At 46.7% G+C, this 576716-nt stretch overlaps 1 protein-coding gene across 2 annotated transcripts; it reads left to right on the forward strand.

The window, feature by feature from the left end:
- Positions 1-143437: 143437 nt before the first annotated feature.
- On the forward strand, positions 143438-408267 carry PTBP2 (polypyrimidine tract binding protein 2). Of its 2 annotated transcripts, none has more exons than XM_069641530.1 (14): positions 143438-143539; positions 187357-187387; positions 199176-199248; positions 202413-202585; positions 223032-223175; positions 253680-253841; positions 253923-254033; positions 283679-283874; positions 327604-327749; positions 329073-329106; positions 329502-329594; positions 361347-361563; positions 370466-370543; positions 406783-408267. In XM_069641530.1, exons 1-14 carry the CDS (start codon positions 143532-143534, stop codon positions 406910-406912), a joined length of 1596 nt encoding a protein of 531 aa, XP_069497631.1. In that variant the 5' UTR covers positions 143438-143531; the 3' UTR covers positions 406913-408267. The 2 variants fall into 2 exon arrangements, with proteins under 2 accessions (XP_069497631.1, XP_069497630.1); XM_069641529.1 differs by having other exon boundaries at positions 406780-407050.
- The last annotated feature ends 168449 nt before the right edge of the window (positions 408268-576716 follow it).

Consider the following 576716-nt stretch of genomic DNA (forward strand, 5'->3'; position numbering starts at 1 on the left):
TGCTCAACAATATATGGACTGGGCTTGTTAATTTGCTTTATTTACAGGTTGCCCGGTGTGTCTAGTGCTAGGGACCAAGTATTCTGCCAATTGTTTAACCCAACTTGTTTTCCTCTCATATCTGGTGTTGCTTCATTTTGCTATTAGTCTTGTATGTCATTCACAACTATCAGCAGTTGGTGCATTTTAAAAGAGTCAAGAGTCAACGGTGGTATCACATAGATATTGTACATATTTATCATTATGGAATTGCTAGAATACAAAGTGTGTTATTGATTGTGTATATATTCTTAACCTTATTTATATGAAGAACTGCGTTATCACTAACATAGTGTGTGGATATTCCTTTGTGGGGCCTTGGGGACTACACTGTACTTATGAACCAGCCTGAATCACCTCCTGAGAGCTTAAGCCTTGATTGCTCAACCTTCTCTACCATATAGAGAATCTTGGCTGGGGTGCTCTGTGCTTCTACTCTGCCATATAGAAGGCAGGAGTACAGAAACCCTCCTCCAGTCTTTACAGACTATTAGCATGGACGTTTGTCCCTTTAGAAATGGGAATAAGAGAGAGTGATCAGAAGTAAGAAGGGTGCATAATGCTGCATGATTTATGAAATAATGTCTGTGGCTTTGAAACCCGAGGGAGATGTGTTAGACTACATTAATCTGCTTGATTAATATAACTAAGATGTGCAGCTCTGAAAATTAACCTTCAAATATGTATATATTTAGTAACACTTAGTTTCACATCAGCCACACTCCTGCCATGTGCGCAGTGAGAGTTCAGGAATCAAAAGGATAAAAAGACAGAAAATGTGGCTTTAATACTTTCCAAAATGAATACCAAAAAAGAGGACTGTATACTAATAAAATTACTAAAATGGATGACACATTTTCACTACAACCTATCACAGAGAGCTACACAAATAGAACAGTAACAACCAATAACAAACAATCATACACACAGAAATCTTTTTTTCCACACCCAGCATCTTTCATAGCCGCAGCTATTAGACGCAGCTGCAGATCTTGCTACGTAGCCGCGGCTTCACGTAAATATTTTTGCAAACTCAAAAACAAACTAAGCCAACCTTCAAAACTTCAAATAAAACAAGGGAACACCTAAGCACAGAAAATAACACACACAAATGAAATTCTGTGCTGTATCATCCACATAACAATATGATTATTGCACAGAAAATATATGGTTTAAAAGAGACAGCTATAAGCATAACCGCGCCTACAGGTACAACTAATAAAATTACAAAATGCATTGACGCAGCTACGCACATGCTTTTTCATAGACAAGGTTATAGAAAAGCCCCTTCATGGCCATTTGCTGTTAGCAATATGTATAAAACTACAAATAATAAAATGTATTTCCACTCCCCTAAACTCCAAACTAGTGTCCCTAACATGCCTACAAGCCTCCCCCCTTCCACTCCCCATGGTCCTCCTCCACTCCCCTGGTCTCTCCCATACCCCAAAACACTCAATGCATCTATGATGCTACTCCACAAGTCCATAAACACATGACGTGCCATTTGCCAGTATAAAGCCGCGGCTCAACAGGGCGCCAACTCTACTCACGGGTAGTAAAGCAGCGCACTAGGTGGGTGTGGGAGAGCCATGGGTGCACACCCCCCAGCCATTGCTGTTGCTAGGCACAATCCTCAATTCACCAATCACTCTCCTTTTTTGTATAGCCGCGGCTATAAGAATTCTTTTTTTTATCTGAGTATGAAATATAAATGACAAAAGAGGCAGTAGTGATACAATGGTACTTAAAAGGTGTCAATACAATAAATGACTCCTCATGGAGTTTTTTCTAAAGTGGATGATGATAAAGTATACAAAGTAGTTAGTATATAGAAGATTGGGGTTAGGTAGGGTGGATAAGGTTCAATAACAGAGGATTGGTTGGACACAAACAATAAGAGTATAGTGCATAGAGAGTTCTAAAATCAGAAGGACAAAACTGCATAAAATGATAGCTTTTATACTTTCCAAAATCAAAACCACAAAAGGAGGACTATATTTACTAACTAAAATGGCTGACATAATTTGAGAGTAACTTACCACAGACAAACACAATATTACAACAGTAACATCAACCAATTACAAAGACCAAAAAACACACATCATGCATACCCTACTCATACAAACGACTAGAAATGCAAACTAGGAATCATTTTCCTTGAAAAAGTGAAAGACTGCAGATATCACGGCTGGTTTGAAAATTGTGTGGATGATCGGATACAGTTGGCTGTTTTGGTTACTGGCTTTTTGTGAGAAACTGAATATTAACATGGACCTAGGTTCGAGAGGTTTTACAATTAAATGGTTTGGATTGCAGGAAATGCATTGGTTACAAGTTTTTCCGAAATTGTTCCGTCTGAGAAGTACAAGGCAGCTAGACGTCATACCAATTAATTGTTGAGGCAGTGTTGTGGGGAATGTACGAGTTGTGTCCCTTACTTTAATGGTGAAACAAGACATGGGAAAACTAATGGAACTTTTTCCTCACACCATCTTTATCTTTCCCAATCTAACTCAGAGGAAAAAATGGAAATCGGTCACCAGATTTAATGGTAATAAAGTAGTTTCAGCTTTCCTGGGAGACTACAACCAATTATAGATTTCAAACAACAACATACAGTTCTACATGGCCAATTTCTATAGACATGATGCAGTACACCTAACCGATGAAGGAAATGTGGTGTTCCTTCATAACATAAAATACTACACTCAGAGTACCCCAAAACAGTCCTTTCAAGGAATACCTATCACATATAAATACACAAATACAATAAAATAATACCCCAAAAATGTTTTTTTAGTATAACTGCGGCTAGAGCTCATTGGCTTTTTTATAACAGCGGTTACAAATTGTTAGTTAGTTAAAGGGACAGCTCACATAGGGTTTTATACATATATACATATTTATGTACTAGATAGTTCTTAAAAAGGCCTTTTTCAGTGTATTGAGCCCTAACAGCTGCAGGTAAGGTCCATTGAACCCGCGGTATGACCTCCAGTCATTGCTGAGATTACCCTTGATTCAAAATTCCGGCATCACGTTGGACGATACGGTAGCCACGGGTATGGACCTATGTTTAAAAAAAAATGCATATATGTGTTATGTCAATCAGAATAAAGAGGTTGGAGTATAGTTAATCTCTAAGGTGCAAAAGCTGTGGATAGATTCACTACATATAGAAAGGGATGATACCATAATATCCTTCTATCTGTAAAAAAAAGAAAATGTAATTAGTTAGATAACACACACACTTTAAGAAACACAATTTAATGCTCACGTTTTTATGACCCTCATATCTTATAAGTAGTGCATCACATGCACTATATGCACCATATATGATAGAACATTTGTGCATAAAACACTGTTGTTCTCTTCACAGATAGTAATCATTGAATCATTGGGAAGAAAAATCCAAGGTGGATTAAAAAAAACATAGTGGCAATACACCATTAAATTCCACTTCTGCCACCATAGTCCCTTCCTCCCAACCTCATCCCATCTTGTCTACACCCGATCTATAAGACTACCAAGAACATGACAAAAAAGAACCATTTGGTTATTGGGAAAAAAACATGATAGATTGAAAAAAACAACTACATAAAAGCATGGTGTGGGTATGTTCTGCTTTACCTCCACTTAAATAATAATCCAAATGCTCGGAAAACTGTTACTGATTAATCACATTATTTTCAGATCAAGGAGCAACACAGTAAAAAGGACATTCAGGAATTTAAGTGTACGTTTTGTACAATAAACCATCTCAAAGTTTGAGAACCTCAACTGCCATCCGCCACCTTGTTCAGGTCCATTCACACGACAAGGAAGAACCCTGTAGGAAGGCTTTTGTTCAACACCGTTTCAGCACATACCTTCAAAAACCTGCATACAAAAAAGAACTAGATTAATACAGATACTATTGAATTTAAGCAGCATATTAGTAAAGGTTAAAAACATCAAACATTAACTGCCATTAAATCTAAGTATATGAAAAATAGTACCAAAGTATACCATCTGACAATAGTAGTAAACATAACTGACACACATTGTATTAAGCAGAATTAAAGTAAAAGGTACAAACATAAATGACAAATAAACTACCACTTAATCTAAATAGGCCCAATATAGTGCCAATATATACCATCTGATAGCAGAGGAAATGTACCTGACACGTAACACCCCAAATAAATATTTAAATATGTAAATCTTTACTGGTAACAACAGTAACATCAACCAATTACAAACACCCCAAAACATTTTTTCACAATGCTTCACTTCCACAACAGCCACACACTCAGCATACTGTACCGTGAAGTTCTGAAATCAAAATATGAATACTGCACAAAATGATGGCTTTTATACTTTCCAAAATAAATACCACAAAAAGAGGACTATATTAAAATAAAAATACTAAAATGGATGACAGATTTTCACTACAACCATTCACAGACAGCTACACAAATAAAACAATACCAACAACCAATAACAAACAATTAAACTCACAGAAAACTATTTTATACCTTCCCAGCACCTCTCATAGCTCTGGCTATTTGACGCAGCTATACACCTTACCTTGTAACCGTGGATAGGTCTACATTTATTTTTGAAAGCTCAAAATGAAACTTACCAGGCCTTCAAAACTTAAATTGAAACAAGGGAACGCCTTAGCACATAAAATGATAAACAGAAATGAAATACTGTGCTGTATCAGCCGCATCACAATTAAATTATTGCACAAAAACAGTATGGTTCAGTATACACGGCTATAACCATAGCCGCATGTACAAGAACAGCCATTAAAATAATGTCCAGCCGGCCACAAACACACAACGTTCCATTTGCCAGCGTATACGCGTGGCTGCACATGGAGAGGATGTTGGATGGCCGCAGGTAAAGACTCCAGTCATTTCTGTTGCTAGACGTGATCCTCAATACACCAATCACTCACCTTTTTGCATAGCCACGGACATAACATTAAAAAAATATATTTTTTAAAAGTATGGAAGATGAATGACGAAAGAGACATTAGTAATATAATGAAAGTTAAAAGATCAATACAGTAAATGACTGCTCATGGGGTTATGTGAGGTAGATGATGATAAAGAGATCTGAGTATACATGACAGTAAACTAGGTGGGTATACATTTAATGGGTACAATTACACAAGTTATAATAGGATGGGTGAGAATACACAGGCTAAAATACAGTGGATGGGGCATCTAAAACTAGAGTACGGTGGCTCCTTTTTGTATTTTTTTCTGCACAGTCTCACATGTAAGAAAGTCTGAAAACACACAGCCAAAATAGATAAGACTCTCAAATACATACTGTGTCACTAACCATGGCCTTTGGCCTTGGCCAGTGAATTATCACCCCCAATGTCACTATACCTATAAACATAATTTTTAAAAGGAAATAAAACACAAACATGTCAAAATCTATAGCAGCAGGCACAGAACTACTCATTCCTCTATCGTCAACCTGGCCATGCTACAGACACAGACATCCCCCGCCTCCTGACTCCACTCATCAACCCCAAAACCAAACTACTACTCCTCAGAGACCTCACCCTTAGTCTCCATGATCCAACCGACACCAAAGTCACTGCCCTCGCTACCTCTCTACAAGAGATGAACTTTACACAAGCCATTAGCTCTCCCATCCACATCAAGGGCTGGACCCTGGACTGGGTCACACACCTTACACTGTCCATCTCAGTCTCAGTCATTGACCCTATCCCTTGGACCAGCTACTCCCTGATCCTCTTACCTCTGGGGCACTCCAATGCCTGTAACAACCTCACAGGCATCCCTATAACCTCCCGACACACACGCAAACTCATTGCTGAGTTGCTCGAACCTACCATCTCATCTTTCCTCACCACCTTACCTGCCCAAAATTACCCCGACTCCATCCTCACTGCTTCCGATACCCTGATACTCCACACACTTGACTCTCATGCACCTATCAAAACTACCATCTAAAAGAAACCTTGCACCCACAATTGGTTCTCCTATGAACTTATCTCCCTACGCAAATACAACCGGGCCTTGGAACACTTCTGGAGAAAAAGCCCCTCTATCGACAACTAAGAAGCCTTTCACACTGCAGCCAAAACATACAAAGCTGCCGTCATCTCCACCAACTCATCGATCTATAATTCTATAATTTGCAAGGCCAGCTCAAACACAAAATAGCTCTTTAAAATCTTCAAAGAATTGAAGCCCATGCACCCCCTATCACCAACTTTCCCAAGGACAAAGCCTGGTGCACTATTATTCAAGCAGCTCTATCTGACAAAGCAACCAAACTAAGAAAAAAAACTATTCTCAAGAAAACATTTCTCACTGCCAAAGACACCTCCCTCTCCATCCCTCAAGAACCTCCACCCCCCACCCTTCCCCCATTCCAGTTCTCCCCTGTTTCCCCCTCAGATGTCCTCGACATCATCCAACACCTTAAACCCTCTAACTGCAAGGGTGACCTCTGCCCTGCCCATGTCATCTAAATGTGTGCCGAGCACCTGGCACCCAGCATCTCTAATTTCAAAAAAGCTATGTCCTAGCTTCTATCAAGGAAGCCTGGGTCACCCCCTCATCAAAAAACCCAGTCTCAATCCCACACTCCCTACCAATTAACGCCCCATTACTACCACTCCTTACCTACTCAAAATCCTAGACTCCACTGCACACATCCAACTCCAAGACTACCTAGAATCAAACAACCTATTGGGCACCAGCCAATCCGCCAATCTGGCTTCTCAAGCCATGTGAAAACACTAGGTGTTGACTTAAATGCAGAATTATCTATGCACAAAAATGTCAAGGCCCTCACCTCCTCAGTGGCCTACACCACTAGACTCATCAACCTCAGCAGAAAATTCCTATCCACTAACAATTGCCTCACCCTTCCGAGAGCTATTACAGGCAGTAAATTGGACTACTGCAACACCATCCTTGCATGCACCTCCTCATAAAATCTGGTTAAACTTCAGCTGATCCAAAACAATGCCCTCCGGGCTGTCTGGGGACTCAAGCGCTCAGACCACATCTCTCATGCCAGATGTGATACTCAATGGTTGCCAATGAAAGCATGTATTTATTTCAAGATTCTCTCCCTAACACACAGATACATCCACGATACAGCACCCTCCTTCCTCACCTAACGCCTCTCCAAAAGAACCATACTCACCTGCCTACGCTCCTCATCCACTTTGTCATTAGCCATCCCCAGATTCTCGAGAAAAAGAGCTGGGGGCACTTGCTTCACAGTCGTTTCCCCCACCCTGTGGAATGCCCTACCTCTCCACATCCACGAACAGGCATCCTACCTCATCCTCAGAAACCTGCTTAAAACCTGGATGTTTGACAAATCCGACTAACCTGAAAGCGGGGTATCCCCCTAGCTGACAATCTGCAGCATTTACTATCATGCTTATGTACCTTATTTATCTTCTGTACTGTTCCCTAAGGTTATCAACGCTGTGATACTTACGTGTTTGGGCGCTGCCAACAAATGCAATAAATAAATTAATAAATTCCTGCCGCTATCCGTCATCCTGTATAGCCTGGAATATAGCTGCAATTATCAGAAAATGTTCTGACAAAAAATGCTTTCCTGCCCCCCCAGGCCCTCACCAAATGCCCCCCTCATATGTACCAGCACCCCCACTCCCCAGATGGCCTCCTCACCTCCCCTGCCATCTGCGTTTCCCCACACAATACATGCTGTTTCTATGACGCAGTTTGCTTTGAGATGTTGGCTATTCAAGGCCATAGCCGTGGCTACACAGACCTTTGTTTTGCAAACTCAGTCCCATGACCTCCTGTAACTCCCATATTTCACTTGGTGTCCTACAGCAACCTACCCACCTCTAGACTAAAGTCATTTGCAACTATTTCATCCTGCAAATAGCTTTTTAACTACTTTTAATTTCCCATTATCCTCGGCTATAGCCGTGGTTATCTCTCGCATCGAGGGAAACACAAGATGGCAGTTGTTTCATTTCTAAAAAACTGGTTTTGGGCAAACCCCTGAGATATAGCTGACTATTTTTGAGAAGGCGGCACCCCCCTTCTCCGTCAAATATTTATATAACAATTGCACAGAATAACCCCAAACCACAAAAAGGCCTCTTTTAAACGGTTTGTGCTCAAATTGTTTTGGACTTGGTCCACTTTGGCAAATATTGACCTTGTTTGTCTATGGGTACATCAATGGGAAGTAGGCCGCAACTTTGTAAAAAAAATGTTTTGTCTTCTTAATAACTTAGGTATTTTTTGACATATCTTAACAAAAATATGCAGTCTGGGGGGCCCGTGAATACCCAATCACGTTCAAAATATCGGTCTAATCTGTTACTCAAGTTATTAATAATAGAATTTTAAGGATTTCCTATGGTAGACCGACTCACCTTAACTATAGGGCGGCTATAATATCACAGGGTCGGCGATAACAACCCTATAGTTATGGCTAAAATGGCTTACCATAGGAACAGCAGTTTTTAGGTGGCTTATGACTTTGGTGCCGTTCGAAGAATCTAAACAAATCTCTCCAAATAATAAAGACTGTACTGAATTATTTGGGGTCACTTGATGTCTATTTGTCAAGGGTGGGAGAAGTTTTAGGGAGTCAGTCCCAAAAGCTTTGAAATCTGGATTGACTTAAATGAGAAATAAATTCTGTCACATCTACAGCTCTGCTGGATAGATTTTCACCAAAGTTGAGCAAAGAGCAGCAGCCTGTTCCTGAAAGTATTCTTTTGTAAATCTGGAGTTAATCCGTCCAGCGGGTGACTTTAACATGGTCATAAATGAGGTAAAAAAAAGTGTGATATATCAGTTCAGTCTGTGGACTTATTTCTTGATTTGGTCCATGAAAATCCTTAGGGCAATGAGGCAGGCGTGTAACATTTTTTCATATGTCGCGCAAAGACGCCGATTGGTCAGTAAAAAACGTGATCAACATCAAACATTTTGGAACAGATATGTTGGTTTTGGGACCGTATTCTGCTAAGGGCGTTAGGAACATATACAAAAACACAACATTACACTTGTCTTACATATGAAACAACCTCTGGGGAGTTGTGGGGTGGTGAGGATGGGGTGGAATATATGTTTCAAAGGTCAAATTGAAGGCATTGTTGGTTTTCCAATGTTTGTTTACACCCAAATGTTCAAGGGCTCACTGTGAGGTTCGCCAAAACTCAAATGCTAGGAACCTCACAGAACACATCATTACACTTGTCTTAGATATAAAACATTTACAGCCGTAGGTGGCCCCAAGATAGCCAGGGCAGAGCCCCCTTAGTCAAAACTCTTAATAAGATGGGGTGCTGTGAGCCTATTTCAGTCAAGCATGAGCAGCACCTGCCCTGATTTTAGTTAAGAGCACTCTAGTCAGTGTGGCAGGGACACTGGACGCTCTGAAAAGAAAGAATGCAGGGAAGCTGTCTTCCTGGTAAAGCAAGACATCCAGGACCTGACTTCCAAAGGATAATTCTTCCAAATGTGTATTTATAATTCGTAGTTTGCTGCACCTTAACTGGTAGGGTGTTACCATTATGCACACTGGACTTATTGCTTATTTCATTCATGTGACAGAGGGGGCGCACTCTTGAAGCTATGTCAAGCATATACAAATGTGTATTCGTTCTCATATTCCTTAAGCGCTTTTTGATTTCATGCAAAGCATCAAGTAGTTTGCATTGGCCATCCACCCCTTTCACACAGGTGTTCTAGCAGGTGATTACATGTTTTGCCGAAGATGTCAGAAATAAGTGAGGACTAACTTTGGATAGCAACGGCGCTTTTAAAGTGGCACAGTCGTTATTTTGAGAAATCCGGTGCCTCTCTAGGGACTATGTGCCTACTATTAGCCTTTCCTTGGAGGGGATTAATAGCTATTGATTATAGCAGAAGAGGTAGACAGCAGGGGAGTTCAAACCCTAAATGAGCACTTAACAGCTATCAAGCACACTGGGCCGGGGTCATTCATTTAGAGAATGAAGGTTATTTACTCAATGATTGTTTTTGCAATATTATAGATAGACAAATGTTTGGGGATTTGTAAAACACAACATTCCACTTTTCCCTGGTTATGTTTATGTAGTGGGTTTTGCTATCATCAGGCCCAGGGAAAAGAGGGCCGAGGGGCTTTGTCTACTAGGATCTGGCCCTTTTAATCCATTGTGTACTGTGAAAGAACATTTCAAAAGTATGCCTGCTTTAGTGGAAAAGGCGCAGTGCTACAGTCACAATACAATACACGGACACTTGTATTTATATTAGGTCTGTCTTCATGAATTTGTGGGACAACGTCTTGCCATATTTTCCAGACTTGTCTTAGAGTAATTCTGAGAGACTTTAGAGCTCGAAAATATATTTCATGGCAAATTGCAAAGATTCCAGTAACATTTCATAAACTATTACTATGAATAATAATTATATGTGGGTGTTTGCAAATCAAATCATCAAGCACTAACATATTGGTAAAACAGGATTACACTTCATTGCATAAAGTACATACCACAACAGCACCAAATTATTTAAAAAACTCAAGGTCATATGAGGTACGAAGGATCTTTACATATATGTCTAACAAATGAACCCTTGACTCTCCAGTCACCCACACAGTATTCTTGTTCGGGCCCATGTTTTTAGCAATAGAATTAAGCATGGATGGCATAGTGTGAAAAGTCTGTGTACCACTAAATGTGGCCGGGACATTGGGCAAGGGGCGCACAGGGTCCCTTCATCTCTTTCTACCCATGTATCTCCAGTTCAGTGTTATTGGCTACATTCAAGCAGCTATAGAGCTGTCCACCAGTCAGATCCACAAAGGCTAAATCTAATCCAGTAATTTCCACTAAACATTTCAGATATATTTTACATCTCTGAGAGTGTTTTTGTGCTGTGAATAGGAGCCTGCTCTATCTCAAGTTGCCATTGGAAACCTTTACATCTTTACTCCTTTAGGCTCTACAGCTATCACATGTAAGTAGACATTCTGCAGGTATGTTTTAATAAACCATTTAGAAAAATGGTTATGTTTGTTAAACTAGCACATCAGACGACAATAGATAAATGTAAAAATGTAAAATATACCAACACCGTGCATTTCTACTGTATGCCAAATGGGTTGTAATGGGTTGTAAATCCTTAGCAATCTTGGAGATGGCTTGGGTTTATGTGACTAGAAGCAGCACCTGGGTGTGGACCTCTTTTTCTCTTTAGTCTCAGAGGTTGCCCTCAGGGATCCATGTTGCCCTATGAATCTTGCTGTAAACTATTCTGTGGGTTTTTCATGGTTTAGGAAGTCCGATCTCAAAGCTTGTGTGTTTTTATCCTGGTCACTTGTGGCTGAGCATATTTGCTTGTATCTTAATGCTTGGCTGAATTTTGTAGCATGCTTTATGTGCACTAGGTGAAAGCTGTCACTCTTTAGTTTTAAACAGTTTATTCAGATCAAAGTCCATAAACCAAAGCTCACATACAAATATGCGCAGTCCAATGTAAAAACACAGTATACATAATTGATTTTACAATGCACACATTTAAAAAATACAGTCCATATTGGTAGCTCGCAATATACAAAGGCATTAAAAAATGGACAGCCATGTAGCGTCTGGCATCTAGATTGGAGGGAAAACACTAACCTTAGCGAGGCGGCAATTTATATTAAAATGTTTGCAACGCGCTGTCCCTCTTCAAATAGTTGGCCTGGTTGGTTGGTTTGGCATATACTGTGATCAGTGGCTGGTCATTTTCTATTCTTATGGTAGTCTCGAAAGAATGTACCTTTTCAGGAGAGTAGGAGAGTTTGAGGTGTTAGGATTAAATCTTCAGTAGAAGCTTAGGTGGTCCTGTTCCCCAGCAGTCCAAATAAGGAGGATAATATCATAGTAGTGCAGATATCTCAATGCTCTGGAGTGACAGGTGACAAGGAAATTTGTGTCTTATCATTTCATGATTAAATGTACATACTGAGGCAACATATGAAAATCCATTGCCAACCCTATCATTTGGAGATAACTATCAGTACTAAATGTGAAATAGTTGTGAACCAAGATTGATTCTATGCACTTGATGCCATTAATGTGGGAATTTGTGTGCAGAGGGACTCCAAGTCCATGGTTGGTAGTTATTTGCCCCTTGGGAGAGTGCCCATATCATCCATTTTGTTAAGTAGACCAGTTGTGTCCAGGATGGAGATGGGTGTCTCTCTTAAAAGTGGCTTCAAGATGTTTACAAGCCAGCCAGAGATATTCTCAGTCAGAGTGTCTGATCTAGAGATAATTGGGTGGCCAGTGCGGTGTTAATTGTTATCAGGGGAGCATGTAGAAAGTATTAGTTGTATTCTATCAATCAGCTGCCAAATTAACATACTCCTGCCCTTCATGCAATTTAGAGCCCACATTTTCTCAAGTTATTTTTGGCAAATGTCAACCATGGGGTTTTAGCTACATTAGGCTTACCCCCTGAAAATCAACCAAAAATGGTGTTAGAGCAGCCCAAGGATTAGAAAGAACTTTCATTAACATGAGAACAGGTTTTGATATGCAAACATCATCAAAATCATGAATTCCAAGATTTGCACGGACTTCATAAGTAGGAGCTGCAGCAGGGAACAAGACAATTTCTTTGAATATTCTTTTGTCTGACTTTTGTAGTATTGTGGTAGGTCAGAAGAAGGAGAAAGAGTCACTGATGGCATTTTCGCAATCAGGTTTCTTTAAATAATAAAGGAAAAGGCCTTTCTGTCCCTAATCATATGTTGTTTGCCCTACTTAATGCAAATCTAATTAGGGTGCTTATCGTCAGTGAGATTGTACAAAGTAATAAACTGTCATCCATCCCAAACTACACTATTCAGTCCCTAACACTGTTGAAAAAAGCTCAAAGAAAGAGGAATGACTAATTTCTCCTGGACAGGCTTTTATAGCCTCGGCAAGACTTTCTTGAGGTGGCTTATGGTGATTCTCTGAACAAGTTTCTTTATTTCTTCAAAGGGGCTCTTATCCCTCTAGGGCTTCCCCGTTTCTACTACAGGCAAAGGTCCTGGTTCAAGTCCAAGTTTTTTAACCAATAACCCTGGTCTTGGCTTTCCTCCAAACTGGTAAATGTCTCTCCATTCCTTGTCAACTTTAGAAGTCTTTGGGCTCCTCCCCTATAATGTGGGTTTAGTGTCACACACAATTCTTCCAGTATCTGGTGCCTTTTCACTCCTCTCTCTCTCTCTCTCTCTCGCTCTCTCTCTCTCTCTCTCTCTCTCTCCCTATCTCTATCTCTCTCTTTCTCTTTCTTTCTCTCTCTTTCTCTCTCTCTCTCTCTCTGTGTTTCATGTATGTTATGCCTTGCAACACTGTCCTCTTGATAGTTTAATTTCTCTTCCCAACATTGACTGGGACTGGGATGGGTTTGGTCACTCCCTTCATAGCCTTTGTTATCTTTTCAACATTCACTTATACTGGGACGAGTATGAATGGTCCCTTGATAATCTCTATTAACTTTACACCAATCACTGTTACTGAGAAGAGAATGATTGGTCCCTTAGTAATCCTTATTCATTTCATGCCATTTCCCAAACCCGGGTCTCCCACTGTTCCCTTTACCTCTGTCATACAGGATAGGCGTCACTGGTTCTTCCTGCAGGGTCAGGTTTGCCAGTTTGACATAACCTGCTTTGACTTCCTCTTCTTCCTTCCTCCTTATGAGGCCCCGTTGAGCCGTTCCTCGTATGGCCTCAGTGTTGTTCATGGGCCTCTCGACCCACCCGGTCTGGGTCACGCCACAGCCTCCAGACGTTCCGTTTATGCTTGTGCTTCCTGAATGTTTCTCTCTTCCCTTGGTTTGGGTCTCCCACTCCACAATAGGCAGCTTTGCCTTCACCAAGGGTGCATGTGGTCTCGTGCAGAAGGGATGTGATCAATCAGTTTGGGCTGAACTGCCCCTTGTGGGGTTAGACAAAGCTTGATTTGCATATGGGCTTTCCCCTTTTGGAATGGCTTGGCAGTTGAAAACAATGGTCTGGAAGGCTGCCTACAGCACTACCAGAGGTTAGGATTAATTCCAAACCTTCCAGCTATCACCTCTTTTGTTTTGCTTAAGTCACCCCAAGTGGGATGTTTGTGCCCAGACGTGGGTCCTGTGCCTGCTGGGCCTAGATACCCAAGCTATTCCTCACTGATGAGGCCCAACAAGGCCGAAACATGTTGGGGATGCTTGTGGTCTCATTCAGAGGGATGTGATCAAGCAGTTTGGGCTGGACTGCCACTTTTGGGGTAGGGCCATCCTGATTGGCAAATTATCTTTCCCCTTTTGTAATGGCTTGGCAGGCAAAGAACGGTGGTTTGTAGGGTTCCTAGAACAATGTGAGAGGATAGGATTAATTCCAATCCTTCTAGGCATCATCTCTTTTGTTTTGCGTAAGTCACCCTGAGTGAGACGGGTATGCCCAGACATGGATCTTTGCTTGCTGGGCCTAGGGACCCACACTACTCCTCACTGATGAAGCTCAACAAGGCCAAAACATGTTTGGGAATGCTTGTGTCTCGTGTAGAAGGCATGTGATCAAGCAGTTAAGCTGGTCTGCCCCCTTTTGGGGTGGGAGCAAGCCTGATTTGCATATGGTCTTTCCCCTTTTATAATGGCTTGACAGGTGAAGAACGATGATCTGGAGGGTTGCCCAGAGCAATGCCAGAGGTTAGAATTCATTCCAAACCTTCCAGCCATCACCTCTTTTGTTTTGCGTAGGCTTTGCCTTTGCCAACTGCCTTCTCAGTTCAGATTCCAGTCTCCCGTGCTCTGGGAACGAGATTTCTTTCCATTGGTTCTTCCTTGGTTTTTATGAGGACGTGTTTCTCTCGTTCCATGGTGCATTCATCATGCTTCACCCAATCTTCTTCATCTAAGTGTGGTTGGCTGCCAACTACTTATTACTCTTCATGGTTCTACCATTCTTCTTCTTCTTCTTCTTCTTCTTCTTCTTCTTCTTCTTCTTCTTCTTCTTCTTCTTCTTCTTCTTCTTCTTCTTCTTCACTGTATGAGTGGTTGGCCAAGGTTGATTACTGATAACATCACAGTAACAAATAGTGACTGTTGGAGGGAATGTTTTGATGCCTTGATGTCAACAGAAGTTATAAGAAGTTCCTGGATGGAACGCGAGTCCTTCTCCGCAAGAGGAGAGTCTCTCCCTGTGAAGTCCCGCTGACTGCCACCTCTATGAGGACTGTTGCGTAGTGGGTTCACTTCCCTAGCCCCAATGGAGAGAAATAATCAGATCCTGTGAATCGTCACGGTATGCCTCGGTCCAAGAGACCCCATTCCTCCACTGCATATAGGGTGTTTGCCACATCATTAATAGGGACAAGAACACACCCCAGTTTTACACCAGTAGAAATCTTAATTGGGAACTTGTTAGACTATTTGTGATGTACTTTACAACTGCTGCGTCGTCTTGATGTAGAAACATAATGGCTTCAAGGAGGGTGCGTGGAAAACTCATGTTAATAATAACCTCCCAGAGTTTAGAAGAAAACAAAATGTCAAATTCTATGGCAAGTTCATTTAAAGGCAGCAGAATTTTCCCCTGTGCTAGAAACTAGAGTGTTTGCTATTATTAGATCAAGATTAAAGACGAGATGGACGGTCACAACCCCTCACTAAACCCCAACTGTATCTGTGTTGGGATACTACAATCATCCTGCCAGTCATGGAGTCTTCCCAATATTACCTACGCAAAAATGTTCCCCAATCAGTCTGAAAGCCATATTGTTCTATAATTAGTGTAAGGGATCAATCTGCCTTCTTAAAAATGACTATGATAACAGGGCAACGCGATCGGTTTAACTTAACAAAGCTCATGGAAGGGACGTTATAGTTGAGTTGGCATGACAACTACTTAGAAATGCAGTAAGCAAGCACAAAACAACAAAACTCCCAAAATTAGCAAGTTATGGCTCGTAAGTGAACCATAACATGGACATAGTGCTGCAATGCTCACGACACCACCCATGATATCAAAGATGACGTCACACATAGTGTCATTTATTAAAATAACTGATAGCATCTCAAATGAAGTCATCCATGACATCACGTATGGCATTACATATGACATAACTGATGGGTGCACACGTTGCAATAAACACTTTAAGATGATTTAGTGTGTTCTATATACATAGTAATATTGCATTTGTCATGACAGGAGCTCTCAAATTGTGATGCATGCACAGTGGGAGGCCATAAGAATTAAAACTGATGGATTATGCCATTCTTCTGGTCTGAGAGTACAGGTAAGAATATAATGAAATGTGTACCCCTAGTCCAATGTTCACAGTTTCACTAATAAGTGGTCAAGGAATGTATTCATACCAAAATGTGGTCATTACACATGCAAAGTAGCAAAGTTAAAAGATGCAAAGTATTTTATTTGTATCAATAGCACACTACACACGTACTGCAGACAGACATTATTTCAAACTGCTAGAAATACCATTGCATGTGTTTTTACGCAGGATGTGCACACGTAGGATATTGCAAGTGATACAAAGACGCTCCTCATGTGATTGACAGTAATCAGGCTGGCAATTCACACGGGCAGAGCACAGCGTGTGTTATTGAATTGAATAGCATAGGAACCATTAGGTAACAAGTGTGTATGTGAAGAGTGCCAACATAGTTTTTAAGGGCATACTGCTGTCTAACTGAACTTGCTTGCGCCACACAGAAATGTTTGTAGGGTTCTTCCTAGGAAGTGGATATCGAGTGTTTTTCGACATGGTGCATGGCACCCCAGGGTTGTAGCGCTTGGAAATTCCATGTGGGTTTTACAAGTATTGGAATGTTCAAGACCCCATGGAGTGTCCAAGGTATCACGTCTGTAAATGTGGCGACTGCTAAATAAAGTGTTTATGCAATGCACTCAACAGTTGAGAATGTAGTTTATGACCAGTCTCGGTTTCTAACTTGTATGGACAAATTAATTTCCCTCATCTAAATGGGAAATTTCACTGCATTGCTACTTGTTGAATATTTGCAGCAGCCATCTGGTAATTTCTTTTTGGAGACAGATCACGGGCATTGTGCCAAACATGTCCAGAATTATATCTTTAATGAAGTAGAGGTCGTGTTGTAAGGCGAAAAAGTTGTCATGCTCAGTAGACAAAACGTTATAGTATGATATTTTATACATGCAGTGCTTGGACTGCGTCTTGCCATGATGGTAATGACTTTGTTTCATGAAATGCTTCTGTACACTATTCCCTAGCCATGCATTGTTTGTGTGATTGCAGTTCAATTAGCGGATGAGCCTCTGGTGTCTATATCATGAATGACAGACCATAACTTTCAATGCTTGGTCATTCATTTGCCAGCAACGATTGCAAGTGTTCTTTAATGGTAGGCATGGCAAAGGCTCAATAAAGAGCTATACTGGGACTAACAAATATGTTGTTCCATTCATTGGACTGTGTTGTCGATGAAGCAGATATACCCGAATCATATGTTATGAGACTGCTACCAATAAGTATAGCTCTACTCCTTCTTTCTTCTCACAGAACATTTCCTTTTGGCCTTAGAGGTTGTCTGAAATTGGGTACATTAACAAATGCATGAGATATGGAAACCGACATGCTAACTTTAAAGTCTTATCTCCATGTACTTGCAGATTATCACACCTAACCCACTGAGGTGTTTCAAGAACCACATTTCTTGACAGGACCTTTCTGACGTGTCAGTATAAAATATTCTACCAAATACTATAGTGTTTGTAGATCAGCAGAAACTATTATCTAGGGCGCGAGATGGGCTACTGCTGACCAGATCACTGCATAATGTGTTTTACAGTTTTTAGAGGCTCCCTGTGCCTTGGACCACATGATGAAAACTGATTTGGCAAAGGCAGGCCCCAGCACATGGCTTGCTAGTGGCTGCGGCTGATATGAACTCATCTGCTGACTTCTACCATTGGAGTTGCTCAACAGTCAATCTTTGGAAAGGCACTGTAACATTGCACTTTTAAAGAAGAGGTCAGATGCCGGCTGGACTCCGCATGCTTGCACATGCCCCTGTTCTATGGAGAACATGCTTACTGGGAATAAGATGCAGAATTTGGGCAGAGGTGCACCTGCTTTTCAGAGGTTGAGCGGGAACGGCTGAATTGGCATCTCTTTCTCTACTCACATCTATCACGCTTGTGACAACGCCCCTGGAACCTTGGACTCAATCACTCTTGTCTGTGAGGAGAAAACAGTTTTGGAGTGCATGCGGTCTATGAGACACTTGGCAAATCTATAAGAGGTGTTTCGGCTTGATCCCTTTAATATATTGTTTTCAACAGGGCTGGCCCTCATATTTATCTCTTGGGTTAGAAGGTCACTGACCTGAGTCTGCCCTTCACAATAAAATTTGAATTGTGTATTGGTCAACTAGCTGCTTTCATCAGCTTGGTCAGGGAAGGCATCCTCTTTCAAAAGGCATACATTATCGTCCAAATGAAAACCTCTGCGAGCATAACCTTGTATTTATATAGCACTAAGAAGCACCGTTTTTCATAGCACTACAAATAAATTGGCAACGGGTATAGACCTCAAAAGATTGAAAAGATGAACAAACATTGTAGAGATGTGACTGTGTGAGCTGCGGGAGTCACACAACAGCAGCAAGTATCGCTCACTGAGTTTTTTCACCTGAATGTGAATTGTTATTGTGATTGGTTAATTATAACGCGCTTAATACCGAGAATATAAAACGTGCAGATTAGGCTGATGAATCTGTGTGTTCATAATGTGACTGTGGGACGGTGGGCGTCACACTGATCACATTTAGACATGCAGATAACAATGCTGTCTCTGCTGAAGAAGCTATTCACTTGATGAGGATGGGAGGAAAAGTAGGTGATCTCATGCGCCCCTAAATCGTCACTCCATTGGCCCCAAGAGCTTGTTGGCAATCAACTTGTATCAAGCAAATCCAAACAGAGAACTTGCCAATGAGGAGTTAATAATTTCACGTTCGGTCTTTTATTTATCACATCTTTCTTGAAGTTGTACTTATTCCCGTCTTTAGCTGTTAGAAGTTAAAACGGATTGCTTAGTGATTAGATTCATTTTTACTTGAGGAATATATTACCGCTGTTGCCTCCATGTCCCCTTCACTGGAAAGCACAAATGCAGGGTTTTTAACTATACCCTTGTGAGGGGGGTGCAGCCTATCAAATCTTCACATTCTAAGACTTGAAGGACAGCAGGTGAAATGGAAACGTCCCAGAATGCAAAGAGAAAAACAGGACCCGATGACCTGTTCCAGGTTGACCAGAACCAAGTATAATACTTCATGTATGTTGATTTCAACAACGTTGTCTGCAGGTGCGTGACATGAGATTGCATGTGAAAGATGGCCGTTGCCTTGTTGTGTTCACCTACCATCCTCCTAACTTGAATTTTCTCAACTTGATTGCTCCGTGAATATCTCCATATGCAGCTCCCCTCTTCCTTTGGTGAAATAGCGCTGATATATCTTATAACTAGAAACATTCTATTCTGCACCTTTTGCTATAACCTGTATGGACATAATCTGCATTCGACGGTGTGTCAGTTGAAGTGATGAAATACCTCCAGCAAACGGAAATCTTGAACTTGATATCTCTGAGACAAATCCCACCAACCCAAAGTCCCAAAGTGGTCTCATTTCCTGGGACATGGTGCACCTCCAAGCCATCCAAAGTGGCTTTCGGCCCTGCCCCCGTTATCATCAATTCACCCAGAGTATTGCCATTGCCAGAGCACTACAGACCCGCAATGGATGTAAAGTGGCTACTGGGCCAGGCTGCAGACCCAGCAGCCATGCATGGTGCGTGCATGTGTGCGTGCATATGGTGCTCCTTTATTTGACTGGTGGCTCGGGGGTGTTAAGCTAGAACAGGTCTGTGAATATAAATATTTGGGTATTTCCATCAGACGTGCTATGTCATCACACTATTTGGCTGACGTCACGTATATCACATAAAGCCTGGTCTAAGTGGCTCTCACTTAGAAGAATAATTGACATACATGCTGGATGCTCTATAGATGCAAAAATTATAGCTTACTGGTCCTCAATTATACCGATAATATTATATGCCCTAGAGGTGTTTCCAAATAAGGCGGTCGCTTGGCTGCCTAAGTTAGAGGGAAAATAATTACGGTCCCTTCTCAATCTTACTTCTGGAGTCCCGGTGTAGGCAATCAGGCTTATTCTGGGTCTCCTCGCTTTTAGGTCATTATGGTATCTTGTGGCATGTGCGTTTTGGGCTAAAATCCATTATGGATCCGTGGATGTGGACTCCTTGCTGGGCCGGATTACCAAACACTTTATGATGTTTTCTAAGAGTGTGTGGAATACAGACCTGGAGAAAACGGTGAAGTCCTATCTGATGGATATAGGGGTGTTCCTGAATCTTGGCTGGATTTCCAGCTCGCCAGGATACAGGAGAAGTCTAGGTTTCATGATGCGGGACAATCCTTGACTCATTTATCAGGCCATCGGAAGTTTGTGACCTACTCACACCAATCATTTTCTCTGGGCTGTCCGAAGTCTAATCTGGTATAATTCTGCTCACCAGCCTTATGCAGATTTGTATTAGCTGTCAATTTACAGACTCTGCCGGTCTTAGAGAACACGGGGGCTTGGGTAGATATCCCCCGTGGAGCCAGATTATGCAGACTTTGTGCCAAGGAGGTTGAAACTGCACAACATATTTAGACACAGTGTGAGGCACTTAGCACGGCCTATGGTAAAGCATACAGAAAATGTGTACTTACTACTTCTGGAATTTAATATTTGGGGCTGAGTCATTGGTGATAACGGCAGCGGCTTTTTCATGTCTGGCAATTGATTGCCAGCAGATTACCACTTCCATTAAGGAAGTATTTTATTTTATTTGAAATAGTATGGATTTTAATGAAATTCATGGTTTTATATAGAATGTATCTATGTATTTATACATTGTTTAATGTTTTATTATCTGTTTTATTGTAGATTGTAAAAGGTCACTATCGTAACCAAATACACTTAATACAAATAAAAAATAAAAATAAAAAAAAGATGAAACTGTCCATCATTTCAAAAATTACTCAAATTCTGTGAAAAGCGCTATGGTTAAAAATCATGGTATGGTCAAGTGCCTTATTAAAAAACCTATGACATTCATTGAAAACACTTTCTTAGAGGGATGTTGAGGTCGAAACTCAAAAGCACAAAATCCAAATAATTTGCCAGTTAGAGAAGCTTTCTACTAGGTTGGTGCTTGTAAAAGCTGGTAGGGCTGGGAATAGTCAATTATTCACCTGTAAATGAAGGCAAATTGTCCCAGCCTTAAGGGTGCTTCAGAGCCACCGGTCTGTTAGTGACCCTCGCGATTTATACATGGGTCATTTCCGCTCTCCATTCTCTATGCCATTAAAAGCCAATTCCGAGATCAGCATGAATGCAATGCACTCTGCTGCACTGGAACTGAACATTTCAAATGCACAACTGAAAAAGAGAATAGGAACATACTGTTCATCACTGCAAAGCTCTTATCGGGATATGTGGAAGGGCTACGTTTGGAAGAATTATTTGAGCAACACCTGGAGTTCATTGGTTGACTGGGATTTTTAGACAGAATGTGGATTGATATCTATCACACATATGTTTAATAAGAAGGATGTCCACACAGAAAAGGCCAGCCAATGCAAGAAATGTTGTTTTTTATAACGTTTCCAAACATTTGTATCATTCGTAAAAGCAGAGGTCTATTACACACCTGGGTTTAAGGTTAGAAGGGGCTATGGCAGTGATGTATGTGGCCTATTTTGGCTAGCACAGTAAATGAAACTGAGCTCTGCTTCTCTGAAGAAACTACTAGTTGACTCTTACAATGATCTGCAGGGAGCAGGAAGCAGGAAACAGAAGGTGACAGTGGCAGAGTCACAGATGGGCCATGGTCATCTGACTGATAACTCATTTCACAATCTGAAAATGTATTATCACTCAACAACAGTTGTATTCTATGCTGCGTGCAATCCAATCAGTAAAAAACAAGTTATTAGTTTCAGTTAACAGAATGTGCATTTTTTTTTTCATTTTATGATAAATATAATTCAATCAAATAAAAATCTGTTGTATCTTTAATTGCCAGAAAGTCCATTTCATTTACTTGCACTTAAATTAATATTTACAAAATGTTTTGCACAAATAGCATACCATTTTCAATAAACGTCATATTGTTTTCAGTAGCATGCATAAATATCTCAAAATGTGAAATAACACGTACAGGTGGTATATTTATTTTCATGTTATCATCTGTAGGAATGTTTCAGACTATGCGATCAGGATGTCTCCATGCAATTCCACTGTTAGGTTACACAATAGATACATTTAATACTACAATATAATAATATGGTATATTATTCATTATATAATGTATACCTTTTAGTATGCTACGCATTGTTTTTCTAATAGAAATATGTGTTGGAAATTCTGAATTATGTCTCCAATTGACCAATGTATCAACATTACTAAATTAATAGAATTAAAAGCTGTACATCCTCGTATATTTAAAATTGTAAACATGTGGGTGCTGAACCCACTGGTGTAACACGAAATGTGGGCCCGCCCCCCACACAAGCCTTTCTGAGGGTTCCCCCAGCTCCCTAACAAAGCACTGGCCATGCCACAGACTCCCTGGTCACCATGGACCACAAAGCATTCATAATGCACCTGATGTTCATGCTGCTGCCCGGCCCGCCAAAAACACTGCACCAGGTGAAAGATGTAAGTATGTTTTTTAATTAAACCTTAAATCTTTCACCTACCGCAGAACAAGGAGTTGGTGCCTGGTGCTGAAATGCACCAGCAACCTTTGTGCATGACCACCTCTGTGCATTATGCATAGTAATGATAGCATAAGAAAACGTGCCTGCTGGCTCTGCCTATATAAGCCAGTATCGCCATATAATGACATAAACCTGTTGGCTTTGCCTTTAATTCCATAAAAAATGTCATGCCACAGGAAGAAGACTTGTTATTGCTTGCTGCACAAATTAATCCCCCACTGTATAAGAACGTTGTTCCTATTGACTTTGACTTTGCTTTTACCGCCAGTAAAAAGAGCAATGCCACAAAAAGGACACATTTCCTTGCTGGCTGCACAAGTGCCCCTCATCTGATGTAATAACACTCATGTCAACTTTGCCCTTAGGCCAGTGAAAAAAAGACATGCATCATCTCCTTGCAGGCTGCATTAATACTCCCCCAGCCTTCCATGTAAGAACACTCATCTTTTGACTTGACCCGTAATGCTAGTACAAAATGCAATGTATCAATAAGGAAGTGTTACCACCCCGTGAACCAACGTCTCATCCACATAATAACACCCACCATGTTGACTTTGTCCAATATTGCCAGTAAAAAAATGCCATAAAACTGTAAGAAGATGCCCATGTTCCAGGACCCCTGAGCCACAGCCTCACATGGACACCTTGTTGCCCCTTCACCCACCAGTCACTCTCCCATACAGCTTCTCTCTCAATCATCAGCACGTGTTAGGGAGAATTCTCAAGAATGTGCTAATTTCCCTTACCTTTTGAGACCCCCAGCAACTTTTCTGGATTTCCAGGATTTAAATTTTTACCTGGAAAGAGTGAGCCTTTTTTCCCACTCTTTCATGTATTTTGATGTGTGTTTTACTTTTGTGTTCTTTGAATATGGAGTTTAAAAACAACTCCATAGGCATCATCCTTTTCTTGTGTGTCACACAGCACATTCAGTGCAGTGGCACAGGGATGTCTTGCAGACTTCCCAAGGTTTAAATACCTTCTCTGGGACTGACTACCATCTTCCAGAGCATGTAAAGTTAAATTGACTTTACTAGTCTTTTGAAATGTACAGACCCAGCACACACTATCTTCCTACAGAGTGCTGGAGGGGTTGCCTAGCATCCCCTGAGTCTAAACACTCGTTTAACCGTCAAATGTTACCCTTTTCTACTTGAAATGTCTGGTGGCAGTGTTTTTTAACAAACTACCATGATTTTTCCCGACCGCGAACACCGGTAGATAAAAATCAGGTCAGTCATGTTTTCCAATATGGCGCCCAAGGCCTATCTGTAAAAACAGACTCTGGTCGACATTTTTTGCCATTTCTTTTAGAAAAGGTCCTTCTTGTGTTTATCTCTGCGCACCAAACCAGGTTTGGTCCCTTTGTTCATTGGCCTTTGGCGGGCTTCAGTTTAGAAGCCTTCCTATGGTGCCTGAGTGTCTGGGGTGGACACAATGTGAGGGAGGTGCCCGAAACTGCCTGTGCTTAGTCTCCTAGGAGGCCTGAATGCACTGTGGTGTGATTAGCCGGCTGGCTGTCCCGCAAGGACAGCCACCCTGCTGTGTGAATGACAGCCAGGCTGCAATGAAAGGGGGAAAACTGTTTAAAAGCAGGCCTCTGGGACTTGCAAAGCAGAGTCGACTACTGGAATGAAAGAACCGAAGACGAGCTGAAGGAAGACGACTGCTGCAACTCCTGGTCCACCGCTGAAGCCCTGCTGCAGGTCCGAATTGCTTGAAACTCCATCAACAGAGAACCCCTTCAAGGTTAACTTCTTCCCTTCAGTTAGGTCGGAACAACCAACTCGCAAGTCACCTGGACACCGTCCCTATACTGGTTGAATTTTCTTCAGAGTGCTTTTGAAAACCGGATAGCCAGTGGGAAGGATACCAGTTTGTGGTCTTGAAGGCACTCACACCTTAAAACCGACATTTTGCCAAGCTTGTGGCCTCTTCCCTGGGTAGTGCAGGAACCTCCCGATGTCCTCGTTCTTGTCCCCATGACTGAAGCTCAGGAACAGCGAGATCTGCAGGAACTGCCAGGAACAACTGCCTCAGCTACAGCTCTTCTTCATTTAAAAGGTACTGTGCAAGTGCGGTCCAGAACTCTGTTCGGCCGCAGTGAAAGTTTGTGAAACTTTCCCAACTTTGAAGGCTTGTACTTCCCTAAACCAACATCTAACATTTCGTCTGACCAACTACTTCTAAACATCGTGGCAAAGACTTAACCGTTTACTACCAGAACTCTGCTATCCAATCCATGACTCTGAACCATTAACTTTGGCCCAGGACTATTGAATTGAATTGTTGGTTGTAGTGAACTGAAACTATTTGCCCTATCTCTGAAAGTATTTGTGCTGTTGATTTTTATAACCTTGTCTTTTTGCCCCTTTTTAAAGTAACTGAAGTGCCATTTTGCTCCCACTTCAGGGGAGCTGAACTTGTTCAGAAACTGATTGGTTGTACATTGTAATATATTAGATTACGATATTGAGCTCCCCTTGCTAGGGGAATGTTTGCCAACTGACTGTCTAAATAAATGTATATTCTTTTACCAAGAAAGCTTGAGCAAGTCTTTGTTTGAATCACTGTGATTGCTAGTCTTTTGTGTAACCTCTTGTACTGCTCACTTTACTCTTGAGATAGGTCTGGCTGCTTAGCCACTGCTACTACATTACTGTGTAGTACAGGCTTGTACCAAAGGTGAAATTGTACTGACACTTGTAGTCTTAATTGTGTGTAGTGTTCCCAAAGGGTACTGCATGTGATTCTGCCTAACAGCACGCACACCCAGAACATTTATATTGCATTCTCATTCACACGCATGCGTGGAATATCATACTGCATTTTCATTAACACATGCACTCACACCCAAACACACACACCATCCACACTGCAATCTCATTCATAGGTGCACTTACACAGACAGAAACTGACATGCATGCATGCATACATACATAAACGTTCAACGTCCTCCCACACAAGCACACACACATGCAAAAAGTCAATTTTTCATACCTGTTTCCCGACCAGCTCTGGACTCGATACTCCTCTCCAGGCGTCCATCTCCCGAGCTCTATGCATACAGGAACAACGAAGCATGGATAGCTTCCTGGCTGTTGACATACACGTTGGAGTCAGAGAACCTGCATCTTGCCACCACAAGTGCTGCTCTGCTTGAGCATTTGATACATTCTGAATTAAAAAATAAGTTTTTTCTATTTAAAGTCGGAGTGCTGAGGGCCTCCTTCCTCCCTCTGGGACATGGGGTGGCGGGCCCCTCATATCTCAGGGACAACCTGGGATACCGGTACACCAGTGACTGAACATCTTCCTTAACTTCTTTACAATGAGGTCTGCTGGCTGTTCGAAGAAAAGTTTTATCAAGAATTTCTAAACTTGTTAGGGAAACTACAGAACTCTTAATCATTTGAAATCGATGACATTACATACAATTGTTTCTTGATAAACTCTGTTTTGCTATCTCATTTATATGGCAGATTGTCCCAAAAAAATCAATAAATTAACATTATAGGTGCAAGATCGCAATGAAAGGCCCCAATAAAACCGTACGTATACATTTACAAGCCTGATTGGACAAATTAAATGAATTTAAAATAAATGTACAGGTATGGCATGTGGACGTAAAGTGTGGATCCCTCTAAATGCTGGAGTGCACACGAGAGGTGGAAAGAAATGTGGGGGTGTCATGACATTTTTAGTCTTCAAGTGTTCTACGAGTTATAAATGTTTGCAGAGCACTGGTTTAAGCAACACAGCATTGAATGATAGCTCACAAAACCTTATTTGTTTTAGTCTTCACCCTGAAACTGAAGTGCTGCTTTGGAACACTTATGTGTGTGAGAGGTTGCTCACTAATACATACATATGAAAAATATGTCAGTAGATGAGACAGCTGGATGATATGGTATTCAGAATGGAGAATACTGTTTAGTCAAACATTCAAAAGTGTGTTTGATTGACCAATTGACAAACTGCAGCCCGAAAAACAGCTTTATTAGAGAGCGCTTCTGCAAATATCCAAACCGTGTTGAAGAGAGGAAGACTTTATAGGAGAGTGCATGCTTTCTAGGCTGTTTTTGAAACAGGCGAAACAGCTAACCACTGTGATAATTGTGAACGTCTCAAGCAGATGTTAGATGATGAACCCTGTCAAGAGGAACAGATAGCTGTCCGAATTGCCCATGACATTTTCGAAGGGGGTCAGGTTTTAGTTCAAGGAAGCCAGGGGCCACTCGGAGAACCGCTTACTCAGAATGAAGCTTAAATAGCAGGGAACAATGTCAAAAATGGTATTCTATAAGTCAGGGAGGCAGAGGGTGATATGGCAGCTCTCGTTCCTCAATTCAAGAAAAGAAAAATTGACTTTCTTGAAGTGCCCAGCGATATACAACATGGATTATTCCATGACAAAAATAAAGCACGTAAATAGAGCACAGACATATTCTATTGTACAATAGAAGCGAGGCTGTTTTTCTAAACAAAGTCATTTGTACACACTTACACCAGAAGACAGGTTGAAGACTTTCTTGTTTTGTTAAAGACCTCACAGGTTTGGTAACATTGGTGGCATACCTGCAAGACACACCCTGGTACTACCAGGTGAACACCAAAACAAATGAGAGTGCATGACGTTATATGTGGAAGCAGCACATGAAGGTGGCAAAAATCATGTCAAATCAAGACAGTTCTTGTGTCTAATCTAACGCTAGCGTTCATTCATTTAAGAATGAAGACTGAGTGCCAACTCTTGCTTGCAAGGAAGCATGCTTTTTGGCTTGTTGACCACTCAAGTACTGACATAAAATATTTGAAATCATTGGAAACATTTTGCAGAACCTTCAGTGCAGAGAACTAGTTCAAAATATGTGTCAGGTGGGGGGAGTGGGGGTCGCGGGGCACTCGAGAACCAGGTGGATATTGAAGCCTCGAATGGGAGACGCATCTCACATTATTATAACCGTCAGATGCTGAAACAGTCATACACCATGGGGGAGACTACACCTGTAGATCTCATGCACCGATAGAAAACATCAGAGACCGACTTATGCGGCCCGGGTCTGATTGCAGTAGTGAAGAGGGAGACCAGTGTTACCAAACTGTGCATGCCTGGTCGATAGGTGAGAGATGCGAATGGGAGCCACTACTCATTATCTGCTCAACAACTCCAACATTTCACTGAGCCGGCTGAGTCCCATGTGTAGACGAGCCTGAAGCAGAAGCTGGTGCCAACTTCGGCAGGGAATAGGAAAAGTCCAGGCACGGCCTGAAAAGGCCACATACCTGCTGTGCGGAAGAAGCAGCCAACCATCCTATGCAATGAAGCAATTCCGAAATGGAGTGAAATGGGGCAAACCACACTCCACAGGATAACAGAGAACGTTTGCAGCAATGCCTGATGCCACACAATGACAAACGAACATAAACATGATCACACACCGACCTTACCATTCACGATGCAGTCTTTAACATTGAATTATTAATGCAAGACAGAGGAATGGGAAGAATCCAGAACTCTGCCTGGAGGTCACCCTGATTTGCTGTAGCACGCATTCAATTGATAGGCATAACAGAGCAACAAAACGGTTCAATTAGCTAACATCTTTTCACAAGACTATAATGGGACACCCCAACAACCACAAAAATTCAACACAGGATACAAAATGCCTTAGCAATATTTACATTGCTGGATAGCGTGGGCTACCAATGCCTTATCTGACATACCGCTGTTTGTAACCTAAATGATTTGCTCAGACTGATTCTATATGGAGGCGCGACTGAAGCTTTATTGAATACCCTACATGCTTGGTCTCCTCCCCGAGTATGACCAGCCACTCCTCAAACTCTGACTCGGGCAGTATGAATAAAGGCAACAAAATGAACACGCAAACCTCAAATATATCCATATAAAATAGACATCCAAGCAAAATGGATACATCCGCGCAATTACAAGCAACCCTACTCGAAATGAAGACGTTGAATCAGAACACTCATGAAACCAATGCAACGGTGCACAATGTTATGAAAGAAATGCAGAGAATCAATAATGAATAAGCATGATTGAAGACAATCACAAAGCCAAAGCCACTCAACTAGACTTGGCGATCAAGGAAATTCTGCAATTAATTATTGGCCAAATCTAAGATCAAGAGAATCGCTCTTCAAAAATAATATTCACATGTTTGGGGTGCCGGAAAACTTGGAAGGCAATGACTTGGATGGATTCCTATACAAGCTACTGAAAGAGGACCTATAATTATTCAATACAAGGAATTCATAAACAAAAGAGCACACAGAGCACCAATCCCTAAGCCGAACAAAGGAGAACGGCCAAGGATAATGACAATTTGGTTTTTGAACTTTCAACACACGCTGTCCGTAATTAAGTTCTTTTGCACAAAGGGTGTAATTCTCAAGGATGTATCAAATGTGAACCTATTGAATGGCTTTTTCGAAGAGGTATCGAGAAGGTGCAGAGAATACAATCCCCTGTTCGAGACTCTCAAGACAACAGATTATCGATAATACCTTATGTTCTCAGTGACCTGGTGCTTCCAAAACCAGTGACAATGGCCTTCATTTGAGACTCAAGAGGAAGTATGACAATTGTTATGGCAAAATGGCATGTGGCTTATGTCTTGATCCCAGATCTGGACGATCGCGCCACCATCACAAACAACATACAGGAGTTGCAGTGCCCTGAGGGCTCTCAGAATCAATTGAAGAAATCTGTGCTCAAACCCAAAAGTGTGCCCCACAGCATGGGAAAGAGTTCCAAAAGGAACACAAAACAGCGCAATCAACGAAGATCTGACCATGCCAGGACATGTTTGGATATGTGAATCAGCTCCCATTGTGCAATAACCAACTATATCTGGTAAAAGATATCAAAAGCGGCAAAGAACACACAGTACAGTTACAATATCAGACACCCAATCTACCTATAAATGACTGACCAGGATAGCTGGATAGCCAGGTCAGCTCAAGATCGCTGCCGACACTCTCAACCCAAGACACCCATATGAGCCCACATAACTTTAACTGGGTCTGCCAAGGGAGGAGACTATACTGAAACTACCTGACTAAAGATTAATCTTATTTCCCACAGCAACACAAATAGCACTATCAAAAGGTCTGTTTTATGTTAAATGGCAGACAATGGATCTGGAGTTACCGAGGTCTAGACATTAGCATATTTACATTGGTAGAGGTTTGCTCCTATTGGGACCCTACTATATGACTTTTACTTGTTGCTAACTATGTTTCTTTATTATTTAACTCATACACAAAGCAGGTCAAGGCTTCCATAATAAGGTTGTTAACCTACTGGTGGGTCAATGAATGAGAGGGCTGCCATCTCAATCAGGCTGTGTTGTTGTATCTTTCCCACCCTGCATTATTACTCACTGTTCTTCCCAACCCCTTAGTATTGAGCTAGTCCCATGGGTGGTGCTGGAGTGGGTGCTTGGGGTGTCTTTAATTATTGGATTGTGGGCCCTTAGCTTCGGTGACAAACCATTTATCTTATTGGATCCACTCCTCGATGATGAAGTTCCGCTACCGGTCCTGAGGTACAACTTGGTAGTGTGGCCACCATCTCACCTGTCTCCGGCAGGTGACCCATCATTCTCAAATGTTTTTTGCTGCACTTATCACCCGGGAGGTGACCCATCGCTCTAAAAAAAATGTTGCTACACTTGTCCTCGGCAGGTGACCCATCGCTCTCAAAGGTTCTTGCTACACCTGTCTCTGGCAGGTGACCCATTGCTCTCAAAACCTTTTTCAGCTCCATGCATCTGTCAGCATCATCCTCACGGGAATCCTGAAATGTTGCATCATCATCTCTCCTGCCTACCGGGTCCGGTGACTCTTTGGAACTTTTGGCCATAAGGCCCGAATCTCTGAAGGGTTGGAGTGCTAAAGCTAGGACTATTACTGCTATTACATTAGTTTATGTGGAGTATTTGCACCATGTTGATGTTTCTTACCATCATATTTGCTCTACACCTCCATACATTTCCCATCTCACACCAAGACACCAACACCTTCCTCAACTTCTCTTGGGCCTACGCTGACCTAATGAATGCTCCTAATTACTATATATGCTCCCACACTCCTATGTACGCCAGTGAGGGGATTCCCTTCATCCCTGTCCCGTTAAATATTGCTGAATGGTATTATGTCCTCCGGATAAATGACTCTTCTTGTGCCAATATTACACATCCCTTTCCCTGGGAACTCTTCTACCTCAGCTACGCCAATACTTTACCACCCAGGATGCCGACCACCTTTGTTCCACATGCTCTGATCACTTTCAGCATGTTAGGCATGCTGGCTTCTATGAGTATGATGCCGGCAACCCATGTGCTTAACAAGAAGTGCTACTACAACCACTAGTAACAACATCGCTGTCGGTAAAATAGGACAATTTCATAGTAATAGCACCAACATAGCTCTCTACACCCACAGGGGATTATATTTCCTTTGTGGGGCTAGCGCATACCAATGGTTCCCAGCTAACTGGACTGGTCAGTGCACTATTGGGTTCATTCGCCCAGCAATCCGCCATGTGTCCCTTTTCCAACAAGGTCACTGCACACCTCGCTGCAGCAAATGCAACATCTGGACATGGTTCAAAAGCCTTGTAGGGTTCCTGATCCCGAGCATTGGCACTACAACTAACAGTGCCGATCTTCATGACCTATCACTTCTCCTCAAACAGGTAGCTAACAACACTGCCAAGTAGCACTTGGAACAGTGGTCCGCCAGAATAGAATGGTGCTTGATTATTTGCTGGCTGCCCAAGGGGGTACCTGTAAAATTATAGGACAAGAATGCTGCACATGGGTACCTGATAACTCCTCCCAGGTTGAGGACATCATAAAACCCCTCCAAGGGGTTGGTACCAACTTACACAGTATAAACGATGGTTATAGCAGCTCATTGTTAACTTGGATTCAAACAACGCTTGGTTCACTAGATTCTTCAATTCTACATGTTATTTTAATAATTAAAGTTATAATTGCTGCCGTCCTAATGATAATTTTTCTTATTTGCTCGCTTCTATCATGCTGTGCCAAACAGGTGTCTCACTTGTCCACTGAAGCTAGACTGCTGACAATTGAAATAGAGAAGTTTCACATTACGAAGGACACCTCAAAAGACGCTTCCAATGAACAGGAGATAGTAGATGTTTTAGGTCACATGTCCAGCACCGAACGGCTGAATTTTTGAATTAGTAATCCTGCTCCCTTTGGTCTACGCCTGTCTCAGGATTGACCAAAGTGGGGGTTGATGTGGTAGGATTGTTATGCAATGCTATGCTATGGTATGCTACCTTAGGCTCTCAGATCCTCCATGTCACCTCCCTCTGCTTCCCTCTGCACACAGCACCCCAGACAGGCCCAATCACGTCCTGCTTATCCATAATACAACATGATGTCCCTGCAAGACTCTATCACAAGGTCACAATTGAGATGTCGGCAGTTGTTGCTAAAGGTCTGCAAGATCGTGGCAAGTTATGTTACGTTAGGCATACTTGTTAAGTGCACATTCGCCATAGGCATCATGGCGCTGAAAAGGAGAGAGGTCAGTGTACCCGACAACCATAATCCTAAAACAGATACGTTTTTAATGATTTTCTAAAGGCAAGGTGGTTTCCACATTTTTCAAATACAGCAAGGCAAGGTGGTTTCCAAATTTTTCAAATACAGCAGCAGGCCATTCTAAAGCCAGGATGCGGCAACAGAAAAAGCATGGCCACCACTGCGCGAACGCTGAAACAAGGGAACGGCAAGTAAGCCAGCTGTTGCTGAACACAGAGACCGCGTCGGGAGGTAGCGTTTAAACCTAGCGTACAAATATTCAGCCCCTTGGGCATGCAGAGCACAATGTACCAGGCATAAAGTTTTAAAACCAATGCGCTGGTTAACCGGTAACCAGTGCAAGGAACGCAGAACCGGGGATATGTGAGCACCATAAGGAGAACGAGTGACGACCCAAGCAGCCATGTTCTGTAACAGTTGAAGCAGCTGAATGAGCCCCTTTGGTTGGGACAAGGAAAGGGAATTACAATAGTCTAAATGGCTAAGCACAAGGGCAGCTACAACAGGACAGTGGAGATGAGAAGGAATTAGTGGAAGGAACTTCCTGAGAATTCTTAGATAAAAATGCCCTGCTTTACAAACCACGACAACCTGGGACTCCATAGAAAGAGAGGCCCAAGTAACACCCCCTTTGTGAAAGTGCTAGAACATATTAGTGGTTGCCTAGGATATGGTATATAATTGGCACTCTAGGGGGGCCCTAGAGAGCTCCTTGTGCCAACTGCCCAAACACTTGCATGCTGTTTTCCCTGCTGATAACTCTGTAAGCTGTGTATTTGTGATATAAATACATGAAGCTTGATTTACCACCCGGCTGTCTGATCTCCTTATTTGCTGCAAACTGAAGCTAGCTGAGGGGGCCTTATCTTGGCCACCACACACTGGAGCAAGTGTTTTTGATGGGAAACCTTTCCCGCTCCCTGATGCTAATATGTACCGGGATTAGGACAACCCACAGGGATCTCTGATGTGTCCAGTCATGACTGTTGCCACTGATCCAAAAGAGGAACCCTGGATAGGTGCGCTGGTAGGTGACCGAATGTTTTCATTCATGGTCGATACAGGGCTACAAAATCTTGCATCAAGAAAGGTGAGTTCCCCCTGTTAGGCAAAACAAGGGACACATAGGGATTCTATGGGTCTATTCTGTCAGTTCTATATAGTGAATATCTACGTATTAAGGTAGGTACACAAAATATATCTGTTCCTTTGTTGTATTGCAAATCTCCTGGCCAAAGATCTCCTCAGTTGACTCCACATGTCGATTGCTTTCACAGAGGAAGGTATTGTATGTTCGACTCCAGGTTTGTATCCAGTAAGAGAAGTGGCACATTTGCATGCATACTGTAGCGACAGCCAAATAAGGGGGGTACTTTGTTTCTTTATGCGGTAATGGTTTTGTTGAGTTGTGTTTCGGGAATCAGAGATGAGACATGGCGGTTACCGATTTAATTTTTCTTTCGGGCTAGTGTGCAGCAGGGGGTAAGACCAGGCACCATTGTTATAGTTCTCCTAGAAGCAGTAGGTATCAAGAAGAACAGGGTGGTTCTCTCAGGCAATGATAAAGAAGTCAGAGAGTGGTACACAGTTCTGTGCATCGATCCGACCTTATCGCTAATGGACGAGTCGGACAAGCAATTGTTTGAAGACACTGAAGACACAGTAGAGATGGTTTTTCAGATTGAGGTGCCCTGCCAGATAGAGATAGAGCAAAGGGAAGTACCAAAGTCCTGCTCATCATTAGAAATACATTGCCATATTGAAAGCAGGATTTGTAGAAAGTGTCAGACCATTTATAGACCAACAATCCTCATGATGTGGGGCTATTAAAGAGCGTTTTAGCAGTGTGGATCAAATTGAAACCTGGTGCGATGTTACCACGGGTTAAGCAGTACCACATGTCTAGAGTAGATGACAAAGGGATTCATGAGATGATTATGGCGTTGTTGAAGCAAGGCATAATGCAACCTTCTATGTCCCCGTGTAGCACGGCCATCTACCCTGTGAAGACAGCAAAGGGCTCGAGTTGGAGAATGATCTAGAATTTGCAGCCTCTCAATAATATCCGAATCCTGCTACAATTCTCTGTAATATCCCTACTGGGCCGACCCACTTCACAGTGATTGATTTGAAGAATGCATTTTTCTCGGTTCCCTTATACCCTGATTTTCAGTACCTCACTGCGTTTATGTATCGTGGTGAGAGATTCGAGCATACAAGGTTGCCCCAGGGTTACTTTGAATCTTCGAGTGTTTTCAACAGAGTGGTTCAAACGGATCTGGGTATTTGCATGTGTCCGGTAAAGTACATGAATGACTTACTAGTATGTACCCCTTCAGAGGAGCAGTGTAGAGGAGTTCAATAACACTCCTCACCCTTCTTGCAGACAAGGGATAGAGAGAGGACAAAGTGCCAGACAGAGGTAGTATATTTAGATCAAGTGATATCATATGCAGGAAGGAAGGTAATGCCATAGAGAGACACCTCAGTTCATAATAATCCCCAGCCAGTTACGGTGAAACAAATGCAGCAGTTTTTGGGACTCTGTAACTATTGTAGATCATGGATTATTGACTACTATACTTACACAAGGCCCTTACTGCAGGGCGTTAAGGGAGCAGAAAAGGTAAAGGGTCGGATAGAATGGTCTGAGGAGATGGTGACCTGCTTTCTGGTACTCAAGGCCGTGATCAGCAATGCTCCGGTCTTGGTGACCGCAAATTACAAGAAACCATTTTATTTGTTTTCTCACTCAAATGGGCAAGTAATGACAGCGGCCCTGGTACAGCAAACACTGCTGGGCCATAAACCTTCAGCAATTCAAAAGTCTTCGACCATTGCTATGGGTTGCCCGGTCGCATTGTAAATGGAGCATGCAGTCTTTGAGATCTTGGAAAAATCCAAATTGACTTTGACGACCCAAAGAGTCTCTGGGTATGAGGTTATTCTATCAAATGCATCCATATATACGGTCACCTAGTCAATCCTGTGACATGTGTAGCCAAGCCAATGAAACCTGATGATATTGTCCATGATTGTGTAAGGTATGACGGAGAGGAGAAAGAGAGGATCTTAAGAATGCCTTGGAGGGAGATGAGGTGCTTTTTGTTGACAGGTCCTCGACAATCAATCAGGACACTCTTGATAGAGATGCGGGTGCAGCTGCTGTGGGACTTGTGGATAGGCAATACCAGGTCAGACAGAAGAAACGGTTACCTTTGCATTACTCAGCACAAGTGGTGGAACTAGTGGCACTTATAGAGGCACTAGAAATGTGTAAGGGGAAGGCAGTCGCTATTTGTTCTAATTCTGCATATATAACCTCCACTGTGCATTCAGGCTTGTCAAGGAGGCAGAGAAGAAGGTTTAGGAGATCCGACAGGACCCCTGTCCAGCATGCTGTGCTACTGTCCAGATTAATCAAAGCGCTAACATTGGCCACAGAGGTAGGGCTTGTTACGTCCACTGTGCATACTAATCATACCAACTCAAAAGCACTTGGAAATGATGCCACAGACAGGGCTGTGAAAGAGGACGCATATTTGCCATTCACAGATCCCCAGAAAATGGAAACTGTGTCCCAGCAGGTACAGTTACCTGCTCTGTACACTGCAGTCCCTTTGCTTCAAATTATAGAAATGCAGGAGAGAGGATGTGCCCTCTTGACCACGGATATGCTGTGGAGACTGGAGCTTACGGGGAAGGTGGTAATGCCAGCAGAACTGCTTTTTGTGTCTCCAGAGCAACTACATTACCCATTGCACACTTGTCAGTGGAAAATCGTGGCAGAGCTCCTGGAGGAATGGTTCATACTAAACCTCCAAGAACAGGTAAGTAGATTTGGAAGGAATTGGAAGGAATTGGAAGGAATTGTATAGTTTGCAGAGAATGATAAGAGGAAAGTAAGAGGAGTTTGGCCCAGGCCCTTGAGTTATTCCAAGAGCTCCACATAGAGTTTGTGGACATGATCAAGAAATGCAATCATTTCCATTACCTAACTGTTGTAGTCTGGCCATTTTCTCATTGGCTTGTGGCTGGTCCCTGTGTTCACCCTGATGCGAAGTCTGCAGCAATCTTTTTGGTGAGAGAGGTATTTCCTGGGTAGTGAGGACAATGTAAATATTGACCGAACAGTAGATAATGTACGGTATAGCCAATGAGGAAAGTTTGGAACGAGAGTTCTGTAGGATTTTGCTACATCTGTTCTCTCATCCCCCATGCTTCTGATGTCCCTAGAGTGTTTATCCTGGATGAAATAGAGTTAGCAGAGGTACTGTGTCTAGTGCACCTAACTTTGTGCAGGGTCTGAGAACAGTTTCAAGGGCAATCAGTAACAGCATCTATTTTGCCTACTGATGAAGAATGTTCAGCTACATATCGTAAAGAGCAGAAGAATGTTCATTGTACGCAGAGTCCAGTTGAGCTTGAAATGGGCCATTATCATTAAAAACCGATGGATGCAAGGGGCTAAGAGTTGCAGAGCTGAAAATATGGGGTTTCTCAGAAGAAGGGATGGCATGTGCAAACCAAGAATGTGTGGCAGAAATATTTAAAGTATCTGACATGGCTCAAGGAGCCGGAAAAACCTGTTAAGATACAGACACTTACCCATTTTTCTCTGTGTTTTAAGGGCAATAGCACAGAGCCTGTTGGCAAAAAATGGAACTGCAAAAAAGGGGGATGCTTCACATCGCTGATCTGACTGGAGGTACAGCTAAGCTGCGTGATGTGTTATGATATGATATGGCATTTATAACGCGCCTATGCACAAGTACTTCAAGGCGCTTATTCCAGAGGACCACTTGATACTTGCCCGCCCGATGTTCAAAACCACATCTGTGCCCCCTTTGTCCCCTGTGCCCTTTGCGTCCCCTGTATTATCACACATGGACACCTCAATGACATTGCCTGATCTTGGAAAGGAGGGACTATTGTGACAGACGAAGCAGTCGAACTACCTCTCGACGGCATCTTCAAAATCTCTGATGACATTCCCAAACAATATTGTTAATTTCTTGTTAATTGAGAAATGTTTCTCTTCCCTCCTGACACCTAGGGTTCAAGATGCAGAGTACACAAAGTGGCTCCAGATCACCTGCTGCTAAACATTTGTTATTTATGAACTCATTGCCTAGCAGAATAAGTACATCCTCAACCTGCTAACAGCTATAGAGGGAGGGGTCTTTCAGAAGATAGGGAGTACCTGCTGTATATGTGTGCCTCCTAATGATTCAGTGAATGGGACTCTGACACAAACAATAGCCGCCTTGCATATGCATAGGGGGGTTCATGGAGAACGAGGCATCAATCACAATGACCCTTAGTTGGACTCTCTTTTTTCTTGGGTGCCATCTTGAATGACCCTAGCTGTCAAGATTATAATGCCAATTTGTGTCTTCTTCCTTGTTATCTTTTGCTCTTGCGAAATGCTCTTACAATGTTGTTCTGCCCAGATACCAAAAGCAGCTGCCATGATGACTGTGATCCTGTCCAAAGCTAGAACCACTGACATTTTATATCACCTGGGTACTCAGACTGAAGCTGTCTTGTGTCCTCCACCAAGTTGGGATGAATGGGGTGGAGCAGCAGGTAGATTGCGGAAATGGTGGGGGACAAGCTGGGCTTGTTCCTCGGAGGAGTATGCCCACGTTTGTACCAATGAGAGAGATGACTGTAGGGTTATTCCTCAAGAAGATGGTTTTAAAGAACAAGAACTTGGTTTATTAGTTAAAGTATTAATTAAAGGGGGGAATGTTGGGGTGGTCAGGAAAAGTTCCAGTGTGAAAGAGGGGTTTATGTTGCACACACCATATGGGTGACTGAGGGAACTGCAATGTTGGTGCGATGTTGCAGTTTTATGTGTATCTAGCTAGCACAGTTATTTACAGTGGGATATGTGTTACTTTTAGTGTTTCCTTGTTAAGTTGATACATTTAGATTTGCACACGCGCAGTAAGATAAATGTCAAAATCGTAGATGAAATGTAAATACAATATGGGTATGCTTTGCCACAAAGCTGGTCATTGAGGAGCTTCATAATGCACATGTGAGAAAGGGAATTTGTCATGAAGAAACCACTGTAAAGAGGACGCGGTAGTCTTAAAACATGCATGCACTGACATACATACATGGGTCTCAAGGTACATATGTTTGTGGTTCATGGTGGGAATGTGCAAACCTGTATGCCGTGAGCTTTTTCTCAATGGGCAGCCTCCACCTTTGAGGCTAGGGAGGTGACCCCGCTTCGCAAGAGGGGACAAAGACTCCCTTTCCAGTGAGGAACTCCCTAAGCCATTTCCCATAGTGACATATGTGGGACTGTGTGAGGGGTCAGAAATGTAAGGCTGACAACTTGATCAAAGTTTTTCAACAAATGCCATTTTATTAAATCGAAAGGTTGGATGGATGCCTCACCATCCCTGGCCCGATGAGGATTTCACTGTCTATAATAGACTAAATGAAAACACTCTAACAAAAGGTTTCTGTACCTCACACTTGTATACATACACAATACATGGCCATTTAACAACAATAAATAAAATGATATAGGTCACCACACAATAGCTGTTTCCTCTAATAACCTGGGTGAATCCTCTTCCCCATATTAAAGCGAGTCTTTCTTTAAATGTTCAAAAAGCGTAAGCACATCCTGTATCATAATGAAATGTTTCACTTTGAACCGTTAGGTCCTTTTAAATGAGGAAGTGCATCATTACATGGATGGGGATGTAGAATAACTATTAAACAAATAATCAGACCGACTCAGGAAGTTGGCAAACAAACTCTGCTTTATTATCAATTGTGTAAAGCCGGGAGTACAACGGACATCAACGGATGTCTCAAAGCATGATCTCACCATATCACATAAAAAATAATACATTTATAGTGAAAACCCATCATTCGTGATGTCATACTATGTGGCAAACTAGGAAACCCTAATTGGGATTGTGATAGGTCTACGGGGAACATCTAGGTATACATTCTGTAGGGGATAGGATTGAGATTGGACTCTATAATTAGGTGGACAAATCATGCCCACCGCTTGTGCAAGTCAACCTCAATATGGATAAACGACACACCATTGGATCTTAAACTATAGGGCTCTTTAATACATGGCCCTCTATAATTGGTTGGCAGGCTTGTACCCTTCTGGAACATTCGACTCACTGGTAGAATGCAAGCTGGTGCCCCAGGTGCTTGTGGGTGGACTTGACCATGCCTCCCCACCCAATTATCCCATCATCCATCATCACTCATGCCATCTGCCTTTCCAATTGTCTTTGAACTTGGCCTTGCAAAGTATCACTGTACCTGAGAATAGAAGGGAGTGCGAGCACGTTCTTATCTTCAAGTCTCGATGCAGCTGACCATTTTCTATTTCCATCCATACCACATGACAGGAGACCGTGTTTGAGCTCCTTTCTTCGTATTTAATGATATTAAATTAATACATCTCATAATGTTTCCATTGTACGTTAACAGGAGCTTGTCTCGCTTCTCACGTTCTTTGTATCTCCTTGAACAGATAACCAGTTCTTGGCTGCCCCAACCCTTGACACTGGGCCAAACAGCCTTCTTCATCCTTCCTTGATTTTCAGCTGTTTTTCTCTACTGCACCACACTTTCAGCCCTTCTGTTTCATGGGTCCTTGCTTACTAAAGTTGTGACATCCAATATCCAGACTCTATGCATATATATATATATATATATATATATATATATATATATATATATATATATATATATATATATATATATATTACATGGCCACGATAGTGGCCATGTAGTTATGGTTAAGTTGCTGTTTCCATAGGAAGAGCACTTTTTGGGCGGCTTATAACTTTGCTCTCCCTGGACGGATCATCACCAAACTTTGCAAAATAAGTATTTGGGTCACTCTGTATTTTCTTGCAAAGTTTGGTGAGGATTCGTCCAGGAGAGGCAAAGTTATAGTGGGGGTCCCAAAACTTTTTTTTTCCCATAGACTGAATGGGAAAATTTTTTTGCTCACGTCTACAACCCAAACCGCTGGACGGATTTTCACCAAATTTGGACCAGGAGCAGCGGCTTGGTCCCGAAAGCGTGCTTCTGCAGATTTGGTGAACATCCGTCCAGTAGTTATTTTTAAAATTACCAAAAAGTAGGTAAAAAACAATTTGTGATATCTGTGTTCGGTCCGCGGACACACTTCCCTGTTCGCTCCGCGGACAGTGTCCTGATTGGCCAATCGGCTTGCGTGATGTTCGCAGACATGCAACGTGTTTGCTGATTGGACGGCGTGGAGCGTGAAGCACGTCAGATTTTCGGTAGCACCCGCCATCTTGGATTTGCGGTGAAACTTTGTTCAAAATTTGTATTTAGTAGAGTGTGTTGGTGTGTAGGAGTGTTTGGGGAGGGTGGGAGTGTATGAGATAGGATGAAAGTTGTGTTTTTTATGTGTTAGACGTTCTTTTTGTGTTCGATTTGTCTGCGGACATCATGGGTGTTCTGAAATGTTCTAAATAAACTGAATGGGGGTGTTCTGAGGACTCAATATGTGTCCGTTTTGTTCGCAAGCAAACTGAAACTGTTCTAAGAACACTCGGAGTGTCCTGAAATGTTCGCAAATAAACAAAATGGGGGTGTCCTGAGGACGCTGTCCGTATTGTTCGTTGTCAAGTTGAATATGTTCTAAGAATACTCGCTGTGTCCTGAAATGTTCGCAAATATGAATGGGGGTTGTGGCTGACAAGTTGAATGTGTTCTAAGAACACGCGCGGTGTCCTGAAATGTTCACAAATAAACAAAATGGGGTGTCCTGAGGACGCTGTCCGTACTGTTCTCTGTCAAGTTGAATGTGTTCTAAGAACACTCGCGGTGTCCTGAAATGTTCGCAAATAAACAAGATGGTGGCGTTCTGAAGACGGTTCTAAGAACACTTGCAGTGTCGGGGAATGTTCAAGGGTGGTGTCCTGAAGACACTGTCCGTATTGTTCTCTGTCAAGTTGAATGTGTTCTAAGAACACTCGCGGTGTCCTGAAATGTTCGCAAATAAACGAAATGGGGGTGTTCTGAGGACACTGTCGGTATTGTTCGTTGTCATGTTGAATGTGTTCTAAGAACACTCGCGGTGTCCTGAAATGTTCGCAAATAAACAAGATGGTGGTGTTCTGAAGACGCTTCTAAGAACACTCACGGTGTCCCGGGAATGTTTGTAGGGGGTGTCCTGAGGACGCTGTCCGTATTGTTCTCTGTCAAGTTGAATGTGTTCTAAGAACACTCGCGGTGTACTGAAATGTTCGCAAATAAACAAAATGGGGGTGTTCTGAAGACGTTTCTAAGAACACTCCCGCTGTCCTGGAATGTTCGTAGGGGGTGTCTTGAAGGCATAGTCCGTATTGTTCTCTGGCAAGTTGAATGTGTTCTAAGAACACTCGCAGTGTCCTGAAATGTTCGCAAATGAACAAAATGGGGGTGTCCTGAGGACGCTGTCCGTATTGTTCTCTGTCAGGTTAAATGTGTTCTTAGAACACTCATGGTGTCCTGAAATGTTCGCAAATAAATGAAATGGGTGTGATCTGAGGACACAGTCCGTATTGTTCGTTGTCAAGTTGAATGTTTTCTAAGAACACTCGCGGTGTCCTGAAATGTTCGCAAATAAACAAAATGGGGGTGTTCTGAAGACATTTCTGAGAACACTCGCGGTGTCCTGGAATGTTCGTAGGGGGTGTCCTGAAGTCGTAGTCCGTATTGTTCACTGGCAAGTTGAATGTGTTCTAAGAACACTCGCAGTGTCCTGAAATGTTCGCAAATAAACAAAATGGGGGTGTCCTGAGGACACTGTCCGTATTGTTCGTTGTCAAGTTGAAAGTGTTCTAAGAACTATCGCGTTGTTCTGAAATGTTCGTAGGGGGTGTCCTGAAAAAACTGTCTGTATTGTTCGCTGGCAAGATGAAAGTGTTCTAAGAATACTCATAATGTCCGCGGACATTAAAAGTTTCCATAGACCATAGTTGAAATGTTTGACTCTATGGATGTGATATGCTGCGGTGGTTGTTGCCAGGGCATAGAGTCTTTGGCCATGCACCCAAGACTGTATGCCTTGGCAACAACCACTGCAGCATATCACATTTATATTTGCTTATAACTTTGGGTGAAAAACAAATGTATAAGGAACAAAGGTATTCGAGGCTATGGATGTGATATGCTGCTATGGTTCTACTTATTATTGTATACTTACTGTTTGGTCTAGTAATGGGAGTCCATGTTTTTCTTGTTAATTTCTGTGGTAAAAGAAAATAGCATGTTAGTATTAGTATTTTGTAATGACTTATTACATTGTATAATCAATATACTTTTTTTTGGACCCTCATATTTAGTAGATTACAAATCAGAGTACTGTGCAATTTGCTCAGTTTCTGTGTTTGTTGCTAAAATCATTGGGTCTGTGGGAGGAAAAAAAATCCATGTTGGATTAAAAAAAAAACTTTTTCTGTTATGCTACAGTTTATTTGTTTGTTTGTTTTCAGTGTTCACTTGTTTCTGGCTAATGCTTTATACTTTGGCTTGTTGTATTTTTTTGGAGCAGTAACATATTATTTATTTGTTTTGATATTATAAAATTTTGGAGCAGTTAGATACCAATTGGCGTATTCTAACTATCTATTTTTTTAATATATTTTAGTGTTATTGATTTATCTATTTGGATATTGTTAAATTTTGGGACAGTTAGATACCAATTGGCGTATTCTAACTGTATTTTTTGGTCTAATTTAGTGGTATTCATTTATCTGATTAGTTGTTGTAGAATCTTTGAGAAGTTAGATAGCTTTTGGAGTATTCTGACAGTTTATATTTTTTTAACACAAGTTTACTTAGGGTTTAAATACAGTTTAGTTATCAAATTTTGGTTTTAAGAACATCAAATAAGCGTTTGTAAGATTTCCTGGTAATCTCTGCTTTAGAGTAATGGTACTATCATTACATTCAAACACCCACATTTCTTTTTTATATATGCAGTGTAGTGCCCTGAATTGGTTGTCGCTCCTGCGTGGTAGATTATACCTATTGTTGTGAAGGTTTTCTTACCAAGTGATATTTGACCATGTGTGAATCCAGTCAGCTTGCAGTTGTTTCTGGTATCATCTCCATTGTAACGTAGAAGCATTAGTATTATGTATTTACTATTTGTTTGTATTACTAACGTGGAGCGATTATCTGAATTGCAGGTAGAGCATAATCTACCATGGTTTGCATTTTGTACTAGTCGCTGAAATGGAATGGATTCACAATTTGGTATTGATATATATATGAAGCGTTCATTGGGGATTTCTTCTTGTGTCACATTGTTGCAGAGAGTGCATGTATGTTTCCACATGTATGAAATCTGAAAGATTTCATTTATAGGTATGTTTTTGTTTTCCAGTACTTGTAGTAAGTACACTAGAAATTCTTGTGGATCTTCCTGTGAATTTATAGTGAATTTCACCATTCCAGCACAGTAGTCCAATTGTTGTCTTATTCCAAAAACACTATACGTGTTGTCAGGATTGTTTGCTGCATTTCTGTGAAGTACTAACATTTGCAAACACAATGGGTCTGTACTGTGTAAGTAAATGTTGTCAACAATTGGTGGTAATTGAAATAGAATATTCATTGCTACAATTGCGTGGCAAGTTATACCAACAGCTAGCTCTGTATCTAACTGCTTTTTTGGAGATTGTCTTCCTTCTTTAAAGAAGTACTTGGTTTACTTTCCATAATTGATTCTTTTTTGCTTGTGGTACTTGATGAAGTATTAGTTTCTTTTACTCTCTTAGGAGGATTTGCAGTGACATCCTGTTGCATTTCTGTTTGATTTATTTTTCTTTTATAACGTTTTACTTTTTGTGGAACAGAATATGTGTTTAGGTGGGGGGTGTATAGTGAGCGAAGTCTATTGTATTCTAAAATGCAAGGAATATCAGTGTTTATTTTACTTGCATCAAAGTTGATTAGAAATAGACCGTCAAGTGTACGGAAGCGTGATAGTGCTACATAGTTCATGCCTTCTTTAAAGACTGTGTTACCAATATCTATCATTGCTTTGTCTAGGGTAAGACCTTGTGATTTATGAATCGTGACTGTGTATGCAAGAGTTAGAGAAAATTGTTCTCTGCGTACATACATATCTTTGAAGAGAAGGAATCTAGCTGTTGAGCGTCCTATCCTTTTTACTTCTGAAGTTTGTCAAAGAGTATATTGCCAAACTGAATTTTGTTGTCGCGTGGGTATGTTTGAAAGCCAACAACTGTAACCAGTGCTCCATTAACTAGTCCTTGGTCCACGTCAAGGTTACGTTTAAGCATTACTCTGCAATTTAAGGATAATTTTCATATCTTTTCTAAGCCTGCTGTGTTTGAGATTGATTTTTCTAAACTATTTAGTCTTGTTGTGGCTTGGTCACACATGGGTATTGTCATACCATGTACATCTAGTTTGTCTGTGGCGCTAATTTCCATGATTGGTTGCATTTCTTTACTTAGCATGATTTCATTGAATTTGAAACAGCTTGCAAGAGTTGGCATTAAGGCCATAAAATTGACATTTTGTGGGCTAATTGTTCCATAACATCTGTAGCACATGCATTATCGCCATAAAGTGCATGAATGTGCCGGGTTTTCAATATTGCTTCTGCTTCTTTAGAAAGTATACCAACTCTGATACTTTTTAAAAAGTTGGCATGAGTGAGATCTGCAGATTGCCGCATGTTTTCTGTTAATTCTCTGTATTGGAAATGTTGCCAAAGGTTGACATGTCCAATGCTGCCAACAGTTTTAAGGCAGAGTTTGTGTCCTAATGTTTTAAAAATAGGCTCAACTTTTACTTGGTGTTAATTGAAGCAGATCTCCAAAAACAATAATGTGTTTTCCTGCAAAGAGCTCTTCATAGTCTGTTTTGCATACTTCTTGTAATCTGAGGTGAATCAAAACTAACATCAGGTTGGAGACCCTGCTCACTTCATCTATTAGTAGCATTTTCATTTGTTTCAATACTCTGCGTAGTTCCATTGCAGCTTCTGCAGAAAGTTTGTAATAGTTTAATTTGTTCTGGTGTTCTACTGGTAATAGTAGTAATTGGTGTAATGTAACACCACCTATGTTGTAGGCAGCTAAACCTGTGGGGGCAGTGACAACAGTTGACAGTTTGTTGTTTGTCAATTGTTGAAGGAACTTACTAATGATTTTGATTAGGAATGTTTTGCCAGAACCAGCTTCACTACTGACGTACAGTAGTATAGGTTTATAATTATGGCAGGAACATTCTTTATTTTCATGTTTTACACCATGTGCAATTTGTTTTGTTACTTCCTGAAAAATGCTACTTTGCTCATTGTTTAGTTTTGATTGTAGTATAGTTAAGTCTTCCTTATCTTCATACTGACACATGGTGTTTTCTACTTCTATCATAGCTAATTCTGCCTCATGTATTATTAGTGGTTCTCCCAGTGGTTCGTGGCTTCCTGTTACAGAAGGTTGACTACTGTCAGGAGTGTCCTTATCTAGTTGGGCTTGGAGTTCTTCGTGTTGCTGTTCATTGTGCAACATTGTTTTGTACTGTGTAAAGTTTACATCAGTTATAGTGCTTTCATTTGCTTTGAAAGCATTCTCATAGGAGTCATAGTTATCTAGTAATTGTTCTTCTTTTCTCCATGGTTTGAAGAGTTGTAGCGTCTTTAATGACAATTTGATATGATTAATTAAATTTGGTTTAGTGAGTTTAACTAAGCTGCCTTCACAGTTTGTTACTCTATATTTACCTTTTTTTTCATCAGGTTTCATATTATTTGTGTATGTTTAGTTTTGGGTTATGTGGTATAGACACGTGTTTTCCAAAGTATTACTTCTGTTTGGGTAGTATGTGTCCAATAAATAGTTTTTTAAAATGTCTTGGCTGTTGGGATCATGTTTAGCTATTGTTTCTATATCTTCATATGATTTTACAACTCTTTTTCTAGATTTAGCTGGACCAAGACTTAGCCATACTATATTTTCAGATTTACCATACAATGCAGTACCAGTTAAACGATCAGCTGCTTCATATGATCCACATTCTCTATGGGTGAGCATTTCTATGCACAAGCTGTATAATTTCTGAGATACTGGGCCTCATTACAACCCAGGTGTTAAGGGTTAACGCCGTCGTTAACCCTTAACGCCTGATTCCAATTTTAACGGCTGCTTTTAGCAGCCGTTAAAATCCATGGCGCTAACCCGCCATGATGCTAATTATGCCACCGTAATTTACGGTGGCGTAATTAGCGCCTTCCCCACTCCCATTATGCCCTATGGGGCAAAAATGGGAATGGGGAAGGGAAAATGGGAAATGGGGATTTACCGCCCCACTCACCTTGGAATGGGGCGGTAAATCCGCCATCCACCATGGTGTAAACATAGTTTACACCATGGTGGTAAAGTTGGCATACTTACCGCCTGGGTCGTAATGACCCCCACTGTTTTATCTGATGACAGGTCATTCCAGAGGTCTTGGAGCTCTGTCTTTTCTGCTTTAGTTATGTATGCTGTGACATATCATGCAACTGCAGTAGAATTGTCTGCAATGTACTGCACATCTATGTTTGCATTCCATAAGTGGGCAATGATTGCATTATAATCATTGATATATTTTTCTTCTTCTTTTCTTTTTATGTAATATGTATTTTTAGGTGACTTACCTTTAACACTATGTCTAACTGAAGACATGAGGTTGTTCACTTGACCTGCATTTGTAACTGGTCTAGGGAAAACAAATCGGCATTTGGTGTAGTATTTCCCTTTGTTTTTGTATTTGCGATGACAATATTTTCCACATTTGTGTCTTTGAAATTGTAAAATGTGTGCATGAAGATCTCTATTTGTGGCTTCTGATGGAATTTCACAAGTGACATATTTTTCAATAAATTGTAAAACAGTGGCATCACTGTCTTGACCAAATTTAGGAGCATCTTTAATCCATAAAAGCATGTGGACATGTGGTGCTCCTCTGGCTTGGTATTCTTTTCTCCAAAAGAAGTGTTGCACTTCTCCAAGGGGAGGAGCAGTTTTATTACAAATAAAATGTAGCATAGCAATGAAGCGAAGGTGAAAATATCTTGAAACATTAACAGGATCCAAAGAACAAAGTTCTCCAGGTGTTAGTATATCTATATTTGTTTTGTTTTTATTTGATATGCGTAGGGAATCATGTAAATCTTCCCATGCATATTCTGCACAACTTAATGTAACAAACCAAGTGGGTGGGCCAAGGTTTCTGATCATACAACGTACATCTCCATGACGTTGAAACCAGTACTCTTTAGTACCATGCATATTTGCTAATAGATTTGTAATATTTGATTGTAAAACCTCATCCTTTTGTTGCACGTTTTCTAATAATTGTGTAGCTGTCATATTTTGAAAGTGTGATCCTGATTTTAATATGTGTGCAACTCCGTAACATAAAGTTGCTAGTTCACTTTCAAAGAGTAGGTGGAATATGTATTCCACATTTTGTCTAAATCTGGGATCTTCAGAATACATCCGTAATGAGCAGTATTCTGAAGCTGATATTTGAATAGGTCTATCATCATATCTTTCTCCTTTGCCAGTAGGAAAGAGTAGAGGAAAACCATGTGCTTCTATAATTTTTTCCCATATGCTGATTGGCGATCCTTTTGTTTGACGCATTTGGTAAGTTTCCAGTACATCTTCTACGGTGTCATTACAGTGCAAAGGATGAATTGTATAATGGTCTAAAGTATTTGATATTGTAGCAGGATCTAGTAGCTCAAATTGAACAGCTTCTTGTGTTTCTTGAATTATTTCAGTTGTATCTTTCAAGTTTTCTTCAATATTAATTTCTTTTTAATATTCATTATTCTCTTTAAGATATTGGAAGGCTTGTGTAACTTTATATAAATCTACCAGCTGTTGCCATTTTTTTGTCTTTTGTAGGTACTCCATTTACTAAGATAATTAAAGATTGCTGCATTGGACGTTGCACTCCTAGAGTATGCACATTTTCTTTTAGATCTAGTGGTAAATAAACTACTTTTCCACAAATGCTTTTTACCAATTCAGAGGGAGGTAATTTTGCTGTTTTTGGTTGAAGGCGTATTGTTGCTTGAAATGGGTGTACTGTTTGAATTATGATGGTCTCATATAAATTAAGTTGTTGTAGGGGTTTTGGTACTGGGTATAATTCCAAATTATTTGTGATAGCACGTGAAGGAGTTTGGTTGTTGTCAAGTTTTGTAGGGCAGTAACTGCAAAGTATTAAGGGCTCAGTTATTTCGTATTTGTTTTCTGCTACAAGGTAGAGAGCTAATTCAAACCATTTAGAATCTTCATTGTCTTCTATTTTGTATGATAGGGCTATAGTTTTTGTGTTACTTTCATAAAAAGTTCTACAGCAACATACACATACATGGTTTGGTACTTCAGCGGATGTACTTTTAAATTTTAGTATTTCTTTTTTGTATGTGTTTAGCAAAAAGTTGCCATGTGTAGAATTGTTGCTTAATTGGTTTAAAGCTATTTCATTCTGTAAATGGCTTTCACTTCCAAAATATTTTTTCTGGATATAGTGAATTTCTTCAAGTAGGTCTTTTGCTGTACCATTTAGAAGGATGTTATTTAACTTTGCTGGTGCTAAAACAGGACTTTTATCATAGTACAGTTTATAGACTAGATTTCTTATAGTTGAATGATGTGTTGATATCCTTTTGATATCATGGAAAGTGGTTTTACAAGTAGGTCCTGTAATGCAAGCCAATGAATGTCCTTGTAGTCCTGTGTACTTGCGCACTGGACAGGTATCCATATTTTGCAGTAATTTAATTTTGATTTTGTCTTTGCTTTTTACATATTTATTGAGGAATTGGCCTAAAGATTTGAAACATTGTTTGGGAATGTTACACATTGACGTGCATGGCCATTTGTACACTAGACGTTCTGATTCAGTTGAATGGAGGGGTAATTCTAGGTTTTCAGGGCAATTTTTTATAAGGAGTACTTCTTGTTCCATTATGGTATTATTCACTTTTTCATAACCTCGACCACTGCTATGTATGGCAATTGTATTTGTTTGCTTTTGTTTGTACGCTTCTTCATTAAAATATGGTTCTGTGCTCGTAGTGTGATTCCATTCACCTCCTCAGATACTTAAGAAGTTCTTTCTGTTGACATTTCACTTATTGAGAAGTCTTTTTTGTAATTTAGTTATTAGTTTTGTTAGTGGTTTCATTTTGTTTAACAGTAAAATAAATAACTTTCTTTTCAGAAGAATTGTACTGTCCATCAACGCTTCTAAGATTAATTTCCTACGATAGGTTTTAAACATTGAACCTGATTTCTCTCCTGTTTTTATAAGATTTTGAATGACTTTGTGATGGTACATTTTGGCTATAATACTTTTCTTGGTATGCTTACTTTGCACTATATTAAAATTTGAAGAAGTAGTTTTATCTGTAGTGATAGCTGATTTTCTGTTAATAGTTTTTTGGTTTGTTTTACATTTTGATAGAGGAGGCAAAGTTTTTGTACTTGAAACTTCTTGTGTTTCACTAAATTACTGTATTAGCTGTTTTGTTTAAACTTTTTTTTACACATTCTGCTAGAGATGGATGCTTATGTTGGACACTTTTATTTTCATTTGCTCTACTTTTGCGTTGCTTTCTACGGACTTGACTTTTGGTAGGCATTCTTTAGGGTCTGTTGAAAAAAATAAAGAAGATATGGGTTGGGGTGTTCTGGAATGTATGTGTGCTATGTGCATGAGTGTTTGAGTAAGGTGATAAAGATGTATGTAATGGTGTGTGATTGTGCATTGGGAACTACAACTAGTAGGGATAGGTATTCTTGAATTTATGTGTTACTAAACTGGGGTTCAGATGACAAAACAAAAGTAAGCTAGTGGTGTGGAAAAGTACAAATAGTAAATCTAATGTATACAAATAAAACAGTTGTTTGTTCCATAACACGAAAATTGTAGCGGTTCAGTTGGGTAAGACATGGAGATTTTTGGACAAAATGGTACACAATCTCTATTTTTAGGCACAGGAATAGCTTGTATTAACGTTATAGTATGTTTGAGTAATAATACAAATATTATGGTGATATTCTACTTACTTTTTTTCTTAAATTAACAGGTAACTTCTTAGTTCTTCTTTGTTCTTCGAATTCGGCTGCTTCTTTTCAGGAGACTGGTCTTCACTGCAATTGTAAAAGCTTCAAATTAGTAACTTTGTTTGTATATAGCGCTGTTCTTAATTTAGATATTGATTTTTTTAATTGAAATCCTCAGTGCCTTCTTTAAAACCATTAAACTAATTTATTTACATACGATACATTGCATCAGTTCAGTACATATGATATGTTCTTAATGAACAAATTAGATTGAATGACTAACTGTAGCAAAAAAAATATCTTTACTATGTCTTGTGAAATTTATAATATACCAGTGAATACCACTATTTCTGTAAGTAAGCTGTTCTAGGTAATCGCGTCTCAATGTCATGTCTAAATTAAAGTAATTAAGTAAATAAATAAATAAAAACAAAAAAATATGAAATTGTATAAGTATTTTTTTAAAGATTTAAACATAGATTGTGCTTGCATGCAATTTTGTTTGAATATATGAAGTCTATATATTTCATTAAAAACATGTTAGTTTAACATGATTTGAGTGTGTGTGTATAAAGAAAGTAAATAGTATAAAGGTTTATAAGTGATAGTTGATTTTAGGATATTGAAAAAAAACAGTAAATTCATTTTACAGATTACACAAGCTAAAAGTCTGTTTTAAAATGTGTTCATCTACTGTACAGAAAATATGCATACCTGAAGTTTGTGTTCATGCATATGGATATGCATGGAGCTGCAAGTAGAAATCTTGGAGACTTGTACAGTATTTCTGGTAGATGGTGCTTGCCAATGATATGACACTTGTACTCACAGAGATTCAGAGTACATTTGCAGTGCTGATCTATGATGATGCAGTTAGATCTAGAGGTCTTGAATGTGATTAGTGCATGGTCATGTGATTTTTTAGCTACATCCAATGAGTTAATGGCAGAGAGAGTGAAGTGGAAATGGTAGAAGGGCTGTTCATGTTACGATATGTCCGCGGACATGGCAGTAGTTCGCGGACATCAGGAGTTACATCTGGCGATTTTTGGGTTCAGAAGTCATGCACATGAGAATAAGCACTGAAAGGGATTGGTCAGGAAAGTTTAGTGGGTGTGTTGTGCCAGGAGAGAGTTTCTCAGATACTCTTTTTGCTGAGAGAACAAAAGATAGCTATGGCTGTGTGCTTCAGAAAACAGATTGTTTGGATTTTGGGAGATTCGTGGATACATTGGTTGAAGGTGCATGCAGAAAGATGTGGAGTAGCTGTAGATCTTAGATTTCCACATGTGGAAGTACACTGGCATGGAGTACGTGGATTGAAGTGGTTGGACTTGCTACCTCTCTGTGCTACTTTGGAGACAGAGCAACATCCAGACATAATTGTAATTCATTGTGGAGGGAACAGTTTAGGACATGTGACTGGAATTGTTTTGCAATTTGCTATGAAAGAAGGACTTGGGAAGGTTATGGACATGTTTCCTAATTCTCAAGTGATATTTTCATGGATTGCGCAGAGACAAATGTGGCTTCGTTCTTCTTCATTTGGTCCACAAATGGAAAAAGCAAGGCGCAATGTTAATAAGGCTGTTTGTGCCTTTCTAAGAGATTTTGGCATATCCTCTTTTCACAAAGAAAATATTATGTTTCGTAGTACATACATTTTTTGCAGAGATGGAGTCCATCTTACTTATGCTGGCAATCAGATTTTTCTGAGAAATGTACAAAATGCATTGCGACCTTTTTTGGAATTACAACAACCATTTTGAAGTAGGTGTTAAGCATTTATAATTTTTGACTTACAAACACCGCCCAAAGGCTCTTTTCAGAGCCACCACTTCTTCCCAGAGAAAATTGCAATGGTTGTGATAGGGTAGCAACCCAATTTTTTAAATGTTCGTGAAATGTCCGTGGACTTCTAAAAAATACAAAGGGCCCTGCTTCATTTATTTTCACTTCTATTTTTTAACTGTGAAAGGCGGCTCTGAAAAGAGCCTTATTTTTTTGGGATTTTTGATATTTTGTATTTTTTTTTGGTTTTTTATACACGACACACTAGGAGAGGAGGGGAAAGGAAGGTAAAGGGGGGACACCAACCACAGGGATAAGAAAGGGTGAGCTGAGAGAGGAAGATGTAGAGTGGGTTTTATTTGGGTAGTGAGCAGATCTTCTCGTGCTCTGAGACGATAGTCTCAAAAGCACTACGAAGTCGCTCCCCCCTGCAGAGTACTGTGTCACAGTACATACATACAACTGTGACCCTCGAAAGGTAAGGGTCATCAGCATTCTGTATGGCCTGTGAGGCAGCTTGAGGAAGACGCTGTCCCACAGAGGTGGTCCTTGTGGTGACAGGATCAGAAACAGAGGATGAAGTAGAGGAAATCAACCTGCTACATTCTTCGCAAGGTACAACCCTGCGAATAGCCCCAGAGTGAAATGACCTCAGGTGTCGCTTCATAGTAGTGGTCCCAAAGCTGTACTTACCGTGCTTCCTGCGACTGAGTATCATGTTGCACTCATTGCAGCTAACACGGTTCGCACGAGCCTTAGGAACATTACCATGAATGGGAAATAACCGCCACACCCAAGTCTCACGCCTAGTGCGGGTAGTAGGGTTTTCCTCTACCTCATTCTCATCATCCTCTTCTTCCTCCTCTGCATCCTCACTCCTGTTCCCCTCTTCAGGCCCTTGGGGAGGTGGTGGTGGTGGAGGGGGCGGGGGTGGTGCTGAAGCAGGTGCAGCACCAGGTGGCAGTTCTGCAGCCAGGGATGCAATCTAGATGGTGTAATCAGCAAGTTGCTGGAGAAATAGCTGTGCTCTGAAGAATAGCCAGAAATACAATGAGAATAAGCTCTAGGGCGTGGTCTTTTATAGGGGTGCTTGTGCATGGTTCGCGGACATGCACGCTGTCCGCGGACAGATCGAACACAAAAAAAAGTTAGAAAAGTTTCAAAAGTTATGTAGAAACTCAGGATTACTTTGTGGTACTTGTGCCATGATGAGATTTTATTGACAAATATTATGGATTAATTGAAAATGTACTTTTAATTTGTTCGGGGACCCGAACAGTGTCCTCACTCAGAACACGCGATCAGCGTGGTCGCGGTCATATGATCCGTTCGCGAACAAGTCCGCGAAGGAAGCGCATGTCCGCAGGACACCATATGCACGGAGATTGGCTAGCGCATGCGCGTTGATGTTCTACGGACACTGTTAGGGTCCTGAACTAATTAAAATTGCGTCACACATGAAACGAACATTTCAGGACACTGCGTGTGTTCTTAGAACAGTTTAAATTTGCCAGCGAACAGTAAGGACATATATACTGTTCTTCAGGACACGTTCAATTTCATTTATGTACAAACATTTCAGGACACCAATTGTGTTCTTAGAACATTTTCAAGTTGCTAGCGAACAGTGCGGACAGGTATAGTGTTCTTTAAGACACCTCCATTTTCGTTTAATTACGAACAATTCAGGACACCGCGTGTGTTCTTAGAACAGTTTGAACTTGCTAGCGAACACTACGGACAGATATAGTGTTCTTTAGGACACTTTAATTTTTTTTTTTTACGAACATTTCAGGACACCGCGTGTGTTCTTAGAATAGTTTCATCTTGCTAGCGAACAGTACGAACAGGTATAGTGTTCTTCAGGACACCTCCATTTTCATTTATTTACAAACATTTCAGAACACCTGCACTGTCCGCGCACACCTACATTGTTTTAAAAAACAGAATAACGAAACTATTCACAACACAATATAAAAATTAAACTTTATTTAACATATATTAATAATTTATGACAGAGAAGGTGAGGCAGAAACAGAAACAAAAACAGGAGAATTAGGGGTTTCATCATGATTGTTATTAGGTGAAGAAGGGATGGAAGTCTCATCAAAACGTTTTGGGTTATGGAGAGGGTTTGGGGATAATTGACTGGGATAAGGTGAGGAGGGACAAGTACATGTGGCGCAATTGTACAAGGTTTTTGGTTTAAAATGATCTTCCACAAAAGTTTTCAAATTATTAAAATTAGTCAACAATAAATCCATTTTTTCTTCTATACTGTGAAAAGTGTTATCCATAACAGGTTTTTCTGAAGCATTTTCTATTTTGGTATGCTCTGTACAAAAAAATATATATATATGTTAAATGTATACAAAATAATAATAATTAAATTGTTCATATTATAAAGTGCTTACCATTAGTTTCATCTTGTGACATTTCTTCATGTGGGAAATGTTCCTCTAGCCATTCCAGAGTACTAGACATTTCTGTGAGAGAAAAAAAAAGATAATATATTTTTTTATCTAATACAGAAAGTTTATAAATATATGAATAAAATTAAGTACACTTACTATTTCAGGTAAGATATGTCCTATGTACTCAGTGGGTCTGCTCTTGTTCTCAGTTCTGTTGTGTTTGTGAGGTAATTATGTTGGAAGCCAATTTATTTTCGTGTGTTATATTCCATTTTAGAACATAGTGCATTTAAATGAATGGTTAGTGTGTTGTATATATGGGTTACATTTCTTATGTATTAGTACCTATAATGTGTTTGTGTGCTTTTTTTTGAAATTGTTAAATGTTTCTATGTTATGATATAACAATCAAACATACCCACCCAGAGTTTTTTAGTTAGTGGTACTTTTCTTCGAACATGTCCGCGAACATTAAATGAGTTTTCGGACATCAAGTACAGTAGAAGAGATTCAGTCAGTTCCATATGATATGTATATAAAGTGAAAGTCATTATTGTTAACTTGCACTACTAAAAACCTATGAAATTCAATGAAAAAACGTTGTTAAAGGGATGTTATGGTTAAGTTGCGCTACTAAAAACCTATGAAATTCAGTGAAAAAACTTTGTTAAAGGGATGTTATGGTTAAGTTGCGCTACTAAAAACCTATGAAATTCAGTGAAAAAACTTTGTTAAAGGGACGTTATGGTTAAGTTGCGCTAAAAACCTGTGAAATTCAGTGAAAAAACTTTGTCAAAGGGACTTTATGGTTCCAAGTAAAACCGAAAAACCCTTGAAATTCGCCAGTTATGGTAAACTAAGCAACCATAACTCGCGCCACCACCGTGCACTGCTAAGACTAACACCCAGGACATCAAAGATGACATCACAAATGTCCTTGATGACATCACTGATGACATCACATGTGTATGTACTTTTCATGAAATATGTGTACAAGGGATGCTTATTATAATGTTGCGAAACAAGTGTCAAGGATCATTGCAATACATATCATGCCCTAATTAGTGCATTGAACGATGCATTGATATAAATAGCATTCTATTATGGGGTTCTATCTGGTATACTAAACTACTCATACAGAAACATAACATTGTGTGCAGCGTACAAGATGAAGGTATAATATTTGTAATGTTAATATGTTGAATAATGAAATGATAATTGTTTTCTTAATAGATGTTTGTGTACTGTGAAATTAGTAATATGTAGCTAATAAAACACATGTATTACATAATTGCATTACTATAGACAAAACACAAAGACACAAGAACACATACCAATATGGGTATATACAGGGAAAGTGAAGTTAGCAAAAAAGCACAAGTACTAGCAGAAACAATTCATAACTTAACTGATTATTTTCATGCAAATAAATGATTGCTCTGTTTCAAAGCTGCTATTTATCCTATGTATATGTATCACTTGATGTGATTGGACCCACAGGGAAAGTACAGCCATAATAAAAAAACAGAACTATTAGGAAGTGCTCATAGGTCTATTGATTATCTTTATGCACAAAAAGGATTGCTGTCTTTCAAGCTTGTGTCTTCCCGTATGTATATGTTTCATATGATGTGACTGGACTCTAAGGGAATTACTGTAGGAACCTACTTGAAGGATACGTCTACAAATAAAATAACATTTTTAGTTTCTGACTGTTACTGAAGAAAACCATGTGGCCTAGACATGTCAGCAAAAGAAAAAAGAGCGAGCCAGACATGTGATGTCATCAGTGATGCCATAAATGACATTTGTGATGTCATCTCTGATGTCCTGGGTGTTAGTCTTAGCAGTGCACGGTGGTGGCACGAGTTATGGTCACTTAGCTTACCATAACTGGCGAATTTCAAGGGTTTTTCAGTTTTACTTGGAACCATAACGTCCCTTTGACAAAGTTTTTTCACTGAATTTCATAGGTTTTTAGTAGCGCAACATAACCATAACGTCCCTTTAACATATATATATATATATATATATATTTTGGCGGCACTGCCTGTAGTCTATTCACTACGTATCTACGTATAGCCAGCCTTCATGATTACTTAGTCTACTTGCGTTGCAGCATCTGTGCAGTTATAAAATGACATATTTTCTTCAGTGTTTTTTGCACGTGCAATCTTCATTTTGCACATGAAAGGTTACTCCATTCCTTATTTTGTCATCAGATCCCATAAGGTCTATGCATTACCTTCTCTGATGATCCTTCTTAGTGCGTCACACTCATCTCTTGCAACGTCACCAACCTCTTTTGTTCACTGCTTCAGACTTCTTCAGGGATCTCCCCTAAGAGACTGTCATATCTTCGTGGGTACATCTTATAGGGCTTTCTCAATGGATACCTTGTTTCGAAGATCTTTAACGCTATAGTTATCATTATTGGCGTTGTGCATGCCCGGCTTCTAACATATAGGTAGAATAGGGGCGGGACTTCTGGTAGATGCATTTGGCTTCTCCCCTACACTCCCCGTTCTGGTTGATTCATCGACCACTGTCCCATCAGTCTTCACATCTACACATCTTCGTCTGAAAAAGTGCTTCTTTGGAGTCCATATCTCCATTTATCCTTTCAGAGATCCTGCTGATTTTACATAGTCATCAACACTCCAGGTCATGTAACTACACTGTCCATTCGGGCTGCAGTAAATCATCCCACATACTTCTTGTGGTTTCTCGGATACAGGAACTTCGTTCCCTCTGGTGCTAGAATGCTTGCTTCTATATATTGTCTGATCTCTTCATCTGTCAGCTCTTTGCTTCCAAACTCAGATTCAACCTCAATCATGACGTTCATTCCTACTGCTTTCTTTGCTGTCTTCTTACACTGCGATTATTATCCTGATCACACAGAATCCGAACATGATCATCACCATTAATGCTCCAAGAAATTCGAAAATGTTTGCCATCTGTTGTGGAACCCATGAGAAGATCGGTCCAAACCAGCTGTCATCTGCAATATCTTCTGTCTCATCTTCCATCATGATGTGCAAGTTCGTTAGCAACGTTATGGCCTCTGTCAAGGTCCCATTCTCGTCATCGTGAGAAGGTATGGATGTGCAACATGATTCCTTGATTTTGGCACAAACACCTCCACCCACTGGGGCAATCATGTCCAGGACATACATATTCTGGCGAGTCATCAGTCTCATGACTCTCAACTCTTCTTTGATTGCGTTGAATCCCTTTATGGTAGTGTTGATCATCTGCAGGAGTTCCCAGCAAGTGATTTGCAAACACTTTGCATTTGTCATCGTCTGGATCACTGGCATAAAGATAGTTGTAAATGCTGCAGCAGTCTGACTGAACAACCTGTGTTCATACGGGGTAGAATCAAAGGCTTATATCGATTTAGCTGAAAAGTAATTCTCCCTTTTTGACCTATTGAGAAATCCAAATGATCTCCTCTTCCTCATATGAGCATTTGCTTTTGGTAACTCTCCAATGTTCAGGTCACTCTTTGGAATCACTAATGCTGGAACAGGAATAAGTACTATGAACACAGCCCCCCGAATCGTTGGGCAACTTCTTATAAGCTCTGGATCCACAGGCCCAGTAGTGGTCAATTAACACTACTGTTCCATCCTTCATGCCTGGTACATCGAAAATTCAGCCACACTGCTGATTCATTCCAACCTTTCTCGTGCCATTTGTTTCTGAAACATAGAGATGCATTTGTTAGAGGTACTATCTGCAACAGTCCTCCTTTATCATCGACCTACGGCAGCAATGTCACAATGTGCGGTCAATGATGCGTGCATTCATTCTCTGTGTGCCACACAATTGCTTCAGGTCATCTGGTTAGTGCTGGCACCTTGCACACAACCAGGCCTTCTGCCCATCCTTCTGGAGTGAGCACTGTTCCTTTGATTTGCAGCTGACCTCTCTCCTTGCATCTTCGTATTTCTTTGTGGTTCTTTCCTTGACAATTGAGCATTTTGTTTTCTTCTCTTCTGATTCCTGCTCCATTCATTCTAGGCTGTTCATAACTTATCACTTGATTATTTGTCTCTTATCTCTAACGTGTCTTTAAATCTTGCACATAGTCATCTTCTCTTGGAGATGTCTTCTCACTCACCCACACCAAGGATGCTGTTCGACCCTGGAACTGACCTCTCATCTGGCAGAGTGCAAGGTGTGTCAGGCAAGAGCTTTCTGGACTGCTATTTCTATAGCTATGACTATCTTGTAAGTCCCCATAGCATAAGGTATGAGAGCACAAACATAGCAACTCTCTATGGATGTTCTCTCTCCTACCTTTTTTTATGTGCTGATACCACATGTTATTACCTAACTGTGCTGTACTATCTATATAATTATTTAATTCATTATCATCTTCCCTTGTGCTTCTCTTGTGACTCCCTTTTGCAAAGTAAGTGCTTGCATAATACTCAAGAAGCATATCAGTAATGGTGCTCCCTACAGGGGGAACCATAGGAACATTTGTCTTAACAATAGGCAATTCCACGCAAGCTACTGGAGTCAGGAAAATCACAAAAGTTATTGGTATTTCAGTAATAGACAACTCTATGTGAGTCACTGGAGTGGGAGGAATCATAGTACTCTCTATCTCAACAGGAGCATCAAGATAATAAGGAAGGCTAAACCAGAGAAACAAAAAGACACAAAGAGCCTCATTACGAGTAGCGCAGTAAAAATGGGGCCATTACCGGCATGGAGGAACAAGTGGGTTTGAGGCCGCTAATAGCAGGTGATTACGAGTGCATGAGTATGCGCGAACCCCCATGCCGGTAATGGCCATACCTGCATGCCGCTAAAGGCCCTCAAACCCCCCAATAGCGCCATCGCGGGACCCACCGATACCACCACCGCCTAGGAGGAACCCCTAAATACGGACGCAGTATAACCAACATGCTAATACCAGGCTCGTAATACCGGACCCGGAAATGACATCATCGCGTCGGAACGGGAAATGGACCGGTGGCCATCTTTAAAAACACAATCCATTGTAATCCTCCCAAACCACCAGTTGTTTCCTGGATAACTCTGTGGCAATACTTCGAGAATATCAAAGGCAACCTGGAAGACCCCCCCCCGGTTGCGGAAACAACGCTTTTACGATGCTGAATTAAATATGCTAGTGGACACCCTTGCTGCACATGCTGATGTCATCAAATCCCAGAACCTGAAGCGCGAGGTGCAGCAGCAGAAGAAGGACATCTGGCAGGAGGTAGCCCGCAAGGTGTCTGCTGTGGGAACGACCCCACGTAGTGTCAAGGATTGCAGGAAGAGGCAGGACGACCTCTGCCTGAGGGTGCGTAACATCATTGCAAGCAACAGGAGGGAGGCCATAGCCACAGGCGGGGTCCCCACTCTCCTGCAAAAATGACCACCTGGAAGGAGACCGCAAGCACCTTCATAAATCCAGAGTCCATCGAGGGATATGGGGAGAAGGATGCGGGTGTGGCATCATCACCAGAAGGAGATGAGTGACCCTGCAGATCCCTGTAGGGGAAACCATGACGTAGCACAAGTGATGTGGAAGAGAGTCTAGGCAAGGCAATGCATGTCCCAACACCCACATGAACATATACAAGTGCAGATGGCAGGCCAAACCCTGCCAGACAGAAATGCATGCTGAGTGCCAATCCCATAACCAACACACAGCCAACACACATGGACCGTGTCCATGTAATACATCACACAAACCCCAAATCAACGGCATGCCACCTGCTATGCATTAAATGCCAAAATGCCCCCTCAGACTACCCTGTGTGACACACATGTAAGACATGAATGCATGATTAAATGAATAATGCACAGCACCATAGTATGCTTCTGGCATGTAACACCATCACTGATGCTCTGCATCTCCTCTACCCCCCAGGCACCAATGGAGAAGATGCCAGCCAAGTCACCACCGCGAGGGCATCAACGGCATGCCCAAAGAAAAGGGCTACCGGCACAACCACCTCCGGGGCAGCCACACAGCCCACCCCCACAGCCAGTGTGCCTGACACAGTCGAGTCCCAGCTGCCCACACCCAAACCAGTGGAAGGGGAGTCCCTAAAAGCACTGGCCATCACTGAAGATGACTTGGAGTAGAATGTGGACCAGGAGGGAGTCACTGAAGTGACATGTCGACCCACCCCAAGCCCCGTGAACACCCCTGCCCCAAACTCAGCACACACCCACCTACAGCAGTGCTGATCCCTGCCTCCATGATTCGGACCTGAGCCCCTTCCTGGAGGACAGCACTGAAACACCCACCACTCCTGCTCCCACCAACACCCTTGAGTCACGTCTGGCGAGGGTGGAGGCCCAACAGGAGTCCATGTTGGAGCTCCTGTGGCAATACATAGCAGATGGCGAGGACACCAGGTGGGGAATAGCCACTGCCATAGCGGGGACCACTGCCGCTATTATAGCCAACACAGTCGCAGTGAATGCGTCGGCAGTGCTGATGAGGGACTGTCTGGGGGCAATAACATAGGTACTAACATCCATCCTGCTCCACATGCAGCGGCCACGCCTTGCAGCAGGTGTGGAACCTGCCACCGACTCCTCATCAGCCACCACACCTGCTTCCTCAGTCCCCACCAGCCCTATGCGTCCTTCCAGAAGGAGTGCAAGGCACACCAAAATGCTGCCCCCGGACAGCAAAAAGTCCCGCAAGTAGTGTGGGCAGACAATGGGAGTGGGACACATGGTTGGGGGTGAATGGGAGCATTTGGTGGAGTTTATTGGGGGGGTTGGGAGTTAACTGGGGGTTTGGGAGTTAACTGGGGGGTTTGGGAGTTCACTGGGGGGTTTGGGAGTTCACTGGGGGAGTTTGGGAGTTCACTGGTGGGGTTTGGGAGTTCATTGGGGGGTTTGGGGGTTCACATTTTTGCTGTTTGATCCAATACACCCGTTGTGAGAAAAAACATAATGGCTGGACATTGGTGATTTGGTGCGTATCCATTTATTGTATGACGGTGTTCAGTGCCCAAACCCCAACATTCCCTGTGTGCATGTCCACATGGACCCCGTGTGTCACTGACACATGTCTGTCAAAGTCCCTGTGGTTCAGAGGTATTTGTGAATAAGTGATTGGCATACTGCATGGCTATTCTGTGCATCACGTACTGGCAGGGATGCTGCTTCACCTCTGTCTCCATCCTCATCATCCTCACCCGGTGCATGCATGTCAATGTCAGGTGGCAGTGGTACATTTCTCCGGACAAACATGTTGTGCAGCATGGCACAGGCCATGGTGATCTTTGCCACCTTTTCTGGCCTATAAAGGAGTGCTCCACCAGACCTGGTTAGGCAGCGGAACCGCACCTTTAACAGGCCAAAGGTCTGCTCAATCACAACACGGGTACGGGTGTGCACCCGATTGTACTCCTCTTCATGGCTTTTCTGCGGGTTCCGCACAGGGGTAAGTAGCCACGGCCTCAAGGGATATCCTCCATCACCTGCAAGCAAATACAAATAGGTCTGTGTCACTCTGAGCTGCCACCTTCAGGAATCACAGTTATGGCCGCAGCTATTTGGTGTGGACATGCACATGTCCCTGTACGTATGCACGAATGTCATCTAGATGCATACTATAATGCTATGAGGTGTGGTAGTCTGGATGGCGTTCAATAGATGATGCAGGGTGAAATGATGCATGCTAAGGGGGATGTACTGTGGTTGTACGACAATGTTTAGCCTCCCATTTATGCTGTGTGTACTACACTGTGCATGGACACAGCAGCCACATTGGCACAGTTACAATCTTGTTTAGTCATGCATTGCTTGACATACACATGGTGGTCAGGTTGTGCGTCTTACATGTGGTCTTTGATATGCATTAATGATCAGATGGGTGCCAATGATGTGTCCTGTTGGGGTTGTGGGGTTCAGGTCAGGTGTCATTAGTTCTGCGTGCATTCTCCACTCACCGTCCATTCCCACCCAGGTGAGGTATGCATTCCCCCATTCCCACACAGGTGGGGTATACATTCCCCCCATTCCCACCCAGGTGGGGTATGCATTCCCCCCATTCCCACCAAGGTGGGATATGCATTCCCCCCCATTCCCACCCAGGTGGGGTATGCATCGCAACACATCCCTACCCCAATGCACTGCCATGGCCCACTCACGCAACTCACCAAGCAGCCAGGCACGTGGTCCAGCATGTCACTCCATGTGACAGGGTAGCGTGGAGTTCCGCAGCACCATGGCATCATGTGTTGATCCAGGAAATCGAGCACAGCAATCAATATGTGATGATCTTGCTGGAGTCACTTGCCATCTGGACATTGATGGGGTGGTATTGCTTGTGATTGCGGTACACCGCCTGTACGGCATGGGGGACAACCAATTCGACATAGGTGTAGTCCAGGGCACCAACACAATTGGGCATGCCTGCCAGTGCATGGAAGCCTACTTTGGTGTCGGCTATCTCCTGGGCAGTCCGTGGTAGGGATATGTGTGTGCTAGCGTGCTTCAGGAGGGCATCCAGCACTTGGGTCAGCATGCATGAAAATAGTGGTTGTGAAATGCCATGCAGCTGGCCCGCTGTGTGCTGGTAGGTGCCTGTGGCCAGGAAGTGGAGCACAGACACAACCTTTAGTAGCAGGGCAATGGCAGTACGTATTTCTATGAGACTGGCAATGTGATTGCCTATCACGTCTATCTTGGTGGTGATGGAGTCCCGGTCCAACCGGTACAGGGTGTGGATCTGCTCAGAGGTTAGATAGAATGGAGTGGGTCTGATGCGAGGGATTGGCGGCTGCCTACGAGGGACTACTGGCTGCACTGGTGGTAATTGCTGGGCCTGTCTCACCCTCCTTCTCCTCCCACGTCTCGTCTGTACTGCCAGTTGTTGCTGCTGCTGTTGTTGTTGTTGCTGTTGCTGCTGTAGTTGTAGCAGTATAGGCATGTCCTCCAGCGCCATGACTGCAACAGCTTGTGGTAGCATTTTGATGTAGGAAGGGGTGTGGTGTGTGGGTGTACTCCTTTTATACTGGGCCAGACTCCATTGAGTCCACCTGTGGTGATTGTGTGCACCTGTGGCAGTTGGCTTGATTGCTGATTGCTGTTTGCGGGTGGTCCGCGATGCCTGTATGGGCAGTATCATGCAGCCCTTGATTATTGCCTTCGGGATGCCGGTATTTGCATGTCCGCGTGGGTTGTGATGTCCTCCTATTACTGGCACGGCAGTATTTGCTCCCCGAAGGGGTGGGTGTACGCGCACATGCCGCTATGAGGGGGCACGGTACGGGTGGTGCCGGTATTGGCGGGTTGTCGGGTCAGAATGCCCCGGACCGGTTAACGATGCCGCTATTACCATTCCGCCTTCCTTTTTCATTACCTCCATTCTCGTAATGAGGCCCAAAGTATGGTAGCACATATATATATGACAAACCAACATGCTAATCCCAGCCATTTACACCATTCTCAATTTCGTTGGGCTTGCTCACTTTCAAAAACTGTACCATTTTCAAAGTTTCTCATTGTGCCTGTATACTGCTTTAAGGACGGAAAAAACCTTTTTAATCAGGCAATTCCGGTAAATCAGGTAGCTGCAGGATCTGTTCAACTATCGCCACAAGTAGCCTCCTTATCGCAGGGCCATTTTTAGGATCATGCAGAAAAGTAGGTATGTTGACACTAGGCCCAACAAGAGCAGGATAAGCTCTAAGAGTAAATATGAAAAAAGCGATAAGGATCCAATGGGCATCGTCATTTGTGAAAACCATAGACTCAACCAAATGAGTGCGTTGTATGATAAGCGTATTGTTTGCTCTTCCAAGCTCTTATCAGATGTTGCTGCTGAAATATATCCACAACATGTCACCACTTTTTCTCCTACTATAATATCTATAAAGAGTGTCCAGGGTGAGCCACAGTCCAAATGCACACTTGCATTTATTTAATCAGCAACCTTTGCGTCCTTCTTCCCCCTCATTGATTGGGTCTGCACGTGCTGAACTTCTCCTTGTCTTGCTTCCAAATCGATCATTAGGGGTGTGTTGGCCTCACCGGTATATAGCTTAACATCATTCAAATGGATCCACGCACGCCTTCCTTGAACTTTGACTGCTGAGGGAGTAACATACTCCACTAGGTAAGGTCCACTAAATTGCGGCTCGTGGCATTTTCTGGTGAAGTTCCCAATTAATACTGTGTCTCCAATTAAAAAGTCTAGGTACTAGTAGAAGTTCAGAAATTCGGGTTGCTGAATGTTCTTCATCTGTGTTCTGAAACCAACCGCCCTGGCGCTTGAGTTGATCTGAAATGACAGAGATAATAGCGGTCATACATGTCAATTATACACATAACTAATTTCCTAACATTTCTACAGTCTTCTGGGCATCACTTCTGCTCCTCGATGGAGGACACAAAGGCATTCTCATTCACCTCCCTGTCACTAACTCGTGGGGTGTGAGGTGGTGGTCTGACCCAGGTTGATTCCTTAATGCATATAAGGCTAGGGGTAGGCAATATAGCCATTGCTTCTTCAGTGTCAATTTAAGCATTGCAATCCTCTCCTTAAAGAGACCATTGAGTCTCTCACATATTCCATTCGTTAGCAGGTGATAAGCAGAAGAAAACTTGTGCTTAATAATCAATAATAGTCTAATCTGTTCAAATACTTAATTAACAAAATGGGGACCATTATCGGATCTCAGCACCTCAGATACTCCCCATCTTGGGGACACTTCTCATACTAAAAACTTTGCTCTGCAAGTGGCATCAGGGTGTGTACAAGGATACAGAGGGTGTGTACATCCACTTGCAGAAGGGACACACCACCAGTATCATATACCTGTATCCACTACATACTTGCAGCATATCAACATAGTTAATATGTAAATGCTGAAAAGGACCATTTGGTTGAGAAATCACTCCTCTAATCATTTGCAGTGTATGCCCAGCTGTACATTTTTGACACACAATGTCATTTCCTACATAAAATGCAACGTGTTCTAACAGGTTTGGTACGAACCAGTCCTGCGCAATAGTTGCTGGGAGGCTTTCTCTAGTTATATGCGCAGGGTAGTGCAGCTGTTCGAGAGCTACCCTTAACAATGCTACTGGCATCACCGGCTTTACAGTGCTGTTTTGCTGCCATAATGCCTCAGTGGGGGATAAAGAACACCCCCTTTGTTTCCATAATGTTTGCTCTTCCTGTAGTGCCCTGCCGTGAATTTCCATCAACTGTGTTCTTGGTAAATGATTAAACCCTTCATTTACTATCATAATCGTGACTACTTTCTCCTTTACATCTGGAGTATCAAAACTTGAAATATCTGATGAATATGCAACATTTTGGCCTCTACGTCCGTGGCTTAGTTCCCGCGAGAAATAAAGTCAATTTGCTTGGTATGTGCTGCGTATTTAACTATTGCTATGGCTACTGGGAGTTGTAGTGCCATAATAAGCCTGTCCAATAATGCTGCATGCTGCAGTGGAGTGCCATCCACTCTAAGGTAGTGCCTCCTTTTCCAATGGACTAATCCTGCGTGCACGGTTGATGTCACATAAGCGGAGTCACTGTAGACCATGACTTCCTGCCCTGCATGATTTGCGAGCATGACAATATGCTCCACCCATTCTGCTTCTTGCACTGATATGTGAGACGATAGTCTTGCACTTTTGCGCCAACCTCAAATTCACCACTTGCTCTTTGTCTCACCACAGCTGCGCCGGAATGCCTTTCCCCACTAGTTTGATATATTTTCAAAGAACCATCAATAAAGAGAATCTCCCACCTCTGCTAATGCATTCACCTTTACGCATGCAATGTCGTCATAGAATTCCTCATAGTTCACGCAATCACCCTCTGCCGCAGGCTCAGCTACAAACGTGGCAGGTTTCACTATTTTACATCTTACTATTTTAATCGCTGGAATTGATATGATCACCTCATATGCAGAAGCTCTCTGAGATATCAATGTACCCTTAGGTTTCTCCAAAATGGCAAACAAAGCATGCTCCACAAAGAGCATCATAAGACACCCCATTACAATACTGGTAGACTTCCCAATTGTGAACGCAGCTGCCACCAGCGACTGTTCAGAAGGAAAGTGCCCTTTCATAACTGGATCCAGAGTCCCACTTTAATATTCCTAAATGGGAGTTGTGCAAATGGCTTTCTTCAATTCTTCAAACCCTCCCTCCATTTTCTAAGACCATTCTATTTTCTCATTGTTTACCTGTGCTTCCTTTAGAGCTTGCAAAATAGGTCTTGTGTATGAACTATAATCAAACACCAATGCTCTAACATAATTACATATTCCCAAAAACTACTGCATTAGCTTCACCGTGTTCGATTTTGCTGTTTTCATGATCGCCTCAGCTCTTTCAGGTGTGACCGTCTTACCCTCATGTGAGATTTGCTGGCCAATGTACAGCACCTCTTCTTGACAATACTGTTACTTCTCTTCATCTACAAAGAACAAAAAGGTGTTCACAGTCTGTGGAACACTTGCGTCCCCTGCACACTCAATATTTTGTACAATGACAAACAATAATTAGAAGATATATCAACGTTATTTTAGAGATATGACTTATACAGGAAAACTTTGTTTGTTAGAAATAAAAATAAGGATTGTGAATAAATTACTTATAAATGTTGAATACAAAAATGGTCAAGATACTACATGGTGAGTCAATCATTAGACATGTAATTCTTTTAGTCTTTTTAGTGTAATTCAACAATGAGGAGCAAAAAGAAAAAGTCCAACTGAAGAATACAGCATTACAATATTAGATCCATATTGCTATCTTATTGTCAGGGATAGTCTTAATAGATATAATAAAGGGTAATAAAAACTCAACGCGTTTCGGAAAAAAATGCCTTCATCAGGTGTGGTTATTTGTAGCTCTAATCAATAGAAATTCTTTGATACAGACTTCTGTTATCTGCAAATTATGAAAACAAATAATTGTCTCTTAGAATGATTATTCTAATACTGAACATGTTGTTACACGTTACGTACATTATTTATTTCAGAGATTCCGACGCTCCCTATCTTGCATGAGTGCCCCACTGTGAAACCATGTAGAGATCACGTTTTCCAAATCTCATGAAGAAGGACTACCTAAGGACATATCAAGTGTTCCTGAGTCACCAGGTTTCTGGGCTATTATGCACTAAACAAAATACGGTAAATAATGGGAGGAGGAAGTCATACCTCAAATACTGAAACGCGCTGAGTTTTTATTACCCTTGATTATATGTATTAAGACTATCCCTGACAATAAGATTGCAATATGGATCTAATATTGTAATGCTGTATTCTTCAGTTGGACTTTTTTTTTTGCTTTTCATTGTTGAATTACACTAAAAAGACTAAAAGAATGAAATGTCTAATGATTGACTCACCATCTAGTATCTTGACCATTTTTGTATTCAATATTTATAAGTAATTTATTCACAATCCTTTTTTTTACTTGAATTTCTAACAAACAAGGTTTTCCTGTATAAGTCACATCTCTAAAATTACGTTGATATATCCTCTAATTATTGTTTGTCATTGTACAATACATTGAGTGTGCATGGGACACGAGTGTTCCACAGACCGTGGACACCTTTTTGTTCTTTGTACTTTGTTCTCCACAACACAGTGCCAGTGCTGTGTCACTCTCCTCTGCACCTCACTAAACTCTGTAACATCCAGCAAATTACCAATTACGAATGAGTGCACTCGTCATCTTTCTTACTTCTCTTCATCTACCTTGTATCCCTTGTCTGCTAGGATAATCATTAACTGGATCGGGTCTTGCCTGCACTCATGTTCTGTAGTGCTACAAATCAGAATGTCATCTACGTAATGTATCGCAATGCTCTTCAAATCAATATTGCTTAGGTCCATCTGGAGGACCCTATTAAAGATAGACGGAGACTCACAGTACCCTTGAGGCAACCGAGTATGTTTCAGACGAGTCTGGCAAAACAAAAAGGAAGTCAGGTCTTGTGAATCCCTGTGAAATGGGATTAAGAAAAACACATTTTTCAAGTCAATGAAGTAAAATATTGTGCCTCTACTGGGATGCTACATAGTATTGTCACTGGATTAGGGACTAAAGGAAACTCTGCCTCTACAATCTGGTCAATCAGTCTCATGTCTTGTATGAATCTCCATGACCCTGCCCCGTTGATTTCTTGACAGGGTACACTGTGGTATTGCACAATTATTCTGATGGTACCAGAATACCTTGTTCCATCAATGCTGAAATAGTCTTAAAATCCCTTCATCCACCTCTCGAGACATGGGGTACTGTCTTGCTCGAGGTACAATTGCTCTTGGCTCCAACTTTATCTTAATCTGCCTCAATAGGACTATGTCATAGGGGCCTATAGTGTATAAGGCACTTGGCACCTTTTCCAAGTCTTCATCAAAAAATGCTGGACGCTGCCGCACTATCGCCATTCACGGTGGGATCTCTCTTTTCTGTATTCTAATCCAATATGTAATACTCATCTCTAATATTACTTCAGCATCTGTTGGATCTTCTCTAAACATGTCATTGTCAGTGATGTCAGTCAGTCTACACCCTTCCCCAATGGCAATCACTGTTCTCCTTGGCCTGCCCTCATCATCTGTTCTTTCTAGCATTGACATTTCCCCTCGTACTATGGCTGCATTTAACTCTAGGGGAATAAACTGTCCCCCCTGTCATTGGGTATTCTCATAATATGTCCCACTAAGCCGGGTAGCCATTTAAACAGAATACGTACCCCATAAATAAAAAGTCTGGCTCTAGTGGATTCCTCGCAGAGCCAATTGCCCTGTAAATACCAATAGAAACTCGCCAAGTTCATATAATGTATCCCTGGAGTAGAGCACACTATGCCTTAATCAGTGAAAGAAATCACCATGTTAAGCTTCGTCATTAAATCTCGCCCTAGAATTTTAACTGGTGTCTGCCTTGAATACAATAATGGAACAGACATTCACACTCTCCTATGGAGACTGATAATTCGTCAATAAAAGGAACTTGACTCGTAGCTCCAGAGAATACCTGATCATTCATGGCAATTCCTGACATTGGGTATTTTCCCTCTCGTATACATGAACGAGTAGCCCCAGTGTCTACTAGAAAAGAAAAAGATTTGCCTGCTATCGTCACATCAACCATTGGTACCTCTTGGGGGTCTGGTGTCACTGATAGTACTAAACACATCGTCGCCCTATGAGCTATCCTATTGTGGATACATGCATACCCCTGTACGTGTGAAAGGATTTCCCCCACCACAGTGCACCCCTATTCTAGGTGTCAATAATTTTCCTGTGTTTGCATTCTGTTGTATCTGCATGGGTGCATGCTGTGACTGCCCTTGCAGTGGATTCAATGTTGCTTGTGAGCTGTACGCTGGAGGATAAGCTGTCCCACCTCATGAGACTTGCCTATTCTGTATATACCCTTGGCTCCCACATACATGCGAAATGTACCCTGTCATCCCACATGTCCAACATACAGGAGGAACCCTTCTGACTAGCCCCCCTATGTCAAATCCTCCTTGCACATTATGATTATCATTCTGCATATTCTGAAAACCGCTTTCATTATTCTGAAAACCACCCCTTCTTCTGTAGCCCATTTCTCTGCCTCACGGCACAAATCCATTCCCCCCTTGGCCATCTGGCACTGATTATTTGGATGTGATGTGCCCACTGTTTGCTGTATTCCCAGTACTTCTTCACTTGTCAATACTGCCCCTTCTATGGCATAGTATGGCAATTCTTTCTGAACTAACTTGGCTTCCTCAAGTTTTCTAGCATCTTCCTTCTTCCTATTTTTCTCCTGTAACAGCCGACCGTGATGCACTATAGTCAACTGTGTCTCTGCCCATGGCTTCGATTCCATTCCCACTAATTTCTTTGAGTTGCCTATGTACCTGATCGGGCAACCCATTACATAAAATGTGGTAAAATACTGCAACTGTTTTCCCAACAGCCATCGAGTTTCAAGAGTCCAGCGTTCCTGAATGACCTGAATGTAAGCAAGGGGATCCTCGTCTTCTTTCATTTTATGTGTCATAATTTCACTTATGTCTGGCGTGTCAGGGTTCTATACCGTGAGAGCTCTCCAAACATCTGCTCTACACTTATTAAATGGTGCTCCATCCTGTGCTGTGTTCTGTGCCGTGACACTTGATTAGCCTGCTCTCATCCAAATGTCATCAGCTCTTTCCCCAAGAATGGTTACTAGGAGAAACGTAATGTCCCCTATGGCCAGAGTATTTCCCCTGTCATTTTCTATAATTCATAAATCCATTTTCCCGCCCCGGCCGTTAAACTAGGAAGTTTGCATCTTAACTTATCCTTATCCATTTGTGGCCATGGAATATATTGCAGTCTGGTCCCTCCTTTCTCCAATAAAGGGAACTACATGAATCCTAACCCACAATCAGCTCCCATCGTCTGCCCAGCCATAGTGGGAACAATGGTCCCTGCTTCCCTTATACATGGCAATGACCTCAGTCTGCTCACATATGGCAGAGACTCTCCTTTTTCGCTATACGATCGTCCTCTAAGACACTCTGGATATGCTACAGAATCTGGCGTCCTATCCTTAGGTTGCTCTAAATCAGACCATCTTACTTCCTTCTCTGTCTGCAGGCATCCCTCAAGGCTGCATGCACTTCCTCCCTCCTCCCCACTGAAGGGTTCTCTCTCTTCATTTGACATATCTAGCCCCCAGCTAGTATAGCTCTCATCCCCTTACCCTTATCTAAATTCAGCCTGTCTAACGACAACGCTCTATGCTCGTGACTGAACGGGTCTTTTTCTTCGCTTCACAATTGGAAGACCAGGGATCGTTCTCCCTTCCCTCAGCTTCCCGATTTGCTACCTTCTCTCAAGTCTTGATAGGCTTTATTGATCCTATCTCTGATGCACCCTGTGAGGTGGTCAAAGAGGTATCAGAGCTAAATGAGAAACCTATGTTAATATGTAGACTCAGCGAACAAAAGGTTAAAACAGCAGCTAGTTGGTAGGGGGAAAGAAACTGCACTGCAGGTGTGGGAAGTGGGCAGGAAGGATGTGTGGAAGCTGAATGGAAGGGAGGAGCAGGGGATGGGTTAAAGTCAGCAGCCAAGGTCTCACCAGGTGTTTCTGATTACAGCCTGGAGCTGAGACGGAGACCAGAGCGGACTGGGAAGAATCCACAAGTGATTTACATTGGGTGTATTAAAAGGTTCATGGAGAGGCACAGCAAAGACCTTTCTCAGAGGCGGATTCACTGAGGAACAACGCTGGCCGTAAGTCGATAACAGAGGACGGGGCATTCCGTGTGTTTTCATTTCTTTTTGGTTTATTTGCAACCCAGTTGAAAGGCGAACGGATGGACTGAAAGCTAAGCGTCTGTGAAAAGAATAAAGTGGACATTATTATTTACTCATTTAAACAGGGCAAGAAGCTGAGAGGAGACTTCTTTTTTGGAACTCTGAATGTGCTTAACCCTTTCACGGAAACCAGAGTCAAGTAAAACAAAGCAAGTGTTGCTGTTTAAATTGAGGGGCTGTTGGAAAGTTTATCACTGCAATAAAACTTGAATTGTTAACCCTGCATCAGACTACAGTCCACTCTTTTACAGTGGTGGCAGCGGAGGGATTCAAGAGAACGCCCCAGCAGAAAAATGGAAGCTATGGTAAAGGCACTTGCAGAAGGGCAGCCGCAGCTGCAACAACTTATTCAAGTGCAAGGTCATCAGGCGCAGGCAGACAGACAATTACTCCAACAGGCAATACAAGTGCAAAGTGCTGCCCAAGAGCAAGGATGGGAAGCTTTAAGAACACTGGGAGAAGCAGTGCCAACGACCCGGACGCATCCAGTAATACCACCTACGGCAGTGGTCTTCAAACTTTTTTGGCCTGGGCCCCCCCTGAGCAAAGATTGGCCAGGCCAGGCCCCCCCAAAAGTGCCAGATGGACAGTATGTAGAAATTGCTATGAACTTTTGTATGCCGTCACTGCACCCTACTCCCAGTACAGACCCTGGACTCTCCCCATCCTACTCCCACCACTAACCCAGTGCTGCCGCCCATCCTGCTCCCACCACAGTCCCATAACACAAGCATACACATATCCCTGCACATTTAAATAAAAAATAAATCACCATAAACGTACCTCGTGTGGTTGCTAAAATGCCCCGCTCCAGGTTGCTCTGCCCCTATGTGCGTAGAGGCACAGGAGCACCCCCTCGCACATACTTAAAGGAAAGTGCCCCAGCCAGCATTTCCAATGAGCTATGTAAGGCTAGCAAAGCTAAACACCCCCTGCGTTGCATGGCTCAGCAATCATGTGCGGCTGGGGAAATGAACTGTCAAAGGCAAACAGAGTTTCCCTTTGACAGTTCAGCCAGCCCAGGAGCAGTCCCTCAGCTGGAAAAAGCAGCTGAGGGAGTGCTCAGTGTTTCACTGGGCTGGCTCCTCGGCTCCTCCATAATGGGTGAGGTGACCAGTGGGTGGACGCCCCCTCACTCATTATGGATGAGCCGGCAGACTTGGACTGGCCTATAGGGCAATAGGGTGATGACCGTACCAAAAATGCAAAATGCTAGTGTAGGCCAGTAAAAATGTGCCAATTTTTGTTGGCCAATGTGGGCCAGTTTGAGGAGTTACTTCACTATACAGCTAGTAGTTTTGACCATTGTTGCAGAATAAATATTCTTTAAATATCACCATTTGTTTACATTTGAACAACAAAACAACCCTTGGGTACTATTCAAACAGTCTGTGACTAAACACTGAATATCCATTTGCAACTGCTGGCCATTTTTTCATTGGTGCCTAAGACCGTTTTATGGCCCATTCTGACAATGTGAGCTGCCCCTTCCCATTTCCTCCAAACTAAAAAAAAAATGCATTTTTTTTTTACATTTCATGCTGGGCTCTGGCGCCCCCCCCCCCCCCGGGATGCAGCCATGCCCCCTGGGGGCATGCCCCACAGTTTGAAGACATCTGGCCTATGGTATTACATAAATACCAAGTAGCAGAAGACCCCAGGTTTTTCTACATACATTTTGAGAGGTTAGCCAGAGCAGGCCAATGGCCACAGGACAGATGGGCCTTCTATCTAGCACCCCTGCTCATGCGGGTAATGCAGGGGGCATACCAAGCGGCCAACCCCACTGGAGACAATCCTTATGCCGAGATTAAAAAAACTGTGTTGGAAAGACTCGGTATGGATGAAGAATCTTACAGACTCAAGTTTCGAGAAACCCGCTTGAAACCCAGCGAAAGCCCCAGACAATTGTTCTACAGAGTGTAGGATTTGGCAGAAAAATGGCTGCAACCCGACACAGCCACAATAAGACAGATTAAGGATATAGTAATGATGGAACAATTCATTGAACATGCCCGAACGGCCTGGTTCCCTGGGGTGGGGGGGTTTGTGAGGTGGTCAAAGAGGCAGCAGAGCCAAAGGAGAACCCTATGTTAATATGTAGACCCTGCCAACAAAAGATTAAAACAGCAGTTATAAGTAAAGCTACATGTCCCATAAACCACCACGAGAAATGGAACCCAGGAGAGGGCAGGGACAGGAATAACAAGGGAAAATGGTATAGGTACAGTCTAGTCGTGCCATACAAAGATAGGTACACACAGAAACGTACAGGGTGGGAAGGTCCAACAGTGCATGAAACTAGGTGGCAGGGGGAAAGAAAACGCACTGCAGGTGTGGGAAGTGGGCGGGAAAGATGTGTGGAAGCTGAATGGAAGGGAGGAGCAGGGGATGGGTTAAAGTCGGCAGCCTTTTGGAACTCTGAATTTGCTTAACCCTTTCACAGAAACCTGAGACAAGTAAAACAAAGCGTTGCTGTTTAAATTAAGGAGCTGTTTGTAACGCTCACCTGGTATCCACGGGGATGTCACTCAGCCTGTTCTGACCTCTTACGACCTCAAACCCTTCCCTGGAGACTACTCGTCTGGAGACTGGGCCTGAAACACAGGATTGGTAGAGTTTAACTCCCTATTGTCTCTGTGTGCTTGAACCCCTTCTTCCCCGAGGTCCAACCCTTCCCTTTGATCAACAGCTCACCTTGTTTTCTTGGAAAGTGTGCTCTCCGTCCTGCTTTCAGTGCAGGGGCGCGTTGATTGATGCAGGCTCGTTGCTGCCTAGTTAATTCACTGGCAAGAGTCCGACAGGTAAGTATAATGAGTCTTTTGAACAGTTCTCTAACTTTGTTCCTTTCCTTCCTTAGATGATGGCCGGCGTCCGGGGTTGGTGACGTGCTGCTGAGATGAGTAGCGCTCAAGGTGAGTGAGAGCACGATGCACGAGGCGACCCTTTCCTATTTGTATTGAACTGAGTTCATTTTCTGTGTCTTTTGCCGTGACGTTTTCAGTGTGGATGCTGGTTATGAAGAAGAAATGCAGTGAGTAAGCATGGTATGCAGTGCCTCTAGATGTTTCCACGCTAACCTGGAGTGTCTTTTCCCTCTTGCAGATGGATGAGAGGTTCCGGAGACAGAGTTCCCCCAGAGCGGCGGGGATTCAGGTAAGCGTTTGAAGTTCGTACAGACTTTAAAAATAAGCGAAGATTTGCTGAATGCTTACTAATGCCTGTTTTCTGTTCTTTTCCCTTTTCCTTAGGAAGCGGCGTGCAGGGATGGCAATGACACTGCCGAAGATGCCCACAGAACAGAAGGAGCGATGAACGATGGGCAGGAGCGCCGTACGGTAAGGCTGTTCCTAACGGTGTTCTTGTTCTTGCAGGAGCTGAGCGCAGAAGAAAGATGCAGGCCTACTGGAGACTGATCCGAACACGGTGAGTGTCAGGCTGCAGGTGCAGAAAACGCAAAGTATGTTTCTCAGCCTGGGCGTGGCCTAACTAGTCTCTAGGTATCCCAAGTGTCTCTGGGCTGAACCACACCCAAAAGACTAGACTGCACATGCAGTTCTGGGAACCGAAATATGTGGGGAAATCCATCTTGTCCCCATCAATGCACTACAAGTCCAATCTCCAATGTTATCCTATGGGAGTGAGTGAGTCTGGTGCCACAAGCGCCAAGTCTGACTCCAAGTGGGTCTTTGGAGGGATGGAGAGGCCCTTGAAGGCCATGTAGGTGACCGTGGCCTGGCTCCAGCCTGACATTTTGGAGGGCTGGGGACATGAGGGATAGGAATCATGACACTGTTGGAAAGTTTATCACTGCAATAAAACTTGAATTGTTACCCCTGCATCAGACTACTGTCCACTATTTTACAGTGGTGGCAGCGGTGGGATTCAAGAGAACGCCCCAGCAGAAAAATGGAAGCTGTGGTAAAGGCACTCGCAGAAGGGCAGCAGCAGCTGCAACAACTTATACAAGTGCAAGGTCATCAGGCGCAGGCAGACAGTCAAGCACTCCAACAGGCAATACAAGTGCAAAGCACTGCCCAAGAGCAAGGACGGGAAGCTTTAAGAATACTGGGAGAAGCAGTGGCCACAACCCGGACGCATCCAGTAATACCGCCTACGGTATTACAAAAATACTAAGTAGGAGAAGACACCAGTTTTTTCTTCGTAAATTTTGAGAGGATAGCCAGAGCAGCCCAATGGCCACAGGACAGATGGGCCTTCTATCTAGCACCCCTGCTCACGGAGGTAATGCAGGGGGCATACCAAGCGGCCAACCCACTGGAGACATTACTTATGCCGAGATTTAAAAAACTGTATTGGAAACACTCGGTATGGATGAAGAATCTTACAGACTCAAGTTTCGCGAAGCCCGCTTAAAACCCAGCGAAAGCCCAAGACAATTGTTCTACAGAGTGCAGGATTTGGTGGAAAAACAGCTGCAACCCGGCACAGCCACAATAGGACAGATTAAGGATAAAGTAATGATGGAACAATTCATTGATTCCTTACCCGGCCCCATACAGAGCTGCATTAGGCAGCATCACCATCTGTCATTGGCCGAAGCAATCGATGTGGCAACAGCATATCAGAAGACAGGAAACACCAAACCTTTACCCACCACCCAATTGAGACCAAGTATGGAAGCTTCCACCTTCCGCAGCGGAACCTATAAAGTGCCAGGAAACGAACCCACGAACAAAGCAGATCCCCGACCCACTAATGGGGCTGGCTTAAGCAAAAGAAAGGCACCCCAGTGTTTTGAATGTGAAGAATGGGGTCATATTGCACGATATGTTCCAGAAAAGCGAAACCCGAATCAATGGAAATCGGGTCCATGCAAACGCAGGAATACAGAAGGAAACGATTACCGTATGTGATAGAGGTCACAGTGGATGGACATCCCCGTCAAGCAATGATGGACAGCGGAAGCCGGCAGACGGCCAGCGAGCAAGATTGCAACCAGGTGAGAACCATTGGCATAAAATGCGTGCATGGGGATGTAAAAGGGTATCCAGCCAAAGACATTGTGTTGGGGTTACAGGGGCATGAGATACCAATCAAAGCAGCCATTATTCCTACCCTGCGCACCCCGGTGCTAATAGGAACAGATCTACCTGAATTCAATAGATGGTTAAGAGAAGCCCCGTTTTCAAAAACAGAACTGTTGGGGGCCGACAGTAGAGAAAAATTATCCAAAACCCAGAAAAGGAGAAACCGAGGGAATCAGGAAGAGTATAAAGATATTTACATCATAGACTGGAACGTGGGGGATCATATGCCTTCATTTCGAGCAGAGACAGGGCTGGATGAAACACTAAAAAAGGACCAAAGAACAAGAGGTAGAAACTAACGGGATCATTCCGACTACTCCCGACTTTAAAGAGAAACATGGTTTAATATATCGAGTAACCAAAGGCTTGAATAACAAAGAGAGGGAGAAACTGTTGGTTCCCCAGTCTTACAGGAAAAGGTTGATTCAGCTGGCTTATGACCATACCACAGGGGGACACCTAGCAGAGAACATGACTATAAAAAGGGTGTTGCAAAGTTTCTACTGGCCCGGAGTCTACGCTGAGGTAACAAGTTATTGCCAAGAGTATGCTACATGTCAGAAAACAAGCCGCCTTATACCGGCACAAGCACCATTACAAAGGATGCCCTTGATCAAAGAGCCATTTCAGAGAATAGGGCTAGACATTGTGGGTCCAATGGAACCTACCAGCCGAGGATACCGGTTCATTCTAGTGGTAGTGGACTATGCCACTAGATACCCCTAAGCTTTTCCCTTAAGGGGAAAGTCTGCAAAACAAGTATGTGATGTACATTTGCCATGCTTTGCTAGAGTGGGAATTCCCCTAGAGATTTTGACAGACCAAGGACGTAATTTTATTTCAAGCGTCATGAAGGACGTATGCAAGACCCTGGGCATCCACCATTTAAGGACCTCTGTGTACCATCCCCAGACGGGTGGGCTAGTGGAAAGATATAATAAAGCCATCAAACAAATGATAAAAAGAACAACCAGCCCCACTGGTCTGGGGTGGGAGAAAGTATGGCCATGGGTGTTGATGGTTCTACGGGATAGTCCGCAATCCTCAACGGGGTGTTCTCAATTTGAATTATTATTTGGGAGACAGCCAAAATCTATTTTGCGATTACTGACGGACACTTGGGAACAACAGTAAGAAACAACCCTAACTGAGTATGTTCATGAATTAAGAGACCACCTGGTGAAACTGCGGGACTATGATCAAGAAAACCTGGTGTGGGCTCAAGAAAAGCAAGAAAAATATTATGATAAAGGCAGCAGACCTAGGACGCTTAAAATTGGAGACAAAGTGCTGGTGTTATTGCCCACTCACACAAACAAAATGTTCACCCAATGGAAAGGCCCATACAGTGTCACAAAGGTATTGGGTCCAGTTAACTATGAGGTAGAGCAACCTGACAGACAAAACAAACATCAGAACTATCACATTAATCTCCTTAAGTTATGGAAAGAGGGGGACTCGACAATATTGTGTACACCTCTTGCAGAGATGTCTGTCCGAGAACAAATGGTCACAAACTCGACTGGTAGCATACAAGATGTGGGATTGGGGGAACAATTGAGTGACGGCCAAAAAGCTGAGTTATTTTCCACCTTAGGCCCTGTAGCGGAGGCGTTCTCTGGTCTACCTGGAAGGACCCATATGGCTACCCACTCCATATCAACCGAGGCTGGCAAGATTGTACACCTCAGGCCCTATAGAATCCCCGAAGCAAAAAGGGGGGAAATAGAACAAGAAATAGATAGCATGCTGAAACTAGGTACCATTATTCCCTTCAAGAGCGCATGGTGTTCGCCTGTGGTACTAGTACCCATACCAGATGGTACCACCCGGTTCTGTATGGACTTTAGGCAACTAAATGCCATTTCCAGGTATAAAGCCTACCCAATGCCCAGGATAGATGAACTAATAGAGAAACTGGGAGCAGCATTCTTTTTGAGTACCTTGGACTTAACCAAAGGATATTGGCAGAGACATCTCAATCCACCAGATCAGGAGAAAACAGCCTTCTCCACACCTCAGGGACTATTTCAGTTTACGGTGTTACCATTTGGTTTACACAGGGCTCTTGCCACTTTTCAGGCCTTAATGGACAAGATCCTAAAACCACATGAACCATACGCAGCCACCTATTTGGATGACATAGTGATTTTCAGTAAAACCTGGAAGGAACACTTAACACATCTAACCAAAGTAATTCAATCCTTACAAGAGGCAGGACTGCACATCAACCCCAAGAAAACCAAGCTGGCAGCTAAAACAACCAAGTATCTGGGGTATTCTGTGGGAGGCGGGGTGATCACACCATTGGTGGACAAAATATAGGCCTTGAAAAAATTGAAAATACCAGAAACCCGGAAGGAGATCCAAGCCTTTCTAGGGTTTGTGGGGTATTACAGAAGATTCATACCGCATATTTCTACAATAGCAGCCCCGCTGACGGACGCCTTAAAAACCAACCTGCCACTTCAAATCACTCCAGAAGCTGTGCAAGCTTTTCACCGAATGATACAGCTAATATCAACCCAACCAGTCCTAAATTGCCCCAGACTTCTCCAAGGACTTCTATTTACAGGCAGATGCGCCAGGATGTGGTCTAGGTGCCGTGCTATCCCAGGGAACAGAACAAGACCTGTTCCCTATAGCCTTCATCAGTAGAAAACTCCTCCCTCATGAGATTCCATACTCCACCTTAGGAAAGGAATGTCTGGCCATAAAGTGGGCAGTTGAATCCCTTTGTTATTACTTACTAGGACGTAAATTCACCATTTTTACAGATCATGCCCCTCTCTGCTTGCTCGCCACACAGAAAGCCTCAAACCATAGGGTCCTTAGGTTGTTCTTAACAGTTCAGCCCTATCAATTTGTTCCAGTACATAAACCTGGAAAATATCAGCTAGTCGCTGATTACTTGTCCAGGGCCTTGAACATGCCCGAACGGCCTGGCTCCCTGGGGGGAGTATGTAAGGTGGTCAAAGAGGCAGCAGAGCCAAAGGAGAACCCTATGTTAATATGTAGACACAGCCAACAAAAGGTTAAAACAGCAGTTATGAGTAAAACTACATGTCCCATAAACCACCATGAGAAACGGAACCCAGGAGGGGGCAGGGACAGGAATAACAAGGGAAAATGGTATAGGTACAGTCCAGTCATGCAATACAAAGATAGGTACACACAGAAACGTACAGGGTGGGAAGATCCAACAGTGCATGAACCTAGGTGGCAGGGGGAAAGAAAACGCACTGCAGGTGTGGGAAGTGGGTGGGAAAGATGTGTGGGAGCTGAATAGGAGGGAGGAGCAGGGGATGGGTTAAAGGCGGCAGCTGAGGTCTCACCAGGTGTTTCTGATTACAGCCTGGAGCTGAGACGGAGACCAGAGCAGACTGGGAAGAATCCACAAGTGATTTACACTGGGCATATTAAAAGGCTCACGGAGAGGCACAGCAAAGATCCTTATCAGATGTGGATTCACTCAGGAACAACGCTGGCCATAAGCCATCAACAGAGGACAGGGCATTCCTTGTGTTTTCATTTCTTTTTGGTTTATTTACAACCCAGTTGAAAGGTGGATGGACGGACTGAAAGCTAAGCGTCCGTGAAAAGAATAAAGTGGACATTATTATTTACTCATTTAAACAGGGCAAGAAGTTGAGAGGAGACTTCTTTTGGAACTCTGAATTTGCTTAACCCTTTCACGGAAACCCGAGCCAAGTAAAACAAAGCAAGTGTTGCTGTTTGAATAGAGGGGCTGTTGGAAAGTTTATCACTGCAATAAAACTTGAATTGTTAACCTTGCATCAGACTACAGTCCACTATTTTACACTCCCTATGTCAGAATTATCTTCTAGGGCTTCTCTTGTGACAGAAGAAACTCCTCTATATTGTCCCATGCTATTACTGGACTCGGTTCCATTAACTCCTTCTAAATGCGATCAATATTACGTTCCTGCTATCTCCTTTTTCTTTCCAATTCTTCATCTAATTCTCATTGCTTTCGTGCTTCCTAACTAACTCTTGCCTCTTCTTGTCTTTTCTCCTCTCTTCTTTTGTTCGCTCTATGCTCTTCCTCTCCCCTCATCTTTGTATCCTTTTTACCCCTTAATTTCTGCGTTTCTTCCTCTTCTCTTTTCTTTTCTCGCTCTTTGATTGCTCTCTGCCTGTTGTCATACCTTCTTTGCTCCTCCGCCCTTTTTCCTTCTTTTGCTGCTCTCCTGATACATCTGTTCTCACCTTTGCCTGCTCTTTCTCTTGTGTTCATCCTCTTTCAATCTCTTCTCTCATTCACTGTCTTTCCTGTCCTGTTCGTCTTGATCTTCCCCTTGCCTGACCTCCTTGATATTTTTCCCATCGAGCTTAAGCAATATCTGCCCTCCCATCCATTTGTTCTGTAGGGGTGTTACTTCATCAGTTTTATCCTTCTCTCCTTTCCACCTCTTAATCTCCTGTTCTACATTTGTTATCATATTCGATCGCTCACTTTTCTTCTTTTTGTTCTGCACGATCTTAAAGATCTACTCCTTTCTTTTGGTTTCTTCTGGACTATCGTCACTGCTATAAGCAGGCGGTTCATATATAGGATTACTACACCCTGTCGCCGCCTTCAGTTCCTTTAACGGATACAGTCTTAAATCTTCAATACTATCGCCATTCACTTCTGGTGAGATAATGAGAGCAGACGGCTCAACACCTTCCTCCCTACATTGAGTAAGCATCCACTCCTCAGGCAATGGATCCTCTCTCTCCTCTTCGTACATCTTCCAGAGCTCTAAAATAGCTAACCACTTTTCCAATTTTTTCCCTGTGTGTTCAGTGTGCAAGTATGTGGTCATGTGCTCTAATACCACTTTTGACAGCGATCCCCATTGCAGCCATGGCATGAACATTTTATCTGCTGCGCCCTTTACCCACTCCGCACTATACTGTTTGTGCTTAGGCATGTGCTTTGGCAACGTTTTTCACAAGTGCATCAGTGGAGTGATATCTCCCATTGTGACGAATCTCAATTGACTGTCAATACTTATACAGATACATTTATAAATACGACAAATATGAGACCGCTCCAACACTCACAACCTCTGTTTCCCAATAACCTCAACCTACTTTTTGGTCGGTGCCGACAATGACCTTAAGTAGGCAATCACTTTTTGTCTCTACTTCAACTTTACACAACTTATTCTTGTTGCTCTTCAACACCTTTTTAAAGCAGACACATAGACAGATGGACAGACTCGTCGACTCTTTTACATTTACAACATAGTACTCCTTTTCCTCATCTCACTCCTAAAATACTCTGACTAGAGATTAACTTGTCTCCTACCATAGACCTGTTTATGCGCAGCCTAATTTCCCCCGATCGGGATGTCAGATGACTTCTTCTAAAAATCCCTGAGTTAGGAATCTCAGGCCTTTATCTCTTACAACGCTCTTCATTTACACTTTAAAACGCTCTTCATTTATACTTTAAAATCAACTCTGTTACTTTAATAACTACTCTGTTGCTTTTCTAAACTACCACAATCACATCCCCACAGTTTGCCATTCTCCTCAGTCTACTCACAATTCACTCATTCTTGTCGAGGCGTCGGCATGGGCTCCCCTCTCCAATCGACCACTTTCGCCTTCTGTCCACGAAGAGCCTGTGGAAACCAGGAGGGATTTCGTCAAAGAGGGACCCATCCCACCTGTATCGATTTGTCTTCCAAGAATTCCATATTGGCCGCTCTCCACAGGAAAACCTGCGATCTTCCGGCTAGATGGCGAAGGGTGCTCGATTGTCCCAAACACTTGACCAATGGGTCTGTAATCATTTGACATGCTACCACATGAACCGTTAGGCCCTTTTAAATGAGGAAGCACCTCATTACATGGATGGGGTTGCAGAATAACTCTTGCACCAATAATCAGACCGACTCAGGAAGTTGCCAAACAAACTCTGCTTTATTATCAATTGTCTAAAGCAGCGAGTACAATGGACATCAACAGACATCTCACAGCATAATCTCAACATATCACATAAAACATAATGCTTTTATAAAATTTGTGATGTCATACTACGTGGCAAACTAAGAAAACGTACTTGGGATTGTGACAGGTCTGCAGGGAACATCTAGGTATACTTTCTGCAGGGGATTGGATTGTGAGTGGACTCTACAATCAGGTGGAATATTAGGCCCACCCCTTGTGCAAGTCATCCAAACTATAGGGCTCTTCAATACATGGCCCTCTGTAATTGGCTGGCATGCCTGTACCCTTCTGGAACATTCGACTCACTAGCAGCACGCAAGCTTATACCGCAGGTGCTTGTGGGCGGACTTGACCATGCCTCACCACCCATTTAGCCAATCTTCCATCATCACTCATGCCATCTGCCATTCAAATTGTCTTTGAACTTGGCCTTGCAAAGAATCACTGCCCCTGAGAATAGAAGGGAATGCGAGCACGTTCTTATCTTCAAGTCTCGATGCAGCATGCCCATTTTCTATTTCCATCCATCCCACGTGACAGGAGACTGTGTTTGAGCTTCTTTCTTTGCATTTAATGGTACAAAATCAATAAAACTTGGCACTCATGATGTTTCCGTCACACCTTAACAGGAGCTTGCCTCGCTTGTCATGTTCTTTGTATTTCCTTGAACAGATTACCAGTTCTTGGCTGCCCCAACCCTTGACACTGGGTCAGACAGCCTTCTCTATCCTTCCTTGATTTTCAGCTGTTTTTCTCTACTGCATCACACTTTCAGCCCTTCTCTTTCACGGGTCCTGGGTTACTAAAGTTGCAACATCGAATATCCAGACTCATTGGCGCACCACCTGCAGTCTGTTCACTATGTATAGCCAGCCTTCATGATCACTTAGTCTACTTGCATTGCAGCATCTGTACATTTATAAAAACGGCTTATATTTTCTTCAGTGTTCTTCGCACGTGCAATCTTCATTTGGCACATGAAAGGTTACTCTATTCCTTATTTTGTCATCAGATCTATGTATTCCCTTCTCTGATTATCCTTCTCAGTGTGTCACTCTCATCTCCTGAAACGTCACCAGTCTCTTTTGTTCACTGCTTCACACTTCTTCAGGGATCTCCCCTAAGAGACTGTCATCTGTCTGCGGATACATCTTATAGGGCTTTCTCAATGGATACCTTGTTTCGAAGCTCTTTTGCGGCATAGGAATCATTATCGGCGTTGTGCATGTCGCAATGTCTGGCTTCAAACATATAGGTAGAATAGGGGCAGGACTTCTGTTAGAGGCATTTGGCTCCTCCTCTACAACTTCAGTTCTTTTCCTAATCGAGCTTGACAACACAAAGTTCCAACTTGGATTCCAAGGATAGTTCAAAATTTGTATTCAAAGTCTTGAGACATCTTATTGTCATCAACAAGAAATAGTGACTTCTTTAACTTCAAAACCAATGTCTTTGTCAGGATGTTTAAGGCACCACTTCAACTTCAGTTCTGATTTATCAAAACAGGCATCAATTAGGAATATTTCAAAACGTCATTAGCTTCAAAACAAATATTATTGTCAGGATATTTTAGCACCACTTCAACATAAGCTTTACCCCGCCACAGCACATTATGACCTTTTACCTGATTTACTTCATGCCAGGTTTACCACTTCGACAACACTTTGTTCCAGTGTATTCTTGCCAGAACAGAACCAATGGTTACCAATGTTCTCGGTCTGGTATACTCCACTGCCAGCCATGATAAACCGATGGAGTTCACTGAACGGGTATACCCTCGTGCCCAAACAGAAACAATGTTCACAAAGTTCCAAGACCTGGTATACTACCTTGCCAGGTTCAACAGCTACCTCCAAGTACTTCTGTGTTAAGGATCAACTTTAAATGGCTTTAATAATATCTTTGTTTCACACCATTAGATTTAGGATTCTCTTCAGGTGACACAAGAATCACAGTGATGTTATTTGTTACACCTAAGTGTTTACCACATGCAAGACTGGCAATGCTTTCTTCGTCCTGGACCTCTTGTATCAGAAGGGCAGCCGCCTGCCAATCTTGATTCCAATTTTTATTGATAACCCACTGCTGATTATAACTCTTGCTCTTATCCCCACTTGTTTGGCTTTGGCACTGTGGCATTAGAACATTCTCTACATTTGAGCAATCTTCCTCATACAATTTGTTATGTTCAGTTATCTTCTCTTGATTTAGGCAACCCTTGTTGTTTGTCAATTGCCTTAGGGTATGTCCTGTTTGACTTTGACAATTATGGTTTGGGTTCCCTTCTTTATGTACTGCCCTTTTGTATGGTTGGTTGGTTTATTTATTTATTTATTGAGTATTTATAATGCACTTATACAGCAAATGGTGTTTCAAGGCACAACAAGACAAAAGAGGAAGGGTGAACAGGGATGAAGAGTAACAAAAAACGGTCCTTCTAGACCATGTGTCATTCATACCGTGCAAGTGCAGTAACAAGAAGTGCAGGAAAGTGGGGGAAGTGCCGGTCAGAGCTGAATGCGCTAATGCTAAGGAGGGAAAGGAAGTGCAGTTCGTAGTGAAGAGCGCACAAGTGCTGGGGGGAGTAGGAAGGGGAGGAAGATGGCCCTGGACTAGGTGAGTGCTAAGGGTAGGCCAGGTGGACAAGTGCCAGGGGAATGCAAAGAGTGCAGGGAAATGAAGGTCCACGTGCTAAGTGCTAGAACGGGCTGGATGGGCTCAATAGGGGTGCAGACCGAGCCAGGCTAGTGCATGGTGAGGGAGGACGGAAGTGCTGGTTGGGGGAGGTCAGGGGAGACTGAGGTGCTGAGGTAGATTGGGTGAGGAGGGCCTGGTGCCCTATATAAATCAGAAGGAACCAGGCAGCCAGTCAAATGAGGAAGGGGGATATTGGCAGGGGATGGGGAGCGGGAAGGAAGAAGAGATAAGGAGGGTCTTGAGAAGCTTCCAGAACTTAAACAGATCTGGCTCAACTCTATGAGGGGGGCAAGGAGGCCATTCCAGAGGGAGGCTCCTGTGGAACAGAGAGATCTACCCCCCACTCTCTGCTTGGAAAAGCATCTGATCTGCAGAGAGTTGGAGCTAGAGGAATAGCTAGCAGGGAGGTACTTAGGAAGAGATGTGGATATATCAGGCTCCCAGGCCCCAAAAAGCCTTCTGAAAAATGCAGAGGGTCTTGCACTTGATCCTCACACAATCCGGGAGCCAGTGGAGAGATTTTAGGGTTGGGGGATGTGGTCCCTGGGCTTGAGGCCAAGGATAAGTATTGCAGTCCTATTCTGGATTAGTTGAAGTGGGAAAGGGAGGATTTAGACATATTGAGGAAGAGGCTGTTGCACTAGTCCAGACTAGAGAGGTCCAGAGCTCTGGAGACATTGGGCCTCATTACTAGGTTGGAGGAAAGGGAAAAACGATGCCGGTAAAGGATTACCGGCATTGCTTACCGGTCCGGTGTATTATGACCCGCCAACCCGCTATTAGCGGCACCCTAAATAACGCTGCCTCTAACAGCGGCATGGGCGCGTACACGCGCCCCTTCGGGTAGCAAATACCGGCATGCTGGTAATAGGACGACATCACAACCCACGCAGAGATGCAAATACAGGCACCCTGAAGCTGGTAATCAGGGGCTGCACGATGCCGGCCATACAGGCATCGCGGACCACCCGCAAAGAGCAATCAGCAATCAATCCAACTGCCACAGGTGCACACAATCACCACAGGCGGAGTCAATGGAGCCTGTCCCAGTATAAAATGAGTACACCCACACACCACACCCCTTCCTTCACCAAAATGCTACCACTAGCTGTTGCAATCATGGCGCTGGAGGATATGCCTACACTGCTACAACTACAGCAACAACACCAACTCAACAACTACAGCAGCAACCACATGCAGCACAGAGGAGACGCAGGAGGAGAAGGAGGGCGAGACAGGGCCAGCAATTACCACCAGCACAGCCATCAGTGCCTCGTAGGCAGCCACCAATCCCTCGCATCAGACCCAGTCCATTCAATCTAACCCCTGAGCAGATCCACATCCTGTACCGGTTGGACAGGGACACCATCACCACCATAGTGGACATGATACACAACGACATTGGCAGCCTCATAGAAATATGCACTGCTACTATAGGTGGTGTCTGTGCTCCACTTCCTGGCCACAGGCACCCATCAACACACAGTGGGGCAGCTGCATGGCATTTAGCAACCACTATTATCACGAATGCAGAACCAAGTGCCGGATTCCCTCCTGAAGCACGCAGGCATCCACATATCCCTACCATGGACTGCCCAGGAGATAGCCACCACCAAAGTAGCTTTCCATGCACTGGCAGGCATGTCCAGTTGTGTTGGTGCCCTGGACTGCAGCCATGTGGAATTGGTAGTCCCCCATGCCATAGAGGTGGTGAACCACAATTGCAACCAATACCATTCCATCAATGTACAAATGGCATGTGACTCCGGGAAGATCATCACACAATGCTGTGCCCGATTTCCCGGATCAACACAAGATGCCATGGTGCTGCGTAACTCCACACTACCCCATCACATGGAGTGACATGCTGGACCACGTGCCTGGCTGCTTGGTGAGTTGCCTGAGTGGGCCATAGCAGTGCAATGGGCTACTGATGTGTAGGGATGCATACTCCACCTGGGTGGGAAAGGGTGGGGGTGCATAAACCACCTGGGTGGGAAAGGGGGGGATGCATACTCCACCTGGGTGTGAAAGGGGGGTACGCATACTTCACCTGGGTGGGAAAGGGGGGTGGATGCATACTCCACCTGGGTGGCAATTGACAGTGATTGGAGAATGCATGCAGAGCTATACACTCATGACCTGAATCTCCCAAACCCAAAATGACACATCACTTGAAAACATTTTACCAATTATGCATATTGATGACAACAAGTAAGAGGCACAACCACGCCACCATGGGTATGTCGAGCAATGCATGACTGAACAGGATTGCAACTGTGGCAATGTGGTTGGTGTGACCATGCACAGTGTATAATACACTGCATAAATGGGAGGCTAAACATTGTTGTACAACCACAGTACATCCGTCTCAGCATGCATTATTTCACCCTTCATCGTCTATTGAATGCCATCCGGACTACCACACCTCATAGCAGTATGGTATGCATCTAGTGAACATTCTTGCATACGTACAGGGACATGTGCATGTCCACACCAAATAGCTGCGGCCATGACTGTGCCCCCTGAAGGTGGCAGCTCAGAGTGACACACACCTATTTGTATTCGCTTGCAGGTGATGGAGGATATTCCTTGAGGCCGTGGCTACTTAGCCCTGTGCGGAACCCGCAGAAAGCCATGAGGAGGAGTACAATCGTGTTCACACCAGTACCCGTGTTGTGATTGAGCAGACCTTTGGCCTGTTGAAGGCGCATTTCCGCTGCCTAAGCAGGTCTGGTGGGGCACACGTTGATAGGCCTGAGAAGGTCACAAAGATCACCATGTCCTGTGCCATGCGGCACAACATGTGCGTCCAGAGAGATGTACCACTGTCACCTGACATTGACATGCATGCACCGGGTGAGGATGATGAGGATGGAGATGGAGGTGAAGTAGCCCCCCTGCCAGTACGTGATGCACGGGATGGTCATGCAGTATGCCAAGCACTGACTCACAAATACTTCTGAACCACAGGGACTATGATAGACATGTGTCAGTGACACACTGGGTCCATGTGGACATGCACACAGGGATTGTTGGGAGTTGGCCCCTGAACACCGTCACACATTAAATGGATACACACAAAATTAACAATGTCCAGCAATTGAATGTTTTTTCACACAACTGGTGTATTAGTTCAAACAGTAAAAATGTGACCACTCCCCCCCAACTCCCAGTGACCCAACAAACCCCCAAATACCCCCAGTGAACTCCCTAACCCACTCAACAAACCACAAAAACACTCCAATGTACTCCATAAATTGCTCGCCTTCACCCCCAACCATGTGTCCTACCCCCATTGTCTGGCCACACTACTTCCGGGACTTTTTGCTTTCGGGGGGTGGCATCTCAGAGTGCCGTGCACTCCTTCGGGTCTGGCGCACAGGGCTGGTGGGGACTGAGGATGCAGGTGTGGTGGCTGTGGATGAGTCGGATGCAGGTTCCATGCCTGCTCCAAGGCGTAGCCGCTGCATGTGGAGCAGGATTGACGTGAGTACTTGTGTCACTGCCCCAGACAGTCCCTCATGAGCACAGCTGACGCATTAACAGTGGCTGTGTTCGCTGCAATGGCCGCTGTGGTCCCCTCAATGGAACTGGCGATTCCCCACCTGGTCTCCTCTCCATCGGCAATGTACTGCCGCAGGAGGTCCAACATGGCCTCCTGTCGGGCCTCCACTCTCAACAGACGTGTCTCGAGGGTGTTGGTGGGAGCTGGAGTGGTGGGTGGTGCACTGACGGGCCTGCATTCTGGGTGCTGTCCTCCTCGATGGTGCTCAGGTCTGAGTCATGGAGGCAGGGATCACCACTGCTGTAGGTGGGTGAGGGCTCAATATGGGGCTGGGGGGTGGACTGGGGGCTTGGGCTGGGCGGACATGTCACTTCTGTGATTCCCTCCTGGTCCACATTGCCATCCAAGTCCTCCTCGGTGGTGGCCAGCACATGTGGGTTCTCCCCTCCAACTAGTGTGGGTGTGGGCTGCTGGGTCTGAAGTCTGTCCATCACACTGGCAGCAGGTGATTCTGCTCGGTCAGGCACACTGCCTGTGGGTGTGGCCTGCTTGTCTGCCATGGAGGTGGTGGTGGCGGTAGCCCTTTTGGTGGGATGTGGATGCCCTTGCGGTGTTCTCTTGCCTGGCATCTTCCTCATCGGTGCCTGGGGGATAAAAGAGATGCAGGGCATCAGTGATGGTGTTACATGCCAGAGGCATTCAATTGTGCTGTTCAATATTCATTCATTCATGCATTCATGTCTTACAGGTGTGTCACACAGGGTGTTCTGAGGGGGCATCTTTGCATTCACTGAATGGCAGGTGGCATGCTGTTGATTTGGGGTTTGTGTGATGTATTACATGGGCGCGGTCCAGGTGTGTTGGCCGTGTGTTGGTTATGGGATTGGCACTCAGCATGCATATCTGTGTGGCAGGGTTTGGCCCGCAATCTGGACTTGGATATGTTAATGTGGGTGTAGGGACGTGCATTGCATTGCCTAGACTCTCTTCCACATCACTTGTGCTAGGACATCAATTTTGCAGGAGAGTGGAGACCCCCACCTGTGGCTGCCATGGCCGCCCTCCTGTTTCTTGTCATTATGTTGCAGACCCTGAAGCGGGGATTGTCCAACCTCTTACAGCAGTCCCTGACAGTACGTGGTGTGGTCCCCACATCCGACACCTTGCGAGCTACCTCCTGCCAGATGTCCTTTTCCTTCTGCTGGACCTCACACTTCATGTCATGGGATTTTATTAAGTCTGCATGTGCAGCAAGAGTGTCCACTAACATGTTTAATTCAGCGTCAGAGAAACGCTGTTTCCGCAGCCGGGGGGTGGTCTTCCGGGTAGCCTTGGACATCCTCAGAGTATTGCCACAGAGCTCAACAGGTATCGACTGGTGGTTAGGGAGGATGGCAATAGATTGTGTTTTTAAAGATGGCTGCTGGCCCATTTCCCGTTCCAACGCGATTATGTTATTTCCGGGTCCGGTTGTACGAACTCGGTATTAGCATGTTGGTATCACCGGGTCGGTATTTTGGGGTTCCTCCTAGACATGAGGGTTCACGCGTGCTCGCGCACTCATAATCACCCGCTATTAGCGGGGTCATATGAGCACGGACCCGCTCGTTCCGCCAGGCCGGTAATGACCCCGTTTTTACCGCGCTACTCGTAATGAGGCCCATTGAGTTTCTGGGGGAAAGTGAGGAATGCCTCTGAAGAGGTGCAGCTGAAAGTGGGCTTTCTTGGCAATGTCCGTGATGTGAGGAGAGAAGGAGAGGGATGAGTTGAAGATGACACAGAGGTTTTTTCCTCACAAGGGGGTGAGGGCAGGGGGGCCTTGGAGGGCAGTCAGAGAGTAGGAGGGAAGGAGTGAGCTGGTGCCCAAAGAGAAGGATCTTAGTCTTACTGGTATTAAGGCAGAGACCGTTAGCAACACACCATGCCGGAATAGCAGTCAGACAGTCAGGAATGAGTGAGGAAGAAGAGGAGGCAGTGGAGGGAAGCATGAAGGAGAGCTAAGTGTCATCCGGATAGCACTGGAAGGAGCACTGGAAGGAGAGAAGGCAGAGATAATTTGTTTTTATCACCCACTATATGGCATTGACCTCCTCCAGATGGGATATTTGGAGTCTCTGTCTGCCAACTGCTTTGGGTTATATTAGCTTGACATATGGTATAGTCAGTAATCTGTTTTACATTAGGTCTGTATTGAAATGTGGCCCTGAGTTCATGCAATGAGTAACTGCAGAGTGCTCCAGGGTTACAACTCGACAGTGAATTTACCAGTGGTGTGAGCATCTATGTACCTCGCGACTCCAAGTTCGTGTCTTTCACTTCTATTACACGGCCCTGCAACTTCTTTTGCAAAGCCTCCTGTGTCTCTGAGCCCGTGCAGGCTCCCTAGCACTCTGGTGCTTACCTGCCACCACTGAATGCTGCACATTAGGGAAAGTCACAATCAGGTGCACTTTTTTCGCTGCACGACCTCTGCAGCCAAAGTCTCCCCAGCGTCACGGTGCTTCCCTGCCACTGCTGAACACTTCACGTTGGGCAAAATCATAAGCAAGTACGCTTTCCGCTGTGCAACCTCTGCAGCCAAAATCTCAAAACCACACGCCTCTCTCAAGACCAGCATCAGCTTCTCTCGCCGCTCTACTCCCGGAATACTGGTTCTTCCACGATTTCTTCTGCTGCTTCATGGAGAGTGTAAAACTCCTCCACCTACAAATGCTACTACTGCTCTCCTGCTGCTGCTTTGCCTTCTTCCACCTTGACCAAATGGCCCTTCACATGAGGGGGCTTTTTATTCCTCTCAGGTCTCAGCCATCCTGAGGTGTGTGCCATTAAGCCCAATAGGTTGCATTCTGCAACCCTATGCCTCTCCAGCCCTCTTCTTCGTCCTAGTTCTATGGGAATTCTGGGCCTTAAAGTCCCTATCACAAAAGTTAGTTATTTTATTAATCTTTTCCCACAACAAGTTCGTTTTTCTCCTTAAGCATATTGCTCAAAGGAGTATCACAAGGATAAAGAGATATATTTGATTTTACAGTGGATTTAGACTTTTCCAGTTTCCGATTGATCATTTTTAACGACTTCTCTGCAAGCTTTTCCTGAGACTTATACAATTTCCTATTTCTGGGAGTGTTATAATTCTGGTAAGAGCTTTTCTCACCCTCAATACATGCCCAGTGACAATTGTCTTCTCTCATGATGTTATAATTAACTTTAGAGTCTTTTTGGCAACATGACATTACATGTACTAGCATTAATGATATCACCTTCCGTGAAGTAGACAAATATTTTGTCTCATCCCAGGAAGTACTCTGATTTCCCTGGGGCCCTTCTCCTCTCAAGTGATCCTACTCGCTAATACCGCCCGCAGGGTCAGGATCAGAAAGTGTATGCCTTTCCTTCGCCACCTGAGAGTAGACTTTAGGTAGGTTTTCCGTGAGGGCTCCATAGGATTCATCACATATCCTTCCCCTAAAGACCTGACATCTCGTTCAAGGTTCTTTTTCCTCTTCTACATCATCAGCCCCTTGCGCATTTTTAGTAGATTCATCATTCAGGATCTTCTGAACCCAAGAATTATTAGGGAAATATAAAAAAGGATGTTTTCTCTATTTCATTAACAAAAGATGTCATAGACTTCAATTTTGTCTGTACTACTGGAAAAATCCATTTAGCAAAATGGGGAACTTCACTACCCAAGATCATGGTTGTAGGAAGATTAGGTCTTACTGGCAGCAATACCGACATAGTTTTCCCTAGAAAGCTATTGTCAGGTTTAGCAAAAGCATGTCCTTCTTTTTGACCATGAAAACAGACTATATTCTTTTGGCCTACGGGTTCCCAATCGAATGGAAGGATGTTAGCCTGGACTGTGGAACCTTTACTCCCTGTGTCTAACTGGGCCTAGAGTGTTTTCCCTTGCAGTACTACAGGGACTCAATAATTATTATTCTCCCTGGAACAAGCAATAACATCAGATTTCTGAACAGTGATAGTTCTTTTAAACTGTAAAGAAATGGTGCTTTCCCTAGGATTGGTACATAAAATGCTGGCACAGAAAAACTTGGTGTTTGATTTTCCCCTTTCTTCTAATTTCTGTTTTGAGGGAAAATTTGAACTTTCCAGTTTATTAGAAGGACAATGGGGGTCATTATGAAGTGGGCGGTAAGGGATTACTGGCACCGGTAAGGAGACCGGTGCTGGTAATCCCTTCCCACCCAATTCTGAGGTCCCTTAACGGGAACCGTAAGGAACGTGTGGTCTGACCACGCGTCCATTACGGGTCCCGCTAAGGGACCAGGGTGCTAAAAACAGACTTGCTAGTCGCGAGCCCGTTATTAGCAACCTCCCCATTACCATTGAGCCCTATGGCGGCTCAAATGGGAATGGGGAATGGTTTGTTCAATGGGGACTTACCAGTCCCTCCAGTGTCGGAATGCACCGGTAAATAGCGCCATGGCTACCTCCAATCTCGGAATGAGGCCCAATGTTTGGTGAGTTGACCCAGTTTCCAACAAGCAAACCACTCCGTTCTGGATGGTATCCATCAGGGAATCCAAATTCCTGCCATGAAGGATCAAGTTCATCCTCACATTCATCTGTCAAGGACATCTTTATCTCTTCTAATTTTACTTCACGGGTCTCCTTGTCGTCAGAGGAAGTTGATGGCTTTGATAGAGTATCTTCCTCAGACACCGTGGAAATATCGTCCAACGGGGAGTTTTCCGTTTCTAAGGTATAAGAAATGTTTCTAGGTAGTGGGAAATCGTAAAGGTTATTATTTTCCTTATCAGGTATCTCTGCTAAGGAAACCTGTATTAACTGTTCACATGTTTTATCATTCTCTAAAACATCAACTGGAACAACCGTAGTTTTACGAGTATTACAATTTCCTGTTTTCCCCGGAAGAGGAATCTCCTGCATTAGTGGGGTATCCAGAACTTTGCTTTCCTCCCTTAGTATTCTTGACTCGGATCTCCATCCATAAAAAAGTGACCATATCTTTGATTGTTCCTGGAATTTATTATCATAGGCTTTCAATTATCTGTTTCTTATAGAGTTTAGACTTGTGCAATTACCAAATAAGAGGCTGATTCATGGAAAATGTGCTCCGCAAATCCCTGTTTACAAATGGGGATTTGCGGGCAGAATGGCGCACAAATCGCTGTTTTTCGGCGCACAAATTACATCAATCAGCCTGCATCTGTTTTAATGTGTCCAACTGGTTTTCACCACATAGGCGGCACTAACGCTCTGAACGTGATATATCTAGTAGCGCATCATTTCTCTCAAGTGTGTCACCACAGTTACATTTCATGAGCATGTATTGTCGAATGATTTTTGGACATGGATATGCCATAACATGATCTGGTATATTATTCCGTCTCATTCACTATTTTACATATTTTCTACTGTTGTTTAGCATGGCTAATTGCACAATGTTTGTTTCAGTACTATACTCTTTACATGACATTTTCAACTAAGATTTAAAACTCCTATTTCTTAGCTCTGGTAAAGAGGCTTCATATAAAACACGCTATGCCCAGAAAACCCATTGTTAAACAATTATCAATGTTTTTGAAGGCTTTTATGAATTGTACTGCAAATCTTCTCAAATAAGGATTTTTTCTTTTCTTTACCATAGATTGTTCTCTCCATCTCAGCTAGTTTGAATATTTCATCCATCCCATCCTTCACACCTGGGGATACTCTTGATTTCCATCCTCTCAAAATAATTGTCTTCCCAATTCAAGCACCCCTAAATAACCATTTATTTTAGCAGGTGTTCAAGTCTTCCAGTAGCTCACCATCCCCCAAGATCAGGGTTTGGGTTTAAAGTCATAAACAATCGTCTCACCTAGGACCTCATCTAATATTTCACAAATTTTCATACAGAAATTACGCACTCTCACACTTTCCCATAAAATATGTTCTAATGTTCCAATCCGATATATACACCCCCAGCAAACATTCGAGTCTGAAATACCCTTTTTGTGTAACCGCTCCGGGGTCCAGTAGACTCTATTTAGAAATGTTATTTGATGTGACCATTCACTCAAACTAATCGAGCACAAGATGACATTCTTACACATAGTCAACCACTGTTCTTTAGATATTTCATATTGGAGCCTTCTACTCCAGTCCTCTTTCAATGACTCATTCATCTTATATTTTGAAGCAATTTGTTTATAGAAGCGACTTGCCAATGCCACTGCTTATTGCAGGTACTGTCAATGGCACAACCTCTGACTTTGTCCAATTACCTTTACATCCAGAACATGTATTGAAATTTGAAAGAATTTTCATCAAGGTCGGTAGTGAATGTTCCAAATCCTTCACGACCAACAGTAGGTCGTCAGCATAAAAAATAGCTTTTGTTCCACTCCCCAGCAAGTTACCCCACTGATTATTGTCTCATGCTTGATTGCAAAAGCCAATGGTTCTACTGCAATCACAAACAAAAGAGGGGATAAAGGGAACCCATGCCTAGTTCCTGTTTCTTGTTCAAATTTGCCCGACCTCAAGCATTAGTAGTTACATCAGCAGTCGGCATGGATTACAATAACTTAATCCAGGATGTACATCCCTCACCTAGGCCCATTTTGTATAGCACTGTATATAGATAATTCCAATTAACACGATCAAACGCTTTTTCAGCATCCAATGACATTACCGCAATATCATCACATGAGTCTGAGGCTTGTGACATTGTTTTAATAAGCCTTTGAATGTTACTTGAAGCATGTCTTTTTTGGACACGTCTTAATCCATGGGCCCCGAATAAAGGAAGAAGAAATGTCTTCCATAATGCCATAAAGGCAGGACAAAACAATATAAAATGTTGGAGATCATCTGCATCACCCCAGGTAAAAGGATATTTACGCTTGCTAACATTACCACCCTGAAATGCTGGCAGCACATCATTTATGAGCAATAGATTTGTTCTAAAGCCAAATAGTATTGCTCTTTTGCTTAGGTTTGTAAACCGGTTTATAGTGATAATTCCGAATAACAATGTCGAAAGTCAAAATGTGGAAAAAAAATGGGCGAAAAAAATAATTTCGAATGTCTTTTTTTTCGAAATGGGAGGTTCCCCCAACCCCCTTTTTAAAAAATGTTTTTAACCCTTTTTTTAACGCACGAAAGCAACAAAAAAAACATGTAAATTAAAAAATGACATATTCGAAATAAAAAGATGTTCCCAATTTTCTTCTACATTTTTGTCATTCGACATTATGGATTAGACATTTTAACTGGACACCTTGTAAACCACTGCACATAGACTATTTTGTCATGAAAAAGAGAAATGTTTTCATGATAAAATTGAACACTTTTCTTTTTGCATTCTTGCTTCTGTCTGATATCTGCGCTCTAAGAGAGGAAACCACACATCAATGTACCTCTATCAAAATCACTGACGAGCGGTTCCTCTACATAAAAATGTTGAAAGCCAAGAATATAGATTTGATATAATTTAACCAAAGGGATGAGCTGCTAAATGTTTAGGACATTACATCCCTCACCAAGTTTCTAGTAAGTAAAAGATGGGTATTTCCCCATAAACGCAGCCAGTAAGATAACGGTTGTAATAATATGCAATCTTCAATATAGGTCACTTTACATTCCCTATGTAACAAATACCTTGGGTGACCTTGCAAAGCTCCCATGGCTTCCCTTAAAAAATGTGTTTTCACTGACTTTCTTGGTCTTTACTTAGTGGTACCCCCAGACAGCAGCACCATAGGTCAGCAGGGGTGCCGATTGGCCTGATAGATCTTAACGCTATGCTCCAGTGGTTGTCCACCTAAGTTCCAGCTATACACCAGAATTGAGCCATTCATTTGTAAGGCCTTCACCACTTGCTGGTCTATATGTGCAAACCATCTCAGGTTATGTGAAATCATTACATCTAAGTAACAAAAAGTGGTTACCCAATCCAAATAGTTATTGGGTTCCCCAGGGTAGGCTGTTACCAATGCACATTACCTTAGACTTCCCTATATTAACTTTTAAATCTGTTTGTCCCATGTAATCATTAAATCCGTTGACCAGGGTTGGAAGTGGATGCTGCGTTGAGGCTATCAGAACTGCATCTTCAGTGTAAAGAAAAACACTTATCTTTTGGCCAGCCATCCCAAGGACATCACTTGTTAAGTCAAATAGGTCAATCGACAATGAATTATATAAAGTTAGAAAAGCAGTGGCGCTATAACGCACCCCTCTCTTACTCCTCGGGAAATCCTAAAGGATTGTGTTGTTTTACCTTGGATTCCCATTCTAGCTTGACGCGTTAAATTTGCATGCATACTTACTAAAACTTGCAAAATCTCCCCTGGCATACCTAATTTCTATGTATTTAGCTATGACTGGGTTCAGATTTAATATTTGGTCTACTGTGCCTATATCCTCCTGTAAGTCATACTGGTATTCTGAGAGGATTTGATTCCCTGTTACCCACTCCATGATCTTACCATATGAGACCCGGCCAAACCATTTTGCTGAGGTGCCAATTAGAGAGATTGGCCAATAACATGCAGGGTCATATTTATTGTCCTTCTTAAAAATTGGTAGTATAATTGAATCCTTGTAGGAGGCAGGTACATCCCTCTGTTAGGCAGAGTTTGTATGCAGTACCCTTTGGGTGCACTACAACAACCCTGACCTCCTGGCAATAGGGACCCAACCTTTGGTATAAGCTTGTACTACACAGGTTGGTAGAGTGTTGAGCAGCCAAGCTTATCTCAAGAGGGGTCAATGTGAGCTGTAGGGGAGTTACACAGAGATTCAAAGTGACAAGTATTCAAATAAACTCTTACACACACAGTTTATTGAGTAAACAATTATTAATTTATTTATCAGTCAGTTATAGTAAGCCTTCTTCAGAAGAGAGCAATATAAAACCACACACAAATACACTTCATAAATACACACTCTTGGTTATCTAAATAAGCAGATACCCATTTGGGATGACACATAGGCACTACCTACACCCTCCGGTGACTTCAATACCTAGGGTGATGTTGGCATTAATACATCACTGTTGCATTTAGAATATTCTTGGGAGTAGTGTCGAAGACCAGACAGTTTGGAATAAAACAAGTATTCATAATGTTATTCTTAAGTAGGTAAGTACTTTCAAAACAACCCCTCAATGCAAAGTTAGTTAACCCTTTCCTGGAAGGAAGGCAACAAACATAAGCAAAAGAGAAAAAGAGTCATTCAGGGAGCCAATGTTAAGTTAGCAAAAAGTCACGGTGAACTGAATGTCTTCTTGCAGGTAAGTAGAAAGTATTTTCCAATGTTTAAAAAGTCTTTGTAGAATAGAAGCAATCAAAGTAGGGCCACAAGCTGATACGGCTTGTGAAGTAAAGAAGCAGCAGGCAAATGTACACATGCAACCAAGCAAGCCTCCAACGAGGACAAGTGGTTACACAACAAGAGGTAAGTTCTCTTAGACTTTACAGTAGCTTTAGTTTGAAGAAAAAGTGCAGCAGATGACTTCTGTGCCTGTGCAGCTCTGCAGATCTCGCTGTTCCTTGGCGTCAGTCGTGGGGACAAGAGGGAGGACTTCTGGTGACTCCTGCACTGCAATGGGACGGTCACCGCTCGCAACTGGCAAACTTCGAACAAGTGGCTGTTCGGTGTTTCAGCTCCTCGTGTCTACCGCAAATAGCAACACTCTGGTTCCTGGTTGTCGAGATGGGCTTTCCTTGCATCTGGGGTCCTGCACTCTGTTGAGGGGGCTCAGGCTCGGTCAGTCCTGCTTCCTGGGAGTCCGGGGGATCTTCCTGGAGCTCTTGGCCAGCTTAAAAGCAATGCACACAATCTGGTGTTACTTTCCCTGGCATTTTGGTTTCCAGCAGCCACTCTGTGGAAATTCAACCAGCTCTGAGAGGATGTCCAGGTGGCTTACTGTGGAGTTGATTGGTCCCACCAACTCAAGGGGAGAAGTCGTCCTTGCAGGGGCTTCTCTGGCGATACGAATTTGGAATTTCAGCACAGCAGCAGGGATTCGCTGGGCAAACCAACGGTCCAGGACTCTGCCTTCCAAGCCAAAAAGCCTCACCTTTTATGCAAGTTTCTCCCATTTATTCCAGCCTAGCTGTCAGTCACCCACCAGGGTGTCTGTCCTTGCCGGACAGTCAGCCGGCCAATCACCACAGAGTGTATGTGGGTCTCCTAGGAGACTAACCACTGGGAGTTTCAGGCACCACCCTCACTTCCTTCCCCCACTAGACACCCTGGAGCCAGAGCCAGGCTTCACTTGTGAATCCCACCAAAGGCAAAGTGAACAAAGGGATCAAACCTGGTTTGGGCACGCAGAGAAAATCTCAAGAAGGACCTTTCCACAAAGAAATGGTGAAAAAGAAGACCAGGGCCATTTTGACAAAAAGGGCACCCTTGGATGGTTTAGTGCAGCTGCGAACGCAGGCCGTGGTAAATGCACACCACAGTAGTTAAAAGTAAACCACTGCCACCAGCCATTCAGTGAGGAAAGGGTAACATAACAATGTTACATGAGAAGCTAGACACAGGGGATAGTAAGTAAGCCCTCCAGCACCCTATTGTAAGATTATGTGTGCTGGGTCTAGAAAGTTACAATTGTAAGTAAAGTCAATTTCACTTTACTGCTCTTGGAAACAGTAGTTTATCCAAGAAAAGGTATTTAAACCTTTGGGAAAACTGAAAGACTTCCCTGTGCCACTGTACTGAAGGTGCTGTGTGACACAATGTAAAAGATGATGCCTATGGAGTTTGTCAGACTCCACAACCAAAAGAAACACAGAGTTCAAAATCACATTAAAATACATGAGAGATTGGGAAACAAAGTTCTCACTCTCTCCAGGTAAAAAAAAATTCAAGTGTGGAGAGACCATCAGCATTTTGATGATTACACCCTGACCTCTGCTCTATAGTAAAATAAAGCCCCTGTAGGCTGATTAACCATCTTAATAATTTAGGATTCTGCCCCTCCATCTGCATTAACTATCTCACGGGTTGGTGGTCTGTTTGAATCACAAAAGTAGATCTTTACAAGAAGGGTATAAACTTCTTCAAAGACCACAAAATGGCAAAACATTCACGTTCTATGGTTGCCTACCTTGTTTCGGGTTCCTTCAGTTTTCTACTGATGAAGCAGATTGGGTGTTCCCTGCCTTTCTCATCCAGCTGACTCAGAACTGCACCTATACCTGTATTGGAAGTATCTGTCTGTACAATAAAGGATTGGTTGTAGTCAGGAGCTCTTTAAACTGGAGCTTCACAAAGGGCTTGCTTAAGTCCTTCAAATGCTTGAGTGTACTCGTCATTCCACCTGACCTTTTTGGGGAATTTGGGTGAGGTGACCACATTCAAGGGAGAAGCTATGGTCACATAGTTTTCTATGAAGTTCCTATAGTAGCCAGTAAGACCTAGGAAGGCTCTCCTGGGTGAAGAATGCAGTTTTCTCCTTGGCACGGTCTGTCAGGGCTATTTGCCAATAACCTGACGTGAGATCAAATGTACTGAGGTACTGGCTGAACCAAGTTTGTCCACCAGTTCATCTGTCCTTGGTAAAGGATGGGCATCAGTCTTTGTGACTGCATTAAGAGCTCTATAGTCCACACGGAATCTCAACTCTTTGGATCCTGCCTTTGGCACTAGTACAACTGGACTAGACCATGGACTGGTAGATGGCTCTATTACCCCGAGATCAAGCATCTTGTTGACCTCTTCCTTTATGGGGGTTCTTACATGATCGGACATCCTGTAACCTCTGCTTTTAACAGGTAAACCGTCACCAATGAGAATATCATGCTGGCCCCAAGGGGTCAAGCCTGGTGATAGTTAAAACAGGGAGGTAGACTGATTTAACAGAAACATGCACTCCTGTTGTTCCAGTGTCAGATTAGAAGAGAGATTGACTCCTTCTATCTTCTCATCTAAAGGCTGTCCTCTGAGTAGAGTAGGTCAGGTAGAGGTTCACTCTCCTCCTCCTCTTGAGCTGAAGCTAGAAGCAAAGCTCCTACTTCTGGTCTTGAGACATAAGCTTTTAGCGGTTGGTGTGAAAGACTATGGGAGCCTCCTTAGGATTGCCTAAGTCCACCACATAGTTGACCTCTCCAAGTTTCCCCACAACCTCGAAGGGTCCTATGCATTTGTCCTGTAAATCCCTCTGCCTTGTAGGTACCATAACTAAAACTTGCTGATCTTGAGTAAACTCAACCATGTTGGCCTTCTAGTCATGCCAGTGCTTCACCAGAGCCTGGCCTGCTTTTAAGTTATAAAATGCTTCTGCCATCATGCATGACATTCTCCTCCAGAGACCTATCACATAGTCAGTGACTCTCACTGGCTTGGGGGAAGGAGCACTCTCCAACCGCTTCTTAATTAGGGCCAAGGGACCTGTAACTGGAAGTCCATAGAGAAGCTCAAAGGGACTGAATTGAACTCCATCCTGAGGGACTTCTCTATAAGCAAATAGAAGGCATGGCAGTAGAAGGTCCCACTTTCTTCTAAGGGGTTCCTCTAAAGCACCTATCATGCTCTTCATAGTTCAGTTAAACCTCTCTACCAATCCATTTGTCTGGGGATGGTAGACAGTTGAGAACTTGTAAGTCACTCCACGTTTTTTCCATATGGCCTACATGTAGTGGGACATAAAATTAGATCCCCTGTCAGAGATGACTTCCTTAGGAAAACCTACCCTGGTAAAAATACCAAGTAGGGCCTTAGCAACAGCCTGAGCTGTAACAGTCCTCATAGGTATTGCTTCAGTGTATCTAGTAGCATTGTCTACTACAACCAGGATAAAACTGTTGCCTGAAGAGGTTGGAGGGTCTCAGGGACCAACAATGTTGATTCCTGCCCTCTCAAAAGGGACTCCCGCCACTGGGAGAGGCATCAAGGGTGCCATATTATTGGTTCCACTCTTGCCAGATGTCTGACAAGTAGGACAGCTCCTACAGAACGTATCTACATCACACCCCACTTATGCCAGTAGAAATAAAGAGAAAGCATTTCCTTAGTCTTCTTGAAACTCAAGTGATCAGCCAAAGGAATCTCGTGGGCTAACTGTAGGAACTGATGTCTCGTCTCTAGAAGCACAACAAGTCCCCTGTAGTCCCCTGGGATAGACTAGGTTGGTTCACTGTAGAAGAGGTCATCTTCCCAGTGTAACCTATGCTTCCCTGGCTCTTGCCCTTCGAGCTTGAAAGCTGCCTGTTGGTGAAGGCCTTCAAGAGTAAGACACTCTCTTTGACCTCTGCTGAAGTCTGCCCTACAGGGGCCACCTTCTGCCAGCAAAGACTGCAGCTCAGGATGGTCTGTAGGATCCATATCCCAGGGGAAAGGTCTTCTTCCAGCTCTGAATCTTCAGCAGCTGATTCAACCAGTCCTGGTTGTTCCTCACACTCAGCTTCAGTTAGTGGAGCAGTCTCAAGTGTGACTTTGGACAGTCCTCTCGGGGATGTACTTGTAGGTAGCAAAAGAGTGCTTGCTGGCTTTTTCTTAGAGTTTTTAGGTTTCCCTTTTCATCCTTTTTCTTTGAAATTGCAGTCAGTAAGTCCTGTGGACTGGGGGTTATAGTTTCCTCTATAATTTCCCCTAGAGATCCTTTTAAGGTACTCTCTCTGGCCTTCCTTGTCTGCTCCTGTTTCCTTTTGCTGGGAGGCCTGGGGGTGCTTGATACAACTCCAAGAGTTTTTAAGTCATTCCCCAACATGACTCTCCCAGGTACTTCACTCTGCACACTAACAGGTATCTTGACAGTCATGGTATTGCACTGGATGAGAGCTGGTGACTGTGGCAGCATTTGGACAGGGCCTCCAGCAAGTTTAGTGTGGTATTTGGGTGCCTTAGCAACATCCTCAACCTTGAAAAAAGATTCATCCACTACATTAATGCCGGCCCCAGTGCCTCTGATGGCAGGGGTTTCCTGACCATTCACAAGAACACTGTCTTTGTAATATTCTTTGGTATTGTCTTGTAAGGGATTTCAATCAGGCACTCACCCAGGACTCGCCCAGCATGTAGCAGGCGATAAAACCCTTAATTATTTTTGTTTATAAGTTCAATATTCTGAATGATATACCACCACTCATATCACTCCCGTCTCAAAATACCCCCCCAGCTCACACTGAACCAGGACTCAGGCTAGTTTGTCAAGGTAAAGATTTATTTATTTATTTAATATTCAAATCATACATAAGTTTAATATATATATATATATATATATATACATATATATATATATATATATATATGGGGCACCAATCACCCAAAGGTGACAATACAATACAAAAATAAGCAAAGCCATTGAATTGCAAGTTTCAGTGGACAAACCTTAATGGTAGCAAGCCAAGCTGAATCAAAATTATTCTTTTAAGTTCTGGAGGATTGCAATTGGGTCAAGCTAGCAAGAGTTCTGCAATGCTAAAGTCTGGATTCTGCAAAGAAATCTGGATCTTCAGAGATTCTGGAGTCAGCTACAAGATGAAGAGTTCTAGAATAAGGTGCTGCGCGGACATCTGGATGGGTTCTGGAAGCAGTGTGTTTATGTGTAGTGAAACTCCTATATTTATCCATTGCAAAGTTTATGGTGTGGGCAGAACTTCAAGAACACACCCCCGTGTCTGTGAGTGGCTACAGGCATGTGCTTTGTCCTGGTTGGTGGTCTGGACAGAGCTGTTATCCTTATGACAGAATTTAGGAACCCCCACCTTGATTTTTACTAAAACATACTTTTGCACAAATGTACATTTCTAACATTATGTACCCTAATAAAATTGGACACATATATTTTATATTCTATTTCCTACATTCACATTCACTCCACACCCTTTTGCGAGCTGTCTTGGTCATTTTAAGGATTGTTTTATCATTTTCAGCTATAACGGTTTGGATTGATCATTTCTAATTCGGTACATCTCTGGGCGCTGATCAGTGGGTCATGTACATACAATTTTAGATTTGCAACATTGATTGTTCTGCTACAATAAGACATTTTTCATAACTTTGGTTCCATAAATGGTACAAGTTTCATCAATGTCTTCAAATCACAAGGCTGAAATTAGTCAATGCTCAGCCTGTCCTTTGTTATTGGGCTCAGCCCCAGACGAAAGTCTACTGAGGTCCCATTGTACTGCTTGCTGTCATTATGCGGGAACCATTAGCATCACTTAAGCCTTCCTGTAGCAATGGAGTGTCAAGCTGAGATGTCAACTTTCCCAGGCCGGGCACTGTCAGATCAGAATTAATAGTTGATTAACTCCAGGCTGGGTTCCTGTAAAATTCACCTACAATCTTTTATTTAAAAGATATAAAAATGAACAGAGTTTATAATGGATTTTGACATTTTAAAGTAATTAAGCCCTTCGCAGACAAATGCTTTAACGGGTGGATTTTTCACTTCCTCAGGAAAAAGAAAACACATTTAAACTTAGTTTGACTGCCAATTTCCTTAGGCAGCTGCCAGGCAGTGATGCCTGGATTCCTCTGACTGCCAGAAGAATCCATGATTTCAGCATACTTTCCTTTCCATAATTCTCTGGGAAAATGACTGAATTTTTAAGGGCATTTTCAGATTTTGCCCTTCTGTGGACTTGTTTCAGGTGACAGATGACAGATGACAGGTGACAGCAGTGATTCCTGTTTTTACACCAACATTTCCTGTGTGTGTGGCAGGGTGTGCAGCTCTTTTGCGGGTTATGAACCATGCACAATTTTTCTGATTTTAGTGCGCACGGGGGTTAGCGCCTCCATTTCTGGCAGTTTTCTTTCCCCATTGGCAAAGGGGTGCAGTGTGGTGCATATTATGAATCCAGGCAGTGATGCCTGGATTCCTCTGTCTGCCTGGAGAATCCATGATTTCAGCACACTTTCCGTTCCATAATTCTCTGGGAAAATTACTGAATTTTTAAGGGCATTTTCAGATTTTGCCCTACTGTGGACTTGTTTCAGATGACAGGTGACAGCAGTGATTCCTGTTTGTACACCAACATTGCCTGTGTGTGTGGCAGGGTGTGCAGCTCTTTTGCGGGTTATGAACCATGCACAATTTTTCAGATTTTAGTGCGCACGGGGGTTAGCGCCTCCATTTTTGGCAGTTTTCTTTCCCCATTGGCAAAGGGGTGCAGTGTGGTGCATATTATGTGGATAAAAATATTCCACATATCCCCCCATCGACTCCATCGTGATGTCCAGTCGTGGGGGAGTTGGGCACGTGGTATTATTTTTCCTTCGGTCCATGTGACAAAAAAATCTGGTTGCTTCTCCCATCAGCGATGGATGCAACACGCTCTCCTTGCTGGTTCTGGTTGGGAGTGTGGAGCGACACTCTGGGCTCTTGGTTCTTTTTTTTGGTCCTCCTTGGTGATTACGTGGTTCTTAATTCCAGTGCTAGAAAACAGAACATAGCACGGTTATAGAAATGTCCCCACTACTGTTCCCCGAGGGGTGTAGTGGGGCAGATGCATGCGTTGAATACAATTTACAATATTCCCCACCTATATTTAATAATGGTCTTAACCCACTTTCCTTGAAAGTACTCAATGAACATTTAATAATTCTTTTTATGTCTCCGGATTTTCCCCTCGTGGGTTTCCGGTTGGCTCCTCTATTTGCCGCAAAGCATGCCTGGGATGGCAACTCTTTAGCTGGTTTATGTGGACCCACTTGTCTTTCCCATCTGTCAAATTGCCCTTGGGGATGTGGATTTTGTAGGCGACTGGTGAGATTCTGTCCACAATTTCAAAAGGACCCCGCCAACTTGGGAGGAATTTGCGCTCTTTGGCTTGGTTCCTTTGGAAATTGTAGTAGTAGACCCGGTCTCCTACTTGATATTCCTTTTTAGTTGTCCTAAGGTCATAGTGGGTCTTCATACTGTCTGCAGATCTTTCTAGATTCCTCTGAGCATACGCAAAAGCATGTTGAAGGTGTTTTTTCAGATTCTCAACATACTCATGAGTTGTGGAGGTATTTATCAAGGTTTGCTCTTGGGTTCTGTAGAGCAGATGCTAGGGTAGCACCATCCTTCATCAAGTCATCAGCTCAAATTGTGACATTTTTGTTGCAGAAGAAGGGGAAGATCTGATGGCCATCAGGACAAGGGGTAATTGAATATCCCAACTTGGCCCAGAATCTGCCACAAAACTTTTTAATATGCTCACAATAGTTTTATTGTACCTCTCAATAGAGGACAGCGGTATGCAATATGTAATTTCCTTTTTACCCCAAGTACCTCCTATATCTTTGTCATCACTTCGCTAGTGAAGTGACTACCTCTGTCTGACTCAATCCTTTGGGGTAGTCCGAAACGCGAGAAGTTGTGATTGATCATCAGGGCAGCTGCTGTTTCTGCCTTGCAATTTGGGGCCAGGAGACATTCCACCCATTTAGTAAACAAACATGTTACGGTTAACATGCACTTGTTCCCCCTAGAGGAGCGAATCACAGACCCGAGGAAATCGACTTGTAAATCTGACCAAGTGAGTGTCATCCCCCTCTTTTGGAGGTGTGTGAGTGATGTTGGCTGAAATTGTGCACACACAAGACACCCCTTCAAGTATTGGTCGAGGTCCTGACCCATGTGTGGCCAGTATACAACCTCTCGTAAGATTTCTAATGTAATATGAAACCCCCGATGACCGGCTGTGGCCGCATCATGGGCGTGACTTAGCATCAGGCTTCGCAATGAGGCAGTGACTCGTGTCTACCGCAAATAGCAACACTCTGGTTCCTGGTTGTCGAGATGGGCTTTCCTTGCATCTGGGGTCCTGCACTCTGTTGAGGGGGCTCAGGCTCGGTCAGTCCTGCTTCCTGGGAGTCCGGGGGATCTTCCTGGAGCTCTTGGCCAGCTTAAAAGCAATGCACACAATCTGGTGTTACTTTCCCTGGCATTTTGGTTTCCAGCAGCCACTCTGTGGAAATTCAACCAGCTCTGAGAGGATGTCCAGGTGGCTTACTGTGGAGTTGATTGGTCCCACCAACTCAAGGGGAGAAGTCGTCCTTGCAGGGGCTTCTCTGGCGATACGAATTTGGAATTTCAGCACAGCAGCAGGGATTCGCTGGGCAAACCAACGGTCCAGGACTCTGCCTTCCAAGCCAAAAAGCCTCACCTTTTATGCAAGTTTCTCCCATTTATTCCAGCCTAGCTGTCAGTCACCCACCAGGGTGTCTGTCCTTGCCGGACAGTCAGCCGGCCAATCACCACAGAGTGTATGTGGGTCTCCTAGGAGACTAACCACTGGGAGTTTCAGGCACCACCCTCACTTCCTTCCCCCACTAGACACCCTGGAGCCAGAGCCAGGCTTCACTTGTGAATCCCACCAAAGGCAAAGTGAACAAAGGGATCAAACCTGGTTTGGGCACGCAGAGAAAATCTCAAGAAGGACCTTTCCACAAAGAAATGGTGAAAAAGAAGACCAGGGCCATTTTGACAAAAAGGGCACCCTTGGATGGTTTAGTGCAGCTGCGAACGCAGGCCGTGGTAAATGCACACCACAGTAGTTAAAAGTAAACCACTGCCACCAGCCATTCAGTGAGGAAAGGGTAACATAACAATGTTACATGAGAAGCTAGACACAGGGGATAGTAAGTAAGCCCTCCAGCACCCTATTGTAAGATTATGTGTGCTGGGTCTAGAAAGTTACAATTGTAAGTAAAGTCAATTTCACTTTACTGCTCTTGGAAACAGTAGTTTATCCAAGAAAAGGTATTTAAACCTTTGGGAAAACTGAAAGACTTCCCTGTGCCACTGTACTGAAGGTGCTGTGTGACACAATGTAAAAGATGATGCCTATGGAGTTTGTCAGACTCCACAACCAAAAGAAACACAGAGTTCAAAATCACATTAAAATACATGAGAGATTGGGAAACAAAGTTCTCACTCTCTCCAGGTAAAAAAAAATTCAAGTGTGGAGAGACCATCAGCATTTTGATGATTACACCCTGACCTCTGCTCTATGGTAAAATAAAGCCCCTGTAGGCTGATTAACCATCTTAATAATTTAGGATTCTGCCCCTCCATCTGCATTAACTATCTCACGGGTTGGTGGTCTGTTTGAATCACAAAAGTAGATCTTTACAAGAAGGGTATAAACTTCTTCAAAGACCACAAAATGGCAAAACATTCACGTTCTATGGTTGCCTACCTTGTTTCGGGTTCCTTCAGTTTTCTACTGATGAAGCAGATTGGGTGTTCCCTGCCTTTCTCATCCAGCTGACTCAGAACTGCACCTATACCTGTATTGGAAGTATCTGTCTGTACAATAAAGGATTGGTTGTAGTCAGGAGCTCTTTAAACTGGAGCTTCACAAAGGGCTTGCTTAAGTCCTTCAAATGCTTGAGTGTACTCGTCATTCCACCTGACCTTTTTGGGGAATTTGGGTGAGGTGACCACATTCAAGGGAGAAGCTATGGTCACATAGTTTTCTATGAAGTTCCTATAGTAGCCAGTAAGACCTAGGAAGGCTCTCCTGGGTGAAGAATGCAGTTTTCTCCTTGGCACGGTCTGTCAGGGCTATTTGCCAATAACCTGACGTGAGATCAAATGTACTGAGGTACTGGCTGAACCAAGTTTGTCCACCAGTTCATCTGTCCTTGGTAAAGGATGGGCATCAGTCTTTGTGACTGCATTAAGAGCTCTATAGTCCACACGGAATCTCAACTCTTTGGATCCTGCCTTTGGCACTAGTACAACTGGACTAGACCATGGACTGGTAGATGGCTCTATTACCCCGAGATCAAGCATCTTGTTGACCTCTTCCTTTATGGGGGTTCTTACATGATCGGACATCCTGTAACCTCTGCTTTTAACAGGTAAACCGTCACCAATGAGAATATCATGCTGGCCCCAAGGGGTCAAGCCTGGTGATAGTTAAAACAGGGAGGTAGACTGATTTAACAGAAACATGCACTCCTGTTGTTCCAGTGTCAGATTAGAAGAGAGATTGACTCCTTCTATCTTCTCATCTAAAGGCTGTCCTCTGAGTAGAGTAGGTCAGGTAGAGGTTCACTCTCCTCCTCCTCTTGAGCTGAAGCTAGAAGCAAAGCTCCTACTTCTGGTCTTGAGACATAAGCTTTTAGCGGTTGGTGTGAAAGACTATGGGAGCCTCCTTAGGATTGCCTAAGTCCACCACATAGTTGACCTCTCCAAGTTTCCCCACAACCTCGAAGGGTCCTATGCATTTGTCCTGTAAATCCCTCTGCCTTGTAGGTACCATAACTAAAACTTGCTGATCTTGAGTAAACTCAACCATGTTGGCCTTCTAGTCATGCCAGTGCTTCACCAGAGCCTGGCCTGCTTTTAAGTTATAAAATGCTTCTGCCATCATGCATGACATTCTCCTCCAGAGACCTATCACATAGTCAGTGACTCTCACTGGCTTGGGGGAAGGAGCACTCTCCAACCGCTTCTTAATTAGGGCCAAGGGACCTGTAACTGGAAGTCCATAGAGAAGCTCAAAGGGACTGAATTGAACTCCATCCTGAGGGACTTCTCTATAAGCAAATAGAAGGCATGGCAGTAGAAGGTCCCACTTTCTTCTAAGGGGTTCCTCTAAAGCACCTATCATGCTCTTCATAGTTCAGTTAAACCTCTCTACCAATCCATTTGTCTGGGGATGGTAGACAGTTGAGAACTTGTAAGTCACTCCACGTTTTTTCCATATGGCCTACATGTAGTGGGACATAAAATTAGATCCCCTGTCAGAGATGACTTCCTTAGGAAAACCTACCCTGGTAAAAATACCAAGTAGGGCCTTAGCAACAGCCTGAGCTGTAACAGTCCTCATAGGTATTGCTTCAGTGTATCTAGTAGCATTGTCTACTACAACCAGGATAAAACTGTTGCCTGAAGAGGTTGGAGGGTCTCAGGGACCAACAATGTTGATTCCTGCCCTCTCAAAAGGGACTCCCGCCACTGGGAGAGGCATCAAGGGTGCCATATTATTGGTTCCACTCTTGCCAGATGTCTGACAAGTAGGACAGCTCCTACAGAACGTATCTACATCACACCCCACTTATGCCAGTAGAAATAAAGAGAAAGCATTTCCTTAGTCTTCTTGAAACTCAAGTGATCAGCCAAAGGAATCTCGTGGGCTAACTGTAGGAACTGATGTCTCGTCTCTAGAAGCACAACAAGTCCCCTGTAGTCCCCTGGGATAGACTAGGTTGGTTCACTGTAGAAGAGGTCATCTTCCCAGTGTAACCTATGCTTCCCTGGCTCTTGCCCTTCGAGCTTGAAAGCTGCCTGTTGGTGAAGGCCTTCAAGAGTAAGACACTCTCTTTGACCTCTGCTGAAGTCTGCCCTACAGGGGCCACCTTCTGCCAGCAAAGACTGCAGCTCAGGATGGTCTGTAGGATCCATATACCAGGGGAAAGGTCTTCTTCCAGCTCTGAATCTTCAGCAGCTGATTCAACCAGTCCTGGTTGTTCCTCACACTCAGCTTCAGTTAGTGGAGCAGTCTCAAGTGTGACTTTGGACAGTCCTCTCGGGGATGTACTTGTAGGTAGCAAAAGAGTGCTTGCTGGCTTTTTCTTAGAGTTTTTAGGTTTCCCTTTTCATCCTTTTTCTTTGAAATTGCAGTCAGTAAGTCCTGTGGACTGGGGGTTATAGTTTCCTCTATAATTTCCCCTAGAGATCCTTTTAAGGTACTCTCTCTGGCCTTCCTTGTCTGCTCCTGTTTCCTTTTGCTGGGAGGCCTGGGGGTGCTTGATACAACTCCAAGAGTTTTTAAGTCATTCCCCAACATGACTCTCCCAGGTACTTCACTCTGCACACTAACAGGTATCTTGACAGTCATGGCATTGCACTGGATGAGAGCTGGTGACTGTGGCAGCATTTGGACAGGGCCTCCAGCAAGTTTAGTGTGGTATTTGGGTGCCTTAGCAACATCCTCAACCTTGAAAAAAGATTCATCCACTACATTAATGCCGGCCCCAGTGCCTCTGATGGCAGGGGTTTCCTGACCATTCACAAGAACACTGTCTTTGTAATATTCTTTGGTATTGTCTTGTAAGGGATTTCAATCAGGCACTCACCCAGGACTCGCCCAGCATGTAGCAGGCGATAAAACCCTTAATTATTTTTGTTTATAAGTTCAATATTCTGAATGATATACCACCACTCATATCACTCCCGTCTCAAAATACCCCCCCAGCTCACACTGAACCAGGACTCAGGCTAGTTTGTCAAGGTAAAGATTTATTTATTTATTTAATATTCAAATCATACATAAGTTTAATATATATATATATATATATATATATATATATATATATATATATATATATATGGGGCACCAATCACCCAAAGGTGACAATACAATACAAAAATAAGCAAAGCCATTGAATTGCAAGTTTCAGTGGACAAACCTTAATGGTAGCAAGCCAAGCTGAATCAAAATTATTCTTTTAAGTTCTGGAGGATTGCAATTGGGTCAAGCTAGCAAGAGTTCTGCAATGCTAAAGTCTGGATTCTGCAAAGAAATCTGGATCTTCAGAGATTCTGGAGTCAGCTACAAGATGAAGAGTTCTAGAATAAGGTGCTGCGCGGACATCTGGATGGGTTCTGGAAGCAGTGTGTTTATGTGTAGTGAAACTCCTATATTTATCCATTGCAAAGTTTATGGTGTGGGCAGAACTTCAAGAACACACCCCCGTGTCTGTGAGTGGCTACAGGCATGTGCTTTGTCCTGGTTGGTGGTCTGGACAGAGCTGTCATCCTTATGACAGAATTTAGGAACCCCCACCTTGATTTTTACTAAAACATACTTTTGCACAAATGTACATTTCTAACATTATGTACCCTAATAAAATTGGACACATATATTTTATATTCTATTTCCTACATTCACATTCACTCCCCACCCTTTTGCGAGCTGTCTTGGTCATTTTAAGGATTGTTTTATCATTTTCAGCTATAACGGTTTGGATTGATCATTTCTAATTCGGTACATCTCTGGGCGCTGATCAGTGGGTCATGTACATACAATTTTAGATTTGCAACATTGATTGTTCTGCTACAATAAGACATTTTTCATAACTTTGGTTCCATAAATGGTACAAGTTTCATCAATGTCTTCAAATCACAAGGCTGAAATTAGTCAATGCTCAGCCTGTCCTTTGTTATTGGGCTCAGCCCCAGACGAAAGTCTACTGAGGTCCCATTGTACTGCTTGCTGTCATTATGCGGGAACCATTAGCATCACTTAAGCCTTCCTGTAGCAATGGAGTGTCAAGCTGAGATGTCAACTTTCCCAGGCCGGGCACTGTCAGATCAGAATTAATAGTTGATTAACTCCAGGCTGGGTTCCTGTAAAATTCACCTACAATCTTTTATTTAAAAGATATAAAAATGAACAGAGTTTATAATGGATTTTGACATTTTAAAGTAATTAAGCCCTTCGCAGACAAATGCTTTAACGGGTGGATTTTTCACTTCCTCAGGAAAAAGAAAACACATTTAAACTTAGTTTGACTGCCAATTTCCTTAGGCAGCTGCCAGGCAGTGATGCCTGGATTCCTCTGACTGCCTGAAGAATCCATGATTTCAGCATACTTTCCTTTCCATAATTCTCTGGGAAAATGACTGAATTTTTAAGGGCATTTTCAGATTTTGCCCTTCTGTGGACTTGTTTCAGGTGACAGATGACAGATGACAGGTGACAGCAGTGATTCCTGTTTTTACACCAACATTTCCTGTGTGTGTGGCAGGGTGTGCAGCTCTTTTGCGGGTTATGAACCATGCACAATTTTTCTGATTTTAGTGCGCACGGGGGTTAGCGCCTCCATTTCTGGCAGTTTTCTTTCCCCATTGGCAAAGGGGTGCAGTGTGGTGCATATTATGAATCCAGGCAGTGATGCCTGGATTCCTCTGTCTGCCTGGAGAATCCATGATTTCAGCACACTTTCCGTTCCATAATTCTCTGGGAAAATTACTGAATTTTTAAGGGCATTTTCAGATTTTGCCCTACTGTGGACTTGTTTCAGATGACAGGTGACAGCAGTGATTCCTGTTTGTACACCAACATTGCCTGTGTGTGTGGCAGGGTGTGCAGCTCTTTTGCGGGTTATGAACCATGCACAATTTTTCAGATTTTAGTGCGCACGGGGGTTAGCGCCTCCATTTTTGGCAGTTTTCTTTCCCCATTGGCAAAGGGGTGCAGTGTGGTGCATATTATGTGGATAAAAATATTCCACATATCCCCCCATCGACTCCATCGTGATGTCCAGTCGTGGGGGAGTTGGGCACGTGGTATTATTTTTCCTTCGGTCCATGTGACAAAAAAATCTGGTTGCTTCTCCCATCAGCGATGGATGCAACACGCTCTCCTTGCTGGTTCTGGTTGGGAGTGTGGAGCGACACTCTGGGCTCTTGGTTCTTTTTTTTGGTCCTCCTTGGTGATTACGTGGTTCTTAATTCCAGTGCTAGAAAACAGAACATAGCACGGTTATAGAAATGTCCCCACTACTGTTCCCCGAGGGGTGTAGTGGGGCAGATGCATGCGTTGAATACAATTTACAATATTCCCCACCTATATTTAATAATGGTCTTAACCCACTTTCCTTGAAAGTACTCAATGAACATTTAATAATTCTTTTTATGTCTCCGGATTTTCCCCTCGTGGGTTTCCGGTTGGCTCCTCTATTTGCCGCAAAGCATGCCTGGGATGGCAACTCTTTAGCTGGTTTATGTGGACCCACTTGTCTTTCCCATCTGTCAAATTGCCCTTGGGGATGTGGATTTTGTAGGCGACTGGTGAGATTCTGTCCAAAATTTCAAAAGGACCCCGCCAACTTGGGAGGAATTTGCGCTCTTTGGCTTGGTTCCTTTGGAAATTGTAGTAGTAGACCCGGTCTCCTACTTGATATTCCTTTTTAGTTGTCCTAAGGTCATAGTGGGTCTTCATACTGTCTGCAGATCTTTCTAGATTCCTCTGAGCATACGCAAAAGCATGTTGAAGGTGTTTTTTCAGATTCTCAACATACTCATGAGTTGTGGAGGTATTTATCAAGGTTTGCTCTTGGGTTCTGTAGAGCAGATGCTAGGGTAGCACCATCCTTCATCAAGTCATCAGCTCAAATTGTGACATTTTTGTTGCAGAAGAAGGGGAAGATCTGATGGCCATCAGGACAAGGGGTAATTGAATATCCCAACTTGGCCCAGAATCTGCCACAAAACTTTTTAATATGCTCACAATAGTTTTATTGTACCTCTCAATAGAGGACAGCGGTATGCAATATGTAATTTCCTTTTTACCCCAAGTACCTCCTATATCTTTGTCATCACTTCGCTAGTGAAGTGACTACCTCTGTCTGACTCAATCCTTTGGGGTAGTCCGAAACGCGAGAAGTTGTGATTGATCATCAGGGCAGCTGCTGTTTCTGCCTTGCAATTTGGGGCCAGGAGACATTCCACCCATTTAGTAAACAAACATGTTACGGTTAACATGCACTTGTTCCCCCTAGAGGAGCGAATCACAGACCCGAGGAAATCGACTTGTAAATCTGACCAAGTGAGTGTCATCCCCCTCTTTTGGAGGTGTGTGAGTGATGTTGGCTGAAATTGTGCACACACAAGACACCCCTTCAAGTATTGGTCGAGGTCCTGACCCATGTGTGGCCAGTATACAACCTCTCGTAAGATTTCTAATGTAATATGAAACCCCCGATGACCGGCTGTGGCCGCATCATGGGCGTGACTTAGCATCAGGCTTCGCAATGAGGCAGTGACCACCCACTGGTCATGGCCAGATATGGATCTCCTCACCAACAAACCGTCTTGGATTCAGAACATTTTTGGACATTTCATCAACACTCTGAGGTCCTCTTTCCCAATGCATATGGTATCTGTCAGGGGAAAGTTCTCAGGGTCCTCAATGTGTTGATAAAACCTACCAATTATTGGATCCCCTTTTTGAGCCGCAATGAAATCAGCATCTGGGGTCTCCTTACTCCATTGGGCAGTTGAGAGTTCATTGTGAGCATTTGTCTGGGACCTAGTGATAGCAGTGACCTCGACTTCCCCCAAACAGGGACTCGATCTCAAGTAGATCCCCTTGGATGGCTCCGGTTTTGGCCAGCTAATCAGATAAGTCATTTCCAGTTTTGTCTGGTCCCTCTACTTTAGAATGACCCTTGATCTTTTTCCAGTAGATGGTCATCCCGCTAGAGAGGACCAGATCATCAATATTCTGAATTAATTTCCCATGTTTTAGTGGTTTATTGTTAGTACATAGCATGCCTCTGGTTTTCCAATTAACCAGGTGCTCCACAAACCCGTTCCGTACATAATCTGAATCAGTGATTATGACCAGTTCGGGGAGTTGGTGTTGGACAGCAGTGAGGATGGCTTGATGCACAGCCATCAGCACTGCCACTTGACTACTACGGGAACCGATTCTGTACCCAGCGGAGGGTTCTGGGGCATCATTCACCCATGCATTCCCCACGCCGGCCACAAGTTCCTTCTCCCTGTTGTTGTCAACATGGTAGGAGCACCCATCCACATAGACAGTGGGCATTCCCTCACACTTGTCTTCTTCGTAGACTTTGTGTGGGGAATTAAGGTGTGCCTCCATGTTGTCCTTGATTTTAAGACTTTCGTCCTTGAGACAGTTTTCTCTGGCACAATCATGCAAGTCAGCCAGACCTTGCGCGAGGGGACTCTTCTTGTTTTGGCCATATCTGACCTCCACAGGAAAGCCTTACATTGACAGAATCCAGGAAGTAATTTGGGAATTACTCACATTCGAAGCCCGGATTCTGTCGCTTTGAAGATATTGCACAGGCTGGTGCGAAGTCTCCACTATGATGTGTTCCCCCTGGATGAACGGGCAGTAATTCTTCAATGCCCACACCGTTGCCAGGAGTGCCTTCTCACAATCATTGAATTTTTCCTCCACAGAGGATAAAGTCTTACTCGCATAGGAGATGACTTTATTGACCTTGTCATGCTTTTGGTATAATACTACAGTCAAGCATATATTTGAGAACCCTGTCTCCAAGAAGAACTCCTTGTTTTTGACAGGGTAAGCTAGGGAAGGCGCTTCTGAGAGGCTTCTTTTGAGTTATCTTACTGCCTCGGCTTGTTCTGGACCCCACTCCCACTTGACCCCCTTCAACAGATGGATCAGGGGTCTTGTGATCTCTGTGTAATCCTCAATTAACTTTCTTCTGTAATTAGTCAGTCCGAGGAGGCTCCTTAGCTCCCGCAGAGTTGTGGTGGCTTTTAGTTTCTGGAGTGCTTCTAATTTCTTTTCCTGGGGACAGAGACCCTCATGAGTTATCTCATGCCCCAAGAAGTTGACACAGGTCCTGCACCACTGTGCCTTGTGGAAAGATAGTTTTGCACCGGCAGCCCTCAACTGTTTCAGAACATAATGGATCTCCACTATGTGTTCTTCCACAGTTGAGCTTTTGATTAGAACATTCTCTACATAGGTCAGGTTACCCCTTTCACCCAAGTCAGGCATGGCCTTATGCAAAAAGATATTCAATTAATTGCCGGAGTTGATGTATCTGAAGAGAGTCCGGGTCCAAGTGTACTGCTGCCCCCCGAAGGTAAAGGCCAGCTTGTATTGGTCCTCCCTACTGACAGGTACAGTCCAGTACCCATTGGTCAGGTCAATGGTGGTGTATACCTTTGACCCCTGGATCTGAGCCAGCCCTTGGTCAATGTTGGCAAGAGGCCATCAGGAAGTGTTGACCTGTTTGTTTAGCTCCCTTAGGTCAGCACAGAGTCTCCACTGGACGTTTGGCTTCAAAATCCCCAGCACCGGATTATTGAAGGTGCTGTGGACTGGAGTCTGTAAAGGACTCCATGGATATGAGAGGCAAGCGATATTGCTTCACAAACACTGGGGTCATGCCTGGGTCCGTGGAAATTCTTGTTGTATGGATTTCGGTGCAACCACAGTCATATGTGTCAACTGCAAAGAGATCTTGAAAATGTAAGAAAACTTCTTTCAATGTTTGCTTTTGCTTGAGTCTTACAGGCATCAGCTAGGTTGACTCTCTCTTCAACCATCTGCCTGAAGCACGGAAAGACTTCTGGTTTGGCTATCTCAGCGGCCTCCTCCAGCTGGGTGGAGAGGTCCCTGGTTAAAGTATTGACTTGGACTGATGGCTTCAGGAGGGGAAGGCAGTCCTAGTGGACTTGAAAGATCACCTCATCCCTCCTGAAGTCACAGGTCACCTCTTCCTTACCATAATGGCAGGAAGAGTACACAAGGAAGTGCCCCCCATGCTGGGTGAAGATCCTATCTGGTGTTGTGTCGTTGTCGCTATCGCCGTCAAGAGAGTCATTGGGGATTGGTCCTATTAGTTCATTACCTAAATCTTTGGAAAATGTCGGTCATAAACCACCATTCCAATAATGGTCCCTGCGCCCAGAGTGATAGTCCTAAGGTCGCTGTTATCCACCACTATTGGAATGGTGTTGTGTTCTGTATTGACTAGTGGTGTTGGGTTTAACCCCAACCTTTGCTGTTGGAAATGGGCATTGAGGTGAACATATGCATCAGGAGTTTGCAGTCCTCTTTTTATTTTTACTTTAAGTGTGAATTGTCGGGTCCGTTCTGGGATGGTGACTTCCTCTCCAATCTGAACTTCAGCTGCATACGGCAGCAATTGAGCTGACCGAAATGCTTTCTCGGGATCATCAAAGTCCCTTGGATTACCCGCTAATCGGGACTAGGCTTTGATGTTTATTAGGTCCAAACTAATGGCAAAGCGATTGGGAATGTCACCGCCTAAATAAAATGCAGCAGGGACCTCTCGCACGTCCCAACAATTATGGACTATGCTCTTGTTGCCTGTGGAAATTTTGAGCATACACCTGCTAGACAGGAAATGTTTGGAATTGGGTGTTTCCAGGTCCATTTGCCATTTGTCTATCAATTTAAAGGTGGGAATGGCTGGATCTTTTGGGAGTTTTCAGAACATGGCTTCACTGATGAAGCTCTTACCGTTGTTCACACACACTCGGGCAAGAACAGAGTCCTTCCCATCATTTAACTGAACAGGGATGAACAACTGTTCTCCAATTTTCTGAATGTCAGCCAAGCTTTGAGCTGGATTCTCATCATTTTGGACTATAGAGGTGGGATTTTCTGATTGGGAATCGGTATAGAATTTCAGAGTATTTCCTTCCATTGTGGAATGCCACTTTAGACTGGATGGAAGGTTGATTTTCAGAAATAGAGAGGACTTCCCATCACCAGTTTGTTGTCCTACTTCAATTACTGTCACAACAGAGATTTGGTTGTTTTGAAAATGGAATTCAATTTGGTCAGGTTTTTGTTCAACCATGTGGCATGTGCCATTTAAACTAACATGGTTGACACTATGTTTTAATTTTATTGGTCCGTTAGTCTGGGTCCAGAGGACCTTGTTTACACAATCTATTAGGGGAGACAATCTATGCAGAATGTCATTCCCTAGTAAGCATGGTGTACCCTCTGGAGTCAAAACTATGACCGGGTGTTTCACCTTGTGTCACCCAATTTTAATGTCTAAATCTGCAGTCCTCTAGACAGGAATTTCATTCCCATCGAAGTTCTGAAGTTGTCCAGAAAGAGGGGTGAGGGGGATCTGGTATCTGTCCCCCTTCCTGAATTCAGCTGATAAAAAGGCCCTTTTTGACAGAAGGGTGGCTTGGGATCCAGTGTCCCCCAGTGCCGAAAATGTACATTGCCCCTGTATTTGGACAAGGGCATAAAATCTTCCCTCCTTTTCATCAAGGGGGCAAAGATAATGCGCATTTTGGGCCAATTGGTGGGTTAATTTATTTACTCTTGATTCTGACAGAGGGGTAGTTTGGGCAGGATTCTGTTTGGGATCTGGGGAATCTGTAAGAAAAAGGTGACAGTTGGATATTGGGGAAGTTTTGGGCTCCCCTGGTTCTGATTCAGGGCTGCCCCCCCCTTTTTGGGGGAAGTCACCAGATTTGGTTTGGGCAAGGTGTTTTTCTGGCTTGTCATTCTGGGGTTCAATGATGGGCAGTTTTAACTCAGTCCCCACATTTACCCAGTCTTAATTAGGATCTCTCTGGACCCATTTTTCTTTGGGAGGAGTTCCCCCATCCCTGAAGGAGAAAATCCTTTTATCAGAATCCTCTGAGGACCCCTCTCCTTCAAATTGGAAGACTCTAACCTCCTCCACACAATGGGTCTTTTTAGGCCCTTTATTTCTCCTACCCGCCCTCTGTTCCTTAGGTTGCAGACTTTCAGGGGCAGGAGATTTTGTTTCCGGTTCCTGGGTTTCCAGGGGTGTTTTACAAGTGGGGAAGGAAGCTTCCTCTAAGGCTTTACACCCCTCTTCACCCTGTGCCTCCTCCCTTGGAACCGGTGGGTTGTCAGGGTTCTCTCCCCGTCATTGCTCTGGAGTACCAGTCCTTTGGTTTGAGGGGTTCTAGGCTGCCATGTTCATCTGAGGGTTCTGCTGAGCCCTCAATATGTGACCTATATCCTGTGACAAGTTCTGGACCTGGCGCTCCAGTTGGGACCCCCGCCCTGGCTGGTACGGGGGTCTCTGTTCCATCCTAGATGGATCACAGGAAGGGTAACTGTCCCTTCTCCCATAATACCCCTGGTTGGGATAGTTCTGGTAACCCTTCACCCTTGGTCTCCCCTCTCCCGGATTGGGCTGTCTGGACTCAGGAAAGTGGATGAAGAAAGAAGGGTTGTTTTGGGGGTTGAGGATTGGGGGGTACCAGGGAAAGAAGCTCAACCCGGCATTTGGGGGATTACTGCCCTCCTGGGGAAAGTTAGGAGGGAAGTTTCCTGGGTTGGCAGCTACCTGGCTGGATGACCCCCCCCCCTTGGGCTGGGGGACTCCACACATGCCCCAGGATGGGCCTGTTGCCCTTGTAACAGGGGCTTATATAATCAGGGGATTTAGGGGACCCATTTGTGGGGTTACCTTCCTGACTACCTTTCTGAGATTTACCCGATGGCCTTCTGGGCCTTTGGTTAGGAGGATTTTGCACAGGAATATTTTTCGGCCCCCCATCTCCAGATCTAAACTGGGGGCAACCTTCACCTCCGCCACCTTAGCACTAGCAGGTATGTTGGCTGGTTTGGGGGTTTTATTTGTATTTTTATTCTCTACCGGTTTCTGCACTTCATAAATACGAGCTGCCTGTTCAATTACCCAGTCTAGTGATCTCTTCTCGTGAAAGTCCCTCACCAGCTGGGTCATGATGTATTTAGGGAGTGCATGAAAAAAGGTATTAATGAACTCCCTAGTGTCAGTGCGCACCATCCTTGTGGTCTGCGCAAAGGCAAGTTTAATTCTTGCACAAATTCTTGTGGGGCCTGGTCTTCCACACATTGCAGGTTGTAGGCTGCCTTGCTGGCCTCCTGGGGGTTCCGATATACAGAAAAATGTTTTAAGATGGCCATCCTATAGGTGGACCATCTTGAGTGGTTCTGATCCTCCAGCTCTGCAAAGAAGCTGGAGTATTCAGGGTAACATGTCCATCATTTACTCGTATAACTGGAGGTGCTTCCAAACTGAATACTTGGCATTTTTATGATAGGGAGTCATGACGCTCCTAATGGCCGTGATCTGTTTCAGGGGATCTTTCAGTGGGGCCCTCTTCATTTTGTTGGCCTTTTTAGGCTTAGTCACTCGTGTCCACTCATCCTCTGACTAAGAGTCCCTGCTACAGGAGGTGGCTATCTGATCCTCTAGTCTCTCCCGGATTCTGCAAGTTTGGAAATGGCTTGCAGAATGTGGGGCCTAGTTTCTTGAGACCTGTGGCTCTCAGAAGAGTCTTCTGACTCTCCCTGTATTGGCTGAGTACCCCCCGACTGCCCGAGCTGGGAAGAGGTCTTTGAGATACTCTTTGTGGGCCTAGTTTCATGGAGTTCCCCACCAAATTTTACAGACTGATCCTTTGGTAGGTGGTATTTCTGAGGATCCAGTGCCCTGATTCTCCCCTCACTGGAGTCTTCCTGATCAGAGAGGGTAGCCCTAACATTTGGGAATCTGTAGAGCGATGCCCGCCCATCCATTTCTGGGAGGCGCTGATCTGTCAGTCCCATGTTACCTGTTCTACTGAAGTCTACCATCCCTGTGGCCCTTGGTTCATATGAGCCAGTGGACATGAGTGGCAGAGTCCATGGTACTGAAGGGTTAAAGTCCCTGATGACAGGGGTCCTGATGTTATGCTCAGGGGTTTCTCTGTCCCTTACTGGTCTCAATGATTTGCTCTTGCATGGCTATCTGTTTGTGGAGCCTATCATTCTTTTCACAGAGAGCCTTATTGTCTCGCTGTGCTTCCTGCATGGATTGGAAATACTGGGCCAATTTTTGCTGCAGGAGACTCACCTCCAGAGTTTTGTCAATATTGGTCTAAGTGTTCTTTGCCAGAGCATCCTCCACCCGCCTGGTGTGCTCTAGTAGCTTCTCATATTCAGTTTTAACTTCACTAACACTAAACTCCTGAAGGGCCAGCTTTCTTTCCTCTAACTTAGTTTTTAATTGGCTGACTTCGTGGCCAAGGACGTACCTCTCCTGCCCCTCTGTTCAGCCAGGTCATCGCTCTGTTTTTTAAATGCACTAGATTTCTGGCGCTCCTCATCAAATTGCTCTTGAGAGTGAATGCCTTTAATAATTAATATATTATTTTCCTCTTTTAATTGGTCTATCTGGTCTTGTAAGACGATCATCTGTTCTGCACAGACTCTATTGAAAGTTAATTGTTGCGCCAGTTTCTATTGACCCTTTTGTAAAGAGTCAAGCCTTTCCTGAAATTCTTTTTGCAGTGTCTGTACTTGGGTATTTTGCTCTGCCATCTCTTGCTGTAAGAGAGCCAGATCTTCTTTTAGTTTGGCCACATACTGCCTAGCCTCTGTTTCTGATTCTTGGCTCTTCTGGAGTTTTCGCTCTGCAGAGTCCAGATTAGTCTGGATTTTCTGAAGTGTTTCCCCTTGCTTCTTTGCCAGAACTATATTGTCTGCATGCTTTTCCTGTATTATTCCTATGTGGAGGTACAGGTAGGCCGCTATTTTGGCAATTTTACACTGCTCCTCTTTTATTTTTGGGGCCATGTACAGTTCACTAAGTGTTTGGTGTGATGGACCCTTGTTCTGCCATGTATCTAGGTCTATTGCAGTGGCTTGTTATTTTATTTCCTGTAGCCATACCTGTTCATCCTGTTCGGGCCACTCACCCCTGACAAACAGTTTGTGCAGGAAGTGTTCCCTAGCAATATTAATTTCTACTGGGGTCGCCATTTCAAAAATATCAGTTTCCTTCTGACTTATTTCAGGGTTAATTTACTTTTGCAAACAGGCCTGAATTTCTTTGGAGTATTTATTTTGAGAGGTGCTTCTACAGTGTATCACAGTACGCCAACCCAGCAAGTTGTCTGTACCCTTCAGGCTAGTATGCTGTGCTAGACTGTCACGGGTGGTATTTCAGATTCAGAATTACTGCACGAGCCCCCAAGTTGCAAGGGATTTCAATCAGGCACTCACCCAGGTCTCGCCCAGCATGTAGCGTGCGATGAAACCCTTATTTAGTTTTGTCTATAAGTTCAATATTCTGAATGATATACCACTAATATCACACCCATCTCAAGATACCCCCACCCCCAGGTCACACTGAACCAGGAATCAGGCTAGTTTGTCAAGGTAAAGATTTATTTATTTAACATTCAAATCACACATAAGTTTAATATAAATATGCAATCACCCAAAGGTGACAATACAATTCAAAAATAAGCAAAGCAATTGAATTCGCTTATACTAATGCAGAATAGAAACACAGGAAAACGAACAGTTTTGTTTTGTGCACAGATAGCGTTTAGGTTAAGCTTCCCATTGCAAAGTTTTGTTTAAATACAAATGAGCAATCCTACACCAATGTGAGTAGCCAGCAGATATTCAGGGATGAAAGACAAGTTATAGAGTTTACAGGCAATCTTCCCTCCCCAAACAAGAGAGGAAATCCATTTTTGGCAAATGACACTTTTAAACTGACAGGTGAAAAATGGCTTTTTGAAATACTGCAAAATGGTCAAAAATGCTTAAATGGAGAAAAATTCTAAAGAAGCAGCACTAAACAAGTCCTAACACACATGAGCTATAATATCAACAACAGTACACACTTTAAATCAGAATGGGATGGAAGAAGCACTTTGAAATGGGCAAAAGACACATGTAACTTTGGCTAAAATTGCAAATTCGCAGCAAACTTTTACTATGCGATATTGGAGAAAGAAGAAGTTAGAGAGGTTTTAGTGAGAGGCATTTTTGCAAAATAGGCGTGGAAATGGAAACAGAATTCGGTTTTAAAATGACAGGTTTAATTATACTATATTAATGACTATGAAAAAGAGGATGCCACACATGAAACTTCACAGCTATGTGGCCAGCACAACCACTCTGTGGTGGATACTCGATTTCTGGGATTTACTTTAGTTATTCAAAATCACTAAGAAATGATGGTTTTGTAACACAGGTGAGACAATCAGCGCAAGAAGGATTCAAATAATACTAGGATTCTGAATTTAAAGATGGGATGGGTTGACTTTGGGATAACACAATGCAGATATACTGTCATGATGCCTGCTCCCGAGGAGGCAGGTCAGGCCCAGCGTCCCCGGAAGCAGACTTCATACTCACCAAGCAGGACCCAGCAAACCCCTATAGGGGCTGTTTGGACCTTGTCCTGGCGCCTTTGGCGCCAGGCTCATAAAAGGCATCTGTCCTGGCGCCATAGGCGCCAGGCTCATCATGGCAGAACATATGGTGATGCTTGGGTGAACTCACCTGAGGCAGACCATGCTGAATACTCACCCGAGGCAGACCATGCTGTCTGAAGCTCCAAGCCAACTAAGGCTGGGGAGGAACTATTTTCTTTCAGGAACTCTTTTCTTACTCGGGTGGGGCCAGTGGAAGAACACTCACCTGAAGCTCTTCCAAGGCTATTTAAACCACGCCCGGAGGGCCACACGTGCTTCGCGTTACCTCACCGAGTCGGCTCCTGCATCCTGCTCCTGCCACACCCGCCAGCACCTGGAACACCTGCAAGGAGAGAAAGCCAAGCATTAGGACATTACCTACCTTCATCCAGCATCCGGATTCTTCACTCCATCGATCCTGCAAAAGAAAGTCAAGGGTTAGAAATGCATCTCATCGCTTGCTGCAGCTCCGCTTCCACTTACCTTCACGTGGCGCTGTCTAGCTCGTCAGCGGTCCATAGGCGACATCGGCCGCATCCCAGCACCTACGGAAAAGAAAGACAATAGTTAGAAGCGCTCCGCTTCTCACACTGCTGCGCCGCTTCCACTTACCTTCACGTGGCGCCGGCAACCTTTTCAGCGCCCATAGGCGACATGGGTCGCATTCAAGACCTACGGAGAAAAAGGACAAAACAAGGTGAGCAACAAACTAATTGCAAAAGGGCAGATTACTCACCTTAAGTCTTACCTGAATTTTGTTGGGACCCCAGTTCCCTTTTCGGGTCGGAGTGGCTTTTCTGGCTTTTCTGTACCCCGGCCCCTATGGGGAAATAAGACACACTCATTAAGGTGTCGGAGCAAACCACTACGGCACACCTTCATTAAAAGTACTCACCTGAGCTTACCTCGGCAAATCCATTCCTCCACACGGATTCCTTACCTAGTCCCTGAAAATTAAACAAAGGCCAAGGGACAAATAAGACTTGATCTTTTGAACTATATACTTACGGCAGCATTTTGGTAAAGGCAAGCAGACATCGAACCCTCGCCAAATCCGAGATCCAGTGAAGTAACTGGAAATCTACGTGCCCCTGCGTCAGAAGCAGGATGGAGAGCTTGTCCATACAGAAATTAAGGTGAGAGTCTGCGGAAGGCACAGCTAGGGTTCGAGGAGGGTGAGAAGGGGAAAAAGGGGTGAATCTCACACACAATCTAGCAGACAGTTAACTCCCTTTTCCCATCTACAGAAGGATTATTCTATGGGCCAGACAGACGAGGTTTGGGGGTCCAGTCCAGTCCATCTTCCAAGCACTACGCTTTACCGTGGAAGAAGTTGTAGCAGTCCAGAAAGAGTCGGCGCCTCCGTGGGAATCAGGTGAGCATTACATATACTATGGGTCACTGTTCTTCCTATTATACTTACAGTCCTTTGAAATAAATTGGACCGTCAGCTCAGGTCAATGAATCGGGTCAGGTCTGGTCTACCGGCAGCAAGGCACCTCGGGAGGGATCAGATCAGCGGCGCGGTACTGGTCACTTTTGGACTGTGCCTCAGGCTGGATTAGGATGGGCCCTTCTGGTTACTGGACACGGCAGATAGCAGGATGCAGTTTCAGCGGGCAAGCCTTAATGGTAGCAAGCCAAGCTGAATCAGAATTATTCTTTTAAGTTCTGGAGGTTTCCAATTGGGTCAAGTTAGCAAGAGTTCTGCGAAGCTAAAGTCTGGATTCTGCAAAGAAATCTGAATCTTCAGAGATTCTGGAGTCAGCTACAAGATGAGGAGTTCTGGAATAAGGTGCTGCGCGGACATCTAGATGGGTTCTGGAAGCAGTGTGTCTATGTGTAGCGAAACTCCTATATTTATCCATTGTAAAGTTTATGGTGTGGGCAGAACTTCAAAAACACACCCCCATGTCTGTGAGTGGCTACAGGCATGTGCTTTGTCCTGGTTGGCGGTCTGAACAGAGCTGTCATCCTTATGACAGGATTTAGGACCTCCCACCTTGATTTTTACCAAAACATACTTTTCCCCATCCTTGTGCAAGCTGTCTTGGTAAAAAAAAAAAAGTAATTAAGTCCTTCACAGAAAAATGCTTTAACAGGCAGATTTTTCACTTCCTCAGGAAAAAGAAAAACACATTTAAAAAAGAAAACAAATCCATCCTGAAAATGCCAGACTTCAATAATGAGTTCCTATAACAAACCAATGCATCAAAGGTGGGCTTGGGAGCAGTACTCTCTCAAGAATACGATGGAGTTGAGCACCGAGTTTTATATACCAGCAGGAGGCTCTTTCCAAGGGAGAAATCCTATGCTATGGTGGACCTTGAAACACTTGAAACACTTGTGTACAGGCGCATGATAAATTCCATATCATAACTTTAGGCCTTTGCCATAACATGGGATATCATGAATCTGAGATATAACTTGACTGGAAGATAATTCAGGTTAATTATGGACCACTCACCATTCACCTGGATGAACGTGACAAAGGACACTAATGTACGAGTGATGAGGTAGTTTTTGGACTTACAAACTTTCTGTTTCACCGCAGAACATTGAAAGGGAAAGAGAAGGGAAATATCAACTTTATAAGTCGGTTTCCTGTCAATCGACATGGGGCAGCCACAACCATAAGGGCAAAGGTATGTGATAAATCAAGGGAAATCAATACTACTTCCCAAGGAGGAGCCTAACCATGTGAGGCGTGGGAGGTGAACCTACTTCGCAAGATTCTCCCTAGGTGTCTGGGCAAGTGGAACGTCACTGGGAGAGACTCCCCCTTTAGGGGCAAGGACTCTCATTCCAGTGACAAACTCCCTATGCCATTTCCCTATATGGGACTGTCAGACGTGATGAACACTATCGAAACCAGGAACTTGGCAGAAGACAACACTAAAATATACATTTGCGAACAGGAAAAAGGATCTGTCTCTTTAATAGGAGACCTCCATAAAACTGTGACGAGTATACTGAAGCATAAGCATCACATGCCGAGGAGAGGCAATGTCCAGAGAGAGAGTAGAGAGCATAATCAGGGGAAGCCCCTGATGGTGCGACACCTGTGAGAGATGGAGCTGAGGTGAGCATCAGAGTCTGTGACTTTCCGAAGTGGACTGAACGCAAGAATGAAATGCTGGAGGCTCAGCCTTTACTCGCAATAAGAAGCCGAGGAGATGGGAATCCAAATCCCTGTGGTGGCCTGACCATGTCCCTTTTGTGGTGAGCAGAACACCTGTCCATCAACGCCAAAACCACAGCACATATCTCTGATCACAGGGAGAGAGAAGATCAAGAGTGGGTGCCAGCTGAGTCGATAAGTGGGAGCAAATGAAGAGAATCCGAGCCAGTACAAGCCCTGGTTACATTCCCTTGCAGAATCAAAGGTAACAGGGAGAATGGGAGAACTGGGAGGCTGTCTGCAAATCGTTATGAAGTGTAAGGAACTCATGGTGACAACAGTAAAGACAGACAAAAGTGATCACAGTTCAAGGGTGTTTATTACACTGTATGTGCAGGTTGGTAAAACGCCTCATCTAAACCTAAATCTAAGATGGGATCAAGCTATGACCATCAAATAATAATAAGGCAGTCCTGCAAAATCAGCTCTGATTGCCTAATAGTGCACAGACTACTGCCAACGCTCCCTGTAAGTCAATCTCACAGAACATAACACATCACAAATTTGACACAAACACAGCTGGATGCGTACACGATGAATGCGCAACTAGACGTCAGTACACACCATGTAACATTTTGAAGATGACACCCACACCATTAGTCCATGGCACAGGCCACATTGAGGGCATGAAAATTGGGTGCATACATCCAGGGACATGTGGTTGTGACCAACGATAATCTGCAGGCATGTGTGACTAGTACAGCTGTCCATCATGATACGACTGATATGTACTTTTTGTTGCCTCCCATGCAGGTGACAGTGGCTATCCCTTGAAGCTGTGGCTCCTCACCCCTGTCCGAAACCCACAGAACAAGCATGAGTAGGTCTACAATCGTTCCCACACCCGTACCCGTGTCGTCATTGAGCAGACCTTTGGCTTGTTGAAGGCACGATTTCACTGCCTTACCCGGTCGGGTGGGGCACTCCTCTACAGGCATGAGAAGGTGGCCAAGATCATCATGGTATGTGTCATGCTGCACAATATGTGTATCTGCCGGAATGTGCCCCTGCCCCTGACATTAAACTGCTACCACCTGGTGATGATGAAGGGGATGAAGAAGATGTGGCTGGACATCATTGTGGTGCCGATGCACAGAAGGGACGTGCTGTGCGCCAGTCAGTGATTGCAGAATATTTCTGACACACATGGCTGCAGAGAGTGACATGATAGTTGGACAGAGGGCACTGGGTGTGGGGGTAAATGTACACTATGCAATGTATATGAATAAATGACACATGCGCAATGATGAATGTCCACTCAAGTATTTCTTTTCACACAATGGGTGTTTTAAATGTAACAATGATAACAAAAGTGCAAAAACAATCACCACCCTCACCCCTCTCCTCCTTCCCCCACAAACCCTCACCCTCTCCCCCTCCACCCACAACTCCCCCACACATGTCCCATCAAGACTCCAATGCCTACATGAAGCTGCCCTGACTATCAATTCGCACTCCCTGGTCCAGGTGGCGGCATGTCTTGCCGGCGCAGGGTATGTGCTGACCTGCGGAGCGGGCTCATCTGGGTCGAGCTAGATGATGATGGAGTGGCCGCCTGCTCGGATTGGGTAGCCAGATGCCCTGCCTCCATGGCATCGGCTATGCGGCCTAGTACCTGGCAGAGGGCGGAGACCTCCTCACAGAGGCGGCTGGTGTTATCGGCAAATATTTTGGCCATGGAGGTGGTGTTCTCCGTGATGGACCTGCTTAGAGAGGCGAAGTTCTTCCGCCACTCCTGTCTAGCCAATGTGTTGTCCTCGACAAACTGCCGCACAAGGGCAATCAGCTGTTCAGACCGCTGCGGCCCTGCGGGTGCTCCTGTGGACGTTGATGGCCCATGGCTGTCTTGCTCAGCCTCAATGCTCGGCAATATGGGACTGAAGTGCCCTTACATCTGCTCCTGCCCAGAATGCTCCGGGGTGGTGGCGTGGTCAGTTTCGAGGGATGATATTTGGGGGGATGCCGGTGGACTGGGCGTGCGGACCACTTTAGATGCATCGTCCTCAATGGGCACCCAAATGTAATACTTTTGGGTCCTCCACAGCCTGGGGTGCTGTGGCTGCGGCCTCCCCAACCAAACTGGACTCCTCAGACGGTGGTGCCTCACCTTATTCCTCAGGATGGCCAATGGGTGGTGGTGCCTCGGCCTCTATGGCCCTTGGCAACACCGGTGTACTTCCAACCTGGGGTGTCTTGCTTGGTGGTGCACGGTGGCCCCTGGGTTGTCCCTTCGAGGTCGAAGGGTGGTTGGCATCATCCCGGGACCTCTTCCGGGGTGTGGTCTTTGCGGGGGTTTTGTCCTGCCCATCGCTGTCATGGTCAGAGCCTGTGGGGGTCGAAGAGAGGGATGGCATGAGTGACGTTTTGATAGGCATCATACATACATTTGGACAATTGATCATACACACAATTGAGGGTAATGGGTATTTGAGTTTGGATGAGCACGTTGTTTGATGCATGGGTTGGTTATGCAGGCATACGTCGGCGTCATTCATGTTGGCCAAGAGCTATGCTATCTCACATGCATTTTTGTTCGGGCCTGCATGCTGTGTGCCTCATGGCATTTACATCTTTGTGTGGTATGTGTCAGGTATGTCATTGCCTTGCTGCAGGCATCTGCATGTGTCTGTGATGCGTCCGCCTACTTTGCTGGGAGTGTGTGTGTGTTGGACCATGGCTTGACTCTTTGGACTGACATATTGGTTGACTTTCATCAGACTCGGCATTACAGTATTTTCTTAGGACACTCGCCTCCATCGGCCGATGTTGTGGCGCCACACTCCATCTCACCAACACCTTCTATCACCTCCATTCCGATCATGCTGGCGCAGATGTCCTCCCATGGGGCCAGATTGATGGGTGAGCTGGGTCCTCCTCCTGTTGCCATTGCCTGGCTCCTGTTGACTGAGAGAATATTTCTCACTCTGAGTCGCAAGTCGTCCCAGCGCTTACGGCCGTCTTTGGTGGTTCGTGGGGTGTTTCCCACAGCACTGACACTCTGTGCCACTAGTGCACAGATCTCCTTTTTTTTAGTATGGCCTCCCTCTTCATGCTGTTTGCAAAGACAATACCAGCATGCTCCTGCAGTGTCCCGGCCAGCATCTCCAGCTCATCCTCGTTAAATCTCTCCTTGCGCAGGTGGGCAGCTCCGTTCTTAAGGACCTTGGGCATAGTGGTGTGTATGTAGAATGTTTCCTGAACAACAGCAGAGTCCCACATGTCCTGTGTGGTGAGGATGGCAATGGATTGTGTTTTTAAAGATGGCTGCCATGCTCTTTCCCGAAGCTACTTCCAGTTCCGCTTATTTACTGTGACCATTAATAACGGTGACCGCTATTGCCTCATTGGTTCATGACGGTAGTGCCATCTGCAATATGCATGATGCCGCTAAGGGAATATTTTGTGCCTTTAATGGCATGGTGGTAATGCCCTTACCGGCATGGCGCAAAGCTCGTGCCCGCAAAGACGTAATAGTCCTCTATTAGCAGACTAATGACTGCACGGATGAGCTATTTACACCATGCCGGTAAGGACCGTTACTTACCTCCAAACTCGGAATGACCCCCATTGAGTTTAAAGTCGATAAAGTGACACTGTATTAATGTGGAAAGAGAGATCTCTACCTTTGGGGTATTTGAGGGGTGAGAAATGCAGGGCAGACCGCTTGATGAACGTTATTCAACAAATGCCATTTTATTTCAATCAAAACAGTAAGATAAATGCCTCACTATCCCTACCCTGACACAGATTTCCCTGCCTAAGGTAAATTAAAGGAAAACACTCTAACAAAAGGTTTCTATGCCTCACACTTGTATACACACCAAATCAAAAAGAGATTACATGGCGGTCTAGCAACAACAAACAGAGCAATATAGTTCAAAACACAATAACTGCTTTTTTGAGAACCTGGGTGAATTCCTCATTTCCCATATTTAAGCAGGTCTTTCTTTAAATGTTCAAAAAAGATAAGGAAATCCTTTATCATAACAAAAAGGTTCTAGTTCTTTTCCTATTTCAATTGACAATACAAAGTTCCAGCTTGGATTCCAAGGATAGTTCACAATTGTTTAACAACGCTTTTCTCCATCTACTTGCAGTCAAGTTCTAGAGACAGCTCCTTCTCATCAACAATGAAGAGTTTGTAACTTCTTTAACTTTAAAGAATATGTCTTTATCAGGATGTTTAGTCCACCTCAACTTCTGTACTGCTTTATCAAAACAGACATCCATCAAGCACATTTCAAAACTCCATCAGCTACAAAATAAATGCTATTGTCAAGATATTTTGGCACCACTTCAACCTTGTCATAAATTTTATCCCACCACAGTATTTTACACGCTTTACCTAGCTTACTCTCATGACATATTTACCACTTCCACAATAATGGTTACACAAGCTCTCATCTGGTATAATTTCCTGCCAGCCAAGACAGACCACTGCAGTTCACTGTATGGGTATTCTCTTCTGCCTGCACAAAACCAATTGGCACAAAGTCCTAAGACCTGGTATACTCCCTTGCCAGGTCAAACTACAACTAGACGGTACCGGTATTGGAGGTAGTCATGGCGCTAATAGCGCCATGACTAACTCCAACCTCGTAATGAGGCCCAATATCTTCTGCTTCTGCTCCACAACTTTAGATTTAGAATTCTCTTTAGGGGACAAAAGAATCACACTGATGCTATGTGTCGCACTTGTGTGTTTGCCACATGCACGACACGCTATGCTTCCTTCCTCCTGATCCTTGTGTAACAGAAGGTCATCCCTCCTGCCAATCGTGTTCCACCTTTGTATGATTGACCAAATGTGTATTACAACTCTTCCTCACACTACTTTGTCAATGTGGGTTTAAGACATTCTCTACATCTGGCAAATTTTCCTCATACACTTTGTTTAGATTTCTTCCCTTGACTTAGGTAACCCAGGGTATTTGTCAAGTGTCTTAGTGTATGTACCGCTTTGCTTTGGCAATGATGGTTTGAGTTCCCTTCTTTATATATTGTTCCTTTGTATGGTTGGTTGTTTTTAAGCCCCACCACATAGCAACCACCTCCTTCAGATGAAATCTTTGGGGCTTCTGTTTGTCAAATGCTTTTGTTTACCTCAGCTTTGTATTGATTAAAGTCAGTCATTAGTTTTACATCAGGTCGGTATTCAATGATGTGACTGGGTCTGTGCAACGAGTAACCACGAAGTGCTCCAGGGCCACAATTCGACAGTGATGTGTGCATCCATGTACTTTGCTGCTCCCAGTCTATCTCAATCTCTTCTTCGATGTGGCCTGGAAACTTCTGCTGCACGGCCTGCTGCGTCAGAGTCATCGCAGCTTCCCAAGCGTTCTGGTGCACGCCTGCCACCATTGAACACTGCACATTGGGAAAGTCACAGGAGGGTGCGCATTCCACTGCGTGGCTTATGCAGCTGGAGTGCCCCCGGCGTCTCAGTGCTCGCCTGTCACCGCTGAAAGCTGCTTGTTGGGCAAATTAGAAACCGGTGCGCTTTCTGCTGTACGACCTATGCAACTGAAATCTCGAAACCACACACCTCTCTCAGGACCGGCATAAGCTTCTCTCGCCACTCTCGTCCCGACATCCCAGTTCATCCAATCATTTCTTCTGCTGCTTCATGAAGAGTGAAAAACTCCACCCACTGCTGCTTCTACTGCTCTCCTGCTGCTGGCTCAGTCCCCTCGCCTTCTTCCACCTCGATCTCGCTCTGGATGTTGTTCCTAATCTATCAGCCTGCACAGAAGGGGGCCTTTTATGCCTCCCCACCATTCTCAGGTGTGGGTCATTAATCCCATTGGGCAGCACTCTGCAACCCTGTGCCTCTGCAGCGTTCTTCCTCATCCCAGTACTCTGGGAATTCTGGGACTTGAAGTCTCTGTCACAAAAGCTAGTTCTTTTAATGAGATTTTCCCCACCAAGTTCCCATATTTCTAAAAGGAGTATCACAAGGATAAAACTGTATATTTGGTTTCACAGAGGATTGAGAGTTTTCCAGTTTCAGATTGGTAGTTTTAAAAGACCTCTCTGCAAGCTTTTCCTGAGACTCATGGAATTTCCTATTTCTGGATGTGTTACCATTTTGGTAAGAGCTTTTCTTACACTTAAGACATGACTGGTTACAATTGATCTCACTCATATTGTTATAATTAACTTTCGGGAACACCTGGTCTCTTTGGCAACATGCCATTATATGTACTGGCATTCATGATATCCCTTTCCTGGAGGTAGACAAATACTGTGCCTCATCCCATGAAGTACTTCTATTTCTGGGATCCTTCTCCTACCAGGGGATCCTCCCGGCTAACCCCACCCCCAGGGTCAGGATTAGGAAGCGTCTGCCTTTCCCTGGCCATCTCAGAGAAGAATTTAGGTAGGGTTTTTGTGAGGGGTCTATGGGATTCATCACAGGTACGAATACACTGGGAATAGGGAAAATAGCCTATAAGTTAAAAAGTAAAGAGTGGAGAATATCAGAGAGAGAATTCTGTGAATGGGAAGAAAAGCCGAGTGAACCACTTAAGGAAAGAGACAATTAGAGTAAACCACCCAAGCAGGGGGGAAACCATAAGAGCCAATAAAGAATTTCACGGCTAAGAAGTTATATAGTACTGAATTCAAAATGGTATAGCAACCTGAATCAGAAAAGATACCAAAACGGGATTATTGGAGAACTATCCTAAAAGGGGAAGAACAACCCATAGACATTTTAAAAATGTGGCAAGAACTGATCCAAGAAGTAACAAGATGTTTTAAGACTAGCCTACCGAAAAGGAATCAAGAAGAGATATTGCCATAATACAATCAGGAGAAGATAGAGATTATCCTGATTGTATTTAAACTGGTTAAGGTTTAGGTATGTTAGACCGAAAAATAATTGGTTGCGGGAATGAAATTGAAAAAAAAGCTGACTGCATGTAACAGCTGATTGCATGATATTCGGCATGGCTTTTAGAATCAATATGTTGCATTGCGTCTTTAAAAGAAAGGAATAATGACGCTTAAAGGTTCACTTACTTTGTTTGACATCAGGGTTTTGTGTTTCTTGTATAAGCGATCCGCTGTACAAATGAGGTAATGTAAGTGATACTGTTAGCAAAGCAGGAAGCAAAAAAGAGATTATAGGAAAAGCCATAGCAACTAATTCTCGTGAGATTTGCACAGAAATCGTTACAATCAGTGTTATGAGGAGAAATCAAACGAAAACATTGTCTGGGGTGTAATGAAAGCGCGCAGATACCAAAATATTATTGTTTTTAAACATCGATCGTTTTTTGATGTGGATAATTAAACTATTAACAAAGAACAAAGAAAGGTAAGTGTGATTCTTAACAGCATTTATAACATTGGCCTTACTTTTCCTGAAATGAGTGTAAAAAATGAGAAAACAGTATGTGGTCAACGGATTTGAGAAGTTGCTTATTACTACTGTTTATATTGGTGGTCCATTGAAAGAACCCCCCCCTGCTAACCCTAAAAAAAGGTGTTGTTTGTTTTTTTTTAAGTCGAGAATTACAACTCATTATTTGATTGTAAAACAGATTAACATGTATTATGCATGTGAAAATAGAGACACAGAGATAACGATTTTTGAAGCGTTTTACTGTATATATAAGCATGTGCAAACTAGAACTCGTGTCTTAAAGTGATAAAAATTAAAGAAAGGTAAAAAAATGAACTGCAAATATACCTCTTGACTAAAGATTATATATTTATTTATTTAGGTAAAATAGGTTATGGGAAAGGCAGTTTACCTTGTGTCTACCAGAGGAAAAGACCAGTTGAAAAGAAATGACTATAGTTACAATATGGAAAGGTTTAAAGGTGAAAAGAAATGGGGGAAATGCATAGAATAAAGGAGAATGAATTGTAAAGGAAGAGCAGTAACAAATGGGGAAAGTATTTAAAAAACAAAAGAACATAATGCACCAAACACTGCTAAAAATTGAAGTAAAAGAAAAGATACTTGAGTTAAAAAGAAAAGCAAAATCGGCAGAATGTACAAGTGGACAATTAGTTAGACGGGTATTAGGGGAGATCCCACCACATTTGGGTTCTATGTCATTTCATCGTCAGGCATTTCAAAGCCTGCAATTTAAACGGGTTTGACAGTTCATTTAATATTTTTTTTTGGGTGGTCCCACCCACCAATCCTATCCTCCAGCACCTATTTTTACCTATACCCAACCCCCCAACCACTTATCTGCCCTTTCCCACGCCTCCACCCCCAAAAAATTTGATAAACTGTCAAACACGTTTAAACTGCAGGCTTTGAAATGCCTGATGGTGAAAGAACGTCATACCCACATTTGGCTGGCGAGATGCCCTGTAAGAACTTATTAAAAGAAATGAATACTGTACCAGAGGAATTTAGAATCTAGATTACGAATCATCTCGAAAAAAGTGGGAGGTGTGGAAATACCAGAAAGCTTACAGAGAACTATAAAGGATGAAAGGCTAATGCATTATGATAGCAAAACAATGGATACCCGATACATTATTTTTGCAACAAATCAAAACTTAACTTGTTTACAAATAAGCAAAAACTGGATGCTAGACAGAACATTCAAATGTTGTCCTAAACTGTTAATACAGTTGTACAGGGTGCATGGAGAAATTGATAATTCATTTTTTCCACAAGTTTACATATTAATGAAAGAAAAAGGGTGAAAAAACTACAGAGAAGTGTTAACCAAAGTGAAAGAAAGTATGCCCAACGCAGGAAAAGAGGGGAAAATATGCTCAATGGACTACGAATTGGCGGCAATTAAAGCAATGAAACAAACATTCCCTATGAATTTTATACAAGGCTGCTATTTTCACTATAGCCAAGCCCTGTGGCGCAACCTACAGAAACATGGACTTCAAACGAAATAAGGTGAGGATAGTGAATTTCAACATTACATCAAAAAACTGCGCATTAGCCTTCATACTGAAAGAGAATGTAGTGGAAGCATATATGCCAATAATTAAAGAACCATATTATATAACAAATGAGAATTAAATGAGAGAATGTTTAAATTACTATGAAGAAACATGGACTAGTGGAGAAACCCGTTTTGGACCAAAACTTCCAAAGATTAAAATTGACTATTGGAATTGATTTTCAGCAATAATAAATGGATCATCAAGAACTAATAATAGATTGAGGGCTGGTAGCATGGCCTAATTTTGGCCATGAATCATGCAAAACCTATATTGTGGACATTTTTGAGCGTGTTGTAAACAGAGCAAGGGTTGCACGAAAACTCAATAATTCTAAAAATGAGTGGTCACGATTTGCAGAAAAATAAAACCAAAAGCGTGCAAAACATTAAAAAAAACTGAAAGGTATAGATGAAAAGTAAGAGACATTAACAATTTCTGATTACTTATCAGACATGCTGCCTCATTACGAAGCTGGCGCTCCCGTAATGAAGGGTGCCGGTGCAGGACCGGCACCGTTCATTACGGATGCCTTATTACGAGGTCCCCTAGTGGGACCCGCACAGAACATCTGGTCAGACCAGACGTCCTTAGCGGGTCCCGCAAGGGGACCAAGGAGCTAATAACGGGCCCGTTATTAACGTGCCCGTTATTAGCTCCATCCCCATTCCCATTTGAGCCCTATAGGGGCTCAAATGGATATGGGGATTGGTTTTGTGAATGAGGAATTACCGGGTCCTCCAAAGTTGGAATGACCCGGTATTTCCTCATTTACAGACCCCAGAGCTGGAACCCGGTATGGAGGCAGCCATGCCCTTAAAAAGGGCATGGCTGCCTCCATACTCGTAATGAGGCCCATGGCCTTCTCAGTGAACTTTATTCCAATGTAAATAAACTAAGACAGATTTCAGACAATAACAAAGAAAAAAGCGATTGTTAATGAAGAATTGTATTTTGAATTTAATTTAAAGGTTATAAACTGAATTGTTAAAAAGAAAAACAGATACAATTTTAAAAAATGTATTTTGCTCCATGGAGCATCCCTTTCAATTGAAGCAAGGTAAGTGGCAGTCAGACAAAAAAAGGTTCAATTTGGAACACACAAAAAAGGTCAGTTTGCTCATTGGGTCAAATGATTTAGGTCAAATAGGCTAATACCGTAGTGGACTGATTTATTTGAGACTTTCTGACAACTGACAAGCACCTTAGTTATTTACATAGACAGGGAACACCCACATAGCAATAGGGACAGTAGGGGTGTCACTGTATTTTCTGACTGTCTGATAACCTTCATGACAAATTATGGTATATCGTGGTTATCACGGTATAGCATGCGCATTTGACCGTGATCTTAAATAATAATATTGTTCTTAGAATTGTGGAAAATTGTACGAATGATTTGCATCACTAACAAGACTGCACCAAGATGCTATCTTTTTATATCTGTTTTTTCTACTTCAACCAAGCTGAGCCAAACATGGACGAGTCTGGTGTACCATCCTTGTATGACTTTTAGTGGCCCCTGTCGTGGGGGCAGTGAGCAACCCTTGGGGATTAGTGAAGCACATAATGGGGTCATATTATATAATTTCGATGATAAAACCAGCAAAATACGGCTTGTAATATGCATTAGGAAACATTCCCTAATATAATCTATGGACCACACAGCTGCCTCCTCAAAAAGGATGGCCTTTACTTACCTATGTTGCAGTGAATTCATTCTTCATATTTCTTCTAATATATTGATTGTTTGAGGTGATCAGATCCGCGTGGTTTGGGGAATGGGGTTACAAAGTGCTCCAACTGAAACATTTCCCCAAAAACATACATTTGGGCATTTTTCCATTGCCTTTTTGTATTTCAATACCTTAAATTACACCACCACATCAAAAGAAATGTTTGTTAAGATATGATTATGCAGGAACGTTTTTTACCAGCTGCTGGGACAGTGAGATAGTGAACCTGCATGCTAAATCAGAGACCATTGGCCTCATTACGACTTTGGAGGTAGCCATGCCCTTAATAAGGGCTAACTTCCCTTACCCTTGACAATGTGTTCTATTTGGTGACTTTCACCTTGGATTTCTTTTGGACCTTGGAACATCATGTAACTACATTATTCAGGTTAGTGGGTAATTAACTAGTGAGATACCTATGTCTGATTTATTGGGTTGAATGCTTACCTGATTATTTCTATCATACAGATTGGAGCTTGTGTTCTTACTTCACCCTTTCAATTGATTCCTCGTTCTGGCTGTATTTCATATCGGACAGTGGGTGGAATCAATGGAAAGGTTTTCACCCTGAGGATTCGACATTGAAGTTAGAAGACCTCATCAGGATACTGTATCCTTTTATGTTACACCTGTATCCTTTGTTGGTAATTTCATAGATTCTGAGGGCGGCATGTCACTCGGCTAGCACCACTTAAATCAATGTATCATTCCTCTATCTGCTCGCTTTGCTTATTATCTTATCCTGACTCTATTTCTTCTTCTCTTGACTCCCTTGCCTGGATTTCTTTTCATTCTCAGTTGAAATTCAACTTCCTTTGTCTAGTATTCAAATCTTTATATGGTCTTGCTCCTGATTATCTTGCTTCTCTTCTTCCATCTCGTTCTCTCCGCACTGCTGGAATTTTTCTACTTACTGTTCCATGTGTCACTTGTGCACATTCTCGTTTTTGATCTTTCCAGTTGTTGGCCCCTCTCCACTGGAATCTCCTCCCTTTTTCTCTTTGATCTATTACATCTTACTCACTATTTCGCACATCTCTAAAAACGAATCTACTTCAGTCTCCTGCCTGATTCCTACCGGCTATTGTGAAAACTATTGATTACACTGATTTTATGTGCTGTTGATGTTCTTTTGTGCAGCGCTTTGGAAAACAAATGCTATATAAATATCAATAAAATACAAATACAAAATACCCATGTGTACCCTCGACATGAGCCCTGCCACTACTAAAGAACGTCCTTAAACACATTATAAATTACTTCATTAAACAAACACTTTTACAAGTTTCACAAAACTGCATTTAATGTACAGTTCATGACGTTTATTTATTTATTTGCATTTATTTCAGCTCACAAAACACAGAGGCATCTAGGCACTAGTTACAGAAAGTGCATAGTACATTTAGAGACGCACACAAAGGATACAGATAATATGGCGTGTGAATGCAGACTGGCAAAACCTCACCTCATGGTGCAAGGGGGTGCATCATGCGTGCAGACAATCATGGTGGACAAAATAGGTGCAAATGCAGACTGGCAAAGCCTCACCTCACATTGTATGTAGTGTCAGTTATATTGTGTGATCGGTCACAATAAACATTTGAGTTAAGGGTAAAAGGTGTAGCATGGGCATATAAAATATTCCCACACAGGCAAGGACTTCCAGTCTCTCAGTGTTGAGGAGCTTCATTAACGCAGGACGCCATAGCCTGCTGAAATGGAATCGTGCACTCCCTTCACAAACATGAACTCTCACCTCGAAAAATGACGACAGGGTTTCAAGCCTCACCCCAGCAATCTGAGAAAATATGACATGTCAAAGAAAAGGACACTTTAGCAATAACTGCAGCTGTAGACAAATGCCAGCGGCTACAGAGGAAATGATTTCAACCATTGCATAAGTTGTAGACTGGTTACCAAAACTGGAATTGCCAAAAGCAACAAATATGCCACTTGGAAGCAAGACGACGCAGAGCAACACATGTTTGAATCCTGGGTCCGCTCTTAGAAATCCTGGCTCAATAAGTGATTGCTGGTTTTAAAGCCACTGATGAGAATGAGGGGTGTAAACAGAGGACATGCAATGTGTATTCGGCAAGAAAGAAATATGAGACTCCTGCATATCTTTTAGATAAAATGGCATTTTGATCAAAGAAAGTCCTAATGTTTCTACCATGAGATCTGGAGTTTTGTTATGTCAGAAGAAGGAGTGAGAAATGTACAATAGCCACGAGCAAAACCAATCCCACAAGAACTACATTCACAGCGATTTCCAGTGTTTTCCATTTGACTCAATGCCAACGCGGATTGTCCAGGTCTGGTGAAGGGAAGGAAGAACACTTCTTGGATTGTCGGCAGCGGATGCTACAACCGGTCTACCAATCTGCATCAGTGCAGGCCAGGGAGCACTTTACTTACTACTAGGCACTGGCAGGCACAGACATGCCAACATTCTGAAGCCCCTGAGAGGGAGATTTCAGCACCGAAAACGGGAGAATGCATTTTCCCCATAGGAATGCATTGGGGATATTGTTATTTTAGGCGGGAGGCAGTATAAAATAGCACTGTTTTTAATGAAAAAATCAGGAGTCTCCCGCCTAAGTTGGGAGCTTTGGCATGTACGCAGGCATGCTGTTAGAGAAGGCCCTGTGTCCATGCTCTCAGTACCTTAGACAGTGATGATTTGACACTGACTGCACTGGCCAGCTTTCCCAGGTAGTGCAGCCAATCAATGCAACTCAGACCCACCTTTGCTCGAGGAGAACTCTTGCGAAAGGGGCTCATTGTTTTAGGACCTGTACTAATGTGCACGTTTTCTGCTTGGATGATTATGCAACAGGCTTGCTAGCTCCTGGCAGCTCTCTCAACTGATCACATAGCATTTTATTTATTTATTTATTGTTTGCTTGTGAGGCGCTTATACAATAAGAACACACTGCTTCAAAGCGCCCACAGTGCAGGAAATACATTACACAACACAATATTAAGAGCAGAGGGGGAAGAGGGAGCAGGACAAACCTACTCTGCCTTGTGAGTATTCAGAACATGCAAGTGCAGAAAGGAAGAGGGGGTAAGTGCTGGGGAGTCCGAGCTCGAGCCATTATGCTTAATTATGTGAACAAGAGCAAATCCATAAAAGTACGAAGCACTCTGCCCACCTCCTCGTGATGACCCTGGGGTCTCGCAAAGTAGAATAGAAAAGACTGGATGTGTGGTGCTGTAGAGAGATTGTGCTGAGCAAATATCTTTATTAACTATGAGCGGGGAGTTTGTGGAAGTAAAAGCAGCGTTATTCTTTCCAATTAAAGCTAAACTTAAACAAAATACCTCAGACTGCCCGTCCAATTCCAGTGGAGCGCTGACTCAAATGCACTGGCAGTTTGGGCAGCTGTGAGAAAAATGGGCCTCATTATAAGTCGGCCTCATTATAAGTGCTGGTATTAGCATATACCGGCCCTTTACCGGACAAGCTGACTACAGGTTTACTGGTAGTGCCGGTAATAAAGGAAACCCCACACCTCCACAGAGTCCTATGGGACTCCATGAATGGGGATTTACACTGTCACCCCGGCACTCATAATCCAGAGGTAATACCACTGGCCCGAGTGGCAGAGACAGTAATAGCATTGCCGGTATCCTGGTGGATTTACCACCAGGAGACCGGCATCCTTATAATGAGGCCCAATGTCGGAAAAACATCAAAATGGGTTGATGTTTGCCTCTGCAATGAACAGATTCTGAGCACTGTGACTCACTCTCTACACATGTGTCTGCCAAACAAGAAAGCCTGGTCAGACTGCTACTGTCATGTTGCAAGTGAAGCCATGCTTTTTGGTGCAGCCAGTCTAGCCATTTCTTATTGCGGCACACTATTTTTACTCTCAAAATTGAGAACCAAAGGCGAAAACCTTAAATACTGCGTGCTCATTCAGAGAACAAATAGATTTGTAAAATTAGTGAAAATTCCTCATGAAATATAACCAATTATGAATGTTCATGCGTAATATCATTTATTCTTCTTGTGCCGAAACTGTCACAGAAGCAGATGTTGAAAAGCAGGCCAATGCATTTCGGAACTACATCCTTCTTCAGGGCCAATCTATGTAGTAAAGAAAGAAACAAAAAGAAACACAAAAAGAAATAAAAACTATTATCAGATCTCTCTTTGTGCATAATGACAACTTATTGGTGTGTAACGCTAAACAACCTAAAACATACCTGTCCCCAATGGACAACAACTCAGTTTATATAACAAAGAGAAAAAATTCTTGTAACATCCCAGATGTCAGGTAAACAGAAACACTAGTACCCAAAGAAAAAGAAAGGACAACGTACTGGACATCTATGATAAAGCAAGCATGATAGGTGTTATTATGGGGCTATACTGGCATTTTGGTGCAGCCAGTCTATACTTTTCTTACTGTGGCCTGACATTTTTACTGGGCATCTTTGATAAAGCAAGCATAATAAGTGTTTTTACATCTCTAGACTTGCCTACATTGCACCAGCCAATTTAGACATGCTTTGTTATTGTGACTTGGCTTTTTTTATGACTAAGCCAACAAGAGCATGTACTTACATGTGTATACTGGCATTTGGTGGCAGAGCCAGCTAGGACATGTTTTCCTATTGTATAGTATAATTATTGGCATTATGTGTAAAGTAAACATGAATATGTTTTTAAATGGGAATACTAACATGTATTGGTGAATTCCAGTGTGGAAACGCATGAGTACTGCTAGTGTGAACGTTTTTTTTTATACTAGCATATATTGTAGGGAAAGGCATCATGAAAATGCATTAGGAGGGAGACTCTCGGTTTTTCAATTAAAAATAATGTTTTTGTTTACTGTCTCCAGCCTAAGATAATTACATCCTATGGGAAAATTACATCGTCCCAAGAATGTTGGCATGTCTGCTGTTGGATATTTATAGTTGTTACCCTTCAAAACCAATTGCAAACAGTCTGGATTTTTACCCAATTGTTCATAGAAAGTGTGCACAATAATACACCATTTTAACCCATTATTGAAAAATATGTTCTTGCGGGTGGTGGAGGGAATAGTCCCTCCATGCTCCCCCAGCCCGCCTCTGATGGTTAGGCTACGTTTGGTTGCTGCGCTTCCTTATGAATGGCAAAAATATACATCCCACCAATTCAAAAATCCACAAGTTAATTATAGCATTCCATTTGGTTCTGTTTGTAATACACTCCAGAGCCAGATTGGGGTTCCAGAACAGATCCAGCCAGTTTTGATTCACAACATACCCAATGATGTTCATTATTCAAATGTGTGGTACGTTTAACGCATGCAGGGGTCGGCATATCAATAGTATTGCTTTCCAGGGATCATTAACCGTTTATTATTTGTATACATTTGAGGGAAATCCGTTATTACGCTCTTTTGCTCTGAGACTCTCCGAAATACAGTCACGCCCACTAACTAGAAGTTCATGTCTGCTGTAGCTGTGGCTCTGTTAAGTGTTCGGCTATCTCCGTCATACCTCGGGTTTCCCCTTCGGCTGTTTTCGGATAGCCAGAGACGCCATTTTGTCGCTCAGTCCTGGGTATCGGAGAAGGCAGCACTGTTTTACTTGCCTTCTTAGCGGCGATCTGTTCTGCAATGGACGGGTAGGTGGCTGCGCGTTTCCACCGCGCCTTAAGATGCTGAGGGTGGGAGCTTGGAGGCAGGGAAGGCAACGAGTGCCATGGGGCTGGGCTCTTACCAACCAAGCTGCGAACGAGGGTAGTGGACTGTGTGATGCAGTAGTTTCAGGCCCGACGTGCTGAGGGGTCGCAGAAGGCTAGTGACGCGCGCCGGACAGCGCCTCTTGGTAGTAGGAAGATCCATCCGAGCTCTCACTGGAGGCCCCTGTTCTACTAGGGGTTATGGGGGAGGGGTCAAGGATACAACCGTTAACCACAGCCCATTGCTTTGTGGGCAATGTTTGTAGTGCTTGTCAGACACTGGCCCCTAGAGTAAGTGCCTCCCGGTTTAAAAATGCCCCTCCCCAGGGTGCTGGTGGCGGCCTTTGTTCACGGCAGACGTATGGACGCCGTAAGGTGCCTTTATGGTTCACCGGGACACAGATTATCTCATTTTGTTGTGGGCTGTTTAGGCTAACAAAAATAGGGATACAGCCTTTCATTTCCAGAGGAATCAACGTTACAAGCAACGATGGTTATTGGACAGTTTTACCTGACCAATTTACTTTAACCGGTGCCGTGACTGGGACAAACACGTTTAAAGCGTCAGATCGTGCTCCAACATCTCCAGTTGCTCCTATAGTGACCCCTCGTATCTTGGACTGTATGTTGCTGAACCCAGTATCAGCCAACGTCCCATGGTGTGGTGGCGCTGGCCGCCAATTTGTTCTGCTTTTCTGTACTCGCGTAATCCCCGATGGCTGGCTAGCACCGTGGTGCAACAGTTCTCGCATAGGTGCTAATAGCTATTTTCCAGTTTCTGTGTTCTCTCCACCCTGACACTACAGCCCATCGTGTTTCAAAATATTTTCTATGTATGCACGCCTCTTCGTTCACACTTAGGAGTTTTTGTTGGGCCGTTCTATATTTTTTTAATGCGCTCATCACTACTCTGGTGGTCTTGCGCCACCTAGTCGTGTCTGATATGGGCGTATTGCGAGCCCCAACAGGGTGTGTCCAGACGATAGTCTGGTGGTAGTGTAGAACACATGACACTGAGAGAAAAAAAACACGTGACAGCAAGCAGTTTAATGAGAAGGGTGGGTCGGTAAGGGATTGTGGTAGTATGGTTGTACGTCTATAGTCTCCAATAGTTTATAAAATAGTTTGAAAGCAACTACACAGAATGTCTAGCTTGTAGTAAAATATAACTTTTACATGAGCAATTAATATTTAGGCCTAGAGCTGTATGGTCCTATAAATACGCATTGTATGGTTTGAGTGATGGGCTTGAGATGTGCTCATGTGGGCTCTTGATAGGTTGTGATCAATACCGCACACCACTGCCATTTTCATGGTCTCCAGGTGCTCTGGTGAATCTGAAATCAAAGGGGAGCGAGGGGTTAGTGGTATAGAGAGGAAAAGTGCTAAAGAGCTTTGATGTGCTGTTGGGGGGGAAATGGTGATTATGCTGGGTTTGTTTTTATTTGGTAAGGGCGCTGTGGGGGAGGGTTTATGTGTAATTGGTTTAGGTGGGTGTGTGGCATTTGTGATGGTTTTATGATTTTGCTGCTTTTGAGGTATATGTGTGTTTTGTTAGGTGTTTGAGAGTGAGTCTACAGGATATCAGAAGCCTATTTAGTAGGGTTAGTTAGCAATGCCCTTAAGTGCAATGCTTATGTTGGTCTGGTGATTTCACATTTTTCTATAGTGGTGTATGTTGAGTTGCTTTGTTTCGTTGGGTGTTCATGGTTAGGTTTCAGTTGTGTGCGTTTATCTTGTTTTGTTGACTGTTGCTGTTTCCTTCAATGGTGTTTCTTGTTTAGCTCAGTGAGTTAAATCGCCATGTTTTTTTAGCAATTTTCTGAATTTTAAGTGGTCTAATGTTAGTTTCCTTCGGGAGTCAATTCCAAAGTTTTTCCAAGATGCAGGGGAATGCTGATCGACCAAATTTCTGCTTTGAGTATTGTTGGATGTCATTGCTGGATCTTGATGTTTGGTTTGCAGATGGAGATTTTTCCTTGTATGAATTCTGCTCCTTGGGCATGGATTGCTCTGTGGATTAAGCAGTGTTTTGAAGATCCTTTTTTTGACTGGTAGCCAATGCAGGCTTCAGTGCTGGTGTGCTGTGTTCTCTCCTTGGTGAATCTGAAGAGAAGTCTTGCTGCTACATGCTGTAAACGTTATACTTCTTTGGTAAGGTAGTCAGCATTCTGAGAGAGATGTTGTTGGCGTAGTCTATTCGCATAAAACAATGGCAGTGAGTGTTTTATGTGGGAAGGTGTAGAAAGGTAGTATCCGCTCAATGGTGTGTAGTTGGAAGAAACACTTTTTTATTACTGCATTGCCTTGTGTCCATTACTGTGGTAAGAGGTTTTTAACCACTTTAGAAGGTTGCATTGGTTTCCCATTTTGGTAGGCCATGGTATGTGGTGTTGGTTCGACGGGTCGTTGGGCGTGATCATGATTTCTGTTTTTATACGTTTTTAGCTTAAGGTTATTTTTGCTCATCCAATGGTTTATTTCTATGAGGCAGTTGATAAGGGTTGGGTCTTGGTCTCAGTGGATGTTGACCTTGAAGATGATTTGTGTGTGTGCGTAGTTGTAGCAAATGTCTTTTGGTGGGGTAGATGAGAGGGGTCATGCAGAGCTGTTGAAAAGCAGTGGTGAGAGTGATGAGCCTTGTGTGACTTGGCAGGCGGTTGTGCGGGGGGCTGAGTGTAAGGGGTTTGGCCACTTTGTTTCTGTTACTTTCTTCAATTAAGAAGGATTTTAATTATAGTAACGTTTGTTGCCGATTCCTATTACTTCAAGTCTTTTGATGAGTGTTTCATGGTGAACTGTGTCAAAGGTTGCTGATAGATCAAGTAAGTCTCATCCCGTAAAGATGGTAATGCTGTTTTCGTTCTTCTCATGGGTCTGAAGCTGACTTGTACCTGGTCTAGTATTTGATTGTTTTCTACAAGTCTAGGATTTGTCCGTAAACGTAGCTTTCAAGCTGTTTTCCCGGATACAGATGTTTGGTATTGGTTGGTAGTTGATTAGGTCTTTGATGTTTCCCTATAGGTGTTTGAGGAGTGACTTGATGTATGCTGATTTTTTTTATATAGTCTCTGAGCATCTTTACTGTTGCTAGTGAATGGTTGAAGAGGTTGCGGGTGTTCTGCAGGTGTTTTTTGGGTGAGGAGTCTTGTGCATGTCTGGTGGGGAGGATCTGCTGGGAAGCCGGCTCTTGCTTTTGTTCACTAGGCTGGTGAATTGTTCTGTAGAAATTGGTGAGTAGTTGGTTAGTCTAGTAGTTGTGTCCAGCATTGGGGAGTTGTTGGTGTTTTTCAGGCATGCTCTTGATAGTTTGCTGGATGTCTGTGATTTTGTTTGTGGTCTGCCAGGTCACCGTTAGTCTTTGTGAGGGTGCAGGTGTGTTGTTGGGTTTCTTAGTTCGTTGATGATTTTGAACATCTCCTTCCGGGTGTTGCTTGCATTTGTAATAACGTTCTTTGTAGTATTTATTTTTTTTTCTTCCTCCTGAGTATTTCTGCCTAGTATAGTCGTATGTCTTTGATATGCAATTTTTCTTGTTCTGTTGACCATGGTTTTTCCTCCATTCTTGTTCCAGTTTCCTGTTAGTTCACGCTCCACTCGAAGCACTGAGGGAAACAATCTTGCCATTGTTTTCTTTAGTGATGGGGTGAATGTTTTTTCCGGTGTCATGTCATTGCTGTTTTTGTGTTAATTTTTTTTTTATTATCTTAGTTCCTTCTTTGATTTCTGGATGAATCAAGACGTTGGTTGGTGGATTCCAGCCAGGTGTTCAGTTCCGCACTGTGAATGGATTTCTAGTTTCTTTTCTGAATTGGAGGAGTTTTTGGGAAGTTACTTAATATTTATGTGTGTATTAAGAAGGGTATTATGGTGTGGTTGCTCCAGAGGCTCTGCATCTGGGTGCAGTTGGTACCTGTTTTTTTTTTACAGAAGCTTGCCTCTGGGGTGTGTCCGCTGTGTGTTGCTTCCTTGACCAGTGGCTGTAAATGCATAGTTGCTAACTGATTTGTTGGCGTTTTATAGGTGAGTTGATGTGTTCTTCCATCGAACCAGATGTTGACATTTCCTAGTATGATCAGGTGGTCATATTTTATGGTGATGTGTGTCCACAAGTTTGTCCGTGGAGGTAGCATTGTATGTTGGTGGTCTGTAGATGAGTAGAAATGGTTGGTTTGGTGGTCGAAAGGATAGGTGCTGTTGTGATCTTTGTATGCAATGGTGAGGCTGCCTCTTTTCCCTTCTCTGTTGGTTTGTTTCAATTTGAAGTTGTTGGGTAGGGATTTGTGTGCTACTACTTTTGGCCAGGTTTCGGTGAGAAATAGTATGTCTGTTCCTCCATCACTTAGGAGTTTGTGTATCTCTCGTATGTTTTGACATTGATCTGGCGCTGCTTAGGTTGCAGTGAATATTTTCTGGGTCTTGTTTGTCTTTTGCAGGTGCCGCTGGTAGTTTGACTTTGTATTGATGTTTATTTACATTCTGTTTTCGGTTTTGCTGCTTCAGTTTCTTGAGTATATCTAGAAGGTTGCGTTTTGAGTGGATGTTTTCCTCTGTTTCATCTGCCTAATCATGATGATTCTATTGTGATGACTAGTGTGCAGAGTTCATTTAGCTCGGTTGTGCTTCTGGTTTCTTGTCTGTCTGTCATGTTTATGGTTTCCTTCTTATGTGATTGGGGTGTTTGTGGGCAGTTGGGTGTGGTAGCGCAATGTGAATATTTTATTTTTATTTTTGTCTTCCAGTGGGTGGTTGGAAGTTCTATATTGGTGTTGGTCGGTTGTTAGGTGAGGTGGTTTGAGATGGTTGGTGCTCTTCTGTTGATTTTGTTCTAATTTGACTATTTGTTGTGCATCAGTCTCGATGCATTTTGTGTTGTGGGTTTGTTTGTTAGGAGTTATGTTTCTTGATTGGTTCTGTCTGGTAGTCCTCCAGGTTTTCACACCCAAACCCCCTTTATTTGTGTGTATATATATTGTCCTCCACCTTGGTGTCCAGTCACACACATTTGGGTATTGACTACTTTCCTTGGTCAATGTTCGTTGTTTTGTTTAGTGTTTCAGTGGTAAATATTTCCTTGTGCTCTGCTTATTTGTTTATTCCAGCATGGGGTGGTGTGTAGGGTGATATTAGAGGTTCAAGCTATCCCAGGAGCTGATCTCTCTCTGGGAGAGGGCAGGGGGTGTGTTTAAACTATTCCAGGGTTAATGGCCCAGGAATCAACTAGCCTAGGATGAGATCTATTCTGGGGAAGGGCTATGCTATCCCCAGGGGTCGGGGGGGGGGGGTGCTAGTGGGTGTAGGGACTATCTTGGGGTGAATTATTCCATGGCAAACCTATCTCTTATTCCAGAGGATTGTATTTTATTGTGGTTTTTCTGTGGCCGATGCCTCGTAGTGCTACAAGTTTGTGATGGCGAGGTCTAGCAATGGCAGTCTCTTAGTGACGATGGTGCCTGGCAGTGGCTTGGTGTGGTGGAGTCTTGCTGATGGTTGGGACCCACTTTGCGGTGACGAAAGCCTCTCTGTGGTGGTTGTCTTAGTGACAACGTCTTGTGGTGTGGGAACCCCCTTTTCACAGTGGTAAGAGTTCGAAGATGCAAGTTAAAAGTGGCTAGAATTGTTGGTGGGAAGTTCGTGGTGGAAAAGCAAGTTCAGGGGAGGTGAACTCAAGGTGATGTGCTGTAAAAGGTGGCAAAGTATCACAGTGGCCTATTTTAGATGGCAGCTTCCGCCCGTTGCACAAATACCTGAGCATCAAGCCTTGCAGCAGCAGGATTAAAAGACACCAAGTCCACAGTGGCAAAAATCAGTGAGAAAGAACCACTGTGGTAAATTCTAAGTTGAAAAACTCTCAGCGACAGCATTTTGAGTGATTGAAGCTTGCAGTGGTGTAATTCAAGGTTCTAATTCACATCAGCTAATTTCAAGAAATGACAATCTCACTGTGGCAAAATTCAAAGATACGGATGCGCACAGTGGGAGAATTCCAACAGTGGCAATATCCCAAACTAGAAGTTAGTTTGACGTGACCAAATCCCACAGTGGTAGAAAATCAAAGTAAATGATGTCCCATTTTGGTAGTATTCAATATTAATGCTGCAGCAGAATACTTGCAGCAGCTACATAAAAGTTAAAAAAAACATGCATCATCTAAGTTTGAAGTAACAGACTCTGAGTGTCAGATTTCAGCTTTGGGTGAGTCCCAAAATTAAAACTTCACAGCTTCAAGACTCAAATTGATTAAAACTCATAGCATCTAAGTTCAGTGACTGACTCTTATTTGGAAAAAAGAAAGACAGTAAGTTAGGAAGTCCCACTATTAGGGAGAATTCTAAAAAAATGTGCTGATTCCCTCTACCTTGGAGACCCCCAGAAACTTTGCTGGATTTTGAGCACTTGATTTTTTTACCTGGAGAGAGTGTGTGATCCTTTTTCCCACATATGTGTTTTACCTTTGTGTTTCCTTTGGTTATGGAGTCTAACCAACTCCCTAGGCATCAGCTTTTACAATTTTGTCACAAAGCACCTTCAGTGCAGTGACACAGGGAAGTCTTTCAGATTTCCGAAGGTTAAAATGCCTTCATTCTGATCAACTACTGTTTCCCAGAACAGTGGAGTGAAATGGACTTCACTTAGCCCTGTAAATTCCTAGACCCAGCACACCCTCTTTTACAATAGAGTGCTCGAGGGGTTACTTAGTATCCTCTGTGTCTAGCTGCTCATGTAGCATTCAAATGTTACCCTTTCCTCTCAGAATGGCTGGTGGCAGTGGTTTTACAACGAACTACCATGATTTCTCCAGACCGCAAACTATTAGTTGCCCCAGTAATGTTAAATCGCGGGAGCCATGTTTTTCAAGATGGCACCCAGCCATCGTTGCTAAAATGGTTCCCGGTCTTCTTTTTTTGCCATGTTTTTGTGGAAAGGTCCTTTTGGAGTTTCTCTGCGCGCCAAACCAGGTTTGGTCTCTTTGTTCATTCGCCTTCAGGAGTGAAACCCGCCTCTGGCTCCAGAGTGTCGGCAGGAAGTGAGGGAGGTGCCCAAAACTCCCTGTGCTTAGTCTCATAGGAGACCCAAATGCACTCTGTTATGATTGGCTGGCTGACTCTCCGGCAAGGACAGCCACCCTGATGTATGAGTTGCAGCTAAGCTGGAATGAATGGGAGAGAACTTAAGGTGAGACTCTTGGCTTGGAAGGCAGAGTCGACCACTGGACGAAGGAACCGAAGAAGAGCTTGAAGAGGACGGCTGCTGCAACTTCTGGACCGTTTGTCCAGTGAAGCCCTGCTGCAGGTCCGAATCACCCTGCATAGGACGCCCTTTGAGTTGGTAGGACCAATCAACTCCCAAGTAATCCACCTGGACACCTATCTCGGATCTGGCTGCATTTCCTCAGAGTGCTGCAGGAAACTGTAGAGCCAGGGAGAGGGATTGTGTGTTACTTGTGAGCTGGCCAAAAGCGTTTGGAAGATCCTCCGTACTCCCACGACGTCGGACCGACTGAGCCTGACCCCCCTCAGCTGAGTGCGCGAACACAGAAGCAAGGACAGTCCTCTTTGACAGCCAGGACCAGCGTTGTTACTAGTGCGGTAGCTGGAACACGAAACTGACACTGAAATTGAAGTTTGCCAGTTGCAAGCTTTTGACCAGTGCAGTGCAGGAGTCCCCTGACGTCCTCCCTCTTGTCCCCACGACTGAGGCCCAGGAACAGTGAAATCTGCAGGAACTGTCAGGAACAGAAATCATCAGCTCTATCTTTTTTTCTTCATTGTGTGGAACTGTAAAACAAGACTGAGCGAACTTACCTCTCACGGCGAAAGTGCTTGAAACTTTTGCAACTAATAGGCCTGATCAGCTTGTGACCCAACAGGATTCTTTTTTTACAAAGAACTTGTGCAGAGACTTTTTCGTTTACTTAACAGAACCGCTTTATCCTATCAAAGACTTTAGCCCTTTGTCTTTGGCCTAGCCTATTGAATTGAGTTGACTCCTCTGGTGACCTCAAAGTATTTACATTGTCTAAGAATAATTGTATTTCAGGTTCTGATAACCTTTGCCTTTTACTCCTCTTGAAAGGTATTCTGAATGCCAACGGTAAGATAATAATGTCCCCAGCACCCTTGTTACTAAAGTCACCTGTGGGTGTAGGTTGTGTCTGGGCCGTCCCAAAAGGGTCTTGTCTGATTCAGAAACTTAGATTTTACAGCATTGAAGTATATTTGTGTTACTATATACTTGTGGAACGGACTATACTATAGTGTTGTGGAACGGACGAGTACCTAGAATGGACGAATACGTGGAGCGTACGAATGTGCGGAGCGGATGAGTAGGTGGAGCCGATGATTGTACGGAAAAGATGAGGCTGGTGCGGATGAATGTTGGAGCGGACGAGAGTGTGGAGCGGACGAGTGTATGAGGTACGGACGAGTGTGTGGAGCTGATGCACGCATTGAACGAATGAGTGTATGGAACGGATGGGTACGTAGAGCGGATGAGTACATAGACCGGATGAATAGTGTGTGGACCGGACGAGCGTACAGAACAAATGTGTATACAGAGCAGTTGAGTGCGTAGGTAGACTGGAGTACATGCGCGGGGTAGACTGGAGTGCATGCGCGAAGAGGACTTGAGTGCATGCGTGGGGCACACTTGAGATTGAAGGATCGACTAGAACACGCAAGGTGAACCAGCGTGCGTGAGAGTGTCGAGCAGGCATGGGTGTGTAGGACAATCTTGAACGCCTGAAATGAACAAAAATGCATAGAACGGACCTAACCGCACATAATTGCGTGACGTACATAATATGCTTTTGAATCACAGGGAACATCTGAAAGAGCATACAGCATACCACACCCCACGCTTACTCTCCTTTACACCACCACTCAACTAGAACACAGATATTCTATGACACCATTCGGTATAACTGTTCTCATATCAACATCTGCCGCTCACTCCCCATCACTCTAAGTAAACATTGCTGGTTTCACACCCCCCAGCCAGGGGTTCTCCTCAGGCCTAACGCAGCCACACTCGGTCTGGATAACTCCGGCCAGAGCAAACACATACTCCTGATCTCTCAACTGCCACACCTACCGCTAAGAAGCAGCTACCACATGAACTCTGCACCAGCTGCACACATACCTGGTGCGCACACGCACCTTTGAACTCGCTCTACCCTCTCTACTGATCTGAACTTCGGTTCCCAAGGGAGTTCAACCTACCATCGCCTTCAGACCATACCAGCGCTATATAAATGCAAAATAACATAACATATGATTGCCTCTTTCCAATCAAGTTTTAGAACTGACTGAGAAATTATTTATTGTTTATACAAGAAACATTGCGTGTAAGAGTTTATTTGAATATCTCTAAGTGTAACTCCACTACAGCTCACATTTCTCCTCTTCAGATGAGCCTGGCTGCTCAACACGCTACCAAAACTGTGTAGTACAAGCTTATACCAAAGGTTGGGTTGCTTGTACCTGTAGTGAGTTGTTTGTAGTGTTCCCAGGATACTACTGCATTCAAACTTTGCCTAATACCCACCATGGCAGGATTACAAATTAAACTCGCAGCAACTAAATTCCAAGTCAAGAACTCATAGCAGCAAAGTTCAAAGTGACAAGCTCACGTTGGCAGAGATCACAGTTAAGTAAAAGGAGGCACTGCCGTGGCAGTGTCCAAAACCCAGCAGCTAAATTTTAAGTTGCCCACTGAACGGCATCCAAGTTCTGAAGGGAAATCTCACAGTGGCAAACTTAGTGGCAAACCTCAGAGGTAGCGAAGTTCCAACATGGCAAATTAGTGTTGAGTGAATTCGAACTTAACATCAGCAGCAAAGTTTAAAGTGACAGAATTTCACAGTGGCATATTGAAAGTTGAGAAAGTCCCAAAGCAAAATGCAATGCCGAAGTATCAGAGCAGCAAGGTTCCAGTCAATTGAGACTCGCTGTGGCAGAAAAAAAGGACAGTTAAGTTAAGGAAGTCCCACTGTGGCAGGATTCACAATTAAAATTCACAGCATCCAAGTTCCAAGTGATACTAACCCACAGTGGCAAACTTCAGAGTTAAGAAAGAACCAGAGTAGTAATGTTCAGTGGCAAAGTTCCAATTTAAAAAGTCAGATCAGCAAAGTTAAAATGACAGAAACCCACAGTGGCATCGTCACTTGCCTTCTTTCTGCTGATTCCCTGGGCGGGTGGAAGGGGTGCAGTGCAGCCAGCGAACAGGAAAATGGGGAAATTGCACGCTGGCTGCACTGCTCGCAAGTCATCCCTGGGGTTCCTGGTTATGACTGTTTCTTCTGGGTGTGGTGACCCTTCCTTAGCCAATCCAAGGTGGGGAGGTGGTGCAGGAAAGGCTGTTGTGAGGCAGGCTGGTTGAAAAGCAATGATTCAGCTTTTAAAGAGGTTTAACCTTTTTAAAAATGCAGATCAAAAATGCAAACAATTGGCAGCTAAGGTGCAGAACGGGTCAGGGTTTGGCTGATCTAGTGCCTTACCTTCCTCTTTTTTGCTGCACTGGAGGCTTTTGCTCTACGATATGAAACCATTTTTGTAAACCGGATCTGACTTTTGCAGCGAGCTGTCAAGATGCGTCTGCCCCAAGATTTGGACGTGTGAAGAAGCGTGCATTGGGAATGGTGGCTTAAAGGGTGAACAGCTGGAAATGGAGAAAACATGAAAATGGCATTCGTTCTCTTACTCTCTCACAGTGGTTCCCTGGCTGAGATCTAAAGTGGTGCTATAGGGTGATGACTTTTTAGTTCTTAACAGTTTAGGCAGAGTGATGAGCAGAAGTTATGATTCATGGAATACTGTTTTGGGGCTTTGCAGTTCATTACAACGCCCAGGAAAGAAAATGAATGTAAAGCTGCATCAAACTTAAAGGATTTAGCGCACCACTGGACTGTGCCTGGACAGTTTGCACCCCACAACTTTTTTTGTGTGTACAGTTTACCATTGTTTCATAGTTTGTTCTGTTGTATAAAGTCACTTATTTCCGGTTATGCATTGCATGTAATAAGAATTAGTGATTTCGACATGGAAAATGGATGCCCGAAACGTCGAATAAAGCTTGGCTGTTAAAATTAAGTGTGTAAACCATTGAGAGAAATGTTTTATTATTTGCATTTTTTTATGTATCTATAGTATGTATGTATGTATGTGTATATATATATATATATATATATATATATATATATATATATATATATATATATATATATATAGAGAAAGAGAATGAATGGTGGTAGGTATTTGGATATCCATGTCAACAATATTTTGTCCTACCGAAGATGGCTGGCTGTGCAATACATCACCATATCGATTTCCTGAAGTACCCGACAGACCGGTTTGAGATTACTTATTTGGTGACTAGCAGGAGTATGGTGGGGTTTGAATGGTGCTTTGAACTAGCACCATAGGCTTGTCAGTGTGGATAGTTCGTTCTGAGTTAGGATGTGATAACGTGGGGCAGGCCCACTTGGTTGCCTTATTTGCGTTGGGCAGTATGCGTTCAGTGGGTTTGAAGTACATGTTGGGTGTATCTTTGGTTTGTGCCTGGGATGGCTGATGCTGGAGATTTTGTGGTGGTCATTGCAGCCCATTAGTTTGAACTGTCTTTTCCTAGCCTGATGAAATAACAAAAAAAGTATCTCGAATAAAAACGTTTTTGCGGTTAGAAATAAATACAGCCCTAACACACACATCCCTGTGGAATTTTTGGGAGGTAGGCTTGTATTTTTTTTATCCCTAAAATGGAAGTTTTTCTTTTTGTTTAAATTAAAAAAAAAAAAAATCTACAAATCTCTTCTTCTTATTTGATGTAGTGTGGACCTAGCTCAAAGGACCAACATGATTGATGGTATTCAGTAGCCTTAAATGCATATCTAGGACAGCATAGGCTGCAGTTACCTTTGCATGATTACTAGAGGTGGTTCTAATCTGCGGTGCAGATTTCTTAGACTTTCAAAATATTCTGCAGGTTTTAGAGATCACCGCAAGGTTTTGAAATATTTGCACAGTTCCTCTAGACTCCTCCCTCGAGCGATGGAATTTTGGACTCGGCAGAAGTATCATTAGTTCTGCAGATTTTCATTTTGTAGACTTGGGCTGACTCTAAAAATGGATTGCACTTACAATTGCAGGCACATAAAACAGATAAAGCCACTGGTTATGTGCTTGCTTCAGTGTCGAGCCAGTCCGCACAATCATGGTCTCCTTATTGTGGTAAATTAATGAAGCTATAGAAGTACACATCTTGAAAACATTTGAGGCAGAATGGATATGGCATGAGTGCTGGATGAAAACCTGATTAATATTTTTTTTTTAAATTCTTTTTATTAGGCAGCGTGGCAGCAAAACAGGCGAACAGCGCCCAGCAGATACAGGCTGACAATACAGTTCATGGTACATTCATATGGAGAGTGTTCACAAAATGATTCAAAAACAGACTTACAAGCGACATGCGGAGAGGGGTGGCTGAGCAAAATAATATGGGAGGAGCTCCCACACTAGTGAGAAGGAGCAGGTGGAGGGGAAGCAACCGGAGACATGTCAAGGTCAGACAAGTAGGAGCGGAACCTAAGCCAGATGTCCCTAGGCTTGGAGTGGGTAGGTTGCATGAGAGACCAAGTTTCCTCGGTGTCAGAGGCCCAAGTAACCGCTTTTAGCCATTGGGCATGTGTGGGAGGAAAGGGGCGAAGCCAGCAGAGCAGGATGGATCGGACTGCTAAGAGCATGCAGAGGCCAGTCAGTTTTTTGGAGTTTCGAGGGAGGCCAGGGTGGTCGTGGAAGAGACACAATGCTGGGGAAGGATCAATGGGGCGATCAAGCATAGCAGATACCATAAGCAAACCGCTCCCCAGAACTGTGAGAGGCGGGGGCAGGACCAGATCATGTGGATGGAGTCCGCGTCATCATGCCCGCATCGAGGGCAACTAGATGGATGCTCACTGGACATGCGATGTAATCTGACCGGAGTATAGTGGAACCTATGCAGCACTTTTAACTGGATAAGTTTATATCGGGAATTAAAGGACACCTGGTGAGTGCGGTCGCATAAATGTGCCCAGCGGTCGTGGTCCCTCTCCCAAGACCCCCTGAGCTTAGAAAATGCAGGGAAGGATCTAGACTGCAGCATGGAGTATAACCTGGAGAATTTACCTTTCATGGGTGAGGGGGAAGTGAGTTCCTCAATGGCCGGATCGTCTGGTGGTAACGCCGGGAATGTTGGATAATTACGCTTAAGGGTCATACGGAGAGACACGAGTATTGAAGCCAGACACTCCGGTCACTCCTCAAGGGTAGGGGAAGATCAGTCCACTCAATGAATATGCCCTGGTCAAACACATCCCGCAACAGCTCATAGCCCGCTTCGGCCCAGCGACGAACAGTAATTGGTGGTACCTGGGGAACCCCCGGGAGGAAGTTCCAGAGGGGAAGGTTGCCATGGAAGGCACGGGCTATTCCAAGCAACTTCCATGTTTTGGCTAATGCAAGGGATGTGCAGGCGACCGGACTCTGTGAATGCAATACCAGAGGCGCGGGTTGTATAACCAAAGAGCGGATTTCGCGGTCACAGACCGCAAGTTTCTCGAGCCGGATATGAGGGGGGGGGGGTCAGTTGTGTTAAACCAATGGGAGATATATTGGATCTGGGATACTAGCCAATACTTAAGAAAATCAGGGGCACCAAAGCCCCCCCCCCTGGTCATGGGGGTGGACAAGGTCTCATACTTAAGCCGGACCGCTCCTGAGTGCCAAAGGAAGGAGTCAATTGTACGAGTCAAGTCGCGAAAGAAGTCCGTGCCTGGCCACAAGGGTACCTTTGCGAACTTGTAGAGCAGCTGAGGTAACACCACCATTTTCAATAGACCCATTCTGCCCGCGAGAGAAATCGGGAGCTTGTCCCAGGCTAAAACCTTAACGGACAGATGGGTAAGGTACTTCCGAAAGTTCTCTTCGAAGGTCAGTGCCCGTTGGCGCGTTACTGCTATTCCCAGGTAAGTGAATGTGGATTGAGCCCATGTGAATCCCAGAGTGTCAGGGGGAGGGAGAGTGCATTCTGTGAGTGGGAAAAGGGTGGATTTCGAGCAGTTCACCCTAAGGCCCGAGACCCGGCCAAAATTAATATCCTCCAGCACTGGAGGCAAGTTGAGGGATGGAGAGCGAATGAACAACAACGCGTCATCCGCATATAGGGAAACTATGTCCGCCCCCCCGGCAGTACGGAGGCCTCTGTGGGCATGGCGGTGACGAAGCATGTCCGCGAGGGGCTCAATGGCAATTGCAAAAACCAAGGGAGAGAATGGGCACCCCTGCCTCGTCCCCCTGGCGATCCCAAAGGAAGGAGAGCAGTGGTCACCTGTACGGACCCTATCCACGGGGGATGAATAAAGTAGCTTGACCCAAGAGAGAAAGGAGGGGCCGAATTTACAGCTCTCGAGAACCCGCCAAAGGAATTGCCATGATACCAAATCAAAGGCCTTTTGCATGTCCAGCGTGGCCGCTACAGCCTGAGTCTCTGGGCTAATCCTGTCAATTATATTAAATATACGTCTTAAGTTCAGGGAGGTGGACCGCCCCGGGACAAAGCCCGCTTGATCTGAATGAATGAATGATGGATGGTTGGATGGGGGCCAACCTGAGAGCCAGGGCCTTTGCGTATATTTTGGCGTCGCAATTTATAAGGGAAAGCGGACGATACGATCCGCAATGCGAGGGAGGTTTGCCAGCCTTTAGCAATACTGTAATCGTGGCCTCACGTAGTGAAGGGGGAACACACCTGTCTCAACCGACAAGTGGGGAAGGAGAAGTGACTTATAGGACTTGTAAAATTCAACTGGGATACCATCTGAGCCGGGGGCCCTCCCCGAGGATAGGGAATCAATAGCGTTGGAGAGTTCCTCCAGTGTAAGTGGGGAGTCAAGAGAGTCCGCGGCCTCGGGGGATAAAGTTGACAAGGGAAGGGAATTGAGAAAGGAGTCTATTTCTTCCACTGATACTTCGTCCGAATTGGAGTATAGGGATTCGTAAAAATTAAAGAATTCCGTGTTGACGTCCCGGGAGGAGACGGCCAAGGAGCCGTCCAGTCTCTCAATCCCGAGAATGTGTGGGGAACCTGTCTCATGTCGGATCAACCTCGCAAGGAAGCGGCCAGGGCGCTCGCCCTCCCCGTATTTCCGCGCGATGCCTGGGTTGTCCAGAAACCTTTGTTCACGATCAGCCAGGGAGCGAAACGTGTCCAATTCCACCCCGATGGCCGCTAGGTTACCCGGAGAAGAATGAAGCGAGCACGCAGCCTCCAGGGTCGACAACCTGGATTCACTCTTGGCTAGATCTCTCCGGATCAATTTGAGGACTCTGTTCTCTTTAGAAAGTGCAATCCCTCTAACATAGGCCTTGAAAGACTCCCATAGTGTGGCTAGTGATGGTACCGAGCCTGCGTTTAATTCAAAGAACTCTGCAATAGAGTCCTCGAGCTCGGAATGAAACTCTGGATCGAGTAGGGCGAGGGGTTTCAGTCTCCAACAGCGGGACCGGTCAGGATCAGGGGCCCAACTCACGGTGATGGTCACTGGAGAGTGGTCGGACAAGGTTCTGGGTAAAATCATTAACTGTTTCACGTCTTTAACCAAGACATTGGAGATCACCCAGCGGTCAATTCGGGAGTATGAGTCGTGGACTGAAGAGTAGAATGAATAGATGCGAGAATCGGGGTAAAAGAACTTCCATGCGTCCACCATGGCCAAACGGGGTAGGGATGATAATGCAGCATAGGCCGCCCTGGAGAGATGCCGGGGCTTGGACCCAGATCTATCAAGGGCAACATCGAAGATAGTGTTAAAGTCACCCCCCCAGAGAATTGGAACAAGGGGGAAGCCATCTAGAAGGGACGTGACCTGTCTGTAGAACTCAGGGTCATCGAGGTTGGGGCCATAAATGTTCAGCAAAACCACTTCTTTCCCTTGAAGCGTGGCGTGTAACAGGACATACCTGCCCAGGGGGTCAATATGTGAAGAGATGAGGGTGAACCGGAGACTCTTGTGAATAAGGGTCATGACCCCACGACTTTGAGTAGAGAAGTCGGTAAAAAATCTGTGAGGGCCCCAGGTTTTGGCGAAACGCACGCATTGTGCCATGCAAGCATGTGTCTCCTGCAAAAAGAGAATCTTGGACCCGTGGCGCTCAGCCTGCAGCTGGAGCTGCCTCATCTTTCTGTAGTTCCCCAACCCCCGAACGTTCCAACTCATAAAGGTTAAGTCCCCCTCAGCCATAGATGTGGTAGTGGTAGAGTCAAAAAAGGTGTCCAAGACCAATGGGTGAGTGCTGCACCACGGTCCGCCTTCGCTGCCAGCGCCAATTTTCTGGTAATAAAACCCCAAACATGTCCCACCCCCACCCACATCCCCCTCCCAAACAGAGGAATGACAATCCCAAACCCCTTCAACCAGAGGCATCAGCGCCTGGGGGCCTGTAGGCCGGGCTGGCCGCAGCGCTCCGGGTCGCAGCAGAACCAGTAAAGCATAAGGTGCAACTACAAACATCATATGTAACTTAGACAGGGTGTCTTGCACTTAGCGGTATGGTACGTCATTGAAATAAAAGGAGAAACATAAACAAGCCGAATCCGGGAGAGAGGATCAATGCGGCACTTGGTGACGGGGAAAGGCCGGACCCGGCCACCCCGTGCAGGGCCCAAGGGGGAAGCTGCAGAGCTGTGGACAGAAGAAGGAAGTCAACCTGGGAAGTGTTTGTCCATAAACTTGGAGGCCTCCTCCGGTATCGTGAAGAAGAACACCTGATTAGCATGTTCTATGCGCAGTTTGGCGGGGTAGAGCATGGCATATTTTATGGAGTGATCTCGCAGCCTCCGCTTCACAGCTTGGAAAGTCTTGCGTTCACGTTGGACAGCAATCGAGAAGTCGGGGTAAAGATGAATCCTCGCGCCCCCCAATAACAGCTCGCCCTAGATCCTTGCGGCTCTGAGTAGAGTATCACGATCCCGGTAATTCAGGTCCCGGGCGATGATGGGACGAGGCGGAGCCCCGGGTTTGGGTTTAGCGGAAAGGGCACGGTGCGCCCGCTCAATAGCGAAGTGAGGGGAGAGCTTGGGTGAGTCCAGAAGTGACATTAATGTGTGCTCAACGAAGTCCTCCATTGGCTCGTGTACTTCGTTCTCAGGGACCCCAATAATGCGAAGGTTATTGTGCCTTGAGCGTGATTCCAAGTCCTCGTTCCTCCTCTCCACCTCGAGGACTCGGCCCGAGAGGGCGACAACCTCGGAGCGCAGTGCACCCAGTGCATCCTCGGCGGAGCCGACCCGTGTCTCGACCTCAGACACGCGACTATCGGTCCTCTCGATGTGGGCCTTGATCGAAGATATTGTGCCGTTCATATCATCCAGTTTTGAGTGTAGGGCAGTGAAGCCCTCCCTGATAAAGTCCATCATGTTTTGGGATTCCGGTGCCACTGCGGGCGATGAGGCAGCAGGGGTCTGCTCAATGGAGTCCTCCGGGGATTTCGCAGCTGCCTTCGCAAACATGTTGATGGAGCTCTGTTTCCTTGCACCCCCCTTGGTCATTTTGACAAGGGTGATGGTTGAGTGGGGTAAAGGGGGAGCCACCAGCAGCCCCGAGAGGGAGACGGGGGGGATCCCAGGCCGTGCCAGCCGATAATCCAGATAGGGTGCTTAACAAGAGAGAGAAGCAGGGAGTGTCGTGGCCACGAGACTGTGCCGGAGAAGTGTGCAAGAGCTGGGCCTCAAAGCTGGAGAGCTAGGAAGGTCGGGGCTCACCAGGCGGAGCCGGTAGTCACTGCTTGTGGGCCTCCGGCACCCCTCACCGCAGAGGGGAAGGCCCGCCAAAGAGGGGCGACCCCAGAGTCCCGAGGTAGGGAAGCAGTAGTTCAGACGCAAAAAGTCAATGGGGCCTCCCCAGCACGTACCTGGAGGCCACGCCGCTCCAGCAGCGCAGCGTGTGCCGTCGGGGGGAGAGGCTCCAGCGACCTACCCACAGGCCACGGAGACCCCCCGGAGAGGGCAAGGAGGCCCCGAGATGAAGTATGCTGCAGGGGGGAGAGAGCGGGGCGGCAGAAGCAACAGCTCGGCCGGCGGGTCACAATCCCAGGTCTCCGTCGACCCCGCCGCCGGGTAGGATGAGGCACGCCAGCCCCCACCGATGACTGGCATATGTGGGAGTAGTGCGGTAGGGCCCCAGGCGGGTACGTCCACTCTCCGCTGGGGCTGGGTTTTAGGCGCGCAGGAGCGCTGCAGGCGGGGGGATGGGCACTACGGAGTCGGGGAAGGCCCCTTCCCGGCTCCGGTTCGCAGCAGGACCGGGTCCACAAGATCTCTGAAGTAGTGGCAATAAAGTCGTGTGCCCCGTACATGGCAGCAGTCAGAAAAAGCACCAAAAAACAGGGTCATGAGGTCCGCTCGCCACGGAGCTCACGCATCAGGCAGCCATCTTGCTCGGCGCACAACAGCGCCCCCCGAAAACCTGATTAATATTAAGTGACTTGAATAGTATTACACAATATTTGGTCAAATGCTGGAGCATTTGAAATCAGCCACCAGACCAGTCGTTTCTGAACTTCGTCCCGTGACTCCCTGCTTCCATATGCCAGAACTGTTTAGGTTTTCTATCAAACACTGTGGTGATTCAAGAGACATCGGGCCTCATTACACGGAAGGTGGTAATGGTTAACGGCCACCGTTAATGGTAACGGCGACCGTTAACCATTACCGCCTTACTACGAGGTCCCTTAGCGGGTTGGTGCTTTAACGCCTGCTTTTTGCAGGCGTTCAAAACCAAACTGCTAAGGGACCTCGGAGCTAATTACGGCACTGCAAAATTGCGGTGCCGTAATTAGCGCCTTCCCCATTCCCATAGAGCCCTATGGGGCAGAAATGGGAATGGGGAAGGGCAATGGCGAAAGGGGGATTTACCGCCCCACCAACCTTGGAATGGGGCGGTAAATCCCCTTTCCGCCAAGGCGGTGCCGGAATTTTACCGGCATGAGCCATGGCGCTAATAGCGCCATGGCTCACCGTCTTCCGTGTAATGAGGCCCATCATCTTGAACCCTCTGTCCGTCCCTACCAGGGCACACAGTTTGCAGATCATTGTGTTAGGCCATGGGTACACAATTTGTTTCTCTAGAGGGTTGAATGAGCCACACAAGTTTCATGCAGCGGGCTGAACTATCCATGGGAATGAGCAGATGGTATGGGCATCGGAGTGCGACTTGGAGTTAACGTGTTTTAAAGTGTACTTTTATTGTTTATTTTTTTACTGTCGCATGAGATACATTGCCTTTTTAATGGTATAACCTCTTTTGATTTATATTATGGGACGGAAAATAGTTTTTTCATTGAAGTAAAACTGCATGTATCATGATGCAAAGACTGGACCACAGGGGCTTCACACAATTGGCATGACAGACTTGGTGACTGATGGGCTGACTGCCAGGCAACACTTCATTATTAAACTCCTATATCTTGGAGTGCCAAAAATAATGCCTGAAGGGCCGCATGTTGTGCACCATTGTGATAGACCGTGTTTTCTAATACTCTTAAAAGAAGGGGTGGAACATTTGCTCCCTGTGAAACGGGATCTCGGAGATCATGGTTTGTATCCGCTTTTAATTTTCTATTGAATCGGGAATCGGGACTTTGAAAAATCTTTAAAATCCCGCCAGACCAGCTGGTCGAGTAACTTCGTTTATCTACTGGCCCGAAGAAAACGTGCTTGGCCAATGGACTGGAAGACATAACTTATTTTTTTGAAAATACCAGTGACTAATGAAGGAACATTAACAGCACTGTCAATGTGTTTGATATCCATCAGGCGCAGCATTATAGCACCGGCTCTACGAGTCTTTATTTCTTTCCCTGACACAATATCAAGCTTACTAGCAAGACAGACATTAATTTTCAAAAAGCGATTAGCTGTTGGCTAATTAACATTTTCTTCATTAGCAAACCAGCTTTATTAATGCTATTTTATACCAATCGTTTTAATTCACCAGAGTTGTTTTGTACCCAAGACATAAATGAGCAACCATACAACATTTGTGTGCACTTCCTGAAGAGAAAACAAATTCTGAGAGTAGTGTCTGCAAAATGTAACGCTAAGCTGCATGAATGGGCAGCCATGAATAAATAGATATGATTAAAAAAAAGGCCCTGAAAAGAGTTTTCAGGGCAAGGCTCTGTACATCTGCGTGTTGTTGCACAGGTCAGTGCCTGCCCCACCATGTGCTATGTAAGGATAAGTTTCATAAATCAAAAAGTTCCTAATGTTAAAGGACAGTCCTAGCCAGACTTGGGGTAATTGTCAACTTCAGGTAGCCAAGTTGACAGTTGCCAATCTTCGATCTCAATTGTTATAGAAATAGCATTAAATACCACTTTTGGGGGAGGACAGGGTTGGTAACTGAACTCAAGCCAAGTAAACTCAAATTGCAAAATTCCAGCCCTGCAAGCTGCAAGAGCAGTTTTTATCGTTATTAAGGCTCTGGGCCGCCATTTGGCTTGCTGAGACTTTTTTTGTTTGGTTTTTATTTATTTTATTTTTTTTGGTGAGTGGGCTATGCTTTGTGCAATTCATGCTTCCATTAAAAAGAAATTACACAGATGACATGGATTGGAAATTTCCTTGAACTAGGCCTGGATGTGCGCATGTGAGTGGGCAGTGGGGCCGGCTGGAAGCCTCTGCTGTGGCAATGGGGGTCGAGGTGAGGCACACCAGTGTAAACTCGGCCTGGGGCACTGCCTCCAAGGAGAGGGGAGAGGTGCTGTGGGCCGGCATGAAATGTGGGCAGCTACTTGCAGATTCTGCTTGCGTTCCGTGCCTCCTGATTGGCTAGCTCTCTCCTCCAGTTGCTAAATATAATGCATTGTAACAATAGAGCAGAGCACTGGAGACTAACTACAGTGTATGGTATTGCAGTATGTCTGTAGATCCGCAGACCGGATGGAACTACGAATTGCCACTTTGTGTAACATCTTAGCTTTGTGTATGCATTCTATAAGAGGAAAGAAAGTAAGCGACTAAGCAGAGTGGATGGCAGAGTAAGCCGAGAACTGGGAACCTATTGTAGTTTGGGGACATCTCACTTTTGGGTTAGCTGTGTAACGATGTCTATTGAGGACCACTACTAACACGGGAAGGACCCGCAACAGTTGAAGCCACACAACAAATATTTCTGTAATATTGAGTTTGCTTAGCCCTGCCTGAACAATATATAATATTTCTCCCCGTGTGCCACATAAGCCAAGAACCAGGCCGGGTTATTGAGATAATAGATAACATTTCTATTTATTTGATTATTTATTTGAATTGGATGTTACGAAACTCACTGAAATGTTAAACACTTTATTCGTGGCACAACACAAACTTCTCTGAACATAAGTAAATCACAGTTGAAAAAAGAACACGGATCCCAATTCTTTACATTCAAATTTCACTTCAAGAAATAATTGGCACTGGTCAGTGAACACAATTTACAAATGTAAATGTAGTGCTGTGCAATTTCGATTTTCCTGCGCGCTTAAAAGGCCAGCAGTTTGGTTTTTCAGATTTGGACAAATGCATATGGCCATTTTGATTTCAGCCACACTTTTGGTTTAAAAAAAACTCGGGGTGAATTTAACAAATTAGGATGATTGAAGAATTTTGTATCCCCCCCCTTGCTTAAAGGCCTGTGGTAGGGGACGGTTAGACAACTAGATTGGACTGATTTGGAATAAAGACAACCCTCTTCCTTAAAGTCTGGGTCAACAGAACAAAAATCTTACCCAAGTTCTAGGCTATATTTTTTTCAGCGCACACTGGGAAGTGAGCACAAAATCGCCCCATAGTGTTCTGCCAAAGGGAATTAATATTTCTTTTAGTTAAATAGACTAAGGATCTACACAGTCTACCCCACCCACTATAAGGGCAAGGGTTTAAGGCCCGCAGATTCCCCCATCTTTTGGTTACAAAGGGCTCAATTCTATTTACATTGAAGATCTCTGTTTCAAGTTCAGGACAGTCGGCTGCATGTTAGGACCTACTGGAAAGATAGGGCAGGGTTCTGGTCACTCCACCACTCTCAAGGATGACCTTCTGCTCTCCACCATAGGACACAGTCAGCTTTTAGGCCTTCCTAGAAATAGAAAGCCCCACCAAGATGAACTCTCCGCAATCTCCTCTAGTGTTACCTTGCAGTTTTCAGAGGGTAAGTTTCAGCAGCTCTCTCCCTTGTATAGCAGTGATGGCACCATCACGTTTACAATCCTGGGGGAGTCCTCTGCAAGAGTTATTGCGACTAGGATTGGACAGTTAGCCTTCTCTCTCCTCCCTACTCCATCCCAGTGCTATGGATTGGTTTAGACGTTTAGAGCAGACATATGGCATTTGTTCGCATGTATTTTTGACAAAAACTAGTTATGTAGCAAATCTTCATAATTTTACATATATTCGGATTCAGGTAATTATGAGCCATTAATAAGGCAGCCAGGCCTGCACTATGTTGCACGGCCTTATGACAATTTTCACTGAATGCATAACAGTTATGAACATGACATTTATTCCCCATATTCTTAATTGCACCCTCCATCAACTCCCAAATTTGGAACACTTTCAGATCAGCCAGAAACCCATTTTAGATGGCCATTATAGTTCCTGAGTTGTAGGTAGATGCATTTTATATCGCCAAAATCTCCTGGATATTACCTTTTTTAAAAATAAATTATACATACATGAAATCAGTACAACTTATGGTTGCTGAGAAAAAGACGTAAATGTTTACAGTCCTTTTAAACAAATGGAATCTTCATATGTGCAAATATGAGCTTCCCTTCCACCCCGCCATCTGCTATTTGCCACTCTGTGCCAGCCTGTGATCAGGGTTGTTTTATTAGTCTCTTTGAAGTTTCAGCCTCCCTTAATTGTAGCCCCCGTTTTCACACCCCTCCTTTTAGTCATGCATCAACCAGGCGTAATTGTCCTGCAGAGATAGCAAGTCTAAAGGACACTTGGTTTCCACACCTTCAGGCAAGCCACTTTTTATTGTTGTAAAATAGCTGGGCGGTGATAAACCAGGCCTTCCGTGTGGTTGTGGGGTCCTTTGTGACACTTGTCCCACAGCTAGTAAAGTGTTTGCTTTGGGCCTACAGAAAAGTTTTCATGGAAACAAAATGGTTCTTTTCCTTTCATATGTCTGCTGGTATTTTGCATACAAAACATAATATACATTACTTTTTGTCAACACCCGCCATGTCTTTTTCCCTGACAATTTTGTGCATTTATCACATTTAAACTGCTTTAACTTGCAAACAAACACGCAAAACTGTTGTGGTGTCAGGTTTTTGAAAATCCTGTATTTTTCATGTGGAAGGGACCTTTGAATTTCTTCTTGCTTTGTTAATTAACATGCTGCTTTTTGTTTGGTAATGACCTGTAGGCCTTTTCCACATGGACCTTCAGTTTGGGGCCTTTGATTACACCCCGCAACTTGTATAAAACAGCAATGGGATGAGATAGAATGTCAAGGAGTTTAGGATCCACTCGTGGTTTTAGCACCAGTTGCACAGATGGATGCAACAAGCTGGTCTCTGAACTATGTTTTCCATCAAAAGCATATGCCATGTAATCATGTAATTTTCAAAAGGGTTCACTCCTCAAAATGATGCACTTTCCCCACAAAACCAGTATGTAGATGGCACTATGAGACTTGGATACACTTACCTTAACTTTTCTGAAAAACATGGAGACAAGTAGAAATACTTGTATTATGTAGCGACTAGAATGTCGGCTGGAAGATTTTTGAAACCACGCCCTACGAATACTAAAATTACAGCCTGCTATCTGGTTGTAGTCCCTAATACACTATTGGTTGGGGAGAATAGATCCATGGACAGTAAGTTAAAATATATTTTAATGCAGCCATGATCAGGAAAGATACTATATAGAAAAGTCACAATTCATATACTTTTAGCACATAGCATACATTTTATAAATATAATCTACACATTAGAACAGCAGTTAGAAGTGGAGAATGGATTAAAATAATCACATCTAAACCCAGAGCGTCACCAAAATGTAGGATTAGGTACGATTTAACCCATAAACTCATATTACACTCCTAAAACACAGATCTAGCAGTAACTGGTTTAACAGAACATTTTCAGTATACAAGAGTGTAATATAAAGACTTTAAAACTGATATAGGAGTGCATACTAACATTCCAATCCTTTGCGAGAAAGTCCTGGGGGTGCGCTAGAAAAAAATGCAATTATACCCGTAAAAAGTAATTGAAGCAGAGCTTTCCAAGGTATTGAAAGTGCCCATAGATGAGAATGGTGTCACAATCCAAGGAGGCAAATCAACACCCTCTGCCGAACCACAGAAGCTGAATGGGACAACCCCTTCCCTCCTTGGTTGGCACAGGTTCCTGATTTCCAGAGTTGCAGGGGACCACGAGGCAGCCAATGAGGGGAAGAGGGATTAGGGAGAGGCTATGGATCGGTATGTGGTTTTAGGGGAAACTGGGAAGAGGGTTGGAGTACGTATTTTGGATGGGGTCAAGGGAGTTTAGACATGCCTGTAAAATTCTGGAGTAACCCATCCTGTTTCACCTATAGCCCGTTTCCCCTGTAACCTGTTGACTCTACCTACTCGCATCCTGCCCTAAGCATTTCAAAGTGTGAGGAGTCTCAAACTCCAAACTGAACTATGGCAAATTGACCCAAACAAACATGACATGAAACATGGATTTTTGAGTACATGCAACATGACAAACACATGAAGCAACATGAAAATGACAAAACATGAAACGGTAAGCACACATGTCAACATGAAATGAAGGCAACAGAATATGAGCACAATGACAGCCAGTGCAAGCTATGTGACCAAATGTTCTGTAAGTGCAATCCCAACTTGAGAGGTTTGTTATGTTACTTAGCATTTATATAGTGCCTTCTGCATCATTGGTATGACCTCAAAGCGCTGGTAGGTTGAACGACCTCGGGAACCGCAGTTCAAGTCGGTAGACAGTGTCCTAAGGTGCGTGGGTGACCGGACGTGTGCAGCTGGTTTGGTTGTTGCACGATAGCTGCTTCTTAGCAGAAGGTGTGGTGCTGAGGAAATCAGTTGGATGTGTTCAGTCTGGAGAGTGGACACTCAGGCTGAGTTCTGGCTGCGTTAGGCCGGATGAGACGCCTAAGCTAGCAGTAATCTGCTCGGCTAGCTGTGTTTTATTAGGATGATGAGGAATTAGAATGAGAACAGCTAGACCGAATGTGTCATAGTATAGCTGTGATCTAGATGAATGATGTTGTATAGGAGAGAGTAGGTGTAGTAGTGTGATATGGTGGTTATCAGTAAAGTGCTTGCGACTAAGCACGGGAGCAAGGACAGGGGGCGTACATAGCGGCATACGTATATAAAGCGACGGAATGGATAGGGTAAACATGATACAGATAACATATGGATACAGGTACTTAGCATAAATAGGAGATGCAGAGAGATATCTACTCCATCCATTCTGTCCTTTGTATCCAATCAGTTCCATCCACTCCGTCCGTTCTATTCTCTTCATGCGTTCTATTCTCTTCATCCGTTCTATTCTCTTCATCCGTTCCATGAGAGTATGAATGTGGTTTCAAGTGAAAGAATGTGGTGGTATATGAATGGGAAGAAAGGTGTTATAGGCAAGGAGTGTGGGACACAGGTAGGAATGTCAATGGTAAAGCTCAGGTGCAAGTTATACATGGGCAAATCTCAGGTATGATGGATAATACGGCTAATACTGAAGCTCTTATGATGTAGTCCCTCGCGTTTAGTTAAAAAAAAAGGCATAAGGCATCTTGCGGTTGTTGGGGGCATCTTCATCTTCCTATTGCAGCACTTTCTCAGCAGTGTTGCTGGGGTGCCCCTTGGGCTACCGTTTTATTTTCTCTTGAGTTCCTTGTGTGAACTACTGTCCCCAAGGGTAGAAGTATACTTTTTATCCCTTCTACAATCCCCATATTTAGATCAGCACGCCCCACCTTGTGTGAAGTGTTGAGGAGATACACAGTATCCCCTTTCTCACTGCTCCTGTAACATTTCTGTTAGTGACTAGCTTATAATTATGGCTGGCGGCATTTGATGTTTTCTACTGACTGATATGTATTTTTTTTCTTTTCTTTTAGTATTCACTTCCTGGCTTCTTTCTTTTTTTAGCATGCTTCTTCCACCCGGGGTGTCTTGGTTTTGTTTTTTTGTCTACCGCAGGAACCCTTAGTGTAGCCCACAGAGGCTCCAGAGTGTCTGTGAAGACTGGAAACTAGGCAGGAGACAAACTCCACAGCCCTTTGTAATTGATTATTTCTAACGCGCTTAATACCCAGAGGTTACTAAGTGCGGACCCGGGGATTGAACCTGTGTAGCTAGCTCCACGTCGTCTTGTTTCCAAGGCGAGTGTGTTGCCCCTGAGCTATCCTCCCGAGACAAGCCTGCCTGGAACCAGTCCTAACTGGGAGGCTGCCTGTCCTAAAAGCACAGCCACCCACCAGCACAGCCACTCCCCAAAGTTTGAATGTAGTATGTGTGCTGATCGGCTGAGTTCTTGGATAAATGTCAGCTATCTGGTAGCTGAAGATAAGTCGACCACTGGAGCTGAATCTGATGAAGAAGAAAAGATGACTGTAGGTGATTCCGGAGATTGCTGGTGTGCAACTTGCCTTTGCTGTCCCCTTTTTCCATGTGGCCTGGGAGTCCAGAAGAGTCCAACTCTTGGGCTGGTGGGGACCAATCTGTCTTAAGAAGACCTGCATTTTCTAGCCATCGCACGATAAGCTGCAACCTTCCTGGGCTGCAAACTGCCAATACTTAGGACCTCGATGCTGAATGCTGTGCAATGTCTTTCTGTGAACATAGAGTGCTGTACTGAGTTAGCGAGGCAAATCGATCATATGGCAACCGTTCACACCTGGTGCCTTGAAAGGGTGCAAAATCCAGAGCCGTGAGAAGCCCTGAAGAATCCTTTCTTCGGAGCCTTTTCTGTTGACTGCTGCTGCTGCAAGTTCCCATCCAGTGTCCTGTCTTTCATCACCATGAGCAAGAATCTGCTGCTGCATCGTGAAGGCGTCCGTCTGCAAGCTCTCTTGAGGTAACGTGTGACCGAGGGTGATACTTACCTTAAGTCTTGTGTCGCTACTCTATGGCTAGGATGGTGAGTTTACCCAGGCTGTATCTTAGAGCACATCTAGGGAGCCTTCTACGAAGTGCCTGAAAACCTTCTACAAACTCTAAAGTCTGTACTTGTTGGACGTGAAATCCTCTGGAACACTGACTTTCTAGCATCTGTGCCTTATCCTGACCTGCTTGTTTGCCACTAGACCACCAGTGTCCCTCCTTTTGCCTCGCTCACTCATGCCTTAGAATAGGGAAGTAGTTTTAAAGTATAAGGCCTTTGACTCGAAAATAGAACAAGTGTTGGAAAGTACTTACTTGCTATGTGGTGTTATTGTAATTATTATTAAGGAATATACCAATACAGATACATAGCTGAGCGTTTTACAGAGGTGTACAACATTACAGATGCATAATGCAGCGCTTTTCAGTTGTAGCAACAGAACAGATATACAGCGGGGGGTAGGATACAGAGGGGAACAGAGGAAGGGTACAGCTGGGTTGCGGGGAGCAGAGGGGTGGGTGGCACGAGGGGGCGACGTGATGACCTAGGTGTTGAGGAGGAGAGACTCCTTGATGATGTGGGTCTTGAGTTCTTGTCTGAATTGTGGGGCGAGTCTGATGCCGATGGGAGGAGGTTTCATAGTCTTGGGGCATAGGCAGAGTGGGCTTGTTTTCTGGCCCTTTCCTTTTTGCAGTGGTTTATTTCAAGTCTGCATGTGTTGTCTTCTGGTGGTGCTATGCCTGCCGGAGATAGTTTCTTTGTGAGGTAACTGGGTGACTGCCTTATAAATGATGGAGCAAGACTTGATGGCGATTTGTGCGTGCCAGTGAAGGTCGATGAGGGCTGCGTTGATGTTCATCTGAGCAAACTGCTTACGGGTGGTAAGGTAGGACTTGAACCAGCATAGGACAAAGTTGCTGATCCCCAAGTGCTGATGTAGTGTCCGTAAGCGCCTGGTGGTCGACTGTGTTGAAAGTGGCAGAGAGGTCGAGTAGAAGCAAGAGACAGGGGTTTTCTCAGAAAAAAGAATAAGTTACAAGTTCTTACCTGTGAATTGCATACTGCCGTTCTGAAAGTTATTTACTTACTTTATAGAAGAGTGGAACACAATTTAAAAAGGTAACGGAGTTGGAATTACTGGATTCTATGAAACTAAATAAGTGTAACCATGTATTACCAATATGGCTTTACTCATTATGAATAGCATACTGCCATTCCAAATGTGTAATGCTAAGCTCTTCTCTTTGAAGTGCCTACTGCCATTCTGACAAGTAATTCTCAAGTTATTGCTTACCTTTGAGTTGTGTTACACTATTCTAAAAAGTAATATGGGTGTAACTGTATCTTTCCTGTAAGAAGAATAAGTTACATATGTTGCAGGGTACTTACTTGTAAAATTGTTGGAATAGCTATATTATTCTTGAAACTGAATAAGCGATATAGTTTACAGCCAAGAGGCCGCCTTACCTTGAATTACATGCAGTCGTACTAAAAGTCTACTAATGTGGTTTTACTCCCCTCGAACTCCATACTGCTATTCTAAATAAGGTTTATACTTTCATATACATACCATAAGTATTGTGTTGGTTTTTGTAATTGTTTGACTTATAATCGTACTTAACTTTCTAAAGAATTATCTTCGACTGTTTATAAATAAGCTACACTGATGTATTGTAAAAATAATGGTTTACCAGTGTTTCTTTTAACCCTATGTATGCTACAATTTCTTTGTACCTTTCTACAGCCCTCTCTCCGAGCGAAGCGAGGGCCTTACCTAAGGCCCTGGGCCATTACCTGAGTCGGTAATGCCCCCGCCGCCAGGGTTATATTGCTTTTAGTACCCCGGCCCAGGCCCACATTATGTGTGTGACCGGGGCACTAAAAGCATTTTTTTCTGTCCCGAAACAGCTGTGTTTCGGGACACAAAAAAAAAAAAAGACCAAGAAAATGACCGCCATGGAAAGGGAAAACTAGGTCTGTTTTCCCTTTCATGGCAGCCATCGGGTGCGGACGCGCTGGGAACACAAAAAAAAAAACATACCCGAGTCCCCGGCGGGGGGCGAAGGCAGCCTCTCAGCCGTGGGGAGGCTCGGAGCAGGGATGGCCCTGCTTCGAGCTCCTCATTGGCTGAGGGGCTGCCAAGCTCCCCGCCGGGGACAAAGGCTGTGGAATCCCGACGGAGGGATTCCGGCCTGGTAATGACTCGTCGAGGGCCAATCAGAATGGCTCTTTCATTCTGATTGCGCCCTCGCCGGGTACTAATTGTGCATAGCCTTGAGGGTGGTGTGATGGTATTATCTGTTCTGATGGTAATACTCGCTGTTGGAGATTTTCCATAACACCTGTAGTCCAGGTGTTTGACGTATGTCTTCCTTGCTTGGGTATCAGGGCTTTCTTAAGCTTCACAATACGCTCTGTAGTGTGGCAGGGCAGCCCAGGTCTAACTCTAAGAAGATGGGAATGGTGGGGTACATTATGTACTTAGTACAGATACTGAAAGATAAAAAATAAAAAATATTATATTCTGAAATGCAATTGCAGGGAAGTAAAATGCTTTCCCTATCTGGTGCAGTAAAGTTTTTAAAGAGACCTAAGGCATTGCATTTTTGTTGATTTGAGCAGGCTTTTGCTGAAGCTACTTTTTTGCAAAAATGTCAAACGGAGCCCATTAAACTGTTCCTTTGTGGTTTAGGCCCCCAAAGACACTTGTTGTGAAAGTGGTAGGAAAATCCAGCTGAAGAAAATGCTCTACAGCAGTGCTGGACAGATGAGAACCATACCCTTCCAGAAGTGGTCACTGTACTCTTGGTTTGGTGGCCATTGAGGGTTCCAACAGCAACCCACTATTGCGGGTGACCTTTAGGAAGAATAAAGATTCAGCGCCTCCCAGGCCAAGGTTATGAGTCCTAGGAGCAGAAATACTAAGAAGCTGGGGTTGGTTGCAGTGAGCAATGCTGGATCACTTCATCACGATGGGAGGAGCCCCGGCCCACCGCAGACACATAGCCACACATGTATGCGACCCGTTCAAAAAGTTGTCAGGCACTGGGGGGGGGTCATTTCAAGGCCACTGCGCCCCAGAGAGTAGCTCTCTGGTGCCACCCTCTTTTCTTGTTTCTTTTTGTCCTTAGTCTTCTACATTCCAGGTAAAAACTGTGGGAGGGATGAGGGAGGAGGGGGTTGGTGAACACACAAAACAAAATATTGTGCTCTACGCCTGTTTTTATTTCTAAATTTCCATCAGTGGACAAGCATGTAGCCCATAATGGGCGTGACCAAATTGGGCCATGGGCTGGACACATCAGGTAAAAAGTAGGATTTTCCCATCTACTACCTGGCAAATTCTATGAATATTGGAGGACATTATACTGATGCCTGATAGTTGTATGATCATACTCTTTGGGTGGTTCTTGTGCTGGGAGGATAGTTCAGGACAACGTGTTTGTATTGAAAGCAAGATAACGCAGACAGGGGTCGAAATTAGATTTATGGACCAAGAGCAAAAAGCAGGTCCTGTATGTTAGGCAGGAGCTACACCTGGGGAACCCAGAGCTAGTACATAATGCACAACAATTCTAACTTGTGCTTAAGAGGCAAACTCTAACCTTTTGTCCATTTATATATTATCCAATATGCTTTAAATGTTTGTCCTTTTAGTCTCTTGTATACACATTCCCAAGCCTACACAGTTAATACATAGCTGTGTTTGTGTGGCACCATTTTTCTTGGGGAGTCGCAAGTAGCTCCTGGCAGCTTTGTTTCAAGCTAAGCAGGCTCCCCAAGGCTATTAACAGGAGCAAAATGGCTCCCAGCAACTTTGAACCCTGGCAAAGCAACACAGGTTCGAATCCCATGCTGCGCTAGGAGACTGGTCTGGCATTAAGCGCATTACAAATGATTGATTTAATTGTGTGGGGTTTTTATTTTACAGATGCCACAAAATTGTTTTATATAATTCAAGCATCCCAATTTATTTATTTCCTGAAGGGGTTGCATTGAACTTTGCCACATGTGTGCCCCTCCACCAGCATTAACCATGCATCAAAGATTTTTAACGTAATGCAGTCTTGGTTCTTACCAGTCGCCACTTGGGTACAATATTTTGCAAGATTATCAGAGTGTACATATATAGTGGGTTCTCTACCCCGGATTACTAATATATCCCATCCTCCACACAGCTGATCTTTGAAATATTTTCAACCATCAGGGGCACAACGTGTCCTGCTACAGACATGAAGTTAGGGCCAGTATATATGAGGTGGCGTGCTTTTTTGAGAGCACATATACTCTTTATGATAATGAATCATGCTCTTTACTCTCCCATGCACTTGCGCGTTCTCAATGTCACGGGGCCTAGTAAGATTGTTGTTTTTGTACTCCCTTGTTCCCCTCTCTTGCCTCGTTGCGCTCTGAATTACACATGTACGAGCGCAATATAAATAAAATATCAATATCTTTGAAGGATTGGGCTTGGCAACAACATTTCAAAGGCCTTTGTGTTCAAGCTCTGTGGATTGCAGCAGACAGATGTTGGTGTCTGATCTGCACAGGATGTCTTTTTAATGCCTGTGTGAAGATCATGACACCAAAGGCTGCGTATCGTGCCAGTCCATGCACCCGAAGGCTCACTTGTAAAAGGCATCAAAGATCTTCACTTACATTCACAAGAGATAGAAAGGTGAAGATGTGCTGCCAAGTAACGCTGATCCGAAGAGAGGTTGCCCCCATGCAAGGAGGACAAGAAGCGCCACAGCGAAAGGCATATTTTCAAACCAGCATTTTTCTTTATCTAAGAAACTGAGTCACCACACTGTGGTTAGCATGGGGCTAGAATACATTTTTCCTTAACGGTACTTTTGCAGGATTCAGTAATCGTCCCAAATAAAGGGTGGACATGTTGAACTGATTTGTTTCAGTGATCATTGTGGGGGATTTTAAAATCTTTGAGAAGATTTTAAACTGCCTTTCATTCCTGTCATGCTCAAGGAAGGTCGCAGTATCCAGAGCTCCAGTATATAACTAAAGAGAGAAAAACAGTAAAGAAGATAATCTAGGAAAGCAGAAGTTTTCAGAGTGAGATTCCTTACTAGAGAAGAAGTAAAGAAACTCTGTTAAGTGCTGTGAACAATTTGAGAACCAACATTCAATAAAGCCAAGTGTTAACGTTTTATTTGTACATAGTTTTCAACTTTGCAAGTTAAGAAGTCTTTTTGCAGAACTGTTTTTTTAAAGCGTTGCGGTTTAGAGAGGCACATGTTTGAGCAGTTAATATTTTGCAGTAGAAATATTGAAAAACAAATGCAGTGCGGCCTCTAAAGTTGGTAGCGAGCGTTTAGAAGAAGGAACCTTGATTGCGTACAAACGTCACATGAGCATATTGGGAGATGCCCGTTTTCATTGTGGATGCGGTGGGACTGCGCTGTGAGCAGTTGAGGGAATACAGAGTGCGTTTGAGCAGTGTAAAGTTCTTTGTTCCCCACACATGACCATGACCTCAGGTGAAGTCCCAGTAACTTCTATATTTAGTTCCAGTACATTATGATAGTCATATAAGGTCAAGTACATCTGGGTTCAGGGCAACATACACCTGCATCCTCCCAGGTAGGCTTACATATCCCAACTGACTCACATAGAACCCCAGTCACACATAAACATTCTAACCCTTAACACTCCATTGTCAATCAAGACACTGACTAAAGGTTCCATTAGGATGCAGGATAATACCAAATCCCTACAAGCAGCTATGAGAAGCCCTGTAGAGGCAGAATGTGTTCCACAGCATTTCGCACTAGCGCAGAGCTGCAGGAGAAGTGATCTACTTTGCATATAGCTGCTAGTGTGGAAAAAGCAGCTTGTGATTTGATGTACAGTAAAGTAAGTGTTCAGGTGATCAACCACTATAAATATCGAGGCAAAATCTGTAAAGGCAGTTAGCAACACAAAACCAATTAAATATATTCAGAAATTATCTGCAATACCTGAGAAGATAAAAGAACCTTTTAAAAGTAAAATGGGAAAGGCAAGAACAAGGTGTTGGTAAGGACAGCTTAAGGCATGGCAAGGATAATGCACAGATGAAAAGGAAAGCTACCTGAGGTATTTATCTGGATAAAACTCCAGGCTGTTTGCTGAAGTAAGTTTTTGTGATAAAACCAGAGTGAGAGCCATATGCCAAGGAAGTTTTCAGTCGAGATGTTCCACTATACAACACTGTCTTTTTGGCCAGGGTCCAAGCCGGCAGAGAGGCCTCTGACCAGATCCTGAAGGAAGGATTAAACACTGCCGATTGTGTTGGTCGCTCCATGGACAGGATTACAATGGTTAGGCGTCACTCCTTGATGAGGATTTTGGGCTTTGCACATGATTTGCAGGCAAAGCTTTTAGACATGCCCTTTGATGGGCAGAACCTGTTGGGGGCTCAAGTGACAGCAAAATCCTTAGTTTTTGCAGTCCAGCAACCCTTGCATCTGCATGGGGTTCTCTACCTCCTACGCAGTTTGTCCCTACACACCATGTGGGTGAGGCAAGCAAGGCGGCCTCAGCAGACTACAAGCCAGGTGCTTCCAGAAGAAGAGGTAGAGGTGCCTCTATGGGAGGACTGGCTACACCACCATCCCCTTGGCCACCTAGAGTGCGAAACCTCTGCGAACGGTCTATGTCCAATGTTTGGTTCTTGCAGGTCATTCAACAGGGGTACTGCCTCCCTTTTATTCTATCTAGCCTGCACCATTTCCTCCACCACCCTCCCTCTGGAAACCATCCTCTTGGAGCAAGTCAGTCCGCTTCTTTCAGAACGTGTGATATAACTTCTGCCATGCTCCGATGGAAAGGGTTGGTATTCTATTTTCTGGTTCTGAAGAAAGACTTGCGTTCGATACTGAATCAGAGACTTTTGAATTTATACATACAAAGGGACAAATTCACAGGGGTGACTTGCTTAGATCCGTCAGGCCCTTAAGATGCAGGACTGGTGGGTATCACTGGACCTTCAAGATGCATAGTTCCAGATGCCCATTCGTTAAAGGCACAGGAAGTACCTGAGGGTCATTGTAGGCCATCATCCCCGAACGGGCAGAAAAATCCATTTAAAGACATATGGCACTTGTGATAGTGCCAATATTATTTATGGAATAAAATGTCCTTGTGGCAAATATTATGTGGGCGAATCCACTAGGAGTGCCAAAACACACTGGAATGAACATCGCTCCTGCATCCGCAACAATAACTTGAATTCTGCTGTAGCACGTCATTGGGTAAACGAGGGCCACAACTTAAGCCAAATAAGATTCTTTACTCTTGAAGTCTTGACTAAAATTAATGCACATGAAGATCTAGGACAGCGACTGAATAAAAGGGAAACATTTTGGATTGACAAACTTGGAAGTTTGTTTCCTAATGGTCTCAATGAGTAGATCAACTTCCATTGTTTTATTTAGACACAACGGTTAAGGATCTTGTTTTATAACATATGTGCCATTGACTAAATGCAACTTGTGTGAACAATGTTACAGATTTATTTGCTTTCACAACTAAAAATATCAGACACTCCTTCCCGGACCTAGGTCTGGGACCCAAGGTGCCGCCATGGGCGTCACCACATGTGTTCTGTGATTTACTAACAGACATACTCCTTATTTACTGTTTACCGTCTTACATTTGATTTACAAGTGCACTATGAATTTCATGTTTTCTGTTTTCCTTTGAACATCAGTCTAGTTTATGTTCTTTTGGTTATTTTCATTCTTCCGTTTGTTCATAGTAAAGTTTGTTCTGTTATTTTCCTTCACATTGTTTACAGTGCATTTCATCCAATCTATACATTTTTCATCCAATACGCCCTTGCCGCCTGGCACGCTGCATTTATACATTTTGTCACTTTCAATGTGTGCAAGCAAACAGGTGCCGTGGCTCCTGTTAGCCTCAGGACACCATTGCTTAGCAACGCATCAACAAAGGGAGCCATTTTGCTCCCGGCTCTCAATTAGCCGAGTCACATTTCCTCTCTGCGCGGCAAGGTTTAAAATAGTTCCGTTGCCTGGCAACGTCCACAAACGGGAGCGGTTGGCTCCTCATACGCGCCAGACCTCTGCAGCACGGAGACTGTTGATCTGTGTCTCAGCGAACCACAGGTACATTCCATTGAGCAGTTCATTCCTTTCCTTCTGATTTAATATAGCGGCACGCATTTTGACACTTACGTTTCAATTTACAGACGTTGCCTTGCTGCAACAGAATGCCCCAGACGGTAGATTTTTCTACCGCCCTCCTTATACAGGACTCGTCCTGTTTTTTGTCATGTCACTCCACATTCAGGTAATTCACTGTTCCTTTCTCTTGGGAACTATACCGTTACTCATTTCTTGCAATTGACTAATTTAGCTTTTCATTTCTTTTATGCTATTCTCACCTGACTGCAACCGCAACAATTTTTCGATGGGCATGTTTACATTTTGCTATGCTTATTTTTTGCACTTTGTTTCACATATTAAAGGTTTATGTATGGATTTTGATTAAATATTTCCATGTAGCATTTGACTTGCCCTGATGAAGGAGTTTCACTCCGAAATGTATTGGCATGCTAAGTCAACAATTTTGGATGCTGTGACATATTTGCTTCCTCACTAAGAAATTATTAGTGACCTTTTCATCTGAAACAAATTTACCTTTTGGATATAAAATGGTAATTATAAAACCACAAACAGTGTCATTAATGATTTACTACATTTATAATTGTGTGAATTACACCCAATAGAGAACTATTCGTAATTTAAGAGTCAGTGTTTTTCAACGTATTTTTTAATTTCAGACCCCATTTTGGGACCAAAAGAAGAGCGACTACGTGGCTGGGCTTACTACCTATGCTTTGTAAGGTCCCATTTAACAAGTGATTCAAATCAAGTCCTTTTTATTTTCAATTGAACTTATTATACCCTTGCTGTCACTTCTTTCTGAAAAACATTGTCCCATTGTGGTAGCTACTCTTACAAGCTCTAAACTGGACTACTGCAATACCCTTTGATTGGGCATACCAAAATATCAACTTCAATGCCTAGAGGTGGCCCGGAATTCAGCCTTACATATCATTTCACTGTGAAAGGTAGCCCAATTTACAGGGTTACCCCTTAAGTATGCGGGTACCCCTAATCACACTCACACCAGATTAAAATTCAACCCTTTAGGGAATTAAGGCCAAGAGTCTTTTATCTTGCAGGGATAACACGTTTAATCTGTACAGAAATGAGGATGGGGTGGGGGTTGAGGGCAAAGAACTCTGTTCCCTGACCGGCATTCTGTCCCTCTTCCGTGGCTGGCTCCTGCAGACTGGTGCCAAAGAGGAGCCTTATATACTGTTTAACCTGGTTACTGGATCCTGGCATTGCTCATCCAAAACTGTCCTCCTTCCCTTACAAGGGATGCTGCAGTCTTCCTGCCTGCATGGCCGGGTTTCAATTTAGGATAAACTACTTAGCATATTGCTAGCTATGCAAGAATACATGGTAGCTCTTGTTTATCATCATTTTATTATAAACATTTATATTTAAACACATTTTCCCCTCATACTCTCGATACTTCACTCAATATACTCCTATTTTATCTGGTCCAGTTATTCCCCTTAAAACCTTATTTTCACATAATGTTGCATTGTGTGCATGACCATGTACACTCCCCTATTCTTTGTCTGCATGGGCTTTTGGTGGACAGGAAACGGCTGCTTAGCCACTTTGTGTGCTCTGCCAGAGCCAGCGAACACCAGGCAATGCCTGTAGTCTATTTTTTTAGCACAGACTGCATTCCTTTTGGCACAGAGAATTCTGCTCTTTATTATGCTTTGAGATAAACTAAATACCATCTTTAACATTTTTACAACTGTATTCAGCTAATAGGTATTTACACCTTATTTAAATTATGAACTATCTTCATTTAGTGCCTGGCCACCTCTGTGTCCGATTATTTTTGCATGAAAAAAGCTTTCTCAGTTCTCTACTGCTTAGAAAACAGTCAACAGAAGTCTTGCCTAATTGTAAAGTGCGTGGGGATGCAGGAAGCAGCAAGCTCCGTACCCCCCCCCCCCCCCAAACGCCTGCCACGGAAAATATCTATCTCAGAGTTCCGGAGAGGCCTCCATTGGCTGCCAGTAGAACGGCGAATACAGTAAACGATTTTATGACTTTGCTTCAAATATATCCTAGATCGTACCCCACTATTCCTTTTCACTCTACCATCTAATGAACAAGGTTGGTAATCCCCCCCCCCCCGGCCACCCCTCGAATATCTGCCTAGGGAGATGGATGGTTCTCCTTTGTGGGCTCCTGTGCTTGGAATTCTCTTACTGAATGTCTGCAGCAAATCCCTATCTAGTTTTCGGAAGCAATTGAAAACACCTGTTTAAATAAAATCCCTGGCTACCTTAATGCTATTTATGTTTAATCAAATCATACAGCACTACACCACAGACAGACAAACAATCCTATACAGACCTAGATACCAAACAAAGTGTTAGGTATTTTTCTACAAAAGTTACTGCCTTAAGCAGAATTTGGGAACTCCCACCTTGGGTGACCGGTGTTACACTTCTCGGGTTTGGCCTGAACGAACTACCCAAAGTATGGCAGCAATCGGCGAGCAGCCAGGCTTAGTCTAAGGAGGGAGGAGGGCTGCAGTAGGTACTCCGAACTCTAGAACACTGAAGAGTTATATAACGCATAGATATTTATTATTTATACTAGGGCACAGTGGTGTACTTCTAAGTTCAGTTAAGTGGAAAACATTGTAGGTATAAGATCACTTGCATTATTCATAAATCAGTCACAGGTAAGTGTATTCAGAATTTAAAAAAAAAATAACTTGGTCAACTAAATTGAAACATATATGCACACTTTTAAAACTTTGTTACTTTGACCCAAGCCTGTCTTAATAGTCCAACCCTATCTGTTAAGAGTCACTCAAAGTTCAGATGGGTCACTGGGCCCCCAGTGACCAGGCAGAAGAAAGGCAGGAAGGCAAAGTACAGCAGCTTCCAGCAGGATTCACTACTGTTGCAAGTAAGTAAAAGCAGGGTTGAAAGAGAAGCCCAGGGTGGTTTGGGTGGTGGGGAGCCTGAAGGTTTGCCCCAAGGACCAGTGTCCTAGGGCAGGTGGTTTTACCACAAGAGCAGAGGGAGTTGTTCACCCCAATATAAATCTATGTGGGACCTGGGTGGGTGAAAGATGCAAGTTATCTGCAGATCCCAGAGTCACCGAATCAAGCATATACCAGTAGTCGGATAGTATCTTTTTAAAGCGATTGCAGCCGGACGGTCCTGTCGGTGTGGCGACAGCAGACCCAGTCACAGGTTTCTTGGTCTTGGCGCCAAGAGAAGTGGCCTTCGGTGGATCTGACGACCACTCTCGGGCAGGTCGGACTCCCAGCAAAGGATCTTCGCGGTTATGGCTTGTTGGCACCCTTTTAATGCTCGGTTGAGCAACAATTGTCGCAATATTTCTCGGTCCTCAACTGGTGAATAAAATACATAAGACATAAAGTGTTCACTTACCCCGGTGGTGGTCAAAAAGGTGCCATACACCAGAGTAAAAAGGAGAGGGAGTGGGGGCAAGGAGAAATTGGCAAAAAATCCAGGGTTCCAGTAAAACAGTGCTGGGGGGACTCGCAGAGAGTGGAGATTTCACACAAGAAAATAAATCTATTCTAACACATACCATCTAGCAGCAAACCCAAAACACAGTGACTGTTTTTTTCCTCACTGAAGCAACCAACAGCACAGCAAAAGCGCTCTTAAGCTATCCCTCTCCTGTCCCATTAACCTGCCTTCCTTTTATGATCCACCTGAGCGCCTCCATACCATGAAAATGACAGCGGTGCGCCCTATAAATCTCAGTAACATAACAATAAGGCTGTCCCAGATGACCTTCATCTCTGTAAAGGGCAAGATTGTGTGATGCCAGACAAAACAGTAGTCATGCACTACTGCCACAAACAAGGTGGCGTGGGGTTGTTGCTGCTATGCGGCGAAGTAAAGGGCTGTGGAGAGCAGTATCTTTCTGACTTCTGCCCAAGCTGCCGGATGAGAAAATGTCATCTTGTATGCTTTGAGCAGACACTTTGTTCTTCCGCTAGTGGGAGCTCTGAAAGTTCTGGAAAAGGAGCTCTTTTTTTTCCAGCGTTAACTCGAAGTGAGAGTTCTGCTCCAGGGAATTTATTTGATGGAGTGCTCTGGGTGGGGCACTGACAATGGTGGACTTTCGACCTCCTTTATGTGCTCCAGACGATCCCTGTAATTCTGCTGGTTTCTGGTCCACTTTGATTCTGATTGCTTTGGACTGGGCCAAAGCCAAGACGGTAGATACACTGCTCGGAGCACCAAAGAATCCCCCTCGAGGAGATCGCCATTCTTCTTGCAAAGGACTCGATAGAGCTTGTCCCGGGCAAGCCGGTAAACAAGGGTATTAAACTTACTTGCTTGTGCCAAAAAAAAATCTAACGATGCGCCCAGTATTAGACTTGCGCCCTGCAAACAAGTATGTCAAGCCACAAAAATTTCGAATGAATACACTCCAGGAAGTAATCCCCCTACTAAAAAGAGGAGATTACATGGCAACATTGTATATGAACGATGCCTATTTTCATATTTCCATGCTCCCAGCGCACAGAAGATTCTTGCACTTCAAGGTAAACAGCCAGCACTACCAGTTCAAGGTGCCGCCCTTCGGGATAGCTTCGGCTCCAAGGGTATTCACCAAGGTACTGGCGGTGGTGGCGGCGCACCTACGCAGGGAGGCAATCCCAGTGTACCCCTACCTGGACGACTGGCTCATCACAGGGGAAACTCCTGTAATTTGCAGATCAAACATTCAAAGAACAATTGACCTCCTCTTCCATTTGGGCTTCTCAATCAACGAGAAAAAAATCAAGCCTGGTGCCAAGCACCTCCAAACAGTTCCTAGGAGCTGTCTTAGACACCCAAGAGGGGTTGGCCTTTCCATCTGAGGAAAGAATTCAGAATCTTACTGCAAATTCCTCAATATCAGTCCAGTCGCCAGATAAGGGTGCGCAAAGCGATGTTTACTAGGCATGATGGCATCATGCATTTACCTGGTTCCCCACGCGCGCCTGTGCATGCGACCCATGCAGGAATGGTTGGCGAAACGGTGGTCTCAAGCAAGTGGTCAGTGGGACGATCTAGTGGTTGTTTTGCCAACACTAGTACAGAGTCTTCGCTGGTGGACAAGAGAGAATCTTGCAAAGGGGAACCCCTTTTAAGATCCAGAAATACAGGCTGTAGTCACAACAGACGCGTCCCTGTCAGGGTGGGGAGCACACCTCCTTCACCACACAGCTCAGGGTCTCTGGTCACACACAGTGGCTCAGAATCACATCAACGTGCTAGAACACCTGGCAGTCTTCAGAGCGTTTTGGGCGTTCGAACCACACCTATGCAACCTGTCAGTGCAGATCCTAACAGACAGCATGACTGCAATGTTTTACATGAACAAACAAGGGGGCACTCGTTCGCCAAATCTGTCCAGGCTTGCCCAGAATATGTGTATGGGCACGCAGACGGATCATTTACCTGTCGTCTCAACATGTTCCAGGGGATCTCAATTCACTAGCAACGTTTTGAGCAGAAATCCCCTCCCAGAAGAACACGAATGGCGTCTACACGAAGCAGTCGTAGAAGATCTCTTCTCTGTGTGGTTTCCCCACTATACACCTATTCACCACAAGCGAAAACAGACTGCCGGTGTGCGACCCCATCAGACTCACGTGCTGGTACAACCTACTCTCCCAGCACGAAGGACAAACCGTGCATCCTCAACCGAACTCGTTGAACTTGGCAGCATGGCTCCTAAAGTCATAGAGTTCGGCTATCTCAATTTACCCCAGAGATGTATGGATATCGTAAAAGAATCCAGAAAACCTAACACAAGGCACTGTTACTTTGATAAGTGGAAAAGATTTGTTATTTGGTGCCAGAATAAACAAATCAACCCACTTGATTGCACTTCTTCAAATATTGTTACCTACGTGTTCCACTTACTGGACGCAGGGTTGGTATTTAATTCACTCAAGGTACACCTGGCGGCGCTGTCAGCCTACGCCACCTCCCATAACAAGGTATCATGGTGGAAGGTACCAGTTGTCAAAGCCTTTATGGAAGGGGTGAAGAGACTCCACCCTCCAATTTCTAACCCACCACCAGGGTGGGACCTCAATGTGGTGCTTGCTAAACTCATAGGACCCCCCACCCCCTTTGAACCCATGCATAAAGCTAGTCTCAAATACCTGACTTATAAAACTGCATTCTTAGTAGCCATTACATCCATAAGAAGGGTCTGTGAAATTCAAGCTGTGTCAGTGCAGGATCCCTTATTTACTGTCCAGGATAAACTGGTTCTACGTACTCACCTTAGGTTTTCACCTAAGTTTATTTCTAAATTCCATGTTAACCAGTCAATTGAGCTACCAGCCTTTTTCCAATAACCCAAAAGCTCTGCTGAGGTGAAACTACACGCACTAGATGTGAGAAGAGCGGTCCTCTACTATGTAGACAAGACCAGATTGCTAAGAAAGACAGATCAACTGTTCATCTCCGTAGCTGCAGGCAGAGAAGGAGATTGCGTCTCTAAAGGTGCCACCTCTAAATGGATAGTCAAATGTATCCAGCTGTGTTACTCCCTCTCAGAAAAAACACTGCCTCTTACGCCAAGGGCCCACTCTACAAGAAGTACTGGGGCCACTCTGGCTTTCATTGCAAATGTACCTCTTGACACCATTTGCAAAGCAGCTACATGGAGCTCTGTGCACACTTTTACTCAGCACTACTGCATTGATGCTCATTCCAAGACAGATACTCAAGTGGGACAAGCGGTTCTAAGACATTTGTTTGCTCATGACCCTTCTCACATCCCACCTCCTTCTTCTAACACTGCTCGTAAATCTATGCATAGCATGTGATCTAAGCAGATTCCACAAGCCTCAGAAGGGATACATTACTGTAGTCGTATTTCTGATGCTTGTATCTGCTTAGATTCACATGCGCCCACCCTTCCTCCCCTCTGAGAGAAGGCGCATGGATGCATGTAGTCTTATCTATCTATCTGCTTGGATACTCTGTACTCGTGCTACTCCTCATGCTACCTCATGTCAGAAAAAATACAATCTGAGGGTCCTATACGCGTGAGGGATCATGGGTACAGTGGATGTCACACTACGGATAGTATTACTGGCACGCCGTAGTCCGACGCCCCTTTTCGAGTTTCGAAAAACAAATTGTAATACTCCGCAGCTTCCACTAGATGTCGGCCTATGCCCAGCATGTGAATCTAAGCAGATACAAGTATCAGAAATACGATTACGGTGAGTAATGTATCCCATATTTTATGCAAGGCCCCAGAACAGAATTCATTCTTCACAATCCCCACAATTTTATGCAGGGTTTGTGTAACTGGTTTCTTCCACCAACGTTTGTGGTTCTGACTTTAGATTTGAATGTGGTTTTTGCATTCCTTATGGGGGCTCAGTTTGAGCCCCTCCTTCTTCTATTAGGTTGTTCACCCTTGTAATTGTCCTGGTAGGCACCACCACTATACTGTTGAGTGAACTCCAAGCGTTAACTGTTAAACCTCCTTATTCTCCATAGAGAAGGTGACCTTGAGAGTGAGGCCCTCCTTCCTAAAGTGTTTTTTGTTTTCCATCTCTTAAAAGATCGATCTCCCTGCTTTTTCCTTTCAAGGCAGAGGTATGGTTCCATCGACTGGATCTTTGCCGGCTCGATTACCATATCTCGGGCAAGGAACGTCTGGAAAGAAAAGCAGCTTTTTGTGGGATATGCTGGGGCATGTGCTGGCAGGTCTGTGACTAAAAGATCCTGTCATGGTGGATCATGAATGCTGTCATATAGGGGGGGCCAAAGGGTCTCGCAGCTTATGCCATCTCTGACCTGCAGAGGGGAGTCCCTGTCCTGGACCTCTACCAGGCAGCAATGTGGGCTTCTCTGTACATGTTTGCTAAGCATTACTGCTTGCATTCCCTTTCAGGACAAGACACATGATTCAGCAGAGCAGTGCTCCAGAGTTCTTTGGTATATGTTGTTTCCTTGGCCTCCTCCATAATCTGTGTACTGATATGTAAGTGTGTCATAGATGAGGGATCTGTTGTTGGAAGGAATTAATTAGAATTACAAATTACTTAAGTGATGTTCTTTTTGATGGATGTTCATGCGATGGATTCATCATGCCCTTCTGCTTGATAACTAGTACACTTCTTAGTTCTGCGGCCCCTCCGCCTCAGAGTGCTAGGGAAAAAAAAGGGTGTGGCGTCTCATACTGGCTCAGGCGTTCCAGAGCGGGGCACATAGAGGTGTCAGGTGGGGCAGATGTGGAGCCACGCTGCGCCCCCTGGTGGTGGAAAAGGTTATGAAGATCAGCTGTGCGGCAGATGGGATATCGTACATGAGGAAAATCCACCGGAAAGAACATTACCGGCAAGTAAGTAATTTTGTTATTTTCCTTAGGATGTGGTGCACTATGTTTCAGTTATTTTCAGAGAATCAGTCTAAGGTTGGATTCATCGAATAACTTTTGTCTTTTCCAGCGTTGTCTCCGATGTTGCAGTTGGCGTGAAGGTAGGACTTAAATATTTTCTGTTTTTGTTTTGGGGGGTTATTTGGACCTTGGCAAATTTATTTTTCTCAGTATGGTGGGTTCCATGTCTTAAAATCACGGCAAAAATGGGCGTGAGTACAAAATATTGGGGCAAAAATGCTGTGGTTTTTTGCGCCACAATCATGTAAAGGATGCAGGGAACACCCCCGCAACCCCCAGACCCATTATAACATTTAAGGGGAGCGGGGGACACCCCTGCAACCCCCATCCCCTTAAATGGTATAATGGGGTACACCTTTACCAGGTCAAACCACAGCATTGTTTTTTTTTATTTTATCCAATACCGTATGGTGTACTCTGACCCATACACCCATACAAAAAAAAAAAAAAACTATACTGGGTTGTGTGTAAAATGCGCATTATTTTCTCCAGTCAAGTGTACAAATGCTCTTTCCCCCCTCCCCCCAAATAAATCGATTGGCAACCTGATTTTCTGGTCTGTTTAATTTGTGGGTGATCTTGTATTATTCCCAGCATAGTCTTGCTCCTGTTCATTGCAGCCAACAACAGAGAGTTAGGGGCAGCTAGAAACACTTGTTTGTATCTAGATTGAGGCTTGAGCGTTCAGTCTGCCTTTTACTTCTGAAAATGTTAACATCTGTTTTCAGTATTTCCACTTTACTGCTAGACCGAGGTCAGAATGAAACAACATGAAAACATAACAGATAGACTTAAGAGGGGTTTCGGTTTCAATTGGATTCTCTTAATCATAAAGGTTCAAAATGCTTGGTTGATGCTGTTCCAGATTACTTATAATTTAAAACGTAGACTGGAAGTTTTATGTAGAGGCTGTTTGCATATTGTTAGCGTAATGATCTCTTATCTGCCTGCTATCTCACCCCTCATGGTCGCATCCCAAGCACAGCTGGCTGTACCGCCTACCTGCGTTTAACAAATTGGTTGTCCTTAATCGATGTTTGCCCACTTATGTATTGGGTCTGGTGACTGTTAGTTTATTCCCCTTCACAGCCTGGTCAAAATGTCGCTCAAACGCACCCCATTGCAAGATGCTCACTGCTTCCAGTTAAATCTGAATAGTTATCTATTGTATGTTCTTTTGTGATCAAAACAGAATTGTTCCTCCTGTATATAAGTTTCTGATGCTTGTTAATCTGCTTAGAATCACATGCTGTGCATAGGTCCGACATCCAGTGGTCACTGCGGAGTATTGCATTTTGTTTTTCGTAGTCGAAAAGGGACGTCGACAAGGCGTGTCTGAAATACTATCCCTATAGTGACGTGTGTTGTACCCACAATCCCTCACGCGTCGAGGTCCCTCAGATTGTTTTTTTCCGCCCAGCTACTGGTCGCCTTTACGCGGAGCACCTCGAGAGACATTGCAGATTCCATCTCCTCGACCTTTGGTCGTTTTTTCCTGTTTAAAGATTTAATATATCGATCCCTCCCTCGACGCAGTTGTGAAGCTGTCTCCGCCGAGCAAGATCTTCGACGGAGGGGTCGAGCGGAGGAGATCCTTCGGCGTTGCCGAACACGTGGCCTGGCCTCGCAGGCCAAATACAGTAGGGAGAGTGGGGTCATGGGACATCTCTGATTCTTTTTCTGAGAATGCCTTTCCTTTTCCCCTTCCTTTCCCTTGGGGTAGTTATCACGGTTTATTGCCTCGGCTATGGAGAGGACACCCTTTAGGTGTTGCCCACTTTGTAAGGGCAAGTTTACTTGGAAGGACAAGCATTCACGGTGTAACCGCTGCTTGCCCCTCGATCACGTAGAGGAGGGTTCCTCGGCTTGTCGGCTTCTAAAGCCAAAGACTCTAAAAGACCGTAGGGTCAAGAGGTGGGCGGCCTACGCTATGTCGAAGGCCGGGTCTTCACCCGCCGCTGCTACCACCGACAGTGACGAGGAACGTGATAACACGACCTCCGCTACGGAAGTCGTACACCCCTCTAAAGAGCGCTCGCGCTCTTCGTCGTCTGTCCCCGGCCCCGATGGGCTCGGCTCACGCCCTGCTTATGGGGATGAACACCCCGGCGACACTGACGCACACGATACAACACATAAACACACAACCAATAGCTCTTCTTCGTGGAAGACGAAGAAAGCATCAGCGCCCAAGGAGAACGCAGGTTACACCGGCGGCCTCCTCGGACCGTTCGGGTTCGAAGCCCCTCTCGCAACCACAGCCGCGACCAGCGACTGGGCTTTCGGCAAACAAGGGCGCCGCCCCCAAACCATTGGCCGGCGCACACCAGCAGAGACCGCACGCCGCCGTAGAACGTTCGACACCCGTAACGTCGAAACCACAGCCCGCTGACAAATGAGTCACAGAGAGCTTGGCGAGGATCGTTGTGGCCGACGCCCAGAAGCGTACGCCGAAAGACACATCGAGCGCTACGCAAAGGACGAAAGACACGCCGAAAAAGCCCGAAGAAAAACAGGGACTACCCCCTTCAGTCGGGGGGGACCCCCAGCATACCGGAAGGCTTTTCGGAGGGCGACGGGACACTTGCCTCGACGTTGTGGGAGAGGTCGAGCCGTTTTCAGCAAGATACCACTAATTTTCCCCCGCTAGACAGCTCAGGGGTACCCCATGAAACCATGGAAAGGCTCCATCTCTGCATGGAGAGAATGGAGAGGTTTATGAACACCCAGAACCCTCCCACTCCCAAGAGAACAAGAGAAGGGCCTCAGGAGGACCCCAGGGCCAAATACCCGAGGCAGGACACACCCTTAGACTTCCATAATGTGTATGACCTCACTGGTGAGGAACAATACTTAGAAGAGGAGGATGATTTTGTGGACAATGAAGGAGGACAGAACCAAGAAGAAGGTCTGGAAGACAGCCCAGACATGGTAGGAGAAGGCTTCGGAGAAAATCCAGAAGAAGGACCTTCTCATCCCTGGCAATCCCCATCAGTATATTCGGACACTGATGTCCTGAACCTAAATCCTCCTGAAAATTCACCTGTTAGAAACACGTCTCCCATTGATGATCAGCCCACATTCAATGCCCTGTTGCGCAGAGCAGCAGCGCATTTCGAACTGGACACAGGGGAGATCTCTCCGGAAATAGACTTTGTGGAAAGAGTAATTAAGGAGAAACCCCCAGTCAGCCAGACCATTCCCCTCCTCGCTTCAGTGAAGAGAAGAATCATCCCTTCGCTATCCACACCCGCACTAATCAGAGGAGTCAATCCAAGGATTGAAAAACTTTTCACTCCTTCACCCTCAGACCCGCTGTACATCAGGGGACATTCCATTCCGGATTCCCTTGTAGTAACTAATACAAGGAAGAGGGCAGGGGTGCCGCTGTCCACCAGTGAGGCACCACCTGACAAGGAGGGCAAGAGGTTATATGCCCTTGCTAAAAGAGTCACATCCTCGGCTGCCTTTTCGGCAAGAATTGCGAACAACAATTCTTTGTTAGCTAGCTACGCGGACGCGCAGTGGGCCAAACTGCGCAAGGACGCCGAAGAAGCGCCGGAACCATTACGTACACGCCTGCTTTCAACTATTGGCGAAGGAACCCAGGTCAACCAGAGTATTGTAAAGAACTCTCTGGATGCTGCTGAGACAGCGGGACGTTCCCTGGTTCAGGGAATACTCCTAAAACGCCATGTATGGCTGCGCAACTCGGGGTTCAAACCGGAGACACAGGCGTCTTTAATAAATAAACCTATTGAAGACTCAAACCTCTTTGGGAAGGCGGTGGATGAGGCTCTGGAAATGGCTGAAAAAAGAGTTCGATACTATCAAGACTCTTGACCAGATCTCTAAGCCCACTACCAGACGCGGCTATGGCAACAAACGCTTTTTTCGTGGCCAACGCCAACAGCAGAATCAGCAGCAACAGTACCCTGCCACCAGTTACCAGACCAATAGTGGCCAGTACAGCCAAAGAGGACAGCGCTGGGGCAAAGGGAGAGGGCGGGGGTCCCCCCCAGAGGCTCCCAAGCCCCCAACAACACCAAGTGACGCGAAGATTCGCGTCCCCTCCCATGCAACACCGGTCGGGGGCCGGATAACATCCTTTCTTCCAGCATGGGAGGGAATAACGTCAGACCGCTGGGTACTTTCCACCGGAGCCCACGGATACTGCATCGAATTCCAACAGTTCCCCAACATACAGACCCCCGAGGGGACGACGCATGACACCGGAACACCTTGCCATCCTTCTCCAAGAAGTACAACAACTGCTGGAAAAAGGAGCCATAGAGGTCGTGCCTCTATATCAGGTAACGGAAGGTATTTATTCAGTGTACTTCCTTGTACCCAAAAAGGATCTAACCATGTGCCCTGTATTAGATCTGCGCCCAGCGAACAAGTTTATCAAACCCCAGAAGTTTCGTATGGTGACCTTACAGGAAGTGATCCCACTGCTATCACAGGGAGATTACATGACAACATTGGACATGAAAGATGCATACTTTCATATTTTAATGTTGCCAGCGCACAGAAGATACCTCAGGTTTATGATAGAGGGCAAACACTATCAGTTCAGAGTGCTACCCTTAGGCATAGCATCAGCACCAAGGGTATTCACGAAGGTACTGGCAGTGGCAGCGGCCCACCTGCGCACGTTGTCCATCCCAGTTTACCCTTACCTCGACGACTGGCTCATAACAGGGGATTCTTACGAAACATGCTTCTCCAATACCCAAAAGACTGTAGACCTTTTGTTCCAGTTGGGCTTCTCCATCAACGAAAAGAAGTCCAGGCTAGACCCCAGCCAAATCAAACAATTCCTAGGGGCTCTAATTCAAACAAAGGACAGCCTCGTCTTCCCCTCCAACGAGAGGGTCCAAAACATGCTGTTTCAGATCCCTCAATATGTGACCGGTCGAGAGGTGACGGTACGCAAAGCAATGCGCTTGCTAGGCATGATGGCGTTGTGTATTTATTTGGTACCTCACACGCGCCTGCGCATGCGCCCTATGCAAGAGTGGCTCAACAGCCAGTGGTGTCAGGCCAGCGGATTATGGGACGATCCAGTGGTGGTCTCGCAGGCCTTGGTTCTCTCGCTACAATGGTGGACAAAGGAAAACCTGGAAAAAGGGAAACCCTTTGCCACACCCGCGGCGGAAGCCACTCTAACCACAGACGCATCCCTAACAGGATGGGGGGCTCACCTATCCCATCAGACTGCTCACGGAGAGTGGACTCCGAAAGTAGCATCCAAACGCACAAATCTACTGGAGCTACTAGCTGCGTTCAAGGCGCTAAAAGCCTTCCAGGAACACCTACAAGGCAAAACTGTGTTGGTCCTTACAGACAGCACCACAGCCATGTACTACATCAACAAGCAGGGGGGCACCCACTCTCCAGGACTGTCCAAACTGGCCCAAAATATATGGAAGTGGGCTCTCAAACAAAACATGTTCCTACTGTCACATGTACGAGGGGAACTCAATCTGCTGGCAGACAAACTCAGCAGAGATTTCCCCCTGCCCGAAGAGTACGAATGGCGACTGCACGAAGACATCGTCTTCGACGTCTTCACACATTGGGGATTCCCAGAAATAGACCTGTTCGCAACCCTGGAGAACTCACAATGCCCAAGTTGCGCCTCCAGGTACCCCCAGAACCAATCCAAGGGGAACGGTCTGTCGATGCAATGGTCAGGGAAATTTGTTCACGCTTTTCCCCCTGACTCCCCTTCTCAACAAGGTGGTGCACAAGATGCACCAGGAACAAGTAACCATGATACTGGTGGCCCCAATGTGGGCCCGACAGCCATGGTTCGCTCACTTGATGGAGATGTCTCTATCTCCCCAGTGAAACTCCCCTGCCCGTACAACATGCTGTCACAAGACAAGGGCAGGACTCTGCATCCATGCCCCCAGAACATGAACTTAGCAGCTTGGCTCCTGAGATCATAGAATTCGGACATCTACAGCTCCCGCAGAGATGCATGGACATCCTCAGCAAGAGGAAAGCCAGAAAAACCTAACACTCGCCACTGCTACTCTAGCAAATGGAGGAGATTTGTCATCTGGTGCAGAGGAAAAAGCATCAACCCGATTGACTGCTCTCCCACACATATTCTATACCTGACCCACTTGTTGGATTCAGGTCTAGTGTTCAATTCCATTAAAGTCCACCTAGCGGCACTTTCTGCATACACCACTTCCCAACTCAAGGTGTCGTGGTGGAAGATCCCTGTTATAAAGGCCTTCATGGAGGGAATAAAGAGAATACACCCCCCGATAGCTGACCCAGCTCCCGGATGGGACCTTAGCGTGGTACTTACCAGACTCATGGGCTCACCTTTCGAACTCCTGCACAAAGCATCTCTTAAAGACCTCACTCTTAAGACTGCTTTTTTAATAGCTATCACCTCCATCAGGAGGGTAAGTGAACTACAGGCTCTTTCTGTTCTAGACCCCTTCGTTACAGTTCAGAGATAAGGTGGTTCTACGCATGCACCCAAGGTTTGCTCCGAAGTTCATATCGAAATTCCACGTAAACCAGTCTATAGAACTGCCAACGTTCTTTCAAAATCCTTCCAACTTGGGAGAAAAAACTCTACACACACTAGATGTGCTCAGAGCGGTCATGTTCTAGATGGAAAGAACGAGACCACTGAGGAAGACTAATCAGTTCTTCGTCTCGGTGGCAGCAGGAAGAGAAGGGGATGCAGTTTCAAAGTCCACTATTTCTAGATGGATTGTTCAATGCATCACTCTCTGCTATACTCTTGCTAAGAGAGAACTGCCCTTTAAGCCTAGAGCACACTTTACTCGAGGCACAGGGGCGTCCATAGCATTCATTGCAAATATTCCCCTTGATTCCATCTGCAAAGCGGCTACCTGGAGTTCTGTGCACACCTATACAAAACACTACTGTCTAGATCAGGCTTGTCCAACCTTTTTGAATGTGGGGCCGAAGCATTCACTTTTTGTCACCCGGAGGGCCTGGGAGCCAAAAGTGAACACCCTGACCCAAAGCAGTATATTCAAAAGCGATGGTGTGTGACCTTTCACACAATAGCATCAAAGGCATAGCCATGCAGTCCCAAAGATAGCTTTTGGTGTCGGGAGCAGTGATGAAAGGTTAGTTTCTTGTGATTTCTTCCAGTGTGTATGTGTTGATATTTCTCGGAAATAGTGGGGGTGACCGAGCGTAGCGAGGGAGCTATAACAATATAGGGAGGGTTTGGGGGGGTGTCCCCCCCCCCAAGATTTTTTTTCCAAATATGGGGCTGAAATTGTGCATTTTACAGAAGGAAAAGTGACCAAAAAGCCATACGTTTACAATCAGTTCTAAAGGGGAACATGTACATTCCATGTCACTAACAGCAGACAAGAACATTGTAGAACACAACACATTTTAATGATCAATGTGTCCACAGTGTAAGACAGCACTGTCACTGATGTAACACATTGACATGCTGGTTGTGCCCAAAATATGCCTCTGTAGCAACATGTCTGTGCTGGCTGTTACCAATTTAGACCAGCATTGTCCTCTACAAAGCATGATTGATGCTGCCTGAGCATGTGCAATGTGCCCAATACATATGCCAGCTTATCTCTGTAATACACATTCATTACTTCTGTGGTAATGAAAGAAGCATAATCCAATTCCAGGGGGCACCTGAGGCAGTAAAAGTCCTCTGCCACGCCCCGGTTTATTGGTCGGACCCAACATTGCAGAAATCAATTAAATAATCGTGTCCACGGACCCGACAAACATTGAATAAATAAATCGGACAGGGGAGCCGACTTATGAATTTCCCGGGTGGTGCCCAAATATAGGAAGTGACATAACCAGCACTTATATGACCGCATTTGCACATAGTCGCCAACTTGGTGCGAGGGGCACCGGGGGGTGCAGACCAGTGGAAACATTGGCTAGCATGTATTGCATATACTAAAGGCAATTAAGAAGGAGGTTTAAGCCTTCCAGTTGCATCCCAGTAGGCCAATACTGCCCCTACTCCACCCCTCTATAATCATCCAGGTTGTAGTAGCCCTCAAAAGGCAGAGCAACACAACTAGGATAGGAGAACGAAATGCCATCCCATCCTGTGAGTGTGTCAAACCTCAGAGCAAAGACTGTGCGTGTGCCTTGGAGCACAATCTCACTAATTTGGTGCAATTCGCGCAAGTGGGTGCATGGGAATGCCATGCGTGTGTGTGGGCTGCAGACCCCGGATCACTTGCTCACTTCTTCACTGTGAAACTCTGTCCAAGGCAGTACTGTCCCAATGGTGAGAAGTGTCATATTTTCACATAAACGATGCTTAAGCACTTTGGGTTATTGAATAGTGCTGCTACATTCGGAGTAATTCCATCCTTTTAAATATATTAGCTCTTGTATAACCACAACAGTGATGATTTATTCTGATGATGATGTTAGACTTGCTCAAAAGTTCTGGTTCTGTATCATTAAATGTACTTCAGATCTTCGGAGTCTCGGGAGGATAGCTCAGGAGCAACACAGGTTTGATCCCGCTGGGTACATTATACCTCTACATCGGTGCACCCCTCTTACCAAGAGGGGTGCACAGATGTACAAATACACCCAACCCAAAACGATTTTTTAGAAATTGGGGGACAGACTTGCTTTGCATCTGTGCCTCCATTTCTAAAAATCGTTTTGGGTTGGGTGTACCTCTACATCCGTGGACCCCCCTTGCCAAGAGGGGTGCACAGATGTACAACTACACCCAACCCAAAACGATTTTTTAGAAATTGGGGGACAGACTTGCTTTGCATCTGTGCCTCCATTTGTAAAAATCGTTTTGGGTTGGGTTACTTCTACATCCGTGCACCCCTCTTGCCAAGCGGGGTGCACAGATGTACAAATACACCCAACCCAAAACGATTTTTTAGAAATTGGGGGACAGACTTAATTTGCATCTGTGCTTCCATTTCTAAAAATCGTTTTGGGTTGGGTGTACTTCTACATCCGTGCACACAGATGTAGAAGTATACCCGAACCAAAACGATTTTTAGAAATTGAGGGACAGATGCAAAACAAGAGCATCTTGCTTTGCATCCGTCCCACAGTTTTTAAACATTGTTTTTTACCCGGCTTTTACCCGGGCCGCGAGAGAGAGACACAGTATGGATGGAGCAACGGACCATCCATACTGCGTCTCTTCTCTCCGGCCTGGGGGGCCGGAGCACCCGCATACTCTGCGCCCCTGAAACTGGGCCGTGGCCTGTAACTGCCTCTGGTGCTGGGGGCACCAGAGGCAGTTACAGACCACAGCCCGGTTTATTTATTTATTTGTTCAATGTTTGTTGGGTCCGTGGACCCGATTATTTTGGGTCCACGGACCCGACAAACATTGAACAAATAAATAAACCGGGCTGTGGTCTGTAACTGCCTCTGGTGCCCCCAGCACCAGAGGCAGTTACAGGCCACGGCCCAGTTTCAGGGGCAGAGGCAGTAACAGTCCTCCGCCACGGCCTGGTTTATTTATTTGTTCAATGTTTGTCGGGTCCTTGGACCCGATTAATTTATTTATTTGCAGAAATAAATAAATTAATTGGGTCCTTGGACCCGACAAACTTTGAACAAATAAATAAATAAACCGGGCCGTGGCAGAGGCAGTAACAGTCCTCCGCCACGGCCCGGTTTATTTATTTATTTGTTCAATGTTTGCCGGGTCCGTGGACCCGATTAATTTATTTATTTCTGCAATGTTGGGTCCGCCCAACATTGCAGAAATAAATAAATTAATCGGGTCCACGGACCCAACAAACATTGAACAAATAAATAAATAAACCGGGCCGTGGCCTGTTACTGCCTCTGGTGCCCCCCCCCTTTTAGGGGGCACCAGAGGCAGTAACAGTCCTCCACCACGGCCCGGTGTATTTCTTTATTTGTTCAATGTTGTCTGTACAGCCTCGCGGGCCACATGAAATGGCTTGGAGGGCCGCATTGTGGCCCGCGGGCCGTATGTTGGACAACCTTGGTCTAGATGCACACTCGAGATCTGACTCCCAGGTGGGTCAGGCAGTATTAAGACATCTTTTCTCTACTGTTCCTTCTCATAACCCACCACCAACTCCGGGTACTGCTCGCTAGTCTATGCACAGCATGTGATTCTAAGCAGATTAACAAGCATCAGAAGACCATGCATTACTTACCGTAAAAGCATTTCTGATGGTTGTATCTGCTTAGATTCACATGCGCCCACCCTTCCTCCCCGCTCGGATGGAAGGAACATAGACTTCCTTTTATATCTCTCTTTTCTGTACTCACTCACGTCTAGAAGGCTCCCTCAGGGCACAAAAATACAAACAGAGGGACCTTGACGCGTGAGGGATTGTGGGTACAACACACGTCACTATAGGGATAGTATTTCAGACACGCCTTGTCGACGTCCCTTTTCGACTACGATAAACAAAATGCAATACTCCGCAGTGACCACTGGATGTCGGACCTATGCACAGCATGTGAATCTAAGCAGATACAACCATCAGAAATGCTTTTACGGTAAGTAATGCATTGTCATATAGAGTAATGACCAGCATGGCTTGATGTATCGAATCAATCTTGGAGGTGGGGAAAAGGGTAGTATCTGAGGGGTTTTGACTTGGGCTTCCAAGAGAAGTTGTTTCAAGCTGCATTTTTGTTTGTGTTTTGGGAGGGACTACCGGAGGACGGTAGTCTCCTCTGGCCAAGTAGTTTGGCAGATTAACTTCAGTTTCTCTCGTTTTAACTTTTAGTCTGTTATGGCATCCTGGATGTTTTGGTTGATAAACCTGTGGGTAGGTCGAAGGAACGTTTTTTATTTTTTTGACCGTGTTTTGACTATTTCAGTGTCCTCTGCATAGTGCAGCAGAAACATTAGTGTTTGCTTGTGATGTCCATCTGTGATGCCACGCATGCTTGAGGGATGGGAGGCTGGACTCCTGTGGGAGACTCAATTTGATGTTGCGCCGGATGGAATTGAGGGATGGCTTATGGTTGGTCTCTGTAATGTTGGAGTTATCCAGCATGATTTGGCTCGCTCCAGCTTTCAAATGTTTTGGATGAGTAGTGGTTGAAAGAGTGTTTGGGACTGATTTTATCAAAGGCTGCTGAGATGTCCAGGAGGAGCGAGGGTGCTTTCAATGTTGATAAATGCATTGTTTTCCCAGGTAAGCATCCATGTTATGTGGTCCAGAAGCTGCTGATTTGTCAACGTGTTTTTATTCAGGGTACGTTGGAGATTTAGGCATTCGTATTGGGATTAACCGTTTATTTTTTTGGCAGGGCCTTGAAGTGTACAGACTTTCAGGCTTGTGGGATGCTTCCTTGCTCGATAACACAATTAAGGGTGGCCCTGCAAAGGTAGACTCATTCACGTTGTCATCAAAATCCTTTGAGTGTCTGGTGTACAGGGGTCTTCCAGAGATCCTGCTTGGTTGATGAATCAGACTAATGCTGAATTTCTATTCTGTATCGGGACAAAATGCTCTTAAGATGTAGGGGTCCACAGTTGTTGGAATGAGTCTGTTCTCGTGGTCTAAAGTTGTGTACTCATTGTCCAAGTGATCAGTTTCATAACGGGATTTTTAGCATTCTAGAGTTGTTTTGATAATAACTGATTTGTTTCCATAGGTTGGGAGTTCTGAGGGGATGTTATTGTTAATCTTTCACATTAAAACCGCAGAATGTTAGGAACTGTTAGAGAATGTTGACTAAACTTATTTACATGTTTTTTCTTTGTAACATACCCAAGCAAGTACTTAAACTTTGGTTTGCAGTTGGCTGTTATTGATGATGTGGTCTTAATTTTCTGAGGAATAAAGTACATTGCTTTGCATGATATAATCTTGTCTGTTTTCTTAGAGAGGATCGGACGAACTTCTTCCAGGAGGTGTGCTTAACGGACCAAATTCGAATATGAGCAGTATAGTTACAGGTAAGTACAGCACACTCCTTCTGTTCCCTCCTACACAAAGTGTAGCAATGGCACCCGTTTAGTTTCTGGCATTGAAAATGTCAGCTATTGTAATTGTATCAACAAATGTAGTCTGGCTAGTCTCATCAGATCCTTCCTTCTGTGCTTCACAGCTCTCTACCATGTTTACAAGAACAGAGCAGACTTGTACAGTACCATTTCCAGACCATGATGCTTGGTGCAAACGTAAAAATATTTTAACACTTTCTCCTGTTGTAGAACGTAAATCGGCAGTCCCTTTATGGCATTTGTGCCTAGTTCTTAGACGAAAAAGGTATAAACTAAACCATGGGTGTTCTTTTATGCATAATTTCACACATGGAGATTACTCATCTTTTATACTGCACCAAATACTCCACCCTAGTAATTTTAAAGCGCTGGTTCTTATCTGCATCCTATTGTACCCCCTCCTCCAGATGACCAGACCATAGTCTGCTGGAGGGAGCAACAGTGAGAACACAATGGGGAAAACTGGAAGAGATGAGGGATCAGTTGGGCAAGGGGCAACCGTTTTGTGCTCATTTGCTTGTTATGAAGGATGTGTGTTGGTCCATCTTAAATGAATTGCATTATGGAGAACGTTGGCGAAGAGATCCTGTGTTCAGTTGGCATAAGCATTTCTTCCATGACCGTGTTGGAGAATAATAATTTTAAGTTTTAGTAATGTCTGTGAGGGTCTTGACTGTGATCAACAAACCCTGGTAGATGTTGGTTTAGAATATCTGCAGAATCGGTGTACTTTAACAGACCTTTCCTAAATTGATTGTTCTGGGACTGCCAAACCACTTTCAAACTCTAGCATAGTCAAAAGAGAGCAGTTGGCGATCTGAATGTTGTGGGTAACCAGGAGAGGGCAAGGACAGGCAGAGATAAAAGATGGATAGAGTTATTCCCTGATTTAAATGTGATCTAAAATGTCATACGCTTGCTGTTGGGACTGATTTTCTATACTCTGGCCTGGGGGACAGATATATAGAAGGCCAACCTATATTGTGACAGCGATAGCTCTATAGCCAGACCACTTCAAGGTAGCAGTGACGAGAGGTCTAGGCTAAGTCTCAAGAGGTGGTGAGCTTGTAATGGGTCCACAAGGAGTACACACACGTGGCACTTCGACCGTATGTATAAAAATAGTTATAGCCAAAAACACTATGAAAAAAGTATCACACAACACTAATAATAGAATACATATATACAGTCACTAGAGTAGGGCATAATACAGATCAAACTCCTGGTAGACCCATTGTTACACTATGTGGAGCCATACTTGAAAATAGTTCGAAATTGGTGGATGAAACCTTAGTTTCTTTTGTGACTTGATTACCCTTATATTTGAGGAATACTAAGGATTTCTTAAACAAAATTGATGGTATACCATGGGAATCTACTTTTTTATGGCCACGTTGTATGTGTTGTCCCTTTTTATATGTACATCAAACATGTTGACTGCTTACAAGCTTGCAAGTGTTTTCTACACACAAGATCCATGAAATATTTGCAACATCGAAGTTTTTTTGTCTTGCCAACAGTACCTTTTTATTCAACAAGTAGTTTTATATCAAACTCCAGGGAACGGCCATGGGTACCACATTCACCCCCTCGTATGCAAACTTGACCATGGGTTGGTGGGAAAAATGTGTGGTATGGAACCCCGATAACAGGAAATACACAGGAAAAATAGCTCTTTGGCTGCGTTATATTGATGATTTATTCATCATCGGGACGGCACCTTTTATAGAATTTGAAGGTGAAACAGCTAAATTTAAGATTCGCCATAACAATACTATCATTTTCCTGGATATTCATGTTACGGTGGCACAAGGTGAACTCACTACAGAACTCCAAAAAAGGTAGCAGACGCCCATCTCTAGAAAGAACATGGCATGATAACCTGTTCTGTGTTTTTTTTTTTTTTTTTTCTCTTCTCCCCACTTCGAGAGTCCTCAGCCATCACTTTTTGCTCACTGTACTTTTCACAAAGCAGGAATATACATTTGCATATCAGTCTTGCATGACTTTTCAAAACTCGAAAAGGGACGTCGACTGGGCGGGTTTGTAATATTATCCCTAGTGTGACGTCTATTGTACCCATGGTCCTTCACGCATCAAGGTCACTGTTTATTCTTTTTTCTTTCTTTTCACCATCGTGGTCGGTCGCTAGTTGCAGAGTTCCTTTCTGGCTAACGTCTTTGATTTATTTTAGACTTTCTTTCTATCCTTCTCAAAACTGCCCATTGCCCTGCTGCACTAATAACTGCTTCGGTGGCTTTCGACAGAAGGCTCCATCGTCGACTATGTTCAACTGTCTCAATAAAAGACTGCGGCCTACACATCACCGGTCCTCAGCTCTTTACAGTAGGGAGAGTGGGGGGAGGCCATATACTTTGTACCCTTTAAGAATAACCCCAGACCTCTCCCGAAAATCAGCAACGCTTCATGCGCAATTTGTTTCCTACCTGCTCCAGTTCAGTCCATCGGTTTTTGCTGTGTGCTGCGCAGACATTTTGATTATGGGGAAATGAAGGAGTAGACCGAAAGGCTTTTTTATATTTTTTATTTTTTAACTAATCTTACACCATATTACCAGTATGGGGGTGGTGGGAGAGCTGTTGACAATAAATATGTTAACAAAATATCAGTCAAATTGGTCATGCAAGTCAAAAGTTATTGCAATTCAATTTTCATGTTTCCAATGGACACTGATACTGCACTATAATGCAGCGATATATAGATTTAACTTGCCAGTAGTGTTTTTCCTTTTTTCTGTGTAAATAAATGGTATATTTTTGCTCTTACTTGTGTGTTCTATTTCTTCACACAAGTTCTTGTTTTTCCACCAAGCCTACCTCTACCAAAATCTACCTTTGCGTGTGGTCGAAGTCTTGCATGTGAAACCTGTTGCACCTTTGCTTCTTGGACCCCTTCACCCCAGAGTAGGTTATGAAAAACTGTGTAATAATTTGCACTCCCATTAGATCATGACATTCTACTTGAGTAAAACATGGTGTGCTCTGTACATGTGGGCAATTGGCATTCATGACAGGTAGTGAGGGACTTGTATGTCTGAATAGTAGCTTGCGACTTGACATTTTTAACCTTAACATCATTTGGATTTTTTTTTTCAGCCAACGGTAACGATAGTAAGAAATTTAAAGGTGATGATAAAATGGATGCTGCACCTTCTCGTGTCCTGCACATTCGGAAGTTACCCAGTGAAGTAACAGAGACTGAAGTTATTGCGCTAGGTTTGCCATTTGGCAAAGTTACAAATATCCTCATGCTGAAGGGAAAAAATCAGGTACCTTTATCAAAGTTTATAGTCCAGTTATTTCTAATTGTTAATTTGAATACTGGATTTGTTAACTTGAAATACTAAAGTGGTAGAAATATGTTGTAAAGGATCATGAAAGTGACCATTGATGTACACGCTGTAATGCAACACAGATAATGCTTTGAATTTCCTTGTCATGTATAGCACTTTTGTTTGCTAACGTAGACACAAAGTACTTGCTTATGTAAGGCGTGTTACCCCGAGAGCAGGTCTTGTGCTGCATGTTAAAATCTGTGCTCCTGCACCAGATTGTGACTTAGACTTTCAAAACTCTATTTTAGTATTTAACAAACATCATTTTTTTTTTGGGTTGTTGCAATGACTAAGTCCCTCCCTCTCTTCCCTCCCTCCCTCTTTCCCCCCTCTCTCCCTCAAAATTACACACCACACAAAGTAAATCTGATGAACCCACATATAGGGGTTTACAGGTTGCCTTAATGCTTGCATGGATACCAAATTTTTTAACCCTCCCTTGGGGCGCACCCTCGCAGATCTCACTGCTAAGTAGAAAGTCAGGTAATTGGGCATCTGAACCTGTGAAAGAGACCATGTCTCCTGCAAGCAGATCACCTTGTAATCATTGACCAGGGCTACCCAGTCGGGATCTAATACTTTGCCAGCAAGCCCATTAATGTTCCATGATAGAACTGTGATCTCATCAGCCCCTCTCCCACCCTAGGGCTTTCCACAGGGGGGCTGTAGGGAGCCTGCACCTCCACTGATGCTGGGCCTACAATAGGATTTCAAAGTAACGCCCGCCAAGGCTCAAAGCCAATTACCAGGTCCTCCCATATGGTGTCTGCCAGAGAAGCAGGAAGCTTGCAGCTGTCAACCAGCAGCGACAGACAAAGTTAGCGTGCCCAGGCCCCTGTTCAAGACCCTCAAGGGGAGAAATAATGGGGGGGTGCCACGAGGTCCCGAAACAGCACTCCCTGGCTGTCGCCCAAACCATGGAGGTCTCGTCCATGGACAACGAAGATCAGGAGTCCATGCTTCCAATGGACATTTTTCTCTGCAGATTGCCCTGCTCGATGGCATCGAGTCGATGTCCCTCGAAGGCCTTCATCGAGGGTGACGTACTCTGAGAACATATCTAGCACGCACGGAGCCTGTTGGCCTCAGTTCCGTTTTTCTGGAATCTACGAGAATCGGCATGTCTCATTGTCTAATGACTTTTCGAGAAATTCTTCGGAAAATCCTTCGATATGTCTTCATCTTCGACACCATCAACACTGAAGAGCGGTTTAAAAAAATGCCGGGACTGCGGGTCCAAGATGTTCCTTACCAACCTGCACCGTGTCTGCTTGTGGTGCCTCACGGAGGACCACGACATGGCCAGTTGTTCCAAGTGTCAGTCCATGACTGGAAAGGCCTTGAAGTGGAAGGGGAAACTCCAGGTAGGAAGAATACCCAAACCCGCCAAGCCTTCGACCGAAGAGTCGAGAGGAGACTCCTCGGATGAAGAAGGCGAAGCGCTGTAGGTCTAGGAGTGGCTCCCATCACTCTTCGTCGTCGGCAAAAAAAGTCAGGAAAGGCACCAGTGGTTGCCTTAGTAGACGTCTTCGTCCGACGACTCACCCAAAATGGTTGCATGTCCCACAAAAAAATCTACCCTAGCCGAATGGGAAGCTTTCCAAAAGGAAACGTTAAAATTCTTTGAAAGGCAAGGTCCTTCTCCTACCGAGCCTTCAAAGCAAGCCGGTAAGGATAGGTCTCACTCAAATTCCTGCGCGCTCTTGAGCCCTGGAAAATGGCCTGACAAACATCGGGAGCCCTCGATGCTGCCTTCTGATGAAATGCACAAAGAGAAGTTGAGGTCTTAAGTCCTCGACACCATCGAGACCTTCGACGCCAGTGGTGTCTTCGACGCCCGCGAGGCTCTTGACATCAACGTCAAACTTCAAAAACAGCTACGCAACATACGCTGGCTGTTCTATCGAAGCCAAGCACCCCTTAATTGGCGCCAATAAAGCTTTTGACGCCATCAAAGCTTATATTAACTTTACCTGAAAAAGGTTATACTCCTGTACCCAGCAAGGAGTTTTTCATGTCACTCTCTTCAATCTATGAAGATGAGGAACGCTCTTATGAGGAAGATTCTCCTCTTGGGTTGCAAAATGGGACACCCAATGTTCCATAGTGTCTGATATCAGAGGAGTCCAGAATTAAAGATCTATATGACAATTTACAGTCTGCGAGTGGAGTTGATACTTCACCCGAACTGGACTTTCGTAGGCCTGAGCCTGGCGAACATGCCGACGCTCCATACAGACAACTCATGTCCAGAGTTGTAGAGTACCTAGGATGGAGCAGACCACCACTCCTTTATGAGCAGGACGATCTAACCGATAACTTTGGATAAAGCTCCTCAGACAGACCCTATTTTGCGCTTTCATGTGGCATTACAAAAGAGTGTGGCTTCAAGTTGGGAAACTGTGGCGACCAATCCGACAGTTAATAAGAATCTGACAAAAGAATACCGCCCCTCCAGTAGTGACCCCGCCTACCTGTCGAAACACCCCAGTCCGGAGAGTCTGGTGCGACAGGCGGCTACAGCGGCTTCAAAACAGGCAGCATACCCTACCTTTCCTCCTGATAGGGACGATAAGCGTTTAGATGGACGGGCGAGAAAGGTATTTTCAGCAGGGACATGGCACTGAAATAACTCTACCTGTCCCCTGGCAACATTTTCGTATACCCTGTGGGATTGCATATCTATGGCGGCAAAGCATATTCCCGAAGGGGAAGAAATGGATGGCTTCTTGGCTATTCTTAAGGACGGCAAAGAAGCTAATTGTGAAGCCCATCAGTCGGGATTGGATACAGTGGATAGTGTAAGCAGACCCATGGCTACCGCAACCGTAATGCGCAGATATGCGTAGTTGAGGAAGTCCTTCCCCCCACACCCCACCGCCACACCCGCCGAAAGTGACGGGGGCACCTCCGATGACCAAACATCCGTAGCGGATGTTATAGACCTAGAGGCGGACACTTCTAGGTCAACCACGCCTGTCCCCGAACCTTGGTCTGGCTTCAGGGACAACACCCGGCGACAGGGGCGTACAAAGACCACATCGCACTAAACACGCAACCCCACTACTGATTTCGACGGGTACGTCAAAAAGGTGAAAGTGCCAACAGGAGTTTCAAATTTTGGCGGATTCCGTGCAGATCAGCAGCCTTCCCCGCATCCGCTGCAGCGTCTTGCGACTGGGCTTTCCAAAAACAAGGGCGCTGTCCCTAAATTTGGTTTACACGCCGAATCACGGGCATTCGACGCACCGGCAGTCCATAAAGTCCCGGTAAGCCCAAAACCCACTACTAGGCCTCCAGCCGAAAAATCTACCGCTAGGACCTCTAGCGCCACGGTAGATGGTAAATCTACTGATAGACCTTCGGACTCGTTAACTCATGCCGAATCGGCGGATATTGAAGACCGTATTGAAGAGAATTACTTCGGCGGTTGGCCTGGTACCTACCCCGTCGAAACACATGGGGCAGGCCGCAGACAAGTAAAAAGATGCTCTACGGTGCTGCCGATTCTTGCGAAACCTACGAGGACAGTCGGGAGCCTCTTTTCAACACCCTTGGAGACAAATTTCAAAGCCAAGGGAAGACGTTTTTCGGCCCTTCTGGTTCCTCAAGTGGACAAGGGAGAAATTTGAAGGGTGTATGGATAGTCTTTAAATTATGATTTCTTTTTCTGAACATCCTTCCCCTAAGAGATCTCATGGAGAAACTATTTTTAAATAGACTTCACGTATCCAAGAAAATCTGGACTCCGCCCTCGGTCCCTGTCCGTCATGAGGACGTCGTCTAGATGGACACTTATCAGGACATCTACACCGAAGAAGGCCCTTCATTCCTGCAGGACTACAATGAGGACCAGGCGGAAGCCATGACCAATTGGGAGGAAACCCAGCAAGTGGAAACAGAGCCATGGACACTCCCCACGCAAGATCAGGACACTGATGTTCTATTCCTGGATTCTCCTCCATCCACCCCGGCTCGCCATGTCTTGCCTGTAGACGACCAAATGGCCTTCAATGCCATCTTAAGGAAGGCAGCAGATTAATTTCAGATCACTACTCCAGAGGCGGTACCCGAGCAAGACTTTGTGGAGGACATTCTCAAGGAGAAACTGCCCTCAAGCCAAGCCATTCCCCTCCTCAATTCTGTTAAAAGAAGGTTGGCCCCCTCCCTCGTGTCGCCACCTCAAACCATGGCAGTGAACACAAGAATGGAAAAGCTATTTTGCCCTGTCCTTTCGGGCCTTCAACATATTAAAGGCCACGCCACCCCCGACTCCCTGGTAGTGACTCCGGGCAGGGGTACCTCTTGCTGTGGGGGAGGCACCTCCGGATAAGGAATCCAAGAGGTTGTATGCCCTAGGTAAGCGTGTTACCTCGCAGCTGCATACACCACACGCATAGGGAATAACACCACGCTGCTGGCGAGTTATGCAGACGCTCAATGGAACCTGGTACAGGAAGGTCTCCAGGAGGTTCCTGAACCCGTCGGGTCCAGGCTTCTCACCATTGTGGGCGAAGGTAGGCAGGTAAACCAGATACTCCTACGTCCCGTCCCCTTTCCTCCATACTTATGGGACATTCCTCCGTCCTGTGGGACGGGACCGGAGCACTGGTAAAGCATCAAAAATGTACAAACAATATTTGTCCCTCCTCCCTTTCTACGCGGGCCACGGCACGCGGCCGTAGCTCCGCCCATCTCGGCTCTGCATCGCCCATCAGTCCTTTTCTCTGCTCGTTTGGGACTGGACGCACTTGCATCTGCGTAAGAATTTCTTCCTTTTTTTCCCCTCTTGCTCTCGCTAGCGATTGTGTACTAGTCTGTCTATGTCGTTCAAACTACAATTTCCAGATTGTTCATTGTGTCATCGGTGCTTCGCGAGGGCGGATCCCCATCCTCTTTGTTTAGAGTGTTTGGGTCCGGATCACTGTTGGGACTCCTGATTCTATTGTGACTCCCTTTCGGTCCGGGCACTTCAACGTTAGAGCGCTGGGAGGACGTGTTCCAGCATACTCCTCCTTCGCATTTTCAATATTTCATAGACGAAAAGAAGAAATGCCTGGTAAGTACTTTACTTTTCAGAGCACCCCGGTCGGGAGAGACCTTCCCGGGTTCTTCCCGGTCCGGGAGGAGCGCCGACCGCTCTATCACCGGGGCTTGCCTCGAGGTGCCATTCGGGGCCTAATAAGTACCAGAGTTTTCTCAGAGGGTCTCCGTAAGGGGCCTGTGGATACCGGAGCACGCTCCAAGGCTCCTCCTGTGGGGGCTGCTTGTAGACCTAGTTCTGAGTCGCTCTGAGGCCTCTTTATCAGCTTCCCTAAAAGTACCAGGGTGCGCCCTGAGGCCTCGGCTGGGCTTGGTGTTACCGAACGCATGTTTGAGGCCCGCAGTGGAAAGGCTGTGACCGGACTTGGGTCCGAGGTCCCTTGTACAGAGGCTAAGGAAACCAACATTTCTGAGAGGCCTGAGAAGGCCTCATCGGTGAAAGCTGTTTCTCATCGTTCCCGCTCTTGTGGTGACCCCAGAACTGTTGAGGGGGCAAGGAGTGGAAGTGCCTCCTTTACCGGCAGTGCCGAGGTCCTTCCTGTGAAAGCGGCTAATTTGGCTATTGGTAGGTTGCAGAAACATTCCAGGCCACATAGTACCGGCTCAGCCGAGGTTCCTTGTGCAAAGGCTAAAATAAAGACCCCTGATCCACCGTCGGGGACCCCTGCCTCACTTCCACACGTGCCGTAGTTCCCCTAAGGTGATGGCAAAATGGTGGCCGTTCCCGCCACAACCACGGCGGCCATTTTGGGCACTTCTCCCACAACTACGCCATCAGCCTCAGGTGTGGGGAGCGGTTCTATAGGTGAACATAAGGTTCCTTTTGTGCACCCGTTCCATCCAGTTTACGACTGGAATGCGCAGTTGCCCCTTCCGCATAATATCCCGCTGCCTGTGGGTTCGGGACCCTTGATTTATGTGGACACCTCAGGGGATGTGCCGGCTTGGCAACCCTCCCCTCTGCATCCGTGGAATTATCCCCCTTATGAGAGGCCTTCTCCGCCAGCTCCAAAGCTTTCTCCGGAGGACGCCTTTTTCGGCAAATTTCAGGTGCTCATATGTACTGACCCTATGAGGGAGTATTTCAAGGGTCTTTTTCGGGGGATATGCCTGCCTGAGCCTCTGGCTCCACCCACGCTTCCGGTGGTTGGGCTGGCACTGCCGTGCCTGTGGTGCCTCCACCGACCCTTCCGCCCTTGCCCCCGTTGTCCACCGTGGACAAGGCGGTGCCTGACACGGTTCAGCAGGACCCTGACCTGTCGGATGATGTGCAGGGCGATCAGGACAGGGAAGACCAGTCCGCTCTATTAGAGCTTTTCACGACCGGGTACTGGACATGATGTGCCTGTTGGATGTTCCAGTACCTGAGGCACCCGCTCCGCCAGAGGGAGTGCTTTCGGGGGCGTTCAACTTGTCTCTGTTGGAGCGTACCGGCCTGTTCTTGCAGAACAACGTTTTGGCCAAGGTCCGTAGAATCTGGGAAAAACCACACTCTGGACTTTGCGTCAATAAGAAAATTGATGCGTGATACAGCCTGCATTCTTCGGAAGAGGTGGCCCCAGCATCTTGTCCGCCCACCTCCTCCACGGTGGTGGCTGCGGCCACTTTACAGTCCAGCCCTGCAGCAGCATCCTCTTCTACGACGGCTACTCGGGTCCTGTGGAAAGAGGACAAGCTCCTCGACTCCCTTGGGAGGAAGATCTTTGCTAACTCGGCCCTGCAGCTCCTGTGTAGGCCAATGCGGAACTGGTGTTAGCAGGGGCGAATATGAAGATGTGGAAAGGTCTGTCAGAGTTCGAGGAGTTCATTCCGGTCGAGAAGCTAGAAGACTTTATGGCGGGATTGTCCGATGCCAGGGTCTTGGCCCAGGATCTGCTGGAGGCTGTGGCTCATCACGTCGACACTTCGGCTCAGGGCCTTATGCTGGGAGTTGATACCTCTAGACAGGCTTGGTTGCATGCCACCAAGTTCTCAAAGGAGGTGCAGGATAAGGTGTTGGACCTGCCGTTTGACGGTAAGGAGCTTTTCCATTCCACAATGGATGTGGAGCTGACCAAAACGAAGGACAGCATCCATACAGCTAAATCCTTGTCCGTCCTTGTTAAAACTCCTTTTAGACCCCAGAGACCGTTGTCGCAAAGCCGGCCCTCCTCGGGTTTTAGAGGTTTGCTAGATCGGAAATCCTGCAGAATGGATATTCCTTAGTCTGTTGCTGCCTCCGGCGGGAATTACCCTGTTTTTCTCATGCTCCTCAGCTTCCTCCTCCGGTTCAGGTGGTAACACCACTGAAAAGCCTGCCAAATGAGGGTTCTCCGCGCTCGCACGAGACCCCGGTGGGAGGACGCATTGCGTCTCATTGGGAGGTGTGGCAGACCATCACCAAGGACCTGTGGGTCTCATCAGTCACTTGGGCAGGCTTCTGCATACCCTTACCCCCTACCCCACCCTTCAACCCTCCTTTCCAGCAGTCGGAGTTGCCCTCCCTCAAGGCTGAGGTTCAGAAGTTGCTGGACCTCAGAGCTGTGGAACCCGTTCCCCTAGGGGAGCGAGGGGAGGGCTTCTACTTCCGACTGTTTACGGTGCCCAAAACCAACCAGGCTGGCCTGCGCACCATCCTAGACCTTTCCCAGTTCAATTTTCTCCTACCCCAAGAGAAATTCAAGATGATCACGCCTGGCCAGATAAGGTCCTCTTTGCAGATGTGCGATTGGCTCAGTGTGGTGGACCTTCAGGATGCGTGCATGCGTATTCTGATCTGAAATCCACACAGGAGATATCTCAGTTTCTCTGTGGGAGAGGAGCACTTCCAGTTTCGGGTGCTTCCTTTTGGCCTCAGCTCGGCGCTGCTTGTCTTTACGAAAATGTCAGTGGTTGCGGCCTGTCTTCGTCTGCAGGGTATCCATGTGTATCCGTATTTGGACGACTGGCTCTTGCGCAGCCCTTGCCCGTTGAAAGCTGCATGCAATGTTCAGTCTCTTCTCCAGCTCTTGTTCAACCTTGAGCTGGCGGAAATCTTCCATGACGGTCTCACAGGACTTTTTTTCCTGGGTTTTCGCTGGAACACGATCGACAGCAGAGTTTACCTGACCAGGGACAGAATGGCGGATCTGTTGGCCACTTGTCAGATGTTTGCGCAGTCGGAGAGCATGTCAGCCTGGTGGTTCCAGAGGCTTCTGGGCCTCATGGCCTTGTGTGTTTTGGCTCTACCTCTCGCTCGTCTCAAGATGAGGTGGACTCTGATGCCTCTGCGGAGTTCTTGGCGTCAAGCCGTGGATCCTTACTCCACGTTGATATTGATTCTGATTTCCATGAGAGCTGACCTGGAGTGCTGGTCGTCCATCCAGATTTGGGAGTGGGCAGTTCATCAAGGTGTCTGGCTAGTGGCGGTACACGTTCTGGGCCAGCTGAACGTCACGGCAGATGCCCCGAGTCGGCGGACGATGGTCCGCTACGAGTGGGAACTGAAGGCAGAGATCCTCTCAGGGATTTTCCTGCGTTGGGGCACCCCGGAGGTGGGCCTCTTCGCAACAGCGGCAAACAAGAAACTTCCTCTATATGCCTCCAGAAATGGTCTGGAGCCTCCTCGCTGGGGGATGTGCTCGAGATTCCGTGGCACAACATGAGGGCCTATGCTTTCACGCCTCTGCCTTTGATTCATCGGACGATTTGCAAGCTGAAGAACATTGTGAACTGATCTCTTCTGCTTATAGCCCTGTGGTGGCCGGCCAAGCTCTAGTTCTCAGAACTTCGGTGTGCACCGATCAGACTGCCGGTGACTCCCGATCTTCTTCACCAGGGGGATCAGCAGCTGTGGCACCCCTCCCCACAATCGTTCAGCTTGGCGGCATGGTCCCGGAGTTCAGGTCCTTAGAACATCTCAAGGTCTCAGTATAGAAGCAAATGGCTTAGGTTCTGTCATTGGTGCTTAGACAAATAGCTGGACCCGAGGGCGGCTAAGATTGATACTGTGCTGTCCTTCGTATCCCACCTAACAGAGTCGGGCATTCACGTTCTTTCATGTAGAACTTATCTTTCGGCGGTATCCGCCTACCTATCTACGGACCAATGCTCTTACTCCCTGTCCAATCCAGTGGTTAAGAGACCTTTGGCAGGTTTGATGCGCCTTTGTCCCCCAGTTCGAAACCGCACCCGGCATGGGATCTCAGTGTGGTTCTTGCGGCGTTGTGCCATAAACCCTTCGAACCAATGGCCACGGTGGACCTTTTAAACACCTGTCATGGAAGGTGTCCTTTTTGGTTGCCGTTACTTCAGCAAGGCGTGCGAGTGAGCTCCAGGCTTAGTCGGTGGAACATCCCTTCTTTTTTTTACACAAGGATAAGGTGGTCCTACGGACAAACCCTGCTTCCCTGCCAAAGGTGGTCTCCAATTTCCATCTGAACCAGGCAATCTTCCTTGCCGATCTTTTTTCCGAACCCCGCTTCAGAGGCGGAAAGGGTTCTGCATTGCTTGGATGTTAGAGTTCTATCTGGACAGAACATCCGAATTTAGGAGCTCTTCTCAACTGTTGGTGACCTTTGGTAATCCACAAGGTAAGCAGGCCTCTAAAGCGATTATCTGCAGATGGTTCGCTGCCTGCATTACGGAGTCTTACACCGTCCAAGGACTGCAGCCTCCTAAAGGTATTCATGAACACCTGGTGCGGGGCAACGCAGCTGCAGTTGCCTTTCAGAAATATGTCCCCTGGGAGACCATCGCAAAGGCAGCTACTTGGGCCTTCCCATCGGCTTTTTGTAAACATTATTGTCTAGCTCAAGATCTGATGCTCTGTTTGGTCAGGCTGTGCTGAAGAACCTTTTTCAGTAAGGGGTTTTCCATCCACCCATAGTTCCTGTAAGGAGTGCTTGGGAATCTCCCATAAGTATGGAGGAAAGGGGACGGGACGTAGGAGTATAACCAGGTTACTCACCATAGTGACCACCTTACTACTAGTCCCCTTTCCTCCATATGCCCGCCCGCTGTCCGCTCTAATAAGGTTCCTCTGTATTACTTAAAGGTCTCTGACCTGTCGATAGAAAAGGACTGATGGGCGATGCGTGGGGCGGAGTCGAGATGGGCGGGGCTACGGCTAAGTGTTGTGCCCCGCATAGAAAGCGAGGAGGGACAAAAATGTTTTGTACATTTTTGATGCTTTACAAAGTACTCCGGTCCTGTCCCACAGGACGGAGGAATGTCCACTACGTATGGAGGAAAGGGGACTATGGACTAGGAGTAAGGTGGTCACTACGGTGAGTAACCTGGTTAATATCGTCAAGAACACTCTGGACACTGCTGAGACAGCAGGCAGGTCTCTTGTCGAGGGCACTTTACTCAAGCGGCACGCTTGGCTTTGTAATTCAGGGTTCAAGCCTGAAACACAGACCACGCTTATCAACAAACCCATCGAAGAGACCAATCTCTTCGGGAAAGCAGTCGATGATGTCCTGAAGACGGCCAAGAAAGAGCATGATACTCTTAAGTCATTGCAACGGATAACTCAAAAACCTTCAGCCCAATGGCGAGGTGGTTCTCGTCGGTCCTTTGGAGGGCAGCCCTGTGCAAATCAGAACAACTACAGCACAGGGAACTCTAACTCTGGACAAACATCAGGAAGTCCTGCCTACTACCCACCAATGTGTAAGCAACAAGGCAGAGCTACAGGCCCCAATCCCAGAGGAGCCGCAGCCTCTCGTCAGAAATGACCATCAGATCCAGGTCCCCTCCCATGTCACCCTGGGCGTTTAACATCTTTCCTCATGGCATGGTAGGGGATAACCTCAGACCAGTTGGTTATAAAGACGGTCGCCCACGGGTACTGCGTGGAATCCGCCCGACAACCACAGTTCAGACCACCACGCTCACAGCGCCTCTCAACGGACCATCTGCAGATCATGAATCAAGAGGTCGAAGCGCTGCTGGGAAAGGACGCCATAGAAGCTGCCACTATTCTTCAGGTAAACAAGGGTATATTCAGTGTACTTCCTTGTACCCAAAAAGGACCTCGACCATGCACCCTGTTCTAGACTGTGCGCAGCAAACAAATTTACGTAACTGGTAACGCTACAGGAGGTCATCCCACTGTTGAAACAGGGGGACCACATGGCAACATTGGACATGAAAGATGCATACTTTCATATTTGCCAGCACATAGGAAATATCAAAGGTTCATGATAGAGGACAGGCATTACCAATTCAAAGTGCTCCCCTTCGGCATCGCCTCGGCGCCAAAGAATGGTTACATAGGTCTTGGCAGTAGTGGCAGCACACCTGCGCAGACTGTCCGTCCCAGTTTACCCTTACCTCGACGACTGGCTCATAACAGAGGATTCTTACGGCACATGCTTTTTGAACACACAGAAGACTGTGGACCTTCTGTTCAGTCTGGGATTCTCCATCAACGAGAAAAAATCCAGTCTAGTCCCCAGTCAAGTAAAACAATTTCTGGGAGCTCTTATCCGGCTAAGGGACGGGCTTGTCTTCTCCAACGAGAGGGTTCAGGTATGCTTTTTCAGATCCCTCAATATGTAGCCATTCGGGAGGTGACGGTACGCAAAGCCATGCATTTGTTAGGGATGGTCCCGTCATGCATATACGTGGTTCCCCGCGCGCGGCTGCGCATGCGTCCCATGCATGAGTGACTCAACAGTCAGTGGTGTCAGTCCAGCGGACAATGGGAGGATCTGGTAGTTGTCTCGCCAGCCCTCATTCTCTCTCTGCAGTGGTGGCCAAGGGAAAACCTCTTGAAGGGAAAAACCTTCAACACCCCTGCACTGGAAGCCACTCACGACAGACACATCTCTCACGTGGTGCGGTGCTCACCTGCTTCAGCATACAGTGCATGGAGTGTGATCCCCACAGGTAGCATCCAACCATATAAATCTAATGGAGCTATTAGCAGTGTTCAAGGGATTGAAAGCCTTTCAAAGGCAACTAAAAGGGAAGGCAGTGCTGGTTCTAACAGACGGCACCACAGCCATGTATAACCTGAACAAACAAGGGGGCACACACTCTCCAGGGCTATCCAAGTTGTCCCAGAACATTTGGATGTGGGCTCTCAAACACAAGATGTTCCTACTGTCACAAGACGTTCCAGGAGAACTCAATCTTCTAGCGGACGTGCTCAGCAGAGATTTCCCACTGCCCTTAGAATACGAATGACGTCGTACAAAGACCTTATGTCCAACGTCTTCGCAGAATGGGACTTCTCAGAGATAGACCTGTTCGCTACTCAGGAGAACACCCAATGCCAAGACTACGCTTCCAGGTGCCCCCAGAACCACTCCAAGCGGAAAGGTCTCTGGATAACATGGTTAGGGAAATTTGTTTAAGCTTTTCCATGACTCCACTACTCCACAAGATGCACCAGTCACTATGATATTGGTAGCCCCCATGTGGGCCCGCCAATCTTGGTTCGCTCATCTAATGGAAATGTACTTCTCCCCACCAGTAAAACTACCATGCCCGTAAAACCTGATTGTCTCAGGACAGGGGGGAGACCCTACACCCATGCCCACAAACTCTGAATTTAGCAGCCTGGCTCCTGAGGTCATAGAGTTTGGACACCTTCAGCTCCCTCAGAGATGCATGGATATTCTCAGGGAAGCTAGTAAACCTAACACCCGCTTCTGCTATGCCAGCAAATGGAAACGGTTTGTCATCTGGTGTAATACCAGGGGCGTCAATCCCATCGATTGGTCACCCACACACATTGTGCTGTACCTAACCCATTTGTTAGACACAGGGTTGGTCTTCAATTCCCTAAAGGTTTATCTTGCTGCTCTTTCAGCATACACCACGTCACAACAAAGGGTGTTGTGGTGGAAAATACCGGTGATTAAAGCTTTTATGAAAGGGGTTAAGAGATTTATCCTCCCATTTCTCACCCGGCTCCTGGATGGGATCTAAATGTGGTTTTAACCAGACTCATGGGAGCTCCCTCTGAGCCAATGCATAAGGCAAATTACTTACAAGACAGCCTTCCTAGTGGCTATCACTTCTATTAGAAGGGTTGGTGAACTACAGGCCTGTTTGGTTCTAGCCCCCTTTTGTGATGGTCCACAGGGATAAGGTAGTTCTGCGCTCTCACCCCAGGTTTGTGCCTAAATTCATCTCGACGTTCCATGTGACCCAATCGATCATGCTACCTACCTTTTTCCAGAATCCCCACTAGCATGGCCGAAAGAAGCCTACACCCACTAGATGTGCGCAGGGCAGTCATGTCTACCTACAAAGAACTAAACCACTGAGGGGAACAAATCAATTTTTGTTTCAGTGGGAAATGGGAGAGAAGGGGATCCTGTCTCTAAATCAACTATCTAAAGGTGAATTGTCACATGCATCACACTAAGTTACGCTCTTGCTAAGAGAGCCTTTCAACCCTAGAGCACACTCTACTCCTGGCACTGGGGCTTCTATGGCATTTGTTGCAAATGGTTCCCCTAGAGTCCATTTGCAAAGCGGCAACCTGGAGTTCTGTACACACCTTTACTAAACACCATTGCCTAGACTCTCATTCGCGGTCTGATTCTCAGGTGGGACAAGCAGTACTAAGACATCTTTTCTCTACTGTTCCTTCTCACAACCCACCTCCAACTCTAGTCTATGCACAGCATGTGATTCTAAGCAGATTAACAAGCATCAGAAGACATACATTACTAACCGTAACAGCGATGGTCCCAGGCTTGGGGGCTTGCGGGTGGACCAATCGGAATACAAGGGGCTCACCATTGACGCCATTTTAGTGTAGCCAATCACTAATTGTCCCCTTGTAGCAATTATTAGGGACGACCTAAGCGTACCACCGGACCCTTCCTCCAGCACTAATAATCTTCCCTATATGTATCTATACTCACCCTAGCACTTGGGGAGCCTATCCGAGATGGCGTTAGGTTTTGGGGCTAGTTTCCCAGGTGACGCACATAGCCGAGTCATACAGCTAGAAAAAGGGCCGGCGAGCCCACCATGAGCGAGTTGTCTCCCAGATGCCTGTGACCTGAGAGCTCGTCCCTGTCCGTTTTGTGCAATAAACAGCAGTAACTCTTTGCTTTGTGTGTCTCATACTCCTTTGGGACGCGGGAGGAGTTGCAGCCTCCCCTACCCCCGAGGTCCGCAGACAGCCCTGCCGGCCCCTGGGAAATTACCCCGACCAACTATTGGTATTGAGATGGCTTCTGGGGCTCCGAAGAAGTCTCTGTTCCGGCCCTGTGCGACTTGTGGGCTGATGGTGTATGAGGGTGACGGCATATGGATTGACTCTATTGCCTTTACTCCCATCATTCGATAGACTCTTGCGAGAATTGTCGAGGTTTTTCGCAAAAGATGCTTAAGGACCACAATCGGGGGGGGGGGGGTTGGTTTGCTGGCTTAATGAGGGCACCCCGCCTCTGAGGTGGGGTCGGTCCGGGGCCTGCCCTCGGAGAGGCCTGTACAGGCGGTGGAACATCGCCGGGCAGTGTCGGCTGAGCCTCCAGCTAAAAAATCTCGTCCTGCTCCTGGGTCGGAGGTCGGGAAGAGTGGTAGATCCTCTTCGAGTAAGCAACCGTCAAAGGGTTCTGTTTCGTCCAAGCATAGTCGATCAGACCATTCCCGAGGGTCTGGAGGTAGGCCTGTGACGTCGGCGTCTGAGGAGAAGGCCAAGAAAGACTCATCGTCGAAGCGCTCCTCTTCAGGGGACCATCACAGGTCGTCCTCTAAGCACCGGTCCAGCGCTGCCAAGCAGGCCGGTCCGCCTGGGAAATCTACACCGCAGTGGCAGTTCCGATGACGTTCTCGTCGCGGGGAGTCCTGTCATCGACGGTTGCTATGCCATCCACGCGGCCGTCATCGACGGTTGTTGCTCCGGCGACAGCGGTTGATAAGGCCCGATGCTTTTCTCCTCGTCGAGGATGGATATGGACGGCCTGATGCCGACGAGTGGCGTGTGGCAGTCTTCCGCCTTTGACTCGCTTAAGCCTAACACCGTTCTACATCAAGAGGCGCATGCTTTTTCGGTGTCCTCGGAGGTGGATGACGACCAGGAGCCTGTGTTGGGCCTGTCAGCCTTGGGGCTGCAGTGTGTTGGACCTTTCACGTCGGGGGCTGTTGGTGCTGGTCCAGCTAGTTACCAGCTGGTGAACCCGCAGGCTATGTTGTTGCTCCAGGTTCTGTCCACGCTACAATCCCTATTGGGCCAGCTGGATGCGAGGTTACCTCCCTCTGCATGTGGTCCCGGTGGGGCCTGTCATGGATACTGCTGGTATTCCTCCGCGTTCGTTGGCTACAGCTGGGTTGCTGGTGCCTCTACAGGTGAATGAAGATTGTCCACGTTCCTACCCTGAGGAGGGTGAACTGTCAGAGTCGGACAGTGTGCCTCGGAACACCATGTCTACTGGTTCTTTGTTGCCGACGAGGGACGCGGCGTGGGATACGGACGGAGAGGTGGATGAACAGTCTCTTAGTCCAGAGCAACCATCCCCTTCTGCTGATGTTGGGGTGTTCCACGCCATGATGGCTAAGGCGTGTGTGGAATTTGGGTGGACTCCTGAGGAAGAGCAGAAGGAGTGCTTCCTGTTAGATAACATTGGGAAGAGACGGAAAGCTGCATTCTCTGTGCCTATTCTGGACCACTTGTGGCAGGAGCGCCTGCGCACAATGCAACATTCCTTTTCAGAACTGGCTGTCAAAATGAGGCTGGAGAAAATGTTTAAGGCCCCAGACTGTACCCCAAAGTGCTTAGTGTCGCAGCCCACTCCTGAGTCTGTGGTGGTGGTGGTGGTGGTGGTGTTGGTGGCCAGCCGTAAAGCCCAAACTCAGCGAAAGTGTGTTACTCTTCCGGACAGTGAAGCCAGGAGACAGGATGCCTTCGGGAAGAAGGTTTTGACTGTTTGGGCGATGACGGTGAAAGTAGCCAATTCCTTAGCTATCATGGCACGCTATGATCTTGAGGAGCACTGCAAGACCCCAATGCTTTTTGTGTGTGAAGGGGAGGAAGCCTCCAATCATAGTATTAATATTGCCGTTGACCTAGTGGAGTCCGGCTTTAAGCAGATTAACAAAGGCGTAGTGCTGCGTCGCCAAGCCTGGCTTAAATGTACAGGGAGGTGCATTATAAGGTTCTGGACATGCCCTGTGAGGGGAGCAGTTGTTTGGCGAGAACATTGATGAGGCCCTCAAGGGAATGAAGGAAGACACTGAGACTACTAAATCATTGGGAGCTTTGCAGAGTGGGTGCTCTTTTCACTCCTTTATTTGTTCCGAGGGACTAATGCCCGGTTTACTTCCACCAGAGACTGGGGTTACGGTTGGTCTGGTTATTCCTCTCGGGGGGGGTATCTGGAGATCGGCGCAGAAGAGTCAGGACTTTAAGGCCTCCAGGAAAAGAGGTGCGCAGCCCTCCTCCTCTAAGAGGAGACAGGCTAAGCCACAACAATGACTGTCTTCAGGGCAATCTGTTGGGGGGGCAGGGTGGCAATGCACATGGACGAGTGGTGCAAGATTACGTCAGACCGTTGGGTGTTGGACACAGTGCATCTGGGCCACTCGCTGGAGTTCAAGTGTTCCCCGGTTTCCATTCCTCCAGTGTATGCCGTGCAACCTCGCATTCACATCCTGCGGCAGGAGGTTGTACTTATGCTACAGAAAGGGGCTATAGAATTGGTTCCGGTCGCCGAGAAAAGGCAAGGGGTTTATTCACGCTACTTTGTGGTGAAGAAACCCAACGGCAAGTGGTGGCCTATTCTGGATCTTCGTGCCTTGAACAAGACTCTGCAACGCCTGAAGTTCAAGATGCTCACTCTTCAGGAAGTCATTCGGTCAGTACAGCCGAACAAGTTTCTGGCGTCGTTTGATTTGCAAGACAAATACTTCCACATTCCCATGCTTCGACGGCACCGCAAGTTTCTGCGATTTGCCGTAGGAAAAGATCATTACCAGTTTCGGGTACTCCCGTTTGGTTTAAAGTCATCCCCCAGGACTTTTAAAAAATGTTTGGTGTGGCTCCAACAGGAGGGTCAGCACGTATATCCGTACCTGGATGACTGGCTGGTTTGGGGTTCTTCGCCAGGGGATGGCCAGGAAAGTCTTGGCGTTACCATGCAGCTGTTGCAACAGCTAGACTTTGCCATAAACTTTGAGAAGTCCTTTGTCGCCTTCCAAGGACTTGGTGTTTCTGGGGGCAGAGTTTCAGACTCATCTGGGAATTAGGAAGCCCTCGGGCGAGAGGGTAATGAAGCTCTGGCAAAGGGCGGCAGAGTGGAAGATTGGTGCAAGGGTGTCGGTTCAGACCTACATGCCACTGCTGGTGGCCATGGCGTCATGCATTCCGCTGTTGCTAAACTTTTGTCTCTTCATGAGGCCGGTGCAGGAGTTCCTCGCGGACCGGTGGGCTCAGTCGCGGCTTGTGGTCTGACAAGGTGGTGATCGACGGCAGTCTGGTGGAAGCTCGTTGCTGGTGGCAGGGCTCTGACAATCTGGTTCGGGGCATGCCGTTGCTGGAACCGGAGATCCAATTTACAATTGTGGTGGATGCCCTCAGACGGGATGAGGGGTGCATCTTGGTGGCTCACAGGTTCAAGGCCTTTGGTCTCGGGTGGAGTCTCGCTTCCACATCAATGTTTGAGAGCCGTATATTGGTCCTTAAAATCATTTCTGCCGCGCATACGCGGTTCGGTGGTGAGGGTGTTGACAGACAATACCACCACAATGTTTGATCTCAGGAAACTGGACCATGCATTCCAGGGTGCTGTCGAAAGAAGTACAGGAACTTGCATTGGGCTCTGTTGCACGACATTGTGGCGTTTCATCTGCCGGGAGTGTTGAATGTGGAGGCAGACCTGCTCAGCAGAGATGTAGGCCAGATCCACGAATGGCAGCTGAAGGAGCAACAGTGTCCATGATCTTCCAGAAATCGGGCCAACTACCGTTGGATCTCTTCGCAAAGAGGGGGAACAAACAGCGCAGGGAGTTTGCCAGCAGGTGGGCTCGCCCAGAGTCTCTAGGGGATGCGTCCCCGTGGACAAGCCGGTTCGCTTATGCATTTCCTCTGTTTCCGCTCATTCGACTGACCCTCCAGTGGATTCAGAGATACCCATGCCGTGCAAATCTGGTGGCTCCGTTCTGGGGCAGGCAGCTGTGGTTCTCGGATCTTCTTAATCTGTGGCGGAGCCAATTGGGTTGGAAGCGACCCCAGACCTTCTGTCTCAGGACAAGGGTGCTGTATGGCACCACAGTCCGGGATCTCTCAGACTGACGGCTTGGCTCCTGACTACTCCCGAGTTTGGCCTGCTGAGGCTTTCCCGTGCCTGTCGGCGAATTTTGCAGGCGGCAAGGGCACCATCCACGAATGTCTCCTATGCGTGTAAATGGAAAAGGTTTTGTGTGTGGTGTAAGGGTCAGCTGGGGGGTGGACCCTTTCAACATTTCACCGTAGCAAGTTCTTCCCTACCTATTGCAGTTGGCGCTATCCTCCATAAAGGTATACTTGGCAGCGATTTCTAGATGTACTCTGAGGCGACATGCAGCGTCTCTGTTTAGTGATTGTCTAATCAAGCATTTTTTGAAGGGGTTGTTTCGTAATTTTCCTCCAGTCAAGAAGTTTCCGCTGGTGTGGAGCCTTAATGTGGTTCTGTCGGGTCTGATGAGACCGCCGTTTGAACCGATGTCAATGGCTCCTTTGCAGTTTTTGTCATGGAAGAGTGCTTTTCTGGTGGCCATTACTTCGGCCGGAAGGATATCGGAGTTGCAAGCATTGGCTGTGGACCTTCCATACTTGAGGTTCTTGAAGGACAAGGTAGTGTTGGCTACCAATCCGCACTTTATCCCAAAAGTACCAACAGCATTTCACAAGCTTTACATTCGATGGGTGTGAGGAGGGAGTTAAAGTTTTATTTGAATCATACTCAAGATTTCAGAATATCTAAACAGCTGTTTGTGGCTTATGGGCCGTCTGTCAAAGGACAGGCAATCTCCAAACAAGGACTTTCTCGTTGGGTGTCCTCTGCTATTTTGTTCTGCCACACTAAAGCTGGAAAGCCTTTGGGAAGGACTCCGAGGGCACACTCAAAGAGGTCTACGGCTTCGTCGGCAGTATTATGGTCGGGGATTCTGCTGGTGGACATTTGCCAGGCGGCCTCCTGGCCGGTGCGCATACCTTTACCCGGGATTACTGTCTGGAGCAGCAGCATGGTGAGGATGTGCAGGTGGGACGGGCGGTCCTGAAACGCCTGTTTCAATAAAGTAAGCCTTTCAGCTTCGGGCTATTTGTTTTGAACTTGATCACTGGATGGGTTTCTTTGTCTCATGTATGTGATTCTGATCTATGTTGCTTTGCCTTTGCACTCCGCTTTGCATGTTTGGTACTGCTATGTAATCTATTCACAGCATGTGAATCCATGAAAGATCAAATGCTGGAGAAGGGAGTAGTTTCTTACCTGTAACTCCATTTCTCCAGCGTTGGTATCTTTCATGGATTCACATGCGCCCTCTGGCCGCTCCTGCAGGCAAACCTGGTTCGGGTTCCCTCTACTTTGGAGGTTAAAATCTGAAGGGAAGCCGCAGGGGCGGGGCTATTTATACCCTACGTCCTATTGGTGGGGACTAAAGCACCCAAAAAGGACGTTGATAGGACACCGAAGTGTCAAAGTTTTCCATAGGAAATCGCTAGGTTAAAATGACCCAGGTTCCCAGCCTGACAACGGGGAATATTCACAGCATGTGAATCCATAAAGGATACCAACGCTGGAGATATGGAGTTCCAGGTAAGAAAATGCTCCCTTCTACTGCGTCAAACGGGATTCCAGGAAGGAGTCCAGAGTCGGCCAAGCAGAGCTGTGCAGCTTGTTCGCCCTAGGTGAGTGTTCCAGAGGTAAGAGTTGATTGCGTCTGTTCTGTTGAACCTTGCCACCCCTCGTAGTTGTGTAATTCTGTACTGCTGTGTATTTGTTATTCATGGGCATGTGAGTCCATGCCAGACCCCATGCTGGAGAAGGAACAAGTTACTTACCTGTAACGCAGATCTTTCTATTATTAGTGTTGTGTGATACTTCTATCTGTTTTTTCATTGTGTCGTTTGGCCATAAATGACTGTACTTTTATACATACTCACCACCTTTCGAGACTTACCCTAGACCACTCGTTACTGCTACCTTGAACTGGTTTGGCTACAGCTCCTAGAGTTGTCCCTGTCACAATATAGGTTGGCCTTCTATACATCTGACCAGAGTATAGAAAGTCAGTCCTAACAACGGGCACTTTGTTTTTTAGGCGCTTGTCTTTGGAAATTGTTGCTCTTTCCACTGCTGCACATACTTTTTTCCAATATTGTATATTTAGTTCCTCAAATGCTTTTTTAACTTTTATCTTGCAGGCGTTTTTGGAGTTGGGTAGTGAGGAATCTGCGATAACAATGGTGAATTACTACTCTACAATGACGCCCAATCTTCGTAACCAGCCTGTTTATATCCAGTACTCTAATCATAAAGAGCTCAAAACTGATATTACATTAAACCAGGTAGGTATTTACATCTTTTTTTAAAGTGTGTTTACTCATTATTAGTATAATGGCAAAATAGCGAAAACATTTGAGCCATCCTGTTTGCCATTAAGTAAATTTGTTGAAGTAGCAGATTCTGCAGAATGGCATGTTTCCAAGACACCTAACTTTTTTGAAAGCAGATACAAATAATCATTTTGTAACAGGACATCTCGCTCTTGTCTGCTTTGACAAGTTATTGGGGGCGCTAATGGCCAGCAGTTTATCTTCACCATGTTTTTTTGCAATTGTCCCTTAATCCAGTACTTTGCAAGCTGTTTTGATGTGTGATTCACTGGGGGACTCATAATTTTGCTGCACACCCAGGGGTTATAAGTAATGAAGGCCAACAGTTTAATATGTATTTATTTTATTTTAGAAAGATGTACAGTAAATAGAAAAGTTATTGTTATACACTTTTCTCAATAGACAAAATATATGTTCTCCAGCATGGGGTCTGGCATGGATTCACATGCTCATGAATATTCCACGTCGTCAGGCTGGGAATCCTCGGTAAAGAAAAATCAGTATCAGTTTCGTTTCTGATCTGTCTTTCGTAGTAGTAACCAATCACTGATCTCTGTGTCATACTGACCACAGCCAATGACTGCCCTCTCCCTACGCCCCGCCTCTGGCAGCCATCTTCAGATTTTTACTGCACGTTCAAGTGTTGGGATCCTCGTGCTATTGCTCTCGAGCGTTAGTGCTTTTTTCACGCTTTTTCTTAGGAAAATTTCCTCTTTTCCGGTCAAAAGAGCCTCAAGCTCCACCGTTTCTTTATCCGTTCAACGGGGACCCGTGTCGGATTCTTCTACGCTCCTCAAGGGTGAAGATTTCGTCGAGCCACACTTTTGGAGGACTCCAGAAGTTTCTCAGGCCCTTCTCGAGCATGGCCCAGGAGAAGGGAAGCTCGACGCCCGGAAAGCTGTTCAGGGTCTACCCTGGATGCCAGCTTCAGAATGTCTTTAAGGAGGACGAACACTCCCTTTGCCTTTACTGCCTGCATGAAGACAAGACGCACGTGGAAAAGGACTGTGCGTTTTGCGGCAATATGTCGGAGCGGACCATGAAGGACCGCCATCAGCGTCTCGCCAACTGGCTGGAAGGAAAGAGCCCGTCAGGTGAGAAGAAGAAGTCCGAGCGGTCTTCTAAGACCTTTGAGGGCGCCCCGGCGACGGGGGTCCAACAGAAGGCCAAGCACCGCGAGTCCGCTGGCACTGGTTAGCGCCGAACGGTCGGGCTCTATGGGCGCCAGGCAGGGCGCATCCTCCCCGGCGCCATCAACCACGAGCCAACGCTCTGGCTCAGGTAAGAGGGAGGCCGAGCACCCGGCGAAGCTCCTGGAGAGACCCCGGTCGTGCTCGAAGGCCCCATCGGAGGGGGAGCGAGGTGGTGCCCCCCCCCCCCAAGGAGAAGGCGGTGAGCGCAACTAAGGTGGTGAAAGCCTTGATCCATCCGGCCAAGGCCTCTATCGAGACAGTCGCGGCGGCCCTGGCTCAGCCTGTGGAGGCTACACCAGTGGTGGCGACCTCGGGGCCCAGAATCTCCCTGCCACCGCGGAGGGAGTCCTCTTTCACGCCCATCGACAGGACCCCTGTGAAACCTCCGACGGAGAAGAAAAAGGGGGGGCAGGAGGTCGTTGTGGATTCGGCCTCAACCTCTGAGGAGGAGCTGATCGAAGTCTTGGGCCTCGGCCCTGGCGTGGAAGAAGACCATCCTGTCGGGAGGGACCTCGACGTGGGAGACGTCGAGGGTGCCGATGGGGCTCCTGATCGCCCGTCGGAACCCCCTCAACCAGTGCCGCAAGACAACTCGGCGGCCATTTTGTTGGCTATACAGTCCTTATGCTCGGAGATAAGGACGAGACTGCCGTTACCACCAACGGGGGACCTGGTGCCAGGCCCTTCTGGGAGCCCTCCTCTTAAGAGAAGGATTCACCCCCCCCCTCCTTTTCAACCTTCGCGCCCTGCTCAGCTCTCCTCCCCGTCCACGACACGCGGGGACTGACACGGCCCCGACGGGTACTGACGACGAGATTTACGACGAGGATCTCCCGTCGTCACCTCCCACTCGGGCTTCCCCGCCCGACGAGATTGGATCGTTTCACACCATGATCGCCAGGGCATCCGAGCTTTTCCAGCTCTGCCCGGAAGAGAAGAAGGAAGGTTTCCTTTATCAACGGCGCGAGAGGAAGACGGTCCTCGCTGTACCTCTACTGGACGATATCTGGGATGAGGGTCTCGCCCTCCTCAAGAACCCATCCACAACGCCGGCTAGAACGAGAAGAAGTACCGGGTCCTGGACGCGGCCCCCTTGTGCCTTCGGGCACAGCCGACCCCGGACTCGGTCGTCTCCGCGGCGGCCAGGAAGAAAGCGGGGGGGGGTTGTGCGGCCTCTACGTCAACCTCCCCGCCGGACAGCGAGGGAAAGAAATTGGACACAATGTCATCGGCAGCGACGACGATTAAGGCTGCCAACGCCTTGGGGCTATCTTAGCCCGCTACGACAGGGAGTTGTGGTACAAACTCGCCCCCCTGCTGGACTTCCTACCAGACGACAAGAGGGCTGAGGCCCTAGAGATCTTGCAGGAAGGAGAAGTGACGTCGGACCACGCCATTACGATAGCGACGGACATCACGGACACTGCATTTCGCCAGTTGGGCAACGGCGTGTGCCTTAGGCAGCGTGGATGGCTCAAGGCTACTGACTTCCGTCAGAACGTGCAGACCAGAGTCTTGGATATGCCGTTCGACGGGAGCAACCTGTTTGGGAAAACAGTGGACGATTCCCTACAAGCCATCAAGGCGGACACGGAGACGGCCCGGGCTCTTGGTGTTCTCCAGCAACGACGGCTGCCCTTTCGGAGCGGCGGAGGCAAACCGGGTGCCTCCAAAGGTTCCAGCGGCGGATTTTCCACCTATCGTCAAGCGGCCCGTTCGTCGTCACAGGAAGCCTACAGGGGGCGAGGCAAGTCGGTCGGACCCCGCCGTCGTCGCCAAAGAGGACAAGGCGGCAAAGCCTTGTCGAAGCAGGACTGAACCGGCTGTGGGGTCGGGCCCCCACCAAAGCACCGCGGTGGGAGGCCGGCTGGCGAGCTTCGTTAGCGTGTGGGAGTCCATTTCCACCGACCGTTGGGTGCTGGACGCCCTGGCTCAGGGTCACGCGCTCGAGTTTCTAAAGAGGTGCCCGCGCGTCCCATCTGTGGCCAGGACGGAACCTCACGTCCCTCAACTTCTCTTGGAGGTAAGGGCGATGCTCAGGAAGGGCGCCAGCGAGCTCGTCCCAAAGAGGCTTCGGGGCTCCGGAGTTTCCTTAAGATACTTCCTCGTGAAGAAGAAGACGGGAGGATGGCGTCCCATCCTGGACCTACGACGACTGAACAAATTCATCAAGGCACAGAAGTTCAAGATGGTCATCCTCCAACACGTCCTGGGTCAACTGGAGGAGGGCGATTTCCTGTTGTCGTTGGATTTGGAGGATGCCTACTTCCATATCCCCAGATATCTCAGATTCATGGTCCAAGGGCGTCACTACCAGTTCAGAGCCCTTCCCTTCGGATTGAGGTTGGCACCCAGGGTGTTCACCAAGTGCCTTGCACCGGTGGCGGCGTGGCTGCGCCTAGAGGGGATCCACGTCTACACCTACCTGGACGACTGGCTCATCCGAGCGAAGACTAAGGAGCTCGCTGTGGAGCACACGGCAAGGACCGTCCAACTACTCACGGACCTGGGATTCTCCATAAACTACGCCAAGTCCCACCTGGAGCCCGCGCAAGACGCACTGTTTCTGGGAGCGAAGCTCGACACAGTGTCGCTTCTGGCCTCTCCGTCGGAGGAAAGGACGAGAGCCATCTTGGGCAAGTTGCAGCGGATGCTGGTTGCGGACGCGGCCAGGGTGAGGTCCATCAAGTCCCTCCTCGGAATGATGTCTTCTTGCATTTATCTCATCCGCCTGTGCAGGCTCCGGATGCGCCCGTTGCAGGAGTTCCTGGACGCGCGCTGGATCCAGACGACGGGCAGCTTCGAGGAGAGGATCACACTCGACGAGAGTTTCCGACGAGCGATCCGGTGGTGGGGCACCCGCGCACATCTGACGGGAGGCATGGACTTCCAGACCCCCGGCCACCAGAAGACAGTGACCACGGATGCCTCCCTGGAAGGGTGGGGAGCGCACACCAAAAATCTGCACGCGAGAGGCCTTTGGCTTCCGACGGAGAAGTCCCTCCATATCAACGTCCTGGAGCTCCGTGCAGTGTTTTGGGCCCTCGGGTCCTTTCTTCCGTCCCTCAAGGGGAAGGTGGTGAGGATCTTCACCGACAACACCACCACCATGTTCTACATCAGGAAGCAGGGCGGTACCAGATCCCCAGCCCTGTCCAAGGAGGTGCAGGATCTGTGGCATTGGGCCGTCTCCCAAGGGATGCTTCTGGGGCCGTTTCATCTGGCAGGAATAGAAAACACCATCGCCGACTCGCTCAGCAGAGAGCTGCGCTCGTGCCACGAGTGAGAACTACGACAGGATCTAGTGGACCGCCTCTTCCGATGGTGGGGCACACCCCAGATCGATCTGTTCGCGACGGCGACAAACACCAAGTGCCGGAGGTTCGCCAGCAGGTTTCCCCAGCCGAGGAACATGGGCGATGCTTTCTCGTTCCCCTGGGAGGGCCTGTTTCTATACGCGTTCCCTCCATTGCCGTTGCTGATCTGGCTCATAAACCAGCTCGAGGTCACGGTGCAGGATGATCCTCGTCGTACCTGCGTGGCCGAGGCAGATATGGTTCCCGGACCTTCTGGACTTGTCAGCGTCCCCGTCAATCAAGCTGCCAGTGGATGCGGATCTTCTCTCCAGGGAAGGAGGCGCCATCCTCCACCACGACCCGAAGTCGCTGAACTTGCAGGCCTGGCTCCTGCAGCGTTAGAGTTTGGAGGCTACGACATACCAGCTGACTGCAGAGAGGTTCTTGCAAAGGCCAGGCTGTCCTCAACTCTTAAATGCTATGGACACAAATGGAAGAGGTTCTCTGTCTGGTGCCATGCACAGAAGATTAACCCTCTACGGATTACGGCTCCCCAAGTACTGCCGTACCTACTGACGCTGGCCAAGGCTGGACTGGCGCACGCGTCCATCAAGATTCATCTTGCTGCGATCTCCCGATACACCAGAACCACGGGACGGACGTCTTTGTGGTCTCATCGTCTGGTGAAAGAATTCATGAAGGGACTGTTCAGATCGTTCCCGCCGGTGAAGGCTCCGGCCCCGTTGAAGTTCTTGTCGTGGAAAACAGCGTTTTTTGTGGCCATCACCTCCGCACGACGGGTGGGAGAGATCCAGGCCCTTTCCTGCAAGCCCCCGTACTTGACTTTTCACGACACGAGGGTAGTGCTCAGGATGCACCCCTCCTTCATGCCCAAGGTGCCGTCGGACTTCCACCTCAACGAAACCATGGTGTTGCCTGTTTTCTTCCCGTCGCCTTCGTCGCCGGCTGAAAGAACTTTGCACTCGCTGGATGTGGCAAGAGCGCTGAAGTTCTACGTGGACCGCACAAAGTGTTTTCGGAAGACGTCACAACTGTTTGTGAACTTTGGACCTGTCAATCAGGGGAAGGCTCTCTCGAAGGCCTCCATTTCCAGATGGCTCTCCGGCTGTATCATGTACTGTCATCGGTTGGCAAACCGACCACTGCCTGGCCGTCCGAGAGCCCATTCCACCAGAGCGATCGCAGCTACCACGGCGTTCCTATCTGGTGTGCCCTTGCTGGACATCTGCAGGGCTGCTACGTGGAGGTCGACGCACACCTTCACAAAATTCTACTGCGTCGATCGGGATTCCAGGGAGGAGTCCAGGGTCGGCCAAGCAGTGCTGCGCAACCTGTTCGCCTAGGGTGAGCCTGGTGAGGAGGTAAGAATTGCTTAATGTTGAGTTTTGGATATAATGCTTAATGTTGAGCCTTTGCCACCTCCCGTGGTTGTGCATGTGTGTACTGCTATGTATTCTTTATTCATGAGCATGTGAATCCATGCCAGACCCCATGCTGGAGAAGGAACAAGTTACTTACCTGTAACTGTTGTTCTCCAGCATGGGTCTGGCATGGATTCACATGCGAACCCTCCCGCCTACCCCTCTGCGGCTCTTCACTTGGTCATACTGCCACTTCACGTGCTACCAAATCTGAAGATGGCTGCCAGAGGCGGGGGCTTAGGGAGAGGGCAGTCATTGGCTGTGGTCAGTATGACACAGAGATCAGTGATTGGTTACTACTACGAAAGACAGATCAGAAACGAAACTGATACTGATTTTTCTTTACCGAGGATTCCCAACCTGACGGGGAATATTCATGAGCATGTGAATCCATGCCAGACCCATGCTGGAGAACAACAGTTACAGGTAAGTAATTTGTTCCTTCTGAAGCAATACTACATTAAGGCTCACTTAAGATTTTATAAGGCAAGTAAAAATACATTAGAACATATATACAACTCTGGTCACCCCTTTGGGGTTACAATATTTTAAATTACTTTTAGCCTGGACACATTGTTAGGTATGTTTAAAGTCCAACTGGGGTTAGACTTCATACGACTTATCTCTTGGTTTTAGGGCCTCTACTTCTAATATAGGCCTGTACTAACCAAGTCGGTAGAGTGGCAGAGAAGTCGGGCCTATTTTGGGAGGGAGGAATGCGAACGGTAGAGCAGAACAAAGAAATGAGCTTGTGCACAGATCCAAGGAAACGCTCACTTAAAGTTATATCAGAATAATTATTTGTACCTAAGGCACACAATCCATTCTAAAATGCATTCTCCAGCATGGGGTCTGGCATGGATTCACATACTCATGAATATTCCCTGTCCCTGTGTTCCGGATGGAGACAATGGAGGCACTGAAAGTGTTTGTCCTCTACAAACACATTCCGCAACTGGAGCAGAACTTGAAAAGGGAGCTTCCCTCCTTCTCCTCCGAGATAGTCCGGAGTGCAGAGTAGGCCTGATGGCCTTCTGGATTCTTCGACCATTCCTGCCCTTGAGGGGCGTGGAAATGCATCAAATGCATTGCCTCTTGTCGGCCAATGTAGAGAAAGAGCACACAGGCTCTGGTTGACAAAAATTGAACATTTTACTGAAAAAGCACGAAAAAACATAGACCAGCTCACAGAGCAAAACATGAGTACTCCCAACACTTGAATGTGTGTTTAAAAATCTGGCTGCCAGACGAGGGGCTTAGGGAGAGGGCAGTCATTGACGGGTGGCAGTATGAACCAGATCTCTGCGATTGGTTTATGGTACAACGACCGCTTGAAAGTGAAACTGTTTGTTTTTTCTTCTGATGACTGGGAATATTCATGAGCATGTGAATCCATGGCAGACCCATGCTAGAAATCAATAGTTCCAGGTAAGTAACTCGTTCCTTGCCAGACCAGAACTTGGAGCTTTGCTTCTAGCCCGTGATCAAGAGGAGGAGAGTGAGCCTCTGCCTGATCTCAGGGAACAACCCTCAGATGAGACAATTGAATGAGTAGAGCTCTCTTCAGATTTGACTCGGCAACAACAGAAGGAGTGCAAGGCTCTGTTGAATCAGTTTGCCTCCCTGTTCTCACTGACACCAGGCTTGACCCCTCGGGCCAGCATGATGGTCTCAATGGTGGCAGTCTCCCTGTCTAAAGCAGGGGCTACAGAATGTCAGAACCCACATAAAAGAAGTCGAGAAGATGCTTGCTCTTGGGGTTTTTGAGCCATCTACCAGTCCATGGGCTAGTCTAGTTGTATTAGTGGCAAAAGCAGGAACCAAAGAGTTGAGATTCTTTGTGGACTATAGGGCTCTGAATGCAGTCTCAAAGACGAATGCCCATCCTTTACCAAGGACAGATTAGGTGGTGGATAAACCTGGAGCTGCCAAGTTCCTCAGTACATTTGACTTGACCTCCGGCTATTGGAAAATAGCACTGACGGACCATGCAAACTGCATTTTCCACCCCAGGAGGAAAAACAAACAAAAGGGTTAAACCTGGTTTGATGCACAGAGTATAACCCAAGAAAGATCTCACAGACAAATAATGGTGAAAAAATAAGACTAGGGCCATTTTGACACAATGGTCACCCAGTGGTGCTACACTGTAGCTGAGGATTCAGCCTGTGCTAGAAAAGTAAAATGGTAGGACAATTAAACCACTGCCACCTGCCATTTAAAGTAGTGAGGGTAACCTAAAAATGTTAGTAAGTAGGAAAACGGGCTACTAAGTAACCCCCCAGCACTCCACATAAGATGGGGCGTGCTGGACCTACGTAGGAAAAAGGGAAATAAAGTCAAATTAACTTTACTACTGTTGTGAACAGTAGTTCACCCAAGAGAAGGTATTTAAACCTTAAGAGAAATCTAAAGGATTTCTCATTGACACTGCACTGAAGGTGCTGTGTGTCACCATCCAAAAAGTAGATGCCTATGCAGTTTGTTGGACTCCAAAAACAAATAAATACAGAATCCAAATCAGATTAAAATACATGAATGAGAAAAAGGTCTCTCACTCCAGGATAAAAATGAAAAAAAAGTAAACTAAAGGCTGTAACGAGGGGGGGGGGCGGGGGGGGGAGGGGGTGTGTGTGTGTGTGTGTGTGTGTGTGTGTGTGTGTGTATACAAGCGTATACTACCATCAGCCTCCATTGAGCTGTGGCATGCATGTTATCAAGATGGCAACATGTTCATCTTCACCAGTAGCCAGTGGGGGAGCTAATGTCACGCTCACCTGATTCCCACGGAGGCGCAGGTCTGGCTTCAAGTGCTGATGCTCCTTCAATGCTGAAGCGCAGGACTCTGAAGATGGACAGGTAGGGCCCCTCTACTCTGGCTCGTAGGAATATTCCCCTGTGCGTGAAAAGCGAGTATTACCTACTGACGGAATAATGCTCAAGCCTCCCACTTCCTTCCAGCCCTCCACGATACCCTTCCACGATTCCCCGTGAAGTCTCACCTTAGGGTCTGGAAGGATGAGTTCTCCATCCTGCTTCTGATGCAGGGGCACGTTGAAACAGTTACTTCACTGGATTGAGGTTTGATGGAAGTTCAAATAAGCTTGACTATTCAGGTAAGGCGCTGTAAGAGTTCTGTTGCAAGTTCAAAAGTTCAAGCTTAATAATAATGTTCATTGTCTTATTGCAGCAAGCGCTAACGCTTATGTCTTTTTCCCCTTAGGGGCCGGGGGCCGGAATGCCAGGAAGTGGGAATGACCCAACTGGTAAGTCTTAGAAGGAAACTGAGCTTTTCCTATTCCCTTCCTTCTCTCACCTTCTGTTCTTGTCTTTTTCTCTCTAGGCACTGGGAAGTGGCTGCGGATCCGGATGATCGCTGCTGAAGATGGAGGTGCCCAGGAAAGGTGAATGAAATGCAGCGATCGAAACGAAATGCTTTTAAAAATGATGTCTTCCCTTTCAGGATCGTCGGTGTGATGTCTCTGTGATACAGCTTTAGCAGGTAAGGTCTTTTGTCTCCCTTTGCAGGTGACCCAGGATGCTGACAGGCGTGGCTGAAGTCCAGATGCAGGAGCTGACACGGTGAGCGTCCAGCTGCGAGGAGCAGAACAACGCGAAGCAAGAGTTGCTGATTGGGCGTGGTTTAAATAGCTTTGGAAGAAGTTCCAGGTATGTATCCTTCCACCGATCAGGTATGTATCCTTACCCGACCACACCCAGGTGGAAAGTAGTCCCACAGGTAAAGTAGTTCCATTCAGGCCTCAAGAGGGCCTGGATGTAGCAGCATGGTCTGCATCAGGTAAGTGCACATTGAAACACTAGAACACATGTCTAGCTTTATGAGCCTGGCGCCTAAGGCGCCAGGACAGGGGTCCAACATGAGCCTGGCGCCTAAGGCGCCAGTACTGTGTCCAAAGGGCCCCAGCTTGGGCCCGCTGGCACTTCCCTGGGGGGAATGATGCCTGCCTCTGGGGTTGCTGGGTCAGACTCGGCTCCTTGGAGGTAGGCATCATGACAGTACCCCCCCCTCAAGGCCCCTCCCAAGGTTGTTCCCTCCGGGGGTCTTGGCTTGTTCGGAAATCTACAGTGGAACCTTTGTATTAATCGAGGTGCGTGAACATGGTTACTAGGCTCCCACGTTCTCTCCTGAGGTCCATATCCCTTCCAGTCAACAAGATAGAAGAGTTTTGACTTTAACACCTTGGAGTCTAAAATATCTTTAACTTCGAATTCTAATTCCCCTCCAATTTGAACTGGGTCTGGAGGCTTGGACAGTCGGGTCCCTGGTTGTACTGGCTTCAAAAGTGATGCATGAAAAACTGGATGAATACGCATGTTGGACGGTAGATCCAGTTTAAAGGCCACGGGATTGATTATATCCTTGATGGGATAAGGTCCTATGAATCTGGGATTGAAGGTTTGCGGGCCATTGAGGGGTAAATGTTTCGTTGCTAGCCATACCGGGTCTCCTACTTGGTAAGGAGGAGTTTTACTTCGGTGCAAATCAGCGTTTTCTTTATACTTTTTCTTGGCTTGCTGTAAATGAGTTGCAGCTTCTTTGAAGGCTCGGGTTATTGTGGAATGCAAATGATTTACTGCGAGCATTTCCAGGGTCAGAGGTGGATCTAGGTCAGAGGTCCGAGGATGGTGACCATACAAAGTATAAAAAGGAGTTCGTCCGGTTCCAGAATGCACTGAATTGTTGTATGCATATTCTGCGATCCAAAGGATGTCTTTCCAATTTAACTCGGATTGGTGTAACATGCACCGAAGATATTGCTCGAGAGTCTGATTGGTTCTCTCGGTTTGTCCGTCGGTCTGGGGGTGGTGGCTGGTGGATAACCGCACATCTATTTGTGCTAGTTGGCAACACTTCTTCCAAAAATGGGAGATAAATTGACTTCCACGATCCGAGACTAATATGGAAGGGAAACCATGTATGCAAACTATATTCTCCAGAAATTCCTTGGCCAAGGTGGAAGCTGAAGGCAAACCTTTTAAAGGGATAAAGTGGGCCATTTTGGAGAATAGATCCACAATTACAAGAATAGTGTTGTAACCAGCACAAGGAGGCAGGTCAGTTATAAAGTCCATTGACAAGGTATGCCATGGTGCCGGTGGAATATCCAAGGGTTGAAGTAGGCCGGCTGGCCTTTTCTTTTGACCCTTGTTTTGGGTGCAAATTCCGCAAGACAATACAAAAGACTGTCTTTTCTCCAAGAAGGCCACCAGAAGTGGCGTTTGATTTTTTCCTCCGTTTTAGCGATACCAGGGTGTCCTTCCATTAATGATTCATGATGATGGGCAATAACAAGTTCTTGCAATTCTTTACTTGGCAGAAACAACTGCTCCTGGAAGTAGGGTAAATCATCCTTAACGGTGTAATGAGGACCCTTTTGACTCCATTCCAGTAAGGCTGAAGAGTCTAGAAGTTGTTTTACTTGCGTTTGGATGTCCTCAATAGTTTGCAATGAAGTTAGGCCTAAGATTCTTTGTTCAGGTATGATTGGCACAGGTTCTAAACTCGAATTGGGTTCTTGCATGCCAATCCGGGATAAGGCGTCCGCTTTACCATTCTTGCAGCCAGGGCGATAGGTAATTACAAAATCAAATTCCGCAAAGAATAGAGCCCATCGGAGTTATCGTGAAGATTGAGCTTTGGCCGTCTTTAAATACTGTAAATGTCTGTGGTCTGTAATTACGGTGATGGTGTGTCTTGCCCCGAGAAGGTAGTGACGCCAAGCCTTGAAAGCAGATTTAATAGCCAGTAACTCTTTGTCGATAATTGCGTAGTTGATTTCAGGAGGAGAACATTTCCTGGACCAAAAGGCCACTGGGTGTAGTTGGTTAGTTTCTGGGTCTCTTTGCGACAGGACAGCTCCCATGGGCGAACTGGATGCGCCGGTTTGCACAATATAAGGGGGATCTGGGTGCGGCTGCTTTAATACAGGTGCAGAGGTGAATTTGGTTTTCAGGTCCTGAAAGGCTTGTTCGGCCTCAAGAGTCCATTCAAAGCGTTTGTTTTTCTTTAGGAGAGCTGTGATGGGTTGGACTGTTCGGGAAAATTCCGGGATGAATCTTCGATAGAAATTGGCGAAGCCGAGCATGCTCTGAACTCCCTTCACCGAGCTAGGAGATGGCCATTTGAGGATGGCGTCCACCTTTCGCGAGTCCATTCAGACTCCTTGTGGTGTCAGGATGAATCCGAGAAACTCAACTTCTGTGGTATGAAAAACGCATTTTTCGAGCTTTGCAAATAGTCTGTGCTGGCGCAATTTCTCAAGAACTGCCCTAACATGTTTTCTGTGATCGGATTCTGAAGAAGAGTACACCAGGATGTCGTCAATATAAACAATGACACAGACATCGATAAGTTCCCGAAGAACATCATTCATAAAGTACTGAAAGGCGGCAGGTGCATTGCACAAACCGAAGGGCATCACCTGATATTCGAAGAGCCCAAATTTGGTGCGGAATGCAGTCTTCCATTCGTCGCCTTCTTTTATACGTACCGGGTGATAAGCTCCTCGAAGATCTAACTTGGTGTACACACAAGCGTCTTTCACCTGGTCGATAAGCTCAGGGATCAAGGGCAGAGGATAACGATTCTTAATCGTTATTTGATTTAGGGCGCGGTAGTCTATACATGTTCTAAGGTCGCCCTCTTTTTTTCGGCGCAAAGAACAAAGCTGAGGAGACAGGAGACTTGGACGGGCAAATAAAACCATTGGCTAGGTACTGATCTAAATACTGACGCAAATGCAGGTTCTCAGGTTCCGTAAGAGCATAAATCCTACTACAAGGTAGTTGAGCATTGGGTACCAGATCGATTTGGCAATCATAAGACCGATGGGGAGGTAACGTGTTAGCCTGTTCCTTCTGAAAAACGTCTTGGAATTCTTGGTATTCTGACGGTAGCTGTACAGGGGTGGAAGTTGCTGAGGCTAGACCCATAACTGGATTTCTTGGGTAACAAGTTGGTTCACAATCAGGAAAACTTATCTTCTTTGCTCGCCAGTCAGTTCTGGGATTATGTGTTTCTAACCAAGGAATTCCAAGAATTACTTGAAATTGTGGGGCCTTGATCACATCAAACACGATTGTTTCCCTATGTCTATCCTGACCCACCAGTGTCATTTCAACAGTGGAATGCGTTACAGGCCCTGTGGCTATTTCGGTTCCATCTACTGTAGTAATGACATCTTGGGTTACTTTCGGGCGGAGAGGGAGCTTAATCCTGGAAGCCAATTCACGGTCTATGTAATTTCCAATAGCTCCACTGTCGATGTATGCTTTTATAGCATGCAACTGCTGAGGCTGTTTTGGGTCCACGAGCACCATTGGCATGACAAAACGCGAGGTCAAAGAATCTGTTTTCAAGCTCGGCAAGTGGACCCCTACGCTTGTCGGACTAGGTCGTTTCTCGAATCAGGTGTCAATAAATCGTTATCAGTGGCTCCAACCACCTTCTTAGGTGGTTTAACCGGACAATTTCGAAGATAGTGACCGGACGTCCCGCAATACAGACAAAGTTGCATTTGCCGTCTTCTCTCTCGTTCCTTCTGCGTTAATGGTCCTTTAACACTGCCGATTTGCATAGTTTCGGATACGTCGGTACTCTTGAAGTTGGCATGGGTTTTGATCAGTACTTGGGTTTCGTACTTGAACCGATCTGCTTTTCTATTTTGAAGTCTGTGATCAAGTTGAACCACCAAGTCTATGTAGTCTGCGCAGACCTGGGGTGGATCTACTATCTGAGCTAGAACATCTTAAGCTCTCCGCGCAGGCCTCGATGAAACAATGTGATCCTTTTGTTTTCTGGCCATCCAGTTTCCACAACCAGTCTATTAAAGGTGGCAACGTAGGACAGGAGATCCTGATTACCTTGTCGTAAGGATAGCAGTTCGTTATCAAGGGCCTGTCCTTGAGAGTGTCGAGCAAACAATCTTTCCATGCTGGCCTGGAAACCCTGAAAATTCTGGAGAATGGGATCATCCTGATTTACCATTGGAATAGACCAATCGGCAGCACTGCCACTGAGGTAAGATAGTATAAAGGCTACCTTGGTCTGGTCGTTAGGGAAGGCCCCAGGTCTGCATAGAAAGTGTAAACGACATTGGTTCATAAAGACGGCATATTTCTTGGGATCCCCCGCAAAACGTTCAAGCGGGGCCAAAGGCATGTGTCCAGGTAGATTGATTTGTACCGGGTTATTCAAACCCATTGATGTGGAAGTACCTCCGGAATTAGGTAAAGGAGTGTGCCCTGCCTGGGCCTGCAATAACCTTTTGGCCAGGTCATCTGTTCTTTCCTTGGATAGGATCAGTTCTCTTTTGAGAGCGTTAGTGCACTTCTGCCCGTAATTCTCCCAAAAGCTGTGCCAGCTGATCTGTCTCGGAAGTCTCCATAGCGCCCGGGTGGGAAATTGTGGGTAGGCTTTGCGTTCTGTCACGCTCACCTGATTCCCACAGAGGCACAGGTCTGGCTTTGAGTGCTGATGCTTCTTCAATGGTGAAGCGCAGGACTCTGAAGATGGACAGGTAGGGCCCCTCTACTCTGGCTTCTCTGGCTCGTAGGAATATTCCCCTGTGCGTGAAATGGCAGTATTACCTACTGACGGAATAATGCTCAAGCCTCCCACTTCCTTCCAACCCTCCACGATACCCTTCCACTATTCCCCGTGAAGTCTCACCTTAGGGTCTGGAAGGATGAGTTCTCCATCCTGCTTCTGATGCAGGGGCGCGTTGAAACCCAGTTACTTCACTGGATTGAGGTTTGATGGAAGTTCAAATAAGCTTGACTATTCAGGTAAGGCGCTGTAAGAGTTCTGTTGCAAGTTCAAAAGTTCAAGCTTAATAATAATGTTCATTGTCTTATTGCAGCAAGTGCTAACGCTTATGTCTTTTTCCCCTTAGGGGCCGGGGTCCGGAATGCCAGAAAGCGGCAGGACCCGAAATGAAATGGGAATGACCCAACTGGTAAGTCTTAGAACGAAACTGAGCTTTTCCTATTCCCTTCCTTCTCTCACCTTGTGTTCTTGTCTTTTTCTCTCTAGGCACTGGGAAGTGGCTGCGGATCCGGATGATCGCTGCTGAAGATGGAGGTGCCCAGGAAAGGTGAGTGAAATGCAGCGCTGCAGCGATCGAAACGAAATGCTTTTAAAAATGATGTCTTCCCTTTCAGGATCGTCGGTGTGATGTCTCCGTGATACAGCTTTAGCAGGTAAGGTCTTCTTTCTCTCCAATTCTCTCTTATCTCCCTTTGCAGGTGACCCAGGATGCTGACAGGCGTGGCTGAAGTCCAGATGCAGGAGCTGACACGGTGAGCGTCCAGCTGCGAGGAGCAGAACAACGCGAAGCAAGAGTTGCTGATTGGGCGTGGTTTAAATAGCTTTGGAAGAAGTTCCAGGTATGTATCTTTCCACCGATCAGGTATGTATTCTTACCCGACCACACCCAGGTGGAAAGTAGTCCCACAGGTAAAGTAGTTCCATTCAGGCCTCAAGAGGGCCTGGATGTAGCAGCATGGTCTGCATCAGGTAAGTGCACATTGAAACACTCTAACACATGTCTAGCTTTATGAGCCTGGGTGCCTGATTTTGTTTGTGATGATAAATCTGACAATTTATGACCTTTTAGAAAATATTTGTTAAGATTAGTTAACATCACCTGCTATACCGCGATAACCATGATATACCGTCATTTGGCAAGAAGGTTATCATACCGTCATAAAACTAATACCGTGACACCCCTACTGGGTGGGGGAGGTGGGGGGCTTCGAACCTAGGTGTAAGGCCCCTTTCAAATTCCTATCATGGGAAATGCCTTTTCCTGGCCATCGCCTCTGCCAGGAGGGGTAGGTGAGATCTAGTCCCTTTCCTGCAAGCAGTCTTATCTGACTTTTCACGACACAAAGGTGGTACAGAGGAAGCACCCCTCCTTCATGCCAAAGGTTCCTTCAGAATTCCACCTCAACAAGCCTTTGGTGTTGCCTGTGTTTTTTCCAAAACCACCTTCGCCGGCTGAAAGGACTTGGCACTCGCTGGATGTGGCTTGTCTGCTGTAGTTCTATGTGGCACACAGGATGAGTTTCCGGAAGACATCTCAACTATTCATGAACTTTGGTCCTGTGAACCACAGGAAGGTCTTGTCCAAGGCTTCTATCTCCAGCTGGCTCTCTGTTAGGCAAGATTGTATGTAGTAGCCCTGTGGGAGACTACACCAGCCTTGTCCATAACCCAACTATTGGTATAGGTCTGTACTACACTAGTTCGTAGAGTGACTTTGCAGCCAGACTTATCACAAGAGGGGTAAATGTGAGCTGTAGAGATTGAACATATAACACTTAAACTTAAGGTTTTCTAGTAAAATAATGTTGGGAAGGAGCTAACGTCTTCCTTCATTCCCAAGCGCTTTAGAATAAGGCAAGAGTTCTGTTGACTGCTTCTTAGCCCTAAAAGGCATCAGGGGGAAGCGGTGCACTGGGAAAGCTCTTATGCAAATATGATCACACGCACAGACATGGGCGGGCACTAAAAGAAGACAGTTATTATTTAAATATAAGGTGCAAATAACTATTGGTTGAATGCATTTGTAAATGTCAAATTCTATGCAGTTCTTAGCAGTGTAAGAGTCAGAAATACTCTTTGATTTGAACACCGTTTCTTTTGGTTTTGGAGTCTGTCAAACACCCTAGGCATCATCTTTTTACATTATAACACAGAGCACCTTCAGTGCAGTGGCACAGGGAAGTCTTTCAGATTTCCGAAAGGTTTAAATACCTTCTCTTGGTTAAACTACTGTTTCCAGGAGCAGTAAAGTGAAATTGACTTTACTTACCTTTTTGTAACTTTGTTTCTAATGTGTGTTGATCTGCTTAGAATCACATGCTGTGCATATGGCCCGACATCCAGTGGTAACCACAGAGTATTGCACCTTGCCTTTCGGACCGAAAGGGGACGTCGGCAAAGGCGTGTATGTAACACTATCCCAATCGTGACGTGTAGTGTACCCAAAATCCCTCACACGCCGAGGTCCCTCAGATTGTTTTTTTCCACCCAGATAACTGGGCACCCTATAGCAGAGCTCTTCATAAGAGACACTGTTTATCTTTATACCGACTTTGTCGGTTATTTCTCCATAAGGCACTTCCACAGCGATTCAAGCGACATCGGCGAAGACTGCGGTAAGTTTATACGGCGGTGGATTTCGGCGCCTAAGATCCGGCGGCTGAGCCATCCATGTGGCCGGGCCCTCTGGCCGGGGAGAGTGGGGTCAGGGTGGCCATGTCTTTCGTTATGTCGCTCCTCTTTTCCCCTCTCTTTGCCTTCTAGCTTTGGTCATCTTTGTCTATACCTTTCGCTATGGAAAGGACACCATTTAGGTTCTGCCCCAGGTGTAGGGTCATGTCCCTGTGGAAAGACGAGCATAGTACGTGTAATTCTTGTCTACCCCTAGATCACAACGAGAAGCGGTGTGCGGCCTGTAGGCTCCTTCTGCCTAAGACCCTTTAGGAGCGCCGTATAAAGCGGTAGCCTGCGTACGGTATGTCGCAGGCTGAACCCCCCCTCCCCCCTATCCCCCCCCCCTGAAAGTGACAGGGGCACTGGTGATGACATCCGTGTCGGATGTCATCGATCTTGAGGCAGACTCTTCTAGGTCCGCCACGGCCGTCCCCGACCCCTCTAGGCCTGACATAAGTTTCGCTTTGGGGACAACACCTGGCGACAAGGGCGTACAGAAACCACACACTAAGCACAAAACCCCATCACCGATTTCGACGGTTCCGCCGAAAACGGTGAAAGCGCCAACAAGACTGCCAATAATTTCAACAGAATCCTCTGATCTGGTAGATCAGTAGCCCAGTAGCCTTCCCCGCATCCGCAGCAGCGTCTTGCAACTGGGTACTCCAAAGTTAAGGGCGCTAACACTAAATCGGGTTTGGAAGCTGAAGTGCGATCATCCGACGCTCCGGCACCCCCTAAGGCCCCGGTAGGTCCGAAACCTACTCCTAGGCCTCCTTTCCGCAGGCGAAAAATCTACCGCTAGGCCCTCTGGCGCCGCGGTAGGCGGTAAATCTACAGCTGATGCGTTGACTCACCCCAATTCGTCAGAGATTGAGGAAAGTCTCGCGATGATTACTTTGGCGGTTCGGCTGACGCCTAAGAAAACATCAAAACGCATGGAGCATACCACGGTCGGGTGTAAAGACCCGCCATGGCACTCCAGTACTCACGAAACCTACGAAGACAGCCATGAGCCTCTGACCAACACACTTGGACAGATTTTGATGCCAACTAGAGGAAGGTGACGTTTTTTCCACTTTTCCCCTTCTGGTTCGTCTAACTGGACCAGGGAAAAGTTTGAAGGGTGCATGGACAGCCTAGAAAGGATTGTCTCACGTTCAGGGCATCCTTCCCCTAAGAGAGCTTGTGAAGACCCTCTTTTGGTGTCGGCTTCACGTTTCCCTGAAAATCTTGTCTCTCAAGCCCCATCGGCTTCTGTCCATGAAGATGTGGTCCAGATGGACACTTACCAAGACATCTAGGATGAGGAAAACCTTTCCTTCCTACATGACTACCCTAATGACCAGAGGGATGCCATGGGCAACTGGGAGGAGACCCAGCAAGTGGAGACGGAGCCAATGGCGCTCCCTTTCCAAGATCAGGGCACTGATGTCCTATGCATGGATTTCCCTCCTTCTACTCGGCCCGTCCGGCCGCGCCTGTGGACGATCAAATCGCTTTCAATGCCATCTTAAGGAAGGCAGCAGAGCACTTTAAGATCACCACCCAGGAGGTGGTACCCGAACAAGATTTTGTGGAGGACATTCTCAAAGAGAAACCCCCCTCAAGCCAAGCCATTCCTCTCATGAACTCTGTTAACAAGAAGGCTGGTTCCCTCCCTGGTCTCACCAGCACAGACCCGGGCAGTTAATCCAAGAGTGGAAAAACTATTTCGGCCATCTTCGACTGATCCTCAATATATTAAAGGCCCCCCCACACCCGACTCCTTGGTAGTCACTACTACCCGGAAACAGGCAGGGGTACGCCTTGCTACGGGGATGGCACCTCCGGATAAGGAATCTAAAAGTTTGTACGCCTTAGGTAAACGTGTTAACTCGGCAGCTGCATTCACCACACGCATAGCAAATAACACTACGTTGCTTGCCAGTTATGCAGACGCACAATTGAACCTTTTACACAAAGGTCTCTAGGAGGTTCCTGAACCCGCTAGGTCCAGACTACTCACCATTGTGGCCGAGGGCAGGCAAGTAAATCAAAATAGAATTAAAAACACTCTGGACACTGCGGAGACGGCAGGCAGGTCCCTGGCCCAGAGCACACTACTCAAGTGGCACGCTTGGCTCCGCAACTCGGGGTTCAAGCCTGAAACACAGGCTGCTCTTATTAACAAACCCATAGAAGAGACCAATCTCTTTGGCAAAGCGGTCGACGATGCTCTGGAGACGGCCAAGAAAGAGCACAAAATACTTAGAACAAATAACACAGAAACCTCCCCCCCCAGGGGGAGGCGGTTCTCGTTGGTCCTTTTGAGGCCAATCCCGTTCAGGTCAAAATAACTACAATACGGGCAACTGGAAGTCTGGACAAGCATCCGGAAGCTCTGCCAACTACCCACCTAGGGGTCAACGATGCGGCAAAGGCAGAGGCCCCAACCCCAGAGGAGCCGCAGCCTCTGGTCAGAAATGACCACCAGATCCAGGTCCCCTCCATGTCACCCCGGTCGGGGGGTGCTTAACATCGTGGAATTCGCCCGACTGCCACGTTCACGATGCCTCATGCCAGCCCATCTGCAGATCCTGATTCAAGAGGTGGAAGAGCTTCTGGGAAAGGGCGCCCTAGAAGCCGTCCCTATTCTTCAGGTAAACGAGTAGTTATTCAGTGTATTTCCTTGTACCCAAAAAGAACCTCACCATGCGCCCTGCGAACAAATTTATAAAACCTCAAAAGTTTTGTATGGTAACCCTACAGGAAGTGATCCCACTGTTGAAACAGGGGGACCACATGGCAACACTGGACATGAAAGATGAATACTTTCATATTTCAATGTTGCCAGCGCACAGGAAATATATCTAAGGTTCATGATACAGGACAGACCCTGCCAATTCAAGGTGCTCCCCTTCGGCATTGCCTCAGCGCCAAGCCTGTTTACAAAGGTCCTGGCAGTAGTGGCAGCACACCTGCGCATACTATCCGTCACAGTTTACCCTTACCTCGACGACTGGCTCTTAAGGGGGGGACTCCTACGACAAATGCTTTTTGAACACCCAGAAGACCGTAGACCTTGAGTTCAGTCTGGGATTCTCTATCAAAGAGAAGACGTCCAGGCTAGTCCCCAGTCAAGTAAAACAATTTCTGGGGGCTCTAATCCGGATGAAGGACGGCCTCATCTTCCCCTCAAACGAGAGGGTTCAGGACATGCTTTTTCAGATCCCTCTATGTGGCCAGTCGAGAGGTGATGGTACGCAAGGTCATACGGCTGTTAAATATGATGGCTTCATGCATGTATTTGGTTCCCCACACGCGCATGAGTCCCATGCAAGAGTGGCTCAACGGCCAGTGTACAATGGGAAGATCTGGTAGTTGTCTCACCAGCCCTCATTCTCTCTCTGTAGTGTTGGTCAAGGGAAAATCTCTTCACCACCCCTGCAATGGAAGCCACTCTCAATACAGACGCATCTCTCACACAGTGTGGGGGGGGTGGGGCTCACCTGCTTCAGCAGACAGTGCATGGAGTATGGTCCCCACGAGTAGCATCCAACCATATAAATCTGCTATAGCTATTACCAGTGTTCAAGGCACTAAAAGCCTTTCAGACTCAACTAAAAGGGAAAACAGTTCTGGTTCTGACACCACCACAGCCATGTATTACCTAAACAAACACGGGGGCACACACTCTCCAGGGCTATCCAAGCTGTCCCAAAACAGTTAGATGTGGGCTCTCAAACACAAGATGTTTCTGTTGTCCCAACACATTCCGGGGGAACTCGATCTTGTGACAGACATGCTCAGCAGAGATTTCCCACTGCCAGTAGAATACGAATGGCATCTGCACAAAGACATCATCTCCAATGTCTTTGTAGAATCAGGCTTCCCAGAGATCGTCCTGTTTGCAACTCAGGAGAACGCCCAATGCCAAGACTAAACCTCCAAGATTCCCCCAGAACCGCTCCAATGGAACGGACTCTGGATAACATGGTCAGGTAAATTTTACCACGCTTCAAACCACCCCCCACCCACCTCCCCCATCCCTCAACAAGATAGTGCACAAGATGCACCAGGAACCAGTCACCGTGATTCTGTTAGCCCCCATGTGGGACTGCAAACCGTGGTTCGCTCATCTAATGGAAATGTCCCTCTCCCCACCAGTAAAACTACCCTGCCCATACAACATGTCTCAGGACAGGGGGGGGACCCGACACCCATGCCCACACATGCTGAACTTAGCAGCCTGGCTCCTGAGGGCATAGAGTTTGGACACCTACAGCTCCCTTAGAGATGCATGGACATACTCTGGGAAGCTAGGAAACCTAACATGTGCTATTGTTATTCCGGTAAATGGAAACGCTTTGTCATCTGGTGTAATACCAAGGTCGTCAATCCCATCGATTGCTCACCCACACACATTGTGCTGTACTTAACCCATTTGTTAGACACAGGGTTGGTCTTCAATTCCCTAAAGGTTCATCTTGCTGCTCTCTCGGCCTACGCCACGTCACAACAGAAAGTGTCATGGTGGAAAATACCGGTTATTAAGGCCTTTAGGGAAGGGTTTAAGAGAATCCATCCCCCCATTTCTCAGCCAGCTCCTGGATGGGATCGAAATGTGGTTTTAACCAGACTCATGGGATCTACCTTTGAGCCAATGCATAAAGCAAGTGTAAAAGACCTTACGTACAAGACAGCCTTCCTAGTGGTTATCACTTCTATTAGAAGGGTTAGCGAACAGGCCCTTTCTGTTATAGACCCCTTTGTTACAGTCCACAGCGATAAGGTGGTTCTGCGCACTCATCCCAGATTTGCGCCTAAATTCATCTCGAAGTTCCATGTGAACCAATTGATCGAACTACCCGCTTTCTTCCAGAATCCCGCTAGCATGGCCGAAAGAAGCCTACACACACTAGATGTGCGCAGGGCAGTCATGTTCTACCTGGAAAGAACAAAACCACTGAGGAAAACAACCAATTTTTCGTTTCATTGGCAGCTGACAGAGAAGTGGATCCTGTCTCTAAATCAGATATCTCAAGGTGGATTGTCAAATGCATCACACTGAGAGAACTGCCCTTCAAGCCTAGAGCGCACTCTACTCTGGGCACTGGGGCTTCTATAGCATTCATTGCAAATGTTCCCCTCAAGTCCATTTGCAAAGCGGCAACCTGGAGTTCTGTACACACCTTTACAAAACACTATTGCCTAGACACTCATTCTAGATCTGACTCTCAGGTGTGACGAGCAGTATTAAGACATCTGTTCTCTACTGTTCCTTCTCATAACCCACCTCGAACTCCGGGTACTGCTCGCTAGTCTATGCACAGCATGTGATTCTAAGCAGATTAACAAGCATCAGAAGACATGCATTACTCAACGTAATAGCATTCCTGATGATTGTATCTGCTTAGATTCACATGCACCCTCCCTGCCTCCCCGCTCAGGGTGGAAGGAACATTCTTACTACTGTCTCTATTTATGTACTCACTCACAATAGCATGGGCTCCCTCATAGCAGGAAAAAATACAATCGGAGGGTCCTCTGCGCATGATGGATTTTGGGTACACTACACGCCACGATAGGGATAGTGTTACACGCCTATGCCGACGTCCCCTTTTGGATCCCGAAAGATGAGATGTAATACTCTGCGGTTACCCTTCCACGACGCCAGCTAGAAGAGACCGGTACGAGAAGAAGTACCGGGTCCCGGACGCTGCCCCCCTGTGCCTCCGGGCGTAGCCTACCCCGGACTCCGTCGTCTCCGCGGCGGCCAGGAAGAAAGCGGGGGGTGTGCGGCCTCCACATCGACTTCCCCACTGGACGGCGAGGGAAAGAAATTGGACGCTATGGGACGCAGGGTCATCTCGTCTGCAGCGACGACGATTAAAGCGGCCAACGCCTTGGCTATCGTGGCCCGCTACGACAGGGAGCTATGGTACAAACTGGCTCCCCTGCTGGACTTCCTACCGGACGACAAGAGGGCGGATGCCCTGGAGATCCTACAGGAAGGTGAGGTGGCGTCGGACCACGCCATCACTATTGCGACGGACATCGCCGACACTGGGTTTCGCCAGTTGGGCAACGGCGTGTGCCTTAGGCGGCGTGGATGGCTCAAGGCTACGGACTTCCGTCAAGACGTACAGACCAGAGTCCTGGACATGCCGTTCGATGGGAACAACCTGTTTGGGAAAACAGTGGACGATTCCCTTCAGGCCATTAAAGCGGACACTGAGACGGCCCGGGCCCTTGGAGTTCTGCAGCAACGACGGACGCCCTTTCGGAGCAGCGGAGGCAAGGGCGCCTCCAAAGGTTCCGGCGGCGGTTTCTCCACCTACCGTCAAGCGGCCCGCTCGTTGTCTCAGGAGGCCTTCAGAGGACGAGGCAAGTCTGGCGGACCCCGCCGTCGTCGCCAAGGAGGTCAAGGCGGCAAAGCCTCGTCGAAACAGGATTGAACCGGCCGTGGGGTCGGGCCCCCACCGAAGCACCCCGGTGGGAGGCCGGCTGGCGTACTTCGTCAGCGTGTGGGAGTCCATCTCCCCCGACCGTTGGGTGCTGGACGCCTTAGCCCGGGGCCACGCGCTCGAGTTTCAAAGAAGGTGCCCGCACGTCCCCCCCGTGGCCAGGAAAGAGCTTCACGTCCCTCAGCTTCTCCTGGAGGTAAGGGCGATGCTCAGGAAGGGCGCCATCGAACTCGTCCCAAAGAGGCTTCGGGGCTCCGGAGTTTACTCAAGATACTTCCTCGTGAAGAAGAAGACGGGAGGATGGCGCCCCATCCTAGACCTGCGACGTCTGAACAAGTTCATCAAGGCGCAGAAGTTCCGGATGGTCACCCTCCAGCACGTCCTGGGTCAGCTGGAGGAAGGAGACTTCCTGTCGTCGTTGGATTTGGAGGATGCCTACTTCCATATTCCCATCCTAAAGGGGCACCGAAAATTCCTCAGGTTTGTGGTCCAAGGGCGTCACTACCAGTTCAAAGCCCTCCCCTTCGGTCTACGGTCGGCACCCAGGGTATTCACCAAGTGCCTTGCACCGGTGGCGGCGCAGCTGCGCCGCGAGGGGATCCACGTCTACCCCTACCTGGACGACTGGCTTATCCGAGCCAAGACGAGGGAGCTCGCCGTGGAGCACACGGCAAGGACCGTCCAACTTCTCACGGACCTGGGATTCTCCGTGAACTACGCCAAGTCCCACCTGGTACCCGCGCAAAACGCACTGTTTCTGGGAGCGAAGCTCGACACATTGTCCCTTCTGGCCTCCCCGTCGGAGGAAAGGACCAGGTCCATCCTGGGCAAGGTACAGCGGATGTTGGTTTCCGACGCGGCCAAGGTGAGGTCCATCAAGTCCCTCCTCGGAATGATGTCTTCTTGCATCTACCTCATTCCCATGTGCAGGCTCCGGATGCGCCCATTGCAGGAGTTCCAGGACGCGCGCTGGAGCCAAACGACGGGCGGCTTCGAGGAGAGGATCACACTCGACGAGAGTTTACGCCGAGCGGTCCGGTGGTGGGGCACCCGCACGCATCTGATGGCAGGCATGGGCTTCCAGACCCCAGACCACCAGGAGACAGTGACCACGGATGCCTCCCTGGAAGGGTGGGGAGCGCACACCAAAAATCTGCACGCGAGAGGCCTTTGGCTCCCGACAGAGAAATCCCTCCATATCAACGTCCTGGAGCTCCGTGCAGTGTTCTGGGCCCTCAGGTCCTTCCTTCCGTCCCTCAAGGGCAAGGTGGTGAGGATCTTCACCGACACCACCACCACCATGTTTTACATCAGGAAACAGGGCGGAACCAGGTCCCCAGCACTGTCCAAGGAGGCGCAGGACCTGCGGCATTGGGCCGTCGCCCAAAGGATGTTTCTGGTGCCGTTTCATCTGGCAGGGATAAAAAACACCATCACCGACTCACTCAGCAGGGAGCTGCGCTCGTGCCACGAGTGGGAACTACGGCAGGATCTAGTGGATCGCCTCTTCCGACGGTGGGGCACACCCCAGATCGACCTGTTCGCGACGGCGACGAACTCCAAGTGCCGGAGGTTCGCCAGCAGGTTTCCCCAGGCGAGGAGCATGGGCGATGCTTTCTCGTTCCCCTGGGAGGGCCTGTTCCTCTACGCGTTCCCTCCTTTGCCACTGCTAATCCGGCTCGTCAACCAGCTCAAGAGGTCACGGTGCAGGATGATCCTCGTCGCACCTGCGTGGCCGAGGCAGATCTGGTTCCTGGACCTTCTGGACTTGTCAGCGTCCCCGCCAATCAAGCTGCCGGTGGACGCGGATCTACTCTCCAGGGAAGGAGGCGCCATCCTCCACCACGACCCGAAATCGGTGAACTTGCAGGCCTGGCTCCTGCAGCGCTAGAGTTTGGAGGATACAACATACCGGCCGACTGCAGAGAGGTTCTTGCAAAGGCCAGGGCGTCCTCGACTCTTAAATGCTACGGACACAAATGGAAGAGGTTCTCTGGCTGGTGCCACGCACAGAAGATTAACCCTCTACGGATTACGGCTCCCCAGGTACTGCCGTACCTGCTGACGCTGGCCAAAGCTGGACTGTCACACGCGTCCATCAAGATTCATCTTGCTGCGATCTCCCGATACACCAGAACCACGGGGCGGAGGTCCTTGTGGTCTCATCGTCTGGTGAAAGAGTTCATGAAGGGACTGTTCAGATTGTTCCCGCCGGTGAAGGCTCTGGCCCCGGCGTGGGAACTCAACGTGGTGCTGACCAAGCTCATGGGAACTCCACGACACGAGGGTAGTGCTCAGGACGCACCCCTCCTTCATGCCCAAGGTACCGTCGGACTTCCATCTCAACGAACCCTTGGTGTTGCCTGTGTTCTTCCCGTCGCCTTCGTCGCCGGCTGAGAGGACTTTGCACTCGCTGGATGTGGCTAGAGCGCTGAAGTTCTACGTGGACCGCACAAAGTGTTTTCGGAAGACGTCACAACTCTTTGTGAACTTTGGACCTGTCAATCAGGGGAAGGCTCTCTCGAAGGCTTCCATTTCCAGATGGCTCTCCGGCTGTATCATGTACTGTCATCGGTTGGCAAACCGACCGCTGCCTGGCCGTCCGAGAGCCCATTCCACCAGAGCGATCACAGCTACCACGGCGTTCCTTTCTGGTGTGCCCCTGCTGGACATATGTAGGGCTGCTACGTGGAGGTCGACGCACACCTTCACGAAATTCTACTGCGTCGATCGGGATTCCATGGAGGAGTCCAGGGTCGGCCAAGCAGTGCTGCGCAACCTGTTCACCTGAGGTGAGCCTGGTGAGGAGGTAAGATGCTTAATGTTGAGTTTGATGTAATGCTTAATGTTGAGCCTTTGCCACCTCCCGTGGTTGTGCATGTGTACTGCTATGTATTCTTTATTCATGAGCATGTGAATCCATGCCAGACCCCATGCTGGAGAAGGAACAAGTTACTTACCTGTAACTGTTGTTCTCCAGCATGGGTCTGGCATGGATTCACATGCGAACCCTCCCGCCTACCCCTCTGCGGCTCTTCACTTGGTCATACTGCCACTTCACGTGTTTCCAAATCTGAAGATGGCTGCCAGAGGCGGTGCTTAGGTAGAGGGCAGTCATTGGCTGTGGTCAGTATGACGCAGAGACCAGTGATTGGTTACTACTACGAAAGACAGATCAGAAACGAAACTGATACTGTTTTTTTCTTTACCGAGGATTCCCAGCCTGACGACGTGGAATATTCATGAGCATGTGAATCCATGCCAGACCCATGCTGGAGAACAACAGTTACAGGTAAGTAACTTGTTCCTTATCCTTGTTCTATATATAAATACATATTATATAACTTTGTGTGTAAGAGTTTACTTGGATACCTGTATTACTGATTTCATTGTACAGCACTACAGCTCGCAATACCCCTCATAAGGTAAGCCTGGCTGCTCAGTCACACTACCAACTTGTGCAGTACAGGCCTATTTGAAAAGGTGGCTTACCCAATAGCAAGAGATTGGGCCTCATTACACGGAAGGCGGTAAGCCATGGCGCTATTAGCGCCATGGCTGCCGCCGGTACCTTACCGGGTCCGCCTTGGTGGATGGCGGAATTAGCGCCATATTCCAAGGTGTGTGGGGGCGCTAATTCCGCCATCCACCATTGCCCCTTCACCATTGCCAGTCAGCCCCATAGGGCTCCATGTTAATGGTGAAGGTGCTAATTACGGTACCGCAAATTGCGGTACCGTAATTAGCACCAAGGTCCCTTTGTGGGTCCTGTACTTAACGCCTGTAAAAACCAGGCGTTAAGGGAGGACCCGCAAAGGGACCTCATAATAAGGCGGTAAGGGTTTACCGGTATCGGTGCCCTTAACCGGTATCGGTAAACCCTTACCGCCTTCCGTGTAATGAGGCCCATTGTGTAGTCCCACACCAGTTGGACTGCATCCATTCTTACCTAACAGTGATCTCACCAGGCTACATAATCTGGTGCGTCTGCCTAGACCACATATGGTTTTAGTCGTCCTCATGCATAAATCCTTTGAGTCTGTGGCCTCAGCAAAGTTAAGGTTGGTCTCTTGGGTGACTATGCTTACTTCAGATGGACTTCTACTCAATATTCAGGCTCTTGGCTATAAGGAACCCTCCTCCATTCAGTTTATCAGATAAAAGGAAGCCTCTCAGTCTGGCTTCTGACCTAAACACTCCCCTGAAACTGCTCTCACTTATGCTCTCAACTCTCTCTTCTCTGCTCGATACTGTAAGCAATCCTCTGTCCTCATCCTCCTCAACCTCTCTACTGCCTTCGACACTTGTCGATCACCCCTTAATTCTCAACATTCTTTCTTCCTTTGGTTTCAAAGGCCCTGTTCTCAACTTTCTCTCCTCCCGCTCTTTTGCTGTCTCCTGGGGCGGTCGTACCTCATCCACTCTCCCCTTGGATTACGGCGTACCCCAAGGTTCGGTTCTTGGCCCTTTCCTATTCTCTCATTACACCGCTCTTCTTGCGCCCTCATCTCTTCCTTCGGTATCTCCCACCATTTCTATGCTGATGACACCCAGCTCTTCATTTCCTTCGCTGATGACCTTCACCTTAAACTCTCTTCCTGTCTTACTGCCATTAAAAATTGGATGTCATCCTGCTTCCTTTCTCTCAACACTGATAAGACTGAAATCTTATTCTTTCCCTCCAACACTCTTCCCCCTCCCTCTCCTCCACCTTTTATCCACTTGCCCCCTATAATCTCCCGATCTCTTCCCACGCTCGCAACCTAGGCATTCACTTTGACTCCTCCCTCTCCTTTTCCGGCCACATTTCTCTTACCTCTCGCGCCTGTCTCTACCACCTCTTCAACATTCGTAAAATCCGCTCATCTCTCACCTTCCATGCCACTAAACTTTTAATCTCCTCCCTCATCTTTTCTCGCTTCTTCTATTGCTCCTCTATCCTCGTTGGACTCCCTGCAACTCATCTTGCCCCCCTCAAATCCGTCTATCGCTCGGCCATCCGTACTCGTCTCCTTGCTCCTCACAACTCCATTTCCTCCTCGCTTTCTTACCTTGGTTGGCTTCCATTTCACTCCCAATTTAAATTTAATTCCCTCCGTCTCATCTTTAAATCTACATGACCTGCCCCCCCCTTATCTCTCTTCTTTCCTTTCTACATCCCTTCCCGCTCCCTTCGATCTGCTGATCTTGCCCTTCTCACGTCCCCCCTTCCCCATGTGCTTCTTCCCATTTCCGCTACTTTCAGCTCCTAGCCCCCCTGCACTGGAACTCCCTCCCTCCCTTCCTTCCTCCCTCCCTCTGCACCATCACCACCTTTTCCTCCTTTGTACTTCCTTGAAATCTCTCCTTCTACATCTGCCGCCCTGATACCCTTATCTCCCCTCTCACTTCTCTCTCTCCTCCCTCACACCTTCCCCTACTCGCCTTCCTTTACAGGTTAATTGCTCTACGTACTGTTTTATTGGTTTGATTCATGTCTTTTAAATTGCTTCTACTGTTATATATTTCCATGGAACTTGTTAAAATGTAAAGTGCTTTGGATCAAAGCGCTAAATAAACACAATAAATACAAATACAAAAGGTTGTGTTGCGTACCAAACCGTCGGACCAGTTTCACCTCAATCAGGGAAATATCACTGTTTTTCCCCGGACCCTGCGGACTCGAAGGTTGAATAGCTTAGATGTGAAAAGGATGCTCACCTTTGTTTGGAGTGCCCCTGTACTTTTAGAACTTCTAACAGACTCCTTTAGGGGTGCTGACCCAGGTACTCGGGCCACCATCACTCAGTGGATGGTTTCTACAACCCTTAGATCCCATAAAACTAATTCACTGTAGTTATTGCGTTGATCCTAGTCATATAACTGAAAAATGTGCCATGGGTGCATGTGCAGATGTTTAGAGTGCCTGCCTCCCACTTACATGCTACTCGGCTCACAATCGCCATTTATTAGCGGGGACGGTGGGAGGGCCTTACGTAAGAAAGTGTTACAGTAGTCACTATGTGGAGTAGGAAGCTTACTCTTAAAATCTTGTCCCCATTTCTTCCGTACCCTTCGGAGACTACCAAAGGCCTTCCCGGCAACCCGGTCTGAGCCAAACATGTTTTTCTGGAATTCCGGGGGAATCTCCATCTATAAGATGTTTGCAAGGCTGCTGCCCGGGCAACCTCTTGCATTTGTGTAAATGTGTGTACTTGCACTCTAACTCCCAGATGCCAGGTTTTGCTAAGAGATGGAGGATTCTCTTGGATGATCCTCTTAGTTGAGCAGAGAGCTGTCATTGTCATTCTGGAGTCCTTTCTATGTCATCGTATTTTTTACTTAAAAAAAAAAAAAAATTCTTTGGTAGTCTCCCAAGGGTATGGAAGAAATGGGGACAAGATTTTAGGAGTAAGCTTACTACTCCACGTAGTGACTACTGTAATACTTTCTTACGTAAGGCCCTCCCACGGTCCTGCTAATAACTGGTGATTGTAAGCCGAGTAGCATGTAAGTGGGAGGCAGGCACTCTAAACACCTGCACATGCGCCCATGGCACATTTTTCAGTTATATGACTAGGATCAACGCAATAACTACAGTGAATTACAACTTTTCCTCTGTTTTTTGGAATACATGTTTGCTATTTGGCATTAGTTTCATGTTTGGCGAAGTCACATTTTTTTTCCAAATAAGTTTCCTTTGTGGTAAGTGGTCAGATACTGTACAAAAGTAGAGATGTTCATTGTTTATGAAATTAATTACTGTCCATGATGAGCTTGAAAAATACTTATGTAAAGATTCTTTGTCCAACATTTTAATTTCTTTTTGTATACATTCTTTTCATTTTATTATAGCGTGCTCAAGCTGTCCTTCAAGTAGTAACATCTGTGCATACATCGAACTCTTCTTTAACCGGTACCGCAGGGGATAATTCAGTTTCTTCAGGCCAGAGTCCGGTTTTAAGAATAATTATTGACAACATGTACTATCCTGTGACACTAGATGTCCTTCACCAGGTATTTTTAAATTTGTGTTCTTCTAGCTTTGCCTTTTTCTTTATGAATACAGGTGTACATAAATTGTTATATTTTCCACAGATATTTTCTAAGTTTGGTGCAGTCTTAAAGATTATCACATTTACTAAGAACAACCAGTTCCAAGCTTTGCTGCAGTATGGCGATCCAGTAAATGCACAGCAAGCAAAATTAGTAAGTGAACACTATTTTGGAGATTATATCCTTTTTCTCGTATCACTTTCTCCTTTTAGTACATCTGTGCACATTTGACCTTCTCTGATGCATGTATGTGTTGCACTGGTTGTGATCTCCTTTGGTCACTCTAAATTTGGAATGGGTTTGAATGTGAGCATTGCCACAAGGCTGGCAGTTGCTTTATTTTTTGCTTCAATGTTGCATCTTTCCATTGAATTTTTTCTTTTTCTTCAAGGCTTCCCTCTGCGCACATTGTTGGCGATATAGTTTAAGTGGTGCCTAAGATGTAGAAGTCAGTTTTCGGCGGTGTTAGGAAAGATTTCTCTTTCTCCAGCATGGGGTCTAGCCTGGATTCCCAGGCTCATGAATATTCCCCAGCGTTGGGCTCGGAATCCTTAGTAAAATAAAGTTTCACTAAAATCTGTACTTCACCTCTAAACCAATCGCTGTCTCTGGGTCATACTGCCCCCATCCAATGACAGTCTTCTCCCTAAGCCCCTCCTCTGGTAGCCATCTTCAGGTTTTTACTGCATGCTTCAGTGTTGGGAGCCCCCCCCCCCCATTGGCTCTCCAAGATATTTGTATGGTTTTTGTATTTTTGATGGAAAAAATTCTATTTTTGTTTCAAATAAGCCAATGTGCTCTTTTCTTCTGCCGACAGGTGGAAACCGTTGTCGGTTAATGTTAGGGAGAATTCTCAAAAATGTGCTAATTCCCTTCTTCATTAGAGACCCCGGCTCGCTAGCTGGACTTTTAATTTTTATCCTGGAGTGTGAGACCTTTTTCTGACTCTCTAATGCATTTTTTTTTGTTTTGAACACCGTTTCTTTTGGTTTTGGAGTCTGACAAACTCCATAGGCATCATCTTTTTAAATTGTAACACAGCAACCTCAGTGCAGTGTCACAAAGAGATCCCTTGGATCTCTGCTAAGGTTTAAATACCTTCTCTTGGATAAACTAGTGTTTACAAGAGTAGTGAAGTGAAATTGACTTTACTTACATTTTTGTAGACCCAGCACAGACTATCTTACAATAGAGTGCTGGAGGGGTTACTTAGTATCCAGGTTTGGTCCCTTTATTTGTTTTGTCATTGTTGGGATTCACCATTGAAGCCCTTCTCTGGATCCAGCGTGTCTGGCAGGGCAGGAAGCAAGGGAGGTGCCCGAAACTCCCTGTGCTTAGTCTCCTTGGTTACAGGAATGCACCCAAAGGTGATTGGCTGGCTGGCTTTGAGGACAGCCCCCTGCTGTGTGAGTGACAGCCAGACTGCAAATGAATGGGAACGACTTGCATAAAAGGTGAGGTCTTTCGCGGGGAAGGCACAGTCGACCACTGGACGAAGGAACCGAAGACAGAAACTGGAAGAGATGCTTGTTACAACTCCTGGACTGTTGGTTTTCCGGGTGAAGCCCTGCTGCAGTGCTGAAGCTCCTATTTTGACAGATTAGAGAAGCCTGGAAAGGACGACTTCTCCCCTTGGGTTGGTGGGACCAATCGAACCCAAGACTAACTCGACTGAAATCCCTCTCTCTGCTGGCTGTACTTCCATTGCTGCTGCAGGACCCGAGTGCCACGGGACAGGATCACCAGAATCAAGTGCATCTTTTTTAAGCCCGAGCTTCAGGAAGATCCTCCGGACTTGCTCGAAGCAGGGCTGACCAAGCCTGAGCCATCTCAACAGTGTGTTGGACCCCCAAAGCAAGGAAAGTCCACAAGGTGTACAAGAACTGCGGTGTTGCTATTTGCAAGAAGCCGCTGATCTGAATTGCATCCATTGCTGCTGCCAACCTTCGAATAATAGTGAATGAGTCCCCAGACGTGTCCCCCCCTTGTCCCCAAAATGCATCTGTTGGAACTACAACAGGAACAAAAGCCAGCTGGAACCATTTCTTCAGACCTAAGGTACTTTGAACCAAGGGGTACTTACCTCTCGTGTGTGTGTGTGTGTGTGTGGGTGGGTGGGTGGTTGGGTGGGGTGGGTTGCTCTCACTGGGGACTTGCATTGTTTGCGCTTTGCAGAATTGCTTGCAGCTTTGCCCTCCACAATCCTCCCAACTTGTGGCCCAACAGTGATTTCTTTTTCAACAAAACTCTTAACATTGTGCAAGACTTTTACATACCTTGAAGTCCCTCAGCTCCCCTAGACTTTGCTCAAGTGACATTGGCTGTCCTGGCTCCCTGAAAAACTCCTCTAACCCTCTGACTTTTTGTTTTAACTGTCCCACCAAAAAGTCATACATACCGTATTTGTATTGTACAGCTGGCAAAGGGTTAATCTACATTGCTTTGGGGGGGTTCAAAAGTGCTTGCCTGTTTGAGAAACCTGTTAACCATTATTTCCTTCCCTAACCTTTTCCTTTTTGCCACAGCATCAGTATTAACATTTAAGTGTGGAAATTGATATATTAATATCCAATGTCCTAGCAATTGAAGTCACCTCGAGGTGTAGGAATTTCTGATGCTTGTGAATCTGCTTAGAATCACATGCTGTGCATATAGTCCGACATCTGGCAGATTATTGCATCTGGTCTTTCAAGGATCGAAAGGGGACGTCGGTATGGGCGTGCCTTTAACACTATCCCTAACGTGATGTGTAGTGTACCCAAAATCCGTTGCGCGTTGAGGTCCCTCTGTTTTTTTCCACCCAGTTAGCTGGTCGCCTTATGCGGCACTCTTAAAATTGCAAAATGTCATTCTTTCCACAACCTCTGGTCATTTATAAATTCGTCCCCTCTTCGATTACTTCTCAACCACTGCCGAAGACCGCAGAAGAACAGACTTCGACAGCTGGTGCTCCGGTCGATGATGTCGACTGCTTGGCCTGACATTCTGGCCGGCCTATACATTAGGGAGATTGGGGGTCTGGAGGTATGTATTTCTTTTTCAAGAATGTCTTTCCTTCACCACTCTCTTTGCCCCTTTGGTTTTGCTGTCATTTTAATACACCTGAGCTATAGACAGGACACCATTTAAATTTTGCCCTTCCTGTAAAGGAAAGCACCCTTGGAAGGACACACACCAGAGGTGCAATAAGTATCAACCTCGTGATCACCACAAGGCGCCCTGTCTGTCTTGTCAGCTCTTGCGTCCTAAGACGATCAAGGAGCGTTGAGTTAAACGGTGGGCGGCCTACGCCATGATGCAGGCCGAAGGTAGCTCCCCGGCTGCCACAGGTGCCGAGAGTGACGAGGAGTTAAGCAACGGCTGATATGGGGCAGGTACATCCCGGCAACAGGGACGCACCCGCTACTCATAGAAGCAATCACACAACCCCCTCTACCGCCTTGACAGATTTGTCGACTGTCCAAGGCGCCAATGGGCACGCCGAGCTCCTCAACGGTGCCCTCCGATCCGTGTGGTTGGCAGCCCTCCCCGTAACCGCATAAGCGGCATGCGTCCGGGCACTCCACTGACAAGGGCCAGCACCAAAAGTCACAAGGCCGTCGAGACGCCTCCTAAGAGCACGCCGACGTATAAGGTTCCGGCAACATCGAAATCTACGGCAAAGATGCCGAACATCCGCAAGAGTCTTGCAAAGTTCATTTCGGCGCCCAATAAGCCCAAATACACGTCCACTTGCAGAGAAAGGCAGAGGACTATTCTGAGAGCCCCCCCAGCCCTTATCTAAAACACTCTTGGATAAATCTCTACGTTCTAGGCAGGTCGATACCCAGGAGGAACCCTTTCCCCCTCTAGACCTCTCTGGTTCCTCTTTATGGACCAGGGAAAAATTTAGGCTTGCAAAGTTTGTGGACTTATCAGAAAAAATTAACCACGCCCAAAAGGCCTAGTGAAGAAGACTTTTACTCCACAGTGACCACATTCCGGAGACCCTCTTGCCCACTTTGGAGGATGATGCCTTTGAGGATGCCACTGACCAGGCCCCAGATTGAGGAGATGAGCCACTGGTAGACACACATGGTTGTCACCTACCCATACCCGGATCCTGACACCATATGCATAGATCCTGCCTCCCAACCTCTGCGTCAGGCATCTCCTATAGATGACCAGATGGCGTTTAACGCCATTTTGACAAAAGCAGCCGAACATTTCAAAATAGCCACACAAGAGGCGATAAGTTAGGCAAAGTTTGTATGCAGTACCCTCTGGGACCACTCACACAACTGTGACTACAGGTATAGGAAACCCAACCTTTGGTATAAGCTTGTACTACGCAGTTCTGGTAGTGTGTTGAGCAGCCAGGCTCATCTTAAGAGGGGTCAATGTGAGCTGTTGTGGAGTTGCACAGAGATTTACAGGTATTCAAATAAACTTACACTCAAGGTGTCTTGCATAAACAATTATTAATCAGTCATTTAGAATAAGCCTGCTTCAGAAGGGAGCAATATAGTAGTAACACACAAATACACTTCAATACTGTACACTCTTAGTGTCTAAACCAGTAAAGACCCATTTGGGATGGCCCACAGACACAACCTACACCCACAGGTGACTTCAATAACTAGGGTGCTTGGGACATTAATATCTTACTGTTGGCATTTTGAATACTTTTACCAGTTGGTAAAGGGCAAAGATTTTTAGAACAGGCCGCAAATATTCTTAAGCAGGCAAATACTTTTGGATCCTCCAAAAAGAGTCATACAATTCAATAGACGAAGCCAAAGTCCATGGGCAAAAGTCTTGTATAGGATGATGCACTTCTGGTAAGTAAATGGAAAAGTCTTTGCACAAGTTCTTGGGAGTCTTTGGTAAAAAGAAGAATCAAATGTAGGGCCACAAGCGTATTAGACTTGTGAGTTGCAGAAGTTACAAGCACTGCCACAGTAAGAGGCAAGTTCTCTTAGGCTAGTTTTACAGTACCTTAGTAAAGAAGAAAAAGATGCAGCTGAAGACTTCTGTTCCTGTACAGCTCTGCAGATTTCACTGTTCCTGGGCGTCAGTCATGGGGACAAGAGGGAGGACGTCGGAGGACTCTGCACTGTAATGGCACCGTCAAAGCTGGCAACTGGCAAGCTTTACTTTCAGTGGCTGTTTCGCATTTCAGCTCCTTGCGGTTCAGCAGATAACAATAAGCGCGGTTCCTGGCTGTCAAGGTGGACTTTCCTCACATCTGAGGTCCCGCACTCCATTGAGGGGTGGATCAGGCTTGGTCAGTCCTGCTTCGTGGGAGTCCGCAGGATCTTCCAAAACCTTTAAAAGCGTCATCTTACAAGCAACACACACAATCTGTTGTCCTCCCAGGCTCTATGGTTTCCTGCAGCAAGTCTGAGGAAATTCAACCAGCTCCGAGATCGGTGTCCAGGTGGCTTACTTGGGAGTTGATTGGTCCCACCAACTCGAAGGGAGAAGTCGTCCTTCCAGGGCTTCTCTGTCGATGCGAACTTGGCGATTCGGACCTGCAGCAGGGCTTCACCGGGCAAACCAAGGGTCCAGGAGTTGCAGCAGGCGTCCCCTTCAAGCTCTTCTTTGTTTCCTTTGTCCAGTGGTCGACTCTGCCTTCCAAACCCAGAGACTCGCCTTTTATTCAGTTCTCTCCCATTCATTCAAGCCTAGCTGCCACTCACCCAGCAGGGTGGCCGTCCTTGCCGATCAGTCAGCCAGCCAATCAGCACAGAGTGCATTTGGATCTCCTAGGAGACTAAGCACACAGAGTTTCGGGCACCTCCCTCACTTCCTGCCTACCCCAGACACTCTGGAGCTAGAGGCGAGTTTCACTCCTGAAGCCCACCAAAGGCGAATAAACAAAGAGAGAAAACTCAAAGGACCTTTCCACAAAGAAATGGCGAAAAAAGAAGACCGTGGACCATTTTAACAACGGAGGCTCTGTGCCATTTTGAAAAACATGGCTCCCGCGATTTAACAGTACTGGAGCTGCGAACAATTCGCGTTCGGGGTAAATCATGGTAGTTCATTGCAAAACCACTGCCACCAGCTGTTCTTAGAGGAAAGTGTAACATATAAGATGTTACATGAGCCTTCAGGGGATATTAAGTAACCCCTCCAGCACTCTATTGTAAGATAGGGTGTGCTGGGTCTAGCAAGTACAATGCGAAGTAAAGTCCATTTCACTCTACTGCTCTGGGAAACAGTAGTTTATCCCAGAGAAGGTATTTAAACCTTGTAAAACCTGAAAGACTTCCCTGTGTCACTGCACTGAAGGTGCTTTGTGACACAATTGTAAAAGATGATGCCTATGGAGTTTGTTAGACTCCATAACCAAAAAGAAAAAACAGAATTAAAAGTTCAAAGTTCAGCAAAAGAGCTGGGTGTCCCTAAGGTAGAGAGGAATTAGCACATTTTTGAGAATTCTCCCTAACTCTGGGATGGCCAAGACACGCAGGACAAGGGATCGGTCCTGACCATGAAGGCCCAGGTACATCCGACGAAGGCCCATCCTTCCCTTGAGGGGGTGGTGGCTTCCCTCGCGAAGCCACCGTGGCAGACCCGCAGGGCTAACCCACGAAGGCAAGAGTGTCCTTCCTGGCCGGAGGGAATCCTCTTTCCAACCCATAGAGAAGACTGCATAGAAGATGATGCCGGTCATCGCACCGAAACCGTCCCCTCTGGTCGCAAAGAGGGGGGACACGGAAGCACTCCAGGGTACGGATATCTCCTCAGAGGAAGAGCTCATCTGCCTCTGAACCATCCAGGAGGTGGAGGAGGAGGAGAACGTCAGGAGCAGGCCCTACGACGAGGGCGCAGACGAGGAGGATACGGTTGATGAAGGCGACTGGTCCAACCTATGCCCCAGGTCCCGATTCAACCTCCACCTCAGTCGCCACCTCCGCCTCAGCTAACCGAGACCTCTCAGTGGACATTCTCTTGGCATTACATCCTCTGGTCTTTGAGATTCCAACAAGGATGCCCATTCCACCGGCGGTCAACACCCACCCCTGGCAACGGGAGAGCCACTGGCCAAGAAGGTACACCCTCCACCGCCTCAGAACTCCCTCCTCCCCCTTTCCCCTCCTGAGATGAGACGGACACGGCGAATACGGGCACGGATGACGACTATGCAATGGGGGGGACCTCCTGTCGCCACCCTCCCAGGTCTTCCGCGCCGGACGATTATCTCCAGGGCTTCGGAGCTCTTCCAGCTTGCTTCAGAGGAGAAGGAGGGCTTCTTATACCGGCGCCGCGAGGCGAAGAGAAAGACCATCCTCTCTGTCCCACTCCTGGATGACATTTGGGACGAAGGCTTGGCCCTCATGAAGAACCCTTCTACGGCCCCAGCGAAGAGGGATCGCTGTGAGAAGAAGTACAGGGTGCACGACTCTGCGCCCAAGTGCTTGCAGCCCCAACTGTCGCCGGACTCTGTGGTGTCGCGCGTCTTCCTCGGAAGCCTCCACCCCTCCGGACAGCAAGGGAAAGAAGTTGGATGCCGTGGGACGACGGTTCATCTACTCTGCGGCGACTACCGTCACGGCCGTCAGCACCCTCGCCATCGTACCGCGAACGTGATTAACCAGAACTTGATTAACCGTCCTTTGGAATGTAGCAGGTGCATTTTTTTTAATCCAAAAGGCATTACCTTAAACTGGTAGAGGCCTGCTGGGGTCGAAAATACAGTTTCCGCCTTGGCATGGTCTGTCAGTCATTTGCCAATAGCCTGAGGTTAGGTCAAACTGTACTTAGGTACTTAGTTGATCCAAGTTTGTCCACCAGCTCATCCGTCCTAGGTAAAGGATGGGCATCAGTCTTTGTGACTCCATTAAGAGCACTATAGTCCACACAGACTCAACTCCTTGGATCCTGCCTTTGGTACTAGTACAACTGGACGAGACCATGGACTTGTAGATGGCTCTATTACCCCGAGATCAAGCATCTTGTTGACCTTTTCCTTTATGTGGGTTCTTGCATGGTCTGACATCCTGTAACCTCTGCTTTTAGTTAAACGGTCACCAGTGAGAATATCATGCTGGCCCCAAGGGATCAAGCCTGGTGATGGTAAAAACCAGGGAGGCAAACTGATTTTACAGAAATGTTCACTCCTCCTGTTGTTCCAGTGTCAGATTAGAAGAGGGATTAACTCCCATCTTCCCATCTAAAGGTTGTCCCCTGATGAGGTCAGGCAGAGGTTCGCTCTCCTCCTCCTCCTCCTGAGCAGAGGCTATAAGCACAGCTCCCAGCTCTGGTCTAGAGACATAAGCTTTTAGACGGTTGATGTGAAAGACCCTGGGGGCCTACTTGGGATTGCCCAAGTCCACCAGATAATTGACCTCTCCCGGTTTTCCCACAACCTTGAAGGGTCCAATCCAGCAAGTCCCTCTGCCTTGTAGGTACCTGGTCATGCCATTGCTTCACCAGAGCCTGACCAGCTTTCAAGTTATCAGAAACTTCTGTCATCGTGTGTCATTCAACTTCGGGGACCATACACATAGTCAGTGACTCTCACTGACTTGGGAGAAGTAGCAAACTCCAACCCCTCCTTAATTAGGGCAAATGGACCTCTTAACTGGATGACCGTAGAGGAGCTCAAAGGGACTAAATCCAACTCCCTTCTGAGGGACTGCTCTATAAGCAGAGAGAAGGCATGGCAGTAGAAGGTCCAACTTTCTTCTAAGGGGTTTTTCTAAAGCACCTATCATGCTCTTCATAGTGCGGTTAAACCTCTCTACCAATCAATCCATTCGTCTTGGGATGGAAGGCAGTTGCGAATTTGTAAGTTACTCCACAGTTTTTCCATATGGTGTGCATGCAGTGGGACATACAATTGGATCCCCTGTCAGAGATACCAAGTAGGGCCTTAGCTACTGCTTGAGCAGTAACAGTCCTCATAGGTATAGCTTCAGGATACCTAGTAGCATGGTCTACTACAACCAATATAAACCGATTGCCTGAAGAGGTTGGTGGATCTAAGGGACCAACAATTGTCGATTCCTACCCTCTCAAAAGGAACTCCCACCACTGGGAGAGGCACCAAAGGTGCCACATTCTTGGCTCCACTCTTGCCAGATATCTGTTAAGTGTGTGTCATGATCTCTGCTTCCAAAAGGTCAGGGTTTTCCCAACTCCCTTGGAAGCAGATCCATAACCCAGGTTCCGAGTGCCAACCAGTCCCAATTGGGACCTTTTGGACCCAGTCCTGGCGCCAGTGGCACCAGGCTCATAAATATGCCCAGTCCCAGCGCTGGAAGCGCCGGGCTCATAATGCTTGGGTGGACTTACCTGCAGCAGACCATGCTGCTTACTTGCCTGCCAGTTGAGCCTCTGATCCTCTTCTGTTTGGAACTACTTTTCCTGTTGGGTGGGGCAGGAGCCACTCCCTAGATTCAGAACACTGGAACTCTTCTGGAAAGCAGGAACTCTTTTCTTACCTAGGCGTGGCTGTGGAAGGAGACACCTAAGCACTACAGGAGGCTATTTAAACCACACCCGATGGATGAATCTTGCTTTGCGTTATTCTGCATCCTCTGCAGCAGAACGCTCATCGTGTCTTCTGCATCTGATCCTGGGCCTAAGGAAAAAGGCTTACCATCCTGAATCCAGTCTTCAGCAACACCTATAAAGACAAGAAAGAACAGGTTAGCATTACGGTCTTCAGTGACAGCTCTTCACTTACCTGGTCCATCGGCTGTCACCAACGCCTCGCGCTGCATTCCAGCATCTGAAAGACAAAATCTTACCAACTCTTCGCACGTTCCGGAGGCCTTCGGCGCTGCATCCCGCATCTGAAAGACAAAACAAGGTGCGTTTAAAGACATTGGGGACCTTTAATACTCACGTGCCATTACTCCTTTCCACATCTAACCCAGTGGGTATTCCGGCACCCTGCAACCGCTCCGAACTTGTACCTGCAAAATAAAAAGACAGTTAGAGCGCATCGTGAAGCAGACAACAAGCGCTTACTTACGTGCTTCCAGGTGCTTCTATTCATCACACGGGCTCCATCTTCAACTCACTTCAGCCCGTCATCCGCCATCGCCGGAACCCTGCAAAACAAGAAACATCATTACTAAAGACTTTAAAGACATTAGAATTACTCGAAACTTACCGTTCGTGCAGTAAACGACGGACAGCAGTCCTCTGAAGTCAAGAGGCCTGCTCCCCTTATCCAGTGAAGAAACTGGTTACAGCACCCTGCCCCGAGGCAGATGGAGAGCACGGCGTTCACTTACCTAAGGTGAGAGCGTTAACCTTTGGGGTTCTACAGGAGAAGAGAAAGGGAAGAAGAGAGAGACATTCAATAAGCCAGTTCCTTAATCCCATATTTTCTATCTGCAGACATCTTACCCTTCAAGTCAGACATACAGTGCACAGAGGTCCAGCCCAAAGAGCCAGCCGTGTGTTACACATCACCTTTGCAGATACGGTATACGCCCAGTCAAGACCGGCGCCTCTACGGGAATCAGGTGAGCGTTACAGTGTGACAGCAGCTACAGACTTAATCTGCATCAGACCCCAATTTAGGCCAGTAGAAATAACGAGAAAACCTTTCCTTGGTCTTCTTAAAGCTTAAGTGACCAGCCAAAGGAATCTCATGGGCTAACTGTAGGAACTGGTGTCTTATCTCATGAGGCAATACACGTCTCCTGCAGTCCCCTGGGATAGACTCAGTAGGTTCACTGTAGAAGAGGCCATCTTCCCAGTACAACCTGTGCTTCCCTGACTCTTGCCCTTCCAGCTGGGAAGCTGCCTGTTGGCGAAGTCCTTCAAGAGTAGGACACTCTCTTTGACCGTTGCTGAAGCCTACCCTACAGGGGCCACCTTCTGCCAGTAAGGAGTGCAGCTCAGGATGGTCTTTAGGATCCAGATCTCCAACAGGGAGAAGGTCTTCTTCCAGCTCTGAATCTTCTCCTGGTTGTCTCTCAAACTCGGCCTCAGCTGGTGGAGTAGTCACAGGTGTGACTTTGGACAATCCTCTCGGGGATGTCCTTGTTGGATGCACAGGAGTGCTATCCTTCTTGTTTCCTGAGGCCTTGAGTTTCCCCTTTGTCTCCTTTGTCTTGTAAATAGAAGTTGGCATTTCCTGTGGACTGTGTTATAGGTTTTCCTGTAAAAACCTCGAGAATCTTCTAGGTTTTGCTCTCTGGCCATCTTTGTCTGTTCCTATTTCCTTTTACTGGTAGGCCTGGGGGTGCTTGATACAACTCCAAGAGTCTTTGTCGTTCCCCCAAAAGGACTCACCCAGGCACCTCACTTTGTACACTTACAGGTATTCTGACAGTCATGTTGTTGCACTGGATGAGAGCTGGTAGTCTTGGAAGCAGTTGGACAGGGCCTCCAGCAAGCTTAGTGAGGCCTTTGGGTGCCTTAGCAACATCCTCCGGTGTCAAAAAGGTTTCAACCACCACTGTAAGGCTGCTCCCAGTGTCTCTAATGGCAGGGGCCTCCTGACCATTTACAAGTACACATTCCTTGTAATATTCTTTTGTGTTATCTGGAATTAAATTATGGACCTCTAAATTCTGCTGTTCCCACAGACCCATGGACACTAAAACACTGACAGAGACTCCAATGGGGTGTTCAGCCAATAGTTGAAAGTTTCCGCTAGCCATTTGTACTTCTTACTCTGGGGAAAAGGCTAAGGAGGCAGTGTGGATCCCTGAAGGTTTACCCTTGCATCTGGGATCCCCTTTACATGGTCAGTTGACCCACAAGCATAACATTTTCCAAATGTTTTGACAAATGGGGGCTTCTGCTGACCTCCCTCTGGTTTGGCACCAGAGGTTTCACTAGCCTGATTCGGTTTCCCTTGTGGCTTACCCTTTTTTGGATTGGAGGCATTAGAATTCTCTTTATCATCTTTCTTTTGCTGCTTCCCTTAATCCTTTTTGTGAGTTGCCCCAGTATCCTTGTGAGTAGTCCTGTTGACAACCCACAAGTCAGCAGTCTTTGCTAGCTTCTTGGGAGCAAGCTCCTTAGTCAGCCAAGTGCTTTCAGCTCAGGAGAGCAGGCATCAAAAATAGATTCCAACAAAAATAGTTTACTCATTCCTTCAAAGGTGTTAACTCTAACCCTTACCCAACCATCTAAGTTCTTAAAACGGCACGTACCCAAGTAGCACAAGGGGTACCATCATTCTTTTTAAGTTTCCTAAACCTCTTAAGGTACTGGGAAGGAGTTTTCCCAAATCTAGCTATCAAACTAGCTTCACATTTTCATACTCCAATCTTTAAAGTTCCCCCACCTCCATTACAGCATCAGTTGCAACCTGGGGTAGCCTAGACAAAAGCCAAGTAATCAACTGATTCCCTGCGACACCCTGAATCCCATAGAATCAAACGCAGCCAACCAATCCAAAATATCAAACTTCATCTCATACATACTCAGCTTTCTTAGGCATGCAAGGTCACATAGGACTGGAAGACCTAGAAGACTCTGGGATAGAAACATTTTCAAGAGACAATTCCTTCATTTCAAGAGCATGTTGCATTTCCATTTATCTTGAGTTTGATTTCTTGATGGTTACTTTCAGTTTGCATTTGGAGCCTTTTGAACTCTAACTCAATTCTCATTTTTTTCAAGAGAGACACATTCTGGACTCTGTACTGGACCTTGTAGGTCCCTGTGGCTAAAGGGTGAGGCCCAAGAGCTTGTTGAGGTAAAGAGGGGCTCACACCCTGAGACTCCTAACTCTCCCGACCCTTTAATAACATTGGAGTTAGACTCTGAATCATTATCATCCTCATCAACATTTTTCTCATTTTCTGAAAGTGTAGGGGTGGCAGCCCTACTTCTCAGACTTTGATAATTCAACAATCTTTCAATCAATTCATTTTTCTTTCCTTTAACAGGGAGATTCCTCACCTTAAACATCTTTCAGTTGCTCTGTTAGAATGATCAGGGCTTCCTGTCTGACGTTATCCATATCAGGCATGATAAAATTGCTTTTTTTTCTAGTACTGCTTAGCCTTGTGAAGGTTACTATTTGAACAAAAGTAAAGCAGAACTCTCAATGTAACAGCTCTACAATGTATGCTCCCTGCCTGCCACCAGTGTTAGGCAAAGTTTGTATGCAGTGCCCTTTGGGACCACTACACCCAACTAGGACTACAGGTGTAAGCAAAACCAACCTCTTGAGATAAGCTTGGCTGCTCATCTCCGCTACCAAAAACTGTGGAGTACAGACTTAGGTTGGTTTTGCTTACACCTGTAGTCCTAGTTGTGTGTAGTGGTCCCAAAGGGTACTGCATACAAACTTTGCCTAACACTTTTACCGTGGATTCCCAGCCTGACAAATGGGAATATTCATGAGCATGTGAATCCATGCCAGATCCACGCTGGAGAACAATAGTTGCTGCCCCCAGCCAATGACTTCTCTCTACCTAATCCCCTATGGCAGCCATATTCAGATTTTTACTGCATTTTCAAGTGTGTCCTTGTGCTATAGCTCTCAAGATTTTACTTTATTTTCCGATTATTTTTTTTATTTTTTATTATTTTTTCCGAAGAGTTTTGCTCAATTTTTCGGTCAATCGACCCTCAAGCTCCATCGGTCCATTAACCGACTAACCTGGATCCGTTTTTTGGAACTTTGTACACCCCTCCATGGTGAATTTTCATCGAGTTCACTTCTTGGAGGATTCCAGAAGATTCTCGGAGGCCTACACTGCGTGGAGATGACGGAGGATAAAGGAGACTCGACACCTCTGTTCAGGATCTGCCCAGGATGTGGGCTGCGGAACATCTTCCTGGAAGATGGGCATTCCCTGTGCCTTTATTGCCTACATTCGGATAGCTTGCACGTGGAGGAGGCCTTTCCTACATTCGGATAGCTTGCACGTGGAGGAGGCCTTGCCTACATTCGGATAGCTCGCACGTGGAGGCGGCCTGTGCGTTCTGCAAGGATATGGTGCCACACACCAAGAAGGACCGTCGTAAATGGCTCACCGAGTGGCTGCAGACGAGGATCCCGGCGGCGGGTGAGCCCCGTCAGCATGTTTCTCCCAAGAAAAAATCTGAGCGGTCTTCTAAGATCTTTTGAGGGCGCTCCGGCGACGGGGGCCCACTATAAGGCAAAGTACCGCAAGTCTGCGGCACTGGAAGCGCTGTTGGTATCGGCTCCACGGCAGCCAGGCCGGGCGCAGCATCACGACACCGTCAACCACAAGCCAACGCTCCGGCTCGGCGAAGAAAAGGAAGTCGGAGCACCCGGGTAAGCTTTGGGAGAAGGCCCGGTTGACTCCTGACGGAGAAAGCCAAGGGGGAGCAAGGCTTAGACCCTCCCCCCACAGTGAAGGCCTCAGACGCGCCCATGGTCGTGAAGGCCCAGGTTCACCCGGCTAAGGCATCTATTGAGGGAGTGGTGGCGTCCCTGGCGAAGACAGCAGATGCGGCCCCAGCGGAGACTCCCAAGCCACGAGTTTCCCTGCCCACTCGGAGGGAATCATCTATCCTGCCTGTTGAAAAGACCCCCGTGAAGGCGATGCGAATCATCTCCCCGAGGCTGTCGCCCCTGGCCGGGAAGAAGGGGGGGGGGGGGCACGATAGTCCTGCTGGACTCGGATATCTCCTCTGAGGAGAAGCTCTCGGGGCTGAAGACAGTGCTTAACAAGAAGTTTGTCGAGGCCAGGTCCTATCGGAAGGACCCAGACGAGGCAGACGTGGAAAGCGACGAGGGAACCAACGAGGGGTGGCAGGACGGTGAGGAACCGAGGACACCATGCCACTGCCCACGCTTCCGTTGCAACTGCTTCCACCACCGACAGGCAGGTTGGCAGACACCCGGCAAGCTCTGCACACTGTGTTCAGAGATCAGGACAAAGATGCCTGTACTTCTGGCGGGCGATCCAGCGGCGCCTAGACCGTCTAGCCCACCGCCTAAGCGGAGAAAAGTCCACCCGCCACCACCCTGCCACTTGTCACCTGCGTCCCCTTCGCTGAGGAACGAGACAGACAGACAGACAGACGGACGACGGCGGCTACGATGGAAAGGGCCTCCCGTAGCCGGCACCCAGGGCTTTGCCACCCGATCAGATCGGCTCTTTCCACGCCATGATCTCTAGGGCCTTGGAGCTATTTCAGCTGAATCCTGAGGAACAGAAGGAGGGATTCCTTTATCAGCGTTGAGATGCCAAGAGGAAGACTGTGCTCTCGATCCCGCTGTTGGATGACATCTGGGACGGACTGTCCCTCTTGAAGAACCCGTCCTCGGCCCCAGCAAAGGGAGACCGGTACGAGAAGAAATACAGGGTGCCAGACTCTGCACCCAAGTGTCTCAGATCGCAGCCCTCCCCGGACTCGGTGGTCTCGGCGGCGGCTAGGAAGAAATCTGCAGGGTCGGCGGCTTCAACTTCCACTTCCCCACCGGACGGCGAGGGAGAGAAGCTAGACGCCATGGGACGACTGGCGATCTCGTTGGCGGCATTGACCATTAAGGCGGCCAACGCTCTCGCCATCGTGGCCCACTACGACAGGGAGCTTTGGTTTAAAAACGCCCCTCTCCTGGACCTCCAGACAACAAGAGGATGGAGCCCCTTGAAATCCTACAAGTACAAGAAGGCGATGTGGCATCGGACCATGCCATCACAGTAGCCATGGACATCGCTGACACCGGCTTCCGCCAGATGGGCAACGGAGTGTGCCTTCGTCGGCGTGATTGCCTGAAGGTCACCAATTTCCGTCCAGACAAGGGTACTGGACATGCCCTTCGACGGGGACAATTTGTTTGGCAAGGCTGTGGATGAATCTCAGAAATGCTTAAAGAGCAAAATATGTCCTCTTTTTTTTGCTAGGGGCTCGTAGGGAGAGGACTACAGAACAATGGGAAAACGGGGAGTCCACAGCGAGCTACCTCTTGATGTCACACTACAGGTTGGAGATTCAACATCACATTGGGTGAATGCAGACTATCATCTTTTGTGAAGCAAATATCAAAAGATGAAAAAGGTCGGGGTTATAAACATATATTACATTTTATTCCATAACATATAATAAAAGTTGGACACCATCGGTCCCATTTCTAAAAACACATATAACATATAGCACAATATGACAAAGAACAAAAGCTGGTTCTGTAGCAGATATGTGCTTATTTAAGTATTTGTGTATCAATAATGTACATCAAAACTAAAGTGATGTTAGTAATTTATGGGTGACTTCAAGCAATACAATATGATTCATTTCGAAGAAGGTCCCCATATTTAATGTGTCCACAGAAATGAGTCTGTTTCCAGCCTTAGATTTAGGACACAAGTTTGAAAAGTGTCTTCTAGTTTGACCAGGCGCCTATTCATCCAACTAAGGCTTTCGTCAGGACACGTTTACCCCAGATGGAAGGGTTTGTGGATGCCGTATTCAGAGACTTATTTCATTCTATACCAGCATATCTACAATACAATCCAGATATATATTACTGACCAGTTAACCAAGTTTGCAATATTTTTAACATCACACAATGGATTAAAAAATGCTGCCAACCTGTGGGTAAATGTTAGTGCACATCAAATCCATTTCATTCTAAATCAAAAAAATACAGAAATCTATATAACTAGGTCAGAGTTATTTGCCCATGTGACGTTGTGACTAAATCCGATCACTTCATGCAATTAGCTATTACATCTTTTTTGTCCCAAAAAAATTGGACCCCTTTATCTGCGCATTTCAACAGTGTGCGTAGAACTAGGGAAAGGGGAGGGAGGTGAAGCATAGGAAAGGAAAGAAAGATGGAAAGGGGGGGAGAGAAAAGGGGGGAGAAGCAGAAGGGATTAAAGGTAGGGAATGAAATTGAATAACTCATCATTCCATCATTAAATGTGCAAAAGTATACCTCATCAGTTAAGGGGGCAGGATCCCAAGCCGTGGGTGCCTCCAAATGGTTTATGATGGTCGATACGGGATGTTTAGCACGTTCACCCCAGGTGGGCACGTTTTATCTTGTGCACATATGGCTGTGAAGTAAAGTAGGAGAAACGAACGTTCATTTATTCAGTCCGTCATGGGCATGTCTAATGTATCTAAAATGCTGTCAATAGCATGTGCTTACCTGAGAGTGAACATGTATTTTGCTGACCCAATACGACTGTTCGTCCGTATCCAGGAGAGAACACTAGAGTCCGCTATTGTCAGTGCGTCTTAGCTTTTGAGGTCTCTACAACGCAAAACGACAGAGACGAGAGGGTCAACGGCCCGGTTAGTAAAAGGTCGTACTTTGACTCAAACATTTGTTTACCCAGAGAGGCGGTGCTAAGAACTTACTCAGCAGTCCCGGCATGGGAGTGTCCGTTCACTCGTAAAGACAGCAGCTACTTGATCATGTGATCTGGCTTAAAGCCTTACTGCGTGATGACGTGTCCAGAGGCAGGACGGCGATGTTATTATGACTAGTATGTGTCGTTGTGCTGTGACAGCCATATTAGTGCTATGTTTTCACAAGCCCGTATTGTATACTTGACAATTCATATTTCGAACAAAGTGCTCTAATAATACAAAGGCTGCTTTGTCTGGTGCCATATGTGTGGGCCGCACGTGAGTGACCTAATATTTTGGTGTTTAATATTTTCAAAACCAGAAATTAACAGACCAGGATGATTTAGCTGCTCACATTTAAGTCAGAATGTGTTTGAGCTACCAAATGGTTGGTGTCATGCAGTTTGGTCTCATCAGCTACAATAAAGGATGAATTATTTTCTAATAAACAAGTTCCACTCAACGTAAAGGTTTAATCCCTGTTTTACGGAATCTGATTTATAGATCAATTTTTGCTCCAACCTTCGGAGTTTAAGATCTCTGCCCCCCCCCCCCCCCACTCCCTCTGCGAGGGTGAGGGCTCAAAGTTTGTAACACACACCAAAACAACGGATCATGAGAGCGTTTCATTTTTAGATAGTGTTCTACCAAAGGTTTGTCTGCTGTTCCATTTTTTTTTATCCAAGAACGATGTTCTACGATTCTTGTTCGGACGGCTCTTAGTTTTTCCAATGTAAAAGAGCCCACATGGGCAGCTAATACAATAAATCTCCCATTTCGTGGCACAGTTGGTAAAAGATCTGAGTTGCCAGATCCTACCTTTTAGGTCAATGGAATTCAATTTTTTGGTAAAATTGCACATCAGGCATTTACCACATTTAAAATGTCCTATGACGGGTGGAAGGTGCCATAGGGTTGATTGTTTCGAGACGTTAGATTGTTGTTGAGGGTAAGTGTGGACTAGCTTATCTACCAAGTTTTGCAATTGTTCGAAAGCAAAACGTGGGGTAGGTAGGTATGTTCAATGACTCTGTTAATCATCTTCCTCGCGGGGGGACAGAGATCTTAAACTCTGAAGGTTGGAGCAAAAATTGATCTATAAATTAGATTCCGTTAAGCAGGGATTAAATATTTACATTGAGTTGAATTTCTTTATTCGTAAATAATTTATCCTTTCTTGTAGCTGATGAGTCTAAACTACATGACACCAACCATTTGGTAGCTCGAACACATTCTGACTTAAATGTGAGCAGCTAAATCATCCTTGTCTGTTAATTTCTTGTTTTGAAAATATGAAACACCAAAATATTAGGTCGCTCAAGTGCGGCCCACACATATGGCCCTAGACAAGCAGCCCTTGTATTAATAGGGCACTTTGTTTGAAATACGAATTGTCAAGTATACAATACGGGCTTGTGAAAACATAGCCCTAATATGGCTGTCGCAGCACAACGACACGTACTAGTCAAAATAACATCGACGGGCCTGCCTCTGGACACGTCGTCACGCAGTCAGGCTATTTTAAGCCAGATCACATGATCAAGTAGCTGCCGTCTTTACGAGTGAATGGACACTCCCATGCCAGGACTGCTGAGAAGTACAAGTAAGTTCTTAGTGCCGCCTCTCTGGGTAAACCAATGTTTTCGAGTCCAAGTACGACCTTTTACTAACCGGGCCGTTGACCCTCTCGTTTATCGTTTTGCGTTGTAGGGCCCTCAAAGGCTAAGACGCACTGACAATAGCGGACTCTAGTGTTCTCTCCTGGATAAGGACGAACAGTCGTATTGGGTCAGCAAAATACACGTGCCCTCTCAAGTGGGCACATGCTACTGACAGCATTTTTAGATGCATTAGACATGCCCATGACGGACTGAATAAGTGAACGTTCGTTTCTCCTACTTTACTTCACAGCCATATGTGCACAAGATAAAACGTGTCCACCTGGGGTGAATGTGCTAAACATCCCGTATCGACCATCATAAACCATTTGGAGGCACCCATGGCTTACGATCCTGCCTCCTTAAGTGATGAGGTATACTTTTGCACATTTAATGATGGAATGAGAAGTTACTCAATTTCATTCCCTACCTTTCATCCTTTCTGCTTCCTCCCGTTTTCTCTCCCCCTTCCGTCTTTCTTTACTTTCCTATGCTTTCCCTCCCTCCCCTTTCCCTAGTTCTACGCACGCTGTTGAAATGTGTAGATAAAGGGATCCCATATTTTTGGGACAAAAAGGATGTGACTAAATCCGATCACTTCATGCAATTAGCGATCACGTCGTCACATGGGCAAATAACTCTGATCTAGTTATATAGATTTCTGTATTTTTTTTATTTAGAATGAAATAGATTTGATGTGCACAAACATTTACCCACTGATTGGCAGCATTTTTTAATCCATTGTGTGGAGGTAAAAATATTGCAAACTTCGTTAACTGGTCGGTAATATATATCTGTATTGTATTGTAGATATGCTGGTATAGAATGAAATAAGTTTCTGAATATGAAATCCACAAACACTTCCATTTGGGGTAAACGTGTCCTGACGAAAGCCTTAATTGGATGAATAGGCGTCTGGTCAAACTAGAGGACACTTTTCAAACTTGTGTCCTAAATCTAAGGCTGTAAACACTCATTTCTGTGGACACATTAAATATGGGGACCTTCTTCGAAATGAATCATATTGTATTGCTTGAAGTCACCCATAAATTACTAACATCACTTTAGTTTTGATGTACATTATTGAGACACAAATACTTAAATAAGCACATTTCTGCTACAAAACCAGCTTTTGTTTGTCATATTGTGTTGTATGTGTTTTTAGAAATGGGACTGATGGTGTCCAACTTTTATTATGTGTTAAGGGATAAAATTTAATATGTTTATAACCCTGACCTTTTTCATCTTTTGATATTTGCTTCACAAAAGAGGATAGTCTGCATTCACCAATGTGATGTTTGAATTTCCAACCTGTAGCGTGACATCAATAGGTAGCTCGCTGTGGATGAATCTCTACAGGCCATCAAGGCAGACACTGAGACGGCCCGTGCCTTGGGCACTCTCCAACGGTGACGGCCGTCCTTTCGGACCTGCGGAGGCAAGTCCCATGGTGCCTCTAAAGGATTCGATGGCAACTTCTCCTCGTACCATCAACCATCCTGCTTCTCGTCCCAGGAAACCTACAGGGACCGCAGCAAAGCCATAGGAATTCGTCGTCGTCGCCATGGCCCCCAGAGTGGATCGTCCACGACGAAGCAGGAATGAACCGGCCTGACGTCAGGCCCCCATGCGAGCACCCCGGTGGGAGGCCGGCTGGCGTACTTCGTCGGCGTGTGGAAGTCCATCTCCACTGACCGGTGGGTGCTGGACGCCCTGGCCCACGGACACACCCTGGAGTTGGCCAGGCAAGAAAACCACATCCCACAACTGCTTCTAGAGGTACGAGCAATGCTGAGAAAGGGCACAATAGAGACTCCAGGGTGTACTCACGGTACTTCCTCGTCAGGAAAAAGACTGGTCCCCTAAGTTTGGGATGGTCACCCTCCAGCACATGCTGGGACAGCTGGAAGAATGGGACTTCCTGTTGTCGTTGGACCTGGAGGACGCTTATTTCACATTCCCAAGGGGCATCGAAAGTTTCTACGCTTCGTGGTCCAGGGGCAACACTATCAAATCAAGGCCCTTCCCTTTGGGTTGAAGTCGGCGCCAAGGGTCTTCACCAAATGCCGGTCGCGGCGCAGCTGCGCCTGCAGGGCATCGACGTCTACCCTATCTGGACTACTAGCTCATCGGAGCAAAGTCAAGGGAACTCGCTGTCGAGCACACGGCGAGGACCGCCGGCCTACTTGCGGAACTGGGCTTCTCGTATGCGAAGTCCTGCTTGATGCCATTGCAGGACGCTCGGTTTCTGGGATCCAGGCTCAAAAGTGTTGCGCCCGCCTTCACCGTCGGAGGACAGGATAAAGGCCATCCTGGGCAAGGTTCAACGGCTGTTGACCATGGATGTGGCCAGGGTGAGGTCCATCAAGTCCCTACTCTTTATGATTTCATGCATCTACCTTGTTCGGCTGTGCAGGCTACGGATGCGGCCACTGCAAGAGTTCCTCGATGCCCATTGGATCCAGGTATTGGGAAGCTTCGAGGACAAGATCGCTCTCAATGAGACATCCGCCGAGGGATTCGGTGGTGGGGCGTCCGAGCGCCTCTGGCAGCGGGCACATCCGGAGACGGTGACAACGGACGCCCTCCCTGGAGGAATGGGGCGCGCACACTGGAAATCTCCATGCAAGAGGCTTTTGGCTCCTGGAGAAGTTGTTGCACATCAACGTCCTGGAGCGCTAGGCCATGTTTTCGGCCTTCAAATCATTTCTTCCGACCCTCAAGGGCAAGGTGGTAAGCGTCTTCACCGACAATACCACCAGGATGTTCTACATTCGGAAGCAGGGGGGCACCAGATCCCTGGCTCTCTCCAAGGAAGCGCAGGATCTATGGCACTGGGCCATCGCCCAGATGATGATCCTGGTACCCTTTCATCTGGCAGGAGAGAAGAACACCGTCGCCGACTCACTCAGCAGCAAGCTGCGCTCTTGCCACGAGTGGGAGTTTCGGCAGGATCAGGTGGACCTACTGTTTCGACGATGGGGCAATCCCCAGATCGATCTGTTTGCGATGACCACCAAGTGCCGGAGGTTTGCCAGCAGGTTTCCCCAGCCCGGGGATAATGGGGAGGGAGGGTTGTGGGGGGGGGGTGCGTACTCATCAGTCAACTCAGACAGTACCGGTGCAGGATGATCCTCGTCGCACTGGCGTGGCTGAGGCAGATATGGTACCCGGACCTTCTGGACATGTCAGCGTCCCCTTCAGTCAAGCTTTTGACGGACAAAGATCTTCTCGCCAAAGGAGGAGGCATGATTCTGCACCACGACCCAGGGTCGCTGAACCTGCAGGCCTGGCTCCTGCAGCACTAGAGTTCGGAGGGTACAAGATCACGGCGGACTGCAAGGAGGTACTTGCCAAGGCCCAGGGCTGGACTGCCACACCGGGACATCCCCCGGAAGGCCTCGGGTCAAAGGGCCTCTTTTCACAGAACTCGGAAGGAGACATATAAAGAATGAATAACAACGATCCGACTGGGTCGTTCGCTTGGAACTGGCTGTGGGTGCTGCGCATGTCTTTTCTTCAGCCCCCTCCAGGCTGACGATCCAGACTGCATCTGCGCATGAGGCCAGGAACTGCACGTGCCCTGCCTTGCAGCCTGTCTGCACAGTGCACACATGCGCAGCAGCCAGGCAAATGACAGGGCAAGGCTGCGAGTGACCTGGCTGGCTGGCTGCTCTGCTCCGACCAGCGAGCTAGGCAGACCACGCTGGGGAGGAATGCTGAACTGCGTCTGCGAGGGAGGTATGCTGGTGGCTACGAACATGGCGTGAGCGCGGGGAAGTTAGGGGCTGCTCTGAGCAGGGCTTTGCAAGCACGGGGCACTGAATTCACCCCTTTCTCATCTCTCCTCTCTCCCTGGTGCTAATAACATCACCCTCTCACCGCCTCCCTGGTAAGCACCACCCCGAAAATATTCATTGGGGAGAACTTGCCGTTGTCTTTGGTGTGCGGGAGTTGCTGGGCCAGGATTGGCGGCACATTGCAGGGTGCTGAGTCTATTGTTGGGAGCATCTAGAACACCCGAGTATCCGGGGTGAAGTTCCTTCCTTGCTTTCTTCCCTCCTCCCTTCCTTGCTTCCTCCCTTCCTTGCTTCCTCCCTTCCTTGCTTCCTCCCTTCCTTGCTTCCCCCTTCCTTGCTTCTTTGTTTCCTTCCTTCCCTGCTTCCTTCCTTCCTTCCTTGCTTCCCTGCTTCCTTCCTTCACTGCTTCCTTGCTTCCTCCCTTCCTTCCTTCCTTGCTCCCTTCCTTGCTCCCTTGCTTGCTTCCTTCCTTCCTTGCTTCCCTGCTTCCTTCCTCCCTTCCTCCCTTCCTCCCTTCCTCCCTTCTTTCCTTCCTTCCCTGCTTTCTTGCGTCCTCCTTTCCTTGCTTCCTTGCTCCCTTCTTCCTTACCTGCTTCCTTGCATCCTCCTTTCCTTGCTTCCCCCTTGCTTCCTTCTTTCCTTACTTCTTTCCTTGCTTCCCCCTTGCTTCCTTCTTTCCTTACTTCCTTGCTTCTTCCTTCCCCGCTTCCTTCCCCGCTTCCTTGCTTCCCTGCTCCCTTCCCTGCTCCCTTCCCTGCTCCCTTCCCTGCTCCCTTCCCTGCTCCCTTCCCTGCTCCCTTCCCTGCTTCCTTCCTTCTTTCTCTTCTTTCTCTTCTTTCTCTTCTTTCTCTTCTTTCTTTCCTTCCTTTCTTTCCTTCTTTCTTTCCTTCTCTCATTCCTGAAGTGTATTTCTCCCCTCCTTTTATTCCTTCTATAGTCCTTTGTTTGCTTGTTTTTTTCTTTCTTAGTTAATTTCTTTTTATTTTTCACACACTTCCTCTTTCTGCCTTTACTGCTTCTCCCTTCCTTTCTTTCTTGTTTCTCTCTTTTGTCTTTTTTTTCTTCCTTCCCTTCTTTCTAAATATTGGTCGGAATCCATGTGTTACTGTGTTTCTTGCACGGCATGACCTTTATATTTTACACATGTGTTTCAAATAAAAATTAATGTCATTTTTATTTAAAGTAGTATTAATCTTTGCAGGCAGTGTGTACTCCTCTGGGTGCCATTATATATCTGGGAGACTTTCATTTCAGCTTGACAATTAATTGGGGTTCAGGAATGGGGTGGAGGGCCCCTCACAATAAACCTGAGCAAACCCACCAGCAAATCTAAGTGTTGGGGGGCTTGGAGGAAGTGGGCCTTGTCTTGGCCGGGAACTCAAGCGCAATAGATTCTGGAATCCTGGAGTTTTGACATAGTGACCTAATGACATTGCTATGCAGAGCGCATCGTGTGGAAGCGTGGCCTAATGTTCACATGTACACCATGTACTTCATTGCAAGTATCTGTGGCCCACGTGGCCGGAGCAAGGTGTGACTCTGCGCCACTGGCGGATGCAGGCGCGTCAGTGAAACTGGCGTATGTTTGCACATCCACAGATTGCGCTGCTTGCAGAATACGGAGCAAGTTCAGTGTACACCGGTGCCACAGACGTGAGCAACCTTAGCACAGACAGGTGGAAAATGCGGGTACGTGGTTGCCCATATACCACATATGCATTGCAAGTGCAACATGCGTTTAACATATGCACATACTGAGTGCGCATAAAATACACACAACTGTAAATGCGCATGCTAGGTTGGAAACAAGAACAACACGCATTGGCAGAGCCAACAGTTTGGGATTTTTTAGGCTGAATCTGTTCCTTGTGCCCAGGGCTGGACTGGCCTATACGTAACTCTGGAGACTTTTTGGTAGCCCTCTGCACCCTGTGCCTCTTTTGTGTGGTATTTCCAAATGTTCCCATAGGAAAAGGGTTGGGCTTGCTGAAAATGTGTAATATGGGGCCACTTTGAAAATAATTTCCAGGGCCTCTTTTGATTACCAGTCCACCCCTGCCAAGGCCAGGGCTTCTCCGACTCTTAAGTGCTACGGACATAAATGGAATAGGTTCACTGTCTGGTGCCGTGCACAGAAGATAAACCCTCTACGGAGTACGGCCCCTCAAGTGCTGCGTATTTGCTGTCGTTGGCGTATGCGGGGCTGGCGCATGCCCCCATTAAAATTCATCTGCCGGCTCACTCCCCACTATACCAGAACTCCGGGACGGTCGTCGCTGTGGTCGCATTGCCTGGTTAAGGAGTTCATGATAGGACTTTTCTGCTCGTTCCCACTGGTGAAGTCTCCGGCCCCGGCGTAGGAGCTCAATGTGTTGCTGACTAGGCTCATGGGTCCTTCGTTCAAGCCTCTGCATTCGGCACCTCCTGAAATTCCTATCATGGAACACAGGGTTTTTTTGTGGCCATCACCTCCGACGAGTGGGAGAGATCCAGGCCCTCTCCTGTAAGCCTCCATACTTGACATTCCACGAAAAGAGGTTCTTGCTGAGAACGCACCCCTCCTTCATGCCCAAGGTGCCGTCAGACTTCCATGGCAACGAGCCCTTGGTGTTACCTGTTTTCTTCCCGTCACCTTCGTCGCCGGCTGAGAGGACTTTGCTGGATGTGGCTGGAGCGTGCAGTCCACGTAGAACTTCAGCGAAGAGTTTTCGGAAGACATCACAGCCGTTTGTGAACTTTGGCCCTGTGAACCAAGGGAAGGCTCTCTCCAAGGCTTCCATTTCCAGATGGCTCTCCGGCTGAATCACCCATTGTCATCGGTTGGCAAATCGAGCGCTGTCTGGCCGTCAGAGAGCCCATTCGACCAGAGCGATCGCTGCAACTATGGCGTTCTAGTCTGCCCCTGCTGGACATCTGCAGGGCTGCTACGTGGAGTTCGACGCACAGCTTCACGAGATTCTACTGCGTCGACCGGGATTCCAGGGAGGAGTCCAGAGTTAGCCAAGCAGTGCTGCGCATCCTGTTCGCTTGAAGGTGAGCCTGGTGAGGAGGTAAGAGATGTTTAATGTTGAGCCTTGCCACCTCCCGTGGTTGTGCATGTGTGTACTGCTATGTATTCTTTATTCATGAGCATGTGAATCCATGCCAGACCCCATGCTGGAGATGGAACAATTTACTTGCCTGTAACTGTTGTTCTCCAGCATGGGTCTGGCATGGATTCACATGCGAACCCTCCCACCTACCCCTCTGCGGCTCTTCTCTTGGTCCTACTGCCACTTTACGTGCTACCAAATCCGAAGATGACTGCCAGAGGAGGGGCTTAGGTAGAGGGCAGTCATTGGCCGAGGGCAGTATGACCCATAGACCAGTGATTGGTTATTATGAGAAAGACAGTTTAGAACCAAAACTGAAACTGATTTTTTCTTTACTGAGGATTCCCAGCCTGACGACTGGGAATATTCATGAGAATGTGAATCCATGCTAGACCCATGCTGGAGAATAACAGTTACAGGTAAGTAAATTGTTCCGACCATTGGTTTGCCCTGTGTAGCCCTGCTGCTGTGCTGATACGTATCGACGGAGAAGCCCCTGCAAGGATGACTTCTCACCTTGAGTTGGTGGGACCAATCACCTCCAAAGTAAGCCATATGTACAACCTCTCTGAGGTGGTTGAAATTCCACTGCAGTTGCTGCTGGAAACGAATAGCCAGGGAGGGGAACACCAGATCGTGTGCGTTTGATTTTAAACTGGGCAAGAGCTCCAGGAAGCAAGACGGACTCAGCATGAGCCAACACAACAGAGTGTTGGACTCCAGAGCCTACGAAAGGCCATCTCGACACCCAGGAACCGCAGTGTTGCTATTTGCGGTTGACGCAAGGAGCTGAAATACCAAAGTGCCACTTGTTTGAAGATTGCCGCCCCATTGCAGTGCAGGAGTCCCCAGATGGTGGTCCTTCTTGTCCCCACGATTGAGGCCCATGAACACCAGGATCTGCAGAGCTGCACAGGAACAGAAGTCATCTGTTCCCCTTTTTCTTCAACCTAAAGTTACTGTACAGTCTAAGAGACCTTACCTCTTTTTGTGTAACTGCAATTGTTCTCTGTTGGTGAGACCTATTGTGGTTGCTCTGTAGAGTTGCTCAAAGCTTCTTTACTTCACAAGTTTAAACTTGTGGCCATGCTTTGAATTCTTCTTTTCTGCAAAGACTTCTAAAACATTGTGTAAGACATTTACTTACCTGCAAGAAGTGCTTCAGCTCACCTAGACTTTTGCCCAATTGACTTTGACCTAGCCTGGCTCCCTGAATGACTCTTCTGCCCGCTGGCATTGTGTTTTATCTTCCTTCCAGGAAGGGGTTAACTAACTTTCTATTGGGGGTTACCAAAAGTACTTAGCTGCTTCAGAATATTTGTGTGAACTCCTTTTCTGTTATAATAACCTTTTTCTATGCCAAACTCTTAATGATAAAGTTAAAGGATATTTATACTGCGCACTATCACCACCGGAGTGGTCCCCTGGCGATCTGGCGGCTCTGAAAGAGGGAGGGGGGGGGGTAAATTAGTGGGAATGAGCTGGAAAAGTGCAAGAGAGCAGTGATTTGCTGTTGGCAGCCTTAGCCCGGTGGGTCCGTTGGCTGGGCTTGGGGTGTTTTACAGTCGGTAGTAGTCGTGTGCTGTTGTGCAAGTCTGTGCGGTTTGTTTTGTTGTTGCAGTGTAGTGAAGTTTGTGCGTATTTCTGCGTTTTAGGCTTGTGGTTGGTTTGAGTTTGAGAGGTGTATGCAGAGGGATTAAATTGTTAGTGGATTGGTTAGTTGGCATTGCTGTCCTTGCACTTAAGTCTGGGTATGATGCTTGCTACCATTCACTATTCCATCTGGGTGTGGCGCTTGCTAATTTTCAATATTCTGTCTAAATGTGAGGCAAGCTAGTGATCATGATTACATTCAGGTGTTGCACTTGACATCATTTGCAGTTTAGTTTAAGTGTTCTAACATTCACATTTCTATCTATCCAACTGGTGCAAAATAACGTCTTTAGGGCTGCCACGGGCACATCAAGGAAAGACCATATTTCCGAGGTACGGAGACGGGCTCGTTGGCTCCCGGTCAAAGAGCAAATTGTCTTAAAGACACTCTTGCTTACACACATGCCTTCATGATCTGGCACCACCCTACCTTGCCCAAGGAATCATTAATCACAACCTCCACAATACCACTCAGAAAAATTATGCCAACACTATCATCACTCCTAAATCACTGAAAGTTTGCGCCGGGGGTTCTAGCTTTCCCACACTGGCCCCCTCACCTAAGAATGATGGAGTCCCACCAAGCTTTCCAGAAAGCCATCAAAACCAAGCTTTTTGTAGAACTTCCTCCCTAACTCTTGTGCTATGTTTATTTGTGATGCATTACTGATTGTTTGCTCACTTGATCATGTTTTCAAGTCGCCTACCTGTCATTTATTAAGCCACCTATTTTATATGCACCTGTACCCAAGAGACCGACTCGGTCACCTGTAACCGACTCAATCAAACTTTCCTGAAAGACTTCATGTAGCAGTGTCTCGATGCCCCTGGGCTGTAAGTGCACTATGCAAATAAATAGATGCGATGCAGGCCAGTTTTGGAATTCGATCTAAGTGTGGCAAATGCTACCATTCACATTTCTATCTAGATGCGACGCAGGCCAAAGTTAAGAATTCCGTCTTAAGTGTGGCCCATGCTTACATTCATAATCCTGTCCAGATGGGACGCAAGCTAAGGTTAAAAAGAAGTTTTGTCTAAGTGTGGCACATGTTAACGTTAGTTACACCTGTCTTAAGGTGACGCAGGCTAATCTTGACCGTTCTCTATGGGTGTGGCACTAGCTACCATTGGCTAGTATGTTAGTGCGTAATGCAATGCAACATTTACAGTCTAGCCATCTCTCTAAGTATGCATGTTGTAATTTTATGGCAGTCTGCGTTATGGTGAGGTGAGTTAGAGTGGCAAGGGCTTCCTGGAGTAGAGTAATTGCTCTACGCCCCACCCATGCCGCACTTACAGTTTTGTTGGTGTCTGTTGGCTGCTGGCTTCCTTTGCTTCCCCTGCGGACACATCTTGGAGCCGCCAATGTAGGAGTCGCCCTTTGCCTGGAGCCCTTACCCGTAGGGGCTGCAACTGGCAGAGGGCTGCCCTGGGAAGGTCACTTATGTTCCAGAGAGTCCACCGATCGGAGGCTTGGGCCGGAGGGGGCTGGGTATAGGGGAGAGACCAGGAAGCGAGCCGCAGGGCTGGCAGGGAGTCGCAGGCACATGGCCTGAGGCCCGATTGCTCAAAAAAGTGATCAAATGGGGGTGCAACGGACGCTGCACTCACCTGCCTCCTGATGGGAAATATGGGGCAGGCAGGGAGAGTGCGAGTCGGTAGACTCAAACAGCCTCAGAGAATCCACCAATCAGAGGTGTTGGGCGGGAGGGAGGCGGCATATGGGAGAGAACAGGAAGAGAGCCGCAGGGCTGGCGGGGGTGCAGGCACATGGGCCTTAAGTCTGATTCTAAATGCAAACAGTGGTGTATAAATGTCCAGTGTCCTAGTTACTAAAGTCACTTAAGAGTGTAGGAAGTGTCTGTGTGCCATCCCAAAAGGGTACTTACTGGTTTAGAAATATGGATTTTGGAGTGTATTAGTGTGTTACTATTATATTTCCCCCTTCTGAAGAAGGCTTATTCTAACTGACAAATTCATAATACTTTAATCAAGAAACCTAGTGTGTAAGAGTTTATTTGAATACTTGTCACTGTGAATCTGTGTAACTCCCCTACAGCTCACATTGACCCCTCTTGAGATAAGCCTGGCTGCTCAACACACTAAAAACCTGTGTAGTACAGACTTATCCCAAAGGTACAGACTTATCCCAAAGGTTTGGTTCCTATTGCCAGGAAGTCTGGGTTGTTATAGTGCACCCAAAGGGTACTGAATACAATCTTGCCTAACAAAGTGGTTACTGTAATTTCCATAAAAGTAATTCTTTCCAATTGAGATTTCACTTGTGCTTGCTGTTTAACTAAACACTTTGTAGAAAATCAATGTTATAAATCTGTTTTCATTTTCAGGCCTTGGATGGACAAAATATATATAATGCTTGTTGTACCCTTCGGATTGATTTTTCTAAATTGGTAAACCTAAACGTGAAGTACAACAATGACAAAAGTAGGGACTACACTCGTCCTGATTTGCCATCTGGGGATGGACAGCCATCATTGGATCCATCTATTGCTGCAGCTTTTGCCAAGGAAACCTCTCTTTTAGGTATGTCCTATTTGCAACTCTATTCTGGGCTTACTTGTAATGCTGCCAATGAGTGCCACTGTGCCTTCCTCTACTTAGAATCCTGATGAGAACTGTTTTATGCACCTGTGTAGCTCAGTTTGGTGTGCTCTGAGATGCTGTTTATAGGTTTCTCTTGGATTGTTCGATCTGTTAGGGAGAAGTCTCATAAATGTGCTAATGCCCTTCACCTTAGCAGCAACTTTGCTGGATTTTGAGTACTTGATCTTTTTACCTGGAAAGAGTGTGAGCCTTTTTTCCCACTCTTTCATGCATTTTGGTGTGTTTTTTACTCTTGCGTTCTTTGATTATGGAGTTTTAAGACAACTGCATGGGCATCATCTTTTCATGCGTGTTACACCGCACCCTCAGTGCCTGACACAGGAAGCCTTTCCAGGCTGTCCCAAGGTTTAAATGGCTTCTCTTGGATAAACTACTGCTTCCCAGAGAATATAAAGTTAAATTGACTTTACCAGTCGTTTTAAATTCCTAGACCCAGCACACACTATCTTACCATAGAGTGCTGGAGGGGTTACCTAGGATCCCCAGAGTCTAGAAACTCTTGTAGCAATGAAATGCTACCCTTTTCTATTGAACTGGCTGGTGGCCACTACCATGATTTTTCCCTACCGCGAACGCTGGTAGCTAAAAATTGCTGGAGTCCTGTTTTTCAATATAAAGAAGGGCAGAAAGGGACTGATGAGAGCCAGCACACAGACTGTAAGAAAGTGTTGGGTTGATGGGCTGCAGGTAAGAGCAAGTTGTAGGTAGCCTGCCAAGTTACCCACAGAAGGAGGTTGTTTGCATTCACTCTGCGCACTTGAACAACAAAATAGATGCACGTTTTGCACAATTTCATTGAGAACAGGGCAGTCTGACACGTGTTTCGAGCTGTAGGGCTCTTCTCTGAGGCTGCATGTCAAATATACATTAACAGTACAAAGATTCACCCTAAGTGGTAATTCATCCAATATATCCAGAGCACAAAACACAAACTGGGCACAGTTTGTACAGACCATAAGTCAACCAATCAAAATATAAGATAGTCATCCATAAATCAATTCACATGACATTGTACCAAAAGAAACCATATAGAAAAAGGATATTTTAGACCGATCAAGATTGTTGAATTTACATTATGAGGTAGGTGCATTGACCGAAAAAGAAAAGGGGAGGGGGTGGGCGAGGGAAGAGAAAACACAATAGAGATTGCTAAATTGGCATATAATCCAATACTGGTCATGCATGTGCACTTGTACCGAACACACACACGTATATGCCAATTAATATTGTACCTAAAAATTCCTTAAACGTGCATTGCGCAGAGGAGAGACGTAATAATATTTGTCAATGGTAAGTATACGCATGTTATGCATGAGATGTGGTAAAAGCTGTGTGCCACTTAACAATAGTTGCTGTAAATACTGGTAAGTTTTTACAAATGAATGGACTACACTGTAAGCGGAAATAATATCTATTAAAGAACAGACAGTCGTTTGCCATGAATCAATACTCAGCATACATTGTAATTAATTATAATGCCATGTATATTGATTTGCACATACCTATATAGCCACAGTTGCGAGTTTGGTGCACTGTATTGAGTGTAATTCATTCTTAAGGCCAAAAGATGATTAGAGGACACATCGTAAGTGGATTGAACCAACCATTAGTACGGTCAAGGAGAGAGAAACCACTAATTAGCAAAATAAGTGATTAAAGTTGTGTAGACGGTCATGTGCGCTGCCCCAGCCCCTGATAGACTGTCAGGGGTATGCGCAAAAGACCATCACTTACCAGCGTTTCTGCTTGAATGCTACTACTGGAGCCGCGCGCGGTAAGGGTTTGCTGTTTGTTAAAGCTTCCGTGCAACGTTAGTGCCTTCATCTTAGCATGGCGTGCGCCACACTAGAGCGGCCATGTTGGATGTATGGGTAGAATTCATTGGAACCCATCAAAGTACTTCTGCACTTGGAAGATCATCTAGTATAATGATAATGAGAATTATGAACATCTTTTTTGTTTATATAAAATTTAAGCCGTTGATAATAGAAGCACTTAATACATTTCTAAGAACAATTAATCATTTAAGGAGAGGTGGGGGAAAAGATAATATGAGGATGTCAATGTCGCGAGAAAAGGCAACAGCCTCAGGGTTCATTGCAGAATTTAATACTTGGCACGTTAAGCTGAATTAATTAAGGTTAAGATTTTCTCTAATTAGCGTGATAAATCAATCCTTCTCATCACATTCCAATTACTGTGACGTTCTACGGTTGACACCTTTACGGACAACCCTCGGTTAGTCTGATCAGAGCATCATGAATGACCGGTTAATGGATAAGGTCCATTTACAATTCAATTGATGAATTTACATCCATAGATTAAGAAACAACACATATGTAACCCGTCTACTGTGTACGTGGTTTCACAAAAATACAGATAATTCATGATCTGTGTTGAGTCCATGTCATAGTGCGATATTGGCAGATTAGGCAGGCTTCCAATTTCCTAAGTTTAAGGGCATGGTTGCCTCCTTGCTGTGGTAGGGAGACTTGCCATACCCACATATGATCAGTTCTTTATTATCCATTTGATGGTCTTTTGCCAATGAGTGGCAAGCGGGTATTTAGATTCCTGATTTGAGATAGTAGATAAATGTTCATGTATTCTGATCTTTAAAGGGCGAATTGTACTGCCATTATAGCACTGTCCACATGTGCACAAAATACAGTACACACAAAATTTAGTGTTACAATTTATAAAGGAGTTGACATTATATGTGCCAAGATGGGCAAATTCAATTTTGGTGGTTTCCAACGCATAAGCGCACATTGAACAGCCCCCACACTTGTAGAAGCCGTTGTTAGTGGGCTGGTGAAGCCAAGTATGTTTAGGTTTTGGGTTGGACATGAATGAAGGGGACAGTATATTCTTGAGATGCCCTCCTTTGTTGTAAATAAAATTTGGCATGGGGTCCAGCCATGTCGTGATATCTCTAAGTGAAGTAAATTCCAGTGTCTTTTCACAAGACTGTATAGATTAGAACTATCTGCATTAAAGTGTGTAATGAATTAAGTTTGTTACTTTGTGTTGTGTTTTTACATATTTTAGGAGTGAGCAAATCCAGCCTGTTCAGCCTTGCTGATAGTGCGATTGTCATATCCTCTTGCCAGAAATCTTTGCCATATTAGATGGCATTCTTGTAAAAAAATCCTCATTATTCGAACAGTTTCTTCTAGCCCTAATAAATTCGCCTATATTGGATATAACTGCTTTTTTGTGACAGCTGGTAGCGTGTAAAACCGCATTGACTGAGGTAGATTTGCAAAAAGTACTTGTTGCAAAGCTGTTGAAATGCTGATTGTTAGGTCAAGAAAGTTAATATTGGAGTTACTATGTGCATGTGTAAATTGTATTCCCCAGTCGTTGTTGTCAATTCCTAATAGTTGATGGACCAGTTATGCCCACATCCTTTTTTTGCCGAAAATACACAAACCTTTCAATAAAATACCAGAAGGGAGACCCATTTTGAGTGGTGGTAGGGGCATAATGGAACCAATCTCGATTTATATTAATGAATGCTTAGCTGCGATGGTTAATAGCATTCCTACTTTTGTCAGAGATACCATGCATATCCTTCAAGTATTTGAACAACTTACATTTACACCAGATTTGTTGTTGGTCACACTTGATGTAAAAGCTTTGTACACCTCGATAGATCATCAGAAGGCAGTTGCAAGTGTGGATTACATCGTTCGTGAGCACTCTGCTTCATTTTTTGTGAACACATTGAAATGGTGAAAGACCTGTTATGCGCACTATCTAATGATATTTTCTTGTTTAACAATACTTACTACAAACAGCTAATTGGCATAGTAGTAGCATTCAAGCGGAAACGCTGATAAGTGATGGTCTTTCGCGCATACCCCTGACATAGTCCATCAGGGGTTGTGGCAGCGCACGTGACCGTCTAGATAACTTTAATCACTTTTATTTTGCTAATTAGTGGTTTCTCTCTCCTTCTCTCCTTGACCGTACAAATGGTTGGTTCAATCCACTTACGATGTGTCCTCTAATCATCTTTTGGCCTTAAGAATTAATTACACACAATAGAGTGCACCGAACTCGCAACTGCGGATATATAGGTATGAGCAAATCAATATACAAGGCATTATAATTAATTTGTTACAATGTATGCCGATTCATGGCAAATGGTTGTTTAATAGATATTATTTCCGCTTACAGTGGAATCCATTAATTTGTTAAAAACTTACCAGAATAGCTTTACAGCAACTATTCGTAAGTTATGTAATGTTTGTATTTATTTGGCGCCTTATGTACCATTGGTATGATCTGAAGGCACTTGTAGGTTGAACGCCCTCGGGAACCGTAGTGTGTGAGAGAGAGAGCGAGAAAACCGGATATGTGTGCAGCAGGTGTGGCACTCGTATGATAGCTGCTTCTTAGCGGTAGGTGTGGTGGTTGGGAGATCAGGAGTATGTGTTCGTTCTGGCAGGGTGATACCAGACTAATTCTGTCTGCCTGAGGAGAACATCTAGGCTGGCGGGTTTGGAGCCAGCTGTGTTTAGTTAGGATGATGGGGAGTATGTGGCAGGTGTTGGTATGAGAACAGCTATACTGAATGTGTCATAGTATCGCTGTGTTCTAGTTGAGTGGTGGTGTATAGAAGAGAGTAAGCGTGGTGATGTGATATGGTGGTTTTCAGTAGGTGCTTGAGATCGAGCGCCTTCATGCTCCATGTACTCTAACCGTTCCATGCTCATCAACTGTTCCACGCAGTCCAGCCGTTCCATGCACTCCAACCATTCTTGCACATGCCCTCTATTTGTTCCATGCATTCCATCCGTCGCATGTACTCACTCAGTTCCATGCACTCCATCTGTTCAATCAGTTCCATGCATTCCTTGTGATCCATGCACTTGGTCTGAGCCATGCATTCCATCCGTTCCACCCACTTCTTCCGCTCCGTGCACTTCCTCCTTTCCGTACACATCTGCTCTGCACACGTGGAGAGGGCACAGTATTGCCCCCTTTTTCTAAGGAGGACCCTCTGACACCCAACAGATTAATGGCAGTCATTTAACCCTTCCCCTTTAGAGGAAAACGGGAAACCTTGGCCTCACAGTTTTCAAGTCAGACCCCCACCTTTAATCCCAACAGCCACAACTCACACAACCTTCTGTTTCTAATCTTCCTTATTGTAAACATCCCGAGAAAAACCATGTAAGTAGGCCCACAGCTTTTATCACAACGTCTCGTACATAACATGCGTATACTTACCATTGACAAATATTATTATTACGTGTCTCCTCAGCGCATTGCACGTTTTCTAAGGAATTTTCAGGTACAATATTAATTGGCATATACTTTTGTGTGTTCGGTACAAGTGCACATGCATGACCAGTATTGGATTATATGCTAATTTAGTAATCTCTGTTGTGTTCTCTCTTCCCTCGCCCACCCCCACCCCTTTTCTATCTATCGGTCAATGCACCTACCTCATAATGGAAATTCGCCAATCTTGATAGGTCTACAAATATCCTTTTTGTGTATGGTTTCTTTTGGTACAATTTCATTTGAATTGATTTATGGTTGACTATCTTATATTTTGATTGGTTGACTAATGGTCTGTATAAACACTCCATTGTGCCCAGTTTGTGTTTTGTGCTCTGGATATATTGGATGAATTACCACTTAGGGTGCATCTTTGTACTGTTAATGTATATTTGACATGCAGCCTCAGAGGAGAAGAGCCTTGCAGCTCGAAACAAGTGTCGGGCTGCCCTGTTCTCAATGAAATTGTGCAAAACTTGCTTCGAGGGGATTGTGTCCTCCGACGTATTCCACATCTTTGACATTGATTACCACAGCTGTGCTGCTTCGGAAATATTTTCGGCGTAGGGGACCTGCGTCGATGATGTCGATATGCCCCTTCGAGGACCTCCTGCGATGGTCAACGTCCCCTGATGTTATATGTAGGACGCACGACGCCCGTACCCTCAGTTCCGTTTTTTCCGCAAACGTGTTTGCTTCGAAATCTCGGCATGTCTCGGTTCTCTTTTGTTGAATTGGTTCTTCTAGAAAGATGGGTTCGTCTTCTGGTACCCCGAAGACGAGCTTCAAGAAGTGTGGACACTGCGGTTCCAAGATGTCGCTTACAGACCCGCACAACGTCTGCCTCTGGTGCCTCGGCGAGAGCCATGCCACCGATGACTGTGACGAATGCCAGTCTTTGACGTCGAAGGCCTTGTGGGAGCGGAAGAAGAAGCTGTCGGTAGGTAGGGTTTCCAAACCCCGTAAGTCGAAACCCGCTGGACTTTCGACCGACGATTCGAGGGGCGACTCTCCGCGTCGGCGTAAGTCCAGGGGTTCTCGTTCTAGGAGTGGGTCCCGCCATTCCTCGGCCTCTGAGGCATTCACGGAAGTGCCGTCAGCAGTCGCCTTCCCTGTCCTCGTCAGAGGACTCCGCCAGACGGCGGGTGGCTTGTCCCACGAAACGCTTGTCGCCAGCCGAATGGGATGAATTCCGCCGGCAGATGATGCCGATTTTCGTAACGCAGGGCACCGTTCCGTCTGTGGGTGAAGCCGGCAGGGAACGCGCTAGAGCCACCGCTCGCATGCCTTCGGGCTCGGCGCGGTCATAGGGAACCATCGAGGTCCCGAGCGGACAAGGATGATGGCCACCGTGCCCGCTCCAGGTCCCGGTCCTCGAGGCCGTTGGAGCCTGTGAGGCCTTCGAAGAAGGCATCAACGCCGTTGGCGACGAGGCCGTCTAAGGACACGCTCGGGGCTCCGGCCTCAAAGCCATTGTCGATGTCGTCGGCACTTCGGTCGATGCCCCTCCCATCAGCGCCCTTGACGTCTTTTGAGGAAAATTTGCCGAAGGTGCCCAGGAGAGCTGTGGGTGCTCCGAGAAAGACGCTCAGCAAGTATGTGTGGCCTATATTTGACCCATTCTCTGTTCCTTCTCCCAGGGTGTACTTGTTCCAACCCTTGGAGTACATTTCAGAGGTAGAGGAAGGGTCTGATGAAGAGGAGGTTCTACCTCCGGAGGTTCCTGATAACCTCTTGTCTGGTCATAGCCAATTGGAAGACCTTTGTCAATCTTTACATGACGCAAGTGGTTGTGATACCTCCTGGAGGTTGAGTTTGGCAGGCCTGAGCCTGGTACACATGCTGACTCCTCGTACAGGTGCCTCATGTCGAGGGTGACGGAGTATCTGGGGTGGTCTGCTCCACCTGTGGATTTTCATACGGCCTTACAAAGAAGGGTGGTGGCGGCTTGGACTGCTCCGGAGAGTCTCCTGGCAGTGAATAAGTTGTTGCCGAAAAAATACCACCCAGCCAGTGGTGACCCCTGCTACTTGTCTACGCACCCTACTCCGGAGAGTTTGGTGGTGCAGGCGGCTATGGCCCCAGCAAAGAAGGCTGCGTACCCTACAATCCCTCCTGATAAGGACGACAAACGCTTTGCTGGTTGGGCAAAGAAGGTATTTTCTTCTGGGGGTATGGCTTTAAAGGCAGCCAACTCTGTTTGTGCTCTTGCAAGATTCACGCACACACTGTGGAATTGTGTATCGTTGGCGGCTGAACATATTCCCGAAGGGGAGGAACGGGATGGTTTTCTTGCCCTCATTCAGGTTGGCAAGGATGCCATGTGTGAAACCGTTCAGTCGGGTTTGGACGTGGCAGACTGTGTCAGCCGGTCCATGGCGACAAGCACTGATGTGCAGATTTGCGTGGTTGCGGAAATCGGGGGTTTGCTCCTGATGTACAGTCCCGGCTTCTCAACATGCCCTTTGATGGTGTGCATCTTTTTGGCAGCAAGGCTGACGAGAGTCTTTAGAGGTGTCAGACCTCCAAAGCTGCAGCAAAGTCCTTGAGCGCTGCAGTGCGTCAACCTCCACCTTTTCGTCCTAGGGGACAGCAATGGAGGGGAGGCTTCTTTCGATACTACTCTTCCTTTGATAGATCAAGGGGAGCTGCCAGTCAAAGGGGCCACCGTAGGAGTACCGGAGGTGGAAAGCAAGGTACTCGATGTGCCAAAGCCGCTCGGGCAGTTGCCTCTTTGCCCTCGGGCACTGCCGAATCAGCTCAGTCATGAGGCCATGTCCCATGGTTCGCCGGTTGGGGGAAGGCTGGCGCAGCATCTAGCAGAATGGTGTGCCATTACTTCAGATGTGTGGGTTCTGGAGATCATAGCCCACGGCTACTGTCTTCCTTTTCCGGCAGAGGCCTCACGACAATCCACCGGGGAAGCTCTTTTAAGCGTCCCGATCCGCTCCCTGCGCAGGAAATCCTATCCCTGCTGGAGAAAGGTGCCATAGAACTGGTACCTGTAGCAGAGAGGAACAAGGGATGGTATTCCCCATATTTTTTGACCCCGAAAAAAGATGGAGGATTGAGACCCAGAGACCCATCATGGAGTTGTGTGGTTTGAACAAGCTGTGGTTACTCTTTCTCAAGTCCTCCGGGCCCTTCAACTTCAGGATTGGTTGGTGTCTCTCAACCTCAAGGATGCTTACTTTCATGTGCCGATTCATCCCAAGCAGAGTAAGTACCTGAGGTTCGCGGCTGGCGACTCGCATTTTCAGTTCCAGGTCCTGCCGTTCGGATTGACCTCCGCCCAAGGGTCTTCACCAAGCTGATGGTGGTGGTGGCAGCGCATCTCAGGAAAGGGGGGGATTCACGTCTACCCCTACCTGGACGATTGGTTGATCAGGGCGCACTCTCCTGAGCAAGTCCTGGATCATCTGTACGTCACCTGCCACTCCCTTCATAAGCTGGGCTTCTCCCTCAACTTGAAGTCTCATGTGACACCTACCCAGCGGCTCCAGTATATCGGGGGCAGTGCTAGACACATCCCTGGGGCAGTGTTCGCCTCCCCAGGTGAGGACTCATCACATTCTGCAGATGGTGGACAAATTTCAACGTGCCCAGAGTCTCCCGGCGTTCAAGTTCTTGAGATTGCTCGGCCTCATGGCATCCTGCATTTTACTCGTGCCAGAGGCCAGGCTGCGGATGAGATCTCTGAAGTGGGCGGTCAAGATGAAGTGGTCGCAGTTCTCCAGCAGGATGTCGTACCCAGTTCAGATTCCGCCCTCGGTCGCCAAGGACCTTCTGTGGTGGGCCGTTGAAGGAAATCTGTTCAAAGGGGCTCCATTTTGGCAACCATGGCCAGAGGTGACTATCGTGACGGACGCATCCCTCACGGGTTGGGGAGCTCATGCCAACGAGCTGACAGCCAGCGGTCGTTGGTCTCCGTCGGAGTCCAGACTCCACATCAATCTGTTAGAGCTGCTGGCTGTCAGGCTAGCCCTGAAGGCTTTTCTGCCGTCTGTGCGGGGTAAGAATGTCCTGATTATGACGGACAACACAGTGGCCGTGCACTACCGCAACAAAAAGGGGGGGCATGATCACTCCCACTGTACAGAGAGGCGATGCAGCTCTGGTTCTGGGCCATCCAGCAGGAAATTTCGATCTCGGCAGTTCATCTGGCCGGAGACGAAAACGCGGCAGCGGACGCTCTGAGCAGGCAGAGCACGGTCTCTCACGAGTGGGAGCTGGCTCAGGAAGTTCTTTTGGAGATCATCGCCCTTTGGGAACGCCACCAGTGTCAACCGGAAGTGCGAGAGATTCTGCTCGCGGGAAGTTCCTCCAAGAGTAGCCTTAGGGGACGCGTTTGTTGCGGAATGGTCCTTCCCACTGCTGTACACGTTCCCTCCAGTCCCCGTCATTCCGCAGGTGTTGCGGAGGTTCGGTTCCCGGATGATCCTCATTGCTCCGGCATGGGCCCGGACCTTCTAGACATGTCCATCTTCCCTCCACGCCGTCTTCCCTACCGAGACGATCTGCTCTCACAGGAGGGGGGGTCCAGTTCTTCATCCAGAGGTCAAGTCTCTCAGCCTTCATGCTTGGTATCTGAAAGGCTGAGATATAAGGATTGGGACCTCCCTGAAGATGTGATGGAGGCGTTGCTTTCGACCAGAAGGCCCGCAACGAAATCCCTATACCGTTGCCGTTGGAAGAAGTTCTGTGACTGGTGCAGGGTACAGAATGTGGATCCTTCTCAATGTTCCATTCCTTTGGTTTTGTCTCTTTTGCTTTCTTTAGCCCACAAGGGCCTGCAAGTTGGTGCAAGAACACCATTGCAGGCTCTCTCAGCAGGGAGCTACGCTCTTACCACGTTTGGAGATCTTCGGCTGGACCAAGTGGACCACTTGCTCCGCAGATGGGGCAATCCCCAAATCGATATGTTTGTCACAGCGACGAACACCAAGTGCCGGAGCTTCGCCAGCAGGGTTCCCCAGCCAGGGAGCATGGGTGACTCATTCTCTTTCCCCTGGGACAGCCTGTTTCTGTATGTGTTCCCTCATTGCCGTTGCTTCTTCGACTAGTCAATCAACTCAGACTGTCCCGGTACAGGATGATCATCTGCGCACTGGCGTGGCCCAGGCAGATATGGTACCCGGACCTTCTGGACATGTCGGCGTCCCCTCCAGTCAAGCTTCCAGATGACGCAGATCTTCTTGTTGGGGAAGGAGGCACGATTCTGCACCACAACCCAGGATCACTGAACCCGTAGGCCTGGCTCCTGCAGCAGCAGAGTTTGGGGGCTACGATCTCCTGGCAGATTGTAAGGAGGTGCTCGCCAAGGCCAGAGCTTCATCTACTCTCAAATGCTACGGGCACAAGTGGAAGAGGTTTGCCGTTTGGTGCCGTAATCAGAAGATTGACGCTCTACGAGTCACTGCTCCCGTATTTGTTGTCATTGGCCAAGGCAGGACTGGCCCATGCTTCCATCAAAGTGCATCTGGCGGCTATTTCCTGCAACACCAGATCTCCTGGATGATCATCCTTATGGCTGCATCGTTTGGTCAAGGAGTTTGTCAAAGGACTATTTCGTGCATTGCTGCCAGTGAAGTCCAGAGTTGGCCAAGTAGTTCTGCGCAACCAGTTCGCTTGAAGGTGAGCCTGGTGAGGAGGTAAGAGATGCTTAATGTTGAGCCTTGCCACCTCCCGTGGTTGTGCATGTGTGTACCGCTATGCATAGGATTCACATGCGAACCCTCCCGCCTACCCCTCTGCGGCTCTTCACTTGGTCATACTGCCACTTCACGTGCTACCAAATCTGAAGATGGCTGCCAGAGGCGGGGCTTAGGTAGAGGGCAGTCATTGGCTGTGGTCAGTATGACGCAGAGATCAGTGATTGGTTACTACTACGAAAGACAGAAACGAAACGTTATACTGATTTTTTCTTTACCGAGGATTCCCAGCCTGACGACGGGGAATATTCATGAGCATGTGAATCCATGCCAGACCCATGCTGGAGAACAACAGTTACAGGTAAGTAACTTGTTCCTTCTTTAGAAAGGTGATGTGGCGTCGGACCACGCCATCACGGTGGCCATGGACATCACGGATGCTGGTTTCTGCCAGATGGGCAACAACGTTTACCTTTGCCCCTGTGGTTGGCTCAAAGCCACCAACTTTCATCCGGTCCATACCGGGGTTTTGGACATGCTTTTTCGTGGGTACAAACATTTCAGGAAAGCTTTAGAGGAGTCCCTACAGGCCAACAAAGCGGCACATAGACTGCACGTGCCCATGGTCATGCTACAGCAATGACGGCCGTCCTTTCGATCCCAAAAATAAAGGGTTTTGGCAGAGGATCATCTACTTACAGTGAACCTTCCCGTTCCTCGGCCCATGAGAACAGGGGCCACTCCAAGAACTTCGGAGGAGGATGCCGTCGTCGTCTGGGACCACAAGGCGGCCCCTCGAACTCCAAGCAGGACTAAACCGGCCATGACATCGGGCCCCCACCCGTGCACCCAGTTGGGAGGCCGGCTTGCGAACTTGAAGTCAGCGCCTGGAAGTCCATCTCCACCAACCGATGGGTGCTGGACGCTCTCGCCCATGGACACAATCTAGAATTCTAACGGAAGTGTCTGCAAATACCACCAGTGGCCCGGCAGGAAAACCACGTACCTCAGCCATGTTGAGGAAAGGAGAGAGTTGGTCTCACTATGGCTCCGGGTCTCCAGAGCGTACTCAAGGTAATTCTGTACGAAATGAGACCGGGGGCTGGAGACCCATTCTAGTTCTGCGACGGCAAATCAAATTCCTAAAGTCCCAGAAGTTCTGCATGGTCACCCTTCAGCATGTGCTCGGACAACTGGAAGAGGGAGACCTTATGTTTTCGCTGGACCTGGAGAATGTTTACTTCCACATCCCCGTCCACAAGTTCCTACTCTTCATCGTTCAAGGGGTGCATTACCAGTTCAAGGCCCTTCCCTTCAGGCTGAAGTTGGCACCCAGACTTAGGGTCTTCCCAAAGTGCCTGGCGCCGGTCGCTGCCCATCTACGACTGCAAGGGATTCATGTCTACCCTTACCTGGACGACTGGCTTATCCGGCTCAGATTGAAGGAAGTCGCCATCAACCACACAGCGAGGACCGTTTGCCTTCTGACGGATCTGGGGTTCTCGGTGAACTGTGCAAAGTCCTGCTTGATGCCATCGCAGGATGCGCTGTTCCCGGAATCCAGACTCAACAGTGTGTCGTACCTGGCATCACCGTCCGAGGAAAGGGTGGTGGCCATCTTGGGCACGGTGCACCGGCTGTTGGCACTGAATTTGGCACAGTGAGGACCATCAAGTCTCTGCCCGGCATGATGCCGTCATGCATCCATCTCATCCAGCTCTGCAGGCTACAGATGCGTCCACTACAGGAGTTCCTCGACGACTGTTGGATACAAGTGTCTGGGAGCTTCAGGACAGGATTACGCTTGACGAGAGCTTCCGTCAGGCGATAAGGTGGTGGGCATGGGCTCTAATCTGACAGGAGGTGCAGATTTCCAGTCCTCACTACACCAGGAGACGGTAACGTTGGACGCCTCCCTGGAAGGATGGGGAGCTTGCACCGGAGGTCTTCATGCCAGAGGCCTGTGGCTGCCGGAGGAGAAGACTTTGCACTTCAACATGTTGGAGCAGGGGGCAGTGTTTTGGACCCTCAAGTCCTTCCTTCCTTCCGTCCCTCAAGGGCAAGCTGGTGTGGATCTTCATGGACAATACCCCAACAATGTCTTACATCAGGAAGCGGGGGGGGGGCACCAGATCCCCAGCGCTCTTCTAAGAAGGGGAGGACCTATGGCACTGGGCCATCGGCCAGAGCATGTGCCACATTCCATTTCTTCTGGCAGGAGTAAAGAACACGTCAGACTCCCTCAGCAGGGAGCTGCGATCTTGTCACAAGTGGGAGCTTCGGCAGCACCAAGTGAACCACCTGTTCTGCAAATGGGGCAATACCCAAATTGATCTGTTTGTGACGGCGACAAACACCAGGTTTCCGCAGCCGGGGAGCATGGGGGATGCATTCTCATTCCCCTGGGACGACCTGTTTCTGTATGCGTTCCCTCCATTGCTTCTTCGACTCTTATCAAAGACAGTCCCGGTGCAGGATGATCCTCGTCGCACTAGCGTGGCAGAGGCAGATTTGGTACCCGGACCTTCTCAGTATGTTAGCGTCCCCTCCAGTCAAGCTTCCATTGGTCGCATATCTTCACGCCAGGGAAAGAGGCGCAGTTCTGCATCACGACCCAGGATCGCTGAACCCGAAGGCTTTTGCAGCGTTGGAGTTCGGGGGGGTTACGATCCCCTCACGGACTGCAAGGAGGTGCTTGCCAAGGCCAGGGCATCGCCGACTCTCATATGCTATGGACACAAATGGAAGAGGTTCACAGTTTGGTGCTGTGCAGACTATCAACCCTATACGAGTCATGGCTCCGCAGGTGCTACCATATTTGTTGTCTTTGGCCAAAGCGGGGCTGGCCCATGCCTCCATTCGACACTGTGCATCCAGTTCCACTGAAGTTCTTATCTTGGAAGACAGCGTTCCTCATGGCCATCACATCTGCACGACGGGTGGGTGAGATTCACGCCCTATCCTGTAAGCCACTCTACTTAACTTTTCAAGACACAAGGGCGGTGCTGCGGACCCACGCCTCCGTCATGCCCAAAGTGCTGTTGGACATTCGTCTAAACGAGCCTTTGGTGTTACTTGTTTTTCCAAAGCCTTCGTCGCCAGCTGAAAGGACTTTGCACTTACTGAATGTAGCTAGAGCGCTGATGTTCTGTGTGGACCGCACAGAGTTTCCTGAAGACATAGCAACTTTTTGTGAACTTTGGCCCTGTGAACCATGGGAAGGCCCTGTCCAAGGCTTCCATTTCCAGGTGGCTCTCAGGCTGCATCACTCATTGCCCATTTGACCAGAGTGATCGCTGCTACTACGGCGATCCTGTCTGGTGTGCCCCTGCTTGACATCTGCAGGGCTGCTACGTGGAGGTCAACGCACACCTTAACAAGATTCTACTGCGTCAACAGGGATTCCAGGGTAGAGTCCAGAGTCGGCCAAGCAGTGCTGCACAACCTGTTTGCTTGAAGTTGAGCATGATGAGGAGGTAAGAGATGCTTATGTTGCCTTGCCACCTCCCGTGGTTGTGCATGTGTGTACTGCTATGTATTCTTTATTCATGAGCATGTGAATCCATGCCAGACCCCATGCTGGAGAAGGAACATGTTACTTACCTGTAACTGTTGTTCTCCAGCATGGGTCTGGCATGAATTCACATGCAAACCCTCCCGCGTGCCCCTCTGCGGCTTTTCTCTTGGTCCTACTGCCACTTTACGTGCTACCAAATCTGAAGATGGCTGCCAGAGGAGGGGCTTGGGTAGATGGTAGTCATTGGCGGGGGGCAGTATGACTCAGAGCTCAGTGATTGGTTCTTGGGAAATACAGTTCAGAAATGAAACTGATTTTTTTGTTTGTTACTGAGGATACCCAGCCTGATGGGGAATATTCATGAGCATGTGAATCCATGCCAGACCCATGCTGGAGAACAAAAGTTACAGGTAAGTAACTTGTTCCTTCTCCAGCATGTAGTCTGGCATGAATTCACATGCTCCTTTATTTACCTCTACCTAAGCTCCCCCCCCCCACCCCCCTTTGGCAGCCATCTTCAGATTTTTACCACACGTTCAAGTGTTGGGAGTCCTCGTGCTTCGCTTTTTGAGGCTTAAACTCTATTTTTGATTTAAACTCTCTATTTTTAAACTCTCTATTTTTCGGTCAATCGAGCCCATGTGCTCCATTGATCCGCTTTCTGATTTAACTGAGATCAGTTTGTCAGCACGCCCTTCAAGGGCTGTTTTCGTCGAGTGTTCTTCTTGGAGGCTTCTAGAAGATTCTTCCGGCCTACGTCGCGTGGATCATGTCGGTGACTGTCCGGAGAGGACAGCCACTCTGCTGGGTGACTGACAGCTTGGCTGGAATGAATGGGAGAAACCTGCATAAAAGGTGAGGCTTTTTGGCTTGGAAGGCAGAGTCGACCACTGGACAAAGGAACCAAAGAAGAACTTGAAGAGGATTCCTGCTGCAACACCTGGACCGGTGAAGCTCTGCTGCTGTGCTGAAACTCCAAATTTGTATAGACAGAGAAGCCCTTGCAATTACGACTTCACCCTTTGAGTTGGTGGGACCAGTCAACTCCAAAGTAAGCCATATAGACATCCTCTCTGAGCTGGTTGAATTTCCACAGTTACTGCTGGAAACCGAAACGCCAGGGAGAGGAACACCAGATTGTGTGCGTCGCTTTTAAGTTGGCCAAGAGCTCCCGAAAGCGCCTTTGGACTCCCAGGAAGCAGGACTGACTGAGCCTGAGCCACCTCAACAGAGTGCTGGACCCCAGATGCAAGGAAAGTCCATCTCGACAGCCAGAAAACACAGTGTTGCTATTTGAGGTAGACGTGAGGAGCTGAATCACCGGAGTACCACTTGTTTGAAGATTGCCGGTTGCGGTCGGTGACCGTTCCATTGCAGTGCAGGAGTCCCCAGACGTCCTCCCTCTTGTTCCCATGACTGAGGCCCAGGAACATCCATGTCTGCAGATCTGCACAGGAACAGAAGTCATCTGCTTCACTTTTCTTCAACCTAAAGATTAAATCTAGGAGAACTTGCCTCTTTTCGTGTAACTGCACTTGTTCTCTGTTGGTGAGACTTGTTGTGGTTGCTCTTTAGAGTTGCTGCAAGCCTAAAGAGCTTGTGGCCCTACTTTGAATTCATCTTTTCTACAAAGACTTTGAAAAACATTTTGCAAGACTTTTACCTACCTCTCAGGAGTGTTTCAGCTTCACCTAGACGTTTGCTCAATTGACCATGGCTTAGCCTGGCTCCCTGAATGACTCTTCTTCCCTCTGTGAATGTGTTTGGTCTTCCTTCCAGGAAAAGGGTACTGTATATTAATGTCCACAGTGTCCCTAGTTACTAAAGTCACCTGAGGGTGTAGGTAGTGTCTGAGTGCCATCCCAAAAAGGTACTTACTGGTTTAGAAATATGAAGTCTATTTGAGTGTTACTATTATATTGCCCCGTCTGAAGAAGGCTAACTCTAACTGACTGATACATTAATAATTGTTTATTCAAGAAACCTTGTCTATAAGTTTGTTTGAATACTTGTCACTGTGAATCTCTGTGTAACTCCCCTACAGCTCACATTGACCCCTCTTGTGATGAGCCTGGCTGCTCAACACGCTACCAACCTGTGTAGTACAGATGGTTGTCACGACCCTCGCCCAAAACCCCCTCTGGCAAACCCATTGGCCAGGTGGAGTCGGGACTCAGACCTCTAGAGCCTGGCATCCTCTTCAAAAGCCCTCATGGGGCCAGTCCTGGCGCCTATGGCGCCAGGCTAATACACCATGAAAAATAATGCGCTTGGGAACTACTTTATTGTATTGTCAGCCAACATGGAGGCATCCACATAGCTCGGTTCCTAAGAACCAAGTTATGCGGTCTAGTGTTTTGGGTGTGGTAGCCTAGGAACTACTTTACCTGGACTATTTTGTTGGGGCTATTTAAACCACACCCGAGCAAGACAACATGCTTTGCGTTACTTTGCAGCTTGCAATGTGACGCTATTCCCTCGAACCTCGGAGAAGCAGAACCTGCAAGAAGACAAAAGGAACATCATTAGCCTTACCTACAGTCTTCATCTTTAAACACTCGCAGCTACTGAGAACAGCTTCCTCGAATCTGCACGCCTCCCGGACAGAACGACCTGAAAGAGGAAGATCGAGGCAACATTAAAGAAAGCAGTAGAGACATTTACAAATTACGAACTGCTCAAAAGGCTTACCTGGCTGGTCGCCTCTCGGCTGGCACCTATCCGGACATTCCTCTCGCGCTGAAGAACACTGCGACCTACAAGGAAAGAAAACACAGGTTAGCAAAGGCAAGATTTAGCAGCGCTGCGCAAAGCGCTTACTTAGCGCATCATAGCGCTCTTAATGCGCCATCATTTACCAGCGGGGCTCACCAAGCCAGTTTGCCGCGCTGAAGCTCCGCATACCCTAAGGGTGAAAAAAGAGACATTTTAAACAAAGAAAGGCATGCAGGATAGCAACAAAGCTAAACCGCAGCAATAAGACCTACCTGAACAATATCAAACGGGCCGGCGTCAGTGAAGTAACTGGACCGCACTCGCCCATGAAAGACAATGCTCCCATGCAAAGAAGGCAGGACGGAGAGCACGCCTAATTCAACCACAAGGTGAGAGGGCGCCAGAGGGACTGAAATCATACGGGGGTGGAGGGAGGATACTTACCCCAGTGGGTCAGTCTTGAACACAGTCGTCCTGTATTTTCAGACAGAACCTACCCCGCAGACCACATCAGGGCAAAGCTGAGAAGCATACCAGCGAGTAACCCGGCTGGGTGGCGTTCCTGTGGATACCAGGTGAGCGTAACAAGGCTGGGTTCCTATTGCCAGGAGGTCAGGGTTGTTGTAATGCACCCGAAGGGCACTGCATACAATCTTGCCTAACGGGGACAATACAAAAAGGGTCTTTTACAAAGCTAACAATATCAAGTGGCAAGTCCTGCCAAGTAGAGTACTGTAAACATATACAGAATTCTATTATCATACGTCCTGCAGAGGGGTTGGGTGCAGAGGTTGGATTGTGGGCACTCTCCCTTCCCTCTTTCCTCTGCGTTAGGGAGAATTCTCACAAATGTGTTAATTCGCTTCACCCTAGAGACCCCCCAGTAACTTTGCTGGATTTTTAGGACTTGATTTTTTTTTACTTTGAGAGTGACCCCCTTTTTCACACTCATGTATTTTGATGTGTATTTGACTCTTGTGTTTCGTTGGTTATGGAGCTTAAACAACTCCTTAGACATCATATTTTCATTTTTGTCACACAGCACCCTCAGGTCAGTGGCACAGGGAAGCCTTTCAGGCTTTCCCAAGGTTTAAATACCTTCTCTGGGATAAAATACTGTTTCCCAGAGTAAGTAAAGTGAAATTGACTATTAGTCTTTTAAATTCCTAGACCCAGCACACCCTATCTTACAATAGTGCTGGCGGGGTTACATAGTATCCCATGTGCCTAGATACTCATGTAGCAGTCAAATGCTACCCTTTCCTTTCAGCTGGTGGCAGTGGTTTTACAACAAACTACCATGATTTCTCTCGACCGCAATCTATTCGTAGCTCCGATAACGTTAAATCGTGGGAGCCATGTGTTAGGCAAAGTTTGCATGCAGTACCTCTCTGGGACCACTACACAAAGCTATGACTACAGGTGTAAGCAAAACCAACCGTTGGTATAAGTCTGTACCACACAGTTTTTGGTAGCGAGCTGAGCAGCCTGGCTTATCTCAAGAGGCAATGTGAGCTTTTAAGGGTGTTACACAGAGGTCTACAATGACGAGTATTCAGATAGACACTTATACTCAAGGTTTCCTGGTAAAAGAATTCTTAATTTATCACACAATCATTTAGAAAGCATTCACTAAAGGAGACAACCAATATTGCACAAAAGTTATACTACAATACTGATTACTACGCAGTTGAGCTCCCTTGAAGTCAGAGCAAAATGGCATTGAAGTAGGAGCAAAAAGGCATAAGGTGATGAAATTAATATTACAGTTACTTTAAAACCGTGCAAATAGTTGAGTTCACCAGAGGAGTTGATTCAATGCAATAGCTCTGCCAAAGTCAATGGGCTAGTATCTTGTTTAAGTATAAAAGTTTCAGGTTTTTAAAACGGAAAAGTCTTTGCCATGGTTCTCAGAAGTAGTTCACGGAAGAAAGGTTTGTACGTCGGGTGACAAGCTGACTAGGCCTGCAAATTGCTTAAGTTCCACAAACTTTCACGGTGAGAGGTGTTGGGGAGAATTCTCTGAAATGTCCTAATTCCCTTCACCTTAGAGACCCCCAGCAACTTTGCTGGATTTTTGAGGACGTAATTTTTTTTACCTGCAAAGAGTGTGAGCCTTTTATCCCACTCTTTCATGTGTTTTGTTATGTGTTTTACATTTGTGTTCTCTGATTATGGAGTTTTAGATAACTCCATAGGCATTCTCTTTTCACGTGTCACACAGCACCCTCAGTGCAGTGACACCGGGACGTCTTTTAGACTTCCTAAAGGTTTAAATACCTTCTCTGGGATAAACTACTGTTTCCCAGAGAATGTGAAGTGAAATTGACTTTACAAGTCTTTCCAAATTAACAGACCCAGCACACGCCATCTTAAAGTGGAGTGTTGGAGGGGTTACCTAGTATCCCCGTGTCTAAACACTCCTGTAGCAGTCAAATGTTACCCTTTCCTATTGAAAAGGCTGGTGGCAGTGGTTTTACAACAAACTACCATGATTTTTCCCGACCGCGAACACTGGTAGCTAAAAATCACGGGAGCCATTTTTTTCAAGATGGTGTCTGATTCCCCCTTTGATTAAATAGGTCCTGGTCTTCTTTTTTCGCCATTTCTTTTTGGAAAGGTCCTTCTAGTGTTTGTTTCTGCGCGCCAAACCAGGTTTATCCCTTTGTTCATGTGCCTTTGGCGGGCTTCAGGACTGAAGTCCGCCCTTGGCGTCTTGGCTGGGCAGGAAGTGAGGGAGGTGCCTGACACTCCCTGTGCTTAGTCTCCTAGGAGACCCAAATGCACTCTGCCGTGATTGGCTGGCTGGCTGGCTAACTGTCTGGCAAGGACAGCAGCCAACCCGCTGTGTGAGTGACAGCTAGGCTGGAATGAAAGGGAGAAAACTGTTTAAAAGGTGAGTCTCCAGGACTGGAAAGCAGTCAACCAATGGAACAAAAGAAGCAAAGACGAGCTGGAAGAGGACGGCTCCTGCAACTCCTGGACCATTGCCTTGCCCGGTGTAGCCTTGCTGCAGGTCCGAATTGCCAAACTCAGTTTGACAGAGCTGCTCCTTCAGGAACAGCTTCTTCCTTTGAGTTGGTGGGACCAATCAACTCATAAGACACCTGGATACCATTCTCAAGGCTGGTTAGGTTTAACCAGGGAGAGGGACACCAGTTTGTGTTCTTGAATCTACAGCTACTGGAACTGTAGTGACTCTATATTTTTTTTTTTGCTTTCTTCAACGATCCCGTGCAGTCCAGGAGTCCCCCGACGTCCTCCCTCTTGCCCCACAACTGAGGATCAGGAACAGCGAGATCTGCAGGAACTGCCAGGAACCACAATTTCAGCAACATTTGTTTTCTTCATACAAAGGTATTGTGCCAACCTGATTGAGAGAACGCCACTCTCGCGGAGACAGTTTGTGAAACTTTCCCAATTTACAGGCCTAATTAGCTTGTGACCCCACAAATGATTGTTTTTCACCTAAACTTTACCGTTTGATACCAGAACTGCTCTTTCCTATCCAAAACACTACCCATTGACTTTGGCCTGGCCAATTGACTTGAATTGAACTATTCTGGTGAACTGAAGCTATTTGCACTGCCTAGAAAGTGTATTTCTGATGTTTGTTAATCTGCTTAGAATCACATGCTGTGCATAGGTCCGACATCCAGTGGTCACTGCGGAGTATTGCATTTTGTTTTTCGTAGTCGAAAAGGGGACGTCGACAAGGCGTGTCTGTAACACTATCCCTATAGTGACGCGTGTTGTACCCACAATCCCTCACGCGTCGAGGTCCCTCAGATTGTTTTTTTCCGCCCAGATACTGGTCGCCTTTACGCAGAGCTCCTCGAGAGACATTGCAGATTTCATCTCCTCGACCTTTGGTCGTTTTCCTATATTAATATAGAACATATCGATCCTCCCCTCGACGCTGTTGTGAAGCTTCTCCGCCGAGCAAGATCTTCGACGGAGGGGACGAGCGGAGGAGATCCTTCGGCGTTGCCGAACACGTGGCCTGGCCTCGCATGCCAAATACAGTAGGGAGAGTGGGGGTAGTGGGACATCTCTAATTCTTTTCTGAGAATGCCTTTCCTTTTCCCCTTCCTTTCCCTTGGGGTGGTTATCACGTTTTATTGCCTCAGCTATGAAGAGGACACCCTTTAGGTTTTGCCCGCTTTGCAAGGGCAAGTTTACTTGGAAGGACAAGCATTCACGGTGTAACCGCTGCTTGCCCCTCGATCACAAGGAGGAGGGTTGCACGGCTTGTCGGCTTCTTAAGCCGAAGACTCTAAAAGACCGTAGGGTCAAAAGGTGGGCGGCCTACGCTATGTCGAAGGCCGACGCTCCACCCACCGTCGCTACCTCCGACAGTGACGAGGAACGTGATACCACGACCTCTGCTACGGAAGTCGTAAACCCCCCCTAGAGAGCGCACACGCGCTTCGTCGTCTGTCCCCGGCCCCGACAGGCTCGGCTCACGCCCTGCTTATGGGGATGAACACCCCGGCGACACTGACGCACACAAGACCACACATAAGCACAGAAGGCAAAGAGAGCATCAGCGCCCAAGGAGACGCAGGTTTCACCGGCGGCCTCCTCGGACAGTTCGGGTTTGAAGCCCCTCTTGCAACCGCAGCCGCGACCAGTGACTGGGCTTTCGGCAAATAAGGGCGCCGCCCCCAAATCATCGGCCGGAGCGCATCAGCAGAAAGCGAATGCCGCCGTAGAGCGTTCGACACCCATAACGTCGAAACCACAGCTCCCCGCTGACAAACGAGTCGCTGAGAGCTTGGCGAGGATCGTGGTAGCCGACGCCCAAAAGCGTACGCCGAAAGACACGTCGAGCGCTACGCAAAGGTCGAAAGACACACCTGAAGGCTTTTCGGAAGGCGACGGGACACTTTCCTCGACGTTATGGGAGAGGTCGAGCCGTGTTCAGCTACAAGACACCAATTTTCCCCCGCTAGACCGCTCAGGGGTACCCCATGAAACCATGGAAAGGCTCCATCTCTGCATGGAAAGGATGGAGAGGTTTATGAATGCCCAAAACCCTCCCACTCCAAAGAGAATAAGAGAAGGGCCTCAGGAGGACCCCAGGGCCAAAATTCCAAGATTAGTCAATCCCCACCAGGACACAGCCTCAGACTTCCACAGTGTGTATGACCTCACTGGGGAAGAACATTATTTTGAGGAAGAGGATGATTTTATGGACGAGGAAGACGGACGGAACCAGGAGGAAGGTCTGGAGGACAGCCCAGACTCGGTAGGCGAAGGCTTCGGAGAAAATCCAGAAGAAGGACCTTCTCACCCCTGGCAATCACCATCAATATATTCCGACACTGATGTCCTGAATCTAAATCCTCCTGACATTTCACCGGTTAGAAACACGTCTCCCATTGACGATCAACCCACATTTAATGCCCTGTTGCGCAGAGCAGCAGCACACTTCGAACTAGACACTGGGGAGCTCTCTCCTGAATTAGACTTTGTAGAAAGGGTAATTAAGGAGAAACCCCCGGTCAGTCAGACAATTCCTCTCCTCGCTTCGGTGAGGAGAAGAATCATCCCTTCGCTGTCCACACCCGCACTAATCAGAGGGGTCAATCCTAGAATTGAAAAACTTTTCACTCCTTCACCCTCAGACCCGCTATACATCAGGGGACATTCCATTCCGGATTCCCTGGTAGTAACCAACACAAGAAAGAGGGCAGGGGTACCACTTTCCACCAGTGAGGCACCACCTGACAAGGAGGGCAAGCGGTTATATGCCCTTGCTAAAAGAATTACATCCTCGGCCGCCTTTTCGGCAAGAATTGCCAACAACAATTCTTTGCTCGCAAGCTATGCGGACGCGCAGTGGGCTAAACTGCGCAAAGACGCCGAAGAAGCGCCGGAACCATTACGTACACGCCTGCTTTCAACTATTGGCGAAGGAACCCAGGTCAACCAGAGTATTGTGAAGAGCTCTCTGGATGCGGCAGAAACTGCGGGACGTTCCCTAGTTCAGGGAATAGTCCTTAAACGTCACGTATGGCTGCGCAACTCGGGGTTCAAACCGGAGACACAGGCGTCTTTAATAAATAAACCTGTTGAAGACTCCAACCTCTTCGGGAAGGCGGTGGATGAGGCTCTGGAGATGGCTAAAAAAGAGTTCGATACAATCAAAACTCTTGACCAAATCTCTAAGCCCGCTACCAGGCGCGGATATGGCAATAAACGCTTTTTTCGTGGCCAACGCCAACAACAAAACCAGCAGCAACAGTACCCTGCCACCAACTTCCAGACCAGTAGTGGCCAGTACAGTCAAAGAGGACAGCGTCGGGGCAAAGGAAGAGGGCGAGGGTCCACCCCCAGAGGTTCCCAAGCCCCTAACAACACCAAGTGACGCGAAGATTCGCGTCCCCTCCCATGCAACGCCGGTCGGGGGCCGGATAACATCCTTTCTTCCAGCATGGGAGGGTATAACGTCAGACCGCTGGGTACTTTCCACCGTAGCCCAAGGATACTGCATCGAATTCAACAGTTCCCCAACATACAGACCCCCGAGGGGATGACGCATGTCACCGGAACATCTTGCCATCCTTCTACAAGAAGTACAGCAACTGCTGGAAAAGGGAGCCATAGAGGTCGTGCCTCTATCTCAGGTAACGGAAGGTATTTATTCAGTGTACTTCCTTGTACCCAAAAAGGATCTAACCATGCGCCCTGTATTAGATCTGCGCCCAGCGAACAAGTTTATCAAACCCCAAAAGTTTCGTATGGTGACCCTACAGGAAGTGATCCCACTGCTATCACAGGGAGATTACATGACAACATTGGACATGAAAGATGCATACTTTCATATTTTAATGTTGCCAGCGCACAGAAAGTACCTCCGGTTCATGATAGAGGGCAAACACTACCAGTTCAGAGTGCTACCCTTCGGCATAGCATCAGCACCGAGGGTATTCACGAAGGTACTGGCAGTGGCAACGGCCCACCTGCGCAGGTTGTCCATCCCAGTTTACCCTTACCTCGACGACTGGCTCATAACAGGGGATTCTTACGAAACATGCTTCTCCAATACCCAAAAGACGGTAGACCTTTTGTTCCAGTTGGGCTTCTCCATCAACGAAAAGAAGTCCAGCCTAGACCCCAGCCAAATCAAACAATTCCTAGGGGCTCTAATTCAAACAAAGGACGGCCTCGTCTTCCCCTCCAAAGAGAGGGTTCAAAACATGTTGTTTCAGATCCCTCAATATGTGTCCGGTCGAGAGGTGACGGTACGCAAAGCAATGCGCTTGCTAGGCATGATGGCGTCGTGTATTTATTTGGTACCTCACGCGCGCCTGCGCATGCGCCCTATGCAAGAGTGGCTCAACAGCCAGTGGTGTCAGGCCAGCGGACTATGGGACGATCTATTAGTGGTCTCGCAGGCCTTAGTTCTCTCGCTACGGTGGTGGACAAAAGAAAACCTAGAAAAAGGGAAACCCTTTGCCACACCCGCGGCGGAAGCCACTCTAACCACAGACGCATCCCTCACAGGATGGGGGGCTCACCTATCCCATCAGACTGCTCACGGAGAGTGGACTCCGAGCGTAGCATCCAAACACATCAATCTTCTGGAGCTACTAGCGGTGTTCAAGGCGCTAAAAGCTTTCCAGGAACACCTACAAGGCAAGACAGTGATGGTCCTTACAGACAGCACCACAGCCATGTATTACATCAACAAGCAGGGGGGAACCCACTCTCCAGGCCTGTCCAAACTGGCCCAGAACATATGGAAGTGGGCTCTCAAACAGAATATGTTCCTCCTGTCACAACATGTACCAGGGGAACTCAATCTGCTGGCAGACAAACTCAGCAGAGATTTCCCCCTGCCCGAAGAGTACGAATGGCGACTGCACGAAGACATCGTCTTCGACGTCTTCACGCAATGGGGATTCCCAGAAATAGACCTGTTCGCAACCCTGGAGAACTCACAATGCCAAAGCTACGCCTCCAGGTACCCCCAAAACCAATCCAAGGGGGAACGGTCTGTCGATTCGATGGTCAGGGAAATTTGTTTACGCTTTTCCCCCGACTCCCCTTCTCAACAAGGTGGTGCACAAGATGCACCAGGAACAAGTAACCATGATACTGGTGGCCCCAATGTGGGCCCGACAGCCATGGTTCGCTCACTTGATGGAGATGTCTCTATCTCCCCCAGTGAAACTCCCCTGCCCGTACAACATGCTGTCACAAGACAGGGGCAGGACGCTGCATCCATGCCCCCAGAACATGAACTTAGCAGCCTGGCTCCTGAGGTCGTAGAATTTGGACACCTACAGCTCCCGCAGAGATGCATGGACATCCTCAGGGAAGCCAGAAAACCTAACACTCGCCACTGCTATTCTAGCAAATGGAAGAGATTTGTCATCTGGTGCAGAGGGAAGAGCATCAACCCAATTGACTGCTCTCCCACACATATTGTTCTATACCTGACCCATTTATTAGATTCAGGTCTAGTGTTCAATTCCATTAAAGTCCACCTAGCGGCACTTTCTGCATACACCACTTCCCAACTCAGTGTCGTGGTGGAAGATCCCTGTTATAAAGGCCTTCATGGAGGGAGTAAAAAGAATACACCCCCCGATAGCTGACCCAGCTCCCGGATGGGACCTTAACGTGGTACTTACAAAACTCATGGGATCACCTTTTGAACCCATGCACAAAGCAACTCTTAAAGACCTCACTCTCAAGACTGCTTTCCTAATAGCTATCACCTCCATCAGGAGAGTAAGTGAACTACAGGCTCTTTCTGTTCTAGACCCCTTTGTTACAGTTCACAAAGATAAAGTGGTTCTACGCACTCACCCAAGGTTTGCTCCAAAATTCATCTCAAAATTCCATGTAAACCAGTCTATAGAACTACCAGCATTCTTTCAAAATCCTTCCAACTTGGGAGAAAGGACTCTGCACACACTAGATGTGCGCAGAGCGGTCATTTTCTACATGGAAAGAACCAGATCACTGAGGAAGACTAATCAGTTCTTCGTCTCGGTGGCAGCAGGAAGAGAAGGGGATGCAGTTTCAAAGTACACTATTTCTAGATGGATTGTCCAATGCATCACTCTCTGCTATACTCTTGCTAAGAGAGAACTGCCCTTTAGGCCAAGAGCACATTCTACTCGAGGCACGGGGGCGTCCATAGCATTCATTGCAAATGTTCCCCTTGAGTCCATCTGCAAAGCGGCTACCTGGAGTTCTGTGCAAACCTTTACAAAACACTACTGTCTAGATGCACACTCTAGATCTGACTCCCAGGTGGGACAGGCAGTATTAAGACATCTTTTCTCTACTGTTCCTTCTCATAACCCACCGCCAACTCCGGGTACTGCTCGCTAGTCTATGCACAGCATGTGATTCTAAGCAGATTAACAAACATCAGAAGACAATGCATTACTTACCGTAAAAGCATTTCTGATGGTTGTATCTGCTTAGATTCACATGCGCCCACCCTTCCTCCCCGCTCGGATGGAAGGAACATAGACATCTTTCTATATTTCTCTCTTTTCTGTACTCACTCACGTCTAGAAGGCTCCCTCAGGGCAGAAAAATACAAACAGAGGGACCTCGACGCGTGAGGGATTGTGGGTACAACACACGTCACTATAGGGATAGTGTTACAGACACGCCTTGTCGACGTCCCCTTTTCGACTACGAAAAACAAAATGCAATACTCCGCAGTGACCACTGGATGTCGGACCTATGCACAGCATGTGAATCTAAGCAGATACAACATCAGAAATGCTTTTACGGTAAGTAATGCATTGTCATATAATCTATTCTACTTACTTTTGTCCTTTTTGCTCACTGCTATGTAACTGAACTGCTATTTGGCTGCTTTTTCAGGGGAGCTCAAACTGTCTCAAAAATTTGTATTCAAGTGTATTGGTCTATCATATTAAGTTGCCTTCTTCTAGTGAAATGTTTTATAAATGATTTTGTAAATAAAGTGTCTACTTGAACCACTGTGATTGAAAGTTCTTTGGTTAACTACTTGTACTGCTCACATTCACTCTTGAGATAAGCCTGGCTGCTCAGCTCTCTGCCAACAAACTGTGTGCTACAGACTTATACCAAAGGTTGGACTTGCTTACAGCTGTAGTCTTAATTGTGTGTGGTGGTCCCAGAGGGTACTGCATTCAATTCTGCCTAACAAAATTTAAGTTCTCTGAGTCTGGTTTTCACAGTACCTTTTTTATATTGAAGAAAAACATGCAGCTGAAGACTTCCGTTCCTGGCAGTTCCTGCAGATCTCGCTGTGCCTGAGCCTTAGTCGTGGGGACAAGAGGAAGGACGTCTGGGGACTCCTGCACGGGGATGGATCACAAAGCTGGCAAATTGGCAAATCTTCGATTCCTGTTGCTGTTCTTCAAGTACACACGCTGGTGTCCTTCCCCCTGGTTAATCCTAACCAGCTCCGAGAATGGTATCCAGGTGGCTTACGAGTTGGTGGTCCCACCAACTCGAAGGAAGAAGTCGTCCTTGACGGGGCTTCTCTGTTGGGGTGAACATGGCGATTCAGAAGTGCAGCAGGCCTCCACCAGGCAAACCAACGATCCAGTATTTGCAGCAGCCGTCCTCTTCCAGCTCGTCTTCTGTTCTTACGTTCCAGTGGTCGACTCTGCCTTTCAGTCCAAGAGACTCGCCTTTTAAACATTTTTCTTGCATTCATTCCAGCCTAGCTGCCACTCCCCAGCAGGGTGGCTGTCCTTGGTGTACAGTCAGCCAGCCAATCACGCCAGAGTGCATTTGGGTCTCCTAGGAGACTAAGCACAGGGAGTTTCGGGCACCTCCCTTACTTCCTGCCCACCCCAGACACTCGAGCGCCAAAGGTGGTCTTCAGTCCTGAAGCCCGCCAAAGGCATAGGAACAAAGGGACCAAACCTAGTTTGGCACGCAGAGACACGCTCTAGAAGGACCTTTCCAAAAGGAAATGGCGGAAAAAGGACTGGGACCTGTTTATTCAAAGGGGGCTCAGAAGTCATCTTGAAAATCATGGCTGCCGTGATTTTTAGCCACCGTTGTTCGCGGTCGGTAGAAATCATGGTAGTTCATTGTAAAAACACTGCCACCAGCCATTTCGATAGGAAAGGGGTAGCATTTGACTGCTACATGAGTTTCGTGACATAGGGGATACTAGGTAACCCCTCCAGCACACTTTGGTAAGATAGTGTGTGCTGGGTCTAGGAATTTAAAAAGACTGGTAAAGTCAATTTAACTTTACATTCTCTGGGAAGCAGTAGTTTATCCTAGAGAAGATATTTAAACCTTGGGACAGCCTGGAAAGGCTTCCCTGTGTCACTGCACTGAGGGTGCTGTGTAACACACCTGAAAAGATGATACCCATGGAGTTGACTTAAAACACCATAGTCAAAGAACACAAGAGTAAAACCCACATCAAAATACATTAGAGAGTGGGAAAAAAGGGTCACAAGCTCTCCAGGTAAAAAAATCAAGTCCTCAAAATCTAGCAAAGTTGCTGGGGGGGTCTCCAAGATGAAGGGAATTGGCACATTTCTGAGAATTCTCCCTAACACTCGTTCTCCTGCCCCCCTCCCCACCCCTGACTAAGGAACAGGAGGATTTAATCCATCCCTGGATGAATCTCCTTACTCCAGTCGGTCATACATTCTGGAGAGACCATCAGCATTTTGGTGATTACACCCTGACCTGTTTTCAATAAAATCAAATGCCTGTAGACTGATTGACCATCTTAACAATTTAGGATTTTACTCTGCATTAACCATCTCAAGGGCTGGTGGTCAGTCTGAATCACAAAAGTAGATCAATATAAGTATGGTCTAAACTTCTTCAGAGACCACACAATGGCAAAACACTCTTGTTCTATGGCTGCCCACCTTGCCTCAGCTTCCTGCTGATGAAGCAGATTGGGTGTTCCCTACCTTTCTCATCCAGCTGACTCAGAATTGCACCTATACCTGTATTGGAAGCATCTGTTTGCACAATGAAGGTCTGGCTGTAGTCAGGAGCGCTTAAGACTGAAGCTTGACAAAGGGCTTTCTTAAGTCCTTCAAATGCCTTGGTGCACTCCTTATTCCACCTGAGCTTTTTGGGGACTTCGGGTGAGGAGATCACATTCAAGGGAGAAGCTATGGACCCATAGTTCTCTATGAAGTTCCTATAATAACCAGTGAGACTTTAGAAGGCTCTCCCTTGGGTTTGAGTATTAGGGGTGGTCCATTCTTGTACCTTGCTAGGCAATGGCCTTATTTCAGCTCCTCCTACCTCATGTCCAAGGTAGACCACTTTGCTCTGACCAATTTGACATTTACCTGCCTTTATGGTCAGATGGGCCTGCTCAAGAGCCTGCAAAACATATCCCAAGTTGTCAACATGTTCCTTCCAAGTAGAACTTGATGAACCATCCTTTGGAATGTTGCAAGTGCATTCCTTAATGCAAAAGGCATTACCTTAAACTGTTAGAGGCCTGCTGGGTTTGAAAATCCAGTTCTCTCCTTGGCATGGTCTGTCAGAGCTATTTGCCAATAGCCTGACATTAGGTCAAATGTACTGAGGTACTTGGCTGAACCAAGTTTGTCCACTAGCTCATCTGTTTAGGGTAACGGATTGACATCAGTCAAGGACATCCTGGTCTCCAACCCAGGCCTCCCTATTGCCGACACCTACACCAGTGCCTCCTCTAAGGATACTCTCACCGACATCCTCTTTGTCGTTCCTTCGCCAGACCTATGGACCCTTCATATGGTCTCTGTGCTCTCTCTCTTCTCATCTTCACCCATTAATGGTGGCACCCGCTGGGATGTCGTCTTGACCGCCTTCTATTCCTCTAAGGTCATCATTAATGTTTACTTGAACCGGACCGTCTTGGTCCAACGCCCTCAGGCCAACCTCCATCTCTTTGACCGACGCTTCCTGTGCCTCATCAACTTCCTCCCTTCTCCAGCCATCCCCTCTCTCCCCCATTCCAGGGTTTCCTCGCCTCCACCTTCTGTCTCTTCCTTGGCTTACTTGCCTTCCCCTTCCCTCTCTGCCCCTTCCCGGGCTCCTTCTACACCACCGAAGGGCGTACCTCTGATCTGTACCCCTCCCCGGAAGTCCTTCAAGGATGGCAACCTTCTCCATATTGCCACTCTAAACTCCCACTCTGCTGTCAAGCATTCCTCTGATATATGGCGCCTTCTGGAAGAACTCCACCTCGACATCCTCGGTCTCACTGAGACATGGTTCACGGCCAGCTCTGTCACCAGCCTTGACCTGCTCCTACCTGATGGCTATGAGATCCTCTCCGTGCCCAGATCCAACCGCTCTGGAGGGGGTGTTGCCCCAATCTTCCCTGAGTAGATTCCTGCCTCTGTCATTCCTATGCAGGCCTACTCCTCTTTTGAATGCCTAGTCTGCAGGCTCTCTCTCTCACCTAGCCATTCCCTTACTGTGGCTACTATCTATCGGCCACCTGGTCAGATCTCCTCCTTCCTTTCTGAGTGGGCAGACCTCTCCTACTCTCTCCTGGCCGCAACCACTGAACTCCTCCTTCTAGGAGATTTCAATATCCACCTGGATGCCTCCTGTCCCTCCTCCGTACTCTTTCATGACCTCTGCGACTCTCACTCACCATTCGCCCCTCTGGCCCGACTCACTCTTTAGGGCACACTCTGGACACTCTGATCTCTTCAGACCTTCCCCTCTGTGATCCTCTCTCCACTCATCTCTCTTGGAGTGATCACTATCTGCTCTCCTCCCATCTCACCCTCCCTACCCCTCAGGCCAGGCCACCTCCATCTCTGCCACCTACCTTCTCAGTCATCCGACCCATGAAGTGCGTGTCAGCTGAGGCTTTCGCCACCATCTCCTCACCCCCGCCTCCCCCTTTGTCTGACTCCCACCCTGACACAGCCCTCTCCAAGCTCCACTCTATCTCTGATACTCTTGATATCCTTGCCCCTGTCATGAGTGTCCGCCTGAAGCCCAAAGCCAAGTGCAACTCCTGGTGCAACAAAGACCTCATCACCCTAAAACGAAATTGCAGGATGGCTGAGAGGAAATGGCGGGCTTCATGTACATCCTCTGACAAACTGGCCTGCTGCAAAGGCAATGCCGGCTCTCTGTCTTATCCAAGAAGAGAGCTCATGTCCAAGCCCGCGTCTCTGCGGCAAATGACCCAGCCGGACTCTTTAAAATCTGCAAGGAACTACCTCTGCTGTCCCTTCCCAGGCCCTCTGTCCGGCACTAGCCTCTCATTTTGTCTAAAAAACTCAGGACATCCTGTACGCATTCTCCTCCTATCCTCTCCCTCCCCCTACTCCCTGCTCCTCCTCTGGCCCTTCTGCAGCTACCCCTCCTCCCTTCTTCTCTTCCTTTCCCCTTTTCTCCGCTGACAAGGTTTCTAAACAAGTCCGATCTATGAAAGTCTTGCTGAAACCCCTGTTCACCCCTGTTCTTCCAAACCTATCAAGGACCACATCGACTCCTTGGCCCCTGCCCTTGCTGATCTCTGCAACCACTCCTTAGCCACTGGAGTCTTCCCATCCCCCCTGAAGTACTCCCTTGTGCACCCCCTTCTTAACAAACCCTCTGCTGACCCCACTTGCCCGGCTAACTATCGCCCAATCTCTTTCACTCCCTTCCTTGGCAAGCTCCTGGAGAAAATGACCATCTCTCAGCTGAATCTACATACTGAATCTGTTGGTTGTCTTCATGACCATCAGTCTGGCTTCAGAGCTGCCAGAAGCACGGAAACTGCTCTCCTGAACATCCGTGAAGACCTACTTTCCAACCTTGATTCTAACACCCCTTGCGTCCTCATCTTGCTTGATCGCTCTTCTGCCTTTGATACTGTCAACCATGCCATCCTGCTCAACCGTCTCCGTGATAACCTGGGTATCACTGGTCAGGCTCTGGCGTGGCTGACCTCTTTCCTCTCTGACCGACCCTCCCAGGTCCAACTTGGTCCTTCCTCTCCTCTGTCTTCTACTCTATCTTTGGTGTCCCCCAGGGGTCTAAGCTCTCTCCCTGGCTGTTCAACCAATATCTGGCACTCCTTGCCCACCGCATTGCCACTCTCTTCCCCAACTTCCAGTGCTATGCGGATGACACCCAGCTCATTTTCAGGCTACCCTCTGCCGCCTCTTCTCCGTCCTTCATCTGTCTGTCTGCTATCCAGGAGTGGTGTGCCGCCAATGACCTCTCCCTTAATGCCAGCAAGACTGAGATTCTCCTCATCGGCACACCGGCTCCCTCCTTCCCTGTTGCTCTCTGGCCGGCCTCTCTTGGCTCTCCTCCTGCTCCCACCTTTGAGGCAAAAAACCTTGGGGTCATCTTCAACTTCACACTCTCCTTCTCTCCTCACATATCTGACGTCTCTAAGAAGTCACACTACCAGCTGCACCTCTTCAGAGGTGGTATTCCTTTCCTCTCCTTCCCTTCCCCCAGAAGCTCACTGTCTCCAGAGCCCTGGTTCTTGCTAGGCCGGACTATTGTAACAGCCTCTATCTAAACCTGCCTGCTTCTACCCTCCGCCCTCTGCAACTTATCCAGAACAGGACTGCAAGACTTGTCCTTGGCCTCAAGCCCAGGGATCGTATCTCTCCAGGACTGAAATCTCTGCACTGGCTCCCAGTGGCTGCGAGGATTAAGTTCAAAACCCTCTGCATTGTCCACAAGGCCTTCTCTTCCTAAATACCTTCCTTCCTGAGCCCTTCGCTCATCCGCCTCCAACTCCCTCAGGGTCAGTCGCTTCTCCAAGCAACGAGTTGGTGGTAGATCTCTCTCTTTGGTAGGGGCCTCCCTCTGGAACAGCCTTCCTACCTCCCTGAAACTTGAGGAGAGCCATCTCCGGAAGCACCTCAAAACCCTCCTCTTTGCTTCTGCTTTCTCTCTCCCTCCCCCCTGCTGAATTCCTAGCTGAAACTGCACTGGGTACCTTGCCACCCCGCCTGAACTCGGGCCCAGGCACCGCCAGCTGCACACCTGCACTGCTTCCCTGGCAACCCCTACACCTGAGGACTGTTTTCTGTATCCCTTCAGTCCCTGTACCAGCAGTTACGTCTGCACTTACCTTGCACTTGCCACCTCTGGCTGTTTATTATTTTATTTTTCAACTACCCCTTGTACTGCACTTTCCCCTCACCCTTCCTCCTCGCACTTTTCCCTTTCCCCCCTCCCATGCACTTGCGCGATCTGAATGACCCCTGGCCTAGAAGGATAGTTTGTCTTCCCTTTGTTCTCCCTCCCTTGCCTCGTCGCGCCTCGAAACACTTGTGTATAGGCGCGTTATAAGTACCATATCATATCATTGTGACTGCGTTCAGAGCTCTATAGTCCACTCACAATCTCAACTCCTTAGATCTTGCCTTTAGCACTAGTGCAACTAGACTAGACCAGACCACACCACACCACACCATAGACTGGTAGAGTACTCTAATACCTCGAGATCAAACATCCTGTAGACCTCCTTCTTGTGGGTTCTTACATGATCTGACATCCTGTAACCTCTGCTTTTAACAGTTAAACAGTCACCAGTGAGAATATCATGATGGCCCCAAGGGGTCAAGCCTGGTGATGGTGAAAACATGGAGGCAAACTGATTTAACGGAAACTTGTACCCTTCCTGTTGTTCGTGTCAGATTAGAAGAGAGATTAACTCCTTCTACCGTCTCATCTAAAGGTTGTCCCCTGAGATCAGGTAGAGGTTCACTCGCCTCCTCCTGAGCAGAAGCTAGAAGCAAAGCTCCCACTTCTGGTCTTGAGACATAGGCTTTTAGACGGTTGGTGTGAGAGACCCTGGGGGCCTCATTAGGATTGCATAAGTCCCCCAGATAATTGACCTCCAAGTTTTCCCACAACCTTGAAGGGTCCAATCCATTTGTCCTATAAGGCCCTGTGCCTTGTAGGAACCATAACTAGAACTTGCTGTTCTTGAGTAAACTCAACCATGTTGGCCTTCTGGTCATGCCAATGCTTCACCAGAGCCTGGCCTGCTTTCAAGTTATCTGCTGCTTCTGTCATCATGTGTCATTCTCCTCCGGAGACCAATCACATAGTCAGTGACTCTCACTGGATTGGGGGGAAAGGAGCACTCTCCAACCCCTCCTTAATTAGGGCCAACAGGCCTCTAAATTGATGACCGTAGAGAAGCACAAATTGACTAAATCCAACTCCCTCCCGAGGGACATTTCTATAATCAAATAGAAGGCATGGCAGTAGAAGGTCCCACTTTCTTCTAAGAGGTTCCTCTAAAGCACCTATCGTGCTCTTCATAGTCCTATTAAACCTCTCTACCAACCCATTTGTCTGTGGATGGTAGGCAGTTGAGAACTTGTAAGTCACTCCATAGTTTTTCCACATGGCCTGCATGTAGTGGGATATAAAATTAGATCCCCTGTCAGAGATGAACTCCTTAGGAAAACCTACACTGGTAAAAATACCAAGTAGGGCCTTACCAACAGCCTGAGCTGAAACAGTCCTCATAGGTATGGCTTCAGGATACCTAGTAGCATGGTCTACTACAACCAATATAAATCTGTTGCCTGAAGAGGTTGGAGGATCTAAGGGACCAACAATGTAGAGTCTTTCCCTCTCAAAAGGGACTCCCACCACTGGGAGAGGCACCAATGGTGCTACATTCTTGGCTCCACTCTTGACAAATGTCTGACAAATGTGACGGCTCCTACGGAATGTATCTACATGAGAACCCAACTTAGGCCAGTAGAAATAAAAAGATAGCCTTTCCTTGGTCTTCTTGAAGCTCAAGTGACCAGCCAAAGGAATTTCATGGGATAACTGTAGGAACTGTTGTCTGATCTCTAGTGGCACTACAAGTCTTCTGTAGTCCCCTGGGATAGACTGTTAGTTCACTGTAGAAGAAGCCATCTTTCCAGTACAACCTGTGCTTCCCTGGCTCTTGCCGGTCCAGCTGGGAAGCTGCCTGTTGGCGATGTCCTTCAAGAGTAGGACACACTCTTTGATCTCTGCTGAAGTCTGCCCTACAGGGGCCACCTTCTGCCAGTAAGTCTGCAGCTCAGAATAGTCTTTAGAATCCAGATCTACAACAGGGGGGTGGCCTTCTTCCAGCTCTTAATCTTCAGCAGTTGATTCAACCTTTCCTGGTTGTTCCTCACACTCAGCCTCAGCTGGTGGAGTAGTCACAGGTGTGACTTTGGACAGTCCTCTCAGGGATGTCATTGTTGGAAGCACAGGCGTGCTCTCTTGCTTTTTCTTTTGAGGCTTTGGGTTTCCCCTTTGTCTCCATCTTCCTATAAATAGCAGTTAGTAGTTGCTGTGTGCTGGGTGTTATAGATTCTTCTGTAACATCCTCTGGCGAGTCAGTTAAGGTACTCTCTCTGGCCTTCCTCGTTTGTTCCTGTGTCCTTTTGCTGGGAGTCCTGGGGGTGCTTGACACAACTCCAAGAATGTGTAAGTCATTCCTCTGCAGGACTCTCCCAGGCACCTCACTCTGCACACTAACAGGTATGACAGTCATGTTGTTGCACTGGATGAGAGCTGGTAGTCTAGGAAGCATTTGGACAGGGCCTCCAGCAAGTTTAGTGAGGCCTTTGGATGCCTTAGCAACATCCTCCGGTTTGAAAAAAGATTCATCCACCACTGTAATGCTGACCCCAGTGTCTGCAATGGCAGGGGTACACTGTCCTTATAATATTCTTTTGTGTTATCTGGAATTGAATTATATACATCTAAATTCTGCTGTTCCTACAGACCCAGGGACACGAAAGAAACACTGGCAGAGACTCCAATGGGGTCTTAAGCCAATAGTGGAAGGTTTCCACGTGTCATTAGAACTTCTCCCTCAGGGATGAAGGCTAAGGAGGCAGTGTGGATCCCTGAAGGTTTAGCCTTACATCTGGGATCCCCTTTCACATGGTCAGTTGACCCACAAGCATAACATTTTCCAAATGTTCACACATGGGGGCTTTTGCTGACCTCCCTCTGGTTCAGCACCAGAGGCTTCACTAGACTGACCTGGTTTCCGAAATGGCTTACCCTTCTTATGTTTGTGGACCTCTTTTGGAGCCCTGTTGGCAACCCACAAGTCAGCAGCTTTTGCTAGCTTCTTGGGATCAATCTCTTTTGAGTCAGCCAAGTGCTGTCTCAGCTCAAGAGAGCAGGCATCATAAATAGGCTCCAACAAAAATAGATTTATTCATTCCTTCAAAATAGTTCACTTTGTAACCCTTAACCCAACCATCTACCCTTAACCCAACCATCTAAGTTTTTCAAACAATCACACACCCAGGTACCCCAAGGGGTACCATCAGTCTTTTTGAGGGTCCTAAACCTCTTAAGGTACTCAGGAGTTCTCCCAAATTTGGCTATTAAAGCTAATTTCACATTCTCACACTCCAATCTTTCAAGTTCCCCCCTCCAGTACATAATCAGTTGCAACCTGGGGGTGCCTAGACAAAAGCCAAGGAATCAACTGATTCCCTGTGAAACCCTGAATCCCATAGTTATATTCAAAGGAAGCCAACCAATCCAAAATAGCAAGTTTCACCTCATACATACTGACGGCTTCCTTGGGCATGCAAGGTCTCTTAGGACTGGAAGACCTAGAAGACTCTGGGAGAGAAACACTTTCAAGAGACCATTTCTTCATTTCAAGAGCATGATGTATTTCCATTTCTCTGAGTTTGATTTATTGATGTTTACTTTCAGTTTGCATTTGCAGCCTTTTGAGCTCTAACTCAAGTCTCATTTTTTCAAGAGACACATTCTGGATTCAGTACTGGAACTGGTAGGATCCCTGTGGCTAAAGGCTGAGGCATAAGATCAGGTAGAGGGGCAGTGGGGCTCACATCCTAAGAGTCCTCTGACTCCTCAATAACATTAGTTAGACTCTAAATCATCATTATTATCCACATTTTCTGAGAGATTAGGGGTTACAGCCCAATTTCTCAGTCTTTGATGTTCCAACAATCATTCAACCAAATCATTTTCCGTTCCATTAACTTGGAGGTTCCTATCTTTACACTATTTCCTTCAGTTGATTTACTGTTAAAATGATCAGGGTTTGTAGTTCTCCATATTAGGCATGATAAAATTGCTTTTCTAGTGCTGCCTAGCCTTGTAAAGGTTACTATCTGAACAAAAGTAAAGCAGAACTCTCAATGTATCAACTATACAATGTATCCTCACCGCTTGCCACCAGTGTTGGACAAAGTTTGTATGCAGTACCCTCTGGGGCCACTAAACGCAACTAGGACTACAGTTGTAAGCAAAACCAACCTTTGGTATGAGTCTGTACCACACAGTTTTTGGTAGCAGAGCTGATCGGCCAGGCTTCTCAAGAGGGAATGCGAGCTTGTAAGGGTGTTACACAGAGGTCTACAATTACAAGTATTCAGATAGATACTTATAGTCAAGGTTTCCTGGTAAAACAATTCTTAATTTATTACACAATCATTTAGAAAGCATTCACTAAAGGAGACCATCAATATCACGAAAAAATTATACTACAATACTGATTGAGCTCCCTTGAAGTCGGAGCAAAATAGCATTGAAGTAGCAGCAAAAAGGCATAACTTGATCAAACAAATATTACAGTTACTTTAAAACAGTGCAAATAGTTTGATTTCATCAGAGGAGTTGATTCAATGCAATAGGTAGGCCAAAGTCACTGGGCTAGTATCTTGTATAAGTAAAAACGGTTCTAGTATTTAAAACGGATAAGTCTTTGCCACGGTTCTTAGAAGTAGTTCACGGAAGAAAGTTTTGTATGTCGGGTCACAAGCTGACTAGGCCTGCAAGTTGCCAAAGTTCTACAAACTTTCACCGGAAGAGGTAATTTCTCGCGGTCGGATTTTCACAGTACCTTCTATTGAAGAAAAAGATGCAGCTGAAGACTTCCGTTCCTGGTAGTTCCTGTAGATCTCACTGTTCCTGAGCCTCAGTCGTGGGGACAAGAGGGAGGATGTTGGGGGGGGCTCCTGCACGCGGACAGATCACACAGCTGGGAAATTGGAAAGTCTTCGATTCCGGATGCTGTTCTTCAAGCACACAAGCTGGTGTCCTTCCCCCCCTGGTTAAACCTAACCAGCTCCGATAATGGTATCCAGGTGACTTACGAGTTGATTGGTCCCACCAACTCAAAGGAAGAAGTCGCCTTGAAGGGGCTTCTCTTTCGAGGTGAACTTGGTGATTCGGACCTGCAGAAAGGGTTCCACCGGGCAAACCTACGGTCCGTTAGTTGCTGCAGCCGTCCTCTTCCAGCTCGTCTTCGGTTCTTTCGTTCCAGTGGTTGACGCTGCCTTTCAGTCCAAGAGACTCGCCTTTTAAACAGTTTCCAGCCCAGCTGCCACTCGCCCATCAGGGTGGCTGTCCTTGCCGTACATCCAGCCAATCACGGAAGAGTGCATTTGGGTCTCATAGGAGACTAAGCACAGGGAGTTTCGGCACCTCCCTCACTTCCTGCCTACCCCATACACTCAGACGCCAGAGGCGGTCTTCAGTCCTGAAGCCTGCCAAAGGCATACAAACAAAGGGACGAAACCTAGTTTGGTGCGCCGAGACGAACACTAGAAGAACCTTTCCAACAAGAAATGGCGAAAAAAGACCAGGACCTGTTTCAACAAAGGGGGAATCAGACGCCATCTTGAAAAACATGGCGCCACCAGTGTTCGTGGTTGGGAAAAATTATGGTAGTTCTTTGTAAAACCAATGCCACCAGCCATTTTGATAGGAAAGGGTAGCATTTGACTGCTACATGAGTTTCTAGACATAGGGGATACTACGTAACCCCTCCAGCACTCTTTGGTAAGATAGTGTGTTCTGGGTCTAGGAATTTAAAAAGACTAGAGTCAATTTAATTTTACATTCTCTGGGAAACAGTAGTTTATCCCAGAGAAGGTATTTAAACCTTGGGGCAGCCGATAAAGGCTTCTCTGTGTGACTGCACTGAGGGTGCTGTGTGACACATGAAAAGATGATGCCCATGGAGTTGTCTTAAAATACCATAATCGGAGAACACAAGAGTAAAGCGCACATCAAAATACATTAGAGAGTGGGGAAAATAGGCTCACACTCTCCAAGAAAAAAAATCAAGTCCTCAAAATCCAGCAACGTTGCTGGGGGTCTCTAAGGTGAAGAGAATTAGCACATTTATCAGAATTCTCCCTAACAGCAGGCCATGTGGAAAAACTGTGGAGTGACTTACAAATTCTCAACTGCCTACCATCCCCAGACAAATGGGTTGGTAGAGAGGTTTAACCGTAATATGAAGAGCATGATAGGTGCTTTAGAGGAACCCCTTAGCAGTAAGTGGAACCTTCTACTGCCATGCCTTTTTAGTTGCTTATAGAGAAGTCCCTCAGGAGGGAGTTGTATTTAGTCCCTTTGAGCTCCCCTACGGTCATCCAGTTAGAGGTCTGTTGGCCCTAATTAAGGAGGGGTTGGAGAAGTGCTCCTTCCCCTAAACCAGTGAGAGTCACTGACTCTGTGTTGGGTCTCCGAAGGAGAATGGCACACATGACAGAAGCTTCTGATAGCTTGAAAACAGGTCAGGCTCTGGTGAAGCATTGGCATGACCAGAAGGCCAACATGGTTGAGTTTACTCAAGACAAGCTAGTTCTAGTTATGGTACCTACAAGGCAGAGGGCCTTACAGGACAAATGGATTGGACCCTTAAAGGTTGTGGGAAAACATGGAGAGGTCAGTTATTTGGTGGATTTTGGCAATCCTAAGGAGTCCCCCAGTGTCTCTCACACCAACCGTCTAAACACCTATGTCTCTAAACCAGAACTGGGAACTTTGCTTCTAACCTCTCCTCAGGAGGAGGAGGAGGAGGAGGAGGAGGAGGAGAGTGAAACCTCTACCTGACTTCCTCAGCGGACAACCTTTAGATTGGAAGATGGGCGTTAATCTCTCTTCTAATCTGACACTGGAACAACAGGAGGAGTGCACATCTCTGTTAAATCGGTTTGCCTCCCTGTTTCAGCATGTCATTTTCACTGGTGACTGTTTTCCTGTTACAAGCAGAGGTTACAGGATGTCGGACCATGTAAGAACCCACATAAAGGAAGAGGTCAACAAGATGCTTGATCTCGGGGTAATAGATCCATCTACAAGTCCTTGGTCTAGTCCAGTTGTGCTAGTACTAAAGGCAGTATCCAGAGAGTTGAGATTCTCTGTGGACTATAGAACCCTAAATGCAGTCACAAAGACTGATGGTCATCCTTTACCTAGGACAGATGAGCTGATGGACAAACCTGGTTCAGCCAAGTACCTCAGTACATTTGACCTAACCTTGGGCTATTGGCAAATAGCTCTGACAGACCATACCAAGGAGAAAACTGCATTTTCGACCCCAGCAGACCTCTACCAGTTTAAGGTAATGCCTTTTGGATTAAAGAATGCACCTGCTACATTCCAAAGGATAGTGAGTCAATTTCTGAATGGGATTGCAGTGTTCAGCCCTACTTGGAAAGAACATGTTGACCACTTAGGATATGTATTGCAGGCTCTTGAGCAGGCCCATATGACCATAAATGCAAGTAAATGTCAAATTGGGCAGAGCAAAGTGGTCTACCTTGGACATGAGTTAGGAGGAGGTGAAATAAGGCCATTGCCTAGCTAAGTACAAGCTGTACAGGAATGGGCCACCCCTACTACTCAAACACCCAAGTGAGAGCCTTTTTAGGTCTCACTGGTTATTATAGGAACTTAATAGAGAACTATGGGACCACAGCTTCTCACTTGAATGTGGTCTCCTCACCCAAATTCCCCACAAAGGTCAGGTGGAATGAGGAGTGCACTAAGGCATTGGAAGTACTTAAGAAAGCCCTTTGTCAAGCTCCAGTTTGAAGAGGTCCCGACTACAGCCAAACCTTCATCGTGCAGACAGATGCTTCCAATACAGGTATAGGTGCAGTTGTGAGTCAGCTGGATGAGAAAGACGGGGAACACCCAATCTGCTTCATCGGCAGGAAGCTGAAGGAACTTGAGACAAGGTGGGCAAACATTGAACAAGAGTGTTTTGCCATTGTGCGGTCTATGAAGAAGTTTAGACCATACTTGTCTGGATCAACGTTGTGATTCAGACAGACCACCAACCCTTGAGCTGGTTAATGCAGTTGAAGGGGGAAAATGCTAAATTGTTAAGATGGTTAATCGGCCTACAGGGGTTTGATTTTACAATTGAACACAGGTCAGGGTGTAATCACCAAAATGCTGTTTGTCTCTCCAGAATGTATGACCAACTGGAGTAAGGAGATCCATCCAGGGGTGGATTAAATCCTCCTGTCCCTTAGTCTGGGGGTTGGGGGGAGAGTGGGTGGGAGAATTCTCAAAAATGTGCTAATTCCCTTCACCTTAAAGACCCCCAGCAATTTTGATGGATATTGAGACCTTGTTTTCTTTTTACCTGGAGAGTATGTGACCCTTAGTCCCCACTCATTTATTTCGATGTGTATTTTACTCTGGTGTTATCTTTGGTTATGGAGCTTAAACCACTCCATATGCATATTTTTTTCATTTGTGTCACACAGCACCCTCGGTGCAGTGTTACAGAGAAGCCTTTTAGGCTTTCCCAAGGTTTAAATACCTTCTGTGGGATAAAGTACTGTTTCCCAGAGTAAGTAAAGTGAAATTGACTTCACTAGTCTTTTAAATTCCTAGACCCAGCACACACTATTTTAACAAGGGAGTGCTGGAGGGGTTACTTAGTATCCCCTGTGTCTAGATACTCGTCTGGCAGTCAAATGCTACCCTTTTCTCTCAGAATGGCTTATGGTAGTGGTTTTACGATGAACTACCATGATTTTTTCCCGACCGCAAACTATTCATAGCTCTGGTAACGTTAAATAGCGGGCGCCATGTTTTTCAAGATGGCGTCTGAGCCCCCTCTGTAAAAAAAGGTCTCGGTCTTCTTTTTTCGCCATTTCTTTGGGGAAAGGTCCTGCTATAGTTTCTCTGCGCACCAAACCTAGTTTGGTCCCTTTGTTCCATCGCCTTTGGTGGGCTTCAGGAGTGAAGACCGCCTCTGGCGCCCGAGTGTCGGGATAGGCAGGAAGTGAAGGAGGTGCCCGAAACTCCCTGTGCTTTGTCTCCTAGGAGACCCAAATGCACTCTGTGGCGATTGGCTGGCTGACTGTCCGGCAAAGACTGCCACCCTGCTGGGTGAGTGGCAGCTAGGCTGGAATGAATGGAAGAGAACTGAATAAAAGGTGAGTTTTTTGGCTTGGAAGGCAGAGTCGACCACTAGAACAAAAGAACCGAAGACTGGCTTGAAGAGGACGGCTGCTGCAACTCCTAGACCATAGGTTTGCCCGGTGAAGCCCTTTTGCAGGTCCGAATCACCAAGTTCATCTAGACAGAGAAGCCCTGCAAGGACGACTTCTCCCTTTTGAGTTGGTGGGACCAATCAACTCCACAGTAAGACACCTGGATACCAATCTCGGAGCCGGTTGTATTTTCCTCAGAGTGCTGAAGGAAACCGAATAACCAGGGAGAGGGACACCAGTCCCCCGACGTCCTCCCTCTTGTCACCATGACTGAGGCCCAGGAACAGCGACATCTGCAGGAACTGCCTGGAAGAGAAGTCATCAGCTGCATCTTTTTCTTCATTGCAAGTTGCTGTGAAATCAAACTTGAGTACTTACCTCTCGCGGTGAAAGTGCATGAAATTTTCACAACTTGCAGGCCTTATCAGCTTGTGACCCAACATATGACTCTTCTTTTACAAAGTACTTCTGAAAACTTATGCTGAGACTTTTCCGTTGAACTACCAGAACCGCTTTATCCTATCCAAGCCTTTAGCCCATTGACTTTGGCCCAGCCTATTGAATTGAATTGACTCTTCTGGTGAACTCAAAATATCTACGTTGTCTAAGAATAATTTTAACCTTTCATGTTCTAATAACCTTTGCCTTTTACTTCTCTTGAAAAGTATTCAGAAATAGTATTGAAGTATATTTGTGTGTTATATAATTGCCTCCTTATGAATGTTTTATAACTGACAGATAAATTAATAAGTATTTATCAAACAAACCTTGAGTATGAGTTTCTTTGAACACTTGTGATTGTAGGCCTCTGCGTAACATCATTACTGCTCACATTCCCCTCTTGAGATAAGCCTGGCTGCTCAGCTCCGCTACCAAAACTGTGTAGTACGAACTTCTACCAAAGGTTGGTTTGCTTACACCTGTAGTCATAGTTGTGTGTAGTGGTCCAAAAGGGTACTGCATACAAACTCTGCCTAACACTCTGTTGTCCTGCCACCAGACACTCCTGAAGTAGAGTGTGTGTGTCCGCCACAGGACACCTAGTGGGTGAACCCTGATCATTGTTATTGTTATGGAATGTTATTGAGAAAAGGGGGGAAAACTGCTTTTCTGAATTGTGGGCTATGTACTAGTAGTCACTATGGTAAGTAACCTCCTTTTTTCCCTTTTTACCTTTCCATTGATGCATTTCTGAAGTTAAAGACCTATGATTTGTAAAAAAATATATTTTATTTCAAAATTAGGGCTGCCTGTTACAGTTCCAGGAGCTCTAAGCCCTATGGGTATCCCGAATGCTGCTGCTGCAGCTCATGCTGCTGGCCGTGCGGGTATGGGTGGAATGTCATCTGGAGGATATACCGTACTCTTGGTTAGCAATTTAAATGAAGAGGTCAGTGAAACCATTTCTTTCTTTTTTTTCCTACATATTTCTGTTGATCATTTTCATTATTTCTTACTTGTTCACTTCGCCCTTGTTTTACTTTGCTACTCTGTTCAATTAATTTTTCTTTTATTTCTCAAGCCTATTTCCCCTGGTGGAGCCCAGTGTACTTTCAAATACTTGATCTGAACTTTATTTTTACAAAATTCTTACCCCACCCTATTTCAGCAGTTATTCAAGCCTAAGCAAATTGCAATAGCTGCAGGCAGTGCCCTATATGCTTTTTAGTAGGCCTTTACAGTAGTGTGATTAAACGTTTTACTCTAATTCCAGATGATTGCCTGCATTATATTTTGCACATTTATTTCCTAGGTCTGTACTCATTTCATGCTCCTGTTGATTTTAATATGCCCTCAATAGATTGAGTTTTCCAGATAGACATGATCCCTTTGAATTCAGTTTGTGGCATAAGCTCACATGCTGATTTAATACGTAGACCCACATCAGTTTCTGTTTTTAAATTCAATTAATTTGGCTTTGTTTTGGTGTATTTTGGTATGTTAATGCTGTGAAAGCTGGTATGAAATGTGAAAGCTCATTAATGCTGCCCCATCAAATCCTTTTCTCATTCTTAAGATCTCGAAGTATCAACGTTAGAATTTCTCATTTGGTTTTGTTAATGTCATGGTGTCCTGCATGTAACAAATGTGTGTATTCAGGGCCATCCGTAAATATGTTTGCATTTCATAACCAGCCATGTTTTGCAATTAAGAGTCCAAGTTAAAATTTCAGTTGCATGCCTTTCCATATACGATTAAAATGCTATATTTTTCTCTGAGGTGAATGTTCTTAGCCCAGATTTGTCTTGGGTTACCTTTACTCAGTTTTTCTTGTACAGCACATAAACCAACCATTTTCTTACCAAACTCCTGCATTTCCTATGTACTGACCTATATTTTATTTTTTGTTCCCAAATACTTATTTTTTTTCTTATGCATTGCTGTTACCCTTCTTTCCCATTTCACCCTCTTCCCTTTGTGTTCACCCCATTCCTTGTCTTTCAAAAATACCATGTCCTACCCTTCCTTGTCTTCTCCTTTTATCTTCTGTGTCTACACCTCCTGTTTTCCTACCCTATGTTCATGCTTCTGTGCTTGAACAAAATGTTCCTCGGACCAACTTGCCCCAATTAACTGCCTTGAACCATGATCCATGACCACCTCACCATTCTACGGAAACCACCCTTCGTTATGGATGATCTGTTCATCTCCGCTCTTCCTCGACTCTTCTCTCTTCTTGTCTTATGCTGCTTGCTCTTCTCTCCTTCTAAAGATGGTTTCGCCCCAAAGTCTGTTTACCCTCTTCGGTATGTTATTGTTAGCACTATACTTTTATTGTTGATTTAATTTTTATTTCACCTTAATTCTTATTTATAGCGAGCTGTTTTGCTTATTCTAATAGAATTTATTTTGTTTTGCTATTTTATTTTATAAATCTCACTATAAATAGAAGTCAATGTAATGCATGCTGTTTTATTTTGCATGACCTTTAATTTGCCATTCACATAGCTGAGGGTATACCCGTAAATTACTCTTTTCAAAAATTCACTGTTCAAAATCTTTATCTGCTCTTCATTTGGATGAATGTTGAACCAAGACGTGTGATTGTTGTTTTGTGCCTGAATGTCATTTATCGTGCATTTCATTTGACACTGGTATAAAACTGTTTTCTTTTTTGGATTGCTCCTCTGAATCTGAAAAGGTGTTTATGGGGATGTGCAGCGTGTGAAGATTTTGTACAATAAGAAAGACAGTGCTCTCATTCAGATGGCTGATGGGAACCAGTCACAACTTGGTAAGATTGCACCATTGCACCAGAGCAGATTAATTCAGTTAAAATGTATTTTGAAATCTCACAGCAAGGGTGTTGGCTTATAATGAAGCGAAGTAGGGCTCATGCTATCTTTTTTGATTGATCAAGGGAGTTATTTGAACCCCTAACTGGTCAATTGTGAATTTTAGAAATGTGACGTTCTCACAGCTTGTGTAAACCCAGATTTTGCCAATATGTGCTGTTAATTGGTGTGTTGTGTATTCTTATATTTCAGAAATCTTTCTAATTGATTTCTTCACACAGATTCCTAATCTACGATATAGAGTACATCTATCATGAGATTTTTTTTTTTGCCCACTACTATGGGGCGCAGTGCATCTCCATGTTGTCTTCCCTTCTATGATTGCACTGGACAGGGCTTTATAGGCAGTACATATTGTCGTGTTGCATGCAATGACCTAGTTGACTTTTTTTCCTTGAACTCTCTATGCGTCGGTACTGCCCTTTCTTGAACAAGGTTCTACTGCGTTATCCCCCACACTAATAAGAACTGTGTGGATTGCAGAAAACTGATTAGTCGCCGGACCCCCTCACTTCCCTGGCAGTGCTAGCAGCTCCCCTCGGATATAGAGGCAGCCATGTCTTTCCGATCTGGACGACTGGCTCAACTGAGCCTGCTCCCCAAACCAGGCACCAGCACATTTGTACTGGATGTGCAGCTGGCTGCGCTGCTTGGGCTTCTCTCTAAACTTCAAGAAGTGCCTGTTTTCACCATCCCAGTCCCTCCGGTTCATCTGGGTGGTCTTGGATCTCAGTCTCTGATAAATTGGGTGGTCTTGGAGATGCACACGGCAGGGCTTTCACGCCCAGGGATCGAAGAGTGAACATCACCAAGATGGTACGTGTCTTCCAGGTACAGGAAAGTGCTCCTACATCAGCCTTTCTGTGCTTGTTGGGTCGTTTAGCCTTGCGCATTCCTGTTGTGCCGTATGCCCGAGTATGCATGAGGTCGCTGCAGTGGTTTCTGTTGTCAGTGCACGTTGAAGGTACTCTCCTCAGATCTTCAAGACTCTGAGTGTCGAGAGACCGGAGGGGCAATCTGCTGAAGGCGACAGCCTTGACCACAACCGACTGGGGAGCTCACCTGCGATACCAGATAGCGAGCGCCATGTGTTGTCTGTTGGAATGCTGAGAACACCTCAATTTGATGTAGTTGAAAGCAATGGTGCTGGCTCTTGTCTCTTTCCTCCCTTAGGTGTGGGACAAGACTGTATTCGTTAAGGTGATTATTCATTTTTATCCCAAATCTCCTCCACCTTTTCTTGTCTGCTCTCCTGAGTGAGTGGGAGCCTTTTTCTCCCACTCACTCATTCTTTTTCTCTGACTCGGGTAACCCTTATTCATTCATTTTGTATTTTATGGAGTCATGATTTCCTCCATCTTTTCAAAGGCATCTGTAATTTACTTTTGCAACACACAGCACCTTTTGTGCTGTGTTGCTATGATTCCTTTGGGCTTCTCTTCATATTTTCCTTGTGAGAACAAATGTTTCCAAGGGTAGGGGGATACGTTTTATCCTTAGCTTTTCTTTTGTGCGATCAGCACACAGCACCTTATGTGGAGTGCTGAGGGATTACACTGTATCCTCTTTTTCACTGCTGTAACTTTGGTTACAGTAACAACCTCATCTGAATCGCTGGTGGCAGTGGATATATTCTACTTTTATGTATTTTAGTTTGTTGGTGTTTACAGCCGTGGTAATGTACAGAACGTTCACCATTGACCCAAAATGGTGGCAGTCTTTTTTTAAATTATTTGTTTTAAATTTTTTTAATTTTTTTTGGCTAATTCATGATCATGATGGCTTTTCCTTTCCTGGACCACCTTCTACCATGTTGCGTGGGGGAGATCCAGGCTTGATTTTTGTCTTTGTCGAGAATCATTTTAGAAGCCAACTGTTAGGACAGGTTTTCAAAAGACCAACTAAGGGCTTTATAAAAAACATATGAGGCATTACAAAACTCCACTCTTAGTGTAAAGCTGTACCACCTGAGTACATTTGGTTGCATAGACAGAGCAACCAGGTTTATCAGAGGAGAGAGAGGGCTGTAGCTTGGTACAAAGAAATTGTTGAATGCATATGGTCCAAAGAAGCATTGAAAGACGATGTATTATAAAACTAAATGGATTATTTAAATACAAGTGGGCCAAGACACATCTTGAGGAAGTAAGTACTATAACATAGCATATAAACACAATTATAAAAACCAACTCAATACGTATGGGATACAACCAACATATAACCTTATTAAGAATAGCAATCAGCAGTTAAAGGCGAGTCAAAGCTGTTAGTTAGAATTCTCAAAAATGTGCAAATTCCCTTCACCTTAGAGACCCCCAGCAACTTTGCTGGATTTTGAGGACTTGATTTTTTTACCTGGAAAGTGTGAGGCTTTTTCCCCCCACTCTTCCATGTATTTTGATGTTTTACTCTTGTGTTCTTGGATTATGGAGTTTTAAGATGACTTCATAGCCATCTTTTCAGGTGTGTTACATGGCACCTTCAGTGCAGTGACACAGGGATGTCTTTCTATACTTCCCAAAGTTTTAAATACCTTCTCTGGGATAAACTATGGTTTCCCAGAGAATGTAAAGTTAAATTGACTTTACTAGTTTTTTTAAATTCCTAGACCCAGCTCACACTATCTTCCTATAGAGTGCCGGAGGGGTTACCTAGTATCCCCTGTGTCTAGAAACTCATGTGGCAGTCAAATGCTACCCTTTTCTATCGAAATGGCTGGTGGCAGTGGTTTTACAACAAACTACCATGATTTTTTCTGACATCGAACACCGGTAGTGTTAAATCACGGGAGCCATATTTTTCAAGATGGCGCCTTAAGCCCCTTTGTTTAATCTGGTCCCGGTCTTCTTTTCTCCGCCATTTATTTATGTAAAGGTCCTTCTAATGTTTGTCACTGCGCGCCAAACCAGGGTTGGTCCCTTTGTTTACATGCCTTTGCCGGGCTTCAGGATTGAAGACCGCCTCTGGTGTCTTGAGTGTTAGGGGTGCGCAGGAAGTGAGGGAGGTGTCCAAAAAGCCATGTGCTTAGTCTCCTAGGAGACCCAAATGTACTCTGCCGTGATTGGCTGGCTGACTGTCAGGCAAGGACAGCCACCCTGCTGTGTGAGTGGAAGCTAGGCTGGAATGAATGGGAGGAAACTGGATAAAAGGCGAGTCTCTTGGCTTGGAAGGCAGAGTCGACCACTGGAACAAAAGAACCGAAGACGAGATTGAAGAGGACCGCTGCTGCAACTCCTGGACCGTTGCTTTGCCCGGTGAAGCCCTGCTGCAGGTCCGAATCGCAAGTTCCTTCACAGAGAAGAGCCTGCAAGGAAGACTTCTCACTTTGAGTTGGTGGGACCAAGCAACTCGTAAGCCACCTGGATCCCATTCTCAGAGCTGCTTGTATTTTCCTCAGAGTGCTGCAGGAAACCAAATAGCCAGGGAGACGGGACACCAGTTTGTGTGCTTTACTTAAAGCTACCGGAATTGAAGATTTGCCAAGTACCACCTTTGACCAGTCCCAGTGCAGGAGTCCCCCGACATCCTCTGTCTTGTCCCCACGACTGAGGCTCAGGAACAGCGAGATCTGCAGGAACTGCCAGGAACAGAAGTCTTACACTGCATCTTTTTCTTCATTGTAAGGTACTGTTAACACCCGACCGAGAGAACCTATCACTCACTGCGAAAGTGCTTGAAACATTGGCAACTTGCAGACCTAGTCAGCTTGTGACCCAATATATGAATCTTTGTTTTACAAACTACTTTCGAGAACTTTGGCAAAGACTCTTCCGTTTAACTACCAGAACTGCTTTATCCTATACAAGACTTTTAGCCCATTGACTTTGGCCTAACCTATTGCATTGAATCGGCGCCTCTGGTGAACTCAAACAATTTGCACTGTCTAACAGTAACTGTCTTCTTTTTATTAACCTATGCCTTTTTGCTCCTCCTTCAAAGCAGTTTAAATGCCTCAGAAACGTATTGTGTAAAGTACTGAAGTATATTTTTGTGTGATATAGATTGCCTCCTTCTAGTGAATGTTTTATAACTGACTGTTGAATAAATTGTGTTCAACCAAGAAACCTTGCATGTAAGAGTTTATTTGAATACTTGTGATTGTAGACCTCTGTTTAATACCCTTACAGCGCACATTCCCTCTGGAGATAAGCCTGGTTGCTCAGCCCTGCTACCAAAAACTGTAGTACAGACTTCTACCAAAGGTTGGTTTTGCTTACCCCTGTAGTCCCATTGTGTGTAGTGGTCCCAAAGGATACAGTATACAAACTCTGCCTAACGCCATTCAAAGCAAGTAAGATAACATATATACTTTTTAAAGTAGCAACCAGCCACTTAAAGGTAAGTAATAACTTTTGTAACACTTTGTAACTTATTCTTTTCCAGAGATACACTAACTCATGTATAAGTAAGTACTTTTACACGTACTATGCTTTTCAAGACAGAAGACTTATCTTTTGTAGTCCTTACCAATTCTAAGCAGGAGTGATCTCAGAGGCAGACAAGGAACCCTAGTGGTCTAGGAGCTGTAAGGTAAGATTTTAACTTTACTGCTAAATCTACATCACTTGTTAGAACCCCAGAACTTCTTGCTGGACTGGTGAATTTATTTTCCCTATACCTTGGTGAGTGGGAAGCTTTTTCCACACTCGCAGATCTTTGTACTCTTTTCATCCAGCATGGAGTCTGGCATGGATTCACATGCTCATGAATATTCTCTGTTGTCAAGCCGGGAATCCTCGGTAAAAGAAACCGTTTCACTTTCACTTACAAACTGTATTTCTCCTCTACACCAATCACTGAGCTCTGGGTCATACTGCCCCCAGCCAATGACTGTCCTTTCCCTCAGCCCCTACTCTGACAGCTATGTTCAGATTTTTACTTCACCTACAAGTGTTGAGTCCTCAAGTTTTGCTCCATGAGCTAGTCTAGGTTTTTTCATGCTTTTTCGAGAAAGTCCTATTTTTGTCAAACGGAGCCTGTGTGCTCATTTTCTACATTGACCGACAAGCAGGGATCCGTTTGTCGATGAATTTCGGCGCCCCTCAAGGGCACGGAGCGTAAGTGTTCGTCAAAAGTTCCAGAAGGCCATCGGGCCTGCTCCGGACTATGTCGGAAGAGAAGAAAGGGGGAAGCTCCCTTTTCAAACTCTGTTCCAGCTGCGACTGTGAAACGTGTTTGTAGAGGACAAACACCTTCAGTGCCTCTACTGTCTCCACCCAGACCACCGAGAAGATTGCGAGATCTGCCTCCGGTTCAGCAAGAGAACCATGAAAGAATGTCTCAGTAGACTGGCGGCGTGACTCAGCGCCATGGCCTCTGCCCTGTGCCCCACGCAGGTGCATGCCTCACCCAGGATCGGCCTGTCCGATGAGCGGGCTTCCAAGTCCTTGGATGGCACTCCATCGTGGGAGCCCAAGACCAGGCCAAGCACTGTGAGTCTGTCTCAGTTCTGGTGGGTCCTGCAATGGGCAGGGCGCTTTCAACCTCACATCTGCCTCCATCTCAGCCATCGATCCATCTCCTAAAAAAGAGGAAATCGGCCGACCCCCGCTAAGCTGCGGGAGAAGCCTGAAAAGCCTAAGATGCAAGAAAAGGCGACCAACCTGCCTAAAAAGGCCCAGGGGGTGGAGGAGAAATAGTCCTCAATCGGGTTGGTAGCGACCGTTCTTTTGAAGGCCAGCGTGGCTGACCTTTTAAAGGTAGCTTTGGCTGCGCCCAGAGTGTCCCTGCCCACAAGGCGGGAGGCCGTTAAGCCTGAATCTGACCCTTCAAGATGAAAAAAATGGGTGGTCGGGAGGGGTAGAGGGTGTCGCGGGGGGCGTGGGGCAGGATTCGAATCGTACTTTAAGGAACTGATGTTTCCTCTTCAGACAAGGTAGACCAGGAGTCCACATACACGATCCATGAGGACGTGGGGGACGACGGAAACGCTGAGACAACAGCGGAAACTGGGACGATGACAGTAAAGGCAGTGGTTCAGGCCTAGTAAGCCTGCCGACCCAGCGCCAAGAGATGTATTGCTGGACATACTCTCGACCCTGCACACGTTGGTGTCGTAAAATCAGAGGAGGATGCCCCCGGTCCCGGATCAACCTATGCCTGTACTACACAAGTTGGTAGTGTGACTGAGCAGGCAGGCTTATCTCAAGAGGGGTAAATGTGAGCTGTAGCAATGAAATCCACCAATACAAGTAGCCAAGTAACATTTGCACTCAAGGTTTTTGTTAGAAATATTTATTTACTCAACAGTAGTTTTTAAATATGCATTCTTTAAGAAAGGCGATACGTGTATCAATCAAAAATACTTTAAAATACTTTTCCCGAATCAACACAAAGCTATTAGATGATCTTTAGAGATGCTTCTTACACACTTCCTACACCCTGAGTTGACTTCACTAACTAGGACAGTCATTTTATTTATTTATTTTTGCTATTTATACAGTGCACCTAGACCCGTGGGTGGGCGCTTATCTTACAGGGGTGAAAAGTACATACAATACTTAGTTACAGTGACTTTGTTAAATGGTTACTGACCTATTGCATGGAAGTGAGGGTACATACGTAGCTTGTTTCCATGACTTAGTGCGAGGTTGTTGGCGTTTTGATCAGTAGCATAGTTGTGTCAATAAATGTATCGTAAGAAGTATTGTTGTTCACATACATACATGGCATAATTTCATAAACAGGTATCATAATAATGCTCTCGTTCTGTTCACATACATACAAGGGTAGAACTGGCAACCTGGATAGTACTGTTCAGTGATTAGGGAATCAAGCTATTCACATGTTTAACCTGTGTTAGTCAATTGTTCCCTGTGTGAAGAGGTGGGTTTTCAGAAGTTTGCGGCAAGTCCAAGAGTTTTCCTTTCTCAATTTGGCTGGTCGGGCATTCCATTGTTTCGCAGCTATTGCATCCAAGCTGCTACCTCTAGCTTTTTGCAGTTTGAATCTAGGTGTGGCTAGAAGGTTCAGATTAGCGGAGCGTGTGGGCAGGTTAGAATGGGCCCTGTTCATTTTGTCTATGTATGTAGGCGCTACTTTGAACAGACATTTGTGTTTAAGTGTCTAGGTTTTGAAGTAAATGCGTTCTTGCATTTATATATCACTAGTATACCTAGTAGATTCTGTGGTTTGTAGAAATGTTAAGGCAAGGAAAGGATTAAGCAGGTTCTCGGAGACTGTGAGCATTTAAATCTTCCTATGAAGTCTGGATAAAAGTCTTTCCCAGCAATAATAGTTAAAAACCAAGTCATCGCCTATGAGGAACAATAAGTATCAAAGTCAAATGGACTAGAAGAGTCTGCAGGGAGCCAGGACCGCCAAAGTCAATTGGAGCACAGTCTATGGAGCTGAGGCACTTATTAGATAACAAAGACTTGCACAAAGTTAGAGTTTGTTAAAGAAAAATCCCTGTAGAGTCACAAGCTAACACTTATGAAAGTTATAGCTGCAATAAACTCTAGGAAAGAAGCTACTGCAGGTCTCAACTGAAAAGCACAAAGCTACAGACAATGAGGTAAGTACCCCAAGTTAGAAAAGTACTTTAGGTTAGAAGTAGAGTGGTCCAGCTTGCAGTGATGCAGATCCTGTGTTCCTGGGCCTTTGTCGTGGGGACAAGAGGGGTGACGCCTGGAGGACTACTGCACAGCAATTCGAAGGTCGGCGTCCGCTGCAGGCTCTTTTCGGATCAGCAGCACTTTGCGGCTTCAATGCTTGGTAAACAGCACTTCCGCAGATGTTGTATATCGGTTGGGCTTCCTTCATTCCTTGAGTCATGCACTCTGGTGAGGGGACTCGAGCACTGGTCGTCCTGCTTCTGGAGGGGCCTGGAGAGACTCGTGGAGCTCCTGGCCTGATCAGACGCTGCACTAGACTACAGATTTCTCGACCTCTGGCACTCGTTTCTGCCGCAGCAAATACTTACAGCCAGTTGGCCGCAACCATGGGCACGGACGACGACAGCGGGTTGGAGGACCTCCCGTCTCCCACCTCCCAGATCTTCCCCACCTGAAGCTCGCCAGCCGGCCTACCACAGGGCTTCAGAGCTTTTCCAGCTCGTTCCTGAGTAGAAGTAGTAAGAAGGTTTCCTATATCAGCGCCGTGAGGCCAAGAGGAAACTGTCCTGTCGGTCCCACTCCTGGATGACATCTGGGATGAGGGGTTGGCCCTCGTGAACCCTTCCACGGCCCCGGCGAAGAGGGAACGGTATGAGAAGTAGTACAGGGTGCCGGACTCTGGGCCCAACTGCTTGCGGACCCAACCGTCGCTGGACTCTGTGGTGCCATTGTAGCACATTACGACCGGAAGCTGTGGTTCAAGATCGCTCTCCTCTTGGACTTCCTTCCCGACGACAAGTGGTCGGAAGCTTTAGAGATCCTGCAGGAAGGCGAGGTGGCGTCGGACCATGCCATCACGGTGGCCACTGACATTGCCGACCTATGGTTCCGCCAAATGGGCAACAGCGTTTGCCTTCGTCGACGGGGCTGGCTGAGGGCCACCAATTTTCAACTGGAAGGTCAGTCGAAGGTGTTCGACATGCCCTTCGACAGACAATTTGTTCGGGGAAGGCCGTGGATGAGTCTCTTCAGGCCATCAAGATGGACACAGACGGCTCGTGCCCTGGGCACGATTCAACAACGGCGGCCGTCCTTTTGGACCTCAATATGCAAATCCCAAGGATCCTCCAAAGGTTTCAGTGGAGGTACCTCGTCTTGCCGTCAACCCTCCCGCTCATCGACCCAGGAGAACAGGGACCATTCCAAGGCCTTCGGAGGACGACGTTGTCGTCGGCAGGGTTCCCTTGGCGGCCCTTCGACTTCAAAACAGGATTGAACCGCCGTGGCGTCGGGCCCCCACCCGTACACTGTTGGGGAGAATTCTCAAAAATGTGCTAATTCTCCAGCATATGGGGTCTGGCATGGATTCACATGCTCAAGAATATTCCCTGTCGTCGGGCTGGGAATCATCGGTAAAGAAAAAATCAGTTTTTCATTTCTGAACTGTCTTTCTCTTAACAACCAATCACTGGTCTCTGGGTCATACTGTCTCCCAGGCAATGACTGCCCTCTACCCAAGCCCCTCATCTGGCAGCCATCTTCAGATTTATACCACACGTTCAAGTGTTGGGAGTCCTCGTGCTATATCTCTATTTTTTGGTCAATCGAGCCTCAAGCTCCATCAATCCATCATGCGACTAACAGGGACCCGTTTTTCGGAACTTTTCATCACGTTCACTTCTTGAGAAGAGTCTTGGAGGCCTACACCGCGCGGACATGACCAAGGATAAAGGAGACTCAACTCCTCTGTTCAGGATCTGCCCAGGATGCGGGCTGCGGAACATCTTCCTGGACGATAGGCACTCCCTGTGCCTTTATTGCCTTCATTCAGACCGCTCACACGTGAAGGAGGCCTGTGTGTTCCGCAAGGACATGGTACCACGCACCATGAACGACCGTCGCAAGCGGTTCGCCGAGTGGCTGCAGACAAAGACCCCGGCGGCAGGTGAGCCATGGCAACAGCCATCTCCCAAGAGATAATCTGAGCGGTCTACTAAGACCTTTGAAGGCAAAGCACTGCAAGACCGCGAGCACCGGGAGCGCCGTGGGTACGGGCTCTGCGACAGCCAGGCCGGGCGCAGCGCTGACGCCATCCACCGCGAGCCAACGCTCCGGCTCGGCGAAGAAAAGGAAGTCTGACCACCCACGTAGCTTCTGGAGAAGACCCGGTCTACTCCAGCGGAGACAGCCAAGGGGAGGGGAAACGAGCCGTTGACCCTCCCCCCACAGTGAATGCCATAGACGCGCCCAAGGTCGTGAATGCCCAGGCTCACCAGGCTAAGGCATCTATTGAGGGAGTGGTGGCGTCCCTGGTGAAGGCCGCAAATTCGGCCCGAGTGGAGACGACCACCAAGATGAGTGTCCCTGACCACTCTGAGGGAATCATCTTTCCTGCCAATTGAGAAGACTCCTGTGAAGGCGATGCTGATCCTCTCCCCGAGGCCGTCGCCCTTGTCTGAAGAAGGGGGCGGGGGGCATGGTAGTCCTGCTGAGGAGCTCTCTGGCCATAAGGCATTGCTTGACAAGAAGTTCTTCGAGGCCAGGTCCTACGGAAGGGACCCAGAGGAGGCGGACTTGGAAAGCGACAAGGGGACGTTGATGAACCGGAAGACATCACGCCACTGCTGACGCTCCCGTTGCAACCGCTGCCACCACTGACGGACAAGTCGGCAGACCTGCTACAAGCTCTGCAAACCCTTTGCTCCGAGAAAAGGACAAGGATGCCCATGCCTCAGAGAGGCGATCCAGAGGCGCCTGTAACATCAGGGAACCCTCCACATAAGAGGAGACTAGTCCATCTGCCTACGCCCTACCATCGTTCACCCCATCCCCTCCACCGAGGGATGAGATGGAGACTGAGTCGGAGGCGGCAATGACTGGTACGGGTGACGGGACCCAGGGCTTCCCCACCCAATGAGATTGGCTCCTTCCATGCCATGATCTCTAGGGCCTCAGAGCTATTTCAACTGGACCCCGAGGAGAAGGAGGGATTCCTTTATCAGCGCCGAGAGGCCAAGAGGAAGACTGTGTTCTCGATCCCGCTGTTGGACGACATTTGGGACAAAGGGCTGACCCTCCAGAAGAACCCGTCCTCGGCCCCGGCAAAGAAAGACTGGTACGAGAAGAAATACAGGGTGCCAGACTCTGCACCGAAGTGTCTCAGATCTCAGCCATCCCCAGACTCGGTGGTCTCAGCCAGGAAGAAATCTGAAGGGTCGGCGGCATTGACGTCCACTTCCCCACCATACGGTGAGGGAAAGAAGCTAGGCACTATGGGATGATAGGTCATCTCGTCGGCACCAACAACCATTAAGGCGGCCAACGCTCTAGGCATCGTGGCCCTCAACAGGGAGCTTTGGTTTAAAATTGCCCCTCTCCTGACTTCCTTCCGGAGGACAAGAGGGTGGAGGCCTTTGAAATCCTACAGGAAGGCGAGGTGGCATCGGACTATGCCATCACGGTGGCCACGGACATCGCTACACCAGTTTCCCCCCAGATGGACAACAGCGTTTGCCTTCGTCGCCGTGGTTGGCTGAAGGCCACCAATTTCCATCAGGATGTCCAGGCAAGGGTATTGGACATGCCCTTCGGTGACAACTTGTTCGGCAAGACGGTGGACGAATCTCTGCAAGCGATCAAGGCAGATAACAAGACGGCTTGGGCTTTGGGCACACTGCAACAGCGACGGCCGTCCTTTCAGACCTCCGGAGGTAAGTACCATAGTGCATCCAAAGTATTCGGTGGCAACTTCTCGTCGTACCGTCAACCATCCCGTTCCTCTGCCCAGGAAGCCTACAGGTGCGGTAGCGAAGCCGGAGGAAATTGTTGTGGGTTCCCTGTGCCACTGCACTGAGGATGCCGTGTGACACACATGAAAAGATTATGCTTATGGAGTTGTCTAAAACTCCATAACCAAAGAAAACACAAGAGTAAAACGTGCAGAATTAAAAGTTCAAAGTCCCAAAGTTTAGCAAAAGAGCTGGAGGGCTCTAAGGTGGGAGGAATTGGCACCTTTATGAGAATTCTCCCTAACCCACTGGATGTCGGACCATATGCACAGCATGTGATTCTAAGCAGATACAATCATCAGAAATGCCATTATGGTAAGTAATGCATGTCATACCCAGGATGTATCTCTTAATCTTGCTGCCAATCAATTAAAGAAGTTTGACAGAGGGAGCTGTACACTTACAAACTAACTGAATCAGTTAAGCAATTATCTGACCAACAACTTTCGGTACGTTGTGAGCCAGATAATTTCACCTTTCATATGGGCTTTGAATTCCCCAAATAATCCCATTCGGAAACATCATCCAGGCCACAAACACACTTTTGATGCATTAATCTTAGATAAAAAGACAAAAACGACAAAAGGCCCAATTTAAAAAAAAAGTGGTAAATGACACAAAAGATTACAAAGATGAACTTGGAAGCCTAAATAAGTACGGAAACTGGATTCACTCGCATAGGCACATGATACTCCAGCAAGATGGAGACATTTTTTTAAGTGCGCTATGTTTGAGAAATTCCAGAACTTTCTGGGCTATGGTTGGGTCTATGAATAATTCTCATTTTACAGGGACAGATATAGATTGACCATTTCTCTGAGGTCTATGGACCATTGGTAACAGTGGACCCCAAAATAGAACTGATCTCTAAGATGTCTTTAGCCATATCCTGTGAGGATATTGAAAACTTGTTAAATAAATCATCTACCTCCAGAGTGCCGGGACCCAATGGCCTTAGTAACAGAATCCTAAAAATGAATCTGGCCATTTGGGCGAGAGTGTTAAAAACTTTGACAACATAATCCTGATGAAAAAAATATTGGAGTCCTGGAGATTGTTAATTGTAATCCCGATCCATAAAAGGGGGGTGGGAGGTCGACTAGCAGCATCAAACTATCACCCGATCTCGCTTTTAGATGCAGACAGTAAAGTTTTTGCTGGACTGATTCTGAGCGAGATGGAGACCTAGGCAAATTCAAAAGGCATTCTACCAAAACAACAAGCGGGTTTCAGAAGGGGCCTATCAACGTCTTTAAATGGGCTAGTCCTAAGCTGCATTAGTGCAGAATCCCTTGTGAAGGGCGGCACCCACCTTTTTGGAGCAGGTGTTCGATGCTGTTAATAGAAATCTTTTATGGAAAAAATTGAACGCATGGGGGTCCCGCTGAATCTGTTGTCTATCTTGATGGAACTTCACCACAATTCGACAGTGCGAGTCAGGTTCTCCAGATCAGGACTGCTGTCGGGTCCTATCAAGATTGAAAGAGGAGTGCGTCATGGGTGCTTGATTGCGCCCCTTTTTATTCTTTTCATGTCCCACTATGTCAATGGTTGCAAAAATCGGGCCCAATTAGCCCAAGACTTGGAAATTCCAAAATAAATTGATTGGCGTACGCCGGTGATGTTGTGGTACTAGACCACTCTCAAGTCGGGTTGCAACGTTTATTGTCCGCATTGGCGGATTATGCTCCAAAAATTTGTTTGACAAACCAAAAAAGTCCAATGTGTTAATCTTCATACATCCAAAGAAGACCATTAAGTCCTACAGCTGGGAATTAGAGAAACGGCCAATTGAAATAGTCACTGAGATAACCTATTTGGGTGCTGTAATTAAAGCCTTCCCGACAAAAAATCATCTTCTCTCAACCATTGACTTAAAGGTTATTAATTTGGGGTCACAAATGAAGAGAATCTGCTCTAAGTTCTGCACCACATTTTTCCATTCAACCCTTGGTGAGGTTTTACATTGGAAAAGTGGTCCCCATTATCCTATTTGGTTTAGATTCGAACCCAATATCTGCAGACATAGATTGGGACAAAATTGAGGCTAAGCTCTGGAAGAGAACATTGAACTTGCCCAATTTTGTCCCCATAGTCTGCCTAACATTTGAATTGGGATTGACCTCCCTAACTGACTGGTTGGAGTGGAAATTGATTTCTTTTTTTCAGGTTAATCATAGATCCACCAACGGGCTCCCTCTACGAAGATGTGGCTCTATTAATGCGAAGAGGTGACCGTACATTCATCAACAACTTTAGATCAAAGTGTTGTGCAATATTGGCCAACTCAGATTGTACAATTGATCTCATTATCCAAAACCCTTGTAAAGTAAAAGGATGCATGAAACAGATGGAATGGATAGGGATGATTGCCAAAATGAGGTCGTCTAAGATATCATCATCATTCACACAAATGGATAAACGTAGCTCTTTACTACCCCCTATCTAAACAAATTGTCAGATACAGTTTTAATATCTGAATTTCTGATTTAGATTAAATCTGCGTCCCAACTTTAGAGACGTTATCTATTAGTGACAATGAAGAATACCTTAACATTTGTGATAAATATAATGAAAAAGGAAGGCAGACTCTTCAACATCTATTGTCAATGTCCAGGGACCTGGAATTTGAGAGTGGCAAGACTTCAGAGGTATCTTGGTTGAACTTGGATATCTTTAGGTAAAAATAAGCATTAGGAAACAAAGCCTTCCTGACCGCTGAAGTTGCTAATCTTTTGAAATATCTGAACTTGAGGGGACGGGGGGGAAGAGGTGAAATCCAGCTCAATAAGAAGTTAATTCAAATGTATAATTGTCTTCTGTTGCCCCCAACAGCTCTCATTGTGGAGGGGGGGAAGGCTGGGCTTTTGGCTTTTTCGCACCAGACCAAATGGGTGATGTGGTGTTTAATGTGTTCTTTATTGAGAGGTTTTTTGATTTTTTTTTTATTCTTATTTTTTTATTTAGGTTTTTCTCTTTTTTATCTCGGTGCTAAAATGATTTTTCTTTTTTCTGTCTTCCTCTTCTTTTTTTTTTCTTCTATGTGAGAATAATCTGATGAGTGTATTAATATAGTGTATTAAGTATATACCTGTATGGTCTCTGTAATACCTTGGGATACTATACTATGAAGTATGTATTTATTGATTTTTTTTTGTCCGTTTTGCGAAATCAGTCTTTTTGTGTAATGTATGAGATGTGTTATGTTGTAGATGTGTTAGTCATAATTGTTTTTCCTTCTTACATGGCTAAAACAAATTATTAAAAAGGGAGAGGCTAATGAGATCATAGAGTTCTCTATCAAGGCATATATTTTGTTCAACTGTGCTCCATCAATGTCGTGATTCCAGTGATGGGGATGACACACTGCGTGTCATCAGCATAGTTTGTAAATATCACCCCCTCTTGTGCTAAAAGGACAAAGAACGAAGCTGTGTGAAGAGATGTTAGGCAGAATTGCATGCGGTACCCCCTGGGACCACCACACACAATTAGGACTACAGCTGTAAGCAAGACCAACCTTTGGTACCAGTCTGTACCATAGTTTGTTGGTAGCGAGCTGAACAGCCAGGATTATCTCAAGAATGAATGTGAGCAGTAAAAATAGTTACACAAAGGACTTTCAATCACAGGGGTTCAAGTGTAGACACTTATACTCATGGTTTCTTGGTAAAACACTTATTAATTTATCTACACAATCATTTATAAAACATTTCACTAGAAGAAGGCAACTTAATATTATAGACCAATACACTTGAATACAAAACTGAAGATTTTGAGACAGTTTGAGCTCCCTTGAAAAAGGAGCCAACCGGCAGTTCAGTTACTTTGCAGTGAGCAAAAAGGGCAAAAGTAAGTAGAATAGATTATATATACTTTCTGGGCAGTGCAAATGATTTCAGTTCACCAGAATAGTTCAATTCAAGTCAATAGGCCAGGCCAAAGTCAATGGGCTAGTGTTCTGGATAGGAAACAGCAGTTCTGGTATCAAACTGTAAAGTCTTTTCAAAAGTTCTCAGAGTAGTTTAGGCGAAAAAGAATCATTTGTGGGGTCACAAGCTGATAAGGCCTGCAAGTTGGAAAAGTTTCACAAACTTTTTCTGCGAGAGTGGTGTTCTCTCAATCGGGTTGGCACAGTACCTTTTTGTGAAGAAAACAAATGTTGCTGAAGTTGTGGTTCCTGGCAGTTCCTGCAGATCTCGCAGTTCCTGACCCTCAGTCGTGGGGACAAGAGGGAGGATGTCGGTGGACTCCTGCACTGCACGGGATTGTTGAAGAAAGCAAACAAAATGGAGTCACTTCAGTTCCAGTAGCTGTATAATCAAGAAAACAAACTGGTGTCCCTCTCCCTGGTTAAACCTAACCAGCCTTGAGAATGGCATCCAGGTGTCTGAGTTGATTGGTCCTACCAACTCAAAGGAAGATGCCGTCCTTGAAGGAGCTCCTCTGTCGAATGGAGTTTGGCAATTCGGACCTGCAGCAGGGCTTCACCAGGCAAACCATCGGTCCAGTGGTTGCAGCAGCCGTCCTCTTCCAGCTCGTCTTCGGTTCTTTCGTTCCATTGGTCGACTCTGCCTTTCAGTCCAAGAGACTCACCTTTTAAACAGTTTCTGCCATTGATTCCAGCCTAGCCGCCACTCGCCCAGCAGGGTGGCTGTCCTTGGCAGACAGTCAGCCAGCTAATGACGCCAGAGTGCATTTGGGTCTCCTAGGAGACTAAGCAAAGGGAGTTTCGGGCACCTCCCTCACTTCCTGCCCACCCCAGACACTCGGGCACCAGAGGCGGTCTTCAGTCCTGAAGCCCGCCAAAGGCATAGGAACAAAGGGGACACACCTAGTTTGGCGCGCAGAGACAAACTCTAGAAGGACCTTTCTAAAAAGAAATGGCAAAAAAAGTACTGGGACCTGTATAAATAAAGGGGGCTCAGACGCCATCTTGAAAAACATGGCTCATGTGATTTTTAGCTACCAGTGTTCACAGTCTGGGAAAAATCATGGTAGTTCGTTGTAAAACCACTGCTACCTACCATTTCGATAGGAAAGGGTAGCATTTCACTGCTACATGTGTTTTTGGACACAGGGGATACTCTGTAACCCATCCAGCACTCCATTATAAGATGATGTGTGTGCTGGGTCTGTGAATTTGGAAAAGTCCATTTCACTTTATATTCTCTGGGAAACAGTAGTGTATCCCAGAGAATGCATTTAAACCTTTGGGCAGTCTAAAAGAAATCCCTGTGTCAGTGCACTGAGGGTACTGTGTAACACACATGAAAAGATGATGCCTATGGAGTTATTGAAAATTCCATAATCGGAGAACACAAATGTAAAGCACACAAAAGAGTGGGGGGGGAAGGCTCACACTCTTTCCAGGAAACAAAATAAAGTCCTCAAAATCTAGCAAAGTTGCTGGGGTCTCTAAGGTGAATGGAGTTGGCACATTTCTGAGAATTCTCCCTAACAAGATATTGTACAAAAAGGTTGAGGTACACAAACCCTGCGGTACACCAAATCTTAATGCGATAGGTGTTGCTTTTGCCTCCTTAAAAAAAACTCTGCTTTCCTGGGTGCAGAGGAAAGATTAAATCCATTCGACTGCTGTTGGTGAGAAATTTGCAACCTCCCCCCAACCTGGCGACGATTATCCACCAGGTCGAAGGCTGCCGACAAATCCAGCAGCATGGAGGCTTTATTCTTATCCATGAGATCCAAGAGCCTTGACTTCAATTCAGGCGGAGCCGTCTCTGTGCCAAACCCTGACCTGAAACCAGATTGATGGTCATTCAGAATGGGGAAATATTTCATATGCTTGGCGATTTGCATGTAAGCCACCCGATCTAAGATTTTTAAAAGGAAAGGGGTATTCGTGATCGGCTTGTAATTATTCAGGGTATCAATCGGTAATCCAGGCTTTTTGAGGATTGGAGTCACCCAGGCTCTTTTCAGATCCTACAATTCAGAAAATTACTAAAACCATGGCTCTTCAACATCAGATTAAAACTGAAAAACGAAACTAGCGAACGGTTAACACTAAGGAATGGATGACCAATCCAGGACGACAATGACAACACCTAGAACTGAATACAGAAACTCCTACTACAACAAGAGAGACAACACGAAGTCGAATAGGGCACAAGCAACACCCATTAAGACAGAATCAGCATCCTTAGCCAACTTCCAGCAAACGACCACACCCGCTTCATAATTACTACTATAACTGTATAGAGGTGCATGAACGTCAGCACTTGCCACACTCAAATTAAGTTGTGGATATTGGGAGGGGCATTGACCGAAGATAGTTGCGAATGAACTGTCAGGCGTCACGCAAGCAATCAGTGCCAATACCTTGGCATTGTTACGAATGTGAGTGAATACCGTGTGTTAAAGGAAATGTGAATGTTGGACAGCCACAGATCTCAACAGAGACGCGCAGATGCTCACGCACCCAACCAAAAGAGAATATGGATGTTTTAGCGCCTTGCTTCCAGGCTAATTAACCAACCCACTAACAATTTCACCTCTCAAACTCTAACTAAACACAACCACAAACCTACAATACAACACAACAATCCGCACAAACTTCACTGCAACAACAAACAAGCCACACATAGACCCGCACAACAGCACACAACTGATATCGACCGTAAAACACCCCAAGCCCAGCCAACGGACTTCCAGGCCGAGGCTGCCAACAGCACATCACCGCTCTCTTGCACTTTTCCAGCTTATTCCCACTAACTCGCACTCTACCCTTTTCAGAGCCGCCAGAGCGCCAGGGTCCACTCCGGTGGTGATAGTGCGCGGTACAAATATCCTTTAACATTGACATCCTGGGGAACAGACCCCTCAGCGAAGGATAGATTAACAAACTTTAAGATTGCTTCGAGCAACATTGGTTGACAGGTTTTTATGACAGCCGCACAAGGATCACTTTTACATTTTGTAGCCTTCAATTCAACACTATCGGCCAGTTCAGCTATGGATATAGCAGTAAAGCTAAATTGCGGAATAGAAGGGAATCTAGCGTGAGCCCCAGTAGGATTTCCACCTACTGCTCCGGGTGGGCACTCTTTTAAAAAATAAAAAAAGAAAGTATCTTATTTTTTTTTAAGGCAATATCAGCCCTTATATTATTTAACATGCCCTGCATAGCAGTCTGAATCAGTGCACACCAGGCCGCATCCTTAACCAGCAATCCTGAATCTGTGGATTGCATGGTTTCTTGTTCTGGAAGAGGTTCAGGTCCTTCTAGAAAAGGGCGCCATAGAAGTCATCCCCATTCACCAGGTAAACGAGGATATTTATTCAGTGTACTTCCTTGTTCCCAAAAAGGATCTCACCATGCGCCCTGTGTTAGACATGCACCCAGCGAACATGTATGTCGAACCTCACAAATTCAGGATGACAACACTGCAGGAGGAGGTAATCCCACTTCTGCAGCAGGGAGATTACATGGCCACGTTGGACATGAAAATGCATACTTCCATATTTCAATGTTGCCAACGCACACAGTACCTCAGGCTCATGATAGAGGACACCCACTATCCGTTCAAGGTTCTCCCCCTCGGCATTGCCTTAGCGCCACGGCTATCCGCAATAGTACTGGCGGAAATAGCTGCTCACCTGCGCAGGCAGTCCATCCTAGTGTATCCTTACCTAAACGAGGGGATTTATACGGAACATGCCAAACAAATACCCAGAAGGCGGTAGACCTTCTCTTTAACCTAGTGTTAGGGAGAATTCTCATCAATGTGCTAATTCCCTCCACCTTAGAGACCCCCCAACAACTTTGCTTGATTTTGAGAACCTGGAAAGAGTGTCAGACTTTTTCCCACTCTCTATACCTCTGTGTCTTTTTTTAAAATTTATTTTTTACACTTTATTTAACCCAAGGGTTTTTAAAAGGTTTTGTGTTAAATTCCTTCAAGTTTTCGGTCTCTACTTTTCTTTATCTACAGTTGAAAGAATTGTGTCCAACATTTTTCGCTGTAGCTGTGACCCAGGTTGTACGGCCACCTCCAATTAACCTAAACCACCAGGTCTCTTCGTCAAAGATATGTGCCGCAGCTAACATCTCCTTCAAATAGGAACTTCTTATCACCTCCACTCCTGGACAAGCAGATGTTTCGTCGTTTCCACTACCGACGGATCTGTGCAAAATCTGCCTTTGTTTGTTGTGGCCAGGCCTCGTATCTTCAAGATTTCGTTGGTGTGGAGTAAATTGAGTCAGGCTCTTAAAAAGGTATTCCTCAGCTTGCGGTTAGGGTATTTTTCCACGAACGGTTGTAGTTCATGTAGTTTGTAGGTCATGAGGGGCAGGTGTGACACCAGTTTATATGAGGCGGCCTGTTCCAAGGTTTTAATCCAATCGAGCTTGTTTAGTTTTTTGGGGATTTTCATAGGATTCTCCATCAGCTCTTTTTTGGAACATTGAATTAAGTCCAGTTTCACTTCTTGATCATTGTACCATTGATTCAGGACCGCAGAGCGACCTCCTTCTGCCTCTTTGTTTATCGCTTCTAATAACATAGGTTGTTTCTCCAGCAGTAGTTTTATGAACAGCATCATGATGTTCCTTTCTACAATCGAGACCATTGAGAGCTGACTCATTTCACGTTTTATCAAGACCAATGTTGTTGAGCTTGGTAAGTTCAGAACGTCCCTCCAGTATTGACTTTCAAGTGTGGTCCAGATTTTTTTGGGTAGCCCGGGCTTGGCTTCAGCTCCATACAAGAGTGTAGGGATGACCTTTGCTTTGTAAAAGTCCACAATTGGTATAAGAGAAAAGCGACCAAATTTCTTATCTCTCGCTTTTGCCTGGGATATTAAGCTGTTCGTTTTTGCCAACAGCTGTTTTTGCTTTGCGTTTTCCTTTGGCAAGTTGTCCACCATAATGCCCAGATAGTTGAATTCTATGACCGTCTCGATGTTCTCTCCTTCCGTAGACCATGTAAAGCAGTCGCTTTTTTGTCTCCCTTTTTTTTCCCGAAGAACAGAATTTTGGTCTTGGGCTTGTTTATTTCGAGACCATTTGCAGCGATGTATTCAGCAAAGTTAGTGAGTTGTCTCTGTAGCCCTATTGCTGTTTGGTTTGCGATGATCATCTCGTCCGCATACAGAATTCTTGAAATTTTCATGTTTCCAATTTGCGGCGGAAATGATCTGACCTTGTGCTCTGTTGCTTTGTAGTCTCCAATGAAACTCAAAAAGAGCGCCCGAGCCAACAGGCATCCTTGCTTAACCCCCAGGTTTGTTAGGATCTCCTCAGAAAGTGCCCCTTGATGGTCGAGCCTCACTTGGATCCTTGTAGCCGTGTGGAGTGCTATAATGGGATGTAGTATAGCCGCTGAGCACTCCCAATACCTTAGCTTTTCCCAGAGCCTCGATCTGTTGACTTGGTCGAAGGCTTGGCTTAGATCAATAAAAGCGATATAGGTTTGTGTTCTGCCGGCAGGAGACTTGCTTTTTAGGATGTTAACCGTTACAATGTTGATCGTTGTTCCCACATTCTTTTTGAAACCAGCTTGGAGCAGGTCATTGCAAGGAGCCTCATTTGCCCAGTTTTGGAAATGTCGAAGAAGTAATGAGCCGTAAACCTTGCCGATCACATTTAGCTGGGCAATAGGCCGAAAATTCTTGGGATCATCTCTCATCCCTTTCTTATAGATGGGAACAACCACAGCGTTGATCCAAGATTCCGGTAGAACATTCGCTGATGTAACTCTTCGGAAAACTGCACTAATAAACTTAGCCCAAGCCTCTGGGTGTTCTTTTAGATGCATGTTGGTCAGGCTGTCCGGCCCTGGTGGCGAGTTTTTCAATTTTTTCAAGATATACAGTATATCTTCGGGATCGTGCCGCTCAACCCAAGATAATTAACTTTGGTCCTGTGTAGTTGTGATGTCGGCAGCAGAGTCGAAAAAGAGATTTTCAAAATGCAATGTCCAATTAGCCTCTGCAATATCATTGATTAATGCATCTGAGTTGATCCAATCGGTTGCATTAATCAGAGCCCAGAGTTTGCGAGAGTTTTTGCTGCACACACATCGCAACATATTTTCTGAGTCATTTTGGTACAAGACATGGCGATGCTCTATCAGCCAAGACTTATAGGACCTTAGCTCGCTGATCCATGCCTGTTTGTTGATGTTGGAACTAACTTTCACAAATCTTCTCTTTAGTTTCCTAAGTTGTCGTCTTCTAGTAACCAGAATTTGATCCTAGGTGTGGACTGATTTGTTCGTAGATGTTCTGTTTTTCAGTCTGTTTCTTGAGGACATTCAGCAAGGTACTGTAATCAGGTGGTATGAAGACACCGTCCGATGACTTCAACCTGGCGTAATTAGTTGTTAGGGAGATGCCATTATTTAAGCTCAGAGCGAGTCGATTTCCTTTCAAATTCGTTCAAGCTTGGGGACAGGCGCTGTTTTTTCCGTTAAGGTGACTGGCCAAGTTAGGCATAGCAAGTTGTGATCGCTCGCCTTGGTTTTAACCATGTCAAAGGATGCAATAATTGACAGTAGGGCAGACAAAGCATAAATGTAGTCTATTATTGGCAACGAACTGCGGCCTTCCAATGTTGGAAGTTGTCTATACTTGGAAATAGTGTGTCCACATTAACAAGGTTTTTGGATTTCATCAGCAGTGACCGTTTTTCCCCGCTAAGTTCCGCCTTGGTTCTGGCCTTTCCTGTCAATTTCTTAACACATACAGCGTTCAAGTCTCCACAGACTTACAGATGGACTTCAGAGTATTAGATATATGCTTTGTCAATTTCTTTTTCCACCATATCCAAAAAGTCTTGATTAGAAATGGCATCGGGATTCCAATACACGTTAATGATCATCACTGTTGTTGACGCTGATTTATGCAATGCTACATTCCAGTAGTTCCATTTTACTTGTACCGAAATCATAAAGAGTGATATTGTCAAGATTTGAATCAGTTTCATTCCTTTTCCATTCCTGATTGCAATTATCAGCCCAGAGGGAGGTCTCCCTTTCGGTCCTTTTTTAGCTGTTGCGAAAGCTATTTCAATCCACCTAAAATAGGCTTGGAGGTAAGCCAAGTCTCCTGAAGGCACAAGATGTTAAAAGAGGCCAAGTTGAGTTCACCCTGTACTGTAAGATGCATGAACCCACGGGTGTTCCACGAGTCTAGTTTGGCTTGATTGATGTCTAGGCATCGTGTAGAGTCGTCTTCAGAGATTTTACTGGACTTGAATTGCTATTTTTTTTGTGGGGCCAAGGCTTTCGGAAGCCATGCCCAGAGGTTTTGTAGAGGGTTGGATTTTTCCATATCATCTTTAGAATTTTGAGCCGTTGTAACCGTCTGCATACAAGTTCTTTTGTGTGTCTTTTTGATTATGGAGTCTAACAAAGTCCATAGGCATCATCTTTTTCAATTGTCACACAGCACCTTCAGTGCAGTGACAGAGGGTAGTCTTTTTTTTTTAGATTTCCCAAGGTTTAAATACTTTCTCTGGGATCAACTACTGTTTCCCAGAGCGGTAGAGTGAAATTGACTCTACTTAGCATTGTACTTGATAGACCCAGCCCACCATATCCTACAATAGAGTGCTGGAGGGGTTACTTGGTATCCCCTGTGTCTAAATGCTCATGCAACATCTTTTATGTTACCCTTTCCTTAATTGACTGGCTGGTGGCAGTGATTTTGTATTGAACTACCAAGGTTTGCATTTACCACAACCGTACGCAGACCCGGCAACGTTAACCACGGGAGCCATCTTTTTGAAAATGGCATCCAGCCATCCTTGTTAAAATGGTGCCCTGTCTTCTTTTTTCGCCAGGTCTTTGTGGGAAGGTCCTTCTAGAGTTTTTCTCTGCACGCCAAGCCAGGTTTTGTCTTTGTTCATTCGCCTTTGGCAGGCTTCAGGAGTGAAACTTGGCCTAAAGCTTTTGGAAGATCCTCCGGACTCCCATGAAGCAGGACTGACCAAGCCTGACATCAGATGTGAGGAAAGTCCACCTTGACAGCCAGGAACCGCGCTTATTGCCATTTGCTGTACCGCAAGGAGCTGACACGCGAAACGGCCACTGAAAGTCAAGTTTGCCGGTTGCCAGCGCTGATACAGTGCAGGAGTCCCCCGATGTCCTCCCTCTTGTCCCCCCGACTGAGGCCCAGGAACAGTGAGATCTGCAGAGCTGTACAGGAACAGTCTTCAGCTGCATCTTTTTCTTCTTTACTAAAGTACTGTAAAACTAGCCTAAGAACTTACCTCTTACTGTGGAAGTGCTTGTAACTTCTGCAACTCGCAAGTCTAATCAGCTTGTGGCCCTACATTTGATTCTTCTTTTTATCAAAGACGCCTAAGAACTTGTGCAAAGACTGTTCCATTTGCTTACAACAAGTGCTGCATTCTTTACAAAGACTTTTTTCCCATTGGCTTTGGCTTAGCCTATTGAATTGAAGGACTCTTCCATTGCTATCTGAAAGTATTTGCCCTGCTTAAGAATATTTGTAACTTCTTGTGGACTAATAACCTTTGCCTTTTACAAACTATTGAGTATTCTGTATGCCAACAGTAAGGTATTAATGTCCCCATCAGACTTGTTACTGAAGTCCCCTGAGTGTATAGGTTTTGTCTGTGGGCCATCCCAAAATGGCTTTGTCTGATCCAGAAACTCAAAGTGTACAGTATTGAAGTTTCTGATGTTTGTTAATCTGCTTAGAATCACATGCTGTGCATAGGTCCGACATCCAGTGGTCACTGCGGAGTATTGCATTTTGTTTTTCGTAGTCGAAAAGGGGACGTCGACAAGGCGTGTCTGTAACACTATCCCTATAGTGACGTGTGTTGTACCCCCAATCCCTCACGCGTCGAGGTCCCTCAGATTGTTTTTTTCCGCCCAGATACTGGTCGCCTTTACGCGGAGCTCCTCGAGAGACATTGCAGATTTCATCTCCTCGACCTTTGGTCGTTTTCCTATATTAATATAGAACATATCGATCCTCCCCTCGACGCTGTTGTGAAGCTTCTCCGCCGAGCAAGATCTTCGACGGAGGGGACGAGCGGAGGAGATCCTTCGGCGTTGCCGAACACGTGGCCTGGCCTCCCAGGCCAAATACAGTAGGGAGAGTGGGGGTAGTGGGACATCTCTAATTCTTTTCTGAGAATGCCTTTCCTTTTCCCCTTCCTTTCCCTTGGGGTGGTTATCACGTTTTATTGCCTCAGCTATGGAGAGGACACCCTTTAGGTTTTGCCCGCTTTGCAAGGGCAAGTTTACTTGGAAGGACAAGCATTCACGGTGTAACCGCTGCTTGCCCCTCGATCACAAGGAGGAGGGTTGCACGGCTTGTCGGCTTCTTAAGCCGAAGACTCTAAAAGACCGTAGGGTCAAAAGGTGGGCGGCCTACGCTATGTCGAAGGCCGACGCTCAACCGACCGTCGCTACCTCCGACAGTGACGAGGAACGTGATACCACGACCTCCGCTACGGAAGTCGTAAACCCCCCTAGAGAGCGCACACACGCTTCGTCGTCTGTCCCCGGCCCCGACGGGCTCGGCTCACGCCCTGCTTATGGGGATGAACACCCCGGCGACACTGACGCACACAAGACCACACATAAGCACACAACCCATGGCTCTTCTTTGCCGAAGGCAAAGAGAGCATCAGCGCCCAAGGAGACGCAGGTTTCACCGGCGGCCTCCTCGGACCGTTCGGGTTCGAAGCCCCTCTCGCAGCCGCGACCAGCGACTGGGCTTTCGGCAAATAAGGGCGCCGCCCCCAAATCATCGGCTGGAGCGCATCAGCAGAAAGCGCATGCCGCCGTAGAGCGTTCGACACCCATAACGTCGCAACCACAGCTCCCCGCTGACAAACGAGTCGCTGAGAGCTTGGCGAGGATCGTGGTAGCCGACGCCCAAAAGCGTACGCCGAAAGACACGTCGAGCGCTACGCAAAGGTCGAAAGACACACTTGAAGGCTTTTCGGAAGGCGACGGGACACTTTCCTCGACGTTATGGGAGAGGTCGAGCCGTGTTCAGCTACAAGACACCAATTTTCCCCCGCTAAACCGCTCAGGGGTACCCCATGAAACCATGGAAAGGCTCCATCTCTGCATGGAAAGGATGGAGAGGTTTATGAATGCCCAAAACCCTCCCACTCCAAAGAGAATAAGAGAAGGGCCTCAGGAGGACCCCAGGGCCAAAATTCCAAGATTAGTCAATCCCCACCAGGACACAGCCTCAGACTTCCACAGTGTGTATGACCTCACTGGGGAAGAACATTATTTTGAGGAAGAGGATGATTTTATGGACGAGGAAGACGTACGGAACCAGGAGGAAGGTCTGGAGGACAGCCCAGACTCGGTAGGAGAAGGCTCCGGAGAAAATCCAGAAGAAGGACCTTCTCACCCCTGGCAATCACCATCAATATATTCCGACACTGATGTCCTGAATCTAAATCCTCCTGACATTTCACCGGTTAGAAACACGTCTCCCATTGACGATCAACCCACATTTAATGCCCTGTTGCGCAGAGCAGCAGCACACTTCGAACTAGACACTGGGGAGCTCTCTCCTGAATTAGACTTTGTAGAAAGGTTAATTAAGGAGAAACCCCCGGTCAGTCAGACAATTCCCCTCCTCGCTTCGGTGAGGAGAAGAATCATCCCTTCGCTGTCCACACCCGCACTAATCAGAGGGGTCAATCCTAGAATTGAAAAACTTTTCACTCCTTCACCCTCACACCCGCTATACATCAGGGGACATTCCATTCCGGATTCCCTGGTAGTAACCAACACAAGAAAGAGGGCAGGGGTACCACTTTCCACCAGTGAGGCACCACCTGACAAGGAGGGCAAGCGGTTATATGCCCTTGCTAAAAGAATTACATCCTCGGCCGCCTTTTCGGCAAGAATTGCCAACAACAAAGACGCCGAAGAAGCGCCGGAACCATTACGTACACGCCTGCTTTCAACTATTGGCGAAGGAACCCAGGTCAACCAGAGTATTGTGAAGAGCTCTCTGGATGCGGCAGAAACTGCGCGACGTTCCCTAGTTCAGGGAATAGTCCTTAAACGTCACGTATGGCTGCGCAACTCAGGGTTCAAACCGGAGACACAGGCGTCTTTAATAAATAAACCTGTTGAAGACTCCAACCTCTTCGGGAAGGTGGTGGATGAGGCTCTGGAGATGGCTAAAAAAGAGTTTGATACAATCAAAACTCTTGACCAAATCTCTAAGTCCGCTACCAGGCGCGGATATGGCAATAAACGCTTTTTTCGTGGCCAACGCCGACAACAAAACCAGCAGCAGCAGTACCCTGCCACCAACTTCCCGACCAGTAGTGGCCAGTACAGTCAAAGAGGACAGCGTCGGGGCAAAGGAAGAGGGCGAGGGTCCACCCCCAGAGGTTCCCAAGCCCCTAATAACACCAAGTGACGCGAAGATTCACGTCCCCTCCCATGCAACGCCGGTCGGGGGCCGGATAACATCCTTTCTTCCAGCATGGGAGGGTATAACGTCAGACCGCTGGGTACTTTCCACCGTAGCCCACGGATACTGCATCGAATTCAACAGTTCCCCAACATACAGACCCCCGAGGGGACGACGCATGTCACCGGAACATCTTGCCATCCTTCTACAAGAAGTACAGCAACTGCTGGAAAAGGGAGCCATAGAGGTCGTGCCTCTATCTCAGGTAACGGAAGGTATTTATTCAGTGTACTTCCTTGTACCCAAAAAGGATCTAACCATGCGCCCTGTATTAGATCTGCGCCCAGCGAACAAGTTTATCAAACCCCAAAAGTTTCGTATGGTGACCCTACAGGAAGTGATCCCACTGCTATCACAGGGAGATTACATGACAACATTGGACATGAAAGATGCATACTTTCATATTTTAATGTTGCCAGCGCACAGAAAGTACCTCCGGTTCATGATAGAGGGCAAACACTACCAGTTCAGAGTGCTACCCTTCGGCATAGCATCAGCACAGAGGGTATTCACGAAGGTACTGGCAGTGGCAGCGGCCCACCTGCGCAGGTTGTCCATCCCAGTTTACCCTTACCTCGACGACTGGCTCATAACAGGGGATTCTTACGAAACATGCTTCTCCAATACCCAAAAGACGGTAGACCTTTTGTTCCAGTTGGGCTTCTCCATCAACGAAAAGAAGTCCAGCCTAGACCCCAGCCAAATCAAACAATTCCTAGGGGCTCTAATTCAAACAAAGGATGGCCTCGTCTTCCCCTCCAAAGAGAGGGTTCAAAACATGTTTATTCAGATCCCTCAATATGTGTCCGGTCGAGAGGTGACGGTACGCAAAGCAATGCGCTTGCTAGGCATGATGGCGTAGTGTATTTATTTGGTACCTCACGCGCGCCTGCGCATGCGCCCTATGCAACAGTGGCTCAACAGCCAGTGGTGTCAGGCCAGCGGACTATGGGACGATCTATTAGTGGTCTCGCAGGCCTTAGTTCTCTCGCTACGGTGGTGGACAAAAGAAAACCTAGAAAAAGGGAAACCCTTTGCCACACCCGCGGCGGAAGCCACTCTAACCACAGACGCATCCCTCACAGGATGGGGGGCTCACCTATCCCATCAGACTGCTCACGGAGAGTGGACTCCGAGCGTAGCATCCAAACACATCAATCTTCTGGAGCTACTAGCGGTGTTCAAGGCGCTAAAAGCCTTCCAGGAACACCTACAAGGCAAGACAGTGATGGCCCTTACAGACAGCACCACAGCCATGTATTACATCAACAAGCAGGGGGGAACCCACTCTCCAGGCCTGTCCAAACTGGCCCAGAACATATGGAAGTGGGCTCTCAAACAGAATATGTTCCTCCTGTCACAACATGTACCAGGGGAACTCAATCTGCTGGCAGACAAACTCAGCAGAGATTTCCCCCTGCCCGAAGAGTACGAATGGCGACTGCACGAAGACATCGTCTTCGACGTCTTCACGCAATGGGGATTCCCAGAAATAGACCTGTTCGCAACCCTGGAGAACTCACAATGCCAAAGCTACGCCTCCAGGTACCCCCAAAACCAATCCAAGGGGAACGGTCGATTCGATGGTCAGGAAAATTTGTTTACGCTTTTCCCCCGACTCCCCTTCTCAACAAGGTGGTGCACAAGATGCACCAGGAACAAGTAACCATGATACTGGTGGCCCCAATGTGGGCCCGACAGCCATGGTTCGCTCACTTGATGGAGATGTCTCTATCTCCCCCAGTGAAACTCCCCTGCCCGTACAACATGCTGTCACAAGACAGGGGCAGGACGCTGCATCCATGCCCCCAGAACATGAACTTAGCAGCCTGGCTCCTGAGGTCGTAGAATTTGGACACCTACAGCTCCCGCAGAGATGCATGGACATCCTCAGGGAAGCCAGAAAACCTAACACTCGCCACTGCTATTCTAGCAAATGGAAGAGATTTGTCATCTGGTGCAGAGGAAAGAGCATCAACCCAATTGACTGCTCTCCCACACATATTGTTCTATACCTGACACATTTATTAGATTCAGGTCTAGTGTTCAATTCCATTAAAGTCCACCTAGCGGCACTTTCTGCATACACCACTTCCCAACTCAAAGTGTCGTGGTGGAAGATCCCTGTTATAAAGGCCTTCATGGAGGGAGTAAAAAGAATACACCCCCCGATAGCTGACCCAGCTCCCGGATGGGACCTTAACGTGGTACTTACAAAACTCATGGGATCACCTTTTGAACCCATGCACAAAGCAACTCTTAAAGACCTCACTCTCAAGACTGCTTTCCTAATAGCTATCACCTCCATCAGGAGAGGAAGTGAACTACAGGCTCTTTCTGTTCTAGACCCCTTTGTTACAGTTCACAAAGATAAAGTGGTTCTACGCACTCACCCAAGGTTTGCTCCAAAATTCATCTCAAAATTCCATGTAAACCAGTCTATAGAACTACCAGCGTTCTTTCAAAATCCTTCCAACTTGGGAGAATGGACTCTGCACACACTAGATGTGCGCAGAGCGGTCATGTTCTACATGGAAAGAACCAGATCACTGAGGAAGACTAATCAGTTCTTCGTCTCGGTGGCAGCAGGAAGAGAAGGGGATGCAGTTTCAAAGTCCACTATTTCTAGATGGATTGTCCAATGCATCACTCTCTGCTATACTCTTGCTAAGAGAGAACTGCCCTTTAGGCCAAGAGCACATTCTACTCGAGGCACGGGGGCGTCCATAGCATTCATTGCAAATGTTCCCCTTGAGTCCATCTGCAAAGCGGCTACCTGGAGTTCTGTGCACACCTTTACAAAACACTACTGTCTAGATGCACACTCTAGATCTGACTCCCAGGTGGGACAGGCAGTATTAAGACATCTTTTCTCTACTGTTCCTTCTCATAACCCACCGCCAACTCCGGGTACTGCTCGCTAGTCTATGCACAGCATGTGATTCTAAGCAGATTAACAAACATCAGAAGACAATGCATTACTTACCGTAAAAGCATTTCTGATGGTTGTATCTGCTTAGATTCACATGCGCCCACCCTTCCTCCCCGCTCGGATGGAAGGAACATAGACATCTTTCTATATTTCTCTCTTTTCTGTACTCACTCACGTCTAGAAGGCTCCCTCAGGGCAGAAAAATACAAACAGAGGGACCTCGACGCGTGAGGGATTGTGGGTACAACACACGTCACTATAGGGATAGTGTTACAGACACGCCTTGTCGACGTCCCCTTTTCGACTACGAAAAACAAAATGCAATACTCTGCAGTGACCACTGGATGTCGGACCTATGCACAGCATGTGAATCTAAGCAGATACAACCATCAGAAATGCTTTTACGGTAAGTAATGCATTGTCATATTTGTGTGTTACTATTCTATTGCTCCCTTCTGAATAAGGTTTTATAACTGACGGATAAATAAATTGTTTATGCAAGTAACCTTGAGTGTAAGAGTTTATTTGAATACCTGTAACTGTGAATCTTTGTGTAACCCCACTACAGCTCACATTTACCCTCTTGAAATAAGCCTGGCTGCTCAACACGCTACCAAAACGGAGTAGTGCAAGCTTATACCTGTGGTCCTAGTTGTAGTGTTCCCAGAGGGTACTGTATACACACTTTGCCTAACACCTAGACTGCACCGTCTTTCCCTCCAACAAGAGGGTTCACAACATGCTGTTCCAGATACCTCACTATGTAGCCAGTCAGATGCATTGTTAAGTGATAAAAATGTACCACAGTGATAAGTTACCAAAAGTAGTAACAAAGTAACAAGGCTAAGTGAAACCGTGTTTCCCAGTACTGACCGCCTGAAGGACATGTCAGTTTCCCCATGACAAATGAGCAAAAGCCAGTCAAGTGAAGCTTAAGGCTTCACTACACGGCAATAAGAGCAGGTCAGGTTAAAAAATATAAGCAAAATGTATGGGGGTCCTTAGAAATGGAAGGAAAGATGCTCTAAAGAGAAAACTGACATCCTACCAACTTTGGGTAGTACAGGCCTATATTAGAAGTTGGTGCCTTAAAACCAATGGAGAGTCCAATCCCAATCAGACTTAAGAAAAATGTACCTAACAATGGTGGCCTCTTGCTCTTCTACCTCTCCCAGATCTGTACTGCTATGGGAGTCTATTATAGATGAGGATTCTGTGAGAGAATGGAATCCTTTAGAAGGACAAATTACTCAAGTTAATGTTCTTTGTGATGGATGTTCCTCCACAGGTTTTTCATCGCCCTTCTTACTTGCCCGATACCCAGACCCCCCCCCCCCCCCCCCCCCCCAGTTTATTTGGTGATCACTAAAGATACAGCAAAAGCTGCTATTTCTACAAATTTGCCCACTTTTGCAAAAATACCTGCATAACTGCAGTTTACAAAAAGCACAATCTGCGTTTTATAAAAACCTTAAATAATGAAACAGAGGGGCAACATTGTGACCAGATGGGGCAAAACGCAGAGGTAGAGGATTGATCAGTAGGCTGGAAAGAGGAATCAAGCTGAAGGTTCAAAGAAAGGATGGGGGGGAAGAGCTGCAGTGCAAGTTGCAGATCCCTGCCGTATGGTGATGGAATTGTTTTATTTTTTACTGCGATTCGTTTGTACTTTAATCTTTTTTTTTTCTTGGGAGACATAATGCAGCATATTTGCTGGTAATAACATAAAATGTGTTTCATAATGACTGATCTTCCATTTTGCCATGCTAAGAGTAATTAGTTGGTTTGAAAACATTTGCAAGTGCAACATGGCATGCATTTCTTTTGTGTGTAAAATAAAAAATTAACTACAGATTTTAACAGGTGCAAATTAGTTTTGGTGAAGTATTTCAGCTTTAATATGTTATAATTGCACACCTGCAAGTATGCTGACAGTTTGCTTTTTTTGTTTTGTAGCAATGAGCCATCTTAATGGTCAAAAGATGTATGGAAAGATCATTCGTGTCACCCTCTCCAAGCATCAGACAGTGCAACTTCCTCGGGAAGGTCTAGATGACCAAGGGCTCACAAAGGATTTTGGGAATTCTCCTCTCCATCGCTTCAAGAAACCTGGCTCGAAAAACTTCTTGAACATATTCCCACCATCTCCAACTCTTCATCTTTCAAATATTCCGTAAGCATCTTTCAACTTCTGGTCTTAATTATGAATAATGGCAATATTGAAGACCTTTATTTCTGAGGTCTTTGAAAAAAGGCTCTTTTAAAAAAAAAAAAAAAAAAAAAGGTAAATCCCAAGCTAATGAGCATCTTTCTATCTTGAATTTAAAGTGTTTTTCTCTAAGGTAGATTACATCAGCATAATTCAAATGACTTCTAGTACTTCAATAGGAAAGGTCTACTACAAGTATTGATACTTAGTAGTACAAAGAGAATCCATGTTTCTCCATGAAGAGATATACATCAATATTCAAAAGCGCGTACTAAATTGGAGTAAGGAACGAATCTCAGAACTCTTACAAAGATCTGTTTCTTTTGCAAAGGTAGAACTCTTTGTCTACCCTCAGCCCTCCAGTATATAAGCAAAGGCAAGCATGGTGAACTGACTTTCATTGTTAAAGAATATAACTTGTCACTTGAAGGGCAGCTCTGCTGCCGCTATATGTATTTAATTATGTACCAGTAGTTCTCCAGCATGGGGTCTGTCATGGATTAAATTTAGCTTTAACAGTTCCATAAAATGGGACAACAGATCCCCCACAAATGGAATGTCATCCCCACACTGCTGGCATTATCAGTAGTAAGGAACAAGTTACTTGCCTGTAACTGTTGTTCTCCAGCATGGGTCTGGCATGGATTCACATGCTTGTGAATATTCCCAGTCGTCAGGCTGGGAATCCTCGGTAAAGTAAAGTAAAAATCAGTTTGTTTCACTTCTGAACTGTCTTTCTCCTAACAACCAATCACTGGAGTTTGGGTCATAATGCCCCCAGCCAATATATATATATATATATATATATATATATATATATATATATATATTTTTTTTTTTTTTTGGTCGACCGAGCCTCAAGCTCCAACGATCAACCTTCTGTTAACGTGGACCCGTTTTTGGATTCTTCAGCGCCCCTGATTTTTCGTCGAGTTTCTTCTTGCAGGATTCCAGAAGCTTCTTTGAGGCCTACACCGCCGGTCATGGCGGAGGAGAAGTAGGACTCAGTGCCTCTCTTCAAGGTTTGCCCCGGCTGAAACCTATGGAACGTCTTTTTGGATGATGGACATTTCCTGTGCCTCTACTGCCTGCATTTGGAGCAGACGCATGTGGAGGACGATTGTGTGGCTTGTCAGGAGATGCGGGCCGACCGACGCAAGCTCATCGAGTGGCTGCAGGCCAAGGCCCCTGCTCTGGGTGAGTTCCGGCAGCATGCCTCCCCTGCCCAGAAGAAGAAAGCTGAGTGGTCTTCCAAGACCTTTGACGGCGCCTCTCCCGCGGGGGCTCCTCTCCTGCGGGGGCTCCGGCTAAGGGAGGCTAAGCACAGCGAGTCCACTGCCTCCGGGAGCGCCGTTGCGACTGGCTCCTCAGTGGCCAAGGCGAGTTCAGCGTCTCCACCACCTTTGACTATGAGACAATGCTCGTCGGACCATGAGGCAAAGCTTTTGGAGGGGGCCCGAACTTCCCCCTAAGGTGAAAGGCACAGTCTTGGCCAGGACCACAAAGGCTCAGGTGCATCAGACAAAGGCACCCACTTCCATCAAAGTGGTAGCTGCGTCCCTTGCAAAGGCTGCTAGGGTGGATTCGCAGGGCACGGCCCGAAGGTGAGAGTATCCCTGCCATGAGGGAGTCCTTCCATCCCATCCGGGAGACGCCAGAGAAGATGATGCCCAACATTTCACAAACCGCCCCCTTGGTCGCAGAGAAGGGAGGGAGGGGTAAGGTAGTCCTCCAGGGCACGGAAATTTCCTCAGAGGAAGATCTCACCAGCCTCCCTGTCCTCCAGGAAGGGAGACGTGTCGAGGGCAGGCCCAACGGGCGGGATCCTGACCAGGGCGATGATGAAGCTGATAAGGAGAACGACGAGGAGTAATGGGGCAGTGGCGACGGAGCGGACCAGCCTCCTGGGGATATCTGGGCAGACATTCTGATGGCTCTGCATACCCTATGCTTTGAAATCCCTCGCCTCCTACTAACCCCCCGATCCCCCCATCGAGGGATGACACCGAACCGGACACAGCGACGACTGGCACGGACGACAATGGCGGCCAGATCGTCTCCACCCGACGAGATTGGTTCGTTCCACACCATGATCTCCAGGGCCTCCGAGCTGTTCCAGCTGGTCCCGGAAGAGAAGGAAGAGGGTTTCTTTTACCAGCGCCGGGAGGCGAAGAGGAAGACTGTGCTGTCGATTCTATTATTGGATGACATTTGGGACGAGGGTTTGTCCCTCATGAAATATTCTTCGTCGGCTCTGGCGGAGAGGGATTGCTACAAGAAGAAATACAGAGTGCTGGACTCTGCGCCCAAGTGCTTACGGTCCCAGCTGTCTCCAGACTCTGTGGTTTCGGAGGCGGCCAAGAAGTCCACTGGCTCATCCTCGTCGGCGGACTCCACCCCCCGGACGGTGAGGGGAAGTAGTTGAATGCCATGGGGCGAAGAGTGATCACGTCGTCTGCGACTACCATCAAGGCCGCTAACGCCCTCGCCATTGTGGCACATTACGACAGGGAACTGTGGTTTGTAACGCTCACCTGGTATCCATGGGGACGTCACTCAGCCTGTTCTGACCTCTTACGACCTCAAACCCTTCCTTGGAGGCTATTCGACTGGAGACTGGAAACACAGGATTAGAGTTTCACTCCCTATTGTCTGTGTGTGCTTGAACCCCTTCTTCCCCGGGGTCCAACCCTTCCCTTTGATCCACAGCTCACCTTGTTTTTGGATAGTGTGCTCTCTGTCCTGCTTTCAGTGCAGGGGCTCATTGATTGATGCGGGCTCGTTGCTGCCTAGTTACTTCACTGGCAAGAGTCCGACAGGTAAGTATGAGTTTTTCCTTCCTTAGATGATGGCCGGCGTCCGGGGATGTCGGTGTGCTGCTGAGAAGAGTAGCGCTGAATGTGATTGAGAGCGCGATGCACCCCTTTCGTATTTGCATTGAGTTATTTTTCTGTGTCTTTTAGGTGCTGCAACGTTTTCAGCGTGGATGCCGGTTATGAAGAACAAATGGTGGGTAAGCGTGGTATTCAGTGCCTCTAGATGTTTCCACGCTAACCTGGAGTCTCTTTTCCCTCTTGCAGATGTATGAGAAGTTCCAGAGACAGTTCCCCCAGAGCGGCTGGGATTCAGGTAAGCGTTTGAAGATCGTACAGTATTTAAAAATAAGGGAAGATTTGCAGAATGCTTACTAATGCCTTTTTTCTGTTCTTTTCCCTTTTTCCTTAGGAAGCGGCGTGCCAGGATGGGAATGACACCGCCAAAGATGCCCGCAAAACAGAAGGAGCGATGAATGATGGGCAGAAGCGCCGCAAAGTAAGGCTGTTCCTAACAGTGTTCTTGTTCTTGCAGGAGCTGAGCGCAGAAGAAAGATGCAGGCCTACTGGAGACCGATCCAAACACGGTGAGTGTCACACTGCAGGTGCAGAAAAGGTAAAGCATGTTTCTCAGCCTGGGTGTGGCTTAAATAGTCTCTGGCTATCCCAGGTGTCTCTGGGCTGAACCACACCCAAAGACTAGACCGCACATGCAGTTCTGGGAACCGAAATATGTGGGGGGCATCCATCTTGTCCCCATCAATGCTCTACAAGTCCAATCCCCAATGTTATCCTATTGGAGTGAGTGAGTGAGTCTGGTGCCACAAGCGCCAAGTCTGACTCCAAGTGGGTCTTTGGAGGGATGGAGAGGCCCTTGAGGGCCTTGTAGGTGATCATGGCCTGGCTCCAGCCTGACATCTGGAGGGGCAGGAATCATGACATGGTTCCAGATGTCCCCCCCTCCTGGACTTCCTTCCCGAAGACGAGAGGGCTGAAGCGTTGGAGATCCTACAGGAGATCCTACAGGAAGGCGAGGTGGCTTCGAACCACGCCATTACAGTGGCCACGGACATTGCCGATACGGGATTCCGCCAAATGGGCAACAGCGTTTGCCTTCGTCAGCGAGTCTGGCTGAGGTCCACTAATTTCTGACAGTATGTTAAGTCGAGGTAGTTGGACATGCCCTTCCGGGACAATTTATCTGGAAAGAATGTGGACGAGCAGACAGCGACGGCTTGTGCTTTGGGCACACTTCAACAACGTAGGCCGCCCTTTCGGACTTCTGGAGGGAAATCCCAAGGTTCCTCTAAAGTATTCAGAGGAGGTGCCTCTTCCTACCGTCGGCCCCCACTGCTCATCGGCCCAGGAGACCTACAGGAGGCGCACCAAGTCTGGAGGTTGACGTCGTGGTCCAGGCCTCCAAAGCAGCGCTTTGACGTCGAAACAAGATTGAACCGGCCGTGGAGTCAGGCCCCCACCCGTGCACCCTGGTGGGAGGCCAGCTGGTGAATTTTGTCAGCGTGTGAAGACCATCTCCTCCGACCGTTGGGTGCTGGACGCGCTCGCCCACGGACACACCCTAGAGTTCAAACGGATACCACCAGTGGCCTGTAAGGCAGAATTGCAGGCAGTACCCTCTGGGAATACTGCACACAATTAGGACTACAGGTGTTCTCCAGCATGGGGTCTGGCATGGATTCACATGCTCATGAATATTCCCCATCGTCAGGCTGGGAATCCTCGGTAAAGAAAAAAATCAGTTTTGTTTCTGAACTCTTTCTACTAATAACTAATCACTGGTCTCTGGGTCATACTGCCCCCAGCCAAGCACTGCCCTCTACCTAAGCCCCTCCTCTGGCAGCCATCTTCAGATTTTTACCGCACTTTCAAGTGTTGGGAGTCCTTGTGCTTTATCTCTTGAGTTTTTTTCTGCGTTTTGCGATTTTTCTAAGAGTTTTGCTCTATTTTTCAGGCAATCGAGCCTCAAACTCCATCAATCCACCATCTGAGTAACGGGGACCCGTTTCGGAAACCTTCTACGCCCCTCAAGGGCAATTTTTTGTCGAGTTCCCTTCTTGGAGGATTCCGGAAGATTCTTGAGGCCTACACCTGTGGAAATGGCCGAGGATAAAGGAGACTCGACCCCTCTGTTCAGAATCTGCCCAGGATGCGGACTGCGAAACATCTTCCTGGACGATGGGCACTCCCTGTGCCTTTATTGCCTACATTCAGACCGCTCGCACGTGGAGGGGGCCTGTGCGGTCTGCAAGGACATGGTGCCACACACCATGAAGGACCATTGCAAGCGGCTCGCCGAGTGGCTGCAGACGAAGACCCCGGCGGCGGGTGAGCCCCGGCAGCATGCTTCTCCCAAGAGGAAATCTGAGTGGACTTCTAAGACCTTTGAGGGCACTCCGGCGACGGGGGTCCAACATAAGGCAAAGCAACGCAAGTCTGCGGGCTCCATGGCAGCCAGGCTGGGCGCAGCATTGCTGACTCCGTCAACCATGAGCCAACGCTCCGGCTCTGCGAAGAAAAGGAAGTTGGACCCACCCGAGTAAGCTTCTGGAGAAGGTCCAGTCGACTTTGAGAGAGAAAGCCAAGGGGGAGCAAGACATTGACCCTAAGCCCCCCCCCCACCCCCCCCCACGGTCAAGGCCGCAGACCAGCCCAAGGTCGTGAAGGCCCAGGTTCACCAGGCAAAGGCGTCTATGGAGGGAGTGGTGGCGTCCCTGGCGAAAGCCGCAATGACCAGCAGTAACACAAGTGGGCCTCTCATAATGCAATGGAGAGCAGTGACACAAATTAGTTTTTAAAATGCAGTTATCAATCAGTAACACAAGTGGGCCTTCAAAATGCGAGGGGCGCTTTTGCTAATGCGTTGTAGCCAATGTAGCCATGGACTAGCGGTCGGTTATACAACTTCAGGAGTTACAGATGGCAGTTCAACTTTAGCGAAACAGTAGTGTAAGCAGAGGGGTACATTGGTACAGTATGTGGGTGGTATGCAGAGGCTTGCATACCGTTATAAGCTGCATGTTAGAGTTAAACATTGAATAGGAGTAGCAGGTAAGATTTAAATGGTATACACAGTTTGGAATAAACAGGTAATAGAGCACAATACATTAGCGTTCGGGCTGGGTGTGAGCAACAATGCCGTGAGGCGGAGTCAAAAGTGGACAGCGGGCTCAGAATCAAGTTAGTGAAGAGACCAATTTTAGCAATGAGGTCAGCATTACAAAGGCAAAGTCACGTTGGTGAGGCAACAGGGAGCTTACCATGTAGTATGAGTCCAGGCAGCCTAATTGTAGGGATTCCGGTTAAACGCAAAGCGAACCGGCAGAAATCCTGGCCTTGGCCTCTGTCAGCTCTGGACAGGCTCGAGATAGGAACCTGTCTTGTGTTGTGTGCCTTTGGATGTGGGCCGGGGCTTGCCTGCTGGCGATCAGGGATTGGTTAAGGCTCAAGGCTAGCCAATCCAGGTGCAGCCAAAGGTTACAGGTGAGTGGTGGCAATTAGGCAAGAACAGGGGTGGCCATCTTAGCCTTTATTCCTCCTTGTGGGCATCAATGGAGAAAGTGCAGAGGGCAGGCCAAAAATGGTGAACTGATTCGATTTTCAGTGCGTAGCAACATTCAAACGACTTTGATAATTAGGGGCAGTGGGTGCATGAAGCAGCGAGGCTTCTCCGTGAAAAAAAGAAAGAGCACAGGGAACCCAGCAATGTTGCCTGGGCTTACCTAAAACACTCCAGTGCTTCCTGAGATGAGGCACTGCTGCTATTCCGACGGCGAACTTTTTGTGTTCTCTGATTATGGAGATTTAAGATCCATAGGTATCTTCATGTGTGTTACACCGCACCCTCAGTGCAGTGACACAAGGATGTCTTTGTAGACTTCCCAAAGATTTAAATACCTTCTTTGGGATAAACTGTTTCCCAGAGAATGTAAGGTTAAATTGACTTTACTAGTCTTTTTAAATTCCTAGACACAGCACACACTATCTTCCTATAGAGTGCTGGAGGGGTTACCTAGTATCCCCTATGCCTAGAAACTCATGTATCAGTGAAATGCTACCCTTTTCGGTCGAAATAGCTGGTGGCAGTGGTTTTACAACAAACTCCAATGAATTTTCCTGAGCGCGAACACCTGTAGCTAAAAATCGTGGGAGCCATGTTTTGGCGCCTTAAGCCCCTTTGTTTAAACAGGTCCCAGTCTTCTTTTTTCGCCATTTCTTTTTGGAAAGGTCCTTCGCGCCAGACCAGGTTTGGTCACTTTGTTTCTATGTCTTTTGACAGGCTTCAGGCCTGAAGACCGCCTCTGGTGTCTGAGTGTCTGGGGTGGCCAGGAAGTGAGGGAGGTGCCTATGACACCCAAATGCACTCTGGCGTGATTAACTGACTGTCCGGCGAGGACAGCCACCGTGCTGGGTGAGTGGCAGCTAGGCTGCAATGAATGGGAGAAAACTGTCTAAAATGCGAGTCTCTTGGACTGGAAAGCTGGGTCGATCACTGGAACGAAAGAACCGAAGACGCGCTGGAAGAGGACGGCTGCTGCAACTCCTGGACCGTTGGTTTGCCAAGGTGAAGCCCTACTGCAGGTCCGAATTGCCAAGTTCATCTCGCCAGAGAAGCCCCTTCAAGGACGACTTCTTCCTTTTGAGTTGGTGGGACCAATTAACTCGTAAGCTACCTGGATACCATTCTCGGAGCTTGTTAGGATTAACCAAGGGGAAGGACACCAGCTTGTGTGCTTGAAATACAGCTACTGGAACTGAAGTGACTCCATTTTGTCTGCATTTTTCGACGGTCCCGTGCAGTGCAGGAGTCCCCCGACGTCCTCCCTCTTGTCCCCACAACTGAGGCTCAGGAACATTGAGATCTGCAGGAACTGCCAGGAACCACGGTCTTCTGCTGCATCTTGTTCTTCATATTAAGGTACTTTGCCAACCCGATTGAGAGAACTTACCTCTTGCAGTGAAAGTTCGCAGAACTTTCCCAACTTGCAGGCCCAATCAGCTTGTGACCCAACATATGATTCTTTTTCATACAACCTACTTCTGAGAACTTTGGCAAAGACTTTACCTTTTACTTGAAGAACTGCTCTTTCCTATCCAAGACACTAGCCCATTGACTTTGGCCTAGGCCTATTGAACTTAATTAAGTCCTCTAGTGAACTGAAACTATTTGCACTGCCTAAGAAAGTATTTGTGATCTTTTCAGTGGTCGACTTAGCCTTCTGTCCCAAAAGCCTTGCCTTTTATGCAGGAATCCATTAATTCAGTTCTATGGATCTTCAATCACCTGGGAGTGGCCAGCCTCCCAGTTCAAACTGGTTCCATCCAGGCATACTATCAGACAAAGGTATTCAAAGTTTCGGGCTCCTCCCTCACTTCCTGCCTCAGCGGACACACTGCCACCACTGTGTTATTTTGTCTAACTAGAAAGTTACTGGAGCAGTGTGAAAGGAGTTAGTGTGTGCTGATGCCGCAAAAGAAAAGGTGAGATAAAAAATATGCTACTGCGCGTGAGAACAGTAGTCCTCAGGGAAAACCAAATAAAAAGGGAAGCCAAGGAACTCCCCAGCAACACTGCACATAGGGTGATGTTTGTTGCAAAAATTGTGGATGCATGGAGGAAAGCAGGTCTCCATTAAAGTAAAAATAAGCTGCAGTAGCAGTGAAATGGGGTTCCTGTGCCAGCGTAAAAGAATGAGAATGTGAAAAAAGGTTCCCAGTCTAGAGTGTTGGATAAAAACCCAGCAGTCCAGCAAAAACTGCTGGGGGACTCGCTGGTGGAGAGAATTTCACTTAAAAGGAGATGTACTCTAACAGCAGTGGTTTCTATTGTATAACCTCTTTGATTACTGATGCCGAATAAAAGCTTATTAAAATAATACAAATTATAAATTAACGGTTAATTTAAAATGAAAGGTTAATAGAAAATTATGAGTCAAAAACTGGTTTAACATTCAAACAAGCGTTCCCTCAATGAGTGCATTTGATACTTCTAAACAATTATATTGTTTTGTTGAGCAATATTTTTTCTTTTACAGGACGACTGTATCGGAAGACGACTTGCGCACACTTTTTACGAACACCGGTGGCACTGTGAAAGCTTTCAAATTTTTTCAGTAAGCGTGTTTTTTTATCTATTCATGGAAAAATATAAAACTGCTCTTTTAAACTCGGCAAATATTCATAGTTGTACATACTGCATTTCCAGTGCTGTCTGCTAAAGTGACAAACTGCCTACCACTAATGTCTTAAAAAAAATGGGCGTTTTCTAGATTGTAGTCCCATTTATTTTATTTATTGACCATTTGTATGGTACCTGTACAGCAGAAAGTGTTTCCAGGCGCCACAAGACTAAGGGGGAAGGGAACATGGGAGGATAAATAATAAACTATCTTGCTAGGTAGGCCTTGTCTTCTTGGGATCGTGCAAGTGCAGTAACAGGACGTGCAGCGGTGGGGATTCAGGGGGGGGTTGTGGGAGGGAAGGGCAGGCAGATGCTGGGTAAGTGCTAGTGGGGTCTGGGGAGTAAGTGATAGGTGATTTGCTAGGGAGGATTTTCATTCCTGTGCCAATTCCCTTTAATCTTGGAGACCCCCAGCTCTTTTGCTGGACTCAGGCTTTTTAATTTTTACTCAAAAGTGAGTGGGACCTTTTTCTCGTTCACTCATGTGTTTTCCTTACTATGAGTTTCTGTGTTCCTTACTGTTTTATGGAGTCTGGTGAACTCCATGTGCATCTGCTTTTGCATTGTAACACACAGCACCTTTTGTGCAGTGCCACTGAGAAGTCCGTTGGACGTCTCTTAATGTTTAACGACATTTTCTTGGGTGAACTACTGTTCCCGAGAATAATAAAATGACTCCTGTCTTAGTTATCTCTTCTTTTGTGGGTCCAGCACACACCACCCTATGTGGAGTGCTGGGGGGGGTTACACAGTAACTCCTTTATCCCACTTCTCATGTAACATTCTGTTAAACTAACTAACTTGAATGGCTTGTGGCAGTCCTTTTTTGTGCTACCTTTGTGCCATGCATCTGCAGGCTGATTCCTCAGCTGCAGTACAGCACCCAAGGGTGACCATTTTCTCAAAATTACCCCCGTATTCTTTTTGCCATTTCTTGTCAGTTGGTGCCTTCTGGGCTTTTACTCTTTTTATTTGAATCTGGTTTGAGTCCTTTGTGCATTTTGCCTTTGGCGGACTTCAGCGTGTCTGGAAAGGCAGGAAGTGAGGGATGGTCCCAAAACTTCCCTGTCCATTGTCTCTAGGTGTGCCTGAGTGAAACCAGTTCTGATTGGCCGGCTGGCTCTCCGGGAGGACAGCCACCCTGCTGGGTTACTGGGTAACTGACAGCTAGCTAGGAATGAATGGGAGAGAATTGAATAAAAGGCAAGGCTTTTGGCTTGGAAGGCAGAGTCTACCATTGGACGAAGGAACCGCAGAAGAGTTTGAAGAGGACGCCTGCTGCAACTCCTGGACCGTTGGTTTGCCTGGTGAAGCCCTGCTGCAATGCCGAAACGCCAAGTTCGTATCGACCGAGAAGCCCCTCCAAGGACGACTTCTCCCTTTTGAGTTGGTGGGACCAATCAACTCCAAGGTAAGCGACATGGACACCCATCTCGGAGCTGGATGAATTTCCCCAGAGTTGCTGCAGGAAACCGTACAGCCATGGAGAGGGACACCAGATTGTGTGCGTTACTTTTAAGCTGATCTAAAGCTTTTGGAATATTCTCCGGACTCCCACGAAGCAGGACTGACCAAGCAGCCTGAGCCCCTTCAGAGTGTGGGACCCCAGAAGCAAGTACAGTCCACCTTGACAGCCTGGAAACGCGTTGTTGCTATTTGCGGTAGCTGAAACGCAAAACAGCCACTGAAAGTAAAGTTTGCCGGTTGCAGATTTTGACAGTCCTAGTGCATTGCAGGAGTCCCCCGACGTCCTCCCTCTTGTCCCCAAAACTGAGGCCCAAGAACAGTGAAACCTGCACAGGAACAGAAGTCATCAGCTGCATCTTTTCTTCTTTACCAAGGTACTGTAAAACAAGTCTGAGAATTTGCCTCTTACTGTAGAAGTGCTTGTAACTTCCACTACTCGCAAGCCTAATCCGCTTGTGGCCCTTCATTTGATTCTTCGTTTCATCAAAGACTCCTAACAACTTGTGCAAAGACTTTTCCATTTACTTACTAGAATTGCTTTATCCTATCCAAGACATTTGCCCATTGACTTTGGCTTAGCCTATCTGCACTGCTTATGAAAATTTGTGGTCTCTTATGTTCTAATAACCTTTTGCCTTTTACCAACTTTTAAAGAGTGTTCTGAATGCCAACAGTAAGATATTAATGTCCCCAGCACCCTTGTTATTGGAGTCACCTGTGAGTGTCGGTTGTCTCTGTGGGCCATCCTAAAAGGGTGTTGTCTGATTCAGAAACTCAGTGTACAGTATTGAAGTATATTTATGTTACTGTTCTATTGCTCCCTCCTGACTCTATAACTGACTCATAAATAAATTAATAATTGTTTATGCAAGAAACCCTTTCCTCCATACTGCATGGGCGCCCCTTCCATGGGACGGGAGACTGACCCTTTTTCACCAGAAAAAAACCTTCTTCCCCTTTAAATTTAGAGGTGCGCGGGTGTGCGGCCCTGAGAGCATGCGCTTCCCTGACTCTGCCCTCCGGCGCCAAGCCTCAGTCCCCTTTTCCACGTCGACGGGAAAAGGCCGAATTCACCAGTACTCCTGGTTTGGCTTCGCCCATGTAATTCCATGCCCTGATACTGGTTCTCTTTGTCTTATTATCGTTTAGGTACTCGCTCCTCGGGTGCCACGCTCCTCCCCAGCGCATGTTGACTTCCATAGGGTTCAGCAGGTGTCCATCCTGCAACTTCAGACCCCCACGCCCTCTGCCTACGTTGCCTTGGCCCAGACCACATTTGGCAAGCTTGTACAGCGTGTGGCTCGCTGTCATCGAAATCGCTGCACAACAGACTAGCCAGGTGGAGAGAGCTCTTCCAGCAGTCACCTCCAGAGGACCTCAAGAACTTCATGAAACACCGAGCCAGGCCCAAGGTAGGGCACTATTTTCCATCACACCCTGCAAAGGAGACTCCTTCCCAAGGACTATACCGTGCGGGAGGGACCGTTGAGGTCCTTGAACCAGCATGTGCACTGAGGCTGCTGTAGTTACTGGCCTTGGGGCCAAGGGATCTGTGGATCATCCTGGTGGCAGTGTTGAGGGACCGGAAGGTTCTTGTACCTGATTATCAACCGAGGAGCTACGCCCTAGTACTGGCAATACGTCAGAGGGGGCGCCTAAACGCAGCTCTACCGACTCCCGGGCCGAGGGTGTCGCACTTACCGGGTCTGGCCCGAGGAGCAGGGTAGGCCTCGTGATCCACACGCAAGAGTCCTGCAGGAGGCTGGGCCCAGCGAGCCGAGCAGCATGTTTCAGGCACGTGGCAGGCAGCGCGACAAGATGGCCGCCGCGCCAGAAAGACACCCGTCAAAGTGTCAAGGTGGGACTAGCCTCAACCAGGTACGTGGCCTACAGCCTATCCTTATGCGCAGGGCAGCTTCCCACTGCGTCCATACGGGCAGGGTATGCAGCGGTTCCAGCAGCTCCCGACTACCCCGTCTGTACCCCTTACCACCTCTACGGCCAGTGAAGAGGGGTTCTTCGAGTGGTTCCCCGGGCTCATGAAGTACCTCGGACTCATGAAGTACCTCGGATGGGGGTTATCCTCAAGGACGCCATCAGGGAGGTCCTCCCTACGATGCTAGAAGCAACACAAGCGCCGCCACTGCCTCTGGGCCGCCCGCCCCCAGCGGATTCCTCAGGCGGCTCCATACCAGCCTCAGCCTCTGCCCACGGTCACTGTACCCCAGCCTCCGGCTCAGCTCATCCTCCACAGGATCCTCCTGATCCACAGGATACGGATGAGGAGGATCCGGACATGCCATCCTCAGCCAGGGCCTTCCAGGAACGTCTTGCAGGGCTGGCGGAGTACCTGAGCCTACCCTAACCCAAGGTTGAGTGTTAGGCAGAATTGATGCAGTACCCTCTGGGACCACCACATACTTTAGGGCTACAGGTGTAAGCAAAACAACCTTTGGTATAAGTCTGTACTACACCGTTTTTGGTAGCGAGCTGAGCAGCCAAGCTCATCTCAAGAGGGGAATGTCAGCAGTAAAAGGATGTTACAATCACATTGGTTCAAGTAGACACTTGAACTCAAGGTTTCTTGGTAAAACACTTATTAATTTATTACAAAGTCATTTAGAAAGCATTCACTAGAAGGAGGCAACTTAATATCATACACAAATATACTTCAATACCAAACCAATACGTTTCTGAGTAAATTAGGCATTTCAGTTACTTTAAATGGGAGTAAAAAGGCAGAAGTTAATAAAATGGACCACAAATACTTTCTTAGTCAGTGCAAATAGTTTCAGTTCACTAGAGGACTTGATTCAGTTCAATAGGCCTAGGCCAAAGTCAATGATCTAGTGTCTTGGATAGGAAAGAGCAGTTCTTGTAGTAAACGATGAAGTCTTTGCCAAAAATTCTCGGTAGTTTGTACGAAAAAGAATCATATGTTGGGTCACATGCTGATTAAGCCTGCAAGTTGGGAAAGTTTCACAAACTTTCACCGCGAGAGGCAAGTTCTCTCAATCGGGTTGGCACAGTACCTTAGTATGAAAAAAAGATGCAGCTGAAGACGTTGGCTCCTGGCAGTTCCTGCATAGCTCGCTGTTCCTGAACCTCTGTCGTGGGAACAAGAGGGAAGACATCGGGGGACTCCTGCACTGCACGGGGACTGGTCAAACAAGCTGGCAAAATGGAAGATCTTCGGTTCAAGTAGCTGTCGTTCAGCATACAAGCTGGTGTCCTTCCCCCTGGTGAATCCTAACCAGCCCCGAGAATGGTATCCAGGTGGCATACGAGTTGATTGGTCCCACCAACTCAAAGGAAGAAGTCGTCCTTGAAGGGGCTTCTCTGTCGAGATGAACTTGGCAATTCAGACCTGCAGCAGTGCTTCACCAGGCAAACCAACTGTCCAGGAGTTGCAGCAGCCATCCTCTTCCAGCTCTTCATTCGGTTCTTTCGTTCCAGTGGTCGACTCTGCTTTCCAGTCCAAGAGACTTGCCTTTTAAACAGTTTTTTCCCTTTCATTGCAGCCTAGCTGTCGCTCACCGAGCAGGGTGGCTGTCCTTGCCGGACAGTCAGCCAGCCAATCGCGCCAGAGTGCATTTGGGTGTCATAGAGTAAGCACAGGGAGTTTCGGGCACCTCCCTCACTTCCTGCCCACCCCAGACACCCAGGCGCCAAAGGCGTACGAACAAAGGGACCAAACCCAGTTTGGCACGCAGAGACAAACTCTAGAAGGACCTTTCCAAAAAGAAATGCCAAAAAAAGACCAGGGCCAATTTAAACAAAAAAAGGAGCTTAAGGCGCCATCTTGAAAAGCATGGCTCCCACGATTTTTAGCTACCGGTGTTCGCGGTCTGGAAAAATCATGGTAGTTTATGAAACCACTGCCACCAAACATTTCGATAGGAAAGGGTAGCATTTGACTGCTACATGAGTTTCTAGACACAGCAGATACTAGGTAACCCCTCCAGCACTCTATAGGAAGATAGTGTGTGCTGGGTCTAGGAATTTAAAAAGACTAGTAAAGTCAATTTAACCTTACATTCTCCGGGAAACAGTAGTTTATTCCAGAGAAGGTATTTAATTCTAAAAGACATCCTTGTGTCCCTGCACTGAAGGTGCTGTGTAACACACACGAAAAGATGATGCCTATGTAGTTATCTAAAACTCCATAACCAAAAGAAATGTACACCGAAAACAAACCGATTTGAAAAGTTACAAGTCCCAAAGTCCAACAAAAGAGCTTGGGGTCTCTAAGGTAGAGAGGAATTAACACATTTTGAGAAGTCTCCCTAACACTGAGCAGCTGGCAGAGGGGGGTTCTGGCTGAAGTCCTCACGGGATGCCCCTCTGCCAAAAACGGGGTTCCACTGCAAACCAATGTAGTCTCCCTGGCCAAGAAGGGTTGGCTGAAGCCCCACTCGGTCCAGCCGGTCAATCGACACCTGGGCGTCAAGTACAGGCAGATGGAAGGGTGGGGGGCTACTGGCCTATCCTCAGCCACACTCCTCAGTGATCGCTGCAGCATTACTATACTCCAAGCCTCATTCGTCAACCTCCACAGCAGCAACACTACTAAGCAAGGAGAAGATCTTGGAGGAGGCGTACGGGAAGAAGCTATATTCCAACGCGACCTTGCAGCTTAGTCAGGCCAACACCGATGCGAGCTGGTGGCGTAGGACCTCATGGAATCCACTGTGGCCCACATTGACACCTGTTAGGGAGAATTCTCAGTCTATGGCTGATTTCCCCTACCTAGTGAGTCCCTCAGCAGCCTTTCTGGATTTCTGGAGTTTGTTTCCTCTTGGTATGAGTGTGCCTCTTTTCCCCACTCTTACCTGTGTTTTGTCAGATGCATTTCTACTTGTCGTGTGGTTTTGGACTCTGGAGCACACCACTTCATGAGCCCATACTTGTGTGTGTGTTACACAGCACCTTCAGTGTGGTAACAGAGTTGTCTCTAAGACTTCCCAATGACTCCTTTTTCTGGGGCTGACTACTGTCCCCTAGAAACAGGTAAAGTTGCCATTAACTTTACATACTCACTTAAAAACTACAGACCCAGTACAACCCATCTTACATGGATTACTGGAAAGGGTTAAATCCTACCCCTTGTTGTCTGTGCCTCTCTGAGCTTTGTTTTGCTCTTTTAACATTTAGACTTGGCTGGAGGCAGTGGTATCTACCCTAACTTTTCTACCGCGATTATACTATATAAACGTGGTATTCTTTTAGGCTATTATAGTAGCCTCGAACATAAACCTGCTTGACCAAATGCACTTTCATTTTGCTCAGGTTGGGTTTAGTCACCATTTCTTTTTGTTAGTCTTTCTTGTGTTTTACTTTGCACAGCAAACCAGGTTTGTCTTCTTTGTTCAGTCTTTTTGGTGGGCATCTGCCAAGAAGCCCTCCTCTAGGCGCCTGGGTGTCTAGGTGGGCTGAATGTGAAGGAGGGGTGTAGTCGCCGCCTGCACAGGGTATCCTAGGAAACCCAAGTCACACTTTGTCATGATTGGCTGAGGTGGTTGTCAGGGTGGACAAGCCCCTGCTGCGTAATTGACAGCCAGGCTGTGTGAATGGGGGATTTTCGCATAAAAGGCAGGACTCTTGGGCTGGAAGTCAGTTGCCACTGGAACTACAAGGCACCAAAGAGAAGCGGAGAAGAAGACTGCTGCTGCACCTACCCCGTCCCGGTGAAGCCTTGCTGCAGTCCTGATTTATCTACCCTTCAACGACCAGAGAAGATCCAGTCCAAAATCTTCTTTCCTTGAGCCTGGTGGGGTTAACCAGCTCATCTTCCACAGCCAGAAGATCCTCTTCATGGTCGAAATCACTGCACCCTACTGCTGTGGTCCGGACAGCCATCTGAAGAGCCTCTCCTGCACCATTTATTCACCGTTGCTGCTGCTGGCATCATCCCAGAGTGGTGCAGACCCCTCCAGACATCCTCCTTCTCATCTCCACGACCGAAGCTCCAGGAACAGTGGGTCTGCAGTAAACTACCAGGAACAACTGCCGTGGCACCACCTTCTTCTTTGAATAAGGTACTGTGTTCTGCTTGTCTTCCTTCCCTCTTATAACTTTTGCTTCCTCTGTTGACAATATCCAAGTACTCATGGCAACGTTGAATCTTGAACTGTCTGTGTGATCCTCGACAACAGGAACCCGGTTCCACTTGACACTGGCTCCGGCCTATTGACTTTTGTATTTCTGTCAGTGAGTGTTCTGATTCTGTCTGCCTTGACAAAAGTATTGCCTATGATTTTTGCCCCAACTCTCTCTGGTTAGCCCAGGTGCTAAGTGTGTTTTGCCCCGGTAACATTTCTTGCCGCGGATATGCGTATCTTTAGTAAGACCGAACTGTCAAAAAGTGATCGCATACGTATTCGTGGTAACATCTTTTGGTTCACAACACCGGTCTGCCAAAACATAAGGTACTTACTTATCTTGAGTTGTTCTGTGCCAAGAGAATTGGTTGGTTGTTTGTAGTGTATTGTACGTGTGGTTTTGAATTCATAGAAGTGTTGTGTTTTATAACAGATAAAAATAAATATACTTTTATTTTTTACTTGAAACCTTGAGTCAGTGTTTGCTTGAGTCACAGTAATTATGGTCCCTTTGTGTAATCTCTGCTACTGCTCATATACTCTTGAGATAAGCCTGGCTGCTCAGCTACTGCTACCACTTTAACATAGTAGTACAGGCTTGTACCAAAGGTGAACTTGTATTAACACTTGTAGTCTTAATTGTGTGTAGTGGTCCCTAAGGGCACTGCACAGGATTCTGCCTAACACCACCTCTGCCCATGCCATCTGTATCGCCACAGACATGAGGACAGCCTGGCTCCGCGCAACGAAATTCAACCCGGACGTCCAGCAACACATATTAGATATACCGTTCGAGGGAGTGGGGGGGGGGGGGGGGGGGTTCTTCCACTCCACCACGGATGAAGAGCAGGACAAGAAGAAAACAAACGGCCAAGTCTTTATCCATCTTGACAACGACCACAGCCAAGTCGTACACCCAGTCACAGCAGCGCTCCGACAGTGGGGCTGTATGTTTGGAGCCTTCCACGGATTCCAGGGCCCAGTATAAAAGTAAATGGACCAGGTTCTGCCACTGGGCGAACTCCAAGGAAATCGACCCCCTGGCATGTACTTTGGACGACGTGCTCTCCTTTTCGGCACACCTCGCCCACTCTGGTGTGCTGGTGGACACCTGCCGTGCATACCTTAGACCATTGGGGCGTACAGGAACTCAGAGGAGGGGATTTTATCCTCCTCCAATCCTATCGTCAAACATTTGACGGGGCTTGCAAGGCTCTACCCACCCACCCATCAAGAGGCTGCAGACTGTGTGGGACCTTTAATATAGTCTTGGGCGCCTTTGCGCCCAAACCATTTGAGCCAATGGTGTGCGTGGACATCAGGATGGTCACCATCTTACTCCTACGTCCCGTCCCCTTTCCTCCATACTTGTGGGACATTCCGTCCTGTGGGATGGGACCGGAGCACTTTTAGTGGAACGAGGGGAGGGCTTCTACTTTTGTCTGTTTACGGTGTCAAAACCCAAACAGACTGGCCTGCGCACCATTCTAGACCTTTCCCAGTTCAACCTTTCTCTTCCCCAAGACAAATTCAAGATTACGCCCTGCCAAATAGTCATCTCTTCAGAAGGGCGACTGGCTCAGCGTTGTGGACCTTCAGGATGCTTATATGCATATCCTGATCTGGAGCCCGCATCGGAAATATCTGCGGTTCTCCGTGGGAGAGAAGCATATCTGTTCCGAGTGCTCCCTTTTGGTCTCAGCTCTTTGCTGCTTGTCTTCACAAAGATGTCAGTCATTGTGGCTTTTTTAAGGCTACAGGGTATTCATGTGTATCCATATTTGGACGACTGGCTTCTGCGGAGCCCCTGTCCGGTGAACGCCTCGAGCAATCTTCAGTCTCTCCTTCAGCTCCTGTTCAGTCTTGGGCTGTCGGTGAACTAGCGGGAATCCTCCATGACGATCTCTCAGGACCTGATGTTCCTGGGTTGCCATTGGAACACGATCGACTGCAGGGTATACTTGCCGGTGGACAGGATGGCGGATCTGTTAACCATGTGTCAAGTCTTTATTCAGTCGGAGAGCATGTCCGCTTGTTGGTTCCAGAGGCTTCTGGGCCTCACAGCCTTGTGCGTGCTTGCTCTTCCCCGGGTGCGTCTCAAGATGCAACTTACGCAGTTGCCTCTTCGGAGCTCCAGGCGGTGTTCCGGACACCAAAATGGTTTCGTTTCCACCCTACATGTCAGATCTCCTTTGGTTGTCTTCTTCCAGCAACTTGTCGGTGGGTGCGCCTTTTCAGGAACCCTCCCTTCAAGTGACCATTACGACTGACTCCTCCCTTATCGGATGGGGCGCGACAATGGATCATCAGGTTTTCGACCTGTGGTCGCAGCAGGTCATACAATTTCACATAAATTATCTGGAACTTCTGGCGATTTTCCTGGCGCTCAAAGCTCTCAAGCCAGGGATTGTGAACAAGGTGGTCTGCATCCGCATGGATAATGTGGTATCAATGTTTTACGTCAACAAGCAGGGGGGGTACCAGGTCACCTCCCCTTGTAGACCTAGCCATTCAGATTTGGGAATGGGCCATTCAGCACAGTGTTTGGCTGTTGGCGGTACACATTCCGGGCCAGCTGAATGTGACGGCAGACTCTCAGCCAGCAAGCGGTGGTCAGCTATGAGTGGGAACTGGGCACGGAGATCGTCTCTGGAGTGCCCCAATGGTGAAATAGTTCAGAAGTGGAAGGAAAAGGGGATCCAAAGTAGGAACCCTCCCGTCCCCTGCACACTATCTATAATCCACCAAAAAGGTGGTAATTAGACATAGCTATTACTTCATTCAAGTTAGCTGAATTCACTAAAAGCAGTTCACAGGAAATGGATTCACAAAGCAATAGTCTAGAAACACAGACTGTAGAAAATTATTTTAATCACATATAAACAAAGAATGTGATAGCGAGCAAAAACACATTTCACAAGTTCAATACAAGGGAGTTCCTCTTCATCAGAAGCCTACATTGAACTGTTGGTAATTGATGGTCGGTAATGGAGAAAGTAAAAGGGAAAAAGAACAATGGAACAAAAGCTCTAGATTAACAAGGGGGATATCGACTAAAGAAGCTTTTAGACAGTTAATTCCATGTGATTGTATTCAAATGTTGCAGACATGTCCAATAGGCATTAAGCTGAGAAATAGAATAAAACATAGTTCCAAAGATAAGTTTCAATTCTAGTTCTAATCGTTCTAAACGGTCTTGGATGTTATAATATACTTAAACACATAAGGCAAGATCTAGAGAGTATACATTCAATCTTTTAAAGTAGGTATAATGTGAAAATAAGTCAAAGCACTTCGAAATATACACAGAGACAGTGTCTGCACTATTCACTTTAAAAAATGAAGCCACATCATGATCCAATGTAAATAAGGTAAGGCACTAAATGGCCTAAAGGCGCAGGGAAAATTCCCAAACTTAGTTATTCTGTTCCATCTGAATCATGTTTACCAAATGCCTAGACTCCATATGAAAAATGGAGCATATATAGTTTGTGTGTCTGATTGGTGCAGTAGGACAAGGACATCAGTTGATTATGAAGCCCACAATAAGAGCCAGAGTCAGGTATCTGGAAGCATACATGATGATATAGAAGGACACTCCCCTATATAAGCAGAAATGCTTGTGTGTTTAAAAGCGGGCCGAACCCGGAAATGGCGGTCACACAACGCACTGGTGCGGGCTGATGACTCAGATGTAGAGTCCTATTAAAAAAGAGGGGAGATGTAGCCAAGCACGTGTATATGTATTCATTAATACATTTCATCTTGATATCCTCAATTCCTGGTTAAGTTAGGAGTAGTCTGCAATCGGGAAGCTATGGGTGCCCACAGTAGTTATCTGAAGAAACTAGATATATGCAGTGATGTGCAGAACACCGAAATCGCTACTTAAAAAACAGGAAAAATGGCATGGTGATGAACATGAACGGAAATAATGTGTGTTTTGGCTGAATACGGTGCATAGAAAAACTTATTTACTGAAAAACTGAATAACGCGTACCTTAAGCAGAGGACCTGCTAGGTAGGTAAAGAAATCTACATCCAAGGATGCAAACAACAATGTCTCGAATGGCGTTGCACGCTGTTAGATAAAGGTGCTGTCCTGGAATTCAGGGCTCGAAGTACATCAGTGGAACAGTCGGGGGTGCGATGCAGCAAATAAGGGTGACGTAGAAACTACAAATGTAAACAGTGAGGATCCATGTGTTAATATTGTGGAGATACTAGATCTCTCAGGACGAGAGGGGCAGTAAGTGCATCTGAAAAACTTACCTATTTGAGAGTGTATCTGGTCGCACAGCATCGGAGGAGTGTCTGCAATTGGAGCAATAAAAGGACTAGAGAAAATTACAGAGCTGGCTGGGTCGGCCATCTTAGAGTTACTAAAGAAGGGAAATAATACTCAAAACGATTGAATATATGGAATGCAATGGCCATAGTATAGACAGCAGGCATTACCGTTTAAGGGATGGAGAAGTGGTGGAGGATCATGGACGTCCTTGTGGTCTCATCGACTGGTGAAGGAATTTATGAAAGGATTGTCCCGATCATTCCCGCCGGTGAAGGCCTCTGCCCCGGCCCGGCGTGGGAGCTCAACGTGGTGCTGACCAGTCTCATGGGGCCCCCATTTGAGCCTATGCATTCGGCACCGTTGAAGTTTCTGTCGTGGAAGACAGCGTTTCTCGTGGCCATCACCTCCGCATGACGAGTGGGCGAGATCCAGGCCCTATCTTGCAAGCCGCCATACTTGACGTTTCACGACACAAGGGTGGTGCTGAGGACACACCCCTCCTTCATGCCCAAGGTGCCGTCAGACTTCCACCTCAAGGAACCCTTGGTGTTGCCAGTTTTCTTCCTGTCTCCTTCGTCGCTGGCTGAAAGGACTCTGCACTCGCTGGACGTAGCTAGAGCGCTGAAGTTCTACGTGGACCGCACAAAGAGTTTTCGGAAGACATCACAGCTGTTTGTGAACTTTGGGACTGTGAATCAAGGGAAGGCTCTCTCGAAGACTTCCATTTCCAGATGGCTCTCCGGCTGCATCATGTACTGTCACCGGTTGGCAAACTGACTACTGCCTGGCCGTCCGAGAGCCCATTCGACCAGAGCGATCGCTGCTACCACAGCGTACCTGTCTGGTGTGCCCCTGCTGGACATCTGCAGGGCTGCAATATGGAGGTCGACGCACACCTTCACAAGATTCTACTGCGTCGATCAGGACTTCATGAAGGAGTCCAGGGTCAGCCAAGCAGTGCTGCGCAACCTGTTTGCTTAAGGTGAGCCTGGTGAGGAGGTAAGAGATGCTTAATGTTGAGTTGTTGTATTGTTTAATGTTGAGCCTGTTGCTACCTCCCGTGGTTGTGCATGTGTGTACTGCTACGTATTCTCTTATTCATGAGCATGCAAATCCATGCCAGACCCCATGCTGGAGAAGGAACAAGTTACTTTCCTCTAACTGTTGTTCTCCAGCATGGGTCTGGCATGGATTCACATGCGAACCCTCCCGCCTACCCCTCTGCGGCTCTTCACGCTACCAAATCTGAGGATGGCTGCGAGAGGCGGGGCTTAGGGAGAGGGCAGTCATTGGCTGGGGGCAGTATGACCCAGAGACCAGTGATTGGTTACTACTAAGAAAGACAGATCAGAAACAAAACTGATACTGATTTTTTTTTTTCTATACCGAGTATTCATGGCCTGACGGGGAATATTCATGAGCATGTGAATCCATGCCAGACCCATGCTGGAGAACAACAGTTACAGGTAAGTAACTTGTTCCTCCTATCAAATAAAGCAACTCAGTGAGAACTCGTCGTTCAACCCTTTGGATTCCAGGGCATCCAATTGGTCAGTCCAGAACTTTTCTCTTCTTGAGAGGAGAGCCTGATGATCACCTCTTCTTTGCGTCTTTTTCACGACCTCTATGACCTGAAATTTCATCTGGGCAATAGTGTGCTGATGTTCAAGGAAGTGTTGTGCTAACAGAGAACTCTTGTTCTTGTATCTGATTGTGGATTTATGCTCCGTCCACCTGTCCTTTGCTGCTCTTATTTTTTGTCAATATACAGTTTGCCACATGGGCATTTAATTGAGTATGTCACTCCTGTTGAGAGACAGGGAATTTTAAATTTCTTCACTGTTTGTGGATGAGAGATAGTATCGCCCTTGGTTATATTATTGTAGTGTTTGCAGTATAGGCAAGGGAAGGTCTTGTCTTTTTTTTTCTTAAGCACCAGTTGTTTCTTTATCCAGTCTTTCAGCCCTGACTAATCTATCTCTCAAGTTACGACCTCTTTTGAAGGCCGTCATTGGTGCTTTTGGAAAAAGTTTCAACAATGAAGGGTCGTTCTGCAGTATGGTCCAATTTTTTCTGATAACTCTGCTTATTTGAAAGCTTTGCTGTGAAAACTTGGAGATATAGAGAAAAGGCGTGGATTTGTTTTTCACCTTAGATGTTAGTAGAAGTGGACCTCTTTGCGATGTCATCAAACAGCAAACTTCCTCTTTATGCTTCCAGGAACGGACTTGGAGATTCTTCCCTGGGGGATGCTCTCGAGATTCTGTGGCACAATAGGAGGGCCTACGGCTTGCCGCCTCTTCCTCTGATTCACCGGGCGTTATGCAAGCTCAGGAACACGTCGAATTGCACTCTCCTGTTCATAGCCCCGTGGTGACCAGCCAGATTCTTGTTTTCAGAGCTTCAGCATCTGTCAGTCTGCTCACCGATCATGCTTCAGCTGATTCCCGACCTGCTTCACCAGAGCGATAAGCAGATGTGGCATCCCTCCTCACAATCGTTCAGCTTGGCGGCCTGGTGCCTGAGTTCAAATCTTTAGAAAGCTTCAATTTGTCTGTGGATAATATGCGTATCATCCAGACGCCAAGAAAGCCTTCAATGAGGTCTCAGTACAGGATCAAATGGCTCAGTTTCTGTCACTGGTGTTTAGCGAAAAAGCTGGACCGCAAAGAAGCTGTCATCGATACGGTCCTGGATTTAATTTCTCATCTGGCAGCTTTGGGGCATGCATGTCTTGTCTTGTAGGACTTATTTGTCGGCTATTGCTGCTTACCTGTTCAGACTCTTGCTCTTTGTCTTTGACAAACCCTGTCATTAAAAGGCACTTTGCAGGTCTGTTGCATCTATATCCACCTGTATGCAACCCACATCCCAAGTGGGTTGCGTACCCACAACCCTTACTAGTTGGACCCACCTCGGCTCGTAGAGTCAGCGAAATCCAGGCTTTGGTCACCTCGGAACCATATACTAACTTTCACAGGGACAAGGTAGTCCTGCGGACCCACCCAGCATTTCTGCCCAAGGTGCTGTCGGCTTTCCACTTATGAGGAAATAGTCCTTCCTACGTTTGTTGCCGAACCTAAGGACGAAGCACAGAGTGCTGCATCGCCTGGATGTCGGGCGTGCCGTGAAATTCTACTTGGACAGGACCGAAGTCTTCTGCAAATTGGATGCCCTATTTATCACTTTTGGGGGCTATAGATCAGGCTATCAGGTCTCCAAGGCCTCCATATCCTGCTGGATGTCTCGGCCATCAAAGAAGCCTACGAGGGCTAGCACAGGCCGTTTCCGGCTAACATGCATGCCCACGCAGTCGGGGCAAAGGCAACGGCCATCGCTTTCCAGCACCATGTCTCTTGGCAAGTCATAAGCAGGGCGGTCACTTGGGCCTCTTCCTCAGCTTTCTGCAAGCATTACTGTTTGGATGCCGGCTCCAGATATGAAGCGGCTTTTGGGCAGGCGGTTCTCAGGAACCTATTTGCTTAAGGATGGTCTCCTTTCCACCCTAGGGCTACATTCATTTGTAATCTCCCATGCAGTATGGAGGAAAGTAGACGGGACGTAAGAGTAATAAGTTTCGAGGGGATTGTGTCCTCCGACGTATTCCACATCTATGACAGTAATGACCACAGCTGTGCTGCTTCGGAAAATGTTTCGGCGTAGGCGTCCTGTGTCGATGACGTTGATACTCTGTCCTTCGAAGGCCTCCGTCCAGAGTCGGGGAGTGTCATGATACCTGCCCCCGGAGCACCAGGACCGGCCCAGCACCCCCGGAAGCAGGCATCATGCCCTCGGGAGGAGTCTCAGCAGCCCCAAGTAGGGGCCCTGTGGACTCAGTCCTGGCGCCTTTGGCGCCAGGCTCATATTGGACAACAGTCCTGGCGCCGAAGGCGCCAGGCTCATAAAAGATGACTTTGTGTTTAAAGGTGCTTGGTGTAAACTTACCTGATGCAGACCATGCTGCAACAGCCGGGCCATCTTGAGGCCAGAACTACTTTTCCTGTGGGACTCTTTTACCACCGGGTGTGGTCGGGGAAGGATACATACCTGATTGGAGGAAGGACACATTCCAGGAACTTCTTCCAAGGCTATTTAAACCACACCCGATCAGCCACACGTGCTTCGCGTTGTTCTGCATCTAGCAGCTGGACGCTCACCGTGTCTGCTCCTGCATCTTGACTTCTTCCACGCCTGCCAGCATCCTGATCACCTGCAGAGGAATAGAACAAGAGAACAGAAGAAGGAAAAGACCTTACCTGTTAAATCTGCAACCTGGAGACATTTCGCCAACGATCCTGAAAAGGAAGACATTTATTTTAAAAACTCATCGCATTGACTGCTGCAGCGCTGCATTTACTCACCTTTACAGGGCGCCTCCATCAGCAGCGACCATCCGGATCCACAGTCGCTCCCCAGCACCTAGGGAGAAAAAGACAAGAACAAAGGTGAGAGAAAGAAGGGAGAAGGGAAGCTAAGACTCCATGTTAAGACTTACCTGTTGGGTCATTCCCTTTTCATTTCGGGTCCGCGCCGCATCCAGGCAGTTCCAGACCCCGGCCCCTAAGGGGAAAAAGACATCAGCGTTAATGGGCAAATGAAAAGACATTATCAAAACGCTCATTAAAGACTTACCTGATTTCCACAAGGATTTCACCTTTCATCTCGGGTCGGTGCCTGTTCCCCGGCATTCCGTACCCCGGCCCCTATGGGGAAAAAGACATTAGCGTTAGAACATTAACGCATGGACACAAGGGGAACCATTAATCAAAAAACTTACCTGGAAGCCAAGCAAGTTTGCTTCTCACCAATCCGAAAATCCAGTGAAGCAACTGGATATCTACGCGCCCCTGCATCAGAGGCAGGATGGAGAGCTCGCCCTTCCAGACCCTAAGGTGAGCTGTTGCGCTGAATCACAGAGGGGTGTCAAGGAGAGTGAGAGGGGAAAGAGGGAGACCGATTACTTACCCCGCACACCCTTAATCCCCTATTTTCGCCTACAGAAGGGTACTTCAGCGAGCCAGGCAAGCAAGAGTTGGGGGGCCTGGTCCAGTCCATCTTCCGAGTCCTGCGCACCACCCTGGAAGAGGCCACCGCAGCGCAAACCAGGCCGGCGCCTCCGTGGGAGTCAGGTGAGCGTTACAGAACGCGAAGCCTTCCTACAAAATCCCACCCAGGCGCTATGGACATGTCTGAGACTGATCAGTTGGCCCAATTACTGGGGGAATTACGGGCCGAAGTACATGCCTCTCGGCAGGAGACTAATGCCCTCAGAAGGGAACTAATAGTATCAAAAGAAAGAACTGATGACCTGGCCAGACAGCTTTTGCAGAGTCAAGCTGGACAGACTCCTCTACCCGGTTCCGGAGGGAACCCTGCTCCTGTGGTTTCCAGTAATCCTGTGCAGATAAATCTACCTGGAAACATGCCGCTGGCCCCACCCGAACGCTTTGCTGGGGACCCTAAACGATTCGCCGTATTCATGAATCAGTGTCGTTTGCACTTCCTGTGCAAACCTGGGGCCTTCCCTAATGATCAGACCAAGGTAGCCTTTGTTTTGTCATATCTCAGCGGCTGCGCTGCCGACTGGTCAGTTCCACTGGTTACTCGAGATGACCCAATTCTCTGTGATTTTCAGGGATTTCAAGCAAGCATGGAAAGGTTATTTGCTCGACACTTACAGGGGCAGGCCCTGGATGACGAACTTCTCTCCCTGCGACAGGGCAATCAGGACCTCCTATCCTATATTGCAACCTTTAATAGACTGATTGTGGAATCGGGGTGGCCCGAGGATAAAAGAGTCACGTTATTTTATCGAGGTCTACGTGGAGAACTTATTTTTATTTTTATTTATATGTTTATATAGCGCTGCAGCCCGCAGGCATCAGAGCGCTTTACATAAAGACAGACGGAGTATGAAGACGGGACAGTCAGGATCACATGTAATAGACATTTGGGGCAGAGATGTGTGTGGGAATTTTATTTAAAGAGGAATGTCTTGAGTTGCTTTCTGAAGATTAGATGGTTAGCTTCCAATCTCAGCCCCGGGGGGAGTTTATTCCATATGAGGATTGCCTTGGTCGTGAATGCCCTACCTAATCCTTTAGCTTTTTTGGTGGGGAAAACTCGTAAGAGGCCTGATTTATTGGATCTCAGGTTGCAATGTGATTCATACCATACGAATTGCTTTTTTAGGTAAGTTGGTGCTTTACCATGTAAGCATCGGTGTACCAGGGTAATGGCTTTGAATGTAATGCGATCCTCGATCGCAAGCCAATGTAGGTCCTTTCTGTTTTTTGTGATATGATCTCTCAAGGGTGTGTTGGTGATTATTCTGACTATATTGTTTTGCACCACTTGGCATTGTTTTAAGCATTTAGTGCTTGCGCCAAGGAGTAAAGAGTTTCCATAATCTAACCGGGAGAGAATTGTGGCTCTTGCTATTGTCGCACTATTTTGTAAGCTCAGCAAGGGTCTGAGTTTTTTCAATAGTTTTAAGTAATAGCGACAGTTCCTTTGGAGGTAGGCAATATGGGCTTCTGCTCCCAAAGATGCCTGAAGATAGATGCCTAGTGTTTTGACTTTTTCTGCTATAGCTATCTGTGTCTCTTTGATCTTAAAGTCGGTGTATTGTAGGCTAAGTTTTTTTCTAGCATGAGGAGAACCGAAGATCATAAGTTCCGTTTTGGAGGCATTTAAGCACATCCAATTGTCTTTCATCCAACTCTCGATAATGTTGTAGATTCTTGAGAGTTTTTCGCTGTCCTGATTGTAGTTGCCGGTAAGTTCAAACACCAATTGGGTGTCATCGGCGAAATTGGTGAAAAATATGCCTAGATGGGACAGAAGTGAGCATAGGCATCGCATGTATAAGTTAAATAGTAGCGGGGAGAAGCTGGCGCCCTGTGGAACTCCACAGTTTACTGGTTTAGCTTTAGAGGAGTGTTTGCCCCAGACGATTTTAGATTGCCTATCCTGCAGAAATGATGACACCCAATCTATGGCCTCATCAGAGCAGTTTCCCGATTGATCTAAGGCCTCTCGGAGCCTTCGGTGATCCAATAGATCGAAGGCTGCCGAGAGGTCCAGTAGGATCAGTAAACCAGATTTACCTTGATCTAGGATGCTCAGCATTTCCGTCTGCAGATCCAAAAGCGCTGATTCTGTGCTATGGGCCGTCCTAAAGCCCGATTGTTGTGGGTGTAATAGGTTGTTGTCATCTACAAATTCTTGGAGTTGTTCTGTAGCAATCCTGTCAAGTATTTTTAGTATTTTTAGTAAAACTTAAAGATGTCTTGGCCCAAGTTGTAAATCCACCTCAAGAGTGCACAGAGTATATAGACTTAGTGGTCCAATTGGATCACAGACTTCAAAACAGGAAAGCAGATCGGTCCAGGTTAGAAAACCGGGTGTTGGTCAAGACCCACGCTAACCCCAAGGGTGTTGATGTCTCTGAGCCTATGTAAATTGGAGGGGTTAAAGGACCTTTAACTCAAAAGGAACGTGAAAGGAGGCGACAGTTAAAATTATGTCTTTATTGTGGGAACTCAGAACACTTCCTACGAGACTGCCCGGCAAAACCGCCCAGAAAGGCGGTGGGAGCCGCTGATAAAAACCTCGAAGACTCTGTTTCGGGAAACGCCTCTGCCCGACAAGCGTAGGGGTCCGCTTGCCGAGCTTGAAAACTAACTCTCAGACCTCGCATTTCATCGTGCCAATGGTTCTCGTAGATCCGGAACAGCCTAAGCGCATGCATGCAATTAAGGCATACATCGATAGTGGGGCTATTGGAAACTATGTGGATCGAGAATTGGTCTCTAGGATAAACCTCCCACTCCGTCCTAAAACCAGCAAAGATGTCATCACCACAGTCGATGGAACTGAAATTGCCTCTGGACCGGTAACTCACTCCACTACTGAGGTGACTCTTATTGGTCCTGACGGCCATCGGGAGGCAGTTGTGTTTGATGTAATCAAGGCTCCACAGTTTCAGGTTATTCTTGGAATCCCTTGGTTAGAGACACATAATCCTCAAATTGATTGGCGAGCTAAGAGAATAACTTTCCCGGAGTGTGCACAAACCTGTTACCCAGAAAACCCGAAGATTCATTTAGCATCTATAACCTCTGCCTCCATGCAATTACCTCCGGAATACCAGGACTTTCAGGACGTCTTCCAAAAGGAACAGGCAAATACTTTACCTCCTCACCGATCGTACGATTGCCAAATCGATCTGGTGCCAGGTGCACAGCCCCCTTGTAGCAGGATTTATGCCCTTACCGAACCTGAGAACCTGCATTTGAGACAATATTTGGATCAATACCTAGCCAATGGTTTTATTCGCCCGTCAAAGTCCCCGGCATCCTCGTCTTTGTTCTTCGTGCCGAAAAAAGAAGGCGACCTTAGAACTTGCATCGACTACCGCGCATTAAACCAGATAACGGTCAAAAACCGTTACCCTTTGCCTCTGATCCCTGAACTCCTTGACCAAGTGAAGGACGCCTGCATATACTCCAAGTTAGATCTCCGGGGGGCTTACCATCTGGTACGAGTAAAGGAAGGCGACGAATGAAAAACCGCCTTCCGCACAAAATACGGACTATTCGAATACCAGGTGATGCCTTTCGGGTTGTGCAACGCGCCTGCAGCTTTCCAGTTCTTCATGAACGATGTCCTCCGGGAACTCATCGATGTTTGTGTTGTTGTATATATCGATGACATTCTGGTGTACTCCTCTTCGGAATCTGATCACAAAAAGCATGTCCGGGCCGTCCTTGAGAAATTACGCCAGCATAAACTGTTTGCTAAGCTGGAAAAGTGTGTTTTCCATACCACCGAGGTTGAGTTTCTCGGATTCATCCTGACGCCAAAAGGGGTCCAAATGGACTCAAGAAAGGTGGAGGCCATCCTTAAATGGCCATCTCCTAGTTCGGTGAAAGGGGTCCAAAGCATGCTTGGTTTTGCCAATTTTTATCGCAGATTTATCCCAGAATTTTCGCGTGTGGTACAACCCATCACAACACTCTTACGGAAAAATAAACGTTTCGAATGGACCAAGGAAGCGGTACAGGCCTTCCAGGAATTAAAAGCAAAATTCACCTCTGCACCTATTTTGAAGCACCCGCGTCCCGATCTCCCATACATAGTGGAAACTGATGCATCCAGTTTAGCCATGGGAGCTGTACTGTCTCAGAGAGACCCTGAAACCAACCAACTACATCCTGTAGCATTCTGGTCCAGAAAGTTCTCACCGCCTGAGGTAAATTATGCAATTACCGATAAGGAATTATTGGCCATTAAGTCCGCCTTTAAGGCTTGGCGGCATTATCTTCTTGGCGCCAGGCACACCATCACTGTGATCACTGATCACCGGAACTTACAATACTTGAAGACTGCCAAAGCACAATCGTCACGTCAGCTCCGATGGGCGTTGTTCTTTGCTGAGTTTGATTTCGTAATCACTTACCGTCCCGGCAGTAAGAATGGCAAAGCGGATGCTCTATCTCGAATTGGAATGGGAGAATTGGACACTACTTCAGAACCTGTACCAATCATTCCCGAGCAAAGAATTTTGGGATTAACCTCACTACAAACCTTCAAGGACATTCAAGCACGTGTAAAAGAACTCATGGACGCTACCGCAGTACAGGATTGGATCCAAAAGGGGTCTTACTTTTCGGTCAACAATGGCCTACCTTACTTCCAAGGACGTTTATTTCTACCAGAAAAAGAATTGCAAGACCTTGTTATTTCCCGTCACCATGATGCCCTGATGGAAGGACACCCTGGCATTGCCAAGACGGAGGAAAAAATTAAACGACAATTTTGGTGGCCTTCCTGGCGCAAGGATATTAAGTCTTTTGTGATGTCCTGTGGAGTTTGTGCCCAAAACAAAGGCCAAAAGACTAAACCCGCCGGCCTTCTTCAGCCTTTAGACATTCCACCAGCGCCTTGGCACACTTTATCACTAGATTTTATCACGGACCTGCCCCCTTGTAACGGATACAATACCATTCTGGTTGTGGTGGACCTATTTTCAAAAATGGCTCATTTTATCCCATCGAGAGGGTTACTTTCAGCTGCGGTCCTTGCCAAAGAATTCCTCGAAAATGTTATCCGTTTGCATGGATTCCCGTCCATATTAGTCTCCGACCGGGGAAGCCAGTTTATTTCCCATTTTTGGAAAAAGTGTTGTCAACTAGCACAAATCGACGTGAGACTCTCAACCAGCCACCACCCACAGACCGATGGTCAAACGGAGAGAGCGAACCAGACCCTTGAACAATACCTACGGTGTATGTTGCACCAATCAGAGGGTAACTGGAAGGATTTGTTATGGGTGGCTGAATATGCGTACAATAACTCGGTGCACTCTGGAACTGGGCAAAGCCCCTTTTACACACTATATGGACACCACCCTCGTACTTCAGACCTGGACTCTCCTTCGAGTCTTGAAATGCCTGCAGTAGACTACTTGCATTCTACTATAACTCAAGCCTTCAAGAATGCAACTGCTCATTTGCAACACGCAAAAGAGAAATACAAGAAAAATGCAGATCTGCATCGAAAAGAGGCGCCTTCATACCAAATTGGAGATCAGGCATGGTTGGCCACAAAACATTTATCGCTAAAGGGACCTCGAACTTTTAATCCAAGACACCTAGGCCCTTATTCGATCAAAGCTATCATTAATCCAGTGGCAGTCAAGCTCGAGTTACCAGCTAACATGCGGATTCATCCTGTTTTTCATGTGTCACTTTTGAAACCAGTGCAACCAGGAACCAGATTAATAAAGCCACCAGAACCAATTCAGGTAGATGGGGAGCCTGAATTCGAGATAAAGAACATTTTGGACTCCAATCTCTAAGTCAAAACTTTTCTATCTAATAGACTGGAAAGGGTATGGGCCTCAGGAAAGGTCTTGGGAACCCAGCAACCACGTTCATGCACCTCGGCTGGTGAAAAGGTTTCATCGGAATTTCCCAAATAAACCTAAGCCTCCAGAAAGAACAACCTTGGGAGGGGCCTTGGGGGGGGGAGTGCTGTCATGATACCTGCCCCCGGAGCACCAGGACCGGCCCAGCACCCCCGGAAGCAGGCATCATGCCCTCGGGAGGAGTCTCAGCAGCCCCAAGTAGGGGCCCTGTGGACTCAGTCCTGGCGCCTTTGGCGCCAGGCTCATATTGGACAACAGTCCTGGCGCCGAAGGCGCCAGGCTCATAAAAGATGACTTTGTGTTTAAAGGTGCTTGGTGTAAACTTACCTGATGCAGACCATGCTGCAACAGCCGGGCCATCTTGAGGCCAGAACTACTTTTCCTGTGGGACTCTTTTACCACCGGGTGTGGTCGGGGAAGGATACATACCTGATTGGAGGAAGGACACATTCCAGGAACTTCTTCCAAGGCTATTTAAACCACACCCGATCAGCCACACGTGCTTCGCGTTGTTCTGCATCTAGCAGCTGGACGCTCACCGTGTCTGCTCCTGCATCTTGACTTCTTCCACGCCTGCCAGCATCCTGATCACCTGCAGAGGAATAGAACAAGAGAACAGAAGAAGGAAAAGACCTTACCTGTTAAATCTGCAACCTGGAGACATTTCGCCAACGATCCTGAAAAGGAAGACATTTATTTTAAAAACTCATCGCATTGACTGCTGCAGCGCTGCATTTACTCACCTTTACAGGGCGCCTCCATCAGCAGCGACCATCCGGATCCACAGTCGCTCCCCAGCACCTAGGGAGAAAAAGACAAGAACAAAGGTGAGAGAAAGAAGGGAGAAGGGAAGCTAAGACTCCATGTTAAGACTTACCTGTTGGGTCATTCCCTTTTCATTTCGGGTCCGCGCCGCATCCAGGCAGTTCCAGACCCCGGCCCCTAAGGGGAAAAAGACATCAGCGTTAATGGGCAAATGAAAAGACATTATCAAAACGCTCATTAAAGACTTACCTGATTTCCACAAGGATTTCACCTTTCATCTCGGGTCGGTGCCTGTTCCCCGGCATTCCGTACCCCGGCCCCTATGGGGAAAAAGACATTAGCGTTAGAACATTAACGCATGGACACAAGGGGAACCATTAATCAAAAAACTTACCTGGAAGCCAAGCAAGTTTGCTTCTCACCAATCCGAAAATCCAGTGAAGCAACTGGATATCTACGCGCCCCTGCATCAGAGGCAGGATGGAGAGCTCGCCCTTCCAGACCCTAAGGTGAGCTGTTGCGCTGAATCACAGAGGGGTGTCAAGGAGAGTGAGAGGGGAAAGAGGGAGACCGATTACTTACCCCGCACACCCTTAATCCCCTATTTTCGCCTACAGAAGGGTACTTCAGCGAGCCAGGCAAGCAAGAGTTGGGGGGCCTGGTCCAGTCCATCTTCCGAGTCCTGCGCACCACCCTGGAAGAGGCCACCGCAGCGCAAACCAGGCCGGCGCCTCCGTGGGAGTCAGGTGAGCGTTACAGGGAGCGGAAGAATAAATTAACGGTAGGTAGGGTATCTAAAACCCGTAAGTCGAAATCTGCTGGGCTTTCGACCGACGACTCCAGGGGCAACTCTCTGCATCGGCGTAAGTCTAGGGGGTCTCGGTCTCGGAGTGGTTCCTGCCAATCCTCTGCCTCTTCTGGGTATACTCGGAAGTGCCGTCACCGGTCGCATTCCCAGTCCTCGTCGGAGGACTCCGCCAGAAGGTGGGTGACTTGTCCCACCAAGTATTCATTGCCGGCCGAATGGAACGCATTCAGCCAGCAGATGATGGTGATTTTCGAATCGCAAGGCACCGTTCCGCCCGCGCCTTCGAGAGAAGCCGGCAAGGAACGAGCTAGAGCTACCACTCGCACGCCTTCGGGCTTGGGTGGTCGGCGCTATCATCGGGAGCTGTCGAGGTCCCAATCAGACAAGGTTGATCGCCATAGCCATTCCAGGTCCCGGTCCTCGACGCCGTTGAGACCGTCTGAGCCAGTGAGGACTTCCAAGAAGGCATCGACTCTGTTGGCGCCGTGTACATTGAGGGTCTCTCTCGAGGCTCCGGCTTCGAAGAAGTCGTCGACCCCATCGGTGCTGAGGCCGTCATAGCACCCTCTCGGGGCTACGGCCTCGAAGCAGTTGTCTAAGCCCTTGATGGCTTTTGAGGAGAATTTGCCGGAGGTGCCCCGGAGGCCTGTTTTTCAGCCCTTCTCTGCTCCCTCATCCAGATTGGATTTATTCCAACCTTTGGATTATTTTTCAGAGGTGGAGGAAGGGTCCGATGAGGAGAGGGTTGTGCCTCCTGAGGTTCCTGGTGACCTGTTGCCTGGTTACAGTCAAATGGAAGACCTCTGTCAGTCCTTGCATGACGCCAGTGGTCTTGACACCTCTCCGGAGGTTAGTTTGGCAGGCCTGTGCCTGCTACGCATGCTGAATCCTTGTATAGGAGTCTCATGTCGAGGGTGACTGAGTACTTGGGGTGGTCTGCTCCATTTGTTGATTTTCTTCAGGATGATCTGATGGATATCCTGGACCAAGGTCTGCCCACTGACCCGGCGTTGCCATTTCATATGGCTTTGCAAAGAAGGGTGGCGGTGGCTTGGACTGCTCCAGAGAGTCTCCTGGCAGTGAATAAGTCGCTACCGTCCAGCCAGTGGTGACCCCTGCTACTTTTCAACGCACCCACTTCGGAGAGTTTGGTGGGGCAGGCGGCTACGGCCCCAGCGAAGCAGGCTGCATACCCTACCATCCCTCCTGATAGGGACGACAAGCGTTTTGATGGTTGGGCAAAGAAGGTATTTTCTTCTGGGGATATGGCTTTGAAGGCAGCCAACTCAGTTTGTGCCTTGGCAAGATTCACCCACACTCTGTGGAATTGTGCATCTTTGGCGGCTGAGCATATTCCCGAAGGGGAAGTACCGGATGGTTTTCTAGCCCTCATGCAAGACGGCAAGGATGCCATGTGTGAATCTGTTCAGTCGGGTCTGGACTTGGCAGACTGTGTCAGCCGGTCCATGGCTGTGAGCACCGTGATACGAAGGTTTGCGTGGTTGCGGAAGTCTGGGTTTGCTCCTGATGTGCAATCCCGGCTTCTCAACATGCCCTTTGATGGTGTCCATCTTTTTGGCAGAAAGGCTGATGAGAGCCTTGAGAAGTTGCAGACCTCCAAAGCTGCAGCAAGGTCTTTGAGCGCTGCAGTACGTCAACCTCTGCCTTTTCGTCCTAGGGCACAGCAATGGAGGGGAGGTCCTTTCGGTACTACTTTTCCTTTGGTAGATCGAGAGGAGCTGCCAGTCAAAGGGGCCACCCTAGGAGTACCAGAGGTGGAAAGCAAGGTACTCGAGGGGCCAAAGCCGCTCGGGCAGTTGCCTCTTTGGCCTCAGGCACTGCTGCAGCCGCTTTAGCTCAGTCATGAGGCCATGTCCCATGGTTCGCCGGTTGGGGGCAGACTTGCGCAGCAGCTTGGAGAATCGGAGCCATTACTTCAGATGTGTGGGTTCTGGAGAGCATAACCCACAGCTACGGTCTGCCTTTCCGGCAGAGGCCTCACGACAATCCACCGGGGAAGCTCTTTGAAGCGTCCGCATCCGCTCCTTGCGCAGGAAATTCTATCCCTGCTGGAGAAAGGCGCCATAGAACTGGTGCCTGTAGCGGTGAGGAACAAGGGATAGTATTCCCCTTATTTTTCTATCCCGAAAAAAGACTGGGGATTGAGACCCCTCATGGCTCTTCAGGAAGGACAAGTTCAAGATGGTAACTCTTTCGTCCTCCAGGCCCTTCAACTGCAGGATTGGTTAGTGTCTCTGGAGCTCAAGGATGCTTACTTTCATGTGCCGATTCATCCAAAGCACAGGAAGTACCTGACGTTTGCGGTTGGCAACTTGCATTTTCAGTTTCGGTTCTTGCCGTTCGGATTGACCTCCGCCCGAGGGTCTTCACCAAGCTTATGGTGGTGGTGGCAGCGCATCTCAGGAAAGGGGGATTTGAGTCTTACCCCTACCTGGACGATTGTTTGATCAGGGCGCGTTCTCCCAAGCAAGCACTGGATCATCTGTCCATCACCTGGCACTCCCTTCACAAGCTGGGCTTCTCCCTCAACTTAAAGTAGTCTCATTTGACACCTACCCAGCGGCTCCAGTACATCGGAGCAGTGCTCGACACATCCCTGGGGCTGTGTTCGCCTCCCCAGGTGAGGGCTCATCACATTCTGCAGGTGGTGGACAAGTTTCAACGTACCCAGAGTCTCCCGGCGTTCGAGTTCTTAAGGTTGCTCGGCCTCATGGCATCCTGCATTTTCCTGATGAGGCTGCGGATGAGATCTCTGCAGTGGGCTCTCAAGATGCAGTGGGCTCTCAAGATGCAGTGGTGCAGTTCTCTGGCAGGATGTCGGATCACGTTCAGATTCTGCCCTCGGTCGCACAGGAACTTCTGTGGTGGGCCGTCAAAGGCAATCTGTTGAAGGGTGCTCTATTTTGGCAACCGTGGCCAGAGGTGACGATCGTGACAGGCGCATCCGTCACGGGATGGGGAGCTCATGCCAACGAGCTGACAGCCAGCGGCCGTTGGTCCCCGTCGGAGTCCATACTCCACATCTGTGGGCTGTCAGGCTAGCCATGAGGGCTTTTCTGCCGTCTGTGCGGGGGAAGGATATCCTGATTTATGAAGGACCATACAGTGTCCATGCACTACCTCAACAAAAAGGGGGGGGCAGGGTCACTCCTGTTGTGCAAGGAGGAGATGCAGCTCTGGTTCTGGGCCATCCAGCAGGATATTACGATCTCAGCAGTTCATCTGGCCGGAGACAGAAACGTGGCACGGACACTCTGAGCAGGCAAAGCATGGTCTCACGAGTGGGAGCTGGTTTAGGAAGTTCTTTTGGAGATCTTCGCCCTTTGGGGAACCCCACAAGTGGATCTCTTCGCCACCAGTATCAACCAGAAGTGCGAGATTCTGCTTGCGGGAATTTCCTCCAAGAGGAGCCTTAGGGGACGCGTTCGTAGTGGAGGTTACGGAGATTCGGTTCCCGGATGATCCTCATTGCTCCGGCATGGGCCAGGAGAGCGTGGTACCCGGACCTTCTAGACATGTCCATCTGCCCTCCACGCTGTCTTCCCTACTGGGACGATCTGCTCTCACGGGGGTGAGGGGTCGAGTTCTCCATTCAGAGGTCAAGTCTCTCAGCCTTCATGCTTGATGTCTGAAAGGCTGAGGTATAAGGATTGGGACCTCCTCGAAGACGTGATGGAGGTGTTGCTTTCGGCTAGAAGGCCTGCAACGAAATCCCTGTACAGTTGCCATTGGAGGAAGTTCTGCGATTGGTGCAGGGTACAGAATGTGGATCCTTTCCAATGTTCCATTCCTTTGGTTTTGTCTTTTTTGCTTTCTTTAGCCCACAAGGGCCTGCAAGTAGGTACCATTAAGGGTTACCTGGCGGCGCTGTCCATATTTAATCGCTTGTCTGAGGAATGTTCTTATTTTAAGATCCCTTTGATTTCGCAGTTTCTAAAAGGGCTAACTAATGTGTTTCCACCGGCGCCTTTCCAGGTGCCGGGATGGGATTTGAATTTGGTTTTAAAATTCCTAATGGGAGCTCTGTTTGAGCCCTTACATTCTTGCCCGTTGGACTGTTGTCCTTTAAGACTGTATTTTTAGTTGCGGTTATATCCGCACGTATAGTGAGTGAGTTGCAGGCACTTTTCCGCCAACCACCTTTTACGCTGTTCCATAAGGACAGGGCTGTCCTTAGGGTTCATCCTTTTTTCTTCCGAAGGTTGTGTCGGAATTTCATTTAAGCCAGAAGGTGATTCTTCCGGCGGTTTATCCTCCTCCGTATCCTGGTAAGGAAGAGGAGAGGCTACATAGGATCCAACTTAGGAGAGCTTTGAGTTTCTATCTCTCACGGATGTCCCTGGTCAGAGTGGGCGATCAGCTCTTTGTTGGTTATGCTGGACGGCGTTTAGGTCAGGCTGTTTCCAAGCAGACCTTGTCCAGATGGATCATTTTGATGATCTGAGTGTTACCGTTTGGGGGATAAGGGCCCTCCAGTAGGCTTACGGGCTTACTCTACTAGGGGTGTGGCTGCCTCCATGGCTCTACAGAGGGGCGTTCCGATTCACAGTATTTGCGAACTATCCATGGGCAGGATTTGGCCTTTGCTAAGGCAGTCCTATATTAAGCAATTTGATTGGGCATTCTAAATTTGAAAATTCTTTTCCCACCTCCATACGTTGCTACTGCTTTGGGAGTCTGTCATAGATGTGGAATACGTCGGAGGACACAATCCCCTCGAAGAACAAGTTAATTATCATACCTGGTAATGTTCTTTCGATGGGATGTTCCTCCGACGCATTCCACATCGAACCCTCATAGCCTGCCCCTCTACAGAATTTATGTGATTACAGCTTACGGTTCCTCAAGGCTTTCGGCAGTCATACTGGCAGGAGATTGGTGCCACAAGTTCTGGGGGGGAGGAAACTACAACTGAGGCTACGGGCGCCGTGCGTCTTATATATAACATCCAGTGACGTCAGCAATCGACGGAGGCCCTCGAGGGACAGTGTATCGACGTCATCGACGCAGGACGCCTACGCCGAAAATGTTTCCGAAGCAGCACAGCTGTGGTCATTACTGTCATAGATGTGGAATACGTCGGAGGAACATCCCACCGAAAGAACATTACCAGGTAAAATAAGTAACTTGTTCTACTCACCGTAGTGACTAACTTTAGTCCCCTTTCCTCCATACGTCCCACCATCCTCCCCCCTAATAATACTCATGTCATTAGGCACTCCCACAATGTCAGACAGACCAAGCTTGACCCCCCTCAGCTGAGTACAGGACCTCAGAAGCAAGAACAGTCCACCTTGACAGCCAGGACCAGCGTTGTTACCAGTGCGGTAGCTTAAATGCGAAACAGCCACTGAAATTGAAGTTTGCCAGTTGCGAGCCTTTGACCGTCCCAGTGCAGGAGTCCCCCGACGTCCTCCCTCTTGTCCCCACGACGAGGTCCAGGAACAGAGATCTGCAGGAAAAGCGTCGGAAGTGCTTGAAACTTTTGCAAATCACAGGCCTAATCGCTAAGAATAAAAGACTGAGCACATTTCGAACATCAGGAGAGACAACCACTGGCTACCCATTAAGAGGAGAATGATATTCAAAACCTTAGGTATCGCACACAAATACATTGCTAACAAAGCTCCCAAATACATTAACAGTCACTGAAAAAGTTCCCACCAGACACCTCAGATCCAGCAACAGCACTCTCCTTGCTATCCCACGATTTAAAAGCACGAGAGCTGGCGGCAGCAGCTTTAAAGTTGTAGCCCCTAGACACTAGAATTCTCTTCCAACAAACATCAAGAACGAAGAATCCCACCAGCTATTTAAAAAAATCACTGAAAACCTGGCTATTTAACCAATTCTAAAAGACCTAGATTGCATATCGTGACTACCCACTCTTGCTGTTTGAACCTGACAATCACTATGTTGCTTCATGTGTGTTCTCTCTATACCTTCTGCTTAGAACTGTAAAGATTGTAGTACTGAACTATCTGTTACTACACTGTGATACCTCAGGTACTGGGCGTATAACAAATGTAATAAATAAAAAATAAATAATAATCCACTTGTGACCCAACATATGATTCTTCTTCTTACAAAGTACTTCTAAGAACTTGTGCAGAGACTTTTCCGTTTACTTGCCAGAACCGCTTTATCCTATCCAAGACTTTAGCCCATTGACTTTGGCCTAGCCTATTGAATTGAATTGACTCTTCTGGGGAACTCAAAGTAATTGCACTGTCTAAGAATAATTGTAGTCTTTCAGGTTCTGATAACCGTTGCCTGTTACTCCTCTTGAAAATTATTCTGAATGCCAACAGTAAGATATTAATGTCCCTAGCATTTAGAGCAATACTGAGTTTGGTGCAAAGGTTAGATATGGGAATAAAACAAAGGTTAACAAATTCATAAACGGGTAAGTTCTTTTTAAACCTTCCAATGTCCATTAAATGTAACCCTTTCCTGCGGGAAAGGTAGAGGCACAGAGTCGGAGGTAAGAAGAGTCTCTCAGTTGGCCAGGACAGCCAAAGTTAGTCTAGCGCAGCTGAAGATCATCTTTGCAGGTAAGTCTTGCAAAATGTTTTTAGAAAAGTTTATAGAAATAAGATTCACTTGAAGGGCTCCAAGCTGGGAGGCTTGTGAGTGGAAAAGCTGTAAGCAACACTGCAAGGGCAACCAAGACAAGTCTCAACACAGAGCAAGTAAGGCTACACGACAAGAGGTAAGTCCTCCTTAGGTTTACAGGACCTTTGGTTAGAAGAAATGCTTCCAGTTCGCTTCTGTTCCTGTACAGCTCTGCAGATCCTGTTGTTCCTGAACTCAGTCATGGGGACAAGAGGGAGGATGTTTGGGAACTCCTGCACTGCAATGGGAAGGTCAGCAGCAGCAATGGCAAAACTTCAATTCAGCGACACTTTGTGGTTTCAGCTCCTCTTGTCTGACAGCCAATAGCAACACTGCTGTTCTCAGATACCACTTTGAACTTTCCCATTGGGGGTCCAGCACTCTGTTGAGGTGGCTCAGGCTTGTTCAGTCCTGCTTCAGGGAAGTCTGGAGGATCTTCCTGGCGCTCGGGTCTGACTTAAAAGTGATCCACTCGGTTTGGTGTTTCTCTCCCTGGCGCTTCGGTTCCAGCAGCAGTGGAAGTACAGCCAGCTTCGAGAGGATGTCCAAACAATTTCACTTTAAGGTTGATTGGTCCCACCAACCCAAGGCGAGAAGTCGTCCTTGCAGTACTTCTAGTCGAAACGAATTTGGAGCTTCAGCACAGCAGCAGGGCTTCACCGGGCAAACCAACGGTCCAGGAGTTCCAGCAGGATTCCTTCGTCAAGGGGTCGACTCTGCCTTCCAAGCCAAAAGCCTTGCCTTTTATGCAGGCCGTTTATGCAGGTTTCTCTCATTCATTCCAGCCTAGCTGTCAATCACACAGCAGGGTGGCTGTCCTTGCCGGACAGCCAGACAGCTAATCACCTTTTGGGCGCATTCCAGTAACCAAGTGGATTAAGCACAGGGAGTTTCGGGCACCTCCCTCACTTCCTGCCCCTTCCAGACATACTTGAGCCAGAGGTGGGCTTCACTCGTGAATCCCGTCAAGGGCAAAACTAACAAAGGGACCAAACCTAATTTGGCGCGCAGAGAAAATCTCAAGAAGGCCCTTTCTGTTAAGCAAAATTTGTATGCAGTACCCTCTGGGTCCACTACACACAACTAGGACTACAGGTGTAAGCAAAACCAACCTTTGGTATCAGTCTGTACCACACAGTTTTTGGTAGCGAGCTGAACAGTTAGGCTTATCTCAAGAGGGAATGTGAGTAGTAAAAGAAGTTACACAGTGGTTCAAATAGACACACTCAAGGTTTCTTGGTAAACCACTTATTAATTTATTGCACAATCCTTTAGAAAACATTCACTAGAAGGAGGCAACTTAATATCATACACATACACTTCAATACCAAACCAATACGTTTGAGTAAATTAGGCTCCCCTGAAATAGGAGCAAAATGGCATTTGTCACTTTAAATAGGAGTATAAAGGCACAAGTTAATAAAATAGATCACAAATACTTTCTTAGGCAGTGCAAATAATTTTAGTTCACTAGAGGACCCAATTCAGTTCAATAGGCCTAGGCCAAAGTCATTTGACTAGTGTTTTGGATAGGAAAGAGTAGTTCTTGTAGTAAACAGTAAAGTCTTTGTCAAAGTTCTCAGAAGTAGTTTGTACGAAAAAGAATCGTATGTTGCGTCACAAGCTGATTAGGCCTGCGAGTTGGGAAAGTTTCAAGTACTTTCACCCGAGAGGTAAGTTCTCTCAATCGGGTTGGCACAGTACCTTAATGTGAGGAAAAGATGCAGCTGAAGGCATTGGTTCCTGGCAGTTCCTGGCAGTTCCTGCAGATCTCAATGTTCCTGAGCATCAGTCGTAGGGACAAGAGCGGGGACGTCGGGGGACTCCTGCACAGGGACTGGTCAAACAAGCTGGCAAAATGGAAGATCTTTGAGTAGCTGTAGTCTAGCACACAAGCTGGTATGCTTCCCCCTGGTTAATCCTAACCAGCTCCGAGCATGGTATCCAGGTGGCTTACGAGTTGATTGGTCCCACCAACTCGGAGGAAGAAGTCGTCCTTGAAGGGGCTTCTGTCAAGCTAAACTTGGCAATTCGGACCTGCAGCAGACCTTCACCGGGCAAACCAACGGTCAGGGAGTTGCAGCAGCCGTCCTCTTCCAGCGCGTCATCGGTTCTTTCGTTCTAGTGGTCGACTCTGCTTTCCAGTACAAGAGACTTGCCTTTTAAACCGTTTTCTCCCTTTCATTCCAGCCTAGCTGCCTCTCACCCAGCAGGGTAGCTGTCCTTGCCGGACAGCCAGCCAATCACGGCAGAGACTTTCGGGCACCTCCCTCACTTCCTGCCCACCCCAGACACTCAAGTGCCAGCAGCAGTATTCAGTCATGAAGCCCGCTAAAGGCATGGAAACAAAGGGACCAAACCTAGTTTGGCGCACACAGACGAACTCTAGAAGGACCTTTCCAAAATGAAATGGTGAAAAAAGCCGACCGGGACCCGTTTACACAAAGGGGCTTAAGGCGCCAACTTGAAAAACATGGCTCCCGTGATTTTTAGCTACCGGTGTTTGCAGTCGAGAAAAATCATGGTAGTGTGTTGTAAAACCACTGCCACCAGCCATTTCGATAGGAAAGGGTAGCATTTGACTGCTACATGAGTTTCTAGACACAAGACATGCTAGATAACCCCTCCAGCACTCATTTAAATATACTAGTAAAGTCAATTTAACTTTACATTCTCTGGGGAACAGTAGTTTATCCCAGAGAAGGTATTTAAACCTTGGGACAGCCTAACAAGCTTCCATGTGTCACTGCACTGAGGGTGCTGTGTGACACACATGAAAAGATGATACCCATGGCGTTATCTAAAACCCCATAATCAAAGAACACAAGAGTAAAACGCACATCAAAATACATGAGTGGGGGGAAAAAAGGCTCACTCTTTCCAGGTAAAAATAATCAAGTCCTCAAAATCCAGCAAAGTTGCTGGGGGTCTCTAAGGTGAAGGGAATTAGCACATTTAGGAGAATTCTCACTAAAACTTTCCAACAAGAAATGGTGAAAAAGACGACCGGACCATTTTGACAAAATGGACACCCATGGGTGCCTTGCTGCAGCTGCGAACGGAGCCCGCAATTAAAAAAAACACGATGGTAGTAAAAAGTAAACCACTGCCACCAGCCATTAATTGTAGAAAAGATAACATAAAAATGTTACATGAGAAACTAGACAAAGGGGATACTAAGTAACCCCTCCAGCACCCTGTGGTAAGATAGTGTGTGTGCTGGGTCTAGAAAGTTACAAAATGTAAGTAAAGTCCATTTCACTTCACTGCTCTTTGAAACCGTAGTTTATCCCAAGGAAGGTATTTAAACCTTGGGGAAATCTGAAAGACTTCCCTGTGCCACTGCACTGAAGGTGCTGTGTGACACAATGTAAAAGATGATGCCTATGGAGTTTGTCAAGCTCCATAACCAAAAGAAACACAAAGCTCTGAAATCACATTAAAAATACATATGAGAGTGGAAAGAAGGGTCTCACTCTCTCCAAGTTAAAAATCAAAGTCCTAGAGTGCAGCAAAAGAGCTGGGGGTCTCTAAGGTAGAGGGGAATTGGCACATCTCTGAGAATTCTCCCTAACAAGACCCACGGTTCTGGTACCGCACTGTCAGTTCAATGCCTTTATCTTTGGCCTCCGATTCTACTCCAAGGGTATAACCAAATGCCTACTGTTAGGAAAGATTTCTCTTTTGGAAACTTTCCTTCCATATTCTATGGGCCCGCAAATTATTTGCTTTTGAACCTGTCTTGACTTTTTACAGGGAAGTGAAGCCTTCAACTTCACTCCCTTGGCCTTTTGCTCATGTTCTGGGGAAACTGATCAGTCCTTCAGGCTATAAGTACTGGGAAATTGATTCCCTTTTCACTTAATACGTTTTTACCTGTTTTGGGTAGCTTTTAACATTGCACACAACATTTTACCATGCAGTGTAGTGGGCGTACAATTGTATCACCCTAGTATTTTACACACAGGATTTTGGGTTACTTTCACATGTGCCTAAAGACAAGCTGGTGGCAGCAAATCTAGTTTTCCATTTTCATTTTTTCTAGTGTGCACATTTGTGTTTAACACGTATTGCTTTTCTCTTGTTCTGTGGCCATATTGTTTGGCCCTTTTCCTGACTTCCCAGGTCAGTAAAGCCCATATTAAGGTCATGCACTTGCCCATGAAAGCTGTTGCTTTCATAGGTTATGGTCCCATTCCACATTCAAGGAGCCTAAGAGTCTAGGTGTGTGGCATGAGTGAAACCCACAGTAGTCCCCGATTTGGACCACTGCAGGCTGTTTGAATGGTACAGATCCTTACCATTTGCCAGTTTGGACTTGCTTCCATGTAAATACTTTGATAAGAAGATGACTCCTGCAACCATTTCTTCAGATCAGAGTTTTTGTTGCAAAGAAATGGATGTCGATGGAGACATAACACCCATGCAAGTCCTTTGGCCTCCTGTTCCTTTTTCTTCATATATGCAAAAAATTATCAGGACTAGTGTCAAAGTACAAACATTACAGGATTCAGTAGAAACGTAGACTAGAGATCATATGAAGATAAGCTCACATCATGTGACTATCAATACTGCATCTCCTCACACCCCATGCTTTTCAGATTTGGTATTTTTTGATTTATTGAAGAACAGTGTAGTTTTGTGTAGAAATTACTTGCAAAGTAGGCAGTAACAGAGTAGACACTTCTTGGGTGTAAGATGCCTTTATTTAAGAGCATTGTGTGATCTATACCGGGTGGTGAAGGGGATAAGATGTTGATCAGTCAAGTTAAGCCTGTGGCATGAATGATTGATTTCAAGCAATTGCCATCAGATACTCGTCTGATTAATACAGAAATGTTCCTTAAACAGGCAAGATGGTTGGACCTTCACTTTTTAGTGGCAGTGAACATAGGTTTGAATGGTAAAACATCACCATTCTTTTACCTGGACTTAGACATACATGTCGGTAAAAGGCAGGGTGCTGTGTCTTGCTTGAGTACTAGGGACATCACTTGTGTCCGAGGGTTGTTTGTTACGTGTCGGAGTATCTGTAATGCAGTGGATGAGTGTGCTCGGTTTTTTTACATAGACTTAATTAAATCGCAACAGTTAAGGGGTTAACAGGGAAATATATTGTCTGCAGAAAAAATGACTGGCCACTTTCTAATTCATGCCTTTGTTTCAGAAGAGATCACAAGATGGCTCTCCTTCAGATGTCCACAGCAGAAGAAGCAATTCAAGCCTTAATTGATCTTCATAACTACAACCTGGGAGAAAATCACCATCTGAGAGTTTCCTTCTCAAAATCAACTATTTAAATGTGCACATTACAGTATATGACCTTGTTTAGTGTTGTCACCTATTGACTGTTCAGGATTTTGAGGGGGACCAGAGGTTTTTTGTTTCCATGCTGTTATCATTCCTTGGTTAAGAACGTGATACAATTCATTACAATGAGGCAGTGGCTATATCTGCCGTTTTTTCATTTTTTTCCCCCTTTTCTTTTTCCATCTGTTTGGGAAAACCATCGGTATGTGTTAACTGTTTTAATTTCCTTCACTTTTTCAACTAAGTTGACGTGTGCCTTACAAAAGGAAAACTGGTGTTGCTAAAGTGGTAGCCTTCACTAGAAAAAAGTTGGTGTCTGGGGCACATTTAAAATTACATGTTTAAGCAGGGGTGTGTAGAAAGGTTAAGCTTTGGTTTCTCCTGTACATTGATTTTTTTTTTCTCCTTCAAATTGTGTGTCTAGCATAATAGTTATTTTTTTCTTTTGTGAAAAACTCTGGCTTTTATATTTCTTGGTTTTTTTATGTATTCAATTTCGAATGCAAGCAAGTGTTAACCTTGACAAAAATGCACAGTTAATTTATTTCAGACAAACAAGATTTTTTTTTTTAAGTTCCACCCCTAAATTAAGTGATATGCATTGAAGAATCTTAACCTTTTTGTACACTCTTGGACGTATCATACGTGTTGGCGCTATGTAATGTCTTGTTTGTGGCTGAATATTTTATGTAGGTGTATTTTGAGACATGCCATGTACATTTGAATATGTATTGCCATACATTAGTTTGTAATAACAATTGGAAATATGGTTGTGGATTTCTGAGCATGTGCAGACTGGTCTGGCTTGTACAGGAACTAGTGCATGCATTTTAAATTTTTTAAAGTGTACTGCAAGATATGCAGGGAAATTATTTTGTGGACGTTTTTGAAACTAGACTTGGTGGGACCAAAGTTTATGTGCCTTTAGTCTTAATTTACCTTGCATTGTAAAATTCATTTTTAATAACTTCAAAATATTTTGTACTTGGAAAGATTTGACTGTACAATAAACATGGCACAGAATCTGCAGGTCAAATTAATCTGTGAACAGTTTCTATTGTCACATGAAACTGTTAATTTGATTCTGTTCAAATGACCAATTTGTTTTGAAATCTACTTCGTTTCAAGGTTCATAGATTCTGTTATCTATGTGGAAAAAGCTCATGTATATTTTTTATTAGTTACATTTTTACATCTTTAGAAATGTAAAATTCAGTATAGTTTGAAAGCGGCACAATTAAAAATTAATTTTCTATCAAAGTTGGGAGGTTTGATGGTTTACTTTCATCGTGTGTATTCTGCTTACCTCTGTAGCATGCTCAATAAACACTTCTGTAGCTCTGTATTCACCTTTTCTGTCTTTCTCTGCTTCTTATTCTTTCTTCTACTTTTCTATTCCGCTGTGCTTTAAGTTGCTTATTCTCTTTCAATGCAGGAAAACCTATTTTCATAATTTGCCATGTTTTTAATAACTGTGACAAACTGTATTGTATATGTAAAAAATGTTTGTACATGAATGTTTCACTTTAGGTTGCAAATCATGTAGTTTGTCATTGCCAATAACACAAGGAGCTGCTAATCAATAGTTATTCCTCATTGGATCTTTCATAGATTAAGGTGCTGTAGCTAATCAGCCTGTCCACATTTTTCAGGTTTAACCAGACAACTAACCGATGTGTCAAGAAATCGCTCTCACTTGTTTATTCTGGAAATTGCAAACGGGTGATTTATTCATTGGTTTCGAAGTCCAGGAACGCAGAGAAGCTACCCCACCGAACAATCCAAACCTGCCTTAAATGCCCAGTATCTTTTATAGCCACATGGCTACCTTATACCAGAAGGTTTGAGAAAACCATCTCCTAAACTTTCTTGCACATTCATCCCGCCTCCCCAAGAACAAGAAAGCAATTCATAAGCCTGTGTCCATTGTAACTGTCAATGTATACGTAATGTAAAATTGGTACAATTCCGGTACGACACAGCCTACGAGTGGTTGGAGATTATTCTATAGAATGCTTTTCCGGTCCTACCATGTCCAGCCAGCCCTACAGATAAGTGGTGTATCGGCCCATTGTACTCCCTAAAAATTGGCAAATGGCTCCCAAAAAAAATGTGGGGAATAAAGATATTCCCAACAATAAATGAGAAGCTCACACATAAAGCTTGTCCCCCGGCTTTTACAGCTTCATGAATATGTTGGTACCAGTAGTCCACATAGTTCCACAGAAAGCTATTGCTATTATTGCTTGATCCGAAGATGAAAATATCTATCTTTTTAATGTGCATATATAACTAGATGCAAATAAATATTTCTTATAAAAACATTTGATTTATATTCTATTTTTACTCTTATAAAGTAGAGTTAGGGGAATTTTCCTAAAGTCCAATTGAGGTCAGACTTAATAAAACATTCCCTTGGCCTATAGGTCCCCAACTCTTAGAAGTCTTTACTACTCAAGGAAACCTGGTAGAATGGCAGAGCAGTCAGGCTTATATAAGGAAGATGTAAGCTGTAGTGAAGTACAGTGAACCCAATAAATGCAATAGTCCAAAGAAACGCTTACAATGTTATATTTATACTCCTGTGTCCCGTCCCTTTTCCTCCATACATTTGGGACATTCTGTCCTGTGGGACGGTACCGGAGCACCTTTTGTAAAAAAGCATCAAATTGAAAAATGTGTCCTCCTCTTTTTGCCCGCGGTACTCCGCTTTGCCCTGCAGTCCTTTTCTCTGCGCGGTCGGGGCTGCATACACTAGCATCACTGGGGAGACCTTTTTCTTCCCGCTGTCCTTCTCTCATGCTCCGGTTCTGCGGTCGCGTAGTCCTCCGTCTATGCCGGAGCGTCTGGAATTTGCCACTTGTTCCTCTTGCGAGCGTTGCTTCGCTAGGGCGGATCCCTGGGACCGGATTACCGTTGGGACTCGTGTTTCTTCTGTGACTCCCTTTTGGTCCGGGCACTTCAATTTCGTCTTTGGGAGGAGATCCTCCAGAAGGTTCCTCCTTCTCCAGCATGGGGTCTGGCATGGATTCACATGCTCATGAATATTCCCCGTCGTCAGGCTGGGAATCCTCGGTAAAGAAAAAACCAGTATCAGTTTCGTTTCTGATCTGTCTTTCGTAGTAATAACCAATCACTGGTCTCTGCGTCATACTGACCACAGCCAATGACTGCCCTCTACCTAAGCACCGCCTCTGGCAGCCATCTTCAGATTTTTACCGCACGTTCATGTGTTGGGATCCTCGTGCTATTGCTCTCGAGCGTTAGTGCTATTTTTTTCATGTTTTTTCTCAAAAACTTCATTTTTTCGGTCAAAAGAGCCTCAAGCTCCACCGACTCTCCATCCGATCAACGGGGACCCGTGTCAGATTCGTCTGCGCCCCTCAAGGGTGAAGATTTCGTCGAGCTACGCTTTTGGAAGACTCCAGAAGTTTCTCAGGCCCGGTCATGGCCCAGGAGAAGGGAAGCTCGATGCCCGGAAAGCTGTTCAGGGTCTGCCCTGGATGCCAGCTGCAGAACGTCTTCAAGGAGGACGAACACTCATTTTGTTTTTACTGCCTACATGAGGACAAGACGCACGTGGAGAAGGACTGTGCGTTTTGCGGCAACATGTCGGAGCGGACCATGAAGGACCGCCATCAACGTCTCGCCAACTGGCTGGAAGGGATGAGCCCGTCCGGCGAGAAGAAGAGGAAGAAATCCGAGCGGTCTTCTAAGACCTTTGAGGACGCCCCGGCACCATCAACCACGAGCCAACGCTCTGGGTCGGGTAAGAGGAAGGCCGAGCACCCGGCGAGGCTCCTAGAGAGGCCCCGGTCGAGCTCGAAGGCGGAGGGGGAGCGAGGCACTGTCCCCCCCCCCTCAAGGATAAGGCGGTGAGCGCACCTAAGGTGGTGAAGGCCTTAATCCATCCGGCCAAGCCCTCTATCGAGTCTGTCGCGGCGGCCCTGGCTCAGCCTGTGGAGGCTACGCCAGTGGTGGCGACCTCGGGGCTCAGTCTCCCTGCCACCTCGGAGGGAGTCCTCTTTTGTGCCCATCGATAGGACCCCCGTGAAATCCCCCGTGGGGAAGAAAAAGGGGGGGCAGGGCGTCGTCGTAGATTCGGCCTCAACCTCGGAGGAGGAGCTGGTCGAAGTCTTAAGCCACGGCCTCGGCGTGGAAGAAGACCGGCCCGTTCGGATGGATCCCCCTGATCGCCCGTCGGATTCCCCTCTGCCAGCGCCGCAAGACAGCTCGGCGGCCATTTTGTTGGCTATACAGTCCTTATGCTCAGAGATAAGGACGAGACTACCGTTGCCGACGGAACCTCTCCCGTCGCGGGACCCAGAACCGGGACCTTCTGGGGTTCCCCCTACCAAGAAAAGAAGGATCCACCCTCCTCCTCCTTTTCAGCCGTCGCGCCCCTTCCAGCCCTCCTCCCCGTCCACCCGAGGGGATGATACGGGGACTGACACGGCAGCGACGGGTACGGACGATGAGGTATACGACGAGGATGTACCGTCGTCGCCTCCCACCAGGGCTTCTCCGCCCGACGAGATTGGATCGTTCCACTCTATGATCGCCAGGGCATCCGAGCTTTTCCAACTCTGCCCTGAGGAGAAAAAGAAGGAAGGTTTCCTTTATCAGCGGTGCGAGGCCAAGAGGAAGACGGTCCTCGCAGTGCCTCTATTGGACGACATTTGGGACGAGGGCCTCACCCTCCTCAAGAACCCTTCCACGACGCCAGCTAGAAGAGACCGGTACGAGAAAAAGTACCGGGTCCCGGACACGGCCCCCCTGTGCCTCTGGGCGCAGCCTACCCCGGACTCCGTCGTCTCCGCGGCGGCCAGGAAAAAAGCGGGGGGGGGGGTGCGGCCTCCACATCGACTTCCCCACCGGACGGCGAGGGAAAGAAATTGGACGCTATGGGACGCAGAGTCATCTCGTCTGCAGCAACGACGATTAAAACTGCCAACGCCTTGGCTATCATGGCCCGATACGACAGGGAGCTCTGGTACAAACTGGCTCCCCTGCTGGACTTCTTGCCGGACGACAAGAGGGCAGAGGCCCTGGAGATCCTGCAGGAAGGTGAGGTGGCTTCGGACCACGCCATTACCGTTGCGACGGACATCGCCGACACTGGGTTCCGCCAGTTGGGCAACGGCGTTTGCCTTAGGCGGCGTGGATGGCTCAAGGCTACAGACTTCCGTCAAGACGTTCAGACCAGAGTCCTGGACATGCCCTTCGATGGGAACAACCTGTTTGGGAAAACAGTCGACGATTCCCTTCAGGCCATTAAAGCGGACACCGAGACGGCCCGGGCCCTTGGAGTTCTGCAACAACGACGGACGCCCTTTCGGAGCAGCGGAGGCAAGGGCGCCTCCAAAGGTTCCGGCGGCAGTTTCTCCTCCTACCGTCAAGCGGCCCGCTTGTCGTCTCAGGAGGCCTACAGAGGACGAGGCAAGTCTGGCGGACCCCGCCGTCGTCGCCAAGGACAAGGCGGCAAAGCCTCGTCGAAGCAGGATTGAACCGGCCGTGGGGTCAGGCCCCCACCGAAGCACCCCGGTGGGAGGCCGGCTGGCGAGCTTCGTCAGCGTGTGGGAGTCCATCTCCACCGACCGTTGGGTGCTGGACGCCTTGGCCCGGGGCCACGCGCTCGAGTTTCAAAGAAAGTGTCCGCGCGTCCCCCCCGTGGCCAGGAAAGAACTTCACGTCCCTCAACTTCTCCTGGAGGTAAAGGCGATGCTCAGGAAGGGCGCCATCGAACTCGTCCCAAAGAGGCTTCGGGGATCCGGAGTTTACTCGAGATACTTCCTCGTGAAGAAGAAGACCGGGGGATGGTGCCCCATCCTGGACCTGCGACGTCTGAACAAGTTCATCAAGGCGCAAAAGTTCCGGATGGTCACCCTCCAGCACGTCCTGGGTCAGCTGGAGGAAGGAGACTTCCTGTCGTCGTTGGATTTGGAGGATGCCTACTTCCATATTCCCATCCTAAAGGGGCACCGAAAATTCCTCAGGTTTGTGGTCCAAGGGCGTCATTACCAGTTCAAAGCCCTCCCCTTCGGACTACGGTCGGCACCCAGGGTGTTCACCAAGTGCCTCGCACCGGTGGCGGCGCAGCTGCGCCGCGAAGGGATCCACGTCTACCCCTACCTGGACAACTGGCTCATCCGAGCCAAGACAAGGGAGCTTGCCGTGGTTCACACGGCAAGGACCGTCCAACTTCTCACGGACCTGGGATTCTCCGTGAACTACGCCAAATCCCACCTGGTACCCGCGCAAGACGCTCTGTTTCTGGGAGCGAGGCTCAACACAGTGTCCCTTCTGGCCTCCCCGTCGGAGGAGAGGACCAGGACCATCCTGGGCAAGGTGCAGCGGATGTTGGTGGCCGACGCGGCCAAGGTGAGGTCCATCAAGTCCCTCCTCGGAATGATGTCTTCCTGCATCTACCTCATTCCCATGTGCAGGCTCCGGATGCGCCCGTTGCAGGAGTTCCTGGACGCGCGCTGGATCCAAACGACGGGCAGCTTCGAGGAAAGGATAACACTCGACGAGAGTTTCCGACAAGCGATCCGGTGGTGGGGCACCCGCGCGCATCTGACGGCGGGCATGGACTTCCAGACCCCAGCCCACCAGGAGACAGTGACCACGGATGCCTCCCTGGAAGGGTGGGGAGCGCACACCGAAAATCTGCACGCAAGAGGCCTTTGGCTCCCGACAGAGAAATCCTTACATATCAACGTCCTGGAGCTCCGTGCAGTGTTTTGGGCCCTCAGGTCCTTCCTTCCGTCCCTCAAGGGCAAGGTGGTGAGGATCTTCACCGACAACACCACCACCATGCTTTACATCAGGAAACAGGGCGGATCCAGGTCCCCAGCACTGTCCAAGGAGGCGCAGGACCTGTGGCATTGGGCAGTCGCCCAAGGGATGTTTCTGGTGCCGTTTCATCTGGCAGGGATAAAAAACACCATCGCCGACTCACTCAGCAGGGAGCTGCGCTCGTGCCACGAGTGGGAACTACGGCAGGATCTAGTGGATCGCCTCTTCCGACGGTGGGGCACACCCCAGATCGACCTGTTCGCGACGGCGACAAACTCCAAGTGCCGGAGGTTCGCCAGCAGGTTTCCCCAGGCGAGGAGCATGGGCGATGCTTTCTCGTTCCCCTGGGAGGGCCTGTTCCTCTACGCGTTCCCTCCTTTGCCACTGCTAATCCGGCTCGTCAACCAGCTCAAGAGGTCACGGTGCAGGATGATCCTCGTCGCACCTGCGTGGCCGAGGCAGATATGGTTCCCGGACCTTCTGGACTTGTCAGCGTCCCCGCCAATCAAGCTGCCGGTGGACGCAGATCTGCTCTCCAGGGAAGGAGGCGCCATCCTCCACCACGACCCGAAATCGCTGAACTTGCAGGCCTGGCTCCTGCAGCGCTAGAGTTTGGAGGATACGACATACCGGCCGACTGCAGAGAGGTTCTTGCAAAGGCCAGGGCGTCCTCGACTCTTAAATCCTACGGACACAAATGGAAGAGGTTCTCTGTCTGGTGCCAGGCACAGAAGATTAACCCTCTACGGATTACGGCTCCCCAGCCCCGGCGTGGGAGCTCAACGTGGTGCTGACCAAGCTCATGGGACCTCCGTTCGAGCCTCTGCACTCGGCCCCGTTGAAGTTTCTGTCGTGGAAAACAGCGTTTCTTGTGGCCATCACCTCCGCACGACGGGTGGGAGAGATCCAGGCCCTTTCCTGCAAGGCCCCGTACTTGACTTTTCACGACACGAGGGTAGTGCTCAGGACGCACCCCTCCTTCATGCCCAAGGTACCGTCGGACTTCCACCTCAACGAACCCTTGGTGTTGCCTGTATTCTTCCCGTCGCCTTCGTCGCCGGCTGAGAGAACTTTGCACTCGCTGGATGTGGCTAGAGCACTGAAGTTCTACGTGGACCGCACGAAGTGTTTTCGGAAGACGTCACAACTCTTTGTGAACTTTGGACCTGTCAATCAGGGGAAGGCTCTCTCGAAGGCTTCCATTTCCAGATGGCTCTCCGGCTGTATCATGTACTGTCATCGGTTGGCAAACCGACCGCTGCCTGGCCGTCCGAGAGCCCATTCCACCAGAGCGATCGCAGCTACCACGGCGTTCCTTTCTGGTGTGCCCCTGCTGGACATATGCAGGGCTGCTACGTGGAGGTCGACGCACACCTTCACGAAGTTCTACTGCGTCGATCGGGATTCCAGGGAGGAGTTCAGGGTCGGCCAAGCAGTGCTGCGCAACCTGTTCGCCTGAGGTGAGCCTGGTGGGGAGGTAAGATGCTTAATGTTGAGTTTGATGCAATGCTTAATGTTGAGCCTTTGCCACCTCCCGTGGTTGTGCATGTGTGCACTGCTATGTATTCTTTTCATGAGCATGTGAATCCATGCCAGACCCCATGCTGGAGAAGGAACAAGTTACTTACCTGTAACTGTTGTTCTCCAGCATGGGTCTGGCATGGATTCACATGCGAACCCTCCCGCCTACCCCTCTGCGGCTCTTTACTTGGTCATACTGCCACTTCACGTGCTTCCAAATCTGAAGATGGCTGCCAGAGGCGGTGCTTAGGTAGAGGGCAGTCATTGGCTGTGGTCAGTATGACGCAGAGACCAGTGATTGGTTATTACTACGAAAGACAGATCAGAAAATGATACTGGTTTTTTCTTTACCGAGGATTCCCAGCCTGACGACGGGGAATATTCATGAGCATGTGAATCCATGCCAGACCCATGCTGGAGAACAACAGTTACAGGTAAGTAACTTGTTCCATCACATTTCTTTCTGTCGATGAATAGCTGGAAGAGACGCCCGGTAAGTTCCTTACTTTTCAGGGCACCCCGGCTGGGGGACTCCTTCCTGGAGTCCTCCAGGTCCGGGAAGGGCTTCAAAAGCTCTGCTACCAGGGTTCTCCCTGAGGTGCCTCAGGAGGCCTAATAGGCATACCAGGGTATTCTCTGAGGGCTTCCGTGAGGGGCCTGCCTTTACCGGATCACGATCTGAGGGTCTGCCGATCAGGTGCTAATAGCCAGCATAGTCATGCTGAGGCGTTGGGTACCGGAGTTCGCTCTGAGGTCTCCTTGTCAGGAGCTTCCCACATAGATACCGGGGTGCGCCCTGAGGCCTCTGTTGAGGCTTTCTGTACCGAACCACCGTTCGAGGCCCCTCTCGGGGGCGCTATTAAGGCCAGACTCTGTTCCGAGGTTCCTCTTATCGAGGCTAAGGTGTGCACCAACAGAACTGAGAGGCCTGTAAAGGTCGTTTGTGAGGTGGATTCCTCAACTTTCCCACGTTTGCGGTGTCACCGGTTCTGTTGAGGGGGCACAAGGAGAGGTCGTCGACAGTAACTCCTGTTACTGGCATTGCCGAGGTTCCTCCTTTGGAGACTAATTCAAGGAACAGGATGTCCAGTAAAAATCCAAGGCCCCGTAGTACCGCTCTGTCGAGGATCCGTGTCAAGGCTAAAATCTCTGTCCAGTTCCCTGACCAATCTGTGGAGTCAACTGCCTCATCTACACATGTGACGCAGTTCTCCTCAGCTGTTGTCAAAATGCTGGGTCTTCCCGAGTGGTCTATGCAGGCCATTTTGGATTCTTCCTTCACACCCAAGCTATCGCCGGCGGGTGCTGGGAACCTTCTTTTCGTGGACGACCTTTTCCACGCGACAGTGTCAATCCGTCCCGCCCTTGCTATGACTCCCGTGCTCGGATGCCACTACCACATTCAGTCGTGCTTCCGGTTGGTGTCGGGCACTCTTGGCAGCCCTCCTCCCTGCGTTCGTGTGGTTCTGCTCCTCATGAGAGGCCTCTGCCCACTCCAGCGCTGAAGGTCTTGGCAGAGGATGCCTTTTTTGGGAAATTTCATTGTCTAATGAACTCTGATCCCATGAGGCAGTACTTTAAGGGCCTCTTTAGGGAAATCTGCCCTCAGACTCTGTTGCCTGCCCCGACAGTTCCTGTCACAGCACCTATTGCCCCGGCGGCAGCACCTCCTCTGCCCCCCGGCTCTTCCGCCTCTGCTTCCATTGTCACTGATGGACAAGACTCAAGCAGAGCGAGATGTCAATCTGATGCCAATCGCGTTGCAGTTGGAGGATCCGGATGCTCTAGACGACCCTTTGGCAGATCAGGACAGTGAGGACCAGCCCTGCTCTGTCCAAGCACTTCACGACCGGGTACTGGACATGTCACTCCTTGACATACCAGTGCCTGAGGCACCCGCTCCACAGGAAGGGTTGCTTTAGGGTGTTGTCTCCACCTGAGCGCACCGGCCTGTTCCCTTCAGAGGGACGTGCTGGCCGAGGCCCCCAAGGTCTGGGATAAACCCCACACCGGGCTGCACGTAAATAAACTGATTCACACTCGTTACAGGCTTCACACCTCCGAGGAAGTAGCCTTGGCATCATGCCTGCTCCCGTCCTCGACGGTGGTAGTGTCTGCCACTCTGCAATCCAAGCCAGCCACAGCGTCTTCCGCAGCTGCGGCTCAAGTTCTGTCCAAGGAGGACAAAATGCTTGATTCCTTGGGCAAGAAAGTTTTTGCCAATTCGGCGCTGCAATTGTGTCGGGCTAACGCAGAGCTCATCCTGGCGGCGATGAATATGAAACTGTGGAGAGATTTGGCTGACTTCCAGGAGTTCATTCCTGTTGACAGGTTATAAGACTTTAAAGGCGGTCTGTCAAACGCCAGCGTGTTGGTGCAGGATATGCTGGAGTCTGCTGTGCACCATGTTGACACCTCAGCACGTGGTCTCATGCTGGTGGTGGACACCTCTCGTCAGGCTTGGCTTAATGCAACAACGTTTTTGAAGGAGGTCCAAGATAAAGTTCTGGACCTGACTTTTGAGGGCAAAGAGTTGTTACATTCTTAAACGGGTGACGAGCTCACCAAGACTAAGGCAAGCACGCAAACTGCCAAGTCTCTGTCGCTGCTTGTGAAGGACCCAGTCAAAGCTCAGAGATCTGGGTCCCTATCTCGATCCTCATCAGGCTTCAGAGGGTTCCAAGACTGCAGGACTGATCCTCCGCCGGGTAACTCCCGCCGGAGACAGCAATGTGGCTGGTTTTCTCTTGGTCCTCAGCCTCCTCTTCAGGGACAGGTAGTCTCTCGGCCGAAAAGTCTGCAAAATTATATTTTTTGCCGCTCGCATGAGACTCCGGTGGCAGGACGAATATTGTCTCATCTGGAGGCGGGGCAAACCATCACCGACGACCGGTGGGTTTTGTCCATCGCTCGAGCTGGCTTCCGCTTGCCCCTTCCCCCTACCCCACCCTTCAATCATCCCTTTCAGCAGTCGGGGACGCCTTCCCTCAGAGCCAAGGTCCAGAAGCTTCTAGCTCTCTGGGCGGTGGAACCCCTTCCCCTAGTGCAACAAAGGGAGGGCTTCTACTCTCGTCTGTTTACGGTGCCAAAACCCATCCAGGCTGGCCTGCGTACCATTCTACACCTTTCCCGGTTCAACCTTTCTCTTCCCCAAGAGAAATTCAAGATGATTACACCCTGCCAAATAGTCCTCTCTTCAGAAGGGCAACTGGCTCATTGTTGTGGACCTTCAGGATGCTTACATGCATATCCTGATTTGGAGCCCGCATCGGAAATATCTGCGGTACTCCTTGGGAGAGGAGGACTACCAGTTTCAAGTGCTCCCTTTTGGTCTCAGCTCTGCGCCGTTTGTCTTCACGAATATTTCAGACATTGTGGCCTTTTTAAGGCTACAGGGTATTCATGTGTATCCGTATTTGGACGACCGGCTTCTGCGCAGTCCTTGTCTGATGAAAGCCTCGAGCAATCTTCAGTCTCTCCTTCAGCTCCTGTTCAGTCTTGGTCTGCCGGTGAACTGGCGGAAATCCTCCATGACGATCTCTCAGGACCTGATAGTCCTGGGTTTCCGTTGGAACACGATCAACTGCAGAGTGTACTTGACGGTGGACAGGATGGTGGATCTGTTAACCACGTGTCAAGTAGTCAAGTCTTCATTCAGTTGGAAAGCATGTCCGCCTGGTGGTTCCAGAGGCCTCATGGCCTATTGCGTTCTTGCTCTTCACCTTGCGTATCTCAAGATGCAGCTTACGCAGTTGGCTCTTCGGAGCTCCTGGCTTCAGGCAGTGAACCTGGACACCAAAATGGTTCCGGTTCCACCCTGCAAGATGACAGATCTCCTATGGTGGTCTTCTTCCAGCAATCTGTCAGTGGCGGACCTTTTCAGGAGCCCTCCCCTCAGGTGACCATTATGACAGACTTATCCCTTATCGGGTGGAGGTGCAACAATGGATAATCTTCAGGTTTTTGACCTATGGTCCCCGCAGGACAGACCATTTCACATAAATTATTTGGAGCTTCTGGCGATTTTCCTGGCGCTCAAAGCGTTCAAGGATTGTGAACAAAGTAGTCTGCATGGACAATACGGTATCCATGTTTTACATCGACAAGCAGGAGGGTACCAGGTCACCTCCCCTTGTAGATCTAGCCATTCAGATTTGGGAATGGGCCATTCAGCACAGTGTTTGGCTGTTGGCGGTACACATTCCGGGCAAGCTGAATGTAATGGCAGATTCTCTCCGTCGGCGAGAAGTGGCCAACTACGAGTGGGAGCTGAACATGGAGATCCTCTCCGACCTTCTGCGCCGTTGGTGCACTCCAGTAGTGGACTTCTTACGACCTCATCGAACAGCTAACTTCCTCTTTATGCTTTCAGGAATGGGCTCAGAGCCTCTTCCCTGGGGGTGGCTCTCGAGATTCCGTGGCACAATAGGAGGGCCTATGCCTTCCCACCTCTTCCTCTGATTCACCGGGCGCTATGCAAGCTCAGGAATATGTTGAATTGCACACTCCTGTTCATAGCCCTGTGATGGCCTGCCAGATTCTGGTTTTCTGAGCTTCAGCATCTGTCAGTCTGCTCGCCAATCAGGCTTCCGCTGATTCCCAACCTGCTTCACCAGAGCGATCAGCAGATGTGGCACCCCTCCCCACAATCATTCAGGTTGGCGGCGTGGTGCCCGAGTTCAAATCTTCAGAAATATTCAATATGTCTGCGGATAATATGCGTATTATCCAGGCGGCTAAGAAACATTCTATCAGTATAGGAGCAAATGGCTCAGTTTCTGTCATTGGTGTTTAGCAAAAAAGCTGGACCCCAGAGAAGCTGCTATCGACACAGTGCTGTCCTCCATTTCACATCTGGCAGTTTCGGCATGCATGTCTTGTCTTGCAGGACTTATTTGTCGACTATTTCCGCTTACCTGTCTTAGGACTATAGCACTTTTTCTTTGACAAACCCTGTCACTAAAAGGCACTTTGCAGGTCGATAGTATCTGTATCCACCAGTACATAACCCACATCCTAAGTGGGATCTGAATGTGGTTCTTACTGCTTTATGCCATAAACCTTTTGAGCCCGTGGATTTGAAATTCCTTTAATGGAAAATGGCTTTCCTGTTCGCAGTGACTTTGGCAAGGCATGTAAGTGAGCTTCAAGTCTTGTCGGTAGAACATCCATTCCTCGCCTTTAACAAGGATAAGGTTGCCCTTCTGACCAATCCTTCTTTCCTTCCAAAGGTGGTGTCAGATTTTCATCTGAACCTGTCTATTTCCTTACCAGGTTTCTTCCCAGAACTGGCCTCAGATGCCGGGAGGGTTCTGTGTAATTTGGTGGAAGGCGATGGATGGATTGCTTCCTGTATCTCTGAGGCGTATACTATTCAGGGCCTTCAGTCTCCGAAGGGAATTCATGCCCATTTTGTTTGGGGCAAGGCAGCTGCCATTGCCTTAGAAAAATATGTTCTGTGGGAATCCATTGCCAAAGCAGCTACGTGGGCTTACCCTCCGCTTTTTAAAACATTACTGCTTAGACCTGAGCTCTAGGGCTGATGCTCAGTTCGGGCAAGCTGTTCTCAAAAACCTCTTTCCATCCACCTGTAATCTTGCAAGGAGTGTTTGGTAATCTCCCAAAAGTATGGAGGAAAAGGGATGGGACGTAGGAGTATAACAGTGACTACCTTACTCGTAGTCCATAGTCCCCTTTCTTCGATACGCTTGCCCGCTGTCCCCTCTAATAAGTATCCTCTATTATTGCTTTTGGTCTCAGACCTGGCAATAGAAAAGGACTGATGGGCAATGCTCGGGGCGGAGCTAAGGAGGGTGGGGTTACAGCCGCGTGCGGCACCCCACGTAAAAAAAGGACACATTTTTCAATTGGATGCTTTTTTACAAAAAGTGCTCCGGTCCTGTCCCACAGGATGGAATGTCCTAAAAGTATGGAGGCAAGGGGACTATAGATTAGGAGTAAGGAAGTCACTCCGGTGAGTAACTCTGTTAAAATATACATTTCGAAGGGATTGTGTCCTCCGACGTATTCCTTATCTTAGATATCTCTTTCCAGCTTTGCTGGCCTCGGAAATTTTTTCTCTAGAGGGCGCTGCGCGTCGACGTCCGCCGAGTCGATGTCCCTCGACAGCTCAGTTCCGTTTTTCCGCGCTTACTCAGTGCCTCGGAATATCGTTGCTCAGTTTCGTAGATATATTACTCCATTTTCCCCGAGATATTCGATCCATACTCGATGGTTTCCTCATCTGAACCGACGACCCCTCGGTCCGGCTTTAAAAAATGCCGAGACTGTGGAAAAAAGATGTCGCTAGTGGACCCTCACAGGGTCTCTCTGTGGTGTTTGGGAGCTGAACACCATTGTTCGGAGTGTGAGGACTGTATGTCCATGACAGCTAAAGCCCTGAAGGAGCGTAGGGTGAAGCTTCAAAAAGGTAAGACTTCTAAAGCTTCTTCTTCCTCGACGAAGTCGAGACATTTGTCTCCTCGTCACCATTTGCGCTCCAGGTCTCAAGCGGGTCCCATCATTCTTCGAGATCGAAGCACTTGAAAAGGAGGCGCCGAAGATCCCTTTCTTCGTCCTCCTCTTCCTCTGTTTCACCTAAGAGAATCCCTTGCCCCACGAAGCATAGTTCCCGGGCTGAATGGGAGGAATTCCGAAAAAATATGATGAGCGTCTTCGAGAAAGCGGCCTCGACCCCCCTCGAAGACTGCCGAGAGCGATGCTCTGGTCGAAAGACCCGAAGGTCCAAAACGCAGCGAGTCGCAGCACCCGGCGAAGGAAGCTTCTCGAGCTCGTCACGAACCCTCGAGTAAAGCAAAGACCCCGAATCCTTCTTCGAAGGTGCCGTCGACAAAGGTTCCGTCGACGCCGAGGTCGGTGTCTTCGACGCCGTTGTCAAAGGGACCTTCGACACACGGGTCTGTCGACTCGACGCCATCCTCGACACCGGCGTCGACGCCAAGGAAAGTCACGGTTGCGGCGCACCCAGTGGCTATTCCCAGGTCTTCGATGTTGATGTCGTCGAGATTGTCGATATCCTCGAGCAGAATTCCGATTCTATCGAAGACCTCGAGGCCTCCACCTTTGTTTTCGACGCCACTTTCGAAGCCTTCGGCATTGACGACATCAATGTTTTCGAGGCCGATTACGACAAGTTTGGCACCCTCTGCCTTGGAGATGGGTTTCACACCCTTTGTGAGCTCAGACCAATTGAGAACAATGTCTTCAATTATGGAAGAGGGAGAACTGTCTGATCAAGAAGAGCCATTTGAGTTGCAGGGATCTGCAACCCCAGTTCAAGAGGAGTTATCCTCAGAGGAACGCAGATTAAAGGACCTCCATGATTCCTTACATGAGGCAAGTGGTTTAGACACTTCCCCAGAGGTGGAGTTCGCTAGGCCAGACCCGGGGGAGCATGCTGAAACCCCTTAAAGAGCCTTAATGGCCAGGATTACAGAATTTATGGGGTGGTCAACACCTTCACCGACTTTCCATTAGGATGACCTCAGATATTCTTGATAAAGGTCCACAGGAGGATCCTGTAGTACCTTTTCATAAAGCTCTTCAAAGAAAAATAATGACGAACTGGGAAACCCCAGATGACGTTCCGGCAGTAAATAAAAAACTGTCTGCTAAATACAGGGTATCTTCTGCAGACCTGGAGTTTTTGTCCAAACACCCATCCCCAGAAAGTCTGGTGGTACAGGCAGCATCTTCTACTGACATCAAGACTGCTTACCCTACCGTCCCACAGGACAGGGATGATAAGAAATACGATGCTATGGCTAAGAAAGTCTTTTCGGCATGTAGCATGGCGTTAAAATCTATTAATGCTACTTGCACCCTTGCTAGATTTAGCCATACACTTTGGGAGTGTGCTTCTACAGCGGCTGACTGCATCCCGGAGGGAGAAGAAAGGGAGCTGTTCCTAAATATCATAAGGGACGGTAAAGACGCTATGTGCGAATCCCTCCAGACGGGCATTGACTCGGCTGACAGTATCAGCAGAGCAATGGCGGCAAGTACAACAACCAGGAGATTTGCTTGGTTGAAAGTCTGGTTTTGCCCCAGATGTGCAAGCCAGGCTCTTGAACATGCCATTTGATGGCTCTTTGTTAGGGGAAAAAGGCGGATGACAGTTTAGAAAAACTGCAAACATCAAAGACAGCAGCAAAATCCCTAGGCGCTGCAATCCGTCAGACACCTTTTCGTCCCACAGGAACCTCTGCGAGAGGCAAGTCTTTTCGCTTCTACTCCGCATTCGGAAGAGGTAGAGGACGACCGGCTCACAGGGGACAAAGAAGAACTACCCGAGGTGCACGGGGTAGATATTCAAAAGCCGCAGCAACAGCAGGTGCCTCTTTACCATCAGCATCTGCATCAGCCGCCCCTAAACCACTCTGAGGACTTCCCTCACAAGACACCTGTAGGAGGCAGGTTAACTCAACATCTGGCGGAATGGCAGGCTATGACGTCAGATGCTTTGGCATTGGAGACAGTTGCACAAGGTTACTGCCTGCCTCTCCTACGCATACCTCAGAGTCATCCACCGGGGATCAGCTCTCAAAAAGTTCCAGATCTGCTCCTCTTGCAGGAAATTTTAGACCTGCTAGAGAAAGGTGCCATAGAACCGGTACCTGTAGCGGAGAGGAACAAGGGCTGGTACTCCCCTTACTTTCTCATACCAAAGAAAGACAGAGGACTGAGACCCATCTTGGACTTGCGGGAATTGAACAAATTCCTCAGGAAAGACAAATTCAAGATGGTAACTCTCTCTCAGATCCTTCAGGCCCTTCAGTTCCAGGACTGGTTGGTATCTCTGGACCTTCAGGACGCTTATTTCCATGTGCCAATCCATCTCAAACACAGGATATACCTGAGGTTCGCAATTGGCAACTCTCATTATCATTTTCGAGTTCTGCCATTTGGGCTGACCTCCGCCCCGAGGGTCTTCACCAAGTTAATGTCAGTAGTGGCTGCAAGTCTAAGGAGGGAAGGGATTCACGTCTACCCCTACCTGGATGATTGTTTAATCGGAGCTGTATCTTCGGAACAAGCTCAGATCCAGCTAGATTATGTTTGCCACTCCCTTCACAGACTGGGCTTCTCCTTCAATTTAATGAAGTCACAAATGATACCATCGCAGAGACTCCAGTTCATCGGAGTGATCCTGGACACTTCCCTGGGAAAAGCCTTGCCACCGGAGGTGAGGGCTCAAGATATTCTACAGATGGTCACCATGTTTCAAAATGCCCAACGTCTCCCAGCCTTCGACTTTTTGAGGTTGCTAGGCCTCATGGCATCCTGCATTTTCCTAGTGCCAGAGGCTCGCTTGAGAATGAGATCTCTCCAGTGGGCACTGAGAACTCAGTGGTCACAATTCTCAGGGAGAATGACAGATCTTCTTCAGGTTCCCGACAGGGTGGCTCGAGACCTTCAGTGGTGGGCCTGTCAGGAGAACATTCTGAAAGGAGAGCAGTTTTGGCAACCTTGGCCAGAGATAACAGTAGTCACGGATGCCTCACTTACGGGGTGGGGAGCCCACGCCAACGACTTGACGATCAGCGGTCATTGGTCTCCATCGGAGTCCAGACTACATATCAACCTGTTAGAGCTGAGGGCCATCAGACTTGCGCTGAAGGCTTTTCTGCCATCTGTACAAGGAAAGAATGTCCTGATAATGACAGACAACACAGTGGCCATGCATTACCTCAACAAAAGAGGAGGTGTAGGATCACTACCACTGTGCAGAGTTGCGATGCAGCTCTGGTTTTGGGCAATCCAAGAAGGAATCTCTCTATCAGCAGTTCACCTAGCCGGGGAGAAGAACTTGACAGCGGATGCTCTGAGCAAGCAGAGCACAGTCTCCCACGAGTGGGAACTAGCTCAGGAAGTCCTTCAAGAGATCTTCGCCCTTTGGAGAACCCCTCAGGTGGATCTGTTCGCCACCAGTGTCAGCAGGAAGTGCGATCTGTTCTGTTCAAGGGAATTTCCCCCGAGAGGAGCTCTGGGAGACGCGTTCATAGTGGACTGGGAGTTTCCACTCCTGTACGCGTTTCCACCAGTCCCTGTCATTCCTCAGATGATCAGGAGGTTGAGAAGATTCCGGAAAACCATGATCCTAATGGCCCCGGATTGGGCCAGGAGAACGTGGTACCCGGACCTTCTAGACTTGTCCATCTGCCCTCCAATTCGACTTCCACTCAGAGAATCTCACAGAAGGGAGGTCAGGTTCTCCATCCAGACATCAAAACCCTCAACCTTCACGCTTGGCTTCTGAAAGGCTGAGGTACAAGGATTGGGACCTCCCTGATGACGTTATGGAGGTGTTGCTTTTGGCAAGAAGGCCAGCAACAAAATCTTTATACCGCTGCCGTTGGAACAGATTTTGCAGCTGGTGTAGAGAAGAGAATATCGACCCCTTTTCATGTGGTACACCAACGGTGTTATCCTTTCTACTCTACTTGGCAAATTCAGGCCTTCAAGTTGGCACTATCAAGGGCTATCTCGCAGCGCTATCCATCTTTAAGCGCACTGCGGAAGAACCATCCTATTTCAAGTTACCCTTGGTAATACAGTTTCTAAAGGGGTTAACTAACGTTTATCCCCCAAGACCATTCCAGGTTCCCCTATGGGATTTAAATTTAGTCCTAACTTTCCTGATGGGCACACCTTTCGAACCACTCCACTCTTGTTCGTTAAGGTTTCTTACCCTTAAGACTGTTTTATTAGTAGCACTTACATCTGCTAGAAGGGTGAGCGAGTTAACCAGCTTTCTTGTAAACCCTCTCATACAATCTTTTACAAAGACAAAGTTGTTCTGCAAGTGAAGCCTAATTTCCTCCCAAAGGTGGTTTCTGAATTTCATATCACACATAAGATTACCCTTCCATCTTTCTATCCTCCTCCCCATCCGGGGAAAGAGGAAGAGAGGTTACAAAGGGTGGGCATCAGTCTTAGTGACTGCATTAAGAGCTCTATAGTCCACCCAGAATCTCAATTCTTTGGATCCTGCCTTTGGTACTAACACAACTGGGCTAGACCATGGACTAGTAGAGGGCTCTATTATCCCGATATCAAGCATCTTCTTGACCTCCCCTTTGATATGGGTTTTTACATTTTCTGTCATTCTGTATCCTCTGATTTTGACTGGCAGACAGTCACCAGTGAGAATATCATGCTGTCCCCAAGGGGCCAAGCCTGGTGAAAGTGAGAACAGGGAGGCAAACTGATTTAACATAGATTTGCACTCCTCTTGTTGCTCAGGTGTCAGATCTGAAGAGAGTTTGACTCCTTCAATTTTCTCATCTAAAGGTACACCTCTGAGGAGATCAGGGAGAGATTCACTCTCTTCCTCCTCTGCTGCTGAAGCTAGAAGCAAAGCTCCTACTTTCAGGTCTGGAGACGTACGCTTTCAGTCGATTGGTGTGGAAGACTGTAGGAGCTTCCCTGGGTCTGCCCAGATCCACCAGATAGTTGACCTCTCCAAGTTTTCTCACAACTTTGAAGGGACCCATCCATTTGTCTTGCAAGGCCCTCTGCCTTGTTGGGAGCATAACGAGAACTAGCTGGTCTTGAGTGAACTCAACCATGTTAGCCTTTTGATCATGCCAATGCTTGACCAAAGCTTGTCCAGCTTTCAGGTTATCACTAGCTTCTGCCATCATGTGTGACATTCTCCTCCAGAGACCTATCACATAGTCAGTCACTCTGACTGGCTTGAGGGGAGGAGCACCTTCCAATCCCTCCTTAATCAGGGCCAACGGACCTCTGACTGGATGGCCATAGAGAAGTTCAAAGGGAGAATAACCTACTCCCTCCTGAGGGACTTCTCTATAAGCAAAGAGAAGGCATGACAGTAGAAGGTCCCACTTTCTTTTCAGGGGCTCCTCTAAAGCACTTATCATGCTCTTCATGGTTCTGTTAAACCTTTCTACCAATCCATTTGTCTGTGGGTGGTATGCGGTTGAGAACTTGTAAGAAACTCCACAGGTTTTCCACATGGCTTTCATGTAGTGGGACATAAAGTTTGACCCCCTGTCGGATATTACCTCCTTAGGAAACCCAACCCTGGTAAAAATACCAAGGAGGGCCTTAGCCACAGCCGTAGGTGTAACAGTCCTCATAGGAATTGCCTCAGGGTACCTAGTAGCATGGTCTACTACAACAAGGATAAACCTGTTGCCTGAGGTGGTTGGGGGATCAAGGGGACCAACAATGTCAATCCCTACCCTCTCAAATGGGACTCCCGCAACTGGGAGAGACACTAAAGGTGCCACATTCTTGGAGCCAACCTTACCAGAAGTTTGGCAGGTATGGCAGCTCTTTCAAAACTTATCTACTTCATCCCCCATTTTTGGCCAATAGAATTAGAAACTCAAGTGACCAGCCAAAGGTATCTCGTGAGCTAAGTGCAAGAACTGTTGTCTGTTTTCTTGAGGTACTACAAGGTGCGTGTAGTCTCCAGGTTCAGACTCAGTTGGTTCACTGTAGAAGAGGCCATCTTCCCAGTGCAACCTATACTTCCCAGGCTCTTGCCCATCAGCCTGAGAAGCTGCCTGGTGGCGGAGACCCTCCAGAGTTGGACATTCTCTTTGTCCCTTACGGAAAGCTTCCCTGCTGGGCCCTCCTTCTGCCAGTAAAGACTGCAGCTCAGGATGGTCCTCCGGGTCCAGATCTCCAATAAGTTCTTGGCCTCCTACTAGCTCTTCTTCAGAGTCTAGTTCAACCACACAGGGTTGTCCCTCCCTCTCAGCCTCAGCTGGAGGTGGAGTTACAGGTGTAACTGTGGACAACCTAGGGGAAGTCCTTGGAAGCACTGGAGTGCTTGTTGCTGTTTTATTTCTAGGAGTCTTGGGTTGCCCCTTTGCTCCTGATCTGGTAGTTACTGCAGTACGTTGCTCCAGTGGGAGAGGAGTGATCTCTGTCATCTCCTGAGATATCCCTCACAGGGTTTTCTCTCTTGCAGGTTTTGTGAGCTCCTGTAACCTTTTACTAGGAGGTCTGGGGGTATGTGACACAACTCCAAGAGCTTTCAGGTCATTACCCAGCAGGACCCTACCTGGTACTTCACATTGTATACCGACAGTCATCTTTACAGCCATATCGTTACACTGGATGAGAACTGGTAACTGGGGACACATCTGCACAGGCCCTCCAGCTAACTTGGTGAGGCATTTGGGTGCCTTAGCAACATCCTCTGCCTTGAAATATGATTCATCCACCACAGTTATGCTGGCCCCATTGTCGCTAATGGCAGGAGTCTCCTGACCATTCACCTGGACACTGTCTTTATAATACTCTTTAGTATTATCTGGGATAGAATTATACACATCTAAATTCTGTTGTTCCCACAACCCCAGAGAGACTAAAGAAACACTGGCTGAGACACCAATGGGTTCATCAGTCAGCAGTAGAAAGTTTCCACTTGCCATTGGGACTTCCTCTTCTGGAGCGAAGGCTAAGGAGGCAAGCTGGATCCCTGGAAGTTTACCTTTGCATCTGGGATCTCCTTTCACGTGGTCAGTGGCCTTACAAACATAGGATGAGCCAAAGGCTCGCTGGAATGGAGGCTTGTTCGGACGACCTTCTGGTTTTGCACCAGAAGGTACACTAGCCTGAGTTGGTTTCCCTTGTGGCTTACCCTTATGGTTTTGTTTGGGGCCCTCTTTGGAATTTGCAGTATTAGAATTCTCTTTGGAGTCCTTTTTAGGCTGTTTCCCCTCATCCTTCTTCTGAGTTACCCCAGAATTCTTGTGAGTGGCCCTGTTGGCAACCCACAAGTCAGCAGCCTTAGCTAGCTTCCTGGAATCTAATTCCTTTGAATCAGCCAAGTGCTGTCTGAGCTCAGGAGAGCAGGCATCATAAATTGACTCCAACATAAAAAAGATTTTTCATACCTTCATAAGTGTTCACCTTGTAACCCTTAATCCATCCCTCTACGTTTTTCAACCCTTCACTCACCCAGGTAGCCCAAGGGGTACCATCATGCTTTTTGAGGGTTCTAAACCTCTTAAGATACTGGGAAGGGGTCTTCCCCAAATCTAGCTATCAAAGCTAGTTTCACACATTCATACTCTTTCCTATCCTCCTCCCCCAACTCCATTACCACATCAGTCGCAACAGGGGGAAGCCTAGAGAACAACCAGGTGAGTAAGTCATTTCCTGTGATGTTCTGGATCCCATTATTATATTCAAACAGAGACAACCAATCCAACACATCCAACTTAGGCTCATACATCCCAACCAATTCTTTAGGCATCCAGGGTCTTTTAGGACTGGAACTTCTAGAGGAGCCAGAGAGAGAAGCATTTTCAACAGACAATTTCTTCATTTCTAGCTCATGCTTGAGCTCCATTTCCCTTAGCCTTAGTTCTTTTTCAGTTTGAGCATTAAGTTTCTTATACTCCAATTCTAGTTTCATTCTCTCCAGTTCAAAGTATTGAGGACTAAATGTGGGACCTGGTAAAGGTCCAGTAGGTACAGCAGGTAGAGCAGACAGAGGCCTAGGGGGGACAGTCATAGCAGCCTCACCCTCCTCTTCTGACTCTTCCTCAAGATCATCAACATTTTGTTCCGTTTCAATCTCAATACTGTTATCTACAGTTGCTGGAGTGGTAGGTTCCTCTGAACCATCATCCAGGCTTTGGTTAGCTAACAACCTTTCTATTCGCTCAATTTTCTTGCCTTTAGTCAGGAGATTCTTATGCTTACAGAGAACTCTTAAACAATCAGCAGTTTCTGTAGCAAGGGACTCTTGGCTATAACTTTCCATAGTTAACAGGTTAGAAGATTACTTTTTCAGTTCTAAGCTTTGTGATTAGTTGCACTAAGCTATCCTCAAGCACACTAAAATGTATACTCAATACAAATCCCACCGCTGTACACCAGTGTTAGGCAGAAACCTGTGCAGTTCCCTTTGGGAACACTGCAAAAGATTTAGGACTTCAGGTGTTAGCAGTAAACCCACTTGGTAGCAGTCTGTACCACCCAGATTGACCTGGTAGCTGTGGCTGAGCAGTCAGACTTCCCTCAAGAAGAGTTAGGCAGTATGCAAAGTATACACAATAGGCACTCAGATACAATAGCACAAGCAAACACTGACCAGAGCTTTGGTATCAAAGTATATAATTATTTATTTAAAAACACACTGTTTGAAACACTCCAGCACTCTTATTTGTAAAACAATCTAAACACAGTTACTATTATGATATATACAACCCTTATTCCTTACCAGACAAGTCTTAGTTAACACCACTTATTTCCAGACAGAGGTGAGCGCTTAACTATAGATGGCACTCCAATAAGTTCATGAAAAAGGCAGAATATGTGAAGATACACCACTCTAAGATTTAGGAACACTTTTAGCAAGGCAGAAGAGCAAAAAGTCACTGGTGAGCCAAAGTCCATAGGCTGGGCCCACTCTTAGAGAGAGCAGAGCACAAATGCGACCAAGATCACACAGTTACACTAGGCTTTGGAGGTCTTGCAGAGAGTTCGAAAAGAGTTTAGAGAGGCTCAGAAAAGTTTAGCCAGGGTGTCCCAGGCTAACCCAGGTTCGAAAGCCCGGGGCTAAATCTACCCCGTACAGTCGATGGCAAGGGAAGCCAGGAGGGACACGGTACCTTAAGTGGGAAGGATCCTCCAGCGGTGGCAGTTGTTCCTGGCGGCGGGCGCAAGTCTCAGCGTCGTCCAGAAGAAGAGAAGAGCTCGACTTGGAGGAAAGATGAAGGTCGTTGCACTGCTAGGGAAGAGACCAGCCGTGGAGTTTTCCGGTTACAGGTATTACCCTTTATTTCGCGGTCGTTGTTAAACGCGGTATTCCGGTTGCCGGTGTACTTGGCACAGGCAAGACGGCCACGAGATGCGTCGGGAAAGCGAAAAGACGGTGAAACTGGTTATCCCCAACAGTCAAAGGAAGAAGACTCTCCGGTGGGAGATCTCCTCTGTTGTTGGCAAAAGTGGTGAGACGGTTCCGCAGGGCTCCACCGGTGGTGTCCTCGTAGCAGGTCGGCTCAGCTTCTCCCTTGTTGGATTCTTAGGTCCTGTGGCGACTTCTGAAGTTCCAGTCCCCAAAGCCCTGCTTTTATGCAGAAAACCCCCATTCACTCAGCCAGCTGTCACTCAAACATGCTAAGTGGTGAGCCGGCCGGCTACCACTTGGGCCAATCAGGACGGAGTGCGACTTGAGTTGCCTAGGCAACTCAGTCCAGGGTGCCTAAATCCCCCTCCACCCCTCCTAAGTACCCCAGACAGAGTGGCACCACTATGGAGGGATTCTGTGGAGAAGCCCGGCAAAAAGTGGAACAAAGGGCTCGACTTGGGTTGGAGTTACAGAAGAGAACACAAACGCCATTTTAGAACCGAGTTTTGGCAAAAAATACCAACCGGAGAATTAATAATAAATAAATAAACCGGCGGTATGTTCGAGGCTATTGTAATTGAAGAAATAAAGATAGTAGCCTCGAACAATGGGAAAATCCCATAGAGAAATATTCGCGGTTGAATATAAAAAGTAGTATCCACTGCCACCAGCCAAAACCCGATCAGGGGGGACGGAGACGTGCCACCTCGACTAACAGACCCCGGGGCAATCGAATTGCCCCGGCCAGTACGTCCACATTATGATGGTTTGTACTGGTTCTGTTCAGAATTCAAGACTAGTAAAGTCAATGGTGACTTTACATGCCCTGGGAGACAGTAATCAGTCCCAGGGTATGGAGTCTTTACTGGGGGGTCACTATGACACCCCTGTGTTACTGCACTGAGGGTGCTGTGTAACGCATCACAAAAACACATGAAGCCCTATGGAGTAAAAGACCCCATAGCCCATTAAACACATCTAGAGTCAAAGGAACACACTCAAATCATGTCCAAGAGTGAGGGTAAAGAGTCTCACTCTTGGCAGGAGGAAAAAGTAAACCCCAAAAATCCAGCAAAGCTGCTGGGGGACTCACTAGGTTAGGAAATTCAGCCTAAACAGAGAATTCTCCCTAACGCACACCATGAAGGACCATCGCACGCGGCTCTTCGAGTGGCTTCAGACGAAGATCCTGGCTGCGGGTGTGCCCCGAGTCTCACCCAGCAAGAGGAAAACTGAGCAATCTTCCAAGACTTTTGAGAGCGCTCCGGCAACGGCGGCCCAACATAAGGCAAAGCACTACGAGCCCGCAAGCACCGGGAGCGCCGGTGGGACGGGATCCTCGTTGGCCAGGTCGGGAATGGCATCTCGGGCACCCCCGACCATGAGCCAACGCTCCGGGTCAGCGAAGAAGAGGAAGTCGGACCATCTGGGTAAACTTCTGTAGAGGTCCCAGCCGACTCCGACAGAGAAAGCCAAGGGGGAGTGGGGCGCTGACCCTCCCCCCCCATGGTGAAGGCCTCAAGCGCGTCCCAGGTTCACCAGGCAAAGTATTCCCTGGAAGTAGTGCGTCCCTAGCGAAGGCCGCAGATGCGGGTTTGCAGGAGGCGGCCCCTAATACGAGAGTTTCCCTGCCTGTTCACTGAGGGAATAGACTTTCCTACCCATGGAGAAGACACCAATGAAGACTATGCTTATCCTCTCCCCAAGACCGTCATCCCCGCTGGTTGTGCAGAAGGGGGGAGGGGCCTGTAGTCCTGCAGGGCTCGGACATCTCTGAAGAGCTTTCTGGTCTAAGGCCGTACTAGACAAAAAGTTTGAGGCCAGGTTCTATTGGAAGCGGATGTGGAGAGCGGCGAGGATACCGATGAGGAGAAGCAGGGCGGTGAGGAGCCCGAGGACACCACGCTACTGCCATCGCTCCCGTTGCAGCCACAGCAACTGCTGCCAGCGGACGTGTCGGCGGACATTCTACAGGCACTGCACACCTTGTGTTCAGAGATCCGGACAAGGATGCCCCTGTCGCCGGCGGGAGAACCCCCCGGCAAGAGAAGAGTCCATCCTCCACCTCCTTGCCCTCCTTTGCCGCCATCCCCTCCTCAGAGTGACGATACGGAACCGCATACGGCGACGACGGAGGGGACCTCTCATCACTGGTGCCCCAGGGTCTCGCCACCCGACAAGATTGGCTCCTTCCAAGCCATGATCACTAGGGCCACGGAGATGTTTCAACTGGTCCCCGAGGAGAAGAAAGGTTTCCTGTACCAGCGACGGGAGGCCGAGAGGAAGACCGTACTTTCTATCCCTCTGTTGGACAACATTTGGGACGAGGTGAGGAGGGACTCTTATGGGAAGATATACAGGGTGCCGGACTCGACTCCCAAGTGTCTCAGATCCCAACCGTCCTCGGACTCTCTTGTCTCGGTGGCGGTGAAGAAGTCTTCCTGATCCTCAGCGTCGACGTCCTCTTTCCCCCCCCCCGGACGGCGATGGAAAGAAACTAAGTGCCATGGGGCGACGGGTCATCTCGTCGGCTGTGACGACGATCAAGGCTGCCAATGCCTTAGCCATCTTGGGCCGTTATGACAGGAAGCTGTGGTTCAAGACCCAGACCCTGCCCTATCCTCCCATCGACACCAACCAACATCCTCCCCCCGCCATATCCCTTCCCCTCTCTAAAAACTGCACATCTCACCCTGGCAAGAACAGTGGCCTCATCTCCATCACCCTCCAACGCCACCCACCCCCCACCCTCTCTCACACACGACTGCACTGAAAACCCTGAAAAGGAGAAAATGAGCCTGGTTCCCTTCTATGTCCCTACTCCTCACCCCTCCTACCTCGACCCATCCCCACAATCTCTCACCTTCCCACCATCACCAACTTTCCCTCGCCCTGCTTCCAACCCCTCTCCCTCGACTTCTCCCCCAGCACACCTGGCATCCCCAGCCACATGAGATTCACACAAGAATCCCAAATCCCTCCCCGCCCTCTGACCAACAGCCCACTCGCCCTCCCAACCCCATCCTCCCCCCCACTCACACCCTCCTCCGCCCGCCTACTATTCCCAAACTCCATCGACTTGACCGCAACATTCACCAACCAGACCCCGCTGCTACCCTAACCCCTCCCTCCCTTCATATCCATGACCCACTGACCTTTAATGCCCCACCCCCACCACCCTCCCCCGCCGCTCCAGCTACACCCCCCCCACCCACACCCCTACAACCCCAGGACAAGTCCCCACTCAGAGGTCAGATGCATCCTTTTTAATGCCCGCTCTGTGGAAAAAAAAAGACACCGCATCTTTGACCTCCTCTCCTCTGACAACCCTGACCTAGTCTTTATAACAGAAACCTGGTTCTCTGACGACTTTACCCATGTTGCTCATGAAGACTCTTCCCCCCCCACCCCATTACTCCCTCAACCCGCTCAACAGACCCTCTAGAGGAGGCAGTGTGGCAGTCGTTTTCAAATCTCACTTCTCCGTCTCACTAGTCGACTCCCAGACATGCACTCCTTCCTGCAAATCCCTTCTCGTTAAACTCTCACTGCCCCCAACGCTCTCCCACAGCTTCCTAATCATTCATAGACCTCCCGGTTATGACAGATATTTCACAACCAACTCTGTGACTCTATAGCCACTATCCAAGTAAACCACCCCTCTCTGACTCTTCTAGGAGATTTCATTATCAGGCTAGACATTCCCACCAACCCCATGACCCATTCACTGGTCGACTGCCTTGATGCGCTTAAGCTCTCCCTTCATGTGAACAGCCCAACTCATTCTAAAGGACACACCCTTGATGCCATCATCAGCTCCCATGGCCAGATATATCCAGCCCCCTCCTTACCATTGATCTGCTCTGATCACTTCATCGTCCCTTTCTCTATCCTCTTCCCCTGCCTCCGTGTCCAACCCTGAACCAGCCGCCCCCCTTCGCCACAAATGCTGGAACAAACTAAAGATTCTCCCTGACCTAGCCGAAGCCCTGCTTCACAGGCCCCCTCACCCCCACAACTATCCCCTGTATTGAACCCCTAACGTTCGACTCATGGCTCAATGACTCATTAATCCTGCTCACCCCTTCATGCCGCTCCTCCCCACGCCTCGGTTTACTCCTGAGCTGAGGATTGCCTCAACAACTAAATAAATCCCTGGAACGCAAATGGTGAAAAAAACAACCAATCTCAGTAGATCCACCTTCGCCTTGTACCATCGCAACTATAAAGCTGAAATCCGAAAAAAGCCCACTACAACAATTGAATTCTTAGCTGTGTAAACCGCAGCAAGGACTCCACAAAATCATATCTGAGTTTGTCAAACCAACCTGTACCTCAGCCCAATCTACCCCATCTCAATCACTCTGTGACACGTTCTTGCTCCACTTCTACACCACTGCTCTCGACAGAACGTCTTCTCTTAATAACAAACTGGGCCTCCTCTCCCCGCCACACAATCCATACGTCCTATCAACCAGCCCCCACCCGCCTCCACAATGACTTTACCTACTTTCGACTCCTTCAAACCAATCTCCAGAGACAAATTTATCGACCTTCTCTCTGCTTGAAAGCCGTCTGGCTCCCCCCCTTGAACCCTGCCCTGCCCCGCCTTAGTCCTCAAATAAATATTCTCATCCACCTGCGCAGGAGAGTACACAAGAAGCATCCTAAATGACTCCCTGAGCTCTGAAATCTTCCCTGATGCCTTCGAAATTGCACATGTCAAGCTTCTAAAAAAAAAAAAAAAAAATCCCTCGACTCCAAAAATGACCGCCCCATCTCGAACACCAGATTCCTTGTAAAACTCATTGACTGAACTGCATACTCCCAACTAAACGCCTTTGTCGAATCCAACAACCTCCTTGACCCCGCCCAATCAGGCTTCAGACCGCGACATGGAACCGAAACTACTCTGGCCACGCGACATGGAACCGAAACTACTCTGGCCTCAATCTGGGACGATTTTAAGATCACTGCTGACTCTGCAGGATGCGCTGCACTAATCCTCCTAGATCTCTCTGCTGCCTTCGACACAACCACTCAATCCTTCTTGACCGCCACCACGCCCTAGGAATCTGTGGAACCGCTCTCAAATGGATTGCCGCCTTCCTCAACAACAGGAAACCAATAACCCTCCTCTCCACTTTGGCCTCAGCCGCTCGCCCAGTTAATACTAGAGTACCGCAAGGCGCATGTCTATCAGCCCTGCTATTCAACCTCTATATTTCCACCCTCCCTGGAATCATCCGCCCGCACAATATTCTGTGCTACAACTACGCAGATGATATTCAAATCATCCTGAAACTCAACTCAGACTCCAACTCCCAGCCCTACCTCGCAGACTGCCTCCTTGACATTGACCGTTGGATGACTACAAACCACCTCCTCCTCAACCCCACTAAAACCAAAATCCTCATCATGGTTTGCGGCAACACTGAGCTTCTTCCCCGCCCTCTACCATGGCCTCCACCCATGGGCCAACCACCTACCCCCTCTGCCACAGTAAAAAAAAAAACCTTGGATGCGCTATGAACTCTGACCTAACCCTCTCTCATCAAATTCATCAACGTATCAAAGTTGTGTCTTTACCATCTCAAAATTCGTGGGCGCATTTTTCCCTATCTCTCCTTCCCGAATAGACTTGTCTCTGTTATGTCTATTGTAATGTCAAGACTGGACTATGCTAACTCCCTTTACCTCTGAGTCTGGCCATACCACCTTAATAAATGACAAAGAGCGCAAAATGCTGCTGCCAATATGCTACTAGCACTGGGTCCAAGAGACCACACCTCTCCAGCTCTCAGAACCCTCCACTGGCTCCCAGTTGGACGAGGGGCCACTTTCAAGACCTTGTGCATCACATACCGTGAAGTGCACAAGACCAGTCCTCTATACCTGCAAGACATGCTAAAACCTTACCTCCCACCCCGCACCCTAAGATCAAGCTCTGCCCTCCTTTTAGTGATCCCAACCACCAACTTAGTCAGGATCAGATGATCATCGTTCTCAGCCTTGGCCCCCCACTCTGTGGAACTCGCTTCCACCTCACATGCGACACACTGAAGACTAATTGTCATTCCGCAAATTACTAAAAACATGGCACTTCCCATAACAACAATGGCCACCCTAAAGATGTGTCTGTGTCATGGCCATTGGCCCGGAACCACAGACTCTGCACCAGCGAGACGAGAGCAAGGGGTAACGCAACCTTTTATTGTCCCTTGGGGCTTGGTGACAATACGTCATAGAGGGCCGAGCTGGACTCGGTCCTGACGCCTTTGGCTCCAGGCTTGGCACAAATTTGGTGCAAGGTACTTGTTTTCCCTGCATGGACCTCCACGTGCATTTGTTCATGCAAGGCTTATTGAGCGAGTTGGATTGCACGTGCAGCAACCTTTAGGAGTGGCAGGGTGGGGCTGGTGATCCAAGACAAATGGGCGTGGCCAGGGCTAGGTTATATAAGCCCGCTCAGCCCAATTCGCGTTATTCTGCTGATGGCAGCGTAAAGCTCACCACCACTTAAGCGCATCTTACCTTGTTCCAGCTACCAGCCTGAGCGCACCTTGTTTCCAGCTACAAGCCTGAGCGCGTTTTACCTCGTTTCCAGCTACCAGCCGCAGCACTTAACTTGGAATCTGTTTTCGGCTAACATCCATCTGCAGACCTCCGGAAAGCAGCGCTCCAGGCAGACATGGTGACATTACGAGCAATACATCGGAAGACGGTGCCTGGAAGACAAAAAGATAAAGGTTAGAATTTGCTAAGACATTACGTTTAAGGTCGCGCTTTGACCAATCCTTGCGCTTAACCTTAAACCAACACTCACCTGCTGTCAGAGCATCGCAGACGCCCTTATCTTCCCATTTGGCCTCACTTCATGTACCGCAACTACCGCTGGGCCTCATTTCATCTGTTGGGAGAAGCGGAGGAAAGACATAATTAAAAGATACAGACAATAATCAGGAATCAACATCACAATATTTTAAAGCCATATGATATCTTCAGGAGCGGTTGAGCCACAGCTGGTCTGGGCTGCTACGCACAATGGGTCAGTGAAGGAACTCGGTCCATTAAGAAGCGCCCCTGCAGTGAGAAGCAGGACGGAGAGCTTGTCATCATTAATCAACAGGTGAGACTATATGGGTCGATGCAAGCTCACCATGTTTTGGGAAGAAGGGTTCGAGAGAGACACAGCAGTCACTTAGCAGCATTCTCACGATCTCTCGTATCCACGCAGGAGCAGTGTCAACAATTGTCACAGCCCACGGCATTTGAGCAGGGGAAGAAGCCTGACCAGGGGGATCCACTCCTGGGAGGGCTGCAACCGTGCCCCTAAGTCCCCGCAGAGACCAGGTGAGCGTAACAGTCTGATTCCCCCAACAACCCAATGACGAAACACACAATGAGACTATTCTACCTGGTGTTCAAAGACCTCCAATCATACCCACAGGATCGGATGAAATAGATGGAATGGACGGAGTAGAGAGAGTGGATGGATGGTATGGGTGGACGGAGTGACGGACCTGATGGAGTGGAGGGAGCGAAGGAGTATATGGAACTCAATGAATGCATATAATTGGATGGAACGTATGGTGTAGACGGAATTGGAGTATATGGAGTGGAGGGAGTGGATGGAATTGGTTGGAATTGGATTGAGTGTATGGAGTATATGGAGTGGAATGAGTGGATGAGGTGGATGGAGTGGAAGGAGTAGGAAGAGCTGATAGAGTGCATGGAACGGATGTAATGAATAGTCTATGGAGTGGATAAAATCAACTGAACTGGATGGAGCGATCAGGATTGGATAAAGTGGATGGAATGGAACGGACAGAGTGGATGGAACGGACAGAGTGACATGGAACGGATGGAGTGGATGAAATGAAGTAGAAAGAGTGACAATTTGGATGACATGGATGGAACTGGACAAATTGATGGAATGGATGGAACTGGATGAAACAGATGGAGTGGGTAGAGTGACCAACTGGATAGAGAGGATCGAATTGGATGACACTGATGAAACCGGATAGAGTGGATGGAACTGGACGGAATGGATGGATCCGGACAGAGTAGATGGATCTGGACAGAGTGGACGGAACCGGATGGAGCGGACGGAGCTGATGGAATGGATAGAAAGAATGGAGTGGATGGAATAGACCGAAGAAGTGGAATAGATGGAGTAGACAGAATGGATAGAATAAATGAACTGGAATAGATAAAATGGGCCAACTGTACAGAATGGACGAACTGGATAGAATTGATGAACTGGATCGAATAGACGCTAACTGGACTGAATGGATGAACTTCATAAGATGGATGGAATAGATAATGGATGGGGTGGATGATGCGGACGGATCAGGTGGTGCAGACGGATCAGGTGGTGTGGATGGAACAGATGGTGTGGATGGAACAGATAGTGTGGATGAAATTGATGAATGGACAATGTGGCTAGAATAGATAGAATTGGTAGAGTGGATCGAATAGGTAGAATGGATGGAATGAATAGAGTGGATAGAAGAAATGGACAGAGGGGACGGAATGAATGGGGCAGAATGGAATGAGTGGAACCTGTTGGAATTCACCCCACACATTGTATTACTGTGCACTCTGTTCCCTGTGTTGTTGCTATATATCTGTATCCCTCTATATATGTTATATATCTGTACCCCCATATATATCTGTATCCCCATATTTACCTGTATCGACTCCTGTCCCTATATATCTGTATGTCGCTATGTCCCCACCATGCTGTTCACGTGCTTGGTCTCGGGTGCTCTACAGATAACCACCATATCACACCGCTACGCTTAGTCTCTACTATACACCATCATTCAACTAGAACACAGCTATACCCCTGATTAATTCGGCCTAGCTGTTCACATACAAATACAACCCCATAAACACCTCATCACCCTAATAAAACGCAGCTAGCTGAGCACATTCCGGCCTAGTTGGTCATATATGCGTTCCTCAGGCTTAACACAGCCAGAACCCAGTCTGGTTGTACGCCCACCGACAGTACACATCCAACTGATATCCTAAGGACCACACTGTCAAGACCGGTGGGGGGGTCTGTACTTCCGCTCTCTATATGGTAGAGGAGAGGCACAGAAGACCCCAGCCAAGATTCTCGATTACGGTAGCAATGGACGAGCAATCAAGGCCTAGCTTCTCAGGAGGTGATGCAGGCTGGTTCTTAAGTACAGTGTATCCCCCAAGCCCCCACAAAGGAATGTCCACACACTGTATTACTGAAAACACAGTCTTTATATAATTAATATTCAAGGGTTATGTACACTTATCACAACAACGCACTTTGTGCTCAGGAAAATCAATAATGGTAAATATCTACAATTCTAAAGTGGTACCACTAATATTAGACCTCATAACAGTGCATTCACCATACTGTAGCAATGGCACGCGGATCAATAAGAAGGAAACCAGCAATAGAGAGAGGAGAGATACCAGAGGGTTGAAACAATAGGCAGAAGACTGGCCCTTGCTACTGGACACAGTTCTGTGTGGAGATCCCCCCCACCTGGGCAACCTGTAAAATAAAGAGATATAACACAAGCCCAGTCCATATATTGTTCAATAGTCTTATTCTCTCCTACAATGTTTTTACCCCCCAATGTACCTGGTGGAGTCGAGTTCTTCGAAGAGGCGTCGACAGATCCTTCTTGAATGACTCCCTTTAAAGCAGGAGTCACGGATCGTCGAGAGGCGTCGAGAAGCGTCGAGGAACTCGGTGTTCGGTGTCGGGGAATCGACGGCCCTTCTTGAATGCCTTCCCTTTCAAGCGGGAGACACGGGGCGTCGAACGTCCGACAACAAACAGGGTAGAACGGCGTCGATGAGGTGGCAGGCTTCGATCCGAGCGGTGCTCGTCGGCGTCGAGACGTCGGCGTCCTGCGAGGAAGAGGCGTGCGGGGCACCTCGGCGACACTAGTTCTGGACCGCAAAGATTGTGAATGACGGTAGCCCAACAAGGGCGTCGAGTCGCTCGAGTCTTTGGGGTCGTGAGGTGGCGGGAAACCCACCGGCGGATTCTCCTCGGCGCGTTGGTCGTCCTCGACTTTCTCCGGCAGGACAAAAGCGGTCGACGGTGCGGACGAGGGAGTCCTTCGAGTCAAATGTTCTTAGGCAAGGAGCGGACGGCTCCGGTCGTCGGCGGCTCGGCGTCAAGTGGTTCCCACGGCTGGGCAACACAACTTCGACGGGCCTCCAGCGGTTGCACAGACCTGCGAACCCTGGTCGACGGCAATGGACTTCGACAGCGTCGATGTCCGGGTGCTTTACTTCGGTCTCCTCGGCAGTCCCCTTCTCCGGTCAGCAGCCTTTCGATGGTCTGGCGTCCAGGGAGCTTCGGCGAAGATTCAGCGGTGCTCGATGGTCCCTCGGAGCACGGGAAGAGGGCGCCTAGCCAGGTCCTCTCTCGGGTCAGTCCTCGACGATTTCGACAACCTTCAGTTCCGTCGAAGCAAATGCCACAGCAAGTCTTCTTCTTCCAGCTGGACGTCGAGGATCAGCAAATCCAGTTACTCTTGAGTGGAGACTCAGCTTCTGAATGCTTCTGAACAATTTCCAGTGGTGAGAGGTCCCCAGATATACTATTCTGTCTCTCATCCACACTGCTGGCACACACACAGCAGCCAATCACACAGAAGGGCATTCATGCAGTCAGTCAGCCAATCAGGCACACAGTGCATTCAGGCCACACTCCTCCCTTTCAGACACTCACAACAAGGAATGTGGATTGGGACAAGTACCCAGCCATTCAACACTACACACTGCATTCAGGCCAGTTTCGGGCAGGGCTGTCTCAGTCTTTGTCTCTCATGCCAGAAACCAGACAACCACAACAAGGAGTGTATATTGGTCACACACTCCATTCACCCAGGTCCCACCCACAGGAGGTACCCATAACATACAGTCACTGGGAAGGCTCCAGTCAGTCTAGCTGGGCCTTCACAACAACACCATATATGGAACTTCCACCCAACAGCCAGCCAGGGGGAAGGGACAGAGCCAGGGCTTCCCAGGACTTTGGGAAAAACAAGACAACAGGCAATAGAAAGCAAGAGGCCACAGGGGCCATCTTGTTTCTATCAGGAATCAACTGATCCCAATGGCAGGGCCTGGGTATCCCAAAATGGAGGACACCCAGAGCACCTGTCAAGTTTAGCATGGAGCTGCCACCAGCCCATACCCTGCTCTGTGGGCCACCCACAGGTGCCCAAAAACATACACTAGGGGCACAGGGTTGTACCCCTACCCATGGGTGCCATAAGGGTATCCCATGGGTCTGTTCACCAAACCAAAAGAGAGCTGCACTGCCAGGAGTCCCTCATGGACTCCTGGGCAGAAAACATGACAGAACACACGGTAAAAACAGAAAAAGGACAAGGATTCAGAGGCCCTGTCCCTCAGATGCATTTCCGGCATCACAGTCGCCCCCCCCAGACTGAGGTGGAGGGTGCCTAATCTCCCACGGGATAGACACCCTCATCCAGACGGTCAACATACCTTCTGGAAAGGCCATCTGCATTATCGTGACTCTTCCCTGGTCTGTGCTCTATGGTGAAGTCTAGCCCTTGTAGGCTAATCGACCACCTGAGCAATTTCGGATTCTCACCCTTCATCTGCATAAGCCACTTCAGGGGCTTATGATCTGTTTGGACCTTGAAGGTGGACCCCGTAAGGTAGGGCCTAAAACGCCTAAGGCTCCAAACTATACTAAAACATTCCTTTTCAACAGTAGCCCACCTAAGTTCTCTACCCTTGAGTTGTCTACTGATGAATATGATAGGATGTTCTCTCCCTTTGTCATCTAACTGGGACAAGACAGCTCCAATTCCGGTGTCGCAGGCATCCGTCTGGACGATAAAGGGTCGGCTGTAGTCAGGCGCACTCAACACAGGTGCCCTACACAGACTTTCTTTCAAGCCATCAAAGGCCCTCTGACAGTCTTCAGTCCAATTAACCTTCCTAGGCTGTTTGGGTGAAGTTAGAGCTGTCAGGGGTGCAGCTATGGTTCCATAGTCTGCCATGAAATTGCGATAGTACCCAGTGAGGCCCAAAAAGGCTCTCACCTGGGTTTGAGTAGTGGGAGTCTCCCAGTTCTGTACGTCCTGTACTTTACTGGAGAGAGGTTGGATTTGACCCCCTCCTACCTCATGACCAAGATAGGTAACTTTCCCCTGAGCTATCTGGCACTTGGTGGCCTTGATAGTGAGGTTAGCCCTTTTCAAGGCCTGCAACACCTTATCCAGATGTGTCAAATGCTCTTCCCAGGTGGAACTGTAGACGGCAATGTCGTCTAAGTAAGCCACACAAAAGGCTTCCAGCCCACTGAGCGCATGGTTGACCAATCTCTGAAAGGTGGCAGGGGCATTCTTCAACCCAAAGGGCATGACCCTAAACTGGTAGAGTCCCTCAGGTGTGGAGAATGCCGTCTTTTCCTTGGCATGGTCCGTCAGAGCTATTTGCCAATAGCCTGAGGTAAGGTCAAAGGTGCTCACAAATTTGGCAGCACCTATAGTGTCCACGAGCTCATCAGCCCTGGGCAATGGGTGCGCGTCAGTTTTGGTGACGGCATTGACTCCTCGGTAGTCCACACAGAACCTCCAATCCTTGGTACCCGCCGGGGAACTTGCCTTGGGGACAAGGACCACTGGACTGGACCAGGGACTGGTGGAGGGTTCAATAACACCCAGATCCAACATCTTGGCGACCTCAGCCTGGATGTGGTTTTTGACGGTATCTGACATACGATAGCTCCTGCTTTTGACAGGCACACTGTCACCAGTGTCAATTTCGTGCTTACACCACGGTGTAAGGCCCGGTGTCAGTGAAAACAGAGGGGCATACTGCTGGAGCAAAGCCCGGCAGGCCCTCTGCTGCTCTGTTGTCAAATCTGGAGAGAGTTGTACTCCCTCCACTGAGCCATCCTGAGGGTTGCTATGCAGCAAATCAGGAAGGGGCTCACTCTCATCCTCTTCTTGCCCTGAAGCTAGCAAGAGACATGAGACCTCTGCTAGCCTGTGGAAAGGCTTGAGCCTGTTGACATGGAATACCTGGGGGGCTACCCCAGAGGCTCCCATGTCCACCAGATAATTGACTTCGCCCATCTTGGAGATGATCCTGAAGGGTCCAGTCCACTTGTCTGCCAAAGCTCTAGGCTTGGTAGGCTCCATCACAAGGATTTCCTGTCCCGGAGTCCAATCCACTTGCGAAGCTTTCAGGTCATGCCAGTACTTATTCAATTCCTGGCTGGCCTTGAGATTTGCTGTTGCCTGACCCATCATTTGTGTCATCCTCCGCCTGAGGCCTAACACATAGTCCCCCACTTGCTTGGCGGGACCTGGAGGGGTGGCTTCCAAGCCTTCTCGGATCAAGGCGAGGGGCCCCCTCACGGGATGTCCAAAGAGTAACTCAAAGGGGCTGAAACCAACACCCTCTTGAGGTACCTCTCTGTAAGCAAACAGCAGGCATGGCAGGAGGAGATCCCATTTCCTCCTTAGGGGCTCTTCCAAAGCACCTAGCATGCCCTTGAGAGTTTTGTTAAATCTCTCAACCAGACCATTGGTCTGGGGGTGGTAAGAGGTGGAGAACTTGTAGGTTACCCCGCACTCTTTCCACATGGTTTTCATGTAACTAGACATGAAGTTGGATCCTCGGTCAGAGACAACCTCCTTGGGGAATCCAACACGGGTGAAAATGCCCAGGAGAGCCCTGGCAACCACCTTGGCAGTAACAGTCCGAAGGGGTATTGCCTCAGGGTACCTGGTGGCATGATCTACCAAGACCAGGATGAACCGATGTCCACCTGAAGTGGGAGGGTCAAGGGGACCGACGATGTCGATGCCCACCCTCTCAAATGGTGTGCCAACCACTGGTAATGGCTGCAGTGGGGCAATGACCCTGCCTCCAGTCTTGCCAGACAACTGACAAGTTGGGCAGGTCCTGCAGTGGGACTCCACCTCTACTCCCATCCGTGGCCAGTAGAAATGGGCAGAGAGCCTCTGCTTAGTCTTCTTGGTCCCAAGATGACCAGCCAAGGGCACCTCATGCGCCAACTGCAGTAGGAAGGGCCTGTAAACCTGGGGTACCACCAACCTCTTGCGGGCACCAGGTTCGGGCTTAGTGGGCTCACTAACAAGGAGCTCACCCTCCCAATAAATCTTGACTGTCCTAGGCACTTCACCTTGTGCCTGGGACAGGGCCTGTTTCCTCAGGCCCTCGAGAGAGTGGCACTCTCTCTGTCCCTTACAGAAGTCTGCCCGGGAGGGTCCCCCTTCAGCTAACAAGCATTGAAGGTCGGGATGATCCTCCGGGTTGAGAACCTCTCCCACAGGAGAGTCTTCTGTCTCTTCTCCCACAGGAGTTGAGTTTGGGTTTTCCACTGGACCCAGCCCGTCCGGAGCATGGATCCCAATGGGTGCTGTCGGAACAGCAGGAAGAGAAGGTGTTCCCTCCACAGAGGTGGCCTTCTTGGTCTTCCTTCTTCTTGCCTTAGGCCTCGCCTTTGGCTCGGGTACCTGACTCACAGCCAGACCCGGTGTCACCTGTGACCTAGTGACTGCAGCAGCAGTCATGGGAAGACCATCCGAGATCAACCCCAACTCTACTAGATCATTTCCTAACAGAATGTTAGCAGGGACATTGTCCTGAACCAGGACAGGAAGCTTTGCTGTCTTGTCTCCAATCATGAGTGTGACTAGGGCTACAGGCGATAATTTGGGAGGCCCACCAGCTAACCTGGTGGTTCTCAGAGGAGCACCTACATAGTCCTCTGGCTTGAGCAGGGTCCTGTCCACCACTGTCATGCTTGCCCCAGTGTCTCTCAAACCAGTAGAAGGCTGGCCATTCAAGAGGACACTTCTCAAAAACCTACGGGTGTTCTGCGGGATAGTTGCCAGTACTTCTGCGTACTGGTCCCAGGCCCCAAGGGACACTAAGGAAATCTCTACCGGAGCACCAAATGTGATTCCTGTAGAGGAGGGGAGGACAGTGGCCTCCACCTCAGCCACGGGGTAAGGGTAGGTCAGGCTGACAGCCTGTACTCCAAGTGCCTTACCTTTACACTTGGGGTCACCCCTTTTGTGATCCAGAGCCCCACAATCCCAACAAGTACCAGGAGTGCGGGGTACGGTACTGGAACCACTGGGAACCTGCTTTGCAGCAGGTGGACCACTACTCTTATTCCCACCCACAGAGGACTTATCCCCACTAGATTTTTGGGTCTTAGGAGAGGAAGGTTTTGGTTTACCCGACTGTGATTGCCTTTGGGACTCCTCAGCTTTCTGAGAGGTCCCCTTTTCTTTGTCCTTGTCCTTCCCACTGGAGTCCTTAGGGGACACCCGGTGGGAGACCCACTTGTCAGCCAACCTAGCCAGCTTAAAGGGGTCCAAAATGTTCTGGTCAGCCACATACTGACGCAGCTCTGGTGAACAGGCTTCAGAAAAATGCTCAAAAAACAAGAGGTGGGACAACTCAACAAAAGTTTTCACCTTGTAACCGTCAATCCACCCCATCATGTTCATGTGCGCAGTACTCACCCAGTCAACCCAAGACACATTCTCTCTTTTCTTAAAATCCCTGAACCTTTTAAGGTATTGGGTAGGTGTCTTGCCAAACTTGGCAATCAAAGCAGACTTCATACACTCATACTGACCCCTTTCTTCCACACTCAGCTTCAGAATACAGTCATATCCAGTTTGAGGCACTCTGCTTAACAAACACTTAGCCCAATCTCTTTTATCTACATCATGAATTGCACAAGCCATTTCAAACGCTTCAATCCATTGGAGGATATCTGAACCCTCCACAAACACACCAACCAAATCTTTCATAAACTTGGTGGCTGGGGACCTGCCACTCTCAATTGGTCTAGCTGAAGTCTCCACTCTAGCTCTCTCTAGCTGGATTCTCTGACATTCAGTGTCCTTGTCTTTGAGCGCAAGATCCCTATTCTTGAGTTCCACTTGCTGTGCCAGCTCCTCTTTCTTAAGCTCAGCTTCTATTTCCAACTTGCGATATTCAAAGGCCAATTTCATCCTTAATAACTCAAGTTCCATGGAATTGCTGGGGTTTGGAACAGAGGCAGCAGGAATGGTGGCATTCCCAGAAACAGATTCAGCGACAACCCCAGGGGCAGAGTCCTCACTGGTTGCATCCCCCCCTTCATCAAGGGTTTCACCATCAGTCTGGTAGTCCACCAGGGCAGCTATCAGCTCAGCCCTAGACTTATCCACAAAGTCTAACTCCCTGGCTTCACAAGCACTCTGGAGAGCCTCTAAGCTCATCCGAGTCAATTTACCATTTGCAATGGGCTCCATTGCCTGTAATGCAGTTATTTGGTACACACCCAAACCTTAATCTAATAAAGTGCGGATATTTTGTAAGTGGCACGGTTATACACTGAGTCTTAAAACCATAAGCATCCCACCGCTGCCACCAGCTTGTCAAGACCGGTGGGGGGGTCTGTACTTCCGCTCTCTATATGGTAGAGGAGAGGCACAGAAGACCCCAGCCAAGATTCTCGATTACGGTAGCAATGGACGAGCAATCAAGGCCTAGCTTCTCAGGAGGTGATGCAGGCTGGTTCTTAAGTACAGTGTATCCCCCAAGCCCCCACAAAGGAATGTCCACACACTGTATTACTGAAAACACAGTCTTTATATAATTAATATTCAAGGGTTATGTACACTTATCACAACAACGCACTTTGTGCTCAGGAAAATCAATAATGGTAAATATCTACAATTCTAAAGTGGTACCACTAATATTAGACCTCATAACAGTGCATTCACCATACTGTAGCAATGGCACGCGGATCAATAAGAAGGAAACCAGCAATAGAGAGAGGAGAGATACCAGAGGGTTGAAACAATAGGCAGAAGACTGGCCCTTGCTACTGGACACAGTTCTGTGTGGAGATCCCCCCACCTGGGCAACCTGTAAAATAAAGAGATATAACACAAGCCCAGTCCATATATTGTTCAATAGTCTTATTCTCTCCTACAATGTTTTTACCCCCCAATGTACCTGGTGGAGTCGAGTTCTTCGAAGAGGCGTCGACAGATCCTTCTTGAATGACTCCCTTTAAAGCAGGAGTCACGGATCGTCGAGAGGCGTCGAGAAGCGTCGAGGAACTCGGTGTTCGGTGTCGGGGAATCGACGGCCCTTCTTGAATGCCTTCCCTTTCAAGCGGGAGACACGGGGCGTCGAACGTCCGACAACAAACAGGGTAGAACGGCGTCGATGAGCCGGCAGGCTTCGATCCGAGCGGTGCTCGTCGGCGTCGAGACGTCGGCGTCCTGCGAGGAAGAGGCGTGCGGGGCACCTCGGCGACACTAGTTCTGGACCGCAAAGATTGTGAATGACGGTAGCCCAACAAGGGCGTCGAGTCGCTCGAGTCTTTGGGGTCGTGAGGTGGCGGGAAACCCACCGGCGGATTCTCCTCGGCGCGTTGGTCGTCCTCGACTTTCTCCGGCAGGACAAAAGCGGTCGACGGTGCGGACGAGGGAGTCCTTCGAGTCAAATGTTCTTAGGCAAGGAGCGGACAGCTCCGGTCGTCGGCGGCTCGGCGTCAAGTGGTTCCCACGGCTGGGCAACACAACTTCGACGGGCCTCCAGCGGTTGCACAGACCTGCGAACCCTGGTCGACGGCAATGGACTTCGACAGCGTCGATGTCCGGGTGCTTTACTTCGGTCTCCTCGGCAGTCCCCTTCTCCGGTCAGCAGCCTTTCGATGGTCTGGCGTCCAGGGAGCTTCGGCGAAGATTCAGCGGTGCTCGATGGTCCCTCGGAGCACGGGAAGAGGGCGCCTAGCCAGGTCCTCTCTCGGGTCAGTCCTCGACGATTTCGACAACCTTCAGTTCCGTCGAAGCAAATGCCACAGCAAGTCTTCTTCTTCCAGCTGGACGTCGAGGATCAGCAAATCCAGTTACTCTTGAGTGGAGACTCAGCTTCTGAATGCTTCTGAACAATTTCCAGTGGTGAGAGGTCCCCAGATATACTATTCTGTCTCTCATCCACACTGCTGGCACACACACAGCAGCCAATCACACAGAAGGGCATTCATGCAGTCAGTCAGCCAATCAGGCACACAGTGCATTCAGGCCACACTCCTCCCTTTCAGACACTCACAACAAGGAATGTGGATTGGGACAAGTACCCAGCCATTCAACACTACACACTGCATTCAGGCCAGTTTCGGGCAGGGCTGTCTCAGTCTTTGTCTCTCATGCCAGAAACCAGACAACCACAACAAGGAGTGTATATTGGTCACACACTCCATTCACCCAGGTCCCACCCACAGGAGGTACCCATAACATACAGTCACTGGGAAGGCTCCAGTCAGTCTAGCTGGGCCTTCACAACAACACCATATATGGAACTTCCACCCAACAGCCAGCCAGGGGGAAGGGACAGAGCCAGGGCTTCCCAGGACTTTGGGAAAAACAAGACAACAGGCAATAGAAAGCAAGAGGCCACAGGGGCCATCTTGTTTCTATCAGGAATCAACTGATCCCAATGGCAGGGCCTGGGTATCCCAAAATGGAGGACACCCAGAGCACCTGTCAAGTTTAGCATGGAGCTGCCACCAGCCCATACCCTGCTCTGTGGGCCACCCACAGGTGCCCAAAAACATACACTAGGGGCACAGGGTTGTACCCCTACCCATGGGTGCCATAAGGGTATCCCATGGGTCTGTTCACCAAACCAAAAGAGAGCTGCACTGCCAGGAGTCCCTCATGGACTCCTGGGCAGAAAACATGACAGAACACACGGTAAAAACAGAAAAAGGACAAGGATTCAGAGGCCCTGTCCCTCAGATGCATTTCCGGCATCACACACACCTATCGCTAGGAAGCGGCGACCACCCGACAATTACACCAGCTCAACACATATCCGGTGCACCCATGCACCATACAACACCATCTCTCTCTAGGGACCTGGACTGGTCCTAAAGATGATATATAAAGCCCTATAAAAACTCCAAGTAACACAACCTAACATAGATAGGGTGATGTCTAGAATGACTTTTTTTTCCAAATTTCTTTGAAGAAAATCCTCATGCACTAGAGAACTTTCAAAATACACACCTTACTGCTCAAGCTCTCAGCTCCTGTCTTCCTCTTCACAGCCACCAATGTCTTCATCACAGCCATCAGCAAAAAGGTCTTGCCTGTCTGCAGACCTGTATGACATCCATACTGACACTGAAGAGGGTCAAGACCAATATCAATACTATGATGATGATGGTGATGATGAGGCAGAAGTCTATAAATGTCTTCCCCAATTCAACAGGATTCCCCAGTGCCTGATTCTCCAATAGATAATTGCCCCTTTATTCAATGACTTACTAATAAAAGCAGCTGAGCACTTCGTTATTCAAACACAGGGGACTCAGCAAGACAAATATTTTATCGAAGACATCCTGGGAGACAAAAAAGCTGCCAACCAGTTCATACCCATTTTAGTCTGTCCAGAGAAGAAGCCAACCTCCACTGGAAACAACAAATCAGACTTGGGCAGTAAACCCGCGGATAGAAAAGCTTTTCCGCCCGGTGCCATCAGATCCTTCATATATCAGAGGACCGCTTAAGCCGGATTCGTTTGTTGTCACAACTCCTCGTAAGAGGGCAGGTACACCACTAGCCTCTTCAGAGGCTCCCCCAGACAAGGGGAGCAAGAAGCTCTATACCATGGGGAGGAAAGTTGCAACTTAGGCAGCGTTTCAAACTAGGATTGCCATCAATTCCACACTGTTGGCGAGCTCTGACTGCCATAAATGGGATGAGATTACAGCCCTCATTGAGACTGCTCCAGATCCTTTAAAGTCTAGACTTGCCTAGTAGCAGCGGAAGGCAAAGCCACTGCCAGCAGTTTGCTGAAGAACAACCTCGACGCTGCAGATAATGCAGGCCGTATTATCGCGGAAGGAACCATTCTCAAGCGCCACGCTTGGTTTTGCCAATCAAGCTTTATGCTTGAGACCCAGGCAACGTTACTCAACATGCCAGTGGACCCAACCGTGCTGTTCGGCAAAGCGGTAGAGGACGCTCTCAAATCAGCCAAAGAGGTATATGATACCCTCAAATCCCTTGGACAACTGACTAACAAACAACCTGGCCAAAGGGGTGGGAACAATTTTGCTTTTTTTCGCAGCCAACATTCCCAAAGAGGGTCCGGATACAGACAAAATCAGATTACATCATGGAACAACGACCAGGGTCATGCTTCCCGGGGTTATCCAAGAGGCCAGCGCAGAGGCCGTGGCCGGAAGATAGTACTCCACATCTAAAGGTGGAGGAATACCTCCCAAACAATGACAGCCCGCTACAGGTCCCCTCCCGTACGTCCCCAGTAGGGGGACGGATTTCACACTTCACCCACGCATGGGAAGGAATAACCACGAACAAGTCTATAGTAGTGGGGGGTTATTATGTGGAGCTCCTAAAAAGACCATTGAACCACCCCCCGCGCCAAAGAAAGACGACAAAGGAAGAACTCATCCTGGGAGAAGTCAAAACGCTGCTCCTCAAGGACGCCATTGAGATTGTGCCATCCAAGCACGTAAACAAGGGTATTTATGCAACATACTTCCTTGTGCCAAAAAAATCTAACGATGCACCCAGTATTGCCTGCAAACACTTGTGTAAAGCCACTAAAATTCCACATGACAACACTACAGAGGTAATTCCCCTGCTAAAACGGGGGGATTACATGGCAACATTGGATATGAAACATGCCTATTTTCATATTTCAATGCTCCCAGCGCACAGAAAACTCTTGCGGTTTAATGTAGGAAACCAGCACTACCAATTCTACCCTTCGGAATAGTTTCAGCTCCGAGGGTATTCTTCAAGGTACTGGCGGTGGTGGCGGCGCACCTGCGCAGAGAGGCAATCGAAGTGTACCGCTACCTGGACGACTGGCCGATCAGATCAGAAACGCCCCATCTTTGCAGACAAAACACGCAAAGAACCATAGTTCTCCAGCATGGGGGTCTGGCATGGATTCAGATGCTCATGAATATTCCCCGTCGTCAGACTGGGAATCTTCGTTAAAGGATAAAAAATCAGTTTCAGTTTCACTTCTGAACTGTCTTTCTCCTAACAACCAGTCACTGGTCTCTGAGTCATACTGCCTCCAGCCAATGACTGCCCTCTACCTGAGCCCCTACTCTGGCGGCCATCTTCAGATTTTTATCACACGTTCAAGTGTTGGGAGCTTTTACTGCATTTTGCGATTTTACTAAGTCTTTTACTCTATTTTTTTCGGTCAATCGAGCCTCAAGCTCCACCAATTAACCTTCCGATTAACGGGGACCCGTTTTCAGATTCTTCGGTGCCCCTCAGGGCGGGTTTTTGTCGCGTTTTTTTCTTAAGTATTCCAGAAGCTTCTTCGAGGCCTACACCGTCATGGCGAAGGAGAAGGACTCTGCGCTCTCTTCAAGGTTGGACCCGGCTGCAACCTACCAAACGTCTTTTCGGACTTTCCATTGTGCAAGGCAGGTGAGTAGAGGCCCCTGTGAAGACCCCCTGGGCCTTCTGTGATCTATTGACCCCTGTGAGCACCCTTCCCATCCCTGTACTGCGCTCCCCTTCCCCGCAGCTTCCTCCCCTATTCCCTCCTCCCCAGCCCTCCCCCTCCAGTGATTGGCTCTGCCTCCCAGAGCATTGTAGGCCCTATGCCGTCCTGCCCCCCCTGCCTGCACTTTCCATCGTGCAAGGCAGGTGAGTAGAGGACCCTGTGAAGACCCGCCAGGACTTCTGTGATCTATTGACCCCTGTAGCCCCAACCCACCTTTGCTTCCCAGCTCCTGCTCAGCCGCTCCTCCCTGCATCCCTGAGTGGCCATCTGAGGCCCACAACACTGGGCCTGATTAGCTGGGACCGCACCAGCTGGGCCTAGAGACCCGCGCTGTAGGCACCTCCCCTACTGCTCACCTGGACTTTTGCTCACCTCCCTCCACGCTATATGGCCACCGAGTCAGATATCAGCTGACCCTCCCACGCAGCCCACTGCCAGGCAGCCCTGCGGCTTGGGACCCCGGAGACAAGGGTCGCTCCAACAGAGGTGGCTCCAGGAAGTGTTGGCGGGTGTCTACAGGGGACGTCTGTGAGCAGCCGTCAACCATCAACTACAAGGACCAGTAAGGTAGGAGTAGCCTGGCTCAGGGGAGAGCTACAACCCCACCCCAGAATCCTAGCCATTTAGCAAACCAACATTAAACAGGGTGATTGGGCCCCCCTCCCACTATACAGGTCTCTCAAATTAAATAGGGGTTCTGGCTGCTTGTTGCATTGCAGGATATTCAGATTGCGCTGGTGGGCCTCTCGACCACCATACAGGTCTCTCAAATTTGGTAAGGGTTCAGTTTCCAGGCTGCATTGTGTGATATTCAGATTGCATTGATGGGCCTCTCTTCCACTGTACAAGTCTCTCAAATTTAAAATGGTGTTCTACTTCTAGGCTGCATTGTGTGACATTAGGATTGCGGTGATGGGCTTCTCTGACAATCTACAGGGCTCTCAAGTCTAATAGGGGTTCTGTTTCCAGGCGGCATTGTCTGACATTCAGATTGCATTGATGGGTCTCTCTCCTACTATACAGGTCTCTCAAAGTTAATAAGGGTTCTGGGTACATATTGCACTGTGTGATATCTAGATTGCATTGATAAGCCTCTCTCCCACTATACAGGTCTCTCAAATTTTAATATGGGTTCTGGGTACATATTACATTGTGTGATATTTAGATTGCATTGATAGGCTTCTCTCCGACTATACAGGTCTCTCAAATTTAATAGGGCTTCTATTTCCAGGATGCATTGTGTGTTATTGTGATTGCATTGCTAGGCCTCTCTCCCACTATACAGGTCTCTCAAATTCGCTAGGAGTTCTATTTCCGGACTGCGTTGTGTGACATTCAGACTGCATTGACAGACCTTTCTCCCACTATATAGGTCTCTACAATTCTAATAGGGGTTCTATTCCAGGCTGCATAGTGTGACATTCAGATTGCATTGATAGCTCTCTCTCCCACTATACAGCTCTCTCAAATTCGGTAGGGGTTCTATTTCCAGACTGCATTGTGTAACATTGAGATTGTATTGATAGGCCTCTCTCCCACTATATAGGTCTCTACAATTCTAATAGGGGTTCTATTCCAGGCTGCATAGTGTGACATTCAGATTGCATTGATAGGCCTCTCTCCCACTATACAGGTCTCTCAAAGTTAATCGGTTTTCTGGGTACATATTGCATTGTGTGATATTTAGATTGCCCTGATAGGCCTCTCTCCGACTTTACAGGTCTCTCAAATTTAATAGGTGTTCTAGGTACATACCGCATTGTGTGGTATTTAAACTGCATTGATAGGCCTCTCCCCCACTATACAGGTCTCGCAAATTTATTTTGGGAGGCGTTCTATTTCCAGGCTCCATTGGGTGATATTCAGATTGCATTGATAGTCCTCTCTCCCACCGTACAAGTCTCTCAAATTTAATAGGGGTTCCGGGTATAGGGAGGCAGACACTAAAGAGAGCCACCAATAAAACCCAACTATATAACCCCTAACCACCAACCCTACCCCCTGCAAGACGGCGACTGATCGAGTCGGCTACATCAGCCGGAAATACCACCTACTTGACAGAACCCTAACTGCTAGCGGACAGCCTCCACACCCATTACTACACCACAAGACAGCCAGACCAAAGTAGAACCAACTGGACGCCAGCAAATAAATAAAGACTAAAGAACTCTCTATCTTATAATGCCGCGCAAACAACCCCTTCCGAGGGAAAGGAAAAGAGAAGAAAGAACACACACTCCGGAACAGCAACAAAGAACCCCAACTACAGAAGGAACCCCCAGTCGGGAACAAGAATCAAACCAACACAGAGAGAAGAGACAAACACCTCCACTTAACTCCTTACCTCACTGACAACGGCTCACCAGAGCAAACCAACCCAATGCTAGAAGCAGCAACATCAAACTACCCAACACAAACGTGCAGAAGAAGGATGAACAACACAAGAAACAAACAGAAGACCGATGTGATAACACCCTTCATCACCAAAGCAAGAAGAACTTTCAATCGACAACCACAACTCATGGAAGACGAACTGGGTGAAAACAAAAACCCAAGACAGAACCTAGAAGAACTCTTTGATGGCTCCGACACCCCAAACCCTACACCTCAACAAGAGATCGACCAGGAAGAAAACCCCAACTCCGATCAGAAGACGACCTCAACAAGACAGTCCAAACCAAACGACACCTCCCAAACTCCACTGCAATCTTATAAACACAAGATCCATGTCAAAACACTCAACAGAAATCTTCGACCTACTCGATGACAACGGCATTGACATCCTGTTCATCACAGGAACATGGCTGGACGACAACTACAAAATCACACTCCAAAGTTGCCTTCCAACAGACTTCAAATGCCTTCAAATAAACAGAAAAAACAAAAAAGGAGGAGGCATCGCAATAGCATTAACAGTTGAACCGCTTAACATCATCAACTGCGAAACCATGGTAATACACCTAACAGCAAGCCCAAAAAGCAATGTCACTTTCATCCTGGTGTACAGACCACCGACATATGATGCAACCTTCCTCTAACTTCATAGAAGCCATCACCAACATCGCCATCAACCATGAACACCTAATCATCCTGGGGGATTTCAACATCTGGTTTGAAGACAGTCATGCCAACTCTCAAAACACACTGATTGAACAACTCACTACCATGAAACTACGACAACTAGTCAAAGGGGCAACACACTCAGCAGGACACACCCTCAATGCAATTTTTGCCAAGGAAGAACTCATCACCACGGCACCGCCAATACAAATACTGTGGAGCGACCATCTCATCATCCCATTCGTGATCCCTATGCCTACTCAAATCTGCATCCACCCTCCTAAACTCACTACCACCACCAAAAGATACTGGAAACGCGTCAAAGAAAGCAACCTATTCGAACAACTAGAGCTAACGAAACCTTCAACTACAGAACTAGAGCAAGCTGACCTAGACGGGAAATCGAAGCTACTACACAAATGGATTGCAGACACAATTGACATGATCGCCCCAGAAAAACCATTCTCCCCATCAAAAAAAGAGCAATGGCAAAATGGTTCATCCCGCTATTAAGCACCATGAATAAGGAAAACAAAAAGACGGAACTGGAATGGAGGAAAGAATACAATCCAGACAGAAAAACACTGTTCCAGAGACACATCCGTGCATACAAGAAGGAAATTCAAAAGACGAAGAGAAGGCATTATGATGACAGAATCACCAATGCCACCAACACCCAAAAAGAAATGTTTAACATAATTAAAGAGACGAGAAACCCACCAGGCTGTGACAACACCCCAGCCCCCTCAGAGAAACTATGCAACGACCTGGCAGACCACTTAAAAAAAAAAAATCAATGACATCTGTCAAACCATACAAAACATACCAACCAACCACAACATACTACAAAGCAAACCTATCAAAGAACCTCAGCACAAACTCAAAAACTTTCCTGAAATATCAGCAGAGGTATTCACAGTGTTGGTAAAACACAGCAAGAAAGCTGGATCACCCATGGATCCCTGCCCCCCGGACATCTACAAATCAATCCTTGCACAAGGAACGCCAGCAGAATAATGCAGAAACCTTCTGAACCTATCACTAGCAACAGGAACTGTACCAAGGATCTTTAAATCAGCATGTATCAAACCACTTCTAAAAAAACATGTGGCGACGTAGAAGACCTCTCCAACTACAGGCCGATCTCAAACATTCCCTACCCGGCAAAACTCCTGGAAACTTACGTATACGAACAAACCCAACACCACGTAGAAAAACACCACCTGCTAGACCAAGTTCAAGTCGGTTTCAGACCCGTAAGAGGAGCGGAAACAGCACTATTATCCATCTGGGATGACATAAAAACTAACGCAGACTCAAACACAACCTCAGCCCTTATCCTACTCGACCTCTCCGCAGCCTTCGAAACCGTAGTCATGACACCCTAACCCAAAGACTAGAAGACATAGGCATAACAGAGACAGCACTTCGAGGGGATTGTGTCCTCCGACGTATTACACATCTATGACAGTAATCACCACAGCTGTGCTGCCTCGGAAAATGTTTGGGCGTAGGTGTCCTGCGTTGATTGACGTTGATACACTGTCCCTCGAGGGCCTCCGTCGGGAGTCTACATCTCCGGATGTTATATATAGGATGCATAGCGCCCATAGCCTGAGTTCTGTTTCTTCTGCGAACGTGTTCGCTTCAGAATCTCAGCACGCTCGATTCATCTACTTCGATTGTGAAAGTTTGAGAATGTCTTTGTCTTCTTCTACCCCGAAGTCAGGCTTCAAAAAATGTCGGGACTGTGGTGCCAAAATTTCCATTACGGACCCACACGACGTCTGCCTCTGGTGCCTTGGCGAGAGCCACGCCACCGACGACTGCGATGACTGCCAGTCCCTGACATCGAAAGCCTTGCAGGAGTGGAAGAAAGAATTGCTGGTAGGTAGGGTTTCTAAGCCCCATAAGTCGAGATCCACTGTTCTTTCGACCGACGACTCGAGTGGCGACTCTCCGCGTCGGAGTACGTCCAGGGGGGGTCTCGGTCGTGGAGTAGGTCCCGCCATTCCTCTGCCTCTTCTAGGCATTCTCAGAAGCGCCGTCATCGGTCGCCTTCCCCTGTCCTCGTCTAAAGGACTCCACCAGACAGCGGGTTGCTTGTCCTACCAAGCATACATGGCCAGCGGAATGGGACGCATTCTGCCAGCAGATGATGGCAATTTTCGAATCTCAGTGCACTGTTCTGTCCGTGCCTTCGAGAGAAGCCAGCAAGGAATGAGCTAGAGCCACCGCTCGCACGCCTTTGGGCTCGGGTGGTCGGTGCGATCGGGAGCCATCGAGGTCCTGATCAGACAAGGTTGATCGCCATAGCCGTGCCAGATCCAGGTCCCGGTCCTTGATGCCATCGAGACCGTCGAAGTCTGTGAGGCCTTCTAAGAAGGCATTGACACTGTCGGCTCCATGTCCGTCGAGGGACTCTCTCGAGGCTTCGGCCCCGAGGAAGTCATCGGCACCGAGGCTGTCAAAAGGACACACTCGGGGCTCCGGCCGCAAAGCCGTTCTCGAAGTCGTCAGCGCCTCGGTCGATGCCAATTCCATCGGCACCCTAAACACCTTTTGAGACGGTATTACCAGAGGTGCCCCAGATGGCTGTGGAAACTCTGAGGAAGGCTCACAGTGAATCAGTGAGGCCTGTCTTCGAGCCCTTCTCTGGTCATCCCCCCAGGCATGATTTATTCCAGCCTTTGGACTATATTTCAGAGGTGGAAGAGGGGTCGGATGAGGAGGGGGTTGTACCTCCTGAGGTTCCTGATGACCTGTTGTCTGGTCACAGGCAAATGGAAGACCTACGTCAGTCTTTGCATGATGCCAGTGGTCTGGACACCTCTCCGGAGGTTGAGTTTGGCAGGCATGAGCCTGGCAAACATGCCGATTCCTCGTACAGGCATCTCATGTCAAGGGTGACTGAGTACTTGGAGTGGTCTGCGCCACCTGTTGATTTTCTGCAGGATGACCTGACAGATATATTGGACCAAGGTCCGCCCACTGACCCGGTGCTCCCATTTCATTTGGCCTTACAAAGAAGGGTGGCGGCGGCTTGGACTGCTCCGGAGAATCTCCCGGCAGTGGGTAAGTCGCTTCCAAAAAATACTGTCCAGCCAGTGGTGACCCCTGCTACTAGTCTATGCACCCCACTCTGGAGAGTTTGGTGATGCAGGCGGCCACGCCCCCAGCGAAGCAGGCTGCGTACCCTCCTGATAGGGCCGACAAGCGCTTTGATGGTTGGGCGAAGAAAGTATTTTCATCTCGGGGTATGGCTATAAAGGCAGCCAACTCCGTTTGTGCCTTAGCAAGATTCACTCACACACTGTGGAATTGTGTCTCTTTGGCGGCGGAACATCCTCCCGAAGGGGAGGAAGGGGATGGCTTTCTAGCCCTCGTGCAAGATGGCAAGTATGCCATCTGTGAATCCGTTCAGTCGGGTCTGGACGTGGGGGACTGTCAGCCGGTCCATGGTGGCAAGCACCGTGATGCGCAGGTTTGCGTGGTTGCGGAAGTCGGGTTTGCTCCTGATGTGCAGTGCCGGCTTCTCAACATGCCCTTAGATGTCCATCATTTTGGCAGCAAGGCTGACGAGAGCCTTGAGAGGTTGCAGACCTCCAAAGCTGCAGCAAAGTTGTTGAGCGCTGCAGTACGTCAACCTCTGCCTTTTCTCCCTATGGGACAGCAATGAAGTGGAGGTTCCTTTCGCTACCACTCTTCCTTTGGTAGATCGAAGTGAGCTGGCAGTCAAAGGGGCCACCTTAGGAGTACCAGAGGTGGAAAACAAAGTACTTGAGGTGCCAAAGCCGCTCGGGCTGTTGCCTCCTTGCCCTCAGGCACTGCTGCAGCTGCTTCCGCTCAGTCATGAGGCCATGGCCCATGGTTCACCGGTTGGGGGAAGGCTGGCGCAGCATCTTGTAGAATGGCGTGCCATTACTTCAGATGTGTGGGTTCTGGAGATCATAGCCCACGGCTACTGTCTTCCTTTCCAGCAGAGGCCTCACGACAATCCACCGGGGAAGCTCTCCTAGAAGAGTCTGGATCCGCTCCTTGTGCAGGAAATCCTATCCCTGCTGGAAAAAGGCACCATAGAACTGGTGCCTGTAGCGGAGATTAACAAGGGATGGTATTCCCCATATTTATTGATCCCGAAAAAAGATGGGGGATTGAGACCCATCATGGACTTGCGTGGTTTCAACAAGCTCCTCAGGAAGGGCAAGTTCAAGATGGTTACTCTTTCTCAAGTCCTCCAGGCCCTCCAACTTCAGGATTGGTTGGTGTCTCTCAACCTCAAGGATGCTTACTTTCATGTGCCGATTCATCCCAAGCACATGAAGTCCCTGAGGTTTGTGGTTGGTGACTCGCATTTTCAGTTTCGGGTCCTGCCGTTCGGATTGACCTCCGCCCCAAGGTCTTCACGAAGCTAATCGTGGTGATGGCAGTGTATCTCAGGAAAGGGGGGATTCACGTCTACCCCTACCTGGACGATTGGTTGATCAGGGCCCGCTCTCCCAAGCAAGTCCTGGATCATCTGTCCATTACCTGCCACTTCTTTCACAAGCTGGGCTTCTCCCTCAACTTAAAGAAGTCTCATTTGACACCTACCCAGCGGCTCCAGTACATCGGAGCAGTGCTCAACACATCCTTGGGGCAGTGGTCGCCTCCCCAGGTGAGGGTTCACCACATTCTGCAGATGGTGGACAAGTTTCAACATGTCCAAAGTCTCCCGGCGTTCGAGTTCTTGAGGTTACTCGGCCTCATGGCATCGTGCATTCTATTGGTGCCGGAGGCCAGGCTGCGGATGAGATCTCTGCAGTGGGCTCTCAAGATGCAGTGGTCGCAGTCCTCCGGCAGGATGTCGGATCCCGTTCGGGTGCCACCCTCGTTCGCCAAGGATCTTCTGGGGTGGGCCGCCAAAGGCAATCTGATGAAGGGAGCACCATTTTGGCTACTCTGACTGGTGGTGACAATCGTGATGGACGCATCCCTCACAGGATGGGGAGCTTGTGCCAACGAGTTGACAGGCAGCAGTCGTTGGTCTCTGTTGGAGTCTAGACTCCACATCAATCTGTTAGAGCTGAGGGCCATCAGGCTAGTCCTGAAAGCTTTTCTGCCATCTGTGCGGGTGAAGAATGTCCTGATTATGACGCACAATACAGTGGCCATGCACTACCGTAACAAAAAAGGGGGGGCAGGGTCACTCCCACTGTGCAGAGAGATGATGCAGTTCTGGTTCTGGGCCCTCCAGTAGTAAATTTCGATCGCAGCAGTTCATCTGGCCGGCGACGACAGCGCGGTGGCGGACGCTCTGAGCAGGCAGAGCATGTTCTCTCACGAGTGGGAGCTGGTTCAGGAAGTTCTTTTGGAGATTGTCGCCCTTTGGGGGACCCCGCAAATGGATCTCTTCGCCACCAGGAAGTGTGAAAGATTCTGCTTGCGGGAATTTCCTCTAAGAGGAGCCTTAGGGGACGCGTTCGTAGTGGAGTGGTCCTTCCCACTACTGTACGCATTTCCTCCAGTCCCTGTCATTCCGCAAGTGTGTTGCAGAGGTTACGGAGGTTTGGTTCCCGAATGATCCTCATTGCTCCGGCATGGGCCAGGAGAGAGTGGTACCCAGACCTTCTTGACATGTCCATCTGTCCTCCACGCCGTCTTCCCTATCGAGACAATCTGCTCTCATGGGAGGGGGGTCGGGTTCTCCATCCAGAGATCAAGTCTCTCAACCTTCATGCTTGGTATCTGAAAGGTTGAGGTATAAGGATTGGGACCTCCCTGAAGACGTGATGGAGGTGTTGCTTTCGGCCAGAAGACCAGCAACAAAATCCCTGTACTGTTGCCGTTGGAGAAAGTTCTGCGACAGGTGCAGGGTACAGAATGTGGAACCTTTTCAATGTTCAATTCCTGTGGTTCTGTCTTTTTTGCTTTTATTAGCCCTCAAGGGCCTGCAAGTAGGTACCATTAAGGGTTACCTGGCGGTGCTGTCAATATTTAAGCGCTCGTCTGAGGAGTGGTCTTATTTTAAGATTCCTTTTGATTTCTCAGTTTCTAAAAAGGCTAACTAATGTGTTTCCACCATCACCTTTCCAGGTGCCGGGATGGGATTTGAACTTGGTTCTAAAGTTCCTAATGGGAGCTATGTTTGAGCCCTTACATCCTTGTCCATTGAGACTGTTGGCCTTTAAGACTGTATTTTTAGTTGTGGTTACTTCCGCTCGCAGAGTGAGTGAGTTGCAGGCACTTTCCGCCAAGCCACCTTTCACGGTGTTCCATAAGGACAGGGTTGTCCTGGGGGTTCGTCCTTCTTTTCTTCCGAAGGTTGTGTCTGAATTTCATTTGAGCCAGAAGGTAATTCTTCCAGCGTTCTATCCTCTTCCGCATCCTTGTAAGGAAGAGGAGAGGCTCCATAGGTTGGATCCTAGGAGAGCTTTGAGCTTCTATCTTTCACAGATTTGTAGGATATGCTGGAAGGCGTTCAGGTCAAGCTGTTTCCAAGCAGACCTTGTCCAGATGGATCATTTTGACGATCTCTGAATGTTACCGTTTGGCCTCCAGTAGGCTTACAGACTCATTCTATTAGGGGTGTGGCTGCCTCTACTGCTCTGCAGACGGGTGTTCCCATTTGTAATATTTGTGAAGCAGCCACATGGGCCTCTGTCCATACTTTTGTAAAACACTATTCCCTGGACTCTATCCATGGGCAAAATTTGGGCTTTGGTAAGGCAGTCCTCTATTCTGCAATTTGATTGGGCATTCTAAAATTCTAAATTCTTTTTCCCACCTCCAGACGTGTGGAGTCTGTCATAGATGTGGAATATGTTGAGGACACAATCCCCTCGAAGAACAAGTTACTTTCTTACCTGGTAACGTTCTTTCGATGGGATGTTCCTCCGACGTATTCCACATCTCACCCTCCCAGCCTGCCCCTCTACAGAATTTCTTGTGCGATTGCAGCTTACGTTTCCGCAAGGCTTTCTGCAGTCATACTGGTAGGATATTGGTGCCACACGATCTGGGGAAAAATCTACAACTGAGGCTACGGCGCCATGCATCCTAGATATAACATCCGGTGATGTCGACCCTCGACGGAGGCCCTAGAGGACAGCGTATCGATGTCATTGACGCAGGATGCCTACGCCGGAAAAAAATTCCAAGGCAGCACAGCTGTGGTGCTTACTGTCATAGATGTGGAATACATCGGAGGAACATCCCATCGAAAGAATGTTACCAGGTAAGAAAGTAACTTGTTCTTCTCTGGACTAAGTCATTCCTAGCAGACAGAACAGAATCCGTATGGATTAAACCCTTCAAATCCACTCCAAGAGCTAACGACTGTGGAGTGCCACAAGGATCCTCACTATCACCACTGTACTTCCACATCTATCGGATTCCGGTTATCAATCTTCAAAAAGTACAATATTACATGCTACAACTACGAAGATGATACTCAAAATCTACAAAATCAAAGACACCCAACCCGATCATTCAACCCTAATCTAGTGTCTGAAAGGTCTTCAACTAGATGATTGCCAACAACCTAAAAATCAACCCAGGAAAGACAGAAAGCATGATCATATCCAAAGACCAAGAGAACAACACCGCCATCCCGTGGCCAACGGAAATGGGAACCGCACCATCACCATCTAAGGTAGTAAAAAATCTGGGAGTCATGATGGACAACACCCTAACCTTAGAACCACAAATAAATGCAACAGTCAAGAAATTCTTTTTACTCCTCCACATGGCAAGAAGAATCCTACCTTTCCTCTCCTTCACCCACAAAACACTCACTATTGTTGCCCGCATGTCAAGAATCGACTATGCAAACAGCCTCTACCTTAGAATACCAGAATACCTCCTGAAGAAACTACGACGGATCCAAATTGCAGCAGCCAGACTACTCCTTAAACTACCAAGAAGAGAACACATCACGCTCTAAAAACACTACACTGGCTCCCAGTAAAACATTGCATCACCTTCAAAACAATGTGCATAATGCACAGGGAAATCAGCGGACAAGGAGCAGAATTCCTACAAAAGAAAATGACACTCTACAAGCCAACAACACAGGTCAAGCATACCTCAATAAAAAAACTTGGAGGCACCTCATTCTACCACTTAGCCTCAAAAACCTGGAACATCCCATAAGAAATAAGAAACACCAAAGAGCACCTAAAATTTAGGAAATTACTAAAAACCTGGCTCTTCAACACCACAGACTCAAACTGAAAACCGAAGCAGAAAGGAATAGGGATGACTAAACTAGAGTGGACACAGACAACTCCCATACTGGACAGGGTTGCTCCCACAGCCCCGGACGAGTGACGCAGAGTATAGAGGGGAACTCAGGCGACACCCATGGAGACTGAGACAACAACCCCACCTATCCCCACCCTACACCCGCACTCGCCCCTTAGTTCCCACCAGGTACCACAGTGTTTTGAAACTGTCAGGATATTATCAAACATCACAATAACAGAGCTATGGACATTGACAGGTGCACTGGCAGTATGAGTGGGAGGGGAAGGCAGGTAGAGCTGCAAGGGAGACTAGAAGGAGTGGGCCAGATTTGAAAGGGACCTTCAAGGCCAGACAGACCCCGATCAGGGAGAGGCGCTTGGGTGCTCCCGAAACCCATCGGGGGAGACTACAGAAGCCAAAGCCCACCGCCTCAATCGAGTATAGAAATGCCAACTAATCAATTTGCACTAACAATTTCTGCCCTCCACATACTTCCCTCAAACACCGAACAAAACACAACCACAAACCTATAGCACAACAAACCGCACAAACTTCACTACATTGCAACAACAAAACTAAAACATACATAGATTCGCACAACAGTACACGACGACTACCGACCGCAAACACCCCAGGCGCAGCCAACTGACCCACGGGGCTGAGGCCGTCAACAGCACATCACTGCTCTCTTGCACTTTTCCAGCTTCCTCCCACTAACTCCCCTCCCTTCCTCTTTCAGAGCCGCCAGGGGACCACTCCGGTGGTGATAGTGCGCGGTACAAATGTCCTTTAACATTGACATGATGGACATTCCCTGTGCCTCTACTGCCTACATTTGGACCAGTCGCATGTGGAAGACGACTGCGTGGCTTGTCAAGAGATGGTGCAGCGCACGCGGGCCGACTGATGCAAGTGCCTCAATGAGTGGCTGCAGGCCAAGGCTCTTCTCCGGGTGAGTCCCGGCAGCATGCCTCCCCTGCCCATTAGAAGAAAGCAGAGCGGTCTTCTAAGAACTTTGAGGGCACCCCTGTTAGGGAGAATTCTCATCTATGGCTAATTTCCCTCACCTAGTCAGTCCCCCAGCAGCTTTGCTGGACTTCTATTTTTTTTCCACTTGGTAAGAGTGAGAGCTTCCCCCCCCGCCCTGCTCTTACCTGTGTTTTGCTATGTGTTTTCACCTGTTTTTGTGATTGTGGACTCTGAAGTACACCACTTCAGTATCCCTGTTCTTTTTGTGTGTCACACAGCACCTTCAGTGCTGTGACACAAGGTTGTCTTTGAGACGTCCCTCGACTCCATTTCTGGTGCGACTACCGTCCCCCAGAAAAGGGTAAAGTTACCATTAACTTTACTTAGTCAATCTACCACAGATCCAGTACACCCCATCTTCCATGGAGTACTGGAAAGGGTGAACTCGTATCACTTTTTATCTGCACCTCCTAGAGTATTGTTTCGCTCTTTTAACATTTAGACTTGGCTAGTGGCAGTGGTATCTACCCTAACTTTTCTACCGCGATTATATTAGATAAACGTGGTACTGTTCTTGGCTATTATATTAGCCCCGAACATAAACCTGCTTGACCAAATCGTCTTCCTTTTGGCTCCGGTTGGTTTTATTCACCATTTTATTCTTTTTGTTAAAGTCCTTCTTGTGTCTTATTTTACGCGGCAAACTAGGTTCACCTTCTTTGTTCACTGTCTTTTGGTGGGCTTCTGCTCAGAAGCCCTCCTCAAGGCGCCTGGGTGTCTAGGTGGGCTGAATGTGAGGGAGGGGTGTAGTCACCCCCTGCACAGGGTATCCTAGGAAACCCAAGTCGCACTTTGGCATGATTGGCCAGGGTAGTTGTCCGGGCTGGACAAACCCCCTTGCTGGGTGATTGACAGCCAGGCTGTGTGAATGGGGGTTTTCTGCATAAAAGGCAGTTCTCTTGGGCTAGAAGTCAGAGAGTCACCACTGGAACTACAAGGAACCGGAGAGAACGACGGCTGCTGCAACTACCCCGTCCGGGTGAAGCTCTGCTGAGGTCCTGAGCTATCTTCCCTTTGACGACTCAGAGAAGATCCAGTCCAGAGTCGTCTTCCCTTGAGCTTGGTGGGGATAACCAGCTCATCTTCCACAGCCAGATGATCCTCTTCCTTGGTCGAAATCGCTGCATGTTGCTGTAGTGGTCCAGATAGCCACCTGAAGAGCCTCTCCTGTTTTTTTTAAGGAGCGCACCTTTTATTCCTTGTCTCTGCAGCCGGCTTCATCCCTGTGTGGTGCAGACCCCCTTCAGATATCCTCCTTCACAACAAAGCTCCAGGAATCGTGGGTCTGCGGGAAACCAACAGGAACTGCCAGGGCACCAGCTGCACCATTGGAACAAGTACTGTGTTCTACTTGAGGAAACTGGGTGAATCCCTTTTCATTTTCCAGGCTTGCCCTTGTCTTCCCTCCTTCTTATAACTTTTGCTTCTGAACATTGACAATATCGATGTACTTTTGGCTACGTTGAATCGTGAACTGTCTGACTGTGTGATCTTCGGCAACAGGCCCTGGTGTCTTTTGACCCTGGCTCCGGTCCTTTGACTTTTGAACTCCTGTCCGAGTGTTTCATGATTCTGCCTGCCTAACCAAAATATTGCCTGTGATTTTTGCTTCCAACTCCCTCTGGGTATCTCAGGTGCTAAGTATGTTTTTGCCCCAGTAGCATTTCATGTCACGGATACATGTTTATTTAGTAGACCAAACTGTCAAAAAGTGATCGCAATCATATTCACGGTAACGTGTTTTGTTCGTAACACTGGTTCATTCAACACAGGGTACTTACCTTGAGACTTACTGTACAAAGTGAATTGGTTAGTTGTAGTATATTTAACGTGTGGTTTTTATTTGAGTTTAATAGAAGTGTTGTGTTTATAATAAATGGTTTAAAAATAAATGTACTTATATTTTTTACCTGAAACCTTGAGTCAGTGTTTGCTTGAGTCACAGTTATTGTGGTCCATTTGTGTAATCTCTGCTACTGCTCATATACTCTTGAGATAAGCCTGGCTGCTCCGCCACTGCTACCACTGTGACGTAGTAGTACAGGCTTGTACCAAAGGTAAAACTTGTATTGCCACCAGTAGTCTTAATTGTGTGTAGTGGTCCCTAAGGGCACTGCACAGGATTCTGCCTAACAGCCCCTCCGGCAGGAGCCCAACATGTAAGGCCAAGCACCGCGAGTCCACTGCCTCCGGGAGCAACTGGCTCCTCGGCGGCCCGGGCGAGTTCAGTGTCTCAGCACCTTTGACCACGAGCCAACGCTTAAGTTCTTCAAAGAAGAGGAAGGCGGCCCATCCGGGTACGTTTTTGGAGAAGACCCAGCCGGCCCGACTGAGAAGGCCAAGGGCAAACAGGGCTCCGACCCTCCCCCTAAGGTGAAGGCTGCGGACTCGGCCAGGACCACAAAGGCCCACGCATCCATCGACATGTGGATTTGCAGGGCACGGCCCCTAAGGCAAGGGTATCTCTGCCTGCCAGGAGGGAGTCCTCATTCCAGCCCATCGAAAAGACTCTGGAGTAGGTGATGCCAATCATTTCACTGAAACCTCTCCCCTGGTCGCAGAGAAGGGGGGGCACAGTAGTCCTCCAGGGCACGGACATTTCCTCAGAGGAAGAGCTCACCAGGCTCCCGGTCCTCCTGGAGGGGAGATGCGTTGAGAGCAGGCCCTATGGGAGGGATCCTGATGAGGGCGACTAAGGTGATGACGAGAAGACCGACAAGGAGCAACAGGGCGGTGACGATGGAGCGGATCAGCCTAAGCCGCAAACGCCCCAGTTCCCATCGCCACCACCACTGTAGCCACCTGGAGATATCTCAGTGTACATTGTTACGGCTCTGCATACCCTGTGCGCGGAAATCCGAACAACGAATGTGTCTTGCACCGGCAGCACCGCCTGTGACTCCGAGGCCATTGGAGAAACCACCACCCAAGAGGAGGAGAGTTCACCCCCCTCCGCCCTTTCACCCGTCGCCTCCCTCTTCCCCCACCGAGGGATGACACGGAACTGGACTCGGCGACGACGGGCATGGACGACGGCGGCCTGGGGGAGATCTCCCGTCTCTGCCGGCCAGATCTTCACCACCCGACAAGATTGGCTTGTTTCACGCCATGATCTCCAGGGCTTCAGAGCTGTTCCAGCTCGTCCCGGAAGAAAAGAAGAAAGAGGGTTTCCTTTACCGGGAAGTGAAGAGGAAAACCGTACTTTCAATCCCGTTATTGGATAACATTTGGGACGAGCGTTTGTCCCTCATGAAGAACCCTTCTTCGCCTTTGGCGAAGACGGATCGCCTAGAGAAGAAGTACAGAGTGCCAGACTCTGCGCCCAAGTGTTTAAGTTCCCAGCCAACTCCAGATTCTCTGGTTTCGGCAGCGGCCAAGAAGTCTTCGGGCTCATCCTTGGCAGCAACCCCCCACCCCCCTGCACGGTGAGGGGAAGAAGTTGGATGCCATGGGGCGAAGAGTGATCTCGTCAGTAGCAACGACCATCAAGGCTGCTAATTCCCTCGCCATCATGGCGCGTTACAACCGGGAACTGTGGTTTAAGCTGGCCCCCTTCCTGGACTTCCTTCCCGACAAGCAGGTTGAGGCGTTGGAGATTTTACAGGAAGGCAAGGTGGCTTTGGACCACGCCATTACAGTGCCCATGGACATTGCCGACACAGGATTCCGCCAAATGTGAGGCTGGCTGAGGGCCACAATTTTCCGCCAGGATGTTCAGTAGAAGGTGTTGGACATGCCCTTTGACGGGGACAATTGGTTTGGAAAGACTGTGGACGAGTATCTCCAGGCCATCAAAGCGGACACTGAGACGGCTCATGCCCTTGACATGCTTCAGCAATGATGGCTGTCCTTTTGGCCTTCCGGATGGAAATCCCAAAGTTCTCTAAAGTATTTGGAGGTGGTGTCTCGTACTACCGTCAGCCCACCCCCTGCTCATCATCCCAGGAGACCTACAGGAGCTGTGCCAAGTCTAGAGGTGGACATCGTCATCGCCAAGGTCCCCAAGGCAGAGCTACAGTGTCGAAATAATACTGAACTGGCCGTGGAGTCGGGCCCCCACCTGGGCACCCCGGTGTGAGGCCAGCTGGTGTACTTCGTCAGCATGTGGAAGACCATCGCCAACGACCGTTGGGTGCTGGACGCTCTCTCCCATGGACACACCCTAGAGTTCCAACAAAAGTGTCCAAGGATAACCACCGGTGGCACGTCAGGAAAACCACGTCCCTCAGTTGCTGCTGGAGGTATGGAACATGTTTAAGAAGGGGGCGATCAAGCTCATCCCGAAGACGCTCCGGGCCTCCGGAGTGTACTCGATGCTGCCTCGTCAGAAAGAAGACCGGCAGTTGAAGGCCCATTCTGGACCTCTGCCGTCTGAACAAGTACATCAAGTCCCAAAAGTTTCGGATGGTGACCCTTCAGCATGTGCTGGGTCAGCTGGAAGAGGGGGATTTTCTATCGTCGCGGGACTGGAAGATGCCTATTTTCACATCCCCATACACAAGGGAAACTGCAAGTACCTGCGCTTCATGGTTCAAGGACAGCATTACCAGTTCAAGGCCCTTCCCTTCAGGTTGAAGTCGGCGCCATAAGTGTTCACCAATTGCTGGCCCCGGTGGTGGTGCAGATGGGCCTTCGAGGGATCCACATGTACCCGTACCTGGACGACTGGCTCATGCGGGCGAACTCAAAGGACATCGCCGTCGACCACACGACAAAGACAGTCCAACTCCTGATGGACCTGGTGTTCTCGATAAACTCTGCAAAGTCCTGATTGACTCCATCGCAGGATGCACTGTTTCTGGGAGCCCGTCTCAACAGTGTCGTGCCTGGCGTCTCTGTCGGAGGAGAGGATTGCAGCCATCTTGGGCAAGGTACAACAGCTGTTGGCCCTGAAGGTCGCAAGGGTAAGGTCCATCAAGCCTCTACTCGGCATGATGTCATCATGCATTTACCTCATTCAGCTATGCAGGCTTTGGATGCGTCCACTGCAGGAGTTCAACGCCCGCTGGATACAAGTGGCGGGGAGCTTCGAGGACAAGATCACACTCGACGAGAGTTTCCGTCGTGCGATACAGTGGTGGGGAGTGCGCGCACATCTGTCCACATACCCCACCTCATCAGGAGACAGTCACGACGGATGCCTCCCTGGAGGGATGGGGAGCACATTCCAGAAGTCTGCATGCAAGAGGCCTGTGGCTACCAGAGAAGTCATTGCACATCAACGTGTTGGAGCTGCGGGCTGTGTTTTGGGCACTCAAGTCCTTCCTTCCATCCCTCAAGGGCAAAGTGGTACGGGTCTTCATGGACAATACCACCACGATGTTCTACATCCAGAAGCATGGGGGGGGAACCAGATCCACGGCGCTCTCCAAAGAAGCGCAGGACCTTTGGCACTGGTCCATAGCCCAGGGGATGTTACTCATCCTGTTCCATCTAGCAGGAGTGAAGAATACCATTGCTGACTCTCTCTGCAGGGAGCTGCGCTCTTGCCACGAGTGGGAACTTTGGCAGGATCAAGTGGGCCACCTGTTCCACAAATGGGGCAATCCCCAGATCTATACATTTGCGACAGCGACGAACACCAAGTGGCAGAGGTGCGCCAGCAGGTTTCCCCAGCCGGGGCGCATGGAGGATGCATTCTTTCCCCTGGGACGGCCTGTTTCTGTATGTGTTCCCTCTGTTGCCATTGCTTCTTCGACTAGTCAATCAACTCGGACGGTCCCGGTGCAGGGTGATACTCGTTGCCCTGGCGTGGCTGACACAGATATGGTACCCGGACCTTCTGGAAATGTTGGCGTCCCCTCCAGCCAAGCTTCCGGCGGACGCAGAGCTCCTCGCCAGGGAAGGAGGCGCGATTCCACGCCACGACCCAGGATCTCTGAACCTAAAGGCCTGGCTCCTGCAGCACTAGAGTTTGGGGGCTACGATCTCTCAGCAGATTGTAAGGAGGTACTCGCCAAGGCCAGAGCTTCATTTACTCTCAAATGCTACGGGCACAAGTAGAAGAGGTTCGCTGTTTGGTGCCATACTTAAAAGATCGACCCTTTACGAGTCACTGCTCCACAGGTGCTCCCGTATTTGTTGTCGTTGGCCAAGGCAGGACTGGCCCGTGCTTCCATCAAAGTTCATCTGGCGGCTATTTCCTGCTACACCAGATCTCCTGTGAAGGCTCTGGCCCCGGCGTGGGAGCTCAATGTTGTGCCTACTAGGCTCATGGGTTTCCTGTTCGAGCCTATGCATTTGGTACCACTGAAGTTTTTGTCATGGAAAACTACTTTTCTCGTGGCCATTACCTCCGCACGACGAATGGGAGAGATCCAGGCCCTCTCTTGTAAACCACCTTATTTGACATTCCACGAGACGAGGGTGGTGCTACGGACACACCCCTCCTTCATGCCCAAGGTGCCGTCTGACTTTCATCTAAACGAACCCTTGGTGTTACCTGTATTCTTTCCGATGCCTTTGCCGGCTGAGAGGACTTTGCACTCGCTGGATGTGGCTAGAGCGCTGAAGTTCTATGTGGACCGCACAAAGGGTTTTTGGAAGACCGCCCAGCTTTTTGTGAACTTTGGCCCTGTGAACCATGGGAAGGCCCTCTCCAATGCTTCCATTTTGAGGTGGCTCTCTAGCTGCATCACCCATTGTTACCGGTTGGCAAACCGACTGCTGCCTGGCCTGCCAAGAGCCCATTTGACCAGAGCGATCGCTGAAACTACGACGGTCCTGTCTGGTGTGCCCTGCTTGACATCTGCAGGGCTGTTACATAGAGGTCGACTCACACCTTCACGAAGTTCTACTGTGTCGATAGGGATTCCAGGGAGAAATCCAGAGCCGGCAAAGCAGTGCTGGGCAACTTGTTTGCTTAAAGGTGAGTCTGGTGAGGAGGCAAGAGACACTTAATGTTGAGATGCTTGATGATGAGCCTTGCCACCTCCCTTGGTTGTGCATGTGTGTACTGCTATGTCTTCTTTATTCATGAGCATGGGAATCCATGCCAGACCCCTGGAGAAGGAATAAGTTACTTACCTGTAACTGTTGTTCTCCAGCATGGGTCTGGCATGGATTCACATGCAAACCCTCCCGCCTACCCCTGTGCGGCTCTTCTCTTGTTCCTACCTCCACTTTACATGCTACTGTTGGGCAGAATCCTGTGCAGTGCCCTTGGGGACCACTACACACAATTAAAGACTACAGGTGGCAATACAAGTTCTACCTTTGGTACAAGCCTGTACTACTATGTCAGCGTGGCAGCAGTAGCAGAGCAGCCATGCTTATCTCAGGAGTATATGAGCAGTAGCAGAGATTACGCAAAAGGACCACAATTACTGTGACTCGAGCAAACACTGACTCAAGGTTTCAGGTAAAAAATATAAGTAAATTTATTTTTAAACCATTTGTTATTAACACAACACTTCTATTAAATTAAAAACCACATGTTAAATACACTAAAACTGACCAATTCACTTTGTACGGTATAAATCAAGGTAAGTACCCTGTGTTTGAGAGAACTGTGTTACGAAACAATACACGTTACCGTGAATACGATTGCAATCACTTTTTGACAGTTCAGTCTACTAAATAAACACATATCCGCGGCAAGAAATGCTACCGGGGAAAAGACACACTTAGCACCTGAGATACCCATCAGAGAGAGTTGGGGGCAAAAATTGTAGCTAATACGTTAGGTAGGCAAACAGAATCGAAGAACACTCATAGGCAGAAATACAAGAGTCAAGAATCAAGAGGCCGGAGCCAGTGTCAAGTGGAACCGGGTTCCTGGGTAGAAGATCACACATCGGATAGTTTGCGATTCAAAGTTGCCAAAAGTACTTTAGATATTGTCCAATGTTCGGAAGCAAAAGTTATAAGAAGGAGGGATAAATGAGGGCAAGCCTTATAAGCAAGAAATAGGGATTTCATCCAAAATTCCTCAAGCAGGACACAGCACCTTTTTAAAGAAGCTTGTACCACGGCAGTTGTTCCTGGTAGTTTCCTGTAGACCCACGATTCCTGGCTTCGGCACGAAGAAGGACGATGAAGGGGGTCTACACCACACAGGGATGAGGCCGGCAGCAGCGATGATGAATAAAAGGTGCGCACCTTAAAAACAGGAGAGGCTCTTCAGGTGGTATCCATACCACGACAGCAGTGTGCAGCGATTTCGACCACAAAGGCGACCTATGGCTGAAGATGATGAGCTGGTTATCCCCACCAGGCTCAAGGGAAGAAGACTCCGAACTGGATCTCCTCTTAGTCGTTGAAGGGTAGATAACTCAGGACTGCAGCAGGGCTTCACCGGTTTGGGATAGTTGCAGCAGTCGACCTCTCCTCCGCTTCTCTTCGGTTCCTTGTATTTCCAGTGGCGACTCTCTGACTTCCAGCCCAAGAGACCTGCCTTTTATGCGACAATCGCAGCAGGGGGGTTGTCCAGCCCGGACAACCAACTCAGCCAATCATGAAAAAGTGTGACTTGGATTTCCTAGGATACCCTGGGCAGGGGGTGACTACACCCCTCCCTCACATTCAGCCCACCTAGACACCCAGGCGCCTTGAGGAGGGCTTCTTGGCAGAAGCCCGCCAAAAGACAGTGAACAAAGAAGGCAAACCTGGTTTGCAGCGCAAAGTAAACTACAAGAAGGATTTTAACAAAAAGCAATGGTGAATAAACCGCACCAGAGCCAAAAGAAAAAATATTTGGTCAAGCGGGTTTAAGTTTGAGGCTAACACAATAGCCTACAATATTTCCACGGTTATATAAGATAACCGTGGTAGAAAATTAGGGTAGATCCCACTGCCACCAGCCACGTCTAAATGTTAAAAGAGCGAAACAATGCTACGAGGTACAGATAAAAAGGGCTAAGAGTTAACTCTTCCAGTACTCCATGTAAGATGGGGTGTACTGGATCTGTGGTTAATTTGACTAAGTAAAGTTAATGGTAACTTTACCCTTTTCTGGGGGACGGTAGTCAGCCTCAGAAATTGAGTCAGTGGGAAGTCTGAACGACAACCCTGTGTCACTGCACAGATGGTGCTGTGTGACACACAAAAGAAGGGGGCTACTGAAGTGGTTTACTCCAGAGTCCACAATCACAAAAACAGGTAAAAACACATAGCAAAACACAAGAGTGGTGAAAAGCTCACACTCTTACTGAGTGGAAAGAAACAAATGCAGAGATCCAGCAAAGCTGCTGAGGGACTCACTGGGTAAGGGAAATCGGCAATGAAATGAGAATTCTCCCTAACCGAACCAAATCTGAAGATGGCTGCCAGAGGAGGGGCTTAGGTAGAGGGCAGTCATTGGCTGGGTGCAGTATGACCCAGAGATCAGTGATTGGTTGTTAGGAGAAAGACAGTTCGAAAGTGAAACTGAAACTGATTTTTTTTTCTTTACTGAGGAATCCCAGCCTGACGACGGGTAATATTCATGAGCATGTGAATCCATGCCAGACCCATGCTGGAGAACAGTTAAACGTTAGTAACTTGTTCCATCTTCTCTTTCAATTGGACTTCTCGATAAACAAGAATAAAGTCAAGTGTTGTACCAAACACAACAAAACAGTTCCTTGGAGCTGTATTAGATACAAGAACAGGCTTAGCCTTTCCATCCCTGGAAAGAGTGCAAATACCCCAGTATAAAGCCGGTCTCCAGATAAGCGTGCCAAAGCAATGCGTTTGCTAGTCATGATGGCATTGTGTATAGATCTAGTCCCACATGCACGTCTGTGCATGCAACCAATGCAGGAGTGGTTGGCGAAACAGTGGTCTCAGGCAAGTGGGTTAGTGGGACGATCTGGTGGTCGTTTCGCCAACACTAGTTCAAAATCTACGCTAGTGGTTGAAAGAAAACCTGTTAAAGGGAAAACCCTTCCACGATCCAGAAGCACAAGCTATTGTCAAAACCGACGCATCACTCTCAGGGTGGGGGGGTGCTCATTACCTTCACCACACAGTATATGGTCTGAAGACTCTCATCACAGCACAGAACCATATCAACCTGCTGGAACTGTTAGCAGTATTCAAAGCACTTCAAGCATTTGAAGCACAACTGACGAACCAGTCGGTTCAAATTCTCACCGACAGCACAACTGCGATGTTCTACATCAACAAACAGCGGGGCACACACTCTTCAAGTCTGTCCAAGTTGGCGCAGAAAATATGGAAATGGACACTCAGACAGGAGCTATCCCTATCCTCCCATCACGTTACAGGGGTACTCAACGCTCTAGTAGACTCTCTAAGCAGAGTGCCCCTACCAGAGGAACATGAGTGGTAACTAGACCAAGGCATCGTAGACAACATCTTTGCTCAGTGGGGTTACCCCACACTTGACTTGTTCGCTACAGGAGAAAACAAGCAATGCCCAGGATTTACGTCCAGGTTCCCCCAGCCAGACTCGAAGGGGAACATCCTATAGATGAACAGGTTAGGGAAATTTGCTTATGCTGTAAACGCCCACCCCACCACCCCCCGACTCCGGTAATAAGCAGGATAGTAAACAAAATGCACAGGGAACAGATCACGCTCATCCTAGTTGCTCCCATGTGGGTGAGACAACTGTGGTATCCACATCTGCGCTAACTGGTGATGTGTGATCCCATCAAACTCCTGTGTCAAACTGTGATTCTGGAAATGCATTGGTGGGGCAGGGCCTCCCTGTCCTTCTCCTGTAGTCCTTTTTCATTTGTGTTCTGTATTTTCTGCCCAGGTGTCCATGTGGGACTCCTGGCAGTGTGCAGCTCCTCCTATTTTTGGTTTGGTTTACAGATCCATGGGATACCCTTATGGCACCCATGGGTGGTGGTACAACCCTTTGCCCCTAGTGTATGTTTTTGGGCACTGGTGTGTGGCCCACAGAGCAGGGTATGGGCTGGTGGCAGCTCCATGCTGAATTTGAAAGGTGCTCTGAGTATCCTCCATTTTGGGGATACCCAGGCACTGCCATTGGAATCAGTTGATTCCTGATAGCAAACAAGATGGCCCCTGTGGTCTCTTGCTTTCTATTGCCTGTTACCTTGTTTTCCCAAAGGCCTGGGAAGCCCTGCCTCTGTCCCTTCGCCGTGACTAGCTGTTGGGTGGAAGTTCCATATAAGGTATTGTGGGGAAGTCGAGGCCAGACTTGCTGGAGCCTTCCCAGTGAATGTATGATGCGGGTACACTCTGTGGGTGGGACCTGGGTGAATGGAGTGTTTGACCAATATGCACTTCTTGTTGTGGATGTCTGGTTTCTGGTATGAAACACAATGACTGAGACAGCCCTGCCCGAAACTGGTATGAATGCAGTGTTTAGTGCTGAATGGCAGAGTGCTTGTCCGATTCCACATTCTGTGTTGCGAGTGTCTGGATGGAGAAGAATGGCCTGAATGCACTGTGCGCCTGACTGCCTGAATGCCCTTCTGAGTGATTGGTTGCCTGAGTGTGACCCAGCAGAGTGAATGGGAGATCAACAGTATATCTGGGGGCCTCTCGTGGCTAGAAGTAATTCAGAAGCTGAAGTTGATACTTGATGCTTACTCTCAAAGCCGAGCCGGAAGAAGATGTTCCCTTCCTTGTAATCTGAAAGCTGCGGTGTCTTCAAGAACTGATCCAGGGGAGGACCTGGCTAGGAGACCTCTCCCCGAGCTACGAGGGACCATCGTGCACCAGCTTATCTTTGCCAAAGCTCCCTGGTAGGCAGACCTACGAAAGGCTTCCGACCAGAGAAGGGGACCGCCGAGGAGAAAGAAGAAAAGCACCGGACAGCCATCCACTGTCGTTGACCACCGTCGCTGACTGGAGCCGCCATGCTCCCTTTGCCTTAGAACATTTGATCCAAGGACTCCCTTGTTCATCGTTGACTGCTTTCGTCCTGCCGGAGAAAGTTGAGGCCGTCGAAAACCGAGGAGAATCCGCCGGTGGGGTTCCCACCACCCAAAGACCTCAGAGATGCCGACGAAGCTACTGTAGCCAGCCATCGTCACGTTCCGTTCGCCAACGACCCGACGCCGTTGCTGGGCCAAAGTTCTTCACTACACAACGAACCATCGTCGTTTCCGCACGCTTTCTGCACTGCACGCTTCCCCTGCTGCAGGTCGTTTTCGATCACTCGTCTATGAGCACCGCAACGACCGAAGCTGCTGCTTCAACGACAGCATTCACCCTTTTCTTCATCTTGGAAGTTCGTCGACCCGTGGCTCCTGCTTGAAAGGGAGCACTCTCAAGAAGGGCCTGTCGATTCCCAGACGAAGAACTCTATAACTCAAGGTACATTTGGGTTGCAGAACTATAGAAGAAGATAAGATTTAAATAGACAATATTTGGACTGGGCTTGTAGTGCATCTTCATTTACAGGTTGCCCAGGTGGGGGGGATCCTCATAAAGAACTGTGCCTGACAGTAGGGGCTCAATATTCTGCCAATTGTCTAACCAACTTGTCTTCCTCCTATGCCTATGGTTGATATAGTTTTGCTGTGTTGATTCGTATGCTATTTGAACTGAATACAGTTGATGCATTTTAATGGAATCAGAGTAATCGTGATACCACCTAGGGCTGTATATATTTACCATTTTCGAATTGTTGGAGCCCAAAGTGTATTAAAATTGTTTATATAATGTTGAATCTTATTTATATAAAGACTGTTTTAACTAATACAGTGTGTGGACATTCCTTTGTGGATGATTGTGGACTACACTGTACTTAAGAACCAGCCTGCATCACCTCCTGAGAAGCTACGCCTTGATTGCTTGTCCATTGCTACCAACAATAGAGAATCTTGGCTGGGGTCCTCTGTGCTTTTCCTCTGTCGTATAGAGAGCAGGAGTACAGACACTTCTCTCTGGGTGCTTTACACAAACCAACCTGTTATCCCAACACGGGGGGACAACAGTGCTCCCACAACCACATTCTATGAACTTGGCAGCATGGCTCCTGAAGTCATAGAGTTTGGTCACCTTAATCTACCACAGCGGTGTATGGCTATCCTCAAGGAGCCACAAAAACCAAACACTAGACACTATTATATCAACAAGTGGAGGAGATTTGTAATTTGGTGCCAGTCAAAACAAATAAACCCCATAGAATGTACTCCTTCACACATTCTTAATTATATGCTCCACTTGTTAGATTCAGGGTTAGTATTCAACTCTATAAAGGTCCGCCTGGCGGCTTTATCACCATACATCACCTCTCAAAGTAAAGTATTGTGGTGGAAAATTCCAGTCATTAAGGCATTCATGGAGAGAGTAAAAAGACTTCACCCTCCAATTTCTAACCCACCGCCAGGATGGGATCTCAATGTAGTACTAGCAAAGCTCATGGTGGCCCCCGTTCAAGCCTATGCATATGTCAAGTCTTCAACATCTGTCATACAAGACTGCCTTCTTAGTGGCTATTGCTTCCATAAGAAGAGTTAGTGAATTGCAGGCATTGTTAGTGCAGGACCCAATCTTGATCATCCATAAAGATGAATTGGTTTTACGCACTGATCCTAGGTTCTCCCCTATATTAATTTCTAAATTCCACGTGAACCAATCTATTGAGCTTCTGGCTTTCTTTCAGAAGCCAACTAGGTCAGCTGAGGTAAAACTCCACACACTTGATGTGAGGAGGGCGGTCTTTTACTAGGTAAACAAGACCAGGCCGCTTGGGGAAACAGATTAACTAGTTGTCTCCATAGCACCAGGCAGAGAAGGAGACTGCATTTCCAAGAATGCCATCTACAGATGGATAGTCAGATGTATACAATTATGCTATTCATTATCAAACAAAACACTGCCTTTTACACCAAGAGCTCACTCCACACGGAGCACAGGAGCTACTCTTTTATCGCAAATGTCCCCCTAGATAGTATTTGCAAAGCAGCTACTTGGAGCTCAGTACACACTTTCACTCAGCACTACTGCATTGACACCGATTCCAAAGCAGACACACAGGTGGGACAAGCAGTTTTAAAACATCTATTTGCCGCTGCTCCTTCTCACGACCCACCACCTTCTCCTAACATTGCTTGCTAATCTATGCATAGCATGTGATCTAAGCAGATTCCACAAGCCTCAGAAGGGATACATTACACCGTAATCGTATTTCTGATCCTTGTATCTGCTTAGATTCACATGCGCCCACCCGTCCTCCCCTGAGAGAAAGTGCATAGATTTTATATGAGGTTTCTGTTATCTGTCTGCTTGGATACACCTGTACTCGCGCTACACTTCATGCAACCTCATGTCATAACAAAACAATCTGAGGGACCTTTACGCGTGAAGGACCATGGGTACAGTTGACGTCACACTAGGCATATTATTACTGGCACTCCCTGTCAACGTCACTTTTTGAGTTTTGAAAACAACTGTAATACTCTACAGCTTCCACTAGATGTCGGCCTATGCATAGCATGTGAATCTAATCAGATACAAGCATCAGAAATACGATTACGGTGAGTAATGTATCCCATATGTATTTTAGTAGGATTGTGTTGGTTTAAAAGTATTACTGTTGAGAACTACTGTGTGTTGAAACTCAAAGGCCTTGAATAAATGTATTTGTATTTTTAATACATATACACCTGACAGGGAGTGATCTGTAAGTGTCCTTCACTCTCTGTGCTCATTCATGTGGTCTTTCAGTCACCCTCACCCTTCCTGAGACCTAGTCTTCAGCACCGCCAATGCTACCTTGATTGGTCTGGCTTGTCCAGAAGGTTACCCTGGTCCAAGAAACTAGGCTTGCCTTCTGAACCTCTGCCCACCAGGTCGGAGTTCAGAAGTCCATCTTAACAGCCTCGGCAAGGTGTTGCACTGCACATGGGTCGGAGGTCTCCTTCTATTCGCAGTATGCAGCTCTGGAGAGGCACAGCACCTCGGGAGATGGCTCAATTTGTAGTTTGTCTCAGGGCTGGTTGGTCCCACCAGCCAAAGAGAAGGAGTCTTCTTCGGAGGTCTTCTGTCGAGTAGAAACCTGGGTCAGGACAGCAGTGGTTGCTTCACAGTGATTGGAAGGGTCTGTAGGCGTCACTGGTTGTCTTCAGCCTCAGTTACTTCACATCCAGTGGTCACCTTGACTTTCACCTCTGGAACGTTACCTTTCATTCAGTTTTCCCCACACACACTTCTGCAAACTCATCATTTTACAGAAAAGGGCGGGTGGCTGTCAAATCAGGACAAGCCAGCCCCCCAGTGGGAACTGGTTCCATTCAGGCACTCGGGCAGACAAAGGGCAGGGACGTGAATAACTCCTCCCACACTTCCTGCCTGCCCGGACACGCGGTGCCTAGGCGGGGACAGCCTACGGTTCCTGCCTAAGGCAAAACTCCCACACAGACCTCCCCCCTCCCAGAATGGTAGAAGTGGGTAACAAAGAACAACCACAATAGAAATGGCGAAAAAATAAAGGCGTCACCATGTTAGAACATAGGTGACCCTATTGTGCACAACCGCGACACTGAATACAGTCTTTGGTAAAAGAAAATGGCTGGTAGAACACGTCCACTGCTGCCAGCCATAACTATAGGGTTGTCTATGTGACTAAAAAGTCACAGGAGCAGAGAGAAGGGGGTACTAGGAATCCCATTAGCACTCCACATAAGGTGGTGTGTGGTAATCTCTCATAGTATAAAGTTTTAAGAGGGTTACCTAGCCCTCTATCCTTAGGAACTGTAGTTGGTAAGGATAAAGAAAGAATCTCAGACGAGAACCCAAAGCGTTCCCAGCAACACTTCACATAAGGGGCTGTGTGCTGCAAAACCTAAACACAGATGCCTTTAAAGAGATATGTAGAAGAGAAGACGCCATAGTAAAGGTGGATTACAGAGAACAGAGTTCCAAAGGTCAGAGCAAATAAGAATGAATAAGACTCCCCTAATTCAGGATAGAAAGAAAAAGGGTCAGAAGTCCTGCAAAAAGTTCAGGGTGGGGGGAGTCTCACTAGGAGAGGGGATGAAGCATAAAAATGATTAATCTCTGTAACAAATACTCCCATGTAATGTTTTACTCCGAACTTTACTCCCAGCTAAAAATATTATCTGGAGCACTGATATCAGCCAATGGATGCCGGTCTACCATCACCATGATCACTTCCGGCATCACACAGATGTGCATTGCCTTTATCAGTTCAGGCTGGCAGAATCTGTTCAAATCAATCCCACGTAATCACAGAGAAGATGGAATATAGCTGGTCCTTATCACTGTGTTAGGCAGAATTATATGCAGTACTCTTTGGGAATACCACACACCATTAAGACTACAAATGACAGTACAAATGCACCTTTGGTACAAGCCCATATTACACAGTAAAAGTGGTAGCGATGGCTGAGCAGCCAGACTTATCTCAAGGGCAAGTGAGCAGCATCAATAGTTACACAAAGGACAACAATTACTATGATTCAAACAAACACTGACTCAGGGTTTCTGAGTAAAAGAATATACATTTATTTACACATCAGTTGTATAATATTTCACTAAAGTAAAGCAGTTTAAAAATCACAATCTTAATACACCACGCCACTCCGTATAGGTTCCAGACAGGTTAAGCTCACAAATGAAGTGGTAACAAAATGGCACTCCAGAAATTTAAAAGGGAGGGAAAGACAAAGTTAGGCAGAAATTGACCCGCACCAATAGGTAAGTAAGCAGGGCAATCTAGAAAGAGGAACTACAGTGAGGGAATCAAATCAAAAAGGTTTAGGGCCTAAGTCAATAGGACAAAAGTCTTTTGCTCAAGATCACACAGCTCAGGGTAGTTCGCGGTTAAGTCTTTGTCAAGAGTTCCGGACGAAGTTGGTCAGCAGAAAAGTTAGTTTAAAGAGTAGAGAAGGACAAGCCCTCGGATTGGAGAGAGATTTCACACACTTTCACCGCGGCTGAACGAAACGAACAACCGGATTTGCACAGTACCTTTAAATGGAGAAGAAGCTGTAGCTGAGGCGGACGTTCCTGGGAGTTCCTGCAGGATCACGGTTCCTGAAGCGACTGTCGGATTGACTTGAAGTAGGAAGACTGGAGGGTCCTGCACTGCCAAAGGAAGAAACCAGCAGCAGAGCAGAGCAATGAATAAAAGGTGCGGTCCTTAAACCCCAAGCAGGGTCCGACCTTCCTGGCTATCCAGCCCACTGTAGCTCTGTACAGCGAATTTGACCAGAGGAGGGAGTCCTGGCTTGCAGTTTGGGGGAACTGGTTGGTCCCACCAGCTCAGGGGAAGAAGATTCCTGGAGGATCTTCTCTGTTGTTGGAGTTCGAGGATTCGGACCTGCCGCAGGGCTTCACCGGGTGGTTCAGTCGTGGTCCTCTTCCGTCAGCTCCTCATCAGTTCTTTCGTTCCAGTGGCGACTCTGCCTTTCCAGACCCAGAGACCTGTTTTTTATGCAGTGTTCCCCCATTCACACAGCCTGGCTGTCAATCACACAGCAGGATGGCTGTCCTGCTGAGGCAGTCACCACAGCCAGTTAGTTCAGAGTGCGACATGGGTCTCCAAGGAGACCCTGTGCAGGGAGTCCTAAACCCCTCCCTCACATCCTGTCCCCCCCAGACATACAGGCACCTTAAGGGGTTTCTTTCGAAAAAGACAGTGAACAAAGGAACCAAACCTGGTTTGGCGCGCAGAGTAAAACACGAGAAAGACTTTTACAAAAAGAAATGGCGAATAAACCCAGCCGGAACCATAATAAAACATATATGGTCTACCGGGTTTAAGTTCGAGGCTACCAAGGTAGCCTAAAACAATACCAAAGTTATTTAAGATAACTGTGGTAGGAAAAATAGGGTAGTTACCACTGCCACCAGCCAAGTCTTGATGAAAAGGGAGCGAAACAATGCTCCAAGAGAAACAGACAAAAAGGATAAGTATTAACCCTTTCCAGTACTCCATGTAAGATGTTTTGTACTGGGTCTGTTGTTTTACAGAGGCTAATAAAGTTAATGGCAACTTTATATGTTCTGGGAGACAATAGTCAGTCCCAGAAAATGGAGTCTGAGTTGGGAAGTCTAAAAGACAACCCTGTGTTACTGCACTGAAGGTACTGTGTAACACACAGTAAAAAGATGATGCCTGTGGAGTAGGTGAGGCTCCACAGTCTATGAACACAAAAATGTTAAACACACACAGCAAAACACATGCAAGAGTGGGAAAAAGGGTTCACACTCTTACCGGGTGAAGAAAATGAATCCTACAAATCCAGCAAAGCTGCTGAGGGACTCAGTAGGTAAGGGAAATTAGCCATTCTGGGGAAGTCTCCCTAACACACTGCGTATGCGTTTAGTGTCCATTGCCTTCAGTCAAAAGGAGGAAATGGCATGGGCTGGGGGGGAGTGTGTAATACGTTTTCTAGAAGAAAAGAAACTAGGAGAAAGGCGAATGATGCCATGGGGATGAGGTATTGAGGACTAAAGGTCCCCAACCACTCCTGCAAAAGAAATCACCCTTCCACCCTCGTCTCCCTTGGTACTTGCGTCCATATTTTAAGGACCCCCACTCCTTCAGCTGGATATGCACTAAAGCTTCCCCAAACATTTTTTTTTAAATTATTATTCTCCAGCATGGGGTTTGGCATGGGTTCACATGCTCATGAATATTCCCTGTCGTCAGGCTGGGAATCATCGGTAAAAGAAAAACCAGTTTAGTTTCTAAACTGTCTTTCTCCTTTAAACTAATCACAGAGCTCTGGGTCATACTGCCCCCAGCCAATGACTGCCCTCTACCTAAGCCCCTGCTCAGGCAGCCATCTTTAGATTTTCATGCACGTTCAAGTGTTGGGAGTCCTGGTGTTTTGCTCTTTGTGATAGGAAAACTCTATTTTTCGGTCAATCTAGCATGTGTGCTCCATCGCTTATTCTTCCGATTAACGGGGACCTGTTTTTTGGCATCTTTCATCGCCCCTCAAGGGCAGAATCATCAAATGTTATTCTTGGAAGCTGCCAGAAGTTTTTCAGGCCTACACTGTGCCGGAGCATGTCGAAGGAGCAGGACGGAGCTTCTCTCTTAAAGCTGTGCACCAGCTGTGGTTTGCAGGATGTTTATTTTGATGACAAGCATTCCCAGTGCCTGTATTGTCTACACATGGTGCATATAGAAGAAGATTGTGAGATCTGCCATGGCTTCACCAATCACACCATGAAGGATCGACACATCAGTGCTTCTCAGGGGCATGCCTCTTCCGGACCCGGCCAACCTGGACGGGCTTCTAAGTCCTTTGAGGGTGCTCCATCCGTGGGGGCCCACCACAAGGCCAAGCACTGTGAGTCTGCTTCCATCGTGGTCCATCTCCAGCAGGGCCCGCAACGGACAGGGCGCGTTAGTTTCCATCTGCCTAGATCTCTAGCCACCGCTCCAGCTCTTCGTCCAAGAGTAAGTCAACTACCCCTGGGAAGCTGCGGGAAAAGGGTAAGGTGTCCAAACCGCCCATGAAGGAGAATGCCAAGCAGGACAAGGTGTCCAAGCTGCATGAGAAGGAGAAGGCCTAGATGGTCAACCTGCCTGTGAAGCCCAGGTGGTCCAGGCCAAGGCCTAACCCTCGATCAAGGTGGTGGTGGCCTCCCTTTCGAAGGCAAAGGGGCTGACCTCGACCAGGGTGCCCCGGCGACAGCCAGAATATATCTCCCGGCCAGGAGAGTCTTTTTCAAGCCGATAGTGAAGACTATGCTGGACCTCAGTCCGAGACTGACCCCTCAGGACTCGAAGAAAGGGGGGGGCACAGAAGAACTCCAGGACATTTCTTCATCTGACGAGAAGAGACTTTCAGTCCACAATGGTAATGCCGATGGTTACGTTGAGGAGATGCCCGATGACGATAACTACGTCGATTCGGACAGGGACGACATGCACACTGGGCCCAGTGACCCGGTTCCTCAGGTGTCCCCTAGCGATTTGTCACAGTATATCCTCTTGACACTCTACACGCCGGTGACCCCCTTGACACCAGGGAAACCACAGGCGAAGAAGATGAGGCACCATATGCCTCGATTCCAACCATCGCTCCCCCTCCCCTAAGGGGACGGGGATAGAAACGGGTGATGACACAGGACAGGGAGACCCTGTATCACCGGCACAGAGATCCTCTCCACCGTACGAGGTGGGATCCTTTCATTCCATGGTTGCCCGGGTGTTGGAGCTCTTCCAGCTCACTCCGAAGCAAAAGGAGGGCTTCCTTTACCAATGCCGGGAGGTGAAGAGGAAGACTATCCTGTCATTTACACTCCTGGACGACGTCTGGTTTGAGGGGTTAGCGTTACTGAAGAATCCTGCTTCAGCTCCAGCTAAGAGAGACCAGCTTGAGAAAGTACAGGGTGCTGGATTCTGTGGCCACGTGTCTTTAGTCTCAACCGTTGCCAGACTCGGTGGTCTCATCGGCCGCCTGGAAGAAGTCGTAGAATTCATCGTCCTCTTCATCCGTACCCTCGGACAACGAGAGGAAGAAATTGGATTCCATGGGTAGGAAGGTAATCTACTCAATGACGGTGGTGACGATGAAAGCGGCCAATGCCTTGGCGATCGTGGCCAGATACGACCGGGAGCTTTGGTTCAAGATGCTCCACTCCTGGATTTCGTCCCCCAATGACAAATGGGTGGAGGCTTTGGAGATCCTCCAGGAAGGCGAGGTTGCGTCGGACCACACCATCACGGTGGCACTGGACATTGTGGACATGGGTTTCTGCCAGATGGGCAACATGGTTTGCCTTTGCCGTCGTGGCTGGCTCGAGGCCACCAACTTCAGATAGGAGGTCCAGATGAGGGTCCAGGGCATGCCGTTTGGAGATAACCTGTTCGGGAGGACAGTCGATGAATCCCTTCAGGCCCTCAAGGCCGACACAGAGACGGCCCATGCCTTAGGCACCCTGCAACACCACCAGCCGTTCTTTCGTTCCTCAGTAGGAAAGTCTAGCAGTTCTTTGAAGGGTTTCAGCAGGGGCTCTTCCTCTTACCGCCAGCCCTCCCGCTCCTTGACCCACGAAGCCAACAAGGGTCTCACCAAGGCCTTCAGAGGTGGCCACTGTCGTCGTCAAGGCTCCCAGGGCGGCACACCCACCACCAAGCAAGACTGAACTGGCCAAGACATCAGGGCCCCACTGCTGCACCCCGGTCGGAGGCCGGCTGGTGAACTTCGTCAGTGTGTGGGAGACCATCTCCACCGACCAATCGGTGCTGGACGCTCTCACCCACAGACACACCTTGGAGTTTCAACGGAAGTGTCCTCGAATACCACTGGTGGCCCGACAGGAACAACACGTCCTTCAGCTGCTGCTGGAGGTCGGGCCATGTTAAAGAAGCGGGCGATAGAGCTGGTTCCAAAGCGACTCCGTAGCTTTGGAGTTTACACAAGGTACTTTCTCTTAAGAAAGAAGACTGGGGGGTGGAGGCCCATTCTTGGCCTACGACGACTCAACAAGTACATAAAGTCCCAGAAGTGCAGGACGGTCATGCTGCAGCATGTGGTCAGCCGGCTGGAGGAGGGAGACTTTCTGTTGTTGTTGGATCTAGAGGAAGCGTACTTCTGCATCCCCATACACCGCAAGTTTCTGCACTTCATTGTTCAAGGGAAGCATTACCAGTTCAAGGCTCTCCCTTTGGGACTGAAGTCAGCTCCCAGAGTCTACACCAAGTGCCTGGCTCTGGTGGCACCCCAACTGCAAGGGATCCACGTGTACCCTTACCTGGACGACTGGCTCATCCGGGCCAGATCAAGGGACATCGCTGTCCACATTGCAAAGACCGTCCGGCTGCTCACAGAACTGGGGATCCCGGGGAATTATGCGAAGTCCTGCTTGACTCGATCGCAGGATGCGCTGTTCCTGGGATCCAGGCTTGATTGACACAGTGGCCTGCCTGGCGTCACTGTCGGATTCTAGGCAAAGTGTAATGGCTGTTGGCACTGAGGATCGCCACAGTGAGGACCATCAAGTCGCTACTTGGCATGATTTCATCATGCACATACCTGATTCATCTCTGTAGGTTGCAGATGCACCCTCTACAGGAGTTCCTCGATGCTCGTTGGGTTCAGGTTTCCGGAGGCTTCCAGGATAGAATTGCGTTCGCCGAGGAGTTCCGTCGGGTGATAAGGTGGTGGGGCATACACGCCAATATTGACAGAGACACTAATTTCGAGAGTCTCGTACCGGGAGACGGTCATGACGGATGCTTCCCTGGAAGGATGGGGAGCCCACAACAGACATCTTTACACCAGAGGCCTGTGGCTGGTGGAGGAGAAGACGCTACACATCAATGTTCTGGAACTATGGGGCAGTGTTTTGGGACCTCAAGTCGTTTCTGCCGTCCCTCAAGGGCAAAGTGGTGATGGTCTTCACAGACAATACCATCACAATGTTTTACATCCAGAAACAGGGGGCACCAGATCCCCAGCACTCTCCAAAGAGGCGCAGGACTCATGGCACTGGGCCCTCACCCAGGGGATGTTGTTCATTCCATTTCACCTGGCAGGAGTAAAGAACACTGTTGCTGACTCTCTCAGCAGGGAGCTGCGCTCTTGCCATGAGTGGGAGCTTCGGCAGGATCAAGTGGACAGCCTTTCCCTCAAATGGGGCAGTCCCCAGATCGATCTGTTTGCAACAGAGATTTGCCAGCAGGTTCCCCCAGCCAGGGAGCATGGGGGACACATTCTCATTCCCTTGGGAAGGACCGGTTTCTGTATGTGTTCCCTCTGTTGCTGCTACTACTTTGATTCATCAGTCAACTCGGACGGTCCCGGTGCATGATGATCCTTGTCGCACCAGCATGGCCCAGGCAGATCTGGTACCCGGACCTTGTCAGTATGTCAGCGTCCCCTCCAGTCAAGCTGCCAGTGGTCACGGATCTTCTCGCCAGAGAAGGAGGTGCAATTCTACACCACGACCCGGGGTCTCTGAACCTCAAAGCCTGGCTCCTGCAGCATTAGAGTTTGATCATTAAGATCTTCCAGAGGACTGCATGGAGGTACTTGCCAAGGCCAGGGCGTCATCTACGTTGAAGTGCTACAGACACAAATGGAAGCGCTTTGCAACCTGTTGCTGGTTGCAGAAGATCAACCCTCTGAGGGTTACAGCCCCTCAAGTACTTCTGTATTTACTGTCATTGGCTAAATCGGGACTGGCTCGCGCCTCCGTCAAGGTACATCTGGCGTCTATTTCCTGCTACACCACATCTCTGCGAAGGTCTTCACTGTGGTCGCACCGTCTAGTCAAGGAGTTCATCAAGGGACTGTCCCGCTCATTCCTGCCGGTGAAGGCTCCGGGCCCGGCATAGTAACTCAACATGGTGCCGACAAGGCTTATGGGGCCCCCATTGGAGCTGATGCATTCAGCTCTGCTCAAGTTTCTGTCGTGGAAGACAGTGTTTCTCGTGGCCATCACCTCTGCAAGATGAGTATGTGAGATGCAGGCCCTGTCATGCATGCAGCCTTACTTTACTTTTCATGAGACGAGGGTGGTGCTGCAGACGTACCCCTCCTTCATGCCCAAGGTTCATCGGAATTCCATCTCAACAAGCCCCTGGTGTAACCTATGTTTCTTCTGATGCCTTCTTCGCCGGCTGAAAGCACTTTGCCCTCGCTGGATGTGGCTAGAGCACTGAAGTTTTATGTGGCCCACACAGTTTCTGGAAAACATCTCAGTTTTTTGTGAACTTTGGTCATGTGAACTATGGGAAGGCCCTATCCAAGGCTTTCATTTCCAGGTGGCTCTCTGGCTGTATCACTCACTGTCACCAGTTGGCAAACGGACCGCTGCCTGGCCATCTGAGAGCCCATTCTACCAGAGCGATTGCTGCTACAATGGTGTGCCCCTGCTGGACATTTGCAGGGCTGCTATATGGAGGTCAACGCAGACTATCACGAGATTCTACTGCATTGACAGGGATTCTAGGGTGGATCCCAGAGTCGGCCAAGCAGTGCTGCACAACCAGTTTGCTTGAAGGTGAGCCTGGTGAGGAGGTAAGAGATTGCTTCTGTTGAGCCTTGCCACTTGTGTGTACTGCTATGTATTCTTTATTCATGAGCATGTGAATCCATGGCAGACCCCATGCTGGAGAAGGAACTAGTTACTTACCTGTAACTTGTAGTCCAGCATGGATCTGGCATGGATTCATATGTGAACCCTCTCGCCTGCCTCTCTGCGGCTCTTCTCTTGGTCCGACTGCCACAATGTGCTACCAAATCTGAAGATGGCTACCTGAGGAGGGGCTTAGGTAGAGGGCAGTCATTGGCTGGGGGCAGTATGACCCAGAGCTAAGTGATTGGTTTATAGGAGAAAGGCAGTTTAGAAACGAAACTGAAATGGTTTTTCCTTTTACAGAGGATTCCCAACCTGACGACAGGGATTATTCATGAGCATGTGAATCCATGCCAGAAAAGAACAGTTACAGGTAAGTAACTTGTTCCTTTTTTGCGTCTTTTGTTTGCGTGTGATCAAAATTCTAAGATCTTAAATCCAGGTGCATCCAAATTGATTGGTAGCTTTAGCAGCATTAATGCATGTTAGGAACATTGTATAGTGTTTCAAATCTTCATCATAGTGGTTTCTGAAAACTGAGGCAACTCTGGAAAATGCTGTATTGCGCCCCTGTGAAGTTTATCCAGACATATCTGCTGAGGAAAAGGACTGGGCTGTGTAGGGCAAAGAGGGGAAAGTTTAAACAAACTGGGAATCGAGCAGTAGTGAGGTAAGTAATGGGGAAATGGAATGATGTTTGTAATAGTTTGCATGCATGATCCAGATAACATAAATCTAGAATGCAACAAATGTGAATGATGGATCCAGTGATATCTGCAGGAGCAGATAGTGTTTACTTGAAGGAAACAGAACTATTAATTGACGTGTGGAGGATTTTTGTCGTCAGTGAATGTTTTTTTCATCAACCAAAATAACTCCAGAGAAGATTATTGGGACTGCGAATGGCCATGCTAAGAATTGACTTTGATGAAGGTGAACCGAAACATATGGGGACTACTAGGGAGGTTGTCAGTCTTTCTGTATGCATTTCCTTCCCTCCAAGGATTCCTAATCTATGATGACTCTATCACAGGCCAGTATATATTGAGGGGCTGCCCCACGTGGCTTTGGATCCTTTTTCTGCGCATAATAGCTCCATCAAATATGCACCTCCTTAGTTTCAACTGTATTCCTAATCCTGTGAAGGAGTTTTATTTCAATCCTTGCATGTTTTGCGTTTGACGTGTCGATATTGGACCCCAATAGAACTTGTTTATACTGCCTAGAGGAGGATCACAACATGCAGAACTGCGAATCGTGCCAGTGCTTGCACCTTTAAGCCCTTTGGGAACAGAAGGCTAAGCTTCTAACCTTTGTTCACAAGGAAAAAGGTGATTCCAATAGATCTTGATCGAGGTCCCAGGGCGTGGTGCATGGGTCAGAGGACACACACATCTCCAGAGTGCAAGGATAAGCACAGTGTTAGTTTCCTTCTTGCATGAAATTCTCCCTACTTTTTTGAGTCCTCCATCATTTTTGCTGGACTTCTGGATTTTGTTAATGTTAAAGGTATTTGTACCATGCACAGTCACCACCGGAGTAGTCCCCATGTGCTCTGGCGGATATGAAGAAGGCGGGGTGGGGAGGTTAGTAGGGTGTAGTGGGAATAGGAAAGTGAGAGTTGTAATGTCCTGTTGGCAGCTTCAGTTCAGTTTTCACTGTTCGCTGAGCTTCAGTGTGATTTTTCGGTTTGTGCCAATTCCCATGTGCTGTTGTCGGGTTATATGTTTGTTGTTGCCATGTGGTGAACTAGGCGAGGATTGCTGTGCAGAGAAGTGGTCCTGTGGGTTTCTGTATGAAAATTGTGTATAGAAAGTTGAGATTTTAGGGTTCGGTTAGTTCTATGTAGATGTGATGAATGCTAAACTACACAGTTCTTTCTAGGAGTGACACAGGCTAAACTTGAGAGTTCTATCTAGATGTGGAGTCTGCTAAACTTCACAGTTCTATCTAGATGTGATGCATGCTGAACTTTGCAGTTCTATATAGATCTGGAGCCTGCTGGACTACACAGTTCGAGTGAGTTGGAACCTTTTTCCACACTTTTACTATAACCTTCGGAGCCCTTTTTATCTCTTTTCATACTTTTTCTGGGGTTTTTCTTTCCCTCATGTCTTCTGGCATCCACATTTTACTATTGCAGCACACATAACTTTTTGTGCAGTGTTGCTGGAAGCTCCTTGAGCTGTTGTTCTTATACCTGGGTTAACTACTGTTACCATGGTGGGGGTGGAGGGGCACCCTTTTGTTGTACTGTATTTTATTTTGTGAGGTTAGCACACCCCACCCTATGTGGAGTGCTGTGGGGAAGTCTTGTCTTCCTTTTCTCACTGTTCCAGGTTCATCTGGCAGGCTGGTGCACAACTTTTGTGGACTTCTAACATAGGCTATCTTTGTAGTTGTGGTAGGGGACACATGGGTCACCCTTTGCCTAAAATGACGTATCCTTACTTGAGCCGCCTTCTACCTGCCTGGGTGGGGGAGCTCTTAATGGGTCTTTTGACTTTGGTGGGCTTCCCTTCGAAACCCTGCCAAGGCTCTGAGTGCCTGATAGGACAGGAAGTGGGGGAGATAACCGAAACTCCCCTGGTCCTTGTCCTGCATTGTGCTAGCCTGGAACCAGTTTGAACCTGGAGGCTGCCCCCAGATTTGCATGAAAGACTTGAATGGTGATTAGTGTGCTCTGCCATTTTTCTTGCATTAAAGACAAGGGCCCTGGAGTGGAACCTCGGGTCGCCCTTTGTTCTGAAGAGGAATGTGTAGGATGACGTCCCAGCAACTTCCAATTGGCGACCACAGCTGTTGAGTGACCGCTGAAGATGAGGCCCTGAATTCCGAGTGACAGCACCTAACCAAGACCAACTGCATTTTATGCCATCCCACAAAGAGCTGCAGCCCTACTCGGCTGCAAACTCCCAATACCCTGAGACCTGTTCCATGTTGCAGAGCAATGTCTTGTGAAGCGTGGATCTGGCTGACACCTTGTTGGCATCCATCTGGGCCTGCATTGACTTTCCTGCTCCTAGACGTCTGCTCAGCTGAGTTGTGGGCCGAGAACCGAAGAGAAGTCCACTGTAAAACAGTTGCTGATCCGAAGCCTGTGAAGGGCTCCAGCGCACCAATGCCCAAAAGATCCACTGCGAGTAATCCCACTGATCAAGTGCATCCTTTTAGTCCCTTTGAGACACCCAGGCCAAGAAACCCAAACCGGGTACAACCGTCTCCTCACCTTGGAGACCAACCTGCGGCACCAAGTTCTTCATTGAAAAGTGTGGAGTTCAAGGAACCAGGGGACGTATTCATGAGCATGTGAATCCATGAAACATCCAATGCTGGAGAAGGAACACATTACTTACCTGTAACTCCTGTTCTCCAGCATTGGTATCTTTCATGGATTCACATGCAACCCTCCCTCCTTTTGGTTCCTACTGCCACGTTATGTTCGCTTTTAAATCTGAAGATGGCCTCCAGGGGTGGAGCTATGGAGGGCTACTGTCATTGGTTGGGGCAGTATGACCTGAAGTAACACCAATGGGCTATACACGTGTCAAGGAGTTTTTTAAGCTTGAAAGCTAAACTGCTTTAATATTACTGAGGATTCACAGCCTGATGATGTGGAATATTCATGAGTATGTGAATCCATGAAAGATACCAATGCTGGATAACAGGAGTTACAGGTAAGTAACTTGTTCCTTATAACTACAGTCATGAGTGTTTCTTCTGCAGTGCAGTGTCTTTTACAAGGGCCAGTTTGCACTGGCACAGATCGCTGAAAGACTTGCTGATGCTTGGGAGAGTGAGACGTGGTTTTGAAAAATAGGAACAGGTAATTCTTCACATATACACCCTTCTACCCCTTGCAGAATCTGCTCCAGCAAAGACATTTCACACAGTGCTGTTAGAATCAAAGACATCTACCCTTAATTACTAATCTAAATTGATCTATCAATCTTTTGATAAATCACAGGTGGGTTACTTATGCTTGCAGAATGTGGGAGCTTCACGGTTTTTGGTATTCATTGCAGTTGTTAGATTGCGGGTTATCTATGTAATACCGAAAATACATTCACCAGAATAGTGAACTGTATTAGACATTAAGCATTTGTGAAATAGTGACAGGTATGTAAAAAAAGCAATGGGTAAGAGGGAGAAAAAGACAGGGGAAATGGTGATAAGGAAAGAAGAGAGAGAATGCGAAAGAGGGTAGTTCTGGTGATGCAAGTGGAGGGTTGGAGGTGAAGGAGAGAGGTGTAGTGAAATGACACGTGTTGGTGGTAAGAGAAGAGTAGAGATGGAGGACAGAAGAGATAGGGAGAGGGGAAAGGGTAAGATATTGGTAAGGGGGGAGTGGAGTGAAAGGAGAGAAGAGTTCAGCCAGGGAAAAAGATGGTGAGGTTACTGAAGCAAGAGGGGAAAAAACTAAACTTAACTAACTTTCGCACTGCATGACATCTATGAAAATCACCTCATTAGCAAGCTGCTTTCGATTCATGTTGTAGGAGTGTTCAAATGTATTTCCATTGTCAACAAACTAGCTCTTCAATGGGTGGCCTTTTTATACACTTCTGAAAGGGGCACAAAATGGAGGCTAAACAATCATGACAATGTACAGCTACTTATTAAAGGGGTCACAACCACTGTCTGTCTGATTGAATGAATTTTCAAAAACAGAGGTACAGTCATAGCAGGGTCAACTACTAATTAACTCACTAGAAGGATGCAAACTTCAGATTTTCCTGTAGCTTGCTCAAAACCTGCAAACCGGATATCCCCCTTCACCAAACAAGGTCATGAAACTTATTTTGGCACGCCTTGATTACAGAATAAATAGGAGACAATCCCTTCATTGTCTGTCTGATTGAATAAGAAAACTTTAGATTTGAACATTTTCAGGTTGCCTCACACTGCCACCTTGTGGCTGTTGCAAGCATTGCAATAAAACAGACTTAGAATGTTTAAAGCTGATTTGTAAAGATATATTTGAATGGATTGTGTCCTACCACGTATTCCTCATCTTTGAAATATTAAAAGTCTGCTTGCTGCTTGGGAATTCTTTTTTTATAGTAGCTGATGCCTTGCAGCATCGAGTTGTGATCCTCGACGGCCTATGTCTTGTCCTCGGCCGTCACGTTTATGCTGGTATAAGTAGCTTGCGTGCCGATCGTTGACTCAGTTCCGTTTTTCCGCAGGCGCCGCACACTTTGGACTGTTCTACGCCTCAGAATTCTTTCTGTGTTTTGTCTACAAAGCCTAAATATGCCTACACCGAAGACAGGATTCAAGCGGTGCTCTGACTGTAGAGCTAAAAAGTCCATTATAGACCCATATCGAATCTGGGGAAAGGGGAAACTAATGGCAGGTATGCCCCTTCAAAATTCCCCTGATAAGGGAGGTCTTCAGATGACTCCAGGGATGTGTCCCTGGAGAAAAAGCGCTCAAAATACTTAAAGTACACGAGGTCTAGATCGCAACACTCATCCCATTTAAAAAAAATAAATAAATAAATTTTAAAAAAAAGATACAACGCCATAGATCGCTGTTGTCTTTGTCAGACTCCTCTCCTGACAGATGAGTTAGTTTCCTGAGCGAGTCAGCACCAGCCGATGACTGGGAAAAATTCTGTCTAAAAATGCTGGCGGTGCACCTCCCAAATGGCCCAAGAAGGTTTCACAGCCCATTGCATCTGATAAAACAGACAGGGAGGTGCCTGTTGAATCATCACCTCGCATGCCCAATATCCCAGGAGGTAAGTCTCCTCAACATGTGTCGAAAGAAACTTCATATTGACACAGGCATAAGCCAAAACCTTTCTCCTGGACTCCTATGAAGGAGACACATACCTGGGCCTCTGAAGCCTCTGTCGAAGCCTGTTAAGCCATCGCCGCCATCGGTGCTTTCGAAGAGTTCAGAGCCATTGGCCGACTCACCAAAGTCCCTTAAGCCTTTACCAAGAACTGACTTCTTTAGGACCATGTGGTTCATTTCTGAAGTGGAAGAAGATCAGAATGACCCTTTTGGCTATGAATATGGTACTCCAAATGTACCAGAAGAAGTGATTTCTGAAGAACCCAGGATGATAAATCTAGTGGACACCCTTAAAGAGGCTAGTGGGTTGGACACCTCGCCTGAGTCTGACTTTGCCACTCCTGATGTTTCAGGCCATTCTGATCCTTCACACAGGTCAATAATGGATGGGAAAATTCACTGAGTACCTGGGATGGGGAAGGCCAGTGGCTTTAATGGAGAAGGATGATTTGATTGTCATCCTCGACAGTGGGCCCCCAAGGGAACTGGTTTTACCTTTTCACACCGCCTTGAGGACTTGGGTTTTAGAAAACTGGCTGAAGCCAGATACTACACTGGCGGGAAACAAGAATTTAACAAGGAAATACAGAGCTACCTCCGTAGACCCTGAGTTTTTAACCAGATGCCCAACTCCTGAGAGTTTAATGGTACAAGAAGCAACGTTGTCCTCAAAGTCTGCAGCCTATCCAACTATCCCACCGGATAGAGACTCAGTCGGACTTGCCAATTCCTTCATGAGCTGGGCTTCTCCTTGAACTTCAAGAAGTCCCACTAGACACCATTACCGAAGCTTCCATTTATTGGAGCAGTCCTGGACTTACCCTCAGAAAAAGCCTTGCCTCCCGAGTTGAGGGCTCAACATCTTGAGCAGATTATCTAAAAATTTCAGAGTGCCCAGTATCCTCCGGCTTTCCACTTCCTAAGATTGCTCGGCCTCATGGCATCCTACATTTTCCTGGTGCCTGACGCCCATCTGAGAATGCGATCCCTCCAATGGACTCTCAGATCCCAGTGGTCTCAGTTCTCCGGCAGAATGATGGACCTCCTTCAGGTCCTGAACAGGGTCGCTCTGGATCTCCTGTGGTGGGTCTTCCGGGAGAATGTGATGCAAGGAGAACCTTTTTGGCAATCGTGGCTGGCAATGACAATTGTGACAGATGCCTCCCTTACAGGGTGGAGAGGCCACATGAATGAACTTTCAATCAGCGGTCACTGGTCTCCATCGGAGTCCAGACTTCAAATCAACTTTTTAGAGCTGAGAGCAATCGGACTAGCGCTGATGGCTTTTCTGCACTGGGTATGGGGGAAGAATGTCCTGATAATGATGGACAATATGGTGGCCATGTACTACCTCAACAAGAGAGGGGTGTAGGGTCACTGCCTCTGCGCAGAGAAGCAGTGCAGCTCTGGTTTTGGGCACCCCCTTAAGAGGAGGGATCTCTCTTCTGGCAGTTCATCTAGCCGGAGAAGACAACATAGAGGCAGACCCTCTTAGTAGCCAGAGCACTAACTCCCACGAGTGGGAGTTGGCTCAGGAAGTCCTTTTAGAGATCTTCACCCTTTGGGGAACCCCTCAAGTAGATCTGTTTGCAACCAGTATCAACAGGAAGTACGACCTATTTTGCTCCAGGTAATTTATTCTGAGAGGAGCTCTAAGAGACACTTTCATGGTGGATTGAGAATTTCCACTTCTGTACGCATTTCTGCCAGTCCTTGTCATTCCGCATGCCATCAGGTGGTTGAGGAAGTTCGGTAAATCCATGATCCTGATTGTTCTGGATTGGGCTAGGAGAATGTGGTACCTGGATATGCTGTAAATGACCATCTGCCCTCTGATTCGTCTACCCCAAAGAGAGGACTTTCTCTCACAAGAGGGGGGGGGGTCCCCTTCTACATCCAGAAATCAGTACTCTGAACCTTCACACCTGGTTTCTGAGAGGATATGAATGCCGGTAAGATAGCTCAGAGGGTTGAGTGCTCGCTGCTGCGATCTGAGCGTGATCTGCAGGTAGCAGGTTCGAATCCTGGCAAGGCCAACTCAGCCTTTCATCCTTCCGAGGTCGATAAATGAGTACCAATTTTGTTTGGGTAATATTGTATGTAAATATGTGCTTTGTAAAGCACTTTGGATTATAGTGCTATATAAATAACACATCATTAACATCATTATAAGGTACAAAGGTTGGGACCTTCCAGAGGACTTAATAGAGGTGTTGCTTTCAGCCAGAAGGCCAGAAGCGAAATCCACATATAAATGTTATCTGTTAAAATATGGGTTTTTAGCGATTCTTTCGGAAAAAAAAAATTCGAATCACAAAACCTTCGAAAACAAAGTTTGGAAAACAAAAAGCTTTTGCAAGCTATATTTAACATGCAAAAATGCATTTCTTTCTAAATCAATCATGGACTGGTTTAAATTGAAATGCACTTTCACATGTTAAAAGTAGCATTTCAATGCTTTTTTTGTAACTTTAAAACATTACATGGAGCTGTCCAGTGCTGAAATTTCAGCACTGCCCAGTACCATGTAAAGTTTTAAAGTTGTGTGTATATTGGGGGGGTTACCCCCACAACTCCCATGCCACCCCCATCCGCTAACCCAAGCCCCAAGCCTAATCCTAGTTTAACCCCTAAACTAACTCAAGCCCCAACCCTAAACCCCAACCCCAGCTCCAACCCTAACCCTGATTTAACCCTTAAACTAACCCAAACCCCAACCCTAACCCTGTTTTAACACTTAAACTAACCTTCATTTAGATATGATAATCAAATTCTTTTTAAAAAAATGATTATTCGAAAAAATGACTTTTTGACAAAGTATTCTCATGATTTGTATTTGAAACTTTGTGTTTCGAAAAAAGGACTGGATACCAAAATATGTGAGTAACTTGGAAGGTTTAACCTACGAGGGTTATTGGATGAGAAGCCCATGGAGTACTAATCGGGTACTTATGGTAGCAATTACGCAAGTGTGGAAAGTGCTAGAGAAACTGCTACTTAAATTTGAAACTGAAGTGAACCTATTGGAAAATCTTTAGTCTATCTATGGATAATGAGTGATCATTTTAGGTGTAGTGGTTTAAGTGATCTGCCTTTCACAATGCAGTACACTTCTATCTCCCTGTGAGGTTTTGTTAATTTTAGGCTAAAGTATTGTTAACCTAGAGGTACTGGGAAAATGCCCTTCTATCTACACTATGAAAACTCTTTTCCTCATTGTTCTTCTTTCTGCTTGTATTGTATTCTTCTATGAAGGACTGACTGATTTTACATTCTTTATTCTTGATGTAATGTGGTTCATTATATCATGTGCTATACATTTTGTTTTTTATGTAATGTGTGTTAAATGTTTTCTTTGAACTAATTGACACAATAAATGTTAAAGATATCTAATCGGGGCACCTTTTGAATCCTTACATTCTAACCTTTAAGATTGTCTTTTTGACAGCAATAACATCACCCTGCAGAGTTAGTGAACGACAAGCTCTTTCCGCTAAACCACCTTTTACAACCTATTTTAAAGACAAGGTAGTATTGAAGGTGGTATCTGAATTCCACTTAGCACAGAAAATAGTGTTACCTGCCTTTTATCCACCACCTTACCATTCTAAAGAGGAAGTGAGATTGCACTGTTTAGACCCTAGAAGGGCCTTTATGTTTTTACATCTCCAGAATGTCTGAGCTCAGGCAGGATGACCAGCTTTGTATAGGTTATTCAGGCCATACATTGGGGTTAGCTGTCGCCAAACAAACCATTTCACGCTGGATAATATGGTGCATTTCCCAATGCTATTCATTAGCTTGCAGGGATTTGCCTGATGGCCTAAGAGCGCATTTCACCCGAGGAGTGGCTTCTTCTTGGCTCCTCAAAGAGGGGAGCCCGTGTAAGACATCTATAATGCAGCAACTTGGTGCTCTTTGCATACCTTCTGCAAATACTATTGTCTGGTCTCTGTCAGGTCAGGAGGCCAGATTTTGCAAGACTGTACTCCACAGCATAAATCAACAGTAATTCTCTGTGCCTACCTCCTTAGACTGACTGATTTGGCTGTGTATCAAAGATGAAGAATACATGGGAGGACACAATCCATCTGAAGAACAAATTACTTAGCCTTGATAATGTTCTTTCGACTGGACGTTTCTCCCACTTATTCCTCATCACCCTCCTATCCTTCCCCTCTTACTTGATATGATATGGCATTTATAATGCGCCTATACACAAGTGTTTCAAGGCGTGAAATTTGCCCTTTTTACCCCGTAATTTTACATCTTCCTCTCTTTCAATGTCTGGTTCACCCATTAAAGACAGCTGAGCATTGGAGGGAAAAATCTAGAACTGAGGCAACGGTCGCTGCGAAAGCTACTTATACCAGCGTTAACGTCACGGCCGAGGAAGAGACGGAGGCTGTCAAGGACCATGACTCGACGCCGCCCGATATTATGAAAAAATATTTCAGAAGCTGCAAGCAGACTTAGGAATATATCGAAGTTGAGGAATACGTGGGAGGAACATTCAGTCAAAAGAACATTACCAGGGGTAAGTAATTTATTTGTGTCTGTGATATAAATGGAATATTTTAAACCTCCATATAATTTACATTTAAAGAAAAATAATACAATACTAAATGTGGCCTGTTTAGAACCAAGAAAACGAACATTAGCAGGGACCCTTCCAACAAGCTTGTATAACAACATCAGCCTAATACAAATAAAAGGCATAAAAGGAAACAAAAATGAAATAAACAAGAGACATATTTTAGGTACAAAGCACATACCTTTAAACATGTGCATTCTTTTTTTTGTAAGGCAATACAGGATAAACACACCACATATGCACTCTGTTGCTTTTTGTGTCTTGTTCTTCCTGATCATAGTTTCACAAACTGCTTTAACATAAAGTCATTGTACCATAAATCATGTGATTTCCGTTGGGATCCTTTGGCAGGCACTGTGATGAAAGAAGTGTTAGGGAGAATTCTCCAGAATGGCTCATTTCCCTTACCTATCGAGTACATCAGCAGCTTTGCTGGATTTCTAGGATTTATTTTTTTCACCTGGTAAGAGTGTGAGCCTTTTTTCCCACTCTTGTATGTGTTTTTGCTGTGTGTGTTTCACATTTTTGTGTTCATAGAATATTGAGCCTCACCTACTCCATAGGCATCATCTTTTTACTGTGTGTCACACAGCACCCTTAGTGCTGTGATACAGGGGTGTCTTTTTCAGACTTCCCACTTTAAACTCAATTTTCTGGGACGGACGACTGTCTCTCAGAACATGTTAAGTTTCCATTGACTTTCTTAGTCTTTTTAAATTCACAGACCTAGTACAAACTATCTTACATAGAGTACTTGAAAGGGTTAATAGTGATTCCTTTTTGTCTCTCTCTCATGGAACATTATTTCGTTCCCCTTTCTTTAAGATTTGGCTGGTAGCAGTGGTATCCACCATATTTTTCCTACCACGGTCTATGTAAATAGCCTTGGTACTGTTTTAGGCTATCTTAGTAGTCTTGAAGTTAAATCCGCGGGACCCCATTTACTTTTATTTGGTTCTTGCTGGGTTTATTCGCCATTTCTTTTTGTAAAGGTCTTTCTCGTGTTTTACTCTGTGCGCCAAACCAGGTTTGGTTCCTTTGTTCGCCGTCCTTTGGCGGGCTTCTGCACAGAAGCCCTCCTTAGGCGCCTGAGAGTCTGGGGGGACAGGATGTGAGGGAGGTGTTTTCGGCCCCATGTACAGGGTTCCCTTGGAAACCAAAGTCGCATTCTGGTTTGATTGGCTAGGTGACTGTCCTGGCAGGACAGCCACCCTGCTGTGTAATTGACAGCCAGGCTGTGTGAATGGGGGAAAACTGCATAAAAAGCAGGTCTCTGGGACTAGGAAGGCAGAGTCGCCACTGGATCAAGAGAACCAAAGAGAAGCTAAAAGAAAAGGACTATTACCATGACTGAACCTCCCGGTGAAGCCCTGCTGAGGGTCCAAATCTCCAAACTTTGACAGAGAAGATCTGCAACAAATCTTCTTGCCTTGAGCTGGTGGGACCAACCAGTTCACCAAATGCCAAGCAAGGCCTCCATCCCCTGGTCGAATTTGCTGTACATTACTGCAGTGAACCGGATAGCCAGGAGGCTCAGACCCTGTTTGGGTTTTAAGGAGCGCACCTTTTATTTGTTGCTTTGCTCTGCTGCTGCTTTCTTCCCTGGGCAGTGCAGGACCCTCCAGTCTTCCTACTTCGTGTCAGTCCAACAGTTGCTTCAGGAACTATGAGCCTGCAGAATCTGCCAGGAACTTCTGCCTCAGCTACAGCCTTCCTCTCCATTTCAGGTACTGTTCTAACCCGGTTGATCGTTCTGTCCGACCACGGGGAAAGTGTTTGAAATCTTTTGCCAATCCTTCAACCAACTTCATTTCAAACGCTTGGCAAAGACTTAACCACAAACTACTCTGAACTGTGTGATCCTCTGCAAAGAAACTGTACCAATAACATTGGCCCAGGCCTATTGATTTGAATCCTCATTGTAGCAAGCCTTTTATAGATTACCCTGCCTACTTACTTCTTGGTGGTGCTTAATTCTGTATAACCTTGTCTTTCCCTCCCTTTTAAATTGCTGGAATGTCATTTTGTTCACACTTCATTTTGAGCTTAACTTGTCCAGAATTCAGTGGGTGCTGTGTTATATATTAAGAGTGTGATTTTTCTGCTGCTTTACTTAGTGAACTGTTTTACAACTGATGTGTAAATAAATGTTTATTCTTTTCCTCAGAAACCTTGATTCAGTGTTTGTTTGAACAATAGTAATTGCTGTCCTTTGTGTAGTTGTTGATACTGCTCACTTTACTCTTGAGATAAGTCTGGCTGCCCAGCCATCGCTACCACTTTACTGTGTAGTACAGGCTTGCACCAAAGGTGAATTTGTACTTACACTTGTAGTATTAATTGTGTGTGGTGTTCCCAAAGGGTACTGCACATGATTCTGCCTAACAGGAAGATGAGGTATATTCCATAGGATGTCTCCAGAGTCTGTTGGAATTGCTGCGTGTTATATACCAGTGTTTGGTAGGAAGTCCATAACTATAAAAACAAATGACATGTTGTGCCATCCTGATAAACCCCTAACCAGTGCTCACTGGAATTTCTATGAGGCTCAGTGTTGATGACAAGTGCTTTAGGTGAAGGCCACATAACCCTATGTGGTATTTTGTCAGAGGCAAAAACACCTAAGAAGTGATTGCACATATTTGTTGTTTTGTGTTATTTCCAGCATGTCCAGCATCTTACATGTAATCAAACAACACGAGACAGTCATTATTTATTTCAGTAATGTCAGAGTGTATGGATTATACCACCATGGTAAGGGCAGCTTAAAACTGACCTCTATCCATAGAAGACTGTTGTTGGCCAAGGAATATTGATAGCTGCATTCTATATCTGGATTTAAATCTATTGCAAAGAGGGTATATCCTTTTTCAAATTGTTCACAATCCACAACTATACCACAGTCTTCGAGATGCTTTCCAGTTAATGCCACTATATTTGTCTTCTCCCTCACGCTGTTGTGGGTTCCAAAACTTTGCATCAATGCTTTACTAGGTTTCAGTTTCATTAATCCATCATGATAGGGGGCCATGTATGACACATTCATATGCTTGAAGTTGAAAGGATTAGTTGTGTAAGACCCTGAGAAAGCTGCATTGTCCACAAATCCTATTACATTAGTTCCGGTTAACTGCCCCATAAACAGATTATCCTGGCTGTTGACACGACTACGTCCTGGAATGTTGATGTGCAAAGGTTACTCTTTCAAAAGAGTATTTGGCATTGGCAATTTGTAAGCTATCTGAGTGTGCAAGCTTCACACTTGGTGACATTTGTGAGCTCTTGACAAACAGACCCACTGATGCAATTTTTAGCTAATAGGCCTCTGCATCTCTGTTCATCAAGCAGAAAATATCAGAATTCCTTGTAAATTTCAGTCTGATGTCTAATCTGTTATACATTTCTCCTGAAAATACACATGTCTGTGTATGTGGCCTATCAAATCAAACATTTCAACTTCTGTCTGCATACAAAGCAGTATGCTAAGTACTTAAGGTATCCTTGCTGTGGTTTATCAACAGTTCTATGCATTGGCACTATCATGGCTCAGGGTCCTCAACCTCTTCCTCTTTGACCAGCGCCTGCAGTCCCTCATCAACCTCCTTCCTCTGCCGGCTACTCCTTCCTCCTCACTCCTATACCCTTGTATAGGGGTGCCAGACCCCTCCCCTCTCAACAGAGCACAGATAACATGATAGGCATATCAATGGTAGCATTATTGCAGAAATCGGAGTTATAGTACCTTTATTCTTAGGTAAAAAAGTGCACGTGGCACAGTGCATATTTGAGTTAGAATGACCCAGGAAGTGGAGAGTGCTTCAAGTATTCCACACATCATGAATATATAAAAATATATTATGAAAAAGAGATACAAAGTAAGAAATGAAATATTGACTCACTGTTGGGTAGCACAGTAGGCAGACAGGGATATATTTTAAAATGGATGCTCAAAATCAAAATGGTGTCTTAAGGGCAGGTGTGGAAGTCCTGACTCATGCTGATAAAGGAATGATCTTTGACAGCATCTCGCTGTGAAATAATTATTTCTGGGAGGTTAATCTTGATACTTGGCAAGAGAACCAGACAAGATTCATAAATGAGAAGGGCATGATGTACTTTTGAAGACCAATTTGACAAAACCAGCTGCATTACTTGGCATCAAATAAATTAACTTATTTTCTTTCCACGGTATGAGACACTGACTAAACCTGGCAGAACCTCGAAGAGTAGATTAGAATTGTCAAGTGATGTTATTATAATTGTTCTTGGCAAAAGAGGAAGAATGTATACTTGCGTTCAGCCAGGGTTTAAAATATCATGTCAGTCAGCAAGTGTTTTCCAAATATGAGCTAATGTGGGCTCGGTGAGTAACAGATAACCCTCCCAATCAAAAGATAGGAAGGGCTTTTCTCTGGCTAAAAGCACCTATCAGATATATGCTCTGACAAGATAGTAATTTGCATGCGGGTGTTGCATCATTCAACTAGGCCTATATATGCACGGGTAGGCAGAATGACTGTGTGTGCTTTCCAGAGTCTCTTGTAATAAAGATGGCTATGAAACGCACCCGTTCCTTTGTTCCTGTCTGAGTCCGAGTTCACAGAGGTCAGAAAGCTTGATGGAATGGAAAAGGACCCTCCTGTACTCTTGGCGACCACAAAGGGACCCTGAAGTCTTTCACAAGATCCAGGGACAAGGACCCAGGCTTCATGTTGGTGTGCTGACAGACATGGGGAGATGCTTGAAGAAGAGACAGCGTGAGTAGCAAAACTGCAGTGTGCTCTCATTTTGTCTGGGAAGTCTCCCCATGACTGTCAGCATGACACACTTGGCATCTGTGAATTATGGTATGTATTATACGGGACAGAGGCAAAGGAAAAACATGTTTATGTATATATTAAGGGGATTGTGGTAATTTAGAAAGTGATGGGGAAGTAATCAAAGTAACAGAAGATTTATTGTGTGCAATGTGATAAGGAGAGAAAAGAGCCCATGATTCCTGACCCAAGGGGGTTCCAGAAGAGGTTGTCTTACTCCCCGAACAGGGCCATTAGGCTACATATGGACAAGTCCATACAATAAGACAATCTAAATCCTGTGATCAAGGTATTATTAGGGATAGAAATAAAGAGTGATCACTGAGGATTAATGTGAAGAGTCGACTAGTTTGTCTTTCTGTATTTGTGTTGAAGCCAAAGAGTTGAAGAGCGACATATGTGTAAGGAGAGTGAGAAAAAGTCAAGGGGTTATATTATTTATTTAGGGAAGTGGTTAGCACCAATCAAAAGAATATATAGGCTACTGAATTAGAGGTTTGAGCAAGCCATTGATGGGGCGAGCTTATATTTGCTGTTTTGAGATGTTTCAAGGCTGCTGGTAAAACAACAAAAAAAGAAAATGCAGTGTAATTGTGACTCCACTTTGCACCTTTGAAACAAGTGACTGAAGGTACTTCAGGGTTAAAATTGATATAATCACAACGATACAACTCTAAATAGACTAAAAAAATTTGAACAATAGAAAACCAACAAGCTAATCATCAAAACAAAGAGACAGATAAAAGACATGCAAGTGACTCTGCAGGCATTTTGTCATGGCGAGGGAAAGTGCGACGTTAGGAAAGAAAATCATTAAATTGAGTTATGACTCAAAATCCGACAGTAGGTCCCCTTTCTGGTTGAGCTAATGAAGGTAATTTGGTACATGACATGTTTTAAAAATGCATCAAGACAGAAATATAGCCACTTTTGACATGGTGTGCAGCTGATAAACAGCTAGTGCTGACATACGCAAGTAAAAATGTATGTTCCAAACCACAGTGTTGTTGAAAGATTAGCCAAGGCTCCTCTTCCAAGGGCTTTGTTTCAAAGCTAAGAGCTGACGCAGCCACAAAATGATTGACACGTATAGGAAAAATAGAGATGTTAGTAGGTGAAAACATGAAATAGCCTTGTGAATCAAAGCAGCTGTGAAATAGGTTTTACACACAGAAAGAGCAATCTGCTGTTTTGTTTTGGCAGGAATGGCAAAATGCATTAAATAATTAAAATGGAAAAAATGAATTAAAATCATATGAAAATATGAGTTGGAATGAGCAGGGCCGGAGCTGATAAATGTATGAGTGTGCAAAGAATACATTTAGTAATCCATTTGTGCAGTTTTGAAAAAACATATGTTTTTAACTAAGCCTGTAAGTGTGCCAGGGCTGACCCTGACCCTTGTGGAAATATAATTTATAACCAGAACTCAATTAATTTTTGTTTTTAAGGATTTTTATTATATATATATATATATGTGTGTAATGCTTGTGTTTTTGAGTAGGGATGCTCAGTTATGGGTTGAATTCACACATACTAGTAGAAGAAATTGACAATTGAGTAAGGTTTGAAAAACATCATTATTTCATGGCATTAGTACAAGGTTATACATGTACTACAGAAGCACTGGATTGAATTAAAACATTGTGGGATAATTAAATCCCTGGTTGTTTAGGTGAAGCGAAGGTATATATTTTGAAAAATAAAATGGATTTTGAGAAAGAAACCATATGTGCAATTATTGTTTTACAGTCGAAACCGCTCCCATTTATTACACATGTGTGAACTAGGGTGGTCCCATGGGGTCACTGGTTGCAAGTCACACAAGTCACTTCCCCTGTTAGGGGGTTTGTTGGTTGTTTTTGGGGTTGGTGTTAGATGCTTGCTTTGATGGGCATACACCAGATTGCCCCTGATTTGTTGATTTTATGTTGGGCAAGATGGCCATTTCTTGTTGGTGATTGATGAGACATTTTGAAAGAGTATAGATCATAAGGCTTGCATGGGCCAATTGCACAGATGTGGAAAAGAGGGAAAATGTTTTGCTAAGAGGTTTTCAGTGCGCTACAAAAAGAAAGACAGATTGCAAATGAAAGCACAGGAGAGTGCTGTGGGTGACCAACATAGTGACAATATTGGTAGTTGGGGACAGAAAGAAGACATGGAATATGCACCATAAATAATACAGAATCATGGGGATGTTATACATACAGATTCAGGCATGTGCACCAAGACCACAGCAGATTGGGCAGGTTTCAAGTGGGGGACAATGTTTCTCCCACTACAAAGTATAACTACACAATATAGAGGCATTTTAAGAAGAAAAAAGAAAATATGTCTACTATCACACATTGTAAAAGGCTGTCGCTGAGAATAAAAATCTAATTATGAGTGCACATTAAATTAAATAGTATATTAATGCAATAATGAATGATATTAAAGTAAGCACAGTGAATATTTTTGGGTAATAGCAAGAATTAATAAGATTAAATACCTTTTCTGGCAATGATGTTAAAGGTGCATGTAGTGATGCAAAAATGTGTATTTAAAAATAGGGAAGCAGTAAGTAATGAGAGGAAGTGCTCGCAAACGCACCAAGACTAAAGTTTGACAGATTATAGATGAAAAGCATGATCTATTTAACAGTTGTATTGAGGAGAGACCTCAGACAATAACTAGGAGATAATGTGCACTAGTTTAGGGATTAAGCTATGAAGAACACACAAGAAAGTACACTAGTATTTTCAAATGTCTGAGAATATAAAGGAGTATTTTTTATAGAAGCACAGACCCTGATTGGCCTGATCGCTAAGAATAAGGACTGCATTATATAGGGTTTTCTGCAAGGTTTGTGTAAATGTAACACATTTATGAAAACATACAAACAGGCTGGGCATTCGCAAAGAGAAATGAGGAAGGCTTGGCACAAATATGGAGCACAACATGGATTATTGTTATACATGATGAGTTGATTTACTAGGGAAAAAGTAGATTTGGAGACATGAACAAAGAAGACATGTTTTATGGAAGAGAGTAAGGAATACTTTGAAGTTATTGGCCTAAGAAGAGATAAGAGAAGGGTTTGCCCAAGATCAGACATTGTATCAGACGCAAGCACCAAGAATGCAAACGGTACAACAGCCAGAGCAAGTACAAATGAATCCACTACAGGGGCAATCACAACAAGCCCCCATACAGACTTAGCAATATGCAAACACAGGACAGGTATTCACACCCAGAATAGGAGGTGTCACTGTGGTAGAAGGAAACCCCTTCACAGGACAGGTGTGTGCATGCACCCACAATAAGACCGCTCACAGGACGACTTGATATGATCATAATTATCAGTGACACCAGACACCTGAGAGCAGCCAAGAGTTAATGGGACAGTAGGAGACAAAACCTTTGCTTTACTAGTAGTCACTGAGGCTACACGTTAATCTACATGGGAGGAAATGTATCCAATGATGGCAATTGCCATAAATACTCAAGGGTTCTTTGGAGCCACAAGTTGAGTTCCTTTTCACTGATGAATTACCAGTATATTTAGGAGAGTGTGACATGACTGATCCTTTGTTATATTTGAGACAGACACCAGTTAATATTTTGGGAATGGATTTGATGACAAACTTAACATGACAATTTCATTTATTGACCAAGGGAAAGTGTGTTGAACTTTTGGAATACACTATTTAAACGTGGGTGAGTTTATGTTGGCATTCACAGGACAAGTGGCTCTGTGAGGTGTTTAAGTGGAACCAGAGGTTTTCCTTTATGGGGTGAGCGTTTTTTTTTAATATGGCTACCTGGCTTAGTGGAGAAGATGGTGAGAATACCTAATGAATTCTTGTTCAGACCACAGGTACCTATGGACAAAGAAGGGGGACAGACTATTCCTATAGAATTCAAGTAAGCCATAGTACAGAAGGAAATGGCAATGCTCGAAGGAATGGATGAGTGTAGATCATGGAGGACAGTGATAGCTCTCAAGCAAGGATACAGGTTGACTGGCATTACTGACAATTACATGTTTAGAGAAGACTAAACAAATGATGAAGTGGTGTTTTTTATGAGCATACTGAATAAAAATAGAGAAAAGGGAAATCTCACAGTGTATGACAATACTGCGGCAGCGCCCAGCATATTTTCAGGAGGACTTGGAGAGAGTGCCCAGTATCCTGTGGACTACAGGCTCTCATGGCACGGGTCTATTGAAAGGAATAGGGGAACAAAATAAAAAGGTACACTCATGTAAAGTATTATAAATATGTAAAGAAATGTGAGGTTTGTGTTAGTTAGACTAATTAATATAGGATAATCAAACAGTTAAAGCTAAAAGCGCTGAAGTAAGAAGTTCAGAACTAAAAAGATTGAGTTTGATTCAGAGGGTCAGAGGGATAGATAAATAAATAATGGGTGGGTGAATGAATGAATGAATGAATGGATATTAAAGCAAAAAAACACAAGTTGACAGAAGCTGTACATAAAGGAACAAAGAGTAACATTGTGAGGCAAGGGTGATGGAGGAAGTTCTGGATAAGATATCCAAATTTGCAAACAATGAGCACAATGGATGGTGCTCGTTTCAATAGATCAGTGTAAAATATTTTATGAAAATAAAATGCGGTTAATGAAAGGCCAAAAAGGTATGGATGGGAAAGATTGATCTAAACAGTATGAGAACACTTTTAGTAGACCGGCACAAAAGAACATACGAGAGTAAGTAACAATAACATTGTTTATGTTTATATGATGATGTTGATTCATGTTTTACAGATGAAAAGTATTGTCACTTTTGGAGCGCGGAAGGATGTCTATATGACCTTATTGGAGTATAGCAATATAATGAGAAGAGAACATTATGAAAAAAGTAAGTACTAATGGACAAGTAGAGAATAAAAAGGTAAGTACCAGTTGACACCATACGTCTTTGAGCAAACCTTATTGATCATTATTAGGAGTAAGAAGACCCATGTGAGTACAGAAAAAAGGCAGTAAGGGATACAGTCCTTTTGAATAGGTAGCATTTTCCCAAGAAAGGTGCAAACAAGTGTGAGCATAGAATAGCCTATATATGCAAGTATGGCCATATTTAATGAGAATGAAGACGACCTTGGATAGAAGGTTGAGTAACCGTTTGGTAATTCTGGTGATAGGGAAATGCAAAATAGGTGCATTTGGCAAATGCATGAAATATTAAGGATAGGCAAAACAATGTATTTCTATGTGCCACACTCGCATGCACCTAATGGATTCAGTGCTGGGGGCCAAATGACAGGGGTAAGCAACATTATTGATATTGATATTTTATTTGTATCGTGCTCGTACACAAGTGTTTCAGAGCGTGACAAGTCAAGGGAGGGGAACAAGGGAGAACAAAAACAACAGTCTTACTAGGCCCAGTGACATTGAGAACGTGCAAGTGCATGGCAGAGGGAAAGCGGAAAAGTGCAAGGAAGGGGGTAGAAGTGGAAAGTGCGGTGCAAAGGACACCAGATAAATAATAAAATAAATAATAAAAGGCAAACAAACCGTGGTAATGCAGCCAGAAAGAGGCAAGTGCTGGGTTTAAGATAGCAGACAGGGTATGTCTGATTAAGTGCAAGAAGAAGGGGGGGACTGTATGGTTACAGAAACAGACCCCAGTGCAAGGGATTGCCTGGAAGCAGTGCGGTGGGTGGTAGGCCCGGAAGACAGAGGGTTGGCCAGGTGCACAGTGCCGAGATAGAGAACATCAGCAGGGGAGAGGAGGGGCAAAGGCTGAAGCAAAGAGGGAAGGTCTTGAGGTGCTTCCAGAAATGGAGATGGTTCTCAAATTTCAGAGTGGCAGGGAGGCTATACCCGAGGGAGGCCCCAGCCGAAGACAGAGATCTACCCCCAGCTCATTTCTTTGAATAACGACTGACCCTTAGGGAGTTGGAGGTAGAGGAGCGAAGAGCTCGGGAGGGAAGGTATTTATGGAGAGATAGATGAAGGTATTTTGGACCCAGGCCCCAGAAAGCCTTGTGGACAATGAAGAGGGTTTGAATTTAATCCTTGTGTCCACTGGGCATCAGTGGAGAGATTTCTGGGCTGGAGAGATATGATCCCAGCGCTTGAGGCCAAGGACAAGTCTTGCAGTCCTGTTCTGGATGAGTTGCGAAGGATGGAGAGTTGAGGCAGGTAGATTTAGAAAGAGGCTGTTAAAATAGAGAGACTCAGTGCTCCGGAGACTGAGATTCTGAGGGAAGGGGAGAAAAGGCAGAGTACCTCTGAGGAGGTGCAGTAGGAAGTTTACTTTTTAGAGACATCAGAGATGTGGGAAGAGAAGGAAAGTCTGGAGTCAAAGATGACCCTGAGTTTCTTAGCCTTGTAAATGTGGGTAGGGGAAGGGCCAAGGTAGGCCGGCCATAGAGTGAGGGGAAAGGAGAGTGAAGGTGTGCCAATGAGGAGGATTTCCATCTTGCTAGCATTCAGGCAGAGATCATTGGTAGCACACCAACCCAGAATGGCAGTTCGGCAGTCAGAGATGAGAGAAGGAGAGGAGGTGGCCGAGGGGAGCCTGCAAATTAGTTGTGTCATCAGCATAGCACTGGAAATTGGAGCAGAAAAAGGCAATGCAATGGGCGAGAGTTGCCAGTTATTGGTTGAAAAGCCAGGGTGAGAGGTTAGACCCTTGGGGAACACCACAGGTAGAAAGGGAGATAGATGAAAGGTAGGACCCAAGTTGGACCTGGTAGGGTCGATCATAGAGGAAAGAGGTCAGCCAGGCCAGAGCTTGATCAGTGATACCCAGATTGTCATGCAGATGGTTGAGCAGGATGCTATGGTTGACCATATCGAAGGCAGAAAAGAGATCGAGTAGGATGAGGACAGAGGGAATATTAGAGTCAAGGTTGGAGAGCAGATCTACACAGATGTTCAGGAGAGCAGTTTCCATGCTTCTGGCAGCACTAAAGCCAGACTGATATTCGTGGAGACAGCCAACAGAATCAGAATTGAGGTTAAGCTGAGAGATGGCCAGCTTTTCCAGGCATTTGCCCAGAAATGGAGTAATGGAATTTGGGCGCTAGTTAGCCGGGCATGAAGGATCAGCTGTGGATTTCTTTTTTTTTTTAATAACACTTTTTATTACATTTTGTGCAATAGTACAAGAACATACAATACACAGCCATATAACAATGCACACAGGTGGCAAAGCAGTACGAGCAGGTATCACTGGACACACGTGGTCGAAGAAGCACATATACTGTAAGATAAAGCTGCAAGCCAGTCTACGAGTGGTCTTTCATATTTTGGTCTTGCTCAAGCAGTCCTAGACGTGAACTTCTCACGTGCGGCGTTTGCAGGGTTGCGTGGAGAGGCCCGTTGTCCGAGCTGCATCCAAGCTGTGGATTTCTTGAGACGAGGATGCACAAGAGAGTGCTTCAGAGGGGAGTGGAAGGCTCCTAAGGCAAAGGAGAAGTTGCAGAAATCGGCACGGGCGAGGGCATCAATGTGGTCCCTGATGGTTTTAGAGGAACAGAAATTAATTTCGTTTGACAAGGCTTTCATAGATCGGACTTGTCTAGCAACCACGTCAGGGGAGGAAAGAGGAAAGGACAAGAACAAGGGTAGGGGGTGGCTGAAGGGTCAGCTATCACAGAAAGAGAAGGGAGACAGGATGACCTGAGTTTTTGAGATGAAGTGAGAGGCAAGGGCATTGCAAAGAGCCTGTGAGGTGACAGTAGGGGTAGAGACTGCGGCAGGGTTGGTGTTGGGGAGAATTCTCATTCTATGGATAATTTCCCTTACCTATAGAGTTCCCCCAGCAGCTTTGCTGGATTTGAAGGGTTTGTTTTCTTCTCCTGCTAAGAGTGTGACTCTTTTTCCCACTCTTAGGCATATTTGCTATGTGTGTTCTAGGCTATTTTTTTGTGTTTAATGTCTGGGGTTTTTCTCATCTCCATAGGAACCATCTTTATCCACATGTGTTACACAGCACCCTCTGTGCAATGACAAAGGGGTGTCGTAGCGGCCCCCAAACATAGACTCCATACCCTGGGACTGACTACTTTCTCCCAGGGCATGTAACGTCTCCATTGACTTTACTAGTCAATCTTTATGAACAAAACCAGTACAACCCGTCTTAGTATGGAGGTACTGGAAAGGGTTAATAGTTTTTGCCTTATGTTCATTTTCGAGAGGGTACCGTACAGTCCCTCTCTCAAAAGTTTCTGGCTGGTGGCAGTGATTATTGCCAAAAATATTTTCCCATTGTTCGAGGCTACCACATTTACTGACAGCCTCTAACACACCGCCGGTTTATTTTTATATTAACTTTACTCCAGTAGGTTTTAATTGCCAGAACTTTTATATAAATTCTTTCTCGTGTCTTTCTCTAAACTCCTAACCCAGGTTATGGATCCTTTGTTCGTTCTTTTGGCGGGCTTCTGCCAAGAAGCCCTCCTTTCGGTGTCAGTCTGGGGTGGATCTATTGTGTAGGAGGGGGAGTAGGACCCCTGGACAGGGTTGCCTCAGCAACCCATGTCGCACTCTGCCCTGATAGGCTGGAGGGTCTCCCACCAGGATGACCACTCCACTGTATGAGTGACAGCTAGGCTGTATGAATGGGGATCTTTTTGCATAAAAGCAGGGTCCTGAGGACTGGAAGGGCAAGACGTCGCCACTGGAACTAAGAAGCCAAATAGGAGAGAAGCCAAAGACATCTGTAACAACTGAACTACTGGTGAAGCCCTGCTGCAGCGTCTCACCACTTTTCTCCACACGATGAGAGAAGATCTTCTTCTGCAAGAGCCTTCTTCCCTTGAGCTGGTGGAGCCAACCAGTTTGCCAATCGCCTTCCTGAACCTGCCTTGACCGAATCGCCAGTACTCTGTACTCTGAGATTAAATAGCCAGGCACCCATCCACCCGGACCAGGATTTAAAGGAGCTTACCTTTTATTTTGTTTGGCAACACCGCGGCTGGTTTCATCCCTGGATAGTGCAGTGACTCGAACCTTCCTCCATGACGAGAGCCTCTCTTCCTCTGCTGGATCTCCCGAACTGCAGGACTACCAGGAAAAACCGCCACCGCAGGAGCCCCTTCTTCATTTTAAGTTACTTGTTCTGCCAGGCCGCCCTTTTTCGTTGGTAGTACTAAAGGTGTTTTAAATCCTTTACCTACCTGTTGGGTTGGCCACCCCTATCGTCTAACATTGTCTTTCACCTTCTGCATCCACCTTTTCGAATCGTTTAACAAAGACTTGATTGCAGCTACAAGAACATTTTACTCTTGGGCCTTTTGCCCTGTACCACTGAATCTGGCACAGGCCTATTGACTCTGGCTGACTTTGTTAGAACTGCCTTCTCTAAATTGCTTCTCAACTAGAACTGTGTTGATGCACCTAATTCTTATAACCACCTTTTCCTTCCCATTTTTAAAACTTGTGGAGTGCCATTTTACTCGGTTTTCACTTAAGTATTCTACATGCTAAAGTACTGCCTTGCCTAAACGTGTTCACAAACTTATTGGAAGTGTTGCTAGGGTGTTTAAGAATATATTACTGTATAACTTGTGCTTTCCCTCCCTTGCAAGAAATTGCTAGAGTGTCATTTGTGTTTGGTTTTCACTGTGCTGTTTTGCCCAGTTTTCACTCTTGCTCAAACTTATCTACAATTTAACTAGGGAGTTGTGTATACTTTTTGTGACTGATTTTAACTTGCTTTTATAACTGTGATTAATGTGTTAACTTTAGAATTATGTAAAATAAATATATATATTATTTTTAATACAAAGCTTTGGTCAGTGTTTCCTTGTGCCATAGTATTATAGCCCTATTGTGTAAACCCTGAACACTGCTCATCTCCCTCTTGAGATAAGTCTGACTGCTTAGCCACAGCTACCAACTAAATCTTTGTGGTGTGGACTGATACCAAAGGTGATTTATTGCTCATACCTGTAGTCTTAATCTTCTTTAGTGCTTCCTCAGGGAACTGCACAGGATTCTGCCTAACAGTTGGCCAGCTCCTTGCAGATTTTAAAGAGTTCAGCTGAGTTGTTAGATGCTGCAGAGACATAGGCTTGGATGAGTGCTCTCTTCTTGGTGTGGACAGAGAGTTGGTATTGCCTTTGGAGCAAGCGACAGGCCAGTTAGTGTAGGAAGGGCAACGAAAAATGTTAATTATGTCTCAACAGAATCAATACAGCGAAGAAAGACGATACTCTGGTCCCACGCCATCAGGAGGAGGACTTCAAAAGTACAGAGAAAATTTTCAGCATAGCAGAGAAGACTAACACAGGCATGTCACTATACTTATGAAAATTTGAAGGAAATTAAAAAGTGCACCAACTGTTTTTTTTTTTTTTGCAGAAAAACAAGCTTACATTTTAGTGGACTTAGAATGTCAAGAGATGACCTCGGCAAATATCCTGATTCAAAAGAAAGAGCGAAGGCCTGTGATAGGGAAGTAACTGATCGCTTTGCCAGCTTAAATATGACTGCTTCTATTTTGGTTTCTACAGGGAGCAAGAACTCATACCAGAATCTTCTTCAGCTATGGATGCACCATGTAGAAAGAAAGCAAGCGACTGAGGAAGACACATCCTTGCTTTGAATTTGTTATGTTGTTTTTTTTGTCTTTTATTATTTTTATCCGAAGGAAGGAGACTGTATAACTCTATGATGTGAAGAATGACAACCACAGAGAAAATGTTTCCTTTAGCAAGTGAAAAGTAAACTATAAAGGTTTAGGGAAAAATGCCCATGAGAAAAAATATGGCAATGCCAGGAAAAGGCAAACATGTATATGCTTTATGGTCTCATGTCATAGTCACACTCGGGTATCGGCCAGAATGTATGAAGCATAGGTGATACAGGAAAGGGAGAAAGAAGCAGCCATTCTATTACATTAGGAAAAACTGAAAATTCAGTAGCAAATAGTTTTAGGAGGTAGGAGTGTTTAAAGGAAGGACATGACTATCCTAAGGTTTGGGTTTGAGGAGGCAGTACTGACGATAATAAAAGGCACTTCATTTTCAAGAAAATCATTCAGTTTTATATTACAGATGGATGGAAGGTACCTGCACACCAGGTGATCGACGGTGTTAAGAGAATTCTCCAGAATGTGTTTTGCTGTGTGTGTGTAACATTTTTCTTGTGTTCATAGACTGTGGAGGCTCACCTACTCCACAGGCATCATCTTTTTACTATGTGTTGCACAGCACCTTCAGTGCAGTGACACAGGGTCTTTTAGACTTCCAAACTCAGCCTCCATTTTCTGGGACTGACTACTGTTTCCCAGAACATGTAAAGTTGCCATTGAGTTTATTAGTCTCTTTAAATCCACAGACCCAATACAAACTATCTTACATAGAGTACTGGAAAGGGTTAATACTTATCCCTTTTTGTCTGTTTCTCTTGGAGCACTGTTTCGCTCCCTTTTCATCAAGCCTTGGCTGGTGTCAGTGGTGACTACCCTATTTTTCCTACTGACCGTTATCTTAAATAACTTTGGTATTGTTTTAGGCTATCTTAGTAGCCTCAAACTTATACCATATACTTTTTTACATGGTTCTGGCTGGGTTTAGTCACCATTTCTTTTTGAAAATGTCTTTCTTGTGTTTTGCTCTGCACGCCAAACCAGGTTTGGTTCCTTTGTTCGCCTCCTTAGGCACCTGAAAGTCTGGGTAGGCAGGATGTGAGGGAAGGGTTTTAGGACCCCTGCCATGGGTGCCCTTGGTAACCCACGTCGCACTCCTGTTTGATTGGCTAGGTGACTGTCCCACCAGGACAGCCACCCTGCTGTGTGATTGACAGCCAGGCTGTGTGAATGGGGGAAAACTGCATAAAAAGCAGGTCTCTGGGGCTGGAAAGGGAGTCGCCACTGTAACAAAAGAACCAATGAGGAGCTGACAGAAGAGGACCCCTACAACGACTGAACCACTCGGTGCAGCCCTGCTACAGGTCCGACTCCAATGACAGAGAAGATCTACCAGGAATCTTCTTCCCCCTGAGCTGGTGGGACCAACCAGTTCACCCAAACTGCAAGCCAGGACTCCCTCCTCTGGTCGAATTTGCTGTACAGAGCTACAGTGAACCGGATAGCCAGGAAGGTCGGACCCTGCTTTGGTTTTAAGGAGCGCACCTTTTATTTGTTGCTTTGTTCTGCTGCTGGTTTCTTCACTGGGCAGTGCAGGACCCTCCAGTCTTCCTACTTCATGTCAGTCCAACAGTCGCTTCAGGAACCGTAAGCCTGCCCGACCTGCCAGGAACGTCCACCTCAGCTACAGCTTCTTCTCCATTTAAAGGTACTGTGCAAATCCGGTTGTTCATGTTGTCCAGCCACGGTGAAGGTCTGTGAAACCAATCTAATGGCTCGTCCTTCTCTACTCTTTACTTTTCTGCCGACCAACTTCGTCCGGGACATTTGGCAAATACTTTACCGCAAACTACCCTGAACTGTGTGATCTTGAGCAAAAGACTTTTGTCCTATTTATTTTGGCCCTAAGCCTTTTTGATTTGATTACATCACTGTAGCTCCTCTTTCTATATTGCCCTGCTTACTTACTAGTTGGTGCTGCTCAATTTTAGTCTGTCTTTCCCTCCCTTTTAAATTATTGGAGTGCCATTTTGCTCACACTTCATTTTGAGCTTAACTTGTCCAGAATCTATTGAGTGGTGTGGAGTATTAAGAGTATGATTTTTCAACTGCTTTACTTTAGTGAAATGTTTTACAACTGATGTGTAAATAAATGTATATTCTCTTACTCAGAAACCTTGAGTCAGTGTTTGTTTGAATCATAGTGATTGCTGTCCTCTGTGTAACTATTGATACTGCTCACTTGCTCTTGAGATAAGTCTGGCTGCTAAGCCATTGCTACCACTTTACTGTGTAGTGCAGGCTTGTACCAAAGGTGAATTTTCACTGTCATTTGTAGTCCTAATTGACTTTGGTGTTCCCAAAGGGTACTGCATATAATTCTGCCTAACAGACAGCAACGATCTTGCGAGCAGGGAGAAAAGCTTGGTGTAAAAAGGGCTTTGAGGGACCCAGCCAGACGTCTAGTTGCTACTATCTTTGAAAAGGTTTTTCCCTATGAGACTCCCCCATCCTTGTGTTCTCCAGAAACATTCGAATGCCACCCCCCTTGACTATTCTATGTGACTAAAGAAGACTATAAGTTTGAGTTCTTTGTGATCAGAAAGAGAACCAAGTAAATTCAAAGGGACTGGCCTATGAATTAAGGGGCCCTTGAACCTGCAGCTAAACAGCCCAAAGGTCAAATCAAACAAATGGACTAAGAATAAAGAATGTCCCTGAATGCAGAATAAGGAAAATAAGATGAATTGGGTGGAAGATGTACTGATGGAAGATGAGGACTACATTAAAATGTATATGGGGAAAGGGCAGGAAACAGAGAAGTGGCGTGGGGTGGGAGGAAGGAAAAAGGGGATATAAACAGTGAAATGTTGCATGTGGATGGAACAGGAAAAAATGGGCTGGTGGGTTCCCTCAAGGAATGATATCTCCTGCTTCTTGTGGTGGCTGAAATCGCTTGCTGTGCATGTTATGTAGGATCCAGACAGGAGCAATTAAAGTTATCCTTTGAGGATATGTGCGTACAAAGTTTCAAAGAGGGCAAAATGGTTGCTATGGTCTTTTGAGATAAGGAGATAAATATATTTCTTAGATTAGGAGAGTACAATATGATTGAAGACACTGTTGATTCCTTAGAAATGTTTTTTTTATGATACCTCCCATGTTGAGATGAAGCACCACATTGAGGTGGGTGACTGAGATAGGGATGCATAGGTACACTGCATATGGGAGAGGGTGGACACTGGGCGTAGTGGTGGTGTATTGAACAGTGGTTGAATTACTGACTAGAGGGGGGTGTATAGGGTGCCAGACCCCTCCCCCCCTCAATAGAGTACAGAAAACATGATAGGAAGATCAATGATACCATTATTGCAGAAATCAGAATTATAGTGCCTTTATTTTTAGGTAAAAAAATGCACACAGTGCAAATTTGAGTTAGAATGACCCAGGAAGTGAAAAGTGCTTCAGGTATTACACACATTTCATTAATAGGTAAAAATGTATTCTGAAGAAGAGATACAAAGTAAGAAATGAAATATTAACTCACCGTTGGATAGCACAGTAGGCAGACTGGGATATATTTTAAAATGGATGATCAAACACAATATGGTGTCTTAAGGGCAGGTGTGGAAGTCCAGACTCATACTGATAAATGAATGATCTTTGGCAGCATCTTGGTGTGAAATAATTATGTCTGAGAGGTTAATCCTGAAACTTGTCAAGCAAACCAGACAAGATTCATAAATTAGAAGGGCATGATGTTCCTTTTAAAGACCAATCTGACAAAACCAGGGGGTCCCTTATTTCCCTCATACCCATCCAGCCATACTTCGTCTTTGAGATCCTGGCCTGCAAGCTGGTCATCTCTCCTACATCATCCCTGACCATTGCTACTTTCTATAGGCCACCCCGGCTCTATCACCCTGTTCTTCCCTGAATGGACTGATTTCTCCTCCTCTGTCCTGACATCTTCCTCAAAACACCTTCTACTGGGTGACTTCAACATCCACCTGGACTCCTCACGCATGGCATCCACTCTCTTCTGGGACCTCTGCAACTTGCTCTCCCTCTCCATTCTCCCCTCAGGTCATACTCACTTGGCAGGACACACTCTTGATGTCTTTATCCAGACAGATATTTTCAATCTTTGCCCTACTCACCACTCTGTTCTCCTCGCCAGACCATTCTATCCTCTCCTCCCACCTGGGCCCTGTCAACCCTCTGACTGCACCTCCCCGAGCTCTGCCAACCTTGTTCGAGGAAATCTCCATGATGAAATGAGTGCCAGCTGCTGCCTTTGCATCCACCTTCATTCCCCCTCTCCTCCAACTGCAGATTCTATTTCCAACTCTGCTCTCAGCAACCGCCATTTTGCTATCTCTAACACTCTCAATATTCTTGCCCCAGTCATTAGGATCCACCTGAAACACACCCCAAGTGTAACACTTGGTATGACTCTGATCTAGCAAACTGGCCTGTCGCCTTCTCCAAAGGCAATTTCGTCTCACCATTCGGTATATAAAGAGGGCCCACATCCAGGCCTGTGCCTCTGAAGCACTCAACAACATGGCTGAACTCTTTAAAATCTGCAAGGAACTAGCCAATCCTTCTGTAGTTGCCACCTCACCTCTTCCCTCTCTAGCCCTCTGCACTGCACTGGCCACCCACTTAACTGCAAAACAAAAACTCAGGACATCCTGAGCGCTCTTGCCTCCTCCCCTTGCCCCCATCCACTTGCCACCCCTGACCTCCCAACCTCCCTCCACCTTTCTCTCCTCCTCTCCCGTTCACATCGGACAAGGTCACTAGGGTTGTCTGCTATATGAAGATCTTCCCAAAACAGGACTCCCCCTGTTCTTCCAGAAATATTAAGGACAGCATCGGCTCCCTTGCCGATTTCTTTAATCATTCTCTTGCTACTGGGTGTTTCCACTCTTCCCTCAAGCACTCTCTTGTGCTGTGGGATGTTTTTCCCCACTAGTCCAGGCCCGGCAACATTACTGTGCATTGCTTGTATCAGAAACATCCGAATGGCCACTGGAAAGCATTATGCTCGCTAAAATCACCCAGAAATGCACAGTAAAAATCTTTAAAATCGGCCGCCATCCACTTTTGCCTATGTCATTGGTAACACAGGAGACCACTGCCAAAACCCACTATTGGCTGCCGACAGAGCAAGGCTGATTGCAAAATAAACACAGAGCTGTGTGGAAATCAGTTTTTCTTGGTTGTCAAATTTGCAAAAATCATGGCTCACAAACCACCCAAAAGAGCCAAACTCCTTGTTGGGTGCTAAACATCATTCTACTTCAAGAATCCACATAAATACAATGTCCACAGAAGTACACTTATCAGAAGAAAATCCACATTGAAGATTGCTTGCTGGAAAGAAATCTGTCAAAAATGGGTGCAACACCATTACTCGCCTCTATCAGACACTGGCGATCTCTAAATCTGACAGGAAAAACTTATGTCTAAAAAGCTAAATATGCCAAAGAAGGGATTTCTATCAAATGCAATATAGGGTGCCACACATTGATTTTCATGTTGAAAAAAGACTGGAATTGAAGATATGTTTGCTTATTTTAAATTTGTAACTAATTTTTCACAAGGAACTATGTCACAATTGACCATAAGGTATCTTGATTCAGTTAAAACTTCAGAGGTTTTCTTCCCCTGAGAACATACCACCCTGTTCCTTCCCACGATAAGGAGAGGATATCACATTGGCATGTTAATGAGAAGGGGAGGAGACTTCCTCTGCTGCTCTGGGAAAGAGACAATGGGCCTCATTACAACCTGCCAGTCCGGGACCGTGCAAAATCCGTGACGGCGGTAAAAACGTTTCCGTGTCCGCATGGTTGCGGAAAAACCCTCCGATTACACGCTGTCAGTCGCGCGCACCACACGGACTCGGAAACGTTGTTACCGGCGTCACAGAAAACCCCACGGAAATGGAAATAACGAAGACACAAGTGGCGCAAAACCCGTTTCCGCCTCCGCCGCCACGGACACGGAACCGGAAATACCATGATCGCCAAAACAGGAAACAGAGAGGCGGCCATCATATAAAAGCACAATCCATTGCCATCCAGAGCCAGCACAAGCACAATCCTAACTCTGAGAAGCCAAAAGGGACCACCAGCATGTCTGCCAGGATTCCTGCTCAGAGGCAGCGCAAACAGCGCTTCAGCGAGGCGGAGCTAACCGTCTTGGTGGAGCACATTGTGGACAATGCTGAGATGCTGTTCAGCGCCGACCAACGGCGTGCCACACAGCAGCGGAGGAAGGAGGTGTGGGCCGAAGCTGCACGCAAGTGCACCGCCGTGGGCGTGGCAGTGAGGAGCGTGAAGGACTGCCACAAGCGTTGGGACGACCTGAGGCTGAGGGTACGCAACCTCATTTCCACACACCGCCAACGCAGCAGTGGGACAGGCGGAGGACCCCCTTCCCCACTGAGGCTGCAAGCATGGGAGGAGCGTTGCAGCAGCGTCCTCCACCTAGAGGGAATCCATGGGATCGGGCAGGCTGAGGCAGGAGTGAGCCCACCTGCAGATGCCGGTAAGTGCCCAAACATGAATGCCACATGTAAATATGCAGTTGTGAGTACTGGGCCAAAGGACCCATTAACAACCCCCCCCCCCAGGCAGTACATGCGTGGGCCAAAGGACCCATTAACAACCCCCCCCCCAGGCAGTGCATGTGTGGGGCAAAGGACCCATCATGATCCGTATGGCAACCGATATCACTGAATGCAGACACCAGCAATCAGATGCATGTGACTAACACTATTCAATGTACAATCTTAATGACGCGTGTGATGCACCCATCTGCCACCACAACAACACTAATTGCATGCCCTTTGTGTCCCCACAGCTGTTTCAAGTGACAGTGATACTGCACAACAGGCCAGCCAATCTGCATCGGCAAGTACACTAGCCACCGCCACCACACAGGAGGATGCTGCCGGCAGTTCTGCACCTCTGGCCACATTACCAGCCACTACAGATGTGCGGCACACCACCACCACCGACATCCCCACCGTCTCCACACTGGCTGAGTCTGGACAGGTGCCACGGGAACCTATCATGGCCACCCAACACAACACCGAAGGCAGCAGCACTGCAGAGGGGGCGGCCTGCAGTGATAACAGTGCCCCGCAAGAGCACTCGGAAACAGGGCCACAGGGTTAGATGCCCACATTGGAAGACCTGGGCTCCTTCCATGAGCTGGGGTTCAGCCCCACTTCACTGGGGAGTCCCATGAGGTCGCCCACCCCATCCATGGCCGAACTGAATGCCCGCATGCAGCGGATGGAGGACCAGCAGGCTACCCTCACCCAGCTGGTGGAGAGGCAGCTAGAGGAATCCAGGCTGCAGAGGGAGAGCTACAGCGCCTCAGTGCGTCGCCTGTCGAGGTCCATTGGACGCTTTGCGAGCACCATAGTAACCCTTGCACGCCATGTGCGGGAGGGCAACGACCACACCTCCAGGCTTGTAGAGGCCATGTTGGTTGGCCAACAGGCAAATCTGGCACGGATGCCCTCAATCCCAGATTCTGGCCAATCAAACACAACCACCCCATCCAGCTCCACTACTGCCAGTCCGAGGAGGCGCTCGAGTAGGCTAACAGGTCCCTCGGGCAAGGTTGCACAGAAGCGCACACGATAGTGATGGCATGTGTGTGGGGCAGTGCAGGACACATGTGGACTACAAGGGTGTGAGAGGGGTGGGCACGTTTGGGTGGTGGGGTAGGTAGTTTTGGGGGTTTGGACAATGGGCTCTGGGTCGGGGTGGGCACTTTTGGGTGGTGGGTGGCCCCGGGTGTACAGCTTCCCTAACCAATGCACCTTCTTCCCTGTTGTTATTACATCAATACATCACCATTTCAAATCAAGACATACATGTGTGGACATTGATCATTTATTTTGCAGTGCAACTATTAACTCATTGTCGTCACCATGTTTGTGCATTTCTGTGAATGTGCTGTGACTCAAAAGTAAATGCGAATCAGGGCATCCCGTGCTCTCTGGCCATCATGTGGACCCCCAGGGGGAGGCGGTGCCATCCCATCCCCATCTCCATCCCCATCCCCATCCCCATCCCCATCTCCATCCCCATCCCCATCTTCCTCATCTGCGTCTGGTGGCATTGGGATGTTCCTGCGCAGGGATATATTGTGCAGCATGGCACATACGAGCGTGATTTTGCCCGTCTTCACTGGGCTGTACAGCAGTGATCCGCCAGATCTGCTCAGACAGCGGAAACGGGCCTTCAGCAGTCCAAATGTCCTCTCAATCATTCCACGTGTGCGGATATGTGCCCTATTGTATGCCTCTTCATGCCTGTTCCTTGGTCTCCGTACAGGTGTCATCATCCATGGCGTGAGTGCATATCCCGCATCACCTACATGGGATGTAGATGGGGGAACATGTCAGTGTTTGTGGCATCATGTCCTCATCTGCTGCTGTGCATTCTTGTATCATCATTCATTCATGCATATGTACCATGCAGTGTCTGGAGGTATGTTTTGGCCATCACGAGGTATGTCGCTGACTGCATATGGGCCTACACATTAACTTGCATGTTTACTGTGCCCTGCGGGTGACATTTGATTGTGTGCATGTCATGGTGCAGTGCTGTCCACACATGGCAGAGTGACTCCACTGTACGGAAGTTGTAAATACACGTCGTCTCATTTACACGCCTCTTGTGCTTTTTGGGGCAGTGTTTCAATTGAGGGTGGGTGTCTGCAGTGGCACAGGGTTCATGGGACAGTGCGGGATTGGCTGTGGCAGCGTGTGCACGGGCACATTGTGGTGCCCTGTCATGTCTTCCTTCATGATGTTTGGCATCCGCTGTGTATTTGGTAGATGGAAGGGGGGGGGGGCGATGCATGTGCGGTCACAGCGGCACACTCACAATGCTCATTGGCCTGGACAAACACACACCACTCCGACAGGGTTGTAGCATCGTCAGCTGTACTCACCCAATAGCCATGTGCTTTGTCCGGCATAGCGTTCCATGTACCGTGGCAATGTGGAATTCCGCAGTACCATTGAGTCATGTGATGAGCCTGGGAAACGTGCGCAGCAGTGTGTAATCAGTTGCATGGCATCACAAACCATCTGGACATTCAAAGAGTGATACTGTTTCCTATTGCGGAACAACGCCTCAATTGCATGTGGTACTGTCAGCTCGACGTGGGTGCAGTCAACTGCGCCTATGCAATTTGGCATGCCTGCTATGGCATGGAAGGCCAACTTGGTGGCAATGACCTCGGGGAGGGTGTGGGGTAGGGCTATGTGTTCCGACACATGGTGCAACAGGGCATCCAGTACCTGTACCAGGATTTTTGAGAAACACGGTTGTGATATGCCGTGCAGCTCACCAACCGTGTGTTGATAGGTGCCAGTGCCAAGGAAATGCAGAACTGAGACAACCTTCAAGAGGGGGGGGTGGCGGTGGGGGTGTCAATTAGGCTGCTGATGTTGTCCTCAATCATGGCGGTGATGTGCAGGATTGTTGCGCGGTCCAGCCGGTATAGGGTGTGGATCTGTCCTGGGGTGAGGTTCCAGGGTGAGGCCCTGATGCGTGGTATTGGTGGCTGGCGGCGGGGTCGGGCTAGCTGGGCAATGGGGTTTGCCATAGCTGCAGGGTTGGCTGGTTGCCGCCTGCGCCTCCTCCGCCTCCTCCTCTGCGCCATTACTGCCACCATGTGCAGTGCTGCCTGTTGGTTGAGTAGGCCCAGTCCCAGTGCTACTAGACCTGCTGCCTACACGGTTCTGTGTTGTGTTGGGCTGGGTGTGGCCCTTTTGTAGGCTCCCAGTGGCCTGCTAGGTACAGCTGGGCTGATTTGGTGCACCTGTGCCCTGATTCAGTTCAGCAGGCAGTGTATAACGCCATGTTCGCGGTGGCGGCGGTTCCGCCACCGTGATCACGGTATTTCCGCCATTTTTTTCCCCGGTATTTCCGTGTCCGCGCTAGTTGTGATGCTCACGGTGTTTCGTGTTGACGGTAACGGAGGGGTTTCCGTGCAGACGGACTTAAGGGGAACCCTATTTCCGCGGTGGCGGTTTAGGGTGGTGCTATTACCGGGGCCGCGGGTCATGATTGCGCGGACATGGAAACGGTGCCGGTATGGTTTTACCTGCAGTGTTAATTCCGGACCGGAGTACTTGTAATGAGGCCCAATGGGTTCCTTGAACTGAATAGAAAATGCTAATTCAGGTGTGACTGACACCAACTGCCCTGGCAGGAAGAAGACCATGTGACCCTCCAGCCCAGCCAGACCTTGGAGGTGGAGACAAACCGTTGTGTGGATTCAGAAAGCACATGAAATATCTTTTTGAAAAAGACTTATAGCAAATTGTACTGAACTGATACAAATATGAAATGTATAAATTGTTAAAATGGAAAATTCACTCACAGTTTAAAACTAATCTGGAATCTGTGTGACATTCAGAGAATGAACCACGAAATTGTTCATATTTTAGCTATTGTGATTATGTTAGGAACATGAAATATTACAGGAATGTGCCCAGATGGTATGTGCATGTGTAAAAATTGGTACAGAACTGACACTGAGTAACTGCCCAAAAGCGCGAAAAACTGTCATTTATGAACCAAAACTCGTAGGAAGATAAGATTTGGACAGAAACGTACCTTAGTCAATCTGTCATGTAATTATGTATTATTATTAAGTTGTGCATATTGGAAATGTGTTTTTTGGGAAAAATAGATTTTCTAAGTAAGAACCAAGGGGAGGGATTTCTTCTGGACCCTAAACACAGTTTCACTCTGAGACATGATGACACATCATGACACACTGTTCCTTTCTCCAATCAGGAGAGGGGGAATTCTCTGACCTATCAGATCCTTAGAGGGTTGGGCATTGTGAAATCAGCCTCCCCACCCCTTTGGAAGATGGATAAATAGGGACTGTTGAGGACCCAGAGAGACCCACTTTTCACTCATCACTGATCCACCGATGAAGCGCTCTGCAGGAAGAACCCATCTCTAGAACCAGACTCCAGAACCCTGAAGCAGAGGAATAACCCAAAAAACTGAACCACTTGCTGCAGGCCTTTAAAATCTTGCAACCTGATTTAACCCCTAAACTTCGACAGGGCCTAAACTAACTCATTCAACAGCCTGGCTGAGCTGTTTTGCTACTTCTGGCCAGAACCCGTGCTAGAACCCAAGATCCAGATCAGTCCAGCAGAGCTGTAACCCAGAACGCGTCAGATCCAGTCCAAGAGGCCGCGCAGAGACCAGAGTGCTGAGAGCAGAACCATGCGTCTGAGACCTGTCCGGTGGCGAGCGAATCCCAGCCAAACCCTTGACGGGTCCATTTTAAACCAGAGTTGTGAGTATTTAGCGTAGAACTGTCCACAGTCATCTCTTAGTTTAAAGTAATCCATCCAACCCATTCCAACATATCCAGACTGCATTGTAGAATCTCTTTTGTCCATTCTGAATCCTTTCTCATCCATCTAATTCTGTGATAATTGTTAGTGTAAGCAACCTGTTTGTAATTCAAAGCACAATTTCATTAGAAATCTTGACTCCTTTTGAGAAAAATCGACCTCTACTAAAACCTCTCTAACTTTTGAACCGTATGTGCTAGGAACGAAATTTAAATGAAATTTTGAAGCTAACATCCTCAGCTTTCCAATGTACCCATAGATGTCAGCGCAGAGGCAGAGCACACGAGTAGCACAGAGAGGGATCGTGCGCCAGTGTGCGCGCTAAACAGCATTCTGGCGCACCGCGTATTCATGGAATTCCCAAGGCAAAAAGAGCCCTGGCACAGAGAACATCCCGCAGCACCAGTTACGCCCCCAAGAAAGCCCCTCGCGCAAGGAAAAGCCATCAAAATCCCCAATCCAGTGCAAAGGGCTGCGCTAAACTTGGACCAGTTTACAGGGCTGCTACACAGCAAATGCAGAGCAGGGAATGTGTATTCCTGGGGTGCGCTGGAATTATCACACATGGTAGGGCCTGTGCGAGTGGGGTAAATATATTTGGGAACAAAGGGGGGTCTGGGAATCTCTCTACCAGCACGAACACAGCCCAATGACCTGTTCTTGGGTGAGTAACCCCTGGGAGAGACTCTACCAAGTCTTTAGCTCACTGTCCTTTTCACAGAGAAGAAATTTCCCCGCATATCAGCCTTTGTCCTGCCCAGGGGCAGTCCAGCGCCGAAATGCTAGGCAATTCTCCTCTGAACAAGAGTACCATCAGTAACCCCATACACGTGTTTCAGCCTTGTTGGGCATCATCAGTGAGGTGAAACTGTTGCCTCTCTAAGAACAGTGAGAAAGGGGTCCACATCTGGATTGCCCTGTTAACTTAGGGTGAAACCCAAAGTTAATGTATGCAAACAAAGGGGGGGTCTGGGAATCTCTCTACCAGCACGAACACAGCCTAATGACCTGTTCTTGGGTGAGTAACCCCTGGGAGAGACTCTACCAAGTCTTTAGCTCACTGTCCTTTTCACAGAGAAGAAATTTCCCCGCATATCAGACTTTGACCTGCCCAGGGGCAGTCCAGCGCCGAAATGCTAGGCAATTCTCCTCTGAACAAGAGTACCATCAGTAACCCCATACACGTGTTTCAGCCTTGTTGGGCATCATCAGTGAGGTGAAACTGTTGCCTCTCTAAGAACAGTGAGCAAGGGGTCCACGTCTGGATTGCCCTGTTAACTTAGGGTGAAACCCAAAGTTAATGTATGCAAACAAAGGGGGGTCTGGGAATCTCTCTACCAGCACGAACACAGCCCAATGACCTGTTCTTGGGTGAGTAACCCCTGGGAGAGACTCTACCAAGTCTTTAGCTCACTGTCCTTTTCACAGAGAAGAAATTTCCCCGCATATCAGCCTTTGTCCTGCCCAGGGGCAGTCCAGCGCCGAAATGCTAGGCAATTCTCCTCTGAACAAGAGTACCATCAGTAACCCCATGCACGTGTTTCAGCCTTGTTGGGCATCATCAGTGAGGTGAAACTGTTGCCTCTCTAAGAACAGTGAGCAAGGGGTCCACGTCTGGATTGCCCTGTTAACTTAGGGCGAAACCCAAAGTTAATGTATGCAAACAAAGGGGGGTCTGGGAATCTCTCTACCAGCACGAACACAGCCTAATGACCTGTTCTTGGGTGAGTAACCCCTGGGAGAGACTCTACCAAGTCTTTAGCTCACTGTCCTTTTCACAGAGAAGAAATTTCCCTGCATATCAGCCTTTGTCCTGCCCAGGGGCAGTCCAGCGCTGAAATGCTAGGCAATTCTCCTCTGAACAAGAGTACCATCAGTAACCCCATACACGTGTTTCAGCCTTGTTGGGCATCATCAGTGAGGTGAAACTGTTGCCTCTCTAAGAACAGTGAGCAAGGGGTCCACGTCTGGATTGCCCTGTTAACTTAGGGTGAAACCCAAAGTTAATGTATGCAAACAAAGGGGGGTCTGGGAATCTCTCTACCAGCACGAACACAGCCCAATGACCTGTTCTTGGGTGAGTAACCCCTGGGAGAGACTCTACCAAGTCTTTAGCTCACTGTCCTTTTCACAGAGAAGAAATTTCCCCGCATATCAGCCTTTGTCCTGCCCAGGGGCAGTCCAGCACCGAAATGCTAGGCAATTCTCCTCTGAACAAGAGTACCATCAGTAACCCCATACACATGTTTCAGCCTTGTTGGGCATCATCAGTGAGGTGAAACTGTTGCCTCTCTAAGAACAGTGAGCAAGGGGTCCACGTCTGGATTGCCCTGTTAACTTAGGGTGAAACCCAAAGTTAATGTATGCAAACAAAGGGGGGTCTGGGAATCTCTCTACCAGCACAAACACAGCCCAATGACCTGTTCTTGGGTGAGTAACCCCTGGGAGAGACTCTACCAAGTCTTTAGCTCACTGTCCTTTTCACAGAGAAGAAATTTCCCTGCATATCAGCCTTTGTCCTGCCCAGGGGCAGTCCAGCGCCGAAATGCTAGGCAATTCTCCTCTGAACAAGAGTACCATCAGTAACCCCATACACGTGTTTCAGCCTTGTTGGGCATCATCAGTGAGGTGAAACTGTTGCCTCTCTAAGAACAGTGAGCAAGGGGTCCACGTCTGGATTGCCCTGTTAATTTAGGGTGAAACTTATGCAAACAAAGGGGGGTCTGGGAATCTCTCTACCAGCATGAACACAGCCCAATGACCTGTTCTTGGGTGAGTAACCCCTGGGAGAGACTCTACCAAGTCTTTAGCTCACTGTCCTTTTCACAGAGAAGAAATTTCCCCGCATATCAGCCTTTGTCCTGCCCAGGGGCAGTCCAGCGCTGAAATGCTAGGCAATTCTCCTCTGAACAAGAGTACCATCAGTAACCCCATACACGTGTTTCAGCCTTGTTGGGCATCATCAGTGAGGTGAAACTGTTGCCTCTCTAAGAACAGTGAGCAAGGGGTCCACGTCTGGATTGCCCTGTTAATTTAGGGTGAAACTTATGCAAACAAAGGGGGGTCTGGGAAACTCTCTACCAGCACGAACACAGCCCAATGACCTGTTCTTGGGTGAGTAACCCCTGGGAGAGACTCTACCAAGTCTTTAGCTCACTGTCCTTTTCACCCAAGAACAGGTCATTGGGCTGTGTTCATGCTGGTAGAGAGATTCCCAGACCCCCCTTTGTTTTACATATGTTTGGGGGCTACGCAGCGAGTTTCACATGCGGTAGGCCCTGTGCGAGTGGGGTACATGTATTTGGGGGTACGCGGCGAGTTTCACACGCGGTAGGACCTGTGCGAGCGGGGAACGTGTATTCCTGGGGTTCGCAGGGAGTTTCACATGCAGCAGGGCCTGTGCGAGCAGGCTACGTGTATTTGGAGGGTACGCAGGGAGTTTCACACGCGGTAGGCCCTGTGGGAGCGGGGTACGTGTATTACTGGTGTTTGCGGGGAGTTTCACACGCGATTGGGCCCGTGTGAGCAGGGTACATGTATTTCAGGGGTACGCGGGAAGTTTCACTCGTGATTGGACCTGTGCGAGCGGGGTATGTGTATTTTGGGGGTGCGTGGGAATTTTCACACGCGATTGGCCCTGTGCGAGTGGGGTATGTGTATTTCGGGGGTGCGCAAGAAGTTTCACACGCAATTTTGCAGCCAGAGCGGGGTACGTGTATCCAGTGGGGTGCACGGGGAGTCCCACACGTGAATTGGCAGTGTTGGTCCTCCCAGGTGTCCCCTTTACCCCCTCCACAGCCCCTGCAGGCAGCCCACACCACAGGGGACTACCCTGCACCCCTGGTCATGTCCCGCAGGCAGCCCATCCACCATGGGCATGCCACCCAGCCAGGCCACATGTCACCTTGCACTAAAGATCACCAACTCATGTCCCCCTGCAACCCCACCCCCCAGCATTGAGGGGCACCTGCCAGCAGGCCCCCACTCATGTCCCCCTGCACCCCCACTCTCCAGCAGTGAGGGGCGCCTGCCAGCAGGCCCCCATTCATGTCCCCCTGCACTCCCACCCCCCAGCAGTAAGGGGCACCTGCCAGCAGGTCCCCGCTCATGTCCCACTCATGTCCTCCCCCTAGATGACATAAAGATGCACAATCATTGCCCACTTCTACACCAAAATACCACAGCACGCCACCCCAGTCTTGAGACGCAATGATTTCCCAATCCACCCCACGCTGACATGCCTATCTCAAGACACAAACAAAAAGTCAACTATGTACATCAACACATGTCCGTCACACACACAGGTTGGCATTGATTGCATAAACCCACATTTTCACATGCATGAACCCAATGAGCCAATCACACATATGGAAGTAAAATATCAAAATGTATTATGGACAAAAATAAAGCAATGAAATGAAAGCATAATAAAATTGCAAACATGAAATGAAAAGCATGTCCAAAAGATGAGTAAATGAAAAGTATAACCAATCCAAAGAAATCCAAAAGAAAAATAGTCCAAACTCTCCCTCCACCAAAGCAAATCCTAAGGAAACGTAAAAAGAAAAATCCATTAATCCATGGTGAAATCCAAAGAAAAAGTTCAAATAAATCCATTGTCCAACTATGTACAATCCATTGTCAAGGGTCCATGAGCCCAACAAAAGAAATGAAACCTATCTAACAACCTACCTAAGAAAAAAACTATATAAAAATGTGTGGGGCATAGTCCAATCACCCCAAATCAAAGGAAAATGAAAATAAAACCTAACACTAAAAACTATTTACAATGGCAGCGGGCTACTCTGATGGCTCACTTTTTGATGTCCCGGGCCAGGGCATCATTGAACTCCCGCTCAATGTCCTGGAGGCGGTCCTCTTCATGGCCCGAAGGTTTGCAGGGACGATGACATGTTGACCTCCAATTCCCTGCAAATTGCCTCGAGGAACTCGGCCCGCTTCAGTGCCCTCCGCATGGAGTTCTCCGCCCTGACCATTGTGAGCCGTGCCTCTTCCACCCGCTGCCGCTCCGCATCTATGGTGTGGCCCAACCGCTGCCACACGGAAGACACTTGTAATCCTGGGTCCTCCTGCCCTCTGGCCGATGCCTGCCCCTCGATGTCGATGGCCCTGAGCCATCATGGCTCCCACCTTGTTTCTGCTGCTGCTGTGCCTGTGCCTATGCCCCTGCTCTTGCTGCCTGCACGTCCCCTTCGGGCTGGGGTGCAGTTGTCGTGGTGGCCACCCCTGCTGGATGTCTGACTCCCAACTGTGGCAGGGATGTGTCCCACACCAGCCTGGCTGCTGGGTCAGAGGCAGCTTCACAGGGTCCCAAAGTGATACATGGGTGGGAAGATGGCATGGAGGATGACTGGCGTGTAGGGTGTTCAGGTGAGGAGGGGGTCGGAACAAGGTCCAGCAAACGGAGGAATCCAGCCCTGGTGACCAGTCCCAGTAGGTCAACACGGTCTATGAGGCATTCGAGATGACGTGCAGTGTCTTCACAAAAACACTGCAGGTCACCTTGCATGCCCCGTTGACGCAACGCCATCCCACTCAGGACAGACGCAACCCGGTCCCAGATAGCCACGTCCGCAGGGAGAGGAAGGCCAGTTGTTTTAAGCGGATCCCCTCCCTGAAAACGGGTGTGGACGTAGGCATCCCTGCTCCGTGGTGGCCTGTGCTGCTTCCTGCCCCTGCACTGCACCACTAGCACCAGTGGAATCCCCACCTCCAGACCCTGTGTGTGTCCCTTCCACAGCCTCCTCCTCCACCAAACCCCCCACCAATCTGGATGACTCTGTGCCATCTTCCTCCGTCGGACCCTGTGGGACCTCAGCTGCCCCTTCTGCTGCCGAGGAGTCCACCTCCAACCTCCGCCTCCTGGACCTACCCTCGACAGCTGCGGCCTGGGACGCGGCACCAGACTCCTCACTCCCCGACAAAATGGCAACCTGGGAGGGGAGCCGGGCCTTGCGTCTCCGGCTGGTGGTGCGATCACTGCCGCTCTACTCCACAGCACCCTCTCCGCCTTCTTCATCAGTTGACGCTGCAGACAGGGAGAGATAGAACACAGGCATCAGGGCACTGGACAATGGACTGATACACACATGACAGTTGTACATGAGTGTTAGTGTCAAACCTCAGACATGGCATCACACTCCCCAACACACATGTCATTTCAACTCACACACATGAGAAATTCAACAGCATAATCCCACCAGGCAACTCCATCCATACACAAACAACAGCACAAGGAGCCGAAGGTGAGCCTGGTGTCACATGATACACGGGGAGTGCACAACTCATGCACACAGGCCACCACACTTACATGCATGTGTACATCTCCACCAACTGTCGCAGTGATGAGATTGTCATCCATGTCACATCTGCTATTCAGCCTTCTACATGTCAGTGTCACATGCATCCATGTTGCATCACAGTTGCACACTTGTCAAATACACACACATGCACATGTACACAGTGCAGATACATGCAGCTGTAACCACCATCCATGTGTGACACCACAACCATGGCAACGTACATACACATTAATTCAAACATGTGTGCTCACACACCTGCATTTGGCCTGCATGCTTACCAACACATACACCATCCATGTGTCTCACACATGAGAGGACTCGCATGTGTCAGCCTCACGCCCCTGTACATACACATCCATACATGGCCCTACAAATACACATGTGCAACCTGCACACTACTGGCACACCACAACATGCACAGCGTCCAATCAGTATGCATGTACACTTACCACTCGACTCCAGAGGGGTCTGCCTCTCAAGGACCTGGACGTGGAGCACTGGGTGTCTGCATTCCAGGACCCTCATTTGGTGGTCATACAGGTGGCCCCGGCGCCCTTTGGCATCCGCTGCCTTCAAGAGGCGCTGGGCCTTGTCGAGGGTCCTGGACCTAAAGTCCTCCCAGCACTTCCGGACATGTTTGATGTCACGGACTGCCACCCCCTCCTTGTTGATGGCAGTCACGATGTCCATCCAGATCCTCGTCCGTCCTTCATTGTCGGCGCGCAAACTTCCAAAGAGGGCATCATACTGCCCCAGGACTTGCTCCACCAGGACACCAACTTCCCTGGCACTGAAGCTGGTGGCCCTCTGCCTCTCTAGCTGGGGGTTGCCAGTCGTATCAGATGGTGTTGTGCCTGACATGGCAACCCCAGAGGCAGGTGTGGGTGGGCAACTGGGTCCTGGGGCTGGGCTGTGGAGCGATGGTATCCCAGTCGGAAGTCTTCAGTTCCAGTAGGGGTGGTCACAGCAACTGCACCCCTGGATGACGTGCAGGCAGCAAATAGCAGGGCACGTGGGCAGCAGGCAGGCAGCAGCAGATGGCAGGTGGGAGCATTCTCGGGGCTCTGGGGACAGGAAAATGGCCTTTTGGGCAGGAGCGTGGTCTTCCGTGTGTATTCGCATGACCAGCTTGACACGGAGTGATTTGGCACGTGAAATAATTGCATGTCAGCGTGTAATTCGCGGAAAGGCCCTTAGCGGGTAAGCGCGTCAGTGACGTTAGGCGCGCAGGCGTTGCCCACAACACAGGTGCATAGTAAATCAGCACGTGAGAAAACTGCACATCACTGTGCTATTGGAGGAAAGGGCCTTAGCACGTAAGCGCGTAAGTGACATTTCACGTGTGGGCTGGCCTAAAAGGTACGAGTATCACGCTATTTCCTTGTACGTGCTTTTTGTGGAGAGCGAGCGGGTGTATCTTGTACTTCTTGTCGGTTCACATGCGATTACTTCACAACGTTTCCAGTTCGTACTCCCTGTTTCCTCAGACTGCGTTCTTTTCTTCTTTTGGCAGGGGTGTTGCCTACGCGCACACACGCATCTTTTTCATGTTCTTTTTCAAGGCAGGCGGTGAGTCGCGCACGTATTTTCCAACTGTGGTTGACCCTGTGTGTCGCGTACCCCTTCAGAGGTCATTGTAGGCTGCGTGTAACATGCGTACGCTTATTTTTGTGTTTATGGGTGCCACAGCGTAGTGCAGGTTTATTTCTCCACGCACGTGGTCTACCAGGGGTTGTGTGCATGTGTGCTTTTGTTTTTGGGGTGCCTGTGCGTTGCGTGACCCGTCATCTTCCCCCAGGGGTCACATGCAGCCTTGCTAGAGCACTAGGGTACGAATTCCATCTAGTACCCTACCCCTTTCACCCCAATTACCCAGGACAATTGTTTACTGCAACTCCCATACGCACAACAACATCAGTGCCATGGTTGGGAGGCGACCAAGCAGTAAGGGAGGCAAAGGTGGCCGACCTCCAAAAGGTGGGCATGGTGGGCACGGTAGGGGACGTGGCCAGGATTTGCAGGGTGCCCCTAGAGCCCCGTGTGTGAAGGACCAATCAGGGACACCCATGCCCCCCATGGTTGTGGGAAACGTCGCTGACACCATCCCAGCTCAGCCTTTGTTGGACCGGCCCATTTTGGCACCTGAACCAGCACAGGATGACTCCCAGACTGACGTGTGGCGGTGCAAGTTGCTGTCACCAGGCCACGTGGATCTGGGGCAGCAATGTCACCTGCTGCCCCAAGTAGACACGGTGGGGAGGCTGCAGGGGCAGCTGCAGCTCTATCCACCCCAGCTCTGAGTCTCCCAGCCAGAACAGTTTCAATCCAGGTCCATCAAACCGACATTGGCCCTGCTAACGTCACCCTGCAGCCAATGCCTGCACCAAGACATATGGTCATTGTGTATTCGCACACTTCTAGTACCAAGTCCACCTGCGCTTCTGCCCCTACTGACCAGAGCGGCGTAAGCCACTCAGAATCTGCACCACCTTTGAAAAAGAAGAAGGGTGCTCTGGCACTACAGGCTGAGACCCCAGACACAGCTACACACTCCGGCACATCAAGGAAGCCTAGCTTTAATGACGCCAAACTTGATGCACTTGTGGCCTATGTGTCGGCACATAGCTGCGAAATGGTGGTGACTGCAGGGTGCAAGACCACACCTGGTCAACGTAGGGCACACTGGCAGATCATTGCAGACCAGATTAGTGCCCTTGCATTTTTGAGGCGCACAGCTAATGATTGCTACAAGCGGCGGAATGACCTGAAACGCAGAGCAAAGAACAAGCTGGCCTCAAATCATGCCTCTACTCTGGTGACTGCCGGTGGGTCTCCACCAGAGGACAACCAACTCACTGATCATGAGTCTGTTGCTGGAACCTTCGTCACAGAGGAACAGATCCAAGGTGTGGAAGACCTACCAGATTACGACGCATTGTCCGGTGAGTGCCCATGCATGTGTGTGTAATCCATGTGTATGTTGTTTGGGTGACGGGTTCTGATTGAGTGCCAGGTGAGGGTGTGTACTCCTGAGTGGTATGGGTCACCCATGTGCTTCCTCTAAAACATTCAGCGGCTTTGGATTTGGGTATGACAGTATCCCTTATGCCCACAGTAGCCAATTAGCACCACGTTACTTCAGTTGCCCTGGAACTGTCATCTTGCTACAACATTGTTCTGAAGTTTTCAGTGTTCATTCAGGCTGATTGTTTCAATTCTCCCATTTTTGCAACACATTTTCAGCCCTAATGCCACATATGTGACATGCTTCTGTCATTGATTACACCCCACATTGGCCCACATGTGTTGCCTTGTTATGTGAATGATTAGACCATTCAGGCTGATTGAGTATTGGCCTGCTCACATTAATTTGTGGGGGCTGTTTGAATGTGGAACATGATAGTTGTTTCCTGTCATGTTGAAGTGACCAACCATTGATGTGTACATCTGCCTATGATCACTGTGTTATTGTACACTGGATGTGTTGCAGTGTGTGGCACATGCGTATTTTGTCACACTATTTAGCATTTTTCATCTCATCATGTCCATCTCACATGGATGGGTGACAGTACTCATTCACTGACATATGGCTGTACTTGTCAAATGTACCATGGCTAGGCTACATGCCATCTGTGTGCTGGCCTGTGTCATGTATGTGTATTGGACATGCCACTCACAGGCTAATGTGTGATGCCAGTGCTACCCAGCATGCAGCAAATGTGTTGCTTTTCCAATTGGTGTCCTCAGTGTCTGCTTTTCGCCTCCCCTTCCAACTCATTGACAGTGCATGCATGCCAGGGTTATTGTCATATGGGACATGTGTACACCATGTACTGGATCTCTGGCTTGTAAGGCCTATGTGTGTGCTATGGTGCTCATGCCTATTTCCATTTGTTGTCTTTCATGTTTTTGCAGGTGATGATGCACTTGATGCTGTAGAGGTGGAGGAGATGGTGCAGACCCAGAAGGCACGACGGGGCACCAGTGGAGGACGTGGTGTGGTGGTGGGTGAAAACCCATTCTTATTGCAGACCATACTGTCCAGGGGTATCTCTGGTTGCACCTCCCCAGACCTCTATAATTCAGGTGCTGAATAGGATGATGAGACTAATGTGCTGTCGCAGGTGAGTGTTTCTGGCAGGGATTGTGTTCTGTCCAACCCACCTGCACCAGGGGTAGAACCCTATAATGGGATGTCAGTGTTGGTAACTCCGCCTTTGGCGGTTACGGATGCAGGGTCACACTCCACAACATCTGATCCTGTTCCTGGGCCAGCAGATCAGAGGGGGAATGCAGTCCTGCAGCCTCAGGCAGTGCCGGCAGAGCAAGGTGCAGATCGCCTTGCCCCAAACAGGTGTGGTGCCCGCCGACGCGGTTGCTGTGCGCCACCAGCCAATAGTGTATGGGAAAACTCCATGTACGGTATTGCAGCACAACAGGGAGCATCAGTTGAAATGATGGCTCAGGCAATGGAGAGGGTGGCCACTTTCATTCTCCCCCCTGAAAGGCAGATGGAGCAACAACAGCAGGCAACAGACTCCATTTGGCAATCACACAGGGAAGACATGTTGGTGTCCAACAGGGACCGACAGGCAGCACTGGAGACTCTGCAGGAAGCCATTTCTGTGGAGTCACAGGGAAGCCCTGAGGTTGGAACTCCAGTTCCTCAGGCAGACTCTAAGTGAACTTGAGGCTTCCTGAAATTTAAGGTCAGAACAGCAGCTCACACGTTCACTCTCAGCTGAGTTGCAGGCAACTCGGGAGGAGATCCGGGCATCACGCGAGGCCATGCGTGCAGAAATCCAGGCAACCCATGAGGTGCTGCATGGGGATCTCCGCACTATCATCCTCCAGAATCAGACCTTCAAAACCCGCATGCTTGCTGCCATGGAGGACCATACCAGGGCTTTGCGTGGGCTGCCTCCCATTGCAGCACCACAGAAGCAGAGGGTGAAGAGAGCGACAGCAGCAGTTCTCCCACAATAGCGTAGCCGTGCAGGCCATGAGCCCATGGAGGAATTTTTTTCCGCAACATCCATGCAGGTGGGTGTTGGTGTGCAACCTGTCCTCGAACCTCCTGGATGCCCCCCCGGCCCCCACATGGCCATTTTCCTTTATTTTTTTACAATTGTTTTACAGTGTTTTGCCTTGTGTGGCTCCCGTGGGCATCCACTGTGTATTCCAGCTGGGCACATGCAGGCTTGTCCTGTGTTTGGGTTAGATGCTTGGGTTCCTGACAAACACACTCCTCCTGCTTCCCTTTTCATGGGCTTGCAAAGGGTGTGACCAAGTGACAGGGACTTACACAGTGACATTGGGCTCCCATGAGCTGTGTGGGCAGTCTGTAGTCAAAACTGTGTGTACATCCCTAGTGGGGATTGTTGTTGTATTGAACACTGCACGGTGTATTGATATGTGCTTGTGCATCCATGTCTTCCTCCTTATTCACAGGTACCTTCTCCATGTCTTCACAAGGCCGTCTCCTTTGCGGATGCAGTTCATGTTGGATGCAGTACACTGACACATTTGCCTGACGTCGACTCTGCAGTTGGAAGGGGTGTATGTGCTGGCTTATTCAGGTTATAAAACTTGCACTACTTTAATTTGGTACTGTCATATTTTGGCAATGTTTCATCCTGTGTTGCTGGTAAGTATTTGGTCATGTGTGCTGTTTGTTATTGATTACTGGGAGCATATTGTCTGTGGCCTGTTTCATTTGGGACAGTGCACTTTGTGACACTTGTGTCATGTGTTGTGCATTCCTTTGTTTGCGTTCACATTGCATGATATGCCACGGTGTGTTGGGTAGCGGAGATGGGGAGGGGTTGGGTGACATGGCGCTGTTTTCATTTTCTATTTTGCAAGGGGGTAGTCATTCATGCAGCATAAATGTGTCTTTTTGTGACACAGCATTGGTTGTCTTTGGGTAGGTAGGGATGCACACAATGTAACACTTCCAGGTGACCAATCTCAGGCTGGTATGGTTGTGACAGTTGACTGTCCCTTGTGTCATCATCGTTGATTGTCAGCTGGTATGTACCAGGGCTGTGTGCACTCCACAGGGGTGTGATTTTAGGTGAAGTAATTAGCCACCAGCTGCGTACGGGCTGCCTCACCATGTGCCCTTTCCCCTCCCATGCACAGCGGCCGTGCATGTGGTTGGGGATGTGGGGGCACTACCATGTCCACTGGCAGGCCCCGGCGTGTTGCAACGTTGTGCAGGACACATGCTGCCACTATGATCCTGCACACTACTGGGGGCGCGTATAACAGCTGCCCACCAAAGCGGTCAAGGGAGCGAAAGCGTGACTTGAGCACTCTGAATGTGCGCTCCACTATGCCCCGGGTTGCAATATGGGCTGTGTTGTATCTTACCTTGGGTGGTGTGGTGGGGTTTCGAATTGGCGTCATCAGGTGGGTGCTCAGAGGGTAGGCACTGTCCCCTGGGGAGGTGATAATGGGTATCATTAGTGGGGTTGTGACATTACTCAGTATCTGACATGCATGCATGTATGTGCAGAGGCATTTATACTCACCAAGCAGCCATGTATCGCCATGCTGCCCAGCTTCTAGGTCCCGGTTTAGGGTTGACATTCTGTAAATGAAACTGTCATGGGTAGACCCTGGATAGTTGGCATATACTGAGGTGATGATTCCCTTGGCATCACATACTACCTGCACATTGATGGAATACCAGTGCTTGTGGTTTCTATAGATGTGCTCAGTTGCCCTGGGAGGACGTAGAGGCACATGGGTGCAATCAATGGCACCTAGCACTTTGGGGAAGTGTGCCACCCCGTAAAAATCCTGGACGGCAGCCTGCCTTTCAGCAGGTGTTCTGGGCAGGTATATGTGCCTGCAGACTGATGGGCGTGCAGTCATGATGGCCAACACCTGGTGTAGGCTGCGTGACCTGTTACACCCCCCCCACTATGGCACTTGTCCGCTGAAATGAACCAGTGGCCAAGAAGTGCAGTACATTGAGCACCTTTTCCACGGGGCTCAGTGCTTGGGAGCACAGGGTGGGTGATGTGAGGTCATCCTCCCACTCACTCACCAGGTCGAGTATTATGTGAGGTGGAAACCTGCACCTCCCATACACCTGGTCATCAGGCATCCCAAAAAGGCTGGTCCTGGGTTCAAAAATTCTGGCCCCGACTATCCTCCTCCTCCTGCGGTGTCCCACGACCACTGCTGCGAGGAACGGTATATTCATCGTAGTGTCTGAGCTTGTTTGTTGTTTGCGCGCACTTTTATGCTGCGTGGGTCCGCCTACGCCTGCTTCCTGCTGGCGTACGTGTTTCGGGATTAATGCGTCTTTTTTGGCGCACGTTTTCCCCTGTTCGATTCCATGAATACGTGTTGTAGGCGCACATGTGGGCGTTCCGTGCATTTGCCTCCTGTACCTCCCCTGTAACGCCCACATTTTCATGCGTTGTTCCCCATTCTGAGTGTTACGCCCTGTGTTCCGCCTACTTTTGTTGGGTGTGCCATGCTATGTGCGCTTTTGCTGTGCGCGTAGCGCACGCCGTTTGATGACGTGTGCGCCCGCGTGTGCCACACAGGATTTTAGCACACATCCCAGTATCCACACGCGCACGGACTTCCATGAATCGATGCGCACGGCTTTTGCACGCTTGCACTGCGATTGTTCGCACTTGCAACGATTCGCATGCTTTCGCACATTTGCGCAGACATTTTCGGCGCACATTAATTCCATGAATCGGCCTGATAGTTTTTTCCGTAATCGTGTTTCTCGCACGTGGTAAAATTGCCGCGAATTTGCATTTGGCTAAATTTCACCACATGTAAAAACAGCTATTTCTTGATTTCAACTTCTGAATTTCGTTTTCCATCTGCTAACCATTCAACAATGATTGCTAGTGTTGACCTGAAGCAATCCAAAGCAACTCTCACTAGTTCTGAATCTCATTTAGCAAATTAAAATCATTTTTGCATTTTTCCCATCCAATTCAAACCACATCTAAAAGCATTTGACCTGTTTTAAAATCATTACTGTTCTCTCTAAGCTTGCTGGGGGGAATCGGGATTGAAACTGCAATTGTTGATTGTTATTCCTGATACCTGTGTGCCCTCATTCATCTCTCCATATTGCATATTGGGGGGAGTGAGTAACAACAGGGGGAAAGAGTGATTATATTGTCTTTGGTTGAATTCATATCAAGTTTCTTTCTGTGTTGCATTCTTTCCTATCATTGCATTTCCTTGAACCACACAAAGTTATTCTCTGCTACATTATTCTTCCTATTCCTACTCCTAATTGATTAAAGAGATTGTTGATATTGTCATATTACCCGATTATTGTTCATATTCATAAGTGTGATATTCAGATATTATCCGTATTTATAAAAGTGTGATATATATATTGCTCAATTCTTCAAATAAATCTTTTAATTTGCAAAACAAACCTATTTCTTGGTTCAGTGAGACCGGGGGAAATCAAAGAGAGGGGCGTTATATAAGGGTACATCATCCAGAATTAAAAGAACTTTTGACATAAAAATATATAAATAAAGGTTTCCATTGGTCATCCCATACTAGGCATTGACTTAGTTGGAGTGCTGGATTGAAATCACTTACAGTGCGCACCCTCCTGAAAAAGCCTTCCGCCGACCCCTTGTGTTTGGCTAACTACCTCCCCATCTCCATCACTCCCTTCCTTGGGAAACTCCTGGAGAAGCTGGTCTTCCGCCAACTAGCCCAGTATACTGAGCTCACTGGTTGCCTACATGACCATCAATCTGGATTCACGAGCATCCAGAGGCACGGAAACTGCTCTTCTGAACACCTGTGAAAAACTGCTTGCATCTCTTGATACCAACTCCCCTGCTGTATTATTTGACTTGATCTTTCCTCTGCATTTCATACCATCAACCACTCACATCTCATAGCTCCATGATGCCCCTGGAATCTAGGAGCGGGCACTGGACTGGCCGAACTCCTTCCTCACTGACCGTCCCTCCCAGGTTATCTTGGGTTCTTTCTCCTCTCCTACCTCTATCTCTACCTGTGGCATTTCCCAGGGCTCTACCCTCTCACCCTGGCTCTTTAACCTCTATCTTGCTCCGCTTGCGCACTTTATCTGTACTTTCTCCCCTCACTTTCAGTGTCATGCAGATGACACCAAACTCTTCTTCAAACTTCCCTTTGATGCTCTCGCTACTTCCTCTACCTTCCCCAACTGCCTATCTGCTCTCCAGTCCTGGTGTTCCTGCAATGGTCTCTGCCTCAATGCCAGCAAGACTGAGATCCTTCCTATTGGGACTCCCACTCCTTATTTCCTCCCTCTCACTGGCCACCATTTATGGGCTCACCCCTTTCTCCCACATCTGAAGCCAGAAATCTTGGAGTCATCTTCGACTGCTCTCTCTATTTCTCATATTTTGGACCTTGCCAAGAAGGTCCATTTTCATCTCCACCTCCTCAGAGGTATCCTTCCTTTGCTCACTTTTCCCCAGAAGTTCAATGTCTGTCGAGCTCTGGTACTCTCTAGGCTTGACTGCTGCAACTGCCGTGTCCTTAATTTAGCCTCTTCCTCTCTCCAGCCTATCCACAATAGGGCTGCAAGACTTATATTTGCCCTCAAGCTCGGGGACTGTATCTCTCCAGCCCTAAAATTCCTCCACTGGCTCCCGGTAGCTGCAAGGATCAAATTCAAATTCCTCTGCATCATCCATAAGGCTGTCTGGGCCCTGGACCAATCTATCCACAACTTGATCTCACCAAATACTTTCTTTCCAGATCTGTATGCTCCTCTAGCTCCAACTCTCTGCGTGTCAGGTGCTTTTCTAAGCAATGAGTGGGTGGCAGATTTCTCTCCTTGGCTGGATCCTTCCTCTGGAACAGTCTCCCCCTTCCTCTCCATCTTGAGCCAGATCTCCTGAAATTCTGGAAGCTCAAGACTCTTCTCTTCACCTCCTCCTTCCCCCTCTCACCCCTATGCTAATACCCTACAGTCAACTGCGATTGGTGGCCTGGGACCTTATGTATCCTCTTGGGTTCCAGACTTCCTCCCAATCACCCTCAGCCTTCCGCCCCATTCCAGCAATTGTCTTTGGGCACCCAATGATTTGTGTTCTCACAGGTCTTTACTTATTTTTGGCAGGTGATAACACACAATCTCTGCCAGGCACTTACTTTGCACACAACTGACTCCTTTGCACGTCCCTCTGTGGTACTCTCAGCACTTACCCCTGTCCCTGCCTCTTCTCTCCCTCCCTGTATTTGCATGTTCTGAATGCCCCACAAGGCCTAGTAGGACTGCCCCTTTCCTGTTTCACCAGTTTATTCTATTTGCTTTTGTTCCCATGTTCCATCCCCTTGCCCTGTTGGTGCTTTGAAACACAATTTCTTGATGTCTAAGAGCTTTACAAATGCACAATAAATAAATAAAAATAACTATAGGCCCTGTAAGTTTAACAATTGCTATATTGGGATATCAAATGATCTCCACTTGACTAATAGGCTAGCGATGGGATAGCACGCTTGCGCTACCCTGGCTCAAGCTGCAATATTTGTTCCATAAGCACACAATGAGTAGAGCAGGCTGTTGTTTAAATCCAAGTAAAGCAGGGATCTGGTTCTGAACATCTCCAAAGAGCCATTGTCCGTGAGAGCTGCTATTGGTGAGACTTCAAAAAAGTAACTGAAAATATACATTTCTGACTTCGCACATTCTGCAGATGGACTAAAGCCATGTTTTACCTCCAAATGTTCAACCTTTTAAAGGGCGATTTTTGGTTGGGTAGATAATTTGGATTCGGTCTAGGACTACAGGGCTGCGGGGGTGTCTGCCGCAACCCCTGTTCCTCTATACTGTGAGCAGGGGTTTGCCGCGGTGTCCCCCACAGCTGTCCAGCAGTCCCAAAAAAAAAAAAAGAAAAACAAAGACAAGGCTGCAGGAATGTCCCCCACAATCTCCCGCTCACTTTACTATACAGTATAGTGAGCAGTGGACACACCCGCAGTTGACCCGAAAAAAAAAAAAAGGAAAGGACCCTGCAGCGCCGGTTTCCGATCACAGATTTGAAAGGGAACTGGCGTCGCAGGGACAGAGCAAGACGGAATGCAAGGTAAGTGGGGGTAGGGTTGTGGGTGGGGGTGTGCAAGTCAGTAATGTTCTGGGGAGAAAAATTGAAGATTATTTTGAAAACATTACCTTTGATCTTTTCTCCCTCCAACATTTCTGCCTTGGTAAAACAACCCCAAATCTCATTTGACATAGCACAAGTGTAGCCGGGGATAGATCTAACACACTTGGTGGGAGGTACACAGTATACACTATAAACACCCATACTATTTATAAGCAGCTGCATTAAAAACTAAAAAAGAATACTTTAAAGCTAAAAAGGAATCCTTTAAAAATATTTTAAAAGTCCCTATAAATTTCACTTCAGATAATTTAAACAATGTACACAAATCCTTACTTGGGAGGCAGCCTGGCTAGGGTAGTCCCAAGGTACTTGGTGCTGCAGAGCGTCTGTTCTGGTGCTCTGAGATCATTCAGCAGGGCAGGTAAGGCAGCAGCAGTGTGTAGGGGGCCCCAGAGTTCTCTTGAGCCAGGCTGCATATTCCATGGGCAGCCCGGCATGAGAGCAGCAGCATGGGGGGGATCCTGTTATTGAGTACTTGCAAGGATCATCCTGGCGTTAATTGCAGCTGAATGGGAGGCTCTCTATTGAGTATTTTACAGTATGTGTATGTCAGGGGCACCAGGAGTGTTGCTAGGTTTGTAAAAGATCCAGGGCTATGTTAATTTGGATTCGGGGCTGGCTCGCCTTTTGGTTGTAGTTCCTGAGCTACTATCCGGGGCTACAACCAAAAGATCCAGGGTTATAGCCCCCAAGATCCCCACTAGCAACGCCTCTGTGGGGCACCCCAGCATCGATTGCAGCAGCATGCGGGCCCCCATGAAGTCCTCTAATCTGGCCCACATCCACCAGCAGGGTGGTGCTCCCCTTCCTCTCACAGGGAGGGCTGGGTATGTTAGAAGCAGCTCAGGCATTGAGCACCAAACAATGAGCGGGGCGGCAGTGAAAGATGTGAGCTGCTCCCTCTGGCATTGGGGCACTGAAGAAGCAAAGTCCCTGAGCCAGCAGTGACTAGAGGTGCATACCCCTCCTTGCAACAGGGCCCCATTTATCCGAAAAGGCAGGATCAACCATGTAACACTATAGTGGCAATGAGCAGAGCATCCGGATCATGCCTCCTAGGTTAGGGCTAGGGTGTTTTAGAACTGTCAAAAGAACACTCCACTCACACCGTTGTTAGCATTCTATGTTTTCACAGGGGGCCTTTCCATTTGGTTTTACCCACTGGGGCTGCACAAGGATACACCTCCACTCTTGTTTTGAAACATCAGGAGACAGGAAACAAAGAAGGCAAAAATAACCTATAGAAGAATCAATGGGGGAGTTAAGGATAACATTTGTGGGTGATGTGAGCAGCAAATGTACCCACATTGATGCTTGCATTTGATCTGGATATTGAAATAGATTCTGATTCTGAAGAGGGGTGGGGGATCCTGCCACCACCACCCCTCCTACTAAATTCATGACAAGAAAGAAGGCCAGAAAAACACTGCAATCATCCATTCTATTTTGGACCAATTCCTAATGGGCCTATGATCGACAAGTATGTTGAGAGGTATCCCCTCAGCCAGTCATACCGGCCAAGGGACATACAGATCTGTCCATGCATAAATGAAGAGCCGCCGGCCATGATCAGAGACACCTGTATGGACATCTTGGACTAAATACCAAGAAGCCATGCTGCTGACGTCGTTAGAGACACCTCGACATAGCAGCGTTCGACATGAAGCACACATGCCATCCACACTTCGGGACAAAAACACAAAGTCGAATACATGAAGAATATGAGCGTACAGTTCTATAGTTAGAGCACATATACATACTGTGATTGCTTTTATTATTTTTGCCATTAGCCAAATGCAGTAACGCAGAAACCGCAAGGTGCAAGAGATCCGAAGCAAAGCTTGCAGATGCTTACATGTGAATAACCCTATGGAACTGCAGGAGCACCTATAGCACCCGGCAGAGTCAAGTGTGACTAACCTATGGAGAATGTAGTATAGTATATACACTGTAGAAACCACATTCTAAGGTTTAGGAAAATTACAGCAGGCCTCAGGCTTCCGAGCAAGAGACAAGCTGAGCTGATTCCGGCTGGACAAAGAGAAAGACGTGTGAGACAGGACTCGCAGCCAAGGTCAAGAGATACGGATGACAATCTAATCCCCAAACAACAAAGAGACCAGCTGCGGAAAATATGAATAAATCCTCATAATCCAGAGCTGCACGGTTCAAATTTGTGGTCTCTGAACATGTGATGTGGCCAAATCAGACAATGGACAGCTATCGATGGTGGGAAAGGAGAGCCGGTCCCAGGCTTCCAGACACAGACCGCAACAAGTATGCAACAAGTGTTGCGCCAGTCAGGAGAACACTCTCATAAGGCAAAGGTGGTACACGCAAGTTACAATACAGACACATAATCGTTCTCATCACCTTGAAGAGGTACACAGAGAACTTAGAATCCTTACGGATCCCAGGCCTAGGGACGTCCGCTATAGCCAATCACAGTTTACTACCTTAGGGGTGGGTAGCAATGGGAAAGAACCAATGGTAAATCCACAACATTGCACCAATGTTATAGGTAGTGTATTGGGGATGGAACAGGCCAGCCACCTGACATGCAAGGGGCAGTAGAATAACATCTATAATGTCCTGTATAGGTTATAACATACTCAATACCCAATCACCCAGCCTGGTTATCTGGTGAAGGGCATAGGTGGTGCAGAAGTAATGAAGCCATTTGGGAGTAAAACCAGCCTGCGAGCCAAGGATGAGCGACATGTGCATGAATATTTTTTGTCCCTGTGCTCATCCCTGTTGGTTTTGTCTGTAATAAACTGCAGTTTTTACTTGCCGTTGACTGATTCCTCTGTGTATCCCGGGGGAGGGTGTTGGGCCCTCCAAGTCCGCAGACTTCCAATGTCCCTCTTGCATTCCTGGGGGTTCATCTCCAACAGTTCATTTGAGGGATTATGAAGAACATGTGTTGGCTCATTATTCAGCCCTGATAGGCTCTCGATTTTTTCTGTGGAATTTTACTGAGTTGCTGCATCATTGGAAGGTTGAAGATTTTGTAACACAGCAGGATATAATAGCTTGCCAATGCATCCAGATGGAAGAGCTGTGGACAGATATATGATATGATGTTGCATTAATAACACGCCTGTACACAAGTGTTTCTAGGTGCAACAAGACAAGGAGGGAGAAACAAAGGGAGGACAAAATAACAAACTTACCAGGCCTTGTGTCATTCAGATCATGCTAGTACGATGAAGTGGGAAGGGGAGAAGTGCTAGGGGGAAGGGGAAGGAGGAAGTGCAGTTAACTCACAAATGCAGCCAGCAGGGGGCTCATAAGTGCAGCGGGAAGTGACTGTAGGTTTGCAGACACAGACCCTTTAGTGCCCGGGAGCCTGGAGGCAATGCGAGGGCAACTGGACATGCAGGAGCCTGGGTCCGAGTTCAGATGGTGACCAGTACACATAGCAGTTGGGTGCATCAGCAGGGGAGAGGGAGAGAGAAAGCGGAATCAAAACAAGAAGGTCTTGAGTTGCTTCTGGAATGGGAGGTGGTTCTGCTCAAGTTTGAGAGAGGCAGGTAGGCTGTTCTAGAGCCGGGAGGAAATAGATCTGCCCCCAAGTCTCTGCTTGGAGAAGCGTCTGAACCTAAGAGAGTTGGAGGTGGATGATGTGAGAGCTGGAGAAGGAACATGTTTTAGAAGACAAGTTGGAGCTAGAGCTACCCCAGGCCCCAGCAAGCCTTGTGGATGATGCAGAGGGTCTTGAACTTGATCCTTGCAGCCACTGGGAGCCAGTGAAGAGATTTCACAGCTGGAGAGATACGATCCCTGGGCTTGAGGCCAAGGACAAGTCTCACAGTCCTGTTCTGTATAAGCTGTAAAGGTCGAAGAGTAGAGGCAAGAAGATTTAGAACGAGGCTGTAGCAATAGTCCAGTCTATAGAGTACCAGAGCTCTGGAGACAATGAGCTTCTTGGGTAAAGTGAGAAATGGAAGTATACCTCTGAGGAGAGGAGGTGCAGCTGATAGTTTGACTTCTTAGCGACATCACAGATGTGAGGAGAGAAAGAGAGGGTGGAGTTGAAGATGACACCAAGGTTCCTAGCCTCACAGGAAGGAGCAGGAAGAGGACCCAGAGTGGGTAGACAGAGAGAGAGAGAGAGAGAGAGGGGAAAGGAGGGAGCGGATGTCCTAATGAGGAGGATCTCAGTCTTACTGACATTAAGGCAGAAATCCTTGGCGGCACACAATTCCTGAATTGCGGCCAGACAGACTGGTTGAAGCAGCGGTGGCTGATGGGAGCCTGAAAGAGAGCTGAGTGTCATCCGCATAACATTGAAAATTGGAGCAGAATGTAGCAAAGCAGTGGGAAAGAGGTGCTAGGTAGGGGTTTAAGAGCCAGGGGGAGAAGTTAGACCCCCTGGGGAACACCACAAGTAGAGAGAGGGATAAGTAGAGAAAGGGAGAAATCCCTTGGTGAAAGCAAGATATAACTGGCCCATTAAGTCACCAATTTAGTCCCCCAATAATGGTGCTGGAGGTCAGACAGAAGGTGGTATAGATGGATGGATGGAGGGAGGGAGGGCTAGGGGTAGGGCCAGGCCCAGAAGTGGATGCTGAAGTGTTCGAGGGCTCTGGGCAAGGTAGCGGAGGAACAAGTCCCTAGAAAACTCACTGCTGGTGTCCCAGAGGGGATGGATATGTGATAATGCAGATTACCCTTTGAGAAGAAGCAGATGTAATATTGTAATATGCAGTATGATATTCTATCTACAAATGTTTCTAACACTTATGAGTAATGTTAGAAAAGAAAATGAAAGGCATAGGATGGGTAGTGGAGGCATGGTATCATAAGTATGACACTGGCACAATGGGTACAGTTTGTAAAACCTTTATTGAAATGGTTGGGGTTGCAGAAACACCTACTCTGCCCTATAACTAAGATGGGAGTAGTCTCGACCATCAAAAAATAAATAACGCTGTCCTAGTGAATTCCATCAAACCAAAATGGCCTATGCTAACATAACCTAATACCTGCCCTATCTCTTGTACAAAAAGTGTAAAAAGGAGAAATGTATGCAAAAGTAAAAATCAGTGTTCAAATGATAATGTGGCTGAACCAGCTCTCCTTCTCATGTTAGGCCTCACGGTGTAAGGCGGTGCCTGTAGGCAGGATGACACACTATGGCTCGGCTTCCAACACAAGACACATATGAAAACCGTGGATCCAGGCCTTTCACATTAGTCTCTTTCTAGGACTTCCAAATTAGTGTTTCATCAAAATGTTCACAAAGATCCTCCTCTGTCAGGCTCAGACCTATCACCATAAAGTTCAACACAAAACTTTAAAGCGGACACCCCTTCCTAAAGCTTATTATACTTCAGGTCTCCCTCAGCCAGGCTCGGACCACTTTCAGATGTCGAAGACTTTCGAATGTGCGTTGCTTCTTTACATACCACCTCAGGACCACTTTGACTTAAAGTTTATAGTTTTAACTCTCACTTTGCTTTCTCTCAGAATTAATCTTCTTTATTTCACTTTGGCTGTTCATTTGCTTTCTCACTTTAAACAAAGCACCTTTCATAGAGAATTTCGAGTGGGCTACTTCCTTTCACCAGACCACTCTGTTACTTAGTACTAGTGATTGCACAGCTGCCTTTTACATCAAAGTTTACTCAACAGGTCTGCCTCTCTTCGTGGTTCATCCACACGTGTGAAGCCTTCACTTGCAATATATGGTTTTAAGTTTCAAACTTTAAGACACACCAGTCTCCAAAGTCGCTTGCCAACTCACTGGCTGTGTGTGTCTTTTTCTGGGTTTTGCGTTTTCAATTCACGAGTCAAGGTTAAGTACCACAGGCTTGGCCTCACCTCCCCAACTCTGCCGTTCACCCAGGAGGGTCGCTGGCATCCTTGAAACACAATGCAGTCGTCACTTGTGGGATCTGGCCTGGTGCAATTTGTCTTTCACGGCCTGTCGGAGGTAACAAACTCCAGTAGGAAACATTTGGGGTTTTCTACCCACCACTCTTGTCCCTTGGTCCGTCGCTCTGCTCCAGTAGGTATGCCTCCTTTGTCCCAGAATTTCTGCTCGTACTCATGTTCCGCTTTGCTCAGAGTGTGTCTTTAGGCGTTACCTTTTATCCATGTGAGGCGAGCTAATTGGCATCAGGTGTGTGCACTTGAAGTCAAGTGCCTGACTTCACCTGACCCGATTAACGGAACATGTCCAGTATGATGTATGCGAGTCAGAGTTGTTGCTCTTAGTCATGCTCTTCCTCGGCTCAGTGTTTGTGTCAAAAGGGGGGGTCTCAGAGTATCCTACAAAATTGGATGGGGTACATGAAAAAAGGGGGAATACTGCGTCTCACCATCAGTGGCCTCACCCCCACCCTGCAATGACCCCTGACCCAGGTGATCCTCCCGCACATGTCCACCCCCAGGGTCTGGAGCCAAAGATGATGGCCATGCCCCGGCCACCTGAGAGAGATATCCCCGAGGACTAGCGGGTGACACACCCTCTGGTTTCTCACAGATTTCATCCTAGATAATTGTACCCAAACTTCGAAACAGCATGTGCTATCACTGTTCTCATTTACATTCAGCATTTGCAATGCATGGAATCCTTTCAAATAGAATAAAGGTTTTAATACATCAATGAAAAAATGAAGTTGGAGATCCGTATGATTGCACCAAACTTTAGTTTTATTTCTCCTTATGCATTCCAATTCATAGCTTCCAGCATTGTTTTATATCAGTAAATAACTGAGTAGTTTTGCTTCATAATGTGGTATCTAACAAAATTGTCTCCCTCGACACGTGCTTATCCATCTACAAATTATGACGGTTCTTCAGAAGGGTAATGTCTTAGATCAGACTATGATCCATAAAGACTAAGAAATGGAAAAAGAAATGAAAAAATAATATCTATTGCATGAATACACTTTACTTACTAATGGGCTCTGGACTGGTTTGTTCTAACCGTGTAGTCAAAATAGTACTCACTATTTTGGGTGTTGTGGTGGCTTCCCAAAATGTCTTGTTTTTTAAGCTTTTCTGTGACAACATTTCTTACATCTGGTAAATCTTCCAGTGTCAGCAAGGTAATTGTTCTAAAGTTAAATATGAAGAGACTGATATCAGTTTGCCTGGTTTTCCACAGTTTCCCGAAATTTGCAAATGCATTTACCAAAATGTATATCTTTGTAATTGGAGTATAACCTTAGTTAAGTACATTTGTAATCCAGTCCTTCGCTTACTTTGAATTGGCTGCTGCGTGTATTTTCTAGTAGGTTAGGAAACGAATCACAGCATGATAACCGGCGATTAGTTGCAAAATGGGCACTTATTTATATCTAAGTGATGACGTATTCGCGTATAGCGTGTAATCACATTATCACGTGCCCGCCATCTTTTGTTGGGCTATGATGCCTGCTACGTCGTCAAATGCCACTCGGTTGATTGCTCTTTGGAAGTAAAGACAACGAACCTAAATAGTCTACAAGAGCTTTTCCTTCATGCTGGTAACACAATTAAGGCACCATGGAATAAAAACATGTTTTGGCACTAGGTTAATTGTACAAAGTGTGTAAAACAATTATTTGGATTATTCTTCCGCTGAAGCATATATATATCAGTTCTAAAGTTGATTCTACATTAAAATCAAATGCTCTAATCTTATAAAAAGGAGCAGGTGGTGATGTTTGGGCTTCATAAAATGAGTTTTTTTCGTAGGTAGGGAGGAAGACCATCATCTTGTTCCGCACTTCAAAAGATCTCAATTTGTATCCATGATTATTGCTTTCCCACTGTCTTTCATGGATATCGGAGAGAAATGTCCACATTCCCGACAATGGTACAGACCAAAGCTGTTTGCTCATTGTTGTCTGTGCAAACTGGGCTGTGTTCAAGTGTTGCTTCCTGCTCCTCCCAGCCCCCACAAAACATATCCAGAATTTCCCAGGAATCTGGGTCATCTACTAGAGCAAACATGAAAAACCTAATAGAAACTTGTAGGTGCACCAGGTTGAAGTTAATGCCAATGGAATTCATTTTTCCACTGTTTTCCCATCATTTTCAACGAGTTTTCATAAGAAGGGATTCAATTTTAATTTGACATGCTCTGTGAGTTCATCTGTTTGAGGGTGTCGTATGGATGTTCTTACAGGAGCCTTCCCTCATCCATCAATTTTGACATAAATCTGGGTCCTTTGTCGATCAAAGGTTCCTTACAAAGCCCTTCGTGGAAGAGTAAGGGATGACAGGTTTTAACATGCTTTGTTTAGTGTTTAATTGTAGGGTGAAAGTGGCAGTGGCATAGTCCAGCATCACAAAAGAGGTTTATATTCCCTCTTCACAAAGGTTCCAAAGTGCCTTCGATGTCAGTCTCGGTTTTACTGATTTCTACATCACTGCCCATGAGACATTTGTTAAGATGCCTTTGAAACATTAGCTGTAGTTGTTTTCTACAATATTAAATAAGTAGCACAGTATTCAGTGTTTTGTTGATCTATGCTGGGCCAGTAAAATCTTGTAAAGAAATTAACATGTGTCTTTGTCAGACCTAAATAATCTGGGTTAATGTTGGAGGGTGCTAGGTCCATCACAATTTCTTGGGAGGATATCGGAACGTTGGTATCTAATTTTCCCATTACCCTTTTGATTGCCTTCCAATCAATAGATTGAGCCGTGTTTCTCCATGAAGAAGGTTTTTCTTGTTAGATGTCTACATTTGCAATAAATACAATCTCAACGGCACCTCAGAGCTCAGAATAGTTTCTTTGAGTTGCCGACATTCAAGGTGCTTGATTCCATTATGAATTTGAGTGGATGGAAGCTTGTCCCAAACCCTTTTTTGTCTCTCAGTTTGGATGCTGATGTAGATACCTCCATAATTAATGTGTTCTCTATTCCTTCACATACTAACTATGTGATGGGCTCCCCTACCTCAATGTGGTGGGGGTGGTCACTGAGGACACAGATTGGGACTTTCACATTCTCCCTGTAGTCCCCATCAATCACACTGGATCCTACATCAATAGCATGCTTAGCTGCCAATTCTCCTTTTGGAGATTTCTTCTTTGTCTCCTCAGGAATGGTGATTCATTAATCTCTTGGGATAGTGGTAGATGATCTGCTTCCCTGTACCATAGAAAGCAAAGCCTGTCAACTTTGGTGTGGCTCCATTAGAGACTATATTTAATCAAAACATTTTCTGGCACTGGAGTTGCTTGAGTCAAACCTTCTGGTCATGTTCTATTGATCCCACTTCTAAGGCATAATTTAGCAGTACCACAAAGCACTTGACACAAGAAGTAAAGTTCAAACTTAATTTTAAAAAATTGGTGTTTTTTTGGATAAATGCCTATTGGGAATATGGGTTTATCTAGAATCTGATTCTTGGAATTATCCTATATCACCAGTATCAATATAAGTCAAATAATATATACTGGTCAGGCACTTCTTTTCTCAAGTTGCAGTCAGTGTATATAGCCCCCAACCACTTCTTATCCATTATTTCACTTAAAAGGTCCTCTTCAAAAGGATACAGTGCAAAGCTTGCTATTAATAATGCACAAGAGGGGGGTGGTGGATGGGCCAATTTTTGCGGAGCTAGAGATATGGTGCCTAGGTTAATTTTAATGCACTTTGCACTCCTAAGTGATATAGTGCCCTTCTTACCCATGAGGGATATAGTGTTCCTTTTACAATTTACAAAGGAACCAAAATCACTTTACCCAGGCAAGCTGTGTAGCCACTGGTGTCAAGTGCATTATTTCACTGGAGGTACATAAATATTTCCTACTAATAAGCATGAACAACCATTCGTGTCAAAGGGCTCATCATTTATTACATAATAAGCTAAAATGGTGCAGTTTAGATCATACTTTTAAAAGAATCACTAAAAAGCCTTACAATTTAGCATCAGTTCTGTAAGGTAGATTAGCATGATCCTCCAGCACATAGACACCAATGATGACAGCACACTATACATCCCATCTCACAGAACAACAACTACCTGGACAACTTTCAAGACACACACTATGGAAGACCTCACTGCCACCCTAGCATCCGTCAAGGCCACATTGTACTTGGACTACATCCTCCTTGCCTCTGTACTGAAGACTCTTCTACTGAAGCAGGACTCCCTTACCTGACAATCATGAACAGCTCCCTAATTCAAGGCACCTTTCCCTTGTATGGATGGGCCTGTAATCACCTTAAACCAAAGCAGGCCCACCACTTAAGAAACGAGTGCACGTTTGTACAGAGAGCAAGTTTATTGTACATAAGTTGATACATTATATACATTTTTTATACAGTTAAAACACTCCCATATATTTTATTACAATCCACCCCATATATGATTGGTCAAAATCTATGCAAAGTTATCCAATCTTTCTCCAATTCCTCCATTTCTATTGGTCACTGTCATCCTAAAACATTTTTGTTTATCAGCCTGTGTTATACAGAAGCTTAAAAAAACAGCTTTTTAACACAATCAATAACATAGCAGCATAATAAATAAAAAGAACAGCAATATCACAGGTAAACTAGTTACTAGCTGACCATAGGGGAGAGATTCTCCAGCATGCATGCCACCTTCTTCCAGAGAATGGTGTAAAACACAATAGAAGGTTCATGGTTCCCCTCAAATACTAGCTCCCATAGTGCTTGATCAGGCAGTGAGTGATCCAAATCAGCTGCTGTTAGGGCCGTGAGTCGGAATGTATCCAGCATCTCACAATGAATTAGCAGATGCTCAGCAGACTCAAGAGGATCAGTGCCCCATAGACAACACATGCGCAAAGGCCTAGGAATGTTGGACCAGGAACACATCACTTCCAGGATTTTAACAGAGTTGGTTTTTACCTTGAGATAGTCCCATACCAAGGTATTGCCCACAAATTGGTCAACATAGTATAGAGGGTTTTCCCGCGTAAGGATGTATTCCTTAAAGAAGCTGCTATTCACCTTGGTGGATAAATGCTCAATGTACTGTTCATGATAACAAGTGTAGACAGCAACACGCGTAACAGCCTTGAACCTAGGGTAATTAGGCGATCTCACCAGAGTGCTTCGTCGACCAAGTAAGCTTGCTTTAAATGGTGAAGTAGGTACGGTGATCTAAATTTGTCAGTTTCTGGACACAATAGAAGAAGATGCCTTAATGTTTCGCTTTGTTGGGTGTCGGTACAAAAGCGGCAGATATTAGTTGAAGAAAGGCCTCTTATGTGCAGGGTAAGACCAGCTTTCACAGGTGACAGGTGACTGGAATCAAACTCAACCATCTATTGGCTGTCAAAAGAATGCAATGGAAAGCACTATGATGCATATAAGCGGCTTTAGTCAAGGCGGCATTAAAGATAATGGAGTTCAATGAACCAGCCTCGGAATTGGCCAGATGCCAATATATGCCTAGAAGAGAGAGCTGCTTTCTGCTAAACCACCGGGCCATAAACCCTTGGCCAGTTTGCTAGCTGCCCACTTGCTCAGTTAATCATTACTCCTCCTTCAGCCTCCAATCTTGCTGAACTGGATTTTCCTGGCCACTTAGAATTCACCTCGCAAAAGCCTGACTGCAGAGTGTAATACATTTATAAAAATCCCACCACGTGTATGTATATAAATCCCCTGTGTATGTACATCAGTGAGCATGCATGTTTAATAAATATCATCTTTTCTTTATAATGGGTCCACCGTGATAAGTCCCCGGTGGGCCGGAGCTAGAGGGCAACCTTGTTTGACCCCTCTGCTAGTTGTTATGGCTGATGAAAGCAGACCACTAGTATTCAAACGCACCTGCACCATTGTAGCAGCGTGTTGAGCAAGGTTGTCCAACATACGGGCCGCAGGCCACAATGTGGCCCTCCAAGCCATTTCATGTGGCCCGCGAGGCTGTGCAGACAACATTGAACAAATAAAGAAATACACCGGGCCGTGGTGGAGGACTGTTACTGCCTCTGGTGCACCCTAAAAGGGGGGAAGGGAGCACCAGAGGAGCACCAGAGGCAGTAACAGGCCACGGCCCAGTTTATTTATTTATTTGTTCAATGTTTGTCGGGTCCGTGGACCCGATTAATTTATTTATTTCTGCAATGTTGGGAGGACCCAGGACTTTAGGATGATTTTGCTTATTTCAAGATTTTGCTTATTTCAAGACCCATCCAGACCGCCATAATTAGTCCTGCAGAGGGCCTTCCTTTATTTCCTGCGAGAGCTTCTGGAAAGGCGATCTTAAACCCATCCAATGTTGGTTTGGTTTTTAACCAAACCTCTTGCAGACATAGGATGTCGTAATCCCGCAAGTTGATATCTCCAGGTGTTGTTAAATGTAGGAACCCTCTTGTGTTCCAACTCGCCAAAGAGAGTGATTGATGCTCTTTAACAGTCTTAGTATGTACTGGTGGCTATTTGTGGAGCCTAGTAGATAAGGCTTTTGGTAGCAAGGACCATGTGGGAGACTTTTGGGTTGGTCTGGCCTAGGAAGCCTTTTGATCTTCTTTTATTAATGTGCTTGCTTTTGTGCTAAGTAGTTGGCGTGAAGAAGTATCATGCCCATGGGGGACTAATTGAACATTGTCAGGCCGGGCGGGTACTGTAGAATTTAGTGGCAAATCGTCTCTTGTGCTAAAATGCTGATGTACCTCGCTTGAAGAAATACCATCCCTTGTGCCCTCTTTTGTCCTGTCGTAGTCTGTTTTGTTTGTCCTGAGTAAGGTTAAGTCAAAACCTTGTTTGTATAAAACCTCTGCTACTGCTGACAACAAGGTAATTACTCTATCTGATGGTATGTAGAGCAAACACAAGGCATTTTGCCCCTCGTGGGAAGGTTCCACCGTTTTGAAATCTTCTGATTTTAGATTCCTTAACATAGAAATACTGTGTAACAGACTCAACACAGTGCGTCTGTTTAGTACCAAGTATTTTTGGTTGCCGGACCGTTGTCGAATTTTGACAGAGGCACTCAACATCTGTCTGTTAGCACCTTCATGCTGCTTCTTCTGTTGGTGGAGAATATGAGTCGCTCTCCCTTGTTGATTATTGTCATGGTGACCATTTCTCTGCTGCGCATATTTGGAGTCCTTGATCTTATCCAGTACTTCAGATTTTGTTTGGGTATGGACTCTCGAAGTATATTTCGCCTTTTGTCTACGGGGTGGTGAGTCTGGATGGGAGGTCTGTTCTATACATTTGACTGTGGGCTTGTTGGAATGAACCCATTTATCGCTTCGTAGAGATTTAAAGCGCTCATCTAATGAGATAAAGCCTGAGAGGTCCCTAGTAACTATCTGTAGGTTAGGGGTCATCTTGGGCAGATGCAGGTTCTCTCCTTTCTGTTGGTTGTCCACACTGACATCTAGATGCTGGCTTAGATCCATCAAGTCTTTCTGAGTGAGGAAATCGTCTACTCATTTTGATGACTGAGGGAGGACTACCGCTGGTTCATAGGTATTTGAAGAGATTGCTGGAGCTGAAGTCTTCCCTCCCAGACTCTGAATAGTCTTTGGTAGAGTCTCCGCATGACGCTGTACAGGTTGATGAGTCTCAGGGATAAGCTTGAACAGGGGGGCCGTTTTGAGGCAGACTTGGGCAGTCGGAGGCTGTTGTTTACTTCCCATGTCTTGGTTCACATCAAGAATCGTCCCTGTAATCAAGGAATTTGGAGTTTTTTCCTGAATTATGCTCGTTCTTGACTGGGCTTTGTGTGGAGATAAGTCGTCTACACACATCACATCAAAATCTCCAGGCTTGATATGCACAGGATCAGGTCTGGTGAATGCCGAGTTGTGAGGGCCCTCCAAAGTACGAGAACCAGGTTTTGGCCTAGTCCCGCAGTCCCTATGGGCGACATCATGCCAAGGAGTGTCATGTGCTGTTGTTTGAGAACTTCCATCTATCCTAGGCCTGACCTTGTTGTTATTTCTTAATTCTGTTAAGAGTTCCATTAACTCCAGTTGAAGAAGTAGGGGAGTTCCGGCTAGGTCATTTTTCCTTCTCTCCAAGGCGTTGATATAACCTTCTAGGTATATGAGCTTTGAGTTCATCATCGCGAAGATAGATGTATGATCTTTCAAAGAGTCATTTATCGCCTCATATAGCTTGCAGAATGGAGCCAGTGCAATCGTTACAGCAGACATGATGTACATGAAGTCTGCTTTTTTGATGGAGTCTCCTTTGGAATGCTGAAAGATGTCTCACTTAGTCTTCTATTTGCTGGAGAACTTAGTGGTGATGTAGGCGGCCATAAACGCGGAGTTTGTTGGGTGTTTTGTTTTGGGGTAGCCATCCTTGGAAGAGAACCCTCTCTAGGTTCTGACAGAGCTTCCTTGCTTCCGTCACCCCTTTGCCCCCCAATGCTAGGGCGATCTGCTGTTTCCATGGGCTTCTTTGCAGATTTTTTTTTCTCACAGGTTTGAGGCGGTAGATTTCCATTGTCCTATAGACCCAGGTCAGTTGTTTCAGATGGCACTGATAAGGCCGTTAGAAAGTCTGTAGAGCCCAAATGGGCTGTTGGTTTCAAACTTCCCAGTGGAGAATGGCTTATCTGGTCAGGTTCTAAAAAGATTAAATCTTCACTCGGAATCGCATTTTGAGCTGGCGAGGGTGACAAATCAGAAATTTCCCCAAGCAGAATTTCTTGAGTTTCCACAATGGTTGGTAGAGCTGCTGGCACCAGATTAGAGATTTCTTTAACTTGCTCTTTTTGATGTTGTCAGGGTGCTTGGACCCCACTGCCTTGCGAGTTCTTCTGGGTGCCTGATGAGGCTGTTAGTAGAGGTTCAAGGAGTGCTTCTAGCAAGTCTGCGTCTGAAATTTCTCCGCTCCCCGTTTTTTGAAGTTTCTTTTTTGCTTGTCTTTAAAAAGAGTGTTTTCAGGGAATTTTCCAGGTGCGAACTCGCCGATGGAGTTGACGTGTTAGTAGATCTCAAACATTGTTTTGCTTGAGCTCGCTTGTTAGACGTAGGGAGATCAAAGTTTTTTTTGTGATCCGCCTGAGTGGAATTCCAATTGCATGCTTGTTATGTGTCCCTTGTTTAATCCCCTCTCTCAGATCACTAGATTTAACATACTCGCTTATGGTGCTCTCCAGGTGCAAAGGGACCGAAGAAGATATTATTGAAGGGATCGTTGTCATTGGCTCACCAGGGCATCCCAAAGTCTTTGCAACACCCTCATGAGGCTGTATTTTGTTTCTTTCTTTCTGTTCTGCATCTGTTCTTTCAGCCGATGTCAAAGGTGGTCTACTGTGTATCTGTGCCTTTGTGTTTAATTCTGCAGGGGTTGGTGTAAACACAGCTTTAGCCACCAGGTGGCTCTGTGGGGCTGCTGTTACGGGAAGCGTCGAGTTAAGAGACCGCACCTCCCCCGAGTCTCTGGTTTGCTCAGAAGAGAGCCGAGCCGGAAGCAGGTCCTCGTCGCTCTGATCCCCTGTCAAGTTGTACCGGTCCTCCGTGGCTGCAGTGGAGACCGCGATGCCTGGCCGCGGCACCCCCTGGACTCCGACGCAGGTGGCCCCCCTCCTTCGAGGGAGGGTTCCTCCGCATCTTCCCCCATCCGCAGGGGCCGGTGCCTGGGCACCACGGCTCTGCCGGCCAGGCTGAAGCTTGGAACGCAGCCGGCTCTCTCCTGCAGATGCCGCTGTGGGGACACACCCCTGCAGCTCCGCTCCTCCGCGGGTCCACAGCTGGTCACAGGCTGTGAGTCAGAGCATGCGAAGGCCGCCCCCCGCTCCCCTCGGCTTCCGACACAGGTGGCCCCCCCACCCTTGAGGGGGTGCCCCACTGTGTCGTCCACCATCAGAGGCTGGGAACCAGGTGCCATAGCTCCGCTGGCGCTGCAGCCAACCTCCAGCTCTTCCGTCTGACCACGTTTACTGACGACCTCTCCCGTTGAAGTTTATCCACACACAGGCTCAAACCAACCCACAGGCAAGAGTTTTTGTTTTTGAGATGCATAGTTGGTTTTTGCAGTTTGTTGTTGTACTGTAAGTTTGGCCGATTTTTTCGACGGGTTGTTTTGCAATTTGCCACCTGGTCGCTTTAATGCGCCTGCACTGGGTAGGTTGTTTAATTGAAGAGTAGAAGGAACGTCGTAGGAGAGTGAGGAAGACAGGGGTAAAGAGGAGCTGTTGGCACTCCGCAGCCTACGGAGCTCATCTTCACCACCCGATGTATTGAGTCTCAAGTGCAGAGAGACTCCCCCATCTGCCCCAGACGCCATTAGACTGCCTCAGACTGCCCACTCTCACACCACTCCGCTCTGCTTCGCTCTAGGAAGTGGCTTTTGTAGTAAAATGGCACCAAAACTGCAGTGTCCAAACGCAAAAGACTGTGGACTGCCTCAGACTGCCCACTCTCTCACCATTCCGCTCCGCTTCGCTCCAGGAAGTGGCTTTTGTAGAAAAATGGCGCCAAAACTGCAGTGTCCAAACGCAAAAGACTGTGGACTGCCTCAGACTGCTCACTCTCACACCACTCTGCTCCGCTTCGCTCCAGGAAGTGACTTTTGTAGAAAAATGGCGACAAAACTGCAGTGTCCAAACGCACAAGACTGTGGACTGCCTCAGACTGCCCACTCTCACACCACTCCGCTCCAGGTAGTGGCTTTTGTAGAAAAATGGCGCCAAAACTGCAGTGTCCAAATGCAAAAGACTGTGGACTGCCTCAGACTGCCCACTCTGACACCACAAATAATATAATATAGTAATAATAAAGGGTAAGACATGAAATATTCTGATGAATGCCAGGTCACCAGCAGTACACAGGTGTATTTTCCGATACATTTGTATGATACCTTTGCCAGCAATATGTGCCAGCATAGTCACTGCAAAGCACACTTCATGGTATCTGTGCTACCCAATATCTGTCACTGACTGTGCCAGTATGGGTCAGCATTACCACTATAGAAACAGATTAATGTTGAATGGGCCCAAATATGCTGATTCATTCGATCGCCAGGGTTTTTTTTTTTGCTGAAAAAACGAATTGAATTATTTTTTTAAAAAATTGGGGTTTACCCCTAGTACCGCTTCCCAGTTTTGTACTACCTATTGCCCACCCCCATCCCCACCACCACTTATATCCCTTTACCCCCATATTTCATGAGTTTTTTCAGTCCAAAACTGGCAGCAAAAAATCACTGGTGATGAATGAACATCGTACCATTATGCCATTAGTGCCAGTGTAATAAAATATTGAATGCTGGCTGTGGTCAATAATAATGGTATACGCACATTAAGAAGACATAATCATGCTGTCCCTGACAACATATGGCTATATGTGCATTGTAGCAACACACTCACTGTGCCCAAAATGTTTGTATTGCCAATGGGTGTGCACGATATTGACAGTACTGCCACTCTCAGAATACGCTCATGTTGGTTGTGCCCAATAATGCAATTATTACCACTAAAAGAATACATTCATGTTGGCTGTGTCCGACATTGAAAGTAAGGCATTGTCATGTTGGTTTGGCCAGATAATGGACAAATTGCCACTGTAAGAACACAGTTAGGCTGTGCTCAATAATGCACCTCGGTCAATAATGCACCAAGCCTCTACAGTTTGGGTTGGTGCTCAGATATGTATGATTTTACCGTTATGACATTGACTGCAACGGAAATGACAGAAAGATAAATGTCTGTATATACAACTTGGTCGAATGGAATGCAGTGGCATTAGAAATGTATCTTCTTGACTGTGGCAGAGTGGGAATTATTATATATGACAAAAAGAATACTGGGATAGATTAAATAACCAGATGTCCTTCTCAGAGAAAACCCGATTCAGGAAGTGACAATGGTATGGAACGTAATCACGTAATGCACGTATACATAGCTCTCAACCATTTGTGTCGCAAAGGCGGGTGAAAACACCCAATTTTATTTTTGGCGGGTGAGAGGCCCATTGAAACGAATGGGTGTGCAGTAGGCTTGGCGGGTGAGTCTGCTGTTTACAAGGCGGGTGACACCCGCCAAAAGCGTGTGAGTTGAGAGCTATGCGTATAACGGAAACACAGCCTACGAATAAAGGGTTGTACTGACTGGAACAAAGAAAACATCCAGTAACGGTAATTTCTAAAAGTGAAAAAAGTAGACACGTTGAATGTCATAGGTGAATTGTGACAAAAATTTGACAGGCAAGAAAACATACCATAACCTGGAACAAATATTTGCAATTAACTGATGAATTTTTTGTTACAAAAATGTATCCAAAATTATAAAAATGTATCCATTGTTTATTTCAAACTTTTACATATTCATGGAATGGAAATCATTTGTTGGATTGTCAAAGTGACTAAATAAGGACCATTTTCTGGCATTTGAGAGTAAGTTGCTACAATTATGATTAAATGTGATTAAATCGAAAACAAAATAACAAATGGAAAAAAATAACAAAAAGGATGTAATTTACCAATGAAAACTTCATGGCTGTACAAATTCAGTGTAAAAGGTTAGGCAACGACAATCAAAATCCCAAGGAAAATCCATTAAAACAGAATAAAATAAGCAGAAAACAAAATAAACCTGAAAAAAATGTGTGAAACGTCTGTAAATAGATAAACCAATCTAAATGAATCCAGTATAGTCCAAGAAACCATAAACGATCCCTCCAAAAATGGTTAAAATTCCAGCAGAGTAGCAAAAAAAAGAATCCACATAAAAAGGATCTGCAAAAAATTGTCAAAGTTCCATTAGAGTAGCAAAATACTCCACATAAATGTCCCAAAATGATCCTTTGGCATCCAAAAACTGAACAATATTTAAAATCCATTTAAGTCCAGCTACACGAAGCATGAAAGTCCACTGACAAAATGCCCCAAAAAAACAAAAAGTATGATCCATTGGCATCCAAAAACTGAAAAATATTTAACATCCATTAAGGTCCAGCAACACAGATTCCAGAGAAAAGGCCAGAAAAACGAAAAGAAAAATATCTATTGGCATCTGAAAAAGGAAAATTATTGAAAATCTATGAAAGTCCTCCAGCACAACTGATCGCATCCAAACGAACTGAAGAAAATGGCAGATAAGAACTTCCATTTATGTCACAATGAGAAAAACTATAAACTCTAGCGATATAATACAAATAGTACATGTAAAAGTAGGTCAAAAATTACATCCGATCAAATACATTCGATCAAATTGGCCAAACCCTGGAGCTCAAGACCCTCCTCTTCAAAGAATGGTGCCTCCCTAACCCAAGGTCCACACACACTCCACCCTACCTGAGACTGGTTTCTGCTCCCCACTGTTTCCTTCCCCGGTTCCTTGCTGCCAAATTGCCCATACTCCCCTGTTAGCTCCCAACTCTTTTGTTTCCCTGCTTCCCTCACTGTGTCCTTGTGTCCTTCACCTTATGATCGTAAACTGCTCCATTGCTTCCTAGGCCCACGCTCAGTAAATACAATAATAATAATGATAATAATATTAATTAATAATTAGAATAACAATAATTATAGTAATGTCAATATGTCCAGTTTAAGAAAACACTCATGTTGGTTTATGCAATGATATAGTATTGACGCTGTCAGAAGTCATGCCGGCGGTGCCAAAATATGCCAGTATTACCCATGTAGCAACACATTCATGCAGGCTGTGTACAATAATAGAAGTATTGCCACAGTAAGAACGCACTCATGTTGGCTATACCTAGCAATTTCAGTACTTTTAATTCCAGGAAACAATTGTGTTGGCTGCGCTAATAATGCCAATATCAACACTTTAAGTACACAATTGTTTTGGCTGTGCTCAATAAGGTAATTATTCTCATTGTAAAAAAGTATTTGTGTTGGCTGTCCCTAATCATGGCCATATTCCCATGGTAAGTAAACATTTCCATGCAGACTATGCAAATATATGCCAGTATTTCCCTGTAAGGTCTTTGTGCAGGTTATGTTGATCCGTCAAGTTATGATTATTCTGTGGTGATTTGTGGTAGTTTGTGTTATTTCTTTAGGTGGCCCTTTTTCAGCGTATTAGGTTTCTGTTTTTTTAGGTGTTTCTATTGTGGTGTGTTGATGTTTTCCCTTCGAAGCTGTTTCATATTTAGCTCTGTGAGTTAAAGAGCCATGTTTTCATGATTTTCTGAACCTTATGTGGTCTTCTGTTATTTTATTTCCTTTGGGAGCGAGTTCCAAAGTCTTGCTGCTACGAAGGAGTATGCTGTTCCCCCATATGTATGCTCAGGTTCGATGCCAATGTCTTTACTGGACCTTCATGTTCATTTTGGTTTGTATATGGACAGTTTTCCCTGTATGAATTCTGCTCCTTGGCCTTAGATTGCTCTGTGTGTTATGCTTAGCATTTTGAAGATTTGCTTTTTTGACTGGTAGCCAACGTAATGTTCTTAATGCTGGTATGAGTCTGAGGAATAGTGTTGCTGCAGCGTTCTGTATTAATTGTAGTTTTTTTCATAAGGTACTCTGGCAGTCTGAGCTAGATGCTGCTGGCATTGTCTATTCTTGACATGATAGAAAGGACGGCAAATGTTCTATATGGAAAGGTGAACAAGGGAAGCATTCACTTGATTGTGTGTAGGTGGAAAACGTATTTCTTTACTACTGTGTTGACTTGTGGTTATCGTGTTATGTTGTTGTCCATTGATATTCTGAGATTTTTTTATTTGAATTTTTATTAATATACATACAGTTGTACAGTTTTGCATATACAACACATACATGTATACAATACATAAAAACATTTCCTGTAACACTTCTTATAAAGCAATATAAGTTGAAAGAAAATCTACTACTTCCATTATTTCATAGTAGTTCAAATATCTCAACACACTTGCTATAACATATCACCATAAAATATATAAAATTCAGATAATTTCCTTCCATAAACATTTGCCAAAGCATCTACATATCAGAACAAACCATTTGATTACTGAAATATTTCATATATTCGGCACTAATTAGATTAAGGCTCTCGCATTTGATCAAGACATCATATGATATGGTGTTTATAACGTGCCTATACACAAGTGCTTCAAGGTGCGAATTTCCTTTTTCGTTTCAATTTCGTTTTCTCCACATAAACAACAATACCGTTCAGCACGAGGAATAACTCTTTTAGCTCCATCGATTTTGAGGACAGCACAGTGGTTAAATGTATGTAATAGGTATTGGGCCTCATTACGAGGTAGGTGGTAAGGGATTACTGGCACCAGTAAGGTCACCGGTGCCGGTAATCCCTTACCACCCTATTCCAAGTTCCCTTAGCGGGTCCCTTTCTTAACACCTGGTTTTACCAGGCGTTATGGATGGAACCCGTTAAGGGACTACATAGCTAATAACAGTACCGTTATTAGCTCCATCCCCATTCCCATTGTGCCCTATGGGGGCTCGAATGGGAATGGGGAATGGTTCCCGGAATGGGGACTTACCGGGTCCTCCAAGGTTGCAATGACCCGGTAAGTCCCTAATTCGGGAACCCGGACCCAGAATGCGGTAAGGGGGTAGCCATGGTGCTAATAGCTACCTCCTACCGCGTAATGATGCCCTTTGTCTTATGGTATCAGACTCCAGAAATGCTTCAATGTATTTTGGATTGCTACTATGGAGACCTCTATAGTAAATAAAAGGGCCACTATCCGTTTTTGTAGGTAATTGGACAATATGATTCTCATGACTAAAGCCAGACATTTTTTGATTAAGACAACCTTTAACCCACAACACATTAGAAGATACCACAGGGATATCACATCCACTATTCTATTGATAAAAGAGGTTTAGTACTTTTCCAATGGAACCAATATGCTTATAATTCTCAAAAGATAAAACAGCCTTAATATAATCAACCATTGTTGTATCATTACTCAAAGTTAATACATGTATTGAGCACATGAACTTTCTAGATATGAAAATAGAAGCAATCCCAGTCAAATTAAATTCTAGGTAAATATATTCAACGGATACGGAATGTGGCATACAAAACAATTTACGTAATAATCTTGCTTCAGATTTAATGAGGTCTGTTATAAACTCATGTGCCCAAATCTCAATACCATAGGAGAGTACAGGGACAATTTTCATAGAATACAACAGCACAATTGTCTTTGCAGAAAAACCACCATTCCTACCAATGAAGGAGCTAATTGCACCAATCAATTTCAAACATCTATTTTTGTTTCAAGCCAGTGAAGTTTCCAATTGATTGAATCATCAACATGCAACCCTAGATATTTATAGGATTTGACACACTCAAAATGTATTCCATCAAGGAACCAACTGGGTTTAGTCTTTGGTTTCAGTTTGGCCGCAAACACCATAACCTTGCTTTTCTCAATGTTTACCCATAGGCCATTTTTATTAGCAAAGAGTCCAAGTGCATTAATCAGGGCTTGGAGTCCCTTAGCCGTATAATCTAAAAGCAACAGGTCATCCGCGTATGGTAACCAGCTAAGGAGATGGGAACCAACCTTAACTGGACATAGATCGCAGTTGTTAAACGACAGTTGCAGATCAGCCAAATAAAGGTTGAATATAGTGGAGGCGACTATACAGTCTTGCTTTACTCCTCTACCAGTAGGAATAGTGATAGACAGTTGACCGTCACCATTTAAGTGCACCTGAATGCTAGTTTCAGTGTGGAGCAATATGATCATCCTGAGTAGGCCCTTGGGGATATTGCAGTCCACAAGTTTCTACCATAATTTATTTTGTAAGACAGTGTCGAAGGTGGCACTAAAATCGATGTAGGCACCATATACTACAGTCTGCCTACATATCAAAGCATATTCGACAGAGGAAACCAACATAAGGATGTTATGTGATGTTGTTGACTTTGCTCGAAAGGCAGTTTGGTATCTGCTTAAAATAGCATTTGTATTAATCCAGAGATTTAATTCAGCAAGAAGAACCCGTGCAAAGATCTTTGCTGGAATATCCAGCATAGCTAACAAGCGGTACTTTCATGGATCATTACGCTGGCCCTTTTTGCATATGGAAAGAATGTGGCTTTAACTCAGTGTCACAGGAAGTTTACCAGACTTTCCAATCTCAATCTCATTGAAGACTAAGTGTAAGGCGTTAGCCCACATAGCAGCGGATATGTTAAGCAACCCATTACTTGTTCCATCAGGCCTGGACGACCGAGATTTATTTGATTTCTCAATTATTTGAGTGATGTCAAATATGGAAGCTTTACAAGTCCAGGTAGTCTCATGACTTCAACTGCTAAATTACAGAACCCAAGACTGGCATTTATGTGAGAGACTCACGCTTCCTCAGGGAAACAATTTGTTGGAAGTTCACTTTTAGACGCAGCCTTAATTTCTTTCCATATTGCCGTTGTATTCATTATAGTGGCCAAATAAGCAATACGTAGCCATCACTCATTTTCACTTCTTGCCTTATGGTCTTTGAGCCATTGACGGTAATTCGTTTTGCCATCTTTAATTCTTATGTTTATTTCAGTCGCACTATGAAGCCAAGAAACAGATGATAATAATACTGCAATGTCTGCTCGAAGTTGTTTTTTTTTACAGCATAAATCTTAGGTTCATAGTTATATTGCTTATGAAATAGTCTATTTGTGCGCTCATATGGAGTTTTATAAGATCTTTCACTGTCAATCGTATTTTGTATCGTGCAAATCATATATGAGAAACCTTCACATATTCCACTTAGGGGGGCTATATCACTCGAAAATGGTTCAATGAAGATTGGAATAAATTATTCAGAGGCAATTTAACCCTTAGCCAAATTTTGGGGATGCCACTGGATGCGATTCACACTGAATTTCACAAATGTATTACCTTTAGTGTTGTATGATCTTTCAGTTACACTTGGACACATAGAATTAAATAGGACACATATGGGTAGATGTTCACTTTCCTCACGTGAAGATATTGCCATATCTTTCACTAGTACTAAGCCCGGCCGAAAAAACATAATCAAGAGTTGAGACACACTTCCCACACACCCGTGTGAAACCTCTCTGTTCGTCTCCAGGGCAAAGACCACTGAGGCAGCTGAAGCCGTGTTCATTCAAGAAAGATGCCCATGCACTATTTTTTCTATGGGGGCGATCCTGGTGGATAGGGGCAGATCTGGATGTCACTTGTAGATCGCCGTCATGTAGTACAATTTCAGCATTAAAGTCCTCCATGATCCATATTGGTAACTTATGCTCGTACATTGCAAGAGTGCACTTTACTGCTGCTATGCTGTTTTTTTGTTGCAGTACCATTAGGGGGATCATATACATTAATGATTATTATTTCAAACCTGGGAGAACCAATTTGGCAGTCAATACCATGGTAGATGGACCAGGGAGTTCAAAGAGAGACCAGGGTGCCCTGACAGATATCAATAAGCCGTCCTTAGGTGTACCAAAATGGCCTTTAGTGGCTGCTTTTTGAATTGTTGTATGACCATCAAGAAATAAATTATCTATGAGCCATGTTTCCTGTAGGGCTATTACAGAGAACATATCCATTACAGACCACAATCCATCATCACTAAACAAATGAGAAAATCCTTGTTTATTAATTGTGCATAACATCTCGATGTCATTGACGCAGTACCAGAAAATGTGATTTGAAGACAGAAGGCAACCATTGCCAGTGGCCAGCATCTTTATGTGCATCCCCAACATTTAAGGAGCTATCTGTGCCTTCCAATACACTGCTACTGGGAGGATGTCCATCACACTGCATCACACTATTTATTTTGATAGAAGCCTTCACAGCCCCTGAAACTGGGGCCATTCTGGGACAGGGGTCCCTATCAGGGTTTCAATTTCTTTTCGCTCGCCAGGACCATAGTTACTATTTCCTTTTACATTAGCTGCTTTATGTGGTCTCCGTTTTTCAGCTGTGATGTTCACAACGTTACATATGTAACCGATCAAGATGTAATCAAGAGTTGCCTCGGAGTTAAAGCATATATTTGAAATACTCATAGGAACACGGTCCATCTGATCAACTTTTTTAATGTTGTAAGTACATATTACTCGTAAGGTGGCAACAGAATGACAAATGCTTAATACTGCAGCCCTATTTAGGGGAAGCAGGTAAACCTCTGTTGATGGGGTTTTCATTTGTAAGGCTTGCATGGTAGTTTCTGTCAGTGTGGAAGATCCACTTTTCACCAGTGTTGAAGGTAAAGGAGACCACAGATCAGTGAGTTTTGTCAGACCTAGATGGTCAGGGTTCCATGTCATTTCATCGCGTGATGTTTTTTCATGGGGTGTTTTACCGCAATTTTTTTTTCTCGAACAAACCCATTGCATTTTTTTCCCCAAACCCCCTGATTTTCTAAAAAATGTGATGCGTTTTTTTTGGAAAAATAATTGCGGTAAAAAAAACTCCCGCAACGAAAGGACGCTGTACCGATGGTCAGGTGCCACATTACAATTTGTGGTTGAGGCAATAATAGCTTTTAGGGATTGTGCTGGCACAACACAGGAGGACATTGTGATAGTTGTGGTTGCTCCCATAGGCACTGTAGACCCTTCAGGGACGCTTTGTGTCTCTTGATCATCAATCCTTTGTGGTGGCTCCTTGGGCAGTGTACTTGCATTACAACTATCCAATCATTGGTGTTGGATAGTGTTTCCTGGAACACTTTCCTTTACCAGACTTCAAGGATTTTTCTGTCTTTTAGCACGTTTAGCATACATGAATGCATGAGAGATTACTTTACTTTTCCTTGTTATCGTACCGTTTCTAGAAAGTACTGGTACGTTTAATACAACAATATTTTTGGTACATGGAGCTTCGGCCACATTTCCGACATTCAGGGTTTTAAAGATAAAGTTCGTACCAATCACACTTCTAGATAGATCAGTATTACAGCCCTGATCTCTTAATGTTTGCGATTCCGATTACTACTTTTATGAAGGAGGACTGATTGGATGTTAAATTTGTTTTCAAGTTTTTCACATGTTGAAACTAAACTGGTTAATATGCATTCAAACGCCAACACAATCTCATTCGACGTCATGCTGGTTGAGCTGCTCTCAGTCAACCCTGACTCTGACAGTACATCATTTATTATGGTAGCTCCCATTCCACCCATGTCACTCTTAGCTCTTAAGGTACCATTCAGGAGAGAGCAAGACTTATTATTACATGTTTCTTCTTTGTAATGATGGACAGCTCCACTACTAGAGGATGTGCTCTTTTCAAAAAAGATCTGTGGATCGATGGATAATAGGCAAGGAGTCGAGGAAATATCACACATATCTCCTAGATATTGTGGGATGTATTGACCCACTTTTGCACTGCTATGCTGCATCACTCTCTTATGATGGTGCCAGAAACAGCAAAATGGGTGCAAAACCTTGTGCATGCCAAAAACCCCTGAAAATCGCGCTTTTCCACGCACAAAAAGATGTCTGCCCAATCTGCCACGCATGTTGTCGGTGGTGGAACAGAGCAAAACTACTGAAATGTGTCACTGGGCTCCACAACAATTGAAAATGGAGTGCAGAAGGAAAAAACAGTGCTTTGCTAAATGAAACTCCAACATTGCCTTAAAACTCTTTTTCTTTGTTGCTGAAACTTAAGAATGTCGGTACAATACACCTTTCAAAAAATTCACAATTCTTACTGGGTGCTACAATTCACTTAGTTGAAAAAATCATTGTGAACTTACAATGTCCTGAAAAGCTGGGCATATAAAGAGATTTCCACAGCTAAAGCGGCCTGCCTGTGGATCTGTCAAAAATCTCTGTGCAGCAGAGGGCTGCTGTGATGACAGCTGTCAGGATCCTGCCTGATTAAACTTTAACATGTATAAACTGAAAGTCAAATGTTTGCAATCTAAGAGGCCTGTTACTGATAGTAACCAATATTGTAATTGTTTGATCCCATGGTTTAAAATCTTGAATGAGAATTCTAGCTGTATTTGATATAACACGTTTGTTTTGTGCTATGGAAAAGGCCACAGAATTTAACAATTAATTCAAACCTGGTTGAAACTGCAGAACTTGAATAACAGGTTCTTCTCACAGAAGGAAGGTATTTCCCCCAGCAAGAAATCACACAGAGGTGTTAATTACAGGGTATGAAAGAACCTGATCTACAGAGGCAAAAGGAACAATGACAAGCTGCAGAGCAGGAAATTCGAAGTGTGAAGACAGTCGTAAATGGCCTCTGCAAGAAACAAACTTGGGGGATGGCTCCTGGGCTTCCAGGGTGAGACCAAGGGGTGGAGTCAACAACCATTTGTTGCTTAACAAGAACAAAGAACACATTTTAAAAAGACTGAAAACTTTCTATTTAAAATTGTGAAAAATATAAAAATAACAGTGTTAATGTAATTTCTGGCTGCACGGGTGAAGAGGCGCCAGAACTATGTGACATATTCTGGACAGCAACGGCAAGGAATGTGATTTTATGCAAAATGTATTTCCGCTAGAATTGTGAAACTTTATACGCTTATTACCATGTTAAACATGCTCACTTGTAGAAATTTGCTTAAAAATTGGACATTGTGTTCCTAGTGAAAAGGGCAAAATTCTGTGAAAGGTGGAGACAAGATCCCACAGCTACAGGGTTTTGAGGAGTAGCTGCTATGTAAAATATGTTATCTGTATATGTGATTTTTATAGAGGTTGCACATGTGGAAATATGTATTTTTCCAAAAGTAGATTTTGTGTTCCAGGGGCTAGGGGTGGATTCTCAGCCTCATAAAATTGCACCATAAAGATGACACTCTGTTTCTCTCCTCCTATCAAGACAGAGAGGACTCTGACCCAATCACCTTTCAAAGGGGCAAGCTTAGGCTAAACCGGCCCACACCCCCCTTTATGATGTCATTTCGTAGCATAAATAAAGACAGCTCACCACACACAAGGACAGACCGATTCACTCACTATCCTGATGCTGGGGGAGCACCCTGCTGCTGAACTCTACATCTTCCTTGCTCCAGATTCCAGAAACTTGGCAAAGAAAAAGGCCAGAACCCCACAAGGAGAAGCATCATAATACAGCCGTGCTATGCTGTTACTGCTTGCCTGATGAAAAGAAATAACCTCAGAACCAAGAAGGGCAGGTCCAGTCAAGTCCTGTGCCGTGCTGTGACCAGAGCGGCTTGCTGACCCTGTCCAGTCCTGTGCCGTGCTGTGACCAGAGCGCCTTGCTGATCCTGCCCAGTCTGATGTGCCAAGCCGTATTTCCTAAACCAGATCCAATTCCCTGACCAGAACTGACGGTTCCATTTAAAAACGTATCCAGTGAGTATAAAAAGGAAGAATTGTGTCACTAGCATATGTACTTTGCATAGTCTTATCCCTATCTTAAACCCATCCTATCTTGTATTCAGAATCTGTATTGTTAGGAGTATCTTTGCATTGTCGGAACACTGTCTCCAAACCATCCTATCCTTCCTCCATAACCAGTATTGTTAAAACTATCTTTGCGCTGATCCTATCTCATCTGAAGAAGGCGAGTTTCCTTAGCAGGCAGTCACCCTGATCAAGTGACTGTGTTCCTGTGTGGTATTCGTTTTGTTCATAGTCAACCTCTAGTGTAAGAAACCCCTTTGTCAATTTTAAAAACGCCTCCCTGTTTTCCCATCTTGCGCCTATCTCGAAAAACGTCCTCTACTAAAACACCTGTAACTCCCTCAGTTTTTGTGCTAGAAACAAAATTTCCATCGCACCCAAGACCGCACCCAAGACCACACTCCAAATCAACGTGATTCTCCCGTTATCGCGAATATCGCGCAGTGAAAATCTTGCCGTGAATTTTCATTTTGGGAAATTTTTACACTTGTAAAACAGCTTTTGATTGCTTCTGACTTGAGTTTTATGATTTCAAAAGTTTTCTTGGGATTAAATCATTGCTTGTGTTTGTGTGCAACTATCCAAAGCGGCTCCCATAAGAATTTATAACAATTTCAGCAATATTGACCATATTTGGTGTTTTTGCCCGGTCCATTCTAAAGATGACTTTAAAAGCCATTCTGACAGCTTGACAGTCCCGTTTTTCTCTGGGTTTGCTGGGGGAAAGTGGTATTGATATTCTGTTCGAATTCTGCCATTCCTGAAAACCTGTTCTCTCCTCCTATCTCTTTACATTACCTATTGGGGGTTGAGGGGTGTGCAAGGGGAACCTCTAACCAGAGTGAAATCTGATCTCAACCAACACAAAAGTATTGTTTTCTGTGCTGAATTGTTTGCTCACTAATTAGTCCTTGTGTATTAAAGCGATTATTCAGTGTTACCTCACCCCTTAGGTGATTGTTGTGTACCTCTTAAGACATATTGTGATTGATTTTTAAATACATAAATAAATATTTACCTTTGCCTGATTCCTGGTTCAGTGTGACCGGGGGGGTTCCAGGAGAAGGGCGTGACATGAGTGGTATATCGTTCAGGATAAAGAACTTTTAGACAAAAATAAATAGGGATTTCAGTTGTGCACTACATGCTAGGCGTTGACTTGGATGTGTGCCGGATTGAAATTACTTACAATATTCCACCTCTAACATATGTGGAGGCATGCCGATATTTGCATTCAAGTTAATTAGGCTGGTTGAGACATCATATTTATCATATCTCTTGTCAGACCTGTATCAACGAACTTCTTAATTAGATTACCTCGTACCTCTGGTTTTATCACAGTATCTACAAGAATCTCTGTCATTATGTCAGAGCCGGTCGATTCACTGGTCAGTTCTGAGCCTTTATTTACAGCAGTTATCAGGACTTGCTCATATGCGCGTTCGCATGCTGCCACACTAGGGTCAGATGTCAATATTTGCGGGGCTACATGCAGTATTTCCTTGATTTCTGCTTGCATTGGTTTGCTGGTAATAGAAATTACATCACTTATTAGTTTTGTTTCCAAACACCCCAATGACACATTCAGCTCCGATACAATTTCCTGAACGCTTTCTCCTCATCAGTTTGGGTTAGCATGTTTACTTTGGGGAAGAAGGTTGTTAATCTTTTATTATTTAGCATTGATGTTGCTCGTGTGATCAATTTAGGGGTACAAGTTCTATGGCAACACCGGGATGATTTAATATTTGTATTTGTATTTTATTGAATTTATATAGCCCTTTACTCCAAAGAGATTTACATAAAAACAAGTAAACATACAGCAAGCATAAGATGACAACTGAACCACAACCTGATAACAGCATAAAGAACAACGTACAATATTGCAGCGGAGAGGAGGGTGAGGGAGGGGAGAGGTGAGCCAGGGAGCGGTAGGTGTTAGAGGAGCTAAGGACAGGGGGAAAGAGCAGGAATGTGAGGGAAGAAGAGCGAAGAAGGTGAGACAAGAATCAGGTGGGGGAATGGAGGAAGGGGATCGGAGAGATGGAGAGGGTAAGGAAGAGATGGAGTAAGAGGTAAGGGTAAAAGGGAAGGAAAGAGGTAGGGAAGGTGGGGTGTTAGGGAGGTGAGTGGAAGAGGTAAGATTTTAGAGAAGAGCGAAAGGAAGGGTAGGAGGGAGAAGAGCAGATGTGAAGGGGGAGGCGGTTCCAATGGAAAGGGGCAAGGAGTTGGAAGGAGCGGAAGCGGGAGGAGGTGCAGGGTGGAGGAGGAGGAGAGAGTAGGAAAAGATTAGCAGAGCGGAGAGGATGAGAAGGGGTGTAGAAGGAAAGAAGGGGGGAGAGGTAAGGGGGAGCAAGATCATAGGGGGATTTGAAAACAAGACAGAGGAACTTGAGTTGGGAGGGGAAAGAGAGCCAACCTAGTGAGGTGAGGGAGGAGGAGATGGAGTCAAGAGGTGAGAGAAGGCATAGGGAGTGGATGGCAGATTGGTAGATGGATTTAAGAGGGGAGAGATGAGAGGAGGGGAGTTCGAAGAGAAGGGAGGAACAGTAGAAGAGTCTGGAGAAGAGGAGGGAAGTAATTAAAAGTTTAGTGGTGTGAAAGGTAAGGAGGGGTCGAATTTTACGAATGTTATAGAGGTCAAAGCGACAGGATTCAGCAGTGAGAGAAATGTGGTGAGATAGAGAGAGGAGAGGGTCAAGATGGAGACCAAGGTTGCGGTAATGGGGAGAGAAGGAGAGCTTGGCGGGGGAAAGCCAATGGAGGGGAGGGAGGAGGAACAGTGATAGCCGGGAAGAAGAGGAGTTCAGTTTTGTCAGTATTCAGAGTAAGGAAGTGAAGAGAAAGAGGAGAAGGAGAGGAAGAGCTGGGTGTCATCAGTATAGAAGTGGTGTGAGATGCCAAAAGAGGAGATAATAGGAGCTAAGAATAAGGTGTCGAGTGAGAAAAGAAAAGGGCCAAGGACAGAGCCGCGGGGAACTCCGTAGTTGAGAGCAAAAGAAGGGGAGGAGGAGCCACCCCAGGAGACAGAAAAGGTGCAGTTAGAAAGATAAGAGGAGAGCCAATTAAGAACGTTGTCCTTGAAGCCAAATGATGAGAGGGAGGCGAGGAGAAGAGGATGGCCAACAGTATTAAAAGCAGCAGAAAGGTCAAGGAGAATAAGGATGGAGGAGTGCTTTGTGTAGCGTGCAGAGGAGAGAGTTCAGAACAGAGGTGAGGAGAGTTTCAGTGGAATGCAGTGGGCGTAAGCCGGATTGGGTGGAGGGAAGGAGTGAGTTGAGTGGTTGGAGATGAAGGAAGAGAGTTAGGAATAGACAATACGCTCAAGAAGTTTAGAAAGGAAGGGTAGTAGAGAGATGGGGCGATAGTTGGAGGCAAGATAGGGGCTGGCAGAAGGTTTTTTGAGAATAGGTATGATAGTAGCCTGTTTAAAAGGAGAATGAAAGGTGGAAGTTGAGAGGTAGATGTTGAAGAAAGGTGAGGTAGGGAATGAGGAGGGGGTAGATATTAGGGATGAGGGGAGATGGAATAGGGTCAAAGAGGTAAGCAGTAGGATGAGTGTTGGATAGGAGTAGAGTGACATCAGAATGCGTGACCGGAGCAAAAGAGGACATAGCGAAGGTAGTGGGGGAAGGAGGAGGAGGGGGAGGAGATGATAGTTTGATGGAGATTGAGGACTTTGCTAGAAAAGGAGGAGGCAAGATCAGTAGCAGTGAGAGAAGAGGTAGTGGAGGTATCAGGAGTAGAAGGAGAGAGAAGTCGGGCTAAAGTTTGAAAAATGTGGCGAGGGTGAGAGGAATGTGACTGGAGAAGGTCAGAGTAGTAGGTGCGTTTGGCAGAATTGAGGCATGAGTCGTAGAGGGTCTGATAGGAGAAATAAGCAGTTTGGTTAGAGGGGGATGTGTGTTTGAGCCACTGACGTTCAAGGCACCTAAGTAGGTGGCGCATAGAGGAGAGATGAGAAGAAAGCCAGGGTTGAGCAGGTTTTTGAGAGGGGCGAAATGGTGAGAGGGGGTAGAGAAGATCAAGATTAGTAGAGAGGGAGGAAGATAAGATGGAGGAGGCATCAGAGGCAGAGGTAGAGGAGAATTGGGAGAGGGGGGGAAGACGAGAGTGATGCTAGAAATCGGGAGGGGTTAAAGCAGCGAATGTCACGGCGGAGAAAAGAGGTAGAGGATTGAGGGGGAGCAGGAGAGGGGAGGGAGCGGGGATGGAAAAAGAAAGTAGGGAGTGATTAGATAGGTAGGTGGGAAGGGAGGAGATGGGGGAGGCAGAGAAGGAGGAGGTAAAGATGAGATCAATAGTAGAGCCAGATTGGTGGGTAGGAGGGGAGTGGAGAGGAGAGAGGAGGTAGGAGTCGAGGATGGAGAAGAGAGGAGAGGAGAGGAGAGGAGAGGAGAGGAGAGGAGAGGAGGGAGGGTTAGAAGAGAGGTGGAGGTTAAAGTCACCAAGAACAAGAAGTGGAATGGGACTGGGGGAAATAAGACGGAGGAGATGGTCAATGTCCTCATAGAAGGAGCAAACTGGCCCAAGGGGCCGGTAGATGATAAGGAAAGAGCATGAGGAGAATTAAAGATTTGGAACATTAATTCAAAGGAAGGGAAAGAGGGTAGAGAAGTAGGGGATGGAGAAGAGGTGAAGGACAAGAGGTGAAGTGTGGGCGAAAGAGGAGGCCAAGACCTCACCATGGCCAGTGGAGCGGGGAACATGTTCAAAGGAAGAAGAGGAGGAGGTGAGGGAGTCAGGAACAGAGGTATTGTGAGGCAGGATCCAGGTTTCAGTAATGCAGAGAAATTGTAGGTTATGGCGAAGGAAAAGGTCAAGGACAGCAGAGGTTTTGTTACAAATCGAT

This window comes from Ambystoma mexicanum, chromosome 1q (genome assembly GCF_040938575.1).
Source record: "Ambystoma mexicanum isolate Mex_15411 chromosome 1q, UKY_AmexF1_1, whole genome shotgun sequence".
NCBI classification, from domain to species: domain Eukaryota; kingdom Metazoa; phylum Chordata; class Amphibia; order Caudata; family Ambystomatidae; genus Ambystoma; species Ambystoma mexicanum.

What these genes read in the sequence shown, in the direction of transcription:
- PTBP2 (XM_069641529.1), top strand. An exon ending in TATGAGCAGTATAGTTACAG is followed by an intron (nt 199,249 to 202,412) that starts GTAAGTACAGCA and finishes TTTTTTTTTCAG; the next exon opens with CCAACGGTAACGATAGTAAG. An exon ending in ATGCACAGCAAGCAAAATTA is followed by an intron (nt 254,034 to 283,678) that starts GTAAGTGAACAC and finishes TTTCATTTTCAG; the next exon opens with GCCTTGGATGGACAAAATAT.